Source organism: Ochotona curzoniae, unplaced genomic scaffold, assembly GCF_017591425.1.
Source record: "Ochotona curzoniae isolate NIBS_2020 unplaced genomic scaffold, NIBS_Ocur_1.0 contig_430, whole genome shotgun sequence".
Lineage (NCBI taxonomy): Eukaryota > Metazoa > Chordata > Mammalia > Lagomorpha > Ochotonidae > Ochotona > Ochotona curzoniae.
In genome coordinates this window covers 1,740,254-2,316,969 of record NW_024466219.1, presented here as the reverse complement: position 1 = coordinate 2,316,969, position 576,716 = coordinate 1,740,254, and the positions used below count along the sequence as shown (strand labels likewise).

Below are 576,716 nucleotides of genomic sequence, written 5' to 3'. Positions count from 1 at the left end.
AGCAAGTATATCACCATTCTTCGCTGTTTCAGAGTGAAATATTGAAGAAATAATTCCAGACATAATGGTAACAAAAAACATAAATGCCTTAAATGTACTGGTTGAAAAATATAACATCTACTGAGAGTTTAAAAAGGCTTCACAGCTTGCTATTCCAAAGAGATATGCTACCACAGGGGCACAGACAAGAGGATGCAAAGGGGCAGCAGAGTGTGTCAAGCGTGCGTCAGGCTAACAAGGTCAAGAGGCAGCACTGCGAGCTGCAGCTGTGACCACGACCTAGCAGGAAAGCAGCTGTCGACACACGGAGCACCACCAGCATGTCATGAAATGCACACAGCAACAACAGGGTGCTCAGTGAGAAAGGCAATGTGGAGTGAATGAATGAATGACCTCAGCAAACCTTCTTATTGAAAGCAAACATTAAGAGATGGGTGTTTGGCTTAGCAATGAGCTTGCCAGTTGAGACGTCTCTGGCACGCAGTGCAGAACCCAAGTCCACAGAGTAGAGCCCTGGTCCTGACTCCACCTCCTGCTGAGGCACACTCCTTCTGGGAGGTAGCACTGATGGCTCAAGTAACTGAGTTCTTGCAATTTATATGACAGCTCTTGACTGAATTCCCAGATCTCAGCTTATCTCAGCTTCGAATGGCCCAGCCCCAACTACTCATGGGCATTCGGATAATGGATTAGTGGATAAAAGACAGAAATTACAAAGGAAAAAGATGTAAATGACCTGAACATGTATCTTTACAAGTTAGAAAAGGTAAACCAACAGAACATAAAAATGAACAGATAAATGTAAGAACAAATCAATGAAACATAAAATTTACAGGTAGAATGTCAAAAGTTGAGTCTTGAAAAAAAAACTCGGAGAGTAGAGAAATAACCACCAAATGACGGCAAAGGGAAAAGGCAACAGGAGAAACACAAACTCCAGAAAGCTTAAAGACAGGCACAGATGAAGTGGCGACTGGAAAGGTGACAAACAGCACGAGCAACAAGCAAACTTGCAAACAAAGTGGGGAAGTTCGTACAAAAACACAACTTACCAAAACTGATGTAAGAAAAAGAGAAAGCAGAATAAACCCATGACTAGAAAAGAAATCACAGCACTATATACTATATATCTGTCCTGAAATCTCTTTACATGTACTTGCTAATTCATGCTTCCAAGCTGATAAGGAACCAATCCTTTTGTACAGGCTGTTCAGAGATCAGAAACAGAATAACCACAGCTCATTGCTAAACTAGTATAATGTTGATACCAAAACTGGCAAATGACAGGCTAATATCATTTACTTTACAGATTCTAAGTAATATATCAGCAGATAAAACCCAACAAGTTATACGACAGATAAAATCTGACTAGGTTGGTTTTATTGGTGGAATGTAAAGCCACAGCCACACCTTATACTCATTTTTGACTCTTATGTCTTTTGCTGCTGGCATCACCATTCAGTCTGCACCCGTGCAGCACGTGCCAACAGCTGTCCAAGTGCAGTAACTACTCACGCAGGCTAAATGAGCCCCTCTCCTGACCATTCGGTCCAGAAGTCACTATCCCAACTGCACTCAAACTACTCAGCATTGCATCCAAAATGCAGGCTTTCCTGCCATCTCCTCTGCTCTTCTCACGCCCCGCTGCCTGCCCATTTCCAGTTTGCTTCTTGCTGTGACTGCCGTGTCATCATCCCCATCAGTCACCACGTTGCAGACTGCAGAAATCAACACATTTCTGCTGGTTTGGAACGTCTTCTCTGGGCATCCTTCCACAACTCTGCCATCACTAAAACCTGACTCTTCACAGAGGCAGCTTGAGTACTGACTGTATTATCCTGCCGTAGACACACCGCCTTGCCATGGGCTTGTTCCCAGGGGCTTCTGTAAAGATCTTTTCTATCTTTCAGGGTCACTGCGGCTGTGTATAGCACTTTCTTCTAATGCTTGGAACTGTCAACTCTTACAGACTAACCATCGACGGGCCGTCATGTATCTAGGTGCTCTCCCTTGACTTCGCCCATAATCTGCACAGTTCTGTGCCCAGACCTCCAGCAGCCTCTGCTTTATGTCAGCCACTCACTAAAGTGTATGTTCTTTTTGCAGGCATCCTTATCTGTGTGTTCCTACCACAAAGATGTTGGTCCTGTGACTTCCAGACCCACAGCTCCCTTTCCTTCATGTGCACTGTGCCCCCAGGGAGGCCCTCCCCCTTTTGTCTGCTCCTTCCTCTCTCATTTACCTTTCTTACTCAGCTTGGACCTCATGGTCATCATTACCTTACATTTCCTAGTCCTTCTTCACTTCCAACTTACCTATTATACAAACCTTCAAATACTGGCAACTCAAATTTTATACCCTAGAATTTGAGAAGACAAAGACAAACAATACAATATCATTCATTACTAGCATCCACAGGGAATTTGCCACTGTCGGGCAAGCCCATGTTCTTCTTTGATCAACTTGATTTCTCAGTCTTTGTAACACTATTCCAAATCTTGATGCTCCTCTTTCCTCACTCTTCAAATATACAATCCTCTTCTCTGATAACTGCAAGCTACCTGACAAAAGTTTAACATCTAGAATATACCATCAACTCAAAAAGCTCGACAACAAAAAGGCAATAAATCAGGTTAAAGAAGCAGAAAAAAAAATCAACAGACAATTCTCAAAGAAATATGAATCGCCAGGAAATGCACAAAAAAATGTTCTGTTTCACTGCCCGCCAGCAAAATGCACAGTGAAACTACAATGAGATATCACATCAGAATAACTCTCCCCCAAGACAGAGCAGCAAATGCTGGCAAGGATGCGGAGGAAGGGGGACACTGAGACACTGTTGGGGGGATGGAGTCAGGGCAGCCAATCTGGGACACAGCTGAACCAGCCTTTCCCACAGGATCCAGCAATGCCTCTACTGGACGGCTACTGCACACACACACACCTGCACCCCAAGGCTTAAAACAGCACCTTCATAACAGCCAAAATGGGACAACAATCAGATTAATTTTTCAGCTACAACAAATGATGAAATTTTATCATGTGCATCAAAATAGTTACAGCTTGAAGAACATCCTGTTTCGTGAAATAAGCTGAACACAGAAAGACAAATACCACATATTCTCTTACACGTGGAAGCAAAAATTATTTTTAAAAATAAAAAAATACATTTGTATACCAGTATACACACACACCCCAGCATCATTGCAATTAGTTTTACCAAATTTTGTTATACATCTTTGTCAAACAAATGGTTAAGAATGATCTTCTACCATAGTTTTTAATGATCTGTGATTGCCTTAAAATTACTGTATATGAGTGAAACCAATATCTTTTAATGTGATTATTGTTTATGGTTCTTGCCTATATCCTTGCTGTTCTAAGTCATTACTCAGTGAAGCATAAGGCCTCTGACTACAATGTAAATTTTAAAACGTTATGTCAAGAGTTTTGGGTTTTTTTTTAAAGAGGGAGAAAGGAGACTTTCATTACATTCATGGGATTATATCTAGGAACTACATTGTTTGTTCTGTTCGTATTAAAATCACAACAAACAAATTCAAAAACAGTTCAAAGCAAGAGACATTCCTTCTCTAAAGGTCGACAGGCACCAATGTTTTAGGGCTCAGTTGCCCACGTCTCTGGAATCTCACACTCCTGTTTTCTTGGTTCTGAAGTCATCCCTTTTTGCTTCTATGTGACTGCATTTCCTCATCATCATTCCTGCATTATGCCTGTGTCCCACCAACCAAAAGGTAAAGCAAGTCATTTTTCCAAACTTTACTTTCTCAAAGTATGATAAAAGTAAAAATACTTTGCAAATTATAAAACAATATTTAGTACTATTAACTTTGCTAGAATTAATTCCAGTGTAAAGATCAAAGGAATCAACTGACTTCCCAAAGTTTTAGTTCATTTTTGGATGATCTAGGAGTATAAGTCAAATATTCACAACTTATATTTAAATTAAAAATTTAAATTATAATAAAAGTACAGAAAGTACTTTAAAAGTACAGAAATTTTTCTGCTAAAATATTTTGTTTACACATAAGTATGAGATTACCATCTTAGCTTACTAGCATTCAGAATTTTAATCACAGGGCCAGGTATCTGGTATATGTACAACTAAATTGGATTTGACCAAAATAGAACCTAAGACCTGATTAAACTACCTCCATCTTTATCAGTAAGTTCCCCTTCACAATTATGTAATCAAAGGATGTCCTTAGGGGCTGGCATGTTAACTCCACTAATCCTCCATTTCCATGCACCAGAATCCCACATGGACACCAGTTCATGTCCCAGCTACTCCACTTCCCATCCAGCTCCCTGCCTGTGGCCTGAAAAAGCAGTCGAGGAAGGACGGTTCAAAGCCTTGGGACCCTGCACCCACATGGGAGACCTGGAAGAGGCTACAGGTTTCTGGTTTTGCTTCGGCTCAGCTCCAGAAGTTGTGGTCAAGTGAGGAGTGAATCAGCAGATGGAAGATCTTTCTCTGCTTCTCCTTCTCTCTGTAAATATACCTTTCCAAAAATAAATCTTTTAAAACAAAAATCATCTCCTTAACAAATCTATCAAATTCAGTGTAGTCTTTTCCTAAAATACAACAAAATATCCTAAAATATCTTTTTAATTAAGCAATTTAAGGGATTTTCTGCAGGGCTATTTTGAAATTAAAATGTCAGAAATCCCACAGTAAACAATGTAGCTTTATTTGATAGTTCCAAGATTATTTACAAAATATATTTTCAAACATGAAAAAATAAGGAATAACTTATTTCTGATTATGGAGACAAAAACAATCACAGACTAAACTATCTACTTTTCTTAATTATATGTCCTTGAGGAAGATTCTGAGTATTTCAAGCCTATCCATCATGTTTGGGTCTACTTAAAAAATATTTGCTTGTGTATTGTAAATTTCAACAAGACAATGAACATGAGGATATTTCTTCTTTAAATTTATTTTTTAACAATGATTACATGATTGATCAGGGTGGGAAGAATTGAGGTTTAGGGAAAATTGGGTGAAATCATTGCTTCCAAATTTGCTATTTCTTCTTGTTGTTCTTAGGGTAAGGGGAGAGACAAAGGGGGAAACCAGTCATGACTTTCCACACATCGCAGTACCCAGGGATGAGGAAGTGCCACCTCGTATCAACCCTGAGTCTCAATGTGTACACAAAGATAGTTCTAAAATGGCAAAAGCAAAGACAAACTACAAACTTTAAGTCCACTTTGATCTGTTGTCTTTTATAACTGCTAAGTGAAAACCTGTTAACATATTAATTTCACCTATGTGTAACGACTATGGACTTTGTAAGAACAATGTTACAAGTATTTATTAGCATACTTGATATTCTCAACACAAATTGACATGAGAGAAATGAAGTGAATTTACATTCGTACAAGCTTAAAGAACTTGGAATTGTTGACTGACTGCCAAGCATCACAGGCATGGATACAGGAAGAGTCCATGCGTTCACAGCAGGAAGGAATGAGACAGGCACTGTGGTAAAAAGTAGACTGTGGAAAGTGCACTTTTAGAGCAGTCTCTATTTTCCTGGAGAATTCCTTCATCTTTTCTTTTTCTATATTCCCAATCTTCTTTCCTTTGAGACATACATACATATATATATATATATATATATATGAAACTCAGGTGTAGTTACAAATCTCTAGTCCTCACTGCAAACAGCGCTACCTATATGTAAGCACGCCCCACTCCAAGAGATGGGCTGCTTTTCCTGTGCATGTACAACCAGGTTAGGTTTGGGATTGCTTTAACCAAGTGAATACAGAGAAAGTGGTATCCTCATAGCCACCAACACCGCATCTTAGGCGTCCCTTTTGATGGAATTCAACCATCATGCCACGCACGAGAAGCAGAGACATTCTCTGGAGAAGTCCCTTAAGGGAGGATCAAATCAACTGTGCAACTTGCTGGTAAGCAGAAGTCTCAACACCTGGCACCAAATGAGTCCCTCTGACATGGCTGGATCCCATCTACTCACACAACAACGAGACTTAGTCATTCCAGAAAGCCACCATAGTTCTGGGGTTGCAACAGAGCAAAATTAGCCAAAACAGAAAATGATTCTGAGTCAGGATTCTCCAGCAGCAGGTCATAGTATGCATCCTGAACACGGGCACTGAGCAGAAGGGAGACTTTGCGGCATTCGGTCAATGTAGTCACTAGAACAAGGAGACTAAAAAGCAGCCCTTGATGTGAAAGGCACATCAGATCTGCTGCATGGTGAAAGCCAAAACGAATAAGCTTACGGAAACTGCTGAACAGAAGATAACCTAATAGATACACTTACATAATTCAGCTCAAAAACGCCAACTGACTTTCTAGCAGTCTATGATCAAACAGGAGAGAGAAACGAACTAAAGAAGCTGTTCCATTTTGGAGCAGAATTCAGAGGAGCTATAAGTAACCCAGAACATCTTTTCCAGCCATCAAGAAACTGCCTCAGGACAAAGATTAAAGCCAGAGTTGCTAGTCACAGACTCAAAGGATGCAGCTGTACTGTCTTGGTAACACTGAAAAACATGAGGTCAGTACCTTTTGGATCTCACAGGCAGACAAGAAAGAATCTTACAGTTTGAAGATTCACTCAGCTAGACAATGAACAAGACTTTCACAAGTGTTGTCCCTCAACCTCTGACTCTCAAAGCAGACACCTGTTCCGCAGCTCCATGAATATACCTTCTGTGTACTGGAGTGTATCACAACTCAACTCACAGAAAACACAAGACATCTTAAAAGGGATTACATCATCTTAACTAAAGGGATAATCTGGTTTAAAAAAAAAAAAGGCAACAGCAGCTATTTTGAGCCTTTGACCTCCAAAAATCAGGATGCAGTTTGACAAAAGTTGTTTGGTCTTAGACTTGAGCCATTTCTTATGGGAGCAAAGCAGAGTCAAAATCTCTTAGAGAAGAGTCAAGAGCTGCCAACCACTGACTAGAAGGAATTAGGCCCTAGTCTACACACACTGTTCCTAGAGCCACATACAGTTCAGATATGCACCCAACTGCACTTCAAAACAGCTATGGACCACTCACTGCTATGCTCCTCTTATTAACCACCCCCCTGCTTTTTTTATTAGAAAGTCAGATTCACAGAGAGGAGACAGAGAGGAAGATCTGCCATCCGATGATTCACTGCCCAAATGGCTGCAATGGCTGGAGCTGTGTCAATAGGAAGTCAGGAGCCAGGAACTTCTTCCAGGTTTCTCACGAGGGTGCAGGGTCCCAAGGCTTTAGGCTGTCCTCAACTGTTTTCGCAGGCCACAAGCAGGGAGCTGGATGAAAAGCGGGGCCCCCAGGATTAGAGCTGGCACCCACATGGGATCCTGGCACGTGCAAGGCAAGGACTTCAGCTGCCAGGCTACCGCACTGAGCTCTTATGACCCTATTTTACCTTAAATAGCATCCTTTGCCTGACTCATTCCCTGCTGCGTGAATACAGGGAAGCAACACCCTTCCTTAGCTTATCTTCAAATTGACAGGCACTACCATAAAGTCATCTCAGATGTAACCAACACTGGTTCAGGGGACATTTGTTACCTCAAGCTTGAACATGATGCCAAACTACAGGAGGAGGTGAGGAGCTTTCATTGCTGTGGTCAGTGTATTAAAGAGAACCAGTGCTGGCTACCATCAATCCCTCTTTCGCAAGGGAAGGTAAAGTGCTTTGCTTTTGCCTTCATCCCTCCTTCCCGTCCTCAACACTGGCCTCTACATGACTTTACCAGCACACAGTAGTAAACATGAAGACCTAAAGGATACTTGGCTTCTGTCATGCTCAGTTTAGGATGCCACTTGGTGCACCACAGCCTTCAAGGTGGAAGAACTTTGAAAGTCAGCCGCTGGAGGACTGAGTGAGAACTCTGCAGGCACAGCACCGAGTGGCCTCAGATGCTACCAGATCCACCAGATCCCCAGTTTACTCGGATCCACTTTTCCATGGAGCATGTCTCATGGTTAAAGCTCAAGTGCCTTTTCAAACTTCTTTCTGATTAGCGGAACGCAGAATCACCCATCCGATACCCACCAACTCAAAACTGTTTAGAATGAAACAATTCCTTTCTTAAAGTCCGTCCAATTTGGAGGTGTTAGGAAGTAACAGACAATCAAATCAACACACATTACTGCCAGTTAAGTAACGAAAGCATCAAGGAAGCCACTGCTCAAAACCATCACCAATGCTGTTTTCATGCATTGTTCCACTCTCTTAAAATCCCTGGCTTCCTGGCCGACCATTTGCTAATGGACAGCTGAAATGATATTCTAGTTTTCCTGATTTTTAATTTATAAAATTTAGTCATGATGCCTCACCCCTTCTATGTGCTAACTTCCATTCAGTGCTGTTGATTTTTATACATTAGTGCTATTAACTTACAGCAATTTCTCCAATTGGATGTATCTTCATTTTAGTAACACCAGCTTCATAAACTTCAAGGGAAGGTGCACAGAATTTCAAATACTACACTTCTATTAAGCTTACTTCTGTAAAGCGGACCTGAAAAGCTACGCTAGGTGTCCCAGCACCCAATGCGCTTCCCCAACTGCACTGTAACCCACTGTGTCCTGACCTGACACATTCCAAGTGCTTTCCCATAATGTTCCACTCTGCTGCATCCAACGCTCAAGTGGTGGGTTTTTTCTTTCATCCAGATTTTTAAACCTGAAAACATATGGCAGTTACTATTTTTAATGACCTCTGTTTGTTTGTTTTTAAGATTCATTTATTTTTATTACAAAGTCAGATGTACAGAGAGGAAGATCTTCTGCCCGATGATTCAATCCCCAAGTGACCAATGGCTGGTACTGCGCTGATCCGAAGCCAGGAGCCAGGAACCTCTTCCGGGTCTCCCACATGGGTGCAGAGTTCCAAGGCTTTGGGCTGTCCTTGGCTGCTTTCCCAGGCCACAAGCAGGGAGCTGGATGGGAAGTGGAGCTGCTGGGATTAGAACCAGTGCCCATATGTGATCCCGGTGCGTTCAAGGCGAGTTCTTTAGCTGCTAGGTCATGCTGCCAGGCTGTTTCTGTTATTTCTTTACTATTTTAAAATTGTTTTTATTGGAAATTCAGATTCAGAGAGAAGAGACAGAGGGGAAGATCTTCCATTCAATGATTCATTCCCCAAGTGGAGCTGAGCCAATCCAAAGCCAAGAGCCCAGAGTCTCTTCTGGGTCTCCCACGAGGGTGTAGGGTCCCAAGGTTTTGGGCCGTCCTTGACGGCTTTCCCAGGCCACAAGCAAGGAGCTAGATGGGAAGTGGGGCTGCCGGGATTAGAACCAGCGCCCAAATGGCATCCCCGTGCATGCAAGGAAAGGACTTCAGCCGCTAGGCTACTGTGCCGGGTCCTCCCTTACTATTTTTAGTGGTCTAATTTTGTCTTTAATACTATGAAGTCCAATATGATTTAACCTACACAATTACTCTTAGTGTTTGTGTAATGCAGCTATATCATCTTTTTTACTTTTAACTTCCATCTTACATTTTTACTGTCTTTAGTCTGTACAAATAATAATTTTTTTTAAATGAAACTTAACCAATATGCCATTTAAATGGGCACTTCAGCCTATTCATAATTAACTCTGGATATTGGATAATTAATGTTAATATTCAGTTATCTAATATCCAATATTAGAGAATTCTTTTACAAATGGTTTCTAGTCCTCCCATCCAACTCCCCACCCCCACCCGCAGTAATTTCTTTCTGTAACTGCCTTCTTTATATTTTAAACGTTCTTGCCTTTGGAATAATTAATCCTTTATTTTTTAGCAGTTAGCACTGAAATGTGGCTAGATGTATTTAATATAATGACATAAACTTAAACAAGTTTCTCAGAACCCTTAAACCTAATCTTCCTATTTTATAAACTTTTATTATGCCTTTGATGCAAACAATTAAAATTCATACATATACACACCACTTCACTTCCTCATTAGTTTTTTAAAAACAATTCTTATTTATTTGAGAGGCAGAGATAAACAGAGACAGGTTATCTTCCATGTTTTTACATTCCCCGAATGCCCGCAACAGCCAGGGTTGGGCCCAGAGCTGGAATGCACTCTGGGTATCCCACATGGGTGGCATGACACATGGCACTTGGGCCATCACCTGCTGCCCCAAGGGTCACGTTGGCAAGAAGCTGGAGTTGCAAGTACAGTCATGACTCCAACCAAGGCCCTTGGAGCTGGCATGTGAGTACTGCCACGCGGTGCCATCACCAGATCCCACCCAGGCCATTAACTCTTCAATTTCATACCATCCTTTTGGAGTGGCTTTTTCTAAAACGATTTATTTATTTATCAATCATTTGCAAGGCAGAGAAATAGAAACCAAGAAAGAGAGTGGGGAAGATTCATCTTTCCACTGGCTTCCTCCTGGAATGCTGAGAACGGCCCGGGTTGGAAAACACCAAGGCTGCAACCCAGAAACTCCACCTGAGTGTCCCACGTGTGTGGTGGGGCCCAAGTCCTAGAGCCACTGCCTACTGCCATGCAGCACATTAGCAGGAACTTGGAGCTTGCCACCCCACTGTCGTGTGGGAGGGGGCATTCTCAGTGGCATTGTAACCATCCACCACCCACTTCCCGCTTTATTCTTGAACATCACCATTCTGTAGTTTCCAAAGAAGGCCCGAGAAACACATTTTTCACCTGAACATATTTATTTCAGTTTTACATGGCACAAGTTCTTAAGCTAATTATTTTGTCCTAGAATTCAAAAGGTATCATTGCTGAGAAGCCTAATGAATATGTGACTATGTTGCATTCATCCAATTGTAGTTTTTCTCCCATTGGTTGCTTCTAGAATTTTGTGTTATAATGCAGTGTTCTACAATTGGTCTCAGAATGGATTTTATTTAACTATGTGTTTGGGATATACTTTCTTCTTGAACTTATGAACTCAGTTTCAAAGAAGTGCAAAGCTCTGTCATCTCTTCACGCACTCCTCTCCTCCACGCTGTCCCCTAAGCACTCCTTCTACAGTTCTTCCTTTTCTCTCAACATTCTGTTACTTCCTAGCTTCTTGTATCTCCCTGCTGTTCAATGGGAAATTTCTTTAGCTATTAACTTCAAGTTCATTTGTTTCTTGAGCCTAAAATTTTAGGCAACACACTTGATGGTTATTTCAATAAATCTATTCCACATCGCTAGGAGTTGTTTGGTTCTTCAGACATGTCCAATGTGGTTCCATCTTCCACATGATGGTGATGAGACCCTGAAAAATTGAGTTTTGTTTTTGTTTTGTTTTACAGATTCTTCCAACTTGAACCTGGTGATTTTTTGTCATCACATAATATAAGGGAATCTTGAGCCTAAATTAGGAGTGCTTCCCATGTTGAAAACTATATCCCGAGTGTTACTTAACTTCTTCAACTGTCCTGGCCAGGACAGCACTTCAGATCCAGTTCTCTCTCCTTGCTTTGGCTTGAGATACGGTGACCTTTCCATCCACTCATTTATTATTTATTTATTTGAGAGGCAGAACAGTATGCACACAGAGGCAGAAAGAGGGAGAAGGGAAGATACATCTTCATCTACCGGTTCACTCCCCAAATGGCCACAACTGCTCAGCATGAGCCAAGTCAAAGCAAGGAGCACGGACTCCATGCTGGGCTCCTACCTGGGCGGTCTGGGCCCAAGTACTGGGGCCATCTTCCACTGCCTTTTCAGCACATTAGCATTAAGCTGTTCTGAAGGTAGAGCTGGGACTCAACCTAGCACTCTCTCATGGGATGCCAATGTTACGAGCAGAAGCTCAATACACCGCACCACAGTAACAGCCCCGTAGCCCAGTGCATTCAGGACATTGCCACTAGCACTTGCCATCTTGGCAACCCTAGTCTACTTGGATGATCAATGTTCCCCAACTTGAAACAGGTTTATTTTTGTCAGGGAGGGAAGAGGGTGCTATGGTTCTTGAAGACATCCACTTCCTTGGAGCCTGTTCAAATGCAGACCTTACTAGGGAACGAATTCTTTTACAGTGTCTAATCCAATATAAAGCTGGAAGAAAAAGTCCCAATGTCATAGATTAAATAGTTATGATACACTAAACTGAGAAAGCACATGATTTATGGCACTTTGTATGGATTCAAATCTCTCTGGAAAGGTTTCCTAGTCCCCAGTCAGAAGAGAACTCAGCGGTACATTAGAAAGGTCTAAGAGGATGAACTTACCCCAAGTTGGCAGAAATTGTGTCTAATGTACTGTTACTATTTTTAATGCCTTGATCAATACATAATCCAGATCAAAAGGATCATAATCCATAATAATATCTTATTATTTTTAGCCTTTTAAAAAAGAGGTATTAATGATTTGTCACATGCAATTTCCATCTGGATACATAACTTTATTTTTTATTTATTTGTTTATTTTTGAAACCTAGTCTACCTATAAAAGCAGAACAAGGCAGCTGGTGGCTTCATTTTGGCATAAAACCAATCAAATAGGCATTATGGCAGCAGACACGGCTGTTGCTGTCTGAAAAACAAGGGGGATGTCTACACCTGTATCATTGCTAACCACTGGCCAGCGTTCCCAGGGCTCACGAAGCTCTGTGTCTCACCCTAGTCACTGAAGTAATGAAAGGAGACGCCAGCAGCAAAGACTGCGACTGCGACTGCGGCAATCACACCTAAAGGGAGGCAAACACAGGACAAAGGCAGACGGCATTAGCACAAGTTGACCCTCGATTCTAACGTGTGGCTAACCCATAGGCCCAACAAGTGTATACGAGCACACACACATGCGTACACACACACACACACACACACACACACACACGAAAATGCAACAGGCCTGAACACGTTGGACAAAGTTTCTCTCTGATGTGTGTACTCATATCCAAGGAAAAAACCAACAGACACTTGTAAGGGTTTCTGTAATTACTAATACTGCCTCCAGGGAAGCAACTTTCCACCACTACAACGCAAACTCATGGAACAGCTACTAAGCCCTGCAGAGCCCAGGGGCTACAAGCACAAAATCTAAGAACTCGTTAGCACTGGTTTGGTGACTTTCCTTTTTTTCCTCTGATTACAGCAAGTTAAAAAAAAAAAGAAAGTGGCCAGATTAGTTCAGAAAACACACAAAGAATTTAGGAAACGCTCTCTGTTTTTCCTTCTCTCCATAAATCTGATCTTGTCAATGAAAGATAAGTAAATCTTATTTAAAAAATAAAGAGAATGCTCTTAAGCCGATCTGATGAACAGCAGTAGCTAATTTCCAGATCTGAATTTGAATTTCATAAAACATATTGAAGGGTACTTCAAAAAGCTCCCAGGAGATGGGGGCAGACCAGACTGGGCAGAGCTACCACACCTGTGCGCCTCATGCGGACCAGATCAGGGAAAAGCCGGACTCGGCGGATTATTCCTACTGGTGCAAGCAAAATTAAAGTGGGCAAAGGTTGTTTGGGCTTAGACGCAGCATCAACTGGAATCTGGGAGTGGGAGAGGCCTGGGAGGGAAATAGTGGGCTCATCCCTCTTGGGTTACCACTTTCACAGGACATAAAACTAAGATAACTAAGATAGCGGCTGGGGTGGAATGGGGTGTGGGACAGACTGGATTACTGCTACACTTACTGGCAAACCAGGGTAGGGAGTGGGTCTGGTGGGGGTTATTGTGGGTCGCTCCAACCTAGGCTGCAGCTCCCGCTGGTTTATGTGAGGGCCAAGTATGTGCTGGGCAGAACCAGGCTGGACTGCAACACCCATTGGTTCCAGTGGAAGTCGGGAGTGAAAACAGAACCAACCCAGCAACTGCAACCACCAGCTGATTGGAGCGATGGACGGTGCCAGGCCCTGTACTTGTTAGCACATACAAGAAGTTTCTTTGGAGATCTTCCTAATCTAAATGCTGGACTCAGAACCCTAACGAAGAAAAGAGAGAAGACAGAACAGGTCAAGCAACCATCTCAGCTATGATGGACTATGTCAATCAGTTGATTTTTCAAAGATCTCATAGTGCTTGGAGTGGCAAGATTGACAGCGATTCATGACTGTGGCAATATCAAAACCACTTGAGCAAGAACCTCAGAGCATGCCCTACATCCGGGACCTGGGGAGGGTGGGAAATTGGTGGGCCTTCTCCCTTAAATAACCCCCTTTAAACATGAAGGTAACAATATGGAAAACATACTAGTATTATCCACTTTCATGTAGCCCTTGAACCTTCTTACCCTAATTAACTATGTAAAAAATGTCAAAATAAAATCTTATAAATAAAAAAAAAAAAAAAAAAAAAAAAAAAGCTCCCAGGAAATGGAACTGAAGACAAGTTTGAGTGCAAAACAATTTTTCTGAAAAGTAGTTTTTTTCACATTAATGCATTTTCCAAGAATTTTGTGAAGACCTCCATAAGTACAATCGAAAATTATTCTTAAAATAATTATTTTGAAATTCACTTTCCACAAACTGCTTTAAGTAGATGCCTATCAAAACCTCATGCAATGCTAATTATAGGAATACAAGTTTGGAAAACAATTTCTTTGTTACTAAGTTCAATCCCCAAGTTCCATATCTATCCTCTAAAAATAACAAAAATATTAAAAGATGTTCATTTGAAGGAACTTAAATAATAATGCTTCACTAAGTGTTTCTATCGCCATGGCTTGCCACTTGTACAAATAGCCAATATTTTTGCTTAATCTCGCACTTTCAGGAAAGCAGAATGAAAAAAGCTGAAATCTGAAATGTTTTCTTGTCAATGTCATGAAACAAGTAAAATACCTGTGTTCTGCTGAATTTTCATCATGAGTGTCCTCCTCACCGGCTGCGGTGGCTGCTCTTCATCTGTGCTGCCCACCGAGCCTTCACTGCCCGCCGAGGGACTCACACAAGCTGCAAGGGAGCACACCAAGGCCCACATCAACCACACTCATCAGGGAACACCGGAAGCACCATCTGTCTTCTACCCATTTTTTAACAACACAATAAATCTGCTCATCAAATCATGTGAATTTAATCTCATGGACAGTACATCAAACTGGTACTGTTGCAAAATACTTCAGGGCCTGGCACAGTGGCCTAGCGGCTGAAGTCCTCGTCTTGAACACACCAGGAACCCACATGGGAGCTGGTTCTAATCCCGGCAGCCCCGCTTCCCATCCCGCTCCCTGCTTGTGTCCAGGGAAAGCAGCCGAGGACGGCCCAAAGCCTTGGGACCCTGCACCCGCATGGGAGCCCTGGAGGAAGTTCCTGGCTCCTGGCTTCGGATTGGTGCAGCACTGGCTGTTACGGCTCACTTGGGGAGTGAATCATCGGACAGAAAATCTTCCTCTGTCTCTCCTCCTCTCTGTATATCTGACTTTCCAATAAAATTAATCTTTTTAAAAAATACTTTATTGTAGTCTTATCCTTGATTCCAACAGAGGGCCTCAGAGGTGGTTCTGATGAGTCAGGGAAATTACATCTGTTTTTACTATAGAGCAGTAAAGACAAATACTGAAAATCAAACCGTCGTAAGGTAAATGTCACTTGAGATCGGCCTGTATCTAGCATTCTTGTTGGTGGCTGTAACTAACAATTGAAATCATTAGATATTAATAATAAAACAAGGATCAGCAAATTGCAGTTAAAGGACTGAACTTGCTCCATGCTTTGCTCTGCATAAGCTAACATTTGCACTGAAACACATTATTAAAAATATACAAGACACTTCCAAAAGCCCAATAAAGCTACAATAAAGTCTGCTTACACTTGATTGAACCTGAAATTTGAAACGTATAAGCAAAATATGATCTAAATTCTTGAGCTTGGAACTCTGGGTATCAAACAAGTCAAATGCATCAGCCCGACATCAAGAGAGAACAGAAAGCCGCCAGGAGCAGTGGCCACTTCTCGGTCACGGTCACTAACTAGTCTGACAGTCTTCTTCACTAGAACGGCAGCAATCGACACAGGCTGGTTTACTGTGACTCACCAACGACTAAAAATGAACTGGTCAATCCTTAGAGATCACACAGACCATGGGTTTTTCAATTATTTTCTAGTGCTAAAAAACCCTCAGAAAACAAAATGCAATTGCCCAGAAAGTGCCCAGTGCCACAGCAGCTCCTCCCTCAGCCAGCCCTCCCTTCCCCAGAGGAGAGCAAGCTGCTGTCAAGTCCCAGCAAACCAGGCTGAACACCACCCCAGACACATCCCCTTTCTTTTTGCAACAGGAGGATAAGACTGACAGTGTAGGGCCTGGCACAAAAGCCTAGTGGCTAAAAGTCTTGCATCCGCCCTGGGCGCCAGTTCTAAATCCCGACTACTCTACTTCCCTTTCAGCTCCCTGCTTGTGTCCTGGGAAAACAGTCAAGGACAGCCGAAGGCCTAGAGACCCTGCACCCGTGAGAGAGACCTGGAAGAAACTCCTGGCTCCTGGCTTCAGACTGGCTCAGCTCCAGCTGTTGAGACCACTTGGGGAGTGAATCTGCAGCGGATGGGAGATCTTTCCTCTCTCTCTTTGTGAATCTGACTTTCCAATTTTAAAAAAAAAAAAAAGGACTGACAGTTGATGCCCACACTTGTTGCAGCTCAGTTTATATCAGCTAAGAGAAGGAATCAAGCCCAGTGTTCATCAGTGGGTGAATGCACACATGGCAGTCTACTCAGCCATTAAAAAGAATGAAATGGACACAACTGGAAATCGTTGTGTTTAGTGCAATTAGCCAATCTCAAAATTGGATCTCCTTGATTGCTGGTAACGCACAGAGTATAAAATAAACATAATCTACAAGAATGAGACTGACAATTTGAGATTTGATCATTGCTTACAGCTTCTGCCCATTCTCTCAGGTAACAGGTTTTTCCTTCTTGCTAGTTGTTGTCGAATTCTTTATCTAATGCAGTGTTGAGCCTGTGATTGTGAAGTGAACTGAAAATACATCACTGCCAAAACCAGACAGAACGAGAGAGAGGAGGGAGGAGGGCGGGTGGGAAGAGTGAGAACATCACCGTCGCCCTAAATCAGTGCTGCAAAACAGGTGACACGGTTCACTCTGCACCAGTAAGACGGCCTCGTGTTTGCGGAAAAGTCCCCTCACAGACACCTGGCAGCCCAACACATCCCAACACAGACTTGCCAGGATGACCACCAAGCTTGTCGAAGCGCTTGTGGAAGCCTTGTCTACAGTCCTAAGCGATCAGCAATACAATGCCACTTCTGCTGCTTCTTTTTCCTGTACTTGCTATGTCACGATCATCTTTACACGCTGGAACGCTAAACCCGCTGCTGCAAAGTGACTGGATATGCCATGTAACAACCTGGGGGAGCGGGATAAGGGGCAAGGGGAGACAGGGAAGGAAGAGGGTGGGGGTTCCCTATGCTTCTAAATCTGAAGTGTGAATAAAATCAGAAAAAAAATGTTTGTGAAAACAAAATGGATTTTAAAATACTGCCCACTTTTTTAGTTTTACCACAAAAAGAAGTTTACTGGGATTTTCAGAAATACTTCATTAGTTCAAGGGTGTCGCCACACTCTTTTCCCTTCCTCAAGAATATAACCAAAGTCATCTAAAAACAAGCAAGCAAAAAACCCTCTTTTGTTTCCAGCCATCACATCACCCAGTCACAATGACCAACAAACACCTACTCTGACTCTACAGCGATGTGGTCTTCTGGATTCCTGGTTCACACTTCCGTCAACTGTACACAGTAGTTCTCAATTATGTTGGTTTACTGGCTTCAAACGTCTTTCACTTCAGTTTGTGAATCTGAGTTAACTGAGTTCCATTTTGTGTTTTAAAAAGCACAGCAAATTTGATGTAACAGGGCTTAATGAATTTTAAATCAAGTTTTAGATGCTAGGTCATTTCACCAAAATCTCACTATGCTAAATTTAAATGCAAATAACATGATTTAATAGGAAATTAGATGTCAACCATTCCTTAGAAGCAAATAATTTTAAACTCAACAAATTCTAAACTAATCTTGTAGGAGAGCTCTTTAACAACTATAAATGGAAGAGAAAAAAAAGGTGGTGAAGCATGCCAGCAAGGTTGCCCACAGGCTCAGAATTCATTCCCAGCTGCTGACAGGAAGGTGAGAGTCTTCAGAAATGTCAGGACTTGAACTCCGCACTTCACTGTCCTCAGTCTCCCTTCGCTCCAGACGAAGGGTACATTACAGCACTCGATGACGCAGCCCTCAAAATACATCTCCACTGCCACCCGTTCACTGCCTCAGAACTAACTCAGAAATGCTCATCCAAACGATAAAAATCTGTATCCACTCCCGTATCAAGACACAATCGGCACAAATTTCACATTTCAAAAGTGTGTCTCCACACTTTTTAGCTGATACTATGGACAAAGTTCGTCAGAATTATTAAGTCTATGGGGAGATGACTAACACATCTAAGAAATTTTAAACCCATCGTTATCCCTCACCTTCAATGACTCATTTTGACAAACAAATATTTCTTCGTCTCTTAAGTCACATAAAAGTATGTTATTTTAAGATACTTACCAGGCAAAACATGTACTTTAAACATAGCAACCATTTGGCAACTATATGATACACAAAATTAAACACTATTTCAGCAAATTATGTCAAACATTGAAAAAAATCCAGACATTTGTAATGAGAGCCCCATTACATAAGTGATTTCAAGTTTTGCATCTGAATATATGAACATACTTATCATGATACATTTTACATGGGAATCCAAATTTCAAAAATTTAGGAAAACCTACATATACTACCTTTTACACATGAATGCTTTTTCATTATTATTCAGAAGATGCAATATTTAAAATCCTAATAAAATGTTCACATCACCCTCCACTTATGTGTCTCTTCTAGTTTAAAATAAAAAGTGTATTTCCTGGAGAGTGAGTGGCTAACCTAGTGGTTGACACCTGGGTCCCACACCTGAGTCCCATCCACTGGTTCACTCCCAACATGCTTACAACTGCCAGGGTTGGGCCAGGCCAAAGTCAAGCGCGAGGAACCCAGAGCTTCCCACCTGGGCTGACAGGCAACTCCCATGGTGCACAAGTGGAGGAGAGCAGACAGGGAGGCAGCTAACTCCAACACAGGCCCTCCACCTGGAGATGCACAGGTCCTACTGGGCAGACCGGCTGCTGGAGCACACACTGCCCCAGACACTGCAGATCACACAGCGTCAGCTTAGCAAACGGGGACGTGTGTCCAGTGACTGTCCGTGACAACATGAAGGGAATAATAACAAAGAAATAAAAAGGTAAAAAAGAAAAAAAGAAAGAAAGAAAGAAAAAGGCAAACAGTCTACTAAAATTCCCAAATACTAGTGCCAAAAGTTACTGCAGATGTTAGGTTAGTGCAAATACTTAAAATCAAAACTTTTTCTGACTGAATTATTAGCCAAGTCATTTGGAGACTCTAAAATTCTGATCACTAACCTTGCTGAAATTCCTAGGAAACCTGCAGCTGCCATTTTCCAAATCAGACTATGGGCTTTTTGAAGGAGTCCAGTTGATGGATATGCATCTAGCACCTGGTATTTGAAGTAAATGTTTAATAAATATCAGATAAACAGATACCAAATGTTGTAAATTACAATGACTATTTCCTGAGGCAACAATCAGTGCTATACACGTTCAAGTTTTTAAATGTTTAGTGCCTCATAAAATGTTCTGAACTGCTTAGTCATGGAGCCCAAATTAATAGATCTTATAAAAATTCTGATCATAATCAGAACACTGCACTAAGCAAATCCTAAAAATATTACAGCTTTTCACACATAGGCTTATAATTTTTTGACCATGAAAAAAGATGTTATGGTTTCCTAGAAAACTCTTCACTGTATACCAACAGTAATTGAATACATATGAACATCTATCATGTCTTATATAGAGAGCCCAGACAAATAAATATTCTACACACTCACTTTGAATATCGTACAGTGCAATGTAGAAGATCAGCATCAAACATACAGTTAATGATTTAAGTAATTACAAGGATGCAAAGTAACATAAAAGAACAGCATAGAACAGGAACCTACAAGAAAGTTTAGTTGACTAGTTGTCAAAGTCCAGGCTTATAAAAGTTGATGACAAGTTAGTATCTACACTGCTCTTGCAAGAATTCTATCTGGGGAATGGTATTGTGGCACAGTGAATTAAGCCACCAGCTACGACATCAGTATCCCACATGGGCACTGGTTGAGTTCCAGCAGCTCCACTTTCAATCCAGCTCCCTGCTAAGCAAGCCTGAGAAAGCAGCAGAAGATGGCCCAGGTTCTTGGGCCCTTTCTTCCCACATGGGAGGCCCAGCTTACACCTGGCTCAGCCCTGACCACTGCCGCCATCTGGTACATGAATCAGCAGATAGAAGATCTGTCTATCCCATTCTCTTTATAATTCTGCCTTTCAAATTAATCAACTAAGTAATTCACCACTTTTAAAAATTCTATTTAGCTCCTTGAAGACAGGACTAACCTTTTATTATTTTTAGACTCCAACTGAATGAAACCAGTAACTGGTCTCGTCAACAAACATTGTGTAGTTGATATGCGCAAATGCTAGGAACACAACTGTGAGCAACCAAGTGAGGTCCTTCCTCCTGGATTTATTTATTTTCATTGGAAAGGAAGATCAGATTTTATCGAGAGAAGGAGACAGAAAGATCTATCCACTGGCTCACTCCCCAAATGGCTGTGGCTGAACCAATCCAAAGCCAGGAGCCATGAAATTCTTCTGGGTCTCCCACGTAGATGCAGGATCCCAGGGCTTTGGGCCATCCTCCATTGCTTTTCCAGGCCATTAACAGAGAGCTGGATGGGAAATGGAACAGCTGGGACATGAATGAGCACTCATATGGGCTCTTGTTGCTTACAAGTTGTGGATTTAGCCACTGAGCCATTGCATCAGTAAATGCTTGCAGAAATGCACACAGAATGCCTTCAGAGGAATTTGAACTTAGCAGGTTTCTGCTTTCTTCGCAGGACACTGTCATACAAAGCCACCTTGGTCACCTCTGCAGGAATACACTGCAGTAATGGAAGCTATCTGAATGTCTAAAGAGTGCTTTAGTAGTGTTAACAAAGGGCTTTAGCCTCCATTATCAACTGAGGTTAAGCACTATTTCCTGCCTTTTAAAGCATAACTTAAGAAAAAAACTGGGTAAAATAAAACGAGTCTACATGATCTTATGTTTAAAAATACGTGACACTGAGCAATGAGTCAAAACAATACTTAAAGTAGATGGCATTCTTTAGTCCTCCCCCAGATTTTTATTTGATTTTACACTAATTTATGAATGGGGCACATCCTGCATAGTGTCACCCTTACTCACTCTTAGTGTAGAAATGACATGTACTACCAATGTTATGAAGAAGTTGACAAGTATGAGAATAACATGAGATCTGAAGTTCTAGCACCATGTGGGAAACCAGAGACATAAGCAAGATAGAGGGATAATGTGACCCCACTTTTTACATTGAAAAAAATATCTCACAAGCTGGAGTGAGGTATCCACATTATGGGTAACAACCACACTCAGCTGTGGATAGCTCCCGCAGAAAGGCAGGGAGACAGGACTGCCAGGAAGGGAACAGAGACGATTCTGGAATCTCCTTAAGTTCAAACTTCAGTTCTACATCTCCAGCAAGGTAACCCTGGAAATGCTGCTTAATCATTTTGACCCTTAATTCTCTCATCTCAAAACAGGTTTTATAACAGTGTCTACATCAGAGGACTCTTAGAAGGATTAAATGACTTAGGATTTGTAAAATGTGTAAGCTAGTACTTAGCACATATCATCATAGTTACAATACAGTCATGTGCTGCCATGTTCAATCCTGGACCATAGAGATGACAGCGGTCTTGCCACATAACCATGGAGCCAAAACACTGCTATTGCCTAGTGACAGTATAGCCATCCTAACATCACAGTATAATGTATTCTCACATCATTTATGGTAGTGCTGGGATAAGCAGAACTGCTCCATGGCCACTGATATGAAAGGACACTTTACACAATTCCGTAGAGTGCATGATAATTGATGGTGATAATAAAGATTGCTCACTTATGTACTTTTTGCTGTTATTTATTAAACAAACAGCTTCAACAACAAACAGTTGAATAAACAGTTGAACAGGAAGCCAGTGACAGCCCCATGTCCCACAGACTTCATGGTCAGTGTCTCCTTGGCATCAGGAGGATCCATCAGGTCGCAAGGACAGACTGTACACTGTGATGCTTGACACATTTCTCAGACAGTCTCCCAATGTTGAGATACATACATGTCCACACGAAGTCTAGACTAGACTACAGACTTAAGTCATACTAGAGTAAGTCAAACAAACCACTTCAGGGTGGTTCTCACTTTTTCCTAAGTAAGCACTCTCTCAAAGATACAGATCTCATCTTAACCCCGCATTAAGATGCCTACACCAGACTGCATGGTTTGACTCTTAACTCCAGCTCTGAGCTCTTGCAGACTTTGGGAGACCCACGGGCGCCTGGATGGAAGTTCTGGCTCCTCTCTCATCCACGGGGCGCCTGGATGGAGGTTCTGGCTCCTCTCTCACCCATGGGGCGTCTGGATGGAGGTTCTGGCTCCCCATTTGGCTCTGCTTAGTTCTGTCTGGCATTTATGGGCAATTGACAAGGGCACCAATAGATGGAAATTAGTTTTCTGTACCTTTGTCTTTCAAATTAATAATTTCTCTACCCAAAAATGCTTTTTAATGCTTTGTTTATTTATTTATTTTGTTATTTTTGAAGACGCATTTTTGCAGAGAGAAGGGAAGACAAAGAGGCATTCCATCTGCTAGCCCACTCCCGCAGCGTTCGCAGCAGCCAGAGCCAAGCTCACCCCATCTGCAACGGGAGCTGGAGCTTCCTTTGGCTTCCCACATGGGCGCCTATACAATCACACACATAACCAGCCCTATAAGTAATTTTTAAATACTCACAAAATAACACTATCCTCAACCTTACAGCATGGCCTTCGGGAGGGAAAAGGCCAGACCTCATTGTTCCATGTTCCTGAACAGCACAGGGCTGACAGGGAGGTGGCCTAGCCTGGGATAAAGAAGGACCTGACCTAACGCCCATCTCTAAGGACACAGATTATAGCACCATGCAGAGACTGCTACACTAGTACTTCCACCAACCTTACCAAGTTCATAACAACAGAGTAGCTCAAAAACTACTGCCAGGCCCTAATACCACAGATGCCCTCATTGTGGAAGTTTGGTTGAAAGAGACGAAGCAACGAATGACCTGGGAAACACAACTGGAGTAAGCCGCAGACCTCTTACCAGGCTACCTGCAGATATGTCCACCTGCTAAGAAACTAGCTACAATGCTGCCTTTAAAAATACTGATTTTCAAAGATCAAAGCATAGTTGCTATTTTATATATCCCATACTAGCAGTTCAGGGTAGTTGCTTTCTTCCTTTAAAGCAAACTTATGATTTTACATCATAATCAATACTAACTGAACATGCCAAAACCTCAAGTTGATGGCTTCCAACTAACTTATGTTTTACTGACAGATCTGAAATTACCAAATATTTCTTTATCCTAATCACAAGTGCACTCTGAATCATAATTATTCCGTCTTTGGGGGAAGAACTGGTTATGCAAAGAAAAACGCAAAATTAGAAAAAGAACCTAAAGTCGCTACATTCACATTTTACTAATATGAATGCACATTAAAAAGTAACGTGGGGCCCGGCGCGGTGGCACAGTGGTTAAAGAAAGGTCCTCGCCTTGCATGCCCGGGATCCCATATGGGCACCGGTTCTAATCCCGGCAGCCCTGCTTCCCATCCAGCTCCCTGCCTGTGGCCTGGGAAAGCAGTCGAGGATGGCCCAGAGCTTCGGGACCCTGCACCCGCATGGGAGACCCCGAAGAGGCTCCTGGCTTCAGATTGGCACAGCATCGGCCGTTGTGCTCACTTGGGGAGTGAATCATCGGACGGAAGATCTTCCTCTCTGTCTCTCCTCTCTGTATATCCGCCTTTCCAATTAAAAAAAAAAAAAGTAACCTAAACATTCTGCTGAAAGCTTCAAGAATGATAAACACCTGCACTTACCATGTGTATACATTTACAAATAATTGCTTTTAACTTACGTGAGGGAGTAGAAAGGACTGCCATTCAATGGTTTACTTCCCACATGCCCTGACCGTCAAGGCTGGGCCAAGCTGAAGCCAGTCCTCTGACACTCGGCCAGCACCTGCTGCTTGAGCCGAGGAGCTGTGAGGAGCTGTCCCGCTGCTGCCCAGGTGGGCCCAGGAGCCAGAGCCAGGATCCAAGGCAAGCATTCTACCAGCAGACACAAGCGCCTGAATGCCTGCTCCCAAATCATTCTATCACACCTCCTAAATGTTTTCAAATTATTACAGCCTAGATATTTACACTGTTTTCAGGTCATGCTCTCAAAAAAATAAAAACAAAACACAGCCAAATAAAACACATTTCTCCAAATGAAATGATGACCGGGGAAAAGAATGTGTTACTCGGTTGGATGGAGCACAAATCTACAGTTTGCAAGTAATCAGGCACAGTAGCCTAGTGACTAAAGTCCTCGCCTTACACACACCAGGATCCCATAAGGGGGCACTGGTTCATCTCCTGGCTGCTCCACTTCCCATCCAGCTCCCTATTCGTGGCCTGGGAAAGCAGTTGAGGCTGGCCCAAAGACTTGGGACCCTGCACCCATGTGGGATACCTGGAAAAAAGCTCTGGCTCCAGGTTTCTAGCTTTGGATCAGCTTAGCTCTGGCCATTGCGATCACTTGGGGAGTGAACCAGTGGATGGAAAATCTTTCTGTCTCTTCCCTCTGTAAATCTGACTTTCCAGGAATCTGACTTTCCAAAAAAAAAAAATCTTGATCTAAGTTTGGAGCTGCTCAGTTTTAGCTTATTGTCCCAATTACACGGCAAAGTCATGACCAGAAAGGCAAACAAGGAGGAAGCTATCTGGTAGGCAGTGTCTGAAAGCTTGACCTTAAAGACACAGAGCATACTTCCACCTACTTAGGCGGGAGCTTGTTCTATCAAGACCTTTCAAGGCTGGAAAAACCCTGAAGCAGCTTAAGTGTTGGTACAACTTCACGGAAAAGCACTATTTACCTATATAGATTAACTGGGTATGTTTCTAAATGCCTCAATTAGCATTCTGAAGTGTCAAGCAGAGTTAAAGGAAATCTAAAGTGACAGTATTTAAATCAGACCTAACAGGTTTTAAAACAACATCATATAATTACCTGTATTTGGTTCTTCTGCAATTTCCAAATCTTCTGCTTTAATCGTGTGGTCTAGCATCTCCATAAAGTGGTCCCTGATTTCCTCAGCTGGTTCATCACCAAATTTGTAATCACAGAGCATGACAGCAGAGCCAGGAATCGGCACAAAAACTCGGTGAGGCAGGATGTGGAATTCTTTTTCAGAACCTAAAAAGAAAAGGAACATTACTGATATTTAGACAGGTTTGTCACTAGTAGCAGTGACTACATAGTTTAGAAGCGTGTGAAAGTCTAGTTGAAATGAAGCTTAAGACATCTGCTGACTAGTGTGGCACAATGCTGCTGAACCCTAACTCAACAGCCTCTGCAGGAAACGCAAAGGGAACTCTCACAGGCTTAGAGAAGGACCCTGACGTCAGAGAGCCACACCACACTCAACAGAGAATTCTGCTCCTGTTCTGTTTAACTTTCTGAGTACTGTGGTTTTTACAGCCAACTCTTTCCTTCTTTGAGGAGGCCTGGAGGACAGTGTCTGGCCTCCCCCAGGAAAGCAAACATTTGTGCTCAAGGCTCACTGCTGACTCCTGCTCCATTATTATTTTGTTTACTTTTCTCTTGTATATTTATAATATCTCCTCAAAAACAAGTTCTAAGTCACCTTAGCAAAAAGGATTTAAATCTAAATAACCAGTATGCTTCATTTTGTGAATAGTTACGAACTAGACAGTCCCACTAGTTCACATCAACACTGCTTATCACCAGGGCAGCCATCAGACACAAACTCTGAGGCCTGTTAGCAACAGGCAAGATTGGAAAGCCACCAATACAAAGATTGAGAAAATTTCATTTGCCAAGAACCTATTGTAGCTTCCTGTGTTTACAAACAATGGTAGAAAGGGCCAGGACACTCACAGGTCACTGAAGCACCTCCCCCTCCCAGCATTATCTCATCTGCATGTGAGACAAGGCTTGACCAGCCTGCCTCCTGGCTGCAGAATCACATAACTACAGCTTGTACTACAGAATATAAATTGTTCACAAACTCAAACTAATATTTTGAGCCAGTCACTTGCAACAGATACAATTCTATCGTGCAAGTAGAATTGGCATAAAAAAATTTAAAGCCATTTCAAACAATATCAACTGAGTTTACATACGAAAGGACAACATGATATGAAATCAAATATTAAAGAACTGGTTGCTACAGATTTCAAATATTCATTGAAAAACAGTAGAACTTAATATTCTCAAATTTAAAAAATTAAATTAGCTATTTAGTATCCAAAACAACCAATTTTCTGCTTGAAGTTAAAAACTGAGACGAGGGATCTTTTTTGGAAAAACACATCTCAAATAGTATTCTATGGAATATTTTAGGAATTCCCTGTTGGGAAGTCGAAACAAAGAAAAGAATTTTCAATCTAAGCTAATGTGGTAGGAATTGCGTTTCTCTTAGCTAAAATGAGAATCCTGGTTCACACTTGGTAAGAGTGGGCGGTGGCAGGGCTCACGTCTACACGGCGCAGTGGCGCCCAGAGCCGACCTTCGCAAAGAGGATTACCAACACCGTCCCGGGGGGAGTGGTAAGTGGATGGGAAGCAGCGAGCAGCAGGTAAGTGATTTCACTCCCAGTGACGTTAACCGCCCCGAGTGAGGCAGGACTGAGCGGCTTACAGTGATGACGAAGGTCGGACACACGAGCTACGGCCAAGTCATACTTCAGGGTTACTTGTGAATTAGGGGGTGCAGTTTCAAAAGCAGTCATTATTGTAATTTTCTTTTCAGGTAAAAACCACAATATCTTCAATACAAATTTCTCATATGGCATAAATTATGTTCCCAAAAAGATGGAATAGTGTATTAAAGGATAAGAACTGATGACTTTGCCTTTTTAAAATCTAATGATACAGTAACAGCCGAGAGGTATATAAATCATTATGGCTTACACAGATCTATTATAAAATGGCTACCACTAACAAATACCTGCTTTATGGTTACATTTCTGAAAAAAAAAATTGATAGATACTACCACATTTTCTTTAAATTGTCATCACAATTTACTAATTCTCAGTGGAAATTTATTCAGAACTCATATTTTTAAAATCTTTCCTGGAATTATTAAATGTTAAGAGATTTGCAATAATCCGTTTCAACAATTTTAGGGCTGGTGAGCAACTGAAATTTTTGATTCAACAATAAAAGCAAAGGATAATCTTGTTTTAAAAAAGAGGTACGGAACCAGAAAATGTGACAGAGCCATTATCCCACTGCTGCATCAACTGAGCTCATGCAAAGACAACTACTGTTATACTCATAACTTTTTTTCCTGGCCTTTCATTCAAAAGCAGATCCTCAAACAGTATTTCGCAGCGATCAACCACTGTGTTCAAAATATCTCTCTTCACTGCCTGGGAAAAACAGAAACAATCATAAAACACAAGAATAAATAAAACACTTTAGATTTATAGTACTTAGTTGCCAAAAAGACAAATGTGTGTTCCAATATAATGTAATCATGGCCACCAAATAACTGACATTGCTTTCACTGTGCTTAATCATGCAGTTGATTTTTCTGACAAGTTTGCCCAAACATTATCTACTACTAAATTAAAACCAAGCAAATGAATAAAATTTCACATTTAAACAAGTATTTTTTCCATAATAGGAAATGTATAATAAAAATGTCAATTATCATTTTGAAATATATGTATTGCAAAGATTACAGAATATTACCCTAATAAGTCTTCCTGTGAATACTTTTGTTATTTAAAAAATTCAAATTCTTGCAAAAGAAGTGAGTACAAATGTGCTGACACGTCCCACTTGAGGAGCACCTAGGCTAGGCCCTCATTCTCATGACCAGTTGTCCCTTTGGTACCTGCACAGCATCCTTAACCTTGGGTTTACTGCTGTGAAGGAAAGCTCTGCACCTCACCGCACCCTTCAGATTCACGGAGCCGCTGCAGATCTGGACTGTGGCTGTGGATCTGTGGTCAGGACTCAGGAGCTGAAACACAAAACTGCTTCAGTGCCAACAATTACTGACTGTAGGAGACACCCACACCAGATAAGCCAGCTCTGGACAAGAATTACCACGAAGCCCAGTATTTGAAATATTCTCCATAAACTATTCAAATGCTTTCAAACAGTTATTTATAAGTCATACTTTGCTATTCTTCTTACTATTATTATATTCTGGATTTGTTTTATCTATTTCAAAGGCAGAGTCCATTTGTTTACTTCCCAAGTGGCCTCAACGGCCAGAGCTGGGCCAGGCAGAAGCCAGGAGCTTCTTCCAGGTCAGCCACAAGCATTTGGATCACTCCCCGCTGCCTTCCCAGCACATTAGCAGGGTACTAGACCTAACTAGAGCAGCCGGAACTGCATGTGGGGTACCAGAGCTACAGGAGACGGCTTAACGCATCATGCCACAATGCCAGTCACTGGATGCAGACTAAAAAATTAAACATGACTAAGTCTATTCATAACTAAAATATATCATTTGAAGATTAGTCAGATAGTACTATCTAGATGAATGAGAGCACTTTAAAAAGTTTATGGAAAATGAAATCAAAAGATAATCTTGTTTTAGTACAAAATCATTTTGAAATCCGTACGCAGCAGCATTTTTTTTTTTTTTGGCGTGGTCAGCACGGTAGTAAAGTTAACAAAGAGAAATGGGGAAGAAAGTAACCCTAACAGCTCAGGAACTCAGTGTTTCCACAACACAGGCGTTCCGCAAACTTTCTGAAGATCCCTGCATACACGGACTTCAAAAGTTTTTATATTAAAATCATCACCTTTTAATTCCACTGTCCATGAGCTTTTAAAGTCTCCTTGTAAGAGATACTAGGTATCTAACAGAAGATCCGCCCCCAAAGAACTAGAATACAAGGCAGTATTAGGGAAACACAAGGCTCATTTATACACTTCCAACTCACTAAGTTCATGCATTCATCTCAGAGCAGTCAACAAGGAACTGTGAAAACATGGCAGTGACTAGAAGCAGTCACTTGTAAACTCACATTCCACCTCCGTCGGGCGACAAACTGTTAGTGTCTGCTTGGTGTTCAGGCACTACAGACTAAATGTTTAAGCTTGTCGTCCTTCTGAGTGCCAGAGGATACAGAACCGTTCATGTTCCACTGGGATGCAAGGGATTAATGGCACCCCCATGAGCGCAGGGTGGAGTCCCAGCTGCTCCCTGTCCAACCCAGTGCCTTGTTAATGTGCCTGTGAAAGCAGCTGAAGATGGCTCAAGTGCTTGGACCCTGTTATCCACGTGGAAGAGCCAGATGGAATTCCAGGCTCCTGGGTGCAGGATGGCCTCAGCCTGGCTGTTCCAGACATTTGCGGAATGCACAAGTAGACAGAAGATCTGTTCTGTCTCTAACTGCCTTTTAAGTAAATAAATAAATCTTTAACAAAAAGTGCTACTAGAGACGTACAGTCACAATGGAAACTATGACTATAAAAGTTTAATCATGGGGCCCGGCGCTGTGGCGCAAGTGGTTAAAGGTCCTCGCCTTGCACGCCCGGGATCCCATATGGGCGCCGGTTCTAATCCCGGCAGCCCCGCTTCCCTTCCAGCTCCCTGCCTGTGGCCTGGGAAAGCAGTCGAGGATGGCCCAAAGCTTTGGGACCCTGCACCCGTGTGGGAGACCCGGAAGAGGCTCCTGGCTTCGGATCGGCATAGTATCGGCCCGTTGTGCTCACTTGGGGAGTGAATCATCGGACGGAAGATCTTCCTCTCTGTCTCTCCTCTCTGTATATCCGCCTTTCCAATGAAAAAAATAAGAAAAATAAATCTTTAAAAAAAAAAAAGTTTAATCATGGTGATTAAAAAATACACATTACTCAATTCACAAAACAGGACACGCTAACAAAATAATTTAAGAACATGTGGACTAAGACATCTTATAATAGGGTAAGTTCTGAAGAATAAAAAGCAAATCCCACACACAGGATGAAACACAGGAAGGATTTGAACACGCTGCTGCTGACAGCACCAACAGTCAACGCCTAAGGCAGGTCTCCAGGGTTAGTATTTCTTTTTTCTGAATATCAAGGACTTGCTGGTAAAAATGTGTCACAGTTCAAACAGCTGTAAGGCCCAGATCCATTACAAGTCTGTGTGTCATAAGCGCAAGCAGCAAGGTGACAACGCTCACCCTGGACCTGGAATAAGCTTCCCAGGACACGGCGGAGATCACGGACAAGGAATGGAGTGGGGATTCTGGAGAGCGAACAGGCTTCTCTCACACTCTCCACCAACCTTTACTACAGAAACGATGCCTATATGACTTACAATATCTAACATTTACAGTACATAGTAGGAATAAAACAATTCATGAGAAAATGGAATGAAGTAAGGGGGACGCAGGGGTTGCAGGCATGAGGCAGTTAGGACACCTCTGGGATGCTCATACCGCACACTTGGTGCTGGGTTTCAGCCGCAGCTCCAGACCGACAGCCAGCAGTGAGGACTCAGTCACAGGGTGGCTGCCACCCACAAGGGAGACCTGAGCTGAGCTCCGGGCTCTTGGCTTCGGATCGCTCAGCTCCAGCCGTTGTGGCTGCCCGGGGAGCGAATCAGTGTCAAAAGACCTTTCTCTTTGTTTCTCCTTCTCTCTATAAATCTATCTTTCCAATAAAAATAAATAAATCTTCAGAAAAAAAAAAAGAACTGCTATTCACTTGATATTAAAATTTTAATGGACATGAGGTAAAAGATCCAAAAAGCTTCCCTTAAATTTTCTTGGAAATAATTTTCTAGTAATTGGGGATGGTACAGTCTCTTCTACTTCTAAAATGTTTTAGTCTCTAATAGCAAGCAGAAAAAAGAAACAATTTCTTTGTGGTTATTCCAATAAACTATATTTTAAAAATGCCACCTTAAAATATTTACCAACTGTGTTAGCACTCTGACATCAAAAGAATGGCCAGATGCTGGAGTATTTCCTCTAGACGACTTTTTCTGAAGAAACACAAAAGTTAAAACACGAGGCTGTTACAATTTAAAAGGCAGTTTAGAAACAACCCTACATATACTAAATAAACTAACAGAAAAATAAGCCACAATTTACTTTGGCTTAGTTTTTTACATGGATCTCTTACTTTACAAGTGTATGCTGTTACCAACCTGTATGTCCTTGGTGAGCCAAACCCACACCACACTAAACTCTTAACCCTGTCATCTCTGCTGGCTTTCCTGCTGCCAGAGCAAAGTGACCACACGGCCTGGAAGGTCTAAAATATGCACTGCCTCACCCTGGGAGAATTCTGATCCCACCACCACAGCCCTGCTCCCGACCCGAGGCTGCCATGGAAGCCTCAGCCCACCCCAGCCCTGCTCCCGATCCCACCCCAGCCCAGCCCCGGCTCCCGATCCCACCCCAGCCCCTGCTCCGTGGAAGCCTCGGCCGCCACTCCTGCCGGACAGCTGCTGCACAAGCACAGTGGTAGCAGCTGACTTAGTTAGCAGTGCACAGCACGGGGATGAGCTGGCATTCACAGACAAAACGACATCCTTACTTCAAGTTGCAGCACCCCAGTTAAATCAGAACAAAATCTTCTCCCAGAACTAAATCTTTTCTTTTTGGAGAAAAATATTTGCTCTTTAAGGACTTTAGGAACGCTAAGTCAGTGAAATCTGTTCTCACAAAGGCAATGACTAAAAAGAAGTCTTCTTTCTTAAGAACAAATAACTGCAAAAAGTTATTTTCTACTAATTCACCTGTCCCTCCAACAGGTCACAGTCTTCAGCCTTCACTTGTCCGTTGATCAAGTACACTCCATTTTCTATTTGCTTGGCCCAGCGTGTGAGTCCATTCTTAAGAGAAACACAACAAGGAAAGCTTTCAGACATGAAGCCATCACAATTAAACTCCTCAGTCTACTCTTTCCATCTGGCACACTGAAATATGAATACTTCCTAAGTACCACTAATGCCACGCTTAAATCCACACTTACACATTACAACAGGGCAGCCCCAGCTGAGGGCCTTCCCTCACACTTATCAGTTTTTCTGCTCTGCATGCCAAACCATTATTTATACCAAAGGCTCAGGACACGGGTTAGCCAAATGATGACAGTGAAATAAAATCCAATACAGCCATCATGTTAACAACAAAAGGCAAAGGAGACAAACAGCCAACAGGTTTATGAAGCAGTACACAAGGCTGTGGGACAAAAATAAAGTACCAAGAGAAAGCCGGAAGACAAAACAACACGGCTTCACACGTAGCTACATTTTGCACACGTAAATAAATACTAAGTGATTACTGTGTTAAATATATTGTTAGTACATCACCTCCAAGAAGTTCATAATTTGGATATGATAGCAAGTTAGTCATATAACATCACTAGAGAGAACATAATTTCTGAGGAGCACAACCACCGTCAAGATCTCCCACGGAAGGAATCACCGGAGCGGTACCCTGGTGTTCCTCTCCAGAGCGTAGCCGGCAGAGGTGGCCGAGAGCGGGATGTGAATGTTGATGTGCACGGTTCCCTGCAAGCAGAGCCAGGACGCGGAGAGTGCACTCTGATACTTCCAGTCCGCCGGCCTCGCGGAGCTCTTCAGCACCGGGAAGGGAGAAAAACGTAACACGTGATGCCACTCAGGTAAAACATGGTCGACGAAACAGGGAGGACGGACATCACATCCAAGTTGGTATCCCACATGTTTGACCCAACCCCTTGACCCCAGGCAGCAGATCAGAACCGAGTTAAAGGCCACATGAGGTTCTGTCCTCCTCGACACAGCCGGAACTCAGGCAAGTCCCCTCCGCCACCCAGCAGCAGGCAGGGGAAGGGGAGAAGGCTGCAGGAACGGGACTCTGACACAGCCTGCAGGCTGCTAGTCTGCACCTGGAAGCTTTCACAGTGCCAGTTCTGAAGATTCTGACACAAAGCAGGTGATCTCTATGCCACCCCAGGGTCAGACATGGGTTCTCTGCCAGCCGTGCCCACAGGATTGTGGGACCACCTTCACAAAATGCCAATCTAGGCTCCACTGTGAACAAGCAGCTTGCCTCACCAGCACTGCATCCACCACTTTCGCTATCACTCTCCCACAAGCAAAACCAAAGAGAACCACGGCAAAATCAGCTTAACAAAAAAAAGTTTTCAACTTAAAAAAAGATCTTTGTAATCACATTTCAAAATAAAAACATCAAAGTGGCCGAAGACACCAATAAGGAATGACAGCACTGAAAGCTATTAAAGCAAATTTGACTTTGAACTTAAAAATACGTAAACACAGATACGTTCTCCAGAAGCCATGTTTCTTACCTTTGGGTCACGGACATCGTAGGTTCGACAAACTAATCTTCACTAATTAAGGACAGAAATGAACAAAAAAGGAACAATTTCTGATAATCAGCAGAATATACATCAAAATATAAATGTATGTGTCCAAGAGTTCCCACAAAATCCTAGCTTCAGAAACCTCAACATGTATAAACACACATGTAGATGTATAATCACACATGTGCATTCACACACACACACACACGGTTCTCCCCACACTGTTTGACAGCTACATCCTGCTGCTCACAGCGCCTGTTGATCGTACGAGTAGAAACAAAAGCACACATGAAACTTTCCTTAAACACACAGGCTCACACGCTGGCCAGGCGGAAAGGCCTGCAGACTAGCATTCTCCCCACGCCTCCTGCAGGAGCGACCGCTTTCTGAGTTTTGTCTCCGACAGTCTTGAATTACTGGGCCCTAGGCTGTGTCGCTCCTCGGTGAGGCTGCACAGGCCAGGTACAGGCTAAGGGCCTGTCGTGGCTACAAGACACGGGAAGAGAGCCAAATACCTGAGCACTGCCCGGATGTCCCACACCTTCAAGCACAGCACACCTGTGGAGTGAAGGTGAATGATCTAGCATAAAACATGATTTTTGCTTAAGCTGTCAGTTGAAATTTCTTTCTCCAGGACACCTTTTGTGCTTGGAATATTGAATATAAGGCTGAGAAAGAATTCAGAATCCTGAGTTGGCTGTTTTCTCTCAACTTTTTATAGCCCTGGAACATAACAGCCAAAATATGACTGCTTTCCATCACTGGCAGTTTTAATTACATGCAGTCTATGTTTAAGCAACGACTTGAAGCCCGAGGGCGCATCATCCCAGCACCGCACACCTTCAACCACAGACACCTGACAAAAGATACTTTTTGGAGGCAGAGCACAAGAGCAGAGCCACCCGCTCAGAGACCTCCTCGTCCGCGAAGCGCCACAGCCTCTTCCTGCTCACAGACTTCTCCACAGCAAACAGCAGCTAGACAAGAGCAAAACACATAACTGAGTGCAAAAATGGAAAAAAAAAAATTAAAAACAAGCAAAAACCCCAGAGGTGAGTGTAGAAAAAGGCAAGCATAATGTCCCTAAGCTCCTGACTGGCCATAAAACACAACACTGGACTTTGCATACAGAAACGTAACCCCAGTCACACATGAGCAGCTGGACACAAAAACTCAACTTGAACAACTAGCATTTACATCAATTTTATCCATCCCAAATTCTTGGCAAGTTCAATGAAGATATTCATCAAAAGGAACTGTCACAAACTAATTTATTTGCAGCAAATCAGACCAGGGGAAGTGATTTCCAGGGCTGAGGCCCCCAAGGAGAGGGAAGCAGGTCTGTTCTCTCAGGTAACATGGACACAGGAGGGAAAGCTTTGCTGCCACGGGCAGGGGCAGCTACAAGCTCGGACACACAGGGCTCAGAGCCATATCTGGGAAGACCCGCCTACGGGACGAAGCCCACGGTGAGCTAACTGCCTTGTGGGGTGTGCAGGCCTCGCCCTGGAAGCAGGCCGTCTCCCCGACAGCAGACACCACCTTGGGGAGGGTCAGGTGCCTCTGAGGCTTCGGGGGCCATAAGCCTTAGTGAGTCACAAGGGGAGCATCAGGTGAGAGAATGACAAGAACAAAGCCTGTCCGTCATTCAGCAGTTTTCATTTAAACGCCTCAAAGGACTTATTAAGTGAAGGCAGACAAGACATGGATCTTATAAATTACAAGTAAAAAAGTCCCAGTAGTGAAAAAATACACTTCCAATATGGGGGGGGGGACACATTTTGAGCCCCATCTCCTGGGGTGTAACACATCCCTTAGGACGCAGATATAACAGAGTCTGCCCGAAAATAGCTCGTGCACCTTCACAGTTATATTTGGACTGATGACTCAATTTTCTGCTGGAAATACACATATTTAGAATATTTGAGATGCTCAAGTACCCGGATAAGTAAAGCTACACAAAGTAATCGCAGCACAAAAACCACCTAGTGGACACTAACCGACCGGGATCACGGCACAGAATCAAGCAGACACGTACAACCCTGACGTTACTGAGCTCTAGCGTGTTGCACTCACTCTGCGCAGGGTGTGCTGGAGATCGTCTGTCAGTCCCACAGCTGTGACAATAAACACCCCGAGGATCGACAGCCCTCCTGGCAACATTCTGGACACCTGGAACAGAGACCGGCCTTAGCCGACATCCGCACTCCGCCTTCTCGGGAGCCTGAAACTGGACAGGGCAGCCGCAAGCTCCTGGTCGCTGACCACACGCACAGCACAGACGGCTCTGCCTCAACGCTCAGGTTAAAATACTGAGCGGCAGGTGTCATATGAGTGGTTGTCATGTGGATGCAATCTTCCCAGACTCTCCTTTTACCTTAGATCCACTTTATCTTCTAGAATTTTTTCAAAAGCTATCCATTATCAGCTAATAAACCAAAAGTTTACTCTTAGATGATGTTTCAGACGTGCCAGCACCCTGGGCGTAGAGCGCAGAGGTTCATGAGCTACGACCTTGCAGAGCATTCAGGGAGCATCAAGGACACACTGCTCTCCCTGCACCTCCTGCTTGCCTTGCGGAGGGCCGGCCTCCCGTGCACGCCCCGGCTCCCAGGCTGGCTTCTGGAGCTGACTCCCGTGGAGCTCCGCAGTCTGCTCACCCGCGACCTCACCCACGGGTCAGGGAGCTCCCCGAGCGAACAGGGAGCTCCCCGAGCGAACAAGTCTTTTTTTTTTTTTCCTAACATTTATTTTATTTCACAGGTAGATTTCTGGAGAGGAGGAGGAGAGAAAATGATCTCCCATGCATTGATTCATTCTCCCTGGAGCTGAGCTGGAGCCAGCAGCCAAGGGCTTCTTCCAGGTCCCCAGTGAGTGCAGACACTCAGACCTGGGCCATCTTGTACTGCAGGCAGAGGGTTAGTCTGTCACACCACCATGCTGGCCTCAAGACAATTCTTAACCACTTTGCATCCTTAATGGAGTCTAGCTTGAAAATGTATTGCTCCCTATGGTTGTGGTTTACCTAAAAATGTAAAACTAAAGAAACGGTATTTATGTCATACTCAGGTTTTCTTTACATCAAGCCACCGCTGGAGTGCATGCCTCCTTAGAGTGCCCGGGCCCAGCCCTGCTCTGGATCTGATCCCACTTCCTGTGCATGTACTCCTGGGAGGCGGCACCAGATGAGGTGCCAGGCCTTGGGAGCAGCCTGGATGGCACACCCGGCTCCTGCCTGCCCAGTCCCAACTGTCCCGTGAACCAGGAAACAGAGACCCTGCCCTCTCTATTGCTCTTCCCAACAAACAAATGAATGTTAAATGAATGAAAAAAAATCAGACAGACTAAAAATCCTCCTAAGTCTTTGGTGCTCCCAAGACTATATTGCCAGCGCAAATCCCGTGTGCTGGAGAGCGAGCCAAGGAAGTGTTGGTAAGGTCTGGGCTGCGTGCTCTCAGCGCTTGTGCAGCTGTTGCCTCGCTGCACGTGGCTGGTCTGGCTCCTGCGCACGCAGCTCGGATGCCCCGCTGGTTCCGGCATGCTTACTGTGTTAGCACCTCCGACATGATGGTCTAATCCTGCAATATGTGCATTACATCTGAAGATGCTTTCATCTCATAAGCTCTATTTGCTACAGTAACACATATTTGACAATTTTTTTTTTTTGCAAAAGGGGAATTCATTTTCATAAAATGAACCATTTCTTTGTGAAAGTAAAAAATTCACATTCCCCCACTCGGAGGGGGTGTGTGTGTGAGTATATGAATATATGTGCATTGCGACATTTTTATTTATATAATAAAGGAATCTATATACAGTATACATATGAACATATAGATCATAAAGAAATTCATAGTGGATCAAAAGCAGAGTAAAAAAGTAATTTCTAAACTACTAACAGACCACCGTTTTCCTCGGAAGGTGGAGTTACGTGGTCCTTGGATTTGTCTTAGATCCCCACTATCACCCCACAAGCACGCGAACGTACACACACACACACACACACACACACACACACACACCCCTGTGTAAGGATTTTAAAGTTGATCTAAAAAAGGAGTAACTCTTTCTATTACTCTAGCATTTCCTCTGCCGGATGAAACAATCCCTCCAGTCAGTTCTTCTGGAATCAAGCACCATCCTGTGCACCTCGTCCCGACATGTTCCATCTAGACATTTCTCCATCCGCCTCGTCATGAAATCCTGATTCTCTTTCACGTTTCAGTCACTAAATTTCGGCTCATTTCAGAATGACTTGGCAATGAGGTTACGGCTAAGTAATGGTTTGCTCATTCCTAGAGCATCCGGGGCTCTCGTAAACCACAATATAAGGTACTGGCCACGCAGGCCGCGGCAGTAACTCGGGCCTCGCAGCTCCCAATGCCCAGTGTGGACTGCCTTCTTCCCCGTAACTACACGCTCCCTGGTTTGTCTCCAGCTCTCCATGGTTTCTATGCCCTCCGTGTTTGCGCAACCAAAATACCCACATTCCTTTTTAACTCCTGGCAAACTACCAAGCGCAGAGCTGCAGTGTGGCACACGCCTCAGGACTGCTCTCCACAGCCATCCAGCAGCCAGGCCCCGAGGTCTGCCTGGGAGCGGCCTCCCACACCCGTGACCCCGCCAGGCTCGGTGTGTGTCCCTGCCGTCCCACAGTCCTGCTTTACCTCAATGCTTCCAGTCAGCTCTGACAAGCCCTTCTTTTTGGCTAAAATGTAAATTCTCCAAGGACATTTAAACAAGGACTTCACCATCGATTATGTTACCAATAGTGTTACTTTAAAGAAAGCTTGGAAACAAGCTAAAAAAAGGTGGCATGAGGTTTAAATCTGCTTAAATGTTAAACTAACGGTAGACAGACCTTAACAATGAGGTCAGGCAGGGCAGCTCAGCGCTGCTCTGGCAGATCCCAGCCCTGCCCCTTGCACAAGCCAGAACATTCTATTTACATTAGACACAGATAAACAGAAAACAAGGCCGTAAGTGAAACAGGTGTAGAAGATAGCTCTATTTCTGATGTACTCAATTCTGAAAACTTGAGAAAGTGTTCTGAAATTCTGGTCTAGTTAATCTGAGAACAGAGCGCATCTTTCAGAATTCAAGCCTACAGGAACTTAACTACACAATGAGGCAAAGCAGATGACCTGGTTGGCGTGTTCTGCGGCCCATTCTTCATCCAGCTGAGCCTGGGGGTGCTCGAGGTTCTCCTGCTGCTCCTCTTTGGGTGGCGTCCTCGCGGCAAGGATCACATAATCCTTTTGGGGGGAACACTTCGGAACAAATCATAAAAGCTTGTGAGAAATGCATCTTCCTGTGGAGTTGAGTAGCTTAGCACTTACACAAAACGGAGCAATAGCTTTAGCACACATTACGATGCAATTTGCAGAGAAACTAATTTCCACAGATAGCTTTATACTATTTCCCTCATACGTTGTTTATCTTTTAAGGTATTTAACATCAGGTTCTTGCTTGGGGCATCCTGAATGTAAACCATACCGTGGCCCTTAAAAATGCTTTACTGGATGAGTGAATAAACTGCATTAATTAAAACAATATGGTTAGCAAATTTTCTAAATAAACATTCTGTATGTTTATCAACCATGAAATCTGAGCAAAACAAAGCAACAAATGATGCTGAGTTTCCTGCTGAAATTGAATTTAGCAGGGAGCCTGCACAAATGCATCGACTAAATAACACAAGGGAGTGTGGCAATGTAAGCCAAGTGACACCACAGTCTACGTTCTTAATAGTCTCTTTTAATTAAGAGAGAGAGGGGAGAGGGGGAGAGAGGGAGAGGAGACAGTCAGGGGAAGGTGAGGAAGACTCTCATCCCTGGTTGCCTCCCCAAGTGCCTGTATCAGCAGGGCTGGGGTCAGGGCAAGGGCTGGGGTCAGGGCCAGGGCTGGGGTCAGGGCCAGGGCTGAGATCAGGGCCAGGGCTGAGGTCAGGGCCAGGGCTGGGGTCAGGGCCAGGGCTGGGGTCAGGGCCAGGGTTGGGGTCAGAGCCAGGGCTGAGGTCAGGGCCAGGGCTGGGGTCAGGGCCAGGGCTGAGATCAGGGCCAGGGCTGGGGTCAGGGCCAGGGCTGGGGTCAGGGCCAGGGCTGGGGTCAGGGCCAGGGCTGGGGTCAGGGCCAGGGTTGGGGTCAGAGCCAGGGCTGAGGTCAGAGCCAGGGCTGGGGTCAGGGCCAGGGCTGAGGTCAGAGCCAGGGCTGGGGTCTGGGGTCAGGGCCAGGGCTGGGGTCAGGGCCAGGGTTGGGGTCAGAGCCAGGGCTGAGGTCAGAGCCAGGGCTGAGGTCAGAGCCAGGGCTGGGATCAGGGCCAGGGCTGAGGTCAGAGCCAGGGCTGGGGTCAGGGCCAGGGCTGGGGTCAGGGCCAGGGCTGAGGTCAGAGCCAGGGCTGGGGTCAGGGCCAGGGCTGAGGTCAGAGCCAGGGCTGGGGTCAGGGCTTCGGTTCCCACCCACCCGCGATACCACCTGCTGTCTCCTGGGTACACATTAGCAGGAAACAGGAACTGGAAGCTGGGGCCAGGTATGAAACCCAGGCACTCTTGATGTAGCATATAGCACCTCAACTACCAGGCCACACACCTGCTTTTATGTTCCTCAATGTTTTAGCTGTGAAATGGTACCTACACATGGGAGGCTTCAAGATAAATGGGGGGCAAGGTAGGGAAGGACATCCGACAGCCCAGGTTTAGCGCACTGAAAGTTTCCAACAGAGTAGAAACAAGGCTGAAGATGCTAGTTAGCTGATGTCACACAACCAGCTCACCCATCACACCTTCCTCTTAAGGCCCATTCCTTTCAACTTTTCAAACAAAGGGGAAAAAATAGAATATAAAAAATTTATTTAGGGGTCTGGCATGGTAGCCTAGCGGCTAAAGTCCTTGCTTTGCACTTCTGGAATCCCATATGGGCTCCAGTTCTAATCTCGGATGCCCAGCTCCTATCCAGCTCCCTGCCTGTGGCCCAGGAAAGCAGTGGAGGACGGCCCAAAGCCTTGGGACCCTGCACCCGTGTGGGAGACCAGGAAGAGGCTCCTGGGCCCTGGCTTCAGTCTGACCTAGCCCTGGATGCTGCAGCCATTGCAGAGTGAACCAGCAGATGGAAGATCTCTCTATCTTTCCGTAACCCTGCCTACCAAATAAAATAAAACTTAAAGAACTGACTCCCGGGCCCGGCACTGTGGTGCAGTGGTTAAGGTCCTTGCCTTGCACGCCCGGGATCCCATATGGGTGCAGATTCTATCCCAGCAGCCCCGCTTCCCATCCAGCTCCCTGCCTGTGGCCCGGGAAAGCAGTCGAGGACAGCCCAAAGCTTTGGGACCCTGCACCCGCATGGGAGACCCGGAAGAGGCTCCTGGCTTCGGATCGGCATAGCATCGGCCGTTGCGCTCACTTGGGGAGTGAATCATCGGACAGAAGATCTTCCTCTCTGTATATCTGCTCTCTGTATATCCGCCTTTCCAATAAAACAATAATAAAAATAAATCTTTAAAAAAAAAAAAAAAGAACTGACTCCCAGTGCTTCCTGATGATGAGACAACCATGGTCGCTACATGTCGGAGACCCCGCAAGACAAGCTACAACGGAAATAAGAACCGGCTGAGAACTGGACAATGAAGAACTAACACGAGTGGACGTCTTTGAAGGCAGGGAGTTAAGACCCAAGAACTATGGTTCAAAAAAATGCTTGAAACCCATGCGTAATTCTTCCTACAATACGCATTTCCCATGAATCGTTTTGAAGTCCCCTTGGTGAAGATTTAGAACGGAATGCAAAGCATCGTGGACAGAGTACATCACCTGGTCAGTGAGGATTCAAATCTGGGACGCCCACATCACACACAACACGGTCAGACTGTGCCTGGGTGTGTCCCACCTCCTGCCGTCCGAGTCCCCAGTGAGCACCATCTCCCAGCCCTAGGGCACTCACCTCATCAGTAACAGCATCCGGATACATACCTGACCCACTAAAAGCCCACACACAACGGCCTTTCCTTGGAGACCGACGTCTGACAGATACTGGCCAACAGTCTCCTCTACAATGTAGGTTCTTCCCATTGTGGACCCTTAGTCCTTCCGCCTCCTAAGTCACGAAAAACCACAAACAGCACTGTTAGGTAAAAACACAATGTTTAACGTGAACAGTGTAGCAAGTCACCCCACTTATACAAAGCTGTCCTTCCGCGCAGCACTCCCCAGTGCTGAGGGAACAGCTCCCAGGACTGCCGAGACCCCGGGAAGCCGGGGGCCACTGAACCCCCATCAATGCAGCGTTCCAGAGAGGCGCTCCTGCGGTCCCCTGTCCCACTCCTCGCTGGGCGGCCATGGCCACATTTCACAACAGGCAAAAGGAATTTCTGAAGCGTTTACTGGCAAGCAGAGAATCGATTCCTGCACTCAATAAGCACATACCGAAGCAGCACTATTTGCTATAAAGGATGCCAGGTGGGGCGAGAGCCACGAGGCACCTCTGCCCTTGGGCAACCTAAGTGGTACAGACACGCTGATTACAACAGCAGCCACATCTGGGCAGATTACTGAAAGCCCTTCACATGCGCCAGGTAACAGTCACGTGAACGCCACCACGACCCTAATCTTAACAGATGAACAAACTGGAGAAAGGCTGGTTAACTAACTGGCCACGTGACAAAGGCAGGACTCACACTCAGCCGCTGCCGTCAAGGGAGCAGTTGCAACCATCACCAAGAGCGGCTTATTCTACTCTGTCTCCCGGCGGATGGAGACCTGCACAGTGCCCGACTGCCTTACTGGCCCTCCGCGCCCAGCTCTGCAGCCTCAACCCCGAGATTCACAGAAGTGGGCAGGAATCAACGCGGGATGGTGTCAAGTTCTCACGCAGTGCAGAAGGCAGAAATGTAAAAAGAGGACATTCAAACTTCCAAGAGCACGGAGGCCACGGCAATTTACAGGTGAGAGTCACTCGGTCTCTGCCAGGGTCACAGAGACAAGGGCCGGTCCAGCCCGAGCAGCGCAGGGCCAAGCCCGAGGCAGCCGGGCATCGCCCTGGGGCGGGAAAGGTTCCAGCTGGAGGCTAAGTGCTATGTCCCTACATCCCCAGACGCGTCCCTGCACCTCGGCACTCCCCAGCTTTCCTCCTAGCTCCTTCCCGCCAGCAGCACGTCCAGCATGCCTGCTTTCCGCAGGCCCTCAAGGGGCACATTCCAGGCGTTACTGCCCCTCCACTCCTCTTGGTATTCCGAGCCTTCTCCTGCTGCTGCGACTCTTGCAGGACAGGAACTACAAAGCTCTGACACCTGACTTCCTCCCTTCTCCCAGGGTCGCACGGCTTCTCCGGAGGCCCCCCCGTCGTGACGGGGACCCAAGCCGCCAGGCCACGTCCCTCTCGCGGGCAGGAAGGGCAGCGGGGACTTGAACAAGCGTCCATCCGGGAGGCCCCGTGGGCGACGTGTCAGTGCCGCAGGCGCTGGGATCTGAGCCCCCGCCCGCGGCCCGGGGTCCGAACGCCGCAGTCCCAGCAGCTGTGAAACCCAGGGCTGGTCCACACCTGCCAGCGGACGTCTCCTCAGAGACCGCTCCAACTTAGACGGGGCAGGAAGGGGGAGCAGCGAGGCCCGGCAGCCGGGGGCGGCCCGGGGGAAGCCCGGGCGCGCTCAGCACAGCGCACCGAGGCTATCACGCGGCGCCGCACGCCACGCCGACCGACTTCGCCCCCGGGGCCGCGGCTCGCGTCCACCAGCGGCCTCTCCAGGGGGCCAGCTGCCTCGGCGCCGAGTCCACGGGCTGTGAGCTCATCAGAACGCGACCTCGGCGCACAGCCCACGCCGACCCCGGTCCCGCGCGGCGCACGCTGATGACGCACGCACCCCGCTCCCCTCCCCTCCGCCCGGTCGCGGCCGCCATTAGGAGCGTGGCGGTAGCCCGTCACCCGGCCCGCGGGCCCTTCCGGGACCGATGCCCTCCGGTGGTTTGGTGTCTAGAAGCCGTCCGAGAGGACGCCCCCCAGCCGGCCGGGGCTCCGACGGTAAGGACGCCGTGCTCTCCCGGGGCGGGACGCGGGCCGTGGCGCTGCCGCGCGGACAGTGAGCCGAGGAGGCGGAACGGGCGACGCGGGCCGGCGTTGGCGGGAGGAGCGGAAAGAGAGAGACACTGCGGGCCGGGCGCGGGCGGAAGGCGGAAGCGGGCGTGCGCGCGGCGGGCGTCCCAGGGTGCCCCGCTGCCGGCGGCTGCGTGCGCAGCTCGGGGCGTCCGCGCCGCTGCCGAGCGCTCTTTTCCGTAGGGTCGCGGCGCGCCAGTCCGCGGCGCACGGAGCAGCCGCCCGCGTCCGGAGGGGCCGTAGGGGCCAGCGGGGCCAGCAGGGCCGGCGAGGCCAGCGCGGCCGGCGGGCCTTCGGCGCTGCGCTCGGCCGCCATGGCGGCGGTACTGCAGCAGGTCCTGGAGCGCGCCGAGCTCAGCAAGCTGCCCAAGGCCGTGCAGAGCAAGCTGGAGAAGTTCCTGGCCGACCAGCAGTCCGAGATCGACGGGCTCAAGGGGCGGCACGAGAAGTTCAAGGTGGAGAGCGGTGAGTGGGCCGAGCTCGGCGCCCGCGGCCTGAGGCTGCGCGCGCCCCGACTTCCTGGGGACTTGGGGGGCTGCGGGCCCTGGGACCGCCGGGGAGGCCGCGCGCGCCCCGACTTCCTGGGGACTTGGGGGGGCTGCGGGCACCTGGGCAGCGGGGGAGGCTGTGCGTGCCCCGACTTCCTGCGGACCTGGGGGGCTGCGGGCACCTGGGCGGCGGGGGGGGCTGCGGGCACCTGGGCGGCCGGGGAGGCTGCGCGCGCTCCGACTTCCTGGGAATCTGGGGGGCTGCGGGCACCTGGACGGCCGGGGAGGCCGCGCGCGCCCCGACTTCCTGGGGACTTGGGGGGCTGCGGGCACCTGGGCGGCCGGGGAGGCTGCGCGCCCCGACTTCCTGGGGACTTGGGGGCTGCGGGCTCCGGGACAGCTGCAAGCCGGCCGACGCCTCCTGCCCTTGGACAGGCTGCTGTGGTGTTTTATTTACGTCCACTCGGTGAACTTTACATGTTTTCTGATCTTACAAGGTTTTTCAAACCAAAGCTGTTTTCAATCTGAACCATGCTGTTGTGCAAGTGATTTTCTTTTCTAGTCTCGGAAAAACTTTCTGGCCAGCACTCGCCTACCAGCGTGAGCGGTTCACCTGTAACCTGCTTTGGGCTCTTGTATTTTTGGATGAGCGAGCCTGTTGGATAAGCTCCTGTCCGTTCTCGCTCTCGACCCGATGTCCCTGCTCTGGGCCCGGATTCCAGTGCAACAGCTAGAATCAGGGCGGTGGACAGGAAGGGCCGCCCTGGGCAGTGCCCGCTCGTGTCCGTGGCTGTGACCTCCTGCTTGTGATTCGCAGAACAACAGTACTTCGAGGTAGAGAAGAGGCTGTGCCACAGCCAGGAGCGGCTGGTGAATGAATCTCGCGAGTGCCAGGGTTTGCGGGCTGAGCTGGAGAAGCTCCGTGAGTATCTGAAGGGTGGCCTGTGGGATCTGGGTGAGGAATGCCAGCCAGCTCAGCTTCAGCCACTTGGAGGGCAGGACACCTCATTTGAGTTTGCTCTTTAAAGCAGTTTTTCCGGGGCTGTGTTGTGTCCTGCCCGGGGAGCCGGGTGCCTTGAGCCGCACCTGCTCTGTCCGGCTTCCTGTCCCTGCGGGAGGCCTGCCTGGGATGCTGGGCTGCTGACCTGGCCCAGCCCGAGGCCCTGGAGGTTTGAGTCATGAGCCAGTGACTGGAAGGTCCCTTATCTCCCCACCCCCTTACTCTGCCTTTCAAGTAGAGGGATCAGTTAAAAAATGTTTTGAACAGTTTTTCCATTTGTAGATCATACATGTCTGATCATAGCATGTAACATGGCTACACCGCGTGTCCCTTAGTCACGTGACTTGACGTATCAAGTGAGGTAATGTTTGTGAGCATTTTATAAAGTGTAAAGTATTGTGCACTTCGAAATGAACTTGGAGACAGTTAAAATTTTGCTCTGCAGCGCTGTCTGTGGGAGGGGTTTATGAGTTCACAGCACAGTCCAGTTCAGATCTTGGGGCAGCAGTTGAGTGAAAAACATCCATTGTGAGTTCTAAGCTGATGTGTGTGGTTGTGAAACTGTGTTTATCCAGACAATCAGGTGAAGGTCCTGACGGAGCAGAACAGAGAGCTTCAGAGCGCTCAGGACCGCACCAGCGCCGTGCAGGTGGGTTGACGCAAGGGCGTCTTTGGTTGTTTGGTGAGAGACCAGGCATTCCTTTATTATGTCCCGTGTGGCCAGGCCAGGCCGGGTTGCTGTGTGTAGTGCAGTCCACGTGGGCAGCAGAAAGGGTAGCAGGAGGAGCGTGGGCACCAGGGCTGCTGACTCCCTCGTGCAGCAAGTTGGTACACCCGATGATTCCTTTAGACTTCTGATATATACTGTGTGTATGTTTAGTTCTTGTTTGACTTAAGGTATAAAGATAGCAGTATCTTCAGATCTCTAGAAAGTAAGTTTTGTTTCCAAAAGCTGCCGAGCAGCACGAAGCTGCATCATGCTTGGGAACAGCCTTGGGGAGGTGAGGCTCCTGCAGGTGAGAGCCTGCGTCTGGACAGAGGTGACTTCCATGTCAGTGTGTTTCTGGTATCGTGCATTTCACTTGGTGGTTGTTAAGATCTCTTGATTGATTTGAAAGAGAGAGGGAGAAGCAGAGAAACGTCCCCTGCACTGGGTCACACCTGGGAGGGACAGACTCCTGGACAGCAGCTGTAGAAGTTTTAGATTATTGCACCAACAGTTTAAGCTACAAAAGTGAAAATTAGCAAGTGAGACTCTGTTATGGTAGAAGGGCTTCTGCATGGTAAACAGTCAACAAAAGGAAAAGGCAGCCTCTGGTCTTGGGAAAAATAATTGTCCATTTTTCTAAGAAGGAGTCAGTATCCAAAATTTATAAATAATTTTTGAAACTTAATGACTTCAAAATGGACCACAGCGTTGAGGCTGGCATCCCGATGGTCAGGCGTTTGAAAGGCGATGAGCGTTGCAGGGTGGCGGAAGTTGAAGCCACTGTCCACCATCATCTCGTACCCATTTGAGACGATCGTCCATGGAAAGCGCCAGTGTAGGTTAGTGCAGCCTTCATGGAGACACTGCGGCAGTTCCTGCCCTAGTTAGGATGGCCACGCAGCCCAGCCGTCCTGCAAGAGGACGCCACCGTGTCCACAGCTGGGGGGAAGTGTAGGTGTCCAGCAGAGCATGAGCTGCACCAGTGGACTCCGTCCTAAGCCACCAGGGAAGGAGCTCCAGGCAGGTGCGAGTGACACACTGAAAGAGTAGCCTTTTCAAAGGCCAGATACCCGCAGGGATGAGAAGGCACGTCGGAAGATATGAAGCAGAAAGCTGGGATGAGCCATTGTAAATTTCACAATCTGATGAGAGAATTTGACTTAGTGAAACTGTCTTAGGGATTTTTATTAAATAAACTGCGTTTGCTGGTGTAAAGCCAATTTTGGGATGATAGGTAAGTTAGCTGGCTTCAGAACAGGAACCCTTCTGTGTGCATATGTCCTGTCACGTATGAAGCGCAAATGTGCACAGTGAAATTACTTTTAAAAAATATTCTTAAGCAGAAAAACAGTGCAACAAAGTAATGATGAGAAAGAATGATAGACTCAATAAAGTTTTCTAATTGCGTGCATAAAAATCCTGAAAAGGAAATGGAATATACGACTTTTTCAGTGAAAATATTGAGTGTTCATAAATTTGATGACTGCTAACAGATTAGAAGAAAGTCATCCTGGGAGAAGTGTACTTGGACCTTTGCTTGTAGAAAGCTGGCTCATCAGGCAGTGGTAGTATGGAGCCTTCCCCGCGGACTGCAGACCCCAGGAGGTGATGTCAGTGGTAGTATGGAGCCTGCGGACTGCAGACCCCAGGAGGTGATGCACAGTGGTAGTATGGAGCCTTCCCTGCGGACTGCAGACCCCAGGAGGTGATGCACAGTGGTAGTATGCAGCCTTCCCTGCGGACTGCAGACCCCAGGAGGTGATGCACAGTGGTAGTATGGAGCCTTCCCTGCGGACTGCAGACCCCAGGAGGTGATGCACAGTGGTAGTATGGAGCCTTCCCTGAGGACTGCAGACCCCAGGAGGTGATGTCAGTGGTAGTATGGAGCCTGAGGACTGCAGACCCCAGGAGGTGATGTGCAGTGGTAGTATGGAGCCTTCGCTGAGGACTGCAGACCCCAGGAGGTGATGTCAGTGGTAGTATGGAGCCTGAGGACTGCAGACCCCAGGAGGTGATGTGCAGTGGTAGTATGGAGCCTTCGCTGAGGACTGCAGACCCCAGGAGGTGATGTCAGTGGTAGTATGGAGCCTTCCCTGAGGACTGCAGACCCCAGGAGGTGATGCACAGTGGTAGTATGGAGCCTTCGCTGAGGACTGCAGACCCCAGGAGGTGATGTCAGTGGTAGTATGGAGCCTGAGGACTGCAGACCCCAGGAGGTGATGTGCAGTGGTAGTATGGAGCCTTCGCTGAGGACTGCAGACCCCAGGAGGTGATGCACAGTGGTAGTATGGAGCCTTCCCTGCGGACTGCAGACCCCAGGAGGTGATGTCAGTGGTAGTATGGAGCCTTCCCTGCGGACTGCAGACCCCAGGAGGTGATGTGGAGTGGTAGTATGGAGCCTTCGCTGAGGATTGCAGACCCCAGGAGGTGATGTCAGTGGTAGTATGGAGCCTTCGCTGAGGACTGCAGACACCAGGAGGTGATGTCAGTGGTAGTATGGAGCCTTCCCTGCGGACTGCAGACCCCAGGAGGTGATGTGGAGTGGTAGTATGGAGCCTTCGCTGAGGACTGCAGACCCCAGGAGGTGATGTGCAGTGGTGGTATGGAGCCTTTCCCCGCGGACTGCAGACCCCAGGAATGATGCTCACCCCTCCTGTTAGCGTCCACTTGGCCCTGTTCCCCCACTTGGCCCTGTTCCCTGGCCCACCTTGCAAGGTGTCTGCATTGATGCCTTGGGAATCGGGGTAGGACTGACCGGAGAGCCTTGGGAAGCTGGTGTTGGGGTGCAGCACAGCTTGGGGCTCCATGGAATTGTAGTTCTAGGGATCCGTCTTGAGAAACAGGCTGAACTGAAGTGGAAATGTAGTTTTCAGGAGAGCAAAGAACATTACATGTCTTACCCAGCTTATTTCAGTAATTAGAATGTTAGCACATGATATAACGGGAAAAGTCTCTCTGTGGGGAAAAGCTTTAAAGATTCAGAATATGAATACAAGTATTGGGTGTGGGTAATCTTTAAATGTTTTCATGAAGAGAATTAACCATTTTGAAACTGAGTGTCGGCTTTGTGTTCAAGTAAAGGACCTGATTTTCTAATTTAAAGTTATTACTTTGTATCACAGAACCAACTTACAAGAACAAAAGAGGAATTAGAAGCTGAGAAAAGAGACTTAGTTAGAACCAATGAAAGATTGTCCCAAGAGCTTGAATATTTAACAGGTATGAACGTGCCGGTATCCCCACTCTGTCTCCGCTGTCGTTTGAGTCTAGCTTCCTTAAGAGTTAGCGTCCTGTTTTTTCTGCATCTCACTTTTCTGACTCATTTCTGTCTGTGCTATTAACAAAAGTTAAAAGCGAAGGTGCACAAAGGAAAAACATCTCAAAAAAAGTAACTGCACCCAGAGCTCACACGCAAGGATTTTCACTACAATTCTGCCTGTTAGGATAAGTAGGAGGCAGTTTAAATCTGTTCATCTTTTACTGAGATCCTTGCTCTCCAAAAGCATTTAATGTATGTGCAAAGTGAGCCTGTGTTGAAGGCAGACGAAGGGAGTCAGGAGGCCAGGGTGGCCCCGGCGGGTGGCCCCGGTGCAGGAGCCACCCTGGTGTGGGTGCAGCTGCTGGACCCCGGGCATGAGGCCGGCTCTGTCGTGGGAAGCAGGCAGTCAATCCCTTTGAGCCAGGTAACTGCTGCTCGTGTGAGAGAAGGGTCAGTCTGCAATGTTGGTGGATAACGTTGGCTGCTACTGGGAATTAATCCGAACATGAAGGAATAATGCTAAAGTGAAACGTGTATTGTGTCGTAAGAAGACTGAATTTATGTTTATCATTTTTTTAACAGATGGTTCTTTATTGGCTCTTTGTTATCAGGAAAATTAAGGCTGCAGTTGAATATTTAGCTTAGGATACTGCATTTAAAGCAAAACAGCCTTTGTAATTGACGTGTTTGAAACTCCATGTCTCTTCTTGTGTATGTCTTTCCCTATTGGTTAAAGTTTAATCTGTACTTGAGTGTGGTGGCGCTGGCTGGAGCTGGGTGCTTTTAAAGGTCTGTCATCTGGAGGTGGGTGTTCAGTGTCCGAGTCCGGTGACTTGTCATCTTCAGCTTCTCTTGTTTTTTGTAGAGGATGTTAAACGTCTGAATGAAAAGCTGAAAGAAAGCAATACAACAAAGGGTGAACTTCAGTTAAAACTGGACGAACTTCAAGCTTCTGATGTTTCTGTTAAGGCAAGTGAGCAAAGTACAGTGCCGGCTCTAAGTTGACCTAACCTTCGTGTTAAACATAGGCAGGGGATTAAAAGATGTGGGGTTTATGTTTTTAGTGTCAGAGAATTGAGTCTACAACAATTTGCATGGAACTGTGTTACTTATTTGGAGTTAAGAAGTTCCTTATGTTTTTATTAAGATTTTGTGGAAATACATATTCCTGTTTTAAAATAAATATATGCTTCGGTTAGCTGTGTTTATTGGTAGGGCAGAGAGAGCAAGTTCTCATCTAGCTAGTTTTCCAAATGCTGGCAACAGCCGAACCATGAGCACATTGTGTGTCGCCTGCTGAGTGAAGGTTCCAGCTTCCTAGGGGCTGGAGTGGGCAACGAGAGCTGGGTGGGAGATGCAGACCCCTGATGGGAGGTGGACATGCTTTCTCTTTCGGGCCAGGTGCCCAGCGCTACAGGCGGTGCTGGAGTCCCTAAGTATATAACAGTTTCTTGTTCTTTTTAGTATCGAGAAAAACGCTTGGAACAAGAAAAAGAATTACTACATAGTCAGAATACGTGGCTGAATGCAGAGCTGAAAACCAAAACTGATGAGCTTCTGGCTCTTGGAAGAGAAAAAGGGAATGAGATCCTGGAACTCAAGTGTAATCTTGAGAATAAAAAAGAGGAGGTAAATTCAGTGAAATTGTGTCTGTGCACTTTGGATGTAGTTAAGGTTTGTTCGCGTGTGTGTTTAGTGGCATACCTTGATGAATGGTGATTGTGGTCAGTGTAGAAGGTATGAGTGGTTACATTTGAAATGGGGAAATCACCAGTTGCATTTATATAAATGATTCTAAGAATCATCTTTGGATGAATGGATACGTTCTGTTACAAACTTTATGAAGTGCTGAAGGCTAAACACTATTCTGTGGGCTTTTTCTTTTTCTCCATGCCTCTTTTTGTAAGATATGCGCTTTTTGGGATGGGGGATGATGTTGTTTCTTGTGACGGGCTGACCCTTGTATCCGCTGACCTCTGTGGTGGTAGGTGTCCCGCCTGGAGGAGCAGATGAATGGTTTGAAGACCTCCAATGAGCATCTGCAGAAGCACGTGGAGGATCTGTTGACGAAATCCAAAGAGGTACAGAATCCTAGGCTGTTCCTGGCACCATGTAGCAGCCGGAACTCTCTCTGGTGTAGTTGGGCTAAAATAGACTCAAAAACAGCAGTTATGTGGTTTGTGTATGCAAATACTGTCTAAAAATGAGAGTGGATTTGTTCTAATCCCATTTATTCTACTTGAGGTTAAAAAAATTCAATATTATTTTACTGTGTATGATTCATGGCCTTTCTCTTTACAAAAACTTTAATTACAGCAATACGTAAGAATTCAAAATTGAGTTCAAGCTAGACTGACAGTTGAGGGAGGGCTTTTGTTCTTGTTTTTTGCAGGCTAAGGAACAGCAAGCCAGCATGGAAGAGAAATTCCACAGTGAATTAAATGCTCACATCAAACTCTCTAACTTGTATAAGGTAAATATCACAAATGCTGGGATCCTGACGTTGCGTCATTGGCTGGAAGGTAACTTACTGACGTTAATGTTTAGAGTGCTGCTGATGACTCAGAAGCCAAGAGCAGTGAGCTAACCCGTGCCGTAGATGAGCTACACAAACTGCTGAAAGAAGCAGGAGAAGGTAAGTGTGCTGGGTGCAGGACACCTGGCTCGGGGCCAGGGTTGTGGTGCCTGCACGCAGGCTTCCGGTGGGCTGCTTGTGCACGCCACTGCTCTGCTTTTACTCCGGCCGTGTCTGACGGCGTGGCGAAGCAGCAGAACAGGACTCAGGAGGTGGGCCCTTGCCTTCCGGGTGGGACACCTGGATCTGGGTTTGCTGCCTGGCCACAGCTCCAGCTGTTGCAGCTGTTTAAATGAAGCATCCTGTCTGATTGTCACTAGCATAGTGTAAAGTCTCCTGGAATCTGGTGTTTTGTTCCAACGATACAAAAATCTAGACATCTTCAGACTCCTTAGATAAATTACAGATAAACCATGAACATCCTCTTGTATAGTTTAATAAATCATGCTTCAGTGACTTTACGATAACTAGCGCATGGTGAATTCTGCATAAAAAGTTGTTAAGCTGTATGATTGAAAAATGTTAATACATGAGCCTGTGAGTACTAGGTGTTGTGTACAAATCCGCTTGCTTCTCAGTATCTTGTTCGTTACACACACATGTAGAACCCAGGGATATGGACAGCCGAGATTCTTTTTGGTCTTTCTTGGCCGTTTCTTACATTCTGGACTAAAGATCAAAGTTGAAAACTAAGATGGGCTAAAGACTTTTTAAAAATCATTTGAGTTACCTTTTTTACATGATAGAAATAAAAATCTCCCTAGAACAGACCATTTCAAAAGTTACCCTTGGGAGGAGCGCTCGGTAGATAACTGTCAGGCATTCGCTGCCGTCTCCAGGAGGAAACCGGTGTTCTGTACAACCTGCAGGAAATTAACTGGGTGTCCTGTTCTTGAAATCTTCTAGCCAACAAGGCAGTACAAGATCATCTTCTGGAGGTAGAGGAGTCTAAAGAGCGAGTGGAAAAAGAAATGCTAGAGAAAATTGGAAAATTGGAGAAAGAATTAGAAAACGCAAATGACCTCCTGTCTGCCACAAAGCGCAAAGGTATGACTGATAGAAGCCGGCCGTGGCTGGAAAACCCAGAGCTTCCCGACCGGTGCTTTTTGGCTACAATACAGGAAATTACATTACGAAACAGCATAAGCATTTAGAGTTACACTCTAATTATAACAATTTCTAGAATTTTGCTGTTTTGCAAAGATATCCTGTTTTAAAAATATTTGTAGGAAATGTCCTATGACTTATAGTCCTTGCTTATCCTGAGAGAAGTGTTGACTTTTACTTTAAAAAGTACGAGATGATCCTAGACGTATGTGTGTTTGTGTGTGTAGGCGCTATCCTGTCTGAGGAAGAGCTGGTGGCCATGTCTCCCACTGCAGCAGCAGTAGCCAAGATCGTGAAGCCTGGCATGAAGTTAACCGAGGTAAAATCCCCCAGACTTAGTAGGTTATTTGTTTTCCCTCAGTTGACATGCTCAAAGCCCTCTGGAACTTAATTGTTCCTCAGAATAACACTTGAATTTGGTGGTCGGTGGGTCGTTCTAGAGAAGATTTTTGTTCATTCCTAATTTTGTCGAACATGCATGAACATTTCCCTCCTGGGTAAATGCTGTAGAGTGTTTACTGAGAAATGAAATGAACTGTGCACCTGCGTGTGAGGCGACCTGCTTCTGGTCGCAGCTGTATGACACGTGTGTGTGTGAAGTGACCCGCTTGTGCTTGCAGCTGTATGACGTGTGCGTGTGAAGTGACCCGCTTGTGCTTGCAGCTGTATGACACATGTGTGTGTGAAGTGACCCGCTGGTGCTTGCAGCTGTATGACGTGTACGTGTGCGTGTGCGTGTGCGTGTGAAGTGACCCGCTTGTGCTCGCAGCTGTATGACACGTGTGTGTGTGAAGTGACCCGCTTGTGCTCGCAGCTGTATGACACGTGTGTGTGTGAAATGACCTGCTTGTGCTTGCAGCTATATAACGCATACGTGGAAGCCCAGGACCAGCTGCTGTTAGAGAAACTGGAGAACAAAAGAATTAATAAATATCTGGATGAAATTGTGAAGGAAGTTGAAGCCAAAGCTCCCATCCTGAAACGCCAGCGTGAGGAGTATGAGCGTGCGCAGAAAGCTGTGGCCAGTCTCTCCGTGAAGCTCGAGCAGGCCATGAAGGTTGGTTCCTGCGAAGTCTCTCCCTAGGTGGTTCTTGAGGTGTCTGGGTCGGAAAAGCCGAATCACTCTCAGTATTAACACTGGCCATATGCTTGGATGCTTCTCATTAAACAAGCACAGGATGCTGTGCTTTGGCGAGAATCGTGAAGGCCTTGTGTGTGCTTTAGGGCACTTGGATCTGTTCAGGGTCCTGCAGTAGAGGAGGATGGCTGGGTCTCCTCACCTCTCATGGTAGAACTCTTCTCACTGAAGCTTCACTGTTCTTGGACAGCAGTTGTGAAAATCTGTGTTAAGTGTTGTTGGCTAGGTAAAGACATCTCCACAATGTGGTGCGTCCAGTAGGTTTCGTTGTATTACTGGTCCCTTGTCTATTGATGTTGTCGAGAAAGTTCAGAAGTAATGTTTTAGCTTTGACAGTTGCTTTGGAGTAGTGATTACATAGTGTTTATACCTAGTTATTTTGCTTTTCAGATAGCTTAGGAAGATCTAAAGCAAGTTTTATTGATAAAGTTTAAGTGAATTGGTAGTCAATATTCTAAACTGATAAGCTTCTTTTTCTTTGGGGATAAGAGCATGAATAAACAATGTCCATAATTCAGAACTAAGTCTGCCACGAGTACAGCTTAGCAGGAATCCACGTGTGCTGCAGCGAGCGGCTCCCGCCTGCTGACTCAGCCCCAGGCCAGCCAGCTGTGCGGGCCGAGCGCGTGAGGCGGCCAGCTGTGCGGGCCGAGCGCGTGAGGCAGAGTGTTTGCTTCAGGGGATCGCTGAGGAGAGGCCCTTGCACCAGGTCGCAGCAGCCATGGCTTCATTCGTGGACATTTATAGCAGTGAGAATTCTCAAACGCGTTTTGTACCAAGGTGTTCAGAGCTGATTTCTGTGTGCCGAAACTGGATGTTAAGTCCATTGTGTGTTGTTATCTCCAATCTACACTGTGTAATGTTTGTGAAGGTCTTAGGGTTTGAGGGCAGACTTGCCTTGTCACCTTATTGCTGTGGCAAACCCCGTAGAGTTGTATCTTTGTTTGAATTCATCTTTGAATGCCTGCTTCATTTTTCTCACAGTCTGTTTCTGTTAAAATTGGTTTGCACAACTTTAGGGTAGTGAGTGTCCTCAGAGTACTTGAAACAGCAGCGTTGCTACTTGGAATTATTACATGGAAACAGGTTTGGAAGTAAGCTTTGTGACTGTGCTGCCCTGGCAGGCTCCTTGCCCCGCTCCTTGGTGCCTTGTACGTCCGCTGTTGCTTCTTCAGAGTTGGTTCCCAAGGCATCTTTTATGAGTCAAGTCTCTTGTATCTCAAACTGCTTTATTTATTTATTTTTGCAAATAGTCCGTGCAGTGATGAGTGTAGACTTCCGTCCGTCTTAAGGCAGTTTCTGAGAACTTGTGATGTCGTTTGCTAGCTCAGTGTTCAGTGTGGCTTGTTAGATCGTAGGTGACGGTGAGTGACGCAGGACAGCAGCTTGCCTGTCAGGGTGCAGACAGATGTTCCCGTGGTGCGTCAAGTCTAGACTGTTCTCCTGTGGAGGTGGCTGTACTGTGCAGAATGCTTGAGGTGGATAACGGATCTCGTCCTCAGCCTGACGTGTCTGTCTGCCATTCATTCTGGGAGAAAGTAACACTGATGCTTTGCCTTTTCCAGGAGATCCAGCGCTTGCAGGAGGACACGGACAAAGCCCGCAAGCACTCCTCCGTGCTCGAGAGAGACAACCAGAGGCTGGAGATACAAGTCAAGGACCTCTCACAGCAGGTCAGGCGTCACTGTCTTTTCTACATTGGCTGCACAGGAAATTGAATCAGTTTTAGGGTATCTGAGGCAGAGCTACCACAGAGGAAATTGTAATTAGCAGTACTGTGGGAGTTGTACATAGTCATTTGTTTTTTAGAATATACTTTTGATCAAATGTTTGATGAATTTTTAATTATACATTCACACACGTCCTAAGTGAAAAGCATTTCCGAGCTGAATCAACATTTTCTTCAGCTCCTCGGCCCTGTTTCTCCCTGTTTCATGGTGTGTAAGTTATTTGTAAAAATGTCATAAGGATGGCGTTATAATCTGCTTTTGCTTACAACAGTGTCTTTCATGATCTTCGTTCGTGCTACTATGCAGTACACACACAGGTTATTGTGTGTGTTTGTGTCTCTGAGGTTTATTTTATCTCAGAGCCATGTTTTAGTAACAGCTTACATTGTACACCGTAATAACCTTGGTCCGTTAAAGTCGCCTTGCCTGGGTTGTAGTATCCGGGTGTCACGTGTGACGTTCTGTCACTTCCGGTTCTCATTGGGAGACGTGGGTTTTCTTCTGTGCATTTGCAGACTCGGTTGTTCCTGTGACGCACATACTGAACTTTCCTTTTAGATTAGAGTACTTTTGATGGAACTTGAAGAAGCACGGGGTAACCACGTGATTCGTGACGAAGAGGTGAGCTCCGCCGACATCAGCAGTTCATCTGAGGTGATATCCCAGCACCTCGTGTCCTACAGAAACATTGAAGAGCTCCAGCAGCAAAATCAGCGTCTCCTAGTGGCTCTTAGGGAACTTGGGGAGACCAGAGAGAGAGAGGAACAAGAAACGACCTCATCCAAGTAAGCACTGACTGGCAACCTCAGTGTGCGTCCTGCCTTCCTTCCTTTTCTTTATTTATTATTTGGGAGTCGGTAGTTTTACGGAGGGTGTGAGTGAGAGAAAGGTATACGCCATGTGCTCGTTCTCATCCCAAGTGGCCGCCACGGCCAGAACCAAGTTGACCTGGCCAGGAGCCTCTTCCGGGTCCCCCACGTGGGCACAGGGTCCCAAGGACTGGGGCCGTCCTCGGCTGCTTTCTCAGATCACAGCAGGGAGCTGGATGGAACGTGGAACAGCCGGGACACGAACCAGCACCCGTGTGGGATGCAAGTAATACAAACAGAGGAATAGCCTAATGTGCATCAGCACAAACTCCCTACCTCCGTTCTTTAGCAAACTTGCTGAAATCCCTTCTGTGCTCCTCACAGTAAGTTCAGGGGCAGACTGGTTGGCAGTGGGGGGGAGGTTGAGCAGTACGACAGAGTGATTTTTTTCCTTTGGACCTCGCGGTCTGAGTGAAGTAGGTCCGGTGAGAGGTAACGAAGTGGATGAAGAACTGCATAGTGTTTATCAAAGAGTGGCATTTCTTAAGAGGAGGGAAAAGGTGCTAAGCCAGAGGAGGAAGGTACTGGGAAACGAAGAGCACTGGATTGTGAGCTCAGTGGGGTTAGTGTAAGTTGTGAGTCCCTAAAGTATCAGCAGAAGGAAGGAGGGAGGCCGCCTGGTAAACGGCAGGCGCACAGCGTCCCAGCGGTCTCTGGCAGGGGAGAGCATCCCACGGAAGCCCAGGCCCCGCAGCCAGCCGATTGCGTTCTTCTAGGATCTCGGAACTTGAGCTGCAGCTGGAGAGCTCCCTCACGGAACTGGAGCAGCTGCGCGAGTCCCGACAGCATCAGATGCAGCTGGTGGATTCCATCGTCCGTCAGCGGGACATGTACCGTATTCTGTTGTCACAAACAACAGGAGTTGTCATTCCTTTACAAGGTGTGTGTCTAAATGGTACCTTAGGGAAGCATTTCAGAAATACAGGTTAGTGGATTTTGCGGCCTAAGCAGTAACCAGCCTGGCAGTGGTAGCCTTAGGGCTCGCTGCCCCAGGATTAATGTGAACACGTCTTCGATTCTAAGTTCATTGTTGTTCATTTTACTAAGAATGAAGGCTGACTTGTAAACGGTGAATCTTGGAGTTAGTGAATGTCTTTAGTGAATCCATTATGTATTTGGATTGCATTTTAATATCTAGTCTGTTATTTTTAATTGTAAATCAAAAACACTGTATTTTTGAATGAATAGACTCCTTGTAATCTTATGATTGTGTTTGCAGTATGGCTTATTAACTTGATAATGTCTTTTTGCTTTCTCAAGCATCAAATTTGGAAGATATTTCTCTTGTGTCAACCCCAAAACGGCCAGGTACGTCACAGACTGCTTCCACTCCTGCTCCAGTACCTGTGATTGAATCGACGGAGGCCGTGGAAGCGAAGGCTGCGCTCAAACAGGTACAGAGCGTGCCTGCCACAGCTAAGGCTGCCCCTACCCAGTACAGAGCGTGCCTGCCACAGCTGAGGCTGCCCCTACCCAGTACAGAGTGTGCCTGCTAAGTGTCACAGGTTTAATTGGGTTTTGGAGAAAAATGTCTTCTAATGTCTGCTATTTAGTTGCAGGAAATTTTTGAGAATTATAAGAAAGAGAAAGCAGATAGCGAGAAAGTACAGAACGAACAGCTTGAGAAACTTCAAGAACAAGTTACAGATTTACGATCACAAAATACCAAAATTTCTACACAACTAGATTTTGCATCTAAGCGGTAAGTTTCCTTTGGTTGAAAAGTTAGTCTAGCTGGAGTGTTAACTATGTCGGCATTCAAATCAGTCCATCTAGATGAGCGTCCGGTAGTGTTAGCTTGGAGGGCTGTGTTCCAGCCAGGGAGTTGCAGTGCCGATAGGTGCCGATACACAATCCTCCGAGGCAGTTGGAGGCCAAGTTCAAAGGAACAATTCTGTCAGGTTCTTCCTGAGATGGCAGGTTTGTCCCTGTAAGACCTAACCCTTTGTTGCCCCCGAAGGATGAGAGAAACAAGAACACGTTTGATTCGTCGGGTCTGTAGGTGGAAGAGAAGCAGGTGCTGATAATACAGGAAAGGCTGCTTTGGTGATCATTTACAAAGGAGAGTTTGCCTTGTGGCTTACTGGGACAGGACTCGTGGTTATTAATGCAGCCTGTTAGGACAGAATTTATTTTTTCATGCACATGATACAGTTGTTTGTTGTAAGAATAGCTATGGTTGGACATTTAGTATGTTGAGGTTGTAGATCAGGCAGTTAACTAGCAGGAAGTAACTCCTGCTGGTCTAATCAGACAGTGTAAACTGGAACACACCGGGAAACGGGCAGGGGTCAAAGCCGAGACGCACGGGGAAGGCACTCGGACGCAGTGTGTGCGATGGCTCGTGTTGGCGCTCTGATGTCAGTGCTTGAAAGGAGTGCAACTTAACACTCAGCGTGAGCCGCATGTATCATTAAGATTTAAATGCTGGATTGGGGAAGGTTAAGGATTTATGTTAGGAAAAAAGCTGTTACAAAATTCTTCAGTATTCAGGAGAGTATTCTAGCTACTTAGAGAGTTTTCTTTTTTTTTTTTTTTTTTTTCATAAAAGTTATGAAATGCTACAAGATAATGTTGAAGGATATCGTCGAGAAATAACTTCCCTTCACGAGAGGAATCAGAAACTGACCGCGACAACCCAAAAGCAGGAACAGATCATCAACACGATGACTCAGGACCTGAGAGGAGCAAATGAGAAGCTGGCGGTTGCTGAAGTGAGACCACAGGCCTCCCTTTACACTGTGCTCGGCACGGTGGTCATTGCTCGGACATTGATGCAGCTTCCGTGCAGACACATGTGCATTATGGGCCCTCTCTCTGGCCCTGACGGGGGGCGGCAGTGTGGTGTATCAGAGCACCTGCTTGAGTTAGCGGCTCTGCTTCCATCCAGCTCTCTGCTGGGCTCCCTGGGCGACAGGACAGAGACCCACCCTTCTGCCATCTGAAGGCTGGTTTACAGCTGTGCCTTTCAAGGAAAGGTCATGAGAAATGAAATTAGTTCAACTGAAACTGTTTTGTTTTGTTTTTAAAGCATTGAAAAGAAAGCAAGTTATCTCTTTATTTCATGTTTCCTTGTAAGTCATTTCAAAAGCAAATTGAAAGCATTAGACTACGATGTTGATGTATGCTTGTCCCCTATTGCCCATTCCTTATAGAAGAATATAACAGCTTTCATTACTTCTGAGTATATAAACATTTATCTGAAGTTAACAGTACTTCCAATTAAGTGCTAAGTACAGTGATGTTATTTCTTTTTTTCTTTTAAAGATTTATTTATTCTTTATTACAAAGTCAGATATACAGAGAGGAGGAGAGACAGAGGGGAAGATCTTCCGTCCAACGATTCACTCCCCAAATTGGCCAGTGCTGTGCCGGCCGGTCCGGAGCCGGGAACCAGGAACTTCCAGGTCTCCCACACGGGTGCAGGGTCCCAAGGCTTTGGGCCATCCTCAGCTGCTTTCCCAGGCCACAGCAGGGAGCTGGATGGGAAGTGGAGCTGCCGGGATTAGAACCGGCGCCCATATGGGATCCCGGCGTGTTCAAGGCGAGGACTTTAGCCACTAGGCCACGCGCCCAGGCCCCCAGTGATGTTATTTCTTGCCATATTTTGCTTTCTTACAAGGTTGACTCTCTGCCCTTTTTTTGATGATTACCTTTTAGCTAAGTTTGGACACCCACTTGTAAGGCCTGAGAAATAGAATCAGGCTAGTGAGTCCTTTGGCCATTTTCAGTCGGTCCGGAGACGAGTTGGTTGGCTTGAACCCAAGTTTTCCAATTCACTTGGCTGTACTCTGTCGTGGTATCTTACTGCAGCTCAGCATAGGCAGTACATAGCAGCATTTTGTCAAACCAGAGTCACTCTTCTGATTGGCCACTAATATGGTACATGCCGTGTAAATATGAAGATTGTGGTTGTTGATTTTCAAAATAATCTCCCAGATCCCAAGACTCAAGAGTAGACCCTTCACTGGGGAGGCAGAGAGACAGACATTTTACGTAGATGAATTATCAATTTGAAACAGATACTTAGAAACCATTTGCACTCAAACTTGGATTGTTCCATAGATGATGGTAGGAAAATGTCGTAACTGTACACTTTTGAATTTTTTTTAAAGATTTATTTTTATTATTGTTTTATTGGAGAGGAGAGACAGAGAGGAAGATCTTCTGTCCGATGATTCACTCCCCAAGTGAGCGCAACGGCCAATGCTATGCCGATCCGAAGCCAGGAGCCTCTTCCGGGTCTCCCACGCGGGTGCAGGGTCCCAAAGCTTTGGGCTGTCCTCGACTGCTTTCCCGGGCCACAGGCAGGGAGCTGGAAGGGAAGCGGGGCTGTCGGGATAGAACCGGCGCCCATATGGGATCCAGGGCGTGCAAAGTGAGGACCTTAACCACTGCGCCACAGCGCCGGGCCCGACTTTTGAATTTTTATACTGACATCCTTTTGTTTTTTGGGGGATTGAGCTTTTTTGAAGGTATTTGGGTTGGTTGTGTGGTTTTGTTTTTAAAGCTTGGTTTGTTTTAAAAGAATCATGAATCTGTGGTAGTTAAAAGAATTTTTCTCAGGCTTATTCCCAATAATTTTTGCTTTCTGTTTCAAAATATAAAGTTACAATCTATGTTTTCTTGCATATTGAGGAGGCAGGCTCTAGGTGCTTGCAGAAATCATGTAAAAAGAAAAAAACCTAATTTTATAATTATATTACTCAATTTGACACCATGTCATCCAACATTTTTTTTCTTTTATGTTTGCCTCAAGGTAAGAGCTGAAAATTTGAAGAAAGAAAAGGAAATGCTCAAATTATCAGAAGTTCGGCTTTCCCAGCAAAGAGAGTCTCTGCTGGCTGAGCAGAGAGGGCAAAACCTGCTACTGACTAACCTGCAGACAATCCAGGTAACCAGTAAACGCTGGGTGCAGAGAGGGCAAACCTGCTACTGACTAACCTGCAGACAATCCAGGTAACCAGTAAACGCTGGGTGCAGAGAGGGTAAACCTGCTACTGACTAACCTGCACACAGTCCAGGTAACCAGTAAACGCTGGGTGCAGAGAGGGCAAACCTGCTACTGACTAACCTGCAGACAATCCAGGTAACCAGTAAACGCTGGGTGCAGAGGGTAAACGTGCTACTGACTAACCTGCACACAGTCCAGGTAACCAGTAAACGCTGGGTGCAGAGAGGGTAAACCTGCTACTGACTAACCTGCAGACAATCCAGGTAACCAGTAAACGCTGGGTGCAGAGAGGGTAAACCTGCTACTGACTAACCTGCAGACAATCCAGGTAACCAGTAAACGCTGGGTGCAGAGAGGGTAAACCTGCTACTGACTAACCTGCAGACAATCCAGGTAACCAGTAAACGCTGGGTGCAGAGGGTAAACCTGCTACTGACTAACCTGCACACAGTCCAGGTAACCAGTAAACGCTGGGTGCAGAGGGTAAACCCTTTACTGACTAACCTGCACACAGTCCAGGTAACCAGTAAACGCTGGGTGCAGAGGGTAAACCTGCTACTGACTAACCTGCACACAGTCCAGGTAACCAGTAAACACTGGGTGCAGAGAGGGTAAACCTGCTACTGACTAACCTGCACACAGTCCAGGTAACCAGTAAACGCTGGGTGCAGAGAGGGTAAACCTGCTACTGACTAACCTGCACACAGTCCAGGTAACCAGTAAACGCTGGGTGCAGAGAGGGTAAACCTGCTACTGACTAACCTGCACACAGTCCAGGTAACCAGTAAACGCTGGGTGCAGAGGGTAAACCTGCTACTGACTAACCTGCACACAGTCCAGGTAACCAGTAAACGCTGGGTGCAGAGAGGGTAAACCTGCTACTGACTAACCTGCACACAGTCCAGGTAACAGGGAAAAGTGTGAATAGAAGTTAGATTTAGTTACTTTGTTATTTTGTGTCTCAGTTGGCTTAATTTGAAGATGTATAATTGTCACTTTTGGCATCCAGCATGGTCATGAATTTTAAGGATTTTTGAAGACAATTGAATATTTACATAGAAGAATAGATTGGGGGTGGCCTTGCACTATAGCAAGTCGACTCACTGGCAGCAGTGGCAACCTGCCAGCGGGCATTGGTTCATCTGCTCACTGCTCTGCGTCCCACCCAGCTCCCTGCTGTTGGCATGGCAAAGGGTTCGTGTCCTGGACCTCTGTCATGCACGTTGGAGACCTCAGGAAGCGCAGAGGCGGCTGGCCGCTGGCTTCAACAGAACCTGGCCCCGACTGCTGTGGTCATGCAAGTTGTGGTGCCGATGCTAAGATATTTACAAGGCCCTGTGCAGCTTCACATTTTACAGGATAATTTATTGGACTCCAATTTTCCTTAGAACTTTAAATGAGTATTCAGCTCTCTCATGTTTTTTTTGTTCATTCTTACATAAATGTTTTAAAGGGAAAATTGTCAGGATATTTTCTTGGCAAATGTGCTATAGTATAGCCTTTGTTTTGTCATTTAGAAAAGTGAATTATAATCCTGGAATTCTCTGAAGCTTTTGATTTTCATTGTATTGCTTCTGTTGTCCAGCTTAACCAAAAATCCTCCCTTTGCCTTAGGGAATACTGGAGCGATCTGAAACAGAAACCAAGCAGAGGCTTAGTAACCAGATAGAGAAGCTGGAGCAGGAGGTCTCGCATCTGAAGAAGAAGCTGGAGAATGAGGTGGAACAGAAGCACAGTGTGACCAGGACCCTGGATGTGAGTCCCCCATGTGACTCCGCAGGAGTGGTGGAAGCGTGGTGTTTAAACAGCTACTTGAGAACTCTGTTCCTCTTTTTTGTTTGTTTGTTTTTGTTTTTGTTTTCCTCCTGAATTTTGTTTGGGTGTCCTTCATTGTAAGTTTTACCCTGCTAAGTGGCAGACAGTTTTGTATTTGAGTTTTCTTGAGCTGTTACAGGATGTGAGAAGTTAGTTGGAAGTCGTTTGACTCTTACTCTGTGATGTCTTATGCGGGCCAGAGTTCCCAGTCCCGGAGTGATCCCTTTCCGCTGTGCGCTGGGAGCTCCTGGGAGCAGGGCCCACTGTCCAGGGCATTGTGTTACTGGGTGTGAGTACCAGCATCCTTCACTCCGGCCCCTGCCTGGACTCGTGTTTTCCTTCGTGTGTCCTGAATGTTCACACCACATCCTACCGTGCCTGCTTCCAGGCTGTTCTGTCTGCTGTGTGTTCTCTGTGTTCTTGTCCCTGGGAGTTGGGAGTGTATTAGTCGTTCATGGAGTTGCTGGCTTCGGCCTTGTCTCCCCTTCCCTGTCATTGCGGGGAGCTCGGTCAAGGCGGTGTGGAGCAATCCCAGAGCTCACCTCTGCTTCCCATCTTGGGGATAAGAGTCGTTTCCCGGGTTTTCTCAGGGTTTTTGTTTGTCCAAGGAAAGAAAACCTTTCTGATAACTCTTCCTGGGGCAACGTTGGGGGTCTGTAAAAAACTCTGGTTACTTAGGAACCTGAGGGTGTTTATAGAGGAATGTATTATTTCTTGCAGGTTCAACTTTTAGATGCGAAGAGACAGCTGGATACTGAGATAAACCTTCATGTGAACTCGAAAGAGCTGTTAAAAAATGCTCAGAAGGAAATTGCTACATTGAAACAGCACCTCGGTAACATGGAAGTCCAGCTTGCCTCTCAATCCTCACAGAGAACTGGGAAAGGTAAATAATAAGTAAATAAAATAGACTTCTTCAGTTTTATAATATGTGCTGTAAGTGAATAGCCTTATTTATGGATTCCAGTGAAGAAATTATTGTTCGTATAATAAAGCTTAATTTTTTTACATGAATAAATTTGCAATCTATTCAAAATCATTCTCATGGCACCAACTAAGAAATGTTGAGTTTTTCATTTCTTGAAACCATTCATGAGGCTTTTTTTTTATTATTGGAAAGTCAGATTTACAGAGAGAAGGAGAGACTGAGACAAAGAACTGCCTCCGCTGGTTCACTCCCCAAGTGAGCTCAACAGCCAGAGCTGAGGCATTCCAAAGCTGGGAGCCAGGTGCTTCTTCGGGGTCCCAGGGCTTAGGGCCATCCTCTACTACATTCCAGGCCACAAACAGGGAGCTGGATGGGAAGTGGAGCAACTAGGATACAAACAGGTGCTCATATGAGATCCCATGCATGCAAGGCAAGGACTTTAGCCACTAGGCTACTGTGCTAGGCCTTCAACATTTTTTTTTAAAGCAGAACTTAATGTTTGATGTTCTAGCACACTCTTAACTCTGTTTAATTTTATATTTTGTTGGAAACGCAGTTCAGATTTACAGAGAAGGAGAGACAGACAGATACTCTGTCCACTGGTTCACTCCCCAAATGTCTGCAGTGTCCAGCGCTGAGCCGATCCAAAGCCAGGAGCTGCTTTTGGTGCAGGGTCCAAAGGTTCTGGGCCATCCTCTACTGCTTTCCCAGGCTAATAGGATCTGGGTGGGAAGTGAAACAGCTGGGAGTGGAGCCACCATCCATGTGGGATCCTGGAGTTTGCAAAGGGAGATTGAGCCATTGGGCCGTGTGCTCAGCCTCAGCACACTCTCTGTGTAATGGTAGTGATCACTTCAGGAAATAATTGTTATCAATAACAAAGTATCTACTTTTTATATTCAGCATGGGTTGAAATGTACTCTAGGTAATTCAGTACTTTTGCGTCTGAGAACAGTCCTGAGAGCGTTTGTGTCTTACAGGTCAGCCTAGTGAGAAGGAAGGTGTGGATGACCTTGTCAGCCAGCTGAGGCAGGCGCAGGAGCAGGTGGGTGACCTGAGGGAGAGACTCAAGACAAGTACCAGTAACGTGGAGCAGTATCGAGCAATGGCTACCAGTTTAGAAGAATCCCTGAACAAGGAGAAGCAGGTATGATCGATCCCAAATTGAATCTGAACATGATTCTTCACTGCCTTCATAAATCATGGAAAACATGGTGATGTGAATTGTACTGACAGCATTACACTTAGAATAGTTGGGGTGTAATAAGCCTGGTAAGACAAGCACGCAAAGTCCTCCGAGCTTGGGCGGTTGTCATTGAAAAGCACGTGAACGCTGAGAATTGGGAAGCATCCAGGAATGTCTGTATCCTGAACGTACATGGCCTTGCCGGAAATGACGACATTGCTGCAGTGACTTGAAGAAGGCCTCGTCTGGGGCCTTAGACGGCACGGAGCAGTCAGACCCTGAGCCAGCGGGACATGACTTCAGATACTGACACTATGGCTACTGTATTGAAATCAAACAGTGAGGAGTATATAATTGTAGAACTCGTCAAAAAACAGATGTGAAAGATTTTTATTATCAGGTTAAGTTATGTTCCGAGTCCTTATTGAGGACTGTTGAGTTTTTAAACACCATGCCGTTACTAGAATTTTGTGTTCATTTGAAGAAAATGAATGCAAAGATGATTTGGGGGCTGTAGCAGTAGGCCGGGGCCACAGTTGTAAAAGATCTTTTTGTGGTCGGCATCAGTGACAATCAACATGTATAGGCAGAGTAAGCTCAGTGTTAGATTAGGTGCATTTGTTAATTAGATGTGACGGTTGTAGGAGAGGTGACCAATTACAAGTTTTTCGAACCAGGGTTGTGGTGCAGTGAATTAGGCTGCTGCTGGAGATGCTGGCGTCCCATACGATGGAGCTGGCTCAAGCCTGTCCACTGCTTGCTCCCAAGCTCCGTGGGACAGCAGGTGACAGCTCAAGTCCCTGGGCCCCCCCGCACACGCAGATGGAGTTTCAGCCTTCTCGCTTCAGCCTGCCCCAGATGCAGCCATTGCAACCTGACTGCTCTCCTTTTCTGCCCCTGTCCTCTCTACCCGCTGCCCCACCACTCTACCTTTTAAATGAAGTCTTTTTAAAAATTGGCTCGCACTCCAGAATTTTAAAAATGGCTAGTAGGCAAGTTCAGAACAAATTATGCTTGTAGATTAGATTGGTGTAATGGCCTTACTTGTTTTAATCTTGTCATCGGCATTTGATGGGCACTTTTTCTATTGCAAACCTTACTCTTAGTGCCTCTCATTTGGGTGAGGAGAAACCAATGTGGTCTAGAATTAAGTGTGTATTTTTTAACATGTTGAAGGTGACAGAAGAAGTACGTAAAAACATTGAAGTTCGTTTAAAAGAATCGGCTGAGTTTCAGACACAGTTGGAAAAGAAGTTGATGGAAGTAGAGAAGGAAAAGCAAGAACTTCAGGATGACAAGAGAAGAGCCATAGAGAGCATGGAGCAGCAGGTGAGCCGGCTCCCAGCCGTGGTAGCTGCTTCCGTCGTGAGGATGTGTGAATTCTTTCCTTGACTGCTTCACACTGGCTTGACAAACTCATGAACGGTCTCCACTTGGTTCTCCTCTGTGCTGTGTATTTGGATGTCTCTTTAGGGGCCGTGCTTTCTTGGCTAAGTATTCTCAAGGTGTGGCTTTGCCAACAGTAAGATGCAGGATTTCTGTAGTAGATTTCATCAGGCTATATATAACAATTTTGAATTTAACAGCAGCCCTTGGTGCGAATTAAGTCTTGCAGATTCTTTCTCCAATGTTTTTCCAAGTAAGCTTGTTGCTAACTCTGGTTCTAATCTTACTTTTACCACACAGTTGTCTGAGTTGAAGAAAACACTTTCTAGCGTGCAGAATGAAGTCCAGGAGGCTCTGCAGAGAGCCAGCACAGCTCTGAGCAACGAGCAGCAAGCCCGACGGGACTGTCAGGAGCAGGTGAGTGCTGCTGTCGCCGCCTCCCACAACGCTTCTCAGGGCACTGCCGCAGCTTAGAAAACTTCAGGATGATCTCCAGTGGCAGGGAGTGGCTTCAGATCAGTCGAAGGCCAACAGTAAAGTGTGCAATGACTGAGGCAGGAATAGGAGACAGTGCACCTGCGTTTGTCAGTGGTCCTCAGCCGCTGCGGGCCTCTAGGTGCGGCTGTGAGACGCTCTCCCAGATAACCTCATTAAGACACCGCCCCTCAGCTGCACCAGGACCTTGTCATGCGCTGCTGGGACCTTTAAAGACAGGCTCTCGTTTCCCGACATGTGTGTTTATATACTTGCACAAGCACACATGGGATTTTTAATTTTTTATAAATGAGAAATAAAAAACGTGGTTCAGGTGAAGGGAAAAGCATTGATTTTTTTTTTTTTTTTAAGATTTATTTTTATTGCAAGTCAGACATACAGAGAGGAGGAGAGACAGAGAGGAAGATCTTCTATCCGATGATTCACTCCCCAAGTGAGTTCAACAGCTGGTGTTGCGCCAGTCTGAAGCCAGGAGCCAGGAACTTCCTCCAGGGTTCCCACACAGTTGCAGGGTCCCAAGGCTTTGGGCCGTCCTCAACTGCTTTCCCAGGCCACAAGCAGGGAGCTGTGTGAAGTGGAGCTGCCGCGATTAGAACTGGCACCCATATGGGATCCCGGCTTGTTCAAGGCGAGGACTTTAGCCGCTAGGCCACACCGCCGGGCCCAAGACATTGATTGTTAAACTGGTAGAATGGAGAGATGCAATATATTGATAATCTTTCATTTGCGTGGTATGTTAATAGATTCTCATTTTGGCTACTGTTTTTTATTGCTTGTGTTTCTATTACAAACACACACACCACAACATTAATAATCTGGTTGCCAAACAACGTAACATTACAAAGTGAAATCAGATAATATTCGGACGGGTTGGACATCTGAAGTTCAGACTGCTGCTCCTCCCTGTTGGTGCTTGGACAGTTTTAGATCAAGGCATGTTTTGGAGTTTCAGTTACAGAATCTGTGCATCTGTTCCGAAGTGCAGGCATTTCAGAGAAGGAGTTCAGTCTGTACTTGTAATCCAAAGCCCGCTGCCTGGTTTGTTTGCTCTGGTTTTCTTTGCTTGTGCGTGTATGGCTGTCGTAAACACAGTGCAGTTACAGGCGGCTTTTAGTCTGATGGAAATTTGAAATTGGCTACATAATATTGTTTCCTTTTTCTACCTTTATATATTTTATTATTTGGTTACAGTACAGCTTATAGTTATTCCCATCTAGATACATTTAAGTTGTCTTCTGTTTTGAAAATAAAATACATGCCTTTCTCAAAGGTATTGGCCTCCTGTAGGGATTTTCAGTGCTTTGTGTCCGCTGGGGGCATAATTTCTTGCAGGCTAAGATGGCGGTGGAGGCCCAGAACAAATACGAGAGGGAGCTGATGCTGCATGCTGCGGATGTGGAGGCCCTGCAGGCCGCCAAGGAGCAGGTTTCCAAAATGGCTGCAATGCGCCAACATTTGGAACAAACAGCCCAGAAGGCAGAATCCCAGTTGTTGGAGTGTAAAGCATCTTGGGAGGAAAGAGAGAGAATGCTAAAGGTATCGTCGTCGGTCATAATAGAATTTCTGGGGAACTGAGAGAGTTGGGTTTGGGTGGTTTTTTGTTTGTTTTTTACTGTGCAGTGCTAGTCCACTCTTGTGATGCCATGTTGGTTTGCAGGATGAAGTTTCTAAGTGTGTGTCTCGCTGTGAAGATCTAGAGAAACAAAACCGATTACTTCATGATCAGATTGAAAACTTAAGTGACAAGGTTGTGGCCTCCATGAAGGAGGGTGTGCAAGGCCCACTGAATTTCTCTCTCAGTGAGGAAGGGAAATCACAGGAACAAATTTTAGAAATTCTCAGGTCAGTCTTAATATCTTCATTTCTGTGTAAGGCTGTGAAGTGAAACTACAAATGTCTGAGTTGGGAAGGTAACTTCTCCATAGTCTACCTTCAATGCTCACTTTGGACGGCAGTCACTGCTGTCCAGTTAGTGGACACTTTTCGCACGTCACCGAAGTGACTTAAAGCTGATGTGGTGAGGAACTTGAGTGGATCCTTCCTTCAGGTCACTTTAAAGGTATAGATGTGTTCAGACATCATTAAAAAGAAATTCTCTTTCCCATTGTTTATTATTAATGAAAACATGAAAAAAGTCATCTGTATGATTTTTATATAATGTAGAAATCATCCAGGTTTTGAAGTGTTACCATGTTGGCTTTATTTCTTAATTCAAGTAAAATTTACACAAACATGTTCTTACAGATTTATACGAAGAGAAAAAGAAATCGCTGAAACGAGGTTTGAGGTGGCTCAGGTGGAGAGTCTGCGTTATCGACAGAGAGTTGAACTTCTGGAAAGAGAGCTACAGGAACTGCAGGACAGTCTGAATGCCGAAAGGGAGAAGGTCCAGGTACGTGCCCTGAGCGTGGACAGAGGAGAAGCCAGCTTTTGGATAAAGGGGAGAGTCAAGTCACATTAAAGATAATATGGCACCCGAGTGAGCTTGAGCTGTGTGGCTTGGCACCATGAAACTTGTTACGGTTTCAAACTGGTAGGGAGAAAGTGACCTGAGACAAAGCAGGGTCGTCACTCCCAAGAGAAGAAAGCAGTTCTTCAGAGTTCCCTGGGATGGCAGAATGACTCCTGAGAACCCAGCCGCTCGAAGCGCGGAGTAACCACACGAGGCATGTGCCCGCATCAGCCTGGATGTGGAGGCAGCAGGTGGTAGCTGGAGTATTGGATCTGTCACCCACATGATGGACGCAGCTGGAGTTGTGGGCATGTGCCCGCATCAGCCTGGATGTAGAGGCAGCAGGTGGTAGCTGGAGTATTGGATCTGTCACCCACATGATGGACGCAGCTGGAGTTGTGGGCATGTGCCCGCATCAGCCTGGATGTGGAGGCAGCAGGTGGTAGCTGGAGTATTGGATCTGTCACCCACATGATGGACGCAGCTGGAGTTGTGGGCATGTGCCCGCATCAGCCTGGATGTAGAGGCAGCAGGTGGTGGCTGGAGTATTGGATCTGTCACCCACATGATGGACGCAGCTGGAGTTGTGGGCATGTGCCCGCATCAGCCTGGATGTAGAGGCAGCAGGTGGTGGCTGGAGTATTGGATCTGTCACCCACATGATGGACGCAGCTGGAGTTGTGGGCATGTGCCCGCATCAGCCTGGATGTGGAGGCAGCAGGTGGTAGCTGGAGTATTGGATCTGTCACCCACATGATGGACGCAGCTGGAGTTGTGGGCATGTGCCCGCATCAGCCTGGATGTGGAGGCAGCAGGTGGTAGCTGGAGTATTGGATCTGTCACCCACATGATGGACGCAGCTGGAGTTGTGGGCATGTGGCTTTGGCCTGGTCAGTCTGTTTATGTCCTCTACACCATCCAGCTTTAAGTACAGAAACGATAAATCCAGGTCTGAATTGATGTCCTTACCTCCTAGTATTAGTACTGCTGATTTGTTGGCAGGATTTGTAGTATCTGTTTATATCTGAACTGTGTGGTTAGGTTACATCACAGAAGAAATAGAAAAAGGACTTTCAGAAGTGCTAGTCTTAAAATTAAATCCTTTCTACCTTCTCAGGAGAGTTGGAACTAGTAGAGAAAAACAACCCTTTTTTAAAGGAATTGTTAGATGTGGATGTATCTGTTCACAACCTTTAGGTGACTGCAAAAACTATGGCTCAGCATGAAGAACTGATGAAGAAAACAGAGACGATGAATGTCGTTATGGAGACCAATAAGATGCTGAGAGAGGAGAAGGAGAGGCTGGAGCAGGAACTGCAGCAAATGCAAGCAAAGGTCTGTGTGTGCCGAGTGCAGGCGCTCGCTGTCCTGAGGGTGTTAGCAATGACTGTTACAACATGTTGGCTCTACTTCCAGGTGCGCAAGCTGGAGCTGGACATCCTACCCCTGCAAGAAGCGAATGCTGAGCTCAGTGAGAAAAGTGGCATGTTGCAAGCAGAGAAGAAGTTGCTAGAAGAGGATGTCAAACGGTGGAAAGCACGTAACCAGGTCAGTGGAGTCAGCATCTGCTCCAAAGCACAAAAGCATGGATCTGAAGTGCTGCGTTACAACAACCAACCCAGGAGCTACTTTCAAAACATGTCTTTGGTTACATTCTGTATATTTTTTAAAACCAGGTATTTATTTCCCAAAATCTGTTAGTTTAGTTGTAGTTTTGTGTCTTTCTAAAATATTTTAGACATAATAATTTATTGAAGCACTTAGGGAGATTGTCCACTAGAGCCACTTTGGGGAAGGGAAACCATCCAGCCTGGAGTGGTTAGAAGCTGGCTCTGATTCAGCAAGAGGGAGATCTGCTTTACTCAGAGAATATGTGGCTTAGAGTTCTTTACCTCTCTAAGGTGTGACTTTCCTCATTTATAAAGTAATAGCTCTCAGCATGACAAAAATTCAGTGCCTGTGAAACCGTTCACGGCAGCTGGCACCTAGAAAGAGCTGTTGAGCAGCAGTAGGCACTGCTAGCTGCCCAGCATTGTAGAATTATAGTTACTTCTTGTTATACCAACGGTTTGAAAAGTCAAGAGGGAGGATACTGTATGGTTTCCCTCTTACAGTCACTTGAATGAAATCTGGCACTTTTAATAATAAAGGCTTTCTGAGTGTATCTATTTAATTTGGCTTTATTGAGCTAACCTCAAGTGTTCATCCATAACTATGAAAAGATAATCATCAATTATGACGTGATATTTTTGCTACATGTCTTAGGTTTTAAAAAAAAACAGCTTTTACTCAATGTCTCAGAAGTCAGTGTTTGCTCATCTTATATGCAGAGTTCCTGATGCGAATAAGCCAGATTCTGGTACAGCATGTATATTTCATAAAACCTAAAAAAACAAGTGTGCTTTTCTGCCATTTAGCATCTGATAAATCAGCAGAAAGATCCAGATACAGAAGAGTATCGGAAGCTCCTTTCTGAGAAGGAAGTCCATACAAAGCGGATTCAGCAGCTGACTGAGGAGGTCGGCCGACTGAAGGCTGAAGTTGCCAGGTAACGGCAGCAGGCCTCCCCCAGGCGTGCACACTCCGTCCTGGAGGCGTCTCTCCAAGCTCAGCAGGTGCTCCCGGCCTCCTGGCTGGAAAGGGCGTTAGGAATAGGAAATCCTTCACGTGGCCTTTGCTCTGAACAGGCAAGATGTGATTCAATAAAGGAATCACACAGTGTGAATCAAACACTGAGCTTATCTTCTAAATGGTCAAAATAATTTTCATTATTAGGGTTTCGTTGATTTTCCACAACCTGTAGGCCAAAAGGATGATTTCTACATTTTTAAACTTAAAAAAAAAAAAATTGGATGCATCCCCCAAAGCTTACTATTGACTGTATCTGGCCATTTACTGAAAAAGTTTGGTCCTACGCAGTAGCCGTAGCAGAAGAGTGCCCCTTTGGTGTGGAGCAGATCCGAGCGTCCGGGTGCCTCCGCCTGGCTGCTGGGAAGCTTTGCTCTCCCCGCATGGGAGCTTGTAAGCGTCGTCAGGTGCAGGCTTCCTAAAGGGGGTGTCTGTAATTTGGGTTTTGTTACTGTAAGAACTTTTTTAGTTAATACATTTTATTTAAGCTATACAGTGTAAGCATAAAATTGCAGACTTTGAAGCAAAGCCTTCATTTATTCATTTTCCTTTCCTCTGTTAAAGATCAAATGCATCCTTGACTAACAACCAGAATTTAATCCAAAGTCTGAAGGAAGATTTAAATAAAGTAAAAACTGAAAAAGAAACCATCCAGAAGGATTTAGATGCCAAAATAATTGATATCCAAGAAAAGGTCAAAACTATTACTCAAGTCAAGAAGATTGGACGCCGATACAAGACTCAGTATGAAGAACTCAAAGCCCAGCAGGATAAGGTATTCCAGCGTGTTCTCAGTGTAGTCGCCTGGCATACAGATTCCAGACTCAGCACTACAAGGCTACCGTGATTTACTTTCGTGTTATGTAAAATATCCAAAAGCAGGATATAAGCTCAAGCCAATTTTGGTAAACGCTAGGTGATTTAATTTAATTTGTCAGATTTTGCATATTATCCCTTTTCAGAATTACATTCTCATAAAATCATTTCTGATTAAAATTGTATATCTCCAAAAAGTGGCACCCTTTAATATTGGTTTTGGATGTTTTGGGGTTTTTTTAGAATTTGTTTGTTTATGTGAAAGTTGAGAGGTTGTGGGGGGAGAGAAAAGAGGTTTTTTGGGGGAGTGTTGGTTCATGGCCTAGAAGGTTCAGGGCCGGGCTGGCCATGCTGAGTCCAGGAGCTATGGACTGCATGTGCATCTGCCACAGGAGGGCCAGGGGCGCAAACGATTGGGCCATCAGGCCATCAGCGAGGAGCTGGGGCACAAGTGGGGCAGCTAGAATGCATCCATCCCTGTAGCCCATGTGTGATGCTGGGTCTCGGGCAGCAACAGCTTGACTTGCTATACCACACCAGTCCCCAGAAGCCCTAAATGAGCTGCTTATTCTCTACCTATCAAAAAAAAACCCTTTAAAATTTCAAGTCTTGTTTTCAAGTGGAGAATCTGCATGTTTTCCTTGCATTGCATTTCAAAATATATAAAGAAAAAAAGTCAGCATTTTAACCTCTTAATGCTAACCAGTTAGCACTTTTTTTCTTTACATATATGTAATGTTTTTTCCAGAGAACATGTTTCCTTACGTTGCTTTATACTCTGATTTTCCACTTGATTCATTATTTTAAAAATATATTTTTGTGTCACAAATTTATCTACAGTGCATCATTATGACTAGCTATATAATAAATTGTGCAAAACATCATAAACTTTAGGGACATTAAAGTTGTTCTATAGAAAATTCACTTTGAGGGAAGGAGTGAACATTTAACCCGTTAATCTAACATTTAACCCTGTTGGGGAATCTTGAGTCAGATACCTACCCTGGCTCAGGCCACTCCCTGCCAGCCCGTTCAGACTCGGTGGGGATACCAGGTGACAGCTCTCTTTGGGTTCCTGCCACCAGCGTGGCAGTCCTGGCTTCTGTTGCCTGCTCCCAGCTCAAAGTTGGCCTGGGTCTGGCTCTGGTGGCATTCAGGGACTAGCAGTTTCAAGTTAATTCTCAGTGAGTCAGTCAGCTCTTTCTGTCTGTCTTTCCTTCTCCTCAGTAAATAGAGTAATTTTTAGATTGGAAAATTGCTTTCGTAAAACCCTCAGAAAATGTACGTGCTGAATTCTGTTCTTGCCTTGACTCCTGCTTGCTGTCTAGGCCGTGGAGACGTCAGCTCAGTCGTCAGGAGACCATCAGGAGCAGCAGGTCTCAGCACAGGAGGTGCAGGAGCTCAAGGAAGCCCTCAGCCACGCTGAGGCCAAGGCCAAGTCCCTGGAGAGTCAAGTAGAGACTCTGCAGAAGGTACCAGTGGGACATCGGCCTTCCCTCTTGCATACCGAAAGAAATACTTTATCTTAACTTTGAATGACTCACATGCTTAAATATTCTCCATCTAAAAGTATCCATTTTGCTGATTTCCATCATTTTTATACAGATATTTATTGTATTTGATTTGATTTAAAATTAGTGGTGGGTTTTGGACAGGGTTTGTCGTAATTTGGTGAATTACACGGTGAATGCTTTCGTTTCCCTGAAAAGACATTGTCGGAGAAAGAGACGGAGGCAAGAAGTGTGCAGGAGCAGACGGCACAGCTGCAGTCGGAGCTGGCACGGCTGCGCCAGGACCTGCAGGAGCGGGCCACGCAGGAGGAACAGCTGCGGCAGCAGATCACCGAGAAGGAGGAGAAGACCAGGAAGGCCATTGTGGCAGCCAAGTCCAAGATTGCACACTTAGCCGGTATTTCCTCTGTGCTCTGTATGTTAAAGTTGATAGTAACATTTGGGCTGTGTAAGAAACCAACATTCGGTTTTTTAGTTAGCAGTCTTAGTTTTCAAGTGATGAGGTTACCTTGGTGGGTGGGTGGGTATGTGTGTGTGAGAGAGAGAGAGAGAGAGAGAGAAAACTTTTCTGAAGTTTCCTTACTTGAGAGACAGAATGACACAGACAGGTCTTCAGCAGTTCACTCCCCATGTGCAGGAGACAACCGGGACCGGGCTGGGAGCCTGTGGTCCCATCTGGAGCTCCTGTGGCAGTGCATGGTCACCATCTGCTGCATGCCCAACCACTAGTGGCAGACTGGGTGGGAAGCCCAAGAGCTGGAACTGGAACCAGCCCTCGGACCGAGATTGCGGAGCTCCCGGGCAGCGTGGCCCGCTGCAGCCTGGCACCTGTGTTCTTTTGATGATCTGCAAGATAGTATCTCCCCACTTACTTCAGAAAATGTTGTTGAATGTTTGTGTGTATGTTATGATATTAAATGAAAAATCTGATAACTCACAGTGATGAATAACATAAAAGTCTTTGCCAGCTGTCAACACAGTGGTGTGGCAAGCTGATCCTTTGCCAAAATTGCCAATATTCCATTTGGCACCACTTCACGTCCTGGCTACCCTACTTCTGATCCAGCTTCATGTTAATGGCCTGGGACAGCAGTTGGAGGAATGGCCAAGATCCTTGGGCCCCTGCACCTGTCGGGAGACCCAAAAGTGCCTGGCTCCTGGCTTGTGACTGTCCCAGCCCTGCAGAGTGACCCAGCGGGTAGACAGTATCTGTCATTTCAACCCCTCTAATGTTGACTTTCAAGTGAATTTTCTTTTTGAAATTTATTTTTATTTTAATGAAAGATACATAAATAGGAGAGAGACAAGATCTTCCATCTGCTCATTTACTCCCCACGTGGCTACAATGGCCAGAGCTGAGCTGATCCAAAGCTAGAAGCCAGGCGCCTCTTCTGGATCTCTGATACGGGTGCAGGGTCCCAAGGACTTGGCCATCCTCCGCTGCTTTCCCAGGCCACAGGCAGGGAGCTGGATGGGAAATGGAGCAGCCAGCACACAAGCTGTCCCCACAGGGTGAAGGATTGGCCTGTTGAGCACAACTCCAGGCCCAAAATAAATTGTTAAAAAAAAAAAGTTTCTGCTAATTAGGGTTCTTCAGCTTTTTGGGGATTTTTATTAAGAGAAGTCACATCTTTCTGTTGGAGGAAGTATATTTTATTTTGTATTAGAGTGATCAACATGGGTGGGTGTGTTTAGAACTTTGTTCATCTAAATATTGATGTGCGAGCAGATAGAGCTGGTGAAGTGGGGTTGTAGAGCTATGAGCCAAGTTTACATGCACTTGTAGTGTTTGGTTCCAGTGTTAACAGAGTCTGGGCTTTGGTTCAGGTGTGAAAGATCAGCTAACTAAAGAAAACGAGGAACTTAAACAAAGGAATGGAGCCTTAGATCAACAGAAAGATGAGCTGGACGTGCGCATGACTGCCTTGAAGTCCCAGTACGAAGGTCGGATCAGCCGATTGGAGAGAGAGCTCCGAGAGCACCAGGAGCGGCACCTTGAGCAGAGGGATGAGCCCCCGGAGCCGACCAGCAAGGTGGGCAGGGCGTGCCTGCAGAATGGGCAGTGACATCTTCATGACGTTGTTCAGTAGCTTTCGGAAACAGACACAGAGCTCCATGTTCTGTCTTCCCAGGTCCCAGAGCAGCAGAGGCAGATCACGTTGAAAACCACCCCGGCTTCTGGGGAAAGGGGGATGTAAGTGTTCGTTCTTTCTGTTTTCTCCACGAAGCCTGAGGAAGACAGGAAATAGGGAGGTCTGTACTGTGGTATAAAACTAGATCCTAAGGGACCATCAGTGACTGGACTTGTTTTCAACCTGTGCGTAGCCTATCTGGTAGATCTCCGTGACGGAGAAAACATCTCGCATCTCTGGTGTGACCCCAAGATGCTGCGCGCAGTTAGGAAAGGCAGGATTCCAGCAGTCAGATACTTTCCAGAATATCCTCTGCACAGATTTGTTGATTATTTTTATTTGTTGAAAGGAAGAGAGAAAAATACATCTCCCATCAGCTAGTTTGTTCCCCGAATGCTCACACCAGCGAGAGCTTGGCTGGGCCGGTGCTGAGGTAGCAACTGCATCCGGGTTCCCTGTGCACGTGCCAGGGACCTAAGAACTGGAACCGTTCCCTTGGTCGTGGATGCGTGGATCTGAACAGTGGCTGGGATTGTGTTTTACAAGAGATGCTTTAGTAGTACTTTGTTGGTGAGTCATTCTGTTTTCTGCTCTCCAAGTGCCAGCACTTCAGACCCACCAACAGCCAATATTAAGCCGACTCCCGTTGTGTCTACTCCAAGTAAAGTAACAGCTGCAGCTATGGCTGGGAATAAGTCAACACCGAGAGCTAGCATCCGCCCAATGGTCACACCTGCGACTGTGACAAACCCCACAACCACCCCGACGGCCACAGTGATGCCCACCACACAGGTGGAATCGCAGGAAGGTTGGTGAAATAGGATGAATACGATGGTAACCCCAGTGATGCATGAAGCTTAAGTCAGATATTATAAAAATGAGTGAGGGTATTTTGAGGTACATGATTGCTAGGATCCTTGTTAATGTAACCACATTTAAACTGTGTGTAAAGGGATAATTACCTCCCTCTGGATTATTGTTTATTCACTTGAAGCAGTTATGTGTGTGTGTGTGTATATATATATAGAGAGAGTGATCTTCATCTGCTACCTCATTCCGCTGATTGTCGCAACAAACAGCATTGGGCCAGGCCAAAGCCAGGAAGCAGCAGTTTTTCTAGGTCTCCCTGTGGGTGGCAGGGGTCCAGACCATCAGCAGGGAAACATGAGCGCCACACCAGCCCCAACCCTGAAGGTTATAGCACAGTATCCACTTCTAATGACTAATACTGATGACATGCAAGTCATTTTGGAAAACCATGCTTCATTACTGGTTCAGCCCAAATAAGGTTTTTTTCACTGAATCTGGCTTTTTTGCTTTCTTTTTCTTCTTGCCATGGCATTTTGTGATTCATTGTACCAATTATAGTTATACTTGAAAGAGAAGTGAGTAGCATCCGTCTGCTGGTTCACCCCTCAAATGCCCATAGCAGCCAAGGCCACAGCAGGCCTATGCACGGTGCCTGGAACTCTGTCCAGGTCTCCAAGTACTCGAGCCACCACCACCTCCCAGGGGAACCTCAATAGGGAGCTGTGTCAGGAGCAAAGCCAGGACTGAGACCTCCTCTGATGGAGGAGGCAGCCACAGCAAACAGGCCTGGTAAAACAAAGTGTCTTGCTTAAATTTGGGCTTATGAATTTTAATTACTTTTATTTAGTTACACCTTATTATGGGAAAATAAATGCAGAGAGTTCCAGATATTTATTTAACTAATGTAGAAAACAATTTACTGCATGATACTGAGACAGCATTTGACCTAATGGGGAAGACACCAGCATCCCATTTTGCGAATTCCTGAATTCAGTACCTGACCCTGGCTCATGACCTTTAAATTACTGCCAAAAACCAAACCCTGGGCAGGAGTTGTGATGGCTCAGGTAATGGCCCCCACTCTTGGGAAGAGCTGGCAGGAGTTGTGATGACTCAGGTAGTGGCCCCCACTCTTGGGAAGAGCTGGCAGGAGTTGTAATGGCTCATGTAACGGCCCCCACTCTTGGGAAGAGCTGGCGTGAGTTCCCAGTGCCAGCCTTGGCCTTGCTCCCACCAACAGTATCAGCCGTGTGGAAAGCGGGACAGCAGGTAGAGCCACGCTCACATGCTCTGCTTCTTCTCTTGCTCTTCCTCCCCGCTCTTGTGTCTGCCTAAGCAAATGTAAAACCAAAATGTCTTCAAAGATGCGTAATGCATAACCTTTACTGTTACATTTTTTCTGATTAGTGGTAAGAAGTATAATCATGAAAGAAATGGTTCCAGCTGTGCTGAAAGAGGGTGACTCACATTAAACATAATGTAATTGCTTTTCAGCTATGCAGTCCGAAGGGCCTGTGGAGCATGTCCCGGTGTTTGGAAGCACTAGTGGATCTGTCCGTTCTACAAGTCCTAATGTCCAGCCTTCCATCTCTCAGCCCATCTTGACTGTTCAGCAGCAGACACAGGCCACGGCTTTTGTGCAGCCTACCCAGCAGAGTCATGCTCAGATTGAGCCTGCAAATCAGGAGCTCTCCCCCAGCATAGTGGAGGTTGTTCAGAGTTCACCGGTCGAGCGGCCTTCTACCTCTACAGCAGTGTTTGGGACTGGTAAGGTGAACTTTAAAATGAAGTTAAAGCTAAGCATTTGGTACAGTGGTGAAGATTCAAGTAGCCCTCGGTGTTTGTATGTAAACATTTCAGTGGTCATTACTGGTGCCTTCAAGGGGACCATCCGTAACTGGAGTTGATGGCTTATTAGTCAAGGCTTAAGACACTGGTTCGGCACAGAAGCTGCTCTTTGTTCATGTATGGAATTGAAACAAACTGCAATGAATATTCACTGTGTCCTCTAACTACGTGACCTCCTTAGGTATTTTTAAAATATTTTTTCATTTATTTTGTGATTCAAGATTTCTGTGATTTACCTTCAAAGTTTCAGCCACTCCAAGTTCTTCTTTGCCAAAACGCACACGAGAGGAAGAGGAAGAGAATGCCGTGGAAGCATCGGAGCAAGTCTCTGAGGACACGGTGGAGATGCCTCTTCCCAAGAAGCTCAGGAGTGTGACCCCCGTGGGGACCGAGGTGCGTGGGCCGCCGGCCTGGGCTCTCCAGCACGGCTCAGTGCAAGTAACACTGTCTCATCGGGAAACTCTCGCTTAGTGAACTCGCTGTGCTTAACAGAAACAAGTTGAATCCCATTTCCAAGTTATTTCTTCATTTAAAGCAAGGTTATAGTCCTACTCATCATTTAAACTATTGTCTGCCATTTTTTTCTAACATTATCCAGAATTATATTCCTTTTTTTGTTTTAAGGCTAAATTATGATTTTTTTAAGTGAAATATTCGTACCAAGAGGATTATGATTGTGCTTATATTTTATAAATGAAATGGACTTTGCTGATACCTAGCTGCATAAAAGTATCACTGTGAGCTTTGTTTTTGTAAGGATTCTCACGGAACAGGTAACTCTTCACCCAGGGCGTGGTTCTGGTAGTCATTTCTGTGCTTTGCTATTCAGGAAGAAGTTGTGGCAGAGGAAAGCACCGACGGAGAGGCAGAGGCGCCAGCTTACAACCAGGACTCTCAGGATTCCATTGGAGAAGTAAGACAGTCGCTTTTAGTCAGTTGAAGCTTTCAGCATGTTTCAGATCTAATGAAAGATCTATGCTTGTTTTCCTCCTCTGGAGAAATGGCTTTGCTCCTGCGGGGCCTCGGTTCCCACGTACAGAAGGCCCGGGGTGCTCGTCCGCCCTGTGCCCAATTGGTTATCCTGTGCTGTTCCTAATCTGTGGAAGCAACTTCATTTTACACTTGAGCTTTTGATCTCTGCTTGCCATTCCCCCAAAAGGCAACTGAAGTCTTTGACTTCCTAGGTTCTGTTCTGGCACTTCCACTTGAAATAAGCCATGTGTCCGGCTAATGCTCAGTTACGGCATTTGTGGGAAAGTGTAACATTTTCATATTGTAAAATGCCTGAAGTAGTTGGCTGCCGTGTTACATGTTCAGAATGTCACCACTCACTTTTTATTGTCTGCCCTACAAGATGAGAGAATTCATACCTAAGATCCATCGTCTGGAACTCAGCACTGCACATTTGGTTTTAAGAGATGTATTTGGAACCCGATTCAGACAAGTTCACATGGCTGTTGAACTCAGGATTTTAGTTTCCAGCTGTCCTCTTTAAACTTGAGAAGCAATACTTGCTATACAAAATTTCAGGAACATTTTATTCTAACTTCGGTAAAATTAAAATATTGTCTGAAACTCGTCATAAGTAATCATGCCTACAGATAATCTGGTTTTCTGAGATGCATTGGTTTTATGCCTTAATTTTCCAGTTTTTCTTGACTAAAAACACAAAAATGAACTCTTTTGATGATGTCATGCATGAGAACATCTGTTTTGTGGATTCTTCAGAGGGCGTTGTATCTAAGGAACAATTTGAGATAATATGTGAATTTCTTAAATGGCCAGGCTTGGCTAAATTGTTTTAAAATCATGTGTAACGCATTTTCTCGAGGCTGACGTGGTTCCGACTCGGGCCGTGTGGCTCCCGTCGCGCCCTTCCCGCACTGCTGCTTGGGTGCACTTGCGGTTTTCATTTTCTGCTAATGAAGCATATGATGTTCATAAGTGTTGCTTTTTGGAAATAAGTGTCAATTTGAGGATTTTTTTTTTTTTAATTAGAATGTGACTTACTCATCATTTCCATTATGATATACATAATTGTTTGGAATATCTTATTCCTGAATACCTGGTTGCTAGCTTGTATAAAAATTTGATTTTATTGAATATTTAGCCAAAAAGAAAACAACATATAAATTTTTATAGTACTGCATATCTATGGAAAAATTCATAGTTTGTAAAATTAGTGGAACTAGAGATTTTTTATTATACATGAAGAAAGGCAAAAATAACTACTACGTATTTTGTCTCAAGGAATTTCTAGAAATCCATCAGAGCTTCAGGGTAGAGCTCTCTAGACGCTGAGAGAGGAACAGGAGTGGAGGAGGGTGGATGGATGCCAGCACACGGGACAAGGCTGGCTGGTTCAGTGGGCAGCTGCACTGAGGGACGCACTGCTCACCGCCATGCTCTGTGTGTCCCAAGCAGGGACAGGACAGGACAGGGAGCAGAGGTGCTGATGCACTGACCTGGACAGCTTGTGCTACGCGTGTGCCCTGTCAAAATACATAGTATGAAGAATTTTTTTAATGGTTTTTAAAGATTTGTTTATTTTTATTGCAAAGTCAGATATACAGAGAGAATGAGAGGAAGATCTTCCGTCCGAAGGTTCCCTCCCCAAATGGCTGCATCAGCCAGGGCTGAGCTAATCCGAAGCCAGGGGCTTCTTCCAGGTCTCCCACACGCGTGCAGGGTTCCAAGGCTTTGGGCCGTCCTCGACTGCTTTCCAAGGCACAGGCAGGGAGCTGGGTGGGAAGTGGGCCACTGGGATAGAGCCAGCACCCATATGGGATCCTGGTGCATTCAAGGTGAGGACTTTAGCTGCTCAGCTCCCATGTTTGGCCCAAGTATTAAAAATTTTAAGACATTAAAAATAAAAACAATAATATCTAATAAGATAAACTTAGAGAAATAGAATATGCAGAGAATTGCTTTATATCTGTCATAAGGTTGTGTATATGTTTTTTTCTCATTATTACCCAGTAAGATTTAGAAAGTTTTCTTTTGTAGGAAGACAGTGAAGAAACAAAAAGGCTTGTCTTCTTTACCATTTGATTTCAAAGCTTTTAGAACACTGCCAGGCCATTCTTAGCCTTTACTTTGACCATCTAATTTTAAAGGGAGTCACGCAGGGGGATTACACGCCTATGGAGGACAGTGAGGAGACCTCGCAGTCTCTGCAGATGGCGCTGGGGCCCCTGCAGTCAGACCAGCAGACCACAGCTTCATCCCAGGACGGCCAGGGCAAAGGGGATGACGTCATCGTGATTGACAGCGACGACGAAGAGGAGGAGGAGGATGAAAACGACGGGGAGCATGAGGTAAATAAATGTGGTTTGGAAGAAAGTGTGCAGATCCTTGCACTTCTGCATTGAGTCCTAAATTCTCCCAGGAGTTACCACCGTCTCCTTTGAAATGGCTGGGAACTTGATTGTCAGCACTGTGGAGACTTTTTAAAAAATGAATTTTTTTTTACCTCTTAGAGGTCTGTAGTCCATTTCTGAAGTACTTTATAGCATACATAATTGAATGAAATACATTTTACATGAAATTTTGTGCTTTATTTTGAAATGTAACCTTAAATTGACAGCTTGAGACTTTAATAAAGAAACTTTCAAAAAGTTGCTGTGATATATAAGCTCATTGTTTTCCCCCAGCTCACCTATTTTAAGGTGAAATAAAATGAACTCCTTGGGATCCTGGCTGATCTCGCGTCCCCAGTGGTGGTGTTGGGCTAAGTCTGGAGGGCGTCCCAGATACGATGCTTGCCCCTGGCTGCTCACGCGCAGCGCTCGGGCAAACCTGGGTCCTGGCCCAGGTGACAACGCAGACGCGCAGGCCGCATGCAAAATCTTCTTTTACCCTTGCGGATTTCTCTACCAGGATTATGAAGAAGACGAAGAAGATGATGATGAAGACGAGGATGACACGGGGATGGGAGACGAGGGTGAAGACAGTAACGAGGGAACTGGCAGTGCAGATGGTAACGACGGCTATGAAGCCGACGAGGCCGAGGTAACCGACCCAGCTCGACCCAGCTCTCCCGGGGTGCGGGGAGGCCCTGTCAGGAGCCCAGAGCTTGTGCAGCTTTGAAGCTTGGCTTACTGGTTTTTGCTGTGGTTTAGTTTGGTTAACTATTGGGTATTTCTTCACTAAGCTGAAGTCATCATGTTTTATTCTTAGGGTGGTGAGGGGACCGATCCAGGCACGGAAACAGAAGAAAGTATGGGTGGAGGAGAGAGTAACCAGAGAGCTGCTGATTCACAAAACGGTGGTGAGACTAGTTCTTCTTTAGAGTATCTTGGGTGGGTGTTGAGGAGGGTGGTCCTGAGGGTTCCTTTCGGTTTCCCACAGCCTGAAGTGCTTGTGTCTGAGCCCTGGTTCTGCTTCAGATTGGAGCTGCACCAGAGGTGGCGGTGAGGGGCTCCGGCCTGGGCTCCGGGCTCCTCGCTCTGCCCTAGCGCAGACTCAGCTGGGCAGGCAGTGGGGAAGGGAACCAGCAAATAGATGGGATCTGTCTCTCTGTGTCTCTCTTTACTTCTCAATAAATAAACATTTTAGAAAATTTAAGACATTCAGTAAATTGACGAAGCACTGACTCTTGTCTCACTTTGTCACCATTATGCCCTCAAAGAAATCTTTATTTGTGGCTCTTAGGTACTATCATTTAAATCTATGAATTTTAAAAGATTTATTCATCTTCATTGGAAAAGGAGGTGTCGAGAGAGAGAGAAACGGAAAGATCTTCCGTGTACTGGTTCATTCCTCCAGTGGCCACAGATCTGAGCTGATCAGGAAGGAAGCAGGAGCCTCCTGCAGGTTCCCTGCAAGGCCTTGGGCCGTCCTCCTCTGCCTTCCAGGCCACAGTCAGGGAGCTGGACTCAAAATGGAGCAGCAAGGACATGAAGCAGCACCCATGTGGGATACCAGCACTTACATGTGGGGGATTGGCCTGTTGAGCCACCACACCCGCCCCCAGATCTCTAAATTACTGTAAATGCCATATGATGGTGCTGCTGTTAGTGAATGGAAACCTTGAATCTCTGACTTTAATGGAAATAACAGCTCTCAGCCACAAGAGGTCAGTCTGATCAAGCTGCATTCCCAAACTCGTGGACACTGAAGCTGCCCAGTGTTGCCTAGTTTTTCCAGTGGGAGAACAACAACTTGGTAAACACGGCATTGCTGTGATTAAAATCTTTGGAGAAAGCTCAGCCCTTGAGGCCCATTGAACAGCGGACATCAAATGGAAATTAGAGAAAATTGCTTTTATTGTTTTAAAATGTGTCCTATATGTTTTGCTTCTTTTTAAATGCTTAGTTATTTGAAAGATGGTGTTAGAAGAAAAGTGAGATCCTCCAGTTTCTGACTCACTGTGGCCAAGTCAGGCCCGGGCCACGAGCCCAGAGTTCCACCCGGGGCTTCCTGGATGGCAGAGACCTGTGTCAGAGCTCACGCCAGTGCTCGGCCGAGGGCGCCTGGCAAGCTGGCCTCACACCTCTGGACTCTAAAATGTAGTGTAAAGAGTTACAATCGGGTCCATGTGCTTGCTCACAGGCTAATCCTCCACCTGCAAGCACCGGTGTCCTGATAGCTCAGCTTCCCATCCAGCTCCCTGCCTGTGGCCTGGGAAAGCAGCGGAGGACAGCCCAAAGCCTTGGGACCCTGCACCCGTGGGAGACCCGGAAGAGCTCCTGGCCTTACATAAGTGCAGCTCTGCTCATTGCAGCCGTTTGGGGGAAGAACCAGTGGATGCAGATGGGCAGAAGATTTTTCCCTCTGTTTCTCCTTCTCTCTGTAAATCTAGCTTTGAAAGTTAAAAAAACTTTTTTTAAACCTTGAAATAAAAGAATTACCATCACCTTATGCAACATTGTTGGTTTTGCAGGTGATGATGCTCAGCCAAATTCAGCAGTGGGACTGCATATTAAACTAACAGAAAACCATTGAGCTTCTTAGAGGCCTGAGTGTTTGAAAGGAAAGATGTGCTGCTTTGAATGCACATGATAAGGACAGGCATCCCTTTCCACTTCTAAGTTTCTTAAGGGAAAAGCTAGCAAGTATTAGGCCACATGATAATGGATAGTTTTCTTATTTGAGACAAGTAAGGAGAGAGAAACTAATCGTTGAGTATGATTGAAGCTTTATGAACATTTTTTCGATTCAGCATTTCTGTGTAGCACGTGGTTGGAGTCAGAGAAGTTTCCTTTTCGTCTCTAGGCGTTGTCACTCAAGTGTGAAATCCTGTGAGGGCTGCTGTTCTTGGCCGTTGTTCCCAGACACCTGGATGCTTGCAGGAGACTGTTCTCCCTATCCCTTCTCTCCATCCTGGCTTGATGATCAGCACGTCAAAGCATAGTGGCTAAGTTAGCGAGTGGAGTCGGTGTGTCACGGGACGCTTGTGAGCAAGCTGAAGCCCAGGTTCAGGATCTGGAGCATGGACGTGGCTGCCCTGAAGCCTTGTGTTAGCCGAGGGGCGTCTCCTGCACCCCATACTCACCAAGCACTGCAGTCTGTGCTACCCTAATTCAGCCTTCTGTCATGCAGGACAAACTTTGGAAAAGCCTTTGACCTTTGGCATTTAAGGAAAACAGAATATGGTGCTCCGTCATCAAAGTGCTCACTCGGTCGGTCCCCCCTCTGCTGGGTTGTTTACATGAATGACCCAGTGGGCTGACCTTTATGTAGAAACCAACATTTCCACAGTGTTGGGCACAGAGTTATAATGTTCCAGTTTGTGAAATCTTCAGTAAAGCCTAAGTTGCTTTTGCTCCCTGTTACCTCAAACCAGGGCCTGACAGCTGATTCTTGTAGGCTCAGTTCCCTCCACGGCTGCTGCTGGCCGGGATGGAGGGGAGGAAGCATTCCCTGTAGAGTTTATTGTGCGGTCACTTTGATAGTTCAGAAATGAGCTTCTCTTCTCCCATAGGTGATGGAAGTACAGGGCCGGCGGAGTCTTTTTCCCAGGAGATTTCCAGAGACCAGCAGCCATCATCAGCATCTGAAAGACAAGCCCCTCGAGCACCCCAGTCCCCAAGGCGCCCACCGCACCCCCTGCCTCCTCGGCTGACCATTCATGCGCCACCACAGGAGCTTGGCCCACCAGTGCAGGTATTCAACCACAAGGACTGGACGCTGGTCACCCTGAAAATGAGCTTTAAGAAAAAGTACTGGCTTTTTGTCCCTTTTCAAGATTATCCTGGCTTTTTTTTTTTTTTTTTTTAAGAACGAAATGAACTGTTGTGTTTTTGTTTTTTTGGTTTTTTTAATTATTGAACTGAAGCTAATTTCTGCTTTCTGCCTTAAAACATGGTGGTGACTTGGTTCTTGTAACTTGAGTGTACTGTAAAGGCAGTTTACTGAAAGCTGTACACAGATTGAGATGTTTATGTCATAGCAAGTAAAGTTACAGTTGCTACTTCTTCAGGTAAAATATTGTTTGCAGCTCACTGCTTGCTTTGACAACTTGAGCTCTAAGAACCAACATTTTAAAAAATAAATTTCTATTTAATGAACTCCTTCGTTTAATCAGATTATTTCCACTTGTAAAGTTAACGAAGAGAGGCAGGCCTCTGGCACAGGAGTTGAAGTACGTACCCCTCGAGGTGCTTTGCATTCCGTATTGGAGGTCCCGGGCCCAAGCCAATCCTGCCTCTGCTCCTGTTCCCACTGTGGCTGGTGCACAGCGTGGGAGGCGGCAGGCAGCGCTGGCTCAAGGGCTTGGGCCCACGAGGACTGCGCTGAGTCCCTGCCACTGTCCTCTGCTGACCCATCGCTTGGTGGTATGGCCAGTCACTGGAAGATGTGTTTGTCCTCTGTCTTTCAAGTAAAGGTATTTAACACAAATTATTAATACAGGTGTATATAGTCCAGTCACTTTTGAAAATGATGAGAACACTGTTTGCTGAAATATTTCAGACTCACAAGTACATGTGCGAGTTTCAGGGAGGGGACAGGACACGAATCCCTTCACGTATCAATAACAAACACATTGGCTTTTATCCAAGTGTCAGTGAACAGTTTATCTAGTTAATTAGCCACTGATTTTAGTAGCCGTTTTTCTTGAGAAGATGTCCGGATGGCCACCTGTCTGCTAAAATGTCAGTTACTTTGGTCACGAGCAGGTAAGCTGTATCTGCTGATACCCTGCTTCCTTTCCTGGCACACAGAGAGTTCAGATGGCACGGCGGCAGTCTGTCGGGCGCGGGCTTCAGCTGACTCCAGGGACAGGCGGCACGGTGAGTGGAGGCGCTGCGTTGCCCAGCCGCCCTCGCGTGGGTCGCATGCTTGCTCTCACTCCTGGCCCCCGCTCTCTGTTCAGCAGCACTTCTTCGATGACGAAGACAGAACAGTCCCAAGTACTCCAACTCTCGTGGTGCCGCATCGCACTGACGGGTTTGCGGAGGCCATCCAGTAAGTTAACGGCACACTGCGCCAGTCTGCTGGTTCACTGTTGGCTTGTGTGGCGTTTGATTGAGTGCTCTGTTGACACTTCTGCCGTACTGTAGAACGCTGCTGATTTGTGAGGGCTAAGGATATCATGTTAGGGAAGGCTATTCAGAAAGAGCAAGGAAGAGATTTTGAGTATTCGCAACACAAAGCAGTGCTGAATGTTTGGAAGTGATGGCTACGCCATTTATCCTGACCTGATCATCAGATTGTTCGAACCACTGAAATGTCACATTGCACATTTTAATATTTCTAAGTTTTGGTTTTTAATTTTCTGGGCATGTACTTAGACCAACAGGTATAAAGTCAAAATTGCAGAAGATTAATTTTTACTTTTAAAAAATGTGAATGTCAGGGCAGCCTGGCAGCTGCTGAGCATGTTTCCTGGAGTCCATGCCCTGGTGGCTCTGAGCTCCACGTTTCCCAGGAGTAGCACGCCCCTCAGCATCTGCTCCTTGACTACCTCGTTCCTAAGGTGGGATTGAGCGATGCAGGAATTCCTGCCTCATAAATTGAGAATTTAAACTCTGGTTGCTGGTGATTCATTGCCGACAGTGGGTGGTGATATGGAGGCCACACTTGAGGGCAGCGGACTACAACCTAAGCACCTGGAAGTGGGGGTAGGGACGGAGACAGTAGGCTTTCTTAGTTCAGATGAAGAGGCAGTTCACCCCAGTAATTGGGGGTGTCATTCTCAGGGGTATGTCTAGTAAAGTCAGGAAATATGAGGCCTGGTCCCAGGGAATTAGGTAATTTTGCTGTAAATCATAGCTGGATTCATGGATGGCTGATAGCACACCTCTTGTCGGCTTTTTCTTTCCTCTTTCTGCGTTGTTTGAGATGTTGAGATTTAAGCGGGGTGTGTCAGTTTTGTCTTAAATTTTCCGCCCGTGCAGTTCCCCCCAGGTTGCTGGTGTTCCTCGGTTCCGGTTTGGGCCACCTGAAGACATGCCACAGACCAGTTCCAGTCACTCCGATCTTGGCCAGCTTGCTTCTCAAGGAGGTGGGTGGCTTGAAGAGGTGGTTCCTGCATCCCCCTGTGCTTAGTGCAAGGCTGCTGTCCCTGAGTTCCACGAGCTCTGTGCGAACTGTGCTTGCTGCTGTCGGGCATTATCTTAACACAGTTCTTGTCACTTCTGAGAGCGTAATTTGCACTTGTGCCCCTTCCCGCTCCCGGTGTTGGTGTCAGACATGCAAGCAGGAGTATGTATTGCACCAGAAAGTACACCTGGGTACCACTAGCTGCTTTCAGGTGGACAGAGTGCAGCCCATAGTTTGATACTTGTAACATTTCTATTTCAAGTTGTAAAACCAGAATTTTTTCCCTTAACATTCATTTTTAAAGTATGTGGAATAAAATAACTCCTACATTTAGTAGGGGTTGATTATCCACATGTGAGATGCACTTGTAGTCAGTGCAGCTCCTTGGATTTCTGCACTGCCAAGGTCATGTGAGCTGGTCGTGCACATGCGGTGTGTGCGTGGGTGCACATACTTGCATCCATTTTATCATAAAATGAAAAGCTTGATCTGCATGCCTCAGTAAGGATGCATGTCTGTCCTCCCCTGGTTACCTGTGATGTTAGTTTTTGGCAGCTTTATGTTCTTTAACTGCTCGTTAATATTCAGTATGTTCTTCAGGTCTGGGGATGTATGAGACCCCCCTTTTCCTGGCTCACGAAGAGGAGTCGGGTGGCCGAAGCGTTCCCACTACTCCTCTGCAAGTGGCTGCCCCTGGTGGGTATCCAAGGCACGCGAGCAGAGCTCACATTCCACCAGTAGCTTCTGGCTGAGAGTTTGATGAGCCGCAAGTGAAAGCTGTTTTTTCCATGCAGTGACTGTGTTTACTGAGAGTGCTACATCGGATGCCTCCGAGCACGCCTCGCAGTCCGTTCCCATGGTGACCACATCCACTGGAGCTTTATCCACCACAAATGACACTGCCGCGGGGGATGACGGAGATGAAGTGTTTGTGGAGGCAGAATCTGAAGGGTAAAAGTTGACTTTTATATTTGCTTTGTTTAGATTTGTCAGGCCTAATGTATTTGTTTCCTTTGAGCCAAGAAATAGTTGAGCTTTATTTTTGTTAGCATGCTACTAAGAAAATAAGGTAAACCGTAAGTTTGGAAATGCTACCTTGAATAGAACTTTGTGATCATTATTAAAGACAGTCCTTAAAACTATTATATCTCTGAAAATGACATAACATTCACTAAAACAAAGCATTTTAAAGGTACTGATACCCCTCCATTGACTTAACTGCTTGGATTTTTTTTTTAACCAAAAAAAGGAGCCCTGCTGTGAAAACCAGGGTGCATGGCCGGCTCTGAAGTGGCCCTCACACTGGGCATTAGACTGAGACAGGAAGCACTGGCTTCACACAGAGGTGTCGTAGCGGCCACAAGTGAACACGGAAGCAGTGAGCTGCGCGTGGCCAGGGGTACAGCTGGGACTGGGACCCAGACTTCTGGGTAGAGGTCCAGGGATTATCAGGCAACTCTGACACATCAGGGAAATGTGGGTCTGCTGTGGTTTATTGTGTGATGGGTTATAAACCTTAGAATGCTCACTGCCGTTCTAGACCGTGTGCAGGTCACCTTACACACGTCATTTCTGACCCACACGAGATTCTTGCGATGGATTCTCCATTACACAGATGGTAACTCCCAGCTGGGAGCTATTGGCTGTTCTGCTAGTAATTAGCTCAAGCTGAACTTGGCGCTGACTCCAATCCCGCACAGACACTGCCCTGTACCTCTCAAGTGCAGCGTTCTAGTCAGCTGGTGGTTACTAATAATGATGGAAGAGTGAGCAGACTGACTTGCCTTCTCACTGGCCTCTGGGCAGCAGCAAGGAGGACGTGGCAGCCACTGGTTGCCCCAAGGCCTGGGAATAGCCAGCACCCTGCGGAGATCTATGGATAATGTGTTCCCTGTGAGTAAATGTGAACGTCCTTGATAAGGAGGAAAAGGTATCAGAAAAAGTAGCCGCTAAACTGAAACATGTCCAAGTGAGAGAACTACCAGAAGATGCAATTTTTAGAGGGGAGTTGGAATAGTTCTAATTTTTTTAAAAAGTTATTGTTTGTTCCATTCTATCTGGAAGATAGAAATTGGTGTCCCAGCCACTGCTGCCCTCCCTAAATGTTCTCAGTGACCAGGACTGAGCCAAAGCCCAGAGCCAGGGAGTTCTGAGTCTCCCACATAGGTGCAGAGCCCCTCACCTGCTGCTCTGGGGGTGTGCCGTCCCAGCAGAAGCTGTGGAGCCCAGACACTTCAGTATGCGGTGCAAGCTCCACGTAGTGCCGCTGTGCCACACAGCCTGCATCGTACAAGTAGTGACCATACAGGAAAAAGTTTGAGAGCAGTGTTAAGAGACTTTCTAGACTCAGTTTGTATTTTCTAATCGTTTATTTGCCTTTTTTAGTATTAGTTCAGAAGCTGGCCTGGAAATTGACAGCCAGCAAGAAGAAGAGCCTGTCCAGGCCTCTGATGAGTCGGATCTTCCATCCACCAGCCAGGACCCTCCGTCCAGCTCTTCTGTAGGTAAGGTCCCACATGGGCCACATCACACCCAGGAGACGCTGCCGTCTGACAGATCAGTAATTTGTTCTCTGGGTTTTAAAATGTGTTATGAGAAGTCTTACTTTATTATTAAAGGAAACTTGCTTTTTACTTGAATCAGTATTTTATTGATCCTGGCAGTCAGAAATGTAGACCGCACGCTTCCATCCCAGAGTAGTTTCCCCCTGAGTCATCTGGACAGGGCTTGACAGTAGGTGGTTTGTGGCGTTCCCAGGCCCCTAGGGGTGCTGCAGGTGCTGCAGGTGCAGGAGGGCTGATGTGGGCCATGCTCTTGTCTCAACCAGAATAGCTTCCGGCTTGTGTGTTCTGCAGATCAGGTCCTACAAGGGATGTGTGGAGGGCTGAAAGGTGGAGCACACTGCTGCATAAAAGTGTTTGAAATCTGATTATGTTTCAGAGTTTGACTTTTTCCCAGTTTTTAAGCTTACTTTGAGAAAAAGTTGTCATGTATGTTTCTGTGCCCTTGGAGACTCGGGCACAGGAGGGTTCTCCACGGTCACATGGTAGATTGGTGTTCTGTGCTGCTCATTGCAGTCTAATGTCTATGAGAATTACCTTCGCTCAGGCGTTCTGCTGTTGGAGCTCGCATGAGAAAACATACGGGTTGTTGAAATTACAATGCCTTTAGGTTTTTTTGAAAATATAAAACATACCTTCCAGTCTAAGCAGTCATTTGGCTTGCAGATATTTGCCATGTGAACGCAGTTCCATCTAAAGCATCACTAAGAGTAGGCAGTATTAGGGGCCAGTGTTGTGTCACAGCCTGCAGTACCAGGATCCCAGATGAGCCCCAGCTAGAGTGCCCAGCACTGCCTGCTAACGTGCTTGGGAAAGCGACAGAAGATGGGCCCAGGTGCGTGGCACCTGTGCAGAGACGTGATGAAGTGTCAGGCTGATGGCGGCTACTATTTGAGGAGTGAGCCAGCATCTGGGGTATCACTCTTTAACTAAAGTGACATTAAGTATATAGACATGAAAAGGGACCGGGTTTAAACTGCAATTATTGGAGGATGGTGTTGTGAGGAAGCAGCAGTTGGCGTCTGAGGCAGCAGGGCGGCAGGAGCGGAGTAGCCAGAGGTCTGATGGGGTGGCAGCAGAAGGGTCGGCAGAACTTCGAAGGGTGTGAGAACTGTTGGAGGCCTTCCAATAGTTGCCATACTGGCTCTAAAAGCTCAGCAGTATCAGCTAGTGCAAAGGCTGTTCCCGTGATCAAGCCGGAGAGGACTGTGGCTTGGATAAGATGGTAGAGTTAATACGGTCATAAGAAACGGTCAGGGGGATCTTTTTCAATTTGAAATAGCACTTGCTTAAAAAGAAAAAGAAAGGTTTAAATACTGGTAGCAAAATGATGTATCTGCGTTTTACCCATGCAAATGTTTGGCCTTGTCAGTTGATGCTTTCCTGATGTGTGATGTTGTTCTTAGACACCAGCAGCAGTCAACCAAAGCCTTTCCGAAGGGTGAGACTTCAGACAACGCTAAGACAAGGTGTGCGTGGGCGTCAGTTTAACAGACAAAGAGGTAATTCCCTGATATACTGATAGAGTGTGGGGTGGTGATAAGTAAAATCTACTTTCTAATCCTTAAGTTTACCAGTTCTTTTTTAATGTTGAATGTGCACCCACTGGGGAGCAGGCCTCTCGGCATATCGGTGCAGAGCGTGTGTGACAAACACGTGCTTATGCTTGCTGTTTATTGCTTCTTCCTTAAATCCACAGTAAGAATTGGAAAATCTGAGTTATGATTTTCTACTGTAACTGTTAGATCGCATTCTTGCCATAAAAATAAATGATTAATCATTATGATTTCTATCAAAGATGTGGCATATCTTAAATTTTATATTTGTACTGCCAAGATACTTCACCTCACAAGGAATTTTCTGAGAGATAGAAATAAATAAATCTTTTTCAAAAGAATGCTCTCAACTTCATTTGCTTTTTGTTTTCCCGTAGGTGTGAGCCACGCAATGGGAGGAAGAGGAGGACTCAATAGAGGAAATATTAATTAAATGGTCGTAAACTCTGAATAAGATCATCGAATCTGTTCAATGTAATAATTGTCAAGTCGAAGAACATGTTTATATTTAAATTAGTATGCTTGTCTCAACATGCTTTATTAATAAAATGTATTTCGGTGTCAAAATGTGTCATTCTTTTCTTCATTTTAAATCGTTGGCTCTTCCTTCGTCCCCCGCCTACGGGCAGTTGTACCAGATCTTGGATAGCGTCTGCCCGGAACGAGTAGTAATTGCTCTTGCCGTTCTGGTAGGCACGTCGACATTATAGTATTGATCTGAATAAAAGAGAAATTATTTTTAATTAGAGAAAAAACCACCTGAACCCAGAAATTTGGGGCTCATTATTATGGTTAGTGTCCATCATTTTTCTATCAGAAATATCTCACAGCTTCCTGAGAGCGATCTTTCCACAGAAATTAAGGTTGGCTCTTGTTTTTTAGCAGACACCTGAGAACAACCAAGTTAGACTGAAATTTTCACTTGTATTTTATCCTTTTGAAAAAGTACATTTGATGTAATTTATATTATGGAATCATGGGCAAAATAAGATTTCCTAGGCTTAGCTAAGATTTCTGAGAGCTTTGTAGCATTGCAAGTCAGCATAGCTCTGGCAGATAAGGCACCTGCTGGATGCCTGGGTGATGGACATGAACAGTGTTAGAGCAGCTGAAAGAGAAGCTATCCTTCCAGATGTAACTTCCCACTCATTCTCCGTGCGGGAGATCCCGGCTGGCTGGCTCACCTTTGGAGAAGGCATAGTAGTCGTAGCCGTCGGGCTTCCTGGCATTGGGCAGTGAGATGGCTGAGGTGACCACGCCTGGGAGTCCGCTCCATATGGTACTTACTTTCACTTCATTATGCAGGAAGCCTGAAAAGGACATTTTCAGGAAAGGGTGGCAGATTTTCTTGGAAAGAGGCAGGCAAACCTGGGTACTGGATGCATCGCACAGACTTGGTGGAACTGTTCTACAGTGACTTCCTTAGTTCCTGTTACCGACTTTGCATTAATCCCTTAGTTAGGAGAGAACGTTTGTATGCAGTGCTCCTGGTAAGAGGTACTAGGTAAATATGTTTCATAATTAACACACATGAATAAACTGGTTTCTTGACCCATTCTCCCCTATCCCCCTTCAAAGAAAGAGGAACTGATGTTTAATTTCTCACTAAGACATTGATGTACGTTGCATCAGAAAGCTTAAATCATTGGAGCAATTTGATGAGTGTGAGACTTAAGTCTCATGTTACCTTTGTCTTGATAAGAGACTCTGACAGGCGGGTACTGGACTCTGACAGGCGAGTACTGGATTCTGATAGTTTGTATTTGCGGTCCTGGGGCACGCTCAAAGCGCCGACGCCTGACCTGGGCCGTTTCCCCGTACACGGAGTAATTTATAGGGGACCGTCCAGGGCACTTCCTGACGGGTTCCTGCTTATAAGTATACTGCTGGATGTTTCCACCTGTAGAATATTATAAAACAAAATATGAAAATGAATTTCAGTCCCTTCAGATAGAAAATCTTAAACTTTTGTAATTGTTAAATTATATAACATATACCTCTCTTGAAGAAATATACAGATTCGGGCCTGTTCTTGTATTTAGCTATTGAAAGAGCGGCCACGATTTTCCCAGTTAGTCCTCCAAATCCTTTCGCAATTGGTTTGGGATACCCTACGTCTTTTACTTCATTGGTGAACCGCCAGTACTGAGAATCCTGATATTTTAAAACAAAATCACGTCAGTAGTTTTAGGGAAATGGGTTTGTAGCTAAGGAGAAAGCAATAACATAGATGCTTGAATTAATCATTGATATCAAATTGTTAAAATGCAGACTTCTGAGATGCAGATTAAAGCCTTGAGAAAGGCAAAGTTAGAGAAGAAAAAGGGATTGAGGTTTTCCATCCACTGGTCCACTCCCTAGACGGGGGCAGTGGCAAGGTTGGGCCAGGCCAGAGCCATGAGCCTGGATCTTCATCTGGATCTCCTACAAGAGTGCAGAGAGCTGGTCAAATGAGAGCAGCCTGGCCTCTAACCAGTGCCCACAGGCGGTGATGAGATGCCAGCATTAGAAGCTGCCAGGGTTTTTTTGTTTTCATTTTTAAAAGAGATTTACAGAGAGTGGACATAGATATTCCATTTGCTGGCTGACTGCCACAATGGCCAGAGCTGAGCCAATCCAAAGCCAGGAGCCAGGAGGTTCTTCCAGGTCTCCCACACAAGAGTAGGGCCCCAATACTTTGCTGTTTTCTCAGGTCACAAGCAGGGAGCTAGATGGGAAGTGGAGCAGTCAGGATACAAACCAGTGCCCATGTGGGATACCAGTGCTTACAAGGTGAAGATTTAGCCCTTGAGCCATTGCTCTACCCACTGTGCCACAGAATCAACCCCAAGATTCGGGTGACCTTATGTTAGCATAATAAATGGTGTCATTACTACTTGCTGACCTCAGAACATTTTGGTTACCTTAAAGAAGAAAGTTTTTCCCTCACAGTTGCATCTGGTAAAAACTGTGTCAATAGGGGACGGTATGCCCCAGACTTCGGTGATTCGGCGAGGCGGGGATGGTGGTTGAAACGGGTTCAGCATCCAGAAATAATGACCTAAGGGAAAGATCTGTCAGCCTACAAGCTAAGTATGAAAATGGCCCCAAACAACCAACCTGTTTAATGTTACACTAGAGCAAGACACGCACTGCGTGACAAGAAATGTAGGCACACCGAAGGCCGAATTCAAGCATTTCTGAGTGGGAACTGTTAATTCAGGCTTGGCTTAAGCTGAAATGAGCCCCTTGCCTCGTGTATTAAGAGCCATTTACTAAACCTCAGCTTAAGATCAAAGAGTCGTAAAGCTTTCTAGCCACTACTGTGTAAGTGTAATTGGTTTCTTTTACAGGTTAATCAATTAGCTGAGCCCAGGAGAGAAGCCACCTGAAATGGCTGCTGTCATGTTGCTCTGCTGAAGAGCAAGCTCCGTCACCAAGGAGATGTTTCCAAGGCAGAGAGAGCAAGGAACACCAGCCTTGGTATCATCTTGACTGATGAAAAATGCGAACTTGAGCCATGAGGAAGATTCTGAGGTATTTGGTATTTTAACGTCTCATTTTGTTCATTGTTGTAACTGCTGTTCTCAGGTTCTCATGAATAGAGTTCATCCATCCCACTGACCAGCACTGACCATACACCTGGGCCAAAGGACAGTAAGAGCTCAAGTTAGGCACCCAGCTCACCTCGGAATGCGACCAGCGTCCCATTGCGCAGTGTAGTCAGTCCGTCTACTGGCTTACCGTTGCACAGATTGGTCTCATCTAGGACAAGTTAACAAAACAGGAATTGACCCAGAACAGAGTAACAGGAATGTCCTATTCTTTTCAAATCCTATACAGGGTTCCATTTCTTAGAGAAGTTTCTGAAGGGTGCAATTTAAGATTCTTACATTTCATAATAATGTCTTAAAAAGTATTACATGAAATAAGTTATGAATTGGAATGGACCAGGTTACCTCTTTCTTCATGTAAATTAGACTTTGGAATTGGTACTTGAGCAGATGTGCTTCAATCTGAGTACCCTTTGGTTTGGAAAAGGAAGAATCCAAATTTTTGCTTGGCATTAATACTTTAAGGCTAGGCTACCAGGTAAAACTAGCAACATTCTGTGTAATGCCATTTCTGCTGCTTACAGACACAGATATACTGAACTTCTAACCCTCAGTAAGTGCTCCATTTTCTGGAGACTAAGTAAACATGATTACCTTTTCTCTTGCTTTCCTGCAGGGAAGCTGTGTGACTCCATGGGTTAATGTGGTGAGGGGTCAGGTAATATGTCTGCCACGTGATACTAAGGACATGATCAAGTTTAAAAGTGCAGGTAGCAAATGATTACCTGAAAGCATGGGACTAGTGATGATGCGTTCGCTGGGTTCCCGCACCAGGTACCCGCCACCTGGGATGACTACAGGGATGAACCCAGGGGGCCCGGGGATCACAAAAGGCTTTTCTCCCGGGTTTGCTTCAGCGATATCTACTTTCTGGGTAGAAGTGGGCTTGGTGGTGGTTTGGAGCAGGGCTCCTGCCGTAGTGGTAGGGTTCAATTCTGAAGAGGATGGTGTAGTTGTCTTTGGGGGGGTTGGAGTAGTCTTTGGTTTCTTCACTTTTGATGTGTTTGGCTTCCTGGTGGAGATAGGCTTCTTGGGTGCTCTGGTTGGCTTTGGGAGGGAAGTAGGCTTTTTCGGTGCTTTAGTTGGTTTTGGAGGTTTGGCATCAGTTGCTTTGGCGTCAGTATCTGCGTCTGATGATTCTTCAGGTTTGTTTGTAGACTCTTCAGTAGTAGTTGTCATTTTGGTTGCTGTGGTTACTTCAGGTACAGAAGTAGTTGCCTTTGGAGTAGAAGGTTCAGCATTTGGTTGAGTGGGAGGCTGCGTGGTGGTAGCTGCAGCAGGTGTCTGAGAAGTACTTGGAGCAGGCTCCTTGGGGGAGTCAGGGGCAGGCTCCTTGGGGGAGTTGGGGGCAGGCTCCTTGGGGGAGTCAGGAACAGGCTCCTTGGGGGAGTTGGGGGCAGGCTTCTTGGGGGAGTCGGGGGCAGGTTCCTTGGGGGAGTCAGGAACAGGCTCCTTGGGGGAGTCAGGAACAGGCTTCTTGGGGGAGTCGGGGGCAGGTTCCTTGGGGGAGTCAGGAACAGGCTCCTTGGGGGAGTCAGGAACAGGCTTCTTGGGGGAGTCGGGGGCAGGCTCCTTGGGGGAGTCAGGAACAGGCTTCTTGGGGGAGTCGGGGGCAGGCTCCTTGGGGGAGTCAGGAACAGGCTCCTTGGGGGAGTCGGGAACAGGCTCCTTAGGAGAGTTGGGAACAGGCTTCTTGGGGGAGTCTGGGGCAGGTTCCTTGGGGGAGTCAGGAACAGGCTTCTTGGGGGAGTCGGGAACAGGTTCCTTGGGGGAGTCAGGAACAGGCTCCTTGGGAGAGTTGGGGGCAGGCTCCTTGGGAGAGTCGGGGGCAGGCTCCTTGGGGGAGTCAGGAACAGGCTTCTTGGGGGAGTCGGGAACAGGTTCCTTGGGGGAGTCAGGAACAGGCTCCTTGGGAGAGTTGGGGGCAGGTTCCTTGGGGGAGTCGGGAACAGGCTCCTTGGGGGAGTCTGGGGCAGGCTCCTTGGTCGTGGTGGGAGCAGGCTCCTTGGTCGTAGTGGGAACAGGCTCCTTGGGCATGGTGGGAGCAGGCTCCTTGGTCGTGGTAGGGGCGGGCTCCTTGGTCGTGGTGGGAGCAGGCTCCTTGGGCGTGGTGGGAGCAGGCTCCTCCTTGGTTGTGGTGGGAACGGGCTCCTTGGTCGTGGTGGGAGCAGGCTCCTTGGGTGTGGTGGGAACAGGCTCCTTGGTTGTGGTGGGAGCGGGCTCCTTGGGTGTGGTAGGAGCAGGCTCCTTGGTCGTGGTAGGAGCAGGCTCCTTGGTCGTGGTGGGAACAGGCTCCTTGGTCGTGGTAGGAGCAGGCTCCTTGGTCGTGGTGGGAGCAGGCTCCTTGGTTGTGGTGGGAGCAGGCTCCTCCTTGGTTGTGGTGGGAGCAGGCTCCTTGGTTGTGGTGGGAGCAGGCTCCTTGGTCGTGGTAGGGGCAGGCTCCTTGGTTGTGGTAGGGGCTGGCTCCTTGGTCGTGGTGGGAGCAGGCTCCTTGGGCGTGGTGGGAGCAGGCTCCTCCTTGGTTGTGGTGGGAGCAGGCTCCTTGGTTGTGGTGGGAACAGGCTCCTTGGGTGTGGTGGGGGTTGCCCCCTTAGGGGTAGTAGGGGCTGACTGCTTAGTGGTGGTAGGAGCAGCTTCCTTGGGGGTGGTGGCTGCAGGTTCTTTAGGAGTCGTGAGAACAGGGGCTTTCGTTGTAGTTTCTGCTTTGGGAGTAGGCTTAGCAGGGAGTTTCGGTGAGGGTGTAGAATCTTTAGCAGGTGTTTTGTCTGCAGTCCGTGTCTCTTTAATTGAGGTTGTCTTCTCTTTTGCACTGCTTGACGTCTGTTTGTTTGTTTCAGTAGTCTTAGTTTCAACTGTAGTCTCCTTATTGGTTTTGGGAGGTTTCTCTTTGGATTTATCAGGATTAGGTGGAGAACTAGGTTTAGGATTTGTTGGCTTTACCGTTGTAGTTTTGGGAGGTGAGGTAACCTTACTACGTGGTGTGGTGGAGACAACGGGCGTTGGGGTGGGCTTAGGGTCACCACTGTCCAGTCCACTTCCAATGTCATCTGCTGCCGGTGGCTTTGAACTAGGTTCCTCTTTAGGAGTTCTTTTTTTCTTGTTGTCTTTCACTAGAGAAAATCATAAACATCTTGTTAGTTTGAATAGTTGTTGTTGTTGTTTTCCTTGAATGGAGACACAAGATCACATCTTTATTATTGACTAGTGGGTTTCTAGGCAAGTTGCTACCCCTTAATATGTCATTAGTTTGCTGGAAAAAAAAAAGGTAAATGCTCAAACTGTCTTATTGGGCTATTTTAGGGAGTAAATGAGAAAAGGGATGAAAAAGCCCAAATGGAGCTATACAACCAGTGCATGGAAGCCAGTGGCAACTTCGAAACGACCAACATGACCAATGACACAGGTCTGTTTGTTCACCCTTTCTTTCTTCCTCTCATTTCACCTTGCCTAGAAGTGTCCCTTCCTCCTGGAATCAGAGTTCCAACTGCACTGGTGACCCGAGTCCACCCCAAGGCTGCTGAGCCCTGTTCACCCACAGGGCTGTTGGCTGCTTGTCTGTCTCTGCCAGCTCCAGGTGATACAGAGAAGTGATACAGATGCCATGGCAACGAGAGTTGAATGGAATTTCCCATTGCGCTACACCATTGGTGAACTAGAGCCCAGTAGTACTACATGGGGATGTATTCCACTGGGCAAACATGTATTACGCTTGGCTAGGCTAATCATCCTAGACTTCAGCCAGGGGGAAGACTTCAGAGGAAATTATGGAAATCTAGTGCGTCCGCAAGAAAGAGAATATATTTTAGAATGCCGGGGAATAATAAAGCATAGAACAAAGAGATCTCTTCAGGGAAGCAAGAACCTGCCCCCACGTGCCTTGTCCACTAGAAGGGAATTGGCCAAATATGGCCAAATAATGAAGGTGGTGTAGGAACTAGAGCATTACAGTGCTTGTCCACCGAGGTTTACAAGAAGTCAGTGGATTGGTATTTATGGCACACTTGCAGTTGGGTATGGTGTGAAATGAAGGAGGCTGGGATGGGGCTGGAGACACAGGAAGGTTAAGTTAGGTGAAAGAAGTCAGCTGGCATCAGGAGACAGGAATGACAGAACAGCGTAAAACCTTGTCTGGAGCCTCCACAGCCGCTCTTAAGCACGGCTCCCCAGGGTGGCTTCCTGGAGGGGCGCTGATGTCTCCTGGAAGGACCTACTTTGATGCTTTTCTAAAACAGTGCATTTAGTCATTTACCTCCCCCCCATGTCAAAGTGCCCCCGGGTCACTGCCGACACACACTGTTGTAACATGGCATTGATATAGTCTGCGATCTTTATCAATGCTCAAACCTTTGGGTTTCTTCTGTAATTCTCTATTAGCAGCTGAGTTTTTGGAAGACTTGACTTTCCGAATAGTTGAAGAGGAAGAAGAAGAGGAGGAGGAGGACTCTTGATTTTCAGAAACAGAATGTTCTATAAATCAAATAAAAAGGTTGATCACACCAATTGTGATTGAAAACGAAAGAAAGAACCGCCAGTCCAAACACAGTTAGAGATGTGGCCTGTGCTGCAAATGTCAGCAGGTTCTGCTTTTAATTTATCAGTAATACGATCAATTGACCTTTTAATTAGTTAAAACCAAGGCACCTGCACTTGATCATAAAAGTAGCAGCTTTATCATTTTCCCTTGATTTTCCTGTACCTCCGGAATATCTCACAGAATCTGATTATTTTGTAAATAATAATGAGTAAGATTTGTTCCTTCTGCTTGTTAACCCAAAGTCATGCTGGGTTTGGTAAATACACAAACATTCAGCCTGTGGCTTCAACTTTGAGGCTTAAAGTGAGCAACAAAAGTGCACTGGGCCTTTTGCAATCCACAAGAGGCCCCTGTTCTCTGAGAACAGCTTAATGTAAGCAGTCTGCCTGCAGGCTGTCATACCTAAGAAAACTCCTTTTGTGACATCTGTCATCTTCCTACCTTCTGTTATTTCCTCTGATTCTATAACTTTCTTAGTCTTCTTCTTGTTTGGTGCTTTGGGCGAGCGTTTAGTTGTTGATTTGATGCTTTGAGGTGCTCCTGGAGGCCGAGGTGCCGGCTTGGAAGTTGGTGGTGATGTGGGATTGTGCACTGAGGCCAAGCAAGACAGGCGAGTTAACATCTTGTTTAGACTCATCAGTAACTTTCACTGTGTAAAGCATGAATGCACCTGAGGAGATGCTGGCAAAATCCGGGGCAGGCAGGATCTAGCCCAGCGCTAGTCACTAAACCGGTCAGCTCTGGGCAAGTGCCAACACACAGTACCAGGCTTCGAAGTGTACAGATGATGGCACAGCAAGGGCTCAGCAATGGAAGCCCTGGACCCCCGTCCTAGGCCTGGAAGTGGCTACCTTGTGACCTTGGGCAGGTAGGCTAACCTCCTGAGTGTCCCCTTCTCACCTGCAAATAGACGTTTTGGCAACATGACTTGTAAAAGTGTTGACGTACCTGGAAAATACTTGATTCTATGAACATAAGCCATGCCACCCTTGCATAATCAAAAAGGCAACTGCATGTGAGTAACAGGCTAGCCATGCTCTTGGGAAGAGGAAATAATTAGAGTTTTCCAGTTTGCATGTTCATTCAAGTCTCATGTTGGATGTCTGCTGACCTTTCATTTGTTCTTAATGACAAAGTCCTACAAGCAGTGTTTTTCCTTGTGGAGATCTCCCACCTTCATATTATGCTTTTGCCCCTCCCACAGGGAAGCAACTGTCACTTTGGCATGAATCTTCCTGTTCGCCTTCCCGGGCCTTTTTCCTTTCTGGAAGAGAAGCCACGGGCCCTTTGGATAGTTGAACAGTGGGAACCAGAAGGAAAGGATGGGGGGCTCTATAGGAGGACATTGTGAGCCTGGAAGGTCAGCGAGCACAGGTTTGCAGTTCATTGGACAGTATTTGCATGACAACAACCAAATGACTACCTTTGGTATAAACAGCATGTAAATGAGAACACCTGGTGTAATATACAAAACAAAAGGAATTCCAATCAAGAGAGGGAAACAGTACGGACTCTCAGTGTATAAAGTCTGATGCCCCTAATAAACTTCGGCTTTGACAATCAGTCAGGGTACACGCGTGTTATTATCGGCTCCGTGCACCAAGTCTGTCGCTGCGGGACAGCGACAGGGCTCCTGAGTCGGGGGCTCGGAGGGAAGGTCGTGATCCTGCTTGCTGCTCGGTTCTCTAGGGTGTCTCTCCATGCACTGTGAGCTGGGGCTGCCCTCCACCTCCTCCCCCCTCACAGGAGTGCCTTCCGCCACCGTGAGCAGCAGCCCCACCCTACTCCAGCAGGCACCAGGTGAAGAGCTCCCTGCGGGCCCAGTCCTCTCGTTGCAAACGCATGGACTGTTGTGCTTGCTGGACAGATGTGGTCTGCAGAGACACCCAAGCCAGCAAGCAGGAGCTCGGGCAGGCCTGGAGCAGGTTTGCTCGCTACACTGTACATACCGTGGGTAGCTCCTCTCCTTTGAGTTGAGCCCCTGGCAGTGAAGCCCCACCTAGAGCTAAGGTCATCTAACTGGACACTTTCTGGAACCTTCCTCCCTCCCTACCCACCCATTCTCTGCCCCCAGCACAGGCTTAGCTTTTGGTCTCCAGCCAAGGCAGCTATGGGGTTGAGTGATGGGTACCTGGGGAGAGCTGCAGGAGCGCTGAGCCCGGGGTTCCATTGGTTTAGGAATGCTTTCCAATGAAAACACTAAGCAGTTACACTCTGCTGACCAACACTTTAGCTCCAAAGCAGCAGGAGGTGCGCCTCGGTTGAAACAAGCACTAAGGTGATTATGCCTGTTTTCACTGTCACCTCCACAGTCTCCTCATTTTAACCAAGCTTGTGCTAAAGGAAAGCAATTCATTCACTAACTGTACTGTTCAAATCTTTTTTGCAGCCTCTGGAGAATTCTGTGACAGCCTCTGGGTCCCCTTCAAGACTAACACCAAAAAAGGTGGGTCTTCCCCTTCTTATGGATTCTGTCAGGCACAGACATTGGAATGGGCGCCATGGAGCAGACTACACACGGGAAGCAGCATACTTTTTAACAAGTTCTAGTTGACTTAACCTGAGCCTGAACCACAGCTGAAGAAATAGCATTGTGCTTGGCCCAGGCCTGTTACTCAGCAGCCACCTCCTGCGCTCCTGGAGCCTGGCTGAGCCAGCCACTTCTCGTCTTCAATTCATCTTCGTGAAACTAGAGTGTTCATAGAGGCTTATGTGGTAGTAAAGTCAAGATGACAGATAGCCCGCCTGTCAGACTGATGTGACACTGATGGGTGAGGTAGGTGTGCACACCTGCTGGGGCCAGCTTACCTTCTTGGCAGAATTCCTCGTAGTCGGAGCAGCACTTGCCGTACGTCTTACACTGGGCATCACAGTCACACTCCCTGCCTCTGGCAAAGGACTCGAAGCAGCGGCCCTTACAGGAGAGCTCTGCCCAGAGCAGAACAGAATGGAGAGGGTTAGTGCTGATGAATTTAGTCCTGTGTGTTTGTAGCCTTTCTCCCCTTGTTCTGACCAGCATTCAAAGGAGCACATCTAAGTCTTTGATTTGGAGTTTGAAGTACATCATTCAGCAGCCAAATGGATGATGTTCCAAACTGGTGACAGCCAAAGTCAAGGTGACTTGGGCCAACTCTCCCAGCCCACGGAGGCTCCAGAAGAGTCCACTGCCACCCCATTGCTACCTGAGACGGAAACTGCCCCTCACACTGCAGCCATGGAGTGCGTGTGCAGTAGCTGAATGTTGGCAAGGCCTGGCTCAGCATGCCTGGGGGAGTGTCCAGGACGGACAGTCTCCACTGCGACAGACTGGGTGAGAGCCCATCCAAACCCTGATCATCACACAAAAGGCCTTGGCTTAAGATTAAGTCACTTGCCAAGGGACGCTTGCCTTACCGACTGTCCAACACAGAAAGGGCATGATGTATTTACCAGCTTCACCTGCACGTTCTAATGCAGATGCAACGTTAAAAATGCCAAATCCAATTTTCATAAATTGAGCATGTTGAAACAGTTCTGAGTGAACAACATGAATACGTTGAGGAAAGAGACCAGTCGTAATCTGAAGTTCAGATCCTTTGAATTTTAGCTGAAACTCATTGAAATCACTGCTCCTTCCCTGTCCAAGTAACTCTCTCAGATAAGTTACAAACACATTGCTATCAAACAGTCAAATCAGTTCTTCTGCTGCAGCTGTTGAAAGGCCTCCCTTAGCCACTGCGTCTGGTTGTTAGTCAACAGTTACTTGTTACCTGATGACCCCTGGGTCCTGGCAGTAAGCTTCCCTTGAAAACACGTTTGGCCCAGGTGACATAGCGGCCTGGTGCAAGTGGCTCCCCACGCCTCCCACAGTGATCACAAGCGTTGACACATCCTCAGGTGCAGGGCACAGTGACGTTGAGGCAGGTGAAAGGAGTGGCACTCAAGCGAAGGAAGTGAGACAGGTGGGAAAGCAGCATTGCCAGGGGCGCCATGGCTCACAGGATGTGCCAGCACTCAGCACTTACCCACCGTGCAGACTTTCTTGAAGTCAGGGCAGCACTCCATGTAGTGTTGACAGTTATAATCACAGTTGCAGGTGGCATCTCTAGAATACCCTTCCCCACATCTCCCTGCACAGCTTGATAAATCTAAAATGATACAACACTAGGGTGAACGTGGCCCAAGCCCTGGGCAGGCAGGGGAACCCTAAGGAAGATAACGCCACACAACAGGGGGCAGGCTTGTTCACACTGCAACCTGCTGGGGGTGGCAGTTAGCAGAAGTCCCAGGGGGTCCTCAGGCCTCAATTCCTGCATGGCCTTGTTCTTCAACAGTTGGAGAAGACAAAGGCACAAAGAGGGAGAGATTCCTGGTCCCCTGGAAGGCAGACTCAAAGTGCCTGGAGATCTTACTGCTGATTACCCATGGCCAATAGGAATCATTCCAGCACCAGCTTCTCCAAGATGCTTGGAAATGTCCCAGGAGTCCCTGCTTGGGGACGGGGAGGCTGGATATGGTGCCAATGTGCTCTAAAGCACAGGGCTCATGTGAGCTCCAGTACACGTGTGCTGTTAGTCAACGAATGCCTACTGATAATTTGTGATGACTTTCTTCATGCTTAATGAGTGTCATTATTTGGATAGTAACTTATACGGTCATCCTTAGAAAACAGCCCACCCAGGATTGAAACTACAAAATAATATTTGAAAGCCCAGTTTTCCTCCCAGTTCTGCCAAGCACAGACTGTACTAGGTTTCTGCTCCTTGGTGGCTGTGAATAGCGAGCCCTTGAGATAGTGCCTGGGCACTAAAATAAGCCTCAGAGTTCTGGGCCAAAAGTAAACAAAGCATGACTTCCCTCAATTCACTTGCAAAATAGCACCTTAAAAAAAAATCTAACAGAGATAACCACAGGAATGCAACGGAATCCATCTCTGGAATAGAAATTGGCAGGTGCAATGTCCTAAATCCATAGAGGGATGTTGGCACACACTGGAAAAATCTCAAAAGAAAAGAGTCCGGGAAAGTTAATGTCTTAATACACGAATAAAATGACAAACACGAGGACAACTTTCAGAACTTTCTGCATACATATGCATGTGCACGATACATACAAGATGCATATATAGTGTATGTATATAAATACATATATTATATATAAAGGAAGAATGAGAAGAGTCCAGGAAGCAAGAGAAGCCGACAACACAACACAGGAAGAGTCTACTTTCAGAGAGTAGAAATCTGTTTTATGTTCCTTGCTCTTCATCTCACTAAATTTATTGAAACGAGTTAAGCAACCCACGGTCCTACGGAAGAAAAGGTGGGTTCGGAAATGCAGCCTGCGCTGTCAGGCTTGTCGCAGCGCCGCTGGGGCCCTGGCAACGGGCCAGCTCTCCCTGCTCGGTGTGACTCCCACCTTCCTTGTCTAAGCAGCTCTGCAGCCACACTCGCGTAGGCCGTCATCGCTCCTGCTCAGGTCTGGTGAGTGTTAGCTGTGCTACAGGAATTGTCCAGTGGGGAAAAGTAATTCCACTCATCATGAATGAGAGGGGGGCTGTGCTGAGGGGCTCGTCTGCAGGGTGGTCCTCCGGTGTGTGCCTGCGCTGCCCATCCAAGACCGACTGCCTCGCGAGGTCCGTGAGCTGCTCAGCACCGTGATAAACAAGGGCATAGCTGCCAGCACTGCCCCGAGTGTGCATGAACAGTCCTTGTGGAAAAAGCCGTTCGGAGCGCTCTGCAGGCCATCACAACACGGTCTGTGTCTGCTTGGTGTCAGGGTAAGTGACTTATGAGCTGATGAGATGCAAAAGGTTACTTTCTCAATATATGTTTACAATGGCATGCTGTTGAAACACTGATGTTCTCAGGTACTTTATGATGCCGAGAGCTCCCTCAGGCTTGTCAGGTTAGTACCTGCACTAGTTAAACTTCTGGGGAGAATCACAGAAATAATGGACTCTAAAACTATCCTGTGTGAAAGTTGTGAACTTCTGGAAAGATATGAACTAACACAGGAAGAGCAGGCAAGGTCCTAGTGCTCCTCAGATATGCTGCAACATTTGCATCCTTGAAAGGTTATGCTGTGTGTTAAGTATGCGTTTTTAGAGACCTGTTTTGTGATCGCAGAGATCAGAGGTGGCTGTAGGAGGTAAGTGCGTTGGGGACTGAGGTACCTTTAGATGAGGCCTGCTGAATGAGGACAGCAGAGCAGAGCAGCAGCAGGCCCGCGGGAAGCACTCTCCACTCCATGGCTGTGTCCAGACGCTGCCCGGTCCTGGGACCAAGAGGGAAGGAGTCACACAGCTGCTCTTCTGTTCCCCCACTGCCTTCTGCTTGGCACACACAGTAGCTCAGTAACTTTTAAAATGCAGTTTAACGTTTGAAAAGCCCCATCCCTGACACAAGTCTAAAGCAATGAGCTTTATCTCTATACAAAATAGCTGACCATTAGATTGTACCTTACACACAAAAATCATCAAGTCGCCTTCAGTTATGTTAGAAACTTTAGAAATCTCCAAAACAACACAGACGTATCTTAAAACTGTACAAAGTATAGCATGTACTTACAGTGCAATCTTATCCTGGGAAAAAAAATTAGCTGGCTGCAGTAGAATTTAACAAGCATAGTAGAATCATTGTTCTAAGTTTCCCTTAAATCCCCAATTTAACAGGTGCATTGTATAAATCTGAGTCCTTTCAGAGCTCTCCAACTACTATCCTAAAAAGTGTTTCAAATACCTTTCATAAAAATACATTTAATTCCATAAAACAGGCTAGCGTTGGCACTTACCTGTGAAAGAAGAGATGAGGTTCTCCAGTATCCTGGAAGTCTTATATATCAGTGCAGGTCTTCTGGTTTAACCAATTAGTCCAAAGGTTAGACAAAATCAACAGTGACAACCTATGAAATCAAGCTTTCCTCATTTACTGGAAGAAGGCCCAGCTGACTAGACTTAGGCAACATCTGGAAAACACTTCCATTAACAAAAATGACTACTACAAAATAAATTTAGATTTATTAGCCAAAACACATTTCTAAGTGAAGTGAACAAATTGTTCTGAGCTGGTGGACAGTTCTGGCAGGCTTTGCCTGAGATGTTCCAACGCCAGGATCACCTCCTGTGTCCACTTAGGTGTAGCAGCGGTGCCTTCGAAGTGTGTCTAGTGTTAGATTAGGGCATAAATGTTCTGAACTGACCCCACACAATCCCATGTGCCTCTCTTGGGTTTCTTTCCGCCAAGTACAGAAAACAACCATTTGCTGCTCCAGGATTCCGCTGGCCAATTGCCCACTTCAGATCTAGTCTCTCAAAGATTTCTCGAATGTTCACTTAGATGTCGTGTTGTTGGGACAGAATTTATCTGAGATGTTGGTGTGGAGGAGATAGGGGGTGCAAAGAATGCATGATGTCACATCCTGTGCCCATCTTCTAGGGTGGCTCTGCTTGGTCCATCTGAGTGCTTGGCAGTGGCACAGGGGTGCCTTCGGGGGCCGTTCAGGTGTGCATCAGGGTTACCTCAGACTGCGCTGCCTGCATCTCTCTGTTCCTGGGATGTGAGCACACGGGAAACAGTGTCTAGACACGAGTCGGACTATGACATCAGTGCAAGTATCATTGTGCTTGGCCTTGGAGACTGCGGTAGGTGGATGAGCAGCCCCAGTCGTTGCTTTTTCTAGCTGCCCTGCCAGACAGATGGGGCATTTCCCAGCTGCCCTTGCAGGGAGATAAGACATGCACATGCATGTCCTTCCAGGAGAAATAGGAGGGGAGGTGGCACGCACAGTGGCAGCGCCAGTTTGCAGAGACACCTCGTTCCTGCCCACCGACCTGGCAGCAGCCTGGGGAGCTGGTTCCTTGGGAACACACATGCCTCCCACTCCTGCTCCTGTCAGGCTCACAAAGGAAAACGCACTCCTGCAGAGGCACAGCGCCATTCTGAGGCCTTTCTAGGTGGCAACTCAGCAGAGAAAGCTTCACGAGTTCCCAAGTGGGTCTTACTTAGAGCAAGTGCATCTCGTGGCTGGCATTCTACGCAGTATTATTGGTGAGGAAGTGTTGAGACTGGAAACAGAGATGAACTAATTTTGGATTTGCAGGTGATGCAATTGTGTGTGTAGAAAATCCCAATGAACCTGTGAAAAGCTATAAAAATAAGATCACAGGGCTTTAAAATGTTCCAAGTTTATTTTCAAGTTAGAGAAATACACAGAGACAGAGGGACAAATCTGTTCAGTGGTTAACTACCAAAGTGCCTGCAACAGCCAGAAGCCAGGGGCTCCGTCACCGCCAGGGAGCTGGAACCAGACACTGATGGTGGGGGGCAGCGCACACCACATGGCATCTTCAAGGCCAGTAACAGGAGCCGTGTTGATACCATCTCCGTGCATGTTTGTTGTTGTGCATGAAAGAAGAATTTCTAAAAATAAGATTGATTTATTCCTTTTGTTCAATCTATTTGGTGATGTCACTGAGTGGTGTTCAGCATGTTCCAGCCTCAGAGTTGGTTCCTGGAGACATGCAGAAAAAGCCTCCATTCCCTTAACTGTGTGGTGACTTCGACACAGTTCAAATGCGGTGTAGAGGAAAGACGCTACAGCTACCTATGGCGTTGCTTAGGCCGCTGCTCGAGTCTTGGCTTCCAGCTTTTCTGCCTGGAGGCCAACTTGATGTCGGCGCTCGACAGAGAAGGTTGTATTATTGAACATCAGTGCACGTGCTTGTGATGCTTTCACAGCCACGGTGATAGTTTTGTCTCCAAACCACGATGCAGACCCAGCTGGAGGAGCACCAGCTCCGCCCGAGGAAGTCTGCATACCAGAGGACAAGGTGTCCAGGCTCCAACAGCAGAAAAGCCACAGGAACTCCTCCTCTCCATGCTGCTCTGATCCTTCTTCAGTTCCTGAGACTGGCTTTTCTGCCTCCTTGTAGCGTCACTTTGCAAGATTAATTATTTTCTGGGTCCGGCATGGAAACCTACTGGCTAAGGTCTTCATCTTGCACGCACCAGGATCCCGTATCCCAGTGGCTCCACTTCCCGTCCAGCTCCCTGCTTGTGGCCTGGGAAAGCAGTAGAGGACAGCCCATAGCCTTGGGACCCTGCACCTGCATGGGAGACCAAAAAGAGGCCCCTGGCTCCTGGCTTTGGATTGGCTCAGTTCCGGCCATTGCGGCCGCTTGGGGAGTGAACCGGCATACAGAAGATCTTCCTCTCTCTCCTTTGTCTGTAAATCTGCCTTTCCAAGAAAAATAAATATTAAAAAATGATTTTATAATCATCCTAACAGGCAACTTCTTCTCAAAAGTATTTTATCTTTATTAATAACATTTGGAAGAAGAGAGATGGAGATAGGGATGGTCCATCCTCTGATTCACTGCCCTAGTCCCCACAGCAGCCAGGAATCCATCGTGCTCTTCCACCTGGGTGGCGGGGCTCTCGGTACTGAGCCGTCACGCTATCTCCCACCCAGGAAGCCTGTTAGCAGGAAGCTGGAGTCGAAAGCAGAGGCGCCGGGACCCCTACCAGCCCTGGGATGCAGTATCTGCAGGCCTCCCTGCTCCACCACACCTGCCCTGGGCCTTGTCCTAATGGCCCCCTTTAGTAACGTCACTAAAGGAAGTGTAGGAAGTGTGTTGAGCATTTTCTGTGTTATGTGGAATACACACATGACTTAGTTGAGGTTCACCCCCATCCTGCCTCTTGTTGTCATTAAGCCCATTGGACACGTGAGACTGGCTGTGGCACAGAGAGGATCCACCTGTTCGGGATCACAAAGCTCCAACCCCTGCTAGCTGGATGGAGCATCACTGCCTGTCTGGGACCGTGTTCACTGTTACCACCGCCCTGCCTGCACTTCGGGGAGCTTCGTCCTGTCTGCCTCTTACTCGTTTTGTAGCCTTCTGCGGCTCAGTTTCTTCATAGTGGTACCACTGAGTCGTGTGCTGAGTGAGCTTAGGGCTTTCTGCCCTTCTCCCTACAGCTCCTTTGCCTGCATATCTCAGTACCGCCTTGTGACCCAGTCCTGGCCACTTGCGTTCATAGTCTGGAGGCGTGCTATTTGCCACCCAGACAAAAACACTGCAGACCTGTTATACAGTCGCCAGCAGCATGAGTAATTTTCACATCACCATTTGGGTGAGTGAAAGTGAGTTGGGGTGTGATAATAACCCAATGTGACAAATACTTGGGAGTTGGGAAATTCAGAGAGTGGGGGCGAAGGCTGGGTGTGGTCCTGGGACCACAGATCGGTGGGACGGGAGGAGAGTCCCCCAGGAGAGGTTGTGTGGGGCTCTGACAGAGCCACTGGAAGCCAGAACCCTCTCCTCTGTGAAGGTGTCGAGAGGGTGCAACGTGGCTAATGCACAGCATTACATAACAACCCTTTAAACCCCTTTCCCTGTGGTGGGAGCTAATTCCCGTGAAAAGGATTAAAACGCAGCACAGTTACAATAAACATTCCTAAGAAATGCTCAATTTTTCCAGAGACTTATTTGCAAAGTCAGAGTTAGAGAGACATGGAGGGGGACAGTGGTAGAGATGTCTTCTGTCCACTGGTTCTTTCCTCAGATGACTACATGGTCACTGCTGGGCAGTCCAGAGCCAGGCGCCCCAGTCAGGCCTCATGTGGGGGCAGGAGCCTGCACAGTTGGGCCATCCCCTGTTGCTTTCTCCAGGTCCAGGGAGCTATGCTGGAAAGGAGCAGCTGGGATATTAACCGGCACCCATATAGGATATCAGTGTTTCAGACCGCAGCTTTACTTTGCTATGCCACAACCATGGCCCTAATAAATGCTATTCAGATTGATACAGAGGGCCCAGCATGGTGGCCTAGAGGCTAAAGTCCTCACCTTGAACACGCCAAGATTCCATACGGGTGCTGGTTCTAATGCCAGCAGCTCCACTTCCCATCCAGCTCCCTGCTTGTGGCCTGGGAAAGCAGTTGGGGACAGCCGAAAACCTTGGGATCCTGCACCTGCATGGGAGACCTGGAAGAGCTCCTGGCTCCTGGTTCTGATGGGTACAGCACCGGCCATTGCGGTCACTTGGAGAGTGAATCATCAGACAGAAGATATTTTTCTGTCTCTCCTTCTCTCTATATATCTGACTTTGCAATCAAAATAAATCTTTTTTAAAAGATGATATGAAAAACCCAAAGTTCAACATTTTCTTCTTCTTGGTCCTTTTTGCTAACTCCTTATTGAAATTAAACTCCAGTGGTTAACAAATGTTGGTTGAGTGAATGAGCGAGCCAATAATGTGGCTAAGACCATTGTTTGCTCTGCCTCTCCCGGGCCTGGGGAGGAGGCCCTTGGCGGTGGCCAACCAGGAGTTCCCTGTCTGCGTCACTGCAGCCTCATGACCAAAGCGGTGAGTAACAGGAGGCTCCAGGGCATGCCTGGAGCCCAGCTCTGTTCCTCCAGGTCCTTCAGGGCGGCAAACTCCAGGGCACAGCTGTGCCTTGAAGAAAGCGATGCCAGGCTCCACAGGACGGCCTCATCAGCATAGACACTTGCTGAGTGCCCCGCATATGCCAGGCGTTTGCTTTAATTAAGGCAAAGCAAGCATGAGCAAGACCAAAGCACTACAAAACAGTGAGACAGGTGGAAGGAGCTGTCATTGAGCTCAGTGGGTTAAGCTGCTGCCTACAGGGCTCACACCCTGGTTGGAGTTCCACCTTTCTCCACCTCACACCCAGCTCCCTGCTCGTGCGCCTGGAAAAGCAGTGGAAGACGGCTCATGTTCATGTGCTTGCCCCCCACGTGGGAGAGCTGGGTTGGAGTTCCTGGCTCCTGGCTCTGACCTAGCTCAGCACCAGGAGTTATGATGCCTGCCTCCCACCCTGGAGTATCTGGGTTCAAGACCTGGCTCCTCCTGACCTCAGCTGCCTGCTCATGCGAACCCTAGCAGGCAGCACTGCTAGCTCAGATCACTGGCCCCTGCTACCCATGGGGAAGACCTGGGCTTTGCCTCTCAAGTAAAGAAAGAACCAAATAGTCAGCACCCTGTAGCATTGGAAACAGCAGCTACTCTGTGCTTTGCTTCGGTCTTTTTTTCTCACCGTGCAGCATATTACTACACATCTGTGTGTCAGCAGATGAACGAAGGTCGAAGCTGAGGCCAGTTGCCAAAAACTAATTCCTCTCCCACTCCCCTTATCTCCTGGTCCGTGCTGTGTGTGGAAGAGGAATGCGGGGGCATTGAGGAGTACTGCTGTGAAGTAACAGCATAGGCTTGCCCAGAACCACCTGGCTCCTAATGGCAGACAGGCGGGAATCCCGGAGAGCAGGTGCACCAGGAAGATGAAATCAATACAGTCTACAGCTTCGGGGACCCACTGAGCCATTCTGGGGCTCTATTTTTTTTTAACATAAAATAATACACTAACATATATCAGTAAGGAAACCATATACCATGTAGTATATGATCTAAAATTTTTTTTTCTAAGCAGCAACCCACTGTGCCTTCCAAGGGTTCATCTGTTTGTAGGCCCTCAGCGGTGTAGAAGCTGACCTACATGGAGGGGTTCGGGGTGGGAGAGCGCAAGGCGAGCAGCGTTGGAGGGACAGGGGAGCAGCTGGAGGCAGCTCTGCCAGTGGGAGTTAGATAAACAGCAGCTGACTCAGACAGTGTTCAAAACAGCGCCTGTGCTTCTTACGGAATCGCCACTCCTCAGGAAAGCTTCCGCTAATCACTAATCCTTGTGGTGAGTTGGAAATGAATTTCTTTGATGTGCACAAGTGGGTCACCACCCATCAGCACCAGGGGCAGCCGGAAGCTGGGGGGTGGGGGAAGATCTCCTCCGCCTGTGGCACTGAGTGGAGGGAGTACAGCTGACACGTGGCATGCCGGGAGCATCCTCTCCAGAGTTGCGGGCAGGGGACTTAGTAGCTCCCATAAAGTAAGAAGCAGGTAGAAGTACCAGCAACCTGTGGGGTCAGGGGTGTGTCAGGTGCAGAGACCCAGCTGGGCTGGCCCATGCCCATGGCTACTCTAGAGTCCTGGGGAGACAAGAGTGTGTGTGTATCTAGATTTTGTTTTATCATTGAACAAAACAATATTCACCTACCATATAGAGAAACTAGTTCATGGGATGGGCCTGCCATGGTGGTTAAGCCACGGGCTGGGCCGCCCAGGTCCCAGCTCAGTGGTTGCCTGAGTTCCACGTCCTCCTGTGGCCCTTGCCTCCAGTTCAGGTCAAGGCAGACCCTGGGCAGCAGTGGGAGGGCTCAAGTGCCTGGGTTCCTACCGCCATGTGGGAGACTGGGCCAGGTTTCTTTCTTCAGCTGTTATGGGCACTTAGGGAGTGAGCCTGTGGGTGGGAGAACTCTCAGGTTCTCTATAAACTCTCTTGTTTATATGTACACAATACATATATGTAACATATTTAACACCTGTTCTGTCTTTTATATGCAGATAGATACAGATACACTCTATTTTTCCAAAATTTATTTTGTTAAAAAATGTTTTAAGAAAGCCATTCCAACAGCAAGCGCAAGCACTGAGATACAGGAAAAGTCTGCAAAGGGCGAGGGTGGCTGTTGCTGCTCCTGGCTGGTGGCCAGTTCCTTCCTTCCTGGTGGGGATGCGCCCTTAGGAGCTGGAAGGATGTCTGAGGGCGGGTGACTCACCCGAGGGCTGCCGGGAAGCTCAGGTGCAGTGACTTTCAGGGACTCGGTCACTTTATGTCTTTTGGCAGAAGCTTGCTCCCCCTCTCTCCACTCCTAGAATTTCACCTGAACATCCTTTCGCTGCTTTATTGCATCAGGGAAACTTGGACTAGATTCTCCTGTTTGAAAGCCTCTTACAGGAATCAATGGGTCACGGGTGACCTCACTGCTGGCCTGTGCTCCCTGCCACTGGCAGCCCACCAGGCTTTCCTCCTCTGAAGACTTCTTTATACCAGTCGTGAGCACTAATCGCTTGCAGCTGTTACAGAGCTCACCCTGGGAGCCTGGCACACGCAGCCAGCCCAGCCGGCATTAGGAACGCTTGACACGTGCTGTGAAAACCTAGCACAGGGGGCAGGGAAATCCTAAAGCAAACATAATTAGAAACATACGTGTGGCCTAAAAGCAGCCATTCTTGAAGTGTGCTTTCATTAGAGAGATGTACGCAGAGGTATCCAGGAAGGGAGGTGTGAGTCAGCCTGAGGGACACGGGGAGGCTGGCACCTGGGGCAGAAAAACAGCAGTGTGGACAAGCCAGTCCTCCGACAGCCTCCAGCAGCCCGGGGACTGCCCAAGGAGCGGCACAGGACCACCCAGGCGAAGCAGTGGGAGTCCTGGGGGGCTGGCTCCGGAGCAGCAGCTGTGGGCGCCTTCTGTCCAGTACCCTACAAACTGCACAGCTCCCTGCCTGCTAAGCACGGAGCAGGGGGCTGGACCTGCACAGGAGGGCCTCATCTATCTATCTATTTACGTACAGTAAACACTTTTCACTGGTTGGAGCCTCAAAGGTTTGTATTTTGATTGCCAGGTTTTGTGACAGGGATTTTCCTATATTTTGGAAATATATTTCCAAATGTATTTTCAAAATTGTAAGTTTTTATTTCACATCAAGACAGGCTGGCCCCATCACTTGGAAAGCAGGTGTTAGAGCATTCCTAGCAAGCTCTAGTGCTGACTGGAGGGAATGAGCAAGCTCTCTCCTGAGATAAATGATGTGTGGGGAAACTTAGATTCGTTTCGGAGAAGTTAGGCTCATTAAATAAGCAATTCCGTAAAGTGAGGAGGCTGCACCGGCCCAGCCCTCACCCTGCCTGTTCACACTCACAGGGCTGGGAGGCTCCCCCAGCCTCCCGCGGGCGCTCGCTCCTTTCCCCTCCCTGCCTCACCAAGGCCTGGGCCTCCTGAGGCTCTAAAGCCACCACCCAGCACAGATGGGAAACACTCAGTTGTTATGGGAGCAGGTATTCAGCCCACAGCTCGGGGCTTGGGTCTGCTTTCCACTTCCTGCTCAGGCACACCCTGGGCTGGGGAGGCACTGGGATGGCTCAAGTCTTTGGCGTAACAACTCAAGGTCATTGTGAGAAGTCAGATTTCTGCTTCGAGCCTGCTGCAAGGAGAAACGCCTCTGAGAAAGCAAGTCAGTGATTTTTCTTTTGATAACTCTGTGATACAAAAGAAGAACATTTCAGCCTCGGGAGCTTGCATTAGAGGGTACACCCCTTGAGGGGGCACAGGCTGGCATCATCGGATTGCTCCCAGGCTTGATGGACAAGGCGTGGGCTCACAGTGGAGATCCTGAACCACTTCTGCTCTGCCAAGCAGAATTCTGCCCTCAGAACAACCACCAACTAACTGTCCCAGGTAGGGATTCCGCCCCCAGCCCGTGCCCAGGGGCATAATCTGAATATTTTCTCCTACTTTCCTTTGATTTGCCTTTGTTAGACTGCCGGAGGGCAGGAGTTTGGAGCTCGAAAAGGGTCTGTGGAGTTGGCAAAAAGAAAAGACACGGACACGGTCGCTCGGTGCCCTCCCGTAACAGCTCAAGAAGTTGTCCTTTTTATTTACTCAATCGTAAGCCTCTGCACAAATGTTTGATTGTACTATTCTAACTTCATGACTAAGTGGATAAGTACAGATGTTTGATTATTTTATTTTTTACTTCATGATCAACCAGGTGCTCTCAAAGATAATAATGTAATTTACCATAATCATTTTGTTCAAAGCAAGCCATTATTCATTCTTCAGTAGTAGCCACTGGGTGACAGCCAGGACTCCAAGGCCAGGGCACATGTGGTTACCTACTAATCAGTAATACATTCCTGCCACATTTCTATTTCCACAACTTACCCATCATTTAATGGGAGAAATATGTCACAAGGGAAAAAACATAAAAATCCAAGACAAAAGTTTCAAACATTAAATCCCCCTACAGTTATAGGCTCTATATCCCCATAAATGATCAAACAATAATTAAAAGCATATCTTCATAATATTAATAAAAGCATTCTTAAATAAATTTTATAAGGAGCTAAAACAGCTACATTTCCTATGCTCCAAAGAAATTGCAAATACAGGCTAGCCTTAAGGTCACAATAACTATATTTATTGCCATAGCAGTTTCAGCTCACACTCCCATCACTTTCACTAATATTTAGGATATTTATTAAGCCCTTTCCCAGAAGGTGTGCTACATGTCTGGGCCAGATTCTAGGGCAATGGGTAGGCACACAATAAGGTGTCCAGAAATGGCATGGGCTTAATTGTGCCCCTGTGTGTAAATTGTCAAAAGGCCCATTCACCAAGACATTATCAGTGACATTAACCCTCAAGCTCACATTAGTTGCAAAAGCCAACTCACAGTGGCAAACAACAATGCCTCAATAGATTACAGAATTCTTAATGGGGTAGTTGAGTGTCCATGCAAAGGGGGGGAGTCTGCATCAAGGTGGTCAGAGAGACATCCGCCAGGCCCTTCCAAACAGCTGGAAGCTCCCTGGGCCCTGCCAAACAGGGGAGCTGTTCAAGTCACATCTTCGTGTCATCCGCACCCACTGCATGGACCCCGGCATTAGACATTAATAAGGGTTCAACAAATGAGGATAGAACTATCTCCAAAAAGCCATGAGACTCCTCACTGTGATCACAACAGCCATGGTCATGGCTCCCCTGTCTACGCCAACTTGACAACGTCGCCTTCACAGTTTCAGGCTTTGTGTGAAGGAGCCTGAAGTGAGCAGAGAGGAGGACTGACTTGAGGCAGGTGCTGCCTGCCCAGCTCTCCTCCCACAGGGGATCCTCTGTGTGCACTGTCTAATAGAACACTTCCTAAACTAAAGCATACTCAATGGCACCTGATAGGCATTTTAAAAATTAAAACATAGGGCCCGGCGCGGTGGCGCAAGTGGTTAAGTCCTCGCCTTGCACGCCCGGGATCCCATATGGGCGCCGGTTCTAATCCCGGCAGCCCCGCTTCCCTTCCAGCTCCCTGCCTGTGGCCTGGGAAAGCAGTCGAGGACGGCCCAAAGCTTTGGGACCCTGCACCCGCGTGGGAGACCCGGAAGAGGCTCCTGACTTCGGATCGGCATAGTATCGGCCCGTTGCGGCTCACTTGGGGAGTGAATCATCGGATGGAAGATCTTCCTCTCTCTCTCTCCTCTCTGTATATCCGCCTTTCCAATAAAAAATAATAAAAATAAATCTTTAAAAAAATTAAAACATAAAATACAACACAAAGTAAAAGGATACTTCAAAAGTTCATAGGAATTGAATTAGAAGATAAATTATTTTGGTATAAAATATTTCAAAAGCGAGGCATAGTTTTTTCAAAATGCACATTTTCATAAGCTTTTTGAAGACACCTGTTGTTTTCTTGCACACAGCCTGGCAAAGGCATTCTGCTACTCCAGAAACTAACCACAAGATGTGAGCGCTCACTCAACCCGCTAGTCAGTCGCGGACTTTTGAAAAGCTGAAAAAGCTGCCCCCGTAGGTGCGAAGGATAATATCTGAAAAGACCTGTTAAAAAGTCACTGCTATGTAGGTCCTTCCAATCCGTCACGGTGTGAACTTGGGCAAATTACTGAACCTCTCTGTGAGCTCCTCTGACAGAGAGATGTTTGCATGAACCACACGTGTTCACGCGTGGAAAGCACTTGGAACAACACCAGCCACACAACGAATACTCAATAAAAGCTAGCTGTTGTTACATGAGCTTAAGAGTTATTGGACCTATCTATTCTAATGTGTGTGTGTGTGTGTGTGTGTGTGTGGTTGGGGGTGGGGGACTCCGAAGTGACCCTGAAGGTTATTGCAAGAGAGGGTGGGGATCCAAAGTTGGAACTAAGTAAGGGCCAGAGAAAGCTCCTCTCCCTAGTCCTGAAGGAAGTTTATTGTTCCTTGTTTCTGTGGACCACTCAGGGCTCCTGGCTCTTGTTCCAATGACCTTGGATCCTGCGAGGAAGGATTTGGGCTTCTTGCATCCCATGTGGTAGATCCAAATGGGGGTGGGTAACCTCAGAGTTCTCAGCCTCTGAAGGCACTCCAATTCCCGTGGTCTCCTTGGCACTTGGGATGTAGTCCTTGGTGCTTGTACTGACAGTCCTTGGCAAAGATCTGGGGGTCTCCAGTGTTGGGATACAAGCTTCCCCCTGTCCCCGCCCCCGCCCTGCTCTGTGCATATGACCTCCTGTTAAGAGGCTATCCTGATTCTCCCTGTATTGTCTTTGTAGAGAACAATAAGGAAAGCTTGGAACCAGACAGGAAACAGCGCAGATCCACATATACCTTTACTAAGCAGGACACAAAGATTAGTTACTCCTCACTAAGGTATTGAAGATTTCTCTGCACACCCCTCCTAAAACTGTCCTGCACCTCAATTGTTGACATATGCCTTGTTAGAATTACAAGCCAGTTTTGACTAACCTAAAATCTGCCAAGTTCAGCAAAATTATGCTTCAACACTATAAACTGCTAAATATAAAAATGAAAATAGACACGAGACAGCTGAATAGTACCCTCTAGCCATTTTAAGGTGTATAGCAGCCGGTTCTGTGTATAAACTAAAATTGAAATGTCAATGAAGTAGTCACAGGATATGGTTAAGAACTTGCATTTTTTTAAACATATTGATTACTCAATACCATGATAATTCCATAATGTTGCAAGTTGTAATTGATGTTGTGTTGGGGGTCTTTCAATTGATCGGGATGATATTCTGCCAGCTCTGCCTTCAGACCAGAGATGGTCTCCCCAAGAAACCGTTGAATTTATCTGGACAATAAGATGCTGGACTCAATGCTTGGTATACACTTGCAATGAAAGAATGAAGGAATCCACCATGGGGGGAGGGTATGGGGAGGGGTTGGGGGAATCCCAGAGCCTATGAAACTGTGTCACATAATGCAATGTAATTAATTTTAAAAAATTTAAAAGAAAGAGTTATTGGATCTGAAAGCAGATTCCATTGCCAAAAGCCTGTGTTGGGCACCGTGGTGCAGTGGGCTGTGTTGCTGTGTGGGATGCTCTCATCCCAAGGTGGAGTGCCTGGGATCACATCCCACCTCCACTTCCAGGCCTGCCTCCTCCTGCCACACTCTGGCCCAACGGCCTGGGTTCCTGCCACCCAAGTGGGAGGCCCCGAGGGAGCTCCTGACTGCTGGCTGCAGCCTAGCCCACCTTGGCCCTGCAGGGAATGAGGGAGTGAACCAGACGTGGACGAGCTCTGTGTCTTGCTCATGTGCTCTCCGACTTGCACATAAGTAAATACACGAATGTTTGTTGCCGGAGGCCAGCTCCAGCCAGCGTCTGGTGCTCGAGAAGGGTTGCGGAGTCGGCGAAAAGGAGACACGGACACTGTCGCGTGGTGCCCTCTCGTAACAGCTCAAGAAGAAGCTGTCCTTTTTATTTACTCAAACACATCACAAGCCTCTGCACAAACATTCAATTTTACTATCTTTAATTTCAGAACTAAGCCAGCATGCACAGATGTTCAATTAATGAATTTTTACTTTATGGTCAACCAGGTGCTCTTAAAGATAATTCTGTAAGTTACTATAATCAGTTTCTTTAAAGCAAGCCGTTATTCATTCTTCAGAAGTAGCCATTAGGTGACAGCCTGAACTCCAAGGCCAAGGCACAGATGTTGCCTACTAACCACTAAAACATTACTACTACATTTTATTTTCACAACTTATCTATCACTTAATGGGAAAAATACATCGAGAGAGAAAAAACATAAAAATCGAAGACAAAATTTTCAAACATTAAATTCCGCTACAACTGCAGGCTCTACAACCTCATAAACAGTCAAACAATAATCAAAAGCATATCTCTGATATTAATAAAATCGCCCTATATTTCCTCTAGTTAAAAATTTATGGAGAGCTAAAACAACTACATTGTCTGTGCTCTAAAGAGTTGCAAGGACAGGCTAACCTTTAAGGTCGCTGTAAGTATATTTTTTGCCATAGCAGTTTCTGTTCATACTCCCATCACTTTCATTAGTTTGTAAGATTCTTATCAAGCCATTTCCCAAAAGGCACACTGCATGTCTGGGCCTGATTTCAGGGCAATGGGTAGGCACACAATAAGGTGTCCAAAAACGGCATGGGCTTAATTGTGCTCCTGTGTGCAGTTAAAGGCCCACTCACCAAGACATTACAATAGCATTAACTCCCAAGCGCACAGTGGTTGTAAAAACCATCTCACAGGGGCAAACAGCAATGATTGTAATCAATAGATTACAAAATTAGCGGGGAGGTCGGGTGTCCTTGCAAAGGGAAGTGGAACTGCGTTCAGGTGGTTGTAGGGACATCCGCGGGGCCCTGCTGTGCAGCCGGAAGCTCCCCCGGGCCCTGCCAAACAGGGGAGCTGTTCTCTTCACACCTTCGTGTCGTCCACACCCCACTGCTTGCCCTTTCTCAGCGACTGACTTCAGAGGCTTGGCAGCCACCATCTGGGAGAGTTTGACATTTTCTAGCAGCAATGGGTTTGGAGAGGCAGGGAGCTGGGAGCCGCGGGAGCGCGCAGACCATCCGCTCCACCCTGCGCTTGTGCACCCACCAGGTGTGCTGGACCAGCCAAGAGCTCCCATTTCTCAGGAGTTGCGCGTAGCACTGAGGCACGTGAGAGACACGCTGACTTCCAGCACCTTCCCAGGTGACCTTTCACATCTTCCAACCCAAACAGCAAGCAAAGTCAGAAATGAGCGCCTGCTCACGGGAGGTTGGGAAACCCCAAGGTGGCGTTTTTCAGAAGGGTCACTCACAGGTCCCAGGTTAGTCACTTAGCACTGCTGCGCACGGCGTGGCAATGTCTCTCACCTGAAGAAGCACAGCGTCGAGTTTACTGTTGGGATTTCATGCCATCGGCGAGTGACGGAGAGAAACCTGGCGAGTCTCTGTAGTCCGCTGAGGGGTGTTTACGGGGTGCCAGGTGTTTGCGTTTGTCTTGTTTCTCTTTAAACTATTGGGTTTCATTAAAATGTTTGCTGGAAGAAAAAAAAGAAAACTTCTAGATTCTTCTTAGGGGAATTGAAGTTTCTGTGAGACCATGGTTAAGATAGAAGATGGCGAAAATAGCAAGCAGAGATAGAAGAGCTGTAAATGCTATGTGATAGGTACCAAAGCTCGTTTACAAGCCAGTGCTACATCAGTGACAGCTGCCCAGGGACTGGCCTTGTGTGCCAAGTGTCTGCACGTGTTTCCGGGTCATTGCTCTAAACCTTTTCATTAGCGTGCATCGCTTCCTCCTGATCTTGGGGTGCAAGCGGGACGATAGCACCGAGGTTCCTTGCTTGTCGCTCTGCCAGTGTTGGCCAACCACAGTCGAGGTGCACAGCTGCTGTTCAAACCCTGGGAGCCAGATGGGCTTGGAAGCACAGCGTGCAGCCGGCCTCGCACCGGAAGCAGGCGAGGTGCTTGTCCGGAGTCCCGAGTCGCAGGAGGCAGCAGGCGGGAAAGCCAAGCACCCCAGCCAGCAAGCGGGCGCGCTCTGCACACGGCCTGTCCCGCACCGCGCCGCCCGGCCGCACATCTTGTTCTAACAGGGCGCTGCTCAAGCTCCTCTCCTTGGGGATGCCAATTCCTTTTATAAAAGGACAGCTCTTCAGAACTACTCTTGGGCCTGCAATTTCTCAGAAAAGCCAGCCTGAAACAAGTCGAAGAAGTCACTGTTGGGGAGGCCCATGGTGGTCTACAGTTCTGCTCAGGGTGGGGGTTCCCGGAGCCCCACGTCAGCAGTGCGGAACGCTGGGGCGCCGAGCCGGCGGAGCACGCGCCACAGGTGCCTGGAGTTAGTGTTGCAGGAGGTCATTAAAGTAAAGTGAGGCCACTTGGAGAAGCTCTGGTCCTTGTAACGAGCGGGGGGCATGCCCAGCCCGGCCGGCAGCGACACAGCCCCACGGACGCCGCAGGAGACACGCGGCTGCAGGCGCCCCACCTCGGGCTGCGCGCCCCAGAACTGTAAGCTGCTTCTTCTCTGTCGTTTAAGCTCGTAGTCTGTGGTATTTGGGTGTCCGTGTGTTTTTCATTACTAGAAAGCTAACAAGATGGAACAGGAAGATACTAACATGGAAATTGTGATGATGGCGGATAATGCTGGGAGGAAAAGACGGGAAAGTGACATGGCTAGAGGCTGGAGGCGCCTGGTGCTGGTCGCTACTGGCAGGCTGGGGAGATACCTCCGGGGAGACCGGGGGACCGGGTAAAGCGGGAGGAAGACCTCACGGGCACCCAGCAAGTGTGGAGGAGAGGACCCACACAAAGGCAGGGAGGCCGTGATGCCCCTATACCCTCTCCTGGCCTGCAAGCCAGAGCTGGCATGGGTGGGTCCTGTGAGAGAGCCCCAAAGCAGGTCTGGGCAGGCAGGAGAGGTCAGGCCAGGCCCCTCTGGGGTCTTTGTGGGGAGAAGTCTGGCTAGCTGGCGCCCCTGGCACCTGTGCCGGCCTGTGGGCTGTTGGAAGCGCTCCAGGTGGGCTTGGGCCTCCTCCAAGAACTGGCTACCCCTACAGGGCAGAGGGTCGGCCAGGCAAGCTTTTCAAGGCACCAATGGATTGTAAAATACGGAATTTTAAGAACCGTGATTCCTGTGGCACACAAGGAAGATGGGCTCAGGTGCCCCTCTGCAGGGTGCTGGTTCGTAGCTGGGCCTGGTGCTTAGGCAGGTGTCTGGAGGCCTGCTGGGGAGTCCCACCGTGTCCCCCGCCCCAAGCCCCTTAATGTGCTTCCTTGTCATTTGCATGTATTCCTGGAGAAAGGCTGGTTCCGGTCCTTGCCTATTTTAAACTTGCAGTATTGATGTTTTTATTGTTAAACTTAAAGGATTCTTTAATCTGAATATTGAACTCTCATAATCTTTGTACATTTTTCTGCTAATTACCTTAAACTTCCTTGATAATTTTCTTTTTCATGAAGCTTTTATTTATCTTTCAGCTTTTAATGTTCATGTTTTGGGTATGATACCCAAGAATCCATAACCTGATTCAAGTTAATGAAGATTTACCTGTATACTTTTCACTAAAAGGAAAACATGATTTCTAACTCCTTAATTAAGGTTGATCCATTTTTTAAGAGAGCATATTTGAGAGGTAGGCAGAAAAGGACCGCTCACCCACTAGCCAGACTACAGGAGTGGCCTTGGTCAGGGCAGGCTGAAGCCAGGACCCAGGGACCTGAAGCCCGACCCTTCCCACTGCCTCTCAGGGTGTGTGTTATCTGGAAGTGGCACTGGGGGCAGAGCCAGGACTCGAATCCAGGCTGGTGATCCGCTTGGAGATGCTTCTGAGTGTTGAGTGAGTTGGGAATGGTTTCCTTGTTTTTTGTGTGAGGTTATCCAGTCGTCACAGCACGGTGAACAGAGCCTTCCCGCCCTGCCAGCGACTGGCCACAAACAGGAGGATTTATTTCGGAACTCTCATTTGGGTGGCGGGTTCTGTCTTTGAACCACTGTGTGAGTCGCTGCATTTTATAGCAGAAATATCCTTGTCTTTTTAAGAAATGCAAGAACTAAAGTTTCACTACAAATATTTGATTATAATGTTGAGTTAGATTGTTGATGAAGCTGGCTTTGTGGCTCTGTGGGTCAAGTCTCTGGCTGTAAGCGTGGCATTTCATAGAAGCACTGGTTCAGATCTCTGGTGTTCACCTTCTGCTCCAGCTCTCTGAGGCTATGTGCCTGACCACATGGTGCGAGACGGCCCAAATGCTTGGGCTCTCTGCCTTTAATAAAAGATTTGTTTACTTGAAAGTTACAAGGAGGGGAAGACAGAGCTCCGCCTGCTGGCTCACTCTCCTTAGCCCTCAGCTGCGGGGGCTCTGCATGCAGGGGTCCAAGCACTTGGACCATCTTCCACTGCTTTCCCAGGCCATTAGCAGGGAGCTGGATTGAAAGTGGAACAACCAGGGATCGAATTGGTGCCCATACAGGATGCTGATGTTGTAGATAGAAGCCTTACACACTCCCCACAATGCTGGCCCCAGTGCTGGGGGCTCCTAAGTTAAAATGTGCTAAACTGACACGATGGTGGCACAGCGTATGCATACACACCGTATAGAATGACCGAATCCATCACTCATTAACATTTCTTGTGTTTGACGACGTTGCAACATTTATTCTGAAATACGTATTTAATGAGTGAAGTATATTGAAGAGTGAAATTGGTCACAAGCTGTTCAGATTAAGTGTGTTCTGGGGAAACTGCTTTGGGAGGAGCCAGTAATCCCGTGAGGAATGAAAAAGTATCACTTGAAGAATATTAGGAAACTACAAGACTGATGGGGTGGGGGTTGTGCACAAAGCTGCAGCAGATGTATGTTGTGAATAATGTGAACTTAAGGCATCAACCGTGGAAGTATACCCAAACAGAAAACTGGAGGGGCTGGCAGGAGTTGTACTGGTTAATCTAACGCCCCACAGCTGGCATGCCCCTTGGCTGCTGGTTCAGTCCTGCCTGCACCATTTTCAATCCAGCTCCCTGCTAAAGTACTTGGGATAGCAGAAGATGACCCTTAGTTCTTGGTACCTGCTCCCATGTGGGAGACCTGGAGGAAGCTCCGGCCCCAGACTGGTCCCACCCTAGTCACAGCCTGGCCCTGGCCTGGCCCCACCTGGTCCCACCGTAGTCACAGCCTGGCCCTGGCCTGGCCCCAGCCTGGTCCCACCCTAGTCACAGCCTGGCCCTGGCCTGGCCCCGCCTGGTCCCACCCTAGTCACAGCCTGGCCACTGGGGCCGACTGGGGACTGGATGATGGAAAAACCTCTCTCTCTCCCACTCTCTGCCTTTTGGATGAATAAATCCTTAAAAAGAAAAACGAGAATCCAGGGGAAGAATGGTTATCTCTCTGTCTCTTGATTGCAGACAACTAAAGGACCCGGAATGAAGTTTTTTGGGGGCACCACGCTCCAGAGGGAACACAAGTCGCTTAGTGGCATCTGAGGCGGCATGGAATTGCTGTGTGCCCAGTCTCTACCCTGTTTCAGAGCGCCTGTCCGTTGTTCTGTGCCCAGTGTGGGCAGCCCAGCCCTTAGAAAGTTGTAAGGAGAGCAGGGTAGTCTACAGCCATGCTGAAGCTTGCACTGTGAGCCTACGGCCTGCAGGCAACACTGCGCTTCTGAAGGGTTGCTGGGGCTTGCCGTCTCTGCACTTGGGGAAGGCAGATGCCCGTCAGCCGGTGTGCCTGGGTACTGCAGTGCCACACTGCACCCCATAAAGATGCACAACCATTCCAGGCTAATAGAAAACTTAATAATACCCTTACAAACCCATTAAAGACCTGTTCCATGTCCCTGGCTGTACAACTCTGATATGGGCATCTAAGTAATAAGTTTTTTCCATAATTTAAAAGAAATTGTGAAATGAGCCCATTTCCGAAAAGATGAATCATCCCATTACAAATGTTGAGGAAATGATCATGATTTAACACTTGTAAATGCTGGGTCGGAACTACCAGTCTTGTCAGAGCTCCGGCATTTAGATGCGCCATGTGCTCCCAGAAGGGCACTTGGTCTGGAATCCTGGATCTACTTGAAGGTGTATTTCTTTGAGTAGGAGAGTTGATGTCTGCCATGTTTCTGTGATGTTCTGAGGTCAACAGGCTGTGTCGGCTCTCGGCTGGCTCTCGGCTCAGTGCTGTTTGGGGCAGCAAAACGAACTGAGCTCGCTTACTGGGCTAACCACATTGAATGGTGGTGAGCTAGTTTTTATGGTTGCCGTTGTAACACGCGGCCATGGACACAGTGGTTTAAAGTAATACCATCGCATTGTCTTAGTGGTGAAGGCCAGAGCCTCTAGGGGCCTTGCAGGGCTGGCCCCAGGGGTCAGTGGGAGCTCTGGGACTTGCTTTGTCAGTGTCTGCGCAGGCTCACTGCCTTACCCTGACCTCTGCCTCCACCATTGTTCCTCTCTGGCCTTCCTGTTCCCTTGGAAGAGAACCCCTGGGGTTTTGTTTTTCAGCCCAAGGTCAGAGGTCAGCACAGTGGGAGGCAAAAATAGACTGTATGAGGCAAGTGCTAAGTGGGAAAAGAGTGGGTGAGCCACTCAAAGCGAGACTAGGGAGGGAGAAGGCCAAGCACTGAGGCTGGGAAGAGGACCCCAGCGGGAAGGGTGGTCCCAGCAAAGTCCTCTGGGTCTGCTGCCTGCTGCTTCCCGGGTCGGCTCATCCCACGCACGCGCACCGGCCGAGGTGCTGCCTCCGGCACTGCCTGGTACCCAGAGCGCTCTGCCTGCGCTTCAGATCTAAGGAAGCTCCTGGTGCCTGAAGCACACAGAGGGGCCTGCCTGGAGCCCAGCTGCGGAGGGACAGGGCACTGAGCAGACCTGCACAATGCTCTCTGGGGAGTGCACTGTGGCCGGCAGCTCCAGGGTGAGGAGGGGCGCCTCTGGGTGGCCATTCTGCTTCCATTGCGGGCAAGGCTGGAATCCCACTGGTGGCCAAATACATTTTTCTTCAATCCCAAGTGCTGATAACTTGAGGATGCAGTTACTACATGGACCCTGTTAGGCTGTTTAATTGTCTTGGGTCCCTTTGCAAATATTTGAAAGGTGGAGTTTCAGAGAGACAGACTTTCCACCTGCTGGCTCACTCTCAGATGGCCACACTGGCTGAGGCTAGGCCAGGTTGAAGTCAGGAGCCTGGAACTTGATCCAGCTCTCCCGTGTGGGGGTAGGGGACCGTCCGCTGCTCATTCCAGACCAGACACAGGGAGCTGGACGGGAAGTGGAGCAGCCAGGGCTCAACGCGGCATCTTTATGGGAAGCTGCTGCGGGGCTGATTTAAACCGCCACGCCCAGAGGCAGCCCTTCAACCTCAGGGCTTTCCATGCACAATGTACCGCATACACACGGATGTGGAAAGAAGGTGCGAAATGTACGTGTGAACGGAGGAGAGCCCCGCTGGGGCCGCGAAGTGCCTCGTCAGCCTTCCCAAAGCTTCCCCTTCCATCTGCTTCTGGACACTTCTCGGCTCTCGCAGGCATTTCAGGCCTGGCTGGACCGACTGCAGAGGACGCGATAATTACTGAAGTTGATTTTTTTATGAGTAATTCCTGATGGTCATTATTTTGCTGAGTTTCCAAGCAGATTTATTCATTGATGCAGTTAATGAGCCCTGCTTGTAAACTGTGAAAGCCCCAGGGAGCTTTCAGATGGACACAGTTTTCTCACCACTGTAGCCCCAGGCCCGAAGGCCATGACCTTGCTGGAACCATCCGGTGTGAGGAGCAGCGAGGTGGGTCCACCGGGTTGGTGGCAGCAGCCTGCTCAGGGGTGCGAGGGGACCCCTAAAGTGTGCTGTGGGAAATGAGGGGCAAAAGGAAGATGGTAATAGTGGATCGAGTGGGAGTGGGGAGGGCCATTCTGGGGCCAGAGGGGAGGAGGGCAGGGACTAGACGGTAGTGGGCCTCCTTTGCTTCTGTCGGCACTTAAGGGACGTGAGTGTGTGAAAGTAACCCGCACTGAAGGCCATTGCTAGCCTGCGTCGTCAGTGTCATGGCAATCTTACAACAGCCGACAAAGACCACTTGAAGATGCCCTTTGCTCTCTTAAAGTATTCTTCCACCTTCAAAGTACCAAGGTGACTGACTCGCTTAGCACGCAAGCACAGGATGCTTGGAAGCTGTACCCCAGCTGCGCACGCGGAGAACACAGAGGGCTGCGAAGAGTGAGCAGATACGGAAAGCCCCAGCACCCAGTCATTCCCTCTGGCATAGTGCTTAAGTCCTTAGACCAAGAATTTCACAATAAAAAGTGTTCCTTGGATCATGGCTTGGTGAGAAGCAGGCAGCTGGCCCTTTTCCACGGGCTCCAGCCCTGCGCCGTCTGCCCTCCTCGTATTGCTCACCCAGTGGCTTGGACGAGGGCCCTGGGGTGCCGCATGCTTCCTTCTACCCAGCAGATGGCATGGCGGCCTCGCCGCCTCCCGTCCTCCCCTCCAGTCCCGCCCGCGGCGGAACCAGCAGGGTGTGCTGCTTGTTTGTTTTCTGTCTGCGCAGCCTGGGTGGGGATCCCGCCTGTCCCGTTCTGTTAACAAACCCTCAGCGTCTAGACGGAGTAGGTATTAGCTGCATGCTCGGTGAATGAATGAACAGAAACAGTTACATCCTTTTGTATAAAATGTGTTTTCCTGTGTGTGGTCTTAGGAAGGGGGTACTCTGGGGGTGTTAGGTTCACAGCACAGCTGGGAGAGGGGCAGAGACTGCCCACCCCGTGCGCACAGCCGCCCTCCACTGTCAGCAGTGTGCTCGCTGGAGCGCAGCATCCCTGTCTCGGGGCACGCAGTTGACGTGAGGGTTCATGCTTGACTTGGAAATGTGTAGCTGATGTAAAACTGCTCGAAGAGCCTCAGCCCACTGCCCCCACCCAGCTCCGTTCCTCCTGGAAGGTGGGGCCTGATCCAGCGTCGCTCAGGAAGACTCGGACCTTCGGCAGGCTTGGCGGAGAGGCTGCTTCGGCTGAGTGACAGCGTCTTGTGGGCTGAGTAACCGTCTGGATGGACCCCACTTTCTCTGCCCCGGGGTTGAAGCACATTGCAGTTGCTTTCAGGTTTTGGCATTGACAAGTGAAGCTTCTGTGAACTCAAGTCCATAATCTCCTGCGAGCTGACGTGAGGAGCTCAAGGGGCTCGGGTGTAAGGCAGGAGGCGCGTCCGGCTGTGTGCGTAACCGTCATCCTGTCTTCCCGAGTGGCCGTGCTCTAGCACCGAGTGCACGCTCTGGTCCTTGCCAGCCTTGCCAAGCACGCGGGGTTGCTGGTGCTGGTCGTTTGGGTCATTCTGAAAGGGACGGAGTCAGATCTTGCTTTAATTCACATTTCTCAAACAAATGCATTGCGTAGCGCCTTCTCATCTGCTATCTTGCCATCTGCAAGTGTTTTTGTTCACGCATCTGTCAAGATGGATGGCCCGTTTTTTTTTTTTTTTAAGATTTATTTCATTTTTATTGGAAAGGCGGATATACAGAGAAGAGACAGAGAGGAAGATCCTCCGCCTGATGATTCACTCCCCAAGCGGCCACAACGGCTGGAGCTGAGCCAATCCGAAGCCAGGAGCCTCTTCTGAGTCTCCCACGCGGGTGCAGGGTCCCAAAGCTTTGGGCCGTCCTCCACTGCTTTCCCAGGCCACAGGCAGGGAGCTGGAAGGGAAGTGGGGCTGCCAGGATTAGAACCGGCGCCCATATGGGATCCAGGCGTGCAAGGTGAGGACCTTAACCACTGCGCCATCGCGCCGGGCCCTAGGTGTGCTTTTGAAATGTTCAGGGAAATATAAAGAACACAATAGTGACCCCTTCGTCTTCGTGTCTGAAAGCAAACACTGTTAGTATAACTTATGATATATCCCTTCTAGAACCCTGACAATAAACCTAAACATACACTTTGCAGTAGATTCCTAGGTGATAAATTGGAGCATCAGAGAGTATGAATTTTCGGAGCATCTAAAGCAATGGGTAGTATTTGTTGGGTTTCTGTATCTATATTCGTCAGGGATATTGGTCTGTAGTTTCTTTGTTACATCTTTTTTGGTTTAGAAATTAAGGTGATGCTAGCCTCATGGAGTTTTGGAGGGCTGCCTCCGTTTTACTGTTTTGAACAGTTTGAGGAGAACTGGAAAGAGTTCTGAAAGCTTTGCAGAATTCAGGAGTGAAGCTGTCCAGTCCTGCACATTTCGTTTTGGGAATATCTTTATCACTGAAGCAATCTGCATCTTTGCTATTGGTCTGTTCAGCTTTTCCTGGTCATTTATGACTCAAAGCAGATCATGTGCATCCAGAAATCTATCCCTTTAAAGTTTGTTGACATGTAGCTATTGCATAATTCCTGATGATTCTTTGTGTATTGTTGGGTTTACCTTTTCATCTCTGCTCTTACTGATGATCGGAGTTCTTTTGTTGTTGTTGTTGTTGGGCTAATGGTGCGTCAGTTTTGCTTTTTGTTTGTCAAAGAAGCAGGCCTTCAAGTAATTAATAATACATATCTCTTTTGGTTTCAATTTGTTAATTCTCTGATTTTCCTACTAACTAGGTTTAGTTTATTGTTATTTCTAGGCCCTTGAGATACACTGGCCTTTTATTTAACGCTTTTCTTTTTTTTTTTTAATTGTTGCTTACATTGTATTATGTAGTACAGTTTTATAGGCACTGGGGATTCCCCCCACCCCTCCCATACCCCTCCCCCCATGGTGGATTCCTCCACCTTGTTGCATAACCATAGTTCAAGTTCAGTTGAGATTCATTGCTTGCAAACACATGCCTAGCATAAAGTTCAGCGTCTTATTGTCCAGATAAGTTCAGTGGCCTCTTGGGGAGACCTTCTATGGTCTGAAGATAGGTCTAACAGAGTAAAGATCCAGTCAGTTAAAAGCCCCAACAAGGCCTCAGTATCAATATATAACATTATGGGATTAATTGACATAGTATTGGGTAAACAATATGTTAAAAATAATGCAAGTTCCATTCTTCGAAACATCTGGGTTGAGACAGTATCAATGACAGGTTCAAAAAATAACAAACAACCAAACAAAAAATTACAGGTTAAATCAAGGCAAACATGTGGTATCTAATCTTTTGGGATTCGCTCATTTCCCTTAGCATTATAGTTTCCAGTTGTGCCCATTTAGCCACAAAGAACTGCATTTTGTTTTTTTTAATAGCTGAGTAGTATTCCATGGAGTAGATGAACCAAAGCTTTCTTATCCAATCTTCTGCTGATGGGCATTTCGGTTGCTTCCATGTTTTTGCAATTACTGATTGTGCTGCAATGAACATAGGGATGCATGTTGGTTTGTCGTAAAACAGGTGTTTTGGATATATTCCTAGGAGTGCTATTGCTGGGTCATATGGTATGCAGATTTTGAGTTGTTTGAGTGTTCTCCAGACTGATTTCCATAAAGGCTGTACCAATTTGCAGCTCCACCAGCAGTGGAGTAGGGTTCCCTTTTCCCCGCATCCTCGCCAGCAAGCGTCGTTGGTGTTCTTGTTTATGTGGGCCAATCTTACTGGTGTTAGGTGGTACCTCATCGATGTTTTAATTTGGATTTCCCTTATTGCTAGGGAGCTGGAACATTTTTTCATATGTTTGTTTGCCATTTGGACTTGTTCCTTTGTGAAATGTTTGCCCATTTCCCGTGCCCATTTCTTGAGTGGCTTGTTTGTTTTGGTTTTTTGGTTGTTTTGAAGTTCTTTGTATATCCTGGAAATTAGCCCCCTATCGCCTATATCGTGTGCAAAGATCTTCTCCCACTCTGTGGGTTGCTTTTTTACTTTGTTGATTGTTTCCCTTGCTGTACAGAAACTTCTTAGTTTGATGAGGTCCCATTTGTTCTGTTCTCAACTGCTATTGCTTTTGGTGTCCTTCTTAGAAAGTCGGTACCTACTCCTAGGTCTTGCAGGGTATTTCCTACATTTTCTTGTAAGAGTTTGAAGGTTTCTGGATGTAGGTTTAGGTCTTTTATCCATGTAGATTGGATCTTAGTGTATGGTGATAGATGTGGGTCTATCTTTTTGTTTCTACAGGCTATCAGCCAGTTGTCCCAACAACATTTACTCTTTAGGCCTTCCCACTTGCTTGAACTGTCATTGGTCTTTTTGTCAAAGATTAATTGGCTGTGTTTGTGTGGGTTCCCTTTTGGTGCTTCTATTCTATTCCATTGATCTTCCTTTCTGTCTTTGTGCCAGTACCAGGCTGTTTTGATAACCACTGCTCTATAGTATGTCCAAAGGTCCGGGATTGTGATTCCCCCTGCTAACTTCTTATTTTTCAGGATGGTTCTAGCTATTCGTGGTTTTTTGTGTTTCCAGATGAACTTTTGAATCATTGTATCCAGTTCCGTGAAGAATGTTTTGGGCAATTTGATTGGAATTGCGTTGAAAATGTATATTGCTTGTGGTAGTATAGACATTTTAATGATATTGATTTTGCCTATCCAGGAGCATGGGATGTTATTCCATCTTTTGAGGTTTTGTTCAATTTCCTTTTTAAATAGTTTGTAGTTTTCTTCGAATAGGTCTCCTACGCTTTTGGTTAGATTTATTCCCAAATACTTCATACTTCTCTCTGCTATTTTGAATGGTATCCTGTTGGTTAGATCTTCTTCCATCTTGGTGTTATTTGCGTACACTATGGCTGTTGATTTTCGTTCGTTAATTTTGTACCCCGCCACTCTGCCAAACTCTCGTATAAGTTCTAGCAGTTTCTGTATTGAGTCTCCTGGTTTTTCTATGTATAGGATTATGTCATCTGCATATAGTGAAAGCTTGACTTCTTCGTTTCCTATACGTATGCCTTTGATTTCTTTTTCTTGTCTTATGGCCTCTGCAAGTACCTCTAGGACTATGTTGAATAGCAGTGGTGATAGCGGGCACCCTTGTCTTGTTCCAGATCTCAGTGGGAAGGGTTCTAGCTTTTCTCCATTCAGTATGATACTGGCGTTGGGTTTTTCATAAATTGCTTTGATTATGTTGTGGATTTTCCCATCTATGCCTACTTTGGCTAGAGTTTTTAGCATGAAGAGGTGTTGGATTTTGTCGAAAGCTTTTTCTGCATCTATTGAAACTATTATGTGGTTCTTGTTTTGCAGTTTTTGGATATGGTTTATAACATTTATGGATTTCCGAATGTTGAACCATCCCTGCATTCCAGGGATGAATCCTACTTGATCCGGGTGAATGATCTGTCTGATGATTTTTTGAATTCTATTGGCTAGGATTTTGTTGAGAATTTTAGCATCAATGTTCATCAGAGAAATAGGTCTGTAGTTTTCCTTCTCTGATGGTTCTCTGTCCGGTTTTGGGATTAAGGTGATGTTGGCTTCATAGAATGAGTTTGGGAGGGTTGCTTCCTCCTCTATTGTTTTGAAGAGCTTGTAGAGGATTGGGGTTAGCTCTGTTCAGAATGTTTTGTAGAATTCTGTAGTGAAGCCGTCTGGGCCTGGGCTTTTTTTCGTTGGGAGATCCTTGATGACTGTTTCAATCTCTACCTCGGTTATGGGTTTATTTAATTCTGCAGTTGCCTCCGGACTGAGTTTTGGTAAGTGGTGGGAGTCCAAGAACTTTTCTATTTCTTGGTGGTCCTCAAATTTGTGGGAGTACAGTTCTTTGTAGTAATTTCTAATTATTTTCTTAATGATTGCAGTGTCTGTTGTTATGTTGCCTTTTTCATCTTTAATGCTATTGATTCTCACTTTCTCTTGTTTTTTTTTTTGGTCAATCGGGCCAGTGGAGTGTCTATTTTGTTTGTTTTCTCAAAAAACCAGGTTTTTGATTTGTTGATTTTATGTATAGTTTTTTTGATTTCTATTTGGTTTATCTCCTCCCTTGTTTTGATGATTTCTTGTTTCCTATTGTGCGTGGGACTCTTCTGCTGCTGTTTTTCCAGATCCTGGAGGTGTGAGGTTAGTTCCTGTATTTGGCGTCTTTCTTGGGCCTTGACATGCGCTCCGATTGCAATGAATCTACCTCGTAGCACTGCTTTGGCGGTGTCCCACAAGTTTTGGAATGTTGTATCAGAGTTTTCATTGGTTTCCATAAATTTTTTGATCTCATCTTTAATTTCTTCTCTGACCCATTGTTCGTTTAATAGCATATTGTTCAATTTCCAAGAGTGCCTATACTTCCTGGGGAGTTTTGAGTTGTTGATTTCCAGTTTCATCCCATGGTGGTCTGAGAGGGTACATGGTATGATACTAATGTTTTGGAAGTTGTTTAGATTCGCTTTATGTCCTATCATGTGGTCGATTCTGGAGAAGGTGCCATGCACCGCTGAGAAGAATGTATAGTCTGTGGCCTTAGGATAAAAAGTCCTATATATGTCTACTAAGTCCAGTTGTTCTATTGTTTGTGTGAGCTCTGTTGTTTCTTTGTTGAGTTTTTGTTTCGTAGACCGGTCCATTGTTGTTAGAGGTGTGTTGAGAACCTGCGGACAGAAGGTCTTTCTCTCTGTCCTTCTCTTTGTAAACCTACCTTTCCAATTTAGAAAAAATAAAATCTTGAAAAAAAATCAGAATGGTAAAAATTAAGAAGCATTGGGCCCGGCGCGGTGGCGCAAGTGGTTAAGGTCCTCGCCTTGCACGCCCGGGATCCCATATGGGTGCCGGTTCTAATCCCAGCAGCCCCGCTTCCCTTCCAGCTCCCTGCCTGTGGCCTGGGAAAGCAGTGGAGGACGGCCCAAAGCTTTGGGACCCTGCACCCGCATGGGAGACCCCGAAGAGGCTACTGGCTTCGGATCAGCATAGTATCGGCCCGTTGCGCTCACTTGGGGAGTGAATCATCGGACGGAAGCTCTTCCTCTCTGTCTCTCCTCTCTGTATATCCGCCTTTTCAATGAAAAAAAAATAAAAATAAATCTTAAAAAAAAAAAAAGGAAATGGCCCGTCACTCACAGAGGAGGCTGCTTCCATGTGCAAACAGATCAGCCAGTATCCGGTCCCAGCAAGCAGAGTGCAAAGTGATTTATAAAAAGTGTTTTAGGGGTTGCAGGTAGAACACGGGGACATGAAGAAATGACGGATTACACCAAACAGGTGGGTGGTCCCACCAAGACACAACACAGGGAAGCACATGCTTTCCCATTTGTTGAAGGGTCCTCTCTTCCCCCGGAGGCAGTGTCTGAGGTCCTTCACTGGTTGCTGGGTGTATCAGGGGCTGCAGATCCTCACCAGGTCTCAGAACAATCCTATAGGAGGGTGTTTTGAGTCCTTGCTCTATTTGCCATCATCATGAGACCCTGAGCCAGTCCTTTAATGTTCCATTGGCCTTGGCTCTGGGTCCTGGTCAGGTAGAGGGACCAGTTTAGCCCTTGAGAGATGAATCTAGAATTTGACCCTCATGGGTTTTTTACATGTATGCTACTATTTCGTTATAAAATTTAGCATTTGGGGCCTGGTGCGATAGCCTAGTGACTAAATCTTCACCATGCATGAACTGGGATCCCATATGGGCACCGGTTCGTGTCCCAGCTGTTCTACTTCCTGTGCGGTTCCCTGCTTGTGGCCTGGGAAAGCAGTAGAGGACGGCTCAAGGCATGGGAGACCTAGAGGAGGTTCCTGGATTCACATCCGCTCTGCTCCAGCCAGTGCTGCCATTTGTGGGCAGAAGATCTCCTTGTATCTCTTTCTTTCTGCATTTCTGCCTTTACAATAAAAATAAGTCTAAAAGAAAGAAAAAATTGGCAATTTTAAAACATTTTGCCAATTTATGTCATGTAGACATTATAAACACACAGATGTAATGATCTGTCTTGAAAAAATAGGGATATTAATATTCCAAAATGAGATGACAATTATAATGAAGTAAGGATGTATCGTCAGGTACATGGTATAATTCAGTGACGCTACATTATCACCATATTCCAAATACTGTAACATCCACACAATTTTGATGTTGACTCCCACAAATAAGAAATATTAAACTTGTCTGTCCGAGTCTGGCTGTATCTAACTTGGCACAGTGACCTGCTGTTGCAAATGTCAGGATTTCATTCTGATTTTAGAACTGATGCTCTGTTGTTTAGATATCAGCATGTTTATCCCATCGGCAGATGGACGGCTCTGTTGGTTCTTTGTGATTGTGAACTGAGCGGTTGTAAGTGCAGGACGGCAGGACCTGCCCACCCACGTCCAGGATGGCAGGACCTGCCCACCCACGTCCAGGACGGCAGGACCTGCCCACCCACGTCCAGGACGGCAGGACCTGCCCACCCACGTCCAGGACGGCAGGACCTGCCCACCCACGTCCAGGACGGCAGGACCTGCCCACCCACGTCCAGGACGGCAGGACCTGCCCACCCACGTCCAGGACGGCAGGACCTGCCCACCCACGTCCAGGACTGCAGGACCTGCCCACCCACGTCCAGGACTGCAGGACCTGCCCACCCACGTCCAGGACGGCAGGACCTGCCCACCCACGTCCAGGACTCAGATCGCTGAGTCGTTTGGTTTTCTGAGGAATCTCCACTCTGTCTTCTATAGTAGTTGTACCAATGTGCACCCCACTAACATTATAGGGGTACCCTGTTCCCCACAATCTCAACAGTGCTTGCGGTTTTCTGATTTTTTTAGTAATAGACATTCTAACTGAAGTGAGTTTATATGTTGTTTTTACTTACATTTCCCTGATGGCTAATTGCCAGCAACGCCTGTGTTGCCGTGTATCCCGAGCCGAGTGGAGGGACTAGGGTTTAAGACAACACACACTGGGTCATTTGTGTAAGGAGAATGCCGTTTATTGAAGCTCCAGGCTGCTTTTTATACTCTGCCTAGTTCCGATCAGTATTTATCTAATGCTCAAGCAGGTCCTAAAATCCCCTGGGCGCATAACTTGACAATCAGGAAGCAGGAACTTGTGGTTAAGCCGGGGACTAAATGTGTCATGCCAAGATTGCACGTCCTGTTACACCTCTTGAGACACAAGCTAAGCTGTGGAGTCGACCCTTGGGAGACCGGGCCCTGCAGCCAGTGTTCCTGCGTGTTTTTTTCTTGTATCTGTTGCCTATTTGTAACTCTTGCTTTGAAGATCTCTGCCCATTTTTTAACTGGAATGCATATTTATTGTTGAGTTTCTTAAGCTCCTTAACTATTCTATTATTAATCCTTAGGTGCAGTTTCCAAATATTTTCTCCCATTCTATAACCAACTGTTCATTCAGGATCACACTGTTCAGTTTATGTATGCTTTGTAAGATTTATGTCTAGTTTCATATCACTGTGGTTAGAGAAGATGCATATTATTATTTTTTTTAATTTGTTGATTTCTTGTAGCCTAACAGGTGGTCTACCTTCGAGACTGCTTCATGCACTGATGAGAACAGTGTGAACTCTGTAGTTGTGGGAAGTGTGTTCTACAGAATTCCATTTGGTCTATAACGTACATCAGCTCTGTGTCTGTGTGGTCTGGTTGATTTGTTCATTGATGAAAATCCAATGTTGAGGTCCCCAATTATTGTGAGCTTGCGACATCTTTTAGATATATTGATATTTCAGAAAACTGGGTGCTCAAACATGGGGTGCATATGCACTTACAGTAGTTATCTGTTGTTGAATGAGGCCTTTATTACATAATCACTACATAATGACCTTTTTCATATTTTTTATAAATTACTTTGCATTATGTGACACAGTTTCATAGGCTCTGGGATTCCCCCAACCCCTCCCCATACCCTCCCCCCATGGTGAATTCCTTCATTCTTTCATTGCAAGTGTATACCAAGCATTGAGTCCAGCATCTTATTGTCCAGATAAATTCAATGGTTTCTTGGGGAGACCATCTCTGGTCTGAAGGCAGAGCTGGCAGAATATCATCCCGATCAATTGAAAGCCCCAACACAGCATCAATTACAATTTGCAACATTATGGAATTGTCATGGTATTGAGTAATCAATATGTTTAAAAAAATGCAAGTTCTTAACCATATCCTATGACTACTTCATTGACATTTCAATTTTAGTTTATACACAGAACCGGCTGCTATACACCTTAAAATGGCTAGAAGGTACTGTTCAGCTGTCTCGTGTCTATTTTCATTTTTATATTTAGCAGTTTATAGTGTTGAAGCATAATTTTGCTGAACTTGGCAGATTTTAGGTTAGTCAAAACTGGCTTGTAATTCTAACAAGGCATATGTTAACAATTGAGGTGCAGGACAGTTTTAGGAGGGGTGTGCAGAGAAATCTTCAATACCTTAGTGAGGAGTAACTAATCTTTGTGTCCTACTTAGTAAGGTATATGTGGATCTGCGCTGTTTCCTGTCTGGTTCCAAGCTTTCCTTATTGTTCTCTGTCTAATTTTTTTGTTTGTTTGCTTTCTTTTTTGGGGGTGGAGGCCTCCAGAGTGACCCTGAAGGTCATTGCAAGAGAGGGTGGGGATCCAAAGTTGGAACTAAGTAAGGGCCAGAGAAAGCTCCTCTCCCTAGTCCTGAAGGAAGTTTACTGTTCTTTGTTTCTGTGGACCACTCAGGGCTCCTGGCTCTTGTTCCAATGACCTTGGATCCTGCGAGGAAGGATTTGGGCTTCTTGCATCCCATGTGGTAGATCCAAATGGGGGTGGGTGACCTCAGAGTTCTCGGCCTCCCAAGGCACTCCAATTCCCCGTGGTCTCCTTGGCACTTGGGATGTAGTCCTTGGTGCTTGTACTGACAGTCCTTGGCAAAGATCTGGGGGTCTCCAGTGTTGGGATACAAGCTTCCTCCTGCATAATGACCTTTTTGTCAAAACACTTATTTTGTCTGAGTACAGCTGCTACTACCTGCTCCTTTTTGTATTTGCATAGACTATCTTTTTCCATGGTTTCATTTTGTCTGCGTGCATTTTTATTGAAATGTTTACGTAGAGAGCGTTTAAGTGAATCTTGTTTTCATTTATCTAGTCTCCATTTTTGAATGTAAATATACTTAATTTCTCAGCTAAGAGTTGCTGGTAAGTGGTAACTTGATCTCATTAGTTCTCATATATACTCCTATTTGTTTTGAATCTTAGTTGCTTTACCAAGCAATTTTCAGGTTTCCCATTTCTTCATGATTCTTACTGCTCTTTGTTTTAATTCCCAAAGCTTGCTACACTTCATCTTTTCTGGTCATGCTTATTCAGCTTCTGTTTTCCTTCCTGCATTTGCATGTCTGTATCCTTCTGCTAATTGGAGACATTTTATATTATTTTATTAAGTAGGTTTTCCAGACCATTCCTTCTCACTTCTCTGGGGAGTCCCTAGACAGGTATGTGGGGTCATTTGGTGGTATTCTAGGCCCCAAACGCTGCTGTTGTTGTTATTCTTGTGTGTGTGATATTGCAAAAGACCCGTCTTCAAGCATGGACAGTCTTTACTTTGCTCCCTCTTAGCCTGTTGCATTTTTTGCCACTGATTTCTAATATTTGGCTCTTTTTCAGCATCTGTTGAATTTCTCATTCATGCCTTGTACTGCTGTCCTTCTCTCTGTTCTCGTCTGTCCTTGTGTTAGACACGTCACTCATGTTCCTTTCATTACAGTGCAGCACATTTTTGGGTTCCTTTCTGAGAGCCCATGGTGTCTTGCTTGCCCAGGGGGTTTGCATTTCTATGTTAACTTTTTTTAAGATTTATTTTTTAATTTTTTTATTGGAAAGGCAGATATACAGAGAGGAGAGACAGAGAGGAAAATCTTTCATCCGTCCAATGATTCACTCCCCAAGTGAGCACAATGGCCGATGCTTTGCAGATCCAAAGCCAGGAGCCTCTTCGGGGTCTCCCACGCGGGTGCAGGGTCCCAAAGCTTTGGGCCGTCCTCCACTGCTTTCCCAGGCCACAGGCAGGGAGCTGGATGGGAAGTGGGGCTGCCGGGATTAGAACCGGCGCCCACATGGGATCTCAGGCATGCAAGGCGAGGACCTTAACCACTGTGCCATTGCGCCGGGCCCTTCTATGTTAATTTTTGTACATCTGGCTGAGCTCTTGTTTCTATCACTTTTAGAAGATGGCTTTTGTTGATTGTAGACTTGTTTCCCTATAAATGTGATTCTAGGTATTGGGTTGAACGTGCTTCAAGTTTTCCTTCCAGTTGGATTTTCTAGTTTGCTCCATGGATCCATCCCCAGTGTGCAGGGAACGCTGAGCCTCCATAACAGACGACACAGGGGCACATGAATCAGTCACAGCCTGTACTCTGGTAAATGACCAGGGGATGCGAGGCAGTGTGGACGTTTCTGACAGCACGGGTGTCCCTGTTCCCATGGTCCCAGAGGTGATCTATTCCAGCTGTCCTGCCACATGCTGGCTTCCCCAGTGCAGTGTTTTGGGGCTGCCATGGCCCTGTGATCCCACTGGACTTGTGGAGCTCAGTCTTCCCTTACAGAATGCAGGATTATACCTGGGACCCCTCAGAAAGTCAAGAAAGGACGTGTCTCCCAGCTCAGTGTGGATGTAGACAGCTACTCCCTCTCAGATGGCACGTTCCCACCACGGACCATGCTTTGAGGGGTGGGGAGGGGACGGGGCAGTTCCCCTCTTTGAAGCCAGGGAACCACTGCTTTCCAGCGAGCACCCTTCACCGAGGCATGCCCTCTGTGGCAGTTGCATTCTTCTCTGGGAGGTGGTTTGTTCCTCTTCCCCCTCTGCGCTGCTATGCCTGTTAGGATGCCCCACTATGCTCCCGTTCTGCTGCCACATCAGGTGCTCTTCCCTAGGCGCCCACCTCCAGGTACCACTGCTTTGGGCTCTGTTGGTGTAGCGGGTGAATGCTGGACTTCTCTAGGTAGCCCTCTGGAGTCCCCTGTGCCCCATAGGTTTTATAGAACACAGTGTTGTGAAAAGAACCTTACAGGCTGATATTCCATGAGAAGCTGTGTTAGAAGGTTTTGGCTTTGCTCTTGGTGGAGATGTTTGAGTTCTAGGCCACCCTCCTGTGCATTTCAGGTTGTGCAGTTATCCTGCAAAATCAGCTGTGTGATCCGTTAACCTTACAACGGCCCTTCACCAGGGGTTCAGCTAGTCTTCAGGATACTGGTTTTTATCAAGACTTTAGAAGTATCCAGGTATTGCATGAAGATAAACGTAGGAAACATGGACCCATTTGGGCCATGCTTATCAATAAGATTCAGGGTTATGCATTAAACTCTGAAACATCTAACGATGTCTAATTTGTTACCATACTTTTTCCCCCAAGACCAGTACTAACTTCATCTGTAAGTGGTGTCTTCTCTTAGCATTTCATAGGCCCTCAACTGTAGCTTGCTTCTGGATTCACCTCTTACCCAAAGCAGGGCAGCTGGCAGGACCTCATCCCAGTTGGTTTCCTGGCCAAAACAAGCAGTGAGTCCTGTTGAGGCTCGTCTCCTCTGTCATCCCTGTGGACTAGGTGTCCACGAAGCCTGTAGTTCCCATTGCATTCCCAAAGGCCATGCAGTGTCTTCAGTAGCATTAGCTGTGGACGCATCTCCTCTATGACTCTGGGTGTAGTAAGGCAGCCAGATTGGGTGTGATTTCCCTCAGAAAATCTCTGATCTCTGCAGAGGCTTTTTCGGTCTTGTAGGAAAAGCATTAACGCATCATGTAAAAATGTCCACAAAGACTAGCAAATGGAGGTTTTTCCCACCAGCCCGAGGCACAGTGGTGCTGTCAACGTGTTAGTCTCCCTCTGTTTCTGCATCTCTGGTTGCATTCCCCTGATGATGGGAAGGGGGCGTTTTAGGATTCTTGTGGATGCACATGAGCCACTTTGGATTTTATTAAGGACTTTGTCCATCAGGAGCTTGGGAGCTGAAACTATCTCTTCATTAACATTGCAGTCCTTGGTGTGGCCAGATAATGCCACGCATCCATGTCATGTTCTCCATGTAATCCCCAGTCATCAGCTCCTCCTGCTTCTGGCTCAGAATACTAAACTTAGGGACCCTGGCACTGGAGAGAAGGACAAATGACCCCTGGCTTGAGGCTTTCATTCTTGCTGCCCATTTGGCCATGTGACCCAGTAAGATTGGTCCCTTTTGGACAGTATTGTGGTGACCTGGACAATGCCTTAAAGTGACTCCTAAAGGAAGTTTTACCTTTGCCAAAAAATCAAAGATTTCTTCTTCCTTTTAGTAAGAGACCTCTCTCTCACTCACTCGGCCACTCTCTCTTTAAATAACCCTACATGCATGGAGCACTTGAAAAGCATAGCTGAGTCTGTGTATTCATGGAATTTTCCCTTGTGGTTGAGTACAGGGCTATGAACTTAAACTTTTGGACCCAAGCACCTGCCAGGAGGGCTGAGGCACCCATAGTCTCTGGAGATACCCCTATTGCGTACCTGCCCCCTTTGAATCCCTTAGACCATTAAGCTGTACTCATCCGTAAACATCTTATAGAGGCTGGCCAGTGAGGTTCTGTTGGCTGGAATAGAATTCATTATCTGCAGAAATCATGACTTGATCACCTCAAGTGGAGAGTAAAGTCTTGGGACTAAAAGTGGAGATGGTTTTCAGTGTTACATGGAGACTATCCAATGATACGGCCTGACAGTTGCCCAGTCACCCTGAGTTAAGCCAGCACCCCCTTTCTTTACAGAGTGATGGGCACAGGAAGGACCCGGGAAGCAGTGGGCTTGGGCGGCTGTGAACTTTTCAGCTCCCTGTAGTTATATTTTTTCTGTTCTTGTGTCTTCTAGTTATTCATTTCAATGATTTGTGGTTTACGTTGTAGAAATGTCACATCTTTGGTTAAGTTTGTTTCAAGGTAACTAATTTTTGTCACTATTGTGACTGGTACTGATCTTACAAGTTCTTTGTCATTGCATTGTCCATCTACAAAAAAGGCTACTGGCTTTTATGTGTTGATTTCATGTTTTGCACCTTTACCAAAATCTTACGAGTTTGAACAGTCTCTCAGTGGGATCTCAGTTCCCTCTGTGGGATCATGTCGCCTGCAAGCAGGGAGAGGCTGACCTCCTTCATTTTATGGATTAGAAATGTCCCGTCCTAGCTTATGTTGCATGCATTGATAAAGAAAATGTGTATGTGGGATGAAGTGTTTGATACAAGTTAAATCCAGTTGGTCCGCAGTGTAAATTGGCTCCTATGTGCTTGTTTTTTGTCTACTTGATCTCTCCAATGTTGAGAGTATTGAAGCCTCTGGTTATTATTGTAGTTTGTCTCCATTTATATCCATTAACATTTATTTTATTTTAAACGCATATATACATTTATTGTAGTCACAGACCCTTGCTGAATTGATACCTTAATCAGCGTAAATGTCCTTGTCTCTTTGAAGTTTTTATGTTGAAGTCTATCTTCTCTGATATTAATGTAGCTATACCTGCCATTTTTGCCTTTCCATTAGAATAGAATATTATTTCCATACTTTTTCAGTCTATGTGCATCTTTGTTACTGAGGTACTTTTCTTGCAGGCAAGAAATAAATGGAGCTGGTTTTTAACCCATTCAGCCAGTCTTTTTTTAAAATTATTTTTATTACTTTTTTTATTGGAAAGGCAGATATACAGAGAGGAGAGACAGAGAGGAAAATCTTCCGTCCGATGACTCACTCCCCAAGTGAGCGCAACGGGCCGATGCTATGCCGATCCGAAGCCAGGAGCCTCTTCCGGGTCTCCCATGCGGGTGCAGGGTCCCAAAGCTTTGGGCCGTCCTCCACTGCTTTCCCGGGCCACAGGCAGGGAGCTGGATGGGAAGTGGGACTGCTGGGATAGAACCGGCGCCCATATGGGATCCCGGGCGTGCAAGGCGAGGACCTTAACCACTGTGCCACTGCGCTGGACCCAGCCAGTCTTTTTAGCTGGAGAATGTCGGCCATTTACATGCAAGCTCATCTTTGCTAGGTAATGATTTGGTCTTGCCATGTTCCCATAAATGTTCCTTTTGTTAGCTTTGGATTTTCTTTTTACTTACACTGAGATTCTATTCTTTCATACTGCTTCGTGATGATTGACTGCCTGCTTCTGTATTGTGTCTCTTATTAAGACTGGACAAGCAGTAACAAATTCTTTCAATTTGTCTTGGAAGCAAGGTCTTTACTTCAGCTTCACTTGAAAATGAGAGCTTTGCTGGGTACAATATTCTGGGTTGACAATTTTTTTAAAGGATTTGTAGCATCTTTCTCCTCTCCTAGCTTGTTGGTTTCTGTCTACAAATGGCTATACCCCACAGTGGGCAGGGCCTGATATTAACCCTCACAGAGCTTTCGGTTTCTCTTAGCCCTGGCCTCAAATATTAAAAGCCTTCAAAGCAATGTCCAAGCTTTGGGACATGGGCTTCCCAGCCTTGCTTCTACAACTCTGGCTGCTAAGTGCCATGCTTCCCAGCCCTGTGCTTTCTCGGAGTTCTTCTTTAAGGCAGGGTCCCTGTTGGACTCTGCAAACCTTACTTACGATTCTTGGTTTGGGTACCCTGGACTGACAACCAAGGCAGCCACCCTCGGTTTCACCAGATGGTCAGAGCTGTGTGGACCCCAAGCGGGGTAGTCCTGAGGAGAGCCAGGCCTGCGATGGGGGTGGCGTTGGAATTTATCTCATGAGGCTGGTCAGCATCCTGTTGGGCATTATCCCAAACTGTCTCCCCGACTTTGGAAACAGCTAGTGTCTAGAAAAGGATGCAGAGAGACAGAAGGAAAGGCTGAGCGGGGGCAGCCTGCCTGTCCTCAGTGTGGCTGCCGAGTGTCGGAGTCAGACATGGCGGGTCTCAGCCTCAGCATGCTTTTGTTCCTAGCAGGTGCTTGCATGTTGCTTTGGAAGTCATAAAAAAGCAGATGGAAATGCCAGTCAGGGAACTGCAGCGTCTCCATGGGGGTGGGTCCTGTTGGTCGCGTGGCAGTTCCTGCAGCTCTGTGAAGCCAGGGTCAGCTTGTCCCCCTCCAGGGGGCGGAGCCACTTCATCGTCCCTCTCGTAGCCACTCCCTCTGCTGGGGCTTTATTTGCTTTAGGGAAAGGCTGCACTGAGGTCACCTCAACATTGATGCCCTTCTGGGATTTTTCTGGAGGAGCCATTAATTTCTAGACTTCCTTTTTTAGTCTTTTGTCTTTTTTTTTTGTCTCAGAGCGAAGTGTGGCTCTAAGGCAGTCCTCTTACCACCAGGATGTCACTGTCATAGGCTCAGGGATTGGAAACCCCAACTGCTACTGAGCCAGGGGAGGCATCTGCCCACGGCGCCTTTCTTTACCACCGTGCAAGACACAAACAAAACTCAAAGGTTTTATCTGGGCTCCCCAGTGGCTGCTGTGTCAAATCACAGGCGAGATTTCCATGACGACTCCTTCTGCAGACCCTCTTATGACAAAGTATTGAGAGGCATCCTGGAACGTTTCACTGGTTCTGTGTGGAGTGGTCTGCCAAATCCCCATTTGAGGACATGCCAAAGGATTCATTCTCCAGCCTCAATCCCGAGTCTCCTGTGCTCTGGCTGCTTTCCACTGAAGCATCGACTGATAGGGAAGAAAGAGCAAGGCAAGTTGAATGGGCTTGGCATTCAGTTCCGGCTATATCACTTGCCAGCAATGTCACCATAAAGAAATGATCTCACTTCTCCAAATTTCAGAAAAAGTGGTCTAATATTGGTCTTTTGGGATGATACTTTGAGAATACTTTTAGTTCCATTTTCCATGATAATCTCAGATTACTTTGCAAAATTTTTTGAAACCCGTACATATTTTTTTATAATATGTATTATCATGAGGCTGTTAAAGTTCCCCTTATATTCATGGCATTTATTATGTGAAAGGCATATTTGCAGAGATAATCAGAGAAGGATCTTCTATCTGCTGATTCACTCCCCAAATGGCTACAATGGCCAGAGATGAGCTGATCCAAAGCCAGGAGCCAGGAGCGTCTGCCAGGTCTTTCACATGGACACATGAGCCCAAGGACTTGTCCATCCTCCACTGCTTTCCCAAACGGTATGTGGGGAGCTCGACTGGAAGTGGAGCAGCTGGGACACTAAATGGCATTATATTGGGTGCCAGCAATTGTAGGTGGAGTGTTGGCCCCTTCCACAGTTCTTTATATTCAAAGTAACTCTTAATTCTACTTGCATGAATCCTTTGACATCCTCAAATGGGGACCGGGTAGGCCACTACACACAGAACCGGGTTCCCCAAAAGTACCAAAGGAGTGGGAGCCTCTATCCATGCTTCCTTTGTTTCTCATTAGCACCCTGAGTACAGCTTGATCTTGAATCTGTTTTAAAGACAAGGATGAGGTGCCTTGAGATCCCCTCTCTCCCCCTTGCTTTGTGCATATGTGTGCCTGTTTGCTGTTGCTGTCCCTTGAACCTCCTGGTGGTGCTCACCTTCCTGGGCTTCTGCTCAGCACTAGCGCCTCAGCCAGTCCCTGGGAGAACAGACTCGCTCCTCCCAGGCACTTCCGCCTCGGGTCTGATACAAGGCACACCTGTGTGCTAGGACGGAGGAGACGCCCATGCAGGGGCTGCATGGAGAAGGGCCTGCTGAGGCAGCAGCACTGCGCTCAGCCTTAGTGGGATGGACTTGGACAAGAGCACCAGCAGAAGGGTCTGTGAGCAGAGGATGTGACCATCATTACAGTGACCACTGTCTGTCCATCACCTGCAGGGGCAGGAGCTGGGCCGTGTCACCTGCGTACTTTCATTGCTATCCCGTGAGACTGGAGATCCCCGAGCCTCGTTCCTGCTGCCTTCTGCCTGCTCTTGCTGGCATTGCCACCAGCACCTGCTCCGTGCGTCCTTCCATTTGCTTTGGTCCCGCTCTAATCGCCATCATAAGACTAACAGGACTGACACAGAGCGGCTCTGCGCTGGCCACTGTGCCCGGCAGCCCGTTGGGACAGCGTGCACTCACCATAGATGCCTTTCCTTCACGATCTCCCCTCCTTTCTCTGCAGCCCTGGGAGCCGGCCCTGCTTCCCTGGCTCCAGGAGAGACTGTTGATGTGGCTCCCTGGGTTGGGTTTTTATTTTTCCACAAGTCTGGAAGAGGCGGTGAGGCACTCGGGCAGCTCTGAGGACAGAGGGAGTGTCTGTGAGGGAAGCTTGGCAAGGGATTGTGGCCCTGGATAAAACAAAAAACAATAAAAGGCTCTGGCTGGGAGAGGCAGCAGGTTCTGCAGGTTGCAGCATCCATGGGCAGGAGCATGGGGTGAGAGCTGCTGCAGAGCACTCAGGCAGCCCCGAGGCCTGGGAGTGGCACAGGTGGCGGTGCACAGCCAGCAGGCCCTGCCCAGTGCAAAGCTCGTCACCGGGGGATGGACTGGCCTCCCCTCTCCCACTCTCGGCTCCAAGGTGGTGATGTTGCCTCTTTGAGCTTGAACTTTCTCACAGTGGAAAGGACGATCAGGTGCCAAATGGGTTCTGTGCACAGCCTGGTGTCCGGCCTAGGCGAGGCATTGGGACACGGGTTCACTCGCCTGCAGCTTGCACTTGGCAGCGGGGCTGTTGGGCTCAGCCTGGACCCATGCGGCTGTGCAGTTTTGTATCTGCCCTCCCCAGGGGGGACTTGAGCACCCTCTTTGCATGGACGCACGAGCTCATGGTGCAGAGACTGCACAAAGCCCTCCTCCGGGCATGTGTCTGCAGGAATTGCTGCTGTTCTGGTTCTGGAGTTGGTAGGTTGTCTGGGTCCCCACATCTTCGGGCAGGAGTTCTGATCAATGCCTCAGCATTATGCATGCAATCTGTTTCCCTTTGATCGTGATTCCTTCTGGAAGGCTGCTGGTCATGCAAACATGGACTCTCCACATGGAAAGTTCCATTGGCTAACGCTTAAGTCCAGCAGTGTCTTCAGTTTCACAGCTAACCTGTTGGTGTTAAGCAACCCATTCATATGAACCTTGTTGTAGTGCACACTGATTCATTTTTTTTTTTAAGATTTATTTTATTTTTTTTGGAAAGGCAGATATACAGAGAGGAGAGACAGAGAAGAAGATCTTCCGTCCAATGATTCATTCCCCAAGTGAGCGCCACGGCCGATGCTATGCCGATCCGAAGCCAGGAGCCTCTTCCTGGTCTCCCACACGGGTGCAGGGTCCCAAAGCTTTGGGCCGTCCTCGACTGCTTTCCCGGGCTACAGGCAGGGAGCTGGAAGGGAAGTGGGGCTGCTGGGATAGAACCGGTGCCCATATGGGATCCCGGGCATGCAAGGCGAGGACCTTAACCACTTGTGCCACTGTGCTGGGCCGCACACTGATTCATTTTAAGAACCAATTCAGAAAGACCGTTTCCAGCTGCCAGTTCACTTCCTAGATGCCCACCGCAGCTAGGGCTAGGTCAAATGTGGGAACTGGGACCTCTCTCCAGGGTTCCCTCCTAGCAGGACGCAATCGCGTGAGCCATCCTGAATTCTCTGGGCTTTGAAGTCTTACCCTGTGCATACACGATGACGCTTGTTCTCTGGAAGTGGCACACAGGTTGCAGAACCCTAAAACCTCAGCCTATTTGCTGCTTTTGAAAGACAGGCTGTGTTCACTTCTGTCAGGCGCAGAGCAAGGAGCTGCGCAGCTCTGGCTTAGCTCTGGGCGCCCTGCTGGGTTAGGGGTGCAGGGCTGGCGTTCAGCCCTCGCGTGGTGGGCGCAACTTGGTCTGCAGGGCCTGGGGCCTTCCTCTGATGGGTCCTGCTGGTGACAGTGCCGTGGGCAGAGGGCTGCCATGAGGGTTTTCCCAGGACTGCCACAGGCGAGCATGAGCCCTGGGGGCCCCTGTGTCATCCTGGGGGAGGGCTCAGATTCCTCAGTCAGAAGAACGGCGGCTGCAGTGAGCAAAGCCTCAGCCTCCCACGCTCGTTCCTGCTGACGGACTGCATGGCACCTGCTTCCTGGGTGTGACGGCCCAGGGGACTCAGGAGGACACAGGGTTCACAGAAAGGTCCTGCTTTCTCGGAACACATGTGGATTTTGGGTCCATTTTTCCATTTCCCTTATTCCCTAGCAGACACTTTCGTTGGGTGAAGTCATGGATTCATGACCTCATGCTGTTATTATCTGGCCATCAGATTAGAATTGCTACATTTAGCTAAATAAGATAAATTTAACCCTAGCTATGGTTTAGAGAACAAAACACCTCACATGTAAATAATGTACCTTGCTAGCCAGCTCCACCTGCGCAGTGCTTCGCTCTTGTTTCCGACACTATTCCGTGATGGTGTGGGACATTCTGTTCAGCCCACTGTCGGGAGATGTGGCTGCAGCAGGTCTCCCTGCTGGCAGGATGGCCGGTCCAGGTGCCGGGCCCCTCCTTGCATCATTGTGGCTGGAGGCTAGGGATGGCACGGTTCCAGCCTGCTTCCCTCCCTCGGGCTCAGCAGCCAGCAGCCCGGCTGCATGACTGGGTCTGCAGTGATCCGCACACAGCTGGTGCTTGGAGCCCAGGAGCGGAGAAGCCGGGATTTCTTTGAGGAGAATGTACATTTCAAGGCTTAGCAGACTAAGAAGCTGTGTGTGGAAGCGCACGCTCCCAGGTGAGCTGGCGGGAACCGGCGAGGGAGCACATCCCTGCTTCCTCACTGGTCGGGGTCCTACAAGCGGGGGGTTACCACGGCAGCAGCTTCTCCCACGGGAAGAGAAATCCTCTTCATCGACAGATTCAAGATTGATGTGTAGCCGCCTGGAATACTTAAGAAGGGTCACTTTTATTTGTTTGGAAGGTGGAGAGAAGATGGGGGGCCAGAGGGACAGGGGAGAAGGACACGGGAGAGTGACAGGGAGAGAGATGGGTGGTGAGGATGAGGGAGAGGAGATGAGATAGGAAGGAGGCGGAGGAGTGTAAGACAGAATGAATGATGTGTGTGGTGAAAGGAGGGAGAGTCGGGATGAAGACGGGGCGGGGGGAGGAAGAAAGGCTGGGAGAGGAAGGGCGTGAGAACAAACAATGATAGAGATGGCAGATGAGAGAAAGGGAGGGAGAGATGGAGACACGGGGAGGGCAGGAGAGGAGGGGGGAGCGTGCAGGATGGGAGGGACAGGAGCCAGGGGAGCATCGGAGGTTGAGAGAGCGAGGCGGGAGCGAGGTATGGGTGAATGACGCAGAGGGAGAGTCAGGTGGGGAGAGAGGATGAGAGACAGAGGGGAGGAGACAACAGGATACAGGAGAGTTTGGGGGGTTTGAGAATAACACGATGAGAAGGGGGTTGCGATTGTTTTTAGGGGTGCATGAGGGGAAGAGATGAGATACACAGGATAAGAGGGAGAAAGAAAGGGAAAGAGGATGAAAGGAGATGAAGAAAAAGGACAGGGGGAGTGAGCTTAAGAGAGTAGGGGGCCCGGTGCAGTAGCCTAGTGGCCAGCAGCCTTACCTTGAATGCTTCAGGATCCCAGGATCCCAGATGGGTGCCAGTTCTAATGCCGGCAGCTCCACTTCCCATCCAGCTCCCTGCTTGTGGCTTGGGAAAGCAGTCGAGGACGGCCCAAAGCCTTGGGACCCTGCACCCACGTGGGAGACCCAGAAGAAGCTCCTGGCTTTGGATTAGCTTGGCTCCGGTCAGTGTGGCCACTTGGGGAGTGAATCAGTGGATAGAAGATCTTCCTGTCTCTCCTTCTCTCTGTAAATCTGACTTTGCAATAAAGTTAAATCTTTAAAAGAGAGAGGAAGAAGAGATAGAGGGAGCAGGACAGAGAACAGACACAGAGATACTGAGAGTCAGGGTGGAGGAAGATGGCAGAGGACTAGAGAGACGGGCTGGTGGGGGCACAGCAGAGAGCAGGGCAGAGCATGGCACACGGGGCGCGGCACAGTCACGCAGAGTCATGATGACGACCGAGATGGAGAGAACAGGTGAGTGGGAGGAAGAGCATGGGAGGGTTTGAGAGGGAGACACACGGATGAAGGGAGCTCGGGCGGAGGACAGGCATTGCTGTGGGGCAGGCAGCTAGTTCAGGGTCACTTGGAAGCCACTCCCCACCCCACCTCCTAGGTGTTCCCTCCTGAGACGCCCACCTATCACCACCTGGAACCCGAGCAGGGGTGGTACCGCATAGTGCAACCACCCCTCTCCCAACCCCCATAAAGACCCTAGACAGGGAGGGGCTCGCTCTCATGCTCCCCTCGCTCTGGCACTCCGACTCTCGGCCTCCCACACCTGCTTGCTCTCTGGCTTCCAGCGGATGGACTCCGGACAGGGCGCCCGAGCATGGTCCTGAGTGTCTGTATTCCTCACCCTCTGGGCACTGCTTGGGCAGGACAGTGAAGACAGCGATGCTAAGATGCTTCGTATTTCTAATTTGTCACCTTTCAAGAGTTCCAGGAGAGGCGAGGCCTGGCAGTAAAGCAGTGTGGGCAGAGAAGCCAGGGAAAGGTGAGTGTCTGCAGCCTCGTAAGTGTGCCCAGGTTGTTCGCTGTCTGTCTCTTAGGACTGTGAGGAGGGGCAGGGTGACAGATCGTGAGTGTGAGAGGTGGAGACAGAGCAAAGGAGCATGAACATGATGGAGTGCATGAGACGGGGATGAGCGCGAGAGCGGGAACCCCTCCATCCTGCTGGTTTACTCCCCGTGCCTGCAGTGGCCTTGGCTGGGCAGGCCACAGTCGAGAGCCTCGATGTGGCGTCCCCTGTGGGTGACAGTCCCCTGTCCCTGAGCCATCGTCTGCTGTCCCTTCTCAGGAAGCAGAGTGGCCAGGACTCGTACCAGGCACTCCCACGTGCTAGTGTAACTGCTCTGAACTGGGACTTTTCCATCCGTGAAACTTTGAGTTATTCCATAGTCTTGTGAGGAAGACATGGGCAGGTGAAGATTTCTGTACCTTGGATGATGGATTTGCTGTGTGCCACTGCATCCCGCTGGTGTCCGCATGTCTTGGCCTCTTTTCTTTCTTGAAAATGCCCCTGAAGGTGGGGCTGTGCTTTGTTCCTGGTCCCCTGTGATCTGAAGGAACAATGACAGCCCAGAGGCATGGTCAAGGCTGCTGCAGCCCTAGCCTGGCTGCCTTCTCTTCTAGGTTCAGAGTCCCTGGCTCCCACACTGAGAATTAGAGCATTGCTGTGTGGGTCAGTGCTCACCCCGGGGATCCTGCTCAGTGCAGGCATCCTTGGAACATGCAAGTGTGCTGAGCACACTGCTTTGGAAGGCAAGGCCAGGACGGGCTGCGAAGGGTGTTGTCCCTGAGGCCTCATCACCACCATCTTGAAGCCCTCCACACTGCACCTCACCCAGGATGGAGGCAAGAATGGCAGCACATCTTGCAAAGCTTGTTTTCACAGACAAGGCTGGGGTTCGTGCCTGAAGGAATGGGGAATGATGCTGTCCAGTGGAGTGGGGCTCGCCCCCCCCAGCCCCCCAGAAGAAAAGAGGGGCCGTCAGGCAGTAATGGAGGTGAGCGGCTTACTGCTGAGCCTGCCATTTGCACTCACTCAAAAGCAGCCATTAATCAGTGTACTGTTTGTTCCTGGAATTGATTTCCCTGGCTTTGACCGCAGAAATTCCTATTTCGAAGGCTTGCTAAAAACATCCTCTGCGATGTCTGACTGCTCGTCGATGGACAGGGTGGAGGTGGGCTCGGAGGTATCCGGGTGGGTCGGGGAGGACGGTCTCCGGGAGCTGCCGCGAGGGGCAGTGCAGCAGCTCCAGGGGGCGAGCCTGTGCTTTCAGAAGGCAGAGAAGATTCTAAAGCCATCACCCAGGGTCTGACAGGGGAGCCTGGAGCTCCTACCTGGAGCCCTGGGTTATTTTCCCAGGGCCGCTGTGGCAGAGCACTCCAAACTGTGAATACAGAGACTCAATGTCCAAAATGGAGGCGACACAGAGCCACGCACCTGCCACCTCTGCCCCCGGGGACACGTGTTTTCTCCGGGTCTGTCTCATCCCCTGGCACTTTTCATAGATCACAGCCCACCCGATGACCTCGCTTTAACTGTCTTGTCTTCTAAGACAGCATGTCCAAGTGAGGTCACATTCAAGGGTTCCAGTTCTGGGGCGAGTCCTTCATGTGGGGCAGGAACCACAGTGAAGCCCTCGTCCTCACCCTCTCATTCTTTGATTGCTCCGTATTTTAAGATCTGTTCCTTATCTAGGCCACCGGATACCCTCTGCACCCCCCACATGCCCCCCTGGCAACACTGCACTTATCTACTTGGATTCCAAGATAGGTGAGCACACGGGGTGACCGATTCTGAAACACAGGCTCTCCTGTTCACAACCGGGGACCCACGAGTGAATGACAGAGCCCTCATTTGCTGGACAGGACTTACCAAGTCAGGCAGTCTCTCTCTCCTTCAGGGAACACCCTCTGAAAAGAACAGCTTGCATCAGCCGTGGGTTCTTCCTGCCAGACCAGAGGACACTGATCTCCATATCACAAGAGCTAGGACTGGAGGGGCCAGAGCTGCCATGCCCAGGCAGGCTGCAACCACATGGCCTAGCCAAGACCTTGAACTGGAGGATGAGGTGGCGCTAGGTCATTTGTTCAGAATCCAGATGTTGCCACTGATGCTCAAAGGTCCGTTTATGGGACGGAGGCTCTCAAGGCATGAGAGGATCTGAGCTCTCCATTTCCCCTGCAGTTAGAGGACCAAGACCCTGGGGCGGGACATGTCTGCCACACTCCTGGGAACTTGGTCTCCCTACTGTGCTGCATGCACGCGGTGGTGAGGGGTTCGCTAAGCCTGTGATTATAAAGGAAATTGAAATTATTATAAAAATTACAAGTAAGGAGGGTGCTGAGGGAGTTATTGGAACTGTATCTATGAAAGACATATACTCTACAATAATTAAAAAGTACTGCTTTGAATGAAAACCTGTTCCTGTGCCACTGATGAATAAAGGCATAAATGAAAAGAAATGCTTCCTGGAGTATAAGCAGACTGACGTGTGGTTCATTTCACAGGTAAATGAAAAGCTGAAAGCGCAGTATCGTACTGCTTGGCTCGGCAATGTCAGGGTAGTGGCTTCTACCCTTGTTTTCAGCCCTGAAGGCAGGCACGCAGGCAGGAAGCTGGCCTGGCAGGTGCACCAGGCAGTGGGTGCTGCCACATTCTGTCTCTCCCCTCACTTCTACAGCTGTTGCTGCTTTGCTCTCAGGCCAGACCCCAGGGGTCAGGACCATGTCCGCGCTCGCTGGCCAGGTCCAGGTCCTGCCCAAGAAGGCTGGGCAGCCTCAGCTTCTCCAGGGATCATGCTTCTGAGCCAGAGCGCCTGGGTGTCTGGAGCCAGTGAGTCCATCTCCAATGTTCCAGACCCCTTGCTAAGTGTTCTGGTGCATTCTCAGGCGATTGCATGAGACTTAACCCTCAGGAATGAACGTCTGCTCATTTGCTTCATGGAAAACAAGTGACTCCATCAAACTACAATATAATCCTTTCCTAAGTTTCCCATGACACTTCTTCATTTGGGATGGGAATCAAGTTTCCAGGGTTGGTCTCACAGAGTTCACGCCTTGCAAGACTCTCAGATTTGGTTTTACATTGTTCCAAAATAGTCTCGGCCTCCAAGATGAACTGACAGGTTCCCTCAGGTTTCAGCATCGGCCATACCGGATGCGACACCCAGTAGCCATCCCCTCTTCTCCCAGGAGACCCTTCCACCTGCCCTTCCTGCCAGGAGACACTGCAAATGACCCGGCCACATCAAAGGCTGCTCCTCTGTCCCCTGTAAACAAACAGCAGCTGTCAAGGTTGTCAAAGGAATCATTAGCGAGGATGCTTGAAGAGGTTCACAGGAAGCCGTGCATCAATCTCAAAATGGTCATGCCCAACTTGTCCACAAACTTCCTAAAGTCCTCTCCTAGGTAAAGCATAAAGTCTTGAGTCTGACTTTGGGGTCGGGTGATGTTACAATCAAGGCAGCTGTCTTGCGCCCGTGCTCCCCTCAGCCCTGGCTCCCCTCAGCCCCAGTTCAGCTCCCCCTGCCCGTACTCCCCTCAGCCCCGGCTCGGCTCCCCCTGCCCTGCTCCCCTCAGCCCCGGCTCGGCTCCCCCTGCCCTGCTCCCCTCAGCCCTGGCTGAGTTCTCTCTGTGTCCACAGGGTACCTTGGGGGGCCTTTCCTGAGATCTCTGACCATGTGACATGTCACGGGAAAGAAGTGTGTTCAAAGAGCTGCAGCAGAGCTGGCTGTATAAGGGAACCTTAAAAGGCCTTGGGAACTAGAAAGAGAAGGGTATTTCAGTTAAAAAATGAAAATCCACGGTTTCCCACAGTAAACAACCTAAATTTTCAAAAAAAAAAAAAAAAACAAAAACCAAAACCTGAATGGCTCTTCATAGGCATGGATTTCACCATTTAAAGCAACTCAGTGTCCCACAAAGGTTTCTCTCCTCATCCTCACCAGAGTGCTTCTACGTTCGCATTGCTTTCTGTACTGAATGTCCCAGACATTCCCAAGCCACTGACCCTCAAAGACCTCCCAAGCAAAGCCTAGTATTACAGGGAGGAGGAGACGAAGGCCCCCATGTGGGCACCCCGTTCCTCCCTGCCAGGCCCAGGGGAATGCCTTCCCTCCCCAGGCTGACTCACCACAGCACCTCCAGCAGTCACACCTCCACTCAGCACACACAGGCCTCGCCGAGCTCATGGTGTTGGAATCTGCCTGCCGTCCGCTCACTGCTTGGTGCTGGATTCCCAGAGGAAAGTCATGGACACTGCAAGCCTCTCACCCTGTACCTTCACTGCTGCCCCAATCCTGTCGTCCACACACTGGAAATACCACCGACAAATGTGTGGCTCGGCTCCAGCACAGCTCTCTTCAGGGGGTACCACAGCCACTCTCTTCAGGCCCTGAGCTCCTGTGGAGTTGAGGCTGTGAGTGGCACGGCTGAGCCTGCGTCACAGTAGACACACACAGGAGAAAAAGGAGCACGCAGCTGCTCATCCGGAGACGGGGTGACGTTCTGTGTAGATGAAATGTGCAGGAAGTCGACAGACCCTGTCATCTGGATGTTTCCACGTGCAGCTCCGGTATCTAATTTCACGTTATCTTCTGGGCAACAAGACTGCTTTTCTCCCGCCCACTCGATTTTCATCTGGTCAACCCCTGCTCCAATACCTATCACAGTTGTGACACCAAGGTCCAAACCACTGAATTATCATAGCCTGGCAGTAAATTGGGACTAACATCTATACTGCATCAGCAACTCAACCAAAAATGAATCCAGTTAAGAAATGGGCACAGGACCTCAACAGACAGCTTTTGAAACAAGAAATACAAGTGGCCAACAAATGGGAAAAAATCAGTATCACCAGCCAGCAAAGAAATGCAAATCAGAACTACGCTCACTGAGATATCACTTCACGCCCAGCAAAATGGCTGTTCTCCAAAGAGACAGCCACAAATGCTGGCAAGGATGGGATCCGAGTTACTGCAGCCACAGAGCAAAACAACACGGAGATTCCTTTAGAAATTAGAACTAGACATGCCGAAGGATCCAGTAATAGCACTAGCCAGAAGAGGTGGACACGTTGCCTCAGACATACCTGCACCACCATGCTGACAGCAGCACGGCCCACTACAGCCCAATTGTGGAAATAAGCAGAGTGTCCAGCGGATGAAGGGATAAGCACAATGTGCTCACTTGAACTGGGTGGGCCTTTTGATATGGGTACTGGAGAGAAGCCCTGAGGGGCTGGCACAGTGGTACAGTGTAACTCATGGCAAGATCCTTCAGAATCCTTCATCAGAGCAGTGGTTTGAATCCTGGCTGCTCTGCTTCTGATCAAGCTCCCTGCTATGGAAGGCAGTAGATGATGCAAGTGCTTGGGTCCTTGCGTCGCACAGTTCCAGGCTCCTGGCTTTGGGCTGGCCCTGCCATGGCTGTTGTGGCTATTTAGGGAGTGAGCCAACAGATGGGGGGGTCTCCACCTCTTCCTCTCCATCACTCTCCCATCCAAAGAATTCCTTTTAAGGAGCTGAGATTGGATGGCCATCTGTGCAGTGGCACACCCCACCACGGGATGGCCTGCCTGGCTAGTACAGAAGCTGTGGTTGGATGCCACATGACCATCCTCTATCTGTACCAACTAAAATTGCCTTCTGGGCATTTCCAAGTTTCCCACTGCTTTTTCACATAGCAGAAGCTACAAGTTCCATCATGTTACAAACTCAGAACCAGTACCAGTTGGAAATGTTCATCTGACTATAGGATATGTCCCTGTGGTGACTTCTAGGTCATTATATCTTCATAACAAAAGTACCACAATCTGCCTTCCCACGCTCTTCATTCACTGGATGCTATGACACACCACACCACCAAAAAAAAAAAAAAAAAAAACCCACATGGAAATGAACAGCACTCAAGCTCTGTCCCCCACTCCACCCTCTTTTGAACATTCAGTTAAGCCCCACCACCCCAAACACCACTCTGCCTCCTGATAGAAGGACAGCCCAAACCTTGTTGAGAAGTCTGTGTGTTTGGACTCAGGTCCTCAGTGTACACATTTGCTTGATGTAAATTCTTTCCTGAATATCCTTACGCCTCCACTTTGAACTCACGTGTGGAGAGAGCCGGGAATAAGCCTCGCTGAGGCCACTGCCCCACAGCACATCTTCTCTGTAACTATGGGAGCTCACTGCCCTGGAAGGGGAGAATCAGCCAGAAGCTTGCCCCATCTCTGGTTTTAGAGAGGACTGTTGCTCCACCCGTTAGGCCCAGCAGGCTGTACGCCCATTCAAGAGGAGCCTTGGCCTTTGAGAGGGACAAGGCTTGCACTGCACTAGACAACACTGTGTGTCTGTGTTCACACAACCACTTGCTGGCAGGTGTGGGTGCTCACTCAGTAGCGTCTCCATGTCATTAGCAAGCGTGACTGTAGGCTCCTGGAGGGTAGGCGGCTCCCAGGGCAGTAGGGCTCTGTTACTGAGCTTGAGCTTGATCTGAGCTGAGCTGACGAGGGAGCTGGGGACAGCCAGCAGGGGTGTGTGGGGTGGGGGGAGCTGAGGCAGCGAGGCGGGGCAGGGCAGCAGGGGGAACTTGTCCAGAAATGGCTCTGAAGAGCTTCCAGATTCTGAGAATAGGAAATCTGTAATATAGCCTTGGTGGGGCCTAGTGACTGGGAAACTGCATCCATGCTGTGTGGCTACAGGCTCACTTCTGCTCCAGCTTCGTGGTAAGTCCTACCCAAAGAGAGGCAATACATCCTGAATGCTTGGCCCAGCTTGGGCCCTCCATGGACCCCAGAGTGCTGCACTTCATCAGCAGGCTGGTCACCTAGGGCCACTGACATTTGGGTACCTAGGCAGCCCGTGGACACACCCTGGGGACCATGGGATGGCTCTCGGCTGGACCAGGGCATGGTGAGCTTGTCCCCTCCTGCTGTGTGACTCAGAGCTGGAAGAACTGGGAAATGTCAGGTCTCTGGGTACTGAGCTGGAATGGAGACATGCTGGGTACCTGCCAGCCTGTGGTCAGGCACGAGGGACTCGGGGGAGGTAAAAACATGCATTACTTACTCTTTTCAATCATGAAAAACCTAAAGTTTAGTGGGTGTAGTCAGATTTTAACTGAATGACTATACTACTAGGAAGTGCAGCTAGTGGTGAAGTCAACCATGTGAGCCCAGAACCCCTGCTTATAACCAGTTCTCTATGATTCAGAAATGGTTTTTATTTTGCCCAACTGATTTCTAGATTGAATGCAAGACCTGAGAAACTGATAAGGTGATTCTGAAATGTGGGGATGCAGGAACCTTGGTAAAGGATTTGTACTCCTGAATCATCAAACTTCTAGTCATCAATTACAGTCAACTGACTTTTGGTAAAGGTGCCAAGCCAGTGAAATGGGAAAAGACTTTTTTTCCTCAAAATGGTGCCAGGGCAACTGGGCTAAGTATAAGCAACATGACAAATTCAGAGCCTCATGTCCTATCACGCACTGAAACACGAGCAGCTGCAACTTGGGAAGATCAGAAAACAGGAGACCAACCTTCGTGACCCCAGGCTGGACACAGCCCTTGGCTGCAACACTGCGCTGGCCTTTTGCTACCACAGCAAGCAGAAGCCATTGGTAGCACTTAACCTAATCACAACTCCTGTGCTTTAGAAGATACCTTCAAGAAAATGAAGAGAGAAGCCAAAAACTTGAAACAGATTTGCAAGTCCGGTATCTCATGGAGAACTTAGAGTATTTAAATGATGCACGATGTTGGAGATGTACTAAACATCATTGACTCTGATGCCTAAAACTGGTAAAACATTCCAAATTACATACTCAATAACACTACAAAAACAAAAGGAGCCACATCCAAGTGCACAAGGCAACAAGACTTCAGGCCTTTCACTCTGCACCGTCACTCACGTCTCAGCTTCACCTTTTTCCTTCTCCCCACGCTGGACTCCATCATCCATGCCTTGGACATCATGTCAGTGGTGCTGCCAACCCCACGGTCTTAGATCTCCTGCACTTGGCCTTCCCAGCAGAGCCTGGACTTACAGGCTAGTGGAGCCGCCACAACCTTCACCCAGCTCAGCACGCTGGCATCGGCTCACTGCTGTACATGAATACTCAGGCTCTCGGGTCTACTTCACACCCTCAGCAACTTTGGCCAATTTCTACAAATGCCTGGTGAGGTCTTTTTCTGACACTCCTCAGCTACTGATTCACAGCCTGGTCATCCTTAACCCTCGGAGCCAACTTACGAGCCTGTGCTGCCATCCACTGCGCAGGAAATGCCCAAGGTGCTCAGGGTAATTACATGTTGGCTTCTCATCTGTGTGGTGACAAAGATGTGCTGTGAGAGCACCACGGTCATGCTGCCACCCGCTGGCACATGCCATGTCCCTCCTCTTAGTGCTCCACCCACATGCCCATCCAGATGTCTGCTTTCCATGCAGACCACTGGGCACTGACTGCCCATGAACGCTCCATGCCTTCCAGGGTCAGCTGTATCCCAGCTACTGCCAAGTGTGGAACTCACACAGGAACTCTCCTACCCACGCACCCCACTCCTTCACCTCTCCCACGTCCTTGTTAATCTGCCTCCCACCTTACCCATTCCTTTATGCTTTCTGTCCCTCACTGCTGTCATGGACTGAACTATTTCCTCATTTTTATATTGGAGCTCTAACCCCAACATGCTGGGATGCTACGGTCAGGTGCTGGAGGCTTGGTCCACAGTGTGACGGTGCTGACTCGGTTCTTTAAGGGGATAGTGGAAATCAACTAGGTCATGAGAGCAGCAGTCTAAGGATTAATGCTGACCTGGCACAGTGGACAAGCTCACACAATAGCAGCTTCTTATTAAGGCAGGAGGAAGCCCCTCCCAGTCCCTTGGGTCCTTGCTCACACAACGCCCCTGCTGTACAGAGCTTGTTACTTTCCTGTTTATCCAGCATGGCGTAACTCAGACAGGAGGTCCTTGCCAGGGCACCAATCATCAGACTTGTGAACCCTACAGTGCTGCTCCCAAGTGCCCCAGTCTCAGGAATTCGTCACAGCAACACAGGAGGGGCTGTCTGGGCATTTGGAGGTGGGACTATTTGCAGAGGTCACTAAGGCTAGAGTGGTAAGGAAGGGGTGCCAGGGACAAGGAGCCCAGATTAGAGGCCAAGGTCAGGCGTGGTGAAGAGGTGCCATCTGTGAGCCAAGGGAAGGCCTTGGGAGAAACCAGACAAATTCACTTCCAGATCCTGGGCTTCAGCGTCCAGCATGGTGGAAGCCGTCCCATCTGTGGCACTGGAGGTGGCGGGACCTGGTAGAGCAAGCCATCACCGTGGTTCATCTGTGACACGCCTTGTCATGCTGAGCTCCTTCCCCTAACACTCTGTGGCCGAGGTCTTCCTCTGAAGACAAAGCAATCCTTTGGTCACTGACGTCATCCCAGTGGGCAGCTCTTGTACTGAGGACGTACCCCTCCGTCACACGGCTCGATGATGCTGGCACCCAGGGTCTGGTATGAAGTCTGACAGCTGCAGGACTCCTGCCTTTGTGGTCACTGGGCAGGTCACATCTGAACCCTTAGGACAAGTCATCCAGAAACAACAAAGATGCCCACCCCAGCCCTTCCTCCTGCTCTACTCAGGATCTGAAGAGAAGACGGGCACGTGAGAAGTTAGCTACATTTTAGGCGTGAGCCTGTCTGCTGTTGAGGCCAACAGGAGGGCAGCTCCCAGGAGAAGCTTAATGTCCATCACCCAGAGGCAGGTGGCTCACCGTAACCTAGCAACTGAGACAGAGGAAGCAAGACTTGCCAGAAGCGGCCACCGCCGACAGATGCTGACGGACAGCACTGAAGGGGGCAGGAGGGGAGTCACTGAGGGCAAGCAGTCTTGCATACCCTTTAAGCACACACATTGTCTTTTGGAATTAAGCTGTATGGCAATACAAGACTAATAGCCTTGCTTTTTGTTGTCCTTTACGGGAACCCATTAGCATTCTTAAAAAGATAAGGCAGAAGAAGTTGGGGCTTCCCACACCCCATTCTTGCCCTCCTCACTCCTGGCACTCCTGTGCCAGGCCTGTAGCAAGCAAGTGGATCCCTGCTAGTGGCCTTTGTATTCCAACAGTGAGAGCAGGGAGTGGGACCGACAATTGTTTCCTTTGCTTCTCTTGCCAAGTCAGTCCTGGGGCATCGGAGACAAGTGACAATTTTGTGCAGAGATGCTGAGATACCTGCTGCAGCCTGTGTCCCTCTGTCCAGCCTGAGTGTGGCCCTGTCCCGGCATCTGCCCAGTGGACTCAGAACCTCGCGTCCCTGCCTGTTCCCCTCACTGTGTGCTTTTTCATTATTACAATTGTTCCACTTTACATATGGATTCACATGGCTACAGTTTTGCATTTCTCATGTTGATGTGCACTGAGAAGCAAGCAGGTGAGTGAGTTTACTCCGCATTCTCACAGCGCTGGTCTCTGGGAGCCGGAGTCCGAGAGGTCTCCATAGTGTGTCAGTCGGCTCTGGCCAGCACCACACGCCGTGCAGGTAGAAGGGCTTGCATGGCGCTTTCCTGCAGGTCTGGAGGCCCAAATGCCCAGCACCATCCTGCAAGAGCCGGTTTCTTGTGGACAGCTGTCTTCTCCACTGTGTCTTCACACAGGAGGTAGGAGGAGGGGGCCTCTTGGCAGGACGCTAACCCAAGCAACTGGAGAGCCCATCCAAGCAACCCCTTGCCATTCCCATGACCCTCTTGGTGCGCCCCCTCACTGGGGTGCAGGCTCCCACATCCTGCTTAGGCAGAAAAGGCTGGGGCTCACTGTCACAGAAGACACACATGGCTGGCCTCGGGCTGCAGACAGACCAAGAGGATTCAGCAGGGCAGGAAGAGCTTACAGACAGCAGGAGGCCCGGGTGCTACGGCAGCTCCTGCATCAGGCAGGAAGAGCTTATAGACAGCGGGGTCCTCGTGCTGCGGCAGCTCCTGGCAGGGACCTTTCACGTATAAAAGCAATCCTGACACAACTCCACCTCCACTGTGCCAATCCCTCGTATAGCACCCTGCTGATTACTGAGCCCCGAGCAGAAGCGCAGGTCCTGACTGCTCAGCCCATCTAACTGTCAGCATGGAGGGATATGAGGCATGCTAGCGCCACTAGGTCATGGAAGAAGGTCGTGACCTAGACAGTGACCTGACAGGAATGACGTCCTTGAGAACTCAGTCTTGCAGCCAGTGGAGCAGAGCAGAGCAGGCATGGCGTAGTGGCCAGGCGAGTGCTGCAGAGGCAGCCTGGCCTAGGATCACAGCAGCGCAGACACGGTCTCACTCGGGCGGACTCGGGGCTGCTGCCCGGGAGCGCATCGGTGAGGCCCAGGGTCCAGCCGGAGTAGCTGGACAAACGGTCCATCTGAAGAGAGGCTCTGGGTCCTTCAACTGTAAACGGAAACAGCTGTAATGATGCTTGAAGCAAGCAAGGAGCACGCTGCCCCAGGGAACCTCAAGTCTGGGCACGCAGCTTCTTCTAGAACTGATTAAACTGTCCAGTGCTGTCACCCAAGGTCCCAGGTTCTCTTCCTTCCTTTCCTTTCTTCGTTGTCAGTACAATCTTTCATCCAAGGCTTCTGATTCCTGGCCACGTCCTGAGCACAGGAAGAATGGAAAAGGAGCAGAGACTAAGCCGGCACACCTCCACGGCCGCCGGAAGGAGTGGAGACTAAGCTGGCACACCTCCAAGCCGCTGGCTTGCGGAGCAGCTTCCCGGAAGTCCTGCCAGTGGTCTCCACTCACACCTTATTGCATACGGGGAGGCCCAATGGCCACAGCAATGTTAAAGGGGCTGGAGGACAGCAGGCAGGTGCGTAGGGCCTGGGCCAACTCTGTTGGATTCTGAGTTAGTGAAACAAAGTCACGTGCCAGGCAGCCAGGGGGATGAGCTGTGTGCCTCGCAGCTTGGGCTGACGTGGTTCTCCAACATAACATAACGTGGTTTAGGCTTGAGTACGCTGCTGTTACCTCACCCTGGAAGCATGCGGGTCCTATGAAGGGCAGGGGGGCCTGAGCAGGACTGCCGGCCTCCGGGCAGGCTGGGTGCATGTAGAGAAGGCTGGGCTGCAGACAGGCCACAGACGGACGGCCTGCTACGGAACCAGGGCCTTGAGCTGCAGCTGTACTCTCAGATTTGGCTGCTGTGAGACACACAATGCTAGCCACCTTGTGGATGAGGGCCAGCGCAGCCGCAGGCACGCTCAGCGGGCTGTGTCAGCAGAGCTGCCAGGACCCACGTCGGTGTTTTAGCAATGGCTGCTCTCTTGCTGAGTGGGGCAGGTGTAGCGAGAGAGGCCACATGGTCTGGACAGCCTGCAATTTTCAGTGACCGCGCCCTCTCAGAAGTCTGCAGAGCCCTGGGAAGGACCACACGGGAAGTAGCCAAGTGCCACAGGTAGGCTCCGTGTGACTCCACGCGTGACAGCAACAGACGGGAAGTGGGCTTGGTCCCCACAGCTGTGTCGGATGCCGTGAGGGAGGGCTCCCCTGCCCCACCCTGCTGTCACACGCACTTCCAGCTTGCTCTCACTGCTTGCTGGCAGGCCTGGGAGGAGTCTTGAAGGAAACTATGAAAAGCACTTGCCCTGGCTGGGGTTTCCGACTCCACATCAGAATTTCCCAACCTGATACCACAGCAACCGCAAGCCTGTTCCTAAAGACCTCAGGGCTGCGTGTCAGGTCACTGCCCCTGTGTCAGGTGAGACGGAAGGCGCAAAGCTCCGTGGTCTAATCAGAAAGCAGCTCAATGGCCAGGGCCGGGTACAGAGGGGCTCCCGGGGCTCTCGAGCGCCCCCTTGAGTACCGGAGGGGAAGTGCCGACTGCTCTGCATCAACTTTCTCACGTTCAGGGAGAAGTTTGTGATTCAATACTTGTGGGACTTGTGGGCTTGGATGCACGAAACCCCTGAATGTGTAAGACCTTTTAAATGTCAGGGTCACAGCAAATCATCAGGGAACACACTAAGCTTGTCTGGTTATTGGAAAAGTACCATTTCTTTTTTATATAGCAGCTCTTGGTGACTGCCGATTTAAGCAGTCACCTGCTTGAGTGTGAGGCTGTAGAACACACGACTTTCCAGGGTTTCTTCAGTTCTCAACAATTAATTTATTTATTTGAAATGCAGAGTTACAGAGACGTAGAGGGAGTGAGACATATTTTCCATGCAATGATTCACTCCCTCAAAATGGCTACAGTGCTGGGACCGGGCTAGACCAAAGCCAGGACCCAGGAGACTCCCCAGGACTCCCGAGTAGGTGGCAGCGCTGCCCAAGCACTCGGGTCATCTTGTGACACTCTCTCAGGAGCATCAGCAGGGCGCTGCACTGGGAGTGGATCAGCCCCGAACTGGCACTCCTAAGGGATGTCACAGTCTGAGGCTTAACATGCTTCTGCGACAATGCTGGCCCCAGTGTAATTCTGATGTCTCCATCAGAGACCACACTGAGGCTTTCACAAACATACTTCCTGTCCTGGGGAGAAGAGGACACTGCACGCAGGGGAGGCGCCAGGTGACTTGAGTCAGCAGCAGGTGCCATGCCCCGCTCCTCAGCAGCTGTGTCGCCTCACAAAGTTCCAGGAGTTGCCAGTGCCTGGGAACCTGGGGAACCTGACCCACAAAGGCCACTGCCTCAAGGGCAGCTGGAGGAGCACAAGCTCGCCGTGTGACTGTGGACTCCAGATGCGAGGTCGCCATGGGAAACAGATCGCAGACAAAGTTAAGAAAAAGGATGCGTAAAGTTTATTTCAGCTGACCTTACTGTAACATCGAGTTTTTATAAAATAATTTTGTAAGAGTCCATCAAGATATTATATAGAAAATACACATTAGGTAATATATATATACAAGTAATAAAAATAGAATACATCTTGGCAATTACTTAGAGCCTGTCACCACCATGCACAGTGTATTGATGCTTAATATCTATGGGAATTTAGATATACCAAATTTAAAAAAAAATGTTGTTTTGGGTATTTTAAGACACTGTTTTCGTTGCAGAAATATAAAACATATCTGGAATATAAAAGCCACAGAGCTAACTGGATGGAAGCTTCAATCAGAGATTCAGAGAACATCACCGCTTCTTGCAATCACTGTGAGTGCTTTCGCTGATTCCACACCATCACCCAAGATAACATCCTCTGTTCGGGCATCCCGTCGCGGCGAGCACCACGCAAACGCGGCTGCTAGAGCCGTGCTGGCTTCCTGAGGCAAGGGCTCCTTCTGTCCCTTAAGCTGACATGTCTTACCAAGCATGGCCACATCTTCAGCATGTACTGCCTGAGGGCTGATCAGAACACAGCCAGCTTTAATGTCCTAAAGATGGTCAGGTGCTCACAAGCCTTGACCTTGGTTAGTTTCTTCTGTTCCACTTGGAGGAAAATAATCCAGCTACCCTGCTAGCGTGATGTCACGCATGTGTCCTGTGGGGTGTTCAGAGGAATCTGAGGGAAGTTACTGCTTCAGTGAAATAAATAAAGACAAGCAGAGAGGGCTTTTCCAGACCTCACTAGAGGATTCTCGTGGTGGGACCGTGAGAGAGCCGGGTGGTCCCAGCAAGGCACACCCAGCAGATGATAGCACCATTTTCCAGTTGCCAAGATTAGACCTGTGCCAGAGTCCTCTGGAAGGGCCTTGGCCGCCGGGCTAACGTGCGCTGGGCTTGCGGGGTTGCTCAATATGGGTAAGCAGACACGGCTATGTAGACGATGAACGTGGTCTGGTACTCCAGGGTCCCGTTGGCGCTGTGGGAGAGGGCACGCACCCGCATGCGGTAGGTCTCTGGCTCTCGCAGGGGCCGGGTCGTGTACACCACTCCCTTTAGGTTTTCCTCTCTTAAGGCAAAAGGAACAGCCTGCTCCTCATCCACCATGAGGAATGTCGTCCTGGGGTGCACCACACCCTGCTGCGTGTACGCCACCAGCCGTATCAGATCTTGATGGGCGGCTATTCCGAAGGGGAGGGAGACAAGCTTGTACTCCAAGGTGTAGGGACTCACGGCACACTCCAGGTCATTGGGTGGGCAGCTCTTGAGGCAGAACCTAAGGACAGCAAACAGGACACGCTCACGGTCACCTGGCTCACGGCAGGGGCCTGGCGCAGGTGGCTGGAATGGGCAAGGGGCTCGGCCATGTTCTGTGGCTCCAGCCCGAAGCAGACGTGGCTGGTTAAGCTCATCTCTCTCAGCTCTGATGGGTCACGGACACGAGAGCCTGCTTTGTGAGCAAGGGTCTGCAGTGGACACGAGAGCATCTGCCCCAGCGATGGGAGAGGGTATGTCTATGAGCTTGGGACTCAGCTGTCTTCAAACCTTAGCACCTATCCCAGCTCTGCCTGAAACAGGACACATCTGGTTTGTTATCCTAAAAATGACGACAGGTCGATTCAGTTTCTTCAAGGGGGCGGGGCTTCCATTTGTAACCATCTTCCACATTATTTTGAATAAAAATTGTATCTCCTTTTTCCAGAGCCCACACTGACTGTTTTGAGTCATCCTGGCCTCTGAATTATTTGCCAGAAATTATGAATATGGAGGCAGAATGTGCAGAGAGCACCATTTTATGAAGATACAGTCTTGAGTCACGGCACTTTCTGGTGTTTCATCGTTCTCTAGCTTTGGCTTTCTTCATCCCCCGCCCCCCACTCCCATCAGAGCAGCTCATGCAGGGTTCTGGGCAGCCTACCCCGGACCCCGGTACAGAACCATGGCAGGCACTGTGGAGGGGAGGACCAAGTGTGGGCGCCCCTGAGGAACTGGTTTTGGGAAACACCTCCTTGCTAACACGGCCCATCTGAGATGCCCTTTATCAGGACCCAGACTGAGTACTGCCAAAGGGACAATTTCAGACCACAGGGAAACACAGAAAGAACACCAATGGTGGACACCACTTAGGGCTTGCTCACGCCCCCACTCACACAGGGGCCCAGCATCCCAAGGACAGAGCTGAGGCCACCCATGTGCAAGCTGGGAAATCGCTATGAAAGGCAGGCTCTGTCACCATTAGGAGCTGCCTCCGGAGGCTGGATGCTGGCTGCTCCAGCAGGAACGCAAGCCGGGGAGGCCGGGGGTCCCTACAGGGAGAACGGGCGCCCCATGAGCTCCTTTTACACACACTCACTGGAGGAAGGACACACTGCAGCCCCACAGCCCCACTCCTGACCACACACACGGTTCTGAGGTCAAGGTCAGAGGAAGCGGTCACAAGCACAGGGGACTCACCCTGAAACAGGATCCCGCTGGTGGCTGGGAGGACAGGGCGTGTCAATGCACTGGTAGCTTCCTCTGGTGTTGAAGCACATGCGATTGGGCCCACAGAGCACACTCTGCTCCTGACACTCATCCACATCTGGAACAGCACGGGGAACACAAAGCATGAGCAACGAGGCTGGGACATCAGGCTCTGGGGAGCCTTCATCCCGGCCATGAACTTGGTCTTCAACCGTGGCCAGGGAGGGGGTACTTTGAGGCTATCCTTCACTGACATTTATGTCAGGACATCAAAAATCCGAGATGTGGGGTCTCTTACACTTGGACAACAAAATGCCATGTGAAGCCGCTGTGCAGTCTCGCAGCTGTAGGCCACTTCGATGTAGCATCTGTGCTGGCTGGGCTGCACTTAGGCTAAAAGTGTGATGTTTTATGAACTCTTAAATACCTTGGAATGTTGCTGCAGAAGAAGGGCGAAGGAAGACATTCCAGGAAACAGTGTCTTAAACATGTGGCCAATTTTGTTTCTGATTTAGTTTTACTCTTTGTATCTAAAAATGAGCATTTTAAATTTGGTTGCAAACATATTCTCAGGAATCCATGGACAATATAACTATTTGCTTTATGGTGAGTCACAGACTGCCCCAAATAAAGGCGTGCTAGAATGACATGGAGTAAATCTCAAGTTCAACTTTCGAGTCTTAAGTGCCAACAGTGAGGCAAGGCGTTCTCTCTCAGCAGTCCCATATCAGGACCAGCTGTCCTGCTGGATGAAACACAGCGAAATGCAAGCTTTATTTCTGTGGAGTCAGCTGTCGCCATGGCCCCACATCTAATTCTGAAGGGTTTCATGTCTGAAAACGGAGGGTGTCTGGGAGGGAAGCGGCCATGTACAGCAATTCCATTAGCTCTCTCTCTTGTGCAAAGCTTCTCCTTCAAACCCATCATCCCAATTCCATTTTGTGCCTGATTTTCCCAGTGAACCCACGCAGGAACACGGATGCTGGCGGGCTGCAGGGCCCAGGACAAGCTGCCTGGAGCCATGACTGGGACATGCAGCTGTATGCCTAACAGGAGTAGTTGGCCATGTTGCAGGTGTCACATATTGGCTGAACATGAATCCACAAAGTCGTACTCAGAACCTGAAGCTCTACAGAGCTTTTCTGGTGCTGAGCTTGGCTCATGGCCTTGCCTCGGCTTTCAGTACAGCACAGTCTACTTGTGATTAAGGAATCTCTTCTCACTGTTCCTAAAGAGCCAGAAAGATAACACAAAACAATATTTGTTGTCTTCTATTAGTGAACAATGTGGTGATGTTAGGGCTTTATCAAATATTCTAGGAATAAACTTATGAGAGAAGTGAAAGTAGAGGCACTTTATGATAGAAACATGCCCGTAAGAATCCCATATGTGGTGAAAAGTTTCATATTACCAACTTTGGAACAGTTACACACATTTAAGAAGTATTCTTTAACACTCTAAAAAATAATAGAAAGTCTCAGAAAAGAGAAGTAGCTCAGATTCTTGATGGACGGTTTGGGGCAGGAGTGGTCATGCCGTGAGTTAAGCCGGTGGCTGTGACACTGACACCCCAGACCGCAGCGCCGATTTGAGTTCACTGAGCGCTCTGCTTCCAGTCCAGCTCCCTGCTCATGCGCCTGAAACGCAGCCACTGCTTGCTGCTCTCCTTGGGGAGCCCTGGCCGAGCTCCGGCTGTGGTAGCCACTGAGGGATTAAACCAGCGCATGTGCCTCAAAAAAGAATTATTTCAAAGGAAACGTCAGTGTGATGTCAAAAATGTTTAAAATTAGCTTAATGCTGCACAAAACTGGCCAGAGCATCTTTGGATCTCTCCTCACTGCTTTTTCAGCTCGTCTTGATCAGTTACCTTGCCGTTTGCAGCCTGCTTACTTCCACTTCTGACGACACTTTCTGTCTGATCAATGTCAAACTCGCTTTAATTTTTCTATTACTGATATTTCTATCACCAATGTAAAAAGTTTTATAGATTCATACTTAAATAAAAAATAGCCTTTAGTTCCTCATAAATGCCCCATTTTCTAACGCTACAAAAGACCCAACTCTTTCATGCTGTCCTACATTGGTTTTAAGTCAAGTTGCACTAACAAATACCCGGGCACTGTCTCACCTTGGCATGTTTTTCCATTGAGCATGAGCTGATAACCGGGTGGGCAGGTGCACTGATAGCTTCCAAAAGTATTTTTACACGCATGCTGGCAGATATCTCTGGTTTCACATTCGTCAATATCTAGGTGGAAAGAAAGCAGACTGTAGCCAGGCCAGGCCCAACATGCACGCAATGTAGCAAAGCCAAATTAGCAGTAATACTACAGGAAAACAATTTGTAGCTGTCACATCTGTGTGTTAAAAAGGCTCAAAGTTCTTTTATATCTTTATACATCTTTTGTATCTATGTCTTTAACATAGTATATATAGTACCACAGTACACAATGGCAGAACGCATTCATAGAATATAGCAACTAACATCCCAGACTGGTTAACTTTGTAACAGTTAAATGAGTAAGATGGAAGGATGGAGGCGCCAGATTTATGTAAGATCTGAAGTCACACTTGACAGAATGGCAGGGTTTACCTAAGAGGTTTCTGCACACTGTCAAATGGGAAAGTAGTGCTGGTGTTCAGGTCGTTGTACTGAAATGCTATCTGTCTCATACTCTGTGCACACACTCATGCAGGGCCTTCCCCCCCAAAGCAGCATCAAAGACGCACGTCTTATTTCTGCGGTTAGAAATGTTAATCCAATGCGCGTGCCACTGGTAGCTACACCGATGGGCGCACTGGAGAAATTTCATGGAAATTATGATAAATCTATGTAAGGATTTCAAATTATTTTTCACTAAAATTAGAAGGTTATCTAATTGTTTTTCATAAACCATTTGAAGTATTGTTGCACAGCTGCTGTGTCACTCGGCAGCCCTTGGACCTTCTCGTGGTCCCAGCTGATTCTCCCACCATCAGGCTACACTGAGACCCCCTGTGGTCCCTCACAGGTTACCTGGAGGGCTCACATGTAATCAACAGGAAAGCATTTTACAAACTGCAACAGGCCTTCTGCGATTATCATCGTACAAAGCCAAGGAAACAGCAGTAAGAGTGAAAATGCATGGATGTCTACTTCCAGAAAAGGGAAGTGAAGCTTGGCTTGCACGAGGGAGTCAGAGGAGGACAAGGTGTGCAGCGGGAGCAGGAACGGAGGAGAGACACTGAGAACTGCAAGACAAGTCGGAGGAAGGCTCGGTTCACAGATTCAAAAATGTGTTAAGGACAAAATTTAAAAATATATGTCAATATTAGATAACCAAAGCGTGAACTCCACAACTCATGTTCATTTCCCTCTTCCTCCCTAACATTTGATTTAACCTAAAAAAAAACAACATGAATTTAAATGATGTTGAAGGGCCCATGCTGTGGCCAGCACCCCAGTTGGGCACTGGTTTGAATGCTGGCTGCCTAACTTCAGATCCCAGCTCCCTGCTAATACACCTGGAAAAGCAGCAGAAGTCTGCCCAGGTGCCTGGGCCTGCTGTCTAGGAGGGAGACCTGGAAGAAGCTCGTGGCTCCTGAGTTCAGTCTTGGTCAGCTTCAGCTGTGGTAGAAATGTAGCAAGTCAACCAGCAGATAGAAACTTTATCTCTCTGACCTTCTGCCTGTAACTCCACCTTTCAAATAAAGAAAAAAAAAATGAAATCTTCAGACAAATGATGTTGAACTAAGTATTTAATAAGAAACTTCTTAAAGTTTGAATTAAAAAAGTTTAATTTACTCGAAAGAATCATGGAGAGGTGAGACAAGGAGAGAGAGAGAAACAGAGAGAAAGATACAAAGAAAGAGAATCTTCAATGCTGGTTTATTCCCCCAAATGGCTGCTATGGGCAAAGCTGAGCCAGTCCCAGGTCAGGAGCCAGGAGCTTCCTACAGGTTTCCCAGGTAGCTATATAGGGCCCCAAACCTTGGCCCTCCTCTGCTACTTTCCCAGGCCATAAGCAGGGAGCTGGATCAGAAGTGGAACAGCCGGGATATGGACTCGAACCTACATGGTAGAGGATTAGCCTGCCACACTACTGCGCAGGCCCAAAGTTTGAATTTAAAATGGCCTTACGTACGATGTCCATCTTTAGAGGCATTATAATATTCATTTTTCCTGTTAAGCTTTGCAGTCAGCGCCTTTAAAGCCTAAGGCTTAGCTCAAGGCTAACAAGATTTCACAGTATTAACATCTTTTGTACTTTGTCTATCCCAGATAGTTAATTAGAGGCATGTGGTGTTTATTGCATGTTGTTCCTGTTACATAACTCTGAAGCTGTCTTCAATTTTGGTGTAAATGTCTTTATTAGTACTAACATTATAAAGAACTCACCATACTTTGAGGGGTGTGTAAGCTTTATGATTGCCCCAATACCAAATAAAAGTTTACATTAGATTATCCAAGTCTGATCGTCAGCGTGAAACAGTAGCAGCCTTGACCATTCTGGAAAGCATTACGCTAGCATGATAGAAACACAAAGATACAAAAAACCTGTAATGTTCAATTAGGATGAAACTGCAACGCAAAGAGTGAGGAAGACAATTGTTATTAATCTGAGAAACTGCCTGAAAATGACTTGGATCCTCAGAGGAGTCAGCCAGGTGGTTGGAGAATATTGTTTAACTCACTTATGGGGAAGATACTAAAGACAGAAAAGAAAAAAAAACTTAGTTAAAACAAACGCCGAGGGATGGATGGCGGCAGGGGGAATGACCATCTAAACGACCCTCAGCGTACAAATGGTCAGCTGTGGGTTCTAGCGACAGAAGGGTCACGTTAAGATCATGGGGCAGTTGAGAGGTATGGAGGTGGGGCACGTCTTGGAACACGCTGAGAGTGGGGCTGGAGTGGCTGGCACGGACAGTGGGGCCCACGGGTTCACTAGCAACAGGGGACTAACTGCAGAGTTGCCAGTGGACACATAAAGGTCTGAGGCAGAAAGGGTTAAGAAAGTGGCAGTGCTCACAGGTGTGGAAAGCTGCTCGGATGAGAGATCTGACAAAGCCCATCTAAAAAGAGAATTATGCAAGACCGGCGTTTGGAGAAGGGTGGGCAAAGACGTGACAGTGAAGCCGGAGAACAGTCCGAAGTGTTTAGAAGAAATGCATCACAGAACGATATCTGGGCAAGAACAAGCAGAGGGCAGAACACAGAAGAAATGTGTGCAAGAAGTCTCCCTGGGCTCCCTCCCGCAGCTCGCGAGCAGTGGGCCTAATGCCTGCGCCTAATTCCCCTTGGTGCCCGGCTCAATGCCACACGAACTGTGGATACTCACAGAACATCAGCTAAACGAGTGACACATGGCAATGTCTGCAACTTAACTAAAGACAAGGTCCCGGCTCTCGGGCCAGAGAATGTGCTCTGCTTTTGCAAACAGTGAAATTACAGATGTGAAGTGAGATACTGAATGCAGAGGTTCCTGAGCCACGCATGCAACTAATGCTTTCTTCTCACAAACAAGCCCGGAGAGAGGACCCAGGGAGCAGGGAACCGCACGTGGACACTGCTACTGGCAGAACCAGCAGTTCACTGAGGAGCTGCAGTTTGTACCTCACTGCTTTCGCGTGAGGCCGATGCAGCCCAAATCTGAGGGATTTTATCATGTGGTAACATGCAGATCTGTTTAAAAATAAGAGACCAGATTCTAGATGTCACTGAGATTTATTCAATTCAGTGATGCTTCCAGGGGCGGGCAGAAGAAGGAACTCTAACAGAAATGAACAAAATGCGCCCTTGCAGATCACCACAATTTGAATCAAATGTGCTCTAGTTTCAATGCCACAGGAAATGCCCCCAATTGTGAGCCTTTCCAGACTCAAGAGGCAGTTTCCTGGACCCCAAAAGTGCTGGACCCCAACGCATACAGCTCGTGGCTGGAGCGTGAACCCCTGGCTGTGCACGTGACCCCCTGGTCGGAGTGTGAGCCCCTGGTCATGCATGTGGCTCCTGGCCAGTGCGTGAACCCCTGGCTGTGCATGTGACCCCTGGCTGGAGCATGAGCCCCAAAAAGCAGAAGAAACGAGGCTGGCATTTACCTACACAGGTGTTCCAGCTCGCTGTGGTGCCTGTGGGACAGCTGTTCCCACCAGTCCGTCTAGTCCTGGCAGGAGATGCTCTGCTGTCTCTAGGCTCTGAGGAGTTGCCGGGGAGCTGAGAGCTGTGCCTGTAACGGTGCAGCTGCTGGCTGCTCCTCACAGGCCAGGACCAGGCCAGGTGAGAGCTACTGTACTGAGCGCCAGAACTGGGCAGCCTCTCCAATCCAGCGCAAGACTTCCCGTCCCCTAACAGATGGTGTCCCGGGGGGCAGATGCACTTGAAGCTGCCGGGGGTGTTGGAGCACTGATGTGCACAGGGTTTAGGTACTTGTTCACATTCATTAATGTCTGCTCATGTGCCAAGACACATAAAAGAGAGAGAGAGAGAACACACACAAACACACAGGAATGAAGAGTCAGTCTGTGAAATACACCAAATGCATCATGTCACCCTCAGAGCTAGGAATTGGGAACCGCTCTCACCGGCTGAACCTCCGAGAAAGCTTTCGGCACGGGGCCATGGACCCTGGGTAGACTGTGACTCTCCCACACACTGCTGGCTGGCAGTTCTGTGACGCTGACCTTGAGACCAGCTGCCCTGCCCTTGGCTTTGTCACCTGGACCGAGGAAGCAGCGCAGGTGCTCAGCAGCTGGGCTCACTTGGTGGGCACCCTACTGCAAGTGCAAGGCTGGAGCCACGTATCTTACAAACACCACACTTGGCTGTCTGAGTCCAACCGGGGTAGGGAGCATCCCAACGACTTATGCTGAAATTTGCCTTTTTCCTCTGGGAAAAATGGCACAAGAGTGGATTCTCAAATTAATAATTTTTATGAAATGACATCTTAAAAAGGTCTCAATGTTATCTCTTCATACAATGGCATGGGTATGTTTCCAAAATGTATTTCCTTAAATGGTTCTGTCTTAACAAACGTTCCTCGGAGGTAGCTCTGATTTCCCTGATTTAGTGGACAATGATGGAGACATCCATATCTGATGAGACATCACTCTGTAAACCTGGAACTCCCCTTCACACACCCTCTCCTAAGTGGTCCTGCTCTTCCTGTATCTAGCTTGGTTCTTCTGTGAATTAGGACCCAGGCTCCAGCCAGTATCACCTTCTCTAAACATCAGTTAGCTCATGGTGGGTCCCCTTGCCTTCTGCATCTGTCCATTACATTCTTGCAGGGCACCCAGACCCTCAGCATGGCCTCCTTGCCCTTGGCCCGGCAGCATTCCACAGCACTGGCCAAGGGTTGTCACTTTCTCACTGAAAGTACCTTTCTCAGGGTCCCCACAGGAGCTGAGACTCCTAGATTAGGACTTGTCCTAAGTGCTACAGCTTTGAAGCTTGGCTCATGGCATCCCCTTCCAACCTGGCCATGGTGACCCCTCCTAACCTGGGCAAAAGTGTCTCCTCCTAACCTGGGCCACGGCATCCCCTCCTAACCCAGGTCACAGCGTCCCCTTCTAAGCTGGGCACAGCATCCCCTCCTAACCTGGGCCACAGGGTCCCTTCCTAACCTGGCCACGGTGACCCCTCCTAACCTGGCCACGGTGACCCCTCCTAACCTGGGCCACAGGGTCCCTTCCTAACCTGGCCACGGTGACCCCTCCTAACCTGGCCACAGTGTCCCCTCCTTAACTGGCCACAGTGTCCCCTCCTAACCTGGCCACAGTGTCCCCTCCTTAACTGGCCACAGTGTCCCCTCCTAACCTGGCCACAGTGTCCCCTCCTTAACTGGCCACAGTGTCCCCTCCTAACCTGGCCACGGTGTCCCCTAACCTGGTCACAGTTAGCTTCCCCTCCTAACCTGGCCACAGCGTCCCCTCCTAACCTGGCCACAGTGTCCCCTCCTTAACTGGCCACAGTGTCCCCTCCTAACCTGGCCATGGTGACCCCTCCTAACCTGGGCAAAAGTGTCTCCTCCTAACCTGGGCCACAGCGTCCCCTTCTAACAAGGCCACAGCGACTCCTCCTAATCTGGCCATGGGCGACCCCTCCTAACCTGGCCACAGCGTCCCCTCCTAACCTGGCCATGGTGTCCCCTCCTAACCTGGCCATGGTGTCCCCTCCTAACCTGTCCACGGCATCCCCTCCTAACCTGGCCACAGTGTCCCCAAACCTGGTCACAGTTAGCTTCCCCTCCTAACCTGGCCTGTTCTTTTCCCTTCCCCTACTGCTTTTTATCACCATTGGAAACTGGATTCTGTTTGTTTTGTGATTCTTGTTTTTCCCTAGGAGTTAGACTGCATAAAGATAGGAATCTAACCTTCCCTGTTTATCATTCCAATTATGACACAAGTCAGCATCCAGCATAAAGTAGGTATTCAGTAAATACTTGAATTAATGAACCAAGAGGCTTGACACAATGTGCCAATCGAACCACGAACACAGAAACAGAAGGGTCTTTTAGGAGAAGATGTTGGATGCAACAGCTAAGATGCTGTGTGGGATGCCAACACCCCACAGCTGGGTGTGCAGGTTCAAGTCCCAGCACTGCTCCCAATTCCAGCTTCCTGCTAATGCATAACCCGGGAGGCGGAGCTAAGGATCACACTCTTGCTTCGCTGCCATTCACAGGGAGACTCAAGTTAAGCTTCTGGCTCCTGCCGTTGGCCTGGACCAGCCCCAGCTGCTGTGGACACTTTGAGAGTGAACACATACATGCATGGAGGTCTCTATCTGTCCCTCTCTCTTGCTTTACTAATAAGCAACATTTATTTTGTTTTAAAGATTTATTTTTATTATTTTTTTATTGGAAAGGCAGATATACAGAGAGGAGAGATAAGAGAGGAAGAATTTCCGTCCGATGATTCACTCCCCAAGTGAGCGCAACGGCCGATGCTATGCCGATCCGAAGCCAGGAGCCTCTTCCGGGTCTCCCACATGGGCGCACGGTCCCAAAGCCCTGGGCTGTCCTCGACTGCCTTCCCGGGCCACAGGCAGGGAGCTGGAAGGGAAGCGGGGCTGCTGGGATAGAACCGGCGCCCATATGGGATCCCGGGCATGCAAGGTGAGGACCTTAACCACTGCGCCACTGCGCCGGGCCCAAGCAACATTTATTTTTAAAAGGGTCATCTGTGAAGATGTGGTTCCAAAGCTGGTGGAGATTTCAATTCCTGATTGTGGGGAAGTATAAGCTCATGTTTGTAGTGTGCAGTTAGCTTTAGTGCTGATCACGTGTGCTGTACGACTTCCATGCAAGCTCAATCTTAGTTGCACTTGCGCTGGCACAACCACAGACTTCCAAATTTTGTCTTTTTTGAATGAATAATTTTATATTATCTGTCAAGTTAGCACAATTTCCCCCCAAACACAATCTTTTTTTTTTTTTTTTAGTAAGATATAAACTTGCCATGGTTATGATATTTTAGGAGCTATTTTTAGTTCAACACATGGAATATGTTCCTCTAACTCTTCCCATCAATAGGATGGGTTAATGAAAATCATTGAACGAAAACCAGATTCTTCAATCCGTTACCCACAGTGGCATGAAAGATAGCAACGAGAATGTAGAAAGCAAGTATTGAATTCGGCTTACAAAGTTTTAACAGATAAAACTGACATTTGCTATTTCTTTACAGCAATGGTCCTACCAATTTCGCTGCATTATTTTTAAGTCTACTGTCTGGCATTTATTTAGCTGCTGAAAATATTAGGAAGCAAACACAGTTCGTTCTGACAAGTCATTCTTAAAGGTGATCAGGGCGTAAATTATATATAATTATAACATCTAACTGAAGATGACAATATTCTGCTATCTACCCTTCCTGTGACCACACTGCTTCGAAAGGGTTTCTAATAATGGTATTTTCAGCATTTGCTATATGAAAGTACTTTGGTAAACACTGTATTAGGACAGAACTCAGTCTCTTTTTTATGTCTTAAGTTTATTTACAAACATATCTAGCATGGAATGAGCTCAAGAGTCTGATCCATTTTTTCAGAGACCATAACTTTAGATTTCTCATAATCTGCTACACAGATGTCAGACATACTTCATTTCTCATGCAATTGGTGCTTTAACTAGGAAGTCAAGTGCAGCAGATCCAGATCCAACATACAAAGCCATCATCATGAAGCAACCTCCACTGGTTTTCCACTGAAAGTATAGATTCATCCCTGGGCCCTCTTCCTAGAGCCTCTGGGGAAATGGGGGGGGGGGTGTGAGTCCCCAGACGCTCTGCTTCACACAGTGCTGTGGGGTGCTGTGGAAAGCTGTGGGGTGCTGTGGGAAGCTGTGGGGTGCTGTGGGAAGCTGTGGAGTGCTGTGGGGTGCTGTGGGAAGCTGTGGGGTGCTGTGGGAAGCTGTGGAGTGCTGTGGGGTACTGTGGGAAGCTGTGGGGAGCTCCCAGGGAAGCCCGGAGCCCATGCCTCATCTCGCCCTCAGCACCAGCTCTGCATGCAAGGCCTGAGAGGGGCCATGGGAAACCAGCGCTGCAGGCATCCTGAAACTGCACGTTCATGGCACAGTCTGCTCTCAACAATCATGAAGCAGGCAAAGAAATGCACTCAAGTCCAGAAGCTGGTATTTAAAAGCCAACTTTTTAAATGTGCTTAAGTATTAAGGAAGACTATAACCTGATTGATTATAAATGCATTAATTATTTTATAAGTATGCAGTTATATCCTACAGATAATTTCTACTGTCTACCGTGGTTTATATTTTATTATCATTAAGATAGGAAGAAATAGGCAATTGGGAGAGTTGAATGAGGTATTTTTAGAACAGAGCAAGCACTAAATACATGGTCGATAGTTATAATATCTACTTGTTTAACTTATGTGTACTTACACTTTTTTACTTGCACATTTAATACTCAACTTGCACACTACATATACTTCACACTCACTGAAATGGATCTATGCAAACATTTATGTCATGTGTGCATAGAATTATTAAAGGTAATACTGATGGTTAAGCTTCCACAACAATTATCAATTATATCAGAACTTTAATATACTCATAAAAAGTGCTCAATAACTATTACTTTAAATGTGAGTGTATTCAAATTGTTTTGAGTCAGTAGTAATTTCACATACCTTCTAACTGTCATCTTAGGAATCAGTCAGTCGTTTAACATACCTTCTAATTGTAGGCAGAGAGCGTTTGAGGGTGAAGAGAAGGTGAAGAGCAAGCTGGTGAGGCTGGAAGTCGCTGCCTGTGCTAGTCACTCAGTACAGCATCCTGTGCACTTACCCACGCAGGGTCTTCCGGCTCCTTGGGACCGATAACCCCTCGGGCATACGCAACGGTGGCTGCCTCTCGTATTCTCACATAGCTGATTATATCTGCACTGATGAGTCCCATCTTTGCATTCATCAATATCTACAGACACGGAGGCAATGAACAGTAGTAACATTTTCCTGTCAAGACCCGAAGTGACCATATTTTAAGCCCACAGGCTACAGCCCTGCCAGAGCAGCTTTGCTCACTATGTGGCTGACTCACAGTGGGAATCAGAAGACCTGAGTTCAAGCCCCCATCGGCCGCTTGGTTGGCTCGTTCCTTCTGCCACGGGAGAGTTGTCTTCTCAGCTCTTTTGTTTCTCCTTCCGTCCCTGCGCTCACTCCTCTCTCCCTGTCTTACTGAGACAAGCGAGCAGCTTCATGGCCCATCAGAGTCATCCTCAACTCATTTCCTCTGTGGCCAAGACACTGTGCATCTACTTCCTCTAACAGAAGCCCTGTGACTTCCCATTCCCATTCCCAGTGAGCGGGATTTTTGCTGTAGATCCTTAAACAGTCTTAGCAATCAGATAATCTTATTTCTAAATTAATTTTACACATAATTTCAGAGTCAATGTTCCTAAACATGTTGACAGCTGCTTGTAACATCCCTGACGCTCTGCATGGCTTCCACTCTCTGGGGTCAAGGGGAATACCTCCCACACCCACAGTCTTGAAGCTGAGAGGGTCTTTGCACGCTCCTAGTCCACCCTCCCTGCCCCACTGTGGTTCTGGCTTAGTGCTGTAAACCCTAGTGACCTGAATACCATCCAGTAGTGTCAACATTCCTTCCTCCAGATCTACACTCCGGAGTCCTTTCACATTTTGAAGCAAGTCCAAGATATAGTATAACTTCACTGACAACAGGCTTTGAGAGAAAATCATGCTACTTTCACAAAAATTTTAGAAAATTTTTATGTACCTGTTCATCCAAGATTAGATAGCTGGCAAGAAGGAAAATGAGCAAGTTAATGAGCAAGCCCTGCTGTTGCCCCTTTGCTTTCCTTTTCACAGCATCTCCACAAATGATCATCATTCAGGCCCGTGTCTGATCCCTCCATGTGGCCCCAACACTCTTCCCTATCAGACACCACCACCCTGTGTATGCTTTGCGTGTTCACGATGCTTCAGTCTGTGGCGTTTTGTATTTGCTGGTTTTAATCCCGTTTTGCGGGAGGCAGAGGAGAAAGTCAGACAGGAGAAGGAAGACAAGATCTCCTGAATGTATGGACTTGCTGGTCCTCAATCTGGCTAATTCCCACAGGCTGCCATGGAACAGGCCCACGAAGAAGAGCAAGCTTAGGCAGAGACAGTGCTATTATATGTGGACACAGGCTTGATATTCCAAGAATATTCAGTGGCAAAGGAACTATGTTTTGACTTGTTTATAACAAGTCCCAATAAAATTTTTCTTGCCCTTCTTCCATAAGATTCTAAACATAGATATACCAAATTTCATAACAGAAGTGATGAGGGGATAATAGTAACTTGTATGAATATTAAGCTTTGTGTAAACCAAGTGTGTAACAGATGGGAGCTCTAGGTGGTCACCAATGTTCAGTGTGAGCTTCCATTTCCTGGCACAGCCATGACCCTGGCCCCTAAGCCCAACCCTACTGGAAGATGGGAGATCCTGTGAAAAAAAGGGAAGAGATCCTGGTGAGCTTAGACTGACTTTGATTACTCAATTTTGATAGGGCCCTGCAGGTTTCCCAAGGGTTAACTCCACAGCTTAGCTTGTTTCTCAAGGGGTAACAGGATGCGCAATCTTTGGCCTGGATTAATCTTTGGATTAAGCTCCTGGCTTAATCACAAGTTCCTGCTTCCCTTTATCAAGATGCCCCTGGGGGTCTTAGGAGCTGCTTGAGCATTGGAAAAATACTGGGAGGAACTAGAGAGTGTAAAAAGGCAGACTGCAGTTGAATAAAGTGGCATTCTCTTTACAAGAATGACCTAGTGCATGTTGTCTTCTTTGTAACCCTAGTCACTCCGCTCCACTCGGGGTACACGGAGATGCGGGCATTGCCAACAAGGGCCATCTTACCTTCCGTGCTTATGGGAAATGGATCTTTGTCACTGGAACAGCCAGACACTCACCAATACAAGTTCCATTTTCTGCTTTGGTCATTCCGCTGGGGCAAAGATCGATGCACTTATAGCCACCACGGGTGTTCCTGCAGAGCTGATCCGGTCGGCACACACCCTGTCTGCACTCGTTCACATCTTGACAAGACAGCAAAAGGGAAACTAGCTGAGAGGATTTTCCCATGCTTCCAGAGAAACCACAGCTAACCTAGATGTTCATCGAGTGACCATCATGTAAAGGTAAAACGATTAGCAAGATAGGAAAGACACTTTACTATGAAACGGGAAGGTAAGGGCCAGCGTGAGAGCTCAGCTGGTTAATCCTCCGCCTGGAAGCTCTAGCATCAAAAACGGCACCAGTTTCTGTCCCGGCTGTTCCACTTCCCATTCAGCAACCTGTTTATGACCTGGGAAAACAGCAGAGGACTGCTCAAAGCCTTGGGGCCTGCACCTGTATGGGAGACCTAGAAGACACACCTGGCTTCAGATCAGCTCAGTTCCAGCTGTGCATTCATTTTAAGGAGTGAACCTGCGGACAGAAGGTCTTTCTCTCTGTCCTTCTCTTTGTAAACCTACCTTTCCAATTTAGAAAAAATAAAATCTTGAAAAAAAAATCAGAATGGTAAAAATTAAGAAGCATTGCTTCCACGAGCTGGTGCCATAATAATCACTTCATCCTAGAAAAAAATTATCTAATATAATGTTGCATTACATATATGTTAAAACGTATATACATGGTCTTACATATGCACAGTATAGGAATATATATAATATTTCTGGCAAAACTCAGTAGAAAGGAGAAATGTCAAAGCAAAGGTTATGTAATCGGAAAGTGAAGACTGCTAAACATGGTGTTTGGGCTCATTTTCTTTCAGGGTGGATTACAGACACGGTGTCTGCCTGCTGCACAAGTGAGCCAGTCCCAGGACAGAGCCCCCAGACCCGGCTCCGACAGAGGCGACAGGCACTGCCCCGGGACCCCAAGCCCTCAGGACAGAGCCCCCAGACCCGGCTCCGACAGAGGCGACAGGCACTGCCCCTGGGACCCCAAGCCCTCAGGACAGAGCCCCCAGACCCGGCTCCGACAGAGGTGACAGGCACTGCCCCTGGGACCCCAAGCCCTCGTCTTACCCACGCATTTTCTGCCTCTGAGTTGATAGCCAGGCTCACACCCACAGTGGAAGCTGCCGATGGCATTGAAACAGCGCTGCTGGCAAGGGCTGGATTCTTGACATTCGTTAACATCTGTTAAACAAAGCACAACGGTGACCTTCCACTGTAAGGAGAACCGCTTTAATTTATACCAACTGTGCAACATGTCAATGACCTTAACCAGCATCATGTCTGAGAACGTCTCTAATAGCAATCCCGAGCATTTGCTCCCAAAAACCAGAGAAAACAACTGCAGGAGGGCCTTCCTGCGTAGGTAGACTTAGCAGCGGGCAATGCCAAAAGCTTAGGGCCAGGGTGGCCGGGCACTGCTCCACCGGAAGCTTGCCACCAGGTGGCCCCCAGCACTGTGTCTGGAAAACTTCCACCCTCCCATGCTGGAAGGCAGAGCAAGGAGGACTCAGGGTTTTCTGATGTCTCTGACGCATGGTTTACTTCCTGTTCTAAATCGGCTAAGACCAATTCTAACCCTGCTTCAGATCAGCCCAGCTCTGGCTGTTGAAGCCATCTGGGGAATGAGGCAGGGGAGAGAAGAGCTCTTTCTTTCTGCCTCTCCTTCTCTCTGTAAATCTGCCTTTCAAATAGAAATAAATAAATCTTTATCAAAAAAAAAAAAGTTCTGTAGATGTTAGGATAAGTGGTAGGACGGATAAGTCACTGCTAGAAAGAAATAGGCTGTCAAATAGAAAGGAATGCTGAATGCGTGTTGCTAAGTCAGTCATTCTGAACTGGCATAAGGACAGGACATGCAGGAGTCAGCTAAACTACAGAGGCAGCACAGCACAAGGGCTCAGCGGGGCCGTGGGGAGGAAGGCCTGAGCAGCTGCCACAGCGCACGGGGTTTTTTGGGTGGACAACAGGTCATTATAAGTTTGTCAAAGTCCATAGCACACACAATGCCAAGGGAGTCCCAGTGTAACCCAGGCTTGGGACACTGATATGTCCCGGCAGATTCACGCTGACAAATGTGCCTCAGGGGGTAGGGTGCTGTCAGCAGGTTTGGGTCAGGCTGGACCCAAATGGGAGCTCTCTGTTCCTTTGCTCAATTCTGTCATGAACCTAGAATTCTTCTAAAAATAACCTGTTTTAGGAAAAAAACACCTGGTAGTTTTATGAGGTGGATTCTATGAGATCACGCTGTATTATCGCCTCTCTTCAACATCACAGGCAAATGTCATTCCTAATCCACGGCGCTTACCTCTGTTTAAAACAAGCATGGAATGTCACAGCCAGAAAAGATGCTACCGAGATGAAGTTCAGCCTTAAGGCCCCTGCTGCTGTTTCCCCACTCCCTCCTTTGGCTCCGCCCCTCCTCCCCCGAGCGTCCTGAGCGAGCTGACTTTAGAGGGTTTAGGAGCGGAATTCATTCTCAGTGCCCTGAACGTAAGAATAGACCTCCATCTTTCTACCTTGGCAATTCAGCCCGTCAGAGGTTCTCCGAAAGCCGATCCCGCAGTGGACCACGCAACGATAGGAGCCGATGGTGTTGTCACAGTCCTGGCCGGCGTGGCAGGCATGTCCACCCAGAGCACACTCGTTGATATCTGCACCGGCAAGAAGCATGCAAGTGAGGCAAGTGGAGGAAAACACAGCCGAGCGACCCGCTGGGAACCGGGTGAGCAGAACGCTGGGTGGCACTTGCGCTGTGGCGTGCCAGGTGGGTTGTGTGGCTGACATCCTCCCAGAACCACCAATTGATGAAAACTCCCACCTGTCCACCAGGTGCCTTCTTTTTGAAAAGCTGCTTCCCTTTTCTGAGATCTGAAGTGAGCCCGGCACCCCTGCTTCCCAGAGCACACTCATGAAGATGACTGTCAGTTCAGAGTTGTCGGGGAGGGGAGGACTGGCCTACACCCTTGTTCCTAGGCCCAAGACTGCCCGACACGGCGCTGTGAGTGGCTACCTTGACAGGTTCTCCCATCTGCGGCGATGCTGAGGCCTGTGGGGCAGGAGCAGTAGTAGGTCCCCATGGCGTTGTGGCAGGTGTGGGAGCAAGGCTTCCCTGTCGTGCACTCGTCTGTATCTGCAAGAAGAAACAGAAGGGCATGCTACTTCCTACAAATTACTCAAATCAGTTTATACAGTTGCTTGCAGAGGTTAACAAGCTCAATGGAATTTAAGGGAAATTGTCCTCAGTAAGTAAGAATGTATCTGGGGTCTCTGAATTATCTTTGATAGTGAATAGATGTTTAGATTATATCCTAAAACAACGATAGGCAACATTACCAGCTGTGGTTTTAATGCATTTGACCTGGGCTAACTCATGCTCCTTGGGGAATGGTACTTCCCTTACTATCCTTGGGATATTAATGGCAAGATTGAGGAGCTGAGCGCACCATGCTGGGCCTTCCTCGGCAGAGCCACGCTGCCTGTCTACCCCGAGCCGACCAACGAGGAGGCACCACGATACGCCTGGAACTCCACAGACGTGGAGTTAGTGGCTCACTAACTGTGGCTCTCTCAGGCTGCTGCTTCTGAGGAACACAGTAGGCTGTCTAGCCACAGGTCCAAATCCTGCCTGTGCTGTGACTGAGCACTTCCAGGATTAGAGGACGGAGTGCCGGATGAGGCTCCCTCGCACTCACGGCACAGACGTGGCCAAGTAAAGCCCAGCCCTGTCTGCTTACTCCACCTCTGCATTCGGTCACCATCCCCGACTCGGGGACAGTCAAGCCACAAGCCCACTGGCTTCAGGGACTAACTTCATGTTGGGTCACTTGAGGTCAAACAATGGTAGGCAGTTTACTTAAATTCTCCAGTCTTAATTTCCTCAGCTGCCAGATGGGACATTTATAGGACTTCTGCGATGATTAGCTACCCCCAAAAATCGCAACAGGCATCCATTGTATGATATCCTTTGCTGGAATTTTTCAAACAGTAAGAACTTCTGGGCTTTGGCACTCCTGTACTTACCGGCACAAAACGGTCCAAGAGGATCCAAGCTGAACCCGGATGGGCATTGATTGCTGCGTTCTCCTGCCACAGAGATGGGAGCAAGGTCAAGGGGCTTTACCAGAGCAACGCACCTGCTACCTTCTGAGCAGGCTTCCCCAGAAGGTAAAGTTTGGGGCGCAAACATGCAACAAGGGAAAATGGGCAGGGATGAGGAGCCCGTCCTGTTTCTCAACCAAGAACTGCAAATCCTGATCCAGAGACAGCTGAGGTGCTGCCACCAGCTGGAAAGTGGCTTTCAGCTTACTAATATCATCAAAGAAAATCAAGTCATCCTGCGACAACCTCAAAGGACTAGGGATAAGAGGTCTACCAGCCGTAACCATAGGCACAGTCCCAGGCTTCCGGCATGGAAACTCTTACTCCAATAGAAGGAATGCTGATTTAAAGTAACTTTAAACCAGAGACTCCTCGAAACAGAGGCTCCGTGAGGACACCTCCTCCGTGGGTCTCCTCCACTTGCACTGTTAAGCACAGTGCAAAGGGAATCAGGGGTGCTGTGGCAGAGCAGGCCTAAGTAGACATCAGACAGGACACAAAGGTGAAGGACCTCCTTCCTGATCCCCAGGATAAGCTTTCAGCTTGTTTTACCAGATATTAATCATGTTTCACATGACCTAAATATAAACTGAATTCTCCAGGAATGCAATCCTCAGGCCTGCTCTTTGTTTTGCTCAGCAAACTGCTATAAACCAATGGTCCCAAACATAAAATGTCACACTAAGATTCTATCTATAGATTCAGGCATGTTAACCACTATTTTTTTTATATTTCTTTTCATTTATTCCAGTTAAAAGCTGATTTTTGAATTATGATTTTCATTTCAAGAGAGTAGGGGCAACATCAAATGCATGTTTTGAAATAATGTACAACATCGGTAAAAACTTTGAAAAATATAGGTGTTCCCATTCTCCGGTCACATGTTCATGTTTTGTCACCATGTTATTTTCATGACTACATCCATGAATATTAAGTTGGGATATACAGACTAATGAATGTCAAGCTTTGCTAGTCACAAACATAACTTTGCATTCATGAAAAACGCAGATGCTAGTTCACTTCGATGGAAGCAGCAATGAAGAGATCTGGCAATCTGATTTTAACCACTTGATCCTGTGGCGTGGCCAGCTCAGGCTATCAGCCAGAACCCGCCTTTGGGCTTTGCTGTTTTCTGGAACATTCTCCTCTGTCGCTGCTTACACAATGTCAACACCCAGAATAATTTCTTGCTACATGACAGTCACTCAACAAATGTTTGTGAAGAATCTCTTACACGGTAGTTCGGCGACTGCCTAAGAGTTTTGCCACAGATTTTAAAAGTCTACGGAAAATGGGATTAGACAGTGCGAAAAGTCTTGAAATCCATGCATAGCTTTGTCACCATATGCATTTTCTGTGAAACTTCTGGATCCTCTACTACAGATTTCAAAGATTCTTGTACTAAAATACATTCATCTTTCCATTTCATGTTCCATGAACTTCTGGAAGCACTCCCCTATCTGTTCCCTCCTTCCAGGACTATCACTATTTCCCTACTCTAAGTAGCACTGGGTGGAACCGTGGAACTGCATCTCTGGATCTGTGGTTTTCTTAGGACAGGTCCCCAGAATGAGGTAATGCTTAGGTAACTGAGCGCTGGGAGGCCCCCTGGGGGTCCCTGGGGGTCCCTGCCGGCACGGTCAGGACATGCTTGCAGACCTCGGACAAGGACAAGAAGGCACTGGGACCTCCACGGTTCAATCCACAGCTCCACATGTACCTGTCATTACTATGTCTTCTTCCTCGAATGTACTGTCCACAATCACTAAGTATCTCCTCCACAGGGTCTGTGCCTCTTGCTGGTTTTAACAGCCGTACCTAAATCAAGGTTAACCTCAGTTCTCTGCATATATCGCTTTCTTCTTGGTGCTTATTTTATTTCATTATTTGCTTATTCTCTCTTATGAAATTAAAAGAAATTGATATGTAAATGTTCAACTTTCCTTTACAGTTGTTGGTATCTTCTTTTGATTAATTTGTAAAATATGGATATACCTGAAATCTATTTGATTTTAATGATAGAAAATAATTTTTGTGAAGATCAACGATTATCCTTGAGTTATCTGGATTAGTGGTTTTATAAATACTAGCATACAGCCCAGACCCATTAGTGTCATTTAGGATGTGTGTTAACACCTTAGAATCGCCCACAAATCTGAATTTTCCTCAAGCTGTCCAGGTGACTCCAATTGCAACGTTGGTTGAGCTACCAGGAATACAGGCCCGCCCCCTGGTGGTCACCCAAAAAAGCCAACACAAGTTTTGAAATTCACTGAAACAACATGCCTTGCACTGGACGCTCCTACATTGAATGCAGGTATGTGGGAGACCATGAGGGTGCTTCAAGGTGCTGCAGTGTGCATGCCTGCTCCCACTGTGGGACCCCTGGCCCCAAACAACACCCTCAGGAGCTACCCCGAGGCACAAGGCAACACACGACCGTTCCAAAATGACTTTACATCCCTCAATCCCAGGCAATATACATGCATAGAAAAATACTGCCTCTTGCTAACTCATCTTTCCTCAATCAGATGGAATACTAGAGACATCAGGAACAGAAGACAGATTTGAAAAGGAAGCATACCAGCATACCAGCTAGAGCAGTGCAGCAGCTCTTTGTTGTCCAAGCGATGCAAGCACGTATCCCCACAGCACAGTGAGATGGCAACTGGGAAGCAATGGGCCTAACTGCGGGGGACCGCAAGCATCTGTGATGAACGGAGAACGGGCGCTTGCTCTCCCACATGAGCATGATCTGAAACCAGTGCCACGGTCCTGACACATGCTGAAGCAGCAACAGATCACACGCAGGAGAGCAAGGGTGAGCCGTGGAAATGGAGCTTAAGCATGATAAATCAACACAGCATTGCCTTCCATCCACCTTGCTCTACTTCAGGAAAGCACACTCACTCGCGAGGCCGTGTGCTCACAGCAGGTGCCTGGGGAAAGCCAGAGCCACACAGTCATGCAAGTGTGACTGCACTGAGCTGCCCCTCATACAGCGGGGGCGGCTTGTGGAGTGCCAGCCCCGTGGTGGCAATGCTCGGGGGCCACACGCATGAGCAAGAGGCACACCCAGGGCTGCTTGGATCAGTCACATGACTGTCAGCAAAATGAAGAGAGGATCGGGGATTTCAAGCTCCAGAAACAGGAAATGGCAGCTGGAATCTGACTGTTGCTGCACGTTTTTTAAAAGTTTCTTTGAAAATATAATTGCTTTTACTAGTTTAGGATAAGATACACCTTTACATCATGCTTATGAAATTAAAAAAAGTCCTTGAAAAGTATAATATTCAGAACAGTAACAAATGTACTTTATTACCCAAAGCAAAAGCATTCCGACTTATTTTATGCTTTCCATGTGTGTGGAATGGAGCAGGAATACCTCCTCTATGTCATAAAAAGGAGCACTTTAGGAAACTAAATGTGTTATCAGAATTCCATGTCAGCACAGGAATTACCAGGAGAAAAACCTAAACACACAAGGTGGCCTGCTCATGCCATATCTGGGCTAGGCCTTTGCATCAGTCTGAATAGCAGCAACGCGGTGCTCTTTACAAAGGAATAGACAGCATAAAGAAGCGAGCTTGCCTTCAGCCACGGTACCTTTGGAAATAGAAGCATGGATTTTAAATCCCAGTGTCTCCTCTAACTGGTTATAGTCGGATTCCACGGAGGATGCGTGAAGCGTTTCGACCAAGAAAGGCATCCTGCCATGGGCCTCGTCATAGAGCACGCTGTGGTTCCAGGTGTACGGAATGCTGACGCCGTCCACGGTGAAGAGGCGCGTGGAGCGCGCGTGCAGCTGCCCGGGGCCGGTCTGGATGTAGTCCTCCGTGTAGTCCTAAGGGGGACAGTGGGCATTGGAGCAGCGACATGGCTCAGAGCGGGCTTTGGTTTGGTTCTGCTTTTTCCTAAGTGCACTACGAGCTGAAGAATGAGAAAACAGGGCTTAGGAACAACACGCGGGTCTAAATAAAGGCGCAGCTGTGAACCCTCACACAGTAACCGTACCAGCTTGCTAACCTTGCTACCATGCTTAGTAAGAACTCACAGGTGTGGGTCAAGAATAAGGATGACTGTCGCCATCCTTTGATTCCTGAAATATTTCTGTGGGTGGTATTCAGAAACACAGTGTAGGAATTACTGCTCCTTTGAGGAAAATTAGGCCCGTGGCTTAAGTCACAGCTGTGATCTCGGTCCCGTCAGCCAGGGTGCTCAAAGCACTGACTTTGGGGAGACTGTCCCCGAAGATGGCTAACAACATTTAGCTACTCGCCCATGGCCTGTGCAGCCGAGATCTGCTCTGCAGCGAGGTCTCGGTGCAGTTGCCATGGCCTCCCCACTGCTGCTTGTGCTGCTGCCCTAATGAAGCAAGCAGGAAGGCGTCTCGGCTGCTACCTTGATGTTGATGTCCACAGGCGACGGAAGCTGCAGGATGTAGCCACTCACAATGACGTCCAGCAGCAAAGCGCCATCGGGATCCAGGCCCCGGGCAATGTGCGTCATTCGCAGGACTTCTCCTGGGAATTACAAGGCCTTCATTTTGTAACAGCAAAAATACAGTCTGTGTAAGCCCGGGACGGATTTACTTACGGTCGTTACAGCATAAAAATAGACCGAAAAATAGTGAATTAAATGACCATGTGGCCTCTCCATTAGTGAGGCTTACTGAATTAAGTCTCTGAAAGATTCTTTTCAAGAGGCACAAACACAGCAGTAGATTCTGTGAAGAACTCTGCACTTTACACATCCAAGTTCTGCAGAATCAGCCCACCCGTGAGCAGGGATGGACCACCCTATCCGGCAGACGGGCAGAAGCCATGAGTCTGGGACAAGGCATTGCTCTTTCTGATGCTCCAGAAATTGTGAAAGGCACTACTCATCAGGGCAATGCCCACCAACCAATGATATCACCTCATGTGGGGGAGGGCCAAAGAAGACGACAGCGTAAGGATGCGGAGAGAGGGCGCCCCTGCACCCTGTGGGGGGAGTGGAGAATGGCTGAGCCACTGTGGGAGAAAACAGTAGGGGCACTCCTTAAAATGCTAACACAGGAACCCACTGCTGGCAGAATACTCAGGGAGCAACACCTGTCTGCTGAGGAAACATCCACACTGTCCATCGGTGCTCGAATGGACTAAGGAACGGAGCGCACTGGTAAACACTCCGCTGTCTACAGGCGGCAATCCTGTCAGTGGAATAGGCCAACCGCAGAAAGACAGTATCACTTATAGAAACCTAAACCACAGGTGATCCCACAGAAGCGAGAAATGGGATGGTAGTGGCGAGAGGCTGTGAAAGGAGGTGAGGTTGGAGAGAAGGTTTGCTGACGGTCACTGGGTTGTAGCCACTTCGGCGTGAGATGTCCTGGGGTCCTGTGCACAGGATGGTGACGAAGATCACGCGAACAAAGCCACAGAGAGGACTCCAGGTTCACTACGAAAAGGGTGAACTACTCCCAGAGACAAGTACGTTTATCACGATGGGACACTTCAGAATGTCCGCAGGTAATAAAGTATTACAGACACCACAGAAATACATGGCTTAAGTTTTTGAAATAAAGTTTAAAAATCTGAAATAGCAAAATGGCTAGAATGAAGTAGAGACCCCTGGTCTTGTGGGTTGACTGAAGACCAGCTGTCCATGGCCTTTCTGCCCTCAAGGTCACGTCGTTGAACTTGGCCAACTGAGGAGACCTGAACCGGAGCTCTGTGAACTCCCACTCACCGCCCAGCCACGGTGAGGTGGTCTACCCGAGTCTCAGGTTACAGACAAAAGCACTCACTGGCCATGACTCATTTTTGCTTCTTTGGCCGTAACATCCCTCTTCAAGGATTAAACGGGAAAAGACACATAAAAGAGAAGGAAAAACTCTTGGTGTGGGGGAGGCAAAGCAATCACTCTGCCGATTGGGAACACATGGCCTTCTGCACGCGTTGGTCACATCAACCATGCTTACATGAAAACAGGAAACGACGCTCAGTGTTGCTAATAAAACTGGGACAAAAACTCTATAAATAATTTTTCTCTATAGGAACAAGTAATATGTTTTCCTTAACCCCACACTTCATAATAACCACTTTAAAAACAGTAGCAGAAAATGCCATACAGCTGACGCTTACCAGTTGCAAATTCCACTTGGGTCTCCCTTTTGAACACTGCGTTAGTCAGGGTGAAGCCATTCACGGCCCCTCCTAACTCCTTCGCTGCTGTCCAGTAAATGGGGTTCAGAAGAGAAACGATCTTTTTCATTGCTGGGCCTAAAAAAGGGGTTCAAATGACCAAGGGGAGCACTTCCTTATCCCTGTCTTTATGATACATCACAAGATGAATCAGGTCGCATGGCACAAAGTAACTAGGATTGCTTTCCATGTCGCACATTTCCCTCTGGGACGGAGAGACGCACTACCACACTGAGCATCTCCACAAAGTCAGTGGAAGTAGTAACATTGTCACCATTTTTTGTTTATTGTTTTAAGGCTTAATGAGTTTTGACATTTTGGTGTATTTACTTCATTATGTTTTAAAGACACAAAATAAACCTATTATACCCACCAACTGATGACTAGCTAAATAAAATGCAGCATAAATATGTAATAGGAAGGCTTTATTTTTTTAAAGGAGGCTTTATATATGAACAACTTTTATAAGCAAACACTCACCCAGACTGCGAGGCACATTGGCAATGTTGGCATGGATAATTCTAGTATCTGAATAAGGGCTATCTGTCACTGTGGCATTAAGGAAAGCAACGCCAAATTCAACGTCGTTAATGCTTCCAATAACACTTCCTCTGGCTCGCTGGGGCCCACCTGTTAGGACAAGCAAGCAATTCCATCACCATTACATGACTCTCGGAGATGCTGCAAATCTTCTCTCAAACATCAGAAAGGTCAGATCCATTTGACTTTAAAAGCGAAATAAACAAACTTTGAAACATTCTCCTTTCATGGAACACCTATCATCCTTCATAAATTTAGAATCTTTCCAATCTATGTACAAAACAGTATTATTTTACAAGCCAAAGAACACAATTAGCATCCAGTCCCCAAACCAAAAGAGTGCTGGTTGATGCTGACGGCATGGTGATGACATTGGAGCCCATTCAGCATGCCGCCACAACGGTGAACACTGAGCAAGTCATCCTGAAAGAGAGTTCATAGGAATCAAGTGACTTTCCCACAATCAGTTAGCAAGTGGCGAGATAGGGGCCTGGTGCGATGGCTCAACCGGCTAATCCTCTACCTTGCAGCACTGGCAAGCCATAGGGGTAAAGTTCATGTCCTAGCCGTTCCACTTCCCCCAGCTCCCTGCTTGTGGCCTGGGAAAGCAGTAAAGGATGGGGACCCTGCATCTGGAAGGAGCTCCTGGGTTTGGATTGGCTCAGCTCCAGCTGTTGAGGACATGTGGGGAGTGAACCAGTAGATGGAAGATCTTTGTCTCTCCTCTCTGCAAAATCTTCCCACCCACGTCCCATCACATTTTTTTTTTCTTCAAGAAAGTGGTGGGATAAGAATCTGCAATTGTCTGTCTCACACCCAGCTTCTTCATTTTGACAGAATGTTGTATATGCATATATAACGTTAATCTGAAATAGGTACTCACTGTGGAATGCCCAAAATGAGTGAATTAATATAAATTACCTCATGCATTTTTAAAAATTTTTACTTTTTACTGGAAAGGCAGATTTACAGAGAGAAAGAGAGACAGAAAGTTCCTCCATCTGCTGGTTCACTCCCCAATGGCTGAAGCTGAGCCCATCTGGAGCCAAGGAGCCTAGAGCTTCTTCTGGATCTCCCATGTGAGCTTAGGGTCCCAAGGCTCTGGGCCATCTTCTGCTGCGTTCCCAGACCACAAGTAGGGAGCTGGATGGGAAGTGGACCAGCTGGGACACAAACCGGTGCCTGTATGGGATCCCAGTGGTTGTAAGGTGAGGATTTAGCCACTAGGCTACCATGCCAGGCCCTGTAGCCAAAAAATTTAAAATTTTTGTGGCCAGAAAATTGAGGATGTAGTTTTCTAGCAACTTTCTTTCTCTCTTTCTTTTTTAATGAAGGAAGATTATTTGAAAGACAGAGAGAAATTTTGATCTTCATATGCTGGTTCACTCCCCAGGTGGGCTCCATGGCTGCACAAGGTCAGAGTCAGCAGCCGGAAGTTTCATTCATCTGGGTCCCACGGGTATAGAGGCCCAAACACTTGGGCCACCATCAGGGCCCTGGCTGGGAAATGGAGCAGCTGAAACTCAAACTGGTGTCCGTATGGGATGCCATTGCTCCACGTGGCAGCTTTACCTGCTCTGCAACAATGCCAACCTTTGTTAGCAATTTTCAAGAATACAGTATACACTGGGGAGTACAAAAAGGCTGAATTCACAGGAACGGTGTGGTGGCTGTCGGGGCCAGGGTGCAGCAGGCAGGACGTGGGGAGTGGGCGAGACGCTGGTCAAAGTTCCTGCCATCTCAGTAGGCCAGGGAGTAGGTCCAAGAGGGACAGAGCCCAATGGTTCCTCCAAGGGGACACAGTCACACAGGCAGCTCACAACAAAACAGTGCCGGGTCCTGTCTGAGGTCCCTGCGAGGCAGATGGCAGCTGTCCAAGGATCACTCATTATGTCCTGCTTCTCACTGAAGGTCTAGATGTTTTCCTTATTCTACGGGAAAATGTTCAACCTGAGAAAAATTTCAGCAGGGTACTCTTTGTTAATAGTAAAACCCAGGCCAAAATAATTTGGCTGAAAAAAAGATTACATGTATTTTCAAAAGTTATCCTTGCAGTAATTTCAGGCCTTCTTTCCACTGCTCAACAAAATCCTTGGTTACTAGCAAGGGACAGGTAGTTAAAAACATTTTTTAAAAATAAAATAGGTCTTCAGCTTAATGGTTGGACTTGAGGGTGATGACCATTTGTTCCTCTTGGGGTTTCAATTAACTGGATTGCTCTATGCACTTGTGATTTGCTATTTCTAGTGGGTCCTGTTATCACCAAGCTTGGTTAATAAAGATTCCTTAATAAACTTTAAGAAAAAATTAGTTGTATGGATCTGGTGTAATAGCTTAGCGGCTAAATCCTTGCCTTGCAACCACTAGGATCCCATACAGGCACCAGCTGGTGTCTGGTTGCTCCACTTCCCATCTGGCTCCCTGCTTCCGGTCTGGGAAGGCAGCAGAGGACGGTCCAGGGCCTTGGGACCCTGTGCCCACATGGGAGACCCAGAAGAGGCTCCAGGCTCCTGGCTTCAGGTTGGCTCATTCCAATCATTGCGGCCACTTGTGCTGTGAACCAGCAGATGGAAGATCTTTCTCTTTGTCTCTCCTTTTGTCTATATCTCTGACTTTCCAATTAAAAACAATCTTAAAAAAACACACAATTTGTTGTATCAGTGGTGGAAACAGTAGGAAAGCAGTTAGTGGTAAAATTCGTGCATATTCATTGTCTGACATTTTGTAGTTCAGCTTGTTTGAAAGCAATCCAGGGGTAATATACAATTATCATGTACCACCGACTGCAGAGAAAGAGTTGTATCCAACCTGAGGAAAAAAATCAGTAATTCTAGTACTCCTTCATTTTAACTCACACTACTAGAGAGAGAACATTTTTGCACGCTGATTCACCCTTGTACTGAGGGGAACCTGTTCAGGGAAAGGCAGCTAAGGACCCGGGTAATGGGCACACGGACAAGGGAGAGATACGGATGGTATCCCACAGTGGGCATAAGTTTGGAAAGTCCTCACATACCTGGGATGGGCTGCACAGAGAGCTCTCAGAAGGAAGTGAAAACAGGGTGGAGATCGAAAGAGAGTTTGAGTCTTAAGCAAGCCAGGGGAAGCAGAAGTCTGTGGACAGAGGCAACAGTCTGTTGGTCCTTCTGTGGGCAGTGAGTCGCCATGTCTGAGAAACAAGAGGAGTGAGGAGCAGGGGGCGAGATCTTGCAGGAGAGTCAGGGCTGGTCAGGACCTCCATCTCCCAGCCAGCTCCCTCTGATGGCCCCAGTGTTTGGGCCTCTGCCCCCCTGTGGGAGCCCTCTCTGCTGCTTCTCTTTTGTCTAAAGTAGGTGGAACGCGGGCAGGGCGGGTCACTAACTCACCTAATTCTCTGGGTCACCACTGAGCACCGTGGCCTTCCACTCTGACCCCGGTTCTGTAGTTCCTTGGACGAATGGGAATCCCAGGGCCCCACAGCTGTCCCCTGCTTCTGGCCACCTCGGCTAGCCTAACCCAAACCATGTTCCTGGTTGGACTTGCTGTTGGCACCAGAGGCTGAGCTGCAGAACCGTCCCTGGGCACCAGGCAGGGGACACGAGACACTCGGCGGTGAGTGCATCAGCAGACACCTGACTTTGGCTTGGGTAAGCCTTACAAACCTGCTCACATCACTTTCCCTCCCTCTATCAAATGGGCTTTCTTGACTTTCAGGGGCATGTTACTTCTAAAACAACCTGAAAGCTTGGGAAAGTCCAATGGTATCTTGACATGTGCCCAACAGGAACCTACTGTCCACCTTACGACCTTTAATAGTCTATCCACTGAGAGTGGGCATCTAGCTTTATTCACCCCCAGAAAAGGTCTGGGAGTTCTAGAACACTGAGCTTTGTACCTTCTGCGTTCCCACCTGTGAATCAACAGCCTTGAGAGACACTCAGTGGCTGGCCTGTCTAGCCCTCAGCCTGCAGACTCACACTCTTTGCCTTGTCCACCCTGCCCTTGGACCCATCAAGCCAAAGCTGCCGCCAGCAGCTGTGCAGAGCACAGCCTTCTGTGAGGAAGCCTGCAAGGAGAGAGCAGAGGCTAACACCCAGGCAAGCGTGTCTGTTCCCACAGCACAGCTGGGGAGAGGAGTGTCTTTCCCATCCCTGCAGGCAGGTGCCACCATGTCACCTGTGGCCTCAGAAGGGCCCCTTTATTTCATCCGCAGAAAGGCTATGTCCTCACAGTGGTCCTGCCGGCGCCCATTAGCTGCTCACCTGGACACGCCTGAGAATTGCATCTGGATACCTGGGTGGCATCCCCTGCACAGGAACGGCCACCTTGCGATGGCGCTGGACTGTCGCAGAGCCGTCTCCGAGTCTTCTCACCTCCTCCACAAGAGGCAGAGCACTGGCTCCACCTGTGCCAGTGTCCCCAGTTTCCATCCACTGGGAACAAGATCAACAATCAACACCAAGAACTGGGCTTTCAAAGTCCACACTCGGAGCACTTCTACCTCGACAGCCATGCGGTCGGAGGCAGTGGCAACACTGCAACAGGCAGCATGCAATGCTCTACACAGCCGACTGCCAGGAAGGCAGAACTCACCAGGACACATGTTGGCGTTGCACCTCTGCACCTGGGAGTCTGGCCCTCCACAAGCTCGCCCCCCGTGGGAAGGACGTGGGTTGTCACACGTGCGGTAGCGCCGCATCTGCCCTCCGTTACATGTCCGGCTGCATGCTCCCCAGGCACTCCAGGGGCTCCAGTGACCATGCGCTACAACACAGAAACATGCAACACTGAAACACAGCTCTGGACAGTGCCGGACAGCCGGGCGGTGTGCACAAGTCCCTCCCCAGGCACGGACTGAACAGTGCCGGACAGCCGGGCGGTGTGCAGTAGTTTCTCCCCAGGAACAGACAGCGGCTCCAGTGTACCAAGAGGCGGTCCGGTCCCCAGGTAGCTGGTTAGTTGCTATTTTGACTAGAGAACAGGCGTCCACCTCAGTGGCTGTGGAGTTTCACTTAGCAAGCATTTACCGAGCCTGCACGGGGGCTATGAGTGAGTCAGGGTCTCTTATCCGGAAGTGGGCACAGACAGAGTACATGGCAACCATGACTGCCACACACTGGGCTGCTGCCGATTCTTGAAATGCTCCTTAGAAACTGAATGGAGGCAGAGCTTCCTGTTTGTGTCCACAAAGGGAACAGGCGAAGAAGGAGATGGATGCGGGGCTCTTGCCGGCTTACTCGCAGTCCATCCCATACAGAGCCTGTGAAACGGGACTCAGCCCTGGCCCCGGGCCCAGGACACTGACAGAACTCAGGAGAAACAGCAGCAGCCACGGACATTTTACCATCCCAATGCAATGGCTGAAGGACCTAATTGCAGAAGACCAACACTTCCAAGACCCAGGGCCCCAAGGGAACCGAAGGAAAGCGGGACTGACTCACTTGGACATGGGTCACCATTGCAAAAGGCACTTTGCAGGTCAGCGCCCTCACATCCATGGCCGCCATGCTGGGGTGCGGGGTCAGTGCAGTGCCGCCTCCTCTGCCTGGCACCTCCACCACAGGACACAGTGCAGGCACTCCAGCTCGTCCACATTGCCCACTTGCCATCAACTGGATGAGAACACACACGTGCTTAGGTATTACCTGAGAGCGACCAGGTCATGGTCTGGGCATGGCTAGGTGGAGGGCTGTTCTAGGCACGGAGTCACAGTAAGCAGACTGCGTCAGAGGTGTCCAAGGCCCTGCCTAGAGGTCGCGGTCTGAGCACGGCTGGGTGCAAGGCTGCTCTTGGGGAGATGTCTGTGTCAGGGGCATCCACACCCACGGCCCCAACAGCACCTTTGTCTCACCTGGACAGGGTCTTTCCCTGCAGACCTGCAGCTGCATTTCTGCCCCATCGCAGGGGGAGCCACTGAAGGCGGGTGGTGGGCTGTTGCAGAGCCTGCTTCTTGCCTGGGTTCCTTCCCCACAGCTTGAGCTGCACGCACCCCAGGGCTGCCAGGAGCTCCAGGCTCCGTGAACTACAAAATACACCAAGGAACAAAGCTTCAACTCATACAGTCATGTTTGCTTGAAAAACACAATTATACAAATAAATTAACTCAGCAATGAGTTAATTAGCTCACAATCTAAAATAACTGAAGTTGAACCAAAGGAAACATTACAAACGGTGCTCTTCTTTCTCCTTCTGGTTAGATTTTTCAGAGGATTTTTTGTCTAGGGAATTTCAGAAGGCCTGCCTAATGCCAAAATAAATGCTTAAAATTATCCAAAGGGACTGAAATTAGATTTACTCCAACTACTGAAATTAGATTTACTCCAACTACCGTGTGCAAACACGATCTGAGTGTTTCATCCTGGCTAAGGCCTTGCGTTCAGTGTCTGGGACAGCGGAGGGCCCCAGGGCTGCCAGGAGAAGGCTGTCCACCAGACCCATGTGGACAACACGAGTATTCTGCACCATGACAAGCTGGACCCCAAGCTGTCAGAGTCCACCTTTACGTGAATTCAGCGGCATGCTACATGTACTTGGCTCTTTTAACACCACGGAAATTTGCAGAGCTGGAACTCTGAAAAATTTTCTCCATGACATAGTGTTCATGAATTAAAAGTTCTGAATAACATACTCACCTGCTTCCTAAACAAGAGAAAAAAGTGATGAGTAGTTTCCAAGGAGTGATACTGGCCTTCCTTTTGGTCGGTGACACATTACACCATTTGGCCACAAGACTGGAACAACCTTAGGTTTCCAACCAGGTGCACGGGCTGAGCGTCAACACTACGCTTTTCCTGTACCACAGTCAGTACAGGTCATAATTTTGTTTTACAGCAACTCTCGAGATATAGAGTGCATGTAGTATGTTGATGAACCAAAGTAGAGGCAACAAGGTTTGGACCTAAACACTCCCCACTTAGCCATTAACCTGTTCCTTTTACTGTTTTGTTCAGACTGTGTTATTTAAAATGTATCTTGACTGTGTTGATCAACAATCAGTCCATGCACTATGTAGACGGATGAAAGGTGGTCCCACAGATCTGTCAAGCCAAGGGAAACAAGCATGGCCTTGACAATGCAGCGGCCACCACTCAACGTGTCCTGTGCTTAACTCTGATTCCTCATGCTCACAGGCCTCACTCCTCAGCTTCAATGATGCTAACACATCCGATTTGCGCCGATATTGGTTAACCAAAACCCAAATCTCTTACAACATACAATTCTAGAGAGACTTTTCAGTGTAACTGGGTGACATCCATTTGTTTAAAATCTGTTTAGTTTCTACTTTATGTATATGTAGAGGTTTCTATTTGAAGATTTCTTTTTCACTTTTAATCAATATAGAAAAACTTCAGCAGAATTGCATTTCATAACATAAAAAGCAGAGTTAAATGTTTCTTTTATATGAGTGAAAATAAGAAAAAGGAAGAGTGAGAACATGAGCCAGAGAAGGCATAAAAAGTCACACTGTCTAGATGATACAAAGTAAAGCCAAAATTAACCAGTCAACCACAAATACCAAACCTCCACAGCTGAAACACCATAATGAGGTATTATTATATACCTAGTGGGTGAAATACTGCTAAGAAGGTAACACAGTTTCAAGGTTTTTCTAAAGTCCTTATTAGTTATAAATGTGAACACGAGAGGAGTAGAAGAGTCCATCTTCCCACGCACAAAGCTAACCTCATCCACGCAAGGCAGGCTGACTGTGTCTTCTGAAAGGAAGCACTGAGACACAAGTGCTTGTGCTGAGACACTGGTGCAATGCTGTGAGAGGAGCAGGAACTCAGAGACCACCAGACTGCAGAAGGCTCCTAGGCAAGAGACTAGAGGGCCATGCCTGGGGAGGAAAGGTGTGGTCCTGAACTGGAGGCTGGAAGGAGAAAACTGGCTAACAAGGATCCTATGGAAACAGCTGACAACGCCCGGAAGATGGGCTGCAGATCAGAGCGTGAGGTTAAAGGATGGCATTGTAGGCGCTGTGCCAGGGCTCAGTCCCCTATCTTCTATGACAGCTGGCCTGCTTGTGAGAGAGAACGCACTTGTTTTAGGAAGCACAATTGGTGAATCTGGGTAAAGGTAAGTTCTTTGTTTTATCCTTGCATTTTTCCCCCAAGTTCCATCTTACACACACTACCAGTGAGAAATAGTGTTTTTGAGTATCTGCTTATCCGGCAGTCAGACAGGAATAAACTGAGGAAGGTCTGATGAGCTGTCTGCAGTGAGGAAGGAAGCCTGGGCTTGTGGTGTCTGCTGATTTCTGTGGTGCAGATACCCTGCCGTGGCCATGTCTACCTACCCAGGAAGCATCCCTAAACCCTAGCTGGTCGCACCGCGTGGATCTACTCACATTGTTCCTAAGGAAGAGCCAAAGCCAGCTGATCCAGGAGCTCAGGACAGTGAAAGCGCACAGAAGGAAGCTGAGGGGACAGTGAGTGAAACAGTCCATAGAAGGAAAACAGGCCTTCACCTTAAGACATCTGACAATGCTGGATTTCAACTGTATAGTCGTCAGAGCCGACAGCTTGCGAAACATTACTCTTACTAGGTATTTCGGTTCCTTCTGGCTTTTGGTTTACTTCCTTTAAGATTTCAGGACAATGTTGTCCGGTCACATCATGCAAGTTCTCAACAGCAAATCAAGACACTTGGTATGAAAATGAATAGGTCTGAGACTCAGGCCACAGGGGCTCAGATCCCTGCCTCACATTCTGCAAGCTGTGCAATCTAAGGTAAAAGGAAAGAAAGGAGGGAGGGAGGGTCTCTTTTCTGAGTCTCCCCACCTCTGCACAAGATGCACCACGTGGTGGTGCTGCCGTCCTCTGTCTGCTTTGTCCAGAGCCTATTGCAGCTAAAGGATCTTTTCCCAGCTGTGCCCCACAGCTTTAACCCCTGGAGCTGGTTTAGCCAGTTTCTGAAAGGTGCTCTCATTTGAACTCTGGCAGTGCCTGAGCAAAGACTGAATGCTCAGTAAATATTTATTGAATGAGCCCTTTATTCCACAGGATTTGGGGGGTGGGACTTCAACATGGAGCTCAGGCTGTCTGGACGCCAGGCAGGAAAGTGGTCACGGACTATCAAAGTATCCTTCTCCTGGACTCAGGCAACTTCAGGGTGTGTGTGTGACCCACACAAAAACCAAGCAGGCTTCTTTTTTGGAGGTCAATCTGAATTATGAGAAAGAATTTAGGCCTTTTCCTCTGGGACTTTGCTTAGATTACGAGGTCCCTGAGATGCAGTAGCTGCCAGAAGCCCTTTTCTCTTCCCTTTCCCACCAGATGGAAAAAGTTTCATGGAGAACAGAGCCACGGAGGAATGTGGAGACGAGAGAGGAGACAGGCGAGTCAATTCATGCCAAATTTCTGGAGCCCATTATATCTGAAAGAGGACTTTTCTGCTTAAGCTTGTCCAACTGATTTCTGTGACTTTAATCAGAAAGCGCTCTAAGACACAGTCGGTATCAACACCTAGGTGAAGCATCCAAGTGACTCCCGTGACAGGCTCCGTGGATATAAGCTGTTGGGCTTTTGCCTGAAAGAGCTGCATGCACCGGGCAAGTCTAAAAATGTTCTGCAAAATGGATGGCTGGATTCAATGTCACCTCAGGCCATCATCTGTAAAACTGACTTCATAAACACTTCAGTCTTCTCTACATGATTAAAAAATAGCACCACTGCATACTTTGCATGCGTGATTAAACCAGCCATCTTACTTAGCGGTGATTAATGTCACAGCTTTGAGAAGCCTATTCATGAAACGGAATTAACAACACAGAACATGAACATCCGATCAAGGAGAGAGGCTAGGAATGTTTTCACGGTGAAGAAAAAGTAATTCTAACCCCTTAACGTACTTTTGTCTATTCTGGAACGTCGCATAAACCAAGCCCTATGGGGGCATCTTGGTGTCTGAATCTTTTCCTTGGTATCACAATTGTGTAATTCACCTGTGTAATTGCGTGGCTCAGGAGCTGTTTCCTGTGAGCGTCTAACAGGTACCCTACTGCATACACACACCACGGTCAATGGACACCTGTGGGTTTTTTTTCTTGTTGATGGCCATTGTTCAGCTGCCATCCACATCCATGTACTAAACCATCCCAACAAAATCCCTCAGAGGAACACGGAAGTTCCGCGTTTGCTAACATGAATGGCAGATCCTCACCTGGGCAAGGCCTAATGCTGCACATGACCGTTTCCACAGCACTCCCCTCACACGGCCGCCCGCCATGCTGAGCTGGTGGATTACTGCAAGTTCTGGTCCTGCTTCGGTTGCCGTGCCCACAGCTCCTTGAGCACTCTTCCCAGACACTCCACTCTGACCAGTGGCCATCCACTACACAAAGGGGAACCATGACATCATCAGGCTGACTTCAACTGACAAGTACAAATATGGAGGCAACCCAGAAGCAGTGAACACAGATGTCTGATTGCGAATCGCCTGCTTGCAGTGGGATAAAGGGATGTACCTGGACACTGCTTGTTCTGACAGCTCCGTGTGTCCGAGTCCACACCCTGGCAGAGCCTCCCTCCGTTGGCTGGAAGGGGGTTGTTGCACAGACGACTCCTCTTCTGGATGCCTTTCCCACAGGTGGCACTGCAGGCTCTCCACATGGACCACTGGGAAAAGCCACCATGAACTGCCAAGAAAACATCGACCTGAGCATCAGCTTTGGTTAAACAGAAGATTAGACGCCAGATTTTGTGACAGGCAAGCAGCAGCTATGCAGTGGAGCCTGGAGCTACTGAAGGTTGCTTTCAGAGGCTCTCCTGGCACGTCAAATGAACCTGCAGCAATGGCAGAAGAGGTGACTGGTCTCCCCGGCAGGTCCCATCCGGCCTCATGGAGAGGCTGCTGGGAGAGCCGGAGGCCGTGCAGTCCACACTCTCTTCACTTCCTGGGATTTAATTCATTCTTTAAGGCAACACGTGGGCATTGACTTCTGAGGACAAATGTGACTTAGTTTGGATGTAAACGTTTAGTTTGGGATTCTGAATGATCGGCTTAGCATCTCTGTATTTTAGCCTTTCAGTCCGGGAACTGTAACGTGGTTCTTGTTCTATGTTCCTCAGCAGGAGGATCTTAAGGTGAAAGGAGCCTTGGATTCAGTGCTGCCCTGGGCACTGCTTCATGTGGGAATCTTCCTGCTCACTCACCCTGAACCACGACTGGCACACGGATGAGGACGGAACCCAGGAGGTTTCGAGCCACACACTCATACTCGGAGGTGTCTTCCTTCTGAGCGGCAGCAATATGCAACGAGCCGTTGGAGAACACCCGAACCCGGCTGTCCCAGGCAATAGCCTGCCCCTGCCGGGACCATGTGATAGTCGGACGGGGCTCTCCGGCTGCCTGGCAGTTCAGTGTGACTTTGTCACCGGCATTAATGACAGTTTCAACAGGCTCAAGAGTGATAACAGGAGCACCTGTGGAAAAAAGCATATACAGTAACCATCTTAGTAACTGTTCTATTCACAGAACACAGCTGCTTTGCACCTGCTAAAGCTGCAAGCTGCAATGGCCGTTGATAAAGTTTTCATGGCTCTGTTTTATTTAGTGTATATGTCAAAGAAACTAAAATCCCCAGGCACATGCGCCCAGGGCACAGGCTCTGCCGCCATGCCTTCTGGATTCAGTCTCAGCGTCAGACACTCACCACCTCTCTGAACCTCTAGGTCTTCACACACAGCACCTCCCTCAGGGGTTTCTGCTGGGCTCAACTCCCAGGAACAACACTTGCGGGCCTTGAAACGCTCGTGGTGACCACTGCTGCTGCCGTTTTTGCCTGCCTTCCTCATTTTCGAGCTGATGTGTGGTCATTAGCCCATGCTGTCAGCCCCGATCCTTACTCCTCCACTCACTCCACGTGTATCAAGAGCAGGCTGTCTGCCAGGCACAGTGCTGGGGATCGAGGGTTCAGAGAAAGCAGGTGCTTCCCAGGGAACTCAGGCTCACTCCTCAGACACTAACCACGGGGCAGCAGGAGGGCTACAGGACCAGTAAATGCACGCTGGCACGGGAGCATGAACAGTATCTCAGGCATCAAACAACAGCATGGCACAGAAGATGGAATGGGAAACAACGACACAGTCAAGATTAGCAAGCAGGGATCACAGGAACCTGCCACGTGCTGGCACGGATCCCAGGGAAGGGCTGTGGTGTGGGCAGGTCTGCTGGGAGAAGCAGCGTGCTGGCATGGATCCCGGGGAAGGGCTGTGGTGTGGACAGATCTGCTGGGAGAAGCAGCGGTGTTGTGTATACACCTGGGAGTGTCTCTTGGGCTTCAGTGATCTGCGAGTCATTCACAGATGTCAAATGGCAAGTGACTCCTTCTATCAGAAGCTCAGAATGGAAACAAGAGAGTCTTCAATGTGTGAATGAGATTACTTCAAAAGACAAGCCTAAAGTGAGAAGACAAAGACAGAAACTGCTCCAGCAGCATTTTTTTTTTTTACTTTTTTTTTTTACTAGAAAGGAAGATTTACAGAGAAACATCTGTCTGCTGATTCACTGCCCAAGCGGCTGTAATGGCCATAGTTGAGTCAATCCAAGCCAGGAGCCAGGAGCAAGGAGCTGGTCTCCCACGTGGGTACAGGGTCCCAAGGCTTTGGGCCATCCTCGATTGCTTTCCCAGGCCACAAGTAGGGAGCTGGGTGAGAAGTGGAGCAGCCAGCCAGCCAGGACACGAATTGGATGCCCATACTGGATGCCAGTGCTTGGAAAGTGAGGACTTAGCCACTGAGCAATCCCACTGGGCCCAAACAGTATAATTTTTAAAACTTATTATTTTATTGAAAGGCAGAAAGGATGGGAATGGAAACAAGAACTCTTATTTGTTTATTCCCCAAATGCCCTCAACAGCCAGGAACAGCCAGGCTGAAAGTAGGAATTGGCAGGAACCTCAGTGTTTGAGCCATCACTGCTGTCTTCTTCAGAGTTTCCCATGGGGTGCAGGGACCCCATGACTTGGGCCATCCTCCAGTGCCTTCCCAGGACATGAGCAGGAAGCTGGAGCAGAAGTCAGAGCAGCCAGAACACAAAGCAGTGCTCATATGGGATGCTGGAACTTGCAGGTGGAAGATGAGCCAGTGAAGTCACTGAGCTGGCCCTGCAGCCTTTCTCAACTGGTCAGAGGGACCCTGGGAGAGTGGCTGGTGCGGTGTCTTACACTCCCCAGGGGATTCCTTAGAAAATGCCTCTTGGCCACTTACTGATGTCTGCTAAACTTGCACCTAATTACAGTCTGGGGAATGCTAGGGCGAAGCTTCTCCCCATAGCTAACGAAGACCACACAGGTCAGTCCTGCCCGGCTGACCCAGCTGCGGGCTTCCACGTGAGCCAAGGCTGCTGTCTTTGGGCAGCCCCTGCAGTTCTGCGCACTCCCCAGCAGGTCTTTAGCGCCTTTCACAGCTTCTTCATTGTGAAAGTATTTTAACATCTTGTTCTGAGACATGACAAACATGAGGAGCCCACCCGGAACACACAGGTAATCCCTTGAAGATGGATTGCAGTGAGCTGGGAACATTTATTTTTGAACTCATTTCATCTTTTTTTTTTTTTAATAGTCATGACCTCTTTTCCATTTCTTTAAAAAAATTTATCTTACAAATGCAAGCTACCTCAAACCTGCTCCTTCTGTATTAATACCACATTGACAAGAATACATAAAATAAAAACTATTTATTACTTTGAAAGAGCAAGAGGATAAAGAGGAGGAGGACAGCGAAAGCAGGACAGGCACAGAGGCCTTGCATCTGCTGGCTTCCCCCACACGTCTGTAGCAGTCAGGGCTGTGCCAGCTGGAAGCCAAGAGCCCTGGACTCACTGCAAGTCTGAATCCAGAACCCAGATGGCAGGGACTGAGTGCCTGAGCCATCACCTGCAGCCTGCCAGGGTGAGCACCGCTCGGAACAAGAACTGCAGCACAGCCATGACTCCAACCAGGCTCACTCCGGACCCTCGGAGACGGCAGCCAGCAGACTAGCCTGGAGTACTTAAGAAATGTTTTGAAAGTATCACGAAATGGTGCTTATGAAAGTGTGCTGTAGGAACTGTGACAACTACAAGAAGGGCAGTTCACAGAAAACGACACTAAAGCAGCTCTACCGCCAACTGCCGTTTTACACTGTCAGATGAAACAAGGGAATGTACAAGCGATCAGTTCTCCGTCGGCGGCGAGTCCTGCGTCACATGTCGAACACGAAGGCAGCTCTGAAAGCTGCCCCTGTGCACTTGTCGTAAAAGCAAACACAATGGCCATCCCTTACCTTGTCGCACTTTGTAAAGTTTTTCAGGATGTAGTTCTACAGCTCAGGGATTCCCCTCCCCCAAATTAAAATCATATAGTCCTTCAGCAACAGATACAAGCCCATTGTTCTGTTCAACAGGTTCTGGTAAGATTAGCACCACCAACAACCTAGCTATACAGGACACCTGGTGTCTCTCTAATTCTGGGACCTGCACCAACCGGAAGTGGGAGAAAGGTTGCAGAGACAATGGTGCAACCTCAGCACGATAGCAGAGGAGGAGGTCGAGAAGTGAGCCAGGAGTTGGGGCTATGGAATTCTTTGTGGAAATATAATATAAGAACCCAGACCTAGAACTCACTGGAGGGAGTAGCACAGTTGGCTGCAAGCAAAGAGTTGTGTACCAACTGCAATAAGTAAAACCGAACCGTAGACCTATGGGTGACAGAGCTTAAAAACCTACCACAAGGAGAAGACTGCTAACCAGAAGTACAATGATCAAGAGCAAAAGAAGAGACAAAGGCACAACTAATATTACTGAAAACTCCCCTGCAAAGGAGCAAATCCCTTTGCCAACCTCAGAGTTAACTGAGAAAGACATTGAGAAAATGGGGGACACAGAAGTCAGAAAACTCATTTTAAAGCTTCTAATCAACAATGAGAAGCACATACAAGAGTTCAAAGAATTTAAGGAAGCAATAAAACAAAATCAAGGCTGGTATATCAGAAACTAAGCACACAGTGGAGCAAATTACAAGTACAGTGGATAGTCTCCAAAGTAGAATGAAGCAAGCAGAAGAAAGAATCTCAGAATTGGAAGATATTTCCTGTCATCATGGAGAAGCAAACAAAAAGCTGGAAGCAGAGCTGGGTCAGGCCAAAAAAAGTATTCATGAACTGCAAGACACTATTAAGAGGCCAAATATAAGAGTTATGGGAGTCCCAGAAGGTGCAGAAAGAGAAACTGGTTTTACAGATATATTTAATGAAAGAATAAAGGAAATTTTCTGTAATGTAGAGAAAAAATTGGGAAACAAGATCCAGGAGGGGCACAGAACTCCCAACAGGCTTGTTCAAAAGCGATCTTCACCACGACACATGATCATCAAGCTCTCTTCAATTGAACATAAGTAAAAGATCCTTAAATGTGCACGTGAAAAAAATCAATTGACATATAAAGGAATGCCAACTAAACTCACAGGAGACCTCTCACAGGAAACTCTACAGGCAAGAAGAGAATGGAGTGACATATTCCAGATTCTAAAAGAAAAAAATTGTTGGCCTAGGATAACACATCCAGCAAAGCTTTCTTTTGTCTTTGAAAATGAAATAAAATTCTTCCAGAGTAAAGAAAAGCTAAAAGAATTTGCCTCTTCCAAACCTGCCCTACAAATGATACTTAAAGATGTTCTCTTGACAGAGAAGAGGAAGAGCAGCAAACAAAACCAAAAGCAAATGGGAAGAATATTCCAGTAAAATGACAACAGAAAACTAAACCAATGAACAACCCATTGCTAAAATGACAGGACCAAAGTACCACCCATACATATTAACACTGAATGTAAATGGCTTAAGCTCAATCAAATGGCATAGATTAGTAGACCAGATTAAAAAACAAAACTCATCTATTTGTTGTCTAGAAGAGACACACTTCACCAAGAAAAATCAGCGGAAACTATATCTCACGGGATTTGATGGTTTCTGTTAGTTTCATCTCTTCAAAACACTTTCTTCTGATTAAATCCTTCAATGACTCATAGATAATGCAGTGGCATTATTTTCTTCAAGAAGGTTCTTGATTTTCATTTCTTCAGCTACACGTTAGTCATTCAGTAGCATGTTATTTAACTTCATAGTGTTGTTAATTTCTTTTTTCTTCCTGTTGTTGATTTTGTTTTGTGGCTCTTCATTTAAGGGGATGTATAGTAGCTGTGTAATGGAGACTGTTATTTCTAGTAACATGTTCTTTAACTTCATGGCATTGTAAATTTCTATTTTTCTTTCTATTATTGATTTTGTATTATGACTTTTCATTTGAGGGGATGTACAATAGCTGTGAAATGGAGACTAACATCCAGATGTGAGGATACAATGTAGTATGCATTTCTACTTCCAGACAAAGATGGACTTACAATGAAACTGTTTACTATATCTTGACAATAGGATTCTGGACTCTCTGCCATTGTCCATGCCTGCAATGATGGGCATACAACTGTGTATGAAGAACTAAACTTTAGTAATGATATAGAGGAATTAGGAGGTTGGGGGGAGATTGGGGCTGGGATAAGGGAAATACCAGGAATCTCTGGAACTGTATCATAAAATGACAATAATAATAAAGCCAGTGTTGGACGAAGAGGCTTACTTTGCAGAGTCAGGCTCACGCTGCGCTCCGCCACGCCAGCGTCATTCGCGGCCACACACGTATAGTCACCGGCATCTTCCTTCTACAGACACAAACCACGAGTCGCTAAACACATGAACACACGGAGCAAGCCAACGCACCTCCGCACCACGGCGCTAGCTCATTTGAGATCTAAGTGGTATTAGATTATATGCACAGCGTAGTAAGTGGGTTTAAAAGGAAGTGGAGGGAAAGGAAAGAGCAAAATAATCTATAAGTCTAAACTTTCCCAAAACAGCCCGTCGTGGATTCCCTGTAATAATATGAAATAAAAGCAGAAATAACATTAGGCTATCAATATCTAAAATTATCTTACTAAAGATATCTTTAAAAAGCATTACAATAATCAGTATAAATGGACAATTCTCAAGTTCTAATGGGAAACTAGTAAAAATACATTAAATTGGGCCTCTGTCAACAGTGCATCAAATTTGGAAGGAAAAGTGAGAAACAAATGTACTTGTGGTAATAAATCAAAGTTATGCACACAAAGCTGCCTCCAAAAACCATACCAGGACAAACTTACGCGTGGATTGCAAAAATCCTTTTTGCACAAAAATAATCTTTTAAATTGAAATTTTGAAGCAACCTCGAATATGGGATAGAAAAACACACGCAATATGAATTCGGACTTGTTGATGAGAGCCAGGACTTTTCTAAAGGACTCATGACCAGGAAAACTCAAGCTGCCTTCACAGAAAACAGGTCCATCAAGAAACAGAACAGATATGGAGGAGTTGGAGGTGGTGGGAGAAGAAGGCGGTTTGTGGTTTGGACGTTTAATGGGAGGAGTCAACTGCATCAAACGGAAGTTTCTACTGGGGCTGCAGGTGGATCTGGAAGTCTGAAGTCACAAGGTCAAAGTTAGCACTGGTGTTAGAGTGAGTCCTAGGGACCTCAGACTCAGCACTAGTTATGAAGAGAAACCGTGGCGCTGAAGCGTGGAGTCTCAGTGGTGTTACAATGACCACAGGGCTACATCAGCTCCGAATGGAAGGACCGATGACAACAACTAGCACTGGAGTAACACCGAACAGGAAAGAAGACTCCAAGACATCCATCGGGTTAGGTGGTTAGATAAGCCACTTTAGTTTTTATTTCAGTTGATTAAGCAATAAAACACCTAAGAGTACTTGTCAAACTCATGTCAAAAATTAATGGTATGCATTCTCTGAGAAATCTGGGAATAAAACATCTCACTTTGGGGTCATTTGACCCTGCCTTCTCTCAACTTCCTCGCCCCCAGCCCCCTGTCCTAGCACCCCTCATTCAGGGTTCCTGAGCCCTGTGAAACCTAATCTAGTTATCCTCTTACCAATGAAATCTACCCTGTAATTTATTTATATGCTTTTAACTCTTCAGTTCACTTGTTCTCAGAATGGAGGAGGCCATTTCCAACGTGAAATTAACAGGTCAAGGCTCAGAAACAGAGAAGCATTTTTCACTGCCTATCCATACTGGAAATGATTGATAATACCAACTTCTGCCACTGTTTCTATCTTTTGGAACAGCTCCTTAGTTCACATTTTTGAGATTTTAAATGTAAGAATGTAGGACAGTCCTTTCTCACGCGTGGCATTCGGCGGGGGTAGGGGCAGGAGCGTTCACAGCCATCCCAGCATGACTTACGACAGTGCCGTAGATGGCCAGGGAGCCGTTGCCCAGCTGCCGGATCCTGTGGTTGGTTTCAAGCTCCACGCCCTTCCTGTTCCACTGGATGGTTGGGGCAGGGTCTCCTCTCACCTCACAATCCAAGACAGCATTACCTCCAAGTGGCTGGATCCAATTAGAAGGGTACTCACCTTTGAAGACGGGAGGTTCTGGAAATAGCGTAAGATAGGGACAAGTAAAAGGAAGGGATTTTTACACGATACCCTGGTGATTTTTTTCTACTCATTCGGAAAGAATCTAAAAAAGTGAGAGAGGAAGCCACTTTAAAAACTCATGAAGTTTCTGTAATCAACTATTCATGCCAAGCCATCAGACAAGTTTATCAAGTTCCATTTTGTGTGAAATTTCCTTACTTATTATGCCTGACCTACCGGAGAGCTGAAAATTCCTGTTTCTCCCACGTGAATTAGCAAGTGAGAAACAGGTTTAGATGGATTACTAAGCCAAAGCTATATTGTCTTAGCACACAAAGGGGGCAGGCACAAGCATTCACCATAAGCACCATGAATCAGTGACAGACTGGGAACAGCACTCTCACTTACCCTTCACGTAAACAAACCCGATGGCCTTCACAAGGCCCACGCTGTTCTCGGCCGTGCACGCGTAAGTCCCCGAGTCCGCTTTGGCCACACGCTCCACAAGGAGCTCACTGTGCCCCCGGGCACTGTCGAAGTGGGCTGAGGAAAACAAGTCCGGTCTCAGCACAGTGGCCTCTCAGTCACCAGGGAAGTCTCGGCACAGCTCGGGGTTGTCAGGTCAGATTCATGGGCTGTCCGGCAAAGGGAGCCGCGAGGCTGCAGGACCCTGGCACGGCCTGCCTCCCAGCTCCTTCCCCCAGCTATGGACAGTCCACTGAAGAACGAAAAACAGCGCCCAAAACAGGAAAAGGGAAGGAAAGCAGCCTCTTTCAAAAATTATTGTAGGCTTAAAGCACACCTTTCATCTAAACATGCTGGTTAAAGCTGGCTCATAATCCTGGGTTCCAACAACCTCTGAAACGCGAATTTTCCATTTCTTGGATATCACCACCATGTTTCCTCCCAGACAATTTATATTGAAAGCATGGAAACCATTGCAGCTATAATTCAACTAGCTTGGCAATTCAAAGAGGAAATCATGAAGAGCACATGCTAGTTAGGCAATAATGACAACATGATCAAATCTGTAATAATTTAAACTTCTCCACAAATCATAAATGGAGAACATAGAAATATTTACAAAGTTAGCTATGCTATTTGGAATAGAATGCTGGGTAAACATGTTAATCCTAGAACAGCTATGTGAAGTAGGTTTACCACAAACACTTTCCCTTACTTAAAAGTTACTTTTTGGGGGGCCAGTGCTGTGGCTCAGTTTGGCAAACCTGCAAGAGCCAGGATCCCACAGGGGTGCTGTTCTATGTCCTGGCTGCTCTGTTTCCCATCTTGCTTCCTGCTTGTGGTCTGGGAAAGCAGTGGAGGCTGGCCCAAAGCCTTGGGAACATGTACCCACACGGGAGACCAAGAGGGCTCCTGGCTTCAGATCTGCTCAGCTCTGGTTGTAGTGGGCTTTGGGGTGTGAACCAACAGATGCAAGATCTTTCTCCCTATTTTTCCCTTTCTGCCTTTACAATAAAAATAAAAATTAACCTTCAAAGTTTTCAATAGGTAAATGTGTTCTACACCCTCAGGCAACAGTGCTGAGTGCATCTTTTAGAGTCTTTCCTCAGTGAGGTGTACTGCTGTCATTATGATGGTGAGGAATTAGTTATTAACATACGCCTTTATTATGGAAAAAACTCTGAAGTGGATTGCATTTTTTAGTAAGATATTTAGTAATGACAGTTGTACAGTATTTCTGAATTCAACCGCTTCCTACTAACAAGGTTCTTTCACTGATGACAGGATCTACAGGGCACGTGGAGGTCTGTTTCCCACAGGTTCCCACTGTGCCTAGAAGCTTCCACCAGAAACAGTCCCGCACAGTTGACTGACACACTGAGCAGCACTCTCCTGTGTAAACTGGGTCAGTCTTGGGCAGTTCAACTATGGCTACCTTCTCCCACCGGGTCGCAGGAAAGGACCTCACAGGGGCCAAGTGTCCATGCTGGACAAGTGAAATGTCTTCAGGAAGTTCATGGACAACGCAATTAAGGAAAAAATATGCATGATTTTCAAATTTTTTCTCATTAAAAAATGCTCTTCAAATTAAAATTTTCTATTCACTTTCCATGATATTATCTCCTCAGAGGGGAGATAGATTACTGTTGGGTTAAAAAACTTACCTACAACTTGTAAGGTCCTACGACCAACTTCTCCTTTAAGAGAATGATCAGAACATTTATGAGGGATCTTCAAAAAGGTCATGGGAAGTACATGCTATAAAAACATTACCAGGGCAATTAAAAGGTTTTTTCCTACAAAGGTAAACTGATCTATGATAATCAAGTTACTGGAGCCAGTGTGGTGGCACACAAGCTAATCCCCTGCCTGTGGTGCTGGCATCTCACATGGGTACCAGTTTATGTCCTGGCTGCTCACTTTGTCCAGCTCCTTGCTCATGGCCTGCAAAAGCAGAGAACAATGGCTCAAGTCCGTGTGCCCCTGCACCCAGATGGGAGACCCAGAGGAAGCTGCTGGCTCTTGGCGTTGGATTGGTTCAGCTCTAGCCATGGCAGCCATTTGGGGAATGAAAAGCAGAGACAATCTTTCTCTCTCCTTTGTCCCTGCAATCTTGACATTTTAAGTAAAATAAAGAAATCTTAAAATAAAAAACGAATCAAGCCCTGAGGAGGGTGTTGTGCTGCAGAGAGTAAAGCCGCTCCCAAAGATGCTGCTGCTGCCTTACACGGATCCCACTTATGTGTCCGCTGCTGCAGTGCCAACCCAGCTTCCTGCCAGTGCCAACCCAGCTTCCTGCCAGTCCTAACCCAGTTCCCTGCCAGTGCCAACCCAGCTTCCTGCCAGTCCTAACCCAGTTCCCTGCCAGTGCCAACCCAGCTTCCTGCCAGTCCTAACCCAGCTCCCTGCCAGTGCCAACCCAGCTTCCTGCCAGTCCTAACCCAGTTCCCTGCCAGTGCCAACCCAGCTTCCTGCCAGTCCCAACCCAGCTCCCTGCCAGTGCCAACCCAGCTTCCTGCCAGTCCCAACCCAGCTCCCTGCCATGGTCTGCTCCAGTTCTAATCCAGCTCCCTGCCATGGTCTGCTCCAGTTCTAATCCAGCTCCCTGCCAATAGTCTGCTCCAGTTCTAATCCAGCTCCCTGCCAATGGCCTGCCAATGGCCTGGCAAAAGCAACAGATGGCCCACCACTCAACTATGTGGAAGAACAAGATGAAGCTTGTCACTTCATCCTGGTAGAAGGTTGACTGTTCATTTAGGGGAATGAACCAGCAGATGGAGGATCTGGCTGTCTTTAGCTCCTCCTTCTTTTTAGCTCTTTCAAAACAACTAAGCAAATTTAAAAGAAAATTCAGTCACCAACCTGGGATAACATTGTTATTGAAGGTCCATGTCAGCTTGGGCAATGGGACGCCAGTTGCTGTACAGCTCAGTCGGAGTTGTTGGCCTTTATTTAACGACACATCTCCGGGGAGTTCAGTAAAAGTGGGAAGGACATGCACAGCCAGGCTGACACTGTGTGTATCTTCACCCGCAGCGTTGCTGGCTGTGCAGGTGTAGACGCCTGAATCCTCCAACTACAAAAGAGAAATCACTGTGACTAAAGCACCTCATCTTGTAATACATTAGATAACAAGGAGTTGCACAACTTAGTTCCCAGTGATCATGCTTAGGTAATGACTGCTTAAAGTTCCTCTAAATCATCAGGTGATCTGTTATATCATGTAATTTACATTGCATAGGTTAGAAGTTAGCCCAAGCTTTACATAACTGCAATAATCACTTTATGGTAAGTTGACTAAAGTGTGCTGCTGGTCTACACGTTATACAAATTCGCAAAGGCTGACAGCATCTGGACAGCACAGCTGGCTCTCTGGGCCACAAACCTTCAAAGGCCATTGGAACTGGCACGAAACAGCAGCAGCAAGGACAATTTCACCTGCACTTTCAGCGGCCAGCTCTCCTCGCTCAGCCTACACCATGCACAGGCAGTACTCCCCTCTTGTTTAGGGGTGCCACTTGCTTCCAGGAACGGGCAACCTTTCCTAGACTCCCTCCCCCTGTCACTGGTTGCCTCTTTTCCGTTATATTTTTCTATCTTGCCTTCAACAATGAGGTGAGCATGAGGGAGGACTCTACCCAGTCCTCTGACCTCCGGCACGGGGATTCTCCTCATTGCTCTGGCTTCAAATACCATCTAGATAGGCTAGCGACCTTCAGTGAACTCTTCATTCCAACTCTGCTCGGAGGTCTACAAGACATTTCAAGCACATGTCCCAAGCCGAACCCCTGATCCCCTGCCCTTCCTGTGCCCCTGCAGACTCTTGCCAGCTCGCTGCCAACCATTTCATCCTATCTCAGTAGTTGACACATCATCCAGACAGAGTTCATCTTCACTTTTTCCATCCTCACAACCTGCTCACAATCCATCAGGAAACTGTAGCTTCAGATGCTGTGCAGGATACTGCCGCTTCTCTGCTCACACATCCCGCGTCAGGATCCATCGTTTCCCCCACTCTCTCAGCTCTTCCTAACAGGCCTCTCTGCCTGTGCTCTTGTCACAAAAGCTCATGCAATCTTTTGAAAACACAAGGCAGTTAACACTGGTCCTCTGCTCAAAACCTACAACGCTCACTGTGTTTGGGCTCCTTGTCTCCCACGTGGGACCCCGCAGGGAGTGTCAGGCACCCAGCTTGGGCGTGGCCCAGCCCTGGCTTTCATGAGAATATTGGAGAGTGGAGCAGTGAGTGAAAGTGCTCACCCTCTGTGTTATTTCTGTTTTTCCAACACAATGAACATTTAAAAAAATGGATCTAGACTTTTACTGAGAGTGAAGGACAAAATCAGTCCCACTGTTACAACAAAGACCTCCAGGACCCTCTTGTAAGGAGTTGCCCGAATATCCCACCCTGGACCCTACGCCATTTCGTCTTCCTCACAGCTCATGAAATTCACACCAGTCCAGCCATCCACCAATCAGATGTGACCCAGCATTTCACCTGAGAATCCCATCCCAATCTTCCCCAACCCAGCCCACTCACCAATCATCCCTAGACATTCACCTGCAGGCACCAATCCCCTGGGGCCTGCCCTCAAATCCCTCCCAATCCCCGCCCCCTACACCTGGCAGACACAAAGGCCCCCAGGTGCGGCTCTGTCTCTCTCTTCTTCCGGCCTCCCTTTCCCCTCTTCTCTTCCTCCTCCCCCTCCCCCATCACCACCTCCACCCCGTTCCTGCCCCACCGGAATAAACCTCCTAAGATACCTTATTGCATCTGGTGTTTTCAGCTCACGGTAAAGAGCCAGGTTGCGGGAATTCGCTGCACATAATATCGTAATAATGTATGAACTAGAACTTACACTGTTTTAAATAACACCTCTGATTTCCCTTGCTGCATTACTGGCTGAAGAACCTAGATGTTTTCTGCTTTTGTGATTTCTGCCTTTCTTGCTTGGCTGGGGGCTGTGTGAACTCCAGGCCTGACAGTCTACGTGACACCCGGCAGGTCACCTGGCAGGTCACCCGGCAGGTCACCCGGCAGGACACCCGGCAGGTCACCCGGCAGGTCACCCGGCAGGTCACCCGGCAGGACACCCGGCAGGTCACCCGGCAGGACACCCGGCAGGACACCTGGCAGGTCACCCGGCAGGTCACCCGGCAGGTCACCCGGCAGGACACCTGGCAGACCACTCCTCAGGAAGGAGGTCCCTAGTGTTTGATAAGATTCAGCATCCTACAGCCCATCAGTTTGTACTTCTTGAAAGTTGCTTGCTTCAAACTCACCAATAGAAGCCTGCCAACTTGCTCTTTTTGAAAGTTAACAGCTAAACTGACGAATCATGACTGTATAATTATATGGAACTGTGCTGTTGAACCTCGCTCTTTTTCCACCCTGCTGTTCCTGCTGCAGCCTCGGCTGCGCCTGCCCCTCCCCACCCTGCCCTGCTGGTTGGGAGACCTCGGCTGAATAAACTGCCCTTTATGCCTTAGCACCGACTTCAGACTCGATGGTTCTCTGGGGACCTCAAAATCCGGCACAACACTGGTCTGCCGTTTCTCCATCAGCCCGTTTCTGCCTTCAGTTGCTTTCTGCCGGACCCGCGGCCTCCCCCTCCAAACACCTGCTTGTCCAGCCCACTTCTTCTGGTCTTTGTCCAATGCTGCTTTCACATCTTGTTCCATACGACAGTCTGCCTCGCTCTGACTCTTAAGGGTCATTCTGCCCTGCTCCTGCATCCCACATCATGTTGGAGCTGACTTTCCATTTACACTAGTAGTGCTAGTTTGACTGCCCTCGTTCTCCAGAAAAAACTCCGTGAGGGCAAAGCCCTCTGATTCTTTTCTTCCCTGACACATTCCCCATGTCAAAACTGCAGCTGCAGAATGCACTCAACTGCACCACGGGATCCATGTCCACACTGGTTCCCAGGAGCTTTTTGTAGTACTCCTGGAGATGTAAAGTTAATTTTTAAAAATTTATTTTTATTTGAAAGGCATAGAAAGAATGAGTGAGTGCTCGATCAATCTTCCATCCAGTAGCTTACTTCCCAAATGCCCCCAATAGCCAGGTGGGGTCAACCGAATCCAGGACACAAGTACTTGAGCCACAACCTACTGACTCCCAGGTGGGCACTAGCAGGCAGCTGCAATGGATGTTTACTAGGCAGAGTTGGAACCCAAGCACCTAACAATTGGCCCATTAATTTAATTTTGTGACCAAAATTTATGATTGAGGAATATGTTTCCAAATTAAATTATGAAAAGAAGCTGAATTAGCAGTTTGCTTTATTGCATCTATTTATATCCTTAAACTTACCACAGCATTCTCCAAAATGAGTCCTCCATAAGGTTCGACTGTGTATTTTCCTAACAAGTTAGCCAAAGGAACATTGTCTTTCTTCCAGCTGATGGTTGGTGTGGGTATCCCATCGGCCTCACAGGCAAGGACAGCTCTGGAGTTCTCACTGACCGTGTGGTGCTCCTCTGTACTTCGGATCCTGGGTGGTACTAGAGGGTTGAAAAAGACTGACATTCAGGAAGGTGAGTTCAACAATGCCTTCAGGCATATTGAAAATTAACAAGCAAAAGACTCGCTTGAGGGGAATTCTGCAAGAAATATTTTTTAAAATTTAGACATTTCCAGCGGGTATGATGGCTCGACTGGCTAACCATCCCCCCAACAAGGGCCAGCATGGGCACCAGTTCATCTCCCAGCGACTCCACTTCCCATCCAGCTCCCTGCTTGTGGCCTGGGAAAGCAGCAGAGAATGGCCCAAAGCCTCGGGGCCCTGCATCCTGTGGGAGACTGGAGGATGCTTGAGGTCCTGGCTCCTGGCTTCAGATTGGCTCAGCTTTGGCCATTATGGCCATTTGGGGAGGATCTTCCCATCTCTATTCCTCTCTGTAAATCTGCCTTTCCAACAAAAATAAACTTAAATGATCAAGAATTCTGCTTTCAAAAGACAAAAACATATTCTCCTACTGCCCAAACACTGAATTTTGGAATTATTCAAACCTATCGATGATAAATGGATCAACTCTAAAGACATTTTGATAAACAACAAGCTCACACAGGATCTCAGCAAAAACATCACTGCTGCGAAAATTATAATATTTCATCCTTTTTCAAGATTGAATGAGTACAAGCATATTGACAGTTACATGTCTGAATCCTACAGGCAATTCAGAACATATAAATCTATTTCGCTGAATGGAAATATGGGACTTGTGTCTCAGTAATTTACGTTGTATTTTCCTTTTCTCCTTTTGTCTAGCTTCCTTGAGCCTACGACTTACCTTTGGCTGAGGGTTACAGAGTTGTTTTATTTGAAAGGCAGAGTGACAGAGAGCAACAGTGAGTGAGTGAGCGAGCAAGCGAGAGAGAGAGAATGTCTTCCATCCACTCCTCAGATGCCTGAAGCAGCGGGGCGAGGAGGAGGAGGCCGGGGCTAGGCCAGGCCAGGCCAGGCCAGGCCAGGCCAGGAGCCAGCCATTCCCTCTGGCTGCTCCTGGCCGGCAGCAGCTAATCAAGTGTTGGGCCATTATCACTGCCTCCCCAGGAGCACCAGCAGGAAGTTGGATCAGAGTATGCAGTAGCTGGGATCTGAATCAGGCCATTTGAAATGGTGCGCTGGCATCCCAAGCAGTGGCTTCAACTGCTCTTGGTAATGCTCGCCTCCGGAAGGCTATTTTTAAATGGGTTGGGTTGAAGTTTTGGCATTATAATTTCATGATGAACTATTAGCCTCACTGCCTCGTGAGCAGGAATAGTGGTCTGTATTTTTTTTAAACTTAGTTACAAATTTTTGTGGTCAAATATTTGTAATATATACCTATGGATACCCGAGAAGAATAAATATTACTTATTTACAGGTAAAGGATAAATATGTATAGATTAATTCCATTATATTAACATAAAGCAAAGGAATTATTAGAAAGAATATTTAAATGGTGATCTTTATTTTTTAAAGATTTATTCATTTTATTTGAAAGGCAGAGTGAAACAGAGACAGAGAGATCTTCCATTCACTTCCCAAACGAACAGCCTGGGCTGTGTTAGGTCAAAACCGGGAACCCCATGTGGGTCTCCCACACAGGTGAAGGGCCCATCCATCTGGGTCACCTGCTGCTGCTTTTCCAGGTACACCGGCAGGGAGCCGGATTAGAAGCTGAACAACCAGAACTTGAAGTGCTGCTTTGGTGCGGGACACCTGTGTCGTAGGTAGAAGCTAGCCCTTAAACGATGATTTCTATTTACAATTTCTATTTCTAAACTACACACCGTTTTCGTTAAAAATGCTTCCACCTGCGGATGGTCATTTGGCCCAGTGATTAAGACACACACGTCTCATGTCGGAGTGCCTGGGTTCTGTACTTGGCTCCTGCTCCTGACCCAGCTTCCTTCTAATGCAGACCGTGCTGCAGTGATGGTTCAGAAGCTGGGCTGCTGACACGCCCCTAAGAGACCGAGACTGCATCTCTGCCTCTCGGCTTTGGTTCCTCCTCTGGCCAGAGGCCACCACGGACATCTGAACAGTGAATCAGTGGGCGGCAGCCATTTCTCGGCCTCTAGAACATTTAAAAAAAACTTGTCTCCACTTGGAACCGTCTCAGTAATGGAAACTGTCAGATATCAAATTCAATCAAAAGATAATCATATTCCAAAAATGTTTGAAAAAAACTGGAGAGCAGAGTGTCTTCATTTAAAATAAGAATCACCTCTGAAAACAGTAGCTAGAATTAACTTCTTAACACTGATGAATAAGGGCTCTATCATTCGTCTTAAAATACACAATAAAATTAAAATATTTCAGTGTTGATCTCTCAATGTTTTAGTTATCAATGCACAAAACAATACTTTTTCTTTTGTAAAAATATGCATGCCAATATATTGCTTCATTAGAACACAGCCACCGCCTACACAGTGATGTCTCAGCTCACAGGTGGATTCCTGGATGTGATGGTCCAGTGGCAGGAGAGCTATCGTAGTCTGGGTGAGCACTCTATGGTGTGTACACAACATATCATCCATACTTTCCCTTCTCAGAGGGGATCCGCAGTACGCAAGGATGGCTGTAAGGAATCAAACAGACCTGCATTCACATTAGCCTTACACTCTGTTTATGTAACATCGGTCACGTGGACTGGTTTTGAGCTGCCACAATGGGCAGCACAAGAAGTTAACACACATGAGCCACAAAAGTAGGCACATGCCACAACAACCTCATGGGAGGGGATTCCTGGTAACCCGTTAGGGGTCCTGGCAGGACGGTGTCCTCCCACAGGGGTACACACAGGCACAGCCTACAGAAGAGTGAGCTGGACCTGCACTGCCCCTGCCCCATGGCTCATTTTACCCGCTTTGGACTGCCTTTATGCTTGCTCTCGTGGCCCCCTGTCATCACTACGGTAACGTGCCAGCCTGCCTTAACTCAAGCGAACCAACATACCGTGCACAGTGAGCGCGGTGCTCCTGCTGCTGGATCCGGCCACGTTGGTGGCCGTGCATGTGTACTGTCCGGCGTCACCAGGCTGAGCGAAGGCTATGTGCAGAGTCCCCGAGTTGAGGATGCGCAGGCGCAACGACTCCACAATCAGCTGGCCGCCTCGGTGCCAGGTGATGTCAGGTCGCGGCAGGCCGTCGGCCTCGCAGGGCAGGGAGACGGGCTTGTCCACGGCAGTGGTGTGCTCCAGTGGCTGAGCGCTGATGACAGGAGGCACTGGCAGAGACAGAGTCCAAGCCCCCTGTTGGCAGCACGCCTGCCCAGGACTCCTGGAGGTGCTGCTGCAGCACAGTGGTCAGAAACAAGCCCTCCTGCCAACCTGGAGGAGCCCCACTCCGCTTCACTGGGTCACAAAACGCACTGAGCTCATTTCACAACGCCAGCCTCGCCGTAACTAACAGGCGCAAGGCACTAAGCATACTCGTGAAGGTTTGTCTGTCTGGACAATGGGCAGATGTATTTTCCTCAGCAGTCACTGATCAGCCGACTCGCTCTGGGCATCAGACCTCTGAGGCAGACCCTTCCTGGCCTGCTGACACTTGCCGATGCACCTGCTACGGAGCTTAGCCCACACTCTTGCAGAGTGGCCACGCATCACGAAGTACTGTTTGGATTGGATCACGGAAACTATATAGAACAAACTTTCAACTTCCTCAGAAACTGGTGGAAGCGCTTAAGAGAAGGATTCCCTTCCAAGTGTTGGCAGGAGCTCCCCGCTCAGACACTGGCCGAGACTTCCTACCCCACCTTAAAGCACCCACTGCACAGACACACGTGAAGCAATGAGGAGTAACTGCGGTGTGATTACTCATAATGGCCAGAACCGCTCTGACAGCTGCATGCTTGCTGCTATGCCATACTGCGCCTTGGGGGATAGTCCATTAGAACTGCTCATGTCTGGCTCGTACACTCTCTTCCCTGACTTACTAATTTTTATTTGAAAGACCTGCACATAGACAGAGAGGGATCTTCTTTCTGCTGGCTCACTCTCCAAATGCGACACTCCCTCCAGGTCCCCCAGCTGGGTGCAGGGGCCTGACCGCCTGGGGCATCACCAGCTGGTGCCCATTAGCAAGGCGTCAACGCTGGAAGCTTAGGCAGGATTTGAACCCAGGTGCTGAGACGAGGGGTGTCAGGGTCCTGCTGGACCAGATGCCGGCCTCTCCCTTTAGAATAGCAAAAGCTTAGCTGTTCAAAGCAGTTGCATCTTCGTCCCTCTGTTGCTCCTTTGCTGATAATTTTAATCATTTAATGAAGAAAAACTCCCTCAAGCCTGGACACTTCACCTTGAGCAACTTGGCTAAACTGCATTCAGCCAGCTGCCTGCGTCTTCCTCCCGCGCGCTTCCTCCCGCACGCCGCAAGCGCTTCCTCCCGCGCGCGCGCTTCCTCCCGCACGCCGCGCGTGCTTCCTCTCCTGGCTCCCCGCTGGCTTTCCTCGGGCAGCTCTGCTCTCAATGGGGGCCTGTTCCAGCGTCCTCACCTTTCTTGGACCTTTCACCAATACACTGCCCCACGGTACATGAAAATGCACATAAACACAATCCCTGCATTGTCTTATTTCTTTGAAATGGCAGAGAGACAGAAAGGGAGTTAAAGACAAGCCGTCCGTTCCACTGGTTGCCTCCCCAAAGGGCCAGCACGGCCAGGTGAGGCCAGGCTGACGTCAGGAGAACCCCGACACGGCGGCCTCGGTTCACCTCCAGGAGCAGTTTCGAGCTACACTGTCTTCTATCCACACAGGTCTTGGACCTGAGGGGCGTTACTAAGTAAAGCTCAGCTCTCCTGCACTGGGATGCCCTCATCTGGTCACCCAGATGGGCAGGATGGAGCTGAATGCATCCAGGTCTCAGTTCACAGGTCTCAGTTGGCACACAGGTTAAACTCAGGAACTAGTTCTGGGATGTTACACTTAATATTTTAGGGCTGTAGTTGGCCATGATTAACTTAAAACAGAAAAAAAAGGCATGAACAAGTGGGAACTGTTGTGCCAAATGGAGGATTATCGACACTACAAATATGAAGGGATTCTGTTTTCTTATACAAACAATAGTAAAAAAATGAAGTTCAATTTTTTTCTAAAGGTAATAGAGAAACAGACAGGATAATGGAAATGGAGACTTTTGAGAAGTACAGGAGAAAGCAGAGTGCTTTTTTACATATCTGAGTACCAGGCTTTCCCCGGTGCAGACATGTTGGAAGACCCAGAGGGGAATGACTTGGTACCTTGGACGTTCAGCTTGACTTTGCCCACGGCGGTCCCGGCGGGGTTCTGCGCCACGCACATGTACACACCAGCATCCTCTCGGGCAGCTCTGGCGATCTGCAGGCCGCCCCCGGGCAGCACGGTGCGGCTGTGGCCTACATCACCATGAGGAGCAGAGTGGCATCTTAATTTCTATGACAGCACGTTCCTGACTTGCTTCATAAAAGACCGAATGTGCCAGGACTCCCTGGGTAGACACGGGGCAGGCACCTGAAGTGGCGGCGTTGATGCCTTCTTTCTGCCACGTGATGAGAGGGCTGGGTGTCCCTGCTGTGTCACACGGCAGCAGGACGGGGTTGTTGAGGGTGACGTCTACCTCGCTGGGCTGCGGCTGAATGACGGGAGGCTCTGCAGATGCAACCGACAGAGAGGCGTGGCAGCACCCATTCACAGCCCAAGGGGTCCATGCAGGCACAGGCATACACAGGCCGGGGCTCAGATCTCCAACGTAACCGCGTGAGAAGTGACTACAGCCACATTTTCTGCTGTGCATCTCACTATGAAAGACACTTGCCCCCTGAAAAGCCCCGGAGAACAGTAAGCCTGGGGTTGCTCTGTGTGACCTGTCATCTGTGTGCCTGTGTTAGTCTGCTGAAAAGCATCCTGAGGCTCTCACACCCAAGGAACTACTGTGGTCCAAGAACAGGCACCATGAAAGGCCCCAGTGATGAACCAGTAACACCCAAACCCGGCAAGCCTGAAATGGGCAAAGCACCTCACATACCCTGGACACGAAGGGTCACGTGACGGTGTGCAGAGCCAGCGGCGTTCCTCGCCATGCAGGTGTATCTACCCGCGTGACTGAGCTGGGTGGCAAATATTTCAATTGCTCCTGAAACAGAAGAAGTTTTAATGTACGGTGCATCTTCCTAAAGCTGCAGATGTCCGTCACCTTGCAGAGATGCTCGGCTTATGCTCACGTTTGTATCCCTCACAGTCATGTTGTTGTTACTGTGAAGATTTTATGATATATCTGAAAGTCAGAGACGCAGAGTGTGAGGGAGAGACAGACAACGTGCTTCCATCCACTGCTTCACTCCTGAGACAGCTGCAATGGCCAGGGCTGCAATGGCCAAAGCCAGGAGCTTCTTTTGGGTTTCCCATGTGGGTTAGGAACCTAAGCAGTTGGGCTATCTTCTACGGCTTCCCCGGGCCATCAGCAGAGACCTGGACAGGCAGTGGAGCACCAGGACTCTCACTGGGTGCTGACAGACAGGTGGCAGCTCTGCCCACTATAATCATGGACTGCATTATTGAGCCATTATTTACATATCATGAAAGTCACCCACTTAAAATGTTCAACTCAATGATCTTTCGCACATTGAAGAGGCTGCAGTTACCAGCACAGCTTGATTATGGAACTTTTGCATCACCTCACAAAGGATCCTGGTTCTCAGTCATCCATAGCCCCACCCTCAGCCCCAGGCTGCCATGTATCTATGGCCTGTCTCTGAAGACTGGACTTTTCTGGATTCTTTGTGACAAGGGGATCACACAGGATGTGGTCCCCTGTGTCTCTGGCTGTGAGCACACTGGCTTTCAGCTTCATCTGCTGTAGGATGTGCCATTATTCTGCTCCGTTTTAATGGTAAATGGAATTGTATTATGTGGATATATTAATGTATAGATTCACCAGCTGAATCAATTCCACTTTTTGCTTCTTGTGAAAGATGTTGCGTGAACATTCATGCACAAGTCTTTGTGCGTGGGTGTATCTAGGGTCAAACCCGACAAGTAGGGTCTAACACTTGGAAAAAGTTCTAAGTGCTTTTCTTAGCACACATGTAGTGTTAAAGATAGGTAACTTATATTTTTTAGTTGAGTTGCTGCCATCTACAAAGGCTTCTAAGATAGCCAACATGGCTTGCCTTGAGGGACAAGTTGCATCCTGAGAACAACTTTCCATCAGTTTTCCTCCCAATGAAGAAACAAACTCCCCTAGAGTAACACGTACAGGCAGAGCTCTAATGTGTCAGTTACAACTCCCGTCCGTCCTCAGCGTGCTTTCCCAACGCAGGGAAGTTCTCTTCTTTCAGAAATGTATTTGTTTCAAACAGAGTGTGACAGGTAAAGGCACATTCTATCCTCTGGTTCACTGCCTGAACGCCAACAACAGTTGAAGCTGGGCCAGGCCAAAGTCGGGGGTCAGAAAATCCGCCAGGGTTTCAAATGTGACCACAGGGACCTTCCTTCTGAAGCCATCATCAGTTGCTTCCCAGAGCCATCAGCAAGGAAGCTGGACCAGACACTGAGCAGCAGGATTCGAACTAGCGCTCACAACACCTGCCCATGAACACCAGTGTGCAACACCCAGACTTCCATCACAGACATGCTGCTTTCTCCCCAGCAAACTCCTGAAATCAAAAACTGTTCCCGGGCCAGCATCAGGGTGTAGTATGTCCCTGTGGTGTCTGTTCATGTTCTTGCCCAGCTCCCTGCTGATGTGCCTGGAAAAGCAGCAGCAGACGGCCCCACTGTACGCCGCCTGCCACCCACATGGGAGACCTGGATGAAGAGCCTGGCTTTGGCTTGGCCCGCTCTATCCCTGGCTGTTGCAGCCATCTTAAGAGTGAGCCAACAGACGGAAGATTTCTCTAACTCAGATTTTCACATAAATAAATAGACAGATAGATCAGTATTTAAAAATCCAAAACCATTTAACATAGCGCTTCCAACAGCCTTTTTAATCAAGTTCAAGGTGCTTCATGAGAAGCTCAGTAGAGCATGTGGCCTATCCCTGGCAGCAAACATTTGTTAAATGCATACCCTGGCACACAGGTGGAGAACCTAGCACACCTTACGCTTAGTGTGTGTGCCCAGATTGCCCGGCTCAAGCTCACTCCATTCAGATGTGTCTCAGATATTATTTTTATAACCAGAATTTTCCTCTTCTCTTCCTTTTCCTTCTGAGCCCAACCACATCTTCCTAGGTGCCGATGTGCAAGCCTGCAGTTCCCTTGTCTTTGTTCCAGGACAACAAAAGCCATGCAAGACCGCTGACTGGTAATGATCCACCAGCAAACGGGAGGGCCCTGGGCTGGGTCTCACCTGAGGACAGAACTCGGTAGCTTTCTCCCCTGGGAAGCAGTCTGATGCCATTTCTGGTCCAGTGGATGGAAGGAGCGGGAACTCCAGTGGCAGAGCATGTCAGCACTGCTGGGGCGCCCGTGGTCACCAGGATGTCTGTGGATTCATCTGCGACGGATGGCGGGACTGAAACCACAGGAAGAAAGGAGAGTACGTGATTCTAGCCCTCCGCTCTGCACAGCCTTCCTGTGCCCTGCTTCTTCCTGCATGGAGAGCAGAGCCTCAATCAGCAGAGTGGAGTGGCAGGTGATGGGTGATGCAGTGACCACTCTGGACCCCTGTGCAAAGCTGCCCTACCTTGGACAGTGAGACCTATGGCTCTCTTATCTTCGCCAGCATCGTTGGTCACAGTGCACTCATAGGTCGCAGTGTCATCCACAGAAGGGGAAAGGATCACCAACGAACCGGAAGAAAGGAGCCTACAAGAGAGTTGAAGCATGAGCCGAGCTACCGCTGACCAGTTTTCACACATTTGTCTAGCAGCTCATGTGGTGAACTGAGGGCAACAAGTCTCCGTCCCCATGTTAACATGAGCTTCATCTCTTTGTGGCAAACTGTGGGATGGATGTTATGCTCATATGGGCTCAAAGGGTTAACAGGGTTTCAAATTGAAACCGACAGCAGGCAGCTGAAGAGCTGTCTGAACCTTGAACGTTTTGATGCCGGTATACTGACTGATCCTGCTCTCCTCATTAACACAGGGCAGAAGGGCTTCCTGCAGCCGTCTCCAATGCTACATGTGAATTAGTTCTAAATTTCTCCGTAACTCTGCAGGTTAGCCTTCGAACTCTTCCCGCTGAGAGATGGAGTCCTCCAGGTCTCTCTCACTCTTCTGCTGACAGTGCTGGTTACTCTGGAAGCAGATACCATCCAGGAACTCTTCTAACTCCCACCCAGTTTGCAGCCAAAGCAACGTGCATCACGGTGAACATTCAGGACACCGTGACTGCATATGTGAAGCACAGCGACTCTAGTTTCCAGGCCTGCCCTCTAGGTGTGCACGGATTGAGCAGAAATGGCTTGGTTTAACAGAAACATATTTGACATGTTTCCTTATGCAAGAGCTTTGCAAGGTTTTTACATAATATATACTTCCAAGTTACTGATCATTCAATGTCCAAAGATTGATTAATAGGGTGCAAAAGACAGGAAATGATACCATTTCATGTGAAATCTCCCGCTCTCCTTTCTCCTGGAGTAACTGAGTTGTTTTGTCAAAGACCCATAAAGACATTTGCTTTTAGGGCAAATCCTCTGATAGAATAATCATTAGCTCAAATGAGACAGAAGAGACGATAACACCTAGAGCATCAGAAATCCTAAACGGGCTGACGATGGTTGTTAAAAACCACACACTGCCATATTGTGAATTACAGCAGTAAAGCTAGAGTAATGCAAAAACAGTGGAAAATGCTAAATTTCTTCTCACACATGCTGCCAAGGTATTCAAGGTAAAATTTCATCTTTGCTCCACAGCTAAAGTTTGTGGCTATTTTTTTTTTAAAGATTTTTTTTTTTTATTGGAAAGTCAGATATACAGAAAGGAGGAGAGACAGACAGGAAGATCTTCCGTCCGATGATTCACTCCCAAAGCGGCCGCAACAGCCAGTGCTGTGCCGATCCAAAGCCAGGAGCCAGGAGCTTCCTCGGGGTCTCCCACATGGGTGCAGGGTCCCAAGGCTTTGGGCCGTCCTCAACTGCTTTCCCAGGCTACAAGCAGGGAGCTGGATGGGAAGTGGAGCTGCCGGGATTAGAACCAGCGCCCATATGGGATCCTGGCGCATTCAAGGCGAGAACTTTGGCCGCTAGGCCACGCCATCAGGCTCATTTTGTGGCTATTTTTATAGCACCATTTGTACTTTACAATGCTTTTGTCCTCTGCTTTATAAATTTCAAAAGAGTTAAATAAGCCAGGCTTAGAAATTCAGTCCTGTAGACCTCACAGGACTTACGAATAGAAATGCTGTGCCTATAAACGATTTCAGGTTGAAAACCAAGTGTATGAAAAAAAACATACTCTGCACTCCGGCAAATCCTTCACACTCCCTCGCCAACAGCCTTTACATGCTGGTGCTTGTCAAAGAGCCTGCTCCCCGATGCTGCCGGGGCTCCTTGGGGAAGGCTGCCCTACCTGTACGAGCTCTGATTCTGATCCACATTAAGAAGATGTCCATCTTTCCTCCACTCGATGGATGGCTTTGGCACGCCAGCCGCCTCACAAGCCAGTGTCGTCTGGACATTCACGGTCACGGTGATGTTGGCAGGGCCCACAGCAATTGATGGAGGAACTGAAACAGGCGGGAAAGGCAGAGGGAAACACATGCGGCGATAGGCTGTCACCACATTAACTTAGTGCCCGCACCCAGTTAGACACACAGAACTTTGCAAGTGGAACTAGTGCTGTGATGATCTTAACCACAGGGAGGAGAAAAACCATGGGACCTAACTCTTGAGAATTTAACTTCTCAACAGCCTTGATGTCAAAATCTTCATGATTTTGCTGGCACAGGCTTCAACAAAGTCTGAATACACAGCCTGGTGTATAAAAGTGGATTTACCGTGGACCTGCATGTCAACGCGCCTGCGGTCTGTCCCGGCAGCATTGTTGGCCATGCAAAGATACCGGCCTGTGTCGGCGACCTGTGCTGACTGGATCCGAAGGAATCCATTCTCCAAGACCGAGTATCTGCAAGAAAGATCCCGAGTGAAGTCTCCTGGTTCAGCTTCAGTTCAACGATTCACATGTCAGGGCCAGCTGACAGTGTCATCCACATTGATTTTCTGGTTCAGGGGTCACACACTTACCAGACTCTTGGCAAAAGGATACATAGAAGGCAAAAGGGGGCTTGGTGAATGGGAATTACATTTTTAAAACGCTGAGTTGGAATGCTTATGATCTAGCTAAGAGACTAATTCTAAATAATAAGAGATCAAAATAAAGCATTAGAAAAAAAAAAAGATGGAAGGATTTATGTTTGCATTCTAATGTTGCATCTTTCCAGAACTGTTACCTTGCCTGATTCCCAGGAAGAACGGCTCCATCTTTTCTCCATGTGATCCGTGGGGCTGGCACACCGTCAGCAGAGCATTCCAACACAGCTGACATATTTAAGAGAGTGACAAGACTCTGGGGACCACCCTTTATGTTTGGAGGAACTGAACAAGAGATGCATAGGAGAAAATTCAGCTTTACTAAATAACAAGGCCTCTACCTAAGATCCTGAAGACACAGCATCAGCCGGGCAAACATGGAGCTGTGCTTGCACTCATCTAGATGAGTGTACATAGAATTGTGCTTTAACTCCTCAAGTTTATTCAAGTGAATTTGGGCTGAAAAATAAGCCAGAGTATGAAGAGCAGAGTGTCAAGAGCAGTGTGCTTCCTGGCTGCATCTCTGGCTGAAGCCCAAACACAAGGCAGCTCTGGGATGATGCAAATCGAAGCTGACACTGCTGCTTCCTCTCTGGCCAAATCACAGTCTGAGAATGCTGACAGTGAAACGACTCCCTTAAATAAAGAACAGAAAGCGGGCTATCTTACCGAAAAGGCACATCTGTGATTAATCATACATGTCTCAGAACTGGCATTTATTAATCACTGAGTTCATGTGGGAATAGAAAGCCCGAATATTAATTTAACTATTAGAGTTACTAATTTAACTATTAGAGTTACTAGCTGTACGGATGATCCAACATCCTGTAAAACTTCAAACTGAAAAATCAGAAGGATGCTTGGATGCTTTTGGGAAGTTTAAATTACCCTCCTGAATTTGGCACATTTTGGTGCTGAGATACTATATTTAAGAAAATCTGACTCCTATAGCAGTTTGCATACAAGACATACATGGTACTCTCAAGCTAGCCACGATGTGGAATAGATAATATGCAAATGACACAAGCCATCAAGATATGCTGGCTACAATTAAATATACACTATCCTTTAAGCCAGAATAATATATCTCTACTTTTTAAAATTGAGTTAACTCCTAAGAGTGGTCTTGGTACAAATACTGTAGGTTGTCTTCAAAACAACTAAAATGATCACATGGATCCATTTAGTATGCTAATAAAAAAAGCTTTTCTCTGAAAAACCCTGGGTTATATTTTTGAACAGTCATTTTTTTTCTTACCATTCACAGTAAGAGTAAATTCTCTTGTCTTCCTTCCTGCAATGTTGCTGGCAACACAAGTATAATTGGCTGCATCTCCCAGATCTGCATTGTTAATCTGCAAGTATCTCCCTCCAGAAAGGATTCGGATGCGAGGTGATGCCTGCTTTCAACAAGGCAAATTTATCGTTAAAATGATAAAAAAAGGGGATTTAGTATGATTTTTTCATCACCAGAAGCAAATACAGGGAGCTACAGAAGTGCTGTTAGGTCCACGTCGGGTCTGCCTCCCTGACCTTCCCTGGTGGACCCCGAGTCTCTGGGGAACCCTTCAACCAGTGTGGTGGGGTGGCAGGGCTCACGCAGTAGGTGCCCTGGGCACAAGGACCCATTCGAAGAGGGGCAGGTAAGGCAAGTCACAGTTCTCAGAGCTCTCCTTGGGACTCTGGCTAGAAGTGCTGGGGAGGGGGAAGAGGCACGGCATCTTTGTAATGGAGTCACACGGGGATGGGGCTGAATCCAGGCCAAAGAACCGAGGGAGGACAGACAGACAGACAGACAGACAGACAGACACACACACACACACCTGCTTCTACCTGTACACCCCATGGACCTAGTCACAGCTAACGTTAACTTGACCAGCTCTTCTAGTCCACAGACTTCCTTCATTCGCTTTTCTGTCTTAAGTTCATTCCAGTCTGATCTCTGTACTTTACAACAGAAGCTTCTTGATTAACAAATCAGCTTTAAACTTACAGAAAACATTATCCTCTAATGTTAATTTTTTTTCTCTCTACTTATTTGATACACAGAGAGCTTCCATCTACTGGCTCACTCCCCAGATGTGGTTACAACAGCTTAGGCACAAGCAGGCAGCCTCAACTCCAGCTGGTTTTCCTCTATGATTGGCACGGGCCCAAGTACTTGAAACATCTTCCACACTCCTGGCAGGTGCATCAGTAGGCAGCTGGATCCAAGTGTCACAGGAGAGGCCTAACCTGCTGTACCACAGTACTTGCCAATATCTTCCAAAATCTTAGAAACAAGGCCCAGTATTTTGGCACAGTGGGTCTCGGCTGCTCCATTTCCGATCTAGCTTCCTGCAACAGCCTGGGACACGCAGCAGCAGATGGCATGGCACCCATTTAGGGGATGCAGCTGCAGCTCCCGGCCTCGTCATGGCGCAGCACTGCCTGCTGCAGCCACCTGGGCAGTGAGTCAGGGGACAGAAGCTCGATCTCTCTCCCTCTTCCTCAGAACTCTGTTAAAAACAAACAATTTTAAAAAGCAAACAACCTTTGTCTGCAAATTTCTCAAGCATTTGAGATACTTGTACTTCTAACAGCAACTAAAACGTGCAGCCCAGCTCTGCTGACTCAAATTGGAATAAATTATTCCCTAAACATAAGTTCTGTGACATATTCTAATTCTTTAAAATTTTTTCTTTTATTTCAGAGGCAGACAGAGAGAGTAGCAGAGAGCTCTCACCTGCTACGTCACTCCTCACATGGCATCATAGTTGGGACTGAGGGTTAGCATGCCAAGGACTGGAACGTCCACTGGTTGCCTCCCATGGGCACTTTATCAGATGTGGAGGCAGCATTGGCACCCAGGAGCTCTGATAAAGCTTTCTGGCATTGCAAGTAGCTCAACAGCTGGGCCAAACTTTGGCCCCAGGACACTTTAATTTTTTTTTCAAGTGACACGGCAGGACCTGAGGCTGATAAAAATGGTCAGAGTGCTTCTTGCAATGTCAATCCTCTATATACAGCAGTTAAGTTCAGCCAACTCAGTAAGCCTCACTGCAGTTTCATCACCAGTCTTTCTTCCAAGTTGACTTCTGCTCTCCTACGACCCCCATTCTTACCTGGGCACATCAGAGCCCTGTGCCTGCCCTATCCACTCCCTCCTACGACCCCCATTCTCAGCTGGGCACATCAGAGCCCTGTGCCTGCCCTATCCACTCCCTCCTACGACCCCCATTCTCAGCTGGGCACATCAGAGCCCTGTGCCTGCCCTATCCACTCCCTCCTACGACCCCCATTCTCAGCTGGGCACATCAGAGCCCTGTGCCTGCCCTATCCACTCCCTCCTACGACCCCCATTCTCAGCTGGGCACATCAGAGCCCTGTGCCTGCCTTATCCACTCCCTCCTACGACCCCCCATTCTCAGCTGGGCACATTAGAGCCCTGTGCCTGCCCTATCCACTCCCTCCTACGACCCCCATTCTCAGCTGGGCACATCAGAGCCCTGTGCCTGCCTTATCCACTCCCTCCTACGACCCCCCATTCTCAGCTGGGCACATTAGAGCCCTGTGCCTGCCCTATCCACTCCCTCCTACGACCCCCATTCTCAGCTGGGCACATCAGAGCTCTGAGCCTACCCTATCCACCTCCCTCCTCATGTGGGAGGAAGTTTTCCCTCCCATCTCCCCATCCCGGAGGAAGAGCATCCGCTAAAGCTTATTGCTCACCTTTGATCTAGGCTCCCGCTGCCCCCTCCCCGCCGCTGTCCAGCTGCCTGGTTCCACAAACTTCTCTTCTTCTCTCATGTGTTTTTCATATATATTTTTTTCAACTTTTTTATTTCAACTTCCACCAACTCTCCAATCAGCAACCTGCCTTCTACTCTGACTGCTCTATGAAAAAGCCATTGTTTAAATCTTTAATGACTTTTGCACTTTGCCAAAACCAATGGGCACACTTAATTCAAACCTCAGGTGCCTCTCTTACTCACTCCACATCTGCCCCTGGCTTTCAAGACACCCGTGTCTCCCACGTGCAGTCCTGTCTCGCTGACTCACCTTTTCTCCTTCAGATCACTTTGTCTTCATTTACTGCTCTTACTACAATCTACCATTTCTGGTCAACTTCACGCAAACTTCGAACTTCTGTCCCAGGTCAAGCCATGAGAACTATCACACTAGAAAGTGTTTTTATAGGACATATGGGACCACATTTTTAAATAGCTTCTAGAAAATATGTAGGCAAATTATATTAAAAATATTTAAACCCGAACTTATTTTCATCATTGATAGCAATTGGTCATGACAGATAACAGCTGGCACTGAACTAATCTGTCATCAACATTCACTCAGACCCTATCTTATCAGCTCAGGGACTAGACCAAAATGCATGTGTGGGTGGACAGCATGAAGGACTCTCTGGGCTAACTAGGGTGGTTTAACCACAAACTGACATCTGTGGGGACTACCATGGAATTTTTAATAATTTTTAGTCTATTTATTTTCATTTATCTGCAAGAGAGAGAACTGCAGGGATACAGATAACTGCCATTCACTGTCCAATGCCCACAGTAGCCAGGCTGTGCCAGGCCAAAGTCAGGAGCCTGGAGCTCACGCCAGCTCTCCCACGCAGGTGGCAGGGACCAAGTACTGCAGGCATTACCTGCTACCTCCCAAGATACTCCCCAGCAGCAAGCTGGGACTGAAACACAGGTAGGGGAGGGACATATGGGTCCCAAATGGCAGCCGAACCGCCGAGACAATCTCTGTCTCCTGAACGCAGGATTTTCATCAAGCTCAACTGGAACCTTACCAAGTTCATCCATCTCATTACAGCAGCACTCCCTTCCCCGTGAAGGGTTTGTCTGCACACCACAAACCATGACGAATCTCTTTCTTCACTAACACCATGCATGCACACACATATAAATCCCAATTCACCCCTCTGAGGGACTCGCCTGAGTTGATGACTTCTCCCTCTACCCCACAATTTATCAGTGGTACTCATCTGTATTCTTTGATTTCCCTCTTTGTCTTTTCCGCTAGCCAGTGAACTCCTTGCTCCCTGTAGCACTCATGGTGCCCGACATCACGGTGAGTACACAGGAGGGGTACGGAAGAGCTAAGGGACATGCATGGCAAGGTAGCAGGTGCATGGCACTGGAGCTCAGTCTCCAGTGTGGCATCCACATGTTTGAGGGGCTAGAGGGCATGATCCCCTTTTATAACTACTGGAAACACACTATGGCACAATAGTGAACAGAATGAGGAAGAACAATGGAAAAGAGAGGAATTGCGACGGGGCAAGGACAATAGGGCCTTCCAAAGCTTTAAAAAGAAATCAGGGCTCCTGGGCTGTGATGGCAGACTGGCGGCCAGGCAGCAGAGGAGGCGTTCAGAGTCACCTTTTGTTCCTCAGGGGTTCTGGTCCCAGACACCAGGTCCTGATAGATACTACACAGTCCTCCAGGTGACAGGCATACCCAAAAGACCTGGCAGAATGGTCAGTTCTCTTGAAAATTTCTCATCAACTAGATAAACTGGTGAGCATTCTCATTCCAAGTTAGGATTGAACTTCTGGGCTCCAGGAAATACACACATGGGCTAGTTTCAACCTAAATTCCTGCCTTTGGACCTAACTCCCCCAGCACAGAATGAGAGGAGGTGTGCCTGACTTATGGATGCTGTGCCCATCGGCACAGAGTGAAGTTGATGTCTACCAGAAAATGCTTCAGAGCTGGTTTTTATCTGTGTGTGTGTTACAATTTCAAGGATCAATCTATGGGGTTCAGGAAAGAGATTTACCTGCACGTGCTCTCCGTTTTTTAGCCACATAATAACAGGCGGGGGCACTGCGTCTGACTTGCACTCCAGTGTCACTTGCCTGTTGCGCGACACGGTGAAATCCTGAGGTTCATCCGCTCCAGCAATGTGAGGGGGCACTGGGAGTAAGAACACACACACCGAAGACTTTCAGCAGGCTGATTATGGGTGTTCAGCAAGTGCTGGTTCTGCTACTTGAGCAAAGAGGCATGAACTAAAACAACACCCGTTTAGTTTATGGTACAGGTAACTCTACAAACAGTGGGATGTTTCTACCTTATCCAGCACTCTTACACTAAGCAACGAACTCACTGCCAGGATCAACATTATAATCACATTCCAGCCATCTGACAGGTGAGGTGACCGAGCCACAAGGCAAGGGTCCTCTGTTGAGGCTCTACATTTGGTAATGATTCCCCCTGCAGGTTGGGTTTTAAAACTGCCAAAGCGTAGAGAGAGAGTTATTCATAGTGTACACATGCGAATCTATTCTTCTTATACAAAAAGTTAGTATGTCTTTCCCTGAATCTTTACAAAATTTAGGTGTCAACTGACAGCAAGTCTAATTCATGTGTGGGCATGAGGGAGGAGGGGCTTCCCATCCCAGGCAGTTGGCAATGCTGCCGACTCATTTAGATGACGAGAATAAAATGAAGATTTGTTTAGGTTCTCAGCTGTTCTTCCCCATGAAGAGCAATTTCTGTTTCTGTGCCCAGACAGTATTGGACAGAGTCTGTTTCAGCTTTTCTAGGTGCTTGGGCAGTTCCTTAAAAGTATGTGTATATACAAAGGTGTGAGTATTGAGTATCTGCGTCTAAGCAAGTGAATCCACAGAAATTGCTCAAAGGAAACAGGCTAATAGTATTGTTTACACTGGCAAAATTACAGGAAAAGCTTAAATATCCAAAACTAGGAAATAAATGGGACATGGTGCAGTCACCAAAAAACAATGCTACAAAATATATTTAGCGATCTGCATCAGATAAAGTTAAAAACTAGCTGCTGTATCATATTTTTCAATGAAACATCTATGTGCACAAACATCTTTATGTGATAAGATTATGGATTGTTTTATTTTAATAAATTGTTTTATTTCACAAAATTTATTTGAGAGGCATAGTGTGGGGAGGGCGATAAACAGAAAGAAGTATGGAGACACAGCCAGAAAGGGGCTACTGCTCCCATGCTGGATGACTCCCCACGTGCTGGCAGGCCTGGGCAAGGCCACGCAAAAGCTAGGGACCAGAAATACAATACGCATCTCCCACTGAGGGTGGGTACTGAGTACTCGCCTCAAGGTCTGCATTAGCAGGTGGCTGGAGTCAGCAGCCAGAGTCAGGCGGCCAATCTAAGCACTCGGGCACCTTAACTGCGGGGCGAAATCCCCACGCTCACATTCTTTTATTTTAAAACCAATGAATATGAATTCTTTATACAGAAACAAAACAACTCAAAAATCCATTAAGCTATCCCCAAAGAACACTTCCTCAGTGTAAGAATATTTGAAATGCATGTTTCCTAGTTTATAAGCATATCCTACATGCAGCCCATGTCCTAGAAAGTGTGGCTCCCAATGCCAGACTGCAGGCTATGTTTCCAGTTTACCATGCACTCTCACTAAGTACTCCTTGTCATCGTCTCCTGCAGGACTGGACGCCAGACACGTGTATCTTCCTGTGTCCTCCACCTGGAAAACCCAAGCAAGTGGATTGCGCAAGGTTAGCATGCTGAGGAACGTCCCTGGGATGAATCTGTAGAATCTCCACCCGAAGCAAAACGTCACTAAGGATGCACAATTATTCAACTGTCTACACAGTGGGCAGTGCTTTGCCAGTGGACGCTGCCTGCACCTCTCGCACAGGCAAGCCCATGTTCCCATGGAGGCTTGCGTGTTGACTTAGGAACATCTATAAGTCTGGGGTACCTAAGGAGAGCAGGAAAGGAGACGTTTGCAGGATCCAGTCTCTTCATGACTGACTAGCTACTTAATGATTATTGAAAAAAAAATATTCACGGGTTTAAGTTATAGACCAGAAATTCAAACTGGAGTAGTCCTGAATAAAGTCAAATACATTCGTTAACTAAATACACACAAGAAAGCGCACGTTATTAATTGTGAACATATTATTTACACATCCCAATTTTATCTTGAGATACACAGCAAACCAAAATGATTTCATGTGTTTTGGATAGTAACAGGGTCAGATGGAAAGCAAAATCTGCTGTTATTTGTATAAAATCCAAATTCTTTGAACCACACGACGCAAGATTGTATACATGGAGAGTACATATGAGAAAACAGATGATTACAGGACTGTGCAAAATAGAGTTTGGAAAAGGAGAAATGCCTGACTCTCCTTTGCTGTTTAAACATTATTAGAATATTGGTATTTTTAAAATTCTTACATTCAAACTGGCTTACAGACAGGTTCTGGAAAATGTTTTGATAGGCTGCTAACATTCTGTTGAAAAGTTTAAAATCAGATCACTTGGAAAGACACATTTCAAATCCAATTTTAGAAAAACAATTGTCAGACATGTGACCAAGAATTCAAGAATAATGTTATATTCCCTAGGGAACAATTCTGAATTTCTCACATCTTTAAAACCTATAAAACTTTTTAACAATCCAGTCCATTTCCAAGTGAGCTTGTCCTCTTCTATTTCAAACTTGACCCAGTGCTTATGGTTCCTCTTAAATTTTGCCTCCTCCAGGAAGTATTTCCTGACCACGTTCAACCTTCTATACACTACAGTCATTACTGGCAGCGAACGTTTCTCAAGTGTGTTTTCTCAATATGCACTTGAAAAGCTACAGCTGATCAAGTATCGCTGGAGTCACCTTCTTTTCCCTAAAGGTTTACTTATTTTAAAGGCAGAATGGCAGACAGGGAGAGACAGAGAAAAATGGATTGTGCATCTGCTGGTTCTTACCCCAAATGGCTGCAATAGCTGGGGCTGAACCAGACTGAAGCCAGAACCTGAACTCCCACACAGGGTACATCTGCTGCTTTCACAGTTCCTTGCAAGCGGATTGCATGTCAGAGGAGCACTGGGAGTTTGAATGAGTGCTCCAGGATCAAAGCTGGTGTCCTAACCTGACATACCACAATACCGACCCTCTGGGAATAAGATTCGCAGAGTCCTTAACATGCAGTATGTCTCACAAAGAGGACAGGGTATTGAATATGAAGTTCTCCGAACCTATTAGGTCACAGAGTGGTCCCCTTCTCCCCTTGCTGTATATAACGGGACTAGCATTTGATGGAAGAGGTTTTAGGAAACTCCCATCTCTATTGCACAAGTTCAAGTCTGCAAAGCATGCATTGTATACCAGCCCAAACTACATGGTGCAGACAGATGTACAAGAAAGTTCAGGTGAGGAAATGACCACACAGGCAGTGTTGCAAAAGAAGTACATGCGAAGTGTGATGGAGCAAAAAGAGAGAGAGAGACAGAGAGAGAGAGAGAGAGAGAGAAAGAGGGGGCGAGCTCAAGCACAGCAGCTAACAAGAGCCTTGGCACTTGGCTGTATTTACCTTTCCACTTCATTGCTTTCTTTTAAGCAAGCAAACTTGTACTGGAGCTTAAATTGTGGTACTGAAAGACTGCTGCTGATTTAAGTTCAATGCCAACAAAGGGAGCAATTATGGCATCAAAACTTTCCCTTCTCTATCACATACGCTAAGATTAGGTTAAAATTCAACCCACACTTTTCATTTTCCTAGGCTTAGTTCCACAGGTTTGTCTTTTTTTTTTTTTGCAAGTTTTCAACACAAATTCTCAGGCTATTAGGGAGAAAATCAGACTTCAAGCCAGTAATCATTATCAAATCTGCTGAGATACTGTTCAAGACTAAAATCTGTGAGCAATGGACTTTAAAACACAATACTGTTTCAAACGGCTCTCTTGTGGTTCTAAATGTATCTGATGTGCAAACGGAAGTTCCTGAGAATCGAGACATGTCTGTCTTAAGTAAAATGTTTGGATCCTCCACAACAGTCCGACCGTACAGCTAAGTAGTCACCAAGGTTGTACAGGATCTTTGCCTTGTCTCCTTGTAATTTAACCGTCTAGTTTGCCTTTTAGACCCACCATGATACAGCATGACATTCCAGTTTGCATTACCACCATTTGCATGTCAAGTTGTGCCACCCAACTTTCTGTCTCTGTATTGTTCCAATTATCACAGAACTTCCTGCTTCCTGGTGACGCAGGGTTTGACCGAGTATGCCTGACTTCTCTGTGAGTTACTGCGGTGACAGATACGAGGACTGGGGAGGAGCACGCTCCGTGCTGTCAGAGGAACTCTGCTGGGACGGAGTGGCCAGGCTTGCCAACCAGACCTGGGCTGACCCACAGTGCACCAAGCAATGTGTGCTGCATGGGCCTGGACCTGAGCGAGTTGCCTGCAGGCCAGGGTGTGAAGGACAGCCCCAGTGGGCTGTGCTCTTCCGGAAGACTGCTCAGGAGACGATGACATTGTGTGCTTGAATTACTTGCTGTTCTATATACTCAAGGTAATGACAACTACAAACACATGGACATGGAAAGGCAAGTACATGACAGATCTACCCCACATGTGGAATATAAGTAGTGGATCTCAGAGAAGTCGAGCAGTGATGACCTGAGCTAGAGAAGGGGAGGGGTGAAAGCAGTTGTGCAGCCTCATATAAACATGAGTCAGAATGCTTTTTCTGGTCCTACAAAGGATCAGGGGGCACAAACTGAGAGCTTTAAAGAAGTATAATGACACAGTACTCTGAAAACTTGGCTTCCTATTTTCCCAATCGTCTTCCTTTCATCATATCAGTTAGGGAGAGAGCTGATTCAATCTATTCTTGCTTACATTGTAGAAATCTGTGGTCTGTTCAGGTCCAGAGATACAATTCATTCAATAATTGTAACTTATCAGCCAGTGAGGAGTTTAATCTAATAAAACATGATTGCAGGGACTTTTCAAATTACCTGAGCACTTGATATTCGCAGAACTTCACCTCCCGTTAGAGCCTGCACCTGCTCCGTATGTAGAAGGGGCCTGCCATCCTTCATCCAGGTAATCTTAGGGACTGGAATTCCAGAAGCAATGCAGGAAAGTTCAAGTGGGTTACCGACAATTACTGATACCTCTCCAGGTTCTCTGGATCCATTAATGTGAGGCGGTTCTACATGAGAGAAACAGAAGCGACACAATAAACCTACTGCTTCATAAAATATGCCAAATTAGAAAAACATGAAACTAACTCAATTTCTTGAGACAACTTGATTAAAACAAAGAAACTGAAATGATAATTCCCAGAGATCATTACAATTTCTGACACTTTCAAAAGGAAAGGTTTAAATCTGTAAGAGATATGAAGCAGACCACAGTTCATTGCAAGGTAATTGCAGCATGGCTGGAATTCAGTTCACGGGAGTGGTCTTACAACTGTGAAGATTTGAAAACAATAAAGCCAAACCCATCTTGTACCACATTTGAAGAGGTACTTAAACAGCTCAGTGTGTTTCTGCACGCTTTTAACAGGTGCTTCTACAAAAGCAATGATAAAACTGAGGGACCGTGAACCTATTTCCCAGGCAGTTACACTCTCTCGGAGATGATGACTTGGGGACCGGGAAGCAGTGACTCCCTCTGTTGTTGCATGTTCTTCTAGAACTCCTGAGATCTGTTAAGGACCCTAACCACTGGAACAAACATTAAGATTCTTCAGCTCAACCAAGTTTGGTAATCCCTTCAAAGAGACTCCCCTTGATGTCACAGCTCAACTTTCCAGGCAGTATCCACGCTCCGAGCTTCCAGCTTACTGCATCACAAGCAGCCAACACAGCTGCTGGACAGCTCCAGGGGCTGCCTGCTGTTTCCCCTTCTCTACTTTTCCCATTTATTTATTTTTCTAAAAATACTAGGCACAAAGTTTAGAACACTGACACTCCGCAGTGGATATGGAGTCAAACGGTGAATTCTGGTATCAAGAAATATGATTTAGTAGCATTAGGCATTTCTCTAAAATGAGGATAGCACTGTTATTTGCCTAATGGGATAGTTGTGAAGGGTCCAAAGAATAAATTACACATTTTTTTTTGTTATTGTGCCTATTTTAAAATTAAATTCTTTCAATAAGTTATCACTACTGCAATTTCTAGCACAGGTATTGGTGCATTAAAATTTGCTTGTTAAAAATCTCTCCCTATAAATCCTCATTTTCATTTCTGGAAAAACACATCACATTGGTTTTCCTGTTGAGATGATAACTAAGATAACACTGCGTCTTAATGCTGTCCAACATAACCTCTTTTTCATCCTCTGTGTGTCTTACATATTGATGTCAAGATACATTTTCTCTTTTAAAATTTCATTTCATTCTATGACACAGTTTCATAGGCTCTGGGATTCCCCCAACCCCCTCCCTCTCCATGCCCTCCCCCATGGTGGATTCCTCCACCTGTTGCAGTAGTACAGTTCAAATCCAGTCATGATTCTTTCATTGCAAGCATGGACCAAGCACAGAGTCCAGCAACTTCTTGTCCAGATAAATTCAACAGTTTCTTGGAGAGACCATCTCTGGTCTGAAAGCAGAGCTGGCAAAATATCATCCCGTCCAATGAAAAACCACAACATGACATCAACAACAATTTATAACATTATGGAGTTAATTGACATGGTATTGAGTGACCAATATGTTAGAAAATGCAAGTTCTTAACCACATCTCGTGACTACTTCATTGACATTTCAATTTCAGTTTATACACAACCTGCTGTTACATACCTTAAAATGGCTATAGGGTACTATTCAGCTGTCTCGTGTCTATTTTCATTTTATATTTAGCAGTTTACAGGGGGAATCAAGAGTGATCCTGACAACCTCTTAACAGCAAGTCATATGCACAGAGCAGGGGGGGGGACCCCAGAGTGGAGCAGGCGGACAGGAAGCCTGTATCCCAACCCTGAAGACTCGCGGATCCTCACCTAGGACTATCAGTACAGGCACCAAGGGTTATATCCCAACTGTCAAGAAGACCACGGGGAACTGGAGTGCCTTTGGAGGTCGAGAACTCTGAGGTCATCCACTCCTTTTTGGGTCTCCCACATGAGATGGAAGATGCCCAGATCCTTCCTCACAGGATCTAATGTCATCGGAACAATAGCCAGGAGCCCTGAGTTGTCATCAGAAACAGAAGAACAGTAAACTTCCTTCGGGACTCCAGAGGGGAGCTTTCTCTAGTCCTTACTTGGTTCCAACTTTGGATCCCTAGCCTCTCTTGCAAGATTCATTTTCTCAAGTGCAGCTGGTGATAGATCTAGCAACATTATCTGTGCTTGTGATTGAACATTTACACTTGTTCTTAAAAAATTCTTTGAGAGGCAGGCTGACAGGGAGACACAGAGAATGAGCGTCTCAATGCTGTGCTGAGATAGGTGGTAGCACCCCCCCCGGGGGGGTGCGGCAGGAAGCCAGCTGCTGAGCCATCCCCAAGGCTTCCAAGGGTGAGAATTACCCAGAAGCTGGAGTCAGCAGCTGGAGTCAGGAACTGAACCCAGCCACCTGATGGGGAATGTGGAGCTCCTAAGTGCTGGGTGTTCTCTAAAGTCTCTCCATCAAGTAATCTTAGTGAATTCAGTAAACAACAACACTCTCCTCATTATGGTTCCAAGGACTAACCCTGCCCCTTTCCTTTCAGTGAACTTAAGAATATACATTGTCTAAACTTCAGATCCGGCTATTCCTCTCCCCCCAAAGTCTCCTCCTCTTGCACCAAGGCCTTCTCCATAACACAAGCCTGATGAGCACTGCCAGCATGACGTGAACTGGTAAAAGCCGGAAGTCCTTGCACCACGATCCTTAGTGTCTGCCTCCTTTAACTTCCATAGTCGGGTCTGAACCACTGAGATGAAATGATCAACAATCAATATGACCATATCAGTTCTTTGTTTTACATGTTAATCACCATGTTCAAAGATTAATTAGGTATGCCTTTCAAAAAGCTTATAATCTTTGGATTTTAAAACGTCCTTGGGGTTGATCAGAGACTCATTAAGCAAATCCTCTGCCTGTAGTGCTGGCATCCCATAAGCACTGATTTGGGTCCTGACTGCTCTAACTCAGCTCCCTGGGAACACTGGGGGAGGGAGAGGTGGACTCTGCATTACCACCAACTAGATATGATAGGGTCCAGAGAGCTGCAAATATGTGCGGAAGGCTCACTCAGAGAAAATAAGTTCTTTATTAAAACTACCACAGCTAGGTTCCCTACTAGCCACAGCCAAACACAATCACTAACATCTCACCGGTCTTTCAGAACCCGCCCTTGGTGCTGCTCCAAATAGTTCTGCACTTTCTAGCCAGATAATCTTTTCAAACTACATCTCTAGCCATATTATCTCCTTCGTTAGAACTTTTGTGCTTCACTGATAAAGGACAAAGCCCAACTTCTTCATATGGTCAGCAAAGCAGCTTACGGTCAGACCCTGTGCTGCCTCCCCAGACTCACCCCCTCTCACTCATTTCTGGCTGCCCCTGTAACGAGCGTCTAGATGGCACCCCCAGTCTGGCCCCTGCCATCATGGGCACAGCATTTCCTGGGTCTTGGTGCAGCAGTGCTTTACAGCTGTGTTGAGATCTGCTCTCCAGAGGCTCAAGTGCTGCAGCTTCCTACCTTGCTGCTGAGCCAATGCTGGAAATCTATTTCACGACAGTATCGTCCCTAGAGCACTCTCCACTGTGCAAGCTGTCCTTCTCCTGTGTCCCTGATGCCGTCACCGCCACTTCTCCTTCATTTCCTTCACCCACAGACACACTGGCTCTGACTCTGCTCGGACTTTTAACTCCTAGAGGAACACTGGTTCTCTTCCTTGCCACAACCTAGACCAGGCCCTGGGTGTCGGGGCTTTGTGAATGCACAGCCTCCTTCACTCTGTTGACAGGGATTTCTGGAAACGGAACCTTGCTGCAACACACTGGTGACATCCCCCTTGCCTTTTCAGTGAGGACCAAGCCCTGACAGGTCCTCCAGGCCCTTCTGCTTACATCCATCTCCAGTTCTGTCGTCCTCCTCTTGTACCTGCTGTGGGTTGGGCTCCGTCAGCCCCAGGTGAGAAGACCCTGACTGTTCACTCATGTCTACAGTCCCACCTCCCAGGGCGTGGACACACTGTTGAGCAGAGCGAACTGAATCTTCCCAACCCACAGTGTAAGCGTGTAACCTTCACCGCATTCAGACATTGCTACGGAGGGTCTGCAAAGAGTTTGCGGAAAGTATTATGAAAGAACTAAGCACAGATTACTTTCCTTTGGTCGCAAACATTCCATTTTCAAACACCCCTCTGAAACCTTCTGGATTTGCTCAGTACCCGTGTCTCCCTGAGACCTAGGACCCCCGAGTGCTGGCAGCGCCCCCTTTTCATTGCAGGATGCACTGATGCATCATGTAACAGGTGTTCGCAACTGTTGGCTAAATGATGACTAGAAACAAGGCTGGCACGCAATTTCCAAGCAATAGTGAACAGTTAACATGGGGGCCATGAATGTACAAGTTCACATTATGTCATTTCCTGTCATTCCTCACATTCTGCGGCCTCAGGCACCTGCGCCACAAGCCACTCCTCACACACTGTTGCTCTGTCTCTTGCCTCTTGACACCCCAGAGTATCCTCTATGGTCAGCCCATTTATGCACATCTCTTCCATGGCAGAGGACCTCACTCTGTTCCTTTAGGTGCCACTCTAGCTCCCTCTGAGTTGAAACTCCCTTCAACCCAGCTGGACAGGATCCAGCCCAACTAAATTCAATTCAACAAGTAAACATCAAGTTTCTGGCACGTCAAACGTCATACTAAGTGCTGATAAAGCGGCAGGAAGAGGCACGGGCTTCCGCCTCATAAGGCTAAACTAGGGATGAGGCAACTCTTAAAGTTACGTAAATTGTTACGTTTTAATAGGCACTCTAAGCTTACAGAGCGCTTGGAAAGCATACACAAGGTCTACTTAACTGGAACTCCTGCCACTCCTCTTTGCTGTTTTGTAGGTTGTAGGACTGAAACAGACTCCAGAGAAGTCATCATTACTGAGCTGTCTCATTTCATTCATCTTCCTGTCACTCCCAAGGTTGAAATTTTAAATTCAAGGAGAAGATATGCCTTCTCTTTAGACTATCTGCACGTGGAACTTTGGGATACATACTTCAAACACTTTAGAGGCACACAAGAGTCAACACAACTGCCTGAAATGGCTATTCCAACTCCAGTCTGCACACAGCATCACTTAACGGCTGCTTGGGATAGCACATAGCAGTGTAAACAGTAAGACTGTCCATCAGACTTAATTTCAGATTACTTCCAGTTACAGCAGAGAGTTTTAAAGCTACTTCTCAACTGCTCAGAGACTGTTTCAATTACTGATGTCTTACAAATAGGAGTTTTCATCTTTTCAGACAGATAATAAAAAGGGACTACCAAAAGTTGGTAGACAAATGAAACTAAAAGTTCATTTTGGCACATTTATAAAAAATTCTGCATTTTTTATAATACACATTTTCCCAGAAGTTTTTGAAGACCCCTCCTATACGACTTCACATGCTTCTGATGAGAACCATAAACATAAGTGAATCCCAAACTGAGGATGTCACACCACGTTTCACAGCTGACAGCCCTAAATGTTTTGCTGCTTCTTATGAAGCCTGTGTGACGTGCTGGGTGAGTCTGTACGTACCTAGGACCTTCAGGTCAAAGTGCTTGCTGACCTCTCCAGCCTCATTGGAGGCCAGGCAGGTGTACCTTCCCGAGTCCTGGGTCTCTGCTTCCAGCAGTTGAAGGACCATGGCTTCGGCGCTGAAGGTCACGTGGGTATCCAGCCCCAGTGGCTGACCCTCCTTAAGCCAGGACACACGGGGCGCCGGGGTTCCGTGAGCAAAGCATGACAGAGAGGTGGGGCTGCCCCTCACAACTGTGACTTCCTCTCTCCCCATGGCATTGTCTATGCTTGGAGGTGCTATGTAGGCAACAAGAGACAGAAAATTCATACAGCTTTGCAACGAGATCAACTTAACAAAAATGCTAAAGTGAGTCTGTCTTTAAAAATATCTTTTGTAACAAAAAAAGACATAACTGGAAACCATTATGAAGAATGAAATATGTCAGTCCCCAACAGACAAATGCATATTCTCCCTGGTTTGTGGTAACTTACATGCAGAGTACAACATGTAAGAGCAAAATTGACATTTTGAGATCCTGTTGTTTATAAACCTCACCTATATTTTTGAGAAACAATACTTTTTCTATTTACTATTTATTGATTTATTTTTAATTTAGTGGAGAGTTAAGCTTGATTTATAAAGTAAACTGAAAGTACATTACAAGAATTAAAAGCAAAAGCAAGGAAGGAGTAGGGACTGGGAGCACGGGGGGATGTAGAGTGGAACTATCACATGGTGTTCAATCGATATCTACAAAGGACATGAAATTCATTCATCTTAAATAAGCCAAAAAGATAAACATAAAAATATATATACTTTAAAATACCACATGGGGAATGGAAGATGTCACAAAAACATCTTTATGTATGCCAATTATTTTTCCAGACACTAGCAAAGAAATTTGCACCTGCTTTCTTATAGAATATACAATCAGTAACTTTGTGATTTTTAAATTTCTCAAGCATGTTCCTTCAACATTACAGTGTATAGATCCTTGGCCTGGAGTGATGGCTCAGTGGTTAAATCCTTGCCTTGCTAGTGCTAGGATTCCATATGGGTGCTGGTTTTTGTCCCTGCTGCTCCACTTCCCATCCAGCTCCCTGCATGTGACCTGGGAAAGCAGTAGAGGACGGCCCCAAACCCTAGGAACCCTCAATCCGTGTGAGAGACCTACGAGAAGCTGCTAGCTTCTGGCTTTGGTTCAGCTCAGCTCCGGCCATTGTGGCCACTTGGGGAGTGAGTCAATGGATGGATCTTCATCTGTCTCTCCTCTTTGTACATTTTCCTTTTCAATAAAAATAAATGACTCTCAAAAAAATAATGTACAGATCCTGCAGTGTACACTGAATTATTTTATGTTGAATAAAGAAAATAAAATCACGGACTAAATTCCGTATAATCTAACAGAAGATGCTTGTAGCTTACAGTAAGTAGCAACTTAAGAGTTCTGAAACGTTTCTGGGAACTTAGAAGTGCAAACCAGCGAATTTCAATATTTCAGAAAGGGAATGTTTGAGTTCGCTCTCTCTATACACACACAAGTGTCTATATGTTCATTCAGATTTAAGCGTTTTACATGAGTTGCTGGTATCATTCAAAACAGTCTTGACCGGTTTTTACACTCATATTTAAATTCATGCTGTTCTTTTTATTTCACTTGAAAGACAGTGGGACCTTCTTTCAACTAGTTCATCCCTGCAAATGCCTGCAACAGCCAGCATTCATCAAACTGAAGCCAGCAGCCGAGAACTCTAGCTGGCCTACCCTGTGGCTGTCAGGGGCTCCAGCTCCTGAGCTGTCCTCCATCGCCCCAGGAAGCAGGGAAGCAGAGATCAGAACTCACACCAGGAGTCCCAAGTGGCAACTTCAGCTGCTGTGTCCAAAGCCTGCCTCCTTCTCTACATACAGGATGACTAGCCTTGTAGCTCAATTGATTTATTATTAAAGATGTATTTATCTTACTTGAAAGAGTGAGTGAGAGAGAGAAAGAAAGAGAAAGAGAGAAAAAGAGAGAGAGAGAGAGAGAAATCTTCCATCCATTGACTCACTCTCCAAATGACTGCAACAGCCAGAGCTGAGCTGATCCAAAGCCAGGAGCGAGGAGCTTCTTCCAGGTCACCCAAATGAGTTCAGGGTAGGGTCCCCAGGCTTTGGGACATCATCTGTTTCTTCCCAAGCCACAAACAGGGAGTGGGATGGGAACTGCAGCATATGGAGCTTGCAACCAGAGCCCATATGAGATGCCAGTGCTGTAGGTGGAGAACTAGCTTGCTATGCCACCGTGCCGGCCTCCTCTGACTTAGATGCAAAATCCAGTCCAGAGGAGTTTTCCACAGACAGCACAGGCCAATGAACATGGACCCTGGGGAAAAGCACCCTGCGTCCCAGGCAGTAAGATGCTCTCTCATCAGTTCTTACTGACAGCGGTACATAGATTTGTTGATGTGTGAGGTGAGTTTCTAAAGATCCGCCTGTTGCTTAGCCCGCCACTCAGCAAACAGCGGCTCATCGCTGTGACATACCCAACACCCGCACGCTGTAGTGCTTCTTGTCAACCCCCGCTCGGTTGGCGGCCACGCACGTGTACACAGCAGCATCCGACACCTGGGCCCTCACGATCCTAGAAAACCATGGACGGCATTTCCTCACTGGATCCCATTTGAAACAACTGCAGTTTGTAAATAATTACAGGAAGGGACTTATGTTGGAAGATATTGGACACGAGGTTTGTAATCACACCTTGAAATATCGTGGTGCCTTTAACACAAGCAAGTCTAGACAGGCAATCAGGCACACTTTAACGTAACATAATTTATAGGGTAAACATTTTCCAATATACGTTAACAGGGAATGGTGCTCATGGGAAAATCACAGAATCGTGATGGGCATTTCTACCGTTTGAGGCTTTGCCTAAAATATATCTGGAAAACATGAACATTCACACGTGAGAACAAGTCTGTTAAAGACACGGTTTACACGGATTTACTAAAATATGAGCATTTCAAATAGAATAAAAAGCCATTGTTCCCTATTCTAAAACTATATTAAAATGAGGGAAAACATTGAAAAACACGTTAGGGGGAAAAAAGCGCTTCTTTAAGCCGTTATGAATAGGAAAGCACTCCTGCTAGGTTATTTGTTGGCACCAAAAGCTGACCTGACAACCTGCCCCGCTGACAGCAACCGAACCCGAGAGGACAGCGGCAGGGGCAGCCCCGCCTTCAGCCAGCTGATCTGCGGGGGAGGCGCCCCCGAGGCCCGGCACTCCACATTCACCGAGGTGTCCACCAGAGCCACGAGCGTCTCCGTCTCTCCTTTATTGCCCCTAATTGTTGGCGGAACTAATTCATGAAGAGAGAGAAAGAGACAGCATTTGTATTATCACGAGTTAAGACGGTCTGACCTAGCATTGCCCACCTTCCTGCTCTGACCCCGCAGGAACTAGTCTTAGCAGTGGACTGAGCTGACGCAGCATGTCGAGGACTGAGCGCCGCAGCTCACACATACAGGTGTGCTCTCGGGCCGCGCGGTACGCAGACGGGCTCACACTCACCATAGACATTCAAGTTAAACACTCGGTCTTCCTCCCCGGCAGGATTGGTAGCCACACATGTGTATTTCCCCACATCGGAGGTGAGTGCGCCATCAATGCTGAGCATGCTGCCGTGGGCGGTCACCCTGTGGGAATGGGGAAAGAGACTCTGAGATGGCCCGCGCGGAGCCAAGGGCTGGAAAACTCTGATGACTGTGTTCTTGGAGAAAAAGTACTCTCAAATGATGTCTCCACTTTGAATAGACTGGCCCGAATCGATTTCAGTAAGTTCATGAAGGCTTAGACAGTGAGGGCGAGGGAGGTGGATGGGATTCAGGAAGCTACCTGCATGTCTGCAGGTGGTTCCCACCCATCACTCATACAAGAAAGAACAGCAACGCCTCTATTCAAATCACAGGCAAGACACTTTGCCATCAGAATTAGAATTATGTCTTCTCATCAATGGACAACCTGAATTAAATGAAAATCATAAAATTTCTCGAATTAATACTGTAAATGATTTACTAATACCTTCATGAGAAGAAATAGTATAAATTATTTTAGCTGCAACAACTTGGTATCACATGAATCTATTTTGCAAAGTTCTTTTCCTACAAATTATTAAAGACTTTCTTTTGATTAATCTGACAGTAAATGATTCAAATTCAATTAAATAAGCAAAGGTATCTAAATTAACATTACTGAATTATTGGTTCTTTGAAGATACCACTAATTACTAAAAATTTCCTATATTTTATGGAGAGATGAAATTGCAATCTACTTATTCCTTCAACATTGATTTCATTAGAATTCCCCAATGTCAAAACTACTTCGTTCGAACTCATCACATTGTAAAATATGATTACTGAGAACTACAGTATTATTACCAAACGTCGCTGCATTTTTTTAAAATAAAAATTAAAATTCCCTGAGTTTAATCATATTAACAAGCAAAAGAGTAAGCGACAATGAGTGTTGCAAAGTGGTCAGCTGACTTCCAGAAAGCACTTGATCTGGTCAGCCGACAAGGAACATACTGTGGAACACTACAGAGCTCAGCGCCAAAGTGGCTTAATGAGCAGCCAAGTTAGTTCATCGCAGAAGAGGGATGACAACGCTAAGAGCCAGGGAGGAGCAGCACGCCAGGTCTGTAGGGCCCATCGAGGACTGAGTGCTCAGTCTGGGGTATGTCCAAGATCAGCCGAACTAGTGCAAACAACCAAATACTTCTTTATTATTCAGAAATGTTCATACAAGAAAAACGAAATTTACAATGCCTGTATAAAACACCAATTAACAAATTATTCAGTGTTGAAAAGGGGTGAATATGTAATCTCAATCGCTCCTCGGCCTTTTGGCTAAGATCAAGTGTGGAATATGTAATCTCAGCATCCAATGAATTTATTTACATTTACAAAGAAAATAATTAAATTTTAGTGTATAGTGAATAGCACTGGTATCTGCAAAGAAAATTTCAATCATCAGTCTTTAAATTAGATATTTACTATAAATTATAGATGGGAAAAAGCACTACAACTCCTTAAATTTAAAATACTGTTTCAAAATTATCAATTTTACAGCATTTAATTAATGCCTAAGTTACTGCCTGTTTCTTGGGTGTGTGCATGTGACCAGTTTTTGTGAGGAGGTAAGGCTCCTTCCAAGGGAATTTGCTGGGGGGGGGTCCCAGGAGGCCCAGATGGCACTGCCATTCCCTCTCAGCAGAGCTGCCAACAAGTGCCAACTCAAAGTGGGATTTGCATAAACCAGGCTAAGCAATGAATCAGGCTGCTTTACTCTTCTGTGAACATGAGCCAAGAGGCATGGTACACTTACAGCTTGCCGTTATTAGGACACAGGGCAGCTAGGACGACTGCGTGAATCTTGTGGGAAGAAACTGGCTTCACTAGCAGGAGAGCAAAACACGCTGCTTCGGGGAATGGCTTCGGTTAAATGTTCTGTGGCCGATAAACATTTCTGGACTGATGAGATTTCAGAATACACACACAGTACATGCATTTCTGAGGGTTCTCCAAAGAGAATTTCTGCCCAACTCTCCAAAAATGTATCACTTCCCTTTGTGAATATAATGAGAGTCAAGTTGCAATGAGATGAAATCTGGCATTATTATTCATATGAACTTTGAAGCATAAAGCACTGTTGAAGACCTTAAAAAGTAAAGATTCTTCCAAGACATACCGAATTCTTCCTGCTCCACCACTAGCTACAGGCTTTCCGTCTTTCAGCCACTGAAGACGTGGGGTGGGGACTCCATGTGCCTTGCAGACCAGCTCAACATCTTCCCCTAGAAGGACACTGACTTCACTTGGCATTTCAGCATCGGCGATACTCGGAGGAACTTTGGAAAAACAAGTGGAGGTTCAAGGATATTATTCTAATGAATGCAACATTGTCCAAAACAACACGCCATTTCTATTTTTGATTCTTCCTGGATTATGGTTCAAGATCAAACTGTTGTCATCCTTACAAGTTACTTCTAAATGAGAAAGATAGAGGGATTGTTTCAATATTCCTAGTATATGTGTAAGCTGATTAAGTCATTTTGTCACAGGGTGTGTGTACCCTTCCTGGCCAGAAAAGCTGACATGCTTCATGGTTTTTGAGTTCTGAGAGCATCTGTTCTCATTTATTCAGCCATCTTTGATTTTCACTTTCGTGATCTGATCGAAAAGTGATGAGTAATAAAAATATTAGTGATGTAACCACACAGAAACCACTGAAATGCTATTCTATCTAATTAGGGTAGCTTTGGCTCACATCAGCACACTAGAGCTCACTCTGGACATTTGAACTCCACATCCGTGAAGGCATGCTGGAGCGTCAGAGAGGCTCCGCCAGGGAGATTCAGACCACAGAACTGGCAGAAAACAGGCTGTGCATTCAGGACCAAGTCCTCTGACACTCAACTACCGGAAGCTAGCAGCACGCCGCTGCGTAATCTCTTTAAATCGCGCTCCCATTACAACATGACAGTTACACCACATCTGAAATATCCACCACAGGAAAGCAGCTGGGGCAGTATGAATTCACACTGCAGTTAGTATCTGACACGACAGGCGCAGGGCCAAGCTTCCCACACGTATGCCACCTTAATTCCTAAGACACAATAAAGTATAGAAGACGTCTGGTAAACACTCGGGCGTACCTCAGATCAGCGACACCTACGCTCACTAACGCACCCAACACATTAAGCATGCAGTTTATGACAATCTCTAAATCACAATGTTCCCTTTATGCTCCTGAAGTCTCAAATGACACTTAGTTTTTACAGACAGACACTGATACCCAGAACTTTATTTCATTTTTTTAGAGTTCACTTTAGTAGAGTATATAACAGGTAGATGCTACTGATAATTTATGATGTATGACAATTACCTTATCTAGTAATTACAATAAAATTATAAAAGTAGTTCAATTTAGTTTCAAGCTAAAAATTCCAACTCTGAGCCAGAAGTAACACTCAGAGTTTTTTTTGGAAATCAAAAGAAAACAAACTGTCTTGGCAGTGCGCGCTGCCGTGCTGGAGCAGAGTAGGGACTCCTTAAACGTGCTCTTTACGCTCTCCCCAAATAGTGAAAGATTCACATTTACTTGAAATTTACCTACTCTCCTACTAGTGCTTTGAGTACAATTCCTTCATGAACTGTTATTTATCAGCAAAAATTTTAAAGAAATCATTAAAGCGCAATGCAATATATACAATAGGAAGTAATTACTAAAAATAGAAAAATGGAAATTACTAAACTTGTATGATTCCTTTTTCTTAAATTTATAACCTTTTCCATGAAAATAGAATCTACTGGCAAATGAAAGAAAACAAGCAACTGTTTCTGCTGACTAATAACTTTGAATCAATTATTAATATGTCTTTAAATGTTGATGATTTTGAGCTACAGATGGAATATGACCAGAAACTGAGTGCAAGTCAGTGTTCAGCGGTACCTTGAATGGAAAGGAAGTAGCTTTTCTGTGCCTTTCCCTCCACGTTTGAAGCAATGCAGGTGTAATTCCCACTGTCTGAAGGCTGAGACCGGGAAATCTGAAGTTTTCCACCTCCAGACAAAATATGAACTTCAAGTGAATCAAAATTTTCTACAAGTTGAAAAAAAGTGGAACAAGACATGTAAAAGCTTTCGTCCTTAACATCACCGTTACCCATCATAAAATGTGATGTTCTCTGTGAAAGATTTTTTAAAAGATCTCTCTTTGTACTTAAAAAAAAAAATTATTCCTCTGAAAGAGAAAGGGAGAGTGTGATGTGCATGAAGTGGTTCACTCCCCAAGTATCTGCGACCCTGGACGCAGGGCCGGGCCGAGGCCACAAGCAGCGTTTAATACAGCTCTCCTGCGCTGGAGGCAGGACACAGCCCTGTGAGCCAACATCCTGGCATTCCCCAGGCTCAGCAGGAGCAGGAAGCTGTTCATGGACAGTGGAGTTGTGACCTCAAGTCATATGCTTAACTGCAGGATGCTGCTGTGAAGTGGAGGATCAACAGCCGTGCCAAACACACAAGCTTGGACTTTAACTGTAAAAACACAGCGGAATGGAGAGGGAGAAAGAAATGGAGAGGAGGGGGAGAGATCACTTCATAAACCATAGGTATATCAGTGTGTGAAACTTCTTGGACAGTACACAGCTGTGAGCCTAATCCTGAAGATGTCTCGTGCACACACCGAGTGGCGAAGAGGGAAGAACGCACGGCTGTCGTACCTATAGGCCGGTCGTTCTTCAGCCACACTACGGCGGGAGGTGGGATTCCAGTGGCACCACACGTCAAGGTCACGGGATTGCTGATGGTCTCCACAACCACTTCTCTCTCAGGTCCTTCGATGCTGGGTGGTACTAGAGAGACAAGGAAATCAGGTGTCCTCAAGAAGCCAATTCAGGAGACTGCCTTAATTTGCATATCCGAGGGAGAAGGAGTTGTGCTAGAGGCATATGCTCACCATAAACATTGAGGTGGAAATTTTTATCATCTCGTCCTGCTACATTTGTAGCTCTACATACATATTGGCCTGTGTCAGACACCTAGAAGAAAAAGATGCCATTGTATGCGCTCCCCAGAGTGACGGATGACCAAGTGCACTGCTCGGGAGTAGATAACTCACCGGCCGTGGTTCATGCTCATGCTCAGATACCCCAGTTCCAACTGCCTTCCGTAAGCCTGGCATCTACACACTGCAGTGTGGGGAGTCTGCCACTTCCAGGGATCCCCCAGACCATCCCAGGAGTCCTGACACCAAATAAAACCAAAGACGCACCTCGGCCTTCTTGATGTGCAGTATCTTTCTGTCAGCTAGAAGCTGTACATGCCGAGATGCGGCCACCATCCGCCCACTCTTGTACCACGTGATGAGAGGAGGTGGGACAGCGTTGGACTCGCACTCCAGGGACACAGAGTTCCCCTCCCTCACCGTCACTGTGGAAAGAGCGTCTCGGCCGTGGTCCTTAATGCTCGGGGGCACTGAGGGGAGGAAACAGGACATGAAGGTGCGCAGTGGGGACCACCGCAAAGCAGCTCAGACAAAGGATTGCAGCAGAGGAAATACGCACCATACACAGTCAGAGAAACTTTCTTCTTGCTTTCGCCAGCAGGGTTGATAGCAACACAAGTATATTCACCACCGTCAGAAACCTTGGCTCGAACAATCTGCAGTGTGCGACCACCTGTGGGAGGCACAACGCCCAGTGAAGACGGGGCAGAGTTCTAACAACTGCTCCTCACTAAGACAAAGGCAAAGCACACCGTGTCCACACAGCAGTCTTACATAACAACACTCGTATTTAAATGGAAACAGCTCCAGCTGCTTTGCTGGAGCTTTTATTTCTGACTGCTTCCTCATGAAGGGATTAATAAATCTTTTCTCTTAAGTAACCATAGACAATGAAACAATTTGATCAAGGTTCTAGTGAACAAACAGTAATTATACTATAGGTGAATTATGTTAACTAGTATTTTATGAGTTGAAACTTATGACAGTATTTATCACGCAATCACTCACCCACTCCCCCATCATCCATTCATTGTACCAATTTGTGTCTGGACATCTATTTACCCACCCACGCACTCAACAGTCCAGTTTATCACTGACTCTCAAAGATCTTTAGGACTGATTAAAAACTACCAATGGATTTACTCAATAACTGTACTATTTACTTTATACCACTTGGAATTATTAAGCTGTTCTGTTCCTAAATATGACAATGTGCCAAAGGAGATACTATTACTGCACATTCCCACCAAAATCACAAAAGTCCATATACTCGCACTTTAATGATCACCAATGGGCAAATACAGGCAATGATTGTGAACACGTAAGATCAGCTAGGCTAAAGTTGGGGCAGAAACTAGTTTAAAATGCCATTCATAATAAAATAAAGGAAAGTTAGCTTAGCCCATGTTACAGTAATCACTTCCTTACCAGGCACGACCAGCACATTTGTGTTTGGCTTGATGGGTTGTTCATTCCTGAGCCAGGTGAGATCGGGCGGTGGAAAACCAGCGACCTCACAGGTCAAAGAGATGAAATTGTTCATCACAACAGTGAGATTTTCAGGGTTAGGACCGATGACACTTGGAGGAACTACATGGTACATGGTAAATACAGTACAAGTGAATCTGAGGATATCAGTAACAGATATTCCAATTTAGCAAACACAATCCGACTACTAAAAGCACTGAGCTCACTCTTTATCCATTTAACAATTCCACTGCAAGTGTACTCATTCATAAACATGGACTGATTGCTTACTGTATCCTAGACAGTGTACCAGGTGGTTAGAGCAATGCAAAAAAGGACAACTGCGCAAATGGAATTCATTGTATGCTAAAGACATCCAGCTAGCAGTATTGAACAGTTCTGAATATTTCACATACTCGATCTCACTGAATCTTCATTCACCTTTCTGAGAAGTTACCAACTTGCTCAGGGACCGCCAGCTAGTTACAGAAGAGACAGGTTCAAGAGCTGAGCAGCCTGGCTCTGGATCCGTATCCTCACCGACCCCTCTGCACTGCCTACTAACCACAAAGGTGATGAGTGCTGACCAGAAGGGTTGGGTGACAACAAGGAACTACCCTAGCAGGGATAAAGTGACAAGAACAAAGATACTTAAAAATCTGACCAAGAAATGAGTTTATCTTCCAGAAATAAGGAAGAGCATCAAGTAAGGCTCAGAGAGCAAAAGGGCATGCTTTGAAAATGTCGAAGTGCAGAAAGCAAGGTGGTGATGGGGAGGCAGAGCATCGGAGGGCTGAACAAGGAGAAGATGCTCTAAGGCTTCCAAGTGGCATTAAACAGTCCAGGGAATGGGAAGCAGAAACACATTGCAATCAAAAATCCATTCAAAAGACACCACTGTGGGTACAGCAGACAGCTGGGCCTAGGATGGTATCAGAAAATTATTAACCAGGGTGGTGGTAGAGTGTGTGTGTGTGTGTGTGTGTGTGTGTGTGTGTGTGTGTGTGTGTAGGGGGTTTCCGAGTCCTCAGGACTCACAGTTATGGAGCAGGGTTTAGCAAGAGAGAAGAGTCAGAGGTCACACCCATTCTTCCATACTGAACAATGCGTAGACAACAGTACCCTTCACCAAGACCAAGAACTTTGGAGGAGGACCAGATCTGGGGGAGGTTACATGTTCAGTTTTATATTCACTGTGTGAGAGCGCTCATCTCATATCTGTGACAAAGAAGATGGCTATGTGGACAGAAAGATCCACGGCTCTGGCTGCAGATAAAAATCTGGAAACTACACAAAGGCAATGACTGAAACTGGGGAACGCAGGGAATGTCTTAGAACAAGAAGGGCAGAGAACCACCCAGAGGCTATGGAGCTGTGAAGTCAAAGCTGGGCAGACGGACAGGAGAGGCAAGGCCTAAACAAGGGCTGTGGAGTCATGGGAGTTATGGAGCCATAGGAGGGGAGTTTGGGAGATAGGGACCAAGCATGTCAAATGCTCAGATGGAAGAAGAGGGAGCATGACGAGCGACTGTGGGGCTGACCAGTCACTCAGAGGCAGCTTCATCGGAAGTGGATGCAGGGCTGTGGGAGATGCAAAGAGAAAACCGAGATTCTGTTCAGCTTTGAACGTGGAGGGGGCTGGGCATGCAGGTGGGAAGACGTGTTCAGCCCAAGGAGACCCTGGGAAGGAGCATCAAGAAGAGTATCAACATTCAAGAGAATGCGAGAAGGCACAGGCAGGATCTAGAGTCTGCTCAGCTCTGGCCTCTGGGGGACCAGGGCTTCTCTCTTGCCGGACAGAAGCAAGAGCAGGAAGAGAACTGGGAAGCAAGCTCAATTGCACAGCAGGATGCAGAGGTGGCTTCTGCGCTTTACCTTCTCTTTTCCCTGTAAAACACTGGGTGAGGAGCCTGAGAAAAAACGAGAGATGGCTCTTAAGGACTGAAGTTTTACACTCTCCCAGCCATTTTGCAAGTGGAAGCCTTAACACCGAGTATGGCTGTACTGGGACATGGGGTCTCTACCGAAGTAATTAAAGTCAAAATAAGGCCCTAAGGGTGGAACCCCACACCTTAAGATCTGTCCTTTGGCAGGGTGCAGAGAACTGAGGCTTTCTCCCACTTTCTCTCCCTTCACCTCCCCAACAGTGTGCTCAGAAAGGACACACAGGACAAAGCAGCTGCTTGTAAGCCAAGTGGAAAGCCCCCTATTGCTTTCTGGCCTCTTGGCTAGGATCAAGTGCAGGACAAGCCCTCTCCAGAAACCAAACCCCACTGGCGCCTTGATTCCTGCCACATTAGCCATGGTGACTCCTTATGACAGATCATGCACACCCCGTCAGAGGCAATGTGGCATTAGGACAGGAGATGAAGGAGTGAGAGCCACAAAGGGGCAGAGACAAGAGCAGTTATTGCAGGCAATATGCAGGACCCAGCAGAGGCTGGTACTATGGATTTAGACACCAACACTTCTTTGCCCCGACTGCCTCTAGTCACAGCAAGCCCTCTACCTTCGTGCAGGCATGAGATAGATGTGGAAATCAGCAGGAGGCAACAGAGGAAGCAGCTAAGCATCAAACCTTGATGGTCAGGTTGGCTGGGCAAAACTGGGCTTTGCACCTGCCAGCTGTGTCATCTGGGATTTGCATGCATATTTGTTTTGCTCATGTTAAAGGAATCTCTTGTAATAATTTTTATCAACTCCAATTTGATATTCTGCTGGCAGTTGTGTCTTCCCAAAATAAAGCTACCTCTCTGGGGGTAAAGAGCTAAGTGTGTTTTCCCCAAAACAAAAGTACATGGGGAGAGTCCAGCACGAACAAGAACGTAAAGGTTGTAAAGCGATTATTAACTCCATACAGGGAACTCTTCTCCAGGGAGCTTGTTGGGTAGTGGAGCCCTCCATCTCAGGAAGTGCATAAATTCCTACAAGCAGAAGATCTAACTGCACATCAACTTGTCATCTTGGAGTTTCCGATTCTTACCCTCATTTAACACATATACGAGTGTCAATGCACTCAAGGGAGTACAACTACATAAAGTCTACCTCTGGAAGGTCTATACCTCATAAATCCTCCCAGCTATGGTGGAAAAACAGAAGAGAGGTGACTGGACACAAGGCTCACACACAGCTCGAGTCAAAAACTAGAAAGCAAGCCTGTATAATCCAAGGCATGGCTTCCCTGCCTGCTCAAACACACAGTTGCAGACATTTCTGGCACTCTGCTCTTACCATGGACATTGAGGTTAAAATATTTTTTGGCAGTTCCGGCTGTGTTCTCAGCGACACACATGTACCTGCCGATATCCGCTATCTGAGTATTTTCAATCTAAAGGAAAGATGAAGATCAACTGAAGTTTTTTTTATAATGCAATTTGACGCATCTGTTGGTATTTCTAGAATAAATAACACATACCCCTCCTAGTACATATCAGGCCTATACAAGAGCATCCTGTTTGTATATAATAATGTTGATGCTGGTTTTCATTAGGTAGGGGAAATCCTTATAAATTAAGATAAAGTCAACTTTACACACATTTGTGTATATGACCAGCTACAAAAGGCCCTAGATCATCCTCCCACATCCTTGTCAGGGCTCCAATCATGTGACTGCCAAGGGGTCCCATCAAGAGGAGGGGAAGAGGCATGGATGTGTGTTGGCCATGGGCTGGCTCTGGTCAATGCAACTTGGGAAGGAGGTAGCCAACAGGACCATTCCCAAACCTGGGCTAAGCACTCTTGCTTGCGCCTTTGGAATTCTGCCACTGCCATGTGAGGAAGCCAAGACCAACCTGCTGGAATGTACTAATACAAGGTGCGGAAACAGCCCAGTCCCGGCCTCTGTGGCTCCTGTTCGCAGGAACCCACCGCCAGCAGAACCACTTACACAACCTGCAGCGCCCTGAGTAAGAGCAACCACGTGGGAGGCACCACAAGCTGGGCAGGAGACTTGGAAGCCCAACAAATGCCTACTGTTTTGACTCATTGGAGTCGTGGCTTCCTGTGCAGTATCAGCCAATAGATGGTTGTGTTTACAGTTTATTTTGCAGAAATTTCTATATATCTAAATGTTGCTGGCCCTGAACAAAAATCACTAATAGGAGTAAGGGCAGAAGGATTCACTTGCAATTTCCAGGTGTATTCTGGCAGAACTGTTACTGATCACCTCCACTATCAATAGATCATATCAAATGTCTTTGTAGACCCATGATTTACAAGTATTTTCTTAACTAACTACAACTATTTTTCAATGTAAAACAGTTACTACAGGATACACAGTCAGTAATGAATTTTCACTTTTACCTGTAGAATTCTTCCATTAGACAGGAATTTGTGACGATCGTCTAGAGGCAGAGGTTGGCCATCCTTGTGCCAGGAAATCCTTGGCACTGGGCTGCCACTGGGCAGGCACTCCATGCGCCCGCTCCTGTTGGTCAGCACAGTGACCTCTTCGGGGAGATCGCTGCTGGCTCCCTTGATAACGGGGGGCACTAATAAATGATTGCAATAAACAGATAAGGACAGGCAACAGGTCTTTCCTGAATTATCCTGGAGTTCTGACAGCTTTAACAAGTTTATGATGATAACACAGAAGCACAACTTAGAGGACAAAACTACACTCCTCTGGTAACATCTGGCACTAACACGGGGGTGTGTAGAGACAGTGTTTGGGGGGATCTCCCCCCCACCTCGAAGTTCTGACGGAATCCCACCCAAGCTCAGCCTCAGCTCTTCCCCCACAGCCCTGTCCACTGCGCCCTCTGGGATTTTAGGCAAACATCTCAGAAGCATTTGGATAAAATGGCTATATTGTCACACAAGTTACATCCTATGAAGTGTGTCTGAAATCTTATATTTCATCTTATTTGGAAGCAAAATGCCTGGGCTCTTCAGAATATGCCCCCAGCCTCCACCACAGCGGGAGAGCGGTGAGAAACACACACTCCCAGGCCCCTCTCAGACGTCCTCATCAGGCATCGACAAGAATCCGTGCTCTGACCGTCTCTCCACGTGGCACTTACGTACACACAAGTTTGAGAATTCCTACTCTAGGTCTTCCCACATAATCATCCTTGCTTAAAATAAAACTGTTATCAGCTATGAAAAATTCCCATACTATCCACTAACCAAAAAAATGCATTTGTACTCTTCTCCACAGGGCTGTTTCACTCCTCCGGGGCTGCGATGGACAGAGGGGGCTGAGCTGGGACCAAAGCCAGCATCCAGGAATGCAATCCAACTTCCCATGAGTGTCAGGAGCCCACTACTGCAGCCAACAATGCTGCAGTCCAGGGTCTGTGTGGCAGCAACTGAGCACAGCACCCTGACACTAGCTGGCAGCAACTTAACTACTGGGCTAAATGTCAGGCAGAGTTCACAGAATTTAAAAAAAAGAAATGTTCATAAACTAGGAATGCATTTGCTAACTGCTTTTGTAAAGGCAGAAATCGATTTCCACAGCTATTAATCATTGTCCTATTTGGAGCTTACTCGTCCCACCCTCTGTCTTCAGCAATCAGTAAAGAGTGTGTTTATGATGTAGGTGATTTCAAGCAAATAAACTAAAAATCTTTTAGGAAAATAATCAACATCACAAATCACATGGTGGAATTGCAGTGTTGCTTTGAGTGCATAATTTTACATAAAAACTTGAGCGCTTTTGACTGCGCTTTGGATAACATAAAATTATATTATTTGAAGTGATGCTTGGTTGAAAATAAATTTAAGCTTCAGATTAAATGAGGCCATTAATAGAGCACACACACAAATCAGGCAAGAACTGAACCACTTGGCGCTCCAGGCCGTGCACTCCGGCCAGGAAGCCTTGTGTCCAGCCCCATTCCCCACTTCAACACTTCTTAGGGACGCCTGGGCCTTGGATGTGAAGAGAGTGCACTGTGAACAGTGGCTGGAGCCAGCTAATTTCCCTTGCTCTGCACCAACCTTACACTCCAAACTCATACCCAACATTGCTTCTAGCTTCTCCCCAGGTAAACTAACATCTCAAAGGCCTGGACATGCCCTCTGGGCCACCCAGCCCATCGTCCATTTTAGTCCAGAATTTCTGCACTTCCTAACTCCAGCTCTTATCACTCACTCTGAACTCAATTCTTTCCCAGCTGAGGTCAAACTAAGCCACATGGCCCAGGAGATGTGTCCTTCCATCCCGCTCTGATGAACTGGCCCTGCAGCCCCTCAATGACCAGTCACACCTGAGACCTCTTGGCATGAACACATCCTCCCTTTGCAGGGTTCTCAGTTGCCTGGAGAATGACCTAGGTTTACGGTCCTTAGCTGTTTCTAGGGAGCTTGGCTCAGTGCTGGCACTTTGCTGCAGGCATCTGCCAAATAAATGAGTGTGGAACTGCAGCGTCTTCCCTCGTCCCCCTCTTCCTGGATAATCTTATGCAAGTGTGAGTTCCTCAAAAGTGCTTCTGAATGAAAGGTTGAAGAATACACAAGAGCACAGACTGCTCACCGAGGATGCGGACATCGTACTGGAGGGAGTCCTGCCCGGCCTCGTTCACAGCCACACACGTGTATCTCCCCGCGTCGCCCACAGCAGCCCGGGGGATCTGCAGCACACGCCCTCCTGGAAACAGACCCCAGAGCCATTACCTCTTTCAGTGTTGGTGTGAGCACGGCCCTCTGCAGGGACCCAAGTCTTCAGGCCCACTGACTTCCTCACATGATCCTTGGGACTCCGATTTCTCTAGGTGTTTGGTTATAGGCCCTGATACCACCTTTCATAATGAGCACCGAGTTAGTTTACACAAGTGGCCCTCTGACTCCATCTCAGGAACGGCCCTCTGACCATGCTCTCCCTGGAATGCTGCTGCAGTTCAGGGACGTGTTGCTCTAGCTTTGAGCATTTTGGGTAGTTTCTATATTGCTCCTGCAAGCACTCTTTTGAGAAAGAAATACACAGAAATAAGAAAAGACGATCTTGAAAGAACTATAATATATATTTTTAACTTCTCATGTTGTTTCCATTTTGAACATAACAAGTCACAATAATTGTATAAAAACTTCCACCCATGCTTGCTAATTACTTAGCTACTCCAGTGCTCAGTCTGCCTCTGTCATATGCATATCATCTTTGAATCACGTGAGGATGAGTCGGGAACATGGTACCCTATCAAGCCTGCATATTCATACAGCCATTAATTCCTAAGATCCAGAACAATCCCATATGTATCCACAATAGAATGATTAAATGTCAGGAGGCGTGTACTACAGCCACACTGAAGCCATGTCAGGAGCCATGGACTAGAGCCACACTGAAGCCATTTTGAATATAGAACTATGGGCCAGTGGAAAACCCCCTGTTGGCTAGATGCTTGGGAAAGAAGTTATGAAACTAATCACACGCTTAGCTTCAATTGTTTCTAGCAACTGTTTCAGAATGTGATTTATGCTGTACCTGCCGACATCCTGTTACTGATTACCTATGCTATTGTTGATATGCTGGTTACTATTGTTGATATGGTGGCTGCTCAAGAACAATCAGTCTTAAGACCATGGCTTGTGTCCCAGTTTCTCCTTTCCTCCCTGAGCCTTAGTTACTGAAGAATATAAAAACCCTCAATTAAAATCAATAAACTGACAGCTTGATCAGACATCCTGTCTTGCTGTCCATTCTTCGTGTCTTTTGTCCCCCATTCTCTCCTAGGTTGGTTGCAACCCCCATTGACTGTCCTGCTGGATGGGACAATTAAAAGCGTGGCATTTAAGTGATACAAAACTACTACTCAATTCCTGGCCCACATTCAAATCTCGTTAATGTTGAAATAATGTCTTATTTTATTGCCATTTTTCCCCCAAAGCCAGGCTAGTTTAGGATCACATTATATCCAGTATCATATCTACTTAGTCTCTTAAATTTTTCTTTTTGTTTTTTAAGACATTTTTTCATTTAATTGAGAGCAAATTCACATACATTTATTTAACATGCTGGCATTAAGCATGTAATTTAATGAATCTTGACGAACCCTGAATATCTAAATGCTTGCTAAAATTAAATAGCAGCCTAGAAAATGTTGTTGTCTTGTGACAATTTAGGCCTACCAATAAGCCATGCCACCATAACAAAAATAATTGAAACTAGTGATCTTTGCTGTTTATTTATAAATGTATTTGATAAACTAAGTAGTAACTATTTGCAATGATATATCAGGATAGTATCAGTAATGCAAAGAAGTCTGGCAGTCTCACCGCACTGGAGAAGCGAAGGCCATGGCAGAGTGGGCACTGGGGAACCTCACTGCGTCTCCTGGCCCACCCACACATGCCTCCCTCTGTTCCTTTGCAGCACCCGAGGACCAGTGGCATTCGGCAGCCTTGGTCTGCCACATGACATCTAACCACTCTGTTCGATGAGGAGACACACCCCTGGCAGGTCCCGAGCATCACCCTGCTGCTGACGCCTTTACCTGGTAAGATCAACACTTTATCACTGGAGGTCAGAGGATGGCCATCTTTGTACCATGTCAGAGTGGGTGGTGGGGCAGCATTTGTCTCGCAGTAAAGAGAAATTGGGTTGTTGAGGATCACGTCTTTGGCTTCACCACTCCTACCCGTGTCCAGCATGTTGCCTATTTCCCAGAGTTTCTGGAAACTTGGAGGAACTACGAGAGAAAAGCATGGAATCTGGGTCACGTGCAAAGGCCAGCATCAGACTATGAAACTAAGTTTGTGACTGAAATTTGACAACAGTGATTCCTTGCTGTACATATTAGATAACACACAAATACTTGCAAGGACCTACATAGCACCAGCTCCAAACCCTGGACACACAGACCCTGGAGCAGGTTCCCAGGTGGAGCTGAGGGTGCCTGCATAGCACCAGCTCCAGACCCTGGGCACGCAGACCCTGGAGCAGGTTCCCAGGTGGAGCACGGGTGCTGTGGTCACACTTCACTGTGCCTGTCAACAGGCTTGGGCACACAGGTAACAGAGGGGCCACTGTAGGAGAAGCAGAGACTGTCACAAAACACTGGCTTTGCTGAGAGCACTTCTCAGTGTTCTAAGAAAGCTGGACAAGTTGTAGAATCAGCATTAAAAAGCTCAGCAGGAAGAATGACGTTCGCACACATTGCAGAGCATAAATACGAACTAGCTGGCAGGCGGCTTGCCTGAACATGATAAGCACCAAAAGTATATAACATCTGATCTAGAATTTGTCCTGTGCACCTTAGGAAAAATCACAGACAGATACGTATTTTATATATTAACGTGTTTAATACAGCATTGTTTATGAGTAGGGGAAGCTTGGAAACAACCAGGCATTCAACTAGAGGTCTGGCTGCCTAAGTATTTGGACACTTAACTAATGAAACCTCACAGTTGTTACAAATGAAGTTGAGTATTTGGCAACCTTAAGGGTAACACTTTGCACCATGACAAATGCAACTATCACTTCTAAGTTGTTTTTCTAAACAGCTTTAAACATTCTGCATCATTTAGCACTCATAAAGTAAGCAAAAGGAGGCTTAAAATATTTAGGTAACTTGCCTAAGTCGCAGAACTTGTAGGAACTGTAAACATAATTGGATCCAAGTCTGAGCACTCTGCATTCCGTACTTAAGTACCTTCCTGCCTTCTATGTAAATACCCCTCAGAAAATTTCATGACTTAATATTAGAGAAAAGATGAGGAAATAGAGGTCTGTGCTATGGTCCCAACCTTGTAAATGACGGATATGTTTAGGTTCACCAGAAAGAAACACAGACAATAAAATAACCCCGAACAAAGGGATTCATCTTTGATTTCTCAAGTCCAAACTTTCAATAATGATTTTATAAACTCTTTACAGAGATAAACCCAGTCACTGCCTCCCATTGCTTTGGCGGATGGATACATCGACATGACAGGCGGTCAGTGTGTATTACCTTGTATATTCACATCAAAGTCCAGCTCATCATCACCTGCGATGTTGGATGCTACACAGGTGTAGCGCCCGGTGTCTGATATCTGAGCTTCCTTTATTTGGAGCCTGTGTCCGTTAGCACCGATGGTCACGTGATCATCTGGCTTCAGGGCCTGTGATTTGATGACAGCAATGTCAGCCTCAAGGATTCCCGTAAATCCTCTAAGACAATGCCTTCATGATTATTATACGAAGATCAAATGCCATCCGAAACAATCAAGACGGCAGGTCATTCTGTCCTTGTGCTAAACTGTATGAGAACTGTAACTGCAATGACTGAGGGGGACGCTCAGATGTGGGTGATGCTTTCATTGAGTTCAAGTACACTTTTAGGGTAAAAATTATGTTACTGGATACTCATTTATCTATGTGAAAAAAAATTCCAGTTGATATCATATTGTATTTATAAAGAGACCTTTTATCAAAATTTGTAGAAAATGCCAGAATTTCTTAAACAAGAAATGGTATTAGCATAATATGATTATAGTCCATAGTTCCTATCATTCAGGAAATCATGATTTCATAAGTGAATAATTTTAACCTACAGATATTCACATGTTGTTTTAGTTCATTTATTTGAAAGACAGCAGGAGAGAGTGCTCCTGTCCTCTACCTCACTTCCTAAATGTTACCAGGGCCAGGGCTGGTCAGGGCAGGCCAGGGCGGGCCAGGGCTGGTCAGAGCTGGTCAGGGCGGGTCAGGGCGGGCCAGGGCTGGTCAGGGCGGGCCAGGGCGGGCCAGGGCGGGCCAGGGCTGGTCAGGGTGGGCCAGGGCGGGCCAGGGCGGGTCAGGGCTGGTCAGGGCAGGCCAGGGCGGGTCAGGGCTGGTCAGGGCGGGCCAAGGCGGGCCAGGGCGGGTCAGAGCTGGTCAGGGCGGGCCAGGGCTGGCTGAGGGCTGAGGTTGTAAGGCAGGAATTCACCCAGGTCTCCCACAAGGGGGCAGAAATCCAGTTAGTTAAGCCCTCTCACTGCTCCTACATGTGCCTCAGGGAGGTGGCTGGAGCCAAGTTTTAAGTTCCGGCATGTGGATATGCTAAATGCTAGGCTACATGCTGACTCTTGCGGTCTGTTGCGTTAAAACCATCACTCACTTACGGATCTCTGCATTCTGATATCTGCATTGCCCACACGTAGAACGCTGCTGTTTCTATCCACAGTAAACTCCCTCATGCCTTGAAGTTTGCAGCCTCACTTTGCCCTCTCATCGGAAGCCACCTTCCCTCACGGCTGCTGGCGGTTTCGATGCCCACAGACAACCACTGACCTCCCACACCTCCTCTGCAAGCATTTCATCTTACTGCTGCCTGACCTCTTAGTCACCCGTACCTGCACCTCTGCATGGTCTCGGGCTCAAGTTCTGGCTCTCTGACCACCACCTCCTAACCTTCCCACATCCCCCAAATACCTCACACCCTGCTGAGCCCGTGATCTTGTCAGCCTTCTGGGTTCTCCTCCCGACTTCCACTCTGCTGACCCTGGGGGGCGGGGAAGGGCAGCAACAGCCCCTTCTCTTCCTGGATTCCACTCTGCTGCAGGCAGCCGTCTCTGCAGCCTGAGACCCATGCCCACTGCAGGACCGCCCTGCAGCCACATCCTCTCTCACCCACATCTCCATCATCTTCCCTTATTCCATTGGACAGCCATTCCTGCTGCAGCCCACACCCACACTTTCTATCGCCATTCACTGTCAAGTGATTTTAAAGTGCTTTCTGCATTTGCTGACCCCAGCTTCTTTCATCTTTTCCTGAAACTACTCCAGATGTTACTGTGTATTCTTGACCAAAAAGACTGCCAAGGTTACCAATGATGCTGTGTCACTCCTAAGTCTTTATCTTGCCAGCAGCACGTGTCTGACACATTTTTATCTGACTCTGCTGGGATTTCCCTCCCTGCCCTCCGACCTCTCAGTGAGGAAGTAGCTCAGCGCTTACTCTTGTGCCTCTTCTCTGCCACCCAACGTCATTCTCCTAAAAATGTCATGCAAAATCACAGCTGCTTCACTTCCCTTTACTCCCCACTCCCTGTGCCACCTTGGTCCAAGGGACCACGATGCCTCTTCTGGGCCACTACAGCAACCTCAAAGTTGGACTCTTTCTCCCTCAAGGATAGCAGCGTTTTACTTCCATTAACACCTTACACTGCATGTCATATCAATCATGTCACATCATATCATATCAAAATGTTCAAAACTCCCAGGTGGCCTCTCGTCATCACAAAGTTCCTTGTTCTGCCAAGCAGTAGGGCTTGGCCCCCAGCCACTCTTCTGCCACATCCTGTGTCCCCAGTGACGGCTGCATTCTCACTCCGGCCCTGTGCACCTGTGCAAGCCCGGTTCTTCGGAGCATCTTCCCCGCTATTTCCTTCACTTCTTCACGTGTTGCTGCTTACATATCACCGTATCAGAGATGAGATCCTTACTTCAACAAGTCATCACACTCCTACTCTGGCATCTGTATTACATTGGTTTATTTGTTTTTAAAATTTAGTTTTTATTTTTTATTGGAAAGTCAGATATACACAGAGGAGGAGAGACAGGGAGGAAGATCTTTCATCCAATGATTCACTCCCCAAGTGGCTGCAACAGCCAAAGCTAAGCCAATCCAAAACCAGGAACCTGGAGCTCTTCCAGGTCTCCCACACGGGTGCAGGGTCCCAAGGCTTTGGGCCGTCCTCCACTGCTTTCCCAGGCCACAGGCAGGGAGCTGGATGGAAAGTGGAGCTGCCGGGATTAGAACCAGCACCCATATGGAATCCCAGCACATGAAAGGCAAAGACTTTTAGCTACTAGGCTACTGTGCCAGGCCTGGTTTGTTTATTTTCTTTCATCTTTCTAAACCTAGCATGGGCATGAGTTTTAGTTTCTTTCATAATTCTGTCCCTGATACATCTGGCAAGTAGCAGCTGCTCAAGAAGTGACTTGGGATGCAGAGAATCATAATTAAAATCATATCACTTACATAACAATAATTAGAAGTTTCAATGGTTTATATTAGTGGGAACCAGTCCCAATCCCACAAGTGTTGGCATCTGAAAGCCAACATTTTTATCAACTTTGGAGTCCAGATTTCAAAGTGTAATTTAAGTATTCACAATGAAATTTAAAAAATGAAACTACCTCATTCCTTGTGCAATTCTGTAGGAAGTTTTTCTATCTGTATTTTTTCTATGTGTGAAAATATATATCATTACAGGTGTAAAAAGGCTTTAGAGAAATCTTAAAATAGCAACATGGTTTTAAAGGAGAAAGGATTATTTGTAGAATTGGTGTAGCAAGCAGTCTGCTTTTAGACAGAAATGAAACCATAAACAGAAAATCAGAGCTCAGTGGGAGTTCTATACTTTGACAATGGCTTCCAGATGAAGCTTGCTTTTTTTTTTTAATCAGTCATTTTTTTTTCAAGCTGCCAGTACTGCAAAAATCCTACCTGAGAAACCAACCTATGCCTCTGCAGTGCTCTGAGCCAGGACTGTGACCTGCACGTCTCCAATGGCAACAGAGCTTCCACAGAGCTGGTTATGGGGAAGGCAGGCCAACAGCAGCGCGGCCACCTCGCATACGTACCAAACACAGCGTGAACAACAGGGAGAATGTCACATTTTATAATAGCAGAAGACATTTATCCAAGCCCTGAGTTCATTTAGCATCCAAGAAACTCCATCTTGCTGACACTGTTAGGCACTGTGTATTACACTTACTTGTTTTGTAAAACCACACGATGGCACTCTGTGCCCCAACTGACGCAGAGAGCAGGGAATGCGTCAGCCTTCTGGAATACTACACACTTCCCAGCAAAAAGAACACCAAAGTGTGCAGCCTGTTTCAGATATTCGAGCTTGAGATACCAGGGGCATGAGATTTGCTAGTTTTAAGGACACAACAGTTCTCTGCGTACATTTGATTTTTTTCACTGTCCATTTAAGTCTTTTAGAAATCAGCAGCAAGTGAAAAAAAGCTAAGCTGTGACTGGCCTGTCCATCCTTGTACCAGCTGAGCGAGGCAGAAGGAACCGCGTAGGCTTCGCACTCCAAGGTCAGCGTGGTGTTGACTTTGATCTTCACTTCTTTAGGGTAAGCGCCTGGTCCCCAGAGGTCCCCTTTGCTGATTACAGGTGGAACTGCATCAAACAAAGATTAAAGAGTCAGCCCGTAGTGATTATCAATACAAGTACAGTAGAATGTACGGAGGTGGCTGCTTCGCCAGGAAGTGCCGATGCCAGCACCTTGTAGTGCAGGTGTGTTTGGACCCCACCATCCTGCCCTTCAACAAAGTGGAGCATGCTCTCGTGCTTCCCAGAGAAGTTAGGTTTGCTTGTTCCAGACCCAGTCTGCATACAAGCCGCCACATACACTCAGCTGCTGGTCATCAAGGTATCCAGGCAGACACCAGCAGGGCATCAGAGAGACCATCAGTGCTGAAACGTAGATTCTACTCATGTCCCTACAAGCCTTTCTTCTTTAATGGGTCAAGGCACACTGGAATAGTTCAGGCCACCAAACCTCACCCAGGGTACACACAGCTGCAGTTTTGTCTGGGGGAACTGTACAACTCAGTGCAGCTAGTAACGTAGAAACAAGCCGGAAAATCAGAGGCAGAGAACACAACGCCACCTCACCAAAGGGGAGTGAGCAGGGCGGGTGCTTCGCCATGGTAAGCTGTGTGGTCACGGGCACAAGGCTCCCTTTACTCCCATCCTTGTGAAGCAAGCTGCACAGACGGTATCCTGAATTATCACGAATGAGGAATGCGACACAACAAGGAGAGTTCACCGAGCACTTACTGTAGACCTTCAGTTCGTAGTGCTTGGCCATCTCGCCAGCCTCGTTAGTGGCCACACACGAGTACCTTCCAGCATCGTCCTCCTGCACACTCAGGATCTGCAGTGTTCGTCCTCCTGGAAAATCACGGACATCAAGTCTTTGAAAGCACGGTGGAGGCAGAGCAAGCACACGGGGACAGGGCTGGCGGCTCTGACAGCAGGCAGGGCTCTCACGTGTGTGCCCGCACTGGGGAACATGCTTGGCAGGCGTCACTGCATGGCAGTTCACTGCCGCCCCAGTCGGCCACCGCAGTGATGATGCCCGGCCCTCCACGCCTGCAGACACCACTGTGCTCCGCTGTCTCTGTCCTCACCATCCCATCCCCCTCAGCCGTGCGGCGGGCCTCAGGGCACTGCCCGCTTCAACAGCCATGGACTGAATTAAAACTCTTCAATCCAGGAATCCAAACAGGACTCCAGCTTGCCTCTTGGGCCCTTTTCTCCCTGCCACACACGGCACACACCTAGACACCATACATTAACAACACTCACTGCACACACACCCAGACACATACATCATACAGACACACAGCACACACATACCATCTGAAACACATGACCACTGCGCGTATCACAGCTACACCTCAGACCAGTCACCACTCGGGCTGAGAAGTTCACCAGCACAGAGCCGGCCATGCCCTCTCTGCACCTTTTTCGTCTGAGTCACTCTGATGGATGTGAAAGCTTTTCTAACTCATTTTCTAGAAATTTCTTTAATGTCTATCCAAATTTCTCACTAAGCAACAAAGCTGTTTCTGACAAGTTCAGCCCATGGTAGCCATTTCTTCTTTCCTTACAAAATTTCACTGCTCAATTTATCACGCTCCTGGATCATTTATAAGCCATGATTATTCATGGTTCATGTTGCTGAGAAACTTTTAACAGATACTATCTTTTCTCCATGAGACAGCGACTTACACCCAGTGTTTACGCATTTCAGTTCTAGATTATATACACTGCCAGGCATCAAAGAGGAATGGGGTAGTGCTGGGCCTACCTATTAAATTCCAGTGGGAGTTTGTGGGTTTGAGTTATGATTCTGCCCCTCACCCTAGCTCCTCGCCTGTACTTGGAGGACAGCACAGAATGGGTCAGGCAGTGTCTGTCACCCACCTGGAGTCCTGGCTGAAGCTCTTGGCTCGGAGCTTCCGCCTGGTCTAGTTCCAGCCACTGTGGCCATCAGGGGAACTACCGAGAGCTCTCTCAAATAAATGTATCAACAAAACAATAAATAAACTCTCAAACACAAACTCTCTGTCAATGTTCAATAAGAAATCAACCTCCCGGTTTTTAAATTCCAGATTAGTTTGGCAACAAATTGATTATACGGCAGCATTATTTTTTCACCTCGTTATTATCCTGATCTTTCAAAACATTATTTTAGTACCTTAGATCATTAAGATATATACAAACATTAGAAATTAACATATTAATGTAGCCTTTCAAAACAAGTAACCAAAATGATTCTGCTTTTCTATAACAGCAGATGGCACAGCCGCATCTGAAGCGAACGCGTCACCTGGGAGAATGCGAACGTGCTGGTTGGACTCCAGAGGGACGCCACCCTTGGACCACGTGATGGTAGCTGGAGGGTGAGAGTAGGCCTCGCAGACCAGAGACGTGGGGCTGTGAAGGACAACGGTGACATCTTCAGGGCTGCCATCACTGTCCACGCCAGCGATTGTTGGAGAGACTGAAAAACAGTTAATGCTTGAAGACATGCTTTTGCTTTTCAAATTTTGTTTTTTTTTTTTTAAATTATCTTATGATACAATTCCACAGGTTCTGGATTTCCCTTACCCCCTCTACCGCCACTGATTTTCCCCCATATTATTACAACAGCGCAGTCCTTCATAACAGTCCTGAGTCCCTCATTCTGCTGTCTGAGTGTGTGCTGACATTACAGGCGCAGACAGTGACAGACAGTCCAGCATCCTATTGTCAGGACACATGTAACAGTTTCATTGGGAGTCTGTCTTTGATTTGTAAGTGGAGATGCACACCACATTCTGTGTTCACATCTCTATGGGACAGTCTCTACTTCCCAGTTACTACATATCCCTATAAATGAAAAGCCATAAAGCAAAATCAACATCAAAAAGAAAAATACAGAATTTACAACAGCATGAACGAACATGCCACTGAATGACCGGTGTGTTGCTGAAGAAATGAAAAAGGAAATCAGACACCTTCCTGGGGAAGATGCTATTGTGTGACCTATGTGTCAGTAAAAACTTAATAACACAAAAGAAACTATTTTGAAGAAATGGAAATAAAAACAAAAATATCAAAACGCATGAGATGTAGCAAAAACAGTATTGAAAGGGCTATTGATCTTGTATTTAGCAAGCAAGCTACTTTGTATCAGAGAGAACGTATGATGCTTGTTCTTTTGGGATTGACTTATTTCACTGAGCATAATGGTCTCTAGTTGGAACTATTCAGTTGCAAATGGTAGAATTTCATTCTTTTTCACAGCTGAGTAGTATCCGTGGAGTAGATGTACCACTTTCTTTATTCACTGCTCTTTGGACAGGCATCTGGGCTGTTGACATGTCTTCGCGATTGTAGATTATGTTGCTGTGATTACAGGGTTACAGATCCCGTTCTCATATGCAGATCCCATTTCCTTAGCATTTATTCCCAGCAGCGGGATGGCTGAGCCACGGCAGGTTTATTCTCAGTTGTCTCAGCACTCTCCATACTGACTTCCACAGTGGTTATCCAGCCTACACTCCCACCCAGATTGAAGGAGGGTAAACTTTCTTCCTACAGCCACATCAGCAGGTGTTGTCAGTGGCGTTCTGAATGCAGACCAATCTCACTGGAGTTAGGTGGAACCGCAGTGTGGTTTTCATTTGTACCTCTCTGACATTGCCTGAGCATTTTTTTGCATGTTTATTAGCCAATTTGTTCTTTTGGAAAATGTTCATTTCCTTCACCCATTTTTTTTACAGGACTGTTTTTGCTTCACAGGGTTGTTTGTTGTCTTTTATTAAAAAATTTTTTTTTTAAATTGGAAAGGCAGTTTTACAGAGAGAAGGAGAGACAGAAAAAGATCTTCCATCTATTGGTTCACTGCTCAAATGGCCACAAAGGCCAGAGCTGAGCCAATCCAAAGCCAGGAGCTTCTTCAGGGTCTCCCATGCGGGTACAGGGTCCCAAGGCTCTGGTCCATCCTGGACTGCTTTCTCAGGCCACAAGAAGGGAGCTGGACGGGAAGCAGGGCCGCCGGGATTAGAACTGGGGCCCATACAGGATCCTGGCTCACGCAAAGTGAGAACTTAAGCCACTTGGCTACCACGCTGGGCCCTGAAGATGTGTTTTACAGAGTTTTCTAAACATCCATTTCTAAATTTCCAATGTATTTATTTGTATAATTGTATGACTCCATTCCTTAACTTACAGAATGCAACTGACAGACTGTTCTTCTACACAAAAGCAGTGAGGTTCCCCTCAACACCCACTCGTTACAGGAGGAGATAACACCTAAAGAAGCAATTCACGGGCTGGCACGCGGCTCAGTGCACTAGGCTTCTGCAGCACTGACATCCTGTGTGTGTCAATTTGAGTCCTGGCTGTTCCACTTTCAACTGAGCTCCCGGCTCCTTTGCTTGGGAAAGCAGCATAGGACACCCCAAGTCTTTGGGCCTCTACAACCCACATGGAAGACCCAGAAAAACATCTGGCTTGAGGCTTTGAGTTTGCCCCACCCCAGGTCGATATGGTTATTTGAGGAGCAAACCAGCAGGTGGAAGATCTCTAACTCTGCCTTTCAAAAAAAAAAAATCAATAAAATCTAAACAAAAATGAAGGAAACCCAACATTCTGCAGAAAGAGGCAGTGGTGACAGGACTATCGGGGCAGGTGAGTGAGGAAGGGCGCCAAGCCCCGTCTGAGATGTGAGTATCTGAAAATGGGCCTGAAGGACTCATGGTGGTGAAACGGGGAGGGGAAGGGCAAGCCGGGAGAACTCAGAGAGCAGGTTCAAGGCCACACTGGCAGCCACAGGAGCGGGCAGCAGTCAAGATGCCCCCTCCCACATCCAAGCACATGTGATGGAGTTCCCACGCCGCCTCCCCGCTAAGGGCGACCCCGGAGCACAGCAGGACTGAGTGGTTGGCTCGCTGTGGTTCCTTGCACCAGCTGAGGTGGCTGTCTGGGAGGTTCTGTCTCTCTGCGTGTCCCTGCTGCCTTTCCAATGCATCAGTGAATAGGATTAAAAGCAAACTGGGTGCAAGAGCTCAGAGGAACACTGGTTCCTAGGAGATGGAGGGACTGAGGAAGGATTGACTACAGAAAGGCAGGGGACATTGACAAGCAGACTCGATCATACAGTATGAGGGGTCAAAGACAACCCCAGGTCTTTTCTGTTAGTCTATCTGCTTCTAAACAGAAAAAGCAGAAAGGTCTTCTCGCTTAGGTGGGGAAGATGCTTGCTCTCTGAAGAACTGGAATCTGAAGCACCTCGGAGACACTTCAAAGTCCACAGACATTTGAGTCTTGAGGGAAAGATCTGGGTTGCAGATACTGATTTCAAACAGCAGTGATTTATAGGAAACGACAATTACATAGGTGGGGATAAACTACACTCCACTAATACCTGGGCCGCTCTGCTGCTTTCCCCAGGCCATTAGCAGGGAGCTGGATTGGAAGAAGGGCAACCAGGATTAGAATCAGTGCCCATATTGGATGCTGAAACTGCAGGATTATCCCAGGAAGCCAGTCTCATATAATAAAAACATTAAGCAGAGAAAATAGAATATTTAGTCATACTCCTGTTTGGTTCTTCAAAACTTGAAGCGAAATTGCACCTACTAAACACGGTCAGGCTGAAACTCTTGCTCTTGTCCCCAGCTGGATTGGATGCCAGGCACGTGTATCGTCCAGTGTGCGACACTTGGGCACTGGTGATCTGCAGAAAACGGCCACCGGACAGAAGGCGATGGGCTCCATCCTCCTGGAGCAGCTGCCCGTCTCTGTGCCATGTGACTTTGGGGACGGGATGCCCTGTGGGAAAAAGCCATTTCTGAGAGTTGGTCACCAGCCTCAAGTCTGTAGTGCTTAAAGTTTAAAACAGGAGTTTTTCACTCATTTCCCTTTCTACGTGCCCTACTTCTAAGATAACGCTGTGAGCACTGATTTTAAAAATCCACTTACAAACTCTCCATTGTACAGTGACAATGATTCTGCTATGACTAAAATAATACACGGATCACAACTCATTTCCAAACGTAGGTGAGTTTCCATCTGTAAGTGAAATGATTCCAAACTGGCCTGTGTGTTTGACTAAATTTGTACCACACTTAAAAATGTGGATGTACTTTTACAAAAATTATTATGAATACCTCTGCACTCATGCTGCATTTTTTTTTTTTACAAATCTATAGTTTTGCAGAAAAATCTGTAAAAATGTAAAACATCTAACCAAACAACTCAGCTATTTTGAGTTTGCGTCAGGATTCCAGCATACAGACAGATATAAAGATACAGGCATATTGCTAGTATAGCAATTTAATATTTAGTTTGCAGTGAGACTAATGTTAAGTTTTAAACTATCAGAATAATTTTTGACATTTCAATGGCAATCAAATCATGTTAGGAATGGAAGGCCAGGATGATATATTCTAACTGGAGACCTCAAGGGAAGAAAGGTGTGACATGAAGGTGACTGGTCTCCATGCAGCATTTGTTGCTGGGACCGTGCTTCTAGAAGGAACACGGAGAGGTTCAGTCAGTGTCTGTGGCTCTTTAGCTCTGCCCTTGACAACAGAAACATTTCCTTCCTTCCTTATTTCTACTGTTCATTCAAAGTACGTAAACAAGAAAATAACAAGCTCATCAAACCTTCCTTCAAATGTAAACTTCTGGTGAACCGTTAGGGGGTTACTCTCACTGCTGCTTTAACCTGTGAGGCCATTTACAGCAGGAATCAGGCTGGAGAAGCGCCTGCAGCTGTGTCTACTTTGATTCCCAGCAACAAAACTGATTTGCTGGTAAAGATGTCAAACCGCTTTTGTAATTATTCATTTTTAATTTATTTTTCCTAATCCCCAGTCTCTTTGTAACATGTGATGAGATGACAGTGAAAAGGAAAATTTACGATAGAGAAATTTAACTTGCTTCTTTGCCTTCTGTATCTTGCTTGCTGAGAATAGCTGAATAGGACTTCTCTTGGTAAATGATTGAGTTCAATTGGGACTCAGGATTCAAAGTTCAACAGTGGCCCTGAGACAGGCATCTCAGGAGGAATCAAGGTAAATAGTGAGGAGACAGAAAGTCCCTGACTTCTTGAAGGAGGCTCCAAAGGTCTGAAAAAAGCAAACTCAAGGAAAACTGTGACAAGGAACTGAAAGAAACAGCAGACTTATGATGTAATAGTCAGAATAAAAGCCCCTAGGTTTATGATTTTATGGTTTTAGCCTTTATCCTTTGTGCAAGTGATTTTAAAATGCTGTGTAAGTAATTTTGGCCTATAAAAGGAATGTTGTGTAATGGCTTGGGGCTGGTGTGTCTGCCCTCCTGCGTGAGGAACTGGCCCCAGCCCCAGTGCACTGGTACCCGAATAAAACCTCATGCTTTTGCATCAAGCCTCGTCTTCGCTGACCATCGGGGAGACTCACTTTCTCGAGTCGGTAAGGTTGTCCTCACTTCGCGCGGCCTTACAACAGTCCCCCACCCCATCCCACCAGTAATTCCCACCATAAAATAAAGTCATCTTCACACTAAGATGCCCATCTGGCTTCTTTCAAATGAACTTCAGGACAATGGGAAAAGCAGAGCCCAGGAAGGACACAGCAAGGAAGGCGAGCTGGGACAGGAGAAGGCAGAGGGAAGATCAAGAACGGATTGAATTCAAACAAAGGCCAGTGTCTTCCTACAGCTCTCGCTGGCACCTGCCCTTATCTCCACAGAACCCATGGGGGATCCTCTACACTGCGACTAGGCAGGAAGGAGCTGAGCTTCAGCTGCAGAGGCTGCACCTGCAGGCACCCAGTTTCAGAGAGCAGAGGGTAAGAGCAGCAGCGGAGGGGGCGGGACCCTCACCTGTCACCTCACAGGTCAGAGTCACACTGTGCTTCTCTTTCACTGTCACGTCTTCCAGGGGACTGTCACCTACAATGTGCGGTGGAACTGAAAAAGAAAACAAAACAACACAGAAACACGGCGACTGTTAGCTCTAACAGCAGGGATGTTTTAGAGGCATCCACGATTACATTTTTAGAATGCTGTAATTCTTAAAACAAATCTCCAAATTGCCATTCATGACGTGATTACTGGAATGTCATAACATTCTCATCAATACTACTTTTAAGGGATAAAGTTTTTATGCCATGAATCCAATTATAATGAGTTTTATTATGATATAAATCACAAAGTCTGGACACAAATTGCTCAACAAATCAAGAGTAAAACATTTACTCGACATTTATTTCCCCCACCATCGCTCTAAGAAGCACTCACAATAAACAAGTCATTTAGCATCTCAAGAACATTGTTGGCAACTGTGAACTAGCGAGACAAGGCATTTTAGCTAAATCATCAGACTGATGGTCTCCCGACAATCCTAACATTGAATTCTTGCCCAGAGTCACACAGCCCAGGGCCCAAAGAACACTCCGACACGAGATGAAGCTGTAAATCAGTTTCAACTCAACTTCCAGCAAGTATTCAAGCCAACTTGCAGATATTACAAACGATCAAAGTACCCAGTACTGAAAGTCCGAAGAGTTTTCTTCCTTCGCCTGCTGCGTTCCTGACGACGCATGTATACTGGCCTGTGTCCTCGACCCTGGCCTGCATCAGCCGGAGGGTCCTGCCTCCTGCAGAAACAAACAACCAGATGACTTCAAAATCAACACAACTGCAGATGACACTGGGCTTCAGAAAATGGTGACTGGACGTCTAGGCAAAGCTGCCACTCTGCTGCTGGCAGATGGAATCGGAACACACCAACACAGCAGCAGCCCAGATGTGGGGACATGGACTCCTTGGGTGGTGAAGCCATCTAGCCGGACTCCCAGCTTTCAGCAGAGTGTCCTGGGCCCCTACACTCCTCTAACTGGATCTAAAGCCACAGGGTCACCTCGTACAGAGCTGAAGGCTATGCAGAATGAGCTCCCAGGTAACACTCATTTGAAGAAAGGTTATTCCTTCAGGAAAAGCATCCCACCTGAGGATATAACCCGGAGGGGACTCCAGGAGAGCGCAAAGACGCAGGAACCAAGAAGCCGAGCTGAAGGCCTGCCCAGATCTCAGAGCACACCAAGGTGGGAGAGTCCAAGCAAAACACTAAGTCCTTTCTCAGATTTTGCAGTTATTTTCCAACTGGCATAGCTAGACTTAGCATCCCGAGCTTGAAGAACAAAAAAGGTAACAGACATAACATTCACACATGAAAATTCACCCAGATCTGGTTTGGCGGGGCTCTCATTTGCATGGGGTGTTTTCAGCATGCTCTGGAAGCAGACCTAAGAGTTTCTTATTTAGATAAACATAGCTGGTTATTTGAAACTGGTCCTTTTCGTCCCTCGCTGTGACCTGCAGTCAGTGATGCCAGCTGAGACTGTGCAAAGCAGCACGATTTGTTGGATGCACTGCTGGCTCCAGACCTCACCCCAGCCTCAGAGGTGAGTGGCCTTCTCTGGCCCTCTCGCTCCAGCCAGCGACTCACAAAACAGACCGACTGGCAGTTACTCTTCTGTACATTTCTACATCGACTGTCTGGTCTCGGCCGATGGCTTCAGCAAGTGCTGCTTTCAGAAAAGCAGCAGGGCCTGTCTCAGCAGGGCTAATTGAGACAGCACACGTGTAACCGACGACAGCAGCTCCCCTGCGCACATGGCTTCTCCCTCCTCTCACACAGACACACGCCGGGATTCGGAGATGCCAGGGCTCCTTGGCAGTGCTCCACAGGGGTAGGCACTTCTAGGCTGCTCAGGGCTGTTTAGCTTGTAGTCCAGCAAAGCACCTTGAAATCAAAGCAAAACCCCACCCTGTAAATCTGCGGCAAAGCCCAGGACATCACCCTTGACTGCTGTTTCCAAGGGGAGGAACTCAGTTGTAGCCACTGGATTTAACAAGTTCCTATTTTCTCAGCAAATGGAAATTCTGTTCAAACCCACAAATAAGAGGATGATTTTCAGATGAGAATACCTGTGGACACATGGCAGTCCAGGAAGGAGCACCACAGCTTCCAAGGACAGGGCGGCCACAGAGCTTGCACCACTCTATCCACGACAGGAATCCCGGCATGCCCCAGAGGCTCACCCAGATGCAAGCATGGCATTCGTTCCTCCACATCACCTGACTTCAGCCCCAAAGAGACCCTGACAGCCAACCTAACACCCTCACTTGACATGCAATGAAATGGGAGTTAGCACACTGAACGAGCTAGCATGGCCTGGCACCCTAGGCAGGAAGTTAACCACCTCAATTGTAAAAAATGGCTTCTCTGAGTCATTTCACAGTTTGCTCCCAGAATCTTTCCCGCACCGACATTAATTTTGATCTTGAGATTAGACAAAAGCAACATACCCATTCACATCCATGACCCTTACATTCATAAATCTACTAATAACACCTGCAGGCATGGGTGTGGGGAGAAAGGCACCACCGTTGGGAGTGCAGCAGGTGCAGCTGCGATGGAAGTCAATGCAGAGAGTGCTAAGACGACTGAAAAGTGATCTGTGGTATGACCCAGCCATCCCACTGCTGGGAATATGTCCAAAGGAAACGGAATCTGCAGGTGAGACCTGCAATCCTATATTTAGAGCAACACAACCTACAACGACAAAGACACGGAAATAACCCAGCATGCCTGTCGAAAGAGGAATGGATAAAGAAACTATGCTACATCTACTCTATGGAATACTAACCCACTAAAAAGAGTGAAATTCTACCATGTGCAACAAAATGATCCCAACGAGGGGCAATTATGCTCCGTGAAATAACCTAATCCCAAAGGCACAGGATAGCATATGATCTTTCAGATACAAGGTAACAGGAAATGTAATAATGCATTTGTTTCTGATAAGTACCTCACCCTGTTAACATAAACTGAGTCAGCCATTCTGAGGTCTTTGCCTGTGAAGGAGTCTGAAGCTGAACGCCCTGATAACAGTTAAAGCCTTTGTTGAAATTGAGTGCAGGCATTGATTTAATCTTCCTTTTGCTTGGTTTGACTCCAAAGTCCTAGCATGAGGGATGTTTAAATCTGGAAGTCCTCATTCAACATAGTAGGCCTTATTCTAAGTATTGGAGCTTTTCACTAACCACAGACTTGGCTCAACCTTCTCAAGTCCAGGCCATCCCCCCCGTGCCAGGCGCAGCTCCCGTGGCACGGCCTGCAGAGCCACCACCTGGGTGAATCCCTCCGGAGAAGCCACCCTAGTCTCCTGCACACTTGGATGAGGAGTATGCCAACCAGCTTTTCTTTATAGTCTTGATCAAATCTTAGCTCACAGGAAACTCTCCGCTCCTACAAACGCAAACAGCCCCAGCAGTCACGTGGGAGCTGAGGTTCTCGGTCACAGGGTCCGCCCGCGTGACTCACGGGGTAACAAGACTTGCTGTGACTTGGGGTTTGGTTTTGTCTCTCCTAATCCTTTGCTTCGTGAACTGGCCCCATTACGGCACAAACACCCCATGAGTGAAGAAACAAATGTTAGGTCAGCTTAATGTTTCCAGGAATCCAGGGACAGGTTCCCCCAACCTCGCAGAGCCCCCTGCACCTTCCTTAAATAGCCCAAACAGCTTTTTCTTAAGATGAATTATAGTGTGTTTCACAGGAGTTATGACAGCAAGGAGAAGCAAGGTGCTCAGGCTGAACAGACGCCGTGGCTGCTGGGACCGGAAGTACCTGAGAGGATCCTGGCGGAAGTGCTGAGGCTGACGGGCCAGCCGTCCTTGAGCCAGGTCACTGAGGGCAGAGGGATTCCTGAAGCCTCGCAGCTCAGGGACACCGGGCTCTTTTCCACCACACTGATGTTTTCAGCTGCGCCCTGGTTTCCTATAAAGCTTGGTGGTGCTGCAAGGGAGAAGCAAACCGGCAGGCAGTGAGAAGGAAGGTAGCTCCCACAGAGCACACACAGCACCAAGACGCTTGCTGGTGATAATCAAACTCCAGCTTTCCTAACCAACAGTGAGCAAAACAAGCAATCACAACAATGAGCATTTTGATTTCTGCTGTGAAAGTGTGACATTTCTGGGAGTGCATGTGTCACTTCTTCCCCACTCGTAGAAGCAAGCCACTCTTACACTGTTATTCCCACAGCAACTCTTTTTTTCATGGCGAATTCATGACATGGATTCATGATCCTCTCACTGGCACAATTTTTCAAAAGACAATTCTAATCTTAAAAATTCACAGCATGATATTAAAAAGATACTTCCAATGAGTTTATTGTTGCATTGTTTCTTTCGGCTCTGGTGGGTGCAGTGCCTGCAAACTGCAGGTTCTGGATGCTGGGCTTCATGCATCCTTCACTGGATTAAGCCACGAGCTTTGTGGGTTGGTACATAGCCTCCTGTTGAGACTTCGATAGGATGCCACGCAGCACACGCGCATCCCACTTCCAGGGTTCTGGGTTCAACTCCCTGCTCTGGTTCCTGCTAACGCCAACCCTGAGAGGTGGTAGTGACGGCTCAAGTGAATGGCTTCTGGATCCTGGCTTGGGCCACAACACAGGGAGTCCACTCTGCCCATCCCTTTCTAAGAAATAGAACACATTTTTTTAAAATTCAAGTTGTAACATCTGTGTCTGTTAAGTTTATCATTACTTCTACAGATGTTAAAATTATATCCAAATTGTATACATCCAAATAAATAGCCCCCCACCTCTGTGTGTGTGCTCCATTCCTACGGACATTTGTGGCTAATCAGAGTGACACAGCTGACTTTAGGACGACGAGTGCTCCACTGAGGTGGACTCGCACGGCTGCAGACAGACCCGTACACGAGTCAAGAAAGCTCACTCGGAAAACATGTAGTCAAGGATTTAACTTGGGATGGCATCAACCCGAAAGCACCTGAAGATAGAATTTTCTAGCTCACTGTGTGCGTTCCTGAAAGAATATCCAGGACATGCTTAGCGCTGTGATGCAGGCCACGGGAGGTGCTTCAGAAATGGCCCATCCATATGCAAAAGACGCAGTTTTTATCAGCAAGAAATAGCCCTCCTGAGTCACTTCTGACTTACCATGAACACTTAAGTCATATTTTCTGTCAGCCATCCCTGCTACATTCGTTGCAACACACACGTAACGGCCTGTGTCAGACACGTGAGCATCCTTCAGCTGCAGCGTGCGACCAGCGTCCAGGACTTCCACGCCCCTTCCCTTGGTCAAGGGCCGGCCATCCTTCATCCAGGTCACCACGGGCGGAGGAACCCCTTGCACCGCACACTCCAAGGAAATGCCCTTCCCTCGCATCACCACCATCTCAGTAGGGTGGCTGCCACTGCCCACAATGGCTGGTCGAACTGGGGATGGGGGTGGGGAGGAGGCAAAATGAAACAGCACAGTGAGTACCTCATCTCTGTCTTAGGAGTTTCCATCAGTCAAAGTTACAGGTGCATTTTTATGTCAGACATACGCACAGGTAGATGTTGCCTAAGGTTTCTCCTGCGTCTGCACCTGAAATGAAGCTGCTGACACAGCCAGACAAGGATGCTGAGCTGCCGAGCTTCTGCCTTCGAGAAGCTGTTCACATGACGAGAGCCGCCACAGGCTCTGCTTCCCAGTCCTCCCGCTGTGACTGTGCCGACGGGCACTGCGCACAGTGCTCCCGGTGTGACTGTGCCGATGGGTACTGCAGCACAGTGCTCCCGGTGTGACTGTGCCAACAGGTACTGCGGCACAGTCCTCCCGGTGGGACTGTGCCGACGGGTACTGCAGCACAGTCCTCCCGGTGTGACTGTGCCGACGGGTACTGCAGCACAGTCCTCCCGGTGTGACTGTGCCGACGGGTACTGCAGCACAGTCCTCCCGGTGGGACTGTGCCAATGGGTACTGCAGCACAGTGCTCCCGGTGTGACTGTGCCGACGGGTACTGCAGCACAGTCCTCCCGGTGTGACTGTGCCGACGGGCACTGCGGCTGGCTTCGGCCCCTCTGCCTTCTGCTAGGGAGCTGGAAAGCCAAGGCTCTTTCCTAGTCTTCCTTGGGAATTACTGAGGCCACTTCAGTCAACCTGGCCATATAAAACCCACAAACACAGGTCAGGTGTTGGGGCGGGCTGGGAAGTTCTTGGCTCTCCCAGGGAAGGGAAACCATGCCCCTTTTCCACAGCCTCTGGCTGTCAGTGTGGACTTGACAGCACAGCCCAGCACCCACACTGAGACAGTGAAGTGAAGCACAGACCAAGAGAGCCCCACCTGGACAGCCGCTGGCCAGCACCCCTGGACAGGGCAAAGCCGCTGGCCAACTCTCCCGTACTCACATTTTTTGTTTTGAGAAAAAAAAATCAACTTCCACTTGCTTTATTATCTTTATGTTTCTAAACTAAAAGAACTTATTAGTACATAAGAGTCTCAGGGTCACAGCAAATTAATGATAATTATAACTGAACTCATATCTTTCTATGATAATGTTCTGTTGGTTTTAATCACCCGTAGCCAGTTTCCAGAGTACTCACTCCATGGAGACCAATCCCAAGGGCAAACAGTAAACAGCTCTTCTATAGACGTGGGAGGCAAGAAGACTAGGCCAGCAACGGAAGCCCGTCTGCCAGAGCCATGAGCCCTGAGCCGGAAGGCCTCAGCCAACCACAGCAAGCCTCGCCGAGCTGCGTCCCAGAGCTGCACGGCGCACGCGGCAGCTGGGCTCCTAGATCTAACAGTCAGCTCTCCAAAGGTCGTGAGACAGTTATTATTATTTTACATTCTAAATAAACATACTTTGATATCAAGCCACATCTCGGCCATCCACATAGCTGCTGTTCTGCCCAGGCCTCCACACGCCCTGCCGAAGTCACAGCTACATGCAGGCACCTGGCGTGTCTGTGGGTGAGCTGCTGCCGACCACCGGCTGAGCCGACGACCACCGGCTGAGCCGACGACCACCGGCTGAGCCGACGGCAGGCAGGGAGAGGTGACCACGCTCAGCACCATCGATATACAGCACCACAAGTGAAGGAATGTTACAATTGCTAGGGGAAGGAAAGGACACACTTAAAAAACAAAGCCGTGCAGAAAGCCCAGCGAAGCAGTAACTCACTGTACACTTGCAGGGTGTAGTTTTTCTTCACCGTTCCAGCAGCATTTGATGCCACACATGTATAGAGTCCTGCATCAGATTTTTCAGCCACTGAGATTTGTAACTGTCTGCCTCCAGATAAAATCCGGACTCGCCCCAGAGAGTCAGGCAACACAGGGGAGCCTGCAGAGAAAAACAGACGGACGGCTGGGAGGCAGAGTCAGTGGCATTCCGTGTGCGCTCCGAAAAGCACGTGCATCCCGTGTCTGCGCCCAGCTCAAGGACATGAAGGGCGGATGGCACTACAACCTAATCACTCCTTGGCCTGTAAATGAAAACACTAAAGTTCAAACAAACTGAAAACATACACAAGCTATTTAACATTCACTGGGCACAAATATTTTGCTGAGTAACCTAAAAATCTACTCAGCAGAATGATTCAAGATAACATTGTAAAACTCTGAAAATAAAACAAGATGTCATCTTTAGAAAATCTTTCCTAACAATTTATTTTGAAAGGCAGAAAGAAACACTCCATCTACTGATTCCTTTGCCATAGTTCCCACACGACAGGCAGGAGCCCGTGTCCAGTGCAGGACGTCAAGGCAGACAGCAGGGAACTAGCCACTCAGGAGGGGGCAGGGCCTGAACCTGGGGACAGTCCATGGGCGCAGAACTCTAGGTTGTGTGCCAAGGCACCATGTGTGCCCAAATGCCTGGCCCTTGGAGACCGGTCTCAGAATCTATTGAAGAAGACAAAATTTAGTTGTCTGAATAGTGGATTCTTGACAAGGATAGCTGTTTCACAGGACAACAAATAAAAGAACAAATTATGCAGAGCAGTAATTTTTTTTCTGCGGGGCAGTTAAGTGCACAGTATGTTTCCATCTGGATATCTGCAGAGGCCTCGCAGGCCACACATTCAATAAAGCCATTTGCTGTCCAGCACTTAGCATCAGGCTCCGGGAGACGGGCTCAGAAACCAGCCTGTGTGAAATAAAAGCTCGTTCTCTACTGATATTTAATCTTGCAAATTTTCAATGAGGACACTGACCTTTCTTCTTCCAGACAATATTCGGGGGTGGGATACCACTTGACTCACACAACAGACTAACAAGATTCCCTTCAATGACTGTGAGTTGAGCAAGTTCCTTAGAACCATAAATATTTGGTGGTACTGAAAGAGAAAAAAAGAAAACCAGTTTTTGTATTCATTTCACATAAAATTTCCCCAAAACATTAATAAAATGAAAAAGGTTCTATTCAAATTATACAATGACCATGAGGTTGACATATCAAAACCATATAAAAATATGAATAATATTCAATAGCAGACTCCCATTGTGACAAATAGAAATTACAAATGCTCAGAACTGCACCCAAAGAAGCTGTCGGATGATGTTTGACTCCTTGCATCAGCGCCGAGGCCCCTGCAGATGACCCCTCCCTCGGTCACTGAGGCCCTGTCAGTTTCACTATCTGAACTGAATGGCTCTGAGAAGCACCAAGCGAAGCACCAAGCGAAGCACCAGGCGAAGCACCTCTTCTGGGTCACACAGCCTCCTCCCTCTGCCTGCACCTTCAGACGGAATGCCGGCCACTCCGCTTCTCCTAGAAAGGTCGGGGGGAGCTGCGGCCCATTCTCCCAACACACTTCTCTGGTCGCAGTGCTTGTCTGTAGTGCACGCTTGTCCTGCCAAGCTCCTGGGAGCCGCGCAGCCAGGGAAGCCTGTCACCCTCACCGAGCTCCCAGCCTGTTGAGTCTCACCCTGGGAGGCCCCTGACACCAGTCAAACTCCCTTTTGCACATCCATCTGTGACCTTGCCGCCTCCTCTCAATCGAAGTTTGTTTTCACACTCCGACACCAAGCCCTGGCACTGTGCTGCACAGCTCAGTGCTCAGGTGTGCGAACTGTCTCGAACCTGTGTAACCAGTTCTTTGATCTGCTCATGCTTTCTTCACCCCACAACGTCCCATGGCCTTTCTTCCCAGCGTCCTAGAAGCTGGAACTTGGGCCACGCCACAACTGCTCCGTTCCTGCATTCTCACCGGATAATTCTCAACGCATCAACCTCACTGAATCTCGACCTCCTTCACCGCTCACACACCTTCCCATGAGGATGTCTACTGCTTCATGTGCTGCCTCTCCACTCAGCCAGATCCCACCAGCACCCCGACGGCTCCTCTGCCAGCACGTGACACTGCTTGCACCCCTTCCTCCCTGCTTGGCAATCCCTTCCTCTGGACGAACGCTTCAGTTTGCCCTGTCATCATCCATATCAGGCACTTTACCTTCCTAACATCTCCTCCACTGCTCTGTGTCTCACTCGGCTTCATGGCAGATGTGGGTCCCATGGGATCACTGAATGCAGACCACACTGTCAGGCTCTAGGCTCTGTCCACCTTTTCATGGAGTTAATACTGACAGATTTTTTTTAAAAAGATTTATTTCTATTGCAAAGTCAGATATTGAGAGAGGAGAAGAAACAGAGAGGAAGATCTTCCGTCCGATGATTCACTCCCCAAGTGAGCGCAATGGCCAGAGCTGCGCCAATCCGAAGCCAGGAGCCAGGAACTTCCTCCAGGTCTCCCATGCAGGTGCAGGGTCCCAAGGTTTTGGCCCGTCCTCCACTGCTTTCCCAGGCTACAAAGCTGGGAGCTGGATGGAAAGTGGAGCTGCTGGGATTAGAAGCATTGTCCATTGGGATCCCAGCACATTCAAGGCGAGAACCTTAGCTGCTAGGCCACCGTGCTGGGTCCCCATACCAACTCATTCTAAACGCTCAATTAAACAAAATGCCCACCCAAATGTCTTTGCTTATAGCCTATGTTACCCTTGAGAACTTTAATTTGGCTCAACTATGTGAGGCTTTTGCTTTCCAGTTAATGCAGGCTCTGTTTCTGTGCCCCATGGCACAGGGCCTGAACACAGAGACCATGGTCACTGTTTCCGGGACTCGTGCCTGCTGGCTCCTCTCCTGCCATCCCATTCTTTCTCACACCTACTACACTGTTGCTCCCGATTCCACTGCTGCTCTTTCCAGGCACTGGATTGTCGATTTGTAAACCATAGATGTACTGCTTTCTGTCTCTCCTTTAAAAAATTTACTATTGGGCCCCAGCACAGTGGCCTAGTGGCTAAAGTCCTCACTTTGAACCTGCCAGGATCCCATATGGATAACACTTCTAATCCCAGCAGTTCCACTTCCCATCCAGCTCCCTGCTTGTGGCCTCGGAAAGCAATGGAGGACGGCCCAAAGTCTTGGGATCCTGCATCCATGTGGGAGACCTGGAAGAAGTTCCTGGCTCCTGGCTTAAGATCGGCATAGCACCGGCCGTTGTGCTCACTTGGGGAGTGAATCATTGGACAGAAGCTCTTTCTCTCTCTCTCTCCTTTAGAAAATTTACTATTTACTTAACTTGGAAGTCAGAGTTAGAGAGATTTTCTATCTGCTGGTTTACTCTCCAAATGGCTGCCATGGCCAGAGCTGAGCTGACTGGGTCTCCCATGTGGGTGCAAACACCCAAGGATTTCACCAATCTTTGCTGCTTTTCTAGGTTACAGGCAGCTGGATGTAAAGTGGGGCAGCTGGGACTTGAACCAATACCCATATGAGATGCTGGTGCAGCAGGCATAGGATTGGCCCGATGCATCACCGCCTCAGCCCCACAGCGTCACTTCTAACTTGACTTCTCTGCAACAGTGACATTACTCAACCACAAAGCCATCCATGTATTCATCCAGCAACGTGCCCGAGTGCAAGTTTTTCACTGTCTGTGTCCTTCTGGGAACACCACTGTCCTAAGCTTTTACTGGATAATTTTTTTTTCCATTTTTTAAATTTCTCTGAGAGTGTCATGCGCAGGTGACAGGAACCCAAGTATTTTCCCACTGCCTGCTGCCTCCCAGGAGTTACTAGAGTCAGGAGAGGAGGTGGGACTAAGTGACTTCACCACCAAGCTAACACACTCCACCCGAGGTCCCCTCTCCATCGCCACATTTCTGGCTGCTTCTTGACTTCCTACTCGAGCTGTCTTCCCCCACACACTCCCAGCTGTGCGCTCCGTCTGCAACTCGGCTCGCTCCTGAAGCAAGGCTCACACTCTGTGTGAGGGTGACTGCAGGTGCCCCGAACACTGCACTCTACAACTAACGGCAGCTCACTTCTAGTGATGCCATTGTCAACCTTCACCTTTACGTCCAGTCCCGACTTCCTGACCATCAGGGCTGTGTCCACACCCGAGTATGTGAACATGTTTCTCATTTGAAAGGAAGGAGGAAGGAAGGCAAAGAAGTGAGGAGGGAAAGGCAGAAGGGCAGGGACAGAGGTTGGTGACTCGTAACCAACATGGGGAGACATAATTTACCACCATGTAAAAGGGAATTAGGTAACAACATGTATCATGACCTCCTGCAAGGATTTGTAAACCGACAAACTTAACCCTTCACCAGTTCCTTTCCATGTAAATGCACGTCTACACAAGTTTTTAAAATATTTTTTCTTCATTAAAATCACCTTATTTCCCCTACCATTCATTTTACCTAAAATGTGTTTTTTGAGTAAGTTTTTGTCCAAAGATCAATTTCAGTTATTACCTTCATAATTTAAAGTACAAAAAGTACAATGCACATCACACGGGCTCAACACACTACAAATGAGCTTAAACCATTACATTTAGGGAAATAAACCAGTCCCTTAAAAGACAAAGATGATGCTTTCACTGATGTGTAGTAACAGGAATGTAATATGAGCGACAGTGACATTTTGAGAAACAGCATTTTGCTTTGTTTCCTATTGCTATTGTTGGATGCTTTACCTAACCAAGTGTTCAGCTGTGACTGTGAAACGAACGTGAAGTATGTCGCTGTAACAAGAGAGGCAAGAGCTGCAGAAGGCACCGGGGAGGGCGCGTGGGGAACGCAGGCAGAAGGGAGGGCGGGCCACAGAGGCACACCAGGCACACAGGTGCCACACCAGGCACCTAAGCCTGCTGTGCGAAACACATGAAATTTGTTCCCTTTCTACAAATGTTATACTGTTTAAAATAAAAAATCAAATGAAATAAGGGAAATGTTCTAGAAATGGATGTACTTTTTAATAATGGACATTACAGCCACAGCCAAGGTGAAAGTTGAGACTGTCCGACTTATCTTAAATAGTAACAAATGAGGACGTGAGAACGTGTCTGTCCTGCTCCTTGTCTCGTAGCACACTTTCTCATGGAATTTGACTTTCTCACTTACTTTCAGTTGACCACCCTACACCAGTCTCTGGAGAGGGCCAGGTGACTACGGGACCCTGGTGGTAGATGCCAAGGGCGTGCTGTTCAGGCAGAGGGGAGAAGCACATCAGATCTACAGGAGCTGCACTAGCAGGCTGAGGAAATCCACTTCGTGGTGCTCCTGAGCCTGTTATGGGAATTGAACTCACAGCAACCCAACCTCCCCCTAGTCATCCCGACTACTGCCTATCTCTGTCACAACTCTTATGGCACTTAAAGACCCACAGACCCACAGGCCAGGGCCTTTGTCTGCAGGAGCAGGTCCCACTCACCCCAAACGTTGACGTTGTAGTTCTTTTCCGTTTTCCCAGCAACATTTGCAGCCTCACAAGTGTAGCGACCTGCGTCCGGAGCCTGAGCGTCTGCAAGCTGAAACACAGTCACGCATGGACACAGCCGTGGCACCTCGTGGGCTCACTATCGCTCCCTGGCTCTCTACCTTTCAGCTTGAAGATTTTCAAACCAATAAAAAGTAAAACTAACATGAATGGGATGCCTCAGTGTCCCAGAGGCAACACTTACCAGAGGTCAGCAACCTATTTCTCCGTGCGTGGTAAGATAAAGCGTGCTGTGTCACTTGACTGGCTAAAGGGGGTGGGGTGGGGTGAGGTGGGGTGTGTGTGAGTTCTGGACAGAGCACAGGTAAGTGGTGGTAACCAGCCACAGCTCTGTCTGTCCCTCCCTACAGCGGGACCTGCACCATGCTGGGGGCCGGGTTTGGGTCTTGGATTCCCTCAGCATCCCTGAAGTCATGACTGTCTCCGCTCCCTGACGTCTCTGCTTGCACAGCTTCCTCTTCTGTCACTCTGCCAGGGCTGCAGGGAGAATGTCACCTAATGATGCCTCTTGCCACGTCACTCCAGCGTTGTATCCTGTTCTTTACGCTCAGCCTCACTAGTGCAGCATGGTGACTGCCAAGGTCCCAGCCTCTAGCTCGAACCCTCGCTCCACGCACCACCCTCGTGGTGTAGGCTGCTTGGCTCCCACCCTTCCTATGCTCTGACCCCTCCTGCCCATGCCCACACTCCCCGCTTGCCACTGGAGAGGCTCTGATGAGCACAGGGCCTGCAGCAGCGATCCCTGGGTTTCCATCTGATTTCCGCCTCTTAACAATCGAGTGCTAATGATCTCTTTATCAGGTCATTGTGAGGATGCAATGGTCCCTGAGAATATTTTCTTGAAACAGTTTCTGTCTTGACCTCTTTCATGCAAAACTTAAAAAAAATATTACAAACTAACCAAATCAGTCCTAGAATGCATTTTGTCAAATGCTGTCAAAGTCAGCCAAGTTGAACGGGGTGATACTGAAACCACCATTAGGAACAAGAAGGGAATTGAGCACAGCCTTACCTTCAGCACACTTCCATTCGCAGAGATAGTGAGGCCTGGCTTCCTCAGCAGGGGGCGCCCATCTTTCAGCCACGTGAGAGTGGGTGGGGGGACAGCATCACTCCTGCAGAGCAGCTCCACGGCGTGGCTGACCAGCACGGAGATATTCTGCTCTTCCCCCACAATGTTTGGCGGAACTAAGTGAAAGAGGAGTTATCCATCAGGACGAAACAGGCCAGCATCACCCCCATCAACCACAGAAGCCGCACTAGGCTTTTCCACATGGGTACCACTCTCTTCCAATACAGCCCTGCTCCAGGCAGCTCAGAACCTGGTGTGGACATGTCGCTGGTGACTGCGTCCTTGCTGAACAGACACACTGCTCACTGATTCTCACTGGAAAACCTTCTGGAAGTTCTCACCAGATACCTTTTCAATGACTTCTACACTAGATGTTACTGTTTGAGACTTTCAAAGCAATAAGTCACTCAAGAAGTATTTTGGAGATAATATGGATGGAAAGCAAATGCACTTTCAATATTTGCAGCTTTCAAAAAACATACAGTTCAGTCTCAGGAACAAAATTTCTACTGGAATTGAAAGAGGAAATACAAATCACCCCGTCCCAGGTCACACTGGGAAACAGCAGCCCTAGCAGAGGACAAAGCTGGGACTCCGTGACTAACACTTCAGCACACTTTTTGGTTTTCCTTCTTGCCTTCCGGGGAATGCAGGGCACTTGGGACAAGTGGCAGAGTAAAGAACAAATGAGATCAGGGATCGCTGAGGTGACACAGCAGGCAGGCTTCCATCCGGGATGCAGGCAACCCAAGTGTGTGTGTGTGTCGCGTCCCAGCTGCTCTACTTCTGATCCAGCTCCCTGCCAGGATGCATGGGAAGGTGGCAGAGAAAGACCCAGCTGCTTGGGTCCCTATATCCATGTGGGAGATCCAGAGGAACTCTTAGATTCTGAGGCTGGACCCAGGGCTTTGGAAGAGGAGGGAGGACGCCCACTCCCTGGACCCTAGCCTCAGCCCACAGTCTGCATGTACTGGATGTGCTAAGCAAGATGCTGGAGTTGCCATGACAACCGAGGCGCAGGGAGCTTCCCTTCTGATTCTCTGCCCACCCCTAGGGAGTGGGAGGTTGTAGGCCACGCTCGCAAAGCAGGACAAGAAAGTCACCTGGATACCCTCATCAGCCCAGCCACCTGGGTCACCACTGCCCATCCCGGTGTTCCTAAACAAACCAAATAAAACCCCCTGAAGCCAATGTCCACTCCACTTCCTTACATCTTTGCAGGGCAGTGCTTTCCTATTGTCTGCTTCGAATAAAAATTCTGTTGCACTTGCTTCCTTTTAAAAAAATCTCAATACTAAGCTAAGGGGATAGAATCCATCAAGTGTTGCCAATAGATCCTGTCTCCAGCCTGTCATGGCCTCAGCCATTGCTGGCATTTTCTGCCTGCCTTCCTCTCTCTCTCTCTGCCTTTCAAACAAGTAATACCACTCTTTACAAAAGAATAATAAGAAGCCAGATCAGCGTCCAGGTGTGCATTGCACTCAGTTACACAAACAGAGGAGATGGGTTGCAATTCTATGAGATGGAGATCATTGCACCCAGGTTTGTCAGATGCTGATGTGTCCTTGGGGTAGTTCAAGGCCCCTCCTACGCTAGGGGCTATGAAAGCACACAGGAAAGCACCATTCATGTTGAAGGCTGAGGTACGGGCCCTGAGCCCTGCCAAGGAGGACATTGCTCCTCAGGTGCTTTTGATAAAACAAGTAAGAAAAATTCACTGTGAAATTGGGCCTGGTGGATCCAAAGGCCACTCCAGAAAAGCACTGAGAACTTCTTCGGCAAGTTCCCACCACATCCCGTGGGAGACTTTCCAATAGACAGTGTATTCCTTTTCACAAAGATCAAGCTGCATCCAAAGTGGCCTCTCAGGGTCACTGCCCAAGCTTTGGCAGGAATGGATTATTGTGGTACGGCCTATGGTGACAGTCCAGCAGTGCGGCGCTAGGAGTGTGACGTGACAGTGTACATGAGCGTAATGAATGCAGGAGTGTCCTGCAGCATCATGTCCCTGTCACCAGGAGGCCTCTTTGTGGCCACAACTGCTGGCAGGAAAGGGCAATGCGTGAAAAGCCACCTTCGTGCGATGGACTTGTGCTAAAAGGAGCAGCACCGAGCATGGCTGCTGGGACAGACTGGGCTGCGGCAGGCACACTCACTCAGCGGGCAGTTCTGCACACAACACTCCAGACACCTGGCTCTCAAGGGGCTGAGCCGCGAGCTTCAGGCGACAGTAGGAGTGTTGCTGATGAGGGACCCTCGGTAAATGGCACACGAGGCTGCCGAGGACTCACGCTGCTGTACAGCTGAAAGAACGCACTATGAAGGCCACTTCCTAAGATCCCACGAGACAGACATATCCCAGATCTCAGCACAGGAAGCCCCAAATACAACAGGCAGCTTTACAGCCTGGGAACCTCTTTGGATGAATTTTATCTTACTGGGCAAGAGGTTACCATATTCATTTGAAAGCTAATCTAGACTATTATTTGTAGACTTTACACAAGCATGGCTTCTTTATGACTGCAGAAATAAAAGCCAGAAACAATTCAAGACTCTACAATGCTAATTTATTTGTAAATATTTTCCCTTCAATTACTTTTCTTTATAACTAAATGAGTTCAACCAAGTTCATAAGCGAACAAGATTTTAAAGGTTAGGGGAAAGCACACAAAACAGGATAGTATTTGTTCAAGGGACAAAAAAGGCAAATCTAAGTAAATCAAGAATATGCACTTGAAATGACACACACGCATCTGTTTTCCCTGCTCCGTCTGTCATATCCGCAAGCCTCCCTCCTGCTGGCCTCCTTATGGGCCATTCCTGCTTTCCCTGCTCCATCTGTCATACCTGCAAGCCCCACTCGTGCTGGCCTCCTTACAGGCCATTCCTGCTTTCCCTGCTCCGTCTGCCATACCTGCAAGCCCCACTCGTGCTGGCCTCCTTATGGGCCATTCCTGCTTTCCCTGCTCCGTCTGCCATACCTGCAAGCCCCACTCGTGCTGGCCTCCGTACAGGCCATTCCTGTTTTGCTGTGTGGCTCTGCAGTGCAGGAGGAGCTGTGTTCTCACCCAACTCTTCAACTACCCAAGTCAGAACGGCCACAGCTCTGCTTGTTGGCACACCAACCCGGCGTTAGAGAGAAGGCACCACTCGGACCCAGGCCCTGGAAAGACTGTCCCAGTGACTCAGGATACGGCAAAACATACTCTGAATTCTCCAGTAACTACTTCCTTGCTGTAATTCTCAAAACTTTGTTATAAAAAAAATTGTACAGGCCTGGAGCAATAACCTAGAACATTGCTAAAGTGGCTAAAGTTCTTGCCTTGCAAGTGCCAGGATCCCATATGGGTCCCAGTTCTAATTCCAGAGGCCCTACTTCCCATCCAGCTCCCTGCCTGTGGCCTGGGAAAGCAGTTGAGGACGGCCCAGAGCCTTGGGACCCTGCATCCACATGGGAGTCCTGGAAGAGGATTCTGGGTTCGGATTGGCACAGCTCCAGCCATTGCAGCCACTTGGGGAGTGAATCATTGGATGCAAAATTTTCCTATCTCTTCCCCATTCTGTATATTTGACTTTCCAATAAAAAAAATCTTTCTTAAGAAATCTACTTATTCCAAATGCAGAATGTGTGTGTGTGTGTGTGCGAGATAGAAATAGAGAGAGAGAGAAAGAGAGAAAGAGAGAAAGAGAGAAAAAGAGAAAGAGAGAAAGAGAGAGAGAGAGAGAGAGATTGAGAGAGAGAGAGAGAAAGTAGGTGGGGCGGGAGAGAAAGTCAAACACAGAGGGCACCCATTTTGCTTGTTAATCTTTCAAATGTCTCCACCAGCTGGGACTGGGTGGGGCCAGACCGGAGCCAAGAGCCTGTAACTCCATCCTGCCAGCCAAGGGCTGCTGCCTCCCAGGCTGCGTATCAACAGGAAGCTGGTACCAGACGCAGAGCTGGGACTCAAACCCAGGCCCTCCAATGCAGGATGCACGTGTTCTGTGCAAAACCTTCTGTCAGATTCACCACCGCCGTAACTGTGAGAAAAGCCATTCTATTCCCTGTCTCCTCCTCCACGCCACTAAGTCTAACTACAGCGCGCACAGCCCTTTGGGTTGGCACTGATGGTCTCCAACCCAACACGAGACTGCCAAGGACACCACCACAGACACACGTAGGAAGACAATGCCCAAAAATAACACTAACAGAATACAGATCAGAAAATGAAGTTAGAGTACAAGCGTTTTAATCTCATACTTCCTAGCTAGCTTGTTGGGCAGATACTTGAAATGTTAAACATATTCACATTCTCAAGCATACATATTTATCAGCAAGTCACTTCACTTTTATTCCAGAAGAAACATTCTTGTTTTCAGTCTAAAAAGCTGGAATGGAAGAACTTACCAGACAATGACAGCTTCTACTATCTCCCTGGTCCACCCCTGACCTGAGTGTGGAAATGCAGTGAGCCAACCCCAGATGTTCACACAGATAAAACATCCAGGCAATGGCAGCGTCCTAAATTGCCTCCTTGCTAATGACAGAGGAATCATGCTCAGAGGCACTGCTGCAAGCTGCTTCCCAGGCATTCACCAAGCACCATGCATACAGTCCAGCATCTGCAGACCAACTGGTCACCTCAGAAAGTCCAGCACATGCACAGGTCAACTGCAGCGGCCAGCAGAGAGGGAAGCATCATGTGGCCCTCGGCAGCAGGCCGAGGCCAAGTGTGCCTTTTTAACTCTGGTTTTTAACTCTGGTGCTATTCATGCAGTAACAAGATGTTTAATAACAGAACTCATTACACATACCACATGAGCTACCTGTCATCGTCACCTTTTATTTTTACAAACTTATGAAGTGCAATCAACATGATCCACATGGTTAGATGTTGCAAATAAATCCCACATGTCTCGTAAGAGTGAACTGTTTGGTATTGATTGGTCTGTTTCGTCTTAACAGACAGAAACTCATTAAAATGATATCCCTCAAGATGCCAGAGAAGAAAGAACTTAATTATTATAAGAAATAAGCAATGTAACACAAATAAGCACAGAATAAAATCTGAGTGAGCTCAAGATGTCCAGTATGCTGAGTTGGGAGGGACAGGTGTAAGACAGGGAGGTCCCGACGCCCTGCAATGGTGCAGCCAGCCCCTCCCTGTGTCCCACACTGCTGCCTTAGAAGCAAGAAAAACTGTGAGTATGGTCTAAACTTATGTTTAGCTTAACTTTTGCTTTTTAATACCTTTAACTCATAGACATACTGTAAGTCACAAAACACTGCTTGTCAATATAACTGAACAACCTAAACCATGGCTTTTAGACTAGATGAGGAGAATTTGAGCAGACACTCACTAAGCAAAGTGCCACCCACAGTCACATTCTTGCATACTCTGTAAACGCAACACCCTGCTGGGCTTCCTGCGGGTGTGGACAACACGAAGGCGTGAACAGAACAGCTCCCATGTTTGGCAGGGCCCGGAGAGCTTCCGGCTGCACAGCAGAGCCCCGCGGATGTCCCTACAACCACCTGAACGCAGTTCCATTCCCTTTGCAAGGACACCCGACCACCCCGCTAATTTTGTAATCTATTGATTACAATCATTGCTGTTTGCCCCTGCGAGATGGTTTTCACAGCCACTGTGTGCTTGGGAGTTAATGCTGCTGACAATGTCTTGGTGAACGAGCCTTTAACAATGTATGCTGTCCCGGATACTCTTATGGCCCTTTGGCTGGAAGAGCTCAAAAATGTCTGTACTAACATTGTAATACACGCTTTCAAACTAGCTTAGGGTTGTTGAGTCTATAGTTGTAGTGTGAATTTATATCTGTAGTTTTTCTGTTTCTGATCTTTTCCCCTCTGTAATATATTTTCTCTTCTAACTGTTAAGTTTTAGAATGAAAATTGTAATAGGAGTGTATTACTGGTTAATATGTGTTGTTTACTGAGGAATTCCTGGATGCAACATCAGATTTCACCATAATGCCCTGCCTTAAGGTGAAATAATTTGCAGAATTATCTTTGGAAGCACTCACTTGTCTATTGTAGAGTTGAAACCAAAATGGAGTAAACATGGCTCATCGTTAACTGCAATTCTTTTCACCATTATAACTCCTGCTTTACTTGCTTGGCTAACAAACTATGTGATCTTGGAGGCCTAATGGCCAACTAACGCCAATGGCCCCAATCCCCATAAACCAAGGCCCCAGACTTATTAACCCATAGATAATTCAAGATCGGGGTCTGGTTGTCACGGGTGGTGCCAAGGTTGGAGCCCAGATCTGAGGAGACCAGGCAGGGGCTGGCAAGCCGAAACAAGCAAGGAACACATAATCCTTCCTCACTCACCTGTTGTAAATTGCGCCCCCCTTGAAGCTGTGTCAAACTGCCCCTAACGAAAGCTTTGCAATTGTACTGCTAGGGACCTGCACTCTGTTGGCGAGTGGATGCAGCACCATGACGTAAAAGGTCTGTGCCAGAGTTTATTTATACAGACTGCTTCTGTATAAAGTGGGCAGCTTTCTCGTGTGGTCCATTATGATTCTGAAATTGTAGAAGTCCGTTTCTTTTCTTTATGCCTATTTCACTCACCCTTCTCGAGTTCTGAACTCGGCTGGAGCTGGCCTCTGGGAACACTCCATACATATGTACATCCTGGGTGTACTCATTTTAATTTCTTAGAATTTTAAGAACAGTATCAAAGAAGCCATGGACTTAAAAATCTTGTATGCCAAAGTAAATTAATGTCTTTATGCCATTTTTCAAAAATGTCTGAAGATCACTTGCACAGGCAGGGAGACAATCTGATTTGAAGAGATTCGTTCAGTGTTCTTGATGGTCAACCAGTCCATGAACCCAAAGATGTCAGTGTAAAGAGCTTCTGCAAGGTCTTACCATGTACTCGGAGGTCAATGTCCTTTTGGCTCTCGCCAGCAGCATTCACTGCCACACAGGTGTATTTTCCAGAGTCACTGACTTGTGCGCTAGCCAAGGCGAAGATGCGACCCCCAGAAAGAACCTGTGAACAAAAAGCTGAGTGACCAACAAGCCCCAGAAGCATCGTGTGCAGACAGAGCCCCGCTCTCACTTCCTGAGGCTAAGGGGTTACACAGAACCCCCTTCTCATCCTCTCAGCAGAACACGAGAGGAGAGACTCGAACTATCCAGTGGGAACTCACCGCTGGGAACACATCTCTCGGCATGGCATCAAGGAAATGCTAATTTTCACCTACACCGTCCACACAGAATGTCACTGGGACAAAGACGAAACATGAGGATGAGAGGAAGCTTACTGCCCTCACTTGTGTCGGGGTGAATGCGCAGGAAGCTAAGTTCAACAGCAAAGCAGCAGCCAGGTAAGTTCACGGAACCCGTCCCACAGACCCACTGGGCCTTCTAAGCACTGACTGTAACTCGGCATTTGTTATGGTCCCAAATTCTACAAGCAATAGGTTTTCAAAAATAGCTGAAAAGTTAGAAAATTAGGAGAACCTTTCTCAATAAAACCAAACCTTGTTAGATGTATATGCTTCCATACTTTAAACTTTCAGTCAATGTAAACACACCCAATTTTTTTCTAAATCTTAGATTTCATTAATCATGATATTCCCATTATATTTTCTACCACCTTCTTATTTGGTATTTTATTGGAGTATACATGCTCCATGCGATTCTCTGATTCTTTACTGCTGCCAAATATTTAAATATAAAGTCTACCAGGAGATTTTTTATTACTGCCAGGTATTTACATAGAATTTCTACCTGGTCGGTGTTGTTGCCAACGAGCACTTTTTCTGTGAGCTGTCACCTGTGGTGAGAGCAGGGAGGAGGAGGCAGGCAGCAAATAAACATCAAAGCAAGTGGTCCGAATGCACATGAGATAAAGGAGCTCTAGGAGCACTGGGCTTTTAGTCACCTGTTGAGAATCCCAATTACGTCTGTCCAGGGCACCCAGGAGCGCACATACGCATTTAAAAGACATCTGCTAGTGCTTGCTTTCCAGACATCTTCATCAGCTTGGTCTGCGTAGACTTTTTACACTGAATAATCCAGAAGTGACATGGGGTCGTTACCTGTATTCCATTAGCAAAGCTGGAGACAGGACTCCCATCCTTCAGCCAGGTCAGGCTCGGGGCAGGGATACCCCTGGCTTCACACTCCAGTCTCACCGGATCATTCACCACCACGGCTACCATACTGTGGCTGCCAGAAATTGACGGGGGCACTGGAAAAGAAACACCAAGTAAGACAAGGCACCCGGACCAGCGGGTGCTGCATGCCGGGTCTGCAGGTGGGTTCTGTTTGCTGGCTTGTTGGCATGGCTTTGGGCAGTTCTTTCTGCTGTAGTCACAGCAAGTATGAGCAGTCGCATTTACAGTTGAAGAAACGGAGTTCATGCTAGCTTGTTCAGGGCAACCAGCTGTTAATGTCAAGGTGAGACTTCTCCTTTCTGACTTCGAGGCTATGGCGGGTGTAAGTGTGTGCGTGTGTGTGCACACGTGTGGGTGCTGTGCGTGTCCGTCCCACTCTACTGCATCCATGGCAGATGTTAACTACCAATTCCTTTTTTAAAGCACCATGAAAGATAATAACAAGAAACATTTCTGTCATAGTTTGCAGGAGCATTAATGACTATTTGAGTAACTCATCTAAGCATGTACAACTTGAGCATCTGAACTGGAATCAGGAATAAAAAAGCTTGAGTTTGAGGAACCTGTGCTCCTTAAAAACGCTGAACAGTCTCACTAAGCTAAATCTTTCTGCTAGAATTTCACTAGTAATTTCTGAACATGGCTTGTCCCAGGCAGCTCTTACCGTGAACTTGCAGGTTATAAAACAGCTCTGTGGCGCCTGCTGAGTTGACGGCCACGCACTTGTACACTCCAGAGTCTGAGACCTGTGCACTCTCAATGTCGACCATCCGCCCCCGGTCCAAGATGGTGACGCTGGTGGTACCTGAGAGCAGGTGGTTGTCTTTGTACCATGTGATCACTGCAAGGGGCAGGGGAGAACAGCTTATACCATCTTATAATATCTTATAACAGCTTATACACTATTGATGTAAAAGAACTTACACGAATAACATACCAACAATAACATAACAAAACAAAGTGATAGTGTGTCATCAGAGTGATTATAAATTATAATCAATTTGGTCTAGCTTCATTAAGATACTTTTATAAGTTAAAAATACACTTTCCCACATAAATGTATGAAAATCATTTACATACAAAAATGTATAAAAATCATTATGAGTTTAGTGGCCACAATATGAGCAGCAGCACAATTAAGATTCACATAGGAGTATTTCTGTATCACATGGACAAATTATTTCATGCAATAAAAACTGGACTGTGTCACCTATCCAACGCTATGCTCTGCAAAGGTGTGCCCTCGCGGTATATGCTATGATTTTTCCCCCATCAGTATGTCATATCTTCTGCTCATGAGCAGACCCAGAGGCCCCAGACATCTGAAAAGGTTTGCACGTTACAGAATCCACAAACAAGCCCACCAGGCGAGGGGTGTCCGGCCGCCGAGCACTCCAGCCGCACAGCACTGTTCACCACCACGGTCTCGTTCAACATCCGTCCTGCCTCCTCCAGGCTGGGCGGCTCTGCAAGAGAAGCAGGCAGAGAACCACCGCTCGTGAGCAGGAGGTGCGACTTGGAGAGCCCTCAGTGGAAATCAAATTCTGCAGTTTTTCTGCCTTTCTTTCATCCATATACATATATTAATGTGTTTTACACATACATGTAAAACACATGTGAATTTCGTACACCTAACGCTAAGAGGTAGAATGAGAGAGCAGAGTAAGAGAAGACCTAAATGGTGAGTATGCATTCTTTCTTGCCTTGACACAGAGGACAGCAGCATAGGAAGCTCAGGTTAAGCCTTGTACTTCATTGCAGTCACCCTGGGCGACTCCTGATGACTGACCTGCCACGACCCTGCCAACAAGTCATCCACCCCGTCCGACCTCTCCCAGGGAGGGGGTCGGTGTCTCAAAACGTCTGCCTTCATCTTTAGATGTGCTATTTTAAATCACTTCGGACAAAGCAGAATACATTTCTGATCAGGATTTTTGTTTGAATTCAAAAATACAAATTTGTGAATTTATAAAATGACAGTTCCAATTTTAAATAATCGCTGAAAATGTTGCATTATTTCATGCACTTGGAATGCACGGATTCACAAAGCACAGTGAATAACAACCCGGAGCACGAATGCCAGTTGTTTGCAACAAAACCCGGAAAAGTGCGAGGGGAGCAGGATGGAAAATGATGTTGCAGAAATAAATGATATTTGAAGTTTACAGAAAAAAAAACCACATTTTAAAAATCTGCTATACTTGCTCTGGGCACTATAGATTCCAAGTCCAAACACAATGCAACAGTCTACCATTGGATTGGAAAGGAAGCAAGCAAGCAAATGACCAGAGGTGAGCGAGATGGCACAAATAAAAACAGCTTCATGGGCCCGGCGCGGTGGCGCAAGTGGTTAAAGGTCCTCGCCTTGCACGCCCGGGATCCCATATGGGCGCCGGTTCTAATCCCAGCAGCCCTGCTTCCCTTCCAGCTCCCTGCCTGTGGCCTGGGAAAGCAGTCGAGGACAGCCCAAAGCTTTGGGACCCTGCACCCTGTGGGAGACCCGGAAAGAGGCTCCTGGCTTCGGATTGGCATAGCATCAGCTGTTGCGCTCACTTGGGAAGTGAATCATCAGATGGAAGATCTTCCTCTCTGTCTCTCCTCTCTGTATATCCGCCTTTCCAATAAAAATAATAAAAATAAATCTTTAAAAAAAAACAGCTTCATGAATCAAGAGCCGAAGCGTGGATGTGTTCATTGTATTATGGAAGATTTCTTGACTTATATTCAATTGTGGATTACACTCTTTACATTAGAAAATCCCAGTGGTAAACAAGCACAAAAAAATTCTCAAAAATGTTAACAATAGAGAGCTGGATAAAGATACAATCGGAACATTTTGACATCAATTTCTGACTAAGTAAAACAAAATGATTACAAATGGCAAACAACATGCTTTGTATTGATTAAAATGTTATGTCTCATGAATAATCCTTTACAATGAGATTGCTTTATGCAGTCAATAACAATGTGGAAACTGCTGTAAACAAGAAAAATGTGAAAAATCTGAAGCTGAGGGCAGCACTGCGGCCCCGCAAATTATGCTGCACCCTATGAGCTCTGGCTGCTGACCTTCCAACCCAGCTCCCTGCTAACGTGCCTGGCAAAGCTGAGGAAGACAGCCCAAGCACTTGGTTCCCTGACCCTCATGGAGACTGACGGGAGATCCGCACGGAGTTCCTGGCAGCCTGGCCCATCTCTGACTGTTGGGCCCACTTAGGGGATGAATCAGGCAGGACAAAAACCTCTTGCTTTGATTCTCCCTCTTTCTGTCTAACTCTTACTGTTAAGCGAATAAAGCTTCTGAAGAGTATAAAGATAGACTACTTTAACATGCTTTTTCAACAACAACAAACACCCCAGTTATATAAACAATTTGAAAAACACAATTATCAGGACTGGTGTTGCCAGTACCAGATTAAGCTGCCACCTGTCAATGCTGACATCCCAGATGATACCCTTCCAATCCAGCTTCGGCCACTTGCCTAAGAAAAGCAATGGAATGTACCCATGTGAGAGATCCGGAAGAAGCTCCTGGCTTTGGCCGGGCACAGCCCTAGCTGCCGTTGGCTACTGTGGCCATCTGGGGAGTGAAGCAGCAGATGGAAGAGCGAGCTCTCTCCCCCTCTCTCACTCTCTCTGTAGAGCTCTGAATTTCAAATACTTTTAGAAAAGAAAAAGTATCCGTCCAGATTTGTGTGTGAATCTTGTTACCAAGGAATACATAGTCTTTCCAAATGCCAGGAGCTTCTTCTGGTCTCTCACAGGGGTGCAGGGACCCAAGGACCTGGACCACCTTCCACTGCTTCCTCAGGTACACTAGCAGGGAACTGGATCTTAAATGGAGCAGCTGGGAGGAACTCTAACAGTGCTCATATGAGATGCTATGCTGCAGGCAGTGGCATAACCCATTATAACAGCAGTCCCCCAAGACTGATTTACTTATTTAAATGTAAGAGTTACAGAGAGGAGGAGACGCACACAGAATTCTCCCATCCATTGGTTCACTCCCCAGATGGCTACAATAGCCAGGGCTAGGCCAGGCTGAAATCAGGAGCTTAACTCCGATTTCCTATACATGTGTAGAGTGTCAACTACTTTGGGCCATCTTCAGCTGCTTTCCTAGGCACACTAGCAGGGAGCTGGATTGGAAGTGGAGCAGCCAGGAATTGAACCTGTGCCCATACGAGATACGGATATTGTGGGTGGCAGCTGAAATTCACTGCAGCATAATGCCAGTGCTCTCTATTGTTTTTCTGTTCTTATATGGTTAAAGCTCTGCCCCTTACTACTTCCTTCAGGCTTTATTTACTTCTTTGGGGTTTCTTAAATTAGATGTTAGGTTATTTATTTGAGATCAGTTTTTAAAATACAGGAATTTAAAGCTATATATTTTACTCTTATACTTTATAAATATCCCAGAAGTTTGCGTTATTTTGTTTACATTCATCTCAGTATTACTGGATCTCATTTGATTTCTTTGAGAAGTCAGTAACTTCTAAGTATATTACTTAATTTCCATAATTTGTGAATTTCCCAAATTTTCTTTTATTATTGATCCAAAATTTCATTCCACTGTGGCTAGAGAAAATACACAGCATGATTTTAATATCTTCAAGTGTTACGGGTTGGTTTATGGCCTTACAGTCTATCCTAGCCAATGATTCATGTGTGCTGGACAAGAATGTTTCTGACTCCAGCTGGGAGGAGTGTTCTTATGTGTGCTGATTTATAGTGTTGGACAAGCCCTGTACATTCTGGTTGATTTTGTGTGTAGTTGTTCCATCAATTATGGAACATAGGACATCAAAAAATCCAACTTTTGCTGTTGAGCTGTTTTGGAATCTGTCAGTTTTATAATACAGCAAGACCGTTACACCCTATGTTCTTGCTGAATTGATTCTTTGTGATATGAAAAATACCCTGCTGTGCTATTCAGTTTAGTCTTGAATCCATTCTGTCTGATGCAGGTAGAGCCTTTCCAGCTCTTCTGTACTGATTGTTCATGTCATATTATCTTCTTCCAACCTTTCGCTTCCTGCCTATTTGTCTGCTGTAGACACAGTCAGATCATGTCGACCATTGCCTATAGACGGCAAGTTCATCCACTTCATTCCATGTAAATACTGATCAAATTTGTTTCTGTCTTATGTCGGGTATTTAGAACTTGGGATTTGTTAGGTATTGTCTGCAATTTTACAGCAGTGATAGCATACAATTTTGTAAATACACTAAAAAATCATTGAGTTGTACACTCCAAAAAGATGAATGTCTCTAATGTGATTTCTTTGATCTGCATATAAATAATAAGAAGCTCAAGATGGCAAATGCTTAACTCCAGGAAAAAAGGGGGAGGGAGAACCACAGACTTCAATAACTCACATTTTAACAGATGGGTCATTCTTTCAATGGTTTAAAAATTTTTTTTAAATCTCTTTTTAAAAACTCTTAAAGAGTCTGATTTGCTGGTCATTGTATTTCAAGTTTTAATCTATACTCTCAAAGGTTTGGGGGCAGAGGGAGCCAGTTTGTTTGTCTACTCCAAAGAGTGAAAGCTAACAATGATTGCTTAAAGTTACGTTCCCTCGAAAGGCGTCCACCAAGTTTTCTCAGCTAGACTTAGCAAACATACGGGTCTGACCTCAGCTGATCCTTCTAGAGCGGCCACAATTTAAAACACATGCTTTGGAACTGCCAAAACAGGATCCAGTCACCAAAAAGAGGAAAGCTGAAGACTGGCGTCAGCTCCACAGAGAAGCTGTGGGTCTAACAAGAAACAGCGGACTGCAAACCTGCTCCGTTCTTGAGGGGACTGCCAAGAAATGAGAATCCTGCCTGCAAGAGCCTGTGATGGTTCAATGCCCAGGCTCCAAACAATCCAAGGGTTTCAGCACAGGCCAATGCAATAAATGCAAGAGGAGTTGGACTCACGATCATATTCGAGGGGAAGTCAATCCCCCTTCTTTTCCTGGCAATCTTACATTTAGGCACACACTGTCCCAAACTCAGTTACCAGCAGTACGATGTCCAGGTTCTCCAAGCAGGAGGTCAAATCCCATCAAATTTACTGAGTTTGGGTTTTCTTCTTCCAAAAGTTGAGTGTGCACATCGGACCCAAACCACAATACCCTCCTGCCACGTTAGAGGCGAGAGTGTGTGTGCTACTCTAACCACTCAGGCAGGCAGGGACTCAAATCCTCAAAGGATCTGAATTAATGCACAAATGGTCTAAAAGTAAGCTTGGTGAATTTTTCTCTATTGAAATAGTAAGAATAAAATCACTTACAATGTGAAAACTGTAGGGCTCTGAAATGAACTTGTTCTAAAAGGGGAGATACAAGGGCCAACTCAGTGGCTCAATGGGCTGATCCTCTACTTGCTAGTGTTGGCTAGTGTTGGGCGCCAGGTTGTGTCCAGGCTGCTCCACTTTTCATCCAGTTCCCTTTCTGTGGCCATCAAGGGCAGTGGAGGATGACCCAAATCCTTAGGAGCCTTCACCATGTGGGAGACCCCCAAGAAGCTCCTGACTCTTGGTTTCAGAACAGCTTAGCTCCAGCCATTCCGGTCACCTGGAGAGTGAAGCAGTGGAGGAAGATCTTTCTGTCTCCCAATCTTTCTGGAAATCTGCCTTTCTGAAAAAATAAATGAATCTTTTAAACAAAAAGGTGGGAGAAATAGTTCTCTACAACATTCCAACGTCCCTTAGGCCACCAGTGAATTCTTAAACTAACAAAGGACATACAGAAACTGTTTTCGAGTGGGTGCTAACAAATGTTAGCCAAGCAAGAAAATTAAAATGATGGGGACTCTACTAATGTTTTTATCAGATGACGAATGCAGATCCAAAGTTTCTGACCCATGACAGAAGCAGCAAAACCATAAATAATTTGCTAAAACAGTGCAGTGACAAGTGTCAGAAGCCAAATGCGTGTTCTGCCCAGTGTGTGTGCCATCATTTGTATCTAAACATGAGTCCATGAGCAGCAGGCTTGGGCTGTGACCTGCATGCTCCCCGAATCCTGACGAGCACCCCACACTTGACAATGGTGCACTACATTCCCCTTTCCACTCACAGACAAGACATGAAGTCTTTAAAGTGTTAAAATGGAAACCCAGTGTCCTGCAGGTATTGGCGAATGTTGTGGGGACCCAAATGGAAGCCCATGCTGGTAAACAGCACTTGCCTTCTGGGTGATTCATTTTGGCAAGGTTTTTTAATTGCCTGCAGATGAAATGAATGCTTGAGCTATTAGGCCCCAAATAATCATTTGTTTGTAAAAACAGCTGTCTAACTTGGCAAACCCTGGAAATTTAAGTAGAATTTCATAGTTTTGTCTCCAGAATAAAAACTTACAGAATTAAGAAACTTTGCTGATCAGCAAAGGCCACCTACAGAGATCTCCTGTCTTTGATACCGCACAGAACCCCGGACCCACTCCCCCTGCAACCGGGAAGGCCCAGGACTGACATGACGTCCTTCTCATGACCGTGACTGACCTTCCATTCAGAGAGAGCATGGGCTACGAGTCCAGCTTTTGGAAACACTGTTGGCTGTGTCTGAAAGGAATGGTTGTATCTTAGATCTTTTATAAGAAGCAAAAAATATTTAAGATTTGGAATGCTGGGTATTTGGGGATTGAATATTTTTGGATGACAATTGAAGTTAATTGTATACTTGTTGAATCTATAAAGACTGGGATTAAAACAAATCCTAACTTCCAAAGCAACTACAGAGATGCGTAAATAATAACTGAACAAACCAGGCCTGGCACGGTGGCCTAGCGGCTAAAGTCCTCGCCTTGAACCTGCCGGGATCCCATATGGGCGCCGGTTCTAATCCCAGCAGCTACACTTCCCATCCAGCTCCCTGCTTGTGGCCTGGGAGGGCAGTCGAGGACAGCCCAAAGTCTTGGGATCCTGCACCCGTGTGGGAGACCTGGAAGAAGTTCCTGACTCCTGGCTTCGGATTGGCGCAGCTATGGCTGTTGTGGTCACTAGGGGAGTGAATCATCGGATGGAAGCTATTTCTCTCTCACTCTCCTCTTCTCTGTATATCTGACTTTGCAATAAAAATAGATCTTTAAAAAAATAATAACTGAACTCAAATGATTGCTTCCCCCACAGATATGTCAAAGTTCTTAAAATATATTAACAATTGGATATAGTGCTTAGTATTCAGAGAGAAACACAAGCCTAAATTCTCCTGTTCCTTTAATGGATTTTCTCAAATTGACTTTAAAAAGTGATGAGCTTTCATATGCAACTTAATCACCATACATAGGATTGTTGGAAAAATTGAATTCCAAATAATATTCAGCCAAATCAACAGATGAAGTCATGAAGCTGCTTTTATCAGATCCTACCTTGGTGTGGTTTCTCATGTCAAATGACCTACTCTGATTAGCCTCTGAAGTCTTTCCAGTCCGATATTAATGAAATCTCTTAGAAATTCCTACTTCCCCCCAACTCTTATTAATTTTTGTTACAACCAAAGCTATCAATACAAGCATTGGAGAAGGCGAGTCAAGCTTGGGACATGAAGCAGTTAGAGTGACATTGCTGTCGAGTGCCCAGATGGAGTCAACTCTGTCACAACTCCAGCAAGCACCTGCAGGACTGCCCCCAGTGAGTGCTAGGGCTGCCCCCAGGAGTGCCAGGGCTGCCCCCAGGAGTGCCAGGGCTGCCCCCAGGAGTGCCAGAAGTTCCTGCCATCGTTCACTCTCCTCTCAGGGAGATGAACTGTTCCCTCCACATCCGGAACACACCAGAGCAAATGCTGGAAGGGGCTGCTGTATTCTACCTCCATTCTGTGATGTGCATCAAAATTATTTTATACTGTCCATCTTATTTGGCTATTTTTAATACATTCTAACAAGGAATACGTTCCCTTTCTCTTGCTTTTTGCATTAACCCAAGCATTCTTCAGGCAGCTTCTCCCCTCTTCTATGGAAGTGGATCCCTAACTGCACCTCCTGCCAACTGACGTTTTGCTGCCATTTTCCGAGGGCAGGTTTAGACTTGTGAATTCTTAGATATCCGTTCTGCTTTTTCTCTTCTGCTGCCTGCTACTTGGTTTCTTTCATGGACTCTGCTTTTCAGTCATTCTTGAGTGCATTAGTAACTCCCTACCACAGTCTTTAGTTACGGGCCAATAATCCTCCAAGGACTGGCACCAGACCACTTTCATCAGAGACGCTGATTCACAAGAACTGGGGCTGGGCCCAGGGAGAAGAGAAGGAGCCCAAGGCAGGGGCAGAGTGGAGAAAAGTCCACTCCCAGCACACACTTAAGATGTGCGTGGACACTGGAGTCACACAGAGGGCTGGCCAGAGACCAACAGCTGGGGAACAGGGGCGACCCCAGCTCCCTCCGCAGACAGCAGGGGCGACCCCAGCTCCCTCCGCAGACAGCAGGGGCAGCCTTCCCCACCAACTCCAAAATGGCACATTCAGATACACATGCTGACTGCTCAGAGAAGAACCGTGGGTATGTGTAAATATTCATGAATGGGTTCTTATCTGAGGAACTAGATAAAAAGCAAACAACTGGCTTACTGGTAATATTTAGGAAGCTGATTATTCAACTGAAACAAAATATGTAAAGAAGCAAATTATTAAAAAAAAACAACATCCAATTTTAACGTTTTCATTCATTTACTATTTACTCTTTCATTCACTAAATATTTTTGACTGCCTAATTTAACCCTGGAATGAAGTGCTGTGGTCTCATTCAGGGTTCGGCTCCTTAGTCAATGTGAAATGCCTGTATGATTGAATGAATAAAAGTGGACTAAGCAATCGAAGGAATTAGAGAAAATAAGTAACATGTACACGATGATCTCTAATAGCTTTCTGCAAATATCCTGGGCGAATTAGCAACCCAGCTCTAACTCTGGATCTTGTCGGATGACCCTCCAGAGACCTGAAGGCTTCTGTAAGCTCACACAGCCTTTCAGATTTACTGTAAGGGTGTTACGTTACTGTACTCCACGGCCACCCCGGCTTTCTACTAATGTACACAGGAGAGCTTCGGTCTAAGGCAGTCTTGTTCACAAAACCACTCTCTTAGGAAGCCACCAAAATTATAGATAAAACTAGAAAACCACCTGCAACTTGTTCTTTAAAAAAAAAAATGCTATAATGTTGTCAAGTAACAGATTATAGATAAAGTGCAGGCTTTATATTTATTTATTGGTTCTAGCACATGACTTAATAACTCAAAAAACTTAAGATTTTTGCATGGACAATTATAATAGTGTAAAAAAAGAAACTGTCAGGTTTCTCTCACACAGACTAAAATAGGCACGAATTCCTTTTACACTGTAATTGAATAAAAATGAGCCCACAAGTTGAAAAGCAAAGACAGTCACAGGAACATTCTTTGAATGCGCGTTACCGTGCACACGCAGCTGGAAGTGCTGCTGCGCGTCTCCAGCCGCGTTGGTGGCCACACACGTGTACCTGCCGCCATCTTCCAGCAGCGCCCGAGCAATGTGCAGGACCCGACCAGAGGACTGAATCTAACAGGGAACAGAAAGCATGGCACCGTCTTTAACTTTACACTTGGACTTGAAAACACGAGATAAAATTTCATCTAAATTTATACTGTTTTCACATCATTATCTTAATGATCCTGTTAGATCCATCACAATGCATTCCCAGAATGGGCTCATTTGATTGGAATGCTTTTCTTATTCACTGGAAAAATAAATAATCTGAGACCCGTCTGACCAGAAGATTTCTGCACTGAACTATGAAGCACATGATAAAAATAGAAACCACTTGAAAAAACATGACCACATTCATCCAACACTTCACAAATAGCTTTAAAATACTTTTTTAAAAATTAAAATGTCATTGGGGCCTGAAAAATAAAAATGATAAAAATACAAATAACGGGAACTTAGACACATTTCTTACTGAATCTCACGGCAAAACTGCCATTTTGAAACCAACGACGGGCAGCTCTGCGCGATCTCCAAGCACAGCACCCACAGCCTGCGGAGGGGGACTCTGTCCCAGCACCTGCTCTCTCCTCAGAACAGCGGAGTGTCTGACCGCCTGGCCTCCCCGGGGATCGACCACCTCAAACTCTACTTCCTCTCCCGTCCTCTCAACAAGAAACTTAGTTCTCTGCTAGTTTCCCTCCAAATCTCTGGCTTCAGTTTTGAAAAAAAAAAAAAACACCCCACCACATGTAGGTTCCCAGTTCACTGTGTTAGCCCAACTTCTCTCCTGTGTCTTGTACACATGATTCCAGCTGCCTGCTGGACAGGTTAGCACATGAAATTGGACATATCCAAAACCAAGCTCATAAAGTCTTTCCACGCCTGGCTGAAGCCCACTTCCGGGTGTGTTTTCCCACTTTTGTTCAGTGTCTCCCATTATTTTTCCAGTGATCTGGGTTTTGGAGCGCTCTCTGACTCCTATTAATTACACCGTATGTCTCATAGCTCTGCTTTTCCATTCCACAGCCACGCTGGGTTTGCAATAGCTTCTTAACTCATGCTCCAGGGTCTGTAGCCTCCCCAACAGTTCATCTAGCTTGCCCTCTCTTGCCAGAATAACCTGCTTAGATGGAAGAATTGAGCTTTTTACCAGTTCCTGTTGAAACCTCATTCAGGGCTTCCCAGCTTGCACAGAATTAAACCCAAACTGAGCACGGCCCTTCAGGCTGGCCACACTTTGACCCCGAATGACCTCCCCGACTATCCCACGGGCACGTCCACTTCAGCTCATCTCCAGGCATGCCACACTACCGGCTGTTAAGTAACCCATTCCTTGCTTTATTTGCCTCTGGACTACTGCACGTGGCTTCCAGATACCTAATTTCTGAATATTCTGAAGCAGACAGGAGTCCCTTTTCTTCCTCTTCTATTCACGTGCATGAGCTCCACCATGTCCCACAGTGCCCACAGTCAAAGCTCAATGGTGAGCTCTAGAGCCGTATGACCAGATCGAATGACTCACTGACCTTGCTGCTAGCTCACACCCAAACGTCTGCCCCCTTCAGACTCGTCCTCCTCCACCGTGCAGCAATACTGTCTCTGTGTTAGATTCCCGGGAGGCTTCGTCCACACGTCCTGTGGCTCACTTGTCAGTCTTTGGCCAGCCCTGGATTATTCAACTGACAAACAATCTTCAAATACGTGCCCAAACCCTCATCTCCCCGGCCAGTGTGAGTGCAGGCTTCCACCTGCTTGTGCTCCTTAGGAAGAGGCGAACAGGTCTTCCTCGGCTTTCCACTTCTAGTCTTGCCAGCTGCAGTTACTCTCTGGGAGGGTCTGGGTAACCTCTCAAAACGCAAACTTGATGATGTCACTTGTCCTTGCTCACTCTCGTAAGGTCTCCCACTGCTTCAAGCACAAGCAAAATCACGACCGCTCGATGCCAGCTTCTTGCTGCCTCTCTGACCACCACCTGTGCTGCCCCTCTTAGCAGGCCCCTCTCTGACCACCACCTCGGCTGCCCCTCTTAGCAGGCCCCTCTCTGACCACCAGCTCGGCTGCCCCTCTTAGCAGGCCCCTCCCTGACCACCAGCTCGGCTGCCCCTCTTAGCAGGCCCCTCTCTGACCACCAGCTCGGCTGCCCCTCTTAGCAGGCCCCTCTCTGACCACCAGCTCGGCTGCCCCTCTTAGCGGGCCCCTCACTTGGTTTTGGTGTCACTGATGTTGTCTGTTCGTGTTATCTCCTTTATGGCCTACTCAGTTCCTTTCCATCATTTCACCCATTGAATCCTTAAATCGTCTTCCCAACTCTCTTGCAAGGCTTCCCTCACTGCATGCTCTAACTCCTCTTCACCTTCCTTGCCAAAGTCACGCATCGCTCTTTGCAGCTATGCTTTGCATGATGACAGAATTATCTGTCTTCCAGAGAGGCAACTGCTTTCTTGCACTGTGTTCGAGGGCTGCATACTAAAACTTCCCCTAACACAAAGGTCTGAAGTCAGTTCCACTGAACTGAAAAAGGAATAATAAATGACCAGATGCCCATCTACTGGGAAAAGAACTCAACATGTAACCTACTACCAAAAGCTTAGCCCACCTAAAACCTAAGTTCACTTTAATCAGTAACTAGTTCCTAGTAACATCTGTTTTCTTCTGATTTTTTCAAATCCATCTTTTAGCTTATCCAGGATTGAAATCATTTAATTTATCTATCTGGTAATTCAAAATATCACATCCACCTGTCCACCAACTGCCTGCCTGCCTACCTGCATACTAGTAACACAACACCACCACAAGCTTACTCATGGAGACGGATGGAGTTTGTTATCTCGAAGCTTACAAATTGCTTTTTAAAAATATTTTTCAAAATTAATATCACATAGGTTTATGTAGATAGGACACCCCTTTCATCTTAGCCTGTGGCAACCAACGCACTGGGATATACTGGCCATTAGCAATGAGTACTGCTCAACCATGACATAATAGTTTTATGAAGAAATAGAACAGGCATAAATCAAAATTTGAAAAACACCAACCACTGCATCAAAATCAAAAAACAATATCACTGCTAGGGGTGCTTTGTCTTTCTGTACTTTGAATAAAAATTTTATGTTAAGTTTTAAGAAAAAAATCCCAGAAAAATACATACTGTTCAGCTAAAACTGCTGTAAAATCCGTCTAGCAGGGCGATCTGCAACCCGGAAGGAATGATGTGGAAGCTGCAGGCAGCTGTCTCAGGTAGGCCTGGAGTCGCGCACTTACCTGGAGGTTGCCTTGGGCAGTGTTCACAGGCTGGTCATCTTTGAGCCACGTCAGGGAGGGCTGGGGAACGCCGTTGGCGATGCACTGCAAGGAGACAGCCTTGTACTTCACCACGGTTCTCTCTGCAGCACCAGAGGACTTGATTGTGGGGGGAACTAGATTTAGGGAAGAAAAGAGGGAGGGGATTAAAATCATAACCACTTTGGTTAAGTGCTTAAAATCATGCATGTAAAAGCCTGAAACTTTAACAAACAATAAGGTAAGCTTATCTCATACCTTATTATAATCTGCAGTTTTCAGCAATTCTAGAGATTAGTTATCTCTTAATTGTGGATTTCTAATTCACCAAAAATATTAGAAACATGTCCCTAAGGCCAATGAAATCCACATGCCTGCTGGACTTCTCCTCTTGTGTTCGCTCTAGAACCACATCAAGACTCGAGGTGCTTTTCCACACATGTGTATGCTCCCTGACTCTGTGCCCAGTAAGTCTGGCAAAGCCCAGGAGTGTGGCATAGTGACCTGCTGGAAGCTGGGCCCACAGGCTCCCTCCCTCGGGAACCAGGACTGAGGACGAACAATGGGATCTGACTGGTCTGTATTCGCTCAGGGGAGGAGACCGGAAAGGGCAATCCTGGCAGAGAAGGGGCTGGGTGGAAGCTGGCATTCTGCAGATACTTTCTTGCTGGGTTCTGAAGGACTCTCCACTCTCTAGTCCCTTCCCTCCCAAATACTGACAGCAAATCACATACACACTGCCCTGACAGAAGTCACCCCCATCATCAGATGGACATGAGGACCCTAGGATGCAGGTCTGTGAGTGTGCTGTATGCTCTGGATCCTGCCGTTCCAGCCAACAGATCCTGCTCTGCTCATAGCTGCCCCTGTTTACGCAGAATCTTTCAATCCAAAGCTGTCGCCTGACTCTTGTGCCTCCTGCGGCTCATCCTGCAGCCATGCTGTGCAGAATACACTGCCTAACACTTAAATTCATTCACAGGGCCCCTTGTGGCTGAGTCTCTGGCTCAGTTGAGATCTGCCATCACTGGATTCAAATCTGCACCCTGCACTCTGCTTTCCACAAGCAAGTTCTAAGGAGATTATTGAGCCACTACTTGAATTTGACAATAAAATCATGTCCAAGACAATTTACAGTATTGTTCTCCTGGCTCTTCATCACCATACCATGAACAGTGACTTCAAATGCCTTCCCGTGGTCTCCAGCAGCGTTTGTTGCCACGCACCGGTAAACGCCAGTGTCCGACACCTGAGCCCGGGAAATAGCCAGCTTACGTCCATCCAGTAAAATTTTGAATCCATCGCTTTCATCAATGAGCTGACCATCCTTCAGCCACCTACAGAAAAAAGGCAAAAGCAGCTGGACATACAATAAGCAGTTTCCTAGGAGACACTGTGTGTGTATTTACACAATTTATTTTTCTCCACAGTATATTTGCCTAATTTCTGCATTATTTATACTATAAAATAAATGGTAAATGGAGGAGAAAGAAATCAAACCTGATCCAACCCAGCAGTTGGCATATTGTTAGATCCAGCAACTATGTAGTAAGCTCTTCATTTCTCAAGTAATTTCAGGTTATAAAAAGAAACTCACACACCATTACGGCTCAGGGCAGGGCTGCGCAGTACCAGCCAGCAGCCAGCACACAGTGTAACAAAGCCTTGATATCAGACATTTCCACATTCTTATGAGTCACCACTTTCTATCTAGTTCTACCGTCACATGCGGACATATCTCGTCCCGTTAGTCGACTAACGGCATATCCCAGAGCGCCGTGGGAAGGGAAGACACATGATCAGCACACGCTTCGGGCATGCAGGAAGGACAGAAAAGAATCAGTGAGCAAACATGTATGTTAACTAAATTCCTCTAATTTTCTACTTCTCTTCTTGAGTAACTCATTAGACATTCCTCAGCTCTGACATGAATATTGTTTAGTAGTCTATCTCCCTGAACTGAGAAATAACTTCAAAAACCATAGAAAGAATTCCTCTAATTGAGCAAACTTGGTTGCTTACTGGGTGTCAGAAATGGCCTTGCAGACAGAGCGTGCTTTTTATACAAAGGAACGCGGAGGGTTTAATAGGACCACTTCTGAGTGTCATTCAAGACAGCTCTAACACACTCAAGTCAAGAAGTGGCAGGCAGGGCCTGGCGCAGTAGCCTAGTGGCTAAAGTCCTTGCCTAGAACACCAGGATCCCATATGGGTGCCAGTTCTAATCCCGGCAGCTCCACTTCCCATCCAGCTCCCTGCCTGTGGCCTGGGAAAGCAGTAGAAGACGGCCCCAGGCCTTGGGACCCTGCACCCGTGTGGGAGACCCAGAAGAGGCTCCAGGCTCCCAGCTTTGGATTGGTGCGGCGCCGGCCACTGCAGCCACTTGGGGAGTGAATCAACAGGTGGAAGATCTTCCTCTCTGTCTCTCCTCCTTGTTGTATATCCGATTTTCCAATATAAATAAATAAATCTTTTTAAAAGTGGCAGCGATGTGGAAGACCAAGATCCTTACGTGATGATGGGTGGGGGAGAGCCTGCTGTCACTGGACAGTCTAGTTCCAGTAAGTTATCAATGACCACAATGAAGTAAGAGGTCTCCTCTCCTCCTTCCACAGCTGGAGGCACTGGAAAGCAAGGATATGACACCACATCACAACAGGCAAAGCCGACATGTATCACGGCAATTCATCCTTGAAGATCCGAAATGCGTTATAAGTAATTTTTACAATAAACACACGGAGATAGTTGAATGCACTTTGGACATACTTCTATGACAGGTATATCACAGAGCCAGCTAGACCTTTAGAACTGCCTGGACTCATATGAACCAGGGAGAGCAACGCCACGGACTGGCCAGCTTTAAACCGCCCTCAGGGTCAGCACTACGGCACAGTGAGTTAAGCCGCCACCTGCAACACTACAATCCCATTTGGCTGGCAATTTGTGTCTGGGCTCCTCCACTTCCGACCTGACACTCTACTAACGGCCTGGGAAAAGCAGCAGCAGACTTCCAAGGTTTCCGGCCCTGCCACCCGGGGAAGAGATGCAAAACTCCCGGCTCTGGCTGTGCGACCACCTGGGGAGCGGACCGAGTCATCTGTCTTTCCCAGCCCAACTCCCTGCCAACCTCGTCTTTTGAAATAAATAAGGATTTAAAAAAACAGATGTATTTAGTTTTATTGGAAGGGCAAATACACAGAGAGAAAGAGAGAGATGTTCCATCAGCTGGTTCAGTCCCCAGATGGTCACAGTGGCTGGAGCTGAGCTGATCCAAAGCCAGAAGCCAGGAGCTTCTCCCAGATCTCTTTCACAGGTGCAGGGGCCAAAGGTTCTGGATCATCTACTGCTTCCCCAGGCCGCCAGCAAGCAACTGGATGGGAAGTGGATCAGCCAGGACACAAATCGGCACCCATATGTCCTGGCGCTTAGGAGGTGAGGCCGTCAGCCATCATGCCAAGCCCAATAAGCACGTGTTTAAAAAGAAAAACCTTCAAGTTCCAGATAAAGACATCAATATTGTAAGCTGGTTTCCTAGGCCTGGAGCCTGATTCCGGCTGTCTAGTACAGTGTTCATGACAGAAGGCTACAGTCAACCCTTGCGACAGATCTATCTATCTATGCACTTCAAAACGATACTGAGGTGAAATTCTAGATCTTGGGATTTCTATTATAAGTCTACCTGTCCATGTTATGTTCAGAGTGGAACAGTTACTTCCTTCCCTTATTGTTGCACAAAACAAAATAACAATAATTCAAGAAACCCGTTAAGTTTTGCTGTGAATCTGAGAATCCAGGTGTCGCATCCCCGTTTACCTAGGACAGCAACTTCATACTTGACTTCCTTTTCTCCTGCGACACTGGAAGCCATGCACACGTACTGGCCCCGATCCAGCTCCACAGCACTCAGGATCTTCAGCCTCCTCCCGCCAGCGTCGACGTGGATGTTGTCACTGGCTTTCACCGGGGCCCCATCTTTTAGCCAGGTGAGAACTGGAGGAGGGCTGCCAGAAGCTTTGCACTCCAGTGTCAGGGAATGAGCAAGAAGCACTTGCTTGCTCACAGGTGTGGCCGACTCACCTTCAATCTCTGGAGGAACTAGAATGAAAAACCGCAATGTTCAAACAGTTTTTTGGACAGTCACCAAACATGTTTTCACCAGAGAAAACTACCTACATGTCCATCTCCCTGTAAGCTGTGCAGGACGAGAACTTAGGCCAGCAATTCTAAGTATCACCAGTCCAATAGTCTACTCTCTCTGCCTTATAAAGAACGAAGAGTGGAGCCTGATCTCAGTCCTAACGATTACTGAACCAAATGATGAAAACCTTTCCATTACAAAGAGGCAAAGGCTGGCCTAATACACGGACTTCTTGCTAATGTTAGCCTTCGCAAACGTATCTCCAACTCACGGTACACTACCAATCCCTACCCCTACATAGCAGAGAAGTGCCAAATCCATCAAGGATTAAAAAGTGAACAAACTGGATTCTAGTGTATTAGACAACACTGAAAAGACATAAATAAAGGGTTTCTAAAAAAATGATAGATGCGCATCTTAGGAAAAATAAATCCAATCTCATTCTCCATGAACTTCCTACAATTAAAGCACATAGTTTCCCTCACCGTAGACCTCCACGTGGAATGATTTCTCAGCAGTTCCAGCCACATTGGACACATGGCATGTGTAAGCTGCCGAATCAGAGGCTTGTGCTCGAGGAATATGAAGAAGCTGCCCCTGTGGGCTGGCTGAGACCGGCTGGCCGTCCTTGTACCAAGTGACCGCGGGCATGGGAAGTCCTCGTGTCTCACATTCCAGCTTAATAACGCTGTTGATCAACGCTGACACTCTCGTGGTGGTGTTACCTCCCTTAATACTGGGTGGAACTGCAAGGAATTTCACAACAACAAAAAAAACCCTTTGAAGTTTCAACCTCTGCCAACACATGCTTGACAAGTACATTTAAAGAAAATAGGAATTAAAGGCAATTTGGAAATCTTTCAACACTGATCATGAGTTGCCTGTCTTGTCAAAACATCTTTATTTTCATTTTTGTAAAATTTGTTTTCAAAGAGGAATAGCAGACTTCACATATCATTTTTAAGATACAGAATAGCACAGATTAACTGTGCTACTGTGATTATTTTCTGGTTGCTTTGTAATTGCGTCATAACTATTCCTAAAGAATGCTTACAACTGGATAAACCATCACTGTAATATTTGCAATTCAAAGAAAAACAAGCACATGAAAAATAAGAAATGTAGGGCCTGGCATGATAGTTTCATTGGCTCTAAATGGCGGACTCCCATATGGGCACCAGTTCACGTCCTGGCTGCTTCACTTCCCGTCCAGATTCTTGCTTGAGGCCTGGGAAAGCAGTCGAGAAGAGCCCAAAGCCTAGGGCCCCTGCACCTGGTGTGACACCTGGAGGAAGCTCCTAGCTCCTGGCTCTGGATTTGCTCAGCTCCAGCTGCTGCAGCCATTTGGGGAGTGAACCAGCAATGGAGGATCTTTCTTTCCTTTTCTCTGTGAATCTGTCTCTCCAATTAAAACAAAAAATAAACAAATATTGGGAAAAAAAGAAAAGTGAAAAATGTAAAATGTGATATTTCATCACAAGAGAATTTCTTCAAGGAAATAAAAGATCAAAATGAGGCAACAGTCAGATCAAATTTCAGAGTGGCTTATTTGTTAGGTAAGCAACAAGTCAGTCAGCAAGGATGATTTAGCAGACTCATCCATGACTGCAGCACAAGGAACATGACCTTGGTCAGGAGTACTCATTTCCACGGGGCCAGGGGCATGGAGAGCTCAGTCTTGGGGACAGCACACACAGTCAACGGCCAAAGGCGACTGCCCGAGCTTCCGGCACGTCACCGCCACCACTCCGCTGTTCCTGCTGCTCCCCCCAGCAGGCAGTGCCGATGTAGGACACTGACAGGTCTGCAGATTAGAGACTGAGCATCTCCAAGAAGCCGAGAAAGTGCTCATTCTTTACAGGTGGAGGAACAATCCACTAGGATTTGTTACCACTAAGGGTGGTGAAATCACCAATACACGCAACGGGTGTATTGTAAACTTAAAAGCCCCGGCATGTCTACTCAAAGCTCTTCCACCATTAAGGAAGCCCTCGTGTCCTGGGAGCCACCCTCGAACCCTGTCCCCAGGACTGCAGCTGCACTGGCACCAGCTCCCACCAGATTCAAAGTTCCTGTACAGTCTTACGCTTATGCTCTCTTCGCCTCTTCCTCCTCTCTCCACACCCCTCTTTGGTTTCTCCTTCTTACCTGTCTCCATTCCGTGCCATACTGGAGCACAACGGTCATCTTTACCTTGCATATGCACTGAGCTACTCACTGCCAGTCACAGGAAAGTGTGTGCATGAAGAAAACAAACACACCAGCTGTACTGCGAAAACAGCTGAAATCCACACACGTTCCTCACATTCAGCCAGTGCGGACATATGCTTCATTTACTTTCCCCTTAGAGGAATAAAACACCTCCACACATGAAATAAAGTAAGTTTACTATGAGCCACTTGGAGTTGCAAGTAAGCTGGCTTGATGGGAAATGGCACACATTCCAATGCTTTTCATCTCAACTAGAACACTCTTCTGGATGCCTGGGGCATCTTATCAAGTGAACAGGAGGATTTGATGTGAAAGAGCTTGAGCCCCATGTTAAGAGGAGTCTTATCGCACAATGACTGCACCACAGTCTCTGGCTACAGGGCAGAGCCGGGAAGAGGCTCAGCACAGCTCATGTATGGTCTGCAGGCAGAGCTCGCTGGAGGCAGCCGGCAGCAGGAAGCTCAGGCTGACCCGCACCACGTGCGCACCGTGTGCGGCCGATCTCCCAGCAGTGACACCACTCCTTCCAAGAAGATGCCCCGTCCATGACTCCCTCCCTACGCACACGTGTTCAGAGAAAAAGCTACTGAAAAACCTACCTAAACCACAGTAGCTAGAACAAGAAGCTTCCTAAAACAAGACCACTATACTACGTTCACATAGACACTAGTTTACAAAAGAAGATTTGGAATAAAGTTGTATAGAAGGCGAACAAAAGTGCGCATATTTTAAGTTTGACCATATGCTAGGATGATGAGATGGTGAGTCACCTGCACCAAGCAGTGCCATCCTTATCCCTGTTTCACAGCTCAGAAACTTGAGCCACAGGGGATGGAGCCATTTATCTGAAGCCACAAAGCTCACAGGAGGCAGAACAAGTCTGCCTCAGAAGCCCAAGCTCTTAATAATTACTCAACAAGTACAATCCAACATGAATTTGACACAAGCTATATATATAACTAAATTTTTCTATCAACCACACTGAAGAGTAGCAAAAGAAAATAAAATTTTGAGACTACACTGTATTTAGCCCAATATACATCGTTTTAAAAGTCACTTCTGCGTGCACCTAATGCATTGGGCATTTGACACGACATCCCGCGTCCTAACGCTCTGGCATCTGGCACCTGTTTTGTGCTGAGGGTACTCCTCATGTCGGGCTGGCACCACTGTGTGCTTCTAGTCACAGGGGCTAGTGTTTCTGGTACCAGAGAGGAACCCTAAACCACAACTTTTGGCCAGGAATTATTGGGAGCTGCTGCTTTCCACCAAGCACTACAGTGGGGACCATGTCAACAAATATCTGCCCTTGAGTTTACAGTCCCAAGGCCAGCGTGGGCTCATGCTGCCTGCCTGTGATGCTGGCATTTCTTATGCACCCCAGGCAAGTCCCAGGTGATCCACTTCCAAACACAACTTCCTGCTGGTGGCTTAGCCTAAGTGCTAGTGCTGCTGCCACCCACATAGGAGACCCGGATGAAGCTTGTGGCTCTGGTCTGGCCCAGTCCTGGCTAACACAACCATCAGAGGAATGAGCCAGCAGGTGGAAAATCTGCTTTTCTGTCTCTCCGTAACTCTGACGTAAAGAGAGGAAGTAGCAGCAGACATAGAGGAGGAGGAACTGTTTAGATTCTGGGGCCAGCGCTGTGGCTTAGTGGGTAAAGCCACTGCCTCTGACATCAGCATCCCATACGAGTGCTGGTTCATGTCCTCGTTGCTCCACTTCTAGTCAGGCTCCCTGCTAATAGTTTGGGTTCCTATCAACCAAGCAGGAGACCTGGATGAGGCTCCTGGCTTTCATCTGCCCAGTCCTGGCCAGCATGGAAGTGAACCAGAAGACAAAAGCATTCTCTCCCTCTTACCCTGTAACTCAAATAAATCAAAATTTTAAAAAGCTTAGATCCTTGGAGAGAAACAGCTAGTAAGTGCAACAAATAAACACAATAAAGCAATCGAACAGACAGTGATCCATGCCGGGAGGGAGATGAGAGTGAGACATGACAGAAAGTCATGGCTGCTCCGAACCAGGACCCCCGAGGGAAGCTGACCTTCAGGGGTCCTGCACTCTGTCGGAGCACCACACTGTGCAAAGGCCACACACAGGAAGTGAGCACCGCCCTGCCAGGTGGCACGGCAGACTGAACTCTCTGCCTTTCTCCCGTGTAACTCTGCCTGTGACAGGACCTTCACTGGCTCACTCCTGGCTCTGCTCATCAAACACGACTCTGGCCAGCAGACTCTTCCCAGCGTCCACAGCAGGGAAAGCGGGCAGTACAAGTACCAGGCACTGAAAACAGGACCATGGGGTCAGGAGAAGGGTCCAGAGCGCAATAAATGGGGCAGTTCAACTATCCACACACCCTCCACTCCATTCTGCTTCACTCTGCTTCAAGTAGCTCAAAAAAAAAAAGGCCAAAGATTTTTGATCTGTCAAGTAAGAACATACAGAAATCACTGAGCACATGAAAAAAAATCCAAACTGAAATCCCACTGACAGCGGGTAGGGTGCACCAGGCAGACACGTTAGCCGGGCATCTGCTCCTCCCGGGGCAGCATTCCCGACAAGCAGGCTGAGTCACAGAGGCAGTCACCCTCGAGGAGACCCGGCTTGGCAAGCCACCACGAGGGGCAAGGTGGCAGAAAGCCCAGCGCATCACTTACGGTGGACGGACAGCTTCATCTCCTTGACCTGCTTGCCGGCCGCATTGGACACAGCGCACTGGTAGCGCCCCTTGTCACTTCTCCGCGCATTCCTCACATGTAAGATTTGTCCTCTGTCGACAAGTTCAATATTAGGATCATCCAAAAACAAAGGCCTAGGAAAAATAAAATTATCCCGTAAGCTTTTACATGTTTCCCAGGTGTATCCATCACAACAACAACAGAAAATCCTTCAGCAACATGACCTTAAAAACACGCACCAACTGCCTGACTTGGTCTGGAGTTCAGAGTGGACGTGAGGTCTTCAAGCTCTCGGGTGACACTCACTGGCCACTCACATTCAGAAACACTGAGAATCCAGATGTGTCCATTGTGAGTGTGACGTGTGTCCTCCCCCCTCCTCCTCCCAGTCCTGAGAGTAAGCTTGCTGGAAAACCACACTGAGGTAGGTCTGGGTCTAGGGACGTGGACCCCGTGTCCTCCACGTGGCGTGTGGGTCTAGGGACGTGGACCCCGTGTCCTCCCGCAGTGTGTGGGTCTAGGGACGTGGACCCCGTGTCCTCCACACGGCGTGTGGGTCTAGAGACGTGGACCCCGTGTCCTCCACGTGGCATGTGGGTCTAGAGATGTGGACCCCGTGTCCTCCACGTGGCGTGTGGGTCTAGGGATGTGGACCCCGTGTCCTCCCGCAGTGTGTGGGTCTAGGGACGTGGACCCCGTGTCCTCCACACGGCGTGTGGGTCTAGGGATGTGGACCCCGTGTCCTCCACGCAGCACGTAGGTCCTGAGTCCCACACCTAGGGGTGGGGATGCTGCTCCTGGCTCCAGCTGAGACACGGAGGGACACTAACTGGACTGCCTGCCTGAGGCCATGGCCCCTGGCATCTCTCTGCCCCAGCCCTGGCCACTGCAGACACAAAGTTAGTCACCAGATGGGAGCGTGCACTCTCTCCCTCTTTTTCAAATAACTAAGAAAAAGAAAAGTAAAAAGAACAGATCCTTAATAAGAAAATATATTTAAATAAAACTTTGCAATGGTAAAAAAAAGGGAATCAGCTGGGCCCGGCACGGTGGCGCAAGTGGTTAAGTCCTCGCCTTGCACGCCCCGGATCCCATTTGGGCGCCGGTTCTATCCCAGCAGCCCCGCTTCCCTTCCAGCTCCCTGCCTGTGGCCTGGGAAAGCAGTTGAGGACGGCCCCGAGCTTTGGGGTCCTGCACCCGCATGGGAGACCCGGAAGAGGCTCCTGGCTTCGGATCGGTATAGCATCGGCCGTTGCGCTCACTTGGGGAGTGAATCATCGGACGGAAGATCTTCCTCTCTGTCTCTCCTCTCTGTATATCCGCCTTTCCAATACAAAAATAATAAAAATAAATCTTTTTTTAAAAAAAAGGGAATCAGCTGATTTTAAAAGTACAATTAATGCTCCTGTATTCAGAATAAAACTATGAAACCACTTTAACAGAAGTTTGATAATCATCACTTTGAGATGAAGTTTCCCTGTTTCAAGCTGAATTTGTCTAATACTACTTGTTTCATTTATTTTTACTTACTTATTTTTTAAAGGCAGAATTAATGACAAAGAGAAAGAGGGAGAGAGGGAGGGAAGGGGGGTCTCTTCTTGCTGTCACACTAACATCAGCACCTGGGGTTAGGGGGCGAGCCTTTGATGATGCCTTAGAGACCCTGATGTGGGGAAGAGTGTTCCGAGGGTGTTGGGTGTTTCTGATAGTTCTGCGATGTTGTCTGCTTCTTTGCACGAGGGTTGAGACATCTTTCTAAGGTTGACTGGCTGACCAGTTCCACCTTAGAGTACATGCACAGGCCCAGGAACATGCTGCAAAGCTGGCCAAGAGAGCATCTAATCCTCCGACAGGAACTCAACATCTCTGCTGGCCTAGAAGAGCAGACTGTCATGTCCCCCATGCACATCCAGGCATGCTGTCCACTGCACTGGCCATCAGCCTCAACACATGCACTCTAAAGCTATACCACGCATATAGTGACTTTCCATGCGGGCAGTGGTGAGTACAGCCATCTACTTGGGAAGTCTCCCAAGAAACCTCACCTTGGGGGGATGTCAGACTTGACTCTTGTGTGCACCAGCCAGTGCAGGGTCATGTTCAGCCCGTCACGTGCACCAGCCAACGCACATACTGGTGGATGAAGCTGCCTGGTCAGTTATGCCTCCAGCCCCATCTCTCATGTGAACTGTGAGGTGCTGACACCAGCCCAACCCAGCCTGCCAAAGGCCTCGTCTTCATTTACACCAGCAGTTGCTATGGCCTAGTTGGGATGACCTCCAGTAACCCTCGGCAGCCTTGCACCCGGCACGGGTTTCCATGTGTGCCAGCATTAGCTGAGGCCCACCCTAGTCTGTCCTGCATCTTGTCTGGCTCTTGTGCACATCCATGGGTGCTGCAGTCTTACTCAGCCAACCCACTCCCAGACAGCCCACATGTAAGCCAACGCGTGCTGCTGCCATGATCAGTCTGGCCTACGCCAGCCCTGGCTCTCATGCTCACCTATGGGAGCTGCAGCCCAGCAGGGGAGAGCACACAATTTCTCCAGCAGGCTTCCTCTCAGCCCCAAATCTTGCACCTGCCAGGGTGCACCGTGGTCCAGCCTGACAAGACTCACACCCAGTCCTGGCAGTTTCTAGAAAGTGCTGTGGCCAAACCTAGCTGGCCGGCATCCATTCTGGCTCTTGAGCATGCCAGTAAGTGAAGAAGACTAACCCAACCTGGCCCATCCCTAGTCCCAGCTCTCACACTCACCTGTGGAAGCTGTAGCCCAGCAAAGGAATCTCCTAAGTTTTGCTACCAGGCCTGCTCCAAACCCTGTGTTTTGCATATGCCAGTGGGTGCTCGACCCACTTTGAGACAATCTGCCCTCAGTCTCAGGTGCTACAGCCTAGCTCAGGCTGGGGGTGCTCTGGTTCATGCTGCATTCCAGCCCAGCCTGACCTACACCCAGACCTGGTTCTCACTTGTGCTCTGGACTGGCCCAGCCCAGCCCGACCCAGACATGGCTCACACATATGCTGAGAGTACTGTAACCCAGTTCTCAGTTTGGTCTGGCCTACCCCCAGCCCAGGCTCTCTCACTCACCTGAGAAACCTGCAGCCGAACAGGGAAGTTCCCAAAGTTCCCCTCCCAGGTTTTCTCCCATCTTGCGGGTGCAATAACCCTGCTTAGCATGGTCTTCCCTCAGTCTTGGCCTCTGCATGTATCACTGAGTGCTGCAGCCTGGCCCAGCCAGGCCTCTTCCCAACCTCAGCTCCTACAAATGTGAGGGGAGTTTCATGGTCCAGCCTTGCTCTTCTAGTTACTACACCAAGCTCTCCATGTAAACTAGCAGGTGCTACAGTCCCACATGGGCAATCCCACAAGTCCTCTATGGAATCTGGTGGGTTCTGTGACCCAGCCTGACATGGCCCATCCCTCCTCTGACACAGGCAGGCAGGTACTACAGCCTAATCTGGCCAGGCATGACTCCAGCCTCAGCTGTGGTGTGTGCCAGCAGGCAGCAGGTAGCAGGCTATGCTATTTATCCCAGTTCAGGTCTCCCACATGGGCAGGTGCCTTGGCCTGACCCAGATATGCCCTCCAGTTCCCCCTCTAAACCACTCTGTCTCAGCCCCCTCGCCTATATGCAAGTGCAGTGGCCTGGTCTGCGGAAGACCCAGAAGTCATTCTTCGCCTGTTCAAACATGCCCTCACCTGTTCCTCCTCCAACATGCCTCCAAGCTCCCTTCCCTGGGCAATCTGCAGCCACCACCTTTCTCCCCTCCCCCCACCTCTGGGGGTCGGAGCAATGTGTCCTGGCTCAGTGTTCCTCAACTTCCCCATGTATCTTTAAAAAGAAAAATATAATAGGCAACTATGCTTGCACCCTGGTATAATTAACCCAGATTTGGCAGTGACGGCACCCATAGCGGAGATGTGGATGAAGCTCCTGGCATCTGGCTTTGACCTGGCCCAGTGTTGGTACTGCTGCCATTTGGGGAGCAAGCCTAGATGGAGAATCTCTCTGTAAGTCTAAATTTCAAATAAATGATAAATTAAGATTTTAGAAAAGCACTGAAAACATGAACAGTTCTAATTCACTTAACACTGAAATGTCTATGAATACTTCTATAGTGACACATATTGAAGCATAGCTATGCCACAAGAAGCTTGCATAGAATTGTAAAGGAAGCCTTTCTATTACTAGAAAATGCCCCCTTCATATAATTGGTCATAGCTTTATTTTAATGCAGAAAATACCATGGGTATTAAAGTATGTGTCATTCTTAGAACCAAGCCTTTACATTTTTTTGTCAGTATGGTTAGCAAAAACCAAAACTGTTCTTAGAATTGTTCTTACAGTTATTGCAACTTACAGTTATCAAATTATTGAGAATAATTTTTCAGCATGCTTATTGCCTAACTATATTTAACTTGTCTATTCATGCCTTACTTACATTTTTCTTTACCTGATCGGCACAAAGTTTTACTGTAATTATTTTTATACACTCACTTGTGTGACTCCTGCCACACAGAGCTGTGAACTGTGTAGCACACACAGGAGAGGTACTCACTTGCCATCTTTGAACCAGTGAATGTCGGGAAAGGGAGTCCCTGTAACCAGACATTCGAGGGTGACATTGTGGCTGAGGATGACAGCGACATCGTCTGTGGAGCTGGCACCTGTCACGCTGGGTGGAACTGAAACAAAGACGTTTTATCATAAAAATGTACAAGGCTTTTTATCATAAAAAATCTACAAGGCTTTGGACTCCTGCAACCGATACTGGAGATCTGGAAGAACCCACTGGTCCCAGCTCTGAACAAGTCCATCTCTGGCAGGAGTCAACCAGCAGATGGAAGATCTCTTGGTCTCTCCTGGTCTCTCTGTAATTCTGCCTTTCAAATAAAATAAATACATCTTAACAATTTGAAAAAACATATCCTTACCGAGCACGTTGATGTTAAAGTCCTTCTGAGAAGTGCCTGCCACGTTCACCGCTTTGCAAGAATAGCGCCCCATGTCCTCGGCCGTGGCTGTGAGCAACTTCAGCGTCCTCCCGTTGTTCGTGGTTCGAACAGTGCTGCTCTCAGTCACCTGTAGGCAGGGCCCGGGGTTAGCATAATTTCCAATGCTAACGACAAAGCATAACTAAAACCAGAAGTCAAACGTACAGAGAAGGGCCCCTTACCAGGACGCCATCTTTATACCACATCACCATGGGGGGTGGCACTCCTTCCACCTCACAGAGCAGGCTGGTCAGCTGGTTCACCAGCACCGACAGGTTGGCCACTTGCTCTTTATCTTTAATTACAGGAGGAACTGCAGAAAACAGAGTCACAGCGGGCAGCTTAGTACAGCAAATGTGATTTCTAAGGTTTCTTTACAAACAGCCTAAGGAAACAGATGCTGAGATATCTGTTGGGTAGCAAAGCTAGTCCTATTTAGCCTACACTTATTGTACAGGTCTTGATCAACATACTTACATGCAGAAATCAATCCTCACCCTTATTATTTCAGGGTCCTAAATTCATGGCAGAATTCAGGATAAAATTAATGCAGAGCACATTTAACTTACATACCACTCAAAACACAAGTTGTAATGGGGAGGGTCCTAATTTATTTTTTAAAAAAATGACTTAGTTATTTGAAATGGCAGAGTGATAGAAAGGAATGAAAACTAAGAAAGAGCTGTCCCATCTACTGGTTCACTCCCCAGATGGTCACCAACAGCTGGAGATGACTGAGCCCAAGCCAGGAGACCCAACTCCATCCGAATCTCTCACGGGGATGACGAGGCCAGGTGCCTTCCAAGGTGCACTAGCAGGGAGATGGATGGGACTCAGGCCAGTGCTCCACTGTGGATGCTGGTGTCGCAGACGGTGACTGAACTCACTGCAGTGCAGTAGGGCCCCTGGGATCTGACTTTAAGTCACAAGAGACTCATTTCTCTGCTGATGGGAGCAATTCCTAGTGTCCATGAACGTCAGCAGTCATCAAATCTCCACATTCATAGGGCCTTTTACTTACATAAAATGGTATACGTATAAGATTTTTATTGAACAGTTATATCTAACAAGCAACTAGTAACAACTCCAACACTCATAATTCATAAAGCAAGGGAAATGAGTCACTGTGTAACTACAGTCACATACTACAGATAGAGTTAGGAGTATTGAGTAATTCCCAAGATATTATTTGGTGAAACAGATAGGGGACAGGGCAATTTGTGCCATGTCCTACTATATGCACAACTTTTACAAGTGAAAAGAGAATAAAATAAAATTCCCACTTCCCTGTACATACCTAGACACACACACACACCCCCTCAAAGCAGTAACTTCCCTGCAGTGTGAGGCATAAATAGATGTCCAGCTCAGGCTTAGGGGCATTTTATTGTCATCTGCTCCTACCACTTGAATGCTGAACAATGTGCAGTCACAGTCAAAGGGGACACACGTTTCTAAATCTAACAAGTAAACATGGTCAAAACACCAGCTCCTGTTTGACAGTACATACATTCACATTAATATGAAAAAGATGAAGCCACACTGAGAAAATGATTTCAGTAGGTAAGAGCTGAGAACCTGGCTACCCTGTCAGATGGCCCTGTCATTACCATCCTCACCATGGACCTTGAGGTTGTATCTCCTCTCTGCGGCTCCGGCTTCATTGACTGCTACACAGATGTAGTCGCCACGATCAGAGGGTGCGACAGATGCAATCACCAACAATGCACCGCCTTCCAGGATGGAAATGCCAGGCTCTCTGCCAGTCAGTGGTTGCCCATTGTGTAGCCACTTGATGGTGGGCTTGGGTGTTCCTAGATGAGAAATGAAAGCCTGATGACATTTTATCAAAAAAGTTTGACATCGCTATTAAGAATATCAAGAAGAATTAAAATCTTTGTTCTGACTATAATTTGCACCTACAGGTACTGTGTACTTTAATACACTGTATATTTTCTATATTGTGTATTTCTCCTGGCATGGAAACTTGAAGAGGCTATGGGATGCCATGCCCCTGATCCTTGACCACTCCTGAACTCTCAAGCTCCTGGTGTGAACTTTATCAGACCACCCAACACGAGGGTGGACACATCGCTTTCCTGGTGAATTCCAATTGCTAATTAGAGAAAAACAAAAAATGAAAACGTATTCATCCAACTGATGAGATGCAGAGGTAAAGACACCACAGAAACGGTACGGGATGACTGCCCAACCAGAGTGCACGCGTGATGAACAGAATACAAGTCTTCTCATATTTTTAAAAGGCCTGACACAGTAAAAATAAAGAACTCCTATCAACACATCTTCTAGAAATCTCACTCTGTTAAACCAAGGCTAGTAGCTCAATTCTTGGGGAAAAAATTAGGAAAGCAACGAGCAGAACTGCTTGCCTGAATTTATTTCTAATTGACAGAATGGATGGAAATGACATGCTAATAAATTATAATGACAAAGCTGCCGTAAACAGTTGATCCAGAAATGAATGCTGAAGTAAACAAAGCACTTGGCACTAAGAATAAACAAAATAATGTGCCAAGGAGTATTCTACGCACTCAAATATCTGCTTAACGACAATTAATATTACAAGACTTTGTTAATGATCCCACATTAAGTGATAGAAACGCTAAACAGTGAATCCAGAATGGCAGGAACGCCACAGAATGTCACTGGAGCTAAACTCAATTATCATCTCCAATGTAACCAGCACAAGCAAGATGGAACTCATAGTAAAACACAATACAAATGCAGCTAGGTACTCCTGATGAACTCAAGGATTATATACCAGGTGAAAATGAATGAGGAAGAGACTCTTCAAAGTGGAGAAGGGAAGGCAAAGAATCCACCTCGACAGTCCAAGGTCCCACGAGAATACTGGGAAAGCACCACCAGCGGGTGCACTGCACTAAGCCACACATGCACTTCACCTCCTAGAGGTGCTTCCTTCATTCACACCATGAGAAGTACACTAAAAGCCTCTAGGCTATCTTCTTTTAGTATTGGCAGAAAATGGAGTAATCATTCATGACAGTTACAGCTGACAGACAGGCCAGAGTTTGGTACAGACAGCTGTGAGCACAGCTGCACACATGGGAGCACTCAGGACGCCACTGACCGCAGCCCTTAGCGAGACTTGGAGGGACACAGCTGAGGCTCTGCCTGCCCGTCATGGCCACAGGTGAAGCACAGGGTGTCACGAACCACGGATCCAGCACCCAGAGGGAGGGTAACAGTCTCTGAGCCTGTGCACATCTGAGCGGTACAGCAGCACTCCATGGCCAGGCAACACCGCGAACAGAGGGCCTGGAATCCAAGAAAAGGAGGAGTGTGGACAGGCCTCAGCAGGACAAGTTACAACATGGTGCTGGGATGACCAGCTCCAAGTAGACATAGGAGAAGAGGTGTTTCCAGAATACAAATGTTCAGAAGGAAAGGGAGAGTAGCAACTTATACTTCTAGCTGAGGCAAATCTGGAATATTCTGAATGCCTTGGCTGTTACACTTGAGAGAAACAGCATACTGAAAAAAAAAAAATACCAAAGGGAGGGAAAACAGACTCAACAAGCTTGAGAACGAAGGCAACATCTGGATTAAATAAAATAAAAATTCCTGCGAGGGAAAAATGCTTATTCGGTGAGCTGTTTGTGAAAGAGGGATTAGCTTTTATTATACTGAAGTGCTAGAATAAGGACTGACAGTGGAATTTCACAGAGATGATGATCATTTGGGTGCAAAACAGTCCTGGGTAGTACACACCTTTTGCAGGACATGGAAATGCAATACGTTGATTGGCCACCCTTTCTTGGAACGGAGTGTTAAATGGAGGATCCAGAACTTCCACTGTGGGCGGCTCTGCCAGAAAAACACATACATAATCACAGCCTTTCCTTGGACAACTGCAAACGCTGCAGAGGCATCATCGCCCGCCTGCACCCATCAGCGACTATCTCTGACTGTTCTTTCAAGTAGGATTCCTTTTTCCAGTTGCCTGGCATTTATACCTAGAGGTGACCCAGGGACCCCAAACTTCCTGAAACAAAACTTACCTTACGCTTGCCTTGATTCGGTTCAGTTAAGGCACCCAGCTCTACTCATCCATTTTCCAGTCTTTCTCCCTTTCTCCTGACCTTTCCATCCAAGCACACTGTGCCCTGTATGTCCATATTCCTGCTCTCAATCAGGCTTCTGCTCAAGACAAACCTTCCTTTCTCTCCAGCAAGCTCTCGCTCGTTCCGTGACAGCAGCTGCCAGTCACTCTGGAGACCCCCACCTTTCCACTCCTCACATCCAACCCCCCACACGTCCCAGGGATTCTGCCCCAGGTACTTGTTGGGTCCTTTCCCTTCATTTCCTGGCTCCACCTCTGCTCTTTCCCCTGAGCTTTCCCCACAGCAGTCTGCAGCCCTTTGTCCTCACCTTTTGCAGTCAAACCTTCCTTCCCCCAAAGAGCACTCATCCGAAATTCCCCGCCACGCGAATCACTTGCTCACTTCAGTCTTCTCTGAACTCTCAAGTCACTAAGCTGGGCTCCCAGCTCGAGTAACAGGACTCATGGCCCATGTTCCCACTTAATCAGGTGCTACTTAGCACCACTTTTGGAGCGAGGACTTCCCAAAGTGACCCCAGGCTACGGTACGTTCACACTAACCCTACTTCCTGTGCCCACCACATGCATGTTCTCCATCATAAAGCACCTTGGACATGCAGCGTCGTCTCCACTTCATCACTGCCTGCTATGTTCGTGGCCAGACAGGTGTAAAGGCCAGCGTCGGACAGCGTGGCACGGTCCAAGCTCAGAGTTCCGTCAGGCCGGCTGAGGCGCCACAGCCCATCCAGCAGCACGCTCCTTCCCTCCTTCACCCAGGAGACCACGGGAGGTGGTGTCCCCTGTGCACTACAGGGTATGTTCACGCTCTGCCCAACCTGCACTTTCACATGTTTAGGGCCACGCTGTATCTTTGGAGGCACTGGAAACAGCACCGGAGAGAACACAGATTAGGCTGAAACCATCTGAATGAAGACCCTCATCGAGAAGCACCAGAGCAAGGTGGAAAAGCCCCGGATGGAGCTTTGAAACCAGGGCTTGGCCTGGTACTGGCTGTGGGTCGGAGCAGAGCCAGCCAGTACCCACATGTCCTTGAAAAGGCCCTTCCATCCTGTTCCTGGGACTCCAGGAGTGAGCCCTTTGTAAAGGTTGTAACAACAGCCTTCTAAATTTGATAGTACCATTACCTTTTTTAAGACTTTTTCTTTTTCCAAAAAGAGCAATACACAGTGAGAGACAGCTCTTCCATCCCTCGATTCACTCCCCAATGGCCACAGCAACCAGATGTGGGTCCAGCTAAAATCAGGAGCCAGGAACTTCACCTGGGAAGCCCACGTGACAGGGACCCAAGTACTTGAGCCACCTTCTGTCTTCCCAGATACATTGGCAGGAAGCTGGATCAGAAGCAGAACAACTGGGACTGGAAACCATCTTTTGATATGGATGCTAATGTCATAAGCAGTGGCTTAACCCTCTATGCCACAACACCAGACCAAATTATTATTTTACAAAAGAAAAGATTGAAGGTTAGAGAGGTAAGGCACTAAATCAATGCCCTGGAGTAATATAAACGACAGACTCCCATATGGTCTCAAATCCACGGTCAACAGGACAGCACCACAGGGACTTGAGGAGGAAATCAGGTTCAACTGTCCCAGACCCCTCTTCCGCTACCTGAATACCTTGCACCCACACTCTGCCTGGCTTTGCATAGGTGCTGTGCCAAATGGGCTGAGGGATCCATCATTTGGGCGTGCCGAATGGCAAGATACAGCAGACTAATCAGACAGTGGCAATGGAGTCAATGAACCCAGGGAGTAGGACTTTCAACATGCGGGCACCGCAGCCAGTTCATGAAAAACGCAGTTATCAGATGCTCATTTGGGGGCAAAACAATTTGAAAGTCATGCATAATTCCTCTTTCATGAACATCTTCCACAATGTTTCAACATTCTAACCCTGGTATGTAGAAATGCTTGCAGCAAGTCCTCACAGCAAACAGGTGTGGTCTCTCCTGCCAGTGGACACTGTGTACAGGCTACTGGCCGTGTGGCACCTGCTGTGGCCCCATCTCCTGCAAAGTGAGTGCCTTTGGCAGAGAGGGACATGCCATGACCTCCACCCCTCAAAAGTGAAAGAAGATGTTATTCCAGTTTAAGATAAGATGTGTCCCCTCCCCATAGCAGTTGAAGTATCATGCTGCTCTAACAGAAAGCGAGACTGCTATAAAGGATCCTCTACATTCAATTTAAAAAGATGAGAAGAAAGGAAGACTCCATTAGGCGGCCAATCTGTGCGCATACAAGGAACAATGGTGCCATCGCACAGACAGCTCATGATACAATTGTGAATGCCACTTGTCAGCTGCAGCAACCATGACTTAATTCATTTATGTAGAACTGGAAGAAAGGTGTATGCAAGAGGTGAAATAATGGAGGCAAAAGTTCTGAGCATACTGGCCAAGACGATGAAGGGGAAACCTACTGGAAACTCATTGTCACTACTGTGGACCATCCTCACATGGCCAATCATGACATTAATGAGACCAAACAGCTGAAAGGGAGGTATCTGGAAGCTATTGCAGATTAGTTCAGAACATACAAGGTCCTCGATGGAAAACCAGAAAATGAATGTGCATACCTTTCCTGGAAAACTCACCATGGACATTTAACTTCACAGACTGAGTCACACTGCCAGCAATGTTGGTGGCAACGCACAGATACATGCCGGTGTCTGACACGCGGGTCTCGGCGATCTTCATGGACCCAGAGGAGAGGAACGTGTGTCTAAAGGGAAGCACACAGGTCGCTGGAGGACAGGAGGTCATCTCCCCAGCCAGCTGGACTTCAGGCTAAGGGGCCCACTCTGGAAGCAGGTCCTGAAGCTTGTCTCCCATCTGTAATGCATTCCTACACACCTTAAAGTCAGGAATTTCTGCATTTGTTTTACGTATCTGTATGATATTCTTACACAGAATTCACTTCTTCTACCTTTAAGTCTAATCTAACAATCTGAAATGACCAAATAATTGAACATTTCTCAAGTTACAGGTACACCAAGCAAACACATTATTTCAGTACTCTCAGAATTTTTTGAGTATTTTTCCTCCACTGCTTCATAAAACAGCACATTGAGATAAAAACACGAAGAAGGTACTGATGCTCTCAAATATATTTTTAATCTATTCTTCAAATCAAGTAACAGCAATTGGAATGACCAACAGAGGAACGTTATTGAATTAAATTGCGTTCAGATCCTTTTAGGACGTACAGAAGGTAGAGAGACCTATCCAATACCAAAATTTCTTGTAAAGCTAAAGCAAGCAAAGTGAGTTATTGCCCCGGAGACACACAAACAGATAAAACGTTAAGGACAGAGGTTTCCACTGGCTTAAGAAGTCACCGTGTGCCTGCGTGTATCAAAGGAAACAGTGTCCAGAGGAACAGAAGGACTCAGACGCTGGGAGGTGGTAGGCTTTCCTAATGAGAATAAGTCAGCACAGTCACAACACTACTCCAAGGCTCATTAATACAGTCATGGTTCAGTTTAGAATCTTAATAAAGCACAGATCTGAAAAAGCACCTAAACAGTGAACTGCTTTAAAATGTAAAGTGTACAAGCAAAGGCTATGTATAAACAGACTCTAAGCCACTGTGATTAACTGAGACTTCTCAGCACACACACACATGCCAACTGATACCAAGAATGAAGACCTGCTTTCTACACACCACAGGGAAAAGACAAGTTTCTAGAAAGCCCCACAAGAAACAGACAACAGCCAACAAACAGGCCAAGTGCTCTCTGCTCACTAGAAGCCATTTCCCAGCCACCAAGTGGCAGAGATGTGTCGGTCAACGGCCCGGCCCTACTGAGTGGGAAGCAGACAGAGGACACGTGCTGCTGCTGGCAGGTCAGTCAGCACCAGGCCTCTGGAGAGCGCCCAGTCCACACAGAGCAGGAATCCACTCTCCTCAGAATCCACAGCCCCTCCCAAAGAGAGGGAGAATGAGAGTCATGAAAAGCTGTGACTGCTTACACTTAAAAAAACAAAGGCAAGAAAGAGCGAGCTAGCTAGAATGTCCACAGGCAGGGGAATGGACAAATAAAATACAGGAGTTAAAATAAACAAATTGAATCTGTGTAGCAGTGGCTAAATGCTCACACTGTAAAACACTGATATGTTACAATGGCAAAGAGACACACAGACATGCAAAAAAATTAAAACACACAAAGCAGTACGTAGCATTGCAGATGTTAGATGGCACGTAAGATGTACACTAAGTTTGTGGCAGTGCTTGCCCTGGGAGAGACAAAATAAATTCTAATTTGGAAAGTGAATGCTAGAACTCAAGCTTATCTATAACATTGTATTTTTACTCAAAGATATTCAAGAAACAGCTGTTTTCAAAGAGATCATAATGTTACCTAAAGTCATTCTTTATTTTTCTGCTAGCAGTGGTAGGAAAATTGTGCCAGTAGAAGCTTGTGTCACTAGAATCATCTATCAATGAGTCCAGCAGACAAGAGCTGAGACTGTAATTTACTCCACTAGAGACTTCCACTGAAGTCTCCACTAGACAATTAGAGCGTGAGGCTGTGGAGCGGACATCACCACGAGTGCTCACGGGTACAAAGACCGGAGGGTCAGGACACCCAGCAACAACTTAGCTGGCAGTTCTGGAAGAGGCTCGAAGTGCCAGACACGAATCTGAACTCACACCTACACTGCAGGAGAGGCCCAGTTCTCCACTCGGGGCACACTTCCTGCAGCCTGCCTGCCCTGGATGCACTGTCCCAGTGGGTCGGGGTTCATCTACAAGACTGCTCTATCTAGTGAAGCCCAGAGCACAACAGTTGACCCTCTGCGGGGTCATGGCGTCCAGGGGAGAAGAGTTCTGGGCACACCACACATGGGCCCAGGAACCTACCTGCAGACCACTCCAGTGCAGTGTAAACTGGGAGATTACAGCCAAGCAGAGTCTCGCATTGCTGACGGACAACTCTGAAGGTCTATGTTCCCTCCCAAGGCACAGATGTACATGAGTTACCTCAAACTTCCAAGCTTTGTTTTTCTGCCTGAGACATCAGGAAATCTGAGCAGGCATGGCCACCTGAGCCAGGAAGCATGTTTCTGTGGTTTCAGGGCAGCTCAGGCCTCCTACCTTGGAGAAAAGGGTGAGATGAGCTGGGTCTCCTTGGCCCAAGTGATGACGGGTGGGGGGAGACTCTTCACTTCACATGGGAGAGTCGCCTCCTCCCCTGCCAGGACAGAGACGTCCACGGGCTGCTCAGGCGACGGTCCTCGCTGCTCTCCAAACACTCGGGGTCTTACTAAAAGAAACACACACTTTGCAAGGGAAGGCACACATTGAAAACACAGCACAGTTCAACCTGCATTCAAATATGGACGCCCATGGTCCTCATTAATTTTTTAACAGTTGCTGTTTATTCCCAAGTTCCTGGACCTGTCTGCAATTTTCCATTAATATGTTCATTATGAGAGCAAAATGGAGAAGAGTGAGCAGGGTTCCTTTTCAGCAAAGCCTTTGAGAACGCAGTCAGGCGCCCTGCTGACGTGCCCGCCTGGAGCCGGCCTCCTGTGCCAGTCACCCCTCCGGGCACAGCAACACCCGAGACGTAGCTGAGGTTCAGCTGTGCCGGGAATTTTAAATAACAGTGTTACTGAGGAGGGTTGGGTGTAATAGGCCTACTTCTTGGGAAAACATCATACAATTTTCCAAAGGACTATACAATTACTTCCCTTAAAGACAGACCTGTGGAAGTGATTTGGATCCGCAGTGAAGATGTATTTTTATACAAAATACAAACTTGGAGGGGAACAACTCCCTTTCGGGGTACAGCCATCAGTGCTGGCTTTGGAAGAGAGCCCTGACAAAGGGAAACGCTGCCCTCCTGCCCTCACCGTAGACAGTGAGCTGCACCTTCCTCCTGGCGTGGCCAGCTGCGTTGGTGGCCGTGCACACGTATTCCCCGCTCTCCTCGGCCCCGGGTGACAGCACGGACAGACCCCCTTCAGCCTCTGCCGAGAACCTCGCACTGTCGCCGGCAACAGGCTCTCCCTTCTGTGAAACACAACAAGGAACCAAGAGTTGTTTTCTAAAGATAATAAAGGGGAAACTTCATATCTGGAAGAGGAAGAGAAAATGAAAACCATTGACAAGGGAGAAAATGCCTACTTTTTTTTTTTAGATGTTAAATTGAAGAAAGTTTCTTGTAAGAAAAATAGACAAATTAAAGTACTAAAAGTTCTATTTTCTCCACACCAAACCATGTGCTCTTCCTTCCAGAGCTGCTTGGAGACAGGGAGAGGAGGAACAGGACGGCTGGTACAGGGCATGGGGGAGCGAGGGGACGCTCTAGAGCACTCCACGTGGGTCGACCTTGGCTTGCAATGAGAGCCAGATCCTCCATCCACTGCTTTGTTCCCCAGATCCAGGATCTCCTGGGCTGTGGCAGGAACCCAGCTGGCTCAGCCATCGCCTCCACCTCCTGGGCCTGCACTGGCAGGACACCAGAGCCAGAGCCGGAGTTGGGAATTCAACCCAAACGCTCTGAGGAGGCACGTGGGCGCCCTGCTCTAGCTCCCACACAGTCTTCTGCCACCCAGGGAGCAGCACAGGCCACATGTCACAACTGAGTGTCAGAACCCAGTGAGAGGGCAGGAACTTCTTGCATATCACAGAACCTGTTAGTGGGGTGCTGGAACCAGAGCCCAGCAGTCAGGCCTTGAAGAAGCCCAGATTCTTAACCTCTCCGTCTGGCAACTGTGCAACAGCCAGCCCAGAAAGACGCCCTTTATGCAATTTCCTGAAGCCGTGCTAAACTTTGATTCAGTGTCATATTCTGTGAGTGCAGAAACTGCACTCTTGTCTAAAACACGAAAATGGCAGACTTTGTTTTCATGCAGCTGTCAACACCAACTGACTCATATTTCTCAAAGCCTGTTAGTTGTAGAGCAAATGATGCAAATGATGCATTTCACTATTGTATCACCATTTTATACTTCATATTTGATAGATTCAAATAACACTTCAGCAAGTATAACACCTTTGTGGCTTTTCTCACTTCTAAAACACAGGCAGAAGGTACCAAATAAAAGGCTGGACAGAGGGAAACGAATTTGCATATGTTAGATAGTCGTGACTGCCCCACAGTCGTGTGGTACAAAAAGGGAAACCCAGCTGCCATATCAGGTGGGAGGGACCTTGGCAGGTGTTTGGTACAATCACCCACCAGTGAACACTTCTGCAGCACAGCCTGTGCTTCTAGAACTGTTCTGGGTGCAGGACATGTTCTAAGACTCTCTTCCACTTCTTGTCCTGGCCTCACACCCTCCCAATCTTAGCACGGCTCTAGAGGACAGGGCCTCACTCCATGCCAGGGGATTTCCTGCACTCAAGTCTTCATCTGAAGTCCCAGGAGGCTCCCCAGCTGTACACAGGTGGCCAGCACTGGCAGGGTGAGCCTTCTCAGAGGGACTCATGGAGAGGCCCTGGCTGGGAAGAGCTCATCTCTTCAGCTGGAAGCAGCCACTCCAGCCACGCCTGTTAGGGAGCCCACCCGCCTCGGGTGAGTCTCTGGAGACTGCTTTCCTATCGCGCACCGCTTTGTGTTCAGTGGGGAACAGGACCGGATGCAGTCTTTACCTTGGACCAGGTGATGGTGGGCTGGGGAATGCCACTCGCTTTGCACGGCAGAGTCACGGGGACACCTTCGATGGTGCTGAGTGTCTGCTGCCCATGCTGAATAGTCGGCAGGACTGCAAGGGAATGCAAAGCTGAGCAAGCACTCTACTTTTTACAATTTCAGTATCAACTTAACACTTACCCAAACAAGAAATGAGTCAGCATTTCCTGTAGCAAGGTAATCCTTGTAAAGGGATGTATTAATCAAAGGAAATGAGTCATGATCCACACAAATTTAATAAAAACCAAAAATCAAAGAGCAAGTGATATCTTTCCTAACAGAAATAAAAGAGAATTAAAAGAAAATTCATTTTCTTCCTAGAAATGTAAGCTAGAACTACACCTTGAGAGTCGCACACTGAATAGAACAACAACTTTTTAAGATTTATTTCATTTATTTGAAAGGCAGAGTTTGAGAGACAGAAGAGAGAAGAAGGGATCAGAAAGAGGAGGAAGAGGTAGAAGGGGAAGAGAGGGAGGGAGACAGAGGGAGAGAGAGAAAAAAAGAGAGAGAGACAGACAGACAAAGTTCTTCCATCCTCAGGTTCAATTACCAAATAACTGCATAACCACACCATAGCCTTGAGCCAGGAGCTTCATCTGAGTCTCCCACACGGGTGGGAGAGGCTCAGGCAGTTGGGCCATCCTCCACTGTTTTCCCAGGCACAGTACCAGGGAGCTAGATCCACAGTGGAGAAGCCAGACTTGAACTGAAACACAGCTGGGACGCTTCGAGCAGGGCGGAGGCTTTGCCTGCTATACCACAACACTGGCCAAGACCAAGCATCCTTGATCACTACCCACTGCCCACTGAGTTGGGATGTAAGCCCTACTCCAGGGAACAGAGCTGCTTAGCCAATTGCAAGTGAAATATTCATCTAGACACAAGAAGCTCCTAGTGGGCTACTGAATCTAACCCCCCAAAAGACCTTGAATTCATCAATAAAACTCAAAGACTCTAGGAGTTTACATTTAAAAGACTAGAAGCCTTTTAGGTCAATGTTCTTCAGTAAGAAATTTAGAAAGAACTCAAAAACTAGCATCATGTAAGTAGGAGAAAAAAGAATGCTTATTAATCTATCATGTGCATACTACAATTAGTCAGAACCAAGTTATACACAGAAATAAGTACATAATGCCTTGAAAATAGCGACTCTGATTAAAGATGTTTCTGTACAGAAAGCTCCTAACCACAGCAGGAACTCAACAAATATCCCATCTGCAAGTGGGTTTGAAAAGTTTCATGGAAATTTCATATTATCCATGAACTTTCTGAAGTGCCTTTTATTTCCTGGAACGAAGAGACAGAAACTGCTCTGTGGGGCTCACTTACCCCTTGTCTTGTTTGACACCACATTTTTCCAGAATCATTGTAACTACCCTGGAGCAGAAGTTTGCAGAACAAGAGGCACTAAAGTCATGGTTTCAAAAACTCTCCTTGGAAGGCACAGACGAGGAGTGGAGCATTGCCACACTTTGCCAGGCTGGGCTCGTGCTGCAGTATTGGCAACAACTGTCCACAGCATGGACGCCAGCCCGCACGCTAAGGCAGAGACTGGTCAGAACCATCATGCAGTAGTCGACTTTAACCACGCTGCCAACTGGTGGCAGCATGGAATAAGCCATGTGTTACAATCCAGCTTGGGCTCGACAGCAACGAAGGAGCGCGCTAAAATGCAGGCGGCGGCCCTGGCACTGCTCACACTTGGAAGGGCACTTTCTCTCCAAACAATTTACCAAAACCCAGATGACCAACTGCTGCACCACGCGAACACGCATTCCTATGTGCAGTCCTCATGAAAAGGAGCCTTTAAAATTCATTTTTCTATTTTAATGAACAAGGGCATTATTTGGATTAGACTTTACATCAAAACCTTGTTGGTTTTAATCTGCCTTAGCTTTCTTTTTGACATTTTCTCTCAGAATGGCTATAAATATAAAACAAATATGGCGAGATAGCATCATATCCTTCACTCCAGTTCCCCACTATTAACATCTCAGATAATCTTGGAACCACACTCTGTTCCCCCTACCTCTTCTATCCAAACTTTTTTTTCAATCATCCTTTCTTCCGCACGTCCCAGCCTCTGCTAGCGACAGTCTGCATTCGGCTTTCTTTTCTATGTCAGCTTCCACATAGAACGGAGATCCACAGAGCCGACTGAACTCCATGGAACAGGCACACATTTCCTTTCTCCGTGCATCGATGGCGGACACCGTGGCTAACTCTGGCTACCGAGACAGTACTAGAACCCGGGGGAGCAGGCACCCCTTTACACAGCGACCTCGTGTCTTCTTTATGGCTTCCTCTCTAGTTTTTAAATGAAGTTCCATATTTTTTCCACATATATATCAGGTTGTTTTAAGTGCAACAGCTTTGTGGTACACTAAAATCAGAAGCTGTGCTATCTCCACTTGTATGTATGTATCTCTCTCTCTCTCTCCTTTTGGCCCAGGATCACCTGGTCGTTCCTGCATCCTCTGTGGTTTCATAAACACCTTAGGATGTCTTTTTCTAATGTGGTGAACAATGGCACTGCCACTTTAATAGCGGATGCCCTGCATCTGGGGGTTCTTTAGGTATCAGCACCTTAATAATATTAATTCTTTCCAAAAAAATAATTTTTTCAAGCCTGAACAGAGAACAGTTTCCCATTTTCATGTCCTTGATGATTTATCAATGTCTTCTACATTTTAATGTATAGACATTTTGCTTCTTTCACTGAATTCATTCCTACATGTTTGACTTTGATAGCTATTCCGCATGGGATTTTTCCGTCTCTTTCAGCAAGACTATCACTGCTGTACAAGCATTCTGCTGTCTTCTGCATTGATTCTGCATTCTAGACCTTTACTGACACGGTTTCTCAGTTTCACTGTCCTTTGGTGGTGTGTTCGGGGTGTCACCTGCAAACAAGGCTATCTGGCTCCCTTCTTCCTAATTCCAGTGCCTTTGGTTCTTTTTGTTCCCTGCTGTTCTTCCTAATACATCCAATACTACAGTGAGCAGGAACAGTGAGACTGGACACCAGACTGCTTCCCATCTAAAGGGAAATGCTATCAGCCCCTCCCTAGTCGATGCAACACCGGCTTTTGGTTTCATCTACACAGTTTTTGTAATTTTGTATATGTTCCCTCTATACTTAATTTGTTGAGTTTCTTTATATATATTTACATATATTTTAATATATTATATTATATATATTTATGTAAATATTCTTTTTTAAAAAGATTTATTCTTATTGGAAAGTCAGATATACAGAGAGGAGGAGAGTCAAGGAGAAAGACCTTCCGTCCGATGATTCACTCCGCAAGTGAGCGCAACAGCCAGAGCTGTGCCAATTCGAAGCCAGGAGCCAGGAACTTCTTCCAGGTCTCCTACACGGTTGCAGGGTCCCAAGGCCTTGGGCCTTCCTCTACCGCTTTCCCTGGCCACAAGCAGGGAGCTGGGTGGGAAATAGAGCTGCTGGGAATAGAGTCGGTGCCCATATGGGATCCTGGCGCATTCAAAGGGAGGACTTTAGCCACTAGGCCATGCCGCCAGGCCCTACATATTCTTTATATATATATATATATGAAACGAGTGGATGGTGAAGCATACCAAATAGTCTTAAAGGTGGAGATTCAGATGCATGAAAGAACTGTCCTGCTAATTAATATACAGCGGAGGCCTAGAGAAGGAACCCTGCATCACATGCCTCCAATGAATGTCTCCTGAGTTGACGCCCAAGCGTTTTCTGGATTTTCTTTTTGTCTTTATTGACTGAATTACTTACTCATCTTGGACTAAAGTGGATGAATAAATGTGGCAAAATTTCCCATTCCCACAATTTTTTGCATCAGAATCTTGCATATTATTGGTGTGTCTGTCTTCTCGCCCCTCTCCCGTGGCAGGCAGATTTGGCATCATAAGGAGTCCTGTCAGTCTTTGACCCCAGTGACCACTTGGTCTCAGAATCCTTAACAACAGCCAGGCGTTTGTTAGCAGATGAAGGGAGAAAATAGAAGAAATTTTCTATACCTGATTTGGTTTTGAAATTTACTTGAAAGGCAAAGTGACAGAAATGGGGACAGGCACAGAAACAGAGAGAGAGAGAGAGACAGAGAGAGAGAGAGAGAGAGAGAGAGACAGAGAGAGACAGAGAGAGGAGAGAAGCGAGAGAGAGGAGAGGAGCGAGGCAGATTCCTTGTGCTGTTCACTCCTCCAGTTGCCAAGCCATAATCAGGAGCCAGGAACTCTCCTGTGTCTTCCACACGAGTGCCCGAGACCCAAATGCATGGACCACCTTCACTGCCTCCCCAGGCATTCCAGCAGCAGCTGCAGGAAGAGGGGAGCAAATGGGAACTGACACAGGCCGTTGGTGTCACAGCTGTAATGTAACTGGCCCCACACTGGAATCCAAACACGTCACAACCTCCAGGAACCCTGTGATCTCATCTGCAGAAAAAGTTACACGACAATATCCAATGGGCATTATGCACCTGCTGTGTTAGACAACAACCAATTTAGTGTTGGCTTTAGTTCTTCTTAAAATGTTTTTTTCAGGAAGATTTTTCTAGTGACACTGGCAGATGCTTGATATAAAACTTATGCCACATCAGGAGCTGTTTACAACAGGAGGAGGCATAAGTACAGTCACTGAGCGTTTCAAAGACCAAACACAATTTTCAAATGAATGGATTTTGAATCTTTGCTCTAAAAATAGAATCATTTTTAAATAAGTCTTTCCTGCTATTTTCTTCCTTATAATATCCAGCTCTGTAAACAAAGATGCTATAAAATCTCCAATGGAAGTAATCAAAAATCATAAAAATTCATTAAACTATGAAGCTACCACTTTTGTATGGGAATGCAAAATAAACATGGAAACTGTTAGTCATGAATGGAAAAAAACTGCCTCTGGATTTTCTTTGTGTTCTTGAAGTTATCCACCACGAGTTATCGCGCTATTTGGAGCACGTGATGTGACCTTCAGAAAAGCTGAGGTCACTTCCAGCTCAAACACAGAGGGGTCATTAGCTGTCTGCACAATCCAAAATAAATGGCAACTTGGATTATATAATAAGCTCAGCTTGGACTGAAATTAAAATTTGCTTTTCAATATAACTCTTTCAGAACTGAATTCACTTTAATCAATTAAAAATATCACTTATAAAAGTCTTGGCCAGACTTAGCTGGTGGTTCCAAAATGGGTCTTTCTGTGTAAAAAGGAAAGGGAAATCTGGAAGCAGTATTAACAATGCAGATACTGTTCAAGAAATAACAAGTAAGAATTAGGAGAATGTCCATTTCTGATTAGAGGAACAAGGGTTACTTGATGAACACATCTGAACGTGGCTTGGAAGTGATCAGATCAGGCGTGTCTCTCACCGTGCACGACCACAGAGGTCGTCCTGTTACTGGATCCGGCCACGTTGCTGGCCACGCAGGTGTACTGCCCTCCATCCTGAAGCCGAACTCTCTCGATGTGGAGGCTGCCATCGCTGCGCACAGTGACATATGGATTCTGGACCAACTGAAGGTTAACAAAGGTCACTCTAGGTTACAAAGGCTAGATTTTAAGCCAAAGCTAAATTTTTTTTTCCAACTGGATTATTAATCACGTCATCATGTAAAAAATATATCACCCTTAATTGGGGAACAAACAAGTAGCATGAACTGCCACCAAGAGAGCACCAATTACAGTCCCCCTGAAGGTTTCTGTAAATTACACCTCCCAATAGCTGTCAGAAAGTTAGATAACACACTGGATACCACTTTCTTATGCTTCTGTAGATTCTTTTACCACGGGGGATCAAAAGTGATTTGTACTTTTGGGTTATACTGTTCTCCAAGAAACCTTCCCTGTCATCTGCCAGCTACATGATGCTTTCATTCTGGGACACAGGCTCTTGTTCAAGTTGAAGAGCAGCAACTCAACAGCCATGCCCATCCCTGTCTGGGGCCATGGCAGGACAGAGAGGCACGGCCAGCGAGAATGGGCCCCTCAGAATCCGTGCCATGTACACAAAGTGCACATGGGTCACGTAGTGATCAACCAGTGCCACCCATAAAAGCACTGAGTGTTCAAATGTATTTATTTGTCTTTATTTGAAAAGCACAAAGACAGACTGGTTCTAAGACAGACTGCATCTGCTGGTTCACTCCCCACATGGAGGACACCAGCTGAGGCTGGGCCACATGGGCATCAGAGCTGGGAATTTTATTCTGGTGCTACACATGGGTAACAGCGACCCAGTACATGAGCCACCATCTGCTGCTTCCCAGTGCAGCAGGCTCATTTTTCTGTTTTCTGTGAACAGGAAAATGTGTAGTTTCTTAGATGCGGTCAATTCACTTTTAATCAGCCCCTCATGAAGGGAGGGATCCTCAAGGCTCTGCCGAGTGAAGGGAACGCTGTGGAGCAGACGGAACCCGCTGGCTGCGGATGCTGACTACAAGAAATGTCAAGCAATGCAACGCTCCCCACACTCCTTCCTAACTGAAAGTCATTTCCTGAAAAACAGCAACACAACAGATCTACATTTTTAACTTCATGAAAGAAGATGTAGTGTTTGAAGTTAATACAGCTAAAAAGAGACTTTTATGGGAATATTAACATTTCATAATATCCTACAGAGGTTATAAACATTTCAATGGTATTAAAATTATATCACCATCTTTACAAATTATGTGGATGATGTCAAACACGTAAGTGAAGAAAAGCTTCAGTACATACACAATATACTTTTGTTTGCTTATTATATTGATTTGTTTTGGTGACTGGAAACTGGAAATATGAATTTAAACTTTGAAGAACATTTAAAACGTCCATACCATAGCTGAATTCTTAATCCACCGACGCTCTGGAATGGGGTTTCCAGCCAATAGCGTACAAGGCAGTGTGAGCTGCTGGCCCTCCACAACACTGGCCACGGAAGGGCCGATTCCAATCAGTGGGGCAACTGAGTCAGAGACAGAACAGGCACTTTCAACTCAATTTCACCCAACACAAAGCCAGCTATTTTATAGATCACATGGACTATTTGGGCATGCCATGAAACTCCTAATATATAGGAACAAAACTCTTACAAGAGTGTAAATTTGGATATAAAAAACTCTTCCAGGCAGAGAGACAGGCCACAGGGTAGGCAAAGCCAGCACAGGAACGTACAGCATGGAGGTCAGAACTGTCAGCTAAGACAGCTGCAATGCTCCAGCAGCAGAGTGGCGAGCCACTGAGAGCTTCACCAGCACGGTGCCGGAGCCATCCCATCCTGGCAATCACCGACTTGGAAACGGGAACGGCTGGAAGGAGCGGCACCAAGGAGGAGCTGGTTATATATCAGGTCGTGGGATGGATTCCCTTACACGAAGCGGGCAGGAAATGCTGTAAATAAGTCCTTTTCTTAGAAATCCATATATTTAACATGTGCCAAAGCCCAAAAGGGTTTTTGATTTGTTTCAGTTTTTTTGGAAAGTTTAAATGTATGTGAACAATTGACGGGAGAGACACTAATTAGATTTTACAAAAGCATATGAATGGGCACCTGCACTGAAGTCACATTAAGTATCACTGTAATTTACAAATGAAGAAAAGGAACTCCAAAGAATAAACACATGAATATAAACTTAGTGCATGATCCCGAGGGTATCTGAATTAGGGAAGAGAACACTCAATAAGTTGGACTGACTGAATGAATACTCCACTATTTGGAAATCTGCAAATCAACGTCATGAGGATTCAGGTAACACACATCATTAGGTCGCTGCACCAGGACTCCACCGCTTTCCTATGCATCCACGCACTCACATTTAGACCCGAAGTGTCTAAATCCACCTTCACTCCTTCAGAACAGGACAGGCATTTCCAGCAGCTGCTGGTCAGTGCTAACACTGTGAAACACCAACTGGTGTGGGAAGGGAGTGCCAGTCTGGTAATTGGGTAAGCGCAGCAAGAGGGGATGTAGCAAAGCCATCTACCTCGGAAGCATACGGCGCGGGCACGCTCTCTTACCAAGTCCTGTCACTGTGAGGGTCGTCTGGGCCTGGATCTTTCCAAACTGGTTTTCAGCTTCACAAATATATGTTCCTCTGTCACTTGCCCATAAGTCTGAAAAAGAATAACTTATTTACTCCTTCATAGCAGGATGGAACATGAACTATGCTCCTGGCTGAGCACCAGACCCCTTCAGCAGCGACCTGGAGCATGAGCTGCACGCCTGGCTTACCACCACAATCTGTAGACAGGAGGTGAGGGATGCCTTCCCAGAACATGCAGATGACAGCCTCAATTACAAAGCAATAGCAGATGCCACCTCCTGGGTGTCTAGCCATGAATCTTTCAAGCACAGGTGTGACAGTAAGTATGTGGGGGAGAGAGAGCTGCTCCGGAAGCCACATCGGAGGTGGCAGGGCAGAACAGAGAAGGGCGGTCGGACCCCCCGGGCCTCCAAGGTACACAGGTGTTCTGCTCAAGGAAAGACAAGCTGTCTCACCAGGGCACACTGCCCTCAGGGCTCACTGAAGCTCTGAGGGGGGATTTTTCTTTAACTGGGTCCAGCGATCCAGGGAGTGAACTGGCATTTAATGGGCCGAAGTGAGAGAGAGGAAGCCCGGGCCAGATTCACCAAAGGAATGGGAATGGCATTTCTGGCAGGATTATTGAAGGCTCCGATGGAAATGCAAACATTTGATAATTTTGCTTATAGCCATGAACCTAGAACCTAGAATCCAACTCCATCTGATAAGACAGAAGTTCATTTAGCAGTGATTTCCTGTCATTTTATAAAATCATTCCATAGCCTGATGCTTTGGGGTCGTTTGGGTACCTACTCCAGCACCAATCTCCCCGGGAGGTGTGATTCTGACAAGCGGACGTAACTATAACATGCAAATTCCGTGAACATGGCCAGCACATTTACATATGCAAATGACCATAACAGATTATTTCCCCTTTCCCTTTGCAGTGTATTTTGAGTATTCAAATAATCACTGCTATGTAGATATTTTCAGGAACTTTTCGAGATAAGAAAAAGGTGTCATACAATGCTGCACTTGGAACGGCCAGCGGTGCAGCCACGGGGACGGTACTGGGATAGGGGGTGAGAGAGCAAGCTCAGGGGACAGACACGAAGGAGGAAGGCTGCTGCCCTGGACAGGGGAGAGTCTAAGGGAGCCACAGGCCGCGTGAAAGCAGCAGCGTACTCTACTGAAAAGACGTGAACACGCAACTCTGGCCTAAAGGATACTGCCTCAAACCTACTTAAAATAGAGAGCGCTCCTGTTCGTAGCTGGCTGATGGAGCTCACGGACATGGGCCTCGAGAAGAGGGACACGCCGTCTGATCTTCGCCATTTGATCCGGGGTTCCGGGTAGCCCTGAACATGACAAGGCAACGTGACGTTCGAGCCAAGTTCCACAGACACATCGGCAGGTTCCTGTAGGAAAACCGGAGGTGCTGGAATACATTGAAAATAACAAATAAGGTCACTGGTACAGGACACAGGCTCATGGTACCCAACTGTCAAGAGGCAGGGTCGGAATCAAATCACTGCTTACATCTTATTGCACATCCCCCTGCATTCACTCCTGACACCTTCTCAACTTTAGGAACGAAGAAAGATGAAAGACGCCCAACCACTTCATCAACACTGTAAGATGCTCATCGGAGTGGGGAAACACGTCAGGGTTATAGGAAAGACAATCACCTTAGAAATTTGTTTTCAGTTTTATGCTATTTTGCTCAAGCTTGGAGAATTTCCTATAAATAAGCTGGATGTGTAAGAACATATTTTCAACTTTCTAAAACCTTCTACCTACGTATTTTTAAATAGCCCATAATTTATTCTGGAATTCATTATGTAATAATTGTGTAACAACTTAGCAAAAATTGCTCCTAAATTGTATTTTTCTCCAGTATCACATTCTCAATTCTTATAAATGTGTGAATCAAAATACACATTAAATAGTGTATTATATAAAGATGTGATACATGGTAAGGTAGAGTAGTGTTACCTTTAAGATTTATTTTCATTTTTATTGCAAAATCAGACATACAGAGAGGAGGAGAGACAGAGAGGAAAATCTTCCGTCCGATGATTCACTCCCCAAGTGAGTGCAACGGCCAGAGCTCCGCTGATCCAAAGCCAGGAGTCAGGAACTTCCTCCAGGTCTCCCACACGGGGGCAGGGTCCCAAGGCTTTGGGCCGTCCTCCACTGCTTTTCCAAGCCACAAGCAGGGAGCTGGATGGGAAATGGGGCTGCCGGGATTAGAACCAGCGCCCATATGGGATCCTAGTGCATTCAAGGCAAAGACTTTAGCCACTAGGCCACTGTGCCAGATCCAAGTGGTGCTATCTTAATGGAGTTAAAAAACAGTTCAGAAACGTGGCAGCACTGTGGTACAGCAACTAAAGCCACAGCCTACAGTGCCAGCATCCCGTATGGGCTTGAGAGCAGCTTCTCCACTTCTGATCTAGCTATCTCCTAGTGCACATGAGAAAGCAGCAGGGGTTGGCCCTGCAGCCGTGTGGGATACAGGGAGCAAGCTCCTAGCTCTTGGCTTCAGCCCAGCCCAGCTCTGACGGGTGTAGCCATTGGGGAGTAAACTAGCACATGGAGTAGTCACGTGTCCTCTCTCGTTCCTTTCCTCCTTTCTAATTCCACCTCTCAAAAAAAAAATGCAACCTTTTAAAAAAATAGTTCAGAGCTATAAAAGTATAGATAAGAATACTAAGGTATCTACTAAATTTAGTAAATACTAAAGTATTTACTAAATTCATTTATCACAGAAGCCAAAAGGAGCGAAGAGGACCACTGCAGAAGGCACAGTGGGGGACCACTGCGACAAGGGGACCACAGTGACAAGGGGGACCACTGCGGAAGGCACAGTGACACCAGGAGGACGGCAGTGACAGGGGGGACCACTGCGGCAGGCACAGTGACACCAGGAGGGAGGACGGCAGTGACAAGTCCACAGAGACAACATCCCCCAGAGACCTGTGGGAACGAACCCTGGGAGTCCGCAGAGAGAAGCAGGGTGCCACAGCAGGCATGGATGAAACGCCCTCATTTAGAGCTCTAAGAGAAGGTGCCTCAAGGAGGCCTCCTTGATGAGGTCAAGGTCAGACCTTGGTCAGAGAGGACAGTAACCGCAAGGCAGAGTCACAGTATCCCTGGGAGAGTAGGTGCTGACGGTACAGGTGCAGAAGGGGAAATGAATCCTTCAGGTGTCGCATGTAGAGCACTGGTGCTGGAAGCATTACACACCGACTCATCCCAATTTGAGAGCCCCAAGTTTGTCATTTCATTAACCAGCCCTTCTCGATGGAGTCGTAACTCTTTGTAGTCCTCCTATGCAGTGAGCTAATCCAAAAGACCACAGATGCCACCTCTTTCCTTCCTACGGGATTCTGGAGCTTGGCTGTGCCCTGGCCCCTCCAGGGGTGACACAACTCTTTTCTGCCAGAGCAAAAGGACATCCTGGACTTGGCAGCCTCGTCCTCCATCCCTCACTACACGCAACCCTCTCTCTGGGCCATGGGAGTGTGTTAGCTCCAGCCCCCTGCTGCAGAAATACTAACCATCCACTAACCCAGCTAGGACCTAATCTGTATTGTTGTGTGTTGCCCGACAGGAAGCAGCCTTTCTTTTTTCCCTCAGGAAGGTTCAGGCTGAGTGCTCTGCATCCTCTGCCATGCTCACAGCCCGCCACAGGCAGCCCACGAGGCTCCATGGCGTGAGAGTTTTGTTACAATCACATTTCTACTTTTAATAGCAACTAACACAGTGCCTGTATGTCCTGCTTGGCTAAGAAGACAGCGGCCATGGTGCAGAGGCCATGGTGCAGTGGCCATGGTGCAGCGGCCATGGTGCAGCGGCCACACAGCAGAGGAATGCGGACAGCTTGCACTCGCTGCAAACAAATTTTCCCTTCTGAAAATCCAACACATTCAGGAGCTCTTTTGTTTGTTTCCTGAGGCTAAACAAAATAAATTCAGACCTCACAACTGAGCCATGTCCCCTCACAAAAAAAATTTGGTATATCTGAGGTTAGGCTCCTCTTAATCCATATAACATGAGAATTTGACTAGAAATAATAGATAAACAGAATTTTAAACTGCTTAGAAGTTAGTTCACCACTTGCTCATTCCAAGTCTCTAAGACTTGGTTCCTTTTCTCTGTGCTAAGCTCTCTCCACTTGCTCCAGGGTAAGGTCTAGTTTTCCTGAAAAATGGAAAGAAATGGAAAAAACCTCAGATTCACAGGATGAGCAAGTGAACGTGAGAACGGGACAGAAAATCAACCGCAGCAGAGCAAAAGCATCAGCAGAATCCTGGGATCAGACAAGGACGTGGACGGAAATCCAGCTTACTGACACGTTAGAACAGGCTTCATGGGAAGGGAGACAAATTCGACTTTTCAGAACGAGTACAGCCAGGGGGCGGGAGGAGAGGAATGGAATAAAAACGGAGAAGCAGAACTCAAGTTGTACCCATAAAACTTCAGGCAGAGGAAAGCACTGAGTGTAAGCAGCTTTGGAAATGGTGCCAGGTTCAAGACGAGCGCATAGTCATGGCATATGCGTGCTGGTATCAGAAAACAAGGCAAATGAGACTACCAGGCACTAACAGAACAGCCAAGCCAGCTTTGGCACGAGAAACCCTGGAAAATGAAACAAGCCCTAACTTGGCCAAGAAGTCCTTCAAATACTTCCTCCTGCTGAACGTGGCCAACATGGAGTCCAAGTAAGTGGATGGCAAACAGATGAAGGAGGCTGGGGGAAGGGCTCTGGGAATGCTGCCTCTGCAGAAGCTGACACCCACTGGCACTTGCAGCTCCACTACCGCTTCTGCCAGCTTGGGCAAACGATTTCACCTCCTGCAGTCTGAATCTGCCCGCTAACCAAGGAGGGAAGCAATCTGAACAACAAGCACACAGTGATGTCCGAGCAGCAGCCCATCATTAGGCATGAGTGACACAGAGTGAATATGCTAAATCTCTCTGGAGCCTAAACTATCTACTGTTAGCTTCCATTCTGGCTTTTACACACTGTCAGTAAGGACAAAGCTGACTTTCTTTCCCACTGGAGATCTGTACAAGACCAGTGCTAGGGCAAGCTTAGTCCTCGCATGGACAAAGCAGGATGCACACATGACCTTGGGAACACACACACACACACACACCCCAACTGATTGAACATCTTGCTCTAAAAGCTGTTCCACATAATTATTCTAATTTACTTGGTGACTTACACACACACACACACCAGCAACTCCTGCTTTGGTTGGTCAGAGATATTTACTCCTGAAATGGATACACACTGCTTCGACTCTAATCACAAAACCACAGTCTAAGACTCCAATTCTGTGAGTCCGATTCGTGGAACGCTAGGAATAAAATCTCTGTCAGTCCCGACTTTTCCGTCTGATGCAGCCAATCCCCTTTTCTCGCAAATGACTTCCCAAATCATTACTTGTTGTGCAAAAGATAAAAAACGTTTAGTAATTTCTCATGTTGACCCAAAATGTTCACAGCATAAAGCTATGATGTTGAGAAACCGGAAAAAGGGCACTCACTAAAGGATAATGTTAAACAGCCTTTTTACTATTTTCATCATCAAATTGCTTGTCTGAGGTAATGGGCCTACAAAAGCAATCTCCCCTCCCTGATGACTACATGATAGGGATAAAAGAACAAAACGATGCCATGATTTAGGTCATAAGCCGCTCAAATTTATCACCAACAGCAAATGAATAATTGTATGCACTACTAAGCATAGCATTGAACTTGTATCAAGTACTGTCTTTAAAAAAAAAAGTCAGGTTGAAGCAGGGATTTTCATATCAAAAGCCCAATGTTTCATTTTAAATGTTACGCTATTATGTTACAGTCACATCTATCTTACCTTTCAAGACGCCAAGAATCAACAGGACCACATACTTTATCCACTTCACATGCATCCACCGACAGGGGACGCGGTGGCAGCTGCCCTGCTGAGCATGCGTGTGTGGCAGTGCTCAGGCCCTGTCCCTAGCGGCCCACAGGGCCGGTGCTTCTGTTACCTCCGGTGTGTCCTGATGAGGACAGGCAGAAAACCCTCTTCCTGCACAGCACATGCTCTTCGCCAGTGTGTCGACTCCAAGGAAAGCTCTGATTTGGAGCCTGTCGGCCTTGGAACCAGAGTACTGATTCCAGCCGTCTAGCACAGAGCCTTGACACGCTTGGCATTTGCACACTACGCAAGCGACAACACGTCACACTAGTGTTACCAGAACAGACCAGCTCGCTTCACCCTCAGTGAGCTAGGACAAGAAGGGGCTAACGGCGAATGAGGACACGGGCAAGGCGTAACAGAAACACGAGATGGGTGTTGACTTTAATCCTAAATTGCTTGGCAATTGCTAACATCAGCCCAGCATACAGTAAGCAGATAATGCGGTTTATGTTAGTGGTTCTAGCGGGAGGATTCCTGGAATAAGAGTTCAGAAAGCCTTTGTCTTACAGCCAGTTATGGAGAGAAGATCTCAAAGATGAGCGAAGATAAAATAAAGTTCAGTTAGGTTCACAGAATGAAGCATAAACACAAAACATTTGTTCCAATGCTTTCCTGATCCAGTTAAGTTACCCCAGCACCGAGAGGCCTGAGCCCCAGCGCCCCGTGCGAGCAAAGGGGGTGTGGAAAGTCTGGGAAGAGGAACGACCATGAAGAGGCGCACGTCCCAATCTCAGGGGCACGCGAGGTTCATCGCTGCGTCTCCTCACAGCTAGCAAGCTCTCAGGGAACACGGGGCTAATCTGACAAGTCCGGTCGTGATGAAAAATGTCTGCACGCAACTGGAAAACGCTGAGGATGGAAATGCTATGCTCAGGGTGCGGATGCTCCAGCAGGTTTGCAAAGTGGAATTAAGACGCACTTCTTTCAGTGCAAAACATGCGGAAATTCATGTATATCTTTTTCTTTATGTGGATTTTCCATAAATGTGTTCAAGACTCGTCATAGGTACAAATTTCAGTTTCTTACACTAAACTAAATCTATTTTACATGACCTCGTGAAGTACCCTCACACATTTTTTAAAAGATGAGAATTCTGAACCTGGTGGCCCTGCTGACTCGGGCATTACTGCACTGTAACAGATCGCTTGCGCCTAGAAATCCCAGTCTTGTTTCTGAGGCATTTCTCAGAGGAAGCTGCACTCTGCCCTGGGCTGCACACCCTGCAGTGCTGCGGGCACCGCACACCGCAGCCGCCTCCGTGCCCACGCCCAGCCATGCTGCTTCTATCCCCAGGCACAGTCACCACCAACGTGGTACTCGCCAGGCAGCCAAGCACCCAAGGAGCACAAAAGAGCTCAGAAACAAAAACACTTGATTTGTGTCATGTTTAGAGAGCCATGATTTTCATTTCAAGACTTGGAATGGTCTAACTGCAATGTTCTGTGTTACCATAAAATAAAAAAGAAGCATTTTCCCAACCTTCATTTTAAAAGAAAAGAACAGTTTGGGCATAAAAATCATTACACCTAAGTGGAAACACAATTTAATTAAACGTCAAATTTTGAAAGAGATGCAAATGTTTAAACTGGCAGGTTATTTCTGCACAAGTCAAGCTCTGCTTAGTTTCATGGTTTACCACTCCATGGAAACAAGACAAATGAGACAGGCGAGACGTGGAGAACCAGGTGCCCCGAATCCACACACAGGGCCATGCACACACGCCATCCTTCACACACAGGCCAACGCCTGCTCATGGTTAGTGTGCAGGTGAACACACTGGTGAGTCACTGCTACTTTAAATTTAAAAAGTGCATGTTCTGTCACCTTTGGATTCATGGCTGAGACACAACACCTGTTCTGGCCCCCAGACGTTTTCACGTAGCAATGCAGTAGCATGAGCAATACTTCTGAGAGGAGCCTGGGGAGGCAGGGGCTGTCGCTTCAGGTCAGACAACCGCAGTTCCCACGCACCGGCGTCGAGACCCCACCTAGCCTGGCTAACGGGGAGGGACGCGGCACCTCCCGCCCGGTGCCTTTGCATGCACGCAGTCAGTACACCCGTGTACAAGTTCCCCGTGCAGCACACGGAAGCTGGCAGCACCTATCAAAATTCACCACCTTGACTATGCTAATTATGCACCATGCTCCTCCAAGCTCATCCCCCGGCCCCTGATTCTTCCACAGTGTTTCGAAGCTACTGAACACAGGACAACACGGGTCAATTTCAAAAATCGACCTGCGCCCAGATCTGATGCTTACAGCCAATGTCCAGCGTCATCCGCCCCGTGGCCCTGCCAGCATCATTGATGGCAACACACGTGTAATCGCCAGCATCCAGATCCTGCGTTTCTTGAATCTTCAAGAGGCCCAAGAGCGGATCCATAATGAGGAAAGCCGATGGCCTCAATTCAAGATCTCCTAAGAGGAAACAGAGGGAAGAATGCTAAGTGTTAAAGTGTTTGCATGGCTTATTCAGCTACTGGCTTGACTGTGAAGTTACACCAAGTCAGCATCTTGGCATTTCCTAGGCACTTCTGGGTTATGTACAAGTATTTCCTATTCATTCCTGCATACATCTCTAAGTCAACAGTCTGATTGCAGGGACCATGGCGATGAGGCTGGAGGGAAGGAAACACAGCTGAAAGCTCAGGGGAGTTTCCTACCATCTTCGGGACAGTGCATTTTGGTGGCCAGGAAACAGTTAAGAACAGTAAGACATACTGTAGCTAAGGACAGGTCTGGGGTTTTCTGAAGGCTGGCAAAATTTAGTTTTATGAGAGCTATAAGCTGCTGAGACAATTCAGAGGATGTTACAAGAAATAACCATGGGCGGCTGAGAACACCAGAGCTCATAGGCAGGAGGGATAGATCAAACGAGAAGCTTCTGGTGAAATTACACACACAGACAAATCTATCTACCTTCTTATCTATGTACACTTCCCAGGACACGATGTTGATTATCAACTGAGAGAGCATGTTTCAGAAAGAAGCAGGTAGGTGGGGAATAAATGTGTGAGAGATGGAATGGCATATTGGGTTTGACCTCAGTGAGAGGTAAGGATGGACCAAGACACCGATAATGATTACCTGCATATGTTGGGTCTCAGCATTGCCACTGCCCCAGGGATCACACCCAGCTGAAGGTAGACAAGGCCATGGCATAGCAAGGCTGCCCCTGTGGCTCGCCTTCGTGTATGCTGAGTGAGACCAGCATGAGGAACAGGGCTGGCTGGTGCTGGCCCAGCTGAAGGGACAAAGGCCATGGCATAGCAAGGCTGTCCCTGTGGCTCACCTTCTCCATGTTCACCGAGTGAGACCAGCATGAGGAACAGGGCTGGCTGGTGCTGGCTCCATGCCTGCCTCTCTCATTTGCTCTTCTAACGGGTTATGTCTGCCTCTCTTGTCTGCTCTTTCCACGGGGTTACACCAGACATATGAGGAGCTTGGAGTCTTCCAGGGGAGTTGTGGGCCACTGTTTCTGGGGTGTCACTGAGCTCCCAGACACCAGGTATGAGGAGGAACTCCACAGAAAGCTGTGTACCCTGGCCCAAGGATCCAGGATCAGACAGACACAGCCCTGAGCCCAGGAGTTGTTAATTTCTGGGGTCAACAACCAGCAGAGCAAGGGCAACAAACAGAAACTTCTGGCTTTGCTGCTATAATTTTCTAAGAAGTTAAAAAAAAAAAAGCCCTCTGGTTTTAAAAACAACAAAAAAGATTGCATTAGCAATCAATTGTCAGTGCCAAAAACAAAGTATTTTCCAGCCTTCCAAAATGTAAAATCCCAATTATCCTTGTAAGCTTGCTACTACACACCATGCGAGAACGCAGCCAGCCCAGGCGTGTCCCTGTGCCTCTGGGAGACTCTAAATGGAAGCAGATGGTGTGGACTCCACTCTCCTCCCAGCAGGGGAGAGAGCACTTTGACCTTGCCGCTCATCCAGTGTGAAGATGCTCAGGTTGAAGCACACTTAGGCCTTCAGGGTTTATTCTCCCTCTCCTGTGTTCTGTTCACATCAGAGAACTTTACTGGACGAAACAAAGACCCTTCTGCTAGCAGCCTTTGTCCCAAACAAAAATGTCCAAAGAGTGGCAACCGTGGAACAAACGGACCGGCAAATGCCGATGCAGTGGAGTCGGTGTGGTGCTGGTCTCTCCTCTGACTCTCCTGACACATCTCTCACCAGCTTACCGAGAAGCCACTGAGCAATGCACGATCTTTCACATGGGACTGAAGAAAGGATGACCGAGTCTGAACAGGTGAGATTAGAACTACGCTGCACACGGGCCTGCCAGTCTCTCCTCGGATCAAGCCGCCACTCCCCTGAGGAAGGGTCCTTTCCCTGCAGTGGAAACATGCTCTGCCTCTCAGACAGACCAGTCTTCACCCTAACCTAGCGGCCACTCATGTGTATCTGATAACCAAGTTGTTACCAAAAAGGGCTGTGTCAGATTCGATTTATAAACTCACAGCATTTCCAAACTGTGAACACAGTTTAGGAAAAAAAAAAAATACTGCACTTTGTGCTGGGGAATTCTTCCTCCAAGGGTTTGAATGGAGTGTAGTCTACTAGCTTTTTGTTTTATACACTCCATTCAATCAGAATTGCTTGAGAAAAGTATACAGAAATTGCTGCTGGTATTGTAAACACCGAAACACTTTTTCCTCACCCATGGTTTCCGCAGGCAGGCTTTCCCTAGCCCTCCTAGGGTCCGGGTTCAGCTGGCCCTGCCTGGTGGGAAGGTCAGGTGGCCTGAGACCAGGTCCCAGGCAGCTGAGCTGGGTGATGCATCTCAGGCATCAGCCAGTGTGGTCCACAGCACCCAGGCCCACTTCCCCTCCAGTGGTTCACGCATGCTCAGGTAATGAGAGGTTACTAAACAGACCCACTGAAATCGGACGCTCAGGAGTGAGAACAAACTAATGGCTGGTGAATTCTAGAATTTTCCAGATGGTGGCTACACAACCATCTTCATCCTCCTTGCCTTCTCTCCAAGTTATCTATGGGGTAAAGACTAGCATTAAGACCAGCTTTCTCAGGAAAGCAGCCACAAACTGGGAAAAAACAAGACTGCTGTGTGACCCACTATATGCAGCAGAGGAACCGGCACATTCCATTACTTCTTTGAATTATAATTTTTAATAAATACTAATGGATGATCTTTTAAGAAGTGAGACATATTTTCAGGTATTTAATTATAATGTGAATTTGACATTCTTCATTGGCCATTCTAAGATTTAAGTATCTAAATAAAACTTTATGTTGACAGAAGTCCAATGAAAGACCAAATCCAGAAATGCTATTTTATCAAAGACAGTTTAAAGATTTCCTCCAGAAATCTTAAATGCAGAAAACCATGAAAGTGGTTTCATTTCCCACCTTCCCTTCTTGCTTTCATGATTTAAAAGTATTTGTTTTTTTACATAAAGCCTTTTTCACCTCATGTTTCCTAGGAGCTTGAACCCGACGTGAATTCACAATTTTGTTTATGACATCAACATGTTGCTATGGGAACGTCTATGATTTAACAAACAGAATCCTAACACTAGTGCTTTATTCTATTTAGCATTTTGTATCTTAAGGTTTAAAAATATTTTCTAAACAGCTTCCCAATAGTCCCAGCAACCTCCCTATCAGGGTGTCTGTAGTATTTTGTCTTTCTCTCCCATTCAGAAGCAGGGACTCCACAGAGGTGTCCACGGTCAGCTCCCGGGCCTGGCCTTGAAGCCTTGAGGCCGAGAGGCCCAGCACTGTCACTCCACTGTGGCATCTGGACCTTGCAGAGACGTCCTACCAGCTTCTGCACGATATGCAAGCATCTAACCATGCCAGATGAAGCCGACCAGGAAGCCATGCTCTTCTTGCCACTCCTGCAAGCTCCAGGGTGCGTCTTTACTGTGGCACTCACAGAAATCATAGTTGTGAATCGAGAAAATGTTTTAGTGGTGAGAACCATCACCCTTCAGAAGAGCGGACTAAAATCAGTGGAGTTGGTTGAAAGGTTCGCTGTGGATTCTTGGACAGCCTTCGACAGGAAACAATCCTAAACTAACAAAGAGAACGTTCAGCTGGATTAACGAAGGCAGACATCTCCAGCTTTGATTTTCATGGCCTGGTAATCCATACCAGATGTCAAATCCCAAAATACAGAGAGAATTGTGGACCAGTGTCTCCAGTGAGATCGTAAACACATTTTATGGGACTGCTAAGTCATACACCAAACACATTTTTAAATGAATCTTTAAGATCAAGGCCAAATGAACCAGACACAGGCACACTCGGGAAACCCACCTTTGAACCACTTCACCTGTGGAGGGGGCACACCAGACGCCTTGCACTCCATGACCGTGGTATCCCCGAGAGCAACCAAGAGTTCATCCTGAACCACAGTCAACTCTGGGGCTTCTGAAAACAAACAAACAGGCCCAAAGTCAGGATTCAGCACAGAGCCACGGGGGCCTGTGGATGGCTACCAAAAGAAACAATTCAAAACACAATCAGTATTTACCTACTTGTGGCTATCTCAACATTTGTAAATAAAGGCACCCCTACAGCATGCCAGCATACAGACATGTGACAGAAAGGCAGTCCTGCAACAGTTTTAATTCAACTGTCCCCAGCCTGAGCCCACCTCTCCTCTGCTGTCTAGACTCCCAGGTTCAATACTGTGGCTCCCTCCCTCGCTGACCCAGGCCAAGGACAATGAACTCTCTCGCCTGGGTGCCAACTCTTGCACACACCTGCCTCTCCAGGGCCTAATCAGGAGTGCTAGCTTCCTGAAGACTGGGCAGAGGCTAGACAGCTGCCATCCCGAGCCTGAGCAGAGCAAGACCGCACGGCCTTTGAGTAGGAACGAGCAAGCACAACAGAGGTATTCTGTGGAGCCATTGTCAGGAGCCACACCCCCAATAAATAGGCATGATGCAAGGGGAAAAGTGAGAGGAGGTTACACACGGGCTTGAACACAATTAGAAAATGCAAAGGGAAAGTTGTGTGGCGTCTCCTAACTTGAAAATGAAACAGTGCAGAGGAACAAACCATGGCAGAATCCCGATCTGGACGCTCTCCTTACTTCTGCTGACCGGTGATGCTGTAAACTTACGGCAAGTTTCACGGAAATGAATCACAGCATGTGCACTAATAATATGCTAGCTAAGTGGCAGATCACATCATCACATTTCACTGTATTGATTTTCCATAGCTGATAGGGAGTTCATGCTGCTTTAATCACCTTTTAAGCTGATTATACTTGCCCATGTAGCTGAGGGTGGAAGTCTGCTTATCCATTCCAGCGGAATTCTTTGCCAGACAAGCGTAGATGCCTGCATCTTTGGGAAGTGCGTTTTTGATGACTAAGGTGCCATCAGAGGTCGTCCTGTACCTGTGGAAAAGCATGACGTGAAAACACCAGGGGCACACAGCGGCGACTCACACTGTGACCTGGAGGACACTGCGACTTCAACAGCAGGGATGTAGTAACAGCACCAGAGAACAGGACTCCTGCCCTGGCCGCATGCCAGCACTGCTCAGGGCATGCCCCAGCTACAGCCAGCTTTAATCTCTGGGACAAACCCCAGGAAACAGACACCATTAGTCTTTTCCTACAAGTGAGAAAAGGAACACAGAATGAGCCCCAGAGACAGAAACTCAAAGACCTCGAATGGGCACACAGGTGGCCTCACCTCGTGTGGCTGCCAGCTGTGCAGCATCACTCTCCATGACAATCCAAGCCAACCACGGCTGTGCATCTCCCAGCCAGGCCAGATCAGTCCTGGAGCGGATCTAGCTTAGTTGATTGTATCAACCAAACACATCTGCTCCATGCACTTCTCACACAGCACAGGGCAGGATTCAACATCAACAGGGGCCACCATGGAGAACACCTGCAGGCCTCTAACCATGGCTACTCTGGAGCCCTGTGCCTCTGACCATGGTGACTGTGGGGCCCTGTGCCTCTAACCATGGCTACTCTGGAGCCCTGTGCCTCTGACCATGGTGACTGTGGGGCCGTGTGCCTCTGACCATGGTGACTGTGGGGCTCAGTGCCTCTGACCATGGTGACTGTGGGGCCCTGTGCCTCTGACCATGGTGACTGTGGGGCCGTGTGCCTCTGACCATGGTGACTGTGGGGCCCTGTGCCTCTGACCATGGTGACTGTGGGGCTCAGTGCCTCTGAGCATGGTGACTGTGGGGCTGTGGTGCCTCTGAGCGTGGTGACTGTGGGGCCCTGTGCCTCTGACCATGGTGACTGTGGGGCCCTGTGCCTCTGACCATGGTGACTGTGGGGCCCTGTGCCTCTGACCATGGTGACTGTGGGGCCCTGTGCCTCTGACCATGGTGACTGTGGGGCCAGTGCCTCTGAGCGTGGTGACTGTGGTACCCTGTGCCTCTGGCATTCTGGCCTGGGAACGCAGACAATGCTTTCCATCAGCTGTCACAGCTCCCGTGTCTCACCCCATGGCATGTATGCTGTCCCATTTCTACCAATCAGATTCAATCAGGTCTTAATGCTTCGTGCGTGCAGCTCCAAGTATTTAGGAGGCACTTGGTCCTAGCTTCTGAAATTCCATAAATTCATCATTCGTATGTTTTTGCTTTGATATTTTTCTATCCTGTTTAGAAAACCTAAAGCTATGGATTTTGGTCAAACTCCCCCTAATTTCAGGGACCTGGTAAGATCAGTTTGGTCCAGAGATGTCACCGACTTTACTCAACCAGTAAAAGCACCATGCAGGATACAAACCCAGTACCTGTGTGAACTCGTGATGAACAAGCTGTTGAAGGTCCAGCTCACTGCTGGTCTGGGATAACCTGTGGCAGAACACCTGATGGAGACCTCGGACCCTCCTGTGAAAGATTGGTTCCTGGGCGTCACAGACACTCGGGGTCGCTCTGCAACCAGAAAGAAACCAAACATCACCAGAGCCCAGCCACGTGGATGTCGGCAGCTTCTTGCACCTGGCCATCCATGGCTCTCCCACCATCACACCTGGGCTGTCTCCTCTGCAGACGCCCCCATCACGGCCTAGGCTGCGTCAGGGCAGATAGAAGCCAATGGTAACAAGAATGAGTTATGTAAACAGCTGTGATGCCTCTGGTTACCAAGAGAACCCCAGCTCCACCGTGCTTCCATGTTGCGGCCTCACACTGTCTGTTCATCTGAAGCTCCCAGAGAAATCTCTTTAAGCACGGGCTCTGTGTAAGGCCTCTACCTCCTTCCAGACACTGGATACAGGTCGGAAGCAGCAACCAGCCAACACGAGGCTGTCTGCTTTGATGATCCTTCTCGGGTCACTCACTAGTGTTCTGAGCTCAGAGACCATGCCTTTCCGATGCCTCCTGTTTCCTAGAGTTCTATAACATCTTACACTTGCTGTATATCCACCCTGGATAAAAAAGGCACTTGACACTGCTGGAGGACTGGAGGCCATTCACCAACCATGACTCAGCCCTGACTCCAGTGTCCTCCAGCACCTCGCAAGAGGCCACCAACACACACATTCACAGGGCCTCAACTCAACAAGAAGTATCAAATACTCAAACTTTCTATTGTATTACACATCCACGGCAGGAAAAAGACTTTTGAAAATGAAACACTAAATCAGGAATCTATTGTAAAAAATTATCTCAGATAATCCTAAAATATTAGTCTACTTTAGCTCATCAGGGACATGTTTTCCATCTAAGTAACACACAGGAAGAACTAACACTCAAAGAAGACAGCATCAAAGAAACATGAAATAGTCCCTGTGAGGTAAAGGTGGAAGGCATAATCCATGAGTATGAACAGAAATACATTCACACATCTGGTCTTTGTATTGCAACGTGCAAGGCATAGTACTGACTTGTAGGAATATACTGTGCACGCAACAGCCCCAGACGCATCTTACGGGGCCATTATCATCAATGACACTGAGAGAGCTGCTTGTATCCTGATGTGTATCCAGTGTGGCCTGGTTTCACCGACACCGGACAGCCACACCAGAACGGCTGCACTCCTAGGGGAGCCTGATGAGTGCTCACAGCTAGCAGCGCACACTCGTCCTCCACTCCTTTTCCTGTTTACAGTGCGTTCTTCAAATTGTGATCTGGTCTTTGAAGTGAATGAAGGGCTTTCCGGCCTGTGGACTCATTACTGCACGGGCTCTTCGTGGTGAGCACAGGGCTGCAGGAACGCACGAGGTCAAGGGCTGCCCGCCGCACTGAGCTCACCGCAGAATCCCATCAGGAATCCACGAAGTGGGAGAAGCTGAGAGGCTGCACATGTCACTGGGCTGTGGCACACGGCGGGCGTTCTTTTCCTCTGGAATTTACGGAAGCCCCCATTTCTGCCATCCCACCTTGCTGACATAAAGTGCTTTTCATGCCGAACTCATGTCAACACAGTCCTACTACCCAGATCCAGGCAGCTGTCAGGGTTTCTGTCTGAACTTGGTGCCTTCCAGGGGAGCCTGCCAGAGCTGGCTGGGCATCCAGCCCAGCAAGAATCCCACTGGTAGGCTCTGTGGTTCAGATATCAAAGGGAAAATAAACGTCAGTCACCCAAAGCAGGATGCAGAGAGCTAAGAGGTTATTGAGCAAATAAAGCCTGGGTGCAGGGTGCTGCTCCAGGTCATGAAGCAGGCCTGCTGCAGCACACAGATGGGGTGACATCATCCCACAGAAGGCAGAGGGCTTACTGCCGCCAGGGAAAGAATACTCCCACTGCTGATAAGGAGAATCAGAGGACATGAACAAACAGAGAAGCAAGACTGAATTTCTGCCAAAGAAGAGCTGAATAAAGAGGGCCAAAATGAATCAACTTAACTTCATCAAGACGGCCGAAATGAATCAATTTAATCAAGTCTGACGAAGCGATAATAGACTTCATGATAACTCTGAACTGTCAGTCTGTAATTCCTGGGAAAGAGCTCCTCTCGTTTGAATGAAGTGGTCTTCACGGGCTGAGAACGTGGAACTCAAGAACCACAGTCCAGGTCTGCCAACGCTGCAGCAGAATTTACCCCCATGCGTGAGGCACACAAATGCTGTCGAAGAACAGGCTTACAAAGATAGCAGGCATACACCTGGGGGCCAAGCTCTTCCCAGGGTCAGTTCACAGAACTCAGTGTCTACTCCCTGCCAGTTATCTAACTCTCAGACCCAACATTTCTTTTCCATAATAAGCTCCGCGTAGGTTTAACTGCCATCCAAAACACAAAGAAGCTAAAGTACAAAATGGCAGGTTTGCCCACAGCTGCTCCAAGGTTGGGCTGGGATTCAAACTCACACCCTGCAGGCTCCAGGGGGTCTTTCCATACTTTCCTGTGGTTGCAGCAGTAGCTACATCACCCCCGTTATCGCATACGTGGAACACTGAGAACGGGCTGTGCACACAGACACTGTGTAGTTTATGATATTAACATCCCATTAGATGTTGAAATGACAAAGAAGGACAAAAGTGAGAACTGAAGTATTGAAAATGTGTCCACCTATCATACCGAGCTCCGCAGACCTCAGAGCTGCACCGCGACATATCCCACTGTTTCTTGATCATTAAAGTTTATTACAAATCTCAAAATTTTGGTACAATTAGCTTTTCTCCTTCATGTTTCAGTCATGTGGAAAAGTGCACTAAAACTTAAGTCACTTGGTACAGATTACAGGACAGCCACGCGCGGACGAGGAGGGTGTGGGTTCGGACACAGGAACCTTCACACTCAGTGATGTGGTTCCGGTCCCTGCAATGGACTCGCCACTCGTTTCAGACATCCCCTTAACTGCAATACTCTCTGGCGACAAGAACTAGTCAGTGACACACATGCCCCATTGGCTGAGAGCACAGCACCAAGGAGATACGCTGGCTTTTCCTGGCCTTTTGTCCTGCACATAGTGGCATGTGGCCATGGTGGGACACAGAACACAGGATTGCTCAGGACCTTGCGCCTTCCAACCCCCACTTCCACCCTGGGAAGTTCTGCAGCAGATCACAGGCAGTCTACTCAGAACAGAACCTTCAGCTCTTACCATGCACATGACTGTCCCCTTCCACTCTTACTTACAAATCTGACCAGTCCTAACATTTTAAAACTTACAGCTACTGTATCACCTCAAAAGGGATACTTTGAAAAATTCTGCAAAACTCACTCAATACTATAGAGAATTTCTAAAGCTAGGTAAACTAATGAAAACAACATTTTAAAATAACTATTTTTCATGCTCATCAGACTTCGTTATAAAGGTTTAGATAGGAGCTGTAATGCTCTGGTCCTGTGCTGCAACTGGAAAAGAAAAATACTTATTTAATGAAATCTAAAACCAATGGTCTGGTTCAAATAAATCCATAACAGTTAACACAGCACAATCAGCCTGCACCACGATACAGAAAGTTGGGTCTCTGCCTGCAGCATGGGTATCCTGGAAGGGCACGGGTTCAAGTCCCAGCTCCTCCTCCACTTCCAATCTTGCTCCCTGCTGATGTTCTTAGTAAAGCAGTGGCAGACGCAGCAAGCCTTTGGGCCCTCACTCCCACCTGACCCCCGGATGGCACTCTGTGGATTAGTCCCAGCCCAGCCGTGGGCACTGCATTCACTCGGGGATTAGACGAGAAGAGAGCTCTGTGTCTGTAGTGCAACTCTGCCTTTCAAACAAGCAAATGACTCTTCAAAAAAAACCACCACAGAGAATGTCCAAACTGATCAGTTAAAAACTATATTCAACCAAACCACCCAATTTGTTTTCGTTTCAGAAAATATAAGAGCTATGTTTCCAAATGTACTTTTCATCATAAATATTAGTTGAAAATGTTAAAAATCTAAGCCAAGAAAAATTGGAATAAAATTAGGATTTTAATCACACAAACTAATTTGTTGAATTAATCAGCCTGTAAACTGTATTGCTGTGATCTCTGAGCACATGCACTTCCTGAGGGAAGCGGACGTTACAAACGGACGTCCTGACCACCATGGCGCTTGCTGCCCCCAGACTCTGGTCTGCCAGATTATCCCACAGAGTGCTGTCTGTCTCTGATCAGCAGGGAACTCCCCGGGCCTGCTGCTTCTTCCCGCCAAACTTGAACGATGACGAATGACAGAAGCTAAGGACGACTTACAAGGCACAAATGTGTTCACACTTTTTCCTAATTATCGACTCTTAGAAACAGCAATGGAATATAATTTAACACTTTTCAGTTTTCCCATGCTGGCTACTGAGTTCCTCAGAAGTGGCCAGAGGATTCCTTCCGCACAGCGAGGCATGAAAACTAAGACCAGTCAAATAAACCAAACCCAAACAGGGCAGAGCAAAGGCAGCAGTAAGTCGCCTGAGCAGCGGCAAGCGCCACCAAATCCAAGGCCACATCTCCAAACTGTGCCTCTTCGGGGCAGCAGGAAGGCCGGCACAGGCTCTCCAAAAACGGCCAGAAGGTGCGACTGCAGCTGGACAGCACGGCAGCGTCAATGAGCGTCTAAAACTTGTGCTCTGCTTGCTTTCCCCTCTCTCTCTTCCCCAGAGAAGACTGAGGCTGTGCACAACAGTATAGCAGCCATAAACAATTCAATGGTTGCTTTTAATTCAATTTAATCAAAGTTTTTTTTAAAAAAAAAAAGTCCATTAAATTTGCTGCCATAATTCAAGTACCCAAATGCCACATGTGGCCAATGGCGATCATAGGGGACATGGAATCACTTCCACTGTAATAAAGTCCTAATGGAAACCTCTTAGGTGTCAGAGGGCGTTAATTTATGGACTTACCAGTAGGTGGTGTACTGGCAACAAAACGCAGGGAAACAGAAATCCATTTAGATGCGTATATGCTAGACCTGCTCAAACAATTCCATACTCAAACACCAATGTGGTTATGAAATTCAGTTAACACATTATAAATGAAGGCCAAATCTCACTTGAAGGGTGGACTCTTAATTGGCAAATATGTATCAAGATTTTTTTTCTTCAGTCATAACTTACATTTTCTCAATGTAAGTCTTATATATACATACATATATAAGTACGTGTGTCCATTGTATCTAATTCTTCACATTATTTGTAGGCTAATATTGTTTACATCTAGTGTGATATTTTCCTTTACTAACTAAAACAAAAATAATGAGTGCAGGAGTTTTTTAATAAAAGTTTTATTTATTTTTATTGGAAAGGCAGATATACAGAGAGGAGGAGGGACAGAGAGGAAAATCTTCCATATGATGGAAGATCTGACGGTCCACTCCCTAAGTGGCCACAATGGCTACAGCTGAGCTGATCCAAAGCCAGGAATCTTTTCTGGGTCTCCCACGCAGATGCAGGCAACAAAACACAGGGAAACACAGGGTCCCAAGGCTCTGGGCCGTCCTCCACTGCTTTCCCAGGCCACAAGCAGGGAGCTGGATGGGAAGCGGGGCTGCCGGGATTAGAACCAGCGGCCATATGGGATCCTGTTGCATTCAAGGCGAGGGCTTTTATCGCACCAGGCCCAGGAGCTTATTAAAATGATTAATCAAAACAGATTAAGACAAAAATATGGTTAATAAGGAGGAAATTTTAAAATGTTTCATTCTTTCTCACTAAGAAAATCTTTAACTAACAATGGCTAGCACTGATCCTCACAGTGATTTCCAAGGTTTTTTTTTGCACTTTTCCCAAATCGCAAACTTTCCCAACAAGAGAGGGAGGCCAAAGTTTAGATCTATTCTCAGGCGACCGAGGAAGCGCGCGCTTTGTCCTTGGCCTCTCAGGGGACAGCGTGTGTGTTACCTCCTGACCCTGACGACACATCACAGCACCTTTGATTATAAGCGCTGATTCTAAACAATCTCACAAAACTATGCACAAATCATAGAGCCAAAAGCCCAGGCAAGCAGAGCTAAACAGCACTGCCCTTAGCAGGGGGCGTCCTCTGCGCGCACTGCAGCTGAAGACACCCTCACTTCCTGCTCCAACGCTCTCGTTACCACTCGGATCCTTCCCTGCCTTGAGAATAACGTAAGTGAAAGGCAGAGACACATGGGGAGAGGAAGAGGATGAGCCTTAGTCACACGGCCTGGGCTGGGCCTGCCACTGGGGATCACTCCAGGTCTCCATGCAGCCAGCAAGGGCCCACGAGCAGAAAGCTGGGCAAAATGAGGGCATTTAGCCCAGGGACTCGCACACAGGACATGGAACGCAGGCACGGTAATGACCAGACCAGCTTCCTGTCTGGACCAACATACTGTCTGGCCTACAGCCCCCAGAGTATTACCAAATCCATTTTCCCCATGGTCACCTTGTCACAAAACTACAAACCCCAAAGGGTACTGAACTGTGCACGAAAAGGCTGCTGAGACAGGACGAGCAGGTCGCCATGGGGAAGGCTCCCTGCACCCCGCCAGGAGCTCCACTGCCCAAGGAGCCTGCACTCCTGGGTCTTCCTTCTCCAATGCCTTTGATTGTGTCATTCTAGTCATCTGAAAAGGCTCTTCTGGCTTCTGCCTGGCTCGCGAGCAGCTGCTCTGCACAGGGCGCTTGAGGCCTCCACTCCTCCGCGAGACAGAATCCCAAACTCCGGCAGAGCCGCCCATGGGCTTGGGTCCTGCCACGCTGTGCTGTACATACTGTGGTTCGGGAGCCTTTAATCCACTCTGGGCGTTCAGAGTAGCAGGGTGTTTTCTCAGCAACATCCCCAACAGGGGCACAGTGCCTGGTTTGTCGGGGCATCAGAGAATAACAAACCAATGAACAAATACTGCACCAGCACTAACCATAGTTTGCAAAGGTCTGTATTGGAGCAATCCATGTATTTCAGCACTTGGTCTGTTATTACCTGGCAAAAGTCTGCCTGCTGCACGGTGTGACTGAGGCAGGGTCTTGGCGCAGTGCAGATGAAGATCTTGTCACTGTAATCGCCACCTTCCGGTTCTGCCCGCTCACTAACCAAACGTGCTACAACAGCAAACTTTTCTTCCAGCAAAAAAATACTCCTTTGCAGGACTGGCTCTAAGTCAGTTTTTATAATATTCACTTATCACACCTCTTCATCATCCAGAAAAATGCCAGGTTGCTTAGGTTGTTTCCTACATTATAATAATTTAATTTTTAGCTGGACAATGAAGTCTTTTTTTTTCTTTTTCTTTTTTTATTGGAAAGGCGGATATACAGAGAGGAGAGACAAAGAAGATCTTCCATCCGATGATTCACTCCCCAAGTGAGCGCAACGGCCAATGCTATGCTGATCCGAAGCCAGGAGCCTCTTCCGGGTCTCCCACGTGGGTGCAGGGTCCCAAAGCTTTGGGCCGTCCTCGACTGCTTTCCCACGCCACAGGCAGGGAGCTGGATGGGAAGTGGGGCCGTCGGGATTAGAACCGGTGCCCATATGGGATCCCGGGCGTGCAAGGCGAGGACCTTAACCACTGCGCCATCACGCCAGGCCTTGGACAATGAAGTCTTAAACTAATAACTCAAAAAATATTAATCAGTGTTTAGGAGAAATCGGAGTCAAAATTCTTTTCAGAACATGTTGTTATATAAACATTTTTCATGTTTGTAAAAAAATTCTTCTGTCCAAACATCCTGCTTCTCACCCAGTCTTTCCCGAGACACACACTCGGAGACTGCACACACAGAACTGACCCAAGCAGGCCCTGTCTTAAGGGAGCACACACTTCCTCCTCCTGCATGTTTGGGCAACGTGCTTGTTTCTCCTCTGGAATGCTCCCTCGCAGCTACTGTACCCAGAACTTACACTGCAGGGTCTACCCACTGGCGATATCCAGTCTGTTCTACAAGGCTCAGAGAAGCAGGGAGGAAGAGCAGAGGGACTCAAACTTGTGCGGCAATTTCTCCGAGTGACCAACACGACGCTAGGCTTTCTAGCTTCTTTACTCAGCGACGGGGACCTGCATCCAACCCCTATCTTTCCTGTCCTATCTTTCCTATTCAATACTCTCTTTTTTCTTTTGCTGTACTCAAGAACCCTCTTTTAAATTTTCTTACTACTTTCTTGCACCTGCCTGGTAACAGCATATACCACAAAGGCTGCTCTGATTGCAAACTGAGCAAAGATCTTGTTCAGACATGGGTCCAGCTGCTTGCTGGGTTTGCAATTTTGGCACAAACCACTAAGCTCTAAACAATCACCAACTGACCCCTAACCACTAACTTCACTTCCTTGGGCAAAATACAAATGCAAATAATGTAATCTGATAAACAGAAAACAAATATTTGGTCTTCTTCCCAGTTCTCGGTAGAGTTTCCAACAAACACTTGGCAGGGGTGTCAACAGCAGCAAGAATATGGGGTGATTAGGCGCTGGGGGCTCCCAGAGACGATCGGGGAGGGGCTGGGCATCGCTAACAACAGGGCATGGTCAGCAGGGTGATGCACTCAGCCACCGACCTGGTCTGGGCCACGGGTGGAAACAGGTCAATTACCAACAACTGCATCAGCTCAACCCACAAAGGAGCCTCCACCAAGACCCTAAACTGCAGGGATCAGCACACCCCACAAGATCTACACCACAGACACCAATTCCAAGTCGCAGGCTGTCACCTACAATCCAAACCATCCGGCTCGAGACTGGATTCTCGGCCCTTGCTCGGGTTCACTAATTCGCCAGAATGGCACACAGAGCTAAGGAACATGAGTAGCACGCAGGGAGGGAGGCGGCACGTGTTAACTCCACGGAGACAACCGCATCTCCTGTTTTCTGCAACTCTCCAGACCTCGTCCCAACTCTTCTTCAAGGTCTAGCTGTACCCTCCATTAAGTTCTTGATTTAGAAACCACTCTAACAAACTAACAGGGAGGCTGCTTTGGGAACTCACGTTCGGCAGCCACCACTCAGAAGTCCAAGAGACTCGGGGTTTGGGACGGGCATCGGAACTGCGTGCCATGTTGCAGGACTGAGTCTTTGGGTCTTGGAGTCAGATGGTGGTGTCAGAACTAAATCAAAGTCTGAACACCCAGGTGGTGGCCAGAGAGTTGGAAATGTGGCTGTGGCAGGAAAAAGTCCCACACTTGGTGTTAGAAGTGTAAAGACAGTCCATTATAAGTAACAGCACGAGTTGTGAGGACAAGACAAAAACTCCAGACCCTGCAAACAGGAGCAGCTTTCTGGGAGCAGCCCCGAGGGCTGGTACACCAGCTGATGCTGCATCCTTGCTCCTTTGCCTCCACAAATGCAGCACAGTGAAAGAACAAGCAGTTTTCCCCCAGCTGCGACACGTCCACACTCAACGTCTCTGGCTTCTGGGCACTCTTACGCCCAGCTCGCTCTGTCCTAACACTTGGGGCAATGCACACTGCCACAGGGCGCAGGGTTTTGGCTGAAGATAGAAGATGTCAGCAGTACACGGATGTTTCTAAAAATTCTCCTGCATAGTTGGACTATTCGTTAAGTTGTCTGCATCCTCTTCCTTTAACAATTTAAGTAAGTTGCATTCTTTAATTTCTCTTTATGTTTGTGTTGAAAGACAACTTAGTATTTCTCACTTCTGGTTTCAGGGAGACACAATTCTTTCCATTTAAAAGTAAAGTAGTTTAACATCCTTAAGGCACAAGATGCCTGGGACAGAAGGCAAAAGAAAAAGAAACATATGATATTCATTTTATTGCATGCAACTGTAATGTGTTATAACAGAAAATTACAACTAACCATAGACGGGACATCTGGCAGATAAATTAAGTGAATATTAAACTTTTCTTACAAGAAAATACAAGTATTAACTAAAATTTTGCATTTATTTCTTCTATCTCATTTTGCTTAAAAAATAATTTAGAGCGGTGTACATGTGGCACAGCACATTATACTTCTCTTGGGATGTGCGCCCCCACCCCTCCTGGCCCGTTCCCAGTCCTAGCTGCTCTGCTTTTTATCTAGCTTCCTGCTAGCCTGCCATGGCCATGTGACAGTCACAGGCAAGACCCGGACACAGCTCCTAACACATGATTTCAGTCTGACCCGATCCATGCTGTGTGGATGCTTACAGAGTGAATCCCAGTGGCTGGGATATCTCTGTTCAGCTTTGTCACTCTGCCTCCTTTTTGTATAAATAAATATTTTATTTATACACTTGAAAGGCAGGGAAAGAGAGAGGGAGAGCGAGTGGGGAGTTAAGGAGAGGGAGTGAGGGAGGGGGAGAGAGAGAAAGAGAAAGAGAGGGAGAGAGAGGCAAAGAGAGAGAGAAAGAGAGAAAGAGAGAGGGAAAGAAAGCAAGAAAGAAAAGACGAAAGAAAGGAAGAAAGGGAAAGAAAAGAACAGAACAGAACGAGCAGGAGGGAGGCTATCCATCTGCTAGTTCATCCCCAGATGGCCACAAGCCAGTAACTTACAGGCCAAAAGCAGGAGCTTCATCAAGGTCTCCTGCATGGGTGGCAGGCTTAAGTACTTGGGCCACCTTCCATTGCTTTTCCTGGGCCATTAGAAGGGAGCCAGACTGGGAGCTGAGAAGCCACTTCCTTAGTCTTCTTTATGCGAACTCTGGTGTCATGTTCACATACCTCACCGAAACACTGGCCTAGGCATGATCTCAGGAAGGCTTCCTCAAGACCAGCTCCACAGAGCTCAGCTTACCAGTGTTTCAGGGCACTCGCCCCTGCACCCCCACCTCATGCCCAACACTTCCACCACATAAACGAGGTAAGGTGTGTTTTCTAATAAACACGTGACCTAAAAATCATCCTTTGCATTAAGTATTGTTTTTCATTCTATGAGGCCTTTTTTGTGAATTTACATTTTAAATATTCCCCATTTAACTATTTTCTATATTTTTCTTCTAAATATAAAAGCAACAAAGCACATTCACAGAGTATTTCCAAAACATTAAAAATATTACCCAACAAAAAAGTCAAAATTAATGTGCACATTTAAAAGGCAAATTCTATTTTCAAAACTTTAAAAATATTCATTTCTATTAGGTAATTCTGTTGAACCATAAATAAGCCTAAGTGGGGGTCAGTAAAATGGTGTAGCAGGCTAAGCTTGCAAAGCCAGCATCCCATTTAAGGAGAAGTTCAGGTCCCTGCTACTCCACTCCCCACCCGGCTCCTTGCTAACGGCCTGGGAGAGCAGCAGACGGCCTAAGCGCTTGGCCCTGCGCCCCACAGGACACCTGCAGGGAGCTCTGGGTGTCTGGCTTCAGCCTGGCCCAACACTGGTCATTGTCACCATTGGGCAAGTGAACCAGAGAGCGCAAGATATCCTTCTCTGTCTGTCTCTCTCGTGTCTGTCTGTCTCTCCTCCTCGCTCTGTAACTCTTTCAAATAAACAAAAGATAAACCCTCTAAAACAAGAGTATAAGTAAGTCATTTGTAACTCCCCGATCACATTTTCTGCATTCTGACTGGGTTATTTTGTTCCTTGGCTTCTGGTGGCATGGCTGGATTTCCAAGTCTAGTAGTAACTGGGGCCTCTGAGGGTCCTCCTCCTGATGGACTTTCCATGTCTAATGACCCCATGGCTGTCACCCTGTGGAACGATGCTAAGGGCATGAGTGCCCGTCTCCTCCACCTCTCACTGGCTCCCGAGGGTGGCCGATTCCAACAGACTAGCCTTGCCGGCAAGAGAAAGCCGGGACTGCTGAACACAGGCAAACACACATTCACTGAAGCCTGTTTCCCGAGAAGCAAGAGGACATCAGGGGGAGACCAAGGGCAGCTTGTCATGATGACCACAGAGGCAGGGACATCTGCTGCCAGACTCGGAATCCCCCAGTGCTGCTCACAGTCCCACCGGAGCCCCAGAGAGTCACAGGAGTCACCGGGCAATTATCTGACACCACCATCTTCTGCTTCCCACTAAGGAACGATCACCCTCAGATACACTCCACCCAGGGAAGCGTTCGATCCTGACCTGTAACGGCCTCCAGCCTCTGGCAGATCCGAGAGGTCTGGTACCAGTCTGGCTTTCACCCCTCTGTGTACAACATGGCCCTCTGCTCCTTGGCTGGCTGTTATTTCTTCCCTCTCTGCTCTTCAAGATGTATTTATTTTTTTATTGGAAAGGAAGATTTACAGAGGTAAGGAGAGACAGAGAGAAAGATCTTCCGTTCACTGGTTCACTCCCCACATGGCCACCACGGCTGGAGCTCAGCTGATCTGAAGCCAGAAGCCAGGAGCTTCTTCCGGGTCTCCCACACAGGTGCAGGGTGCCAAGGCTTTGGCCGTCCTTGCATGCTTTCCTAGGCCACGGGCAGGGAGCTGGATGGGAAGTGGGGCGCCCATGGAGGATCCTGGTGTGCGAGGCAAGGACTTCGCCATCGTGCTGTGTCCTGGTGGATGTGCAGCTCTCTCCTACAGGACCAATCTGACATTGCAGCCAGGACGTGCCCACACTTGCCCCTTCCTTGACCTTGTTTCATCCTCTGATGCAGGGTGCTGGTCTTCCCTCTGCAGGACAGTTTTCTTCCACTGTATCTTTGAACATTTGTTTTCATAGTCTCCACTTCTTAAACATCTATAAATCCTAGCACAGACTTTCATGCTGCATTTTGAAGTCCCACTTCTTAAAAAGTCACCTTATTCAATCACTGATTCTTTGGTTTGGGATTCTGAAATATTTCTCAAGTTTCAGAACCATATGTCTGGTTTTACATTTATATAGCAAAATTTTGCATTGTAGAACCTCTAAATCAGACTTGCACCACGCTATGTCAATAGTTGCTAAGCAACCACCTCAGTTACCATGAACTATACCTCTAGGTGTAGCAGTTTATTTCCTCAAATACCCACAGCATTTCAACAGTGCACCCAACCATGAAATCCTACACTCAAACAGCTACAACTAATGTTTGTTACTTTTCAAAAGATACTGAGATTGGTTCCAGGATAGAATTCTAATGTTTTTAAAATACCCGTTCTCATCACAGCTAGCCCCTCACTGTGAGGGGCTCCTAGGTGGGTCATGCTAGAATGCCTGCACACACATCTGCATGACAGGAGGCCCCACACTGCCCAGTCACCACGTGAAGTTGTACTCTCCTGTCTGTCTTCCTGTCTCCTACAGTGTCACTATGGTCTGAACAGTTTATCCTTCAGGAAACTCAGGCTGAAATCCGATCGCCACCAAGGTGGCACTGGGAGAGGCAATGGCGTAAGAGGTGATTCGGTTTTTAAAAGAGATGAATGTACCCATAGCTGCAGGGTGAGTTCTTGTTAGTGTGCTGTTAAAAGCAAGGCTGCCCCTGCACCTGTGCCCAGGACCCCCTGCCTCCCTCTGCGTGCAGCAGACAGCCCAAGGTGCTCCCCAGAACCGGAGCAGGTGCCAGCCTCATGCTCTTGGAAATCCCAGCCTCCAAAAGCATGAAGCAAAATAAACCTGTTCTCCTTATAACTTCTTCTGTCCCTGTTAACAACAACAGAAGACAAAACACAAACACTTCCTTGAACCACTGGGTGGTGACAGGTCCACCTCACCAGCAAGAATAGAGTGAAGGGCTTCCCTACCCTGGACACATTCACAGAACCCAGGGTTGTTCTGTAGAGCAGATTCAAGTGCTGTTTTCAGAAATAGCTATGGGGGCTCAGCTTAGCAGCTAAATGCTCATCTTGCATGCACCAGGATCCCCTATGAGTGCCACTTGTGTCCCGGCTGCTCCACTGCCTATCCAGCACCCTGCTTGTAACCTGGGAAAAGCAGTAGAGCATGCCTCAAAGCTCTGGGACATTACACCCATGTGGGAGACCTAAAAGATACTCCGGGCTCCTGGCTTTGAATCAGCTCAACTCTAGCCACTGCAGTCACTTGGGAAGTGAACCAGTGAATGGAAGATCTTTGTCTCTCCTCCCGCTTTTCTTCCTTTCCAATGAAAATAAATATTAAAAAAAAAAAAAAACCCAGCAATGTGACGGAGAAGTCTGTTACAAGGCAGAGGCCTAGGTTCTACACCAGACCTATAGAAACAGAACCTCTGCATGGAGGTTGCAAATCTGCTCAAGGGAAAACAATTTCTTGGATAACTCCTTACCTATGAATGTGTGAGACTCACTGATCTCACACACTATTGACTTGAGGAAACAAAGGAAGGCTCTGACTTTATTTTACCATTCCATTTTAAGGAACTTCCAGGAAAGCCCCTACATTAAATCGCAGAAATCCATTGGTGTTTGTTTTATCTGAAATAGTCAGTTTGGTAAAATGGTGTCAGAGTTCTAGTAAACCAAATTGCTACCTGGATTGTTTATCTAGGCAGCTGACCAAATGCAAGCAAAGTCAATCATTTACATAAGAGCTTCCCCCATTTCCACTCACAATGATACACATGCAGATTCCACAGGGCACACAGATCTTAACCGCCATTCTGCCCACCATCATGGTAGTTCCAACTTTCTCTCACTAATAACATGGTAAGAGCCACCACTGAGATTTGATGAGCACTGTCTGAGATAACTTGGCTAAAAACAAAAACAGCCCAGAGTATTCCTGCAGCCATGTTACCAGGTTGCTTCTCATCCCGTAGTCAGACAACCAGGTCCAGTTCTCGGAGCAACTGGTCTCCCGTGGCAGAAGCGTGAAACCAGATACTCCGCTGAGGCAGGAACGGAACCTTCCAGCTCAAATGAGACAGCAGCAGCAGTAACTGCCCATCTTCCTAAGACTTTGAGCTGATAAATGGAATTCTCGGCAGAAACAGTGGAGCGTCTCTGAGCTCCACTTGCCGACCTGACCACAAGGACACCTGACACAAAATCTGTAGAAATGAAATTAAAATTCACTTTGATGCAAAAATGTGAAAACTCGGTTTCAATAAAATGCATTTTCCATGAATTTTCTACAAGCCTCTCATATGCGATAGAATGACAAAACGTCCTTGGCAAATGGATTTAAATAATGGCTATTTCAGTGGAAGGCAAGCAACACAAACATGACGGGTCTTCAAAAAACTACGTATGGATTTCAAAGATAAGCTTAGCCTTTCATTCCATTTTGGGTAAAACTTTCTAAAATCTTATATGGGCCATTTGTGCTACTGCTAACACATTTGTTTTTAGGTATTTGAATACATTAGATAGAAATAATTCCAGACTGCATTATCATTAGCTATTTTCAATGAACACTTTATGTGCGTACAAAATAAGATAAATGCTCTATAATTTAAAGTCCGAAAAGTGAAGTGATCACTTTTCTATTAATTTATTGTCTGTATTTATATGAAACAGGCCTTTCTGCACTTCACTGTCAAACCTCTTCTTCTATGATATATTAAGTCTTGTACCATAATGCAAACCTAAAAGTTATCATCCCAAAATTAAAAAAAAAAAAGACAAGTGCAGAAGGTAGGAAGAGGGAAAAGGAAGAAAGAAGGGGAAAAGGGAGTAGTATTGAAGCTGTTCAATACTAATTAAAAATAAAATTTAAAAATAATACAGAAAAAACATGAATTTCAATAAAATTTCACCAAGATGAGAAGTTTGTTTTATAATTTTGCCAAAAATATTAGTAAAAATGTATGAAGTTTAACTGGTAAATTAATTATTTAAGATATGAAACTATGAAATCTGTTGTCTATATGAGAATACAATACTTGGGAAGAAATTTTAAAATCATTTAAACAATTAAAGTGACTGCTTAACGCCACATGCTAGATTAGAGAATTATATTATCCAAAAGCAATTTTTATTTTCTCTTAAAATTGACACCTTCAACTAGTAATGCTAAAATTGCTATTAGCAATGTCTTAGTTTCCATCTTAGGCAACATTCATCTGTCATTCATAACTGCCACGGTCTGAGCAGGTGCTGGATGTCTCAGGCAGCCAGCTTGGGAGGACGGACAGACAGAACTACAGTTCCAAAGTTGCCAGGAGCACAGTACCTTGCACGGTCAGGAAAACCGAAGCAGCAGAGGACCCACCGTCGCTGGAAACCACACAGCGGTACTCGCCAGCATCGCCGGACTCCACGCTCCTCAGCTCCAGCGACAGGTTCGCCAAGGCGCTGGCTCGGGCAGGCTCTGCCAGCCGGATGTCTCTGCCATTCTTCTGCCAGGTTAGGTTGTAATCCACTGCACTGCTGACCAGGCACGTCAGAACGGCCCTCTCGCCAGGAGCAGCTGTGACATTGTTAGGCACCTGGACGACTGGAGGCGGCTCTGTGTGAAACCAACAGGTTCGAATCAGGAAACCCGAGTCATTTTGCACACTCCACATATGTGGCTTAAACACTACATGCACTGGTGCTGGGTACCCTGCAGGAAGGATGCAGCACAGCCCAACTCATTAACATAGGTATCCTCAGAACAATCACCCCATTAGAAGACACTTGGGGTCTGCCATTCGCCACCCGGGGGTGGCCCAGTGCATAAAGCTGCCGTTTGTGACGCTGTTATCCCACAGCTCCAGCCCCGGCTGCTCCACTTTCGATCCAGCTCCCTGCTAATGGCCTGGAAAAGGCAGAAGATGGCCCAAGTATTTGGACCTATGCTACCCATAGGGAGACCTGGACGAAGCTCTCAGCTTTAGTCTGGCCCAGCACTGGCCACTGCAGCACAGTGGGAGCGAAGCAGCAGAGATGCTATCTCCCTGCCTCCCTCTTTCTCTTTTCCTTCTCTCCCTCCCTCCTTCCTTCTAACTCCACCTTTCAAAATCAACAAACCTCAAAAGAAAAAAAAAAGAGACATGTGAAAAAGTTGTGCACATTACAAGCCAAAGTACTCAAGCTCAAATCTACATTTCGGAGTCAAAGGCGAAAGTGAACAACTCAAGCTACCCAGGACTGGGAAGTGAGGCAACATTTTACACCAGATGCAATAAAACCAGCATGCACAGACATCTTAACTTCTAAAAATATATAAGTGTGGTAGAGACACGGATGGCAATATGGACTTTAACAAGAGTCAGTCTTCACGGAGACAATAGGTAGGAATGGACAACGTGCTGATGGAAGGAGGTCAAACAGAACTTCACTGGAATGACATGCACAGAGCTGTGTACACCAAAGCGCGGAGTGATGCACGCATGCTTTTAGACTCGTTCAAGACCCAACTGCTAACTAAACATTTGACCAACATTTCTAGAAAGAATCTCGTGTTGCTCTAGTTAGTCATGGGGATCAATGTAGATTTATTCTCGGTAGCTCACTGTGCCAAATACTCTAAAATGACCTCCTGCCATGGCAATAAAATCGAAGGTCATCTGCATGAGTGGGTGACCCATGCCCCTGTGTTAGCTAAAAAGTCGGCACACATTGCATATTCAAGATCACACTTATCCTTGTGCTATCTGAAGCTACATGAACCAATGGAACTGTATCATGAAAACTAAAGTTAAAAAAGAATACACACAAATAGCAATAAACAGCATCGGTGGCTGGAAGACTGGAAGCACATGTCTAAAGCAGAGGAGTTGCCTTTGAGTGATAAAACTGTATTTTCCGTATTTTGTGACATATTTCTCTCTGATTTAAAAATTTCCTGAAGAGTATGTACTGGTATAAATCACAAAAACAATAATTTTTAACATTGTGGGGTTTTAATCTTTTCTGAGATTTCTGGCAACCCCAGTGGGCAGGGCACAGGACAGGGTGAGAAGCTTAGGCAGGGCCTGGCCAGGAGTGACACCCCGAAGGCAGAACACTTCTTTAAATTTGAGTTTCAGACAGACACCAACTGATACTGTGGTATATGTTTGTCTCACACAATATATGGAATTTAGATTGCACTGGGAATCCTATGTTTCTGCTAAATGTGGCAATCCCAATGCTGCCCAGTTGTACCCTGCCCTCGCTGTGTGACTTCAGGTACACCCACTTCCTGATCTGAACAGCGGCATGGTCCCATAAGGCTGACATGGCCTAGAAGGCCCAGCCCACCTGGCGCCGTTACTCCAGCCAATGGCGTCAGCCGCAGTCTGCAGAGCTCCAGGTGGCTCCCTGCTGCATCCTCACCACGCCCCTGTCCCTCCACCTTCCTCCTGCCTTACACTGCTTTCCCCTGCAACTCCCCTGCACTGCAATCGCCGAGGGAATTTCAAATATGAAATCAAATACCAACTTTCTAAAAACATACACAAGGCAGACAGGTTTGAAGCTATGCCACATCATAGCATCAATGCAATACACAGCAAACACAGCGAGCTCTTTATGCATCTGTGGACGCGTCTAGTGGGGAAGGGATACGAGGAGCAAGAGTCACAGCAGACTGTGAAAGAGGCCAAGACTACGAGACAAACCTCAGTGTGGGGACTAACAGAGCCGATGAGAGCATGGCAGCAGCCAGGCACCAGTCCTGGGGGTGACACAGGACTGGCAAGGAGTGCTGATGCCAAGGACAGAGCCTGGGCAGGGATGCAGACAGCTGCCATCCGCCTGCTTTCCACTCATCTGGTCATAGGTGGGTTCCTGCCTTGTTGCTTTGGTGTGTGGGGGGGGGGGAGGAGGGGTGTGGGCGTGTGTGGGGGGGTGTGGGCGTGTATGTGTGAGAGAGAGAGATTGAGAAAGAGAGTGAGCAATCATTGGATCAGGAGCAAAGAAAAAAAATTAATAAGACTTTGAGACAATTTTGAGCTAAACTTACAAATTTCCAATAAATAGTATGTTTTCCTACCTTCTGCAATGTTACTCATCAGGTTCTTCCTATTAATATCCAGCAGAAAAAGCAGCACACTGCTTCTGATAACCATTCTGCATTAAAAATTACCACTAACCCACAGTTCAAATGACCAAAAATCCTTAAATGCATCAACTCGAAGACAACATTAAGGAGAAACTGAAGTGCTATCCTCTCAATAGGAGTCCAGCTGTTTTGTGAACTGTTCTTGGGCTCTGACTTTGTGACATAAAGCTGTGTTTCCAATGACACAGTTGCCACAGCTGGGCTCTCACTTCCTGTGCGATCCAGCCCGACTCCACGTGCGGTGAGAGCTGGGCACGCGGCACAGGCGGGGGCTGAGGCTAGGGGTCGGCAAACCAGCGAGGAAAAGGTCTCCTCGGTCAAGTCCTAAGGGCCATCAGTGCTCCGCCCCTCTCCCTAGCTGAATGAGGGGAAGAGCATTTCTGAAACACAGTACAGCTCCTGCACGGACCACGGCCTGGCTGGCACAGACTGCCTGGCTGGCACAGACTGCCTGGCTGGCACAAGCTGCCTGGCTGGCACAGCACAAGGAGGACGACAGACGGAGGCCCCTGGCACTATGGAGCCAAATGCACAATGGTCAGCTCAGAGTTCTTTCTGGCATGTCCCAGTTACTTCTGCCTGTTGTCTGAGTCGATTCCCTGGTCCTCTTTCCCTGCAGTCCTTCCCCCAATTAATAATCCTGGGAAAATATTCATGAGCCCAAGTGTGTGTTTTCCCCGAAGCAGAGGAATGCTGACATAACGCTAGCGCCTTTCATAACGACTAGAGGAAAAAAATGAATAGTGTGTGATGCATGTCAACTTGCTGAATTATTTCAGAAAGTAAGCTTTAATTTCCTAAGAATAAGAGAATACAAATGGTTCTACTGCAAGAAGAACATGCTTCCCTGGCCTGCTTTAAAGTTTGGCTTGGACTCACCAGCAACAGACAAATCAAACTCCAGCCTTGTGAGTTTTGCTCTAATCACACGGCTGCTTTTGTCTCAAATTTGTCTCAGGAAAGCGCATACCGATAGCAAAGGCCAATCCAGGCATTACTGAGCTGGCAGCCGTGAGGCCGGCCTGAGGACTGGTCACTGTGGTCACGAGCAGCACCAGCCCACAGGCCCCGGGGAAACTTCTGTTCCAAATGGATTTCCCAACACTATAAATATATGCTGAATAAGTGGTGTAACCCTGACCCCTGATTGAATTCAGCAATCTGCTTCAGAACTCAGAGAGGCGGGGGAAGAACTGACTTGGATGTATTTCCCTCACAGGGTAACAGCCACCCTGCCTCCCTGGCCCTGCGACCATGAGCACTCACGTTCCTTGGCCACTCTGAGGACCCACTCTGCAGCCCTGGAAGCCCGGTGTGCCCAGGAGGGGACAGGCAGAGCGGCTGCCTTCAGCCCAAGTGTCAGAATCCACGCAGAGCCATGCTCCTGATGACACAGCAGAGGGAGGGCAAGCCCGCCCTGGCTGGGGTCGGAGGAGCCCCCTGTGCCACTAGGTTCTTCTGAGCATGGCCAATGCAAAAACCCTTCATCTCCTTCGCAGTGTCAAAGACAAAATCCACAGCCATACCTCATGGCTCCTGAGCGCCTCCACAGGACCGGCTGTCCAGCACTTCACACGTCACCAGCGTCTTGACACCCTCCCAGTCTGTCCTGTCAGGAACCCCGTTCCACTGACAGGGAAATCAGACACTGACGCCTTAAGGAAGTGGGCCCAGGGGTGCACAGAAGCAGAGTGGGAGTCCAGTGCAAGATGGACGACAACAAAGTCACTACAGAGTCAGCTGCAGAGCTCGCCGGCCAGCCAACATCTGTCTCCCGCGACCCGGGCGATAGTTACCTGCCACGTCCAAGAACGTCTGTGCCTGCCCAGTGCCCGCGCTGCTCACCGCGATGCATTCATAGGGGCCCTCGTCAGCCAGCGTGACCTGCTCAATATCCCAGGTCACAGTGGCAGGTTCCCTGCGGATGGGGAGAAAGAAATCTTGTCAGTGACCGCAGAAACAACTTGACACATTCAACTTCCTCTAGGACATGCACTCGGAAGGGACAGGGGATGACACTGCAGAGCTCAGAACTTCAAATGGCACCATTCCTGCTTTAATGAGGAAGCTGCACTGCTCTGTACTCTGAACAAAAGATACAGCAAAACCAACAAATTATGAAGACCGCGCATTTAGGGAAATACTTCATAGCTGTGTCAAACCACAGAGGCCTCGAGAAAGACCACTGAACATGGCACTCCAAGGTAAGTAAGGTTTTCCACGAACTTCAGGAGACAAGGATAAAGGAACCTTCTCTGTCTTCACCCAGTTTTGCTCATGTTCAAGGGGCTCTTGCTCAAAGAATCAAAGCCAGGTAATTCACATGTCTGAAGGTAAGAAATGTAATTTTTTATCTGAAGGAGATAAATGCTTCTTAGTTTTCTATCGCAGAAGAGACTATAAGCTCCACACAGAACTAAAATCTATGTAGCCTGATCTACATATACAATGGGAAAAAAAGTTTTATAATTTATTCGTTTTCAAAGATGTATCAATTTACTTCACAAATATTCTGTGTTCTCTAACAGTTTTCACAGTACTTCTCATTTTCTGAAAATGTCCTATGTATATAATTCATGTTTCAAATAGTCTCACAAATGTGTAAACATAGTCACTGTTCCAAACACAGTTGAGGCCACGTGACATCATCTCCTGTGCTGTGTGATGTCTCCACGCCCTCAGCACGTGACATCATCTTCTGTGCTGTGTGCTGTCTCCACGCCCTCAGCACGTGACACCATCTCCTGTGCTGTGTGCTGTCTCCACGCCCTCAGCACGTGACACCATCTCCTGTGCTGTGTGCTGTCTCCACGCCCTCAGCACGTGACACCATCTCCTGTGCTGTGTGCTGTCTCCACGCCCTCAGCACGTGACACCATCTCCTGTGCTGTGTGCTGTCTCCACGCCCTCAGCACGTGACACCATCTCCTGTGCTGTGTGCTGTCTCCACGCACTCGAGGCAAGGCGAGGAGCCCAGTGCTGGTCACAGCCTCCCGACTCCAACCCCAGGGACTGAGAGCCACACTTCCCGCCGCTGCCGACCCCGGAAAGCAGCAGCGACGGCCCGGGAGGCTGGGTCCCTGACCCCACCGAGGCCTCCCCCAAGCTGCTCCAGCTGGGGCTGTTGTGCGCATCTGGGAGTGAACCAATAAACACGAGACCCTTCTCCCGCTTTCTTCCTCCCTCCTCCTCCTTTCAAGAGAAAAAATTAAACCTAAATTCAGACACTTTTGAAAGTGTCTATCCCCAATCCTTCACCTTAAAAATAAGAGACTAGTGAAATTATGGCTCCTTATGAAGGACTACACTATTGTAGTAAAATGGGGAAAACCTGTCGGGGGTGGAAGTTTGGGGGGCAGGGAATCCCAGGCTATATGAAATTGTACCACATAATTCCAAATTCAAAATAAAAATATATTTAAAAAATACAAGTAGAATTGCAGAAAGAAGGTGTAACGAGTGTTCACAGGCACATCACCAGGAATACTGATGCTCAAAAGCGATTCCTTCTGACTCCGCTTGTTCTGCTCCTATTCATGGGCAGTCCTTTCGGCGTGGCCCTCTCAGCTAACCTGAGTACTGCGTGCTGCAAGGAGAAGCTTTGGACGGTGGACTTCGGAAGAGAGAAAAACGCATGTCACAGAGAAACGTGTCCAGCTGCTAACACATGCTGATCCTCTACCTTCCCCTGGTGACCAAAGTGACTGACAAACAAAAATGAAGTCACATGGCCACATGCTCCACGTCCTGAGACGGAGGGCAGACGGAGAGAATGTCAGTCCGTCATCACCCAGGCCCGACTGCATCGCCAGCCTCTCACTGCCAAAGGGCTTAACACGTGTCAGCAAGGCAGGCTGTGTCATTTTCCAGCACGAGCTGGAAAAATGAGCAAAGAGATGCTTGTGGCTTACCTCCCAGGAATTGTGTGGAATTAATGCACTTATGTTTATAAAGATTCTTCAGCGCCTTTGGTTACTATTTAAACATGAAACCGAGATCTCATCAGTCAGTTCCGCAGCTTCGTCATTTGACACCCGCTCAGCTGTGTTCCCGGCCACTCACCTCGGCTCAGTGCATCGCCAAGATGTATCACGTAAAAAGTGGTGAGCACTGCAGTTTGCACTCTGAAAGAATGGAACCTTCTCTAAAGCTATGACGAGCACTTCGACCATAAGTTTTTGCTCAAAATAACTGCCCCTAAGTAGGCTGTGTAAGCTCAGACCGTCAAATAGCTCACATGTTAAAGACATTACGTTATGAGTGAATTCCTATGTAAACATCTGGAAAGTGAGCCCTAACATCTTCCCCCAGTGCAGTCTGTCTTAGAGTAGGTTAGAAATCAACACTTTGCAGAAACCACTTCCTTGTCCAGAAAGGCATTTCTAGAAGTTCATGGAGAGCGAGTGCTGCGTGCGAGGGGCAGAGTGCTGCTTGGGGAGTCCATGTTCCAGGCCTGGCGTGCCCCCTGCCAGGTGGGGGAACGTGGTGGCCCTGGTCGCCCAAGCTCCATGTTTCTGGCTATTGCAGGCAACCAGGGTGAGAAACAGTAAAGTTTGTCTCTTTCACAAAAATTAATTAATTAAAAATATGTATGAATGCCAATATTGTTTGCACTAAAATTACCTTTCAATTTTGTTTTCCCTTGAATGTTCTAAAGTACCCTACACTCATATTTATCTTAAAAAGTCATATGACAGGGCTGGTATCGTGGTGCAGTGGGTTAAGCTGCCACCTGCCATGTTGGCACCCTAGCCGAGCTCCATTTATGTCCCGGCTGCCACGCCTTCCAATCCAGCTCTCTGTTAATGGCCTTGAGAAAGCAGAGAAAGACAGTCCAAGTTCTTGGGACCCTGCCACCCTTGAAGGAGATCCTGATGGATGGAATTACTGGCTTCTGACAAGCTTGGCTCAGCCCAGGCCATTGCAACCATTTGGGAAGCGACCCAGTGGATAGATGTGTTCTCTTTCTCAATAACTGCCTTTCAATTAAATACACAGATTCTTAAAAAAAAAAAAAGTCACCTGACTTCATGAGGAAATCTGGTGTCCCCTCCCATTCTGCCAGCTGCCATGTGAGGTAGTCAGCCACGGCGTGGCCCCCTGCCTGACCTCGTCTCCTGCCAACTGCTGTGTGCAGTAAGTAGTCACCACGGGCCCGACCCCTGCAGCCTGCACACCGCCCTGCATCTCCGGGCTACATCCCTGCTGATCTCCTTCCTGCCTTCCTCTCCACACACCTGGCGACTCCAGCCTGCAGGCATTCTCTCCTGCTTCCCCCTGCACATCCAGTCAATCACCTCCACCACCTTGGTCACGCCTGTTCAGGGCTCCCTTACACTTCCCAAGCTCACAAGCACCTCACCTCCCATAGCAATTACTCTCGTTTTTTTCTGTGCAATGTATCACATATTTCCAAATCCAAACATTTTCCTCTGAAGCCAAGAAAGCTAACACTGTAGGCTCTCCTCTTGGCAAGACACCCCTTCAAGGTCTGGCATGTAACACTATTATTTTTCACTTAATAGAGTATCCTCAAATAGACGACATGGAGTCTATAAAACGTTCTGTTACATCTATCAGCTGTTTTCCGTTCTCTCCGTTGCTGTCAGCCTTGCAAAGGCACATGTGTGAGATTACTTGGTTTATTGCTATCTTCCACAGCTATGAAGTGAGTAAGTGAAAAAGCACGTTAAAGTAAGCATCAATTCATACTTGTATTTACGAGTTTCATGTTACAAGTGACCACGGCTGGAAACGTTTACACACTTTAAGTACTGTTCTGTGCCGAGAGTGATGCCGTTCCTGACGAAGCTCACGGTGAAGGGCAACAGACTCTCCACGGAGCAGGGGATCCGGCCGGGCTGCAGATAGTACCCTGGGCTCCTCCTGGGCATCGTGACTCTAGGAGCATCTGCAGAACACAAGGGCACACACCAGGTCACGGGGAGGTGGGAAAATTCCTCCTCCTCCTCTCAAACGCTGTGTACATGCATTCTCATAAACTCAAATCATCGGTCCAAAGTCGACGCATTCCTGCTGTCTCCATGGCCCCTCGGTATGGTATTAACTGCATCTGAGAGTCCACTGATTTTAAACACGGTAGTTTCCAAACCATTAAGATGGGAAAAAAGAGACATGGTGCTCAATGTAGCTAATAAAGCCACTTCCTGTGGCAACAACATTCCATCTGGACACGGGTTCAAGTCCTAAAAGCTCCACTTGCAATACAGCTCCTTGCTAATGCATCTGGGAAAACAGTGGAAGACTGGGCCTGGTGCGGTGGTGCAGTGGTTAAGGTCCTCGCCTTGCACGCCCCGGATCCCATATGGGCGCCGGTTCTATCCCGGCAGCTCTGCTTCCCTTCCAGCTCCCTGCCTGTGGCCTGGGAAAGCAGTCGAGGACGACCCAAAGCTTTGGGGCCCTGCACCCGCGTGGGAGACCCGGAAGAGGCTCCTGGCTTCGGATCAGCATAGCACCGGCCATTGTGCTCACTTGAGGAGTGAATCATCGGATGGAAGATCTTCCTCTCTGTCTCTCCTCTCTGTATATCCGCCTTTCCAATAAAAAAAATAATAATAACAAAAATAAATCTTAAAAAAACAAAAAAGAAAACAGTGGAAGACAGCCCAAACACCTGGGCCTCTGCGCCCACGTGGGAAACTCCCACTCAGGACTGGCTCAGCTCGTGTTGTTTCAGTTATTTGGAGTGTGAACCAGTGGATAGATTACTCTATCTTTCTCACTCTGTCTCCCTCCTCCCCCTCTACCTCTTCCTCTCTCTATATGTCAAACAGATAAATAAATACCTAAATAAAAAGATGAAAAAACCAAAAATGATTTTTAAGAGGCCACCTATTTTACGACATCCAGTTTAGTAGCCAAGCCAACTAACCTGAATGAGTATACGTGATGGAACGCTAAGGTTGGTTCTAGTCTCACCGTTTCCCCTAATGAACAGGAGCTATCAACAGCCATGGAGTCACCTGACCCTTCGCTCACGGCAGATGTCATCCCCCTACCCAACAGAACAACTTCAGAAGCAATGTGCAGTTCTTTTTCAGTCCACAGTCAAGTAAAGACTTGGTCAGACTTGTCATGAGCCTGCAGAAACAGTTCTAGTACAGGTACAATGAACTGCCAGCTGATATCTCTGTCGTTAATAGCGACATCTAAGTAACTACCTTCAATAACCAGTGATCATTATAATGAACTATTGCTTATGGAATACAAAATTCAAACATTTAGCTAATTCACACAGTTTAAACACTCGCGCTCAGACTTGCAGGGGAAGAAGGGGAAGGGGGGCGAGTATCAGAATTTCTCAGTTCAAGTGTGATCTTGAGTAAAGTAATCAAAACACTCAGCTCTACAACCATGAGACTTCACATGACCTCTTAGAGGTGCCATTTAAGAAAGACACAGTTTATCTAAGCATTAAGTATTCATAATCTGCTGGTACAGTAATAACTGAAAGATATTATTCCTGATTTCAGTCCATTCTCCCATGGGACCATACCCACCCACTACCCACCCACCACCCCCACCAGCCCCAGCTATCACCATTCCAGGGGTGCAGAAAATGAACTCACCTGGAACAATGCTGGAAAAGGAAACACTCGACACTCTCTGGAAAAGGTAGTCATCTTTATCATAGCCTGCGACCTTGAGAAAGAAGGCTTCATTGGGTGGGATAAAGTCAGAAACATTCCATATGCCATACGGCTTCCGATCTGGGTAGTACTTAACAGGAAGGGTCATCAGAGAGCTGCCCGAGATACTCAGAAGCTCCAGGTGGTCTACTCTTGCGGGAACAGAGAGTCCCGAAGTGTTCAGCAGCACATAGGTGGGTATTCCTACAAGGGAGAGAGTCCGTTACCACTGACAGTTAAGATGTCACTGCATTACAAACATATTCAAAGCAAGGATGAGTCCCAAAGATTACCTACTAGCTGTGGACAAGTGGAGGAGTCGTTTCTACATGAAACCACGCAAGACCAGAGAAACGTGGGGGATGCTGTGATTTTACAGCATTATAACTATGTTGATTCAAAGAAAAGCTACAACGGCATTAATGATGTTTAATTACACAAATATTTTTAAAGATTTACTTTTCTGTATCCTTCCAGACACTGACAGTAAAAAAAAAAGTCACAGCAAGACTGAGCCCTCTTGACTCTGAGATGATAAATATTCACAACAGCTAAGACACAGAATCAATGCAGATGTCAACTGGATCAAAAACATGTAAGTTAAAAAAAAAACCACATAAGTGCACACCACAGAATACTTCCTACCCATAACAAGGAATGGAATCCTGTCTTCTGCAACAAAGTGGCTGCACTGGAAATCATTATGGCTAGTGGGATAAGAGTCCAAAAAACGCAAATATGTTTCTCTGGGAGATGTTAACTAATACACAAAGTACAAAAAATATAATCCATATGAGCAAGATTAACATCTCAAGACCTGATTATTGCTCAAAGCCCGCGTCTACACCTTGAGAAACAGCAGCCCGCATCTACACCCTTGAGAAAGAGCAGTTCTGCTTTATTTATACTTGCTGAACCTTAGACAGCAAAGTGAAAGCAAAGCAAGATATTGTCAAAATTTAAAAAAAGAAAGAGGAAAAAGAGGGTGGATGAGGAATGTGGGCACTGGGGATGGTACTATGTTCCTAATTCTGTATTGCGAAATGCATATTTATTCACTTTATATAAATAAAATACATTAAACAAAAGACTACAAATTCAGCCAGAACTGTGGGATAGCAGGTAAAGCCACTGCCTGCACTGCCAGCAGTCCATACAGGCACAAGTGAGTCCTAACTGCTCTGCTTCTTATCTAACTCGCTCTTCATGCACCTGGAAAGTGGTAGAGGCTGGCACATAGGCTTAGGCCCCAGCACCCACATGGCACATCTCCCAGCTCCATCGTTTATGACCACCTGGGGAGTGAACCAGCAGATGGAGGTCATCTTTGTCACTCCTTTTCTCTTTGCAGTTCTGCCTTTCAAATAAACATTTAAAGACTACGAATTTTAATATATGAATAGGATGAGGCAAACAGGATATAAAGACGGCTAAACACTGGGCATTTTGATTTGAGCAAGACAGTTGCTCTCAAGTGCCAGCTGAAGTAACAGAAATGATGTGACGTTCCTACAAACATGACGATGTGTCCAAACACATTTCTATCAAAAATCATTCCCAAAAGCTATATGTTCTAGACAATTGGTGATAAAATAAATGCTACATCTAGTTTGGAATAAAAATGAGGAAGTGTAAGCTTCAAAAATTGGCAGTTATTTTGTCTCTGAGCATAGAGACCCAGGGATCTACATTTCAGCCACACAAAGCATTTATGATTTTAGTAAGAAAAACATCTCAAGAACGAGGTTACTACTTCTCAAAATCAGTGAATAACATCGGAAGCATACCCAAGTGTGTATTCCGGGGCCCACGTCACACTGGGGGGCCCAGGAACTTTAACTCCGTAAGCCCTGGAGGGGTTCTGCCCATTGGGAAGCAGGGACTAGCCAGCAGGGTGGTCCTTTTCACAGTAACAATGCCTTGTTTCTCGCTGTCCAGGAAACTGCAGAATTATACACAGCCGCAAACGCATTTTCTGCTTGTGTAGCTACTACACCACTTAGCCTCTATGCACCTACATACCTTGCACTGGCCTGCTGGCCGTCTGGGTGAAGTCCAGGGTGGGCTTTCGGGCAAAGCCAGCTCGGAAATCCACAGTGCTGAGGCCGGTGATGCGCACGGAGTGCCTTCCACTGCTGGAGGTCTGAAAATGTCGGTGGCAAACTGATCAGCAACAGCTCCAGGATGCTGCTCACACCACACACTAGTCAACACGGGACACTGCAGGGTGCTCAGTTAAGCTTCTCAACTTCTACACTTGTAATGCAAGCTTTAGACCATATCCCCCTCATGAGGACCACTCTAAAACACAACTCAGAAACACACAGAGACCAAGTATTTAGACACTGACAAACTTGACATGTGTCAGTCAAGGCTCCATGAGGGCATAAGCCCGTGTCTTATTCACTGCTGGTCACAGGCAGATGGCCAGCAAACACTACTACAGTGAATGCAGGACCACGGCTTCTCCCACAAATACCCACCAGCTTCAACTCAGAAAAGCATTTGTTTCAGCCAAGGCAAGTGCAAGAGCTGCCTGTTCTCCACACGTCTGCCAGCCTGCTTGCTCAGCTTGGCAGTGTTCTAGAAAGTGCGCATAGTCTTTAAAGATGTCGAGTGAAACATGATTTGTACTAAGAGCCCACGACCACTGAGGAACACGAATGGAAAACAGAAACAGTTAACAGATGCCATCAGCATTACTAAAAATACATAGACGCAGCAAAGACCTACCAGTCATTCGGCCACAACTTCCTAAAGGGGATGCTGGGCTCTACATGAAACGATCAACTGAGCACTGAAGTGACTATGCATGAGCAATAAAGCACTTGGATTGAGGCCACCGAATGACATAACAACATTCACATTCGCTGGACACATCCTCTATGCCCAGGCCCTTTAAATACACTGATTGATTTAATCCTCACCGCAACCTTCTAAGGGAGATACCATCATTATTGCCACTGCACAGATAAGGACATCAAGGCACCCAATTGTTGCACAGCTTGACCCAGTTTAAAGGCTCTGCTAATGCAGCAGAGGTTTACTCCAAAGCTCAGACTAAGACAGGGTGGAATGAGATTCTATCACAGCCTCTCCCAAGGGAGGGACTCGGGATCACTGACAGTTACAACTACACTTAGAGCTGTATACACATCTGTATCTACAGCCATGCTAACATCAAAACCTGTACTTAGACACGCCTGCACCTACACATGTACTTTCACATATACCTACAGCTGTATCCTACAATTATACCCACACCTACAGCCACACCTGCACCTTCACATACACTTATGAGATATCCTGTACCTACAGCAACAGCTACACCTCTACCTATAGACACACCTGCAGCTATCCCAAAACCTGTCTACGCCTACAGCCAGTTTCCCCTCCAGAAAACTCTCGGTTCCTTTGTTTAAAAATGCAGACTGCTGACCTTCAGGCTAAATGGAGTCCATCAGAATTTCTGTTCAGTGAAGCAGACAATCTGTTTAAAATAGTTGTCTATAAATTTAATACCGATATTCACAGGAATTTATTACATCAATCACCAAGATTCCATCAAAAAAGAAAATGACCCTAAAATTCCAGCATTTATTGGACACGAAAGTGAGAAAAGGCCTCACACAACAATGAGACATCACACTGATTCCAATCTCAATAACAAGAAGGCGCACACTTGGGCATCACAGCCACAACAGGACACATTAAGATGTCACACCATCAGACAGTTCCACAGAAGGGGCACCTCCAGAGCTCTGCAAACCACACAGAATTCCCTGAGTCAGCATGCCCTCATCTCACAGATCAGAGGGGTCTCATGGCACCAGCTGCCTGGACATTCCCCATGGCCACCTCAGTGGGCCTGGCTGTGCTAAGCGTAAAGGCTGAAACACACTCCACATCTCTGCCACACAAGGAGAATCAAGCACCAAAGCTGCAGCTACCCAGAGGAGACAGCAGACAGGCGCTGAGGATGGGACAAGAAGAGAGAAGGCAACAGGGCACCCCCAGAGGCATGGGTAGACCACCTGAACTCAAAAAATGCTATGGATGGTTTTAGTGTGGCTGGGTTATGTCATGCATTAAAACACAAAGTGTTCAGACAGACCAACACACAAGTCGGCAGGAGACAGAGCCCATTAGAAAGCAAATGTTCAGGAGGTGGCAATGCAGTGGGAGAAGGCTTCCTTATTTTCACAAGCAAAAGAACCAAAATGATATCATGACCTTGGCAGGGCCAAAGTCATCCAGATATTTCCGTAACTGGGTCGAGCTAAGGGCAGCCCAGTGACAGGTCTTTGGCTTCACATCCCTTCCAAATAATTTCAGCCATGTTGTTATCATTTTATATATAAGTTCACTGTTCTGCCATATTTCTACTTAATCTTTTCTATTGTGTAGATTCAACCTGTGTTTTATGTTAAAATCAGGAAGTGGCCCGCCAAAGCTCCTGTCCTCTACAGAAATCTTGAAGCACTACTCCTGCATGCAGCCAACTGACCCACAGCTTTGGCAATCAGACCAGGGAGATCCGGGGGCAGCAAAGGGGCAAGAGCACCAGGGGCATTTTTCTACACTAAATACTTGAAGGAGTTAATATGGGTCAGGAATTCTAGCAGCTGTGTTTCAAAGTCAATCTAATATCAGAATAACATTAGAAGTACATGCTGGGTTTCGCTACTACCGTGAGCCAGGAATGTTGCACTCAGGCAGATGTGGCAGGATCTGTGTCAGAAACAGCCAGCTGCATGTCACCAGACAGGAGGCTATCGAGAGTCTCTCCAAGGTGAGGCTATTCCTAGCTGCATACTGACAGCCTAAAACTACAAACAGGTGGCTGTGACCCAAGATCACAAAGAGGGAAGGTTGGAGCAGCACACTGTTAAGTACCATGGAGAGCTCCTCTGAGCCCTGGCTCTGAGCTCCCTGGTCAGCTGTGCTGCAGAAGGATGCATATACTGCTCCCCAGCTGAGAGAGGTCAAGGCCTAAAACACCTGCCTTTATGCACGGTCTCTTCAGGGCAGTAACTATATCACATTCACCACCCACAGAATATTAATGAACAGGCACTTCATATCTGTAGCTTTAATAAATGATCCAATTGCCTGGTACTGATATTTTTCCTTAGAATACACAAAGAGCAGTTCATGCCAGATTTATCAACAATTCATTTGGTTTTTCTAGACATTATAACATTCATACATTATCTTATATAATACTATATAGCATCATGAAAAAATCGAGACTCAAAGAAATAATCACCCACACAGCTTTAGACAGTTCAGTCATAAGTTTTCTTAGTTCACAGCTCTTTTGACAATAACTAAGTCTACACATGTAACTATAGGATAACAATCTGTGTATATTTTGATCCTACAATACAGAAGACAATAATATGCCCCAGGTATCTATTTGCCATTCTACTTAGCTACATATTCTTTCTGTTACGATGGAAGAGGTCACTGTGATGGTGAATTCCCCTCCCGGAAAAAGAAACCCTAATTGTTGGCGTTGTCAAATTGTTGGTGTAAGTACTTCCGTTGTGGCTTAGTTCTAGTTCCCAGCATGATGCCACCTGACGGGATACTGGGAAGAGTACATGAAGGACTTCCACAAGCCATTCTGAGAAAGCTGAAGAAAACTTCTGTAGTGTGCTGCTCATCAGTTGTGGAGCGAGTGAGCGTGTCACTTCTAGGATAGGACACAAGTAACACAACCCTTTGGCTTCACCTGTTCAATGCAAGCTCTCCAGTCCTAGAGCATTCAGCTTCTTCACTCACATTAGAGGAAGCCTGGAGAGCTTGCACTTGGGATGCTTGAGGTCAAGTCCTGCCTTCACCTCCAACCCAGCTTCGCACTAATGCGCCTGGGAAGCCCTCAGCACGCAGGCTGCTGCCACTCGTGTGGGACCTCACAAAGCTTCTGCTTAACAGCTGTTGTGGGCGTGGTGAAGCAGAACCTCCGATGGAACCGTGCACACACATGCACTCTGATTTTCAAGTAAATTTAATTTCGACAATTTAAACGTTGTGGCAGAGCCTTTATCAATGTGGGCTCTTGCGTGACTGTGCGAAGCAGAACATAACACCCCAGGGAACAGGAGCAAGGACTTGGCTTTCTCCTGGGGAGCCATAAGAATTCCTCCTGGCACTAAACATAGAAGCCACTGCTATATAATTGAATCAAAAGTTGACTGCTAGTGCTGGCTTTTAGTTCTTACTGCTAAACACTCCCAGCATTTTATAAACAGTAAATATGCCCCAAAGTCACGAGGAAAAACACAGGAACAGCTTCACGTAGATCTTCCTTTTTAAACAAAGATACAATGTACAATTTCTATATATTCAAGACAATAATGCAGCTCCTTAACCTATTTGTGTGTCAGAAAGTATTGAAGCACTTTACCAACAACTCAATGACAACAGTAACTATCTCTTCCCCACTTCCTTCAGGAAATTTAAATAATTTCTAAGGTAAAAAGGTATTAGGTAATACATCTTGAGTTCAAATACATACCCAGCTCTTTTCCAAGTATTTTTCTTCAATGATGTACCATTCTTTATTAAGAATAAGATAGTTCTAATAAAATATTTATTGAGAATCTACTGTGAGCTAAGCATTGTGCCAGACACAAAAACAAAACGATGTCAGCTGGATTTAAATATCATCATTTTATTGGGCATGTGTATTTGAAGCAGTGTGATAAAAAGGAAAAAAAGTACCCAAAGTACAAATACATAACTATATGCACACACTCATTTACACTCACACACACACAATGTACAAACACCTGTTGTTAAAAGGAAGCATTCCACCTAGTTGAAAGACTTGATACTGGAAAGCCAAAATAACGGGGAAATGTTCCAGTAAAAACACATTATAAAGCATCTCAGTAACCCCAAAAGAGTGAATTAATGCTGCACCTAGCTAATTTAATAACACACCTGGTAGAGATTTCAGGGTTATTCAAGAGACCAGCAGGTGAGAAGTGGGGGTCACACAGTCATCGTGGGTGGTCCTTGGTAAACCCGAGGCTGGATTTCGTTACCATTTCCAAACAGATTTATGCCAGTTCAGCATCATTTCTAACATGCACGCGCCATGTGGGAAATGCCAGCAGGCCCTGGCGACCAACGCTAACTATCTAAAATCAAAATATTGCCGCTAGTCTCAAGATTTCAGTATAACCGTGTAAATTCTCAAGGGACAGTTTGTGCAAATTTACTTCACGGAAGCACATCCCTCAGGCATATGGCATAATGCGTGACCACACTGACAATCCAGAGTATTCTGAGAAACATTCCACTTCAGCTGAACTCACTGGCTGCTGACAATCCTGTAATGCTTTTGAAGGCAGCTTCCTTATGGAGCAGACATTAAAATCAGGCCACAAGCGTCTCCGTGGTTCTATCTGAATTCTATTGATGTTCAAACAGAAAATTCATATTGTCTCCCAGAAACATAATCCAGATTTTGTATCTTTCCTACACGTGGAAATGTGGAGGTATCAACACTGCCTCCATTTTTAGTGACACCTTATGTTGTAGGTTACTTATCTTTCACACATCTAACCTACATCACAGGCCACCTGCATCTCGTCACACGAACGAGTGACCGAGCTCTCTGTTTAGTCCAAGTGCTCACTATGTCACAGAGAAGTCTTCCCAGGAAGACCACGAGGCAGAGAACCTGCCACTCCCAGCACATTCAAGGGCACTCCTTAGCAACGCGCCAGCTCCAGGCTGACCGTCACAACCCTTCTGCCTGTGCCCTTCATGTCATCAGGAAGGCACTCAATCCTCCCTCGCTCACATTTATAGAGTTCCTTCTCAGACACTCTCGTGTACAGTAACAAGACTTTATGTATGTGAAAAAGGAGACAATGTGTTCAGAAATAAAATGATATGAAGGAAAAGTTAACCCACGAAGGAGACCCTCGGGTGGGAGTGGGGGGAATAGCAGTGGACAGAGAGAGACTTGATGCTTGTGTTAGGGCCCCACTTGGGTGCCAATGCCACGCTGGAGTGTGTAAAGTCCATGCTTTTAATCAGCTTCCTGCCCTGTGCATTCTGGGAGGCGGCAAGGGAAGACGGAGTCCATGGGTTCCTACCACCCGAGGGAGATGCAGACGAGCTCCAGAGTCCTGGACTGGCACTGCCCAGGTCTGATGACTGCAGGCCAATCAGCAATAATGAACAACAGACAGAAAATTTCAAACTCTCTGTGTCAGCCTCTCTCAAATAAAATGGAAGTAGAAATTTAAAGACATTTTAAATGGCAATAGAAATAAGAGGAGTAAGAGAAGAGAGCATTCTGGTGGGGAAAGATCTGGAGAGGTTTGATGGAGTGCTACATGAGAGTCTAACCCTGGGGCTGGCTATGAGTCAGACTGCAGAAGGGCATCCTGGGAGAAGGGGCAGCTGGAGGCTCAGGGAGAAGGGACAGCAGGGCAGACTGCAGAAGGGCATCCTGGGAGAAGTGGCAGCTGGAGGCTGGAGGCTCAGAGACAGAGGGACAGTGCCAAATCTGGTGAGAATATAAAAGCAAGTTGAGGGAAGAGGGCCAGAAAGACTGGCTTAGGTTCAACCAGTGCACAAGTCAGATAACAGATAACCTGTTTTCCACATCTGGGAGAAAAACTGTTTGGCAACACATTCCAAAAGCCATTTTGATTCCACTGAAGGCAAAGACACTTTCCCCTGAGCAGAGTCATCAGCAGCAGCACCAGATACTCTACCAATGTGAGACCTGTCTCTCCTGTGGAAAGCACGTATGAAAAGCATGTACCATTAGCTAGACATCCTGAGGGAGTGTCAGCTCCACATCCATGTCAGTAAGTTCACCTCAATTTACTTTGCATCCACTTGACACATTCTTTGGGTGTTTCATACAGGAGCAAAAATAAACTTATTATTTCTAAGTTGTACTGTTGCTGTGAATCATCATTTGACACAGAAAGGGTGCAAAGCAGAACTGGAGGCTCTTCCACATAACACAATAATAGAACCTGCGTCTTTTTACCTTAATTATAGCACACTAAGCATAGAGATTTGTCTAAACAGAGTTCTCACTGCCTTACTGTCATCGCTTTCTGTACTCACAGACTTAAACCCTGGCACTTCCCTGCTCTGTCACCTAAAATGTGCTTAGTGTCCACGGAGTAAGTAGCAGGGAGTATGGCCAGGAGTTGACGCCAAGTTTATGCTGACTGAGTGGATGACTGAACACTCAGCAGTACCTCTACCAGAGAATGCCCCTGGCTGCCCTGGGAACACACCAAACCACCTGCAGAGAGGACTGGCCACTGCAAAGCCGAGTCCTACCAACGCACAGGAACCTGCACATGCTTCCAATTGATGGACAACTGACTGTCACTGCTCAGAAAGCAAGAATCTGCTGCTGAGGGTCAGGATTCAACCGAGGCATCTGGGGTAGGAACACTCACACTTCCTATATCCCTCCCGATCACAGTCGCACAAAGTCAACCTCAACACTAGTCTCAAGGTGGACGAGCTGGTCAAAGCAACTCTAGTTCAGCCACTTCCAATTAAATCTGAGCGCAAACGCCAACCTGAAGCGTTAAGTACTGAGCACACACTGCATGTAAGGAGGCAAGCAGACCGCACAGGCAGGATCATGTCTGGCATGTTCGTTACCAAACTCCCAGCTGCGCTTTCACATTATCCTTTCATCTATGGTTTTATTTCATGCTATTCTCTCAAAAAGAGAAATCTATATTACAGTTTCAACTTTTCCTACCAGATGGTTTATGGTTGTGAAAATAAATAACTGGAACTTACATGAGATTTCTATGTATACTTTCATTCTCTGAGCTGTGCTAGTTCATGTAGAATTTATTTTTTAAAAAAAATAGGGGTCAGCATGATGATCAACTGGTTAATCCTTCACCTGCAAACACAGGCATCAGCTCACATCCCAGTTGCTCCATTTCCTAGCTAGCTCCCTGCTTACGACCTGGAAGACAGAAGAGCATGGCCCAAGGCCTAGGAACTCAGCACCCACGTGGGAGACCTAGAAAAAGCTCCTGGCTCTTGGCTTCAGGCCAGCTCAGTTCTAGCTGTTGTAGCCATGTGGGAAGAACAGCAGTCAACAGAAGCTCTGTCTCTCCTTCTCTACATAAATCTGCCTTTACAATAAAAATACATACATAAGGAAATTCACAACACCATGAAGTCAAATATCATGCTACTGAATGGCTAATGTGTCACTGAGGAAATGAAAAAGAAAATCAAGAATTTTCTTGAAGAAAATGATGCTACTGTATGATGTGTCACTGAAGAATTTAATCAAAGAGTTTTGAAGAGCTGAAACTAACAAAAAAATCAAAATTCATGAGGTATAGTTTCCACTGATCTTTGTTGATGAAATGTGTCTCCTGTAGGCAACAAATAGATGGGTTTTGCTTTTTAATCCAGTCTTCTACTCTATGATGTTTGATTGATGGGTTTAAGCCATTTACATTCAGGGTTATATATGAATGGGTGGTAATTTGGTCCTGTTATTTTAGCAATGGGTTGTTCATTGACTTACTCTTCTGCTGTTATTTTACTGGGAAGTTCTTCACGTTTGTCTTTGGTTTTGGTGGGCATTATTCCTTTTCTCTCTCAAGAGAACATCTTTAAGTATCATTTGTAGGGCAGGTTTAAAAGAAGCATATTCTTTCTACTTCCAGACAAAGATGGACTCCCAATGAAACTGTTTACTACATCTTGACAATAGGATGCTAGACTCTCCACCATTGTCCATACCCGCAACGATGGACATATGACTGTGTATGAAAAACTATACTATAGTAATGATATAGGAGAACTCAGTGAGAGGGGAGGGAACTGAGGAGGAGATAGGTAAATCCCAGGGCCTATGGAACCATATCATAAGAGAATAATAAAAAGTAAAAAACACTGAAAAAATTTAAATATGTACATAAAACATACCTGACGGGCATCTAACAAGGGTTCCCCAGATTCCTACGGTCTCATGTCCAGGAACTCCCATAGCAGCTCTACAACCAGCATTACTACCCCTCATCTGCTTCTTAGGTAGGGAAGCTGAGTCCATGAGGAGTAAATGATCCCAGCACAGCAGGTTCTTGGTGGACAAAGGGATGCTACACAGAAGAGGGGCAACAGCCAGTCACTCTCGGCCTACTTGCCTTCTGGACACTGGGCTTACTCCTGCAGCTGCTGGGGCTGTGCACTCTGCTGTGTTCTCAGCCTCTCAGATGCAGAAAAGCGGGAATGGAGCTGGAGGGAGGTCAGAGCTCTGGCCACAGCACCTACAACACTGGGTCACATACCAACCAGTATAATGTACAACAGAGCCAGATCTGGGTCCTACAATATCCTAACTTTCTCATGTATATACTTCCATGAAATTGCCAAATGACACTGCTTTCATAGAGTGAAGGCATACCACTTAAGAGAATGCTAGGATACAATACCACTCTGTATTACAGAAGGCAAGGGGTGCAAGTCAAGGTAACAGGCAACAGCAAGGACTGCTCACTGCGTAATGGAAACTATGCTATGCATCTCACAGACACCATGGGAACAAGCCCCTGGCCCAGGGCTGTGAAGACTGGTGGAGGGTTCCTGCAGTCCCCAAGTCCCGAAGGAGGACAGCAAGGCACCAACTCCTGTTCCCACACAGGACAGCTGAGAAGCAGCAGGGTTGAGGTTCACAGCCACGCAGCTCCACACCACGGCCTACAGCCCGAGCCGCTATCAGCTGTTGGCTCCATCTGTGATTACGCTGGAAGCAGGGCTTGGACAATAAAATCAGTCTCAGATCTGATGAAAGAAAAACCATGTGGGAAACGAAGCGAATCCTTGGCCGTTGACGCTGCTCATGACCAAAATCCTGGCCGGTTCACGGCATCACAACATCATGTACAAATGCACTCTCTCTATATTGCTTTTCACTAAAAACTTCGTTAAACATCTCCATGATTCTAAGAATAAATATAAACAAACTAGTGTATACGCTTTACACAGCATGCCACCACCAATGTAAGATAATACACACAGCACACTTGGTGTAGCAACAGTACCTTCACTGTCCAGATCCCAGCTGCCGGCTCTTTGACGTTCACCACTCTGGCAGAGTTGTGGATATTCAGCAGCTCATTCAGGCCAAATCCCTTTTTTATCAGCTTCCCTGAGAGACAGACATAACGGTAACAAGTGTAATTTTTCCCGTGGCTGTGTAAGTTACCTGATTCTATACCACATAAAGCTTAGAGTGCGATCCTGAAGGGCGCTGACTTTCCACTCTGGCAAGGACACCCCATTTCCAGGATACAGGAGCACCACATGACAGACATCTGTGCCCACATCTCAAAGCACTGTTGCCTCTACATACAAAGCCTACCTGACTGTAGGATCTCCGGGCACAGTCCCAAACACCAGGGCTCTCGCGTGTTATGCCAACTCATTGTAAAGTGAGACTAACAACGCGCCCACTGGAATCAGCCCCGTGACGATCCTCAGCTACCAGGAAGCCGCGTGCAGTCACTAGAGATACTTAGACTCAACAGCTCCTTCTTTCGGAGCACACTCAGAGTCTTACTGGCAGGAGAGCCCTGGGCATCACAAAGTACAGAGAAGGCTCTCACCGGCCACAGGTGTACAGCAAGGAGGCAATTTAATGAGGTAGTGTAACACCTACTAACCTGAGATTTATCTAAATTAGAAGAAAAACAAACACACACTGAACTACAGCTTACTATTCACTTCCTTCTTGCCTCTTGAACACACTACTACTGCAAGTTGACAATGTCAGCTCTAAGTTTGCAAAGTTCAAATCCAAACTGTGGGACACACGCCCAGGAGTTTCCAAAGCAGGAAACATACGTAAGGGGCACACAGGTAAGCCACCGAGGAAGTCAAAGCTGTGGGAATCTAGCAAGAGTTTTCTGGGTTTGAAATTTCAAAGCCTGCTAGTACCATTAATGCATCCAAGAGCCCCGTGCAAGCGGATGCTTTCAGGAATTACCTGCTACTTCCTAACTCGGAGCAGGAAAGCTAGCTACTTCCTCCTCACCTAAACACATTCACAAAGGGAGAAAAGATACAACACTTCCTGAAGCCTTGGTGGAAATAAGATTTTTTAAATGATATTAATAGGTATGTACTTTTTCTTCACACAAATAGTAAAGCGGACAGTTTCTGCCCCCTCGAGTGCTCTTCCAAGCCTGTCACATTGGGATTGTCAGCCAGCAATGGAATCAGGTAAATATTATTAGACATAGTTGAGGAAGCAAATTAATACATTTTTTTCTACTGAGAATATAAACTTGATTTTAAGCCAAATTGCTTCTGTCTAACCTTATCAACAAAAGAACAGAGTGGAAAATTACAAATGGAAAGCAAGATTCACTTAAAAATAACAGAGTACAGAATCCTACAAATAAATTACTCTGAAATACTTCCATTTATATTTTGGAATATAACTTTGAATTTAAGGTAAATATTCCTCTTTGAGATAATTTCACTACAATTAAACTTAGTGGACCTTATGTTTAAATACTAAAAGATTTAGCTTCTTGAATCTCAGGTTAATTCAACCAAAAGGTTCGACTGAAACTTCTTCCCCGACCACTTCTAAAAACATTGCATTTACTCATCATCAGTAATAACCTAACAAAAGTATGGGGAAAAAACTGTGTTCCCCCCTCTGCTGTTGGTCCCACCTAAAGGATTGCGAATTTCAATCGCAGGGGAAGGACCACTCAGGGACACGGTGACCTCTCTCAGGCTGGGATCCAAAGGGATTTTCCAAGTGTTGACAGCCTGTTCCGCGTGATCCGTGGACAGGAGGTGGACTTTGGAGGCCTGCACTGCTTCTTCTACCCATTTTAACACCTGGAAGAGAGAAATGAAAGTGTGAGGGGCGTCAGGCAGCAGGGTCCAGCGGGGCGTGTGTGATGAACCCCACGACGCAGGCAGGTCCTGCACCACCGTGAGGTTTCAGACACCACCCGAGAGTCAGAACAGCATACTGATTTGTTTTTCAGATTTTTCTATTTTGGAATAAAACAATCAAAATGAGACCAGAGAATCTAAAAACAAGTAGAGTGAAACCTACAAATATATTAGGTTTTTTTTAAGTCTCAAGAGAAATGGAAAAACAATTTTTAAATCCTGTGAAAAGGAGATGTCAAATTGTGAAATCCCTTTTTCATCCACCATTTCTAGATCTGTATTATTTCTAGATGCAACTTACTAATGATACGCACTCAGATAATTACCAAATAAACTGTGTGCACATTAGGCCTACTGGTCATTACAATGATTAGTTCCTTCTTATCAATGTAATGCTTAATGTCTTCAGGAAACAAGCTTTGAGGGAAACACCCAGCATGCAGTTACCGTCACCCTGTGACAAGGCGCCAACGCCCAGTGTGAACGAGGGAAACTTCCCAGTGACAAGACACTGGTGCAAGAGCAGACGCTCCTCGTTAGCAAAGCACGCCTGCCGGGACAGGCACAGGCTGGCTGCACCGCAGCCCACCCTGCACCACGGCAACCTTTGATCCACCTCACCCTTCTCCGGTCAGGGACCCTTCACAACCACATCCCATCATAAACTACTTCTGCAGTCAGACAGAAGAGCCTCAACAGAGCTAATGTCATGCCAGTAAAAACAAAACATTACTAAAAATGCAACAGACATGGCCACGAATTAAGTAGCCAAGTAACAAATACCGCACAGTATATTTATTTTCTATAAAAAGTACTATGTCACGACATCATATTTTCTTTCTCAAAGGTAAAAGAGCAGCTGGGCTACATTTTCATACAATATGAGGCAATTATGTTCAGCACAAAGTAAATGTTTGTTTTTCTACTCTTCCAGGCAGGGGGACTTTGCAGTACGTTTTTAGTCAACAGTGACTGCTCTTCTCTTACTTACTCAACTTTCGACATTTACTATATATTACTCATTTTTCATATATCTCAAGAACCACACCTTATTTCTTTGCATGCCGAAAACTGCACGGTCACGCTCATCACACGGTACAGGTGGCCTATGGAGTAAGCTCAATGACGTTGCAGCAAAATGAAGATGATAATGGAACAAGTGCAGGAGGGTGACAGGCTGGGCGTGTGGTGTCAGGGTTAAGAGGGCACTCGGACAGCAACAGCCCAGATGGTACTGCCTGCGTCTGAGGCCCAGATCCCAGACCCACTCCCCATTCTTGCTTCCTGCCAATGCAACCCTGGGCTGGCAGTAGCAGCTTTCCCTCTACTGCTCTCCCTGGTCTCAAATAAACCAGTGTGAGAAGCATCATGAAATGACGAGAGAGCTCGCATTTGAATGTCAACACAACATTGCTGGAAGGATCCTCATAACCAAAAAAAAAAAAAAAAAAACAGAAGAACAAATGCAAGGACTGAGAACACATTTGATAAAGTTAACTGGTAACAACCAACCAGGAAGATGATTTCTGAGATCATGAAACCAGCAAAGGACAGAAAAACAAGAATGTAGACTGCTGGCTTCTAAGGGAAAAACAAAGTGTGAGAACATAAGTAGTTGGAAAGCAGACACTCCCCAGAACTGCATGGGGATTCATCATGAAATGCAGTCACATCAAGCTGAAATAGAAGGGAAGGCCATGACAGGCATCCTTTCAGCTCACAAGGCGCTCCGGCAGGGCCCCTTACAGGCACCTTTCCTTTTGTACACAGAAGCTATGATCTGTTCCTGGAAAGCGAACCCCAATGTCTATTAGCATAGATGGAAATCACTAAGTCCTGTGCATGCTTAACAACACAGACACCTTTCTAATTTAGTTGCATCTCATCAGGATAAGTGCGTTCAAATAGAAGCAGTCTATTGTTCATCTCATTTCCAAATCACCAGCATTTGAGAGCCTTTTACAAATGGATTACCACATATCATTATATTTCTTACAGGGAAAGATACAGTGCAGATTTGTGTCAGGAATCCAAAATCACTTTGAAAATAAACCTGCTGAGAAGGGAACAAATTGAAAACAGATACAACTCATTTCCCTGGAAAATATAGATGGATTACCAACACAGGACTTAAAAAGGGTTATGGCGAAATTACGGCCAATCAGTCCACTGGAGAGTTTTAAAAAAAATCTAATTGCCTGTGAGAAATTTTCTCCCAATATTGGAAATTATATTATTATGGCAAAAGGAATAAAGAGTAATGTGAGAATGTTTGGACCGCTCATTTCTATCACCAGGAACTCTCTCTTAATCACTACGGATGCTCTGCAGTACATTGTCGCTCTAATATGAAGTGAACCAATGTTTCCAAGCATCGGTGCACACACAAGGCCCCGAGGCCATCAAGTGCAGCTCCGTCTGACTGGTTTACCACTGTCATCCCCGGCCTTCACAGAACACATGGCATATGACAGTGTAATAATTAAGTAGGCAATGGAGGGAGGTATAAAATAAAAAGGTATAAATGAGAAAGGAATAAACTCAATTTGTTCAGAAGGCAGTGAGCATTTACGAGCACCCAGCTGGAGCACAAAGGACCCCTAGAATTACAGATCTGGGGCACAGCTGACGAAGCTGCCACCTGTGACACTGTCATCCCAATGAGCACAAGTGTGAGTCCTGGCTGCCTCACTTGGCAAAGCGGCAACCGATGGGCTACGCACTGGCTCCTGAATTCGACTTGGCCCAGCCCCAGCCATCACGACCAAACAAGATGCCCTGTGTCACTATGTCTTTCAGATACATAAGAACAAACCTTGAGAAAGAGTGGAAAAGGGAACAAGAGGAGGAAGAATTGGTCTGTAGGGCAAAGAGGGTCCAAGTCAGACACAACGAAGTTAAAGCCATGAAAACTCTCCTGTGGTCTCTCCCCACCAAGCACTCAGACAAAGGAGGACGCAGGACGGTAACTGGAAAAGTTCATGCAAAACGGGAAGTTTCATTTTTTTAAACCTATGCAGTTTATGTAGAATATATATTTTCATGAACTTTTCCAAGACTCCTAAATCCCCCAAATTTTTCACTAAAATAAACTCATCTTTCAGTCCCACTTTTCCACAAAGATTTTGAAATGTGTTCACACATTATCTTGTGAGAATAAATGTAAGTATGCACACATATCTCAGGGAAGAACCTTGGAACAAACGTGCTCTTGCTCTGACTGCAGGCAGCATTCAGAAGATGATCTTTCCATCTCCCCCTCCTCGTATATGCACCCGCAGCGATCAAGCACAGAACCCACGCCATCGCAGGTGATCCAGACCTGCAGTGATCAAGCACAGAACCCACGCCATCGCAGGTGATCCAGACCCGCAGTGATCAAGCACAGAACCCACGCCATCACAGGTGATCCAGACCTGCAGTGATCAAGCACAGAACCCACGCCATCACAGGTGATCCAGACCTGCAGTGATCAAGCACAGAACCCACGCCATCGCAGGTGATCCAGACCTGCAGTGATCAAGCACAGAACCCACGCCATCACAAGTGATCCAGACCTGCAGAAATCAGACTCCTCCCTGTGTCTGAGTGAGCTGGCACCCTGATCTCACCCAAACTGCCATGAGCTGTCTTTTCCAAAGGAAGATTCCACTCAAGAAAACCTTCAATCCAGTGTCACGGCTTGCAGATCTTAGGAAAGGCACCAAAGAAATGTCACCACCTGTGGCCTTCTGAGAGATTTTCCCTTGGCCATTCCCACATTTATTTCCTCTTTAGGAAATGTAAACTCATCTGGAAAATCCTACAATGCGTTTTGCATGTCAGTGGTCATAAACAAGTGGTTGTGACCCATGCTATAGTTTAGTAGTGCTCACGATGAAGCTACAGCAAATGAGAAATCATCTATGCATTGTAATTTTTTTTAAAGATTTATTTTATTTATTGCAAGGTCAGATATACAGAGAGGAGGAGAGACAGAGAGGAAGATCTTCCATCCAATGATTCACTCCCCAAGTGACCGCAATGGCCGATGCTATGCTGATCCGAAGCTGGGATCCAGGAACTTCTTCCAGGTATCCCACAAGGGTGCAGGGTCTCAAGGCTTTCCTCTACTGCTTTCCCAGGCCACAGGCAGGAAGTTGGATGGGAAGTGGAGCTGCCAGGATTAGAACCAGCGCCCATATGGGATCCTGACGGGTTCAAGGCAAGGACTTTAGCCGCTAGGCCATGCTGCCGGGCCCGCATTGTAATTTTGTTTTAAAAGATTTATTTTATTAAAAATTTTATTTAAAAGATTTATTTTATTATTTGTATTGGAAAGGCAGATATATACAAAGGAGAGACAGAGAGGAAGATATTCCATCCGATGACTCACTCCCCAAGTGAGTGCAATGGCCGATGCTATGCCGATCCGAAGCCAGGAGCCTCTTCTGGGTCTCCCACACGGGTGCAGGTTCCCAAAGCTTTGGGCCGTCCTCGACTGCTTTCCCAGGCCACAGGCAGGGAGCTGGATGGGAAGCAGGGCTGCCGGGATTAGAACCGGCGCCCATATGGGATCCCGGGCATGCAAGTTGAGGACCTTAACCACTGCCCCATCGCATTGGGCCCCGCATTGTAATTTTTTTAAAAGACTTTCTAATAGTATTAAAATTTTACCCACTGCCTACTGAGAATATGGGCTACAAAGGGTTATAAACTAGAAGGGTATTATTAGAAAGTCCGGGGTCATGATCATGAGACCAAGAACTCTTGTACCGCACACTTTCAATGAGCCAGTTGCATGAAGTGTGAATTATATCTCAATAAATCTGCATTTTCCAAAGTCTGGAGCTCGCCAGTGATTACAGAGGATAGATGAAGAGCGACTTCCAGCCCAATGAGCACCGGCAACCGGTGTAACACTAGCAAAGCTTCGCATGAACAGCCTTCCTGTGCCCAACAGCTGACAAAATAAAAGCACATGACAGGCGCTTCTCAGCATGAAATCATTCCTATTTTAAAGTACCAAAATTTATTTCTCTGATTTATCTGCACAAAATTCTCATGAGTCACAACTTCCATGTGTTATAAATGATAGAGGAAATTCAGCCTGCCAGAAAATATGTTTTATTTCAAATAATGAAAGACATAAAACACTGACTTTATCATTCCTATCTTTTATGGAATCCTTTTGCTTTGCTGGACTTTCCTTGTTTCATTCTTTTCATCTACATTTTTAGTGTGGGAAACTCTCGGTGTGTTCAGTGGTTCTACTGCAATGCGTCCTGGCTTGAAAGCAGAAGTTTAACAGTGCACCCAGACATCCGTCGGTATACTTACACATATGGTCTCATTCCTGGCTGCCCTGAAAGCAGGAAAAAGACCAAACCTACACACAAGTTCTGAGTAATCAAAACGATGCCTAGTTAGGGAGGATTCATGCAGTACCACCTCTGGCTCCTTCTCCCCAGCCAAGACCTTTATTATCTACCAACAGGTGCTCCAACGCTAACGCACATACTAACACATGCAGGCACACAAAACGCCATTGCCCATGAATGTGGAACTGCTCACCTGGAGGCCACGAGCGGCTCTGGGCACCTAGGAGCCCAAAAGGAGCTCCCTTGAAAGCAGCTGCGGAGCTGGCAAAGTCTGTGCACCTGGCACGTCATGATGGGGTCACGATGGGCAAATTCTCACCACAGGGAGTGTGAGAAACAGCTTTGCACAGAGCAACTGTTTACACCAATCAGCAAAACACTTTTTTACAAATGTCATTTCATACATGTGAACAGGGTCTTTGCAAGCGTTTGTTTTCAGTCACTAAACAGCTCAAGCAGTCCAGACGGCAACGTGTGAGCCTGCAGTAACCAAGCAGGCATCTGCCGAGGCTGCTCCCCTTGACCCTCACATTTTACTGGAAGAAGCTAAAACACAGGAGCATCAGGTTTCCACTGCACATGTAGAAATTTTATTCTCCTCTTACGTCACATGCCTAAAGAAGGTCCCCAGGACCTTTCCCAAAAGACCTCGAAATACACATTTCATTGCCAAGAACAACTTTGCAGCGAGTCTGAGATTTGGCTATTAGGCTTAGAAACTTGAATTCAACTTAGATTAGATCTATGGAGAAATAAATGATCCCTCTGAACCCAAAGGCTGACGACACTAACGGGGAGACGCCACCTCGGCTTCGGGGACAGGCTCTCCGCAGCATCCAAGTGTCTATTTAAACAGACTCACCTGCTAAGCTCCACGCTAAACATGCCACAAAACTCACCTCATTTAATCACTGCTGTAAGAATTGATATTTACTTTTCAAAGGTAACAGATATCTAGTAAGCATAAAATTAAAAAAAAAAAGGAATAGGACTCCAAATCCTATGATTTTAACAACTATGATATGACACAGGGTGACATTTTTTGAGTGCCCATTATTCTCCATTTCTATCTTCAAAAGGAACCTCAGATTCCAAATGCTGAGGGAAGAAAAAAAAGGATGAAGTGGCCAGAGGGAGAGGGACCAAGTAAGCAAAGAGACTGCTAGATTTTGGGTTGCTAAGTGCCCAGTCCTGTTCATGTCAAAGATTCCGAACATAATTTTGACTGCACAATTTTCAAATTATGTGCCGGCTTGATGGAGCCACTGAGAAAGTACATTCACTGTCACGTGTTTGTTCAGCTTCCAAACAAGAGAGCAATGATTTACAAGAATTAAACATTCAATAGAAGCCAACTGATTACATTAACCCCACACCATCAGCCATCCAATTGATTACATTAACCCGAGATTGCATTGATCCCACAATGCTGACCGACCAACTGATTAATCCTGTGCTACCAGTCATCCAGTTGATTAAATCAGTCCCACACTATCAGTTATCCAACTGATCACATCAATTCCACACTGTCAGTTATCAAGTTGGTTACATTAACCCACACTGTCAGCTGTTCAGTTGATTGCACTAACTCCGCGCTATCCCACACTAGCTCCTGACCAGTTGGTTACATTAACCCACACTGTCAGTTATCCGCTCTCTGGGCTTGGAATGGTCATCAGTGTACAGACTACAACTGTGCATCAGTTAGCAGAAACGCACACAGCCAAGAAGCCCCTAACTGCCTGTGGAGGCTTACTCATGGCCAGACGACGCGTGATGGGCGCTGCCAACACTCTAATCGCTGTCCCCATGCTTCCTGAGGATTTGCACCTGTTCTGAAAGACTCCTGATACTGTTACAGGAACGCTACCTTGGCAGTCAGTTCGTTTGCCACTAAAGGACTCTTGCATGTACCTTCACTGGACCTGTGTTGATCTTCAGATCTCATCACAGACTTCCTATTTCCAATCAGTCTCCTGGGAACTAACATCATAGCACCCTCAAAACAGGAACTGCAGAAGCTCTGCCTGGAAATGCCATGTACACAGCCTTCAGTGCACCCGCACTCAGAACTGGTGGACGTCAAAGGTCCCTTCGTTCTCCAAGGCTGCTGATGTGTAAATGCTATAAAGGAGGTAAAAGTGCAGCACCACGCACACACTAACTCTTTCCAGATCTCCTCCACCCTTCGCGAAAGATCTTTCAGTATGCGTAACAGTCTGCATTTTCCTGGTAACGTGGGAATAAAACAGGTGAACATTAGCAGTTGCCACACCTTCAGTAAGCGACAGACAAAAGCTGCTAGCTCACACGACGGAATCAGTACGGCGAGACGGCAGCTGGGAAGCACTCTACAGTCCTTAAGAGAAGACAGAAAAGCAAAGTGGGAAGTAAATGAAAGCGACAGATTAAATTACAGAAAAGTCAGACCCGTCCGCATACCAAAAGGCAATCCGGATGTCTGGAGACTGGGAAGCGAGGCGGATCAGAGGCTGAACAACCCTGTCGACACCAGTGGTGCAGGGAGGAGGAAAAGAAATATGGGAAACATCTGACCCACAGCCTGTGAGGGTCTTTGGGGGAGACACTGCGTCTATCTATCTTAAACAAAACGATCAAAGTACATTAACAACCACGAAGGAATGCAACTCCCAGATGGCCTGAAAAGGAATTTCATAGCAGGTCAATAAAACTTTCAGAACAGTCATCTGACCCAACAGGAGGTTCCATGCCAGACACACAAGTGGCACAGAATACGCCAACCTGGGGCGCTTCCAGGGGCCCTGTTCATTGCGAGCACAGCCAATCAGGGACAAGCACGTGCTCTGAACCAGCTGCAGGCAGGGTGCGGTTCGGACAGACTGCGCAGCAATGGGGAGCCACCCCAGGACAGAGTACACACCTCGCCAGCTGCAGGCAGGGCGCGGGCTCCGAAGGACTGCGCAGCAATGGGGAGCCACCCCAGGACAGAGCACACACCTCGCCAGCTGCAGGCAGGGCGCGGGCTCCGAAGGACTGCGCAGCAATGGGGAGCCACCCCAGGACAGAGCACACACCTCGCCAGCTGCAGGCAGGGCGCAGGCTCCGAAGGACTGCGCAGCAATGGGGAGCCACCCCAGAACAGAGCACACACCTCGCCAGCTGCAGGCAGGGCGCGGGCTCCGAAGGACTGCTCACCAATGGGGAGCCACCCCAGAACAGAGCATACACCTCTTTCTCAGGAACCCCTTCTATTCAAAAACAGACCCAAGGGCAGCAGAGCTATAACTCCACAAATCAAGAGTCCTTTAGAAAAAAATACAAAATTACAAGCATAAAAAGTCAGACACGTTACTTTCAGTGAGAAAATAGCTGACAGATTGGAAATTGACAAGCACCATGTATCTTACCAAATCTAGAAATTAATACCATTTTGTCATTATCTCATAAGAGTCCAAGACATTTTCTCTCTGTGAACTTCTGGCTGCCTGTTCTCTGAATTGCCTTTTCACACATGTCAAAAATTCTTAAGTTTTTTTTTCATGGAGAGACTAAAAAACAATTCTAACATAATTTACCTAAAGAAAAGCAGTTTTTCCTTATCCCAATAAATTGTCTCCCTTCCAAATCTGTTTCCCATTTCCCACCCAGCTCCCTGCTTGTGGCCTGGAAAAGCAGCAAAGGATGGCTCAAAGCCTTGTGACCCTGAGCCCGTGTGGCAGACCCAGAAGCCCCTGGCTCCTGGCTTTGGATCAGCTCAGCTCCAGCCATCACAGCCACTTGGGGAGTAAACCAGTGGATGGGAGATCTTTCTCTCTCTTCTCTTTTCAATGAAAATAAGTAAATCTTTAAAAACAAGAAAATCATATTTTACCAAACACCCATTATTTTGCCACCTGTACACTCTGATTTGGCACAGGCAGGCACTGCTTTCCCTCCATGTGCTTGCATGCTTACAACACGGCACTGCACAGGCCGCTTCCTGCCTCTCACACTACCACACGCTCAGTAACCGAGGCAGTGGGGAGAAAAAGGGCTAAGACACAAGGCATGCCCTGAAGCCCATTTTCAATGATTAAATGTGGCACTAATGAAGAACCGAAGCTTAAGGTCAGGGGGTAAATCTAAGCAATTTAAAATTGACATGTAATGATCCGTGCGCAGCCCACCTTGGGGAAAGACAACTCCAACGCCAGCTACCTCATCCAGGGACAACGTCAGACAGGTCTTCTGCAGACCATTGGGCCAGGGACTCTGCACAGTCCCTCTTGATGGGCAGGCCTCGGAACTCTGCTCCGAGCCCACGAGGGGCACGCAGGAAGCTCCTCGTAGCCCACAGAACCACCAGTGACTCTCTGGCCTCGCTTTGTGAATGGAACACTCATGGAGCCTTTCTCTTTCTGAGCTGTAATTAGTTCCTACTGTAATTAGCTACATAGTCCCTACAAACGTCTGGGTTAAAAATACTGAAGTCAGCATCTTGATTTGAGAACAATTTAAAAATACAGCTCTATAATTCAGTAAGAAATCAGATGCCTTGGCCTGAACACAAAGAAATAATACTGGCAAGAAAAGTGACTTGCAGTATTTCTCTCAGCAACCAAACAGAGAAATGGGAATATGGGCTAATTATCTAATACTTTAAACATCTAAAATATGTTGTAGTAAAATTAATGAAGTAAAATTAATCAAGACTATTAATCTATTAAAAATGAAAACCTGGAGCCTGGTGCAGTAGCCTAGCAACTAAAGTCCTCGCCTTGCAAGCGCCGGGATCCTGCATTGGCGCCAGTCTAATCCCGGCGGCCCGCTTCCCATCCAGCTCCCTGTTTGTGGCCTGGGAAAGCAGTTGAAGACTACTCAAAGCCTTTTGACCCTGCACCCACATGGGAGGCCTGGAAGAAGCTCCTGGTTCCTGGCTTTGGATTGGCTCAGCTCCGGCCATGGCAGCCACTTAAGGAGTGAATCATCAGAGGGAAGATCTTTCTCTCCACTCTTCTCTGTATATCTGACTTGCCAATAAAAATAAGTCTTTTTTAAAAAATGAAATACTTAGATATCAAGCTTTCACTTGAAAAACATCACAATAGATAATTGCATCATCAACAGGGAGAAATGTGTTATTTGTAACTTATTAAAGATATCTGTTACAGAAAACAGTACCTTATATTAACCCAAAGAGGCAATAAAAAATGTTAAGGTACTTCAAGTCACAGGAATTGGCATAAATCTTTCATTGAAAACATCTGCTTGCTTGTTTATTTAATAGGAGGACGGAGGGAAGAAGGATGGGTGGGTGGAAGAAAGGGCAAAAGTTGGAACTCACTAATTAGATCTTTAAGGTAATTGAAAGGATTTTGAGTTCTTTAATTAGACCTTTAGCATAACTGAACGGATTGCGATTTCAGAAAAGATTCCCATGGTAGTAAAATTTATACTAACACATTAGACACACAAAAACTAATTAGAAAACTATTAATAGTATTCGCATTGATGTTTCAACTCCTAGGATACCATAAATTGTAAAATATACCGTGTTTGTCAATTCAAAAGAACAAACATCTTCAACAGATCTGCAACATGCCACTTCCTGCAAATTCCATGTCAGAGTTACTGAACCGTTAAGTAACTTTAAAAGGGGGTCTCTGTTGGGGGGGGTGGGAAAATACTACATCACAGATGCCAAATTCTGCACAGACTAGGAAGGGATTCACCCGGCAAAGGTGCCATGGAGAAGGGGTGAACCCCATGGTGGAAAGGCAAGTGGTAAAAGGCTGGAAGGCCAGGCTCCCCCATGCTGGAGGCTCGAGGCAGAACTGCACAGGCAGCCAAGGCCCCAGCACTGCTTGGAGACAGAGGGAGACAACCCAACTCCAGCTCAGAAGGGAGCATCACAAAATACCTGCTGATTTACTTAGATGGCAAGAGGAAGCCAAATTACTGCAGGACTGAATTCCAACAAAAGCAACTTGGAAACCACTCAGTTGGCAGTAAGGGTCAGTTTCCAGAACAGGGACAAGGTGTGATGGGATTAATATCTGAGGAAGCTTATCTCACTGGACTGGGTGGAGAAGATGAGAAGCAACGAGAGAAGTACTGCAAAAACAGGGTGTGATGTGATGAGACTTGTGCTCTGGGGACAAAGTACATGACAAAAATCTTTCTGCACCATAACTGCATGATACAGTACATTTGTAAGATCAGCTTTGATATGGTAAACTCAATTTTCAAAAAGATACTACAGACTTTTCCTTTTTATTTGATCTGAGTTTACAAATTCAAACATATTTTCTCTACAAATACATTCCGGGCAAATAAGAGATTAATTTAAAAGTCTTAAAACAAACAAAAAATTAAACAAAAAAAAAAGCCTCAACCTTTGCAAAGGAGATTCATCCTAACTTTATCTTCAAATTCCTTAAGGCCTACCATTTCTAGCATCAAAGGAATCTCTCAGCTATTTTTCTATTTCACTGTATATTTTAGGTGTTGACTTTATTTACATTACGCAGGATTATATAAACAGATCACAGAGTATTCACATAATTCGTTTCCTCTCTCCCTTTCTGTTCTCTCTCAACCTGCCCACCATTCTTCTCCCCATTAGTTTTCTTCCAAAAGAACACACACATGTCTGAATCTCCAACTCTTAGAATCTCTATTCTGCTGTTGAAGCCAAAATACCTGGGAAGTGTAATGCTCAACTGAAAGGGGCAAAATCTGTGTGGTCTTCATTGTGGAGCCAGACAGCACCGGCAACCTGCCTTCAGACAGAATCCATTCACCCACGTTGGAAACTTACAAAGGCACATCGGTAATTAGAGTATCTTTCAGGACGGTCACAAAGCTGCGAAGGGACTGTTTTGAAACTGGCATCACCCACATGCCATAGGTTCATTTCCTTATGAAATGCACAGTGTTAGAGGAAACTGGAATCAATTTTTTCCTTAGAAGTTTTACAGATTGTAGGGTAGAAAATGTACTGAAAGTGGATAAAATTAAAGGGGATAGAGCGTTTGGCATGGAATGGGGGGTGGAGAAAAGACCTACGCACTCGTCCAAAGCTTCAGATCCATCTAGTTACAGACATGCACTCGTGGTAGGAATTCTAGTTAACAACGAAGGCAGCAGCCAATGGGCCACACCCTACGAGATCTAACTGAGAGGATTCAATACAGGAACACAGCCCTTCACCAAGTGCCATGCAATGCCATCACAGAGTGGTTTAGGTAGAAGACTTCAGGAGAAGGGGCACAAAAGGCAGAAGGCAGTTCTTAACGGGTCCAACAACAAGAGACCCAGTGTGTGCCCACGCCACACAGTGATTTCAGAAAAGCGGATCAGATTATCCACCGGTCTGCTTCAATTACATCCACGACTCCAAAGAAACACAGCTGCCAGTGCTTGATGATTTTCATACACTACGTAATGGTCTTCGTATGTCTTTGCGCAACTAAACTCTAGCCACTCTTCCCCATATGAATATGCTGGAACAATATCCACCATGTTCTGTATATCTTGGTATTTATAGAGTAACTAAGTAATGTAACTTAATTCTTAAAAATAACGAATAATCTGTTCTAATATACTGAATCCTTAATTCCTTTCATAAAATTTGCTCTGCTGGAATTTCTCTTATAAAACACTAAACCTTGTCCAAGAACAGCATTTCCATTGGTTATTATTAAAAACTTTTCATGAAGACATATTAATGTGACATGACTTTCTAATCATGACTGTTCAACTTTGTAACATTTGCTTATAAATCTTTTACCTAAATAGCCCACTTTGCATGTAATAATTTCTATTTCCTAATCCAAAGCCAGCAGTGTTTACCCTTTCAAAACAAGTGTGATTCTCTAAGTCTTTTTTGTTTTTGCAAAGCAACCAATCCATGACGTGATTAAGCACTGCTCTGACTCCCAAGTACCACACCCTTCACCTCTGCTCCATGTGCCCCATGGGTTGTGCATAAAACATGCTTGGCAGAGTGTCATCTGCTTTCCAAGGCAGAGAACGCATGATGGATTGGCTTAGTGACCTGCTAGAGACACTTTCGAATCCAACATGCTCCATGAGGGAGTTCCGTGCTAGAACTTAATTTCTCACAAATAACTAAAATTGCCGGGCAAGACACAGAAAACTGTTCAGACACGACCCAGCAGAGAAGCACGGAGCCGTTATCCTGCATGGATGAGGGACAGACAACACAGGTCCGAGCTGCCACACCACAGGGACTGGTGCTGAGGATGCTGAGGAGCCAGCACAGCCCCACAGAGGGAAGACGAAGCCTTGCAGGAGCTGCACGCTGTGCAGGCACGGCCAACCCCACAAGGCCCAGAAGGCAGCGCTCCTGGAAAAGCAAAGCACAGCGCTAAGAGGTTTGTAGGGATCCCGCAGGTCCAGCAATTACGTGAGCCGCAGGGAGAAGCTGTGTGGGCTTTCACTTGGTGAGATTAGTGAAGGACAGGCAAGAGCCTCACTATAAGCAGAAACAAGTTTACTCTAGAATTAATGTATTTTTTTTATTCTACAAAAGCTTTAAAAAAAGCTTCAGCAAAACAAGAAATCAATCAAGCCCACAAGCAGCTTACCTCCCTGTCAGTTACAGCAAGCAGGGGTTGAGGACCGGCACCCACAGTTAGAAAGTCCACAAAGTCACCAAGTTGGTGTGGCCCGCCGCAGTAACCACAGATAGCCCTCAAAATCCAATGCACTGGAGCTGACGTGGTAGAAGCAGCTCCTGGCTCCCGCACCGGACTGGCCTGCCTCTGGATGATGCAACTATCTAAGGAATGAAGCAGCAGATAAAACAAGCTCTCTCTCTAACTCTGCCTTTCAAGTAAAATAGTTAATTTAAAAAATAAATAGACTACTGATGGGCCTGGCACAGCAGCCTAGCAGCTAAAGTCTTTACCATGCACACTCCAGGATCCTGCATGGGCACCGGTTCTAATCCCATCGGCCCCGCTTCTCATCCAGCTCCCTGCCTGTGCCCTGGGGAAGCAGTCGAGGACAGCCCAAAGCCTTGGTACCCTGCACCTGCATGGGAGACCCAGAAGAGACTCTGGGCTCCCGGCTTTGAATCAGTTCAGCTCTGGCCATTGCAACTGCTTGGGAGTGAATCAGCGGACAGAATATCTTCCTCTCTGTCTCTCCTCTCTATGTACCTAACTTTCCAATGGAAAAAAAATCTTTAAAAATAAACAATAAATAGACAATTGAAACAAACTCCAAAGTGACAGAAATTAAATAAACAGTAACCCACATCAATGTTCAATGTCATTGACTTTAGGGTAGGTAAATTAAAACCATAAACACACCTTTGAGAATAACACACTGAATGTTAGCAGGCACCGAGACCAACACACGGCTGGTGGGAACGTGGAATGTAAGATCACTTTGGAAAACAGACTGGCACTTTCTTATAAACTGCAAGAATATATACACTTGTACAAGACCCAACCATTTTACTACCTAAGTATAAACACATGTTCATACAAAGAATCATGCAACAACGTTCGCAGAAGCTTTGTCCAAAACAAACAAACTCTGCAAGCAAGCGCAATGTCCAACAAGGAAAACGGGTAGACAATTTGAGGTATATCCGTGAAGTCAAATGTGCTACACAACAGGGGATGAACGAATGATACATGGATGAATTACTAAAGTATTAAACTTGCTGGAAAAAGCCAAACCCAAAAGCTTCCACTAAATGAAAGTTTAGAAAAGACTAAATTGGTCAAGACACCAAAAATAAGTCAGTACCTAACTGCAGGGATGGGGCAGAACTGAGCGCAGACAGAAAGAGCGGGCGAGGGAGAGAAAGGCCGGGGAGAGCCAGCCCTCCCATCTGCGGGTTCGCAACAGCCCAGGTGGACCAGCCAAGCCAAGAGCCAGCAGCACCCTCTGGCTCTCCCACGTGGCGGGCCGCGGTCCAAGGGCTAGGGCATCCTCACTACCTCCCAGGTGCAACGGCAGAAAGCCAGGCCAGACGCGGGCACTGCAGCACGGGCTACGGGCATCCCAGCTGGCTTTAAGCTGGCTTTAAGTCCTTTTAGAGGACTGCTTTTACGCTCATATCTGCACGTGGGAAAACAGAAATCTCCACATGACTTGTGGTCTGGCAGAAATGAATTCCATACAGTTCCATTTTTCAGTGGCAACTAGCCGTATCGGTGCATTTCGGGCCTTTTGTGGCTGCTGCTGCTGCAATTACTGCCAAGTCAAATCTGACACAGAAGTGAGCGTAGCGAAGAGCAAAAGTGGACGGTTCCAGGGGATGCTGGGGTGTGCGCTACTTGGGAGCCCCAAGGCCTGCCCCATACAAGCTCCATAAAGCCATTTCCATCCACCTGATACTCTTCTGTTATGCATGGAATCATAAACAAAGAGCAACGGCATTGGCCAACAAAGGCAGTGGGTTTCTTATTATTCTGTCAGGTGGGGAACAATGAGCTGGGAACAGTTAGAGCAGCACAAACCAGCGGATGCTGCAACCATCGCCTGTGCCCAGTGCTGCCTGCCAGGTAAGTACTGCCTTTAAAACACCACTAAAACAAAACAAAAACAAACACCAACTTCCGAGGAGTACTGATTGCACCTGGCAAACCTTCAAACACAAAACAAGTGGTTTTCCACACAAGTGCTTGGCTTTTCCACACTTTCAGGCCATACATTTCTAAAAGAGCGCGTTCTCTTGGGAAATTCTGAGTCTCAACTTCCAGGCCCCAGTTCAAACAGGAGGTATAAGATCCGAGTGAGGCGACAAAATACAAGAAGACTTCAGCAAATATTTTTGAAGCTGCAAAAACATTCAGAAAACGTTTTGGGCAGGAGTACAAACTGGCTTTTATTATACAAAAGGTGGCTATTTCTATTCAGTTTGCTTTGGCAACCACACCTGAAAATGAACATTATTCTGTATAATATTACAAAATAAATTCATACACAGCATTTGTCCAAATTCATCATGTCTTAGTCTACATTTCTAATAAAAAGGAGGGTACTATAAGAAAAAAAAAATCAGAACTCAGGAGCCAGGATAAGAATACCTACTGTAACATTTCATTATAAAATACCTGGAACTCAAGACAAGTGTGTATGCCATAAAAGAAATAAAAGATTATCAAATCACACGGGTCCTTTTGCCTGCTCCTCCTGCTCCCCCTGCTCCTCCCTGCTTCTCCTCCCTACTCCTCCCTGCTCCTGCCTGTTCCTCCTCCCTGCTCCTCCTGCTCCTCCTGCTCCTCCTGCTCCTCCTGCTCCTCCCTGCTCCTGCCTGCTCCTCCTGCTCCTCCTGCTCCTCCTGCTCCTGCCTGCTCCTCCTGCTCCTGCCTGCTCCTCCTGCTCCTCCCTGCTCCTGCCTGCTCCTCCTGCTCCTGCCTGCTCCTGCCTGCTCCTCCTGCTCCTCCCTGCTCCTCCCTGCTCCTCCTGCTCCTGCCTGCTCCTCCCTGCTTCTCCTCCCTGCTCCTCCCTGCTCCTCCTGCTCCTGCTCCTCCTGCTCCTGCCTGCTCCTGCCTGCTCCTCCCTGCTCCTGCCTGCTCCTCCTGCTCCTGCCTGCTCCTCCTGCTCCTGCCTGCTCCTCCCTGCTTCTCCTCCCTGCTCCTCCCTGCTCCTCCCTGTTCCTCCTGCTCCTCCTGCTCCTGCCTGCTCCTCCCTGCTCCTCCTGCTCCTGCCTGCTCCTCCCTGCTCCTCCTGCTCCTGCCTGCTCCTCAGCCCTACTGAGCTCCCAGGGAAGTGCTGTGCTCTTCGTTTCTGTCTAGACATGTCTCTGTTCTAATCCAAGCCTTGGTTTCTGCCAAAGACATCAAGTCTTCTCCTTACCTCTTAAAATTGTTATTGCTTTTAAAGTTGCAATCTGTTTCGTTCAGGTGAAAAGTAATTCTATAGTATGATTCCCCAGTAGGTAACTAAAAAAAGAGATTAACAACGGTTATCCTGGGCCAAAGTAGCCCTTTATCAGAAGAAAAATACTACCATGGGGCTGGCACTGGGGCTTAGTAAGCTAGTCCTTGGCCGGAGCACTGCGTCCCATATGGGTGCCAGTTTGAGTCCTGACCACTCTACTGCTCCAGCTCCCCGCCTATGGCCTAGGACAGCGAAGGTGAGTCAGGGCCTCCGGCACCTGCATCCCTCTGGGAGACACAGAGGCAGCTCCTGGCACCTGACTTTGAATCAGCTCACTTCTGGTTGTTGTAGCCATGTGGGGAGTGAATTCGCAGAAGGAAGACCCCTCTCTGTGTCTCTCCTACCTTTTCTCTCTGTAAATCAGCCTCTCGAATAGAAATGAATAAATTTTTAAAAAGACAGACCCTAGCATGTTCTCTCCTTGATGACACAAGTGTAAGGGTAGCATGCTATTGCCCAGGAAAAGCTCGTGGCGCTCTGCCTGCCTTCCTTCCCCGTGTCCTCTGACATCCCCGGCACACGGCTCTACGGTGTGTGTGCTGCGGGCAGGGATGCTTCAGACACGCAGTTACCGAGCCTCTGAAACGCCCAGATTGGAGGATTCTTCATGATGTGAAAGCTTCACAAACTACAAATAGCTCTCAGAACATCACTGTGTAATCTCAAAACTGTGACAGTGCGACCGTTCATCAATCCCTATGTAACAGCATAGGCACAGGGCGCCATTTCACATACACCCACTGGGCCATTCTGTCACAGGCTCGTGCTTTCTGCAAACAACAAGCTTCAAAAGGAATCCTTTAACATTCAGTATATAAAATCCCATGAGACTCCACAGAAATGGCTCTACTGAATCCTACTTTTCTTGGCACTGCTCCATTGCCGTTTCTCACAACCCCAGCTCACAGGAACACGACCTGCAGCCTCGCACAAGCAGCCCTGGGTCTGAATTCTCACACTCCAGCCAAGGGCATGGCTCTTCTCACACGGCAGACGGCGAACACAAGGCCAGCAGGAACAGCCAGCCGCCAGTCTACGAGGTCTTCTGCCACCAGCTGGCCGCCTCTTCCCTGGACTGTCACTTCATTGTCCTGGGTTTCAGTTTATTCCTACACTAGCGAGTTTAACTTCCCTTCCTACTGGGAACTTCTCAGCGTAAAGCATGGAGATGTCTTCTTCACCCCAGAGCCCCTCCTGCAAGACCCCCGACCTCCCACGGCCCGTCCAAAAGCCAGGTTACACGGAGCATCACATTGCCGATTCCCACTCCTCTCCAGGCCCACAGGCTGGACACCAAGGCCACCGTGAGAATGACACCAAAACACACAGTACGGAGCACTGGCCCTACAGGTGCTCCACGAGGGGGGCTCTTTAGTGATGGTGGTACAATTTTTACTCTTAAATAACAAGTCAATTCTTTGCCTTTAAGCTATTTTATTGCTAATTATAATATGAAGATGAAAACAATGATGCATGATGGGAAAGTGGAAATGTTGAAGAATACAGAGAAAAATCTTTGGTAGCTCAGAGTCGTTTCCCCCTTTGTAAAGGTGAGGATCATGGAAGTACTCTCCCTGTTGAGCCCTCTGAAGGTCACAGGCAGGGAGCCTCCAGGCTGGCCCTCCTTTCCTGATCACCCAGCACCAGGACACGGGGTCTCCAGGCTGGCCCTCCCTGCGCGGATCACCCAACACCAGGACACGGGGTCTCCAGGCTGCATCCCTCCCTTCCTGATCACCCAGCACGAGGACACGGGGTCTCCAGGCTGGCCCTCCCTTCCCGGATCACCCAGCACCAGGACACAGGGTCTCCAGGCTGGCCCTCCCTTCCCGGATCACCCAGCACCAGGACACGGGGTCTCCAGGCTGCAGCCCCCACTTCCTGGATCGCCCAGCACCAGGACACGGGGTCTCCAGGCTGGAGCTCCCTTCCACCCCAGAGGAGCTTCCAAATTTTCTTGCACTCTCCCTGCAGTCCCAGGCCCACAGGAAGGAGCTGTCTTTGAGAGCTCAAGGGGATTCTGATAGTTTGCACCAAGCCAGAACCTGAGAGGCCATTCTAAGCCAGGTCTCCATAACTCTCACGCCCCAGTTTTCCATTATAAACAGAGGAGAAGGTAATACTTTCTGGTACGTTCTAAGCCCAACAACCCATGAGGTAGATAGTACCATTAGCCCCCGTCCACAGAAAAGGAAACTTAGTCACAGGAAATTATCAGCCTGAGTGACACGCCCAGTATGTGCTCACGACACAGGACGCTTCTGTGCGTATCCATTCCCTACCCTTCCTCATCAGGCTTCACGCCCCGGGATGTGGACTGCTGTAGTAGGCCCTGGTCTCATGCAGCCTCCAGCTAGAACTGGGTAAACACAGAGCCCCAGCCCAGGGAGCGGAGCAGAGCTCACAGACACGCCTCTGAACACACAGCTTCTACTCGCTGGTCCAGGCCACAGCCGCTGCCGGCTCATCAAGCTGTCACCTGGTGCTGGTCCCCAGCAGAGGGACCTCAGCTGCTAGACGCCTGGTGCTCCCCGCAGCCCTGCCCAGACCATGAGAAGCTGCCACCCCAACTGATCTTTCCCACCCCAACCAATCTTTCCCTTCCCCCTCTGAGCTAACCAATCATTTTCCACTAGGATAATTCCTCATATCCTACCCTTGTCTTAGATAGCATTTGTGAAAATGTTGGCATGTACAAGGATAACAGCAATCTGCCAGGCTGCAATGTGTCCAGAAAAAATGTTTTGGGTGGAGAGAGGAGCTGCTGGAGAACATGAGTAAAGAAAGGTGGGGGGCCCAGCGTGGTGGCCTAGCAGCTAAAAACCTCGCCCTTGAGCGTGTTGGGATCCCATATGGGAGCTGCTTCTAATCCTAGCACTCCACTTCCCATCCAGCTCCGTTTGTGACCCAGGAGGGCAGGCAAGGATGGCCCAGGAGGGCGGTCAAGGACAGCCCAGGGCCTTGCTCCCATGTGGGAGACCTGGAGGAAGTTCCTGACTCTTGGCTTTGGATTGGTACTGCACCGTCAATTGTGGTCACTTGGGGTGTGAATCATCAGACGGAAGACCTTCCTCTGTGTCTCTCCTCCTCCTTGTTTATCTGACTTTGCAATAAAAATAAATAAATCTTTTTTTTAAAAGGTGGGGAACAGGATGGGGAAATCCAAGCCAAGTGAACTACATACACGGCGATGGGTCCTATTGTGTTGGCCTGTGTGACACAGGGACACGGGTGATGGGTCCTATTGTGTTGGCCTGTTTGACACAGGGACACGGGCGATGGGTCCTATTGTGTTAGCCTATGTGACACAGGGACACGAGCCCTGTGGCAACCTGGAGGCTGCAAAGCCAGACTCAACCTCACACCAGCAGCAGCACTAATTAGACCAAGAGATCATCAGCCAGCTCACAAATCAATGAAGGCCTCAGACCCGAATGGCTCTGTTCTTTTTCTGTCTTCGAAGGTGAATTAAGTACATCCTAGAGATGTGTTTTAACTTGTGTTTCCAAACTCTAACACCATATGGTGATTTATAGACTGCTGAAGCCTGGCCAACAGACTTTCCTCACTTTGGCTTCCCTTTTATGTGAAAGAAAGATGAATGGTACCGAGACTGCGCACTTAATCAGCCTTGGGGGGAACAGGAGGAAGGGAGGCTGAGCACCACGTCGGCTCAAGAGCAAGTTATACCAAACGCACTCCTTCAGGTGAAGAGACGGATGTGCTCCTCTAAGAGGGCAAAGCACATGAAATATTTCTTTTGGATAAGATGAAAAAAATCAGCACACGCAGGGCCATCAGTAATTCTTGCGATTATTAAAGGTGTAAATGCCATTAGAGCATCTTTTTCCCCTACAATTTACAAAGTTTATAAGTAGAATTTAGAACTATCAAAAAGGAGAAATAACTAACTCACATATCCAAAATTCTGCAAGTCCAATTTTACCACTATTCATAAAATCTTCCACACGGTGGCTTTCTTTAAGGAGCTAACGGCCTTGCACATTTGGGTATACAATCCCCATACTTTTCTTCAACGTAAGAAAGAAAACCCCCAATCTTCTCCTGGATTCTCCTACTCAAATTGATCTCCCAGCAGCAAGCTGACTGAACAAGTGAATCCAGGGGCTCCTACATATGAGACAAGGGCATTTAATTTAAGCAGCCTCTTAACTGCCAGGCCAAATCCTTGCCTGGAGTGAAAACCTGGTAGCTAAGAGACCTACCAGGCCATTTCGCTGCAGACAAAAATGTGGCATAGACAACGTGCTGCCGCAAGTGAAATCACCTCTTAGGGTTCTGTTATCCCCTACCAGCGAGTTCCTGGGTCCAGTCCTGGCTCACTCAGCTTCCTGGGTGATGGCAGGCAATAGTCCAAACGCTTGGGAAATCAGGATGGCGCCCCCGGCCTCATCCCTGGCTGTTGTGGGGATCTGGGGAGTGAACCAGGGGATCAAAGACCTCTCTCTCCCTCCCTCCCTGTGTCCCTCACTCCATCTCCCTCTCTCTTTCTCTGTTTCTCCTCTGCTGTTACACTGACTTCCCAATAAGTAAACTCTGTAAAAAGACAAAGACAGCTACTCATGAAATCAGCAGAACCTGTAAGATAAAGTGAACATGTCCACCAAATTTGCATTTTGTCCATTCAGAAGTTTATCTTTCTGCTGCTCTGTTCCTAGAAAATGGAATGAGGGCTAAACACACACACAGACAAATGTCACTGTGATTGGGGACAAGGCACAGGAACAAAACGAAGAATGAGTCACACCACTCAGACCCATCTCAAAGGCTCTGCTAGAAAAACATCCAGATTTCCTTACAAGCTCAGTTAGAGTTTATTATTGATAACCATGTACTTACTTAGTCATGGCTTTTAACCTTTACCTCTTTGATACTTATCATTAGAATTTTGCTCAACAACTAACATTCTCATTTTCCTATAGGAAAGTCTCATGTTATCAGCTAAATGAAAGTTACTCATCATCAATATAAAGTAGTTCAAAAATTACAAAAAAATTTTACTCAAACTAAATCCAATTTTAAAACATTTATGTTTATGATTTGTCACAAAAATATAACACAACTTGGAAATTAGTACTAAATAAATCTGTGTTCCCACATAAGTTGAATGCCTTTATTAAACTCAGGCAGTTCTACAATAAATCCTGCTTAGAATTGCTTTTGCCTTTAAGTGTCCAACAGCTGAAGAAGTGGTGCTCCAATTATCTATATGTTGTGATAATCAATAATGGCAATAAAACACAAAGTCATAAAACACAAAATATACAAATAAAGCAAAATGTACCATTGTTTCTGAAACAAAAATACCATTAAACAAAATACCAGAAAACAAAAATACCATTGTTTCTGAAAGAGGAAAAATGTAAATTTTTTTAAATCAAAACTGTCACAATCTGGGTAGGCTTTATGAAACTGACCTCGTTAACTTGTTTCTTGTCTAGGTGGAACACTTGGCCAGAGCTCGTAGAGGCAATTTCTTCATACACTTTATACCCGATGTGACTCCTGTCGTCACAGTCTCCAGTGAGCACAAACACCACCTGGGATGGTCATAACGAGAGCGCGTATCAAGGCATTCCAGAAATCAATACATATTTATTGAGAAGCTCTAGAGTGAACATATTATTTTGGCGAGAGGGACATGAGCACATTGATATTCATATATAGAGTGCCTGGCCACAAACACTGTTTAACAGGAGCTCACACACAGCAGGCTTACTTCACCTTCCACAAGTTTAGGCTACGAGCTGTGGGAGCGCCAGGGAGGCCGTGGCAGTGCCAGCGAGGCCGTGGCAGTGCTGTGTAACACAGCAGCCTCTGTGCTCAGACCCCGTGCGGAAGGATCTTTAGGTTGGCCCCACAGCACGAGGTAAAACAGTCATACTACAAGTCCTGAGCCCAAAGTCGAGGATTGTTGTGCACACCGTTTGATCTCAAGGATCCCAGCCATGGCCACAAGAAGGACAAGCCTAAAGGACCTGCAATCAGAGAAGGGAGCTAAGACACTTCAGAGGAAAAACCAGGGAGCCACAGAGACCCCGGAGAAGCCCAATCCACACTACTCCCCCACATGGCAAAGTGAGGAACGCTAGCCCAGATCACGTGAGGAATTGCTGTTTCAACCAGAGTGTGAGCACGTGTGTTACACAGCTACACCTAACTGACCCAGGCAAGACCCCTCCTGGGAGGCGACAAGGGCAATCCATGCCTCTTGTTTTACAGAGGTAAACATGGCAACGGGCACCATCTTTCTACGGAAGAACCAGCACGCAAACGCCATGTACAACATCACACAAATATTTCACCTGTTTGAATCAAATGGGACAGATGTAGACACGCAGTCGTAAGACCTGTCATTTAAGACGCAGAGAACACCAAGATGCAGGCAGGGCAGCTGGGGGCACTGTCGTCCATCACACAGGGACCAGCTGAGGGCTGTAAGCATTGTCATTTACCACACAAGCAGCGAGTGGACAGGCACCCTCTGACAAGACTTGGGGCTGACATCTCACCTGGGACTGCTTCTGTTGGATGAGCTGCAGCACCTCATGTGTGAGTCGGTAATCCTTGGACCGGGCGTCAGTGAAAACATAGATGAAAGAGCCAGGAAGAGAAATTTCCAAGGCAATTTTGATAGCCCCAATACTCATTTCTGGACAGTCACCTCCACCCTGTTAACAGAGGGGAAAAAAGCACAGTATCTCATCAATGGAAAGCAAAGTGCTGCCACACACCTGCCATAGCAGGGAAGGGGGCGGACTCACCTGTGAACACATCCAGGGCGGGGTCTGGGGCTGGGCCCTCTGCACTCCCCCACCCCCCGTCCTGTACCACTCCTTCCAGCTTCTGCTGGACTCCACATTCTCATTCTCACGCGACTTCAGTCTTCCTACACACCCGTAATTTCTGTGCTGTATTTTCTACTTCAGTAGGCTCAACATAGTTTCAAAAGCAAAATCAGTCCCCATCCCAAAAGAATTCTTATCACATATTTTTCATAATTACATGGACTTGTACCTGAAATTGTCAGCATGCCATATTTATTGCTTTGACTGTTATATTCTGGATTTTAGGATTATATCCCACTTATGTTTCCAGGTCATCACTATTCTTCAAAAACTTCTAAAACTCAGAATTTAGATAATCACTTCATGTGTGAATATTAATGTTCAAATTTTCTTCTAATATTTTATATATATTCAGACATATACACACTCAAATGGTACTTCAAAAATTTCATATAAAATAGAATTGAAAGAGAAGTGTATCTGGGTATCAAAGCAACTGAAATTCATAGTTTTTCATAATACCTGTTTTCCATACGTGAACCAATTCTTTCCTTACAGCACACACAGAATGCACTGGCAAGCAACATGACTTGAGCAATCAGTAATGATGAACGCCCACACAATGCCTAATTCCAAGAAGGGAGTCAAGTATTTTCTCCATCAGGAGCATGTAGAACAAGAGATCAAAGCAGGGTAATGTGGGCTCATCGGAGTTCTCTAGGTTGTAAACACAAGCAACGGACAGCTCCGTCAAAGACCCAGATGGCCTTTGCCATGAAACTCTGGAGACTCCACAAGACTCGCATGGCGCTCCTCCAGGCTCCAGCCTGATTCTGACCCAGACCTCCTGAGCACCACGCGTCTAACTGGGGTGGAAGCACCAAGCACTCTGGAGCCTTGCTGACCCAACGACCTTCTCCAGCACTGGATTCCAATCCAGACTAGCAATCTTAGGACACCATCCACTAACTGGCTTGAACAGAGCATCAACTATTCAATACTGGGTGACGATGGCTCAATGGCTAATTCTTCACATTGCAAGTGCCAAGATCCCATACGGGTGCCCGTTAGTGTCCAAGCTGCTTCACTTCCCATCCAGCTCCCTAACTGTGGCCTGGAAAAGCAGCAGTGGAGAACAGCCCAAAATCTTGGGGACCCTACATTCATGAAGCTCCTGACCTTGGATCGGCTCAGTTCTGGCCATTGCAGCCATTCAAGGAGTGAACCAGTGGATTGCAAATCTTTCTCCCTGTCTCTCCTTCTCTCTGTAAAACTTATCAGTCTTGGCAGTAAAAATAAACACATTTTTAAAAACTACCTTAAAAACATACAATCACTTAATATTATGTCACTTTCTCAATTATGAGAGGATAAAAGTTGTAGACACTCAAACTTCACTTTGGAAAGATATCAGCTAAACAATTTTTACATGTGACCAACTCTAACACACATTCTTGGTTACTCAAGAAAAATCATACTTCTGTTACACATTCAAGGGTTTAAACAAAAACACTGACCAGGAATCACATTAGTTTATCTATTCCGTAAGCACTGGTTGAATGACACAAGTCTTTTTTTTGTTGTTGTTTAAAGATTTATTTTTATTATTACAAAGTCAGATATACAGAGAGGAGGAGAGACAGAGGGGAAGATCTTCCATCTGATGATTCACTCCCCAAGTGAGCACAACGGCCGGAGCTGCACCAATCCAAACTCAGGAACCAGGAACCTCTTTCGGGTCTCCCACATGGGTGCAGGGTCCCCCACATGGGTGCAGGGTCCCAAAGCTTTGGGCCATCCTTAACTGATTTCCCAGGCCACAAGCAGGGAGCTGGATGGAAAGTGGAGCTGCCAGGATTAGAACCGGCGCCCACATGGGATCCCGGCGCGTTTAAGGCAAGGACTTTAGCCGCTAGGCCACACCGCCGGGCCCAGTGTTTAGTTTTTAAGCCAAACATTAGAACAGCTAAGAAATCTCCAGGTATGTGTTGGGACTGAGATGGATGGCAGGCCACATAGTGAGTGGAGGACACACTCAGAGCTGCCTGCCTTCCATGTAAATACAAAGAGGACTGGTTCACACCTGGCACGCAGGCCTCCCTGGGCAGGACTGGTTCACACCTGGCACGCAGGCCTCCCTGGGCATCACCCATGAGCAGACTCTGGGGACCACTAGACCACTGCCTCCAGATAACCGCATCCTATTGGAATCCCACCAGAGCAAAGGTCAGCTGAGTGTCACAACTGAATTCTACCCTAAAAAGAGCAGGTCCTGAAGAGAAATTGCTGACTTCATTTAATCATTTTTTAACCAATAAGTTTGGGTTTTTAATTATTATTTTAAGATACAGTTCCATAGGCTCTCAGATTTCTCTTCTTCCCTCCCCAAAATCCTCTCCCCTCTGGTTTCCCCTTTATTATTACAATAATATAGCCCTAAAAGAGTCCATCATTCTGCTATTTAAGTGTATTCTGACATTGTGGGTACAGACAATGGCACAGTCCAGCAACCTGTTGTCAAGGTATATTTAACAGTTTCATTGGGGATCCATCTTTGATTTGAAAGAAGAGATGCATACTGCATTGTATCTTCACATCCAGATATGGTAGCCTCTATTACACAGTTTCTATACATCCCCTTAAGTGAAAAGTCATAAAACAAAACAATAGGAAATTTACAACATGAAGCTAAATAACATGCAACTGAATGATGAATGTGTCACTAAAGAAAGATAATTAAAAACCCCCTTGAAGGGAATGATTCTACTATATGACCTGCGTGTCACTGAAGTAACAAGAAAAAAACTTTGAACAAAATAAAAGCAAAAATATCTAAACCCATGAGATGTTTCATAAACACTATTCAAAGAGAGATTTACAACATCAAGTACTTACAAAAAATAAAACTATTTCAAATAAATGATCTAATAATGCAGCTCAAGGACTTGTAATCTGCTAACCAGAATAGCAATGACCAAGAGCAAAACAAGAGACAGAGGCCAAACAAATATCACTAATATCTCCCCCACAAAGAAGCAAAAGCCTGAGGAAGATATCAAGAAAATGGGGCAGAAAGAATCTTAAAAGCTTGTTACAAAGCTTCTTAATACAGGAGCCCAAGGAATTTAACGAATATGTCACACAGGAAATAGCAACACTGAAATAAATCAAGCTAAAATATTAAAAATGAAAGACACAATGGAGTTAATTGAAAATTCAGTGGAAAGCCTCAATAACAGAATGAGCAAGGCAGAACAAAGAATCTCAGAATTGGAAGATGTTTGCTTCATCAAAGAGGAAACATTCAAAAAGCTGGAAGAGGAACTGAGTCAAACTAAGAAAAGTATTCAAACATTAAAGGGCACTTTTAAAAGGCCAAATACAAGAATTACGGGAGCTCTAGCAAGGCACAGAAAGAGAAGTTGTATTTAACATGTATTCAATGAAATAATAAAGGAAAACTTCCTTAATCTGGAGAAATAATTAGGAAACAAAATGCAGGAAGGGAACACAACTCCCAATAGAGTTGACTAATGACGACCTTGGCCACGACACATGATAATCGAGCTCTCTTCAGGTGGATGCAGGGAAAAGATCTTTAAACACGCACATGAAAAAGAAAACACCAATGAACATATAGAGGAACCCTATCAGACTCACAGGCCAGAAGAGAATGCAATGACATGTTCCAGATTCTAAGGGGAAACAAATGCCAGCCCAGAATAACTTACCCAACAAAGCTTTCCTTTGTCTTTGAAAATGAAATAAAATTCTTCCATAGTAAAGAAAATCTCAAATAATTCACCTCTCCCATTTAACAATGTTCTCTTAACAGAGAAAAGGAATAGCACTTCCCCAAATCAAAGGCCAATGTGGAGACCACCCCAATAGAAATGACAAAAGTAGATTAAATTAAAACGAACAAGCCATTACAAAACTGACAGGACCAAATTACTACACCGTGGTATTAACCCTAAATTTAAATGGCCTAAACTCATCAATCAAGCATCACAGGTTAGCGGGCTGGGTCAAACAACAAAACCCATCTATCTTTGCCTACTGAAGACACATCTTGTCAACAAAGACACACAGAAATTGCAAGTGAAAGGATGGAAAAAGATATTCCAGATCAATGAAAAAGAAAAACACACTGGTATAGCCAATGTTACATCAGATAATAGAGACTTTGATGTGAATATTTAAAGAGATGCTGCTGATCAAAGGATCTACCCAGCAAGAAGAGATTACTAGCTTTTTTTTATCATTATTTTTCATTTTTTTCATTTTTAATTTTACTTGTTTTTTTTTTGCTAGTCTAAAACTTTTGTTCATCTTAAAAAAAACGGCTCCTTCTTGCTGAACTCTGTAGTTTTTTAGCTTCAATTTCATTTATTTTTGCTGTGATTTTTATCAATCCAATAACTTTGAATACAGTAACTTGAACCCACATATGGATAGCATTCTCAGGGTCTGTAACTGCCTCCTCCCTCTCCTGAGACACAGAGCTCGGGATCACAGCACCCACAGGACAGGCTGGGGTGAGCGGAAGCGGCTCGCACAGACACAATCAGACCACAGGCTGCACTGGTATTTCTTTAGCTTTAGTTCTTTGATTTTTGTGGAGAAACTCAAAGAAACCCAAAAAAATGAAAAATATCAAGTAAAATTGAGATATTTTAGCATTTCATGTGTCAGAAGCCTGTCCTGAATCTGCACAATATCCCTTAGGAGGGACTTGCTTAATTCATCTTTTCCAGTCACAAAAATGAGAGCATTCTTGATAACAAAAACCTCCCATGAATTTCATATCCATCAACTATTATATACTACTTACAATTTGTTCTAAGGGACATATCTTTTCCTAGAACAGTGTCTTAAAATTGCTACCTTTCTGCTTATACGGTAAAGCCACCTGTCTAAATGGGTTCTGACAAGATAAATCTGTTCTTTTTCCAGAAAGCTAAACTGGCATATCCTTACAAATGCTCTTGAATGTCTGAGTAAATTCTAATAATTTTTAAAAAGAATTATCTATTTATTTGACAGGTAGAGTTACAAAAGGAGGGGAAGCGTGGGAGAGAGGGTGAGGGGAGGGAGAGGGGGAAGAATGGATGAATGACGACAGAGAAAGACAGAGGAAAGAGGAAAACGGAGATGTCTTCCATCCACTGATTCACTCTCACAATGGCCCTGAGGCCACCGCTGACCAAAGCCCAAGCCAGGAGCTTCTTCCGAGTGTCTTACGTAAGCAGCAGGGTCCCTCACTCACTGCCTTCCCAGGAGTATCAACAGGGAACTGCACTGGAAGCAAAGCAGGCCACTCCCTAAACGGTGATCACATGGGATGCCCTACCTGCTGCCTCACAGCACCAGCCCCTGGCTTTCTAGCGACTTTAAATCATAACAATTAGGATGATCTGTAAGAAAGATGCTTTAGATCTACACTAAATTACTAACTACCAGCTAGTCCTGGGTGGCTATTGAGCATGTGAAATATTGCTGACACACACATGCACACATATACAAAAACCGGATTTTAAAATTTCACCTTACTTAGCTGAAAGTAGAAAAAAGAGCAGTGCTAAGGTTTTATATTTATGGCATTTTGGAATGACAGCACGGTATCTATACTGAGGCATTATTAGAACTTTAGCTGCTTTTTAGAAGTTACATAAGTGAGTCACAAGATTACACTGTTGAACAGCACTACGCTAGAATTATACATCTGAGTTAGTTATGTAGACTGCTCACTACAAGGCTGCTTCTTTGGTCTAAAAACGTTTTTGTTTTAGTTTTATTTGAGAAGTAAAGAATCATACACAGAGCTCTTATCCAATGGGTCACTGCTCCAATGTCCACAGCCAGGACTGGGCCAGGCAGGAGCCAGAGGCTGCAACCAGACCAGGTTTCCCACACAGGTAGCAGGAATTCGACCACTTCAGTCATCACCAAGTACTTCTCAGGGCGCTCCTCAGGAAGAAGCCAGAAGCAGAAGCAGGGCTGGACCACGAAGCCACTCTCTGATGTGGAAGGCAGGCACCCCAGGCGGCAACAACTACTTGGACAAACGCCACTTACGATGCTTGGTGAGCTTCGCTTCTTGAAAGAAATAGAGGCAAAATCCACATTGCTTTAATTTTAAAATGTGCAGAATCCAGATATAACTTATGCAAAAACACATGAGGCACTGACTGTCTATGTTCTTAGACAGCTAAGTAAATTGTATCCACAATATACATGGATGCACACCGCGCCTGTCCAATCGGCTCATCTTCCAGGGCGGCTGGGGCACCCTGACAATCGGCTCATCTTCCAGGGCGGCTGGGGCACCCTGACACCCCGGCTACGACTACCCGTTTACACAGTAGGCTGCCTTGCTCAGCCTCAGACGTGTGCAGGAGTTTAAGACTGGAATAAAGTTAAATGTGACTGAGGTCCACTTCCAAACTTTAGAAAGCAGCTAAGCAGTGTGTGTTTTCACATGGATACTAAATGGAGGGAGAGTGTGACAGCCGTCTGCAAAACGTGATGCAGCGATCCGAGCAGGGGAGCTCGGCTTTCATAAAAACCTCAGGGCAACAGCGGTTGTTATTTAATACCTGCTGAAGCATTTACTTAGTGGAGGGTTAAGCCTGTGATTATGAAGGAAACTGAAAGTAGAACAATGCAGAAATTAAAAGAAAAAGAGGAAGGAGCAAAGATGGGGTCGGATGGGAAGTTTCACGCGCTAAAACTACGCACGTGAGACACATGAAACAGGCTCCACATTCCCAAAGGGTCTCCGGCCTCGGTGTTCTTACCGAGCACGAGGTGTATTAATTCCCTGGACTCCTTTGCCGAGCCAAGCGCTGGACAGCACTGTCACACGCAGCGTGACACCCGCTCTTCCCAGCCGATGCGGTAAGGTCATTCTGATGTATCTACTGACAGAGCACTAACTCTTGAAAACCCTTCTCGGGGTTACACAAGTAGTAAGTCAGGGTGAGGAACCTGAAGTCAAGACGCCTTGCCCGAGCGCTGAGGCCTGTCCCGCCAAGCCACCCTGAGGACCTTGCTTTGGAATGAAGGAAACACCAGGCTTCTGGACAGCCGCGGACAAGTGTCCATCCCATCCTGTCTCAGTTGCTGAGCTGCACTGCAATTTCTATTTCCTCTCTCAGATCCCAGGATTCCGAAGAACAAGCTAGTCATTCCATCCTTGTTTTGTGAACAAATGTTGAACAAATGAACAGTGGCTAAATGGGTGAGAGAGACTATGCAAAGCACGCTGGGCCCAAGCTGGCCCAGCTCACACCACGGCGTCATTCCAGAGCGAATTCCACAATTCCAAAGTTTTCTTAGTTGGGAAAACCTTGAAATGCACGCATGGATTTTTCGTAAGAATCATTTTAGGTGAACTTTTCAACAGGCCCTGACGTATCTCCCACGTGACACCCCGAGTAACTCGATCTAGCCCAACCCTTCCCTCTGGGTTAACACTTAACAGGTGAAAGAAATCAAACATAGCAATGTAAACACATCTCCTTTCAGCACACAATCACACACACACACAGAGAAATGGGAGGAGAAGGAAGACCGGACTACACAATGCACCAAATCAGAAAATCCCTGGATTAGGCATTAGTCAGTATCAGACTTATTTGTGTTTTTATTTGAACTCTGAAACACAACTAGCAGGTATCAGTCGGTCCACTCTCAGTGTTTCTGGTATAATCTTATCTTCATATCTGTGCTGGTATCTATAATTCAGTAAATTCTCAAAGACACTTGAGGAGGAAAGATGTGAACTGAAAAGGCAAACAAAATTTTTTTAAAAAAATAAACATGTGATTCTTCATAGTAAATGTGGTTTCTGGAATGCAAAAGAAGAAATTCTAACCTTCACCCTCAGCATTGCAGTGATAATTAGGTTGAAAACACGAATTCCTAGACAGCAAGATTAAGGATGATTAGAACTCCTATCAGTAAGGGAAGTAATAAAACACAGACTGTCACATTATCTTTTCTAAATGCAAGCCTGTGTGGGAGCAGGGCTGGAATAAACTGAACCTTTAATTCTGAGGAGCTGGGGAGAAACGAGAACCCTGTCCTGAACTCAGTGGGAAAATGTCCGTCAGACGCAGATACAGGACCGGGAACGCCAGCCTCGCAGCAGGCACCGCTCCCTGCCACATGATTCGCCCTCCACTGACCCCACTTCCGTTTCGCTCGTTTCCAATGAACTTGCCCTGACATCAGGTTCCCAGACACATCAAACTCCTAACAATCAAAGAAACTTGTCTCTACCAAGCTTTTGCTCAAGTATAATTTGCCCTCAACATGCAACAGTTACGTATGCAATTCTGTTTTCTCTCTCAGAACAGTTTCCCAATTTATGACCAAGGAAATGTCAACGTCATGTAGAAACTATTCTACATTACACTGTCTGTTATTTAGTGCTGTCTTCCAAGCATAAAGCAAATGAGGATGGCGGAGAGCGCACCAGTGGGGGTCCCAAGCCTCAACCCTAAGATGTCACAGCCCACCACGCTGCCCGCTGTGACATAGGGGTCACCGGACACACACAGGGCGAAGGGGGAGCTCTGTATGCTTGGAATAGTGAAGCACTAATGTTCACTAATGTTTAAGAGATACATTCATTTTGCTGAGGAAAGATCGGCCCAGAATTCATAACCGAATTCTTTACTTTCCTACTATGAAGTAAAAATAAGGAAAAAAATTATATTGTTAATCTGGTTCAGTAATCAGTTAATCTGGTTAGTAAGGCTTTAAGGAAGGTGCTTAAACCAATATTTAGAAGGAAAGCAGCAAAACAAAGAAACTGACTTTAGCACTCAGCATCCTGTTCTGATACCAGTCTCGCCTCTTGCCAGTCTGGTGACCTGAGATGTGTTCCCTACCATCTCCATTTTGTTTTCTTGCTTGCTAACAGCAATGATACGGAGACAATGACATTAACACACAAGACATTTACAAGGCATTTGTCCCATGACAACTGCACACCTCACAAATGCCACAACATTTCAGGAGTATTTCCCTTTGAAGAGCTTACGCTGCTCGAGGCAGGCATCGCAGGAGCTAACACTTACCAGCTCGTACTCGGACCGGACAATGCAGTGTTCTGGAAGCAATCTCACGGACTGAGTACACTCCTTACACACTTTTTTCCCTAATTTAAATACAGACCAGTCTTTTAAACTGACATTTGTGTGGCAACTGCATACTGAGAATACTTCAGTGAGACAAAAACTGCTTTTGGAAGCTGAATCACAACTAATACCAAAGTGGAAAATCAAATCTTGGTAATTGGACAGTGTATCGACATCTATGTTTAGAATGCTTTTTCTTTTCTTCTTTAAAACTGTGCTTACTGAGTTTGTTTGAAATAGAGACTGCCCCCATCCACTGGTCACTTCTCCACTGCCCAGAACAGCAGCATCTCGGCCCTGAAAGGGCCAGGAGCTCAGCACAGCACTCCCACACTGATGGTGAGCATGCCTCTCGGAGTGCATATAGGCAGGAAGCTGGACTGGAAGCAGAGCCAGGGCTGGACATCAGGGGCGTATGTCCTGAACATGCACCTGACCAAGTAAAGCTTTGCTCCTAATTTATTTATTTCACTATTTAACTGCTTCAGTTTTTTTCATAATTTATAGTTTACGCTTTAATTCCTATGGAAGAATTCTCTATAAATCCAGAAAGACAAAAAGCATCCTTTCACATAGTAGTATGATTTATAATATCAGAATTCAAAGCATATTCAAATTGGCCCAGTAAATTCTTCTTCTAAATCCGCACTACCTTGTCTCTCCCTTGTCAGCTGTCTGCCTATCTGAGCGTGGAACTGCACATGTGCCTAGGCGGAGACCTGCCTTCCGCAGCAGGCATGGTTCCCTCGGCCCCGCCTGCCGCTGCCCAAGCACACATTCTCCCACCGCACACGGCAATGACTGGGCCTCGTTCCCGCCTTCTGCGCACCTCCATCTGATCAGCAAACTTCTTCCACACAGCTCAACTCTTCCTCCTTTTTCTTAAAGTCCTTTTATTATTACAAGCCTTCCCAAAATTAAATCATGTAAGAAGTTTCAGTGTGGGGACCAACCATATCTACAAAAGTTAGAACTGCAATTCCACTATTACAAAAATATCTTAGTGGAATTTTTTACATATCAAACATATGATTAATATGCTTTTTGTTCTTTAAAACATTTAAGAGGCTTGAAAGCATATCATTGCCAACACCATTTTATAAAACTCCACCAGCTTATAGTTCCTTACAAAGAATGTGACCCAAGACAGGACTTTGCACAGCGTATTTACAAGGATATTAATTTCCCAGGGCTCCATGTGACCTGAACACCACTGGTCATCATTTGTCTTCCTTTATTTCCCCCAGAGAGAAAGTTCAGTTGCTTTGCAAGTCACCTCGTTCTAGTCCAGAAAAGGATAAAGGGAAAGGAAATTCATGTGATAAATTCAGTGATCTGAGTTTACTTATTTTGGGGGGTTGTTAACTTTTGCTTGGAAAATTTTAGCTTGCTTTGGCTCCATTAAAAAAATCTCTATGAGAAAACAGCTGAGGCTACTCTGATCTTAATGAATGGTTATCTAATTCACTTCAAGCCAGATTTAACATTTTGGCCTTCAAAATCAATATAAATGTGAAACAGTTTTTAAAGTTTTCTTTTTAAAAATAAATCCAAATTAATTGTAATGGGGCAGCAATCTTTGGAGCTCTTGCTATGGCACCGGAGGAACTAATGAAAGACCCAGAGTTTATGCCACAATGTCTTGAACTTGCAGAACACTTTCTCATACCAATATATGAAAAGTAAAAAACAAAGAACAAAAAACAAAACCTAGTCTTTGGTTTGGTGTTTAGTGCAGCAGTAGCATCGAGTTGTTTCATAGTGCTTACTAAATGAACATGTTCACCATTAAATTAAGAATAATTCACTAAGAACCGTGACAGTGAAAACCTCTCCGGAGTATCCCCAGTGCCTGTGATAGTGCCCAGTGTTGAATGAAGCAAGGAGTAAATATTTTGCTTTCTCCCCGGCCGGTTGCTGTATTTCAGATCCGGTATATAATGAGGTCTACCCAGAGCAGACTCCAGACAAAGAGACTCAGCTTTCACAACATGAGAGAAAGAAGAAAAAAAGATTATTTTCTTGAACAGGGATGGAATTACATGACCGTGTAGACTGCCTGTACCAGATGCTGGGTAGGAAGTTAATGGCTTACAGGTCAAGAGATACATGGAGCAAGCAGGGTGAGGTCATTCCATAAGCAGGGGGCAGGAAGCGAGGAAGTGCCAGTGAGTGGCTGGGCACATGGGGGATGCAGGGATTCACATCCCAGCCACATTTCCAGGAATTCAGCACAGCTGTCTTCCAGCAGAAAGGCAGACTGAGCACAGCAACTTCCTTCCCACAGTCGGTTCTGTGCTCACCACCAGAACTGCCTCACCTCCTCTCCTGCATTCAATTCATTACTTCCTATTAATCTCATTTTTTAAATGATTTGAGAGGCATAGGACAGGGGCAAGGAGACACAGGGAGGTGGGGAGAGAGAGACAGACAAAGAGTGGTGAATTATCTTCCATCCACTGTTTCACTCTGAGTGCCCACAATGGCTATAACTGGGGCAGGATGAATCTAGGCGCCTGGAACTCAATTCAAATCTCCCCCATGGAAGGCAGAAATTCATCTACTTGAGCCAGTACTGCCTCTTCTTAAAGAATGAGTGACACTGGGACTTGAACCATACACCCTGAAAGGGGATGTAGGTGGTCCAGCTGGCATTTTATCCTCTCTGCCCAATGTGCAGCCCTCCTGTGCCAGCTGCAGCCTGGTTCCCACACCCTGCGCTCTGTGCCCAGCGCCCTGCAGTTTCTTTTGCCCTCACAGGAATGAATGAGTTCGAGGTCTCTGGACCTCTGCTCCATTCTCTCCCCTCATCCATCCTCCCGGGGAAGCTCCATCCTTCCCTGGTTGCTGTGTGGTAATGCTGGGGTTCCAGGCTCTTTGTGTCACATCTGCTCACAGGGTTGTGTGGTTGGTCTCACCTCTCTCCCAAGGACCGGAAGCAATCACGGAGGACAGAAGATGTTACATGGAGGCAAATTTGAGAAAACCAGAAACATTTACTATTGCTTGTTTTTCCCTTATGATTCTTTTGGGGCTTATTCTGAGTGGGGACTTGGACATTTAAAGTCAAAGGTAATTTTTTTTAAAGATACATTCATCTATTGGAAAGTCAGATATACAGAGAGGAGGACAGACAGAGAGGAAGATCTTCCATCCCATGATTCACTCCCCAAGTGAGCGCAACGGCCGATGCTATGCCAATCCGAAGCCAGGAGCCAGGAACTTCCTCCGGGCATCCCACACGGGTGCAGGGTCCCAAAGCTTTTGGGCCGTCCTCGACTGCCTTCCCAGGCCACAAGCAGGGAGCTGAATGGAAAGTGGAGCTGCCGGGATTAGAACCGGCGCCCACATGGGATCCCGGCACGTCCAAGGCGAAGACCCTAGCCGCTAGGCCATGCCGCCGGGCCCAAAGGTAAATTTTTTTTAAGTCGACTTATTATTTGAAAGTATTACAAAGAGAGGAAACGAGAGGAGAGAGAGGAGGAGGATGGGGAAGAGAGGAGACAGAGAAACAGAAAGAGAAGCGGGAAGAAGGGGAGCAGGGAAAGAGAGGGAGAGGGGGAGAAGGAGGAGAGAAGGAGGAGAGAGGGGAGAGAAGGAGGAGAGAGGGAGAGAAGGAGGAGAGAGGGGGGAAGGAGGAGAGGGGGAGAGAAGGAGGAGAGAAGGAGGAGAGAGGGAGAGAAGGAGGAGAGAGGGAGAGAAGGAGGAGAGAGGGAGAGAAGGAGGAGAGAGGGAGAGAAGGAGGAGAGAGGGAGAGAAGGAGGAGAGAAGGAGGAGAGAGGGAGAGAAGGAGGAGAGAAGGAGGAGAGAGGGGAGAAGGAGGAGAGAGGGGAGAAGGAGGAGAGAGGGAGAGAAGGAGGAGAGAAGGAGGAGAGAGGGAGAGAAGGAGGAGAGAAGGAGGAGAGAAGGAGAGAAGGAGGAGAGAAGGAGGAGAGAGGGGAGAAGGAGGAGAGAGGGAGAGAAGGAGGAGAGAGGGAGAGAAGGAGGAGAGAGGGAGAGAAGGAGGAGAGAGGGAGAGAAGGAGGAGAGAGGGAGAGAAGGAGGAGAGAAGGAGGAGAGAGGGGAGAAGGAGGAGAGAGGGGAGAAGGAGGAGAGAGGGGAGAAGGAGGAGAGAGGGAGAGAAGGAGGAGAGAGGGAGAGAAGGAGGAGAGAGGGAGGAGAGAGGGAGGAGAGAAGGAGGAGAGAGGGGAGAAGGAGGAGAGAGGGAGAGAAGGAGGAGAGAGGGAGGAGAGAAGGAGGAGAGAGGGGAGAAGGAGGAGAGAGGGGAGAAGGAGGAGAGAGGGGAGGAGGAGGAGAGGGGGAGAGAAGGAGGAGAGAGGGAGAGAAGGAGGAGAGAGGGAGAGAAGAAGGAGAGAGGGAGAGAAGGAGGAGAGAAGGAGGAGAGAGGGGAGAAGGAGGAGAGAGGGGAGAAGGAGGAGAGAGGGAGGGGGAAGGAGAGGGGGAGAAACGTCTTCCACCTGTGGTTCTCTCCCCGACCTGTGGCGATGTCCGGGCTGGGTCAGGCCGAAGCAGGAGCTAACTGGGTGTCCTACAAGGGCAGCAGGGATCCAAGCCCCTGCGTCACATTCTGCTGCTTTCCCCAAGTTATTAACAGACAGCTGGAAATGACAGGACATGAACCGGTGCCCAAAATGCCAACATTGCAGGTAGGGGCTTTACGCACAATCCCACAACCCCAGTCTCACTTTCAACATGTACAACTGAGCATCAACTTCTCTACTGAAACAAAAATAACACTTTTTAAAAAACAGGAACAAAATTACAAAAAGAGAGTGTCAGTCCCAACCAAGGTCCTACAAGCTCTGCCAATCCGCCCATTGAGTGGCAGGGCTCAAGTCATCAGGAGGGGAGAATTTTATCTTTGAGTGTGTCCTCAAACTGCAAGGATGGATGCCTGTTACAGGTCACAGTTAAGCGTGCAGAGAAGCCATGCTGTCAGAAGGCTCACTCAAACGCTTTAGGCCCACCCCTGCTGACTTCAAATAACTCCATTTTTAAAAATTTTCTGCAAGAGAAAGCAGGAAGACACATGTTGGCAAATACTAATTGTCCTTATTCACACAGGTTCACGGTGTAATCTCTGTCCCAACACAGAGAGGGGAAGAAGAGAAGCTAGCATTCCATGTTCCACCCCACAGCGCCCGGTCACCGCCAGCTCCCAGAATGGGCAGACCGTTCCTTGTTCCCGCAGGACATGGCGGCGTGGACCCCGCACAGTTGTTGTCAGGACAAGAAGCGATAAAAATGAACAAGAAACAGAAACTATTGGGTTTTTCCCCTACTGCCTGCTGGGTACGGTAACTTACCCACAACCAAGTGAGAATCACCATGCTGAGGTAAGAGCTCAAAAATAAACACTGGGCACAAAAAGGGATAAATTAAGAAAGTCCAGCCATAGGACCTCCCTAACTCACTTGCCCCTGCAGCAGAAGAGGCAGGCGCCAGGCACAGCTGCTCGCCACTTTGCCCTGGCGCCTCTTCCTGCTGGCTTCCTTCTGTTTGCCCTAAGCATTTCACCCTTTCCAGATTTCCATTTGATTCCAGTGGACTCTGAAGATGCATCACCACTCTAACTTAAATGAAAATTTTTGCATAGGGCTTTATTTTCAAAATAAGAATTGTCATCAAAAAACAAAACTCTATTCTGTAACCTCATTTAATACACTTAAACTGTGGTCAGATAATGCAGTCATCCCCTCTCTGGCTGACCACAGGTCAAAGAACTGTGGCAGCTGTGGTACCAGGCCATTCCCACATGCCCCTCATAAGCCAGCTACCAGCAGTTGAAAAGAATGAGAAGAAGTAACCAAAAAGTCGATAGTAAATAGTGGCATGGGCCACAGAGCGGCAGCCTCCACGCAGCAGAGTCAGCACTGAGTGGATCTGGGAACTGTCTCCCAGCAGCAACAAGGAGAAGGTGGCTGCAATCTCACTACCACGATGTTTGCACAACAATTAAAGCACTGACTCCTGCCAAGTGCGCAAACTATGTTCACAGTAGTAAATAAATAATAAATACAGCCCAGCATATAAAAATCACCTTGGTTACACAATTGCTGGTGCCAGGGAGAATCGGTCATCATTGCACAGGTTTCTAAGTGAATAGTGTTGAGGCTTCAGGGACCAAGCTTTCTCTCCATCCCAGCTCTCTCTCTCCATCCCAGCTCTCTCTCCATCCCAGCTCTCTCTCTCCAACCCAGCTCTCTCTCTCCAACCCAGCTCTCTCCATCCCAGCTCTCTCTCTCCATCCCAGCTCTCTCTCCATCCCAGCTCTCTCTCCATCCCAGCCCTCTGAGCTGCAGCGGGAAAGCAGCTCTGGGGAGGGTGGCAATGAGGCTGCGCTTCTGAACCCAGGCTGCACTTGGCCTGTGGCTAATGCCCAAATCATTCAGGACTCAGATGCAGAAAACAAGCAGCACGTACAGGGCCCCTTAAACCTAACAGTGCAGATGACCATGGCTCCTCTCCACCCAACAGAAATGAAATTGAAACCGAACACTCACCTGAACATAGAGTTCTCGAAGTTCAAACTGAAATTTCTTGGGGTCTGTGGTAATCGTCACTGGGCCAATTTCTGAAAAGATAAAAGCAGAACAGGTCAATTAAGAGCAGCCAATGCTGTGTACCGCAATGTTATCGATCCATAAGGAATCAGCCAAATGGGAGCCAGCACCACGGCACTGCAGGTGGTCTCTGCCTGCACTGCCACGCATCCCACATGGGTGCTGATTCGAGTCCTGGCTATTCCAGTTCTGATCCAGTTTCCTGCTATGGCTTTAGAAAGCAGCAGAGGATGGCCCAAGTGCTCAGGTCCTGAACTCGTGCGAGTCCTGAAACAAACTTCTGCCTTTGCACTGGCCCAGCTTCAGCCCTTGTGGCCTTCTGGGAGTGAAGCAGCAAATGAAGATCTCTTTGCATATCTACCTTTCAAATAAAAATAAAATACATCTTCAAAAAAATAGCAAAATAATAGACTCGGCTTTGGTTTTGGTAAAGATTTATTTATTTACTGGAAAGACAGATACAGAGAAAGACACATCTTCTACCAGCTGGTTCACTCCCTCAAATGGCCAGGGCTGGACTAAGCCAACACCAAGAACCTGAGACCCCAGTCAGGCCTCCACGTGGGTGCAGGGGGAGGGCGGCAGTACTGCAGGTGAAACCTGTATTGGAATGCCCGGGATCGGGCCCGCCTCTGCTTCTGACCAGGTCCCCACTGACGCACACTACACTACGGGAGGCAGCTGCTGCTCTGTGGGACAGCTGGAGCTCCCCGCTCCTGGCCCAGGCCTGGCCTGACTCCAGCTGCTGCAGGTATCTGGGGAGTGCGCCAGTGGATGGGAGCTCAGTCCATCTATATCTCATACTGATTCTCAAATACATAAGAAATGTCTTAAAACAAAAAAACAAAGCTTTTTGTGAGTCTGGGTAATTAATTTCACCACACAACATCCACAGATTTCAATAACAGTACTAAGTTAAACTTTCCTAATAAAAAATTTGAAACCCCAAGTGCTCTGACATTCATGAGATTCTGAGAACCAACATGACACCACCAAATGGAAAGTTCCACACCTGACCTCATGCAATGGGTCTAAGCACACTACAAATATGCAATAAAATTAAATCAGGTATAGGGCCTCAGGTTCAAGTACTGGTTACTCCACTTCTAATTTAACTCCCTGCTAATGTGACTGGAAAAGCCAGTGGAAAATGGCCCACATTATTTGGGCCCCTGCCACCCACATGTGTGACCTGGAGGAAGCTCCTGGCTCCTAAGTTGGGCCCGCCCAGCCTAGAGGAAAATAACTCTCCCTCCTCCACCCCTTTCTCTTCTGTAGCTCTGCCTTTTAAATAAATAAGTCTTTAAAAATAAAAAAAAATTAAATCAGGGTATGCATATGTTATATATAAAATATGAATGAATTCCATGTTTACACTGGAGGTGCATTCCGCAGGACAGCTCATTTTGTAAATATTCTAACATCTGAAAGATACAAAATTCAAAACACTTTCTGCCACAAACATTTTGGATAAGATGTGTGTGTGTACATATATAAAATCGGATCAACACACACACATATAGGTATCATATGTATGTATTCCATTTTGAAATCTCTGGTGGATGTTTCCTGTCTTGCATAATAAGGATATAGCCTGCATTCAAAATTATAATGAGCAAATACAATACAAAATTCTATAAAGATGCTTAGCATTCAGCTTTTATAAAATGTGTTCTGGCTTCAACAGCATGCTGCTAAAAAAGAACTTTTTAACTTCAAAGGATAGTAATTAATTACCCAGAACCTTCCATAATTTGCCACATATGGTACAAACACAGACTGCAGGATTTTTGAAGTAACTGACGTGAACTGGAAAGGAGGCACAATTTTCTATAATCCATGTAATTTTTCCTGGAAGTTACAGAGGGGATGGAGAAATTAAATCGAGAACGGCCCATGACTTCACTGCAGATTAGATCCCTTGCAGTTTGCAAAAGGTGAGGCCAGGCAACTGGAGAAACTGTGTGAGAATGCAAACATCTGTGTTCCGTACAAAGAAGGCAGAACGGCCATCAGCTGTATGAAGTCACATCCCCAGGATATGGAAGCCTACTCCATCAAGACTAAACAAAGGAATGCAAAACAGCAAAGAGCGTTCCAGGCACTTACAGACTGCCATATAAATCGTCAGCAGCATTACCAAGCCAATCTTCCATGTTCCTACATGGCATTCTGGTGAAAGAGACATAACCCGAAAACCGAGAAGTTGAAAGGAATACAGGAACACGAAGGGAAATGTACAAATGCAGACAGGCAAGAACATTCTTCATCATCATCAGAGCTCTGGATACAGCACTGGACACAGGTCTGCTCTTCAAGAGTCAGGATAGGACTGAGTGGCCTCATTCTAACTAACCAGATACCCACACATACACCTGCTTTCAACAAAATCTCTCCAAAAGCTCAGCAATAACCATTTTCTGGACATCACTCTGCACAGCTGTGATAAAGCATTTATTAATGATGAGAAACAAAGACCCAGGAGGGTCCGCATGCCTACCTGCTATTTCCCTCCAGCTTCCCAACTCTAATTGCATGATTGGACTATTTGGACTATTTGGACTATTTGGACTATCACGCCTTCAGCCAGCCTCTTCACTCAGCAGAGCCCTGTGCCAGCTCTGTCATTAGCGACTTCCTCTTCTCTTTCACTCATCCCCTGCCAAGCCTTTGATGACTTTCAGCAGGTACAACTCTGTCCTCTCCTCCTGTCTGCACATGGTCCTCTGGAGCTGCTTACAATCCAGGTCCTCCTCTACTCTTCCAAACCTCAAACCACTCCAAGGCCCCTCAGCATCTCCGTCCCACGCCCTCCATCTGCACCTGCCAGTCTCCAAGGCCCCTCAGCATCTCCGTCCCACGCCCTCCATCTGCACCTGTCAGTCTCCAAGGCCCCTCAGCATCTCCGTCCCACACCCTCCATCTGCACCTGTCAGTCTCCAAGGCCCCTCAGCATCTCCGTCCCACGCCCTCCATCTGCACCTGTCAGTCTCCAAGGCCCCTCAGCATCTCCGTCCCACGCCCTCCATCTGCACCTGCCAGTCTCCAAGGACCCTCAGCATCTCCGTCCCACACCCTCCATCTGCACCTGCCAGTCTCCAAGGCCCCTCAGCATCTCCGTCCCACGCCCTCCATCTGCACCTGTCAGTCTCCAAGGCCCCTCAGCATCTCCATCCCACGCCCTCCATCTGTACCTGTCAGTCTCCAAGGCCCCTCAGCATCTCCGTCCCACGCCCTCCATCTGCACCTGTCAGTCTCCAAGGTCCCTCAGCATCGCCTCCCCTTCCGGTGGCCGTCCCCACACCCTCCAACTGCACCTGCCAGTCTCCAAGGCCCCATTTCAATCCCATCTACTTGTGCACTTTGTCTTCTCTAACTTCCTTTAACAGCTTGATTGCACTGCTTGTAACAGAAATACAGGCCAGCAGTATCATGTTGGTTAACTTGCATTCAGTTTGTCTACTTCTTTACAAACCATCCATCCTCTACTGAAAAAAAAATCAAATAGAATCGAATAGCTAAAAAGGGCATTAGAGAGCATGTGGCTCAACCCCCTTTTCTTTAGACAAGAACAACTGAAAACTTGAGCTGTAACTGAAGAGCTGGTACAGAGGTTAAAGCAGAGATCTGATAACATCCCTACACTGCACACGAACTCTCCCACTTTCCATGGCTCTCTAGTCTATGAACTGCACAATACCTCCACTGAACTTGGGGTCCTTTCCTTCGGGACATGGACAGGCAGGGCCACATTCAGGGTCCCTCACTGGATGCACACAACACCAGAACCTACTGTCAGGTCACCAGCTATTGACCTTAATCGGCTGAAGAATATTATCCTTCTTGCCTAACAAACACTATAATTAACACGAAGTCTCACCAGAAAATTCCTTCTCAAATCTATTTTTAAAACATATGGAACACTTAAAATACGTGCTTGCCACTGGTAGCAAAGACATGAACAAACATGAACCCTTTCCTCAAAGCTCCAACAGCCTAGTGGAAAAGATAAAAATGCAGATACGTAATTACAGAACTAGAGGCACCAAAAGGGTAGTTTGGGGATAATAGTCAACGGAGTCTTGATTTTCCAGAAAGAACTAAAGCAGATTGTAAGAAGGCTAAGTTCTGGATTCCAAATTAGAAACAAGTTCTTTATTCTCACAAATTTTATCTTAACTCCTATATATCAAGGTCACAAGGTATTGTCATATTTATCAAATAATTACCTATACCATGCATATAAGGATCTTCAACAAATTCACAGAAATGCAATTATTAAAAATTATGCATACATTCCAAAGAATGTATGTACTGAAATACCCTTCTCTTTGTACTGCATTTCTCCATGAACTACCTGAAGTCTCATCATAGTTACAAGGCCACGCAACTCCAACACTCTGACGACAGCAGCTCTTGCTTGGGCCTCTGCGGCAGGTGTGGCAGATACGATAGGATGCACAGAAACTCAGCTCCCATCCAACACGAAGACCACATACCTGAACATGACAGCAAGCAGCCAGACAGGCCACAGATGAACCTGGGCTCTGAGTTAGCTCCCCCAACTCTCAGCACCTTGAGGCAATCAACTGCCTCCGTGTACACACTTCCGGACACAGCGAGAGGAGAAGGGGACCAAGGGCCTCAGGTGTTTGATTTCCTGTTCCTTCACTGTACCACAGAGCCTCCATACACGGCTGAAGATCAAGCTGGGACATGAGTGATGACATGGAATCCTCGTCAGTTTCCCGTGAATCAAAATGCTACGTTACTTTAATTAAACTACTGATACAGATGATCAAACGGAAAATTTCCCACACGCACCTTATTTTTAAAAACCAAAGGAATATTCTGATAACATGCAACCTTGCAAACCTAAGAAACATATCTACTCAGGAAACTACTTTGGATAAAAAAAAAAGTCTGAAGCTCTGAGGAAGTCTTGTGTCCTTTGCAATAATTTATCACATGGCTTGGATTTATTTCCAGCACCTCAGCCATTGTCCTCCTAATCTAAATTGCTAGACTGTACTTGAGAAAATAATGGAACAAAATTCACAATGTAATATTTTCTTTCAGCACTTCATTTGGCAAGATCAATATCCAGTCCCTGGCTTCCTTTTTCCTTTCCATGAGCACATTTCTGCTCCCTGCAGTTTTCCCACTTGAGTCAAAGCAGTTTCTTCCTGATAACAAGACAATCGGCTGGGCTTTGCTAAGGTCTGCAGAATTTGATAAGTGTTCATGTCTTCCTTGTTCTTCTTAGCATAAGAGGGTACCTCAAAAGTTTGTGGAAAACAGAATTCAAATTCAAGTTTGTTTTGGTGCAAGCATATTTATGTGCAAAGTCAGTACAAATATGCATAAATAAAATCTTGAAGTTCATTTCTGAATACAATTTTTTAGATTCTTTAAAAAACTTAGACTAATAATTAGCTTTACATTTAGGGTTTCAATTTAATCTGCAACACATTGTCTCCAGATTTCCCCATTCTCACTCAATTATAACACTGCTGTCCAGCACCATTGTTCAATTATCTGCATCTAAATGGCAAAAGCAGAGCCCTTTCCGGAGTTTGCAGGAGCCAGCCCAAGCTTTCCTCAGGACTCATTAACTGGGCACATTTCCAGTCACATCAGGACATCTTGGAGACTACTTTAAGGCCCTCCATGGCTGTTACATCAATAAACTTGGAATCTGTGATGAAGTGAGGCACCCCTATTAATATTAAATGACACTATTTTGTTACACTAAGACGCTGTTCATTCACTAACCAGCTATGTGACACCTTTATACACACACATTCAACCAAGAGCAGACAGCGTGTGTATAACACACGTTCCCTCCACTTCAGAGTCTGCATGACTGGGTGTGCACCCAAAGCACACAACTGAGCATACCACACGGTGTTGACACAGGAAGCAAAGCACACCTTCATAACGGATGAGCAGGAGTGGCAATGCTTAGACTGGACACTGCCAGGGCAGCAGCAGGCTCTCTGACAGACAGATGGGACTTCTCGTTTAACATCTACAAAAATTCAGCCTCTCAGTTTCATAAAGTATTTCAAAAAGTTCATAATAAAATGGAATCAACAGCATGAGTTCAGGTTTGATGCAAAAAGCTATATACATTTTTGTAATATGTACTCACATGCATTATGAAAAAATGGCAAATAAACCTCACACTTCACTTTCTACTTTTTGCTATACACTTTACACATGATCCTAAGACCAAAATGGTATTTTTTTTAAATTTTGAATTATGTGGTACAGTTTCGTATAGGCTGGATTCCCTCCCAAACTCCTACTCTGGAGAAATTTTCCCCATTTTACTACAATGGTGTAGTCTTTCATAAGGAATCATAATTCTGTCAGTCTCTTATTTAAGTGTACCCTGACATTGTTGGTACAATGTCAGACAGTCCAGCATCCCAATGTCTACTCATGTCCAACAGTTTCACTGGGAATCCATCTTTCGTCTGAAACCAGGGATGCATGTTCCATTATACCCCCACATCTGTATAAGGTAGACCCCAGTATTCCATCACTATACATTACCATAAGTGGGAAGTCATGAAACAAGGTCAACAACTGGTATGAGTTAGAACAGCCACAATAACAACATCAACAACAAATTACAGCACCATGAAAAAATAACGCGCCACTGAGTAACCAACACATGGGCGACAAAAAGGAAACACAAAAATTTGTTGGGAAAAATGATGCCACCATGTAATCCATGAGCCAGTAATGAATTTGACAAGAGAAAAGAATTTATTTGGAATAAACAAAACTGAAATAAAAAACATCAAAACACATGGGAAACGGCCAAAAAAGCAAGCAAACAAAAAACAGTATGGATCAGATTATTGAAGTTACACTTTCCATGTTGGTTTCCTTATATAAGAGAACATATGGTATTTGTTCTTTTGTGATTGACTCATTTCACTGAGCATAATCGTCTCTAGTTGGGACCACCTGGTAGTAAATGGTATAATTTCATTCTTTTTAATAACTGAATAATAGTCCATGGAGTAGATGCACCACGGTTTCTTTAACCACTCTTCTTTGGACTCACATCTGGATTGCTTCCATGTCTTTGCTATTGTGGATTATGCTGCTGCAAATATAGGATTACAGATCCCCTTCTCATATGCAGATTTCAATTCTATTGGGTATATTCCTAGCAGCGGGATAGCTAGGTCATATGGCAGATTTATTTGCAATTCTCCAAGCACTCTCCATACCGATTTCCACAGTGGCTGTACTAGCCTGCACTCCCACTAGCAGTGAGGGAGGGTGTCTTTCTCCCCACCTCCACGTCAGCAGTTGTTGTTAGTTGAGTTCTGAATGTGGGCCAGTCTCACTGGGGTTACGTGGTACTTCAACGTGGTTTTCATTTGTATTTCTCTGATGGCTAAGGAGCCTGAGCATCTTTTCATATGTTTGTTAGCCATTTGAATCTGTTTTTCTGAAAAACGTCTGTTCATTTTCTTTGCCCATTTTGTTACAGGGTGTTTTGTTGTGTTTTTTGCTGTCCCTGGGTTTCTGAAGCTCTTTGTAAATCCTGGATTTTAGTCCCCTATCCTTGTGTAGTGTGCAAAAATTTTCTCCCATTCTGTTGGTTGCTTCTTTGTTAATTGTTTCCTTTGCTATACATAAAATGGCATTTTTAACATCAAAAATAATCATTGATATGACACAAACGCTATTTTACATCAAACTTAATAAAGAAGCTTTCAAAGATTTCAGAATATTTTGAAAGCAAACAAAATACACTTTATATTCAAGAACATTTTGAAATTAAACTCAGAATATTCATCTAGGGAAATATGCTCTAAGTTTTAGGGCAGAAATACTGGAATTCATTTCAGAGTTTAAATCATTCTGTAACAACATTCTTCCAAATAAATCTACTCATCAGAGATTTTTAAGAAAAATTATGAAGTAAGTAAGTAAAAGGTTGGTGAAGAACCAAGAAATTATGTCTGCAAGTGCAGACATCAACAATCGCCAATGCTTGCAGAGACGCCCGCACTGGGGAGGGCACAGAGACTCCGTGCTGACGACTTCCAGAGCAGCCCAGGCAAAGGAGCAGCCACGACCACGTGTGCAGGGGACACCAAACCCAGAGGAAACCGCTGATCTGCATGGGAAGCGGGGACACTGAACACACAACTGATACATGCGGATAAGGTTCTCTCCCAATACTTGTGTTAGTTCAACCACCTAAAGTATTTGTAGAGATCATTCAAATATAAAAGGAAAAAAAATTAGCATCACTGCATTCCAGGAAAATACAAGGAACATGCAGTCACAATGAAAGAAATACAAACAGAAAATGTGAAGTTTGCAATGTTCTCATGGAATTATTACCTAGATCATCGTCACGGCAAACCGGAAACATCCGTACTGCTGGCAAGAAATACGTGGATACAATTTTTGTGAAATTTACTCTGGCTAACTGAAGCATAGGTACTGTAAGCCTCTGCAGAATTGCATATCATCATTTCCTATTTTGCTGTAAAAGACACAGGGAAGGGGGTGCCGTGTGGTAGCCTAGCAACTGAAGTCCTCGTCTTGCCCATATGGGCGCCGGTTCTAATCCCGGCAGCCCCGCTTCCCATCCAGCTCCCTGCCTGTGGCCTGGGAAAGCAGTCGAGGACGGCCCAAAGCTATGGGACCCTGCACCTGTGTGGGAGACCTGGAAGAGTTCCTGGCTCCTGGCTTCGGATTGGCTCAGCTCCAGCCGTTGTGGCCGCTTGGGGAATCAATCAACAGACAGAAGATCTTCCTCTCTGCCTCTCCTCCTCTCTGTATATCGATTTTCCAATAAAAATAAATAAATCTAAAAAAAACAAAAGATACTGGGGGACCTGCACTGGGCCTGGTGGCTGTCCTATGCTTAGGACATGTGCTGGTCACACTGCTGTGTCTGGGTTTGAACCTTCGCTCTGATCCCGAGTCTGCCTTTCTACAAGGCACACCCTGGTTCCGGTAGCTGGCTCCCTGCCTTTGCAAGGAAGGCCTGCACTGAGCTGCCAGCTCCTAGCTCTGGACTCGGAAAGACACAGCCATTGTGAACGACCAGAATGAACCAGCACAAGACTGTCTCTAACTTTCAAATAAATTAAGTAAAACTAAGACACCAATACGATTAGGTTATCAATAAGTAGAAAAGGCTAAACACTCGATGCTTTGAAAAATACTGGCACAAGTGCTTCTATGTAATGTTCAATTACATTAAAAGCAAAACTTTGTAGGTAGCAGCTATCTACAAAGACACAGGTTCCGAAAGATTCTGTGGGACAAAGAGTGGTGATTGAGTACTATTCAATTTTTCAAAATTTTCAAACTATTTCACTGTTATATAAAGTAAGAAACAGGAAAAAAAACATTTTCTGAACCGAATCAAGCCTGAGGCAACGGCCATGAATTTTGACTGCACGGTTAACTCAAATAGCAGTCGTTGGGAAAAAAAGCACGGAAATACTTCTCTCAGCATTCAGAAACAACGAGGCATGAATTTGAGGCACTGTTGATGTCATCGGGTGAAAGATCTTAAACATTTGCAGTGCCACCAACACTTCACTCGTTTCGAACTGAGGTCCATTTCTCAACCATGCAGGACACGAGCCTGAGTGTCATGTGCCTCCCGTCGGTCTTCAGTGGACAAAGTACACAAGGGAATGCATGAATCAGACACCCACCAAGACACAGCGCACCCAGCGGCTGCTCGGGGCGCCTGCACCCCATGCCGCAGGGCTGCCTCCAGCCTGCCTCCCAGCAGGCACCCAGTGGTGCTGCCAGTAGTCCTGTCGCCCCATGGGACACCCAGGAGGAGGAAGACTGGGCTCCAGGCTTCGGTCTAACCCAGCCGCGGTTCCTGCAGGTATGTGGGGTGTGAACCACAAGATAGCATTATCTGTGTATTTGTGTATGTGTGTCCTTTTCTACTTTGAGATTAAACAGATTAACTTAAAAAAAAAAAAATGAAGCACTGATCAGATTTGCAACACCAAAATCTAACCATAGGCAAATTTTGGTTCTTTTTTTGTGTGTACTAGTGTTTTTTCTCTTTCCTTTTTTAGTTTTTTTAATTTTTTATTTATATGCAGGAGTGACTTTTATTATTTCCACACTGTTGCAATGATGTGTCTATTCCTATATACATATTTTCTGTTGCTTGAATATCTAAATATGAAACATTACATAACTAAATACTGAACATAAACCTGAATCAACTTGAGTATCCACTTTAAATATAAATGCTTGCAAAATGAGCGAGCTCACAATATTCACTTTTGTAACTGAAAGCATCCCAGTTTCAGAACTTGTCCCAAAGTCTTTGTGGTTAATAAAGTGAATTATTTTGTTTAATTAGACACATGGTTTTAGATTTACACCGAAGGCATTTCAAGCTAAGCCAGAACCCACACAAGGGAGTGGCACTCACTGACGGCCAGCACCCACGGAACTCCACCCGCTGCCTCCCTCACCGATGGAGCACAGGGCCCCCCGGCCTCGCTGCCAGGCCCCACGACGCTCTGAGGAACACTCCTGTTACCTGACTTTAATAGCTGAACTCACAAGGGCAGACACTGCCTCTCTGGTACAATCTGTACTGGAACCAAAATGCAACAATTCACATGTGTCCGACAGGCGCCCATTAATAACAATTAGCAGAGACACTGAAAGGGGAGTTGGCCAAGTGAAGCTGCCGACCAAACCAACCAAACGACACGACACTGCTGGGCTGACTGCTGATCCTGAGCTCCCAGCGAGGATGAGAGGCCTCGGGAAGACGTCCGTGTGACTTACAGCCGCTCACTCGCACGGCTGCATTCACTAAGTGCTTGCGCTGCTTCCCACAGGCAGCTGTTCTACTGATTAAAGAGCACGGTCTGGAGTCAAGGCTCCGGCTCAGGCTGGTTTTTCATTTGCACAAGTCCCTCGTTCTCAATGACTTTCACCATCCTTATTGACCAAGCAGGGTAACGGTGATACCAACAGAGTCCTGCTAAGAATTCAGCGAGGACAGCCTGCTTGGTATAATGGGAAGCGTGCACACAGTCAATGCCACCTAGATCATCGTTCTGGCAGCTGCAGAATTTCTGACTGAATCTAAGTACGTGGACCCATTCTATGTTCACCACCTCTAACTACACAGACACACACATGCAAGGAACTGGGACAGCCTCTGGCCTGCAGCCAGCGGATGCCACTGCTGCTACATGGACCCATTTTGGTAGATGCAACTCACCTCTGGCTCAGTGCAATGATGAGTTGAGTTTGCTCCCAGTTTAGTGCTAGCTCAGTCTGCCCAAACTCTGCCTCCCTACACAAAACGGCGCCCAATGCAGCTCTGGTGGAAGTCAAGTCTGTGAAACCATCCTGTTCCCAAACTCCACTGCTCGGTCTCTTTCCTGGTCGAATCCAGCAAATCAGCAAGATGGGCGGTTCTTTGCCTGGATTCACCTGCTGAGCTCCCAGTGAACTCTCCTTCCCACCTGGCTGCTGGAGGAGCTCCAGCCACCAGTGGAAGTACGTCCACCACCTGCTGACTGCTGCTGGGTTACCTGCAAAACCACACCATTGTCTTCCCTGCTTTCTCACATCTGTTGGTTTCCAGGTGCCCCCTGCCATTGGTAATTCCTCTCCTGTTTTCTGGAACGTGCCATCTCTGCTTCACCAGGCAGGTGCTTCTCCGTCTATTTAAACATGTCTTTACCCTATCACGCCATCTTGTTTCTCCCTTAGTCTTTAAATGTCACAATTTCCACTTTATGAAAAACTCCTGAACATGCATGCCTTTCTACTTGCTGCAGTGATCTACCATTTTCTCTGGAATCTGCTTAAACTCTGGGTATTTCCTGTTTCCTCGAGTCTCTCACGTCTCTCCTCTTGTCTGGAGCTCTGCTGTGTTCAGCAGGGTTTGTCCCTTCCTGTCCTCCCGCCAGCATTTCCCGATTTCTGTGTCGCTTCCACTTTCCTCAGCTGTTTCTTCCTTGAGTCTCTTCCCCGCTCACCTACATTTTTTCTTCTGAGTTCTTCTGTACCTGGTTTGTGCTAATTCGTCAGAGATCCACCTGCTTCTTTAAGGGTTTGTTACTTTTAAATCAACGGCACAAAGTCCTGCAACAGTTTGTCTCTTTCATAGCCATAACCTTTCCCTGCTGCTACTGCTGCTGTTCCATTATTGTCTTGTGAGCTTTTCTGGCTTCTCACCTACACTTGGTCCTCTGGGGGAGCTCTCGGGCCAATCTTTCTTGTATCAGTTAGTACTGGAACTGGCCAATTTTTCATCACCAGAAATCTGCCAGAGGTGCCCATGGAATAGAGTTCAGATCCATGTTCCAGGCTAACAGCAATTTTTCTCATGATGTAGAATTTTGCTTGTTTTTCATATCCCCTTCGCCATTGGACACTGGACTGGAGACAAGATGCCTACTCAGAGTGTGGCCTGTGTCTTCATGTGGTCAGTCCATCTCCATCAGTTTAGAACCAAACACATTAGCAAAACGAAGCTTATACAACACGCCTCCCATGTGTGGCCCTGGTCTTCAACAGCGGGTCATTTTCACCATATATATATATACATAAACACATATATACATACTTATGTATATGTATATATAAATGTGAACTTATATGTGTATATATGTGAGTATTTGAAAGTTATAGAAAGGGCAGTTCAATTGAGATCTTCCATCCACTAGTTCACTCCCCAGATGGCTGAAATTGCCAGTAATAGGTCAGGACAAAGCCAACAGTTTAACTCTGCTCCCAAATGGATGGCAGGGGCCAAAATACTCTAACAAACTTTTCACTGTTTTTCCCAGGCCACCAGTAGGGAGCTGGACAGAAAGTGAAGCAGCTGGGATTTGAGCCATGGCCCACAAGGGATGCCAGGTTTCATGTAGTGGCTCAGGTCGCTAAACCCCCATGTAGACCCTTCCACGGCTGCCTTTCGACTCCCCTCCTGTCCACCACCATGCCCCAAGTCCACCCGTCTGAGCAGACATACCTCCTTCAGGAAAAACCTGGGGTTTTATAGATATCATTTCACAAAACACAGTTGTTCACATTTTTTGTTTTTCCACTTATCTTGTTGCTTTGCACAGTTTGTGGAAAGAAGGGATAATGTGACTTTACCACATTCAAATTAGAAGTCCTAGTCTAAATTCTTTAATTTTCAGATTTAACTATTGCATTTCTTCAAAATTCATGTATTGTATGCTCAGAAATGAAGCTGAAAGTCCTAGAAGTAATAACAGCCATCCACTTTGTGCCTGGTATGGCCCATGCACACGTGGTATACTCCCAAAACCAGCAGCATGCTAGGTGTGCTATGTGCATTTCACAAACGTCTGGCAGTACCCGGATTTCAGTCCAAATGGCTCTGTGGGCGCAGGATCTGAACCACACTCCAGCAAATTCCCACGCCTCAAAGATCACGTTGAAATGTTTACTGTAGAACAAAGTAAATCCTGACTGATTAGCCAAAAGCATTATGTCTTTGTTTAGGAACTCAAATTCCTTTAGTGTCCAGCAAATACAGTGTACACCACTGCTTCCATCCAGGAGGGAAACTTGTGCACCAGAAACGGTTGCGTGTTACTGAGCAGGGATGGGCTCTGTAAACTATAAGCCACAATATCCACCATAACATAACCAATATGTTGTTTGGTCTTATCCCCTAAGCAACTGCCCAAACACTACTATAAATACGGCTGCCAATGGATTTGACAGATTAATGTTGATACATCACCTACCTAAAAAAAAATAAACTTAGAATAAACATAAATAACAGATGATAATTCAAGTGACAAACAATTTGGAAGCATGATTACAAAGTTTCAGTTTGGGCAGAAGTAACCACAGCTAGTTCATACCCATCTCAGGCTGGCTACCCACATGGAACACCGGGTGCGTGGCACACCTCAAACATGGCTGCGGTCCGCAGCAACACAGACATACGTTACCACAATCCTCTTTCCAAAAAGGGAAACTCTGCACAAATATCTACTTTTTTCATAATAATACTTAAGTTTGTAACAGATACCTTCTAAAGATAACAAAGGCAAGACCCCAGCACACTGTATTTTGAGACAAGACTTGTTAAAGCAACCTATGCTATCGGCAGTGTGAACATGGGTATGTTACCAGTCTCGGAGCTGCAGTGGTCTAACAGACTAGGAAACGCCTCTGCTCCATATTTGTGTAACATTTCCTAACACACAGCAGACATCCACTATTCACCTAAGCACAGCATTGTGAACAATTTGTTTCCAAGTTCTGTTACATGAAGATCAATATAGTCATAGTGATTAAATGCTAACAGTTTTTCCCAGGATACCAGCCTGATGATTTGTGAATAAATCTTTCTTTACACAAAAGGAGTGTCATGGTCACTTCTTCATCCTTCTGAGTGTTATCACTGTTGGAAGATGCCCTCTGATCACTTCAGAGATCTCTGCTGGTGAACACAAGTATGTGCCTAAAGATGTCTCTATTAACACTTAAGAAATGAAGAATGAAGGACAAGATGCAGGCTTCAGAGATGGGCACGGACACAGCAGTTAGGAGACCATTCCTGTCACCCACATCCCATGCTAGACGGCCCAGACCGAGTCCAAGTTCTGATCCATATCCCAGCTTCCTCTTAATGCAAACCATGACAGGCAGCAAATGACGGCTTCAGGAGCTGGGTCCTTGTCACTCAAGTGAAAGATCTATCATGCAGGCACCAATTCCAGTCCTGGCTGCTGCACTTCCAATCCAGCTCTTTGCTTATGGTCTGGGAAAGCCATGGAGGACGGCCAAGTCCTTGGGGCCCAACACCCACATGGGAAACCTAGGAGAAGCTCGTGGTTCCTGGCTTCAGATTAGCTCTAGCCACTGTGGCCATTTGGGTAGTGAATCAGCAGAAGACCTCACTATCCTCTGTAAATCCACCTTTCAGACTTAAAAAAGGCGCTTTTTAAAAGCAGGCCGCAGAACACAAACACGGACAGCAGTTCTGGCGTTGTGGTTGACTAGCTGCCACCAGTTCGTCAGAGTTGCGGAGGCTCGTCTCCTCTGTGAGATTCCAACCAATCAGCTGGAATTGAAATGGACACAGCATGGAAATCCACGTACATAGCAGGCATTTAATAAAAGTGAGCTCCTCCTTCCATGAGCCCCTCCCGGAATACGCATGGCTCCATTTGTGTTGGCATCGATGTGCATGCCCACCAGCTCCTGGGAGCCAGCCAGAGCTCGGCACGACACGTGAGTACTGCTTACCAACTTCCTCCTGAGAGACTGTGAGTGACTCCCAAGGACAGTGGGTTTGATTGGGTCACACAATATGAGAATTGTTTTTTCAAGCTCTGATTCCAAAAAGCCTACAATTTAGAAGATAATCATCAACCGAGTCATTACAAGCAGGACTGTGTGAGATAAAAGGTGTGCAAAGCCATGAGAGTTCGGAGAAAGAGAGGATGCATTAGTTTGACCAATGCAGTGTAAGCCGGGTGGGCACACACAGGGTGTTGCAAGGAAAGACGGCCATGGCTCCAATCCTGCTAAGCCTCTCACTGGCCACACAGGACACTGTGTAGATCACTCCAGCTGCACAGCCACCTGTACAACACTCACCTCATCCCCTTTAGACCATGCCTTCCCGGGGTTGTGGAGCGGACTGAGCAAGCTGACGTCAAGAGGCCAGCACCCAGTGCGTGCATATTCATGATCTGAGTTGCCAGTGGGCACAGTTTTACAGACTCTACCTTGGTCAAAGCTATGCCCTATCAGTCCCCTGCAGAACGTTTATGAGGACAAATGAACAAAAACAGACTTGCCCCTCCGTTCCAAGGTGCTCAGATACGTGTGAAAGAAATAAAATGAACAGAGTAGACACTTGTATTAGAAAAGCAATAAAAAATGTAGCAACATACTTGACAGCACCATGAATCAAGGTAATGTGATTACTCATCTCTGGAAGCCTGGATTGTTTCAGCTCTGAATTCAAAGTGCTGCTTCTTGTTTAAATTTCAGTTCTTAAATTAGAAATAAAAAAGAAATGAAGAAAGACACAGCTCCTTTGGGTGGTTTATTTTTCCAGAACAGGATATTGTATTTCAGTTCTATCTTCTGGCACGCAGTTATGTGAATAGCTCAATGGGCTGGCTTGGATGTCATTCAAACCACAAAGCCAAGAAACGTCTCCTGGGAAGCTCATGACCGGCTGCTCATAAAAATAAGCAACTGTGCCAGAAATTTGCGGGCAGTGTCGACTGGAGGCAACAGATTTGGGGCAACATCAAATCTGTACTCCACCAAAACAACCAGAACAACAGAGTACCCATGGACATGATGGCTGTGAAATTAAATGTATGGATGATGTACCCTTTAATTGCTTCCATTTCTTTAATACTTTGAACCTTGGTTTCCATCCCATTGCCTAGAATATAACAAGAAGTTCATGAAAATATCAGTGTATAGATTTAGAATTTGCTCATAGGAGCAGGTACTTGGAGCGGAGGGCAAGCCACCTGCAGGGGAACCCATACCGCATTTCAGGCTGCCTGGATTTAAGTCTCAGTCTCACCTTCCACTCCAGCTTCCTGCAGCAACACCAGGGAGTAGCATGTAATGACAAAGGTCTACCACCATGTGGCAGACACGAGTTGAATCTCTGACTCATGACTGGCCGGACTCCATCCTGGTTGTTGTGGGATTTAAGAATTGACACAGTGAATGGGGAAATATCTTGTTGTCTCTCTGACTCCCTTGTTTCTCTCTGACTTTCAAACAAATCAATCAATCAATCCATCAATCAATTTACGGGGCAGGCACTTTGGCGTGGCAGTTTAAATCACCCACATGGCACAGTAACATCCCACATGAGCACCAGTTTGAATCCTGGCTGCTCCACTTCCTATCCAGTTTCCAACACACCTAAAAAAGCAGTGGGAGATGCCCCAAGCACTTGGGTGCCTACAAGCCACACGAGAGAGCAAAACGAAGCTGCCGACTTCATAGCCCTGACCACTGCAGCCATCTAGGGAGTGAACCAGCAGAGGGAACATCTCTCAGCAATTCTCCTTCAAATAAATAAATCATTAAAAATATAAAATTAAAGCTAAAGCTGATCCTTATATTTATTTTAAAAATTAAACTTTGTAATCGCAATAAGAACATTTTCCATTAAAATTTTTTCTCAAAATAAGAATGCATTGTTCTGAAGAATTTACTATGTCCAATCAAAATTTTAATTTTAGTGGGGGGAGGGATTCTTACTATTCAGGAGCACACAATGGAATAAAACACTTCACATGGGCCATCATTTTTTAAGTAATTTTTAAATGACATTCATTCCCTAGAGAAGTACTTACAATGTGTTAAAAATGGAAAATATAAAACTCACATATAAACTCTATTTGAGAGAGGAAAGTTAAAGGAGATTAGCAAGGAAGCAAATGAAATATGCCAAATTCTTAGCAGTGAGACTCTTGGAATCCCACCAATTTTATATTGTCTTTGATACTTTTACTGTTCCCACATTTTCTCCAAAAAGCCTGAATTGCTCCCATAAACACACACAAGATTCTGAACCTGAAGTACTCTCAAGAGCCACCCTGGCCTCCACAGGGATGCTCTCCATCCAGAAAGCACACATGGGAGGAAGGTGGCCTCTTGAGCAAGAATCTGGCTTACCTGATGCATGAAGTGCTGCCTGCAACCCTGGTGCCATGGTTCTTCCTAAGCCTGCTTCAACAGCAGACTGAGAGCAGATGACAGAGTTTGACCTTGCAACTCAGATAAAACTTGGCGCTAACTTCACAGTTTGTCTCCATGAAGGCAACCTACTACCATCGGAGAACGCAGTCCTTCACAGTGGCTGTCTACAAGGGGTGCCGAAACCCGGCAAAGGTGTGCAGCAATACCCAGGGGGACAAACCGGTGCTGCCTTATGGCAGGCACTTATAATCCATGTGCTTTAGCATCAACAGAACTGGAAGAGCACACACATGATTTATGATGCAATATACATATATTACAGGTACATGTCAATATTTTTATCACTACAGGTGCCTGACTTCAAGACTTTGAAAATTAGATAATCTTAGCTAAAATGTCTCTAATATTTATCCGAGCAAATATTTATCTGGAAAAAGGCAACAGATGGTCCCTATCAGTTGGCGTTTACAGCAAGCACTTCATTGTATGGAAACATCACATATTCTTTTGACACCGTTTCCCACAAAGTGTTCTCCAATGACTCAGACGCATTTGGCTAATGGCCTTCCGCTCAATTTTAATCATAATCAATCCCCTAGAGCCCAAAGCCACACAGTCTAACAGACACCAAAAGTTCAAGTAGACTTTTCAAACTTGCGTTTTAAAGTTTACTACATGTAGTCTTGTTTGAATCAAAGGGCACAATTTCAAAGAATGACAGATTAAACTACTGGGAATTAAATTGTAAATCCCAGTATGAGAAACATGAACGGGGGCTGGATAATGCTAATCAGATGGACACAGCATCATTCCACCTGGAACCCTGCATGCCAGACACTTCTAATTCTTCTGCATCAAGAAAACGGAGCAAGTGTCCTCTGGTGAGGTGTTCCTGGTGAGGGGAGGGCTGACCCAAAGTGGGAAGCATACTCCCAAGCCAGCCCTGTGCCTCTGACAAAGCACCAACACTTCTCCAGTTGGCACACTGGTCAGGCCCTAGGCACGGGTTCTAGAAACTTCTGCCTTCATTTCAAACTTCACTGTCCTTTCTTCCTTCCTGATATTTCCTTTATTTATTTCCAGCTCTTGTTTTTTTCTTCTCCTGTGCTTTGCCATAAGAAGTCATGTTAAAAATGCAGCATGACATGCCACATTGTTAGTCACAAGTCACGATGGCAGGCAGGAGTTCTTAACACTCAGTTCTGTTACTGACTCCGTCCCTGGGTGAGCACCCACTAGTGAGATGCAATTCTCTTGCTTGCTTTGAAAGTTTCTTGATACTTGGGGCAGTTCTTTGTTAGACTGCTTCTTTCTCCAAAAACAATGGAAGACTAACATTTTCAAAGTTAAACATTTAAAAAGAAAAACTATAAGGAGTTACATGAAAATTACTATGATCAAAAAATTGAACGTAAAATAACTAAAAATATAGGAAAAACAGCCAATTAGGATGTTTTCTTTCAATTTCTAATTAAAACTTTTTTAAAGGTTTATTTTTATTGGAAAGGCAGATATACTGAGAGGAGGAGAGACAGAGAGGAAGATCTTCCATTTGATGGTTCACTCCCCAAGCAGCCGCAACGGCTGGAGCTGAGCTGAGCTGAAGCCAGGAGCCAGGAGCCAGGAGCCTCTTCCAGGTCTCCCACACCGGTGCAGGGTCCCAAAGCTTAGGGCCATCCTCAACTGCTTTCCCAGGCCACAAGCAGGGAGCTGGATGGGAAGTGGGGCTGCCGGGATTAGAACCGGTACCCATATAGGATCCCGGTGCATTTAAGGTGAGGACTTTAACCACTACGCTATCGTGCCGGGCACTAATTAAAACATTTTAATTTATGACCAAAAAAACTAAAAGAGACAGATATATGCAGCATCAAGTAAGAAACTATAACTAAAAATGTTAAATAGAAAAATGTCCTTTTTTCAAGTATAGTTCATGCCACTTTGGAGAAAAAAGACTCAATAGATAAGAACAAATCGATTTTAGGGATAATCTACTGAAAAGAGCAGCAACTCCTGGAAAGTCTATGAGGATTGCTCACCTTCAATTTAATTCAGGAAAACGTCCCAGATGGTTCTGAATATTCAGACAACGATGTGACGGCATGTGGGTTGGAAAAACATACGTATACATCACCCAGTAGCAACTCACTATCCATCCAGGAATCCTCTAAACACCTTGATTTCAACAAAAATTCCTCAAATTACTCAAAACCAGTAAGATGGAAATATTAGTGCATCCAGTTAGTGTAGACTGTGTATTTACATTGTTGAAAACGGTGTTAAAGTTGATATGAGTACTGATCTAACCCTGGTCACTGAGTAATCATTTAAATTCTTATATTAAATAACCAGAATTTAGCCAGTTTCACACTTTCTCATTCATCACTAATGCGAGATCACTAACCAAAACAGCCAAAAATCTTAAAAGCAGCAGAAACTGTAAGATATCAAGAACGGGGACAACTCAGGTGTATCCCACTCTACCAAGGTGCTACTGGAGGGCTCTGCCCACCACACCCTCCAACGGAGAAGACCCCACAAAGTGCCGGGTCTGGAGCGAGCCACAGTCACGCCAGGAGTGACAACAGGCAACCAGGGAGCAGCCCTGCCCTCAGCAGGAAGACGACTCAGTCACTGCATGATTGAAGACAGCAGGGCCAGCACAGCAGCCTACCTGAACGTGCTGGGATCCCATGGGGCACCAACTCTAACCCCGGCAGTCCCGCTTCCCATCCAGCTCCCTGACTGTGGCCTGGGAAAGCAGTTGAGGACGGCCCAAAGCCTTGGGACCCTGCACCCACATGAGAGACCCAGAAGAACTCCAGGCTCCTGGCTTTGGATCAGCATGGTACTGGCTGTTGCAAACACTTGGGGAGTGAATCAACAGATGCAAGATCTTCCTCTGTCTCTCCTCTCAGTATATCTGCCTTTCCAATAAATATAAATAAATCTTAAAAAAAAAAAAAAAGACTGCAGAGCAAGACAGTGAAGCCTTTCTAATGAGGTACAGCGTGATGGAGTGAGTCCACACTGATACTCAGAGTACTCAAAGGCTCTGGAGGAGACCGACTCTAAGGATGCCATGGTGGGGCTTAGGACGATCAGAGAACTGACTGGTTGACCCATTCTGGAAACCAAACCTGCAGACAGGCCAGCCAGGGAAGACAGGGAGATAGTCCACCCTGTGAGGGGAAGGAGGACGCAGGTTTCCAGAAAAGTGCAAACAGCAACTGTGCTTATGCTCCAAGAAGCAGCTGGGCCCAGCCAAGTGCAGGAGATGGAAGCCACTACAGCTGCACACTGGCCCCGCAGCCACAGGAGACTCACAACCTTAGGGCAGGGACTGTGCTTAAGCCTGGTTCAACTGTCCTGCAGCCTCTGAATCTGTGACCCAAAACCGCTTATTGTGGCTCCACACAGAACGTCACTTTGGGGCCTTTTTATACTAAACACTGTGATGTCACAACAACTTTGTTGATCACAGGGCTGACACAGTCACAATTTGTGAAATGCGACATGTGCGCAGAAGCACCCGTGTGGGCCAGCGACTTCCAGGAGTTTAGAACAAGCCGCTATTCGCAATCACCTTGCGTGCACAAGCCTCCAATGTCTCGTGAAATCCTCGGGGACTTCAGTGTGGCCTGCTGTCACCTAGGCAAGCCCTGCCCGAGCCCCACCATCACCCTCACCTTACCACCTCACGTGCCCCTTCCTGAGACCGCCTCTCTGTTACTGCATCACAGTCACCCCTGATGGTGCCGTGTCCCTTCACTCTGCATGTCCACCGCCGCAAGATCCCACTTCCCCAGCTCTGCACGGCCCCTCCACGGCTGCCCACCAGCCCTCCACGGCCGCTCACCGCCCCAGGATCCCACTTCCCCAACTCTGCACGGCCCCTCCACGGTTGCCCACCAGCCCTCCATGGCCGCTCACTGCCCCAGGATCCCACTTCCCCAACTCTGCACGGCCCCTCCACGGCTGCCCACCAGCCCTCCACCGCCGCTCACTGCTCCAAGATCCCACTTCCTAGCTCTGCACAGCCCCTCCACGGCCGCCCACCAGCCCTCCACGGCCGCCCACCAGCCCTCCACGGCTGCCCACCAGCCCTCCATGGCCGCTCACCGCCCCAGGATCCCACTTCCCCAACTCTGCACGGCCCCTCCACGGCTGCCCACCAGCCCTCCATGGCCGCTCACCGCCCCAGGATCCCACTTCCCCAACTCTGCACGGCCCCTCCACGGCTGCCCACCAGCCCTCCACCGCCGCTCACTGCTCCAAGATCCCACTTCCTAGCTCTGCACAGCCCCTCCACGGCTGCCCACCAGCCCTCCACGGCTGCCCACCGGCCCAGGATCCCAGTGCTTCCCCACTTGACTCCAGGCCCACTCCTCATTGCTGCTCCTGCTGCATCATCAGGCACCTTGCATATAACGGTTTCAGAAACATCACTCAATCAACCCAAACATGCTTTATTCAGATCAATGCACAATTCTCTGACGGCCCACCATGTGTCCGGCACTATTCAATACTCTGAAGACAGAACAGTGGTGGTGGGATGGGAAGTGACAACAGCATTCCCTCTTCGGCATGTGAAGAGAGGTCTAAGCCATAGCATCAAGAACGCAACCCCAGGCCCCGAGACCCTCAAAACGAACCCTTGCCACTTTGCACCCCATCTGTCTCCTAGCTACCCACAATGCAGACCCAAGGGTGTACCCAATCCCAGGCACTCACCCTAAAGCGGCTTCCAAATGCCTGAAGTTCTGACACCTCAGCCGCCTCATCGGGACATGATGAGTCACTGCTTTCTACCCAATATTGACCACTGGCTTTTCCACACAATGTTCCAAACTGGCATACAAAAGTCAGCTATCTAAAAAGTCTGTGATGGACAGGTTGAAGAGAAAATACTTAGTCTATTTTTCTATATTCACTAACCAGACACACATGAGGAAACAGAAGGGAACATGATACTGAAGATGCTTCCAAGCTGTGGGTGAGATTTGGTTACGGGATCCCGGGCACCTCTTGCCTTTTCAGTCTCGCAAACTGAGAGCAGCCCCTCGCAGTCCCACCAGGCACTACCCTTGAACAAGGAAGCTGTCACCTGACCGCCAGCGTTGCCTCTGTTGCTCCCAAGGACTGTCCCTAGCTTGTTCTGCCAGGACACTCAACCCTCCACCCTGAAAAGAGTCCCATTCCCACAGGCATGCTCCACGTCCCAACCAAAATGAGAAATTTTCCTGGCTAAGACAAAAGAATTTCTCACTTTAATGATTGAGTCCATGAATTCTTGTCTGGATCCTCAGCCTGGGCCCATTCATTACACGGTCTCATGGGTACAATACTGCTAAGGAAAACAAACAAATCAAACAGCTGCAGAATCATATAAAACAGTAAATATTTCTTAGCAAGGACTTCTGGGAGGCTGCGAATCTTAAGTGGCCAAACTGTGAGAGGCGGCACTGTGGACACAGCAACGGCCTGAACGGGAAGGCTCTCTCACAAGCCAAGCCAGAAAGCAAAGCCTCGGGCACCACTGTGGGTTACAGTCACAGCCAGGGTCACACGCCACAGGGAGGGTCACGGGCTGGACTCAGCGTCACAGATTACAAATTACTGTCATGGACGATAGTCACTGTCATAGATCACTGTCCAGGCATTTTTAAAGAACAAAAATGTGCAACATAAATATATGCATTGTATATAAAACGTGTGTGTGTGTGTGATCTACAATACAGCTGGCCAAAGCTGCTGGCTCTGATGCGGAGGTCCAGCCCTCTTTGCTGCTTTCACCACTGAACAGCAAAGCTGCCTCCACAGCAAATGATCTACATAATGCAAACAGTCATCGGTAAAACTGCTGTCCGAACCAGCACCTCCCTGCACCCGCCGAGCCTCCTCAAGTGAGAGTCCCAGAGGTCAGACAAGGAAAAGAATCCTGTCTGCGACCCGGTCATCTGCGGTCCTCTTAATCAAAAGAGAAGACTAACTTAATGTGCAAACAATCCAAAGACAAATTTTACACGAAGACCTAAACCTCAGAACTTGACAAGTTTCTCACACAACTTAATTATGGTAAAACATTGAAACGTCCTCTGCCTACGCAGTAGGATCTATGGAATAGGACTAGAGTTAACTGAACCATCTCTAGAACGCAGTTCCTCAATGTTAAATAGATAATACATCTGGCGGAACAGCCTACCACTAAACATAAACACGTATTAATCTCTTGTTGTACAACGGCTTCAGGCATGATTTTCTTGCCTAACCAACAAAATCACTCACTTTCTCTCTTTTGGCAAAGAACGCAGAATGCTCACCCTCTGTGAACCCTAAATTGTGCAAGTTATTCAATAAATAGTAAGCACAACAATATAATTAAGAAATAACTCCTAGGAAACAATAAGTAAGAAAGAAAATAAATTTCTTTATTTCTAAGTGAATCCCCAGTGGGTAACAAACATCAGTGACACCAAATTTGTTTTCCACTGACAATGCTAAGTTATTTGAGAGAGGCATAAAAGTCAGATTTTCAATTAAACTCAAGTAGAACTCGGAGAAATTTCTCAAAAAGTTCAATTCTGTTTGTATGTTACTAAATTCTAATCTATTGTGTAAACCATCATACACAGGGAAACAGTTGCACGTCCCGTGTTCCCAGTATGAGTATTTTATAGTATACAGATACTCCAGTGGTGCCACCAGTTAACACACCCACATCCCATGTCAAAGTGTTGGTTCCATCCCTGGATCCTCTAACTCTGATCCAACTTCATGCAAGTTTCTGGGAAGGCAATGGATGACAGCCCAGGAACTTGGGTCACTGCCATTCACATGGAAGACTCGGATGGAGTTCCTGCCTCACAGCTTCAGCCTGCCCCCCGCCCCTTGGCAGCTGCAGGCAGCTGCGGGGTGAACCAGCAGCCAGATCAACAGCTCTCAGTCTGTCTCAGTCTCTCTCTTTCCCTGTCTCCTTCCCTCCATCTTTTCCTTCTTCCTCCCCCCTCGCTCCCTCTGTAGATCCGCCTTTGAAAAAACATTTTGGAAAATGTTTAGAAAAGAGAGAATAAATCATCCAATTTAGAGACTTACTGTCATCAGCAATTGATTCAAAAGAAAAGCCAGCAAAATTCTTACTTTAAAGGACTCGATTTCAAGGCCTTTCTCACTGCAAAGTTTCCAAGGTCTCTCTTGAAGTGAGAGGTGAAATGTGGCAGTCTGCATATAAGGCTTCTCTTTACCCTTCTGGAATTCAGGTTCTCACCAAGGGATTTCAGCAGTGGATTAAAAACATGACACAACTGTGTGCGTGCCAGGTAAACCGAACAGCGTTACATATGCTGCTATCAAAAACCCCTCCACAGTCTCTCTGTCACCTTGGAATACACCTCGTATCCTATTTAAGCATCCATTTCTTCTCCTTCTCTAAGACAAGTCTAAATTTAGCTTTGTGGTTCCTTTTGTTCCTGTTTTCAGTGCGGTGTTCCGTTAGTATCAACTCAAGGGAAACCAAATACAGCACGGTGAAATGATGTAACTGATAGCAAATTCAGGGCTCAAGTTAAAATAAAAAATGCGCAAGAATCCAGAACCCTGTTACGTGACATAGCAAGCTTATTTGCATACATAATTTACAATCTATGCTTACCATCATGATATACAAAACACCTATACACATTGATTCCCTCACGGGAGTCAACCCTCTGAAACTGGAATACAGCGCCACCTGCTGGCCCTCTCGGATCCACGTGCTCAATCACTGGTAGGCTGGCTGGCGAGCAGGCTCAACTCCACGTTGACTCAAAAACAAGCTCAAGCCTTCACGGTTGTATACTCTACGAGAGCAACTAGGGTTCCATTTTTGCTTGAAAATTTCCATAAGTAAAAAGTGATGGAAAGCACTGTTACTGTGCTGCTTCCCTTCAAAACAATGCCACTTCAGCCTGTCCTTCCTTGCCTTTAATGATCAAAGAAACGTTAAGAGAAGCCAACAGAACCAGCTCATGTTTTCACATGTTCATCAGGCAGTGAGATGAAATCTCAAATTTAACTTACTCTCTTCCCACATACCCAATTGTCCATCTTAGTGAGGAAACCAAAATGACATAGATATATATCCATTATCCATTCATTCATAAATATAACCTGACCACCTACAGGAGTCCAGCCCTCCGTAGCCCGGGACAGCAGACGTGAGCACACGGAGCTTGCAGAACAGTGCAGACACCAAAGCGGAGTGAGTGTTTATGCAAGCCGTCGCCATCACTTCTCTAGGACACAGTGAAGTCACCAGGAAATGCTCTCACAAGCAAAACATGTGAAGCTCAATTCCCACACACTCACAGCCGCTCACAATAGCAGTCTGTAAAAATTCAATCCTGCAACTTTGGACATCATAGGCCCCACACTTCCTCACTTTCAGAAACACGGAGTTAGGTCTTATTCCCATTATACTGAACACGCTGTAGGAGACAGAAGGGAAAGCCACACGTATATGCGAGCCATGCAATCAGCAAGATCGCCACAATTAACAAGGAAGCACGTAGAACTAGTCTAGAATCAAGACAGCGGAACAGGCTAAGGACACATGGAAACAAACGGGGAATCATTAGCCAGGGTGAAGCCGAGAGGGCACATTCCAGGAACTAGGGAGACATGCGGATGGCAGAGGGGCACCTGGGCTGAGACATGGGAAAGCAGCGAGCACGATGCTGTGGTGTTGCAGTGAGCAGACACTCCAGTGGCAATCAGCAGCCAGAACTCCACCAGCAGCCAGGTGGGAAGCAGAGTTCATCTGCAGCACAACAGGTGAACCCAGACAAAGGACCGCCTGTCCTGATGATTTGTTTGATTCGACCAGAAGCAGGACAGAGCAGTAGATCAAAGCAGGCAGTGCAAGAACAGGGCAGATTTCACAGTGTTTCCGTGGGACTGTGCTTGCACTACGCTGGGAGCAAACGCATTTCTGCCTCAGTGCATTGCACCAACGTGGCATCCTACAGGTTCCACCCAAATAGGTCCAGGGAGCTCCCAGACCTAACAGCCAGTAGAACTCCACCAGCGGCAATCGGGCCATTTTGTACAGTGAGGCAAAGGCTAAAACTGAAGAGACAAAAGTGAGCTGCGTATGCACTGAGCTGGGGACAAACTGACTTCCAGCATGGTGCATTGCACCAGCCCGTCAGAAAAAACAATACCGACTGTGGCATCCTACAGGTCAAAATAGTTCTGGGTTGCAATCAGACCTAACAGCCACAGGTTCTGGCAAGATCAGCACCAACAACAACCTCGTTATTTAGCACACCTGGTGTCTCCCTAATCCTGGAAACTGCTCAGACCAAAAGTGGGAGAAAAGTTGCAGACAATGGTGCATCCACAGCACGGGATCACAGGAGGTGGAGACCGGAGAGCCAGGAGCGGGGGCTTTGGAGACCACGGTGGAGGCCAAACACGGAACTGGCTGCAGGGAGTGACACAAGTGACTGCGAACAAAGAACGGGACACCAACCGCAACAAGCAAACTTCAATCCTAGGCCTGTGGTGACACAGCTTAGAAACCCGCCCTGAAGAGAGGAATCCACTCACCGGAATGGCAACAACCAAGAGCAAAAGAAGAGACAGAGGCAAAAGAATGTTACTGAAGACTCCTACAAAGGGACAGAAGCCTTTGCCAACGTCAGAGTTAACCGAGGAATACGTCAAGCAATGGGAGATACAGAATTCAGAAAACCCATTATAAGCTTATTACCAACAATGAGAAGCACATGCAAGAGTTCAAGGAATTTAAGAAATATGTCACACAGGAAATAGCAACACTGAAGCAAAATCAAGTTAAAGGATGCAATGAAGCAAATTAAAATTCCCATGGAAAGTTTCCATAACAGAATGAGTGAGGCAGAAGAAAGAATCTCAGAATTAGAAGATATTTCCTGTCACAATGGGAAACAATCAAAAAGCTGGACGCAGAGCTGGGTCAAACTAAAAAAAAAAAAAAATTCAAGACTTAAAGGGCACTATTAAAAGGCCAAATGTAAGAGTTAAGGGAGTTCCAGAAGGTGCAGAACGAGAAGCTGGATTTTAAAATGTATTCAATGAAATAATAAAGGAAAATTACCCTAATCTGGGGAAAAGAATTGGGAAACAACATCCAGGAGGGGCACAGAACTCCCAACAAGGCTGGCCAAAAGCGATCTTCACCACGACACATGATAAGCTCTTTCAATCGACCTTAAGAAAAAGATCCTTAAATGTGCACATGAAAAATCAATGACATATGCAGAAATGGCAATCAGACTCACAGGCGATTTCTCACAGGAAACTCGAGAGGCAAGAAGAGAATGGAGTGACATATTCCAGATTCTCAAAGCAAAAAATTGTTGGCCCAGGATAACTTACCAAGCAGAGCTTTCTTTTGTCTTTGAAAATGAAATAAAATTCTTGACCACAGTGAGGAAAAGAATATGCCTCTTCTAAACCTGCCCTACAAATAATTCATAAATATGTTCTATTGATAGAGTAAGGGAACAGCAGCCACCAAAACCAAAGGCAAATGGAAGAACATCCCAGTAAAATGACAACAGAAGACTATATTAATGAACAACCCATTGCTAAGATGACAGGACCAAATTACCATCTATTCATATTAACCCTGAATGCAAATGGCTTAAACCCATCAATCAAATGTCATAGATTAGTAGATTGGATTAAAATAACTACCCCATCTGTTTTCTACAGAAGACATATCTCATCCACAAAGATAAGCAGAGTATCTCATGAATTTTGATGTTTTTCATTTAAAAAAATAAATTTAATTCTTCCTTGTCCTAGGTCATACTGTAGCATCATTTTCTTTAAGAAGGTTCTTCATTTTCTTTTTCATTTCTTCAGTGACACATTATTCATTCAGTAGCATGTTATTTAACTTCATGGCATTGTAAATTTCTATTTTTCTTCCTGTTGTTGAGTTTGTACTATGACTTTTCATTTAAGGGGATGTATGGTAACTGTGTAAAGGAGCTTATCATATATCCAGATGTGAGGGCACAATGCAGTATGCATTTCTACTTCCAGATCAAAGATAGACTCCCAATGAAACTGTTTACTGTATCTTGACAATAGGATGCTGGACTCTCTGCCTTTGTCCATGTCCACAATGATGGACTTATGTTGTTTATGGAGAATTACACTGTCATAATGATACACAGTAAATCAGTGTTGGGGGAAAGGACTTGGGAGAGGGGTAAATCCCACAGCCTATAAAACTGTATCATAAAATATTAATGGAAAAAAAATATATTAAGGGAAGCTAGATGTGCTTCACTAACTGTGACAAATATACAAATACGACATGCTAATATGAGAATTAGGAGAAAGGATATAGGGAAACTGTTTCACTAGCCTATAAGTTTTGTTTTCAAATCTTAAAACTTCCCAAAAATACATTTTAATTCACCAATAAGCACATACTATGTATTAAAAAAATAAAGATTTAGCTTGCCAGCAGTCTTTCAATACTTTGTCTCACTTGCAATTATCCCATTACTACCTTATGTTCAATTGAGTGTTTCCCAACTTTAGCATCTGTGATCAATACTGATCTTTACAAAGCAGGCTTCATCTATACAAAATAAATAATACTTGACATTTTCCCCTCTCAGATTCCCAATGTTTTGTGCTGTGTAAGATGGTTAGCTCGCAAATGTGAAGAAATTAGAAGTATTTCTAGTAAAAAATCTAATTTTCTTGGAGACACATATGACAATCCAGATTTTTGGTTAAAGGGGTAACTGCAATTAGCCAAAATTGTATTTATCTTCCCATTCCAATTGGCTTAGTAAGATAGTACACATTTTTCAATATGCGCTGCCCACGGATGTAAGCATGTAAATGGCATGTAAATGGCATGGGGATGCTGTGTGTGCTGTGCGCTTTGTCAGGGCCAGCACTGGAGCTAGTAGATAAAGCCATCCGTAATGCTGGTTTCCAATCTGAGCAATATCAGTTCATGTCCTGGCTGCTCCACTTCTAACACAACCCCTTGATTATAGCCTTAGAAAGCAGTGGAAAATGTTTCAAGTTACTTGGGTCGCTGCCACGCACGTGCGACCTGGAGGAAGCTCCTGGCCCCGTCTGGCTCACCACTGGTTGCTGTGGCCATTTGGGCAGTGAACCAGCAGGTGGAAACCGCTCTCTCTCCCTTGCAGTCTATAAGCCTGACTTGCTACGTAACCAGCTAGTTAGCTGTTTGTTTCTTCAGAATGTTATGAGATCACTCGTTACTCCTGATATAAAGACATGGAAACGAAACAAACAGACCAGACCCACAAATAAACTCCTAGATACACACAAAACAATGACACTGAGCTCGTGACAACTGAAGCACACTCCATGACAGACTGCACTTGTCTGCGACTGGGGTGGGGGTGGGCATTTGAATAAGCAAATGCAGATGTTGAGGGGAAAACGTTTAAATTTGACACTGCCCTTTGCTAAGAGACTTGCCAAATGTTTTCCATAAGCAATGCTGAAATGTCTGAACATTTTTATAAAGCCACCACCCAGACGAACTTTCATAAACGGAATTTGCCAATTTATTAATAATGAGGTTACATAGTTGATATTTCTGAGCTGTGTTTCTTTGTACCAATTTTATTAACCATAAAAAAGTTTTAATAATAATAATGGTGATCTTCCTGGTGCACATCTGAGCACATACCCACGTGGGTTGAGGCTACCCCACTGCCACTCGGAGGCCACTGTTACACTGGAGCATAAGCCTTCGCCGGGCAGAAGCAGCTCACTGGACTACACAGAAACTAGGGGCCATCTATGCAAGTGTGTGCAAAAATGCCTGGAAGTGTGTACTCACTGTCAGATAGAAAAAAACCACTCCTCAAACAGAATATGGATGGAGTTTTATATTTGAGTTCCACCTTCAGTCATGATTGTGACATCCATGAATCTCTGAATCAGCAAAAAACTATTTTTCCAATTATCACTTGTCACTGACAGTACGCCTCGCCTTTCTCTTCGCAAACTCTGTGCAAAATACACAGTTATGCAGACCATTAAGAGCTTAAATTTAGGGCCTGGTGTGGTAGCCTAGAGGCTAAAGTCCTCACCTTGCACATGCCGAGATCCCATATGGGCGCCGATTCTAATCCTGGCAGCCCCACTTCCCACCCAGCTCCCTGCTTGTGGCCTGGGAAAGCAGTCGAGGACGGCTCCAAGCGTTGGAACCCTGCACCCACATGGGAGACCCGGAAGAAGCTCCTAGCACAGATTAATTAAGCTCCAGCTGTTGCAGCCACTTGGGGAGTGAATCAGCAGACGGAAAATCTTCCTGTCTCTCGTCCTCTCTGTATTTCTGACTTTCCAATAAAAATAAATAAATCTTTAAAAGAAAGAACTTGAATTTAGCTATAATACAGCTTCCCATGGAAACAATAAACCTCAGCCATCAATGGACAATGTCCCAGATGAAAGGAGCCAGTTTTATTACATGGTCACAGTGCCTGCTCTGCTGACTTCACGCAGTAGTGCGAGCAAGGCTGCCATGACACCAAGTGCCAGGCGGTCACTCTGGGGGCCGGCGCTGCGACACAGTGTCCAGCCACCACCCGAGACAGTGCTTCAAGTCCCAGCTGCTCCACTTCCAGATCAGCTTCCCCTGCAGTCATTCGGAGGCTGGCAGAGGACGGTGACTCGTGCCTGGGCCCCTGCCGTCCACACAGGAGACCTGGACTAACGGCCTGAGCACCGCCTGGCCCAGCCCTGGCTGCTGTGCCCACTGGGGAGTAAGCCTGCAAACGGAACATCCCTCTCCCCTCTCCTCCTATCTCTCTCTCTCCCTCTCTCTCTCTCTCATCCTCTTTGGAATTCTGCCTTTCAAGTAAAATAAGTAAACCTTTTAAAAACAAAAGTAATTCTTTTGCTATTACCAATAAACTTGGAAAAGAAAATATCAATCATGACCTGCGTCTTCAAGTTTTTCTGTTTCCTCACCCAAGACAAGTAGCAGCCAGCAGCAGCAGACACACGCCAACACACAGATCGGACAGCGCTACCGGACAGCAAGGACAGCGTAAGCATGGCCTACACTCTGCAGACGACAGTCTGGAGTCTCGGGTGGGCAGTGGTAGGAGACGCTGCTGATTCAAAAAGCACCTCGAGTCTTTCAAGTCATGAGTAGCCGACAATAATTCGCCAAATCCGGTAGGTGCATTTGGAATTGAAACTCTTCCGTAGGACTTCAGTACCGGCTGATGCCGGCACTATATATATAAAAACCACGTGAAGACGCTGCTTGCTGCTGTGCCCAGAAATGCCAGCTGTACAGGGCTAAGCATCCCCACTCCTCAGCATCATTCTTACCCGGATCACATAACACTGCATCCAGAATGCAGCGGAGAAATTTCAGGAATATTTATTATACACGATAACAAGGATTCTGTAAGTGTATATTGTCTAAGAATTTCTAGTAATTTTATATATATGCTTGCATGTGTTTGTGTACGTAATATTATACCATACCACACGTAACGCCTGAGAATTTCTGCTGAGATGCACAAGGGTGTTTTGAAAGTTGACAGGAGGGCTGGGCCTGTGCTGGCTCAAGTACCAGCTGCTCCATCTTTTATGATCCAGTTCCCTGTTAATGTGCCGGGGAGAGCAGCAGCAGGTGACCCAGGGCCTAGGACCCTGCACCCATGTGGGAGCCTCGGAGAAGGGACCCAGACTCCCGGTTCGGCCGAGCCCAGTGCTAGCCACTCCCATCTGGGGAGCAAACCAGCAGATGGAAGACCAGCGACTGTCTCTCACTCTGTTTCTCTCTCTCTCTCTCTCTCTCTCTCTCTATATATATATATATATATATATATACGTATGTATGTATGTATGCCTTTCAAATAAATATTTTTTAAAGATTTATTTATTTATTTTTATTGGAAAATCAGATAAACAGAGGAAAAGAGATAGAGAGGAAGATCTTTTGTCCACTAATGCAAGCAACTGCAACGGCCAGAGCTCAGCCGATCTGAAGCCAGAAGTCAGGAGCCAGGAGCCTCTCCTGGGTCTCCCACGTGGTTGCAGGGTCCCAAAGCTTTGGGCCTTCCTCGACTGTTTTCCCAGGCCACAAGCAGGGAGCTGGATGGAAAGCAGGGATGCCAAGATTAGAACCGGCGCCCATATGGGACCCCGGTATGTACAAGGTGAGGACTTTAGCCACTAGGCTACCACACCAGGCCCTCAAATAATTTTTTTAATTCATGAAAAAAGGAATTAAAGTACAACTTAAAATCCATGCAGTTTTTGTTATAAAACACAACTCCTTGAGTTTTGTGAAGTTCCTTTATGTTTAATCACATGGATATACAAACACACTGACTATAAATGGAATAATTTTACTAATGAGTATCTCAACAATTCTTATTAATAAAATAAGTCAAAATGGAATGTTTTAAGGTGAACTTTAAGCTTACTGATTGATCATCGGTTAAGCTGTCTGCATCCCACATCAGAGTACGTGACTGGGGCACCGAGTCAGGCCCCCAACGGCAGCTTCCTATTAACACAGGCCCGGGAGTCGGCGGCAGTGGCTCCAGTCACTGACTTTCTGCCACCCGTCTGGGAGACCTGGCCTGAGTTCCTGGCTCCTAGCTTCAGTCCCAGCCCATTAGGGCATTTGGGCAAAGAAAACTGCCACAGTTTGTTTTCCAGAAAACCACGTCTATAAAATGGGGTTATTACTATGGTGAAGAGAAACCTTTGGTGTCTGGCTCATGTTCAGACATACGCTAAGAAAGCAAGATGTTGACAAAGTGCTCATCTGTCCTTCGGGAAAACGATGCCAGGGCTAGTGCTGCTGCAAGGTCGAATGCCCTCCGCCGAAAGGCGACTGCCCCTTCCAGTCCTCGCATCACAGGGACGAGTGGTCTGGTCTAAATTACTAGCTCTCCATTCCAAACAGCTAACCCATTACGTACTGCCTATTGCATTTCCCTTCTGCATCCTGCACACTCCTCCGAGTTGCCCAAAGACACATGTTAGAAGCCATCACGTCGTTAACCATGAGAGAAGGAAACACGGGCCTGCCAGACCTTTCATATTACTCACATGCCTGGGAACACACTTCCAAGGAGCTCCTTCTCCACATTTAACCAGCTTACAAATAGCAGCACATACGCAAAATGCAGGGCTAGGCTTCTCACTCAGGTACAACCCCGTATGTCGCACCACAACCCATCACAAAATGTGATGCACAGTCTGTGACAAAACCAGACGACACATGCTCACCGCTCACCCACACAGACGCTGGAAAGACTGCAGGTTTCATAAAGTGACTCCTCAATTAGTTCATTATTTTGATGTTTAACACAAAGTAAAGCCTTGGCTCTATATCCAAAAATTAGATCAGCTTTCTATACCATAACATTTTTAAAGGGGCACAGCTAACATAATAATGTTTCCAACATATTTACTTTTTCAGAAAATGAGTAAAGCTAGGTCACTTGATTTCTGATCGCCTCTGCTTTAAATTGCAAACACAAAAGTCTTCTTGCCATAGCAGAGTCCACAGAGGACCCAGTACACAGATCACAAATTCACAAACACGAACAAAGCGACAGCAAAGAGGAACGCAGGGCTCACTCCCACGAACTCCAGCAGCACCAGACGGCTCATCTAGGAGTTCCCTAATCCTCACACCGAGCCGGCCAAGGGCAGCCTTTTGGCCACAAAGTCTTTCTTTCCAAAGTGCGTGGGGATGAGCAATGCGCACGTGTGTGAATCCGTGAAGTGTCTGTGTGTACCTCCGGGACTACAGAAAGCCCACGGAGACACAGGTGTCTGGCACAAGCTGGTTAAGCCTCAGCCGGGGATGCCCACGGCCCACAATTACAGGGCCTAGGTCAAGTTCTGGCTTCTGCTCTGGCTTCTCAGGATGTGCACCCCTGGGGCCTACCAGTGATGATTCAAGTTCCTGCTGTCCACATGAGAGACACAAATGAGTTTCAGTTTTTAATTCCTTTATTTTTGTTTATTTGAAAGGCAGAGTTACAGAGGATCTTCCACCCTCTGGCTCATTCCGCAGAGCTTATCCAGGCCACAGGGCTTCTTCCAGGTGTCTCAAGTGGGCACAAAGGCCCAAGCACGTGGGCCACTGTTTCCCCAGGCACGTTAGCAGGGAGCTGGATCAAAAGCGGGGCAGGATGGACCCAGAGCTATGCCTGTATGTGATGCTGGCATCAAAGCAGATGCACTATTTGCTAACAGCCTCTAGAATTCAATTTTTGATTCTTGGCCTCAGCCTGGCACAAGCTTGGCTGCTGAAAGCATTTTGGAAGTGAATCAAAGTATGCAAAAGTCTTAATTTTTCTCTATGTGTGTGTGTGTATCTGTCTATCTCACCTATCTTTCAAATAATTTTTTAAACGTTTAAAAGTTTTGGTACAAAAAACGTAGGTCCATCCACAATCCTGCACAGCATCCATTTCTGAGAGATTTTTTTGAAGCCCTCTCCAAGTTAGGTGAACACATATAAACATGTTACAGTGTTGTGGTACGCAGTGGAGCGTTGCGCTCACCCCCTTTGACTGGGCAGTCTGCATGTTCCGCGAGCTATCTGCTGAACGTAAAACAGCTCAGCAGAGCTGCCCTCTTCCATGCAACGATCAGAAACGGGAGCGGCAAGACCAAGCCCTCTGAGCAGACTCTCCAGCGCCAAATGTGACTCGTCTCTGCAAGTGCTCAGCCTTCTCCAAAAGGGAGCAGTCAGCCTGAGATGGTAAGCTTCAGATCACTCAGGGGCTTTAAGTTCTTTGATAGTGGAAATAAGGACTTTATTTCCACAGAAAACCTATTTATGTATAGACTTCAATACAATGAGTTCCAACCTTTAACCTTTTTACTCATTACTACTGCAATCATAAATTCTTGTAAATTAAAGCAACCTCAAAATCAAAGACATAACTTTTAAGTTTTTTCACCATTGAGGAAAAACTCCAATGTTTCCACTGCTGAAATGTCAGGGGAAAAAATTACAAGACAGGAAATGAGAGAGAGAAAACTCTCCCGACAAAGCTATCCCAGGCGTGGCCGTCCTGCGCACACCAGACACGGCCAGTCAAGCCGACGGTGCGGGAACACGGTGCGCGCCTCCCAGCTGCGCCGGAAAGACCACCTCAGCACAAACCCGGATGGCACGAAGCGTTCAATTTTCAAATTAAAAAATAAAAAGGCTCTAAGAAGCAAGCCAGTTTGTGACAACGCAGGAAGCAATGTCGGCACGCTGGGGGATGCTGCTGGGCGGCACGGCACCTGCTGGGGCAGTACAAACCTGAGGCAGGTCCTCCCGCAGGTCGGCCCAGGAATGGGGACCCTGGGCTCCCACCTGGCAGAATCCACCACCCCTCTGGCTCTGCAATGACATTCTGTCTAACCACTGTCATGTAATAATAAAGCATTTATAATTTCCGAAGGGAAAATATTTAAATTTTTTAGCCTGTCTACTTGAAAGTTAGAATTGGGAATGCAAGACTGTCGCTTGCCTCTTTATTCTTTAGGTTGGAACGCCAACTAAAAGACACTTTGAGGAAATATAATACAAAACAACATGAATTCTACAACAAATGAAAAATATTTATGTCTTTACAATTAAAAAAAAAGAGAGAGATGATTCTATTTCACATGTTCCCAGTCTAGGTTAGTAAGTGAAACTTCAATAAAATCATTGTGAATTTCAGGAAAATCTGCCATCAGAATCATACTTTCTCCACTAAAAACCTAATTAAAAGACATTAGGTCCAGAATTCCTTCCAAATTCTTACATCAGCCATTTCCTAACTAAACCATTACAAGCCAATGGGGAAATAGTATAACTCGTAAGGAAAAAAAAGTCAACAGGCATTACTTGAATAGCAGGGGTCTGCAGCCAGCCTGACACTCTAACCTCCTGTTAAGTTGAAAGAGGCAGCATTAGGGAGACCGCAACAAAGGAATTCTCTACATTCAGGACAGAAAGCAATTACGACATAAGTAAGAATTTCTGCAGTCAGGTCAAAGTAAGGACACATTTAAGACCTACCCTAAGGTAGGAAGAATAGACAGAAAGTGGGGACAAGGAGAACTGGTTGGCACTAACAGAGCCCATCTTGCCAGCACACAAAAGCCTTAGGCTCAAATTCTAAAATCCACAAACATTGTAATATTTATCAGACCATTGGCTGGAGTCACACCTGACATTCTGCAGGAGGTAGTTTGAAGTAAACCAGGCGTTCTCTCACTTTAGTCAATGAAGTGCTCTCAAGATGTTTGAAAGAAGAAAAAAAGATACTGCAGTTAGAATAATAAGCATTGCAGAAGCCTGTCAAGCAACACAGGACGCGTACTGGACGAACCGGAACCAAGATGGCCGCAGCCACTACACACAAGACGGCGTGTCAGGAAGCAGACACACAAGTGACAGGGCTGTTAGCATTGCTTGTGACACTCCACGGCAATCACTGGGTGACTACTTGGGAATTACCACATTTAACCTTGATTAAAAGCACGGAGTATACGCAAGGCGCTTGTTCGGCTTTCTCAATTTTTTCAGGAAAATAAAATCAGTGGCTTGCAAACTCTTTGGAACCTCTTAGAGGCCTGGAGAGAACAAATAAAAATGACCTCCTTTCTGTACCGTCTACACACATGAGACTGTATGGGGAATATTTCAGATACAAAGACAACTGACTCTTGCTGACAGATAACTGAAAGAGCCGAGAAGAATCCGAAGACAACCACGTGACAGCCAAGAGGCAGGGATGAACGCTGGCTCAATTCTGGAATCCTGGCTTACGAAGGGAACCTGGACACAACCTCTTCCCTTCGGAGACAGCTGAGCTGAAGCTTTCCCTACCTAACTTCACACTAACTGCTAAGAGGGAATAGAACTGCCTTAAAGAAACAAAGAAAATGCTGGCATAAACGGCCTCTGACGTGTAAGGAAAGTTACCAACAACTAGAACCTAAATGACCCTCAGTTCTCTGGTCCCTCCCAAGCACTTTTTCTGCTTGGTCTTCTTCCTGCCTGTTTTTTAAATGTTGGACGGACATCATTTGTTCTAGATTTGCTTTTCAATTCCCTTTTATTCTCTCACCACAAATCTGTCAGGAAGATAAAACTGCCTGGAGGGATTAAAAAAAAGTGCTATCGAAAAGGAAAAATAAGTGAACTCTTTCAGCATAAATGACCAGATGGTACCTAAGGCCCACAACTCAGCGTTCATTGCTGGCTCTCCGGACACAAGTTACTATGGTGGTGGAAGTAAAAACACGCGTGTAAGTGCATAGTGTGTACAGAGATTAAGTTTGAAGACAATACATCTCTTTTCTTTCTTATCCTGCCATATTTACTCATCAAAGTCATTTCCGCCTTATTTTCTTGGTTCTGCAATTCAATTAAAAGGTCAGTCTTCCCCACACAGCTCCTTTAGAGAACAGCCAAGGGCACCAAGAAGCTGACTTTCCTCCTCCGAGGGGCTGGAGCAGACAGCAACCAGACTCCAGCAGCCAGAGGCAAACACTCAAAAACAGCAACTTGAACCACGCGACGTAGCAGATGCCTTCCTTTCTGCGCTCTTGTCCCTGGGCCACACAAGCATCTATCTCACCTCCTTTCCCATCCGCTTATAAATATCTCAAATTCCTCCAGTTAAGAAGCACCAAAACATCAACACACCTCTCCACTCCCTTCACTCTCCACTACTGTGCATCTCTCTACAGACAAAATACCGGTCCTCCGACCATCTCTGCTGAAGCCTCAGGCGCAGTCAAATCTGTCTTCCGTCAACCCCTCCCCCAAACAGCTCTGAGCCAGGTCACTGGAGGCCTTGATGACGCCTGTGTCTCACACAGGCACTTCTCCACCACCACTGGGTACTTCCAATCCACTCTTCCAATCTGGGGTGAGCGATCCAACACTGTCCTGCTCTCCCTCCCTCTTTTATCACTGGCTCTGAGTCTCTTGGTCACAGATTCACTCTACCTTAGCAAGTCAATCCTACGCCATGTTACGTAACTTTCCCTGTAGGTGACCTTGTCCCCGCACTGGCTTCAGTTACAGCTTAAACCACAGTAACTCACAGGTGTGCGTCACCTAAGGCAGCTTCCTCACGACCTCGTGTATCACGGCGTTTAGTCTTTTTCACCAAAACATTTCTAAATCATCTACAGCTCAATGTACTACAAGGAAAGCCTAAGATTTTCTCTTTGCAGAGAACCAGTCTGTGTCCATTCAGTTGCACAACACAAACACTGAGAAGACACCACAACTGGCACCACCCCTAGTCACGCATGTCCCAACCCCAAACCACCAGCAACTTCTGCCCTTTCTACCCAGTCAACAGATCAGGAAATCTTTCTACACATGATCTCCTCACCCACAACCCTAGCCCAAGATCTTGGTATCCTTCGTCTCTTAAAGGACCCAGACTAGACCGAACTGCTGAGAGTCTGTACCATTCCTCAAAGGTACCAGAGTGCTTTTCTCTGAGATGTAAGCATGACTACATCATTAACCAATCACAGCCCAGCCCAATGACTTTCCACTGCTCTTACGACAGAGCTGAAACTCCTCAACACTATCAAATCCTACCCGTCCTGCTTTCTTCCTCCTGCTCCCCCCCCCCCCCCGTTCTCTCCACACCTCTGAGCTTCACTGTCATACTCCTTAGGAGCCCCCCTTTACTCCTTTCCCTGAATTACCCTTCTTTCCTTTGGCTCACTTCTCTTTGTCCTTGGCATGTAGTCCAACCTTCACTCTCTTGGGAAGTCTTCACTGAATTCCCCCCAACTAGTTCATACTCCCTAAGTTGCATTTCATATTTTCAACTGCTTAATTTGACTATTTAATCCATTTCCGTCTCTGCACAAGGCTGACTGCCCGTGGGGGAAGGGACTGCGTCTGTTTCTGTTTTTCAGGGATTTGAGTGCCAAGCAAGTACTTTGCATGGTGCAGAAGCTCAATATTTGCTGAATAAAGAAGCAAATGATCAAACTAGAAACTCAGAACCACTAGAACCACCTGCGGTTGTGAGGACTTGCATGAAAGAAATGGAGAAAGGATGTATCCAGCCACTGGGGCTGCTATTTTTCCAAAACATTTATATTTCTTAACACACAAATAACAACATCTTAACCAACTGACTTTTCTTTCTGTTTCAACACTCATCACTGACATGAATCACTCTGAATCATTAACCAAACCCTGACTATGCAAGTGCTATGCAGTAACCGCATACAGTTTTCTTCTGGGAAGGGGTTTGTTGTTCTAATCCGTTTGACTCCAAGGGTGCTAAGGTGAGGGGTGGGGGCAAGTGTTTCCTATATATTAAATACTGCATCAGTGCTATGACACTGTGCCTGTTGGCTTTGATGTTTTGTTTTAAATGCACTCAAGTCAGCTCATCTTTTATTTTTTGCAATCTTTTAAAAAGCGACAAAACTTAGAGTAATGGCCCAAGTGAAAATACTTTCCTGATATAATTACTAGAAAGAGTGGTTTATTTTCTTAGTTGCCTCATTATTTGTTTTCTGAAAGATATTCTACAAAACTTGCAGAGACATTATCAGAAATATGTGTCTCAAACGAACGCAGCCTAACATCACACTGAATTCAATAACAGGCCCTTAATTCCTCTTTAATGTAACAATATACAAATAGTGAGATAATTCAAAAATTGGATGTGGTTAATTCAAAAGCTTTAGTCATGAACATTCTACTGAAAGATCTAAATCACTGTGAGACAATTTAAGTATGAAATTAAACATTTTAAGTTCTTTGTAACATACTTCTTCTCATTTAGTAAGTATACCTTATATATTAGGTGCTTATATTTAATTTTCAAAGCAACCTGAAAAATATGGTATAGAATAAATACTTAGTCATATTTACAGAAGGAAAATTGAAGTGTGGAAATATGTGAGACATTGACTAGGGGATTACTAATACAATTTAAAATAAGATGGCACACAATGACACCACCAAAATTACACATTTAGCCAATCAGCAAATATCTAGTGAGTGCCTTCTATGCAGTCGGTCTCGGCAGCCAACAGTGGGCAAGCCATAGGACGCAACTCTCGCCAATGCTACTTCCGAGAGGGAGAAAAAGCCAGTGTCGCACTTGGAAAGGCAAACCCTAAACCACGGGCCCTTCGAGCAGCTATTTTGGGGTTAGAGGGATGGGAAATCCCCATCCATCTTGTATGCTCCAGGCGTGGCCATCTGCATGACCTACAATGTCACAGGGACTCTTTCTGTGAACTTGAAACAATTGGGACAGAGCCCACCCTCGGGAAACTCCCACGAAGAGCTGCAGAGTCTAACTGGGCTCCCAAAGGCTCCTCATTCCTGCCTGGCCTGCATCCTTGGCATGAGGGCGCTCCATTTAGTGTGTCACTACAAGGTCATCTCAACAGTCAAACTCCCGAGCTGTAACATAGCCAACCCGAGGACACAGTTCCTTGGGGAAAAAAGGCTTCTCTTGCAAAGAGATTTTGAAATACCTTCTTGTTTCTTTTAGGTTCCAGAGACTATATGAAGTAACATGATAAAAATGTACATTTCTTGGACAGTGAACAAACTGAAGTACTTGGACTGGCCACAGAAGGTGACAAGTAAGGCAAAGACATCATAGCTCCCGTCACTGTTGTCAGTTACCAAAGGGAAGAAAGCTCGCCAGCCCAGCCCCCCAGCCTACCCTGCTGTAGGCGGGGCAGCCCCCCAGCCTACCCTGCTGTGGGCGCGGCAGCCCCCCAGCCTACCCTGCTGTGGGTGGGGCAGCCCCCCAGCCCACCCAGTGCTGTGCAGCGGGGCAGCCCCCCAGCCTGCCCTGCTGTGGGCGGGGCAGCCCCCCAGCCTATCCAGCGCTGTGCAGCGGGGCAGCCCCCCGGCCTACCCTGCTGTGGGCGGGGCAGCCCCCCGGCCCACCCAGCACTGTGCAGCGGGGCAGCCCCCCGGCCCACCCAGCTCTGTGCAGCGCGGCAGCCCCCCGGCCCACCCAGCGCTGTGCAGCGCGGCAGCCCCCCGGCCCACCCAGCGCTGTGCAGCGCGGCAATAGGACACTCACTCAGGTGTTCTCTCAGCTCTGCCGCAGCAGGTCACAGCCTGCTCCCTCCAAGGGACAGCCAAGACTTCAGCTACTCCCAGAACTAGTCAGGGGATGCCAGCAGGGAACAGAAACAATTCCAAAACTGATAGAAGGACTCCAAAAGTTAAAGTTGTAATCTAAGAACGTCTCCTTTATCGCTTCTCGGCCTTTTGGCTAAGATCAAGTGTAGAATGTCTCCTTTAAATATAATGCAAGCCTTTCATCATCCTTACAAATATACCACATTTTGGCAACATTCTCACAACATTTTCTCAAAGCAGCACTCTATAGCACACAATAAAACCCAGCGACATTCCTAACCTGGGTCTGAGGGGGCAACTTCAGTGACACAGCGGCTAATTTCTCAACAATCTAAGTTTTCTCCTATCAGAGGGAGAAGACAAAAAATAGCAAGAAAATTTATCGAATAAGGATAAAACACTGGATAATTGAGCAAGCTGCGACATTGCCCAGAGCTGTCTGCTAAGCAGGAAGTTGTGCAGAAATCAAGTAACAGCAAAGATAAATGAGCATCACCAGAGTCAGAAACGATCAGTATGTGGAATACAGTGATACAACTCACAGAAGCAGAGCTAACAGCTGAATCTTCCACTAGTGAAAATGGACTCAGTGGTCTGTACCACCACTCACGCGCACACCCATCGCACTGGCCACACCTCCCCTGACGGCGCAGGCACGATGCCCAGCTGACAGGAGACGGGGCAGTCCTCACCTCTCTCTGACCTGAGGAATGCCCCTCCACGCCTGCGACAGTCCTCAAAATGCCTTTCCACCTTGTTAATTGCCAATTCCAACATTTTCTATGGATCTCCTGATATTCATTACTATTTAACCATTAAAATAACTCTGAAAGACTTGGATTGTTTTCCTACTGAAGGACCTGTGACAGAATAATCCTGCTCCTCTCCCCAGCAAGATGTCCACAAGCCTCTCCTGGAAGCCTGGGAACCTGTTACTTCCCGGGATGAAGGGACTGCCCAGAGGCTCTTCAAATGGGAAAATTATTCTGGCTTTGCGATGTGGTCCAGGGGCCTGGCAAGAGGATCAGAGTGAGAGAAGACGCTGTGGCATGGAAGCTGACTGAGGCAGCAGCCACTCCAGGAGTGGTGGAGAGGTGCATGTGGCAAGCAGCCCTGGTATGGTCCCGGCAGGGACGGGGAGGAAGGGCACACTGCCCTAGCACCTCTGGCACTCCCAGAACTGCAAGACAGGAAGTTAGCATTGTTTCACATCACTAAGCTTGTGGTAGTTCATTACAGCTACAAGCCAGTCGCTGCAATACTGCTCCATCAAGATCTGTAAACCTACCAGTCATGCTGCAGGCGACATAACAGTCGGAACCTGTGTCCACGCAAACCAAGGAAAAGTCCCAAGCCTGCAGGAACTGCTGGCTCCTCTTATGTGCTGGTTATTCATTCTTGGGTCTAGATGCTGAAAATGTTGCTATAAAACAATGTGCTATTAGTTAATATTTATAAAACTATTATTAAACGGTATTGAGGCCATGTATTGTAAAAGCTCCGGCGTGGTGAAGATGTAGTCGGCTGATCAGGCCCAGCCACAGAGGAGTACTTGCTAGGCAATCAGCAAGCTCCCCGGGGTCACCATTTGTCATTTCCATACCTAACAATGTACAGAACACACAAAGAAGATTCAGAGCCTGAATGGCTAAAGTTTATTTTTCCATACTGTATCCTCCTAAAGATAAGATGCTTAAGTGCCAAACATACTGCTAACTCAAGCAGTTCTACCTGGAACATTTGGGATAACGATTTTCTGCTAGCAGGATGCCTTGAACAGATGTCTGCATAACTGGGCAGGGCGTCAGCCCGCTGTCACCTGCAGCGCTCACGCCCCACACACAGCTGCGGCAGGAATGCGGTTCGTGGCTGCAGGTCTGCTGAGAGCTTGACACAGTGCAAGTACAACTGTCCATAGCAACGTGGTGACGCATCCTGCCAAGAGCCCCATCAGTCTCAGCACCACGCCCCTCCGAGAGGTGTCCTGTTCAAACAAGCTTCCCTGAGGACTCACTGAGGCCACACGTTCCTACGTCAGCTCGCTCCTACGTGAGTTTCCTGGGCACTTGCTGATCATCCCGCTCACCTCTGCACTCAGAAGGAATCCCCATGCACTGCCCCCAGCCCACCTCTGCACTCAGCGCTCAGAAGGAGGCCCGGTGCACTGACCTCCCAGCCCCCTGCACCGGCCCACCTCTGCACTCAGCGCTCAGAAGGAAGCCCACCTCTGCACTCAGCGCTCAGAAGGAAGCCGGGTGCACTCTCCCCCGCCCCTGTCTGCACCTTGGAAGCATGTCCTGCAGCAAAGTCGGGGACTTCACGTGACTCTGCTTCAGCCACTTAGGACTGCCCTGTGCGTTTACCATGTGTGCAACTGACACCACTCCAGCAGAGAACATGAACTCAACCGACATGCATCCGAATGTAGCAAACAATCCCTCAGAAAACAGCAGGTTAGCTTTACACAAACCCAGAAATACACTCTTGGGCGATAAGCAATTCAAAAAATACTGAATAGAACCAACAAATGAGGCATTAAAGAACGAGAAAGAAAAGAGCTCATCTGCTTCTAAGCGCTTATTCCCAAAGAAGAGGTTCTGTTAAATGTCACTGGTAATGCCCCAAGACGAAGAACTCTTTTCTATTTTCCTTGACTACAAAATAGGAAAACTACACAAGACCTCCGGTCAATGGTTTGGTTTATGAGCCACAGAACAAAGTGGTTATTGACAAAATGAGAAAACTACTAGGAAAACAAGTTGGCATCCTGTCTGTCAAAACAACAGAGAGCCCTAAGCAGGATGGACAAAGTGAACTTTGAAGGCCGAGGAATACCAGCAGGTGCCTCTTCCTGCCAGAGCAGTGCCTAGGGGTCAGGAGCGACGGTCCAAGAGGGTGCGAGGAACTCCACCTCGGGCAGGCCAGAAGCCTGGGCGTGCTGGCAGAGCGAGCGCAGGCGGTCTGGACAGGATAACGTGGGAGGCGCACATTTGGTAAGAGGAATGATGACAGTAAACAATGCCAGACCTCATATAGCATACCAGTCTCTAAGGAAAGGGGGCGGGGAGACGGAGAGAAGAGGAAAGGCTGTGTGTCATGCTCAGGACCCCAGAGGAAAGCGAAGCCATACCCTCCTGCTTCCTGTCAACCCTTCCCAGAGGCCAGCTGGGGATGGGTGGAGCATTTTCCTTGTTTGGCACAAAGGAGGCAACAACCGACAACCAGCAATGCAACGCCTCGGGCCAGAGATGGCAAAGTCCTTCCTGAGCACGACAAAGCTCCACTGGAAAGCACCGCCCTGAACAGGAGACAGCCAAGACCTTCCTGCTCCCAGCTCTGCGCCCAGTGTTCTGTAAGCTGGGGTCCCGCTAGCTAAACAAGGTGCCTGTTGGCAGAAAACCAGCTCACGGCTGAGTCACAGCAGGTCCACATGGTGACAAAGCCCTGCTCTTTCCACCGATCATGATAAAGCTGTGCTTCCAATGCCAAGCAGGATCAGAGAACTCGGCAAGCACTCGGCCCCATCACAGGCTACAGAAAAGGGGGCAAACACGGGGCTGACGGAGTCACTGTTTGCCTTGGCGACGAGCGTGTTGCTGGTGACCAGGGCAGATTAGCAGCTGTATTACAGAGAACACAGGAAGGGTTGATTAGGAAGCGGAACAGTCACATAGGTTTTCACATGTGCTTTCAATCAATCAGACAATGGGGCAGGCACCGTTACGCAGGGCCTACACACAGTACTTGGGACACCTGTGACCCCACATCGGAGGACCTGCTACTAGTCCTGCCCACTCTGCACCCCATCTTGCTCCCCATTATAATGCCTCTGCAGACGTTGGTTCAATTCCGTGGGGGCCTATCACCTACTGGATGGACTTCTGCACTCCTGGCTTCAGCCTGGCCAAGACTCTTGTAGTGAACAAGACTGTTCACCTGGGGAGTGAACCAATGGTTGCGTGATGTCCTGCAATTCCTCTTGCTCTCTTTCAAATAAATAAAACAAACAAACAAATAAATAAATTCAATGATGAGGGGATGCATTCTGAAGGGACTGTTGAGTTCAATTTGGTTTGGGGCAGACCAGCGGACGAGTACATGAGGCGTGTGTCAGAGAGGACAGGGTGACTGCAAGTGCCAGCACAGACTTCGCAAGAATCTTGGAGAATGAGACCAAAGAAGGTGTTCTTTCCCAGAAAGAGCAATCTGACAAGGCCTTGAGGACAGGCTTTCCAAGCCCAACAGCACAGCAAGCTTTCAGCAACTGAGAACATCAACACCACAGCGTGGAGCTGATGATACACCACTAAGCAGCGAACCCAGACCCTGCGCGGGTGCTCCGCATGAACCCACAGCAGCTGAGAGGAGCAAGTTAGACTGTCTGGCATCAGCCAGAGCAGAGCTCCAAGCACGTTTAAAATCTGAACAAGGCACACGCAGTGTGATCGCAAGCACAGGACACACAGCAGGAACAAAGCAGTGGTGCCCCTTGTCCCTTTAGATCCCGCCCGTGCACGTGGCACCAGCCAGGCAAGACACACAGTGGTGCCTCCATTGCATGGCGTGTGCAAGGAGCCTGCCTGGTGCAGTGTGGGATCTCCAAGACGCAGCAACGAGCGCACTAGACAGGCTTGGGACTTCACCTCATCGGGCATTCTCTGCCACGCCACACCGAGAGGATGGGCATTTCAGTACATGACCAGAGCTGTGCTGAGCTGCAAAGACCATGATGCCACCTTCAACCCCTGCGCCCCTAGCTAGCTGGCCCAGGGGCTGTTGCACAAACTACCTCGCATGTATGGAGATCCAAACAGCTCACAGACTCCTCACACCCCTTGCCTCCACCCTCCTAACAGAAAATCTGCTCACCCACCTGGCCATTCTGGGGACAGGCGACCAAGGATGCTCAAGTCCAGTAATGCCCAGCAAGGTGTTACTGCAATACCTGCCTGGTCCCTCTTCCTGGACATCAGTGGTAGAAAAGCAAAGTGAATTTCAGTCTCATAAACGTAACCTTTGGGAATTTTAATAAAAGCTAAATAAGATTTCAGACTTCTCAGAAATTTTTATTTTCAATTTTTTGTTTTATTATGTAAGTATTAATAAGGCAAACAAAAACGGCAGAAAGTTCCCTGCTTTCTTCAAATTAAGCATGAACATTTTTAATGAATACATGGCTTGAACAGCTTCATTTCCTGACTGTAATGTTGAAAAAAATCCTCATTAAAAAAGAGAAACTGCATGTGGGGGCAACATGACGTTCTCACAAAATGGAACAAAAGCGCTGTTCTTCTCGGGGCAGACTGGGACACACCCACACACAGCTAAGCGAACTCGGGAAATGTTTCGGTGGGAGTCCAGTACCCTGCAAGGCACTTCAGCAACACTCAGGAAAATACCATGTTGAAGGGAGAAAAATTACAATGCCTTCCTGTCAAAGCCCGCTCTAGGCTATGGGCTAATTAAAACAATATGCCAGGACTCCCAGCAAAACTCCAGCCTAGGTATGTTTACAGATTAACAGTACATCTTCTCTGGGTCACGTTCACAAGCCCAACATGTCTCTCTCTCTCTCTCCCTCTCTCTCCCTCTCTCTCTCTCTCTCTCTCCCTCTCTCTCCCTCTCTCTCTCTCTCTCTCACACACACACATACACACACACACACGAAACCCCTAAGGAGTCTAGGCCAGTGTTGATATGCACGCTCTGTTGTCTTGGTTTTTGTTTGGTTTGAGAAGAAATGACAGGAGAGACGAAGGTTGGGCCCAGTGCCGTCCACACATGTGCACAGATGTGTTCAATTAAACACTTACGATGCCTCCTAAATCAACCCATGGACGAAGCTAGTCCTCTCCTTCTGCTAAGCTGGCGCTGCGGCACGCCAAAACTTCACATTACTGCTTGAAGTCTTCTCAACAAAAGATAGTTTAACATATTGCAAACTCGCCATGCTATTAACCTAAGATTTACATAATTCGTGAGTTATGGAATACAGGAAAGAGCAAAGTAAAGTGATTTTTAACTTAGACAACCCTGCTAATTTGGGGATTAGCATTTGGGGATGGGCAGGAGAGATATTTATGATCAATTCTAGCAGTTTCTGAATCAAAACACTAGAACATGAATTCTAAGTACCATGTCTGTGCTGTTGGCCTTTAAGTTGTCTGACTTCACTAAGCTTTACTATGTTACCTGTAATATGATAAAAAAAAGATAAGTAAACATATAAAACCTAAAAATATTACACATATATTTACAGTATGGTCCAATAAATAAAGCTAACTCACACCACCAACAAACACATGTGGCCAGCACCAAGGCAAAGCATGCTAATCCTCTGCCTGCACCACTGGCATCCCATATGGGTGCTGGTTCAAGTCCCAGATGCTCCACTTCTGACCCAGCTCCCTGCTAATCCACTGGGAAAGCAGCGGAGGATGGCTCAAGTCCTTGGGCACTGCACCAATGTGGGAGACCCAGAAGCAGTTGAGCTCTCTCACTTGCTCTGTCTATCCCCCACTCTCATAACTCTTTCAAATTGCCGGAGTCCAGCTCCAGCTGAGTTCAGAACTCAAGAAGGGTGCGTGGAACAGATGTAGAGAAAATAAAAGGACCACTACAATTCCAGGACTCCGGCATCAAATAAATAAATAAATACTTAAGGAAAAAATGCAAGCTCAATGGATGTTCATTCCATACCAGCATTTGCTCCTTTCACCCCAAGATATTTCCACATTCTGTTCAGAAAGAATAAGCACTTGCCAAGGAAAGCTGGAAAAACAGCGCTGCAGTGTTGGGGCTCTCAGGGTTTCTGTCTTCCTTATTCCCATGCCAGTGATTGTGTCCCCAGCACACTTTTCTGAGCTGGCCGTGGGCGTGGGCCAAGCAGCACTCCCGGGCACAAACGTGTGCCTCTGCCCGCCTGCAGGCTCCCATTCATGGTAGCGAGAGTCTGTTGTGCCCACTCTGCCAGCCCAGAGCCAAGGACAAGGTCATGATGGAGTTCACCGCGGCCTCTGTCAAGGCCAGCCCCCACCCCTCTCACTCCTGAGATGCAGTACGGCAGATCCCCAGGAGGCAGGCCACTCTGCTTCGTATGTGCACCCCACACTCTCCTCTTCCACTCTCAACTCATGGTTCACACGCACAAGTATGCCGACAGATTCACAATGAAGGCACACCACTGTAGCTGGCTAAAATCTATTAAAATAAAGATAATGGGAAAATCTGGAAAAGCAGGCATCTCTTGTTACCCCTTCACTGTACAATCAAGTTTCCCAAACCTGGGGGTAAAAATGCCCTCTAAACTCTGCTGCCAAGTGCAACAGCCGGGGAAACCCAGGACAGGATATGTCAGCTCTAACCACAAGCAGGAAATTAGACTTACTATGGCCCAGACCTAGGGACTGTGCAGGAAACTCAATCGATTTAATTCGGTTCTGCCATGTTTGATTTATGTAACGGCTTCATGTAGGCTGAGGACCTGGAAATGTGTCCCTCTTCACAGAGTTGTGCCATTAATAATCTGCAGATTTGAATCTGCGGTTAAGTGCATTTTTAAGAGGGTATTTGCAGCTAGCAAAGGTTTACACGATGATACACGGCAGTTGCTGGAACCAGACTGAGGCTCAGAACAGATTCCCAATGAAGCCAGAGAGGCAACACGTAAGAGAAGCCCAGATACAGCAGAGAAAGCCAAGACACCATTTTAGAATGCCAAGCCCTTTGCCTATTTGCACTTTCTTTGAAACCAATTAGGACTGCTTGCTACGGCCAAACAGTGAGCCCTCTACAAAGAAAGCAATGATAGAGTTCTAGACAATCAACATCAATCGGGAAGTGGGGGAGCCAAAAACACAGTAACAGCGACGCAGAGAGAACATGGAAGAATAAAAGTGAAGCCCAAACACGGTTTTTGCATTTCCATGGAAAACTTCGTGTCAGGGAAGACGCTTTCTGGGCCTCCAACTTGGAAACTAAAACAGGCTTCTTTGGAGTCTGATAAAATAGCAACACAATGTCAGAAAATGGCAATGCATTCTTCTAAATGATCTCAGAATGTTGGGCAGATGTCTTTTCATCAGTCTGTGTAGAATTCCTCAAAGATGTGCAGCATTTTACCAATGCAGAAAAAAGAAAAGTAGCCTGCCATCAGAGCTGGTAAGTGGAGACAGAACCAACCAGCAGGTCACCTAATCCACAGAACAGACCCTTCTCCAGGGAACAGTATCCTTGCTTCATTTTCAGTATTTTTTTTTCTTGAAAGAGTTACACGCAGGCAGGCAGATCTCCACCTGTTGGCTCAGCCCTGGGATGGCCATGGCAGCTGGAGCGGGGCCGGAGCAGCAAAAGCCCCAGTTCTTGAGTCACTGTCTGAAGCTCTCCCAGGATCAGCAGGGAACTGAACCCAAGTGCAGCATCCTGGACACAGCCAGTGTTCCTGGGAATGCCAGCACCCCAGGCAGCAGCTTAACATGCACAGCACAACACAGATCCAAAGTAGACTAAGTTACAAATAGAATCCTTCAAATCTGATTTTATCCCACCAGAATCAACTGTCTTAAGATTTCTTCATGTTAAGGATGGGTTTCATTTTTTAGGATCAGTTTGCTGTCAGCCATAAATAGGAACATACTACACCTGTCACACTGCAGAAACATCTTTTCTACTTGGCCTTCAAAACAGAACCCTTGGAGTCCTGAGGCAAGGTGAAAAAATAAGGTCAAGTTTGATTTTAGCTATCTGCTCTGAGAAATATACTAACACACACACACACACACGCACTGGGAGCAAGCATTTCCCATTTCTCATGTCTGATACGAGGTTCTTGCTGAAGTCGGCCCTGGAGACAGCAGCCACTCAAGGGCCTCTGACCCGCCGGGTGTGCAGACTGCATTTCCCAGCTTTGGTCCTAGTCCAGTTACAGCCATCACAGGCATCTAGGGACTGGGCCAGCGCACAGGGAAGAGCTGCGCTCTCTCTCTTTTACTCATTAACAAAAAAAAACAAAAAAAACCAGGGATATGGGCCATGACTTAGTCCAATGTGTTTCCTCTATTAGCAAACTGGACTTTGAGGAAAATCAGTGGTTTGAAGCTGGTTTGACACATTCTTCCCACAAACCTAACAACTGAACAAAAATAGAAAAGCAAAAATGCAATCCTGCTGTACTTTCCTTTAACAAAATGGTCACCAAAGAGGAAAAACCAAACCATAATCTACATGCATCAAAAGTAGAAAGGGTGAGTAGAAAAACCTCTCCAATTCTTCAGTGAAATCCCCAACCGTTACTCTAAAAACTCTATCTGGACAACATCCACACCTGTTACCAAGCAACTGCATTCCCAGATGTTAATGCAGGAGCAATGAAAACATACTTGCACAAGAATGCTCCTAAGAACCCCAAACCAGAAGTCACCTGACAGTGCAGCCGAGAGCGCGCAAGCCAAATGCGGTCTGTTCACAGAACCGAGTATGAGCCCTTAACGTAGAAGGGATAGACACCGGCAATGCTCAGAGGTCACACCCAAAGCAAAGCACACTTCAGGATGTCCCCTTTCAGGGTCCCATGCAGGCGCCACACCACGGGGCTGCCCACACAGGGAGGGACGCCCAGGAGAGGGATGGAGCAGGCAGGAACACAGAAACACTCCATCTCACAAACATGCACCCGGACAAGCATGTTTTACAACATGTGGAATGCACCACAATTCATGCAACATCCAAATTATAAGACAGCAGGCCAAGTGGACAGTCCAAGAAAAAGATGCGGGAACCCGTGACGGAGGAGTGACGCCTGCTCACCACTGCAGGGGGTCACAGGTTCAGAAATTCCCACCAAGTCAGCCCAACTGCTGCTTTCCTGCCTAGAAACCTAGCTGGGGTCCGAAGGTAGAACTCTCCAAACCCACCACTAAATGCCCAGAGGTACAGAGGGAAAAACGGAAGACAAGGCAAGGCACAGCTTGGAGTAAACGGGGGCTCTTCAGAGATAACAACCCAGGTCCCTGCAGGAGGCCCTGCCGCCACCACTCCCCAACCACAGACTGGGGCCAAAGATTTAAAACAAGCAGAGTTCATCCCCCAAAGGGGCTCTTCCTGTGATTGCATGGGGGAGGGCCAGGGAGGAATGAAACCTTGAATAAAAGATTTAAGAAAAAAACAGATTAGGACCAAAAGTTCACTTTCCCTCACTGCCTAGGAACAGAGTGAAAGCTGCCAGGATAAATCGGGGCAAGCAGACGTCACGGGAAGATCACCTCTGAGAGCAGGGATGGTGCTAAGTTAGAGATCCGAAAGCCATGGGACTAGGAAAACCCAAATGGGTAAGGAAATCCTAGCCATGTTTTATCAAGGCCTTTAGGTAAACAGTTAGTGCCTACATACAGCCAGCTACAGCCCCTCTCATGCTCCACTCCCCCAACCCAAGAAAACCACACAGAACGTTCAATTTATCCAGGCCTGAAAGGGCAGCTGAACAGCAAAGAGTCCTCCCACAGGGGAGGCAAAGAACTCACAGCACCCACTTCACAGCCAGCTGGAGGGGAGGGAGCTGCCCACACCCAACAGGAGCCACAGGTAAGGAGAGACCACAGGGGACAGAACTTCACCTGCTGGAGGACAGGTGATGCCACGTCACAAGGCGAGAAACACCGAGACAGCAGAGCCCTGGGTGGCAGGCTGTAGGATCAGGGAGAGCGAAGGAGTGACCAGGAAGTGCCCGAGAAGCACCACAAGGCTGCACGAGGACACAGCTCCCACACGCCTCACTCCCACCTCCCTCTGCTCTGTCCTTCTCCTGACATGGAGGAAAAGACAGAAATGAAGGCAGGGAAAAGGCACGGGCTTTGGGAACCACACAAAGGAACACTACAACTTAACCCTGGAGTCGCAGATTTCATTCTTACATTGAATCAGAAAGCTAAGAGCAAGACACGTGGCACTCTCCTGGACTTGGAGCTGCACACTTTGAAAGGTAATGTGGTCTCCATTCCTAACAGTAAACAACATGCAGCATTGACGGAAAGCAGCAATTACTGCAGAAGTCTGTGAAGTGATGTAAAAATCAAGCATTCTGGGAGGGATAAAAGGAGAACAAACACCCCAGACAGCCACTTGTACAACCACACACACACCTTTCACGCATGACACCTCCAACACACCTGCAGGCACGGCACACAAACACACAAACACACAACACATGCAACATGCCTGTGAGTGGAGTGTGAATCAAAGCAAACACAGGTCTCTTTACCAATCACATTTATGTGGCTTAACTTTTTTCTGTAGCTAAAATAAGTCTCCTTAAGGATGAAACTTGCTCTGTTTGAGGTTTCTGTCCGGGATGCGTTGTTTCAGTAGAGTCCTTTTCACTGAGTGAAGGTGGCACACACAGTTAATGCAGATGCCAGGGTCGTACACCGGAAGGGCACACTGCTCCCACACCAGGGAAGTCTGCTGACAGTGGCTGAAGCAGAAGACTGGGCCCTGAGCACAAATGAACTAAAATGCAGACAGGAGCCACATCAGTTTTCCCTGACTGCTACCAGCATGATGGAGACAAAATTCATGAAAACCTCCAAGAAGAAAACTGGAGTGAACTCACACAGAGGAAAACGACAAACTAGACCTAATAACAAACAGGAGACACCAGTGGCATACCACCTACTAAACCATACGCCCTGAGCCACAATCAGGGTGACACATAAATACAACAGATTCCCCAGAGTTCCATGTCAGTGTAATGAACAATCCATAGACCCTGAGGGGACAGCCATCCGCCCCTGTGAGTGGCATTGTCCATTACCCATGGAGTACAACGAGGTGGAGAAACACAGCTGACCTCTTTCAACAACCTTGGAGCTTTCCCCAGTCCTGCCTAATAAACACAGGTTAATGACTGCCCCAATGAATAAGCCCCTTTCAGGAGAGAGACGGCTCACGAATCACTAACACCTGAGTTATCCAGGGGAGGAGGCGGTCCCAGCACGCCCACGCCTCAGGCTACACTCATAATCAATTAGCTACATCAAATCCCCTTTTGTTTCCCTCCAGTGATGACCACCTGGTTACCTGACTCCTGTATCCCTGCCCCACCTGGCCCCCATCCAGAATTCCAGAATTCCAGGCCCTTCCCAGACCCCTGGGGCCACCTCCCTGCAGGTGACCACTCCAGAGCACCCTCAGCAAACAGCAGAGAGCAGGGTACCACTCACTGGGTCAACACAGACCCACCTGCCTCTGAGCCAGCACCTATCCTTGGCATCAGGAACCTGAACAGATTCTTTACTGAATTTTGGTTATTTCTACTTTTTTTTCAAAACATTAGTAATTTGTGAAATGGAGAATATCTAAGAAGCGACCGACCATTTGCCTTCGATCACACTCTCCCTCACGTCACCTTTGCTTCAAACGTGGTCGAGCTGCCTCCCTCCCAAGCTTCATCCCAGATTGACTGTTGGTCCATTAACTCATCCTAATTCTGAATGTTTTCTCCAATACTGTAAATTTCTGAATTCTCTGAAAGTGTTTTTACTGACACGTAATGCTTAAGAAATTCAGCCACATTCCCACCAGCATTTCCAATCACAACTTCACCAGCTGACCTGCTATGCCATTCCTCGTACCCAAGCCCAACCAAGAGCACTGTCAGGAGTCACGGAGCACTGCCGAAAGGAATCACATGAACACTGGAACGAGAGTCATCACCAGGTGACAACACTCAACCCCAAGTGCAACCAACACTTTTCTCTCTCCACTTTTCATTACCTCAAACCCGTGAGTGCAAACTTCAGACTCTCCTTCCCAGAACTATATTCCCTACTTTTTCCCTACTCATTCTCAGCTGAGGGGAAAAGGAAACTTCAGCCACGAACACTGTCCACAGCCTCTTCATCATCTCTGTGTCCATTCTTCCCACCCCCCACAGCAAATGGACAACACTTTCATGTTGCTCCTCCCTCCCAACACCTCGCCCTCCCGTGTCCCCTGCAGCCCGCCCCGTCCCTCCTGCATCCCGTGCAGCCCAGTCCCTCCTCATCCCTCCTGCATCCCGTGCAGCCCGCCCTGTCCCTCCTGCATCCCATGCAGCCCGCCCCATCCCTCCTGCATCCCGTGCAGCCCAGTCCCTCCTCATCCCTCCTGCATCCCGTGCAGCCCGCCCCGTCCCTCCTGCATCCCGTGCAGCCCAGTCCCTCCTCATCCCTCCCGCATCCCGTGCAGCCCGCCCCGTCCCTCCCAGTCCCAGGCATCCATCAATCTCATCTTGCATTTCCTGCATCACCTCCTCCTCCACTGCAGACCCTGATCCTGCCGCTTCTGTAAAGCCTTTACTTAGAAGTCCCTCCGCCTCTGAGTAACAACTCACCTCCCAGTAGACTTCCTTGAGGGGAGAAAACACAGGTCCTTGTCTGGCAGCTTCAGCCCTGCGGTCATTCCACAGCACGAGACTGAAAGCATGCCTTGTGGTGGACAGCAACTCACCCACCAACATAGCCACCTCGACTCCCGTCAGCAAGCCCTTCACACCATCTCTCCCCACGCTCCCCATCTAAGAGCTGTACCCCCACACTCTGCTTGAACTGCATTTTCTTCTTGCCTTGAAACTTGTTTGGATGAAATGATTCGTTTTGCTTCATGGGTGCACCCATTGCCACCACAGGAAACTGTCCACAGCTCAAACTCCACTCTTAACACTTAGCTGAGGCTCATTATCACACATTCTACAGTGTACTGAATATGACCATACTAGGGAGACCACACGCAACTCAACATGCATCTGTGAGGATGCTCTGTGATTCAAGCAATAGAGAAAATGCTATTTTTTAAAAAGATTTATTTATTTTTATTGCAAAGATATACAGAGAGGAGGAGAGACAGAGAGGAAAATATTCCGTCCAATGATTCACTCCCCAAGTGACTGCAACAGCCGGTGCTATGCCGATCCAAAGTCAGGAGCCAGGAACCTCCTCCAGGTCTCCCACGCGGATGCAGGGTCCCAAGGCTTTGAGCCATCCTCCATTGCTTTCCCAGGCCACAGCAGGGAGCTGGATGGGAGGGGAAGCCGCCGGGACTAGAACCAATACCCATATGGGATCCTGGTACGTTCAAGGCAAGGATTTTAGCCACTAGGCCACCACGCCAGGCCCGAGCAAATGGTATTTATGCCATGTTTAACCACAGGTGACTCTGCAGCCCTTACACTGCAGGTGCTGTCCAGATGCACGCGAGCTCTGCATCCTGGTCTCTGCATCGTCCTTGGTTCTGCCTTCCTCCTTGGGTTGGCTTCTCCAGTGAGGTGGCCCAGAGCCTCCCTCACAAACAACACACAAAAACCCAATCCCTTCAGCCTGGAGGAGATATGCTCCCAACCAGGACTTGTACGGACTCTATTTGGACTTGGACTCTATTTGGCTTCACTCACCAGCATCATGAGGACCCAGCTCGGATGAGCGTCTGACCAGGCGGGGCCATCCAACACCCCCTAGTACGATCCTGTGCCTGCAAGTCCCTTTGCCTTTTGTTTGCTGCTCTACCAGCTGGATTTTTGAATCCAGTAGTGCCTGCTAAGTGGTGGCTCTTGAAGGGAAGCAAGTGCCAATCACTGCTGGGCACCAAAGGACAAAGCAGAGTAAGTGCAGCCAGAGAAACCACCTGCAGGGCAGAGTGGATCAGCGCCAAGATGAAATCCCTGGGCACAGGGAGCTACTGCTTCTTCAAAGCACCACGTGGCTTCTCTGTCTCTCCTCTCTGTATACCCGCCTTTCCAATAAAAATAAAATAAATCTTAAAAAAATATATATATATATTTGACATATATTATCTGAAAAAAAAAATCTAAATCAGGGGCCAGTGCTGTGACACAGTGGGTGGGCTGCCCCCTGCAATGCTGGCATCCCACGAGGGTGCCATTTGGAGACTGGGGTTCTCCCTGAAAATGTGACTAAGAAAGCAGTGGAGATGGCCCAGGTGCTTGGGCCCCTGCAGGACATGTGAGCCCCAGAAGTGGTGCCCAACTGTGGCCTGGCCCGGCCCAGATCAGTGGTTGTTGCCGGTTGGGGAGGGAATCAGCAGATAAAGCCCTGTTTCTCTTCTCTCTGTAACTGGCTTTCAAAAAAATAAATCTAAAAAAAAAAAGCAAAGCATTCTTTGCTTTCATTAGTATTTCTCCCAACACAGACCCTGTCCAGCCTCACACACTAGCCCTCCGACCAACGCCGATGAGAAACAGTTGTGGCCACTGTGTAATCTCTTGCCATTCCTCTCCACTTCTCCCCTCTATAAAATCCACTAGAAGCCACTTCCCTGCCAGAGACTCCTGCAGAAACAGCCACAACTGTCTATATACACACTGCTGGAATGGGAGCTTCCTCTTACCAAGAAGTGGGGTGCCTCCCGTCCCTTCTAGTCTGGATTGGCCTTGTTACTTGCTTTGGCCAACACAGTACGGCAAAAGTGAGAGTGTACCAGTCTCAAGTATAGACTCAAGAGGCTTTACAGGACTGGTGCTGTGCCAGCTGCTTCCCATGTGGGTGCCAGCTCGAGTCCTGGCTGCTCCACTTCTGATCCAGCTCCCTGCTACTTTGCCCCAAGATGCAGAGGGACATGACCCAAATACTTGGCCTTCTGGCCCACAAGGGGAGACCCGCAAGCAGCTTGGGGTTCCCAGATTGGGTCCATCCAAGTACCAGCCACTGTGACCATCTAGGACTGAATCAGAGGAAAGCTGGTCTCTCCCACACCCACCTCTGCACCTTGCAGCCCTACCTCTCTAAACACTGACTGAATGGGGGGCAGGCCGATTGACCCCTTCTGTGAAACCTGTTCCTGGCCAAGGGTGCATGGATTAGAAATAGCCCTCTGGACAAGGTCTGCATCTTCCATGAAGTTTTGACAAGACTGTGATCGGTACATGAAAGGTGAGGAATAATACAAAAAGTGGAAACTGTATTTCCCCGCTCCGCCTTCATGTTGCATTCAAAGGATTATTCTTCGCGGCCTGTAACTGGAACGTGGCGTTTTTCCTTGCTAAGGGCTATCCACATCAGCGTGGCACGCCACCCGGAGGGGTTTTATTTTCCTTCTGATAGCCATCTTTCAACAAGTCTAGCTACAAGTGAATGAGACCAGCATTTCCACAGCCAACAACTGTGGCTCACGCCTGTACTTGCTCACTTCCATTCCCCCATACGCTCCTTCCATTTCTATCGTGACTGAATCGTGTAATAAAAATTAATGCCTCGATTTAAACGACTGATACGAAATGCAATGCATTGAGCCTGCTGGCACACACAATGTTCCACCTCATCACCACATTCGTCAGGAGTAATTAGCATCCCCGGGGATGAATTAAACTGTACACATGCAACGTGTGGAGATGCCTTCATCCCAGCAGGAACACCGTGCTCCGTCCTTTCCTCCCACTCAGCCTGGGTTTTGAGTTTCAGCAGCTCTGAAAACTGAACTCTCTCTCCGGGGCACCCAGATGCGGCAAGGCCCAGCAGCAGGCTGCAGGCTCTTCCCACCCCACACTCACCAGCGCCCTGTTGTCTCTCCTCCACACTGCCCCCAAGGCCTCTGCAGGTTCTTAAACACCTCAATCAAGTTGCTACATAAAATGGAAAAGTGAAAATATGTAACATTAAATTTTCAAAATTCCACAAGTGTTCCTGGCATATCTAGATAATTGAGGCCAGTGGGCCTCTGGTGAATTTACTGGCAAGCTTGCATATCATCAATTTCTCTCTTTCATGTGCAAGCTACACAAACTCAATGTTAATGTGCTGTAATTTAACTTCACATATGGATAATTTAAAATTTAAAAGTCTTAAATCAGACCAATATCAATGAACCACTAGTAACTTAATCTAGCAACTCTGAATTTAGTAAGTTAAATTATGCTGTTTATGTTAAGCACATTAGTCATTAATTTTTATATATATATATTTTTGAGTTTTTGGTTTAATTTCAATTCGAATCTAAAACTACAAAATACATTGTAAAATCTACCTTTATCAAAAAACAAACAAGGCTATTCAGACCTCAAAATACATATTGATCCTTTAAGTCCCTGAGTGTCAGATTTCCGTTACTAGAGCAAAATACTAGAAGAGGTTTGGTGGGCTCATGGTTTTGGAGGCTCAGAGCCCAAGCTCCGGCAGCTGCATTGGGCTGGTATTCGGTGGGGACACTTGCTGGCAGGGTACCCCACAACACGACCAGCACACGTGCCAGCCTTCCCTCACGAAGCCCCCAAGACCCGCCTGCGGGGCCTCCCCTCCCCACTCCGGCAAGGCTCTGCTTCTACATCATCCGCATTCGGGCCCTCAGCACCATCAATCCAGGACTCGAATGCACTCAGCGACCACATCCTGTTCAAACCACACCACTTGGCTTGACTATTTTTTAATTGCTTGTCTAAATTCTGTATTTTTTTTTCATCTGCCAGACTGCTAGTTTCCTGTTCCTTTACAGTATGTTCCTGCTTTCCTTATTTCTTTAAAGACAAAATCCTAGTTTACAACCTGCCTCACTACTCCAAGCCCGGAAGCTTCTGCGAGTCTGATTCTCAGCTTTTGGCTCCTAGATTCCTCGCTCCAGGCAGGAAGTGGCTGCCTACTCCTGCTGGCGGACGCTGCAGCCCATGGGACAGCCCTAGAGTGGCACGCTGCAGCCCACGGGATGGCCCTGGAGTGACACGGGATGGCCCTGGGGTGACACGCTGCGTCCCACGGGACGGCCCTGCAGTGACACAGGACTGCCAAGCAGTGGCACGCTGCAGCCCACGGCACGGCCCTGGGGTGACACGCTGCAGCCCACAGCACGGCCCTGCAGTAACACGGGACGGCCCAGCAGTGACACGCTGCAGCCCACAGGACGGCCCTGGAGTGACACGCTGCATCCCACAGGACGGCCCTGCAGTGACATGCTGCAGCCCACGGGACGGCCCTGGAGTGACACGGGACGACCCTGCAGTGACACACTGCATCCCACAGGACGGCCCTGCAGTGACACACTGCAGCCCACGGGACGACCCTGGAGTGACACAGGAAGGCCCTGCAGTGACACGCTGCAGCCCACGGGACGGCCCAGCAGTGACACGGGACGGCCCTGCAGTGACACACTGCAGCCCACGGCACGGCCCTGCAGTGACACGCTGCAGCCCACAGGACGGCCCTGGAGTGGCACGGGACGGCCCTGCAGTGGCACAGGACAGCCCTGCAGTGGCACGCTGCAGCCCACGGGACGGCCCTGGAATGACATGCTGCAGCCCACGGGACGGCCCTGGAGTGACACGCTGCAGCCCACGGGACGGCCCAGCAGTGACATGCTGCAGCCCACAGGACAGCCCTGGGGTGACACGCTGCAGCCCACGGGACGGCCCAGCAGTGACATGCTGCAGCCCATAGGACAGCCCTGGGGTGACACGCTGCAGCCCACGGGACGGCCCTGGAGTGGCACACTGCAGCCCACGGGACGGCCCTGGAGTGACACGCTGTGTCCCACGGGACGGCCCTGGAGTGGCACACTGCAGCCCACGGGACGGCCCTGGAGTGACACGCTGCGTCCCATGGGACAGCCCTGGAGTGGCACACTGCAGCCCACGGGACGGCCCTGGAGTGACACGGGACAGCCCAGCAGTGACATGCTGCAGCCCACGGGACGGCCCTGGAGTGGCACGCTGCAGCCCACGGGACGGCCCAGCAGTGACACGGGACAGCCCTGGAGTGACACGCTGCGTCCCACAGGACGGCCCTGCAGTGACACACTGCAGCCCACGGGACGACCCTTGGGTGACACGCTGCAGCCCACGGGACGGCCCAGCAGTGACACGCTGCAGCCCACGTGACGGCCCTGGAGTGGCACGGACGGCCCTGCAGTGACACGCTGCAGCCCACGGGACGGCCCAGCAGTGACATGGGACAGCCCAGCAGTGACATGCTGCAGCCCACGGGACGGCCCTGCAGTGGCACGCTGCAGCCCACGGGACGGCCCAGCAGTGACACGGGACGGCCCTGGAGTGACACGCTGCGTCCCACAGGACGGCCCTGCAGTGACACGCTGCAGCCCACGGGACGACCCTTGGGTGACACGCTGCAGCCCACGAGACGGCCCTGGGGTGACACGCTGCAGCCCACGGGATGGCCCTGGAGTGGCACGGACGGCCCTGCAGTGACACGCTGCAGCCCACGGGACGGCCCAGCAGTGACACGCTGCAGCCCACAGGAAGGCCCTGGGGTGACACGGGACGGCCTGAGTCCTACAGTGGAAGTGGCTTCAGAACTTTCAAGTTCTCCCTGCCCTCTGAGACTTGTGCAGGATCAAGTCTTGCAATGTTTCTTTTCAGACTGTGCTGGTTCCATATTTTCAGCAACAGAACTGATCTGAGTATTACTGTCTTTCCAGAAATAGGATGTGCCCTTGCTGCCTTGCCTCATGAAGGAGAACTTAGCCTAGGTGCTGGGTCCTAGAACATATTTTATCGCTCACCTGAAAAAAATGACTTACACTACCAGTTACATGCAAGGATTCTTCAAAAACCTCTCAGGAAACAGAATTAAAAGGCAAATTTATTTGAGCATACACAGACTTGAACTCTGTGCAAATTTTTTTCATGATATATTTTCTATTAATTTTCTATTAATCTTTGGAGACCCTATGAATATATTATTTCAAACTTTTGCATCCAAATACTCACCTTTAATTCCACAAACTTTGAGGTTCTCAAGCATAGATATTCCTCATATTAAGTTAAACCATCTTTTATAACTTGAGCTTTTAATTCTAAAGTGAAGAATACTACTAGCCTTACAACACACAAAAAAGCGTGCACAATCGGGCAACACGGAGAATGAAAAGTGACTGGGACTTCGCACCCTCACAGCCTCACTCGTCTGTCCAGTGGGGATCCAAGGCCCAACCTCCTTAGGATGGAAACAGACGACACCGTGACCCTTGGCAGTGGATTTTTTTTTCTAAGAACTTGAAGTTTCCTTCCTTCTACAACTGATCACCAGTGGCAGAGTCTCCAGTGAAAGACACTGCTGCTGGTTATTTTCATAAGGCATTCAGAAAGAGCTGCCCTCAGCTGATGGCAGAACCTGAGCCGCTCTCAGCAGGCAGAAGGAGGCCCTGGGAAACCCCCAGCCTGCCTCCACCTTCAGCTTATTTCCACCACCCTCCAGGGCACCTTGTTCAGCAGCCAAAGCCTCCCGCTGATAGCGTGCCTCTGGCGGATGCCTGCCAGCGCCTGATGCCTGCCAGCGCCTGAGCCCAGCACCACCTCTGGAATTTTCCTGGGGTCTAAGGTCACCTGTCTCTGGCAGCCTGGTGGTGCTGATGCTGCTTCCCGTGCCTGCCCTGTATCTGCCCTCCTACACATGGTGCAGAGAAAGCAACTGCTCCGTGTCCAATCAGGCCGCCAGTGTCCCAGAGCTTGGGGCAAAGGGACTCCCTGACCAGCACTGCCTTTCCCAGATTCTCCTCTGCTCTCAAACTCTCGCAGGGACCTTGAATCTTTGGGCTCTGAAACCTGAGAGCACACAGAGCTGGACAAGGGAGCCAGGGAAAAAAGTAAGAAGGAGACAAAAACGCAAACACAGCTTTGCAAATCTCAAAGTTTTAAGTCAACACTTGGAATCTTGACCTTGATGACAGCTGAATCTCATCTGTGCACACAATCACAGCCTCAGCTCTCAGACTGCTTCTGCCTAGGGCTGGCAGCTTGGTATAGCACACCAATCCTCTACCCGCGGTGCAGCATCCCATATGGATGACAGCTCCTGTCCTGGATGCTGCACTTCCCATCCAGCTCCCTGTTTACAGCCTGAGAAAGCAGCAGGAGATGGTTCAAGTCCACCCACATTAAAGACCTGCAAGAAGCTCCTGGCTATGGCTCAGCCCATGGCCTTTGTGGCCATCTGGGAGGTGAACCAGCAGACAGAAAAACTTTCTCTTTGTCTCTCCTTCTGTATGCAACACTTTGAGACAGAAATAACATAAATCTTGGCACCCAGAGCAATGGCTCAATTGGTTAAACCTCCCATTACAGTCTAAGGATCCCATGGGGTGCCAGTTCATAAACCAGCTGCTCCACTTCCCATCCAGCCTCCTGCTTGTGGCCTGAAGTCTTGGGAACCTATACCCAAGGTGGAGACCCAGAAGAAGCTTCTGGCTCCTGGCTTCAGATTGGCTCAACTCTGCCCAATGTGGGCATCTGTGGAGTGAACCAGTGGGCAGAAAATTTTTCTATTTCTCCTTCTTCTCTCTGTAAATCTGCCATTCCAATTTAAAAACAAACAAACAAAAAAAAACCCAAAAAGCAAAAACCTTTAAAACAGATAAAAATTAAAAATAAAATAAGCCTAAAAACCAAAAATGTTCTTTCTGCTACGATTAGTCTATTGACCAACTTTCGGCCCCATCAGCACTTGGTAAGAGCCATTAACTACCATTGCTGAAGTTTCAGGATTAACCTAAGAGCAATCAGTCAGCCAGTCAATCTCTCTCTCTCTCTCTCTCTCTCTCTCTCTCTCTCTCTCTCTCACACACACACACACACACACACACACACACACACACACTCTATTCCCTTTCCCAAAGGTGCAAGGATATGCCGTCCAGGGCCCCCTGAGGCAGCCTCCACCCCAAGAGCTCCGTGCAGACGCTCCCCTCCTGAGATCCACAGGCACGGCTCACCGCAGGAGCCATCCGGGAAGTCCTGCAACACTTCAGGCAGCCTCCTTCCCAGGTACTGACCGCAGCTTCTCCTTTCTCCCCCTGGAAAGAGGGGAGCCCACTGTTCCACAACACCACTCAGCCCTCTGCCCCGACCGTAGAGTACGCAAGGCTGCTAAGTGTGAATTCCAGGCCCCACCGCTGCTGAAGGCGGATAGCACGCCCGCTGCACGCCGTCCACAGGGTGACGGGCCGGCAAATGGTCCTCTGCATGGTCAGTTCTAAAAGTCAGAAAAAAGTAACCCAAAATGTATGGTTAGAAACCATAAAAATTATTAAAAGTTCAGGTTTGTACCAAGGTATCCACCTCTGAGACTGCCAAAACTGACGTATGTAAACAAACATTTTCATGTGCCCAGTTCGCTTTCACAGAACATCTTTCCCTACTACAAAAACAATAGTTTGGGCCCAGAGTGGTAGCCTAGTAGCTGGAATCCTCACCTGGAACGCGCCAGGATCCCATATGGGTGCCAGTTCTAATACCGGCAGCCCCACTTTCCATCCAGCTCCCTGTTTGTGGCCTGGGAAAGCAGTTGAGGACGGCCCAAAGCCTTGGGACCCTGCACCCGCGTGGAGACCTGGAAGAGCTCCTGGCTCCTGACTTTGGATCGGCATAGCACTGGCTGTTGCAGTCACTTGGGGAGTGAATCGTTGGACGGAAGATCTTCCTCTCTGTCTCTCCTCCTCTCTGTGTATCTGACTTTGCAATAAAAATAAAGGGAAGGCAGGTGGAGAGTGGGAGGAGCTGAGGTCCGACCCCTGCAGGAAGCTTTGCAGGGCCTGACCGACAGCCCGGCCAACGACTGCAGAGCTCCCGCCAGCTCCTGCGGCAAAGCAGGCAGCGGACGGGCAGCTGCAGAACCAGCACCAAGTCCAGCCGCCCGGTCCACAAAGCGCCAATCTGCTTCAGAACGAGCTGGACATGGCCGCAGGCTGTGTCCCTGAGGGATCTAGTTCATTTCCTTACAACATGATAACAGTACAATTACCAAGGGCACTAAGGGCCGGGATGTGAGCAGTGCTCAAGGCCAGTCTCAAATTCCACCCCTTTTTAATATTCAGTGGGACTCCACCCTGGACATCCTCCAAAAGGCTAACCTTGCTGGAGGAACTTTCGCTGGGGGATTTGTCTTTGAAGGGTTTTACCTCCCTAGCATGGGATTTTTCTGGTTTAGGCTATTGGTGCATTCTCTCACTCTCAGCTTCCTGCCTTGTTTCTTGAGTGTGACTTTGGCTTGATCTCAGTAAGTGCTTTTTTCCCATGCTTCTTCACACCTCCACCCTGAATTGCCACACGTGGAGGGAAGGAGCTGGAGTGTGCCCAGCCTCACAGCCCACGAGCAGCTGAATCACCACTTCCCTCTCCTATGCCTTCTGCGAAGCATCTGCCCGTTCACAATCCCATCCCCAGCTAACAGCACTCTAAGCCAGCAAGACCACGGGGTGAGCCTGACACCAGTCCCTATCAGAGGTACACAGAGTGCTACTGCAGCTGCTAGTTAACAACTCCACCGAACTAGCACAATCATCACGAAAGGCAGTATGGGGAGTCCTCAGAGTGCTGGAAACTTACCCCAACAAAACGAAAGCCCACGGGACAGTTATCTGTCCCACTGTGTCGACTGCAGCTCACTTCACAATAGCCAGGATATGGCCATCAACACACAGCTGAATAAAGAAAATCTAATGTACACTATGAAATACTACTCAGCCATAAAGAGAGCGAAACCATGCCTTTTGCAACAAAACAGGGCAACTGGAAATCCTTAGGCTAAGTGAGATATGCCTGTCCCAAAAAGAAACTATTTTTCTCTGATAAGCAGCAGCTAACATGGAATATAAAAAAATACACAGCAATTTAATGGTTACTTCGGGATATGGCTCTTGTTTCAGCCCGTGTTTATACCCCAGTGGAACTGTGGTCATCCTACTTTCATGGTGACACAATTAACCCTACGTCTCTTCAGGACCAACAGAGTGGCACAGCATATTAATCTTCCATCTGCAGGTCCAGCACCCCGTGTGAGCGCCAATTCATGTCCTCTACTGTCCAGCACCCTGCTTCTGGCCCAGTCCTGCCCCTGCACCCACAGGGGACACCAAGAGGAAGATTTTGGCTTCTGGCTCCTGGTTTTAGATTGGCCCCGCTCTGGCCGTTGCGGCCTTTTGGGGGTAAACCACTGTATGGAAGAACTATCTCACTATTTCTCCCCCTCTCCTTCTGGCAAATTTTCAATTAAAATTTTTTTATTTATAAAATTTATTTTTGTTGGAAATTCAGATCAAATTTATAAAGAAAAGGACAGAAAAATCGTCCATCTGCTGGTTCACTCCCCAAGTGGCCACAACTGCCAGAGATGAGCTAATCCAAAGCCAGGAGCTTATTCCAGGTCTCCCATGCGGGTGCAGGGTCCCAAGGCATTGGACCATCCTCAACTGCTTTCCCAGGCCACAAGCAGGGAGCAGGATGGAAAGTGGAGCAGCCAGGAAATGAACCATGCCAATATGGGATCCCCAGCACTTGCAAAAGGTGAGGATTTAAATATTGAGCCATTATGCAGGTCCCCAAGAATAGATTTTTAAAAATACATGTCTTTGGGCCCAGCGGCATGGCCTAGCGGCTAAAGTCCTCACCTTGAACACCTGGGATCCCATATGGGCGCCAGTTCTAATACCAGCAGTTCCACTTCCCATCCAGCTCCCTGCTTGTGGCCTGGGAAAGCAGTCGAGGACGGCCCAAAGCTTTGGGACTCTGCACCTGTGTGGGATACCCAGAAGAAGTTCCTGGATCCTGGCTTCAGATTGGCATAGCATCGGCCATTGCACTCGCTTGGGGAGTGAATCATCAGATGGAAGATCTTTCTGTCTCTCCTCTCTGTATATCTGACTTTCCAATAAGTAAATAAAAATCTTTAAAAAGAAAAAGTCTTTGTATAAACTGATGAGGGGAGGAGTACTGAGAGGACACGGGGGCGTGAAGGAAGGGTAGTTGCCTTCTGGGATCCACACCTATGGAATGCACAAAATTTGTTCTCTTTATGTTAATTAACAACTACAAATTACTGAATGTCAATTATTGTATTATGACAAAGGACAGATGGGACCAGAATTGTGGTGTAGCAAAAAAAGCTGCCACTTGCCATGCCATCCTGTATGGGTGCTGGGTTGAGTCCAGCTGCTCCACTTTCGATCCTATTCCCTACTACGTACCCGGGAAATCGGCAGCAGATGACCCAAGCGCTTGAGCCCCTGCACCGTGTGGAAGACCCAGAGCCCCTGGCTTCTGTCTGCCCAGCACAAGATGTTGTGGCCACTCACAAAGTGAACCAGAAGATAGAAACTCTTTCACTCTTTCTCTGTAACTCAATCTTTAAAAAGAAAAAAGAGATACACAGATGAATAAATCATATTCCGTGCCTTCACAACTCAGTGGATTTAAATTTAGGTTTTATTGTAAATACTGAAGCACTTACAGTAAAATTCCCATTTTGCTCTTCATGAAAAGAAGGTGCCATCCGGACTCTGAATGACAGCCGCTGAAACTGTTAAGATGTTTCTTTTCATGATAAGTTCCATCGGCTCAGGGATTTCCCTACCTCCCTATTCTCTCTCACCCCCTCCCTACAATAATATAGTCCTTCAACAACAGTTTAATTCTATTTTAAAGAGCTGGCCCCAAACACCGGAACTGCACCAGGAGCTTGTTCTGGCCCGTGAGGACAGCAGTCCAAGCACTTGGGCCATCTTCTGCCGCTTACCCAGGCACATTAGCAGGGAGCTGGATGGGAAGTGGAACAGCCAGAACTTGATATGTGGTGCAGGCAACCGCAGCCAGTGGCTCAACTTTCTAAGCCACAGTGTCAGCCTCAAAAATCCTGTTTTTAAGTAGACTGTTTCTACTAAACCTCCCTTAAGCTAGGAAACATACTAGAAAGCACCCCTTCCTCCTGACCCTCCATTCTCTGGTCAGAATGGAGACTAATAACCAATGCATCATAATGTCGGTCCTAACATTCCAGCAAGTGGGGCCAGCAGGAAGGGCAGCTGAGTTCAACGCTCCCAGAAGCCACAGTTCTCCCGGCGGGTGCTGAGCACTCCGTCCCAGCTGCCGCTAAACCCACAAAGCTCCGTCCACAAGCAAGGAGGAAACAGGCAAGGGACAATACCCGCAGGTGTTTACAATCCCAGACAGCACAGGTTCCGGCCACGTCGTGTTTACATGTGTGCACTTCCCCCCAGTATAGCCACAGCCTTGCACGGCAGAAATCTCCAGCCATGGCCCTTCTGTTCTGTCCCAGCAGTCCCAAGGAGTCCCCGGGGTTAGCCTGAAGGCACAGTATTGAAAGGAGCAATGCCCAGCTTTAGATGCATGTCCCCATGTTAACAGTCCCGGGCAAGCCACTTCACCTCTCTCAATCTTCAAAGTCAAAACACACACACACACACACACTCATTCTGTCACTCACTCACTCACTCACTCAAGATGCCCAGCAAGTCCAGGTGCTTCAGCTGTGGAGCTCGGGTTAGTTCTTTAAAGAGCAGGAGGAAGACAACAGAAGGTGTAAGGATAAGGAAGAGGAGGAGGAGCAACAAAAGGAGGAAAGGGAAGGAAGATAGTGGAAGGGTTCTTTCCAGCATCGAAGTCCTAAGTACAGAAATTTTAAGCCTCTAGTTTCAATAGCTCACCAATAATTAAACTTAATCTTTTTTTCTGAGAAGTCCTAAGCCAGTGATTTTCTCGGAATGTTGAGTGTAAGTGAAAGAGAAACAAATTCATTTTCAGATCCAACCAAGTTGGGAACCTGGAGGACGCTCGTCAGGGCAGCCCTAGAGAACATATGTGGGCACCTTGCAACACGTCCAGTTACTGCCCAGGTGCCACACTGCCTGTGGGCTGAGATGTGGGCAGGAGACAGATGTCGCCCTTTACACAGCTGCCCCTCCTGCCCACACTGCAGATAAGGAAACCTTCATCACACGTGGCTGATCATTTTCATGAACGCTTCCCCTCCAGTTCTCACGTCCATAAAAACCCCTAGGTAACCAAAACGCAAGGAACATATTAACACACGCAGACTTGCAAATCTGCTTCCATGGGACTCCGAGAAGATGGCAGTGACCCTCAGCGGAGGGCGGGGAAGGCTGCTTGCGGAAAATAACATTTATTCGTTTACTCAATCATGTACCCAGCAAATACACTTCAGCATTCTGCCAATTAGCCAATACCATTTAATGAGTTAGAAACACATCAATGACCAAGACAGGGGAAGCAAGATTTAAAAGCACATTATCATGTACATATACAAATATATGTAGTATGACTTTATGACAGTTGAGCTGCCGTTGTCCAGTGGAGAGCAGCCTGGGGCAGGTGGAAACAACTTGAGAGAGCATGGAAACAGACAGTGAACTTCAAGCATCTGAGCGGAGACATGACAACTCAGCGCAAAGGCCCCGAGACAAGCAAGTCAGACTCCCACACACCTGAGCCGCGGTGGAGCTTCCCAAGCCAGCATCAAGACGTGACTTACTCCAATCTTCCTGAAAACGTCTAGATCAAGAAGACTTCAGAAAGACACCAAATAATACCCAGACATTGTGGCTTCACAGCACGCCCAGTAAAGACTGACCAAAGAACAGAGAAAAAAGATTACAAACCACTGCAGAAAGCGGGTATTTAAGTCTGTCTAGTAACCAGGTGGGTCTGAGACAGCCGTTAAGGGGGAGGGTGTTCAGCCCAGTGGCTGAGTACCGGGAGGTTGCCCACATCCCACCCTGGAGGGTCTGGACTGCCCGTGACTGCTGCCACCATGCTGGGAGCAGCCACAGCTCCAGGAACCGGAGCCCTCATCGCCTTGCCAGCTCTGCTCGGCAGCCCGGGCCCAGCCTGGGACGACAGGCCCCTGCGAGATGCCATCTTCTATGTTGTCTTTCTCTCAGTTTTAAAAACCCAACGGGAGGAGCAGAGGGGAAAGGGTCTCCCAGGCAGCACAGGATCTTTCTGGACTTCTGCTATTTCTTAATGAAATCTGCATTTTATTGGCTCTCTACTTGGCATAGTATTAAAAAAGAAGCACCATCTCCCACATTCATCTTCCACGAACCACTGTCTCCCCAGGATCCCTAGCTCCCATGTAACTCTCCCCATTTAAAATAAAATGTCTCAGCATCACAAAGAAGGTAAACAGCACTTTACTAAATGGCATGATTTAAGAGTAAAATTTCTTAAGAGTAAAATAATTTTCTTAAAATGAAAATTGTTTAAACAATTTAAATTCCTCCCCAAAGATAATAACACTTCTCTCTATAACTGCTACCAAGAGTTCTGCTCCTATCCTAGACGGAACCTGAGCTTACGATATTTTCTGATGAAATATTTTCATTAGAAATTTACAAGCCGAGTCTCCTAGGAAGACTTGGAGGGTTTTGGCTCTTTTTTGAGTAGTAATTGCTGAGTTCGCTGCTATGGCTTGAACTGTGTCTCCCAAAAGAGCCTAAGTGTAACTCCACCCCCACCCCACCCAGCTCCAACTGTCTTCCTGTCTGCAGACAGGGCTGTTCAGGTGCTCGTCACAGTGAGGATGCTGTGTGACAACGCAGGCTGAGGCCAGGACGGTCCACGTGCAAGCCAGGGGACAGCCGAGAATCCCAGCAGCCCCACAGCGTGGGGCAGAAGTCGGCCTCACAAGCCCTCCACAGCACCAGCGGGGGACGGCCACCACTCTGCCTAGGCACAACTGTGAGACGACAAGCTGCTGTAGCTGAGCTGATGCAGAGCATAGCTTTGCTAAGGTTATAGCATCAAGCAACACCGTGGGCCCTGGGCACCCACAGTTACCAGAACTGGAGGTGAAATGGAAAGCTCCCTTCCTCAGGCAACCCTGGGCATCGGTAACAGCTTCAGGTGCTGCACACAGAAGATGAGGCCCCATCACGCACAGCTCCTTTCTGAAGCTCGCCTGAGGTGAAGCATGGACAATCCCTATTCCAGTGCCTGGAGCACATGAGGAATAAAGTAGGTGGGAGTTGCTACCATCAGAGGCAAAACGACAGGATCTAGTCATGGGCAGAGAGGCCTGTGACCACAAGGGCACCTGCCTAACCGAGGCTCTTTAAAGAGTGTATTAATGTAACATCCAACTCAATTTCTGCAGCCTAGAATTCATAAATTCCACCTCCATCTTCATCTTGACTTCCTTTTCCACACAAGCCAAGCACCATGATGGATCACTTCCCTGCTAACCCTGCTGCGCATGTAAAACCCCAGCCTGCCAGCGTACTACAGCCAGCTCTGACCCTGTGACCTAGCAGCTCGGCCCTCTCCAGACACTACCCTTCTCAACCATACGCGACGACACTTATTCAGCGAGATCACGGTCCTTGAGCAGTCTGGCAGCCAACCTCAGGGACCAAGCTCAGGCTGCAGGAGGCCCCTGCTGGAAACCACACAACATTCAGGCATTTACACACCCACCTTCCAAACCACAACCCGTCCCACAAAACCTCCCGTGGGCCCACAGTCAGCCTTGACTCCAAAACGTCCACGGTTCTTCTAAAATCTCCTATCCTTTAACCACATCCCTCTTCAACAAGTCACCTCTTTTCTGGTCTCTGCGGTGTGCGGGTGAGGGGTGGGGGTGCCCACCAGACTCCTACCTATCACCCTCGACTCAGGACCCACCCATGGTCTGCTTCTCCCCAGCAACTGATCCATCCTCACACCCCAATCCTTTTCTCCAAAGCCGTCCAGTCTCTCTTCGGCACTGCAGCCTTTTAGTTGCTCCAACAGTACCCGACAACTCTTGCTGTGTCAGTGGCCGCTCTGTTTGAAATCCCAGGGAGGAATGTCTGCAGAGAAGTCATCGTGTGTGACAGACTGAGCTAGTTTTTTTGACATCTGCCCTTTTAATCAACCTCCCTATGAATACAGTATTGTTTCCCGAGACTGAAGACCACATATTAAGTCCCTGGTGGAGTGGGGCTACCACTCAGAGCCCCACTTTCACCCACACTGCTCGTTTAATACAGCAGCCTGGATTCAACCATCCCTTCTCTCACCCACGACTTCAGCCTTCTGCCTATACAACTCAAACTCTTTTTTTAGCATAGTAGTAGTCAGCCTTTACTTTCAGGAAACTTATAAATGGGCAGCGCAATATCTCCTGCTTAACACTCAATTTCAGATTTCCGAAAGCTGTGTTATTCTGTCTTCCTGGGTGCTTCTGCCAGAGTCCTTCTGACAACTTCCCTTCTTGGGACCACTTGCGTGAATGCTGGCGTTCTCAGCTCTAGCCCGTCTGCTCCGTCCACACACACTCCTGGGATGACCTCATTCAGTCTTTGGCTGTCATTGATTTAGGTTCCCAGCGGTCAGGACAGCTCCTTAGCACTATTTATACTAACGCTGGCTCATGGGAATGCTGGGGAGTGACACCTGCCGACAGACAGGCCACCCAAACAAATCCGCAGGAGGCGACGTTTGCTCTGATATGTTCACCATCATGGACTAGTATCTGGCTCTCAGACTCGCCAACTCAACTCGACTGTCAGAATATTTTAAACAAGAAAGACTGATATGCACAATTGGTATGCCAAAATGTGAGTTAGCAGAGTGGAATATAACTGGCAAATCTGACGGATACCCCTGTCTGACCAAAGCCTTCTCTTCCCATCAGGAAAGTGTACCAGAGGACTCTTTAGGGAGGCTGGGATCAAAGCAAGACCCAAATATGTGATGACATCATTACATATTTGTAAGAATAAACACTGAATCCATCACCATAGCTGGACTCCTGCTGAAGGGTGGGCTGGTAATCCAAGGGTAGAATGAATTCAACTTTGAGCCCTAGTTAGAAATTGCTTAACTCTGCTCCAGTCTGTTTAAGCATAACTTCCCCTACGCTGAAGTCTATTTGCATGGCTCTTTTCCACTGTCCACCTCAAGCACTTTGTGCTGTTACTGATTTGGGGCAACTTAATGACTAGGGGCCTACTGTAAGACTCACCAGCCTGGGAGGAACTACTCTTCCCACTGTGAGGTTTCATATTCCTTCCCCAGAAGGCAACCAATCATATGTCCCTTTTTCTATGTTCTTTAGACCAAGTCCAGTCTATCAGACACTTGCAAGAGACAGGGCACAACCCACACCAGCATCGCTATCCATCTGTGGTCTCGCTCTCCGCCTTAAACAGTCGCCAGGTTTCAATTATGCGCAAAAGAAAGGCGTAGGGCTCCTCCTCAATGATAGACTGCAGGGCTGGGAGCCATTTTCTGAAAAGGGGCATTTGGATATCCAGAATATCTACAAAGTTCTCAATTTAAAAGTTAGCCTGCTATAGTCGTTTGAATTTTGAGTCCCACCTGTGGCTGCCTCAAGCCGGGCCAGACCAAATAACTGCACGGGCTGCCTCACACAACCCACACCTGATCTAGTCTAAGCTAATCATGCCCAATGCCCAAGGCCCCAGGCCTGAACCAGCTGGGTTCAACCGCCACCTTTTCACTGCAGCATATGTGGGAGTCTCGCCTGAGTTCAGGGCCCAGGTCATGGTCAAAGTAGAGCATATGTAAGAACCAGGAAGTCTGACAACAAGCTGATGAAGATGTGAAACCAGAACCTTCAGACACTTTCATAATGGGGTACAAACACTTTGGAAGGTTCTCAAACAATTCAACATAGAATTATCATAACCTAGCAATTCCCTTCCTGGCAGATACCCAAGAGAAACGAACCATACAGCCTCACAGAAACATTCATAACAGCATGATGTGTAAGACTGATGTGAAAACACCCAAATGCCCATAATATTTTATATGAAATTTAGTTGAAGTTGTTGCACACACAATATCAATGAACCTTCAACCTCGAAAGCCACAACCATGAGCTATCACGTGGACAGAGTCCACACCTAGACACGCCACAGAGATGGACAAGCGGACCAGCGGCTGGGAGCCGGGCAGAGGAGAAGCAGGGAAAAAGCAAGGGGTGTGTGTGTGGGGGTGCCTTCTGGAGGTACCAGAATGTTCCAAAATCAACAGCAGTTACAGCGCCTGTCTGTGAGCACACCGAAAGCCACCTACCTGCACATTCTAAGTGGATGAATTACGTAGTCTGGGAACTGCATCGCAATGATAGCGCAGTAACAATGGCTCCACCCACTGTGAGGACCGCAGCCCCCTTAACCCACCGCGGCTGACAAAAACACTGCACGTCCTTTCCATCCTCCCGACTCGCTTCTGGAACCTCCTTCTAGACCTGGCAGGACCCGCAATACAATTCATTCTAATCATTTCTCATATCACTTCCAAATACGATAGACCAGTTTCCACCAATGGCTTGAGATAATCTGTGTAGTCCACCTACAGCAACATGGTTTCAGCAGCGTTTTTAGGACGGTCTCAGAGAAAACTTTCTACTTCACACTGTAGCCAACTTGAGCTTTGTCCCTGTAAAACAACAGATGCAGTCTATGCCAGACAAAGCCTGCAAGTGACACCTGGCACCTTGAACCGATTGAAACATCCTAGCCTAGCTCGTGTCAGCAAAACACAGCTCGCCCGTTCCATTTTCCGGCACGCACCTCTCTGATGGATGCAGAAACACCGAATACCTGTGTCTAGCCCAGAACAGGACCCGCTATCGCCTTCATCACTGGAAGAACACGAAAATCTCAGGAGGGCCGACCTAGCATTCCACAGCTGAAACTGGTTATCCCCAAATAAGGCGCGGCAAGCACGTGAACTTCTCCAGGTTGGCCCAAGACACGGGAAAGAGGAGAGAGAGTGTGAGAGAGTGGGGGGGGGGGGGGGGGTCTCCGGGTCGCGCTCCCCCGGTGCAGAGCCGGGCTCCCCTGGTGCAGAGCCGCGCTCCCCCGGTGCAGAGCCGGGCTCCCCCGGTGCAGAGCCGGGCTCCCCCGGTGCAGAGCCGGGCTCCCCCGGTGCAGAGCCGGGCTCCCCTGGTGCAGAGCCGGGCTCAAGTGTCCCACGAGAGCAGAGCTTCCAGAGCCGGCCGCCTGGTGCTCGGCGTGGGCAGCAGCCTGCGCTAAGGGCGCCCCAGGTGGACCCTGGGCTTCCCACCCGGGGCGCAGCTGAACCCCTCGCTCCGTGGGGGTCGCGAGTGGGGCGACTGAAGTAGTGTGGTTCCAACTACCTTCCAAGGACGGGACAGCCCGAATCACACCGGAGCGCGGACCCGCGCCCCCTCCAGGTGTGGGGACCCCGCGCAGGCTTCCCTCCCGCCCGGCTGCAGAGCCGGGCGCCTCTTTTGTTGCCTCCGCGCGCAGCCGCGCCTCGAGACTCCGAGCCAGGAAAGCGCCGCGGCGTCGCCCCCCTCACCTGGGTCGTGGAAGGGCACCAGGGCGAAGTTGTAGAGCGGTCTCTTGGGCCTTTTCAGAGACGTCTCCAGGATCTTGGAGGCCCCTTCGATGACCTGGACGAGGTCGTCGTACATGGAGCCCGTCACGTCGAACACAAAAGCCAGCGTGGAAGCGCCCTCGGGGACGTCCTGGGCGCCGGCCTCGGGGCTCGCATCCCCGGCGAGCGCGGAGCCCAGCAGGGCCAGCAGGAGCGCGGCCGCCTCCCCGCGGCTCATCGCGCCGGCCGCCTTCTGCCTCCCCGGAGCGCGCGGATGGCGCGGGCGGATGGCGCGGGTGGAGCGCGGGGAGCGCGGGGAGCCGAGGGCGCGCGAGCCGGCGAGCTCCGAAAGCCTAGGCGCGCGCGGGCCGGGCGCGGCGCGGGGCGTTGTGCGGCCGGCGCGCGGAGCCCAGCGCCCGGCAGCCTGAGCCGCCGCGGCCGCCCCGCCCCCTGCGCCTCGCGCCGCCCCCGGCAGCCCGGCCCCCGGCAGCCCGGCCGAGCCTCCGCGCCCGCCCCTCCGCCCCGCCGACCGTCCCGGCGCCGCGCGACGCCGGCGTCCCCACCCCGCTGCAGCCCCGGCGGCCCCGCACCCCCGACCCGGGGACCCCCGGAGCCCGAGCACGAAGGGAACGGCCTGATCCGCCAGGGGCGCCCCGGGCTCCGCCTGAGGAGAAAGCTGCCGGCCGAGGACCCGGGCTCCGGGACGGCAGCTGAGGGCCAGACGGGCTGAGGGCGTGAGGGGCAACCTCCCTGAGGCGCGGGAGCTCCGGGGGCAGGCGGGGGGTGCCCCTCTTAGGTGCCCTGGGGAGGCGGGCGACCCGGTCCCTCTGAGGGTTCGCCCTTCCTGTGCCCCTTTTGAACAAAGAGTTTCCACCAGAAAGGAGCCTCTCTCTGGACTCGGGGCCACGGGGCGATGATGAGGCCGCCAGGACCGGATGTCCCTGTCCGACCGCGTGTGGGTCCTGTCAGGCCCGCAGCTAGTGGAGTCTCTGAGACGCGCAGTGCGTAGACGCCCGGCGTGCCCGCCTTGTCTAATCCACGCGGACCTCCTGTGGCACAACACGTGATAACACCACCTTCCACGTCACCTGACTTCCCCACGCCTTTGGGTATAAAGCTGTACATGGGTTAACAAGGATTCAATCATCTATGGTGGTCCTTGCACATTGGTGTTCAAACCTTCCATGTTCTTAGCGCTTGCTGCCTACATTGAGAGGAGGGTTCGAATCTCCACCATGGTGTTTTTCTCAGCTGCTGTGTCTAGTTCCACGAGTGTGTGTGTGTGTACTCGGTGCGTAGCATTTAGGTGCATAGCCGTGCACACACCTGGATCAGTGTCAAAGCGCTATCCTGAGTAGGACCTTTGTTTTGGAAAACTCTTGGACATCAACATAGCCGTCCCTGCTTCCTTTCAATCAGTGGTGGTTTTCTGCCTTCACCTTTAATCTGTCAGTCTTTACATATAAAGTGTGAGTCCTGTGGTAGCCACAGTCTTGCCTCCCGCCTTTCTTTTGGACTCAACAGTTAGGACTCTGCCTATTTTGTTAACTTGTTTAGACCATTTATACTCAGTGAGATTATGGGTATGGTTTAATTTAGATCTGTCATCTTGACGTTTGCTTTATATTTAGCCTGGCTTTTGCTTCTTCCCTTTCCCTGTTTCTCTGCCTTATTTTGGTTATTTACATATCTCTCTTGCTGTGGCCTGCCACCCACATGGGAGACCCAGAAGAAGCCCTGACCCCTGGTCCACTGCATGGAAGATCTTTCTCCCCATCTCTTAAATCTGATTTTCAAATAAATATGTAAATCTTTTTTTAATTGAAAAATTTTGATGATTATTTCTTCAAAATTTTTTTGCCACCTACCTCCTTTGGGAATCCCAACTACATGTAAAAATAGTCTCTTAAAGTAATTCCATAACCCACTAATATTCTGCTCTTTTTAAAAAAAATTTGCTTTTTTGTGTTTCATTTGCAGTAGTTTCCATAGCTGTTTCTTCAGGCTTGCTGGTTATTCTTCTCTGCTGTCTAATATACCACTTGTCCTGTTGAGTGTATTTTTCATCTCAGACATTGCAGTTTTCATCTCTAGAAATCTCACTTGGATTCTTCTATATCTTTCATGTCTCATTTTAAGTATATGAAAAATAGTTATAAAACTAGTTACAGGGCCCGGTGGCATGGCGTAGTGGCTAAAGTCCTCGCCTTGAACGCCTGGGATCCCATATGGGCACTGGTTCTAATCCCAGCAGTTCCACTTCCCATCCAGCTCCCTGCCTGTGGCCTGGGAAAGCAGTCGAGGACGGCCCAAAGCCCTGGGACCCTGCATCCATGTGGGAGACCCGGAAGAAGTTCCTGGATCCTGGCTTTGGATAAGCATAGCACCGGCCGTTGCGCTCACTTGGGGAGTGAATCATCGGACGGAAGATCTTCCTCTCTGTTTCTCCTCCTCTCTGTATATCTGACTTTCCAATAAATAAAAATAAATCTTAAAAAAAAACAAGTTACATTAATGACATTTTCAGTCATGTCTAATATGTATGTCAGTTATGGGTAAGTTTGGAAGTCTTTCCTCCTACTTATGGGTTATATTTCTTTTTAGGGAGTTTCATAATCTGAATATCAGACACAGAATTTTACCATATTGGATATTAAATATAAATATTTTGAACTTTGTTCTGCGAGTTATCTAGAAACAGTTTAGCATCGGGTAAGTGAAGCTAAAGCAGCATTTAGTCTGAGAAAGACCCTTTTGTGTCTTGTTCACAAGGAAGGCTTTCTGCAGCCTTGCCGATGGGAGCAGACGGTGTGTTCCCATTGCTGGGTGAGAATGGGAAGCCACCTTGCACACTTCCAACAAGTCCCTTCCTGGACCTTGACTAGTGGCCTAGTGTGCTTGTTGCTGGTCCTGAGAGGGGGTGCCCTGCAGCTCTCTGCAGTCCATCTTCAGAGCCTTCCGCTCCTCTCTGCTGCAGACTCCAGTCTCCCTGAACTTGGACTCAGCTCCATGCACCTGTGGTCAGTGAAGAATGCTTGTAGGGCTCACCGCCTTTGTTTCTCATCCTTCCAGGATGGCTGTCTTTTCTGACTTAAGATAAAATGAAATAATGCTTATGACACATTCGGCCCACGTCTTGGCAGTCAAATTAGCATTCGGTAAGAAGTAAGTATTATTATCACTATATATTTATTTCAGGATTCAGCATTAAGAGTTTCACCATGCATGGAACAAAACCTTATAGAAAGGCTGCTGATTTCTCTCTGCATCACACTTCTTTTATAGCTTCACTACCTGAAGCAAGGATTGGTGGCACTTAAGGTGTTTAAGGAACCCAGGGAACCGTGACTGGGAAAGAAGGTGACCCAAGAAAGGAATATTTAATGCTTAAAGACATTTTTACCTCCGTAGAAATATATAGAGAATCAGGAAAGGGCATAAAAAGTTAATGAAATAAGATTGAAAGGTGAAAACTAAAAACTGCGAAAAAAAATGAAGCTTTTGAAAACTTCAGGGTTTTTTTTCATATTTTTCTTGAACCTTTTGAAGATCCATGGCATTCATGATTTCAAGTGCTTTGCATGAAGCTAAGTGTATCTCTCCGGCCTTCTATACGCTTTGTGAGGCAGCCCCTTGCCCGGGGCTCTGTGAGAATCCAAAATGCATATCTCCACTTTTCTCTCACAGAATTGAACACACGACTTGAGCCGTGAGAGAGTCCTCCGTGCCTCCCTTGTTCTTCGTCTTCAGTCTCAGGCTCAACAACTTATGCAAATTCTCATCGTTTATGCCTTATTTCTGAAAGAAAAGGAGACATATGAGAAGCTACCATTTTAAAAAGCTATCCAGCACATTTATAAGCAAAGTAGGTGCAGAAGGCCTGTCTCCGATTCAGTGCTCCCCCCTTGAAATTCTTCCACCTGCCGAGAGGAGACTGTGCATGCCGGTGTTTTATATCACCTGGCTGCTTACAGCACCCGCACACTGGACCCGATACATCGTAGCTCAGAAGAGGGCTGCCTTAGTGAGGAGAGAGCAGAGCGGGAGAGGGGTGCTCATGTGCACACACTCCCCAGTAAGCTGCCGCCTGCTGACCGTAAGTGGCTGCCTCCAGGTCCTCGGTGATCTCCCTGAACTGGCTGTGTATGGAATGAGGCCCAGGGTTGTTTTGTATTCACTTTAGCACATGTCTACGCAAGCAGGCTTCCTATTACCAGTGAGTGTAAGTGTGGTACCAGCCACAAAACTTTACACCTGACACCGCTATCATTCTATTTTTTTTTTAAGTTGCATTATTTTTCTCTTCTTTCTGTTAGCAAGGCAATAAAAAAGGACAGAAACCAATTGTGTTGTAACTGGAAAATTAATTACATCAAATATTCTCTTGTACTAATCAAGTTACAAGTCTGGAATGGCCTATAGGAAACAGATGTTTACATTCCTGTTCTGCTTTGGTCCTAATGTCAAGAGAAGCAGCACAGAGTAATCATGGTGTAGTGCGTCGGAGGGCGCACAGCCTGGGTCAGCAGCGGGGGCAGAGGGAGGAAGGACCAGGGCCATCCTCCAGCTGCCTGCGACACAATTCCCATCATGAGGAGCAGACGGAAAGCAAGCTGTCTGTGAACTGGGAGTTGGAAGAAGACGCAAGCAGCCTGTGTCCCGGGGTCTGTCCAGCAGGACCTCCCTGCTGGCCCCTCGGGAGCCCCTGTTGTCTAAGGCTCCCTGTGATCTGCATAAAGCTCTCTGCTGCCAACACACCGGCCCAAATAAAGCCCAGAGACCTACAGGCTGACCTCAGGCTATTTCGGAAAAAGTCTCCTGGAGCGAGATTGACATCTGAATGGGGAGAAAGATTAGGGTCAAGAATGCCCCACTTCACTTTCCTGGGGAAGAAAAGTCAAATAAGATAAAACACGCCGTCACTAACAGGCTTGCAGGTGTCTCTCAGCCCTTCTCTCCGGCAGCTAGGATTGCAATGTCAAGTGTTGACTCTAGAACCTTCGTTTCACAGAGCAGACTGAGGTCCAGAGCGACTTGGCCCAGACCCCACAGAGGACACTGGCATCTATTTGGGCTTGTTATGGTCATTCCTCCAACTCACTAATGAACTAGTCCTTTCGGTGCTTACTCTGCACCCACTTGAAATGTGGTCACATTTAATCAGTCCCAAAGAAGGCTGCTGATGTCATACCCAGCCCTCACGGGAGAAGCTCACACGGGGTCAGCTCGTCCGTCTGTGGTTCCCTCACCTGCTTCTCCCTTTGCCTCTGATCCATATGCTCCCTATTGCACAGTAAAACAAAAATTTAATAGCAAAGCTTTGAAATATGCGATTAGGGATACAGTACATTATGATCATATCATTAATATGAACCAGACACCACAGTGATCTTTATAGGAAAAAAGAGAGAAGGTACTGTATTTTGGTTTCTTTGCTCTGTGAATTATCCATAGTTATTGAGCGTGACTAATCTTTCCCGACCTCTGAACATTTTCTGAGCTTTCTCCCTTACTATTCACAAATACAAATCAACTGTATATTTTTCTTGCACTGTCATGAATTCATTCAGAATAAGGACGGTATCATTAATTTTCATAAACATAGTGGGATTTTTTTTTCATTTTTATGCAAGAGGAATTCAATGTTCCTATCATGAACTGTTGAGTTTATCATGACTAACAATAACTGCCACCAGACTACATCAAACACGCTTTAGCACATATGTGAATTTTTGAACATGAACACACACTAACATCTGCAGCAAGCTGGCAAAGCCAATATCTGTAAGATCATTTCAAAGCTGAGTAAACTTGGAATGGCAAGCATTTGCTCAAGATAATATCACTGGTACGTGGTTCAGCTAGGAGGGAAACTTGGGTCTTTTGGGAGACTAATACAATCCATTATCATGAGCCAAAATAATTACATTGGCCTGAACGTTTCTTTAAAAAAAATCTACAGAGAAAGTTAATAATTCTAAAAAGTTGCTTAAGTCATTTTGTTTAGGTAAAACATCATTACTCACCCGAGTGGATCACCAAAGGGCTGTGGAAAGTAGGAAAATTTATCAGAATGCATCTAAAAGTCAAAACTTCTCAAGAAAGAGCCATTAGAAGCCATCTAGTCCTTGGCTTGATTATCTGAAGGAAACGCCCACTGCTACCTGCAGCTACCAAGTGCTCCAAACAAGAGTAAGCCAGAGTCAACACGAAGTTCCATGCTGACGACTGAATAATCAGCCACGGAAAGGTGGAGATAACCCATGTTTTGTTTTCACTCCTTTTGCAGGCCCTCTCATGTTGTCCAAATGGTGATTCTCCTAGGTCAAGGTTTTTATTACGTGCACAAAGAATCCAAGGATTAAAGGAGGAAGAGTCTTTGAAAATCAGAAAAGCACCTACTATTCTAGACAGCTGGGACTTCGGCCCAATTTGAAGGAATAGAAGATGACATTCTAACTTCCTATCTTACATTCCAACATTCAGTAACTCACTTTATCAGAATAGTTTTCCTTATATTTCTTCTAGACTAATTTGAGCCTCTTTCTTCTTGTTCTGTTTTCAGAAGGACCACAGCTGTTCAAAGCAGTGGAAAAAAAGAGCAAGGCGTCGGCTTCTGTGATCTGTGATCGCCGGCTGAAGCCACGCCTTCTGCCTGCAGTTTAATAATTCGGTCGTCTTGACCAATGGCAGTCGATAATTTCAGTCTTCTGAAGTAAGGATATACAGCAAGAAAACTAGTCTTCTTTCTTTCCTCTTTAATTTTCAGTGTATACATACCCAGTTAAAAATCAAGATCTTTTTCTAAAGTGAAAAGTAGAGCCCAGAGGGACAGAACAAACCTGTGATGGATTGGAATATCCCAGTACGCACTCGTGTTTCACTTTCTGTGGGCACAGGTGGACCCCCCACACAAACACACAAATACCGACAGAGATGTTGGTGTGTGTGTGTGTGTGTGTGAGTCATCACGTACGTGTGTCTCCTTGCCGCCTGCCAGGAGAGCCCAGAGATAAGGATACTCCAAGGCAACGAACACACTGAGTGTCCAAGTCTTGATTTCTGAGGCCAACTTCCAATAAAAAGGAGGGACAGTTGTCTCTAAGGTTTAGATATGCAATAAACAACATGACCCCAGAGTACCTTACAAGGGTTCGACATGAAAAACATTCCATAAAGTTGATAATAAAACACATGCATGACATGGAATATGTCAAAGTGAGAATTACAATTGAAGTAACTCTCAGTAATGAAAGAATAATTTAGGCAATCAAATAAATCATGTGGTGTTAAATTAGAATCAAAACTGAAATATGCAGAGTCCATGAGGACATAGTGAGCAACAGGAGAAAAATCTTCCATGTTAAACAACTCTTAGCGCGTGTAGTGGAGATGGAAAACAAATACACTCCCATTTTGTGTGGACCACACATTGTGACCTGTCCCCAATGGCCATTGGGAGCGAAGCAGGCAGGACACACAGAGACACCTGACACCCCAACTGTACTCTAGACAGCAGCAGTGGTCCTGCTCCAACCACCCAGGTGATGCTGTGTCCTGGACGTGAGAGAGGCCAGAAAGGCACAGACGGACATAGAGAAATATACAGAAAATACGGGGCTTAGTGAACACTACTATTTTTCACTAATTACATGGATTTGCTTTACCAATATAAGCTGTGCTAGCAATAGGGGAAATCGGATATGGGAAAGTACATTTTAATTGTGTTTCACAACTTTTTTGTACTCTAAAACTGTAAAATTTAAAATGGTACATGTGATATTTTTGATTAAATAAATGGCAGGAAGAAGTCACTATTGTAAAGCTCCTTTGAATGAAGCAGAAACATGTTAATATCAGGAAGTATAAAAATGGGGTGAATGCTTGGGACATGTGCACATCACGGCAGAGGGCCTGGGTTCGAGACTAGCCTCCGCTTCCAATGCCAGCTTCCCTGTTCTTGAGGAGCTCCAGGTGCTGGCTTTAGTACTTGGATCCTGCATTCACCTGGGAGACCCACATTCAGTTCCCAGCTCCTGGCTCCAGCCTGGGACAATCCCAGCCAGAGTTAGTGTCTAGGGCATCAACCAGAAGATGGGTGCTTGGTGTCTGTCTGCTTCTCTCTCCACTGCTGGGTATGCATCTGCCTCGCAGATAAATTATAAATCAATTGAAGCATTAAAAAAAAAAAAAAAAAAAGACCATACAGGGCCCAGCACAGTAACCTAGTGGCTAAAGTCTTCACCTCACATGCGCTGGGATCCCATATGAGTACCGGTTCTAATTCCGGAAACCCCATTTCCACATTTCCACCCAGCTCCCTGCTTGTGGCCTGAGAAAGCAGTCAAGGACGGCCCAAAACCTTGGGACACCACACCCATGTGGGAGACCTAAGAGAAGCTCCTGGCTCCTGGCTTCAAATCAGCTCAGCTCCAGCCACTGCAGCCACTTGAAGAATGAATCATTGGATGGACGATCTCCCTCTTTCTCTCCCTCTGTGGGTATCTGACTTTGCAATAAAAAATATAAATTTTAAAAAATAGATGCAATTGCTTTTTATTAGTCATGCATCACCCATATAATGAAATAAATAATTGAGAGTCATTCATAAGAGAACTTTACCTTCAGAATAAAGTCTTACACTAGAAAACAGAACGCCTGAAGCAGATTCTGTTGGACTTATTGGAAACCAGACCAAGGGTACTATTAGCATGAAGCAGCATGGCATGTGTGTTCTAAGACAGCAATCCATTGTTGCTCCTTGCCACAGGGAAATTGTGGCTGCTACAGCAAGGCTTACAAGGATAGTGCTGGGTCACTGAAACTCTGCAAGTGGGAGAGATTCATGACTATCTTTTAAAAAACTATCTACAATAAATTACAATTGCCTAATTAGAAAAAATGGCCCAGGAGACTGACTTCAGTAGTATGTGGCTCACTTAGCCCTGGGCTTGGGACAGGATGGTGCCCAGGTCAAGGTGAACCCAAACCTTCGCTAGAAACTCGGCTGCCCGGATCTGGTTACTGGGGCAGATCAAGTGTGTCCTCCATGGAGCACTCACCGCCTTCACAAAGCAGCCAAGGCATCTGAGCAGAGGCAAAGCGAGTGGACTGCACCTCAGGCCGGACGGAGGCCAGCGCTGAGATGCGATGGGCGACCTTCGGAAGGCCTTCCGCTCACGCTACAGCTAATCGGAAGATTTGCTTTCCTGCAACAGTGAAAGCTCCTCAGCAAACGTCTTCTGCCAGGATTTATAGGTTGGCCGCAGAACGTAAACATCACAAGTGCACCGGGAAGGTTTTCATCCCTGCATTCTGTCGTTTATGCCTTAAGGTTGATTTTCTAGAAACAAGCGCACAGAGAACTATTGGCAGCATTAAGAATCACTCAGCCATCCCGCAAAGGGCATTCCTTGATGCTAAATATTTAGCTATGTACTAAAAACTGACAGGATAAAATTAGAAACACATTTAACAGATGTGAAAAAAATGGGCACTGGGCCAGCTATTCAAACTACGGAGTTTGCTGTCAGCCTGCGTGAGTGACATCGCTGTGCGCCACAACTGACGGACGAGACCCTCAGACCCGCACCCGCTCTGCCTGAACTCCACCTTTAAATAAACCAGGTAGTCTTTTTTGACTATAGTTCCGTAAAGTGGCTTGCTTAATTCAACCAGCGAATGATAAATAATAATTTTCCTAACCTAGCTTTTCACAAATTCAATCCAGCCAAACATCTTGACCAATACTAAGCCCGAAACTCCTCCGCAGAAAGTCCCAAACTGTGGAGATTAACCTTACTGACTAAGGGGCACCCTAAAACTGCCGGAGAGACCAGAAAGCATGTTGTATAAGGCGTCATCTTTCAGCTTTCTAAGGGGAGCAACTATGTACAGAAATGACTACATCCTAAACGGGCACGTTTCACGCTATCCTTGTCCTCCATTCCAACCCCACACTTGTATATGTTCGGTCAACCTACGTTTTCTTAAGTTTTTTTTATATAAATAGTCACTGAGGAGCCTCTGCAAAGGGAAACGGGGACACAGAAAGCTCGTAAGCCTTCGGCCACCAGCAACACACACACACTAGTTCTTACAGAGAAATGTTAGTCATCAATGCTATGGCTTGCCTCTGCTCTGAGCTCATCCTTGCTTGATGAAGATGTTAGAAAGTGTGAGAAGGAATATTGCCCCCTGCTGGCGGGTCCCTGGAGTGACCACCTCGCTGTGCTTTGTGCTTCTGACCTAGGGCTACCCTCCACATCAACAGATCCGGGAGTGCTTGAGTCAGATCTGAAAGTCACTCTGAAACAGTGCCAACAAACGAGTAGTCAGGACTGACTGTTTCAAAAACTCAGCTGTCCTCCGGAGCTGCACAACCGTGCACACTCAACGGATGGCCGAAGCTTGTCTTGCTGGACAGCAGTCTGGTTATCCAAAACTGCGAGTTCCCGCGCATGGCATGTCTCTGAAATGTTGCCCTTCCTTGTCCATCTTTGTTGGCTGCCGATGGGGTGTTAGTTCCCTCCAGTTGACACCTCCGTGGTGGTATGAGATTTGGAACTGTGACTGTCTTGGCTATTTGTATAAAGTCTCAGCTCCAGATGACCCCTTCTTGCACGGCTTGAGCGGCATTGTCAAACACAGTTCCCGGTTGGTTAAGGTGATTGCAGGCGTGCCTGTCAGGAGTTCCTCCCCACGCTGGCAGAAAGCGGCGCAGGCTGAGTGGGCACGCGCCCACGTCCCCTTCGGGTTGCGGAAGGAGCGAGCACCGAGCCCTGAACAGGAGGCTCCACTCCTACATGTTTAATACATGTTGCTGAATGGATAAATGAGCCAGCCCACCCTGTTTGTGGTATTTAATTAAATTCAGCCTGTTTTCCAATGCAATGCTTATGGTAGAATGTGGCATATTGCAGAATAGGACAGGCATGGAATTGAATCCGCGCGGGAGGAAGTCTGCTAAGCTCTCCATGCTACATCTGCCCCTTCACCCCACCGCACAGCGTCAGAAAGGTAACACTTTCCGTGTTATGTAGGGACCATATATGACGGGACGTGCCAAGTGTGAACTTTAAAAAAATCAATGCTATTGAGCAAAATTGGCTGAGATCCATTTTGAGAAGAGAAGAAAGAGAACCTGTGGTAGTCTCACTGTTGAGACTCCCCTCCCAGGAACTGGAATGTGTTTCTAGAAGCTGCCAGCTGTGCCTGCCTCAGACATGGTCCTAATCGGACTGTGTTTCTAGAAGCTGCCACGCTGTGCCTGCCTCAGACATGGTCCAGAGCTCCAGAGAGCTAGCCCGCCCTACAGCAGGCAATGGGGGACTTCTTTCACTGGCAAGAATTTTCCAACTAGGAAAGACAGATAGTTACAACATGTACCATTACATCCATGGCTTACAGATTTCAAAATACGTTAGCCAACACATTTCCACTTCAGTCTCACATCAGGCCCCACTTTAATTGCAGGTCTCGTGGGAAGGGGAGAAGCAGAGAGCTGGTGGACCTGTTTGAGAGCCAGAAGGCCCGTGTTCTCATTTGCCTGGCCATGACCCGACACTATGTGCTCCTGGGAGCTGCGGCAACATGCTCACCGGTGCTCACCAACTCCTTTGGGCATCGCTTCCTGGCACCAGGTCTTCCCTGGCTCTGTGGGCTTGCAGACGACCAGCTGCAAGACAGAACAGAGTCTGGAGTCCTTGACCTCCTGTTTTTGCTGTTGCAAGTGACTAATGATAAGTCCCGTGCTGAGTTATTCCGGAAGTTTCGTAGAGCCGACTGCCCTCGTGGTGTTTTTAACAATGCTAGGATGCTCTCGGCTTATTTTCAACATGAAAGATGCTCCAGCGAGTGTGAGTGAAATGGAAAAGTTGAAGCTCTCGTCTGGAGGGATGCAGACTCCACGTCTCCATTAGAAACAGCTGTGTCTGTGATGCATCTATTGACATTCTTGTGGCGCTGCCAGGGCGAGCTGGTGGCCAGCTGTCCTCATCGTATTTTAATTAGAGGCTCCCACCCCAGGAGGGAGGGTCTGTGCAAAGATGTGCACCACCTGCCTGCAGCTGTCCGGGACCAGCCCTGGCTCCCAGTGCAGCCCCTCACGCTACACGGACAGCCCCACAGCTCTCCGGTGGCACCCATCTGGCAGTCCTGGGCTTTGAAGAGGGCTGGAGGCAACATGAAGGGTGTATGTTTTTATGAAGAGAAGGCTCATCTTTTCAACAGATGCACCAAAGGATTTGTTGTACAGAAAATGGGCAAGGCCGATAAGCTGTGGACAGAAACCCCTTTAAATTCACTTTGGCCTGAAGTAACAACTGCTTCCTATCTTCAAAATCAGTGCGGGAAGACCTCTGGGGATAAAAATGTGGGAAAGAAAAGTTAACTCCAAATAGTCTGTTAGCAGGCAATATGTGAAAAATCACTTAAAGAAAAACAGATTATAAAATACAAAACTTTATCACCAATTTAGAAAACATTACAATTTTGCCTTCTTTAATACACTAACTCACGTAGGAAGAACCTTCTGGAAGAGGATTTTAGAATGACGGATGTCATCCTCCAATCTAATCACCTATGTGATTATGTCCAAAAAGAAGCACCTTTCTAATCTTAGTAAGTCACGATTTATGAGTTAGCTGGCTATGATTCGCCTCCACCTCCTGCCCTGCTGGTTGCCTTCCTATGGGCCATGGGAAGCAGCCAGTCCGAACCTTGTCCATCTTCTCTCTGCCTCACAGTGTAGATTCAGAGACAGCATTCTGGATTTACCATGCCCAACACCAAACTGTGACGTGGTCTTGGGCCCAGGCAACACTGCCACTCTCCCAACCCAACAAGCAGTCTCCTTCCCTCCTCTTGCTCCCTGGGCTTCCTTGAGGCACCTCATCCTGGCTCAGCCCTCCACCTTGGCATCACTGCCTCCCTGTGTGCCTCTTCCCTGCCCCACAGATGCAGAGCAACGGCAGCACCAAGAGCTGACAGTTCCAGGGGGAGAGAGGTCAGAGCGAGCGTGCCTGACACACCAGCCAAGGAAATGGGCATCTTGGGTGGGCTGCACCAATCTCTCCCATCTTACCACCCCACCTTCCTTCAATGCCTTCTCACTGCTTTCTCTTACAAAACTCTCGATATACTGCTTTAAGGAGCCCATAGATTTCAGACAAAAACACCCTTAGTTAAAGACACCCTGAGTCCAGTCATGTCACCTCCTCCAGTTTAACAACTTTCAGGAAGAGGAACAAACGCCTGGGAAAAGGGGGCTGAAAAGTATCTATCTTATTCCCCACCCCTTTGCTCCCAAAGGAATAAGTAAACCTTTAGGTGAGAGGGAGGGGGTGACAGAGGCAGCTTTGGTGGAAGCAGGAAGCATGGCACAGCAAGTCCGTGTTCATCACAAAATGGCATTTCTGAGTTCCATGTGACTCTTCTAGTGAAAGCCTGGTTTCTTATCCCTATGGATTTATTTAGTACAGTAATGGTGCCCAAAATGTACTGCTTCCAAGAAGTTAACTCTACCATAAAATTCAAAAACTCGTTTTTTTCAATGCCTGAGGCACTGTTTCCATAGCTTATTCAGGCCAATGTTGGTGCCGACACAGAACAGCAACATGAAAGCTCAAAATGCAATAAGGTTCATTTATTCTGAGGAAAACTCATTTAGCGTGTTGGAGTTGCACACTAGCCCCCACAGGCGGAGACGTCTCACAGCAGAAAGACTCACATCTACTATGTAATGAGGACAAGTTAACCATTTGTTCTGAATTCTACCCTATTTCTCTATTGTGCCAAATCTAACAAAATTCAAGGTCAAGCATTTTAAAGCTTTCTAAACATCTCTCCTGCACAAAGGCTCCCTGAGCCAAGTGGCGGTTTCTGACCCCTGGTGCTAGGTTCTTGTCAATGACACTCAGCAATTTGATGCCACGGTCAGTCCTTGTAGTGAAGTAACGGAGCTGGGCCAGAGGCCAGATGACGTGCAAGGTGCTAACTTTCAGAGGAGTGGGAAACAGGAGAAACAAAGGCAGAAGGTCTGAAGCTACAGAGTATACATTAACCACTTTTTTACGACACCCAGGCTAGTGTTTGGAACATGAATTAATGAATGGACATAATCCATTTAAGTAGATTCTGAAACCCAGACAGGCAAGTGTAAAAGCTACCTTCTTTAGAAATGAAGAATAAGAAAATGAACTATGGCCTCTTAAAAGAAAAGTGAGGGATGGGCCTTTAGCATAAAGGTTAAGATGCTGCATAACTCGCACTCACACTCCATGATGGAGCACCTGACTCGTGTCCCAGCTCCACTTCCAACCCAGCTCCACTTCCAACCCAGCTCCACTGCCAACCCAGCTCCACTGCCAACCCAGCTCCACTTCCAACCCAGCTCCACTTCCAACCCAGCTCCACTTCCAACCCAGCTCCACCCTCCTGCTAATGTGAAGTCTGGGACAGAAGACAACACTGATGTCTCAGTGCTTCCTCTCTGCTTCTGTGCCTTTCAAATGAACAAAATGATGTTCATGGGAATGTGGATTAGCAGAGGGAAGACGTATGGACCTTCCTCAAAAAACTAAAAACAGAGCTACCATGTGGGGCAGTCTTATTACCGAGTGTATATCCAAAGGAAATGAAATCAACCAAATACACATTAACATTCCCATGCTTGTTGCATTTCTATTCATGATAGCCAAGAAATGGAGCCAACCTGAGTGTCCATTCACTGCAGAGTGGACAATGGAATGCTAAGCAGCAACGAAGAAACAAAATCCCGCCCTCTGTATCAATGGGATGCAACTGGAGGTCATTACAGCAAGGGAAGTAAGAAAGGCACATTTCCCCTACTCCTATTTGAGAAAGGTGATGCTGTAGAAGTTGAGAATAGTGGCTACCAGAGGCTGGGGAGGGTGATGGGGAGAAAGATGTGGATAAGTTCATCCACATTCGGCCACAGTTACGTAGGGAGATGGAGGCCGAGCAGGGTGACTACTAGCAATGACCATGTTCCGTCCATTTCAGAACACTTACAAGAAAGAATTCGGAATGTTTTCACTGCAGAGAAATGATATACACGTGAGGACATAGACATGTTTACCCTGATTTGAACAATGCACATGTATACTACACACAGCACTCCATACATCCTTACCTCAATAGAAACTCAATTGAAACTCTCCTCCACAGTTATCGAATTAAAGGTCATCAGCTTCTCAAAACCATATCTTAACTAGCTCCAACATTTCTCCCAGACAAGATACAAAAACGAGCTGGCAGTGGCCATGCTCACGATGGCCGTTTGGAGATTATCAATCACAATAGATGCTGAGAAGAAAAGGCAGGCGTTAGGACAAGTTCATGCTTCTCAAATCCTGTGTTCCCAAAAATGCCCTAGATGAGATTTTTGTGTGGTTATACATTGATAAAGAACAGCAGGAAGTGTAAGTACTTGCTGACCTGAAGCCCCTGAGTCAGAGGTCAAATTCTTGCAGGGTCTCTGCACTAGCATAGTTAAGGAAGCCGTGAGTTCCTGAAAGCTCGAAGTGAACCCATGACATACTTTCTCCAGCAAACGTTGCTCAACGGATGCTCTAGGAGATAAGCAAGCAGTGCAAAATTGACAAGTGTTTAATCTTTGTTCAGTGTTCACACAGGTCTCTACATATATCAACGAGTTCTTCTATTTACGCAGTCTCTCTGAGCCTCAGCATACCCTAAGGATCTTGAAATAGTGATAAACAGTGTTTTGGGTAAATGCTGAGTTTTGTTTTAAACTGCCATGGAGAGTTTTCTCTTCGGGATGATCAATAAGACAATGATGGTGAGTCCTTGGCACAAGGACAAGCCCTCGGGGGTTAACGCTGAAACAAGCATTAAGAGCAAGTATTTGTGTTTAAGAAGAAATGTACAAACTGCCAATCTCCTTACCGCTCAAGTGACACTGAGAACTGGCAGGGAAGATGTTCAAACACAGGCCCGAGGGCCCAGCAGGTCAGAGTGTGCACCGCGGCTCCTCTGTTCAGTGACCACAGCTAAGTTATCTTCTCTCTGATCCCCAAAGAAGTGCTTTTGGGGTCACGGAGACTTAGTGTTTGTAAAGCACCTCATGTGACACAATCCACAGTGAACATTCAATACACAAAGTGGTAAATCCAGCGGGGCGGACTTGAGCCAATGCGGCCTCATGTCCAAGAACCCCGTGAATTCCTTACTGTAGATGACTCACACTTGTTATCCAGTCATTTGCTATCCTGCTATGTATGTACTTGAGAAATGCCTATATTGCTAAAGGAAAAGTACATAGCTAATTTTAAAAAAATAGTGTGTTTTTTGAAAGGTAAAACGACATGCATGGAGTGACAGGGAGAAGGCAAAGCGACCCAGGTCTCGTGGTGCGTGCAGGGCCCCAAAGACTTGAGCCATCCTTGCTGCCTCCTCTCAGGACTTCAAAGAGCAGGAACTGGAGACAGCAATGCAACTCACTTCTCTCCATTGTGTGTGGGCATCTTAGCTACTAGGACAAATGCTTGTTCTCAATTTTTTAATTAAAAAAAATTTTAATTTCCTATTAAGAATATGTACCCCAAACTGAGAAAAGGTGGATGGAAAGTCCTTTCAATATCATTTATATTGAAAATTCAGTCAAGATGCTGCCTTGGACAATGTCATTATCTAGTTTACATTTGCTAATAATTAAAGGCACAGAGTTAACGCATTCCTATGACATTTGGATACAGTAGAAACGCAGGCCGTGTCTGCCGTGTGGGACAGATCATCCCAAAGGTTGTGGTTCATGCCCTCTAGGACGCTAACCAGACTCAGCCTTACACCGACAACCCTTGATTAATTGCTTATAAATCCTTAAGTTCTAAAATGTTTGTTAAGCCAGTCTCAACATCTTACCTGATTCTCTCTTTAACAAATGAGCTGACTAAAATCTGTAACACACATTCATTCTATATTTGCATGGAACTCCTGGTCTTAATTTTCTGCAGATTATGTTAGCAAGCCTGAGAAAGTTTAGGAGAAAAAATAACGCTCATTAATGTGTTGCAAACTGAAAAAAAAATTTCGTTAGCATTGTGAGTTGCTATAATCCAACTCACATGTTATACCAATTTTCTTTCTATGTCTTCGTGATACCTGAATCATCTAGTGCTCGGGCCTTTGGTAGGAATGAGTGCAGTTGCCACGTGCTGTGGCAAGACAAGCTGGCGGGAGTTCTGACATCCCTGGCTGAACTGTATCACAAATGAATTCAAACCACTGTAACGATGGCTCCCCCTCTGCGGCTTCTCCAGGCTTCATTAGTGATCAGAGATACGGCTCCTGTTCCCACATGCCCATAATACCTGGCTAGCTTCACACACCTGAAACACAGCCCCATTGCGGTGTTCCTGCCCACACGAGAGCACAAACAAGGCTGGATTCCAAAGCAGGCTTATTGGGATAAGCTATGCTGCTCCTTGTTGAGATGTAATACTCGTCAACACTGAGAACAGTTGGCAACGTTCAGGGCCAGATTTCTGCTTAGTTTGTGAGCACCATAAGCCGTCTGAACCACCATAGGCTCACGTGCCAGAGAAGATCAGTGGAACAGAATAGAAATCCCCAAAGTGAGCCTACACATACGCAGCCACCTAATCTTCAACAAGAAAACTGAAACAATCCAAGGAAAAAGCTTGGTCTTATCAACAAATACTGTTGGGACAATTGGATAGTAGCCAGTAGAGGTAAGACGCAAGACCCCCACCTCTCACCTTATACAAAAATCAGCTCCAAATGGGTTAAAGACCCAAATCTGCACTCAGAAACCATCAGACCATTAGTACTGGGAAAGACGTCTTAGGATAATCACCAAAGTCAAAACGAACAAATGGACTACATTAAACTAAGAAGCTTCTGTCCAGCCAAGGAAAGGCCAACAAAGCAAAGAGCGACCAAGAGAGTGGGAGAAAATGTTTGACACAACATGATGAATAAGGGACTACTACCCCGGGTTTACAAACAGCTTCAGAAATTCAACAACAGCAAAATAAACAACCCTGTTAAGAAAAGGGTGACAGAAGTGAGTAGGCATTTTTCTAAAGAACAAATTCAAATGGCTAATTGACATGTGAAAAAATGCTCATGATCCCTAGCTACTAGGGAAACACAAATAATCACACTGAGGTTCCACCTAACTCCAGTGAGATTGGCCTACATTCGGAAATCTACTAACAAGACTTGCTGGTGGAAATGTAGGCCAGTGCAGCCACAATGGAAGTCAGTACCCAGAGTGTTTAGACAACTGAAAAGCGACCCGCCATTTGACCCAGCTATCCCACTCCTGAAGTAAAATCTGCGTAGGAGAAAGTGAAATGGTCGTAATGGCAAAGACATGGAAATAATCCAGATGCCCATCAAAAGAGAAATGGATAAAGGAACGGTGGTATGTCTACTCCGTGGAATACCAAGCAACCATTGCAAAGAATGAAATTGTACCATTTTCAACAAAATGGCTCCAACTGGAGGCCACAATGCTCAGCGAAACAAGCCAATCCCTAAAGAACAGTGTGTTCTCTCGGCATATTCATGCAAAATGCAAACGGAAATGATGTGTAGGTGAACATGTGTACGCACATATTCTCCTGGGTGAACGGCGTGATGAGGCCTAGCGCAGCAGGGAGTGGAGTGTCATTATGGTACACACCTTTACTCCTGAATAAAAGGAACAGCTGGACACACCTCAAGCTTTTCTGCCTTTGTCCATACCTACAATGCCAGGGTGCACATAATAGAATGTCAAGATTGTTACTAAAGGACAGTAGTAATATGGGGGAAATGGAGGGAGGAGAAGGTGGGGAGGGAAAAAGGAGAACTGAGGGATCCCTATGCCTACAAAACTATGTTCTGGAAAGTAATAAAATAATTAAAAAAAAAAAAAGAAAGAAGTTTTGACAATTCAGATTTGAGGATAAGTCACAGTGTGATGACCCAGATTTGCAAGGATAGAAAATGTCAGAATATATGATGAATCCAGTTAGTTCACAATAGAAGAGATGTAAAACGGGGATTCTTACCTTTACAAAAGGGAAAATAATTCATAAAAGTCCCGTTAGGGAGAAAGCCCTAAGCCCCTTGTCTTCTCTTATCGTCTCAACTGCTAAAGCCACATGGTGGACAATGCACAAGCAGGGGTCCCTGACACACATCCCCTTCTCGGGAGGAGCTTCTCTCCTGCAGAAGGAAGAGGCGGCCTGGCTCAACGCTCTGAGCCGGCAAGCCGGTGCAGGTTCCTGAGAGGCCACACCGAACAGCCACGATGGACCAGGGACGGGCTGGGCTGAAGCCAGGAGAGCTTCTGTGTCTCTTTCAAGGGTGCCAAGGCACGAGGACTTGAGCCATCTTCCACTGCTTTGCCAGGCCATGTGCAGGGAGCTGGATTGAAAGTGGAGCAGCTGGGGCTTAGCCAGCACCCATATGGAATGCCAGCTTTGCAGGAAGTAGCTTAGTTGTCTATGTCACAATGTCAGCCCCAATCTAAAGAGATGTGCCTACTGCAAGGCTAGCCTAGTCCAGCCTCCATTTTCTAACAGGCTTTAAGGCAATGAGTCCTCTCCGTGATGTACACAAACACAACTCACTTAACTTCCTTACCTAGAGAATGGGAACAAGTTGCTGCTGCAGCATCCATTTTACAGGTGAAACGGCAGGCTTCATTTAAAGCATCTGACATGCTAACTCATATTTAGTCCTCACGCAGGAAGGAACAGTTGTTTTTAGTGTTAAAGACATGGGATAGAAAGGCTTTTGAGTTGAAGGAGAATTTTTACATAATTAGTTTTTAAACTCTTTCTTCAAAATTGTGTGTATGACCTTTTTGACCAATGCAACTCACTTGCAACTTCAAGACAATGCACCTAGAATTGAGATTAAAGTCTAGTTTTCACCAAAACCTCTCTTCAGCATGTTTTGTCTAAAGGATACTTAGAAGTTGAGGATAATACAAATCTGCAAAGTTCTAAAGTCAGAAGCGATATCATATGCCAAGGATTCTAATTTTCTATTTTCATACTTGATTTCAAAAGCATGAATGAATTTTCATTCCTTTTACCAGGGAAGCAAACAGAACGAGGAAGTGCAGTGACCTGCTCACAACCACAAAGCATGGGAACTCTACTGGAGGTGTGAAGGCAGGACATAATTAGCTTTAACGGGTTTGAAATCCTGGCATGAGACTGCAGGTGCAGAGTCAGGCTGCAGGTGATGGAAGTGATGCAGTGCAGGGGAGTCAGGCTGCAGGTGATGGGAAGTGATGTGCTGCAGGTGGGGAGGCAGGCTGCAGGCAATGGGAAGTGATGCAGTGCAGGGGAGTCAGGCTGCAGGTGATGGAAGTGATGCAGTGCAGGGGAGTCAGGCTGCAGGTGATGGAAGTGATGCAGTGCAGGGGAGTCAGGCTGCAGGTGATGGGAAGTGATGCAGTGCAGGTGCAGAGTCAGGCTGCAGGTGATGGAAGTGATGCAGTGCAGGTGGGGAGGCAGGCTGCAGGTGATGGGAAGTGATGTGCTGCAGGTGGGGAGGCAGGCTGCAGGTGATGGAAGATGCATGGCGAGTGCAGGATGCAGTGAGTTGCAGGGGAGGCTGATGCAGGTGATGGAAGTGATGCAGTGCAGGTGCCAGGTGTGATGAGGTCAGGCGTGCAGGTGATGGAAGTGATGCAGTGCAGGTGGGGAGGCAGGCTGCAGGTGATGGAAGTGATGCAGTGCAGGTGCAGGAGTGCAGGCTGCAGGTGATGGAAGTGATGCAGTGCAGGTGGGGAGGCAGGCTGCAGGTGATGGAAGTGATGTGCTGCAGGTGGGGAGGCAGGCTGCAGGTGATGGAAGTGATGCAGTGCGGGGGAGTCAGGCTGCAGGTGATGGAAGTGATGCGGTGCAGGGGAGTCAGGCTGCAGGTGATGGAAGTGATGTGCTGCAGGTGGGGAGTCAGGCTGCAGGTGATGGAAGTGATGCAGTGCTTGGGAGGCAGGCTGCAGGTGATGGAAGTGATGCAGTGCAGGGGAGTCAGGCTGCAGGTGATGGAAGTGATGTGCTGCAGGTGGTGGTGTACAGATGTGAATCTAAGCAGTAGGTGCTGAGCCAGGGTGAGCAGAGGCACCTGGTTCACTGACACTGGACTGGAGGAAGAGAAGTAGGACTCACACATCTGGTGTGAGAGAGAAAGGTAGCCTGGAAGAGGGGGTGCTTTGCTGAAGTAGAGAACCAAGCAGGATGGACCACCACTGCCTTCTTGGCCCTGGCTCTGTCTCCCAAGGTGTTTGGTCCATAGAGTCTCAACAGAAGCCCAAGAGAAACTGAAAATGGTAGCAAAGTCCATGGGGTGGGGGCACTGCCAGGTCCTACAGGAAGTCTGAGAGAAGAGGACCCATTCACACTTTGGGGGGCAAGCTCCAGGCAAAGCATGCCATTCCCCCGTCTGTTGGTGGGGAGGCAGATTTTCTCTCTAGGAGGAATGTCAAGGAAGCTCTGAGAATGTTCCTAAAGGAAAGCAGGACGCCCATAGCGACGAGTATCCCCTCCTGCCAGGACCCATACTGGCTGGCAGCACCCACCAAGGCATTTTCATCCTGGTGCAAAAGCCAGGCTTGGTGAGGCCACGTTCTATGCAGGGCATTCTAGAAGGCTCGGTGAGTCCATACCTGAAGCAGAACATTATAGAAGGCTCAGTGAGTTTATATCCAAGTCAGGACATTATAGAAGGCTCAGAGAGGCCATACCCAAAACAGGGCAAAATAAAGAGCCTGGTGAGTTTATACCCAAGTAAGGACATTTTAGAAGGCTCGGTGAGTCCAAACCCAAGTTAGGACCTTCTAGAAGGCTTGGTAAGTCCATAGTAGGGTCAGGACATTCTAGAGGGCTTGATGAAGCCACACCCAAGTCAGGATATTCTAGAAGGCTTAGTGAGGCTGTTCCCAAGGCAGCTTATTCTAAAAGGCTTGGTCTGTCCACAGCAGAGTCAAGACATCCAGAGGGTTTGGTAAGACTGTACCAGAGGCAGAGTTCTAGTGGCACATCTTGCCCTCACAGTCCTCCCTTTTATCCCTAATCTGAGGAGAAAGAAAGCAGTCTGAGAACCTGTTCTAAAATTCCAGAAGTGGTACCCACACCATCAGACTTGATGGCTCTAGGCAGTGGGCAGGGGAACTCCCTGTGTACCCCAGTTCCCACAGCCCTTTGAGGGTGTGTAGCATCAGCCCTGTTGTTCTCTGGCTCCAGATGAAGATCCGGAGAGACAAGCAGAGGGCCTGGAGGCTCAGGGGCTGCTCAGACAGCCAACAGAGAGAAAAGCTGTGTGCCTTTACTCTTGGAAGCAACAAAGAGGCTAAAATAAAGCAGAACTGGGTACCCTCAAAGGTATCTGGCATCCCTTCGCAGAGATCAAATCAACAGAAACTACCAGTACTAGACAGACACATGAGGGCTAAACCTGAATGAGTATTCTTCTAAATCCCGCGTTATTCCAGCATCACCATCTACAGACTGCCAGAAGCAGTCTGTGAAAAAATAAATACATAAACAACAGTGTGACATGATAAAAGAGCTGGGCAGACTGAGCCTGCATCTTGAGTTCACAGACTGCTGGTCCTGGGGGCAGGGAGGAGAGGTCACATTCTACAGTAGGCAAAAGTCCGAGACCAAGGTTGAAGCCTGCAGGCAAGGGTCCACAGCCGGGCTATGGCCCAAAGCCACTGGACTGTGAGCTTCAAGATATCCTTGAGAAAGTCACATGCTGATGTTTGTATTTGGACCGTACTGTTGCCCCTGAATATCAAGCATTGGTTGGTTAACATCAGCATGCAGATGTAGCTATCAATGTCTGTGCCACATCAATTCTTGTAATTTGATTCCCCAGGCAGTTTCAATTAAAGATTGAGGTAGTGGACCTTCTAGGTCAACCTCCTCAACCTCCTTCCCCAGCGAAGGGGGCTCCCCTCTGGCCACCCACTTCGGTAGCGATTATCTTGTGTCTGTTGCTTTTTCTTATTTCTTCATTGCACGCCAGCTCCCTCTCAAAGCTTGATAATGCCGCTGTGGGCGGCAGCACCTGGGTGTTATTGGAATGCAGAGCCCCAGGCCCCACCTGCAGTCTTCTAAATACAACCTGCATTTTATCTAGCCCATGAGGAGGCTTGGCCATTTCAATTCTGAGACACAAGACTGTACACTATGATGTTGTCACCAGCCAGGGGCCCAAATTTCTCTCCCTCCCCATTCAGTGACTTGTGGCAGGCACATTAGAACACATGGGAGTCTTGGATCTGATGAGAGGTGGAAGAAAGTTCCAAAGGAAATTAAAAACAGAGTTGGTAAGAGAGCCCATGTGGTCCCATCCTGCTGTACCTGCTTCCGGTGTGCTGTCTAAAAGATCACTGCAAAGGCTGGCGTCAAGGGGGTTTTCCTGTTTTTGAAGAGCTTTGTGGCTTCAGGTCATTCATCTATTTGGGGTTAATTTTCATACACGGGTTAACACAAGGCTCCAGTTTCGTTCTTTTGCTTGTGCAAATCCAGTCTTCCGGGCACCGCCTGAGGCAAGCACTCGCTTTTCCCATGCGTGCGTGTCCACTGCACGTTTGGATGACTCTCTGGGCCCTCCACTGTGTCCCTGCAATACGTCAGACTGCGTGCCAGCATCATGTAGTTTTGATGACATATTTTTACATCAGGGTGTGTGATGGTTTTTTACTGTGTTTTTCTTTCTCAATATTGCTTTAATTCTGCAGGATTTTTATGATTCCATAAACATTTTAGGATTTTTTTTCCTATTAGGAAATTGCAAAAAAGTTTATGTAATGTGGAATTATTGGTTATATTGTCCACGCACTTTGGAAAAGCCCTTTTATATTTTTGTGATTTGAATTCTGACAGGCCTTGTGTTAAGTCAGGGCATGGCTTTGGTGATACAGGTATCTTAACAATATGGATCATTCCAATTCATGAACATAGCCATCTTTCCATGTAAGAGAAAAGAAAAAATAGGAAGAAATGTTTGTAAACCACATCTGATAAGGGGTTACAATATACAAAATTTATATAACTTTTACAGTTCAACAGCAGAAAACCCACAACCCAACTTTAAAAAATGGGCAATAACTTAAACAGACATTTCTCAAAAAGAAATGGTCAACAGATAGGTAGGTATATGAAAAGGTGCCTGCAATAACTGATTATCAGAGAATTATAAACCAGTACAATATAATGCATCACCTCACATCCTTTCACATGGCTATTGTTAAGAACGTAAACACTGGCAGAGTTATGGAGAAAAGCATTCCCACACAAAGATGTTAGGAATGGACATTGCTTTGGCCACTATCAAAAGCAGAGTGGAAGTTTCTAAAGAAACTGAAAATGGAGCTGCCATGTGGCCCCACATTTTCTCTTCTGGGTACATACCCAGTGGAGACAAAATGACTAGTCTGACCTCCTAAGTTCATTGCAGCATTACTTACAATAGTCCCACAGGGAAAGCATCCCAGTGTCTACCAGTGGAGGAGTGGGTAAAGGAAGCGTGGTATGCATGTGAGTGGGGGAGGGAATGAGGAGATGCAGGCCAGAAGATACAAGGAATCAGACCTGGAGGAGGAATGCTTCTAGACAGCCAATTAGCAACACAAGGTTCGGAGTTACTAAAGTTGCATGGCATTTGGGATTGTTATTAAGTAAGTAGATTTTAACTATCATTGTCACAAAAAACGAACTATGTGAGATGACAGCTCATTTGCTTCATGGTACTAACCATTTTACTATATATATCCCAATTCATCAAGCCGTGAACCTCAACTATACATAAGAGTTTCTTAAAGTATTCTATTTAACTTAAATTTCACCAACTACAAAGTGTCAGCAAAAGAAGTCTTGGATGAAGTTCAAAGAATAAAGTTTTCAAAGGATTAGTCTCAAACACTCAAATAAGACTACGGGTTGGTTAAATTCATGGGAGTCAGTGGGAATAGTGAGCACGGCAGCCAGGATGCTATCAAGGATGGTGCATTTCTGAAGTGAGTGGTAAGCAAAACTACAATCACCCCGTGTTTATGTGTTCAGTAAGTTGAGAATCCTCAAGAAGACATTTCAACAATCATTAATTCACCCACTAAGCATGAGTGCCAGGCAGGTTCTGGAGAATGTAAACAATACATGGCCCCAAGGGACTCAGAGACGCACTGGATAAGGCAGTCACTCCTTCAGCAAATATTTACTGTTACCAGCCACTGTTGTGAAACGCTGGAGATACAATAGTGAGAAAGAAAAAATAAGCCAGGGAAGAAAAGAGGTGACACATGAGGTAAATAAGTAAGGTGTCTATGGGTGGGGCTAAGAAAACAGCAGTGAGTCAAGACTGGCAGTGTGGAGGAGTGTTGTCATTCTGAGTGGCCAGGATGAGGCCGGGACTGTGGGCAAAGGAACACGTGGTGTGCGAGCCTGCAAGGGGCTCTCTGCAAGCCTGCTGCCCAAGAATTCAAAGGCTTTCCTCTACACGACCACCAAGGAGGCCAACGGGGGAAGGATGGCTGCAGGCAGGTGACGCAGGCCAGTGAGACTGGGTCCTGAGGGCCACCTCTCCTGTAAGCAGCGTAGCTCTTCCAGCCCTCTTTACTGCCCTAAGGTTCCGGAACCCTGCGTTTCACCCATCTGGGCTTCCCGAAGGCAAAGGAAGACAGCATGACACCGGCACTGAGGTCGCTCTTACTGGCTTCTCTTATGTCTCTGAAAGTCTGCTCGATCCTTTGAAGACTCAAGCTTTAAAGACACAAAACTAATTTCTCAAAGGACTTGAACAGTCACAAGTGAGAGTCTTGGAGGTAACAGTCTGAAGTGCAATGAATGTGAATTTCAGACTTTTAAATGCTGAGTCATGAGTCTCAGGACCCATTCTCACTTCCTTTCTAAGAGAGGGTACTAACCAGGATCCTAAACCCACAGGTATTTACATTTTAAACATCTAACCACAAGGTGGAGATCTAAAGCAAAGATGATTTGTCACAGCAGCACTCAGAACGTGTATAAGATTAGATGAACATGTCAGAATGCGCTAGAAATTGACTTATGTTTTAAGCTGCAAGGAGACGGTGCTAGCTGCATCCATATTCTTTCATATTAGAGGCATGTGTTTGAGTCCTGGGCAGCCCCCGACAGGTGCAATTGGGAACATCAGTCTATCAGAAACATCAACGTTCAGATCTAAAACAGGAGACCACTATGGTCACATCACTTGATCACAAACGAATTCAACAGTTCTCATGTCGCTACAGCCCATCTTTGCTGCCCTGAGCCTGGCAGCACCACAGCACTGATCCTGTAGTCTCTTGGAGTCTTCTTGCCTTTGGAGATGGCACTGACTTAGCGAATGAGGCTCTCGTGCCTGCAGAAAATTCACATCTCTTTTGCAGATGTGTGGGTTGTATCATCTTTCCTCCTTAAGCACCAATGTCCCTTAAGCTTACTCATCTCAAAGTTTGTTTCAAAAGAATCAACTAAATATCTTCCTATTGAAGCAAATAATTACAAACCCGAGCTAGACACTAAATGGAAAACCTAATCTGACCTTTGCTTTTCAGTCTACTTCCATACGCTCTCACTGACCCTAGAGAGCAGACAGCAGAGGAAATTAAATTAATCAGTGTCAAGCACAGCAAAAACCCTTGCAGAATTCCTTCCAGCTCTTCTGCTATCTTTTATTGTAACAAAAGAATCCTTTTCGTGGACATTGTTTTTTTTCTCTTGGTTTACTGAGGTTCTGAAATTCCAGTCTTCAAAGTTTTAAAGGTTTTTGCTGCCATTACCATAGGGAATCTTAACCACTTGCGCCACCGCACCGGGCCCTACCATAGGGAATCTAAAAAGGCAACCACAAGCTCCAGTATGGCCCTCAGCTCCTGGTGGGAAGTTCCCCTCCATCCTTGTCGCTGTTCCCCACGACGCCCTCCTGGACAGCCAGCTGAAGACGGCTCTAAGTTCACGACGCCCTCCTGGACAGCCGGCTGAGGACAGCTCTAAGTTGTTTATGTGAACAGACATCAAAGAGGGGATGCTGGGCTGAACCCAAGAGACCTTTGATCCTGTACACCTTGATTTAGAAACCAAACCCCAGCTCTGTCAACATTAAGACAGGTCTCTTCCGCTGTTTTCCACTCCGGAAATGCCCAACCTTAGGATTTCCGCTTCCTGTGCGGCTGGACTCACAGGTGGAGACCCAGGGAAACAGGAGACGTCTTACATCTCCCACAACAGCAAGGAGAAATGCAGTGCAGATGTGGCCTGTTGACATGACTCTCCAGGGAACAGGGTAATGGGTAACAGGGCACTCACTGAGTAACACAGGGGTCTCACACTCATGTGTGTCGGCACCCACAGAGGGCTTGTGAAATGTGCCTTGCTGGGCCTGTCCCCCCCGACCGTCCAGCTCTGTGAGTCCAGTGTGACGTCAGAGAATGGGCTCTCAGGCGACGCTGCGTATGCTGAGCTGAGGGCCACATCGCTGCTAGGGGTAATTCAGAGGAACACAGGGAAACACTTTGAATCCTGGGAAATCCTGGAATCTTGTTTTAAAGCTCTGGTGAGGCAAGAGTGAAGCACAGGGCTTAGAATACCAAGTTTTAAACCTTGAAAACATACAACTTTTATTTGTCAGTTATACTTCAATAAAGCTGCTTCAAAACTAGTTCATGGGCCACATAAAGTTTTACTGGATCTGGGGAGGGTGGAATGCCTCCGTTGTGCATAACATTTGGCTTTAGCTCTCACTGCCGTTAACGGTAGCTTCAAGATGGACTGAGCTTTCTATAAAAGTAAGTCCAGCGTCAGGGATCATAATTTGTACCAGACAGGGGAAAAACTCCATGCTCCAAAAATGAAGCTGAAATGATGTTCTTCCCAGCAGTTCCCCACCTTTTGCAATGTAAAAGAAACAGCTTCAAAGACATTAGAATCTACACATGCCGCTAAGACCCAAGTTGGGAAAGTCGGACCAGCTTCCACATGATACAACCGGCAATTCTGTAACTTATATTGCTAGAATCAATGAAAGCAAAGAGAGGTAAAGAGTGAGGGGCCACAGGGACTACACAAGATAAAACAATGGTGAGGTGAAGGAAATGTTTGTTCTAAAACACACACGTGAGAGGTGAGCCCCCAGCAGCAAGACACGAGCCCCTCGCGATGTCTTGTAAGCCCTTTCACAGGCTGGCCCTGGGAAATTATCAAAGCCAAATATATTGTTTAAGGAAAAGAAGCTTAGTGCTACGCAAAAGAGGACAGCCCTGTGAGATGGACGACATGGAGCCCGGCGGCCACTGCCGCTAATCCCGCTCAGCTCACTTGGCTCGTCTGTGACTTGATGAACGAAACTCGCTGGTGGCTGCAGTCCACCGGCATTTAGACTTCACGCACCGCAGCAGGCTCATTCAGGTCCGCATTCCAGCCCCGCCCCTGCTCCCCAGCCACTGAGCTTACTTGTCAGCACCCCATCTTGTCGCCGTGGCTGACACCACGTGGGAAGACGGCCACTGAAGGGCGAAGGCAGTTGGAAAAACACAGGCCACAGAAGTCAGACTGCGGCGCAATCTCACGCGCTCTCGGTCTTCCTTTCGGAACAAAAACAACTCCCGTCACATGAAGAGTGGAGCGCAGTATGTTTTAGATTTTTATTCTGCTGCTTCGCTCTCCGAATGGACACAACACCAAGAACTGAGCTGATCCCAAGCCAGGAGCTTTCTCTGGTTCTCCCATGTGGGGGCAGGCCCAAGAACTCGAGCCATCCTCCACTTTTCTCAAAGGTCATAAGCAGGGAGTTGGAGCAGCCAGAATGTAAACCAGGGCCCATATGGGATGCTGGGGCTGGCAGGTGGAGGATGAGCCTGTTGAGCTGCAGTGCTGGTCCATAGAGGGAGTATTTTCAAAGAATATATACTGAGCTCCATTCACTCTTTTTAAACTTTGTTTAGGTATTTCTTTGAGAGACAGAAAGAAAAAGACAGGGAGTTCCCACCCACAGAGGTGAAGCTGGGAGCAGGAACCTGTGGGTAGCTGGAGGCTGATGACCCGTCACTGGGGCCGCCTCCCAGGTTGCACATTGGCAGGACGCTGGATGGGAAGCTGCCTGGCTGGCACCTGACCCAGGCTCAATGTCGTAGCTTCACCTGCTGCTCCACAGGCCCACCCATCAGAACACTCAATCACAATTTATTACAGGAATGAAGACATACTGTGTTACACTGACAGAACTACCAATCCTTGACTTTCAGTTCAGTCATGTGGCAGGCTGCCTGGGACGGTTCCACTCTCCCAGCCTCCTCCAGCTAACTTCCAGAGTGTGTCCTCAATGTCATCAAGCCCTCTTTCCCTCCTGTCCGTCTGGAAAACCTTCCCTTTGCATTTTAGTCTGCAGGTCTCTGGAGCCTAGCCTGACTCTCCGGATGGGCTAACCCCTTCCCAACATCTTCCGTGCTCTAGCCCTGTTCCTCTCCCCCACGACCCTATGGTCCTGCTGTAGTCACTTCCATCTCTCCCCCACGGTGTGAGTCAGAGCCAGTCCTGACGGGGCAAACCTGAGCCAACATCCACAAGAGGGAGCCAGAAGTCAGGGATTGGAGGCCAGGATCAGCCCCGGCTGCAAGAGCTCAGCCAAGCAATGAAGGAAAGGAGTGAGAACAGGTCAGTTGGAGGGACACAGGTGGAAACTCTGCCACACACTGGGGGCCCGAGACTCGCGCTTTCCTAAGACAGTCCTGGCATGCAGGGCAGCAAGCCAACTGAGGCCCCGTCAGGGCTGTTTATACGCCCAGTGGGTGGATGGCCAGCCATCTGGGAAGATGGAGGTCGAACGCCTCTTCCTGCGAGGGGAAGCAGGGGTCTTGGCCCAGCTCTGATGGCGGCGCTGGAAGTCCTGGAGGAGCGAAGCTTTAGGGAGGAGCAGCTGTGGAGCACCAAGGCAGAGGACAACACACACCCACAGCTCCGGCCGCCGGGGAAGGGCCCAGGAGCACCCACTAGGTTATTCAGCAAATAGGAGGGTGCTTTTAGGAAGGTGTGTAAAGGTGGCAAAGACGAGTCTGTCTTGGTGTAAACGTTTCTGAAACCCATGCTTCCACGGGGTCTTCAAAAGCTTCATACAAAATGAGGAACGTGTCGAGTTAAAAATTTTTTTGCAGCACAATAAACACTTATAATATTTTGTATTTGTTATCTAAAAATGTTGCTTGCTGTGCTGGAGGCACACACCTTCTGCCCGCTGATGCCCTCCCCAGCAGCCAGGGCCCTTCCAGAGAGAAGCCTTCCTTGCAGGCCTCCCCTGTGCTGGCAGGGACCCTGCTCAGCACGTCATCCCTGCTGCTGTCCCTGGTCTGCCGGGACTCAAAGCCAGGTGCAGCCATGAGGGACACATGAGTCCCACTGCGGGAAATAGCCACCCAACTCTTATTTTTTTTTTATTCCATTTTCCACAAACCCATGTAAGTAATTTCGCATATATTGCATGCCTCCCGTGTCCCAAGCACTGTGCCCAGCCCCACAGCAGGCGGTGGAGGAGAATCTCCAAACACAAGAGGGCAGAAGTGCAAACAGAGCCTGCATCCGAAGTTGCTAATCTGGCTGTTCCACTGAAGAAAATGCTAAAGACAAGAATGGCATCTGAACCAAAGGAAGGGGCAGAGTGTCAGTGGGAGGACGGGAGGAGCAGCACCGGCGGGCTTTGGGCCTCCCAGCTGAGACTCAGGCTGTGGCACACTGCGGTACCGGGGTTCCTGCTCCACTCCACTCCCCACTGTGGCTTGCTGCTAGTGCAGGTCCTGGGCGGCAGCAGGTGAGGCACTCCTGCCCCCTAGTGGCAGTGCTGGTGCGCATTCCTGGCTCTTGGTCCTAGCCCTTTGCAGAACACGTCTTTAATGCACTTGGGGAATGAACCAGGGGATGCAAGCGCTTTCTCCTCTCTCTCTCTCTCTCTCTCACACACACACAAACCCACAGAAATGTTTTTTAAAAAGAGAAGAGAGCTGGTGTTGCATAACCAGTTAAGCTCTGCCAACCCAGTGGTGCCAGTTTGAGTCCTGCTTTCCCCACTTCTAATCTAGCTCCCTACTCACGGCTGGGAGAATCAGTAGAGGATGGTCCAAGTACTGGGCCCCTGCACTCACGGGGGTGACCAGGAAGAAGCTCCTGGGTCCTAGCTGGAAAATGGACAGGTGAGGCAGAGGAGATGGAGCCCAAAGGGGCAGGAGAAGAGGAACTGAGTGAACCAGCTGAGGCGAGAGGAATCTTGGGTACAAATTCGCCTCTGGGCTGCAGCAAGGCACAATGGCCAACAACACACAGTAACTTTTCATTTTCCTCTCACAGTTTTAGATTTAATCTGCTCTGAGAGGAGTGTTTTTTTTTAACTGGGCAGCTTTTCTTCTTCTCTCACTGTATTTCCTCTCCGTTTTTTCTGACTCGGTGAACATTGAAGATCTCCTTGGGGCTTATGAACCAAAGGAGGAGGCGGGAGCAGAAGCTGAGCTTACTTCGGCGGCAGAAGCCGCGCGCTGTTGCAGGTTCCCCGGCTTCATATACTTCATCTGTGCCGCAGGACCGCTCCGAAGGCACGAACCATCCTTTTATTTCTCCGGGGGAGAATGCTTACCCACACACAGCTAAATGAAACGCTGTTTGTCTTGCTGAGGCTCCCTTGGATGTTATGCAATAGAGGAAGCCGCTTGCTGCTTTGGGGCACGTATGATCTTGCCGGTGTCCACGTGGTCCTCCCCTGCGGGCTCAGAGCTGCCTCTGGCCGAGTTTCTGAGGATCTGTCGGCGGGATTCTTGGGGCCACTTGCCGGAGGAAGTTCAGTCTCGCATCCTCCTTGGCCGGTCTGCTCTGGGAAGGACTCGGTCCAGCCAAGCGGAAGGACGCCCTCATTGTCTCTTCACACTCCAGTTTCCCTGATGCGGAGGCGCTGTGAGAACTGGGCAAGCACTGACTTCACGGAGGCCTTTGTTTTTCCTGGAGTGCGGAAGGCTCTGAAGCCCGAAGCTAAGAAAAGTCCGAGAACTTCTCCAAGTACAGGGTGTTCGTCAGGATTGGTGGTGACAGCTTGGAGTTTATTTTGCTGCTTTAGCTCTGCTATTCTCAGAGCATCCTAAACATGTTTTCTGAAACTTCATCACAAACAACGATGAATGCTGCGTCTCCCGTGACAGCCCCATGCTAGTGAGCCCCAGTTCACAACCTTAATCAGATAAAAAAGATATCAGAGGAACATTCCCTGTAAAAGCCACAGAATTACAAAATAGGGCGGCATGATGAGTGAGCAGTCAGCGTGTCCTGTCACTTCACAGAGGGCGCGATTTGTGTGTGGTGACATTCAGAGGAGACCATCCAGAACTGGGCCCGGGCCTGTGATCCCGAAGGCCAAGGCTGCGTTGGAGAGCGTGCTCGCTTACTGCACAGCTTCCCTCCCGAGGCTGCACCTTAGAAAGAAATGCACTTCATACTGTTCACATGTATTTCCTCCAGCTTTTCCAAGCAGGTGTTTTTGTTAGCTCACTGTGGCTTTTTTCCTCAAACATTTAGCATGAAAGCAAGGCGCAGGAGCTTCCCGTTAGACTCAGTCGCGCTGCATCTGAGCCTTCGGATCTCCTGCGTCTTAGCTGGCTTGGCTTTCCCGCTTGAAACATTTAAACATTAGGTTTCATTACTAGCTCTTAAAGCTTTGTCTTGTTTGACCATGAAAGACTGAATGAAATCTAACACCCAACAGCGGGGGATATAACTGGAAAATGGACAGTTTTGCAAAGATGCACAGCATTCCTTGGAATGTCCTAGGAGATATGGATTTCTTGATTGTGAGCTATCCAATGCCTTCTCTAAGCTCGCCCATCAAGGTGTCTTTCCTGGTGTCCTTACTCCAGGAGTAGCTCTGCTCATCCCCTGGGGTATTTGAAGACAGTAAATCCTTACTCATTCAGTTGGGAAAATGAGGCTCATTAGAGGGATGGTTTTCTTTCTCCAGGTTAGTTGCATCTCCAAAGGATTAATACAAGTGAACATTTACTACGTTCGAATCTATTTCATATTCCTGGCAAGTTCATTAAAAATAAACATTGACATGCCTTCACCCAGCAAGCTCTGACTGCTGGTGAGTAAGAGGCCTTAGGTCTGGCATAACCATACTGTCTTCACAAGAAGGAAGAGTGTGATTTTATAATAGAGGGTGTTTATCCAAGGAAGGAAAGGGAGGAAAAAGGTTCAAGTTATGGGAAGGCAAAGATTCTATATTACACGTATTAACTGTGACTACAAAGAGTATCGGTGCCTTCTATCCAAAAGTGTGTCGTTGGAAATGTCACAGTCCATGATTACTTTTCTGCAACCTAGCTATGTATTTCATCAAAACATCTCACTTATGTAATACAAGTTTCCAAATAGTGACTCACGGCCACCTGTTGTTGTGGGAGCCCAGTGATGTGCAGACCTCTTATTCAGAGTTAGTGATGCCCTCTGGATCCACTTGATTCTCTGCCATTGTCAGCCAATCCACTTTATGCCTTTAGCCCATAAAGCTTCCGAATTCCCTTCAGCTCCCGCTGCAGCAGAAACAGAGCCCCCCGTGGGAAAAGACAACATCCCCTCCCCAGGCCCAGGATAACCCGAGTCAGCAGTGAACACATTAGCGAGACACAATCGCTGGTTTATGCAGTAATTCCAGCTGGCCGCTGAACATGAGGCATCCTCTAATTCCTCCATTGTTTAAAGATTCATTTAACTTATCTGCCAAGTCGACATGAGAGACGAAGCGATGAAATCATGAGTTGATCCGTCCAACCAGCATAACTCCCATTTTTTAAATAAAGTGAAATATGCAGGTAGACATTTTGATGTATACAAAATGACTAAAGTTAATTATCTCAAAAAATTTTATTGACCTGTGGAATAGCTTTACCTTGCAAAGGTAAAACAAATGTGTTCCTGTACCACTTTCACCAAACTAAAGAAAAAAAAAAATCATGCTTTCCCCTCCCCCCAAAAAACTAAATACTTAAAGGCGAAGGAGCTCGGCGAGTCCCTAGGACGCGTCTTCCCTGACTGAGGTCATCACAGGTCAGCGGCTTGTCTGTGGCTAGTGAGAAGCAGACCACAGTCAAGGGGCTCTGTTCCCATCCTGTGGGGCAGAATTTGCTATGATTCTACTGCCCTTCCCTTCGCTCCACTGTCCAGTCTATGTCCCATTCCTTAGATGTCTCATCTTTTCTTGTCTATGCTATCTTAAGCCAAAGTGTGGTCATGACATATCATTAGAGGTTGCCTAACAAAGGTGACCTCTGATCAGATTCCTCGGGAGATCCTTGGACAAACAAAGCATCCTGTCAGGAGGCCAGTTCAGGACTCAGCAGGCAGGTGTGCACCGGGAGTCTGCGGCTGTCCTCCAAGACTTGTTCTCTCTCTCGGTCACTGATAAATGGACAATTTGACACTACTGGGCAAAGACTAATTCTTAATGAATTTACCTAAGAAAAGTCTTCTCCAGAAATAAAGATATTTTTATAGACAATAGCTCCAAAAAAAGGCACAAAAGACAATAGAAAATACTGATCCCTATTCCCGCTAGCCAAGGATAAGATTTCCAGGGTGTTCACATTTTAAAACTGGCTTTGGAGAGGTCACCAAGGCTTGGAGGTGTGAAGCAATTAACATCTGAAGTGCAGGGTGGGGCACTGGGCCTCCGTCTCCTCGTCCAGCAGATCCCAGAGGAGCCCCTTCCTGAGCCTAGCAGTGCTGGCTCGGTGTCAGCCTCACGGGCTTTCTGAGGCAGTGCCCTCCAGGATTCCTGTGAGCTCAGCCTGGCCTCAGGCCCGCGCGGCCATCCTCGCTGGGCCCCCTCGCGCCTCAGCCCTGACCTTGCAGTAACCCCAGCAGGAGCTCTGCTCTTCCCTTCGCAACTTCACAAGTGACGGCCAGGCTTCTGCCTGCGCACCAGGACCATGTCCCTCGCCTTGCTGAAGCAGAGAAAACAGATGCCACCGGGTGGAAATTGTGCTTAGGTTTCAGGATTTCTTATTAGGACAGCGCTTCTTGTACATTCCACGGGTCCTGTCCCATCCCTTGCCATTGCGCACCTGAGCGGAAGAGTGGACGCTGCTTGCGACACACAGGTCATCTTTAGGGACGTGATTTTAAATGGCATCACGGTGTAAATAGGAATGAAGCAGAAAATAAAACAGAGAATGAGAATTTTGGCCACATCACACCATTTTAAACATTCTAATTCTAAATGTGCCTACTCAGCGTGGAGAGGGCAGACACAGCCAGAGTGGATTTTCTCCAAGTTCCGGCTGACTGGTCTGGTGTTGGAAGCTCAGTCTCCTGCCTCGTTTTCAAGATCTATTTATGTATACAAAGGGAGGGAGCGCCATAGGCAGAGAGCAACCTTCCATCTGCTGGCTCACTCCCCCAATGGCCACAGTAGCCAGGCTGGGTCAGGTGAAGCCAGGAACTTGAAACTCCACCCGTGTCTTGCGGTTGTCATGGGCCCAGGCACGTGGACCATCTTCTGCTGTGTTCCCAGGCGCACTAGCAGGTAGGTGGAACAGAAGTGGAGCAGCCAGGACTGCAACATGGACTCACGTGGGATGTCCAGGTCACGAGAGGTGGCTTAACCCACTGCCGTAACGTGGCAGCCCTTGAGGCTGCGTTTAAAAAGTTATGTTGAACAAGATCTGCTTCTGAATGCTTTCTATCCACACGAAAGGTCACCTTCATCCCCAGGACAAGTTTGACAGTGTAAACATAAGGCATTGCGTCCCGTAGACGAGCATGGAGCGCAGTCCCCAGAAAGTGGGAAACGGTGACGACCACCTGAACAGGAGTGTGAGAGCAGCTGCCTGCCGCCTGTGCCCCCTGCTGTCGGGGCGGGGCGCGGGGAGGATGTGTGCTCCCCCTTCACCTTGAAAACGTGTTTGTTTTGGTCTGTTGTTGCTTCCTCCGCTGCTTCCTACCGAACGTGTCAGCATCCGCCGCATCCGCGTGTCAGTGCTTCAGGGACTCATTTAGCTGCGGCATTGTCCCCACTTCCTGTGACGCTGAGCGCTTCTGTGTAAGTTGTAAACAAGCACACCTAGCCCTGCCCTTGCATCCCCTTCAACGATTAACTCCATATGCTCAGGTAAGACACTTAACTACGCTTTATCATAAAAAAAAAAAATCTGCATTGTCTGTGTTCCATGCTGCAAGTCTCAAAGCAGCTGGAGGAAGACATGAAATCGATGCGTTAATCCAATCTATCACACTTCTGAACCCAGGGTTCTTTGGCAACTCCAGTTTGTTTGCTGTGTTTCTGGTAATTTCCCCTACTTGGAACCCTTATTATCATATGTTAGTTATTCTGAATTGACTCTTGTTGTTTATTATTGTGTTTTTTAACTTTTAGTTCTGCTTTTCAGGAAATGCTGCTATTTTTTTCCTAATCTTCTGGTTGAATTTTTGTTTATTTTGTTGTCATACATTTAGTTTCTAAGATCTCTGTTCTGTCACCTTTTTCACTACGCCCTGTTCTTTTTGCCTGTACAGGCAGCATTCTTTTGTCTCCAATGTTGTTGAAATAACAGTTCCTTTGAAGTTTTCTCCTTGCATCATCTCCAACAAAAGCTTAGATAGTTCAATGGGGTTTCTTTATTCCTGTTTTATCCCGAGCCTCTGCTGGAGAGGGCAAGCTTTCTCCAAGTACGTGAAGGAAAATGCCACAAAGGCTCCATTCCCACATCCCCAGGTACAGGCTCCTTCCTGACTCTGAATTTGGGCCAATCTTCTGACTTCTTCCAGCCGGTGCAATTCATCAGACACAACTGTGCGCTCATTCTAAGCCCCAAGAAATCTTGTGTGCTTCTGATCGTCTCGCTCTCCCAGAGCGAGGACTACACAAAGTGGAGCCACGCTGTTCCAAGAGTTCCAGCCAAGTCCACCCAACGTCAGCCAAGGCCAGCTAACCCCCCGACAGAAGGGCAGCTCCACTCAGGAGCAAGCTGACCAGTCTGGGAAAGAGCCATACTCAAGTGTGTCCCTGGGATCTTGCGGGGTTTCTCCAGCACTTGCTGGGGCAACGAACACCTGGCTACACAGAGGTAGTTAATAGCTGGATGTAGAAGATCTCGAACAGTCAACGGGGAGTTCAGATTTATAGGATGAAGTGGAAATTCCTGAAGGGTCTTAACAGACGAGAAACACAATCTAATTTGCATTTTAGAAAAATACAATCTCTTGCAGAAATCTCAGTAAGAGATGACGACTGCCCAGATGAAGATATGTCACCAGGGTGGCAAGAAGACTCATACTAGAAACGGCAAAGAGCGGGAATGCTAGTTGGTGGTGACTAACTGGCGGTGGCAGGGAAGTGGGGAGGGAAGCTCTGACAGGTGCAATTCTGTGGAATGACCTGGGGACCAGGCTCAGGGAGCAGATGGGTTCCGTGCAGCTTTGCTCTTCTGGATGTCACTGAAGTCCTATGGAGCACTCAGGCACAGGGTAGGCCAGTGCCTTTTCTGCAGGTCTAGCGCCCAGGGACACCATGGGCCACGGATGACGAAGGGAGTTGTATGTTTGGATGGGAACACTCTGGGGACGTGTGCATTGAGAAGCACCCCAAGATGGCACCCTGGGGACGGACAACATTTTAGGTGCCTGCTGAGGGGGAAAGGTCTACAGAATTCAGGGAAACTGTGGCATCTCTGAGCCACAGGAAACTTCCAAAGAGAAAAGAAACCACAGCATGCTTGATGTGAGCTGTGTCTGCCACAGGCAACTGGTCAGCTTTCAGGATCAGGAAGGGGTCCAGGCCTCGGGACGCCACACTGCACTAACAAGTATGAAGTAAATTTTCGAACTCAGTAATTTGATATCAGGAAATCCCCGTGAACCTGACAACTGAGTATCTCTGAAAACACCTGGAAGAGTCCTCTGAAAGGCTGTGGGTCACACTTGCGTTTTGTGACATCTAAGAGGGAATGGAGGGTTATTCCTAACCTCCCTGTGAGCTTGTGCTCAGGTCAGGTGGCCACCCTGGGGAGCACCAGAACAGATGCTCCCTGCACACAAAGGTCATGTCTCTCCCGTGCAGGGCACTTGGGTGGTCGGATTATTTATAACTTGTCATTGGCGTCAGCAGGTTTTTAAAACAAGCTAGGAAGCCTGGGGGCCAAGCATGCAAGGACTTGAAGGAGCCAGCCTGTGTCTGATCTCCTGGTACGCTGGCTGCATCTTAAGCTGGCCCATTCAGAGGCTGGCAATCAGGCAGCTCTGGTCTGCTCTGTGTGGGGTGGGGGCAGTGGTGGGCTGGTTTTACTTTGTTTAGAACACAGTCTGGACACTCCATGAGCGTCCCTCTGTCAAGGAGGAGACCACGGCTGGTGTTTAGAACTCATTCGAGTAACGCCATCTCTAACCAGCACAGTAAAGACAGTGGGCGGCGAGCTGTCAAAGTGAGCTGCTCAGGTTCCTCTGAGATCTCGGGAAGGAGGGAGAGCAGTGGCTGCGGTCGCTGGGCAAGCCACTGCATCCTTTTGGAGCTGAGGGTGGGTGGGCTTTGGCTTCAGGGCCTGCTCCCTTAGCAGAGCCTCATCTTCCAGTGACAGAGCTAGGGCCCTTGTTGGAGTGGGGCCTGGGTTGAAGGAGTGCCTCAACTCCCTCTCTCCCCTTGAGGACTAAGGGATGTTGCAGGGGACCCATAAACACCTTGTCACCCCATCCCACCCTATGCCTTGCTGCATATCTGAGCCTCCTCCACAGTGCAGGTGCACATTCTCTGTGAAGAAATTATCAACGCATGATCTACAACAAAGCTTTGATCTACCTAGCAAGTCAAAATAGCTCACTGGAACAAAGCAGAGAGCAATTGAATGCTAAGTGGTGCTGTACTCACCCCAGGTACCCGAGGGCTCAGCAAGTGAGCAAGCTCTCAGCTTGGGCAAGGTGGCTTTCTCAGCATGCATGCTCAGGGTCAGGACACAGGGAGCGCAGGCGGCCCAGACAAATGAGTGTGATATTTAGGCTTGGCACAGTACCTGAGGGCTGAAGCAGGAAATAAAGGAGAGCAGTTAGGGGTGGAGAACCCATCAGCATGCTCAATGTGAACTGCACTTGGACCCAGGTCTGAGTGCATTATGACTGTATGCCTGGCTTAACCGCTTAAAGAACTGCACAAGTTCCATAGTTACTTCAGAGCAGAGGTTAGAAACGTTAGAGAAGGGGTGTGCTGGGTGTTGGAGCACAGCGAGTTAAGCTGGGACTAAGCTGGGGCTTGGGATACCCACATACGGTGCTGGAATCCTGGCTTAAGTGCTGGGTGCTCTGCTTCTCTTCGGCTTCTTCTGCCGCTTCGGCTTCTTCTCCTCCTTCTTCTTTTCTTCTTCTTGTTATTATTATTATTTTATGAGATATTTTCTTAGTCTCTGGAATTTCTTCTTCTTCCTTCTAAATCTCCCTCTCCCAACATATTTCCCCTATACTATTATAACAGTATAGTCCTTCATAAACAGTCCTAAGTCCATCATTCTGTTATTTAAATGTGTCCTGACATTGTAGGCACGGATAGTGACAGAGAGTCCAGCATCCTATTGTCAGATATATTTTACAGTTTCTCTGGGAGTCCATCTTTGAACTGGAAGTAGAGATGTGTACTGTTTTCTGCTTATGACACAGCTCCCTGCTATGGCACCCAGGAAGTAGCAGGTGGTAGTCCCAGTACTGAGTGCCTGATGCCTACTGCGATGGAATTCCTAACTAGCCTGGCTCAGGTTGTTGTGGGCATCTGGGGAGGGATCCAGCAGGTGGAAAATCGATTTCCCTCTGTCTCAGTCTACCCTGTCCTACCAAATCTCTTCTTTTCAAATAACAAATAAATTTGTGAAAGAAAGAAAGAAAGAAAGAAAGAAAGAAAGAAAGAAAGAAAGAAAGAAAGAAAGAAAGAAAGAAAGAAAGCTGCTAAATGAGAAGTGTGGCAGCAAGGCTGTGGGGCGGCAGCAGCTTCAGGCCCGGCCTCAGTGCAGGAGCTCACCTCATCTTGCTCTGAGACAGTTTAAGGTGAAGCTGCCTACAGTAGATTTTGCTGTAAAGAAATATTGTTTTTAACTAAGTTAAATGCTTTCAAGTTTGGCCAGGACCCGAGGAGCTGCACAGCCCTTGTTAGGCAACCTGGGGCTTGGAGATTGCATTAGCAGGGGGCCCTGGAGAGAGGTGGGCAAGGACGAGTTCCTCCGGCCCTGGTGTGTGTGCCGGCCGTCCTGGGGGACCTCGCTGAGGCCTTGGTGTGCCGCGCACGAGCCACAGGAAAAGCTGTTGTCTCATATTGAGTCTGTTTTCTAACAGCGAATCTTGAGAAACAAAATGCATCGTGTTTGAAGTGTTGCTGCCCTTTGCAACTCTGACACAAAGCAATCTCCTTTGATGTACCCACAAATCAAACCCTGCTGAAGAAGAGTATTTGGCCTTGGCATCTGAAATATTGAATAATTTTACAACCAAGCCATTTTAGCATCAGAAACCTATTTGGATAGCATCTGCCTGTGCCTGGAGCTGAGCCCTACAGAGCACGTGAGGGAAACCGAGTCACGGCGACAGCCCCAGGGGACGGCCAGGCCCTGTGAGCTCTGCACATGGCAGCCCCGCAGGTCTGCTCTGGCACCTTCTGCCTGTCCAGACTGCTTGCCTGCCTTCCCCCCCAGAAGGGGAGCCTGTAGAGGGAGCTGTACCATGGCGCTCTGGCCGATCCCACCGCTCTCTCACTGTGGCCGGCTCCTGGCCAACACGCAGTCATCTGGCCTGGGGTGGAGCCCGAGAATCCGCATCCTGAACCAGCCCCAGGTGTCCGCCACAGTACCCAGTTTCAGGGATGAGTAGGCGCTCATTCAGCCATTTTCAAAGGCTCGTTTATTTTTTCCTTCTAGTTTAAAGGTAACTGTAATTTGTGGTTGCTTTTCATGTAAGTTTTTTCAATGACAGCAAAAATGCACCCCTCTAAGAAATCATAAGGAATCAAACGTCGATGCTAGCAGCCTGATGTGAAGTGAAGTGGATCTCCCAGAAAGATCTTAGTCACTCCTAACCCAGGAGCCTCAGAACGGGATCTCTGGAAATTGACCAAATTCTGGGTGGGATGAGGCAGGCAGGGGGAACTCATCCTGGAGTGAGGTGGGCCCTTCACGCACTGTTGTTCCTCATCAACTCAAAACGAAAGACATGACCCACACACAGATCCACGGCAGCATGAAGACAGACAGTGTGTGGCGCACAAGCCAAGGGGTGCCAAGGCTCGGCAGTGACTGCCGGCAGCTGTGAGTGGAGGGGTCTGGATGTGAGCTGAGACACACAGCCCTCCACATTCACTTCTAAGGAATTCTAAGAGAAGAGGAAGTGAAAGACAAGAGTGCCTCGAAAGAAAGAAATGGCCGGGGGGCGGGGCAGATAAAGGAGACTTAAAAGAGAATTTATGGATGCTTAGGGAATTTATTATGAATAATCTTTTTTTTAAAGATTTATTTTTATTATTTTGTTATTGGAAAGGTGGATTACAGAGAGGAGAGACAGAGAGGAAGATCTTCCATCCGATGACTCACTCCCCAAGTGAGCGCAACGGGTCGATACTACGCCGATCCGAAGCCAGGAGCCTCTTCCGGGTCTCCCACGCGGGTGCAGGGTCCCAAAGCTTTGGGCCGTCCTTGACTGCTTTCCCAGGCCACAGGCAGGGAGCTGGAAGGGAAGTGGGGCTGCCGGGATTAGAACCGGCGCCCATATGGGATCCCGGGCGTGCAAGGCGAGGACCTTTAACCACTTGCGCCACCGCGCAGGGCCCTATTATGAATAATCTTAACCCACAGGGGCTGCACCTAACCTTTCAGGAGGAAGGTTACACAGATCACACTGTGATCCCAAGGTTACCCTTCCTGGGAACAGATCACACTGTGATCCCAAGGTTACCCTTCATGGGAACAGATCACACTGTGATCCCAAGGTTACCCTTCATGGGAACAGATCACACTGTGATCCCAAGGTTACCCCTCATGGGAACAGATCACACTCTGATCCCAAGGTTACCCTTTTATGGGAACAGATCACACTGTGATCCCAAGGTTACCCTTCATGGGAACAGATCACACTGCGATCCCAAGGTTACCCTTTTATGGGAACAGATCACACTGTGATCCCAAGGTTACCCTTCATGGGAACAGATCACACTGCGATCCCAAGGTTACCCCTCATGGGAACAGATCACACTGTGATCCCAAGGTTACCCTTTTATGGGAACAGATCACACTGTGATCCCAAGGTTACCCCTCATGGGAACAGATCACACTGCGATCCCAAGGTTACCCTTTTCTGGGAATAGATCACACTGTGATCCCACCCACGCAGCAGGAAGTCCCAGCAACATGGCTGTGCTTTTAAGAAAGTCCTACGACATCGGCGAACGTGTAAAACGGAAACACCGATGATAACACTTCTCCATAGAGGCTGGCATGAGGATGGCAGGGACCTCAGAAATGTCAGAAAAAGTCAGTGGTGACCATTCCTGGAGAGCAGAAGCAGAGTCTAGACAGTTTCTAGTTTTTCTCCAGCCTCCTTGGACTCTACAGAATTGCTGTCTTTGTGAGCGTAGGCAAGTGCCCCCTTGACTGGCACCGAGAAACAAGTAATTGAGCTTGGTTACATAAAAACAATGTAGAAACGGGAGCAACCATTGAGAAGGGCTCAGGGTGGCCAAGCCCAGGACATGGGGCACCAGGACTCCTCTACTAAAACAAAGCAGTTGAATAACTGTATGAAATCCGTTTTCCCAATGGACTCCTTTAAGCTGCGACATTATGACAGTGACAGAATACCTGGGAATTTACCGTTATGGTGTAGCGGCGATTGGAAGATGCCTTTTGCAAATGGAGTGTGGTCTGCCAACCTCATACACTCCGTGGGGTCTGGTGGGCAGCGCTGGTCTTGCCATGTTGGACGTGCAATGTGGTCCTGTCCACTGCCAGGGCCTCTGCTTCTCACTCCTTCCTGATCCTCATCCTCCACACCCTGCCAGAGATGTTCCTGTCTGCAACATACCGGGTCCAACACTGTGCTGAGTCCAGTTTGATTTCACTACTTATCAGAACGACAGGCTCACCTAAACACCTTACAATTAGCCTTTTCATTCACAGATGATCTATTACAAACACCACCTTTTTTTTTTAAATTCCCTTGTGGCCCTAAAATTCTGATTCCATCAGGACAGTTTCCTTGAGGGATGAAAATACGAGGGTGCTTTAAAGCATTCCTGTGAAGTGGAATTAAAAGCTCAGTTTATTAGCTGCAAATACTTTTGAGGTCCTTGCATTGTCTTTTCATCATACGTGTTTCCCAGTGCCTTCATGATGCCTGAGCCTCATGCTCATCAGCAGGTACCTAACTGCTAGGTTCATAGCTTGGATGGTCTCGCCTGACTGGTGTGGCTGATGGCAACCAGCTCTGGACTTCAGGGTGACCTAGAGTGCCATGGACCGTCCGTGAGCTGCGTCACGTCCGCCACTGAGTGTGTTACTGAGGGAGAGAGAAAAGAGGTTCTTTGGAGTCAGCCTCATCAAGATCTCCAGCGCTATTTTGGTACAGTGCCTTGCAGCGAGTTTTAAGCACGCATAAATGTGTTCCCTTATTCATGACTGTCACATGGTGAGGAGTCATTCTTGTCCCAAGAAAGAAAAGCAGTGGCAATTCAGTCACACAGTTGCCAGGATGCTTTTAAAGTAGTTATGTAAAAGGAAGATACGAAAGAAATCAAATTTCCCAGGGCTGCTCGTCTGCTGTCAGGGGCAGCTGGTGTTGAGGCTAACACAGGGCCCAGGTGCTGGTGCGTGACCAGAAACATGCAGCACTTTGCTTTCGCTTACACGTAAGCTGCCTCATCCCTAGGAGACTTAACTAAGAGACTAGCATGACATACTTGCCCTTTCCTCTATTCCTACACCCCAGAAGCCATTCAGAGGGTGTGACAGGAGCAGCTTCTGCAGCGTGGCACTGAAAGGTCATCCCTGAAGGACCATTGCAAGGCGAGGACCAAGTCGCTCAGTTTTCATAGGGGTGAACTAGATGTTAACCTGCAATGAGTTCAAAGAAGCTACTAGAAGGCAGACTGCACACATTCCAAATACCACATTTTCCTGAATTTTATTGTGTGTGTAGGGAAGCATATATTATTTTCAAAATGTTATCTCCAATTTCATAATTTCTGTCCTAGAAAAACAAAAACAGAAAAAATGGGAGCAATGATGTGGAACACAAATGCTGACCTGCTAATATTCGAACCCCAGGCTCTGGAGAGCATCACCGGTTGCATCATAACCAGGCAGGGATGCTTTGAGCGACATCTAGCAAAGCCAGGCTCATCCAGTTTCAGCAAGTCCTGGATCTTTTTGCCCCTTTACAATTAATTGTTTTTTTAATTTAACTGTTTCATAGATATTGTACATATTCTGGGTGGGTATCATGGGATGTTTCCATACATAAATATATAATATGCTGCATAATGTTCACATCAGGGTAAATATTACCTCTCACCTCACAAATGCCTCTCATTTCTTCATGGCAAAATCATTCAAAACTCTTATTATAGCTTTTTCTTAAACATCATTGTGACATACAGTCAGCAGACTGTACCAGGACCCCTGACTTTCTCACTTCCATCTAATTACAGCCCCGTAGCCAGTGCCCAACCCTACCCCGTTCCTGACTCCTGTCCTCCCCAGGCTCTGCAACCACTCTTCTGGGAGATCCACTTCTCTGGATTCCACGTGCGAGTGGGATTCTGGGGTCATCCTTGTTCTCAGAGTCAGTGATACACTAGCAGGCATTGTAGGCTAACTTGGCAATACGAAGAACAAGCAGCCAGCACCCTCCAGAGCCCCCGGGAGGGCAGAGGCACGGGACAGCAGCCGTACTGAGCTCGGGGACACAGGACACAGGCCAAGCAGGTCCTGCCATTCCTGGTGGCTTCCTGGGCTCTGTGCCCAAAGGCTGCTAACACTTCTGTTTGCATCAGGGAGGCTGACAGAAATGAAAACAGAGGAAACAAGCGAGGAGGGGTGACGCAGGTGACCCCTTCTGTCATTCATCTCAACCAGGAGTCGGGAATGGGACATAGTCCACACTCACCGTCAGGTGGGACTCAAAGCAGGAGACTTACTTCCCAACTAAGCGGACATCCGTGACGTTGCTGAACCCTTGAAGAGCTGGGTCAATAACTCGGCCAGTTTGCCCTTTTCCTGTGTAGATCCTGGTCTTCCTGTGACCCCACAGCAACTTCCAGCTGCATCTCCACGTGCACCTGGGCTCAGTGTGAGGGTTCCTGCCCTGTGCCAAGCCTGGGCCCAGTGTGAGGGCTCCTGCCCTGTGCCGAGGTCAGGCTCAGTGTGAGGGCTCGTGCCCTGTGCCAAGCCCGGGCCCAGTGTGAGGGTTCCTGCCCTGTGCCGAGGCCAGGCTCAGTGTGAGGGCTCGTGCCCTGTGCCAAGCCCGGGCCCAGTGTGAGGGCTCCTGCCTTGTGCTCAGTGTGAGGGCTCCTGCCCTGTGCCCAGTGTGAGGGTTCCTGCCTTGTACCGAGGCCAGGCTCAGTGTGAGGGTTCCTGCCCTGTGCCAAGCCCGGGCCCAGTGTGAGGGTTCCTGCCCTGTGCCGAGGCCAGGCTCAGTGTGAGGGCTCGTGCCCTGTGCTGAGCCCATGTCTCTCTAATGGAAATGCTAGCCAGGCATTACTTCAGAACAGACACAGGCTGCTGCCTAAGAGGATGTGATGAGCAGTTCAGTCTTGGGCTATGGAGAATCCCTGATTTTATTTTATGGAATCAATTAGTGACATCCAGATCACCTTCAGCAGTCACCGTTCACCAAGCAGTAGAAGCAGGTGGCTTCCGGGGTTCACAGACAGCTTCCGCCTCACTAACTTACCTGTGTCTTCTGTAGTTTTGGTACAAGGTTGTGGTGGGCAGCCTGAGAGATGGCCCTGGGGGATTATCCCCTGGGTGGCCTTGGTTGGGTCTGACTTAGAGCTTTAACCGGTGGAATGACTTGCAGGACCAGGTTATACAGTGTCTGTGCCTCCTGTCTTGCCCCTCCCATGCCTCTCGTTCTCTGAAGCCTGTAATTTGGGGGCTCAGCACATGACACCCAAAAGTGTGGCACTTTGGCTTGCTGAGTATTTTAAGCTAAAAGATGAGGAGGTCTCAGATATGAAACTCCCACACGCCCTTCTCCAAGGGAGTCGTGGAGACAGAACCCCTCTTCCCCAAGGTAGGACACAGAGCTCCCGTGCCCAGGCCAGAGTGAGCCCCAAGAAGGCGCCTCTCCCCTTCTCCCTCGACGACCTTCACTCCAGAAGGTAATTCCTGTTTGGAATCACCTATGCAGCCTTTCACAAGTCTCTCCCCTGGGCCACGCCAGGCTCCGAGGGCCAGCCCAGGCCCCAGTGTCTGCAGGCCACACCAAAGTCCCACAAAAGTAGAGAACACACAGAAAAATGGGTTTGAAGCTTCCTCTTGGGGTTCTAAGAAAATCGGCCTGGACTAAAGATAGGGTACAGCTTCACTTGAGTTCATTTTTTTTCTTTTTTTTTCCTTCTGTGATATTTATTATTTCCAAATTCTCTCAAAGGTTTTGTTCCGAGGATTCAAGGTTACAGATCAGCCTCTCATCCGAGAACACATTCCTTTTGAATCAAGTCACTTCCTTTCTGTCTGGCACCCACTGGACGTGAGGAGTGCAAGTGCCACCAGCTGGAAGGCACTGTGCTCCAGGCTTCCTGTCAGCACCTCGGAGTTATCAGGTGCCGTTCCATTCAGGTTTAGAAAAACAATTGCTGTTCCCTTGCCAAAAACTGGCTGGGGGACCAACACAGAAAACAGGCACACAGTGTTTAAAATAGCACTGATGGATAGCTGCCTCCTCGCCTTTTATTCTTTTGGCCTTTTATTTTTTAAGAGGAAGGAAGAAATTGGTGGCAGAATGAAGTGTTAGTCTCGGGCCTTAGTGCAAGCGTTCTTGCGAAGCAATGGTTCTTAGCTGCTTCACAGAAGGTTCGCTGCTGTCTGGCTGTCCTGACCTTGACCCCGGCGCTTCTGCCCTTTCTCTCACACACGCTTCCTACACTGGGTATTTCGCGAAACAGTTCATCTGGCAGCCCACACTGCCCACGCAAGAGGAAACACTGAGTCTGGCTCACACCAACAGGTGAAGCTGCTGCTGTGTTAGTTTGATTTGGCATTGGAAGGCTCTTAGTCAGACTAGTTGCTGCAGTGGCCAGTCCCCGAGGCCAGTCGCACCCTCCCGAGTCGGTGGGAAACAGCTTCTATCCCAGGGATGTCTGTTTTCCATCCTTCATGAACAGGGATAGCTGAGCGGGCTTTTCCATAGCACTCTCCTTGAACAAACACCAACTTCCACATTCCTGCTCTTGCACGCTGCCCAGCTCCTGCCCGCCAGCCGAGTCTCTCCGTGCTGCCCGCCCCACAACCCAGGAATCGGAGAACTCACCTCCACCCGGGAAGTGGGCGCGGCCCCCTTCTGCATGCATTCCTCAGGTCTCACACACGTGCCAGAGGCGAGCTAAGGCTGCTGAGCTCATCCGAGCGATTCAAGCTAAGAGAGCAACCAAATGCCGATTTCCAGATTTTTCTAAATGCAGAAGAGGAGGGAAGAGCTCTCTCTTTCTGAACTTCAAGAACAAAATGAAAATAAATTTCAAAAGAAGGAAGTTTTAATGAAAGAAAGTAGATGGGGAAATACATAAAAATGAGGGTGGTGTCCCTTTGAGGCTACCTCAAAATAAGACGAGGGCCCGGCGGTGTGGCCTAGTGGCTAAAGTCCTCACCTTGAACACACCAGGATCCCATATGGGCACCAGTTCTAATCCCGGCAGCTCCACTTCCCATCCAGCTCCCTGCCTGTGGCCTGGGAAAGCAGTCGAGGACGGCCCAAAGCCTTGGGACCCTGCACCTGTGTGGGAGACCTGGAGGAGGTTCCTGGCTCCTGGCTTCAGATTGGTGCAGCACCGGCCATTGTAGTCACTTGGGGAGTGAAATAGCAGACAGAAGATCTTCCTCTTTGTATATCTGACTTTGCAATAAACATAAATAAATCTTAAAAAAAAAAAAAAAGAATGAGAAGAACAAAGTCTAGAAAAGAACCACACAGAGCCTTGTGAAGCTGGTCAGGAGGGCCTCGGGCTCTTCAGCCTCACCCCCAGCAGGTGCAAAACGAGACACAAAGCCAAGCGCAATCCTGCCACCTACTGCCTGGCAGCAGATGCCTGTTTGATGGAGACATGACTCCATTCCAATACTCAAGGTCATTGCTAGGACACAAATCCTCATTTACAGAAAGGTGGGATTGAAGCCCCTGAAATGCAGCAAGGTGGCGTTGACAAACAGCAAACATTGTGCTTGGCTTAACCTGGTGAGTAACTAAAAGTAGTCAGGGTTTCTGACATGTCGGTCTGATAAGGAGCTAAGCCAGGGAACCCCTTGGTAAGGCATTCCCACTGATGGCAGCCCTCAGCAACACTGTGTGCAGGCAGCCTCGCCCACTATGCTCCCACTGGTCTCTCAATGGCAAGTTTCCTCTATTCCACAAGGCAGTGGGGCCTGTGGAGGCTGCAGTGGGAGGCTGGTAAGAAGCACGGCCAGGCTTTCTGTGTTCCAGGCTTCCTGAGCCCTGCTGTCAAGAAAGGCCAGGATTGCAGAGGACACTTGGTCTCCTCAGAGGCAGAACCTTCTCCCTTGACTCAGCGTTGACAGCAGAAGCCCCGGTGGGTGAGGCCTGCTGTCAGCCTCAGCTCATGTTCCTCTGTGGAGCGGAGGAGCCCTGCTCCTGTGCCCCAGGATCCTTGGCTCTCACAGCAGGAAGCAGCACTGCGGGCGGCCAGGCTGGCAACGTGCTCTCCTGCCCGGGACTCGGGCAGTTGCCTTGACTGGAACATGCAGCCACTTGGAAAGGACTGATTGACAGGTGCTGGTGAAGAGCCCAGCCTGTCATCAGGAAAGCATGGACCCAAGTTCTTTTTTGCTCAGAAAAAGCTTCATCTCTCCAACTTTCCATGTGGGGCTGCTATGAAGACAAAACATGGTCATATATGTAAAGAATTTAGGGCACCACTGAATACCACTCATTTTTGATAGTTAGCAACGAGCACGACGTGTGTGTTTTACAATCAGTGGGCTTCCATTCCTGACAGCATCCCCCTGCTTGCCTTTCGCTCCCTGCTGCAGGATGAATTGCCCCTCCTCCCCGTCCGCAGGGCCCCTGACCATACTGGTCTTGGCTGTACTGGCCTATTATGACTCCAAGGACCAAGGACCGCTTGAGGACAGAGGGCACACAGCCTGCGTCCCAGGGCTACAGTGGCTGAAGGGGAGAGTTTGATGTGGGAGACAAGCCTGTCCAAAAGCTGAAGGTGGCTTGGTGAAGCAAGTGATGGTAGCCCTCGGATATGGAAGAGAGAGACTGGCAAATCTTGAGGTGTCTACTTGAAGCTTCAATGTGATCAGCGAGAGCCAGTCTGAAGGTGGACGGGTCCTAGTTCAAGAGAGGGAGGTGTGCCGTGGGTTCACAGGGAAGGAAATGAACGAGATGATTCACTTACCAACCACATTCCAAAAAAACACAAAGCTCTTTACACTTTCCAGCAGATAGCAATACACTTCTCAAGAAGTCCAGCTGTGCAACGACTTGGCGTGTTTTCTTTCCACCGTTCTGGTATAGTTCCGATTGCATTCAAGGAATTAACAACGCTTCCAAGTTTCAAACAGCTGTTAGTACCTGTACAATAGAAGGTAGGAAAATGATATCAAATATTAGTCTGCTGGCGAGGGTGGTTAACAGCACAATTAGAAAACATGGTGCCTACTGTCAAAGTGCGAACATCTCAGGTGAAATTATGAATGAGCAGAATCTTTTTTCACATTATTGTTATTATTTTATGATACAGTTCCAAAGGCTCTGGGATTTTCCTTCCCCTCTCCCCAAATCCCTTCCCCCTCACTGGGATCTATATCACTACGATAGTACAGTTCTTTATAAACAGAAGTCACGAGGCGAACCTTTCAGATGCTCTGTCTTCAGGAGCCTTGAATTCTTAACTCTACTTTCTTCCAACCATGGTGAATGTGTAACTCTTTTGACCTCTTTAGAATTTTATCTAAACTGCTTACTGTTTGATAATCTTTAGGTCTTGCATACACCAAATTGAAATTCAAAGTATATACACTTGTATCCTTGAATCACAGATTATTTTTTTAAGTGGGTAACACCATTGTTTCCACACTAATATCATTTTTGTTCCTGTACCTGGGGTCAGGTGAGAAACAGAGGGAGAAGGCCCACCCAGCCTCCCACCCATCCCAGGTCCCCGACGTGGGGCATGCTCCGAGGGTCCTGCTCAAGCAGTTTTGATAGTTCAACAGGTCTGAATTGCTGCCAACCTCGCCATTCCAACTGTGATGAACTCTATTCAGAATCCACTGGCTGACACAGTCTCTTCATGGCTGGGGTTCTGAAATCAGCAGTTCAGTTGGAGGGCTCCCCAGAGAAACTTTGTCTGAGGTGATCCCAGACCCAGGAATCACAGGGTTTTTTCTCGAGTGTTTTCTTATTGTGTAGATTGAATTATCATTAACCTACATATCCACTTCCAAGGTCTCATGGGATTTGATTTTAAAACCTTGGTAAACATTCTTTATTATCAAAACAACACCACTCCTACATTATCTACTGGGTGGGTTATATTTCTGCAAGGTTTATGTTACTTCACAGTAGCTTTCTTGGTACGCACCAGGAAAAGGAGGGTAGAATGGGTGGTGCCTAAGCGACAGAAAGTTGTTGGGAGAAACCCAGGTCTTCTCATAGCTGCAAAGAACAGTGCTCAAAGTGCCCAGCCTTCCCTAGCCTTCGTCCTGGTCCTGCCTGATAAAGCAAGCCCAAGAGCACCCAAACAGTGCGTGTTCTTCCACTGGAGGACAGCCAGTTACCCTGCGACCAAATTCCTGTTTACTAGGTAGTGAGTGTGGGAGCCAAGTGGCTGCCAGTAGCTGTGAAGGCAGTGAGAACAGAGCCGAGGCCAGCACCAGGAGCCTCAAGGTCGGAGATTCCACAGCGTACAGTGCAGCTCAAAAACGGCCTGTCTGTGCGGAGGAGAGGGGCTGAGGGGAACTCGGCAGGGCTGGCAAAACACTGGCGGGAGTGGAACCCTACTGTTCCCCATTTACTCTTTTTGTGAGTCAACTTCTTTCAAAATTTACTTTCAGGAAAGTTAGGATTGCCTATGTGGGAAGCCAAAGTTTGTTCCATTCTGCTCATATTTTACACAGAGAATCAAGGCCGGAAGAACAGTTTCTGGGGCAAAATCCTGTGCCTCCAAGAAGCATCTGGAAGGGCAGCAGGCTGGTTCAGCCCTGTTTTGTGAAGCTATTTGTATTCAGAACTTGGGTAATTTCTAGCCAAGGGGTAGAGCAAGAACTATCAAACCTTTCAAGTTTGCCTGGACCCCCAGATACTGTGCTATCCCAGAACATTCCAGAAGGAAGTGCTTCTTGTTTAAAAAATTAAATGTATTTATTTTATTATTTGTTGATGCAGTTGCTTAGGCTCTGGGATTTCCCCTCCTGTCCTGAAATCCCCACTCCCCCACTGGTTTCTCCTCTGTCATTACAATAGCGTAGTCCTTCACACAGTCCTAAGTCTATCATTCTGCTTTTTAAGCATATCCTGACATTTAAAGTATGCACAATAGCAGCTCTACTTCCAAATCAAAGATGAACTGCCAATGAAACTGTTAAATGTATCTCGACAACAGGATGCAGGATTCCCTGCTTGCTGGTGTTTTAACAGTTTTATTTACTTACTGGAAAGGCAGAGTGAAAGAGTCAGAGGGAGAGATGGGGAAGATACAACCATCACGCGCCAGCTCATGCCCCGAATGCCCACAGCAGCTGAGCTGGGACACTGAAGGTGGGAGCCAGGAGTGCCCGCGGTGTCAACAGGGGCCTCAAGGACTCATTGGCAGGAAGCCTGGTCAGGCATGGAGGAAGGACTCACCTCAATAGGGGACACGGCACCCCAAGTGGCAGCTTAGCCCACAGCACCAAAGTGCCCAAAGAGCATTTACTTTTATTGGGAAGTAGATTTGCACAGAGAAGGAGAGACAGAAAGATCTTTCATCTGCTGATTCACTTCCCAAGTGGCCACAACGGCCAGAGCTGAGCCAATTCAAAGCCAGGAGCCAGGAGCTTCTTTTGGGTCTCACACACAGGTGCAGGGTCCCAAGGTTTTGGGCCATCTTCAAGTGCTTTCCCAGGCCACAAGCAGGGAGCTGGATGGGAAGTGGAGCAGCTGGGATATAAACCAGCACCCATATGGGATCCTAGTGCATGCAAGGTAAGGACTTTAGACACTAGACTATTGTGCCAGGCCCAGCATACCCTTTTTAAAAACACATTTATTTTTAAAGTAGAGTGATGAAAAAGGAGGAAAGAAGAAACACACACACATACATGTACACACACACACATGTACACACACACACAGCCCTTGCTAGTGCCCTTAACGTCCAGGGATGGGCCAGGCTGAGGCCAGGAACGGGAGTGTCATCTGAGTCTCCCACATGGATTGTAGCAAATCAAGTATTTAGGCCATTATCTGGTGGTTGTCAGGCTCCTTAACAGGAAGGTGGCTTGGAAGCAGAGATGGGACTTGAACCAGACATTCCAATATGGCATATGGTGTTCCTATGTCCTACAGACAGCAGCTTAACCTGTTGGATCATAAAGCCTACCTTGAGAACTTACCCAGAAATTCTAGTTCTGAGATTCTTTCTTCTGCCTCCTTCATTCTATTTTGGAGACTCTCCATTGTGCTTTTAATTTGTTCCACTGTATTCTTCATTTCTGGTGTATCAACTTTCATTTGATTCATTCCCTATGTGATATATTGTTTAAATTCCTTGAACGCCTGCTTTACGTGCTTCTTGTTGTTAATAATAAGCTTTATAACAAGTGTTTTGAATTCTGTATCCCCTATTTTCTCGATGTCTTCCTAGTTAATCCTGAGGTTGGCAAAGGGTTTTGCTTCTTTGCAGGGGAGTCTTCAGTAATATTCTTTGTGCCTGTCTCTTCTTTTGCTCTTGGTTATTGTACTTCTGGTTAGCAGAGTCTTCCCCTTGGGACAGATTTCCAAGCTGTGTCACCCATACATCTACAGCTTGGTTTTACTTATTTTGGTCAGTACCCGGTTCTTTGCAGTCACTTGAGCCTCTCCCTCCAGTGAGTTCCAGGTTTGGGCTCTTATGTTAAACTTCCACTATGGACTGCACAGCCCAGCTCCTGGCTCACCACGCTCCACCACCTGGGATCCTGCACTATTGTTGCATCGTAGTCTGTACAACTTTTCTCCCAGTTCTGGTCACACAGTTCCCAGGATGATAGTGCATGCTCAGCTCACTGTTGTCCCTGCAGGGTCAAAGCCTTTGCCACACTGTGCAAAATGGCATCTGATGTGAAACTCATGGAGTTTTTGATCTGCTGGCCGTTAGGTCTGGGGGCTACCTGAGCCTATTTTGGGTGGAACCTTAATGATGCCATGTCATTACAATTCACTGAACCAGAAATGAATTTACTTCCAGCTCAGTATATGCACAGTCCTGTCCCATAGCTATTGCCTCCCTATACAAAAATGCACACGAATTGGCTCTGGTGGGGGTTGGGGTTGTGAAATCCACCCTGTTCCTGCACCTCCCGTTTGGGATCTGCTGCTCTGTCTCTGCTCCTGGTCAAATCAAATAGACCAGCAGGATGGGCAGTTCTTTGGGTTCACCTCTTGAGTTCCCAGTGAACTCTTCCCACCTGGTTGCTGGTGGAGTTCCGGCCACCAGTGGAGTTCAGATCGCCACTTGCCTAGTGCCACTGGAGAATCAGCAGCACCACACTGTCATCTCTGTCAGTATCCAGGTATTCCTCTGCTGTCAGTCTGTCCTCTCCTGTTTCCTGGAAGGTGCCCTCTCAGCTTCACCCTGGCTAATGTTTCTCTGTTTATTTAAATGTGTCCCCACCCTATTCTGCCATCTTGAACTACTATCATTTAACAATACTGTTACATTATCTACAATTAAGAAAGTTACATTTCTTCTGTGAACACATTTGATATCAGGATTTTTAAAAATGAAATATTAGATATGTCAAGAACATTAGGGACATGGAGATGAAATTTTGCTGGGAGATGAAATGTTAAAGAAAACTCATACTGAACACTGAAATTAAAGAATACAAATAGTGTGTGCAAGTAAAGAATTTTTAAAAATACAGTGTAATCTTTAGCAACAGATTTACTGATGCAGAAGAAAGAATGAGCTGGAAGACAAATGTCTTTGAAATATCTCAGACAAAACAAAAATAAGAAAAAAAATCAGAAAAACTGTTCAGAATTTATGGGATACCATCCAGTGACCAAATGTACATTTCTGGGGGCATTCCTGAAAGAATGAAAAAGCCTAATGACTTAGAAAATTCGTTTAGTGAAACAGTAGCAGAAAATTTCCCCAAATTTGGAGAAGGATATGGACATTAAAGTGTAGAAAACCCTAACAAACATGATCAGAGAAGATCTTCACCAGGACGCCTTGTATTTAAACTTCTAAAAGTAAAAGGAAAGATACCAAAATGTGTAAGGGAGAAACACCAGATTGGCTTTTCAGGGTTTCCAATCAGAGTGACAGTAAGTTTCACATCAGGAACCTATAAGCTAATAGAGAATAAAGATGTATTCAAGTTCTTGGGGGAGAGAATACCAGCCCAGAACGCTATATCCAGCTCTCACTCTAAATGAGGGTGAATGTCCAGGTCCACAGGGGAAATAATACCAGCCCAGAAGGCTTTACCCAGCTCTCACTTGTAAATGAAGGTGAAATAAAGACCTGCCAAGACAAACAAAAGTTGAAAAAAGCTTGTTACAGCCAGACAGCCTTGCAAATGATACTTGAGAATGTGTGGCACAGAAACGGGATAATCAGTAACAGCACAAAGAGATCCACAACAAACAGAAAGAACATTTATGGAAAAACGGCAGATGAAGTTACTACTTAGCAAGGAAAAAAAGCTGAAAGTATAAAGATTAAATTCTCCACTGAGGACAGATCAGATGAATAGATTAAAAAAACAAGAAACAACAACAAACACAGATTGAAAGTGAAAAAATGTGGAAAAAAACATTCTATGCAAATAGAAATTTAAATATCTCAGTATCAGACAAATTATAGTTTTAAGCAGAAACTGCTAAGAAAAACAGAGGAATTATGTAGTGATGAAGGGATCAGTTGAACAGGAAGCTGTATCATAGCAAACATTTGCACCCAATGCCAGGGCACTCAGCTATTTAAAATAAATGTTAATGGATCTACATGGAGACACAAGCTTCAATACAATAATAATGGGAGGCATCAATACCCACCTTCGTCAATGGATGTATCAGTTAGAAAAAAAACTCAACAAATAATCAACAAAGTTGCATTACACTGTTGGTCCAATGCATCCATTGATATCTACGGAACATACAGTCCCACGGCTGCAGATCACATACCTTTTCATCGGTGCAAAGGTGGAGGAGATCTAAATTATAAAGCAGACTCAAGAAGGAGATGTGACAGTGGATATCACAGAATTTAAAATAATAATCAAGAATTACCTCAAATAGCTATATGTCAACAAATTCATAAATCTAGAAAAAATAGATATATTTCTGGACACATGTAGTCTCTCAGAATCGATGATGAAGACATATAAAACCCAAAAAGGATGCCCACTTTCACCATTGTTTTTCAACATAGTGCCAGAAGTATTAATCAGAACCACTAGGCAATAAAAAGAAATCAAAGGACTACAAGCTGAGACAGAAGAAATCAAATTTCCATGATTGAAAACCAAAAGGCTCCACTAAGAGGTTGGTGGAATTCACAAGAAAGTTCAGAAAAGTTGCAGTATATAAAATCAACACACAAAAACCAACAGCATGTATACACATAAACAGTGTTATGGCTGAAAAAGAGCTTATAATAATATCATTATAATATATATCATTATATATTATATCATTCACAATATAATAATATCATTATATATTATATCATTCACAATATAATAATATCATTCACAATACTAATTGTTATAAATATCGTTCACAAATTAAATACCCTAGAATAAGTTTAACCAAGGATGTGAAAGATATCTACTATAATTACAAAACATCAGGGAAAGAAATAGAAGAAGATACACACAAAAAAAGGAAAAAATCTTCTATGTTTTTGGACTGGAAGAAGGAACACAATCAAAATGTCCACTCTACCCCAAAATTCATAGATTCAATGCAACCCAACCGAAATCCCAAGACATTATTTTAGATCTAGCAGAAGGTATTCAAAAATTCATATGGAAACACAATAGAACCTTGAATAATAAAAACAAATTTGGGGCATCATAATATCTGATTTCAAGATGTATCACGGGCCCGGCGTGGTGGCGCAAGTGGTTAAGGTCCTTGCCTAGCACGCCTGGGATCCCATATGGGCGCAGGTTCTATCCCGGCAGCCCCGCTTCCCATCCAGCTCCCTGCCTGTGGCCTGAGAAAGCAGTGGAGGATGGCCCAAAGCTTTGGGACCCTGCACCTGTGTGGGAGACCCGGAAGAGGCTCCTGGCTTCGGATTGGCATAGCATCGGCTGTTGCGCTCACTTGGGGAGTGAATCATCGGAAGGAAGATCTTCCTCTCTGTCTCTCCTCTCTGTATATCTGCCTTTCCAATAAAAAATAATAAAAATAAATCTTTAAAAAAATAAAAAGATGTATCACCATGCAGGTATAATCCAGTGAGTCTGCTATTGGCACAAAACAGATGTGTGGATTAATAAGACGGAATAGAAATTGCAGAAATAAATCTAGGCATCTACAACCAATTAATCTTTGACAAATGAGCTAAAATCACTCCTTGGAAACAGGACAACATCTTTGATAAACAGTGTTGGGGAAATTGTATCTCCACATGCAGAAGTAAGAAATAAGACCTGACATCTTATACAAAAATCAGCAGAGAGTGTATCAAGGAACTAAACCCAGGATCTGAAACCGTAAAATCACCAGAGAAAAACTGGAGGGAAACACTGCAAGACATTGGTAGGATAAGAACTTCTTTGGTAAAACCCCAGAAGACAGGCAATACAAACTAGGACAAATGGCATCGTATCAACTAGGGAACTTATGCACAGCAAAGGAAATACTCAACAAAGAGACAACCAAATGAATGAAAGAAGGTATCTGTGAACCATACATCTAATAAAGGAGTAATAGCCAGGATCTGTAAAGAGTTCAAGAAATTCAACAAGAATAAAACATACAATCCAGTTAAGAAACAAGCAAAGGATAAGAACGGGACATTTTAAAAGGATGAAATACAGATGGGCAAGAGACATGACAAAATGATCTGGATCACCAGCCATCAGGAAAATGAAAATCAAGCTATGCTGAAGTTTCATCTCACCCCAGTGAGAATGGCTACAACCCAAATATCAAAGAAGAAAGGCTGCTGGCAGGGCTGTCGAGAAAAGGTGCCCTAATCCACTGTTGGTGTGAGCATGAACTACAACAGCCATCATGGAAGACGGTTTGGCGATTGTCCAGAGATCTGAAAATAAATCTACCATATGACCCAGCTACTCCACTCCCAAGGAGATACTCAAAGTCAATGAAGAGTTATCCGTACTCCTATGTCTACAGCAGCTCAATTCACATGGCCAAAATATGGATCAACCCAGAGTTCCATCAACTGTGGACTAGATAAAGAAAATATGATACATATTCAGGTTGGAACACTACTCAGCTATAAATATAATGGAATCCTGGCTTGTGCAACAAACAGATGCAGCTGGAGACCAGTATGCTAAGTGAAATAAGCCAGAGTCAAAACTACAAGAATACATATTCTCCTCCGATTGCTTTTAGCTAATATATGAAGTACAGACGCAAAAAAAAATTTGTATCAAGCTCAGCTGACACCTGTGACTTGGCTGTGGGGTGTAACTCCAGTCTACATTCCCGCAGACGACAGCCTGTATATATCTGACTTGTACAGCTCCTTGCTGAGAGCAGCACCAAAGCTGATTACAAAGTAAAGTCAAAGTATGTTATCACAAAAATTAGATGGAAAAAGGAAAGGAAGGAAGAGGGAGAGAAGAAAATATAGTTGAATTCTTGGAAGCATATCTACGAAATTAATGAAATCTGTTCTCTACCTATTAATGAATAAAATGTAATTTTTTTTTTTAAAAAAAAAGGACGTTAATCAGAAGATCTGGGAACCCAGCGAGGTACAAAGAGTTTCATTCCTTGAACATAGTATGAACAGGTCTACTCAAGACATGGCGTTAAGAATGTCTTTTATACCGAAAGCTAGGGCACATGGAGACAGACCTTTGTCAGGCAGCCATGGAAGGACCAGTATGTCTGAAGCTTTTTATAGGGTGGTGGGGTCCATAGCCTAAACTAAACTAAACCTAAACTAAAAGAGCTTACAAAACTAATAGAGGTGTCTCACTGCGACCCCCACCCCCGTTCCCCGCAAAGCAGTGCAGAGGCACGCAGCTGATCCGTGTTCTGCTGCTACCAGAAGTGACCAGAGCTGAAGTGGGGGGCAGCTGTTGGGCAAGAGGGGACCCTGTATCCTACAGCTGCGGGAGCCCTGGGAAGGTGCAGGGCATCTCCGATGCTGGGAAAAGCAAGCAAGCAGATTCTTGCCCAGCACCTCCAGCAAGGAGTCAGTCTGCACAGGCACCTTAATTAAGGCCTGCGGAGACCCGCTTTGGGCTCCACACAGTAAGTCAGTCATTTCGGATGGTTTGAAGTCACTAAGTTTGTGGTGATTTGTTGCAGCAACTCTGAAAAACGCATGCTAGGGAGAAGCAGTGATGGTGGAGAAGGTGTGAGGGAACCCATCAACGCAGATAAGGGGCCACGAGGGTAGAGAAGAGAGGAAGAAATTTCCAAAATAACAGATCATGGGGGTGGTACAGTGGCACAACAGATTAATTCTCTGCCTTGCAGTGCTGGCATCCCATATGCCAAGAGCCCCAGCTATTCCACTTCCAACCTAGCTCCCTGCATATGGACTGGAAAAAGACCAGAGGGTGGCCCGAGTCCTTGGGACCCAGACCCATGTGGAAGACCTGGAATAATCTGCTGGCTCCTGGCTCCTGCTTTGGAGCCTCTCAAATGTTGCAATTGTGGCCATTTGGGAAGTAAATCAGCAGACAAAAGATTCACTCTCTGTAAATCTGCCTTTCAAACAAAAAATAACAGTAATACATAAATCTTGGAAAAAAAGATTATGGATAAAATCAAGGAAAAGGTAAGCTCAATTATTAAAAGAGCCACAACGTGAACCCTACGATATTAAGGTAGAAGCAGGGCACGTGGTGCCAAAGCAGCTGTCTGGATAGGCAAGCCGTTGGGCCAGGACCCCTACGGCTGAAAGCAGAACTCAGCACACACTCCAGAGAGGAGCTCTGATTTCTAATTCTCCTTGGGAAATTGGACTAATCCAGATCCTTGCTTCAGAACAGCAGTAGCTTCAAAAATGTTTTTTCTTTTTAGAGTTTAACTATTTCTTTTCAAACACAAATTCCTTACCAACTAATGGTTACAATGAGAGCACACTCTTCTTAAATTTCAGCTTCCCCAGAGATCACGTAGAGTTTCCAAACTCTCACCACGAAATGAGGAAGAGAACCACACCTACTTGTGGGGCCTGGGGGCTTCAGTGACGTGCGACTTGTACAGCAAGTCCCACAATGCTAGCCACTTTGCTTCTTGCCATTTTCTACCTGGGACAATACTGTCTCATATAACGCCATTAACATTAACAGGAAGCTTAGTTCAGGCAGTTAGCTGGTTTGAACAGTTGCTGCAGCATTTTTCCCTCTGCCTCTTACTTCGAACAATAATTGACAACAAATGCATGCTTTTTCATTATGCTTTGGCTGAGTAATATGACCAGCTTTGCCAGGAATT

At 47.2% G+C, this 576,716-nt stretch overlaps 4 protein-coding genes and 1 pseudogene across 11 annotated transcripts; 2 read left to right on the top strand and 3 right to left on the bottom strand.

Annotated features, from left to right (window-relative positions):
- Positions 1-9,974: 9,974 nt before the first annotated feature.
- Positions 9,975-43,462, bottom strand: ODR4 (odr-4 GPCR localization factor homolog). Of its 4 annotated transcripts, XM_040985382.1 has the most exons (15): positions 43,039-43,143; positions 41,472-41,595; positions 38,653-38,778; positions 35,585-35,680; positions 34,379-34,485; positions 33,494-33,530; positions 32,637-32,777; positions 31,935-32,030; positions 31,107-31,175; positions 28,077-28,205; positions 27,516-27,606; positions 25,220-25,405; positions 14,762-14,872; positions 12,596-12,664; positions 9,975-11,245 (listed from the first exon to the last, which is right to left on the bottom strand). In XM_040985382.1, the coding sequence occupies exons 2-14, from the start codon at positions 41,568-41,570 to the stop codon at positions 12,597-12,599; spliced, it is 1,356 nt and encodes a 451-aa protein (XP_040841316.1). In that variant the 5' UTR covers positions 41,571-41,595; positions 43,039-43,143; the 3' UTR covers positions 9,975-11,245; position 12,596. The 4 variants fall into 4 exon arrangements, with proteins under 4 accessions (XP_040841316.1, XP_040841315.1, XP_040841317.1 ...); XM_040985381.1 differs by lacking the exon at positions 43,039-43,143 and adding an exon at positions 43,159-43,462 and having other exon boundaries at positions 9,975-12,664; XM_040985383.1 differs by having other exon boundaries at positions 9,975-12,664; positions 27,510-27,606; positions 43,039-43,144.
- Positions 43,463-43,842: 380 nt separating this feature from the next.
- TPR (translocated promoter region, nuclear basket protein) lies at positions 43,843-93,588 on the top strand. 5 transcript variants are annotated; one of them, XM_040985379.1, is made up of 51 exons: positions 43,844-44,052; positions 44,893-44,997; positions 45,651-45,724; positions 48,907-49,003; positions 49,909-50,012; positions 50,508-50,672; positions 51,032-51,124; positions 51,436-51,516; positions 51,591-51,678; positions 52,525-52,665; positions 52,953-53,044; positions 53,585-53,782; positions 55,429-55,536; positions 56,152-56,378; positions 57,179-57,342; positions 57,723-57,856; positions 58,016-58,164; positions 59,014-59,176; positions 61,222-61,356; positions 63,031-63,171; positions 63,952-64,117; positions 65,140-65,306; positions 66,522-66,674; positions 67,032-67,148; positions 68,559-68,762; positions 68,884-69,068; positions 69,471-69,618; positions 70,876-71,013; positions 71,095-71,226; positions 72,096-72,226; positions 72,871-73,081; positions 74,451-74,594; positions 74,832-75,030; positions 76,461-76,666; positions 76,766-76,827; positions 77,365-77,573; positions 79,070-79,342; positions 79,668-79,816; positions 80,253-80,336; positions 82,540-82,740; positions 83,303-83,434; positions 83,603-83,693; positions 86,349-86,530; positions 87,589-87,657; positions 87,741-87,832; positions 88,765-88,871; positions 89,510-89,605; positions 89,704-89,860; positions 91,295-91,413; positions 92,877-92,972; positions 93,404-93,588. In XM_040985379.1, the coding sequence occupies exons 1-51, from the start codon at positions 43,902-43,904 to the stop codon at positions 93,457-93,459; spliced, it is 7,086 nt and encodes a 2,361-aa protein (XP_040841313.1). In that variant the 5' UTR covers positions 43,844-43,901; the 3' UTR covers positions 93,460-93,588. The 5 variants fall into 5 exon arrangements, with proteins under 5 accessions (XP_040841310.1, XP_040841309.1, XP_040841308.1 ...); XM_040985378.1 differs by having other exon boundaries at positions 87,738-87,832; XM_040985376.1 differs by having other exon boundaries at positions 43,843-44,052; positions 70,876-71,226; positions 87,744-87,832.
- On the bottom strand, positions 93,548-107,404 carry PRG4 (proteoglycan 4). The gene is made up of 12 exons (XM_040985380.1): positions 107,305-107,404; positions 105,158-105,280; positions 103,962-104,081; positions 101,595-101,744; positions 100,964-101,086; positions 97,345-99,729; positions 96,693-96,770; positions 95,930-96,066; positions 95,024-95,180; positions 94,714-94,926; positions 94,211-94,336; positions 93,548-93,743 (listed from the first exon to the last, which is right to left on the bottom strand). The coding sequence occupies exons 1-12, from the start codon at positions 107,378-107,380 to the stop codon at positions 93,646-93,648; spliced, it is 3,786 nt and encodes a 1,261-aa protein (XP_040841314.1). The 5' UTR covers positions 107,381-107,404; the 3' UTR covers positions 93,548-93,645.
- A 58,694-nt stretch (positions 107,405-166,098) lies between these two features.
- Positions 166,099-516,844, bottom strand: HMCN1 (hemicentin 1). The gene is made up of 107 exons (XM_040985773.1): positions 516,589-516,844; positions 441,557-441,627; positions 425,629-425,787; positions 424,534-424,656; positions 401,615-401,786; positions 399,974-400,080; positions 389,919-390,039; positions 387,837-388,100; positions 386,014-386,158; positions 382,044-382,165; positions 377,452-377,727; positions 361,445-361,586; positions 359,948-360,075; positions 358,986-359,099; positions 354,952-355,110; positions 347,959-348,153; positions 346,711-346,806; positions 345,531-345,658; positions 344,085-344,229; positions 338,675-338,787; positions 336,931-337,090; positions 336,170-336,338; positions 333,666-333,793; positions 331,657-331,929; positions 330,719-330,814; positions 328,585-328,779; positions 327,148-327,278; positions 326,906-327,053; positions 326,530-326,656; positions 321,950-322,104; positions 317,563-317,823; positions 316,753-317,034; positions 315,452-315,563; positions 314,107-314,276; positions 312,922-313,076; positions 309,609-309,732; positions 300,581-300,682; positions 299,881-300,057; positions 299,139-299,290; positions 297,961-298,084; positions 291,021-291,196; positions 289,943-290,039; positions 285,441-285,563; positions 284,408-284,569; positions 282,392-282,673; positions 281,053-281,220; positions 277,901-278,014; positions 277,239-277,325; positions 275,010-275,201; positions 271,711-271,884; positions 270,153-270,266; positions 269,344-269,489; positions 265,338-265,488; positions 263,880-264,074; positions 261,926-262,039; positions 259,750-259,937; positions 258,679-258,775; positions 255,409-255,570; positions 254,540-254,653; positions 254,248-254,450; positions 253,933-254,014; positions 253,697-253,828; positions 252,928-253,077; positions 251,164-251,323; positions 248,986-249,110; positions 248,590-248,773; positions 247,955-248,052; positions 245,450-245,728; positions 239,713-239,909; positions 236,350-236,431; positions 234,727-234,863; positions 230,198-230,339; positions 229,080-229,224; positions 228,627-228,754; positions 228,200-228,356; positions 226,366-226,487; positions 226,030-226,194; positions 223,706-223,813; positions 223,192-223,329; positions 222,942-223,076; positions 220,663-220,932; positions 217,530-217,720; positions 214,076-214,289; positions 211,157-211,291; positions 210,573-210,763; positions 208,905-208,986; positions 203,450-203,719; positions 202,762-202,932; positions 202,458-202,628; positions 198,145-198,315; positions 197,735-197,905; positions 196,887-197,057; positions 196,556-196,726; positions 192,255-192,404; positions 191,715-191,852; positions 189,991-190,112; positions 189,196-189,433; positions 185,512-185,574; positions 184,502-184,621; positions 184,008-184,142; positions 182,560-182,673; positions 181,441-181,566; positions 179,315-179,443; positions 174,111-174,458; positions 170,158-170,277; positions 168,021-168,147; positions 166,099-166,842 (listed from the first exon to the last, which is right to left on the bottom strand). Exons 1-107 carry the CDS (start codon positions 516,842-516,844, stop codon positions 166,476-166,478), a joined length of 16,878 nt encoding a protein of 5,625 aa, XP_040841707.1. The 3' UTR covers positions 166,099-166,475.
- LOC121160125 lies at positions 483,632-483,698 on the top strand (annotated as a pseudogene).
- Positions 516,845-576,716: the final 59,872 nt, after the last annotated feature.

Bases quoted from the DNA above. Each gene is read 5' to 3' on its own strand.
- PRG4 (XM_040985380.1), bottom strand. From the start codon at position 107,380: ATGGAGTGGAGAGTGCTTCCCGCGGGCCTGCTGCTGCTCTGCTCTGCT. The intron at 101,745-103,961 runs GTAAGCTGGCCC...GCTTGGCCTCAG, and splicing joins CGAGGAATTCTGCCAAGAAG to TGCACAATCCCACATCACCA. The intron at 94,927-95,023 runs GTATATGTTATA...AATATTCTACAG, and splicing joins TGTATATTTCTTCAAGAGAG to GTGGAAACATCCAGCAGTAT.
- HMCN1 (XM_040985773.1), bottom strand. From the start codon at position 516,844: ATGAGCCGCGGGGAGGCGGCCGCGCTCCTGCTGGCCCTGCTGGGCTCC. The intron at 333,794-336,169 runs GTAGGAGGCCTG...GCTTCCCTTTAG, and splicing joins ATCTCACCCTTTTCTCCAAG to ACACACGTTCCTCTCCTCTG. The intron at 181,567-182,559 runs GTAAGACGAGGG...TGTCTTGTCAAG, and splicing joins CAGAGGCAGAAAATGCGTGG to ATGTGAACGAGTGCAGACAG.
- TPR (XM_040985374.1), top strand. From the start codon at position 43,902: ATGGCGGCGGTACTGCAGCAGGTCCTGGAGCGCGCCGAGCTCAGCAAG. The intron at 53,045-53,584 runs GTAAAATCCCCC...TTGTGCTTGCAG, and splicing joins CTGGCATGAAGTTAACCGAG to CTATATAACGCATACGTGGA. The intron at 89,606-89,703 runs GTGGGTATCCAA...TTTTCCATGCAG, and splicing joins TCTGCAAGTGGCTGCCCCTG to TGACTGTGTTTACTGAGAGT.
- ODR4 (XM_040985383.1), bottom strand. From the start codon at position 41,570: ATGGGAAGAACCTACATTGTAGAGGAGACTGTTGGCCAGTATCTGTCA. The intron at 35,681-38,652 runs GTCATCTGCTTT...TCTCTGTTCCAG, and splicing joins CCGCAGAACACGCCAACCAG to GTGTCCAGAATGTTGCCAGG. The intron at 12,665-14,761 runs GTATTTTACTTG...GCCTCCCTTTAG, and splicing joins GAAAATTCAGCAGAACACAG to GTGTGATTGCCGCAGTCGCA.